The sequence below is a fragment of the Mirounga angustirostris genome, unplaced genomic scaffold, assembly GCF_029215605.1.
Source record: "Mirounga angustirostris isolate CCGP_5_RB_7025 unplaced genomic scaffold, mMirAng1.0.hap1 SCAF_4, whole genome shotgun sequence".
Classification (NCBI taxonomy): Eukaryota; Metazoa; Chordata; class Mammalia; order Carnivora; family Phocidae; genus Mirounga; species Mirounga angustirostris.
Window position 1 is genome coordinate 168696040 of NW_026991712.1, and position 566092 is coordinate 169262131.

General features: G+C 43.9%; 11 protein-coding genes, 3 long non-coding RNA genes and 9 other non-coding genes across 73 annotated transcripts; 10 read left to right on the top strand and 13 right to left on the bottom strand.

Annotated features, from left to right (window-relative positions):
- The first annotated feature begins 784 nt into the window (after positions 1-784).
- LOC129046403 (uncharacterized) lies at positions 785-10482 on the top strand. Its single transcript, XR_008507595.2, has 3 exons — positions 785-1566; positions 4281-4462; positions 10253-10482. It is a non-coding gene; the product is annotated as an uncharacterized LOC129046403 (long non-coding RNA).
- Positions 10483-23940: 13458 nt separating this feature from the next.
- On the bottom strand, positions 23941-56673 carry YTHDF2 (YTH N6-methyladenosine RNA binding protein F2). Of its 3 annotated transcripts, none has more exons than XM_045898275.3 (5): positions 56319-56673; positions 55795-55819; positions 55146-55216; positions 50568-52154; positions 23941-24787 (listed from the first exon to the last, which is right to left on the bottom strand). In XM_045898275.3, exons 1-5 carry the CDS (start codon positions 56343-56345, stop codon positions 24764-24766), a joined length of 1734 nt encoding a protein of 577 aa, XP_045754231.1. In that variant the 5' UTR covers positions 56346-56673; the 3' UTR covers positions 23941-24763. The 3 variants fall into 3 exon arrangements, with proteins under 3 accessions (XP_045754231.1, XP_045754230.1, XP_045754233.1); XM_045898274.3 differs by having other exon boundaries at positions 55137-55216; positions 56319-56669; XM_045898277.3 differs by lacking the exons at positions 55146-55216; positions 55795-55819; positions 56319-56673 and adding an exon at positions 54508-54844.
- Positions 56674-68522: 11849 nt separating this feature from the next.
- Positions 68523-102979, bottom strand: GMEB1 (glucocorticoid modulatory element binding protein 1). 10 transcript variants are annotated; one of them, XM_064589652.1, is made up of 10 exons: positions 102835-102979; positions 94872-95028; positions 88597-88709; positions 87772-87896; positions 86644-86747; positions 83650-83807; positions 81007-81138; positions 79559-79696; positions 75892-76014; positions 68523-71905 (listed from the first exon to the last, which is right to left on the bottom strand). In XM_064589652.1, exons 2-10 carry the CDS (start codon positions 94997-94999, stop codon positions 71205-71207), a joined length of 1722 nt encoding a protein of 573 aa, XP_064445722.1. In that variant the 5' UTR covers positions 95000-95028; positions 102835-102979; the 3' UTR covers positions 68523-71204. The 10 variants fall into 10 exon arrangements, with proteins under 10 accessions (XP_064445722.1, XP_064445724.1, XP_064445721.1 ...); XM_064589654.1 differs by having other exon boundaries at positions 94872-95025; positions 102830-102978; XM_064589651.1 differs by having other exon boundaries at positions 102830-102977.
- A 20358-nt stretch (positions 102980-123337) lies between these two features.
- LOC123860728 (U11 spliceosomal RNA) lies at positions 123338-123471 on the bottom strand. The gene has a single exon (XR_006794842.1). It is a non-coding gene; the product is annotated as a U11 spliceosomal RNA (small nuclear RNA).
- A 3417-nt stretch (positions 123472-126888) lies between these two features.
- Positions 126889-160340, top strand: TAF12 (TATA-box binding protein associated factor 12). Of its 6 annotated transcripts, XM_045898284.3 has the most exons (7): positions 126890-127005; positions 140316-140400; positions 141121-141372; positions 143135-143212; positions 152154-152268; positions 158380-158468; positions 160119-160340. In XM_045898284.3, exons 2-7 carry the CDS (start codon positions 140329-140331, stop codon positions 160152-160154), a joined length of 642 nt encoding a protein of 213 aa, XP_045754240.1. In that variant the 5' UTR covers positions 126890-127005; positions 140316-140328; the 3' UTR covers positions 160155-160340. The 6 variants fall into 6 exon arrangements, with proteins under 6 accessions (XP_045754243.1, XP_064445731.1, XP_045754240.1 ...); XM_045898287.3 differs by lacking the exon at positions 140316-140400 and having other exon boundaries at positions 126889-127005; XM_064589659.1 differs by lacking the exon at positions 158380-158468.
- Positions 160341-165381: 5041 nt separating this feature from the next.
- LOC135364207 (uncharacterized) lies at positions 165382-174362 on the top strand. Its single transcript, XR_010411038.1, has 3 exons — positions 165382-165517; positions 167142-167277; positions 172623-174362. It is a non-coding gene; the product is annotated as an uncharacterized LOC135364207 (long non-coding RNA).
- RAB42 (RAB42, member RAS oncogene family) lies at positions 167271-169473 on the bottom strand. Its single transcript, XM_045895471.3, has 2 exons — positions 168805-169473; positions 167271-168163 (listed from the first exon to the last, which is right to left on the bottom strand). Exons 1-2 carry the CDS (start codon positions 169041-169043, stop codon positions 167740-167742), a joined length of 663 nt encoding a protein of 220 aa, XP_045751427.1. The 5' UTR covers positions 169044-169473; the 3' UTR covers positions 167271-167739.
- Positions 174363-177028: 2666 nt separating the features above from the next.
- LOC123860706 (small nucleolar RNA SNORA16B/SNORA16A family) lies at positions 177029-177163 on the top strand. Its single transcript, XR_006794821.1, has one exon. It is a non-coding gene; the product is annotated as a small nucleolar RNA SNORA16B/SNORA16A family (small nucleolar RNA).
- Positions 177164-177802: 639 nt separating this feature from the next.
- On the top strand, positions 177803-177933 carry LOC123860719 (small nucleolar RNA SNORA44). Its single transcript, XR_006794834.1, has one exon. It is a non-coding gene; the product is annotated as a small nucleolar RNA SNORA44 (small nucleolar RNA).
- Positions 177934-178155: 222 nt separating this feature from the next.
- LOC123860721 (small nucleolar RNA SNORA61) lies at positions 178156-178288 on the top strand. The gene has a single exon (XR_006794835.1). It is a non-coding gene; the product is annotated as a small nucleolar RNA SNORA61 (small nucleolar RNA).
- Positions 178289-178969: 681 nt separating this feature from the next.
- On the top strand, positions 178970-179043 carry LOC123860736 (small nucleolar RNA SNORD99). The gene has a single exon (XR_006794849.1). It is a non-coding gene; the product is annotated as a small nucleolar RNA SNORD99 (small nucleolar RNA).
- A 1009-nt stretch (positions 179044-180052) lies between these two features.
- On the bottom strand, positions 180053-197498 carry TRNAU1AP (tRNA selenocysteine 1 associated protein 1). 4 transcript variants are annotated; one of them, XM_045898294.3, is made up of 10 exons: positions 197362-197498; positions 195157-195468; positions 194537-194634; positions 189919-190018; positions 189251-189303; positions 187250-187381; positions 185879-185998; positions 182423-182585; positions 182219-182294; positions 180053-180331 (listed from the first exon to the last, which is right to left on the bottom strand). In XM_045898294.3, exons 1-10 carry the CDS (start codon positions 197434-197436, stop codon positions 180195-180197), a joined length of 1266 nt encoding a protein of 421 aa, XP_045754250.3. In that variant the 5' UTR covers positions 197437-197498; the 3' UTR covers positions 180053-180194. The 4 variants fall into 4 exon arrangements, with proteins under 4 accessions (XP_045754250.3, XP_045754252.2, XP_045754251.1 ...); XM_045898296.3 differs by lacking the exon at positions 187250-187381; XM_045898295.3 differs by lacking the exon at positions 197362-197498 and having other exon boundaries at positions 182219-182252.
- On the top strand, positions 190874-190975 carry LOC123860742 (small nucleolar RNA U13). Its single transcript, XR_006794855.1, has one exon. It is a non-coding gene; the product is annotated as a small nucleolar RNA U13 (small nucleolar RNA).
- Positions 197499-198627: 1129 nt separating the features above from the next.
- On the bottom strand, positions 198628-224990 carry RCC1 (regulator of chromosome condensation 1). Of its 10 annotated transcripts, none has more exons than XM_064589656.1 (12): positions 224760-224990; positions 215488-215619; positions 205972-206053; positions 205269-205358; positions 204024-204211; positions 203672-203851; positions 202734-202830; positions 202501-202623; positions 201841-201996; positions 201469-201588; positions 200978-201130; positions 198628-199791 (listed from the first exon to the last, which is right to left on the bottom strand). In XM_064589656.1, the coding sequence occupies exons 3-12, from the start codon at positions 206042-206044 to the stop codon at positions 199616-199618; spliced, it is 1356 nt and encodes a 451-aa protein (XP_064445726.1). In that variant the 5' UTR covers positions 206045-206053; positions 215488-215619; positions 224760-224990; the 3' UTR covers positions 198628-199615. The 10 variants fall into 10 exon arrangements, with proteins under 10 accessions (XP_064445726.1, XP_064445725.1, XP_064445727.1 ...); XM_064589655.1 differs by having other exon boundaries at positions 224737-224990; XM_064589657.1 differs by lacking the exon at positions 205269-205358 and having other exon boundaries at positions 224737-224990.
- Positions 224991-225170: 180 nt separating this feature from the next.
- Positions 225171-227908, bottom strand: LOC123859883 (uncharacterized). Its single transcript, XR_006794599.3, has 3 exons — positions 227778-227908; positions 226715-226750; positions 225171-225643 (listed from the first exon to the last, which is right to left on the bottom strand). It is a non-coding gene; the product is annotated as an uncharacterized LOC123859883 (long non-coding RNA).
- On the bottom strand, positions 225721-225925 carry LOC123860681 (small nucleolar RNA SNORA73 family). Its single transcript, XR_006794799.1, has one exon. It is a non-coding gene; the product is annotated as a small nucleolar RNA SNORA73 family (small nucleolar RNA).
- Positions 226842-227046, bottom strand: LOC123860682 (small nucleolar RNA SNORA73 family). Its single transcript, XR_006794800.1, has one exon. It is a non-coding gene; the product is annotated as a small nucleolar RNA SNORA73 family (small nucleolar RNA).
- A 9647-nt stretch (positions 227909-237555) lies between the features above and the next one.
- On the bottom strand, positions 237556-377170 carry MED18 (mediator complex subunit 18). Of its 20 annotated transcripts, none has more exons than XM_045898300.3 (16): positions 376990-377163; positions 376304-376390; positions 313970-314023; positions 269780-269803; positions 268659-268832; positions 267815-267895; positions 258403-258567; positions 257494-257889; positions 252792-253386; positions 251071-251258; positions 249404-249557; positions 246083-246138; positions 244861-244922; positions 241609-241746; positions 240920-240996; positions 237556-237588 (listed from the first exon to the last, which is right to left on the bottom strand). In XM_045898300.3, the coding sequence occupies exons 2-16, from the start codon at positions 376374-376376 to the stop codon at positions 237573-237575; spliced, it is 2253 nt and encodes a 750-aa protein (XP_045754256.1). In that variant the 5' UTR covers positions 376377-376390; positions 376990-377163; the 3' UTR covers positions 237556-237572. The 20 variants fall into 20 exon arrangements, with proteins under 20 accessions (XP_045754256.1, XP_045754254.1, XP_045754257.1 ...); XM_045898298.3 differs by having other exon boundaries at positions 376304-376446; XM_045898301.3 differs by having other exon boundaries at positions 376998-377160.
- A 30620-nt stretch (positions 377171-407790) lies between these two features.
- SESN2 (sestrin 2) lies at positions 407791-426135 on the bottom strand. Its single transcript, XM_045898310.3, has 10 exons — positions 425644-426135; positions 419124-419189; positions 417448-417645; positions 416752-416934; positions 416432-416644; positions 415522-415672; positions 414719-414837; positions 414168-414358; positions 410242-410386; positions 407791-409636 (listed from the first exon to the last, which is right to left on the bottom strand). Exons 1-10 carry the CDS (start codon positions 425734-425736, stop codon positions 409550-409552), a joined length of 1446 nt encoding a protein of 481 aa, XP_045754266.2. The 5' UTR covers positions 425737-426135; the 3' UTR covers positions 407791-409549.
- Positions 426136-448573: 22438 nt separating this feature from the next.
- ATP5IF1 (ATP synthase inhibitory factor subunit 1) lies at positions 448574-450859 on the bottom strand. Its single transcript, XM_045898311.2, has 3 exons — positions 450700-450859; positions 450525-450607; positions 448574-448843 (listed from the first exon to the last, which is right to left on the bottom strand). Exons 1-3 carry the CDS (start codon positions 450784-450786, stop codon positions 448696-448698), a joined length of 318 nt encoding a protein of 105 aa, XP_045754267.1. The 5' UTR covers positions 450787-450859; the 3' UTR covers positions 448574-448695.
- A 2207-nt stretch (positions 450860-453066) lies between these two features.
- DNAJC8 (DnaJ heat shock protein family (Hsp40) member C8) lies at positions 453067-479443 on the top strand. Its single transcript, XM_045898312.2, has 9 exons — positions 453067-453177; positions 456072-456173; positions 467131-467187; positions 471134-471200; positions 471720-471814; positions 473356-473427; positions 476472-476563; positions 477481-477556; positions 478617-479443. Exons 1-9 carry the CDS (start codon positions 453100-453102, stop codon positions 478737-478739), a joined length of 762 nt encoding a protein of 253 aa, XP_045754268.1. The 5' UTR covers positions 453067-453099; the 3' UTR covers positions 478740-479443.
- Positions 457285-457418, bottom strand: LOC123860698 (small nucleolar RNA SNORA70). The gene has a single exon (XR_006794816.1). It is a non-coding gene; the product is annotated as a small nucleolar RNA SNORA70 (small nucleolar RNA).
- A 3706-nt stretch (positions 479444-483149) lies between the features above and the next one.
- PTAFR (platelet activating factor receptor) lies at positions 483150-529584 on the top strand. Of its 4 annotated transcripts, XM_045898313.3 has the most exons (3): positions 483150-484520; positions 500003-500092; positions 522101-529584. In XM_045898313.3, exons 1-3 carry the CDS (start codon positions 484448-484450, stop codon positions 523171-523173), a joined length of 1236 nt encoding a protein of 411 aa, XP_045754269.1. In that variant the 5' UTR covers positions 483150-484447; the 3' UTR covers positions 523174-529584. The 4 variants fall into 4 exon arrangements, with proteins under 4 accessions (XP_045754269.1, XP_064445744.1, XP_064445743.1 ...); XM_064589674.1 differs by lacking the exon at positions 500003-500092; XM_064589673.1 differs by lacking the exon at positions 483150-484520 and having other exon boundaries at positions 498811-500092.
- Positions 529585-566092: the final 36508 nt, after the last annotated feature.

Genomic DNA, 566092 nt, shown 5'->3' on the forward strand with positions numbered 1-566092 from the left:
GCCTGTTTGCTAGTTGTCCGCATTAGTGGGAAAATTTGTTTTCCCCATTTGCTTCAAAACAGCTCGCCCCCAGGTTTACACTGAGAGGAGCCTAGGGAAGGTGCCATGGCAACCACAGAGACTCCTGAGAGCCGAATTCGCCTGAGTTGGCCAGACTGGCAAACTGAGTGACCTGAGTCCTACAGCACCCCAGGGCGTCAGGGCAGAGCCAGCAGGAGGGGCTGAGCAGCCTGAGATCCTGGCTGGGCAGAGAGAATATGGGTCTGCAGCCTGAACACAAGGCTCTGTGGTCGGATCTGTGACATAGAAAGTTGGGGATTCTGAGCCAATCTCTTCCTCTCTCTGAGCCTCAAGGTATTTTTTTGTCCGTTAACCCACAGAATATACTCAAAATAAATAGCAGCTGCTATTATTATTATCAATATCCAAATTTTTAAAAAAGATTTTGAGAGAGAGAGAGCATGAGCAGGAGGGGTTGCAGAAAGAGAGGGAGAAGCAGACTCCCCGCGGAGCAGGGAGCCCGACATGGGGCTCGATTCCAGAAGCCTCTGATCGTGACCTGAGCCAAAGGCAGACGCTTAACCGACTGAGCCACCCAGGCGTCCCTAATACCCAAATTTTGAAGAGTTGGATGCCCGTCAGTTAATGAACTTGAAAATGCTTTATAGGGGCGCCTGGGTGGCTCAGTCGTTAAGCGTCTGCCTTCGGCTCAGGTCATGATCCCAAGATCCTGGGATCGAGCCCCGCATCGGGCTCCCTGCTCAGCGGGGAGCCTGCTTCTGCCTCTCCCGCTCCCCCTGCTTGTGTTCCCTCTCTCGCTGTGTCTCTCTCTAATAAATAAATAAATAAAATCTTTAAAAAAAAAATGCTTTATAGACGGCAGCACCACACAAGTGCAAGAGATTGTCATCACTCAGGAAGAATATTCACACTCCCCTGGCTGTGTAGAACCCCTTACTTGCATATAATAATTGAACCGAGCACTTTCTATACAAAAGACAGGCTAGACACTACGTTTGGGGAGAAGCGCAAAGATGAATCATACGCGGGTTTTTACACTCTAGAAGGTGACATGTAAGGGAGGCGGCGGTGAGTGGTGTGAGAGAGGGTCAAACAAAGTCGTCGGGGGCTCAGAGAGACCCCCAGAAGCCCCAGCACACCGGCCTCTGGGCTGCTCCAGCCACGGGGACGGGCGCACCACCCCGCAGCTCCTAAATTCTCAGGTTCAACACTCAGCCTGGCGCACAGCGGACAGGGTGACCGACTGTGCCGGTCGGCCTGCCACTCTCCTGGTTTTTCCACAGAAACCTCTCAGTCCCGGGGAAACCGGCACGGCCCGTCACCCTCACAGCAGCTGCCAGAGGCCGTTTTATGGAGCTAAGCAGTATTCTAGCGCCAGCCACAACCGGGGGTAGCGCCTGAGGCCCCACCCCGCCGTCCTGGGAGGAGGGAGCCTGATTGGACCTGCTGAGGTCAGGTGATCACTCAGGGCCAATCAGCCGTGGCCGCCGCAGGACGGGCTCCCGCACCGAACATGGCCGCCAGGGGCCCGCAGCGCCGGGCGGGGTAAGGAGCGGGCGGGGTCGTTGACTCCATGGTCCGGGCACATCCCCGCAAAGGTGTCAGCTATGATTTCTGCCTCCCCGCCAAAATAACGAACTCTTCGGAGAAAGGCCCAAGCCCTGGGGCGCCTGGGTGGCTCAGTCGTTATGCGTCTGCCTTCGGCTCAGGTCATGATCCCAGGGTCCTGGGATCGAGCCCCGCATCAGGCTCCCTGCTCCATGGGAAGCCTGCTTCTCCCTCTCTCACTCCCCCTGCTTCTGTACCCTCTCTTGCTGTGTCTCTGTCAAATCAATAAAATCTTAAAAAAAAAAAAAAAGGCCAAGCCCTATTTATCCTTATATGCACAGAACCTAGCACATGCCTGACAAAGTATGCAATACACATTTGTTTGGTTGTTTTTGTTTTTTTTTCCTCTGTTCTTCTAACCCATCAAGCTTGCTCAACCCTATGCCTTGGCACTTGCCTCTACCTAAAACGTTCTCCCCTCAGCCGCCAGGTGGCTGGGGTCTCTCCTCAAACACCAGCCCTGAGCTCCAATCTACAAGACACCTCTCCCCAACCCTGGCACTATCTTCCCATCAGCTTGTTGCAACCTGTTATTACTTCCTGACTTTCTTCCCAGCGCTAATCACCACCTGGAATCATCTTGTTCATTTACTGGTTTGAATTGTCTGTTTTCCCAATACTAGAATGTGAGGTCTGGAAGGGCAGACACCTTATCTCTCTTGCTCATCACTGTGTGCCCAGCGCAGAGATAGCACCTGCCCCATTTAGGTGCTTAAGAAATATTTATTGAATGAATAAATAAATGGATGAAATGTAGGGGGCGGTGCATTCTAGCTGTGGTAACAGCACCAGGTGAAACAGGAAGGAGGGAATTAATTCATGGTCTGCACAGGGAACAGGAAGTTGCTTAATTTGGTTGGAAGGCGGAGAGCACAAAGGGAAGTGGGCAACAATTTGTTGGGTAGGTTAGTGGGTTAGGGCCAGATCGCCACACCACAGTGCCTAGCTCTTTGCTTATCCACGCCTGCAGGAGATTTTAAGTGAGGCTTTCCTTTTTGTAAAATAATTTTTTAATGACTTCAGGTAACACAGGTGAGCATTTCTATCAAAAGGCCTACTTGATAATAATTCTAGACAGGAGTGCTTTGTAATGATGCCAGACATGAACATAAACCTTTGTGGAATGTCAAGAGCTTGCAGGAGAAAGTCTTCTGTGCTCTGACAACAGCCCCAGGAACCACACAAGGCTAGCTCTGGTCACTGTTCAGAGAAGCCTTGGGGAGGGGTGGTGAGAACAGCAGCCTGCGAGTTCAGAAGACCTGCACCTTCTTTTTGCCAGCTGTGTGACCAGGGCAGGACTCTCACCCTCCTTAAGTTCATTCATTCGTGTATTTATTCACTCAGCCACTCATTCAACAAATAGTTATTATGTGCCTATTGTGATAGTTAATTTTATATGTCAACTTGCCTGGCCCACATTGCAAAAACATTTGGTCAAACATTATTCCAGACATTTATGTGGGGGTGTTTTGGATGAATTGATATATTTTTTTAAAGATTTTATTTATTTATTTATTTATTTGAGAGGAAGGGAGAGTGAGAGAGAGACAGAACATGATCGGGGGGAAGGGTAGAGGGAGAAGCAGACTCCCCACTGAGCAGGGAGCCCAACATGGGACTTGATCCCAGGACCCTGGGATCATGACCTGAGCCAAAGGCAAACACTTAACTGGCTGAGCCACCCAGGCACCCAAGGGATGAATTAATATTTAAACTGTTGGACTTTGGGTAAAGCAGATTGCCCTCCAAAATGTGGGTGGGCCTTGTCCAATCAGTTTAAGCCCCACTTAGAACAAAAGACTTGACCTGCCATGAGCAAGCGGGGATTCTCCAGCCTGACAACCTTCAGACGTGAACCAAAACATCAGCTCTTCCCTGAGTATCTAGCCTCCCAGCCCACCCTGCAGACTCTGGACTGCCAACCTCCATAATCACATGAGTTAATTCCTTAAAATGAGTCCTTCTCTCTATATATACACATCCTAATGACTCTGTTTCTTTGGAGAACCCTGAATAATACAGTCTACGAAGTGATTAATTCCAAAGATGGAGCAATGAAGAAAACGGACCCAGTCTGTGACCTCACTGAATTTACATTCTAGTGAGAAGAGTAAACAATAAATAAGAAATACAACATTAAACACACCATTTAGAGGTGTTTACGAGTTGTGGAACTCCGGGGCACAGATCTGTCTGGCTGGAAGAACTAGCTGGGTAAAGATCTGAGCAGAGAGGCTTTTAGGCAAGAGTCAAGGTTTCATTTCAGATCCTCTTTTGTGAAATGGAGAAAAGATCAGCTCTGTTGTCATAGAGAATGTTTAGAATGAGCTCATTTTGGGACGCCTGGGTGGCTCAGTCATTAAGTGTCTGCCTTCGGCTCAGGTCATGATCTCAGGGTCCTGGGATCGAACCCCACATTGGGCTCCTGCTCAGCGGGAAGCCTGCTTATGCCTCTCCCACTCTCCCTGCTTGTGTTCCCTCTCTCGCTGTGTCTCTCTCTGTCAAATAAATAAATAAATACAATCTTAAAAAAAAAAAAGAATGAGCTCATTTTTGTTTTAAAAAAAAAAGACACGTCTAGCAGGAGAGAAGGAGTTGTTGCCTTAGCAGATGGCAGCAGGCTCCTTAGAGAAAGAATTGTCTCTCCTTAGGTAACACTTTGATAAGCCACTTGAGGGGGGAAGTGCTATGCACCCAAGGATACCAGCTCTCAGCCCAGCCTAGAAGAGACGTACACCAGGAACCACATGCGGGATCTGAAAGGAGGAGCCCAAAGAAGGAGGGAGGTGGCACAAGCCCTGACAGAGGACCTGAGGACTTTTATCAACAGCAGGTCAACCTCAATTTTATTTTCTTTTTTTATGTAAAGTTTTATTTATTTACGTAATCTCTACACCCAACGTGGGACTCGAACTCACGACCCCAAGATCAAGAGTCACATACTCCATTGACTGAGCCAGCCAGGCATCCCAGGTCAACCTCAATTTTATTTATTTTTTTAAAGATTTTATTTATTTATTTGAGAGAGAGAGTGAGCAAGAGAGAGCATGAATGGGCAGAGGGAGAGGGAGAAGCAGACTCCCCACTGAGCAGGGAGCCTGATGCGCGGCTCGATCCCAGGACGCCGGGATCATGACCTGAGCCAAAGGCAGACACTTAACCAACTGAGCCACCCAGGTGCCCCTCAACCTCAATTTTAAATGGTTTGTGCTCTTGAGACATAACCTCATTCTTTGTCCCTCTGACCTTAAGAATGTCTTCGATACACACATGTGCCCCCAGAGAAGCTCAGTTTTGAGGAGGGAGTGGAATTTCTATGGGGTAGAGAATAAAGAGTTCAAGCCCATCTTATCTCAATCTTAAGAGCCCAGCTGACTTCTGGGTCACGAATGCATAAGAATGTATAAGAAAACAAAGTGTGGGAAGCTTGACTCCAGAGGCTTACATGTTCTATCTCTGGGTGATGGAATGATGTGATTTTGTTATATATGTGCAACTATCTAAACCTTTTACAATAAGCAGAAAATATCCAAAGCTATCTTCATTTTTTTACAAATTAATAAATCTCCTCCTGCTGCCAATCCTGCCCAAGTGGACAAGACAGCGGGTCTCTCCTCACCAGGAGGGGACCGGGAGAGAGGCTGGGTCTCCTTCCTCCACTGCATTTGGAAACATGACTCATCCCACTCTTCAGCCTCCTATGGAAGTGAAAAGAGCTCCGAGGGAGACTTGCAAATTGCTCCTCTCTCTCCTCTCTTTCCACAGTGAAAGTGAGAGGAACCCAACCGTCCTGCTCTTCTCTCTAGACAGCTAACTCCTGGCCATTTGCCTGCCAGGCCAAGCCGCCTCCCCCTAGCCCTCAAGGCCAGGCAAGTTAATGAGGTGGGAGTTCCTTTGCATTATTTTTCAGCTCCGTAGCCAGGCCTGGGTTCCAGAGAAAGCCTCCAGCACCTTCCTGAAGGCCCCCAGAACGTTGCTGCCCCCCAGGCCCTGATGTCCAACAGAGCCACAGGCCTCAGAGGAAGCCAGGTCTCCTACCTTCCACCTCCTTCCTGGGAACTCTACCCCAACCCTGGTGACAGTCCCTTTTCTCCCAAAGCCCAGGTTACATAAGATTCCTCCTCACCTGCTGCCATGGACCAACCTCCTCCTCAAATTATGGTCCAGGTAAAATTTGGTTACAAAGGGCATTTGGGGGAGATGCCCTAGCTAGCTCATTCAGTAGAGCATGCAACTCTTTTTTTTAAAGATTTATTTTATTTTATTTTATTTTATTTTATTTATTTGACAGAGAGAGAGATTGAGAGAAGGAACACAAGCAGGGGGAGTGGGAGAGGGAGAAGCAGGCTTCCCGCTGAGCAGGGAGTCTGACACGAGGCTCGATCCCAGGACCCTGGGATCATGACCTGAGCTGAAGGCAGACGCTTAATGACTGAGCCACCCAGGCGCCCCTAAGATTTTATTTATTTATTTGAGAGAGAGAGGATGAGCAGGGAGCAGGGGGAGGGGCAGAGGGAGAGGGAGAGAAGTAGACTCCCCGCTGAGCACAGAACCGATGGGGCTCAATCCCAGGACCCTGAGATCATGACCTGAGCCAAAGTCAGACATGTAACTGACTGAGCCACCTAGACACCTGAGCATGCAACTCTTGATGTTGGGTTCATGAATTCAAGCCCCATGTTGGGTGTGGGGCTTACTCAAAAAAAAAAAAAAAAAGACATCCTAAGGCTCCTCGTCCTCCCCCACTCCCTGCCACGTTAGTGGGGCCCTTCCCAGCTCAGATCAAAGTCCTCTGTCCCTGCCCTATCTTCTCCGTGTCCAAACCCATTTCCTGGATCCTCCGAGGAAGGAAACAAGAACAGCATTAATGACCAAACAGAAGCAACAACCTAACCGCCTCCTCCCACTCCCCAACCTCAGGATGCAAAGAGCTCAGCTGTCTCTTTTGGTCTCAGCTTCTCCCTCCACATTCATTCCAAAACCTGCTTTCCATAACTGAAAGGCCAAGTAGGTATGTTGTCCCCAAAAAAGGCAGTCTTCCACCAAGATAAAGTCTGGCTTAGTCTAGAAAATGCTTCCAAGCAGCTTTTTTTTTTTTTTTGTAGTTAAATATACATAACAAAATTTACCATTCCAGGCAGCTTTTCTTCCCCCAAGATTTTATTTATTTATTTGAGAGAGAGAGCAGAAGCAAGGGGAGCGGCAGAGGGAGAAGCAGGCTCTCCACTGAGCAGGGAGCCAGATGTGGGGCTAGATCCCAGGACTCTGGGATCATGACCTGAGCCGAAGGCAGATGCTTAACCGATTGAGCCACCCAGGCAACCCTCTAGGCAGTTTTTTAAAATAACATTTTTCAGGGCACCTGGGACTCAGTCGGTTGGGCGGCCGACTCTTGATTTCTGCTCAGGTCTTGGTCTCTGGGTCATGAGTTCAATCCCTGAGTTGGGCTCCACGCTGGGCATGGAGCCGGCTTAAAAATAAATTAATAAATAAAATAGCATTTTTCTTCTTCCCTGCAATGTTATGAATAAAATGGGCAAATGAAGTCTGAGAAGAACATGAGTGACGGGGTGGGGAGGGGTTATCATTTGGCCAGGCAAGGGGCCCCAAGTGCCCAACAGGTGATCTGCACTTCCCCCTGGGGCCCCCCCGAGTCACTGCCTGCCTGCCCAGCGGCCTCCCTGCTAAGAGTGGCCAGTAAGGAGACTGCAAAGTTGGGTTGAAGTCCTGCTGTCGAGGCCTGAAATGCTACATTTTTATCCATGGGGAGCCTCTGAAGGTTCTTGAGCATGATCAGAGCCGCACTTGACTAAGATTCATCTAGAGTGAGGGTGAAGAAAAGCAAGGGGTGTGGGGGGAGCAGGGGGGCGCCTGGCTGGCTCAGTCAGTAGAGCGTGAGACTCTTGATCTCAGGGTCATGAGTTCGGGCCCTACGTTGGGCATAGAGCTTACTTAAAGAAAAGAATATCAGGGGTTGATTCCCAGGGTGGGGAGATGGGTCAGGCAAAGGGGTGGTGGGTCCAGGTTCTGGGAGTATAGGGTAAGGAGATAGAACTGACACCCTCCGATAAACCGGGACCCTCAAAGGACGATCCCCTCCATGAAGGCGCAGACGAGAGAAACCAGGACACTTGCACGTCTCAGCCTGAGTTGGAGTGGGAGGGTGGATATGTCCTGGGGAATTTATAATCAAAGCTCAGGTTTAGACTTGGACTGTACGCCACTCACAGGTCTTGAATCACAACTGAAGAGTGAATGTAACATGTGTCCCGGACCACAAGCCTGGTCCTGAGAAACTCCTGTTCAAGCCAGGCCTGTAGAGACTGGGGGCAGGGCTTGAATCCTCCTCAGAGGTGAAGGGATTCCCTAGAGGGACTTCCCAGGAGCAAAAAGCCGGCTCACTGCCCTCTGTCTCAGTCCTTCCTCCCTGTTTCCATGCTTTCCTACCAGCACTGCCTCTGGGGCTGGGACTGCACTCGGCCCCCTCCTGGCAGAACCCAGAGTTCTCTGGGCTCCTGATTTCCGTGATGCAGCCTTGTGCAGAGCCCTGGACCCGCTTCTGGAAGAGATGCCAAGGACAAGCAATAGGTCTCATTGGAAAACAATGCCAAATGAGGACTTTGAAGTCACAACACAATACAAATTGGGTGCATGCAAACCACGGGGCTACAAAGTAAACCAATGAAGGGGCGCAGTAAGGGACAGCTTCTCAGAAGAGACAGGGTGGGAGAGAAGAGCCCTGGCTGGGGCAGATGAGATGGACTTTGGCTATTGGCTCTGCCTCCTCCTGGCTGTGTCCTTGGCAAGCCCCTGCCCCTTCCCAAGCCTCCGCCTTCCCATCCGAGGTCTCCTCAGAGGCTAAGATGCTTTGTCCTGCTGGGGGAACAGAAGAGAGGAGAGTTCCAGAGGGAAAACTCAGCTCTGAGGCTGGGGGGAGCTAAGGAAGGGGATGGGGACCCAGAAGCAGCTGAAGGCAGTGACAGGCTGGGGCAGGAGGTGGAGAGCTTGGACTGGAGCCCCTGGTTCTCATCCCCCTGAGACGCCACGTCGTCTGCACCCACTGAGTCCCTAGCTCCCTGCAAACCGGCCTGGCCCCAGAATGCTCCAGAAACTGCTTTCCTCGGGCTTGCCAGAGACCCAGGCCCAAAGCCCTCTCTTGGTCCTCCTCCTCAGTCTCTCAGGAGCCATTGACACCGGGGCTCACTGTGCCCACTGGCCGTGGTCCAGGCTTCCTGCTCCACACAGTCCCCTTGTGGGTACCAGGTTATTCTTCCTGAAGGACAAATAGAAAACCTCATCCCATCGCTCGAAAACCTTCTTAGACCAGTGGGTCCTTTTTCCCACTGGTCTAAGTACAAACTCATCACCCAGGCATGCAAAGCTCTCCACCATACCTCACCCTGCCCTCCCAGCTTTACCCCTCCCCGCTCCTGCCCACAAGCCGCCCGCACCATCCTTTCCTACCTCCCTGACTTTGCAGTTGTTCCCTCCTGGACTCTCCTTTCTCTGCTGGTCAAACTACCTCCTTCCATCCCTCTCCGTGCCCCTGCTTTCTGGAAAATCTGTCTTGAACATTCCCAAATGTGAACTGTAACAGCTAAGCGGCTGACACAAAAGCTCCCTAAAATACACGGGTTCGAGTAAGCCCTCCCTGATCCCTGCCTGCTTTCTCACCCTCGTTCTCCAGTTTTTCTTTTGATTCTCTGAGCTATTTGATAACCTCCCAATACATTCCTTCTCTGCTTAAGCTATTCAGGATTGGTTTCTGTTGCTTGCAATCAATAACCATGACTGATACCCCTGTCTCCCTCCTGGACTGCTGTCGGTTGAGATGCTGTATACACAGGTGCTTTGCCAAGAGGAGAGCCCAGCAGAACTTCGACTGATCACCCCACTCTGTATTCCCCATCCGTGGCCTCCCATCATCCAGCCGCCTCCGAGAGAAGAGAACCAGAAAAACAACTCGCAATCACATTAGCCAAAGGGAATGAAGGGCCAGAAGAGCTAGCAATGAATCCCAAAAATAGAACACTCATGTTACACTTGATAATTACCTCCCTGAATATGACTTTTGCAATTATATAATCTTAAACTTTTTTTTTTTTGCATTGTAAACAACGAATAATCTCCAAAACCACCTACTGATGATTCCTGACTCCATTAAGGTAAGTTGAAGTGATTTGTTTAGATCTTCTGTGACTGAGCCCCTGAGAGAGAGAGAGAGAGGCCATTTCTTCCTTGCACTTAAGTCCACTTAAGCTAGAAGAAATTGCTCCCTTTTCTAAACTCCTCTGGCACAATTTTTTTTTCAATTATCATTTATATACAGTAAAGTGCACAAATCTCAAGTGTACCTTCGGTTGAAGTTTTACATATTTTGCTTATGCCCAGGGTTCCACTACCCAGATGAAGACACAGAACATTTCCAGAAAGTTCCCTCATACTTCCTCCCAGACAGTACCCTAATAGGAACCCCTCTGCTGACCTCCATCACCACAGATTGTTTTGCCAGTTCTAGAACTTCATAAAAATGGAATCATGTAATATATACTCTTTTACTTCTAGCTTCTTTCATTCAATAAGCTTTTAAGTCTTCTGGCTTTTTTTTTTTTATTCATGAGAGACAGCGAGAGAGAAATGCAGAGGGAGAAGCAGGCTCCCAAGGAGCAGGGAGCCCGATGCGGGACTCGATCCCAGGACCCTGAGATCATGACCTGAGCCGAAGGCAGACGCTTAACCAACTGAGCCACCCAGGCGCCCCGGCTTTTTTTTTTTTTTTTAATAAAATGTCTCACTTGGCACATGAAATCCTCCTTAATTATAGACATGTTTTCTCTCCTCTACTAGACTTGGGAGTGGGATCCATATCCAATGGCACCTCCCTCAGGACCCTCCACAAATTAGATGATAATAGTTCCCAAATGAATTCACCGGTGAAGATCAGAACCGTGGACCCCACTTCTCTGTCCCCCTTACATCTCTGTCATGATACTATGCACATACATTGGGCATTTACCATATGCCAGGCTCTGGGCTGAGTCCTCCGTACACATTAACTTCATATAAGTGCCCACCACAACCCTAGATGCAGGTGTGACTCTGTCCCCATTTTCTACATTAGGAAACTGAGGCTCAGATGTTATGTTACTTCCCCCATGGTCAGCTTACTATGAAGTGACAGGGCCAAGACCCAGACCCTGGTGTCTCTGACCCAGTAGCCAGACGGCTAACCAAGAACATACATGGCCTTGTGGTTAGGAGAAAAGCTAACAAGAGTAGTCCCCTCCCATCAGCCCAGCAATGCATGGATTATGATGCCCGTCTTCACAGGGAGGAAGGCTGAGGGTCAGAAACGTTGAATGACCTGTTCATATAACTCGCAAGTGGCCAAGGCTGGAGATGAGAATCCCTCTCAAGGTGAGGCCTGTGTTCTTTGATCCATGAGCCACCTTTCTGTGGGACAAGCTGACTGAGGGAAAGGGCTTTAGGGGCAAATCTCTGTGCAGGCTGGGTGTTGCTTTCTTGAGCCAGGGAAATGTCAGGATCAATAGTCTCCTTCAAAGCACAGCATTTGGCACAAGGCAGACGTGACTATACAAGACTGAGTAGCAGGGCTGTGTCTGTGGCAACATTTAAGATGTCATCCTCAAATATTTTGAAAAAGCAGATCCAAATGATAAGGACATGTGCTTTCATTCAAGCAGTAGGTACGGAGTTCGTGATAGGAGCCCAGCAGAGTGCCCGGTACCAGTGAACGAAGCAGGCCTGGTTCTCCGTCTCTTAGAGCCTCTGGTCCTGCAGGGAAAACAGACATGAATAATGAAGGACAAGTTCAGGACTGTGGGAATCTACAACAGGGGTTCCTGACTGAGCCGGAGAGGTCTGGGAAAGCTTCGGAGAGGAAATGGCACTTAATTTTGGCCTGAATGATGAACTGGGAAGTTCAGAAGCTAGAAGGTTAAGGGGAGTAAAGTGTGTATGTTGGAGGGGGGAGTTCAGGCAGAGGGAGCCACATGTGAGAAGAGCCTGAGGCAGGAAGAGAAAACACGATGCTCCATGAGGACAAAACCATTTGCCTTGTTCACACCCAAGTACCTAGGACCACATCTGGCACAGATATTGGTTGCCCAAATGAATGAATGAATGAATGAATGAATGCTTAAATGGAAGTATAAATACCTGGTAGAATGAATGAATGAATGAATGCTTAAATGGAAGTATAAATACCTGGTAGAATGAATGAATGAATGAATGCTTAAATGGAAGTATAAATACCTGGTAGAATGAATGAATGAATGCTTAAGTGAAATTCAAACTGGTTGAAGTAGCATGGAGAAAAGAGCAGCAAGAGATGAAGCCTGAAATGTGGGCATTAGCCAGATCATACGGGGTCTTGAAGGTCATGGTTAAAGGTCTTGGATTTTATATAAGAGAAATGGGAGGGTATTTGAAGAATTTTGATACGTAACATGATCTCATTTGCATTTCTAAAAAGTCACCTGGCTACTGAGGAGAGAATGGCCCCCAGAAGGGGCAGCTCTAGATAATGGCAGTGCTGGGGATGGAGAGCAGTGGAAGGTCTCGGGAGATATTGAGGGGGTGGGAGGATCAGGACTTGAGTCAAGGATGACTCACACAGGCTTCCGGACGCAAGCACGGGCTGCGTGATGCAGCCGTGCACCATGATAGGGACCCCGGAGGGGGAGCAGGTGGGGAAGATGAGGGGTTCTTAAACATGTCGAGATTAAGATGCCCAAGAGACACCCAAGTGAAAAAGTCAACTTGGCTGTTGGATGTGTGGGCTGATGCTCCAAGAGAGGGCTCGGGAGAGAGCTGAGGCGTGTTGACATCTAGACGGTAATTGAAACCTCGGCAAGAATGAGCTCATCCAGGGAAAGGATAAAGCAGAGGAGGCTAGGGCCCAGAACTCAACCTTTAATGGCTACAGAGAGGAGCCAGAGAAGCTGGCAGATGAAACCAAGAAGAGGAGTGAGGCAGGTGGCAAACTGGAGAGCACGGGTCACCCAGGTAGGAAGGAGAGTGTCTGGAGAAAGAAGCAGTCCTCCGAATCACGTAAAAATGAGGATGGAAATGTGTCCAGTTGATTTAGCAACACGGAGGTGATGGATAACATCAGGTATAAAAATATAACTGATGATTACTGTTATCTAGTCCAAAGGAAGGAGACTATGTTCTAGGGACAGGACTTGGGAATTCTCTGTAAGGCTGTGGATGCCAGGGAGGTCACAGGTTATTGCAACCCTTTCCCCTTGGGGTCAGGGTTTCTTGTCTTTGGCAGAGAGAAATGCTGCCTGTGAAGAGCATTGGACACAGAGGGGAAGAATCTTGGAAAACAAGGTCTTAAAGCATCAGCAAGGACATGTGATTTAGCAAAGAAACCACCCAAAGTTCCATGATTCATTCATTCAGCATGTTTATTGAGCCTCTACTATTTACCTGACACATAAATCTCAATCCATTGACTATTTCTTGAGCCCCTACTGTATGCGTTGCATTAGTTAATCTCCTAAGTCTTTTGTTCTTTAATCAAAAATGTAAACTCTTGGGACTCCTGGCTGGCTCAGTCAGTAGAGCATGTGACTATTGATTTCGGGCCAAGAGTTTGAGCCCCATGCTGGGTGTAGAGTTTACTTAAAAAAAAAAATGTAAACTCTCAGAGCAGAATTTTTTCTTTACTCTTTTATCTCCCAGCAAACTGGGAAAACCCAGCCATCCTTGTCAATTCGCTATTCTCCCAATTTCCCATGAGTCTATTCCCTCCACTTAGAATGTCCTCCAACTGCATAAATCCTCCTCACTTTCTTTTTTTTTTTTTAATATTTTATTTATTTATTTGAGAGAGAGAGAGAGAGAGAGCGTGCATGAGTGAGGTGAGGGGTGAAGGGTGAGGGGCAGAGGAAGGGGCAGAGGCAGAGAATCTCAAGCAGACTCTGCGCTGAGCACTGATGCTGGGCTCGATCATACCACCCTGAGCTGAAACCAAGAGTGGGACACTTAACCGACTGAGCCACCCAGGCGCCCCAATACTCCTCAATTTCAAGGCCCACTTCAGATGTCACTTCCTCTGTGAACTTTCCCCAAATGCCTCAAACAAATTTAAAACGTCCTTGTCAGGGCTCCTAAGGGTCAGAATAGCACTTGTCTTCCTGTGTAGTGTTGATTTCTTTCTTTCTTTTTCTTTTTCTTTTTTTTTTTTTTTTTGGTGGGCAGCAAAGCAAGGTTTATTGAGTGATAGTAAAGCAAAGTTTGTTGAGTGATAATACAAAGCTCTGGAGGAGGATGGGGACCCAAGAGGGTTGCCCTGTAGTGTTGATTTCTATGCGGGGCTTCTAGCTCCCTGTTCCAGATCTGCCTCTTCTTACAGTCCCTGATGCCAACTGGAGGACTTAGTGAATTTGTCAAAAATCAGCTACTCCTTCTCTTGGTCAAAATAGGGCTGTGGGTTCCACGCTGAAAGGCTCAGGCTGGGGCACCTGAGTGGCTCAGTCGGTTAAGCGTCCAACTCTTGGTCTCGGCTGCGGTGGTGATCTCCGGGTCCTGAGATAGAGCCCCCCGTCAGGCTCCGTGTGAGGGTGGAACCTGCTTGGGATTCTCTCTCCTTCTCCCTCTGCCCCTCCCTGCTCCTGCTCTCCCTCTAAAATAAATAAAAATTAAAAAAAAAAAAAAAGAAAGAAGAAGAAAGAGGGACGCCTGAGTGGCTCAGTTGGTTAAGGGTCTTCGGCTCAGGTCATGATCCCATGATTCTGGGATCGAGTCCCACTGCTCGGCGGGAAGTCTGCTTCTCCCCCTGCCTGCCACTCCTCCTGCTTATGCTCTCGCGCTCTCTGACAAATAAATAAAATATTGAAAGGAAGGAAGGAAGAGAATGAAAGAGAGAGAGAAAGAAGGAAAGAGAGCGAGCCTGAGACAACTCAAAAACGTTCCTGTAGTGCCACCTGCTGGCGACCTTAGGTATGACAGCTCCTGATTCCAGGCTTTCTCTCCTTGTTCTTGGAGTTCTCTCATTCAATATTTAATCTTTCATTCATTCTTTCTTGTGTTCATTCTATGCCAGGCTCTGAGTATACTGGCGAGCAAGACAAAGTCAGTTCCTGAGCTCAGGGAGTTTAGAATCTAATGCAGAAGACAGTCTCATAACTGGAGTGTGCTAGGAGCTGTGATCCTGAATGTTTTGAGATGGCGGGAAAGGGCCTCTTTAGCTTGTCCCTGAGGCTGCCAACCCCCGAGGCCAAGACTGGGGCATGAGCTGAGCAGGACATTGCCCTCTTGTGGCTACCTGGGCTCTCGCTTGGAAGCACATCTGTGCCAGGCAGGTCCTCCACATCCCACCCTCCACACACTCCCGGTCACTTTTTTTTTTTTTTAAGCCTATTGATCACAACGAAGAAAAACAGTACACCACACCGCAGAAGAAACCAGTATCTCTCTGGGTGCCTCTGAATGGCTGAGTCCTGGAATCCATGTCTTATATTCTTGAGGCCCTAAGGTTGAAACCAGGATGTTAGAGCTGGGAGAGACCTTCATTCTTTCATTCATTCATCTGTACTTACTGAGTACTAGTAGGTGCCAGACATGGTTTTAAGTGCTGAGGACATAATAGGGAACACAAAAGGCCATGGTATACACTCTCAGGACATTTATATTCTCCTTAGGGAGATAGGAAACAGAGCAAGTACACAACTTTCAAATACTCAATTTTAATAGGTAGTACTTCATGTGATTCCAAATACAAAAAGATACACAGTGAAAAGCCTCCCACTCCTCTCGTCCCCTCCGCAGAGGCAAAAGCAATGTTATTGGTTTCTTCCGCACCCACCCAGAGATAACCTATGTATATACAAGCAAATACATCCTCCCCCTGCCTTATCACACAAATGGTGGTATTCGACACACTCTGTACTGCGCTTTGGGTTTTTTTTCACTTAACAATTTATCTTAAGACCTCATTCTACATCAGTACAAAGATTTCTATCTTTTTTTCAGTGGTATGGGATCCCACTGTGTGAGTATTGCCTGACTGAAAATAATGTTGCATTGTGAGAAATGTGAAGATGCAAACAGAAAATAAGTAGTGAGCCGAATTTTAAAGTAACAAGGGAGATCTGGCTTTAGATAAGATGGTCAGGAAAGGAAGTTCGCACTTAGGAAATGACACTGAGGCTGAGTCCTTAAATATAAGAGGGAATCCACCAGGGGAACACGAGGGAGGAGGAAGAACGCGCACGCAAAACAGAGGATTGTCCAGGCAGGAGTGAGCTCGGTTATTGGAGCGGCCGGAAACCACGGTGACTGCAACAAGCTGAGGTAGAGGAAGCACAGAACCAGAGGGGCCGCGGCCTCGCAAGCCCGAGTAAGGGGCATGGGGTGGGGGGGGTTCCAGGTGCAACGGGAAAGCCAGTGGAGGGCTCAAGAGAGAAATGGGCATTTATATTTGCAATAACACTTCGCTTAGGCAGTGATGTGAAAAGTATGGATTAGAGGGCAAGAGCGAACAGGGGAGATCAGTAAGGAGGCTGAGGAGGTAGCCTGGGCAGGGGAGGGCGACAGCCTTGGTGGGGGGGCATGAGAAACATCGACAGCGCTGGGCTTATCTTGGCGTAGAGTTCACAGGATTGGAGGTGGGTGGGTGAACCTCGTAAGTCACTGGGCCCAGCTCCCTCTCTTTTCCAAGCTGACCAAGCCTAATGCCTGGCTTGCCACAGGGACAGCGCTCCTTAGTGACAGGTCCAGGCCGAGATTCCAAGGTTTCTGGCTCCCTGGTCAGTGCTCCTATCACTCTAGGAAAGCAGGAGTTGGAATTTAAAGATAGAAATTGTATCTTAAAAATTCTGTTAACCTGAAATTACTGATACAATTTTTAAAACTGCTTGACAACTTTTTTTTTTAAAGATTTTATTTATTTATTTGAGAGAGAGAGAATGAGAGAGAGCACATGAGAGGGGGGAGGGTCAGAGGGAGAAGCAGACTCCCTGCCGAGCAGGGAGCCCGATGCGGGACTCGATCCAGGGACTCCAGGATGCAAACAGAAAATAAGTAGTGAGCTGAATTTTAAAGTAAATGAGCCGAAGGCAGTCGCTTAACCAACTGAGCCACCCAGGCGCCCTGCTTGACAACTTTTTATCAGCTTGCCTTTCCTCCTTTGTTTTTCTTTCTTCTTTCTTTCTTTCCTTCCTTCCCTCTTTCTTTCTTTTTCTTTCTTCTTTCTTTTCTTTCTTTCTTTCTTTCTTTCTTTCTTTCTTTCTTTCTTTCTTTCTTTCTTTCTTTCTTTCTTTCTTTCTTTCTTTCTTTCTTTCTTTCTTTCTTTCTTTCTTTCTTTCTTTCTTTCTTTCTTTCTTTCTTTCTTTCTTTCTTTTAGCTTTCTTGACTCCCCACCTCAGAATGGCAAGAGACAGACTGGGGTGGGTGTAATTTCAGGCCCACCGCTGCCTACTGTAAGCCTGGAGCAAGGGAGACGGGCAGTGTGGGAGACGGACATAGCGAATGTAAACAGGGTAGTCAGGAGAGACCTCATGAAAAAGACAACCCTGCTGAGGAACCTGAAGGAGGTGACGGAGTGAGTGGGCCTTGCAGATGTATGAAGAAAAGTGTTGTTCTAGGTGAAAGACACAGCTGGGCGAAGCCCCTCTGACAGGAACCTGACATGTTTGAAGGGTCTCGGGGAGGCCAGGGTGAGTGGAACAGATGAGAAGAGTGCAGACGTAAGCCCGGAGAACAGTGCGATGAATGTGGGAATGGAGGTCAGATTGCCTAGGCTTTGTGAGCCCCAGAAGGCTCTGGCCTTTACTCTGAGTGACATGGGAGCTCTGAGAGGGTGTAAGCGGAGAAGTGGGGTGATCTGTGCTGCTGTGGGAGGACAGAGTGTGGGAAGCAAAAGTGGAAGTGAGACCCGCTTCAAGATTGTGGCAATCAAGGTGAGAGAGGATAGTGACTTGGCCCGTAGATGTGGCAAGAAGTGTTCAACCAATAAGACTTGCTGACAAATATGATACAGGATATGAGAAAGGGCATCAAACATTACTCCCAGGATTTGGACTGAGAAATGGAAGAGATGAATTTTTTACTAAAGGAGATGGGGTAGATGAGGAAGGAAGGGGCTTGGGTTTGGAAGTGCTGGGTTTGAACTGCTGCTGAGACATCCAGTGGACAGGCCGAGCTGGCAGTCGAATATACCAGAGTTCAGGAGACACATTTGAACTGATTCTAGTTGGGAATTGTGGGCACATGAATGGTGTTCAGGGCCACAGGACTGGATGAAATCTAGTGAGTGTAGAGGGTCAAGGACTGAGCCCTGGGTTACTCCGGTATGGAGAGGACACAAAGCAGAAGAGGAACCAGTCAAGGAGACTAGTAGGAACACCCAGTGAAACGAGGAAAATCAGAGGAGGTACTCTGTGCTAGAATCCAAGTGAAGAAAGGGTATCAAGGAGGAAACAATGCCACATGCTGTTTATAGGTGATGAGGCCTGAAAATTAACAACGTGATGTCACTTATGACCTTGACAAGACCAGTTCAATGGGATGAAGAGGATGAAAGCCTGATTGGAGTGGATTAGAGAGAATGGATGGAGAAATGGAGCCAGTGAGTAACAGCTTCCTCTTTGGGGTTTTGCTGCAAAGAATAGAGAAATGGGCGGTCACTGGCCGAAGAAACAGGAGAAACAACAGCATGTTTGTATGCTGACAGGAATGATCCAATAGAAAGAAGTAAAATTGGGATATGGAAGAGGGGAGATTTGATGGAGCCATGTTGTTGAGTTGGTGAGAGATGAAGGTCTGGTGCACAGCTGGAGGGATTTTCTAGACAGAAACATTCATAGTCCAAGGGCATGGTTCTCAAAACTAGAAGGTTCATCAGAATCATCTGGAGCACAGATTAAAGCACAGCTTGCTGGGCCTCACCCCCTGAACTTGTGATTTACTAGGTCTGAAGTGGGGCCCAATAATTTGCCTTTCTGACAAGCTCCCCAGAGTGCCGATGCTGCTGGCCCGGAGACCAGGATTCAAGAAACACTGATCTACAATGTTACGTGAGTAAATGTAGTGGAGGGAGTCTGTGATGTTTCATTCTGATTGCTTCAGCTTCCTCAGTCAAGTAGGAAGTAAAGTCTTAACTGAGAGTAAATGTAGGATCTGAGGTGCTAGAGGTTTCAGGAAAGGGAGAAGGTATGAAATGATTAATCTCGTGAGTAGGAAAGTGAATAGAGGGGGAAATGTTGGTGATTCCGCTCCTGAGACTGATGATCATGAATTTAAAATAGGACCCTCGTTGCATGTTTCTCTCCAACCACTCTGAATGGCACAGGAACAGGTAGTGAAAGAGTTGCATGTAACCTGGACTATGGTTTGTCAGTTAAAATGGATGAAGTGAGAGAAAGGGGCAAGGGAGTTGATGGTGAGTACAAGGTGGGAGGCGGATTATGGTCAAGAAATGGAATGGGAGGCATGGTGAGGTAGAATGAAAAGTGGATCCACTTTTGTCAAAAGTGGGTGATTTCTTCTCAAAGTCTTACCCAACTTATTTTTCCCTCTCGCTTCTCTGGACTTCTGCTGGCATGCTCTTCCAGCCTCAGACGCTTATCTTGTGTTATTTTCTCTGAAGCACTCATCATCACCTGACAAATTTGTCTCTCCACCGGAATTAAAGTCCCACTGAAAGCAGGAGCTTTTCATTTTCTGTGTCCCCCCAGGTGCCTAGAACTCTGCCTGGCAAAAAGCAGCAGCCTTCCCCACACTACCCTCCCTATCCAGTCCTGGCTGGCTTACTCTTCACCCACCTGACCAATCATGCCCTATACTTCCCTTGATTTGGAATGCCATTCATGTAAAAATGGAGTGTCTAACTTCAAGTTGAAAGGCTTTGGGGAAGAAGAAATCTGGAAAAGTTTGGATTCCAGAGGAACAAGTTTAGGACAGGCTTCTGCCAAGTTGCTTTTGATGACAGAGGTGTAGGCCCTTGGGCTGCTGCTCACCTCAGGATGCTAAAAGGACATTCATATTAGATTGTCATAGAAGACCTGTGTCCTTTAGCAAACCAAAATAGGAAATTCATGGAATTGTGATTGCGGGGGGGGTCGGGAGGGGGGTAAAGGAGGACACTGCAGATGGTTTGGTATTTTTCCATTTTTGTAAAATAATTTAAAATTATGGGATTATATATATTTAGGAATGCACACATGCTACATATAGTTTTTATATGTCATAAAGCAAAAAAATTTTAAGTTTAGAAGAGTAAATAGCAAACCGCTATACCAAGATATACACCTTTTTATGCTATATATGTAACTATCTGGTTTATTTCGTTTCTTTCATCAGAAAAGCGCTACTAGTTAAAATGAATTTAAATCCCTGCAAAAATCATACATCAACTAGCTTCCTCTTTCCAAAGAGGAAATTGTGCAGAGCGATTCGCTGACTCGCCGAACATCCCAGAGCTCACTAATGCCGGAGCAGAGTGGCGTGCCTCCGAGTGAGAGCGGCCGCTGTGAAGCAAGATGAAGAGGCAAGGGGCTCGTGTGGTTTCCACCGAGTAAGAAAAAGGCAAGAAAGAAAATCCAATACAGAAAGGGCAATCTTCTGGGTAGATGCCCGTCTTCTCTTCTTGAAGCGCCCTCTATCTCCCACAACTCCAAACAGTATTACAGTGTAATCCTTAAACTGAATTCTGAGAGGACAAGAATCTTACTCATTTCCCTTTCCCGGTGCCCAACAATAGCAGCCCACAGGGGCTCACAAAATCCAGGCGGAACAAATGGAAAACACAGAGGAGTACACGCAGGCGAAACCCTGGACAAAGCAGCAAAATTCATACTTTCTTCAAGGAGCTTCCCCTTAAAGGGCAATTCTTTTGGGGGGGTGGAGGGCAATTCTTAACTTTTTTCTTTTTTGAGCAGGGGAACAGCGTTCATGGCCAGCAGGTGGGTCCAGAGTAATAGCTTTCCAACCTTTTGCCAGCCAGTCACACGTTTGAGGATTATTTTAAAAGGTAAAAGCAGGGGCGCCTGGGTGGCTCAGTTGGTTAAGCGACTGCCTTCGGCTCAGGTCATGATCCTGGAGTCCCGGGATCGGGTCCCGCATCGGGTCCCGCATCGGGCTCCCCGCTCGGCGGGGAGTCTGCTTCTCCCTCTGACCCTCCTCCCTCTCATGCTCTCTATTTCTCATTCTGTCTCAAATAAATAAATAAAATCTTAAAAAAAAAAAAAAAAGGTAAAAGCAAACAATAAACCATGCGTGACACTGAAGTCATCTTTGCGCTGTTAGAAGGGTGCGCCAAATCCCATTTCCCCGTCCCTCGGGCTACCTAGCTCACCGGTGAAGGTAAGGGGTTTGGCTCAGGGGGACCAACCCCATCTTAAACCGTTTCTGGCAGTAAAATAGCCCTTCGGTCAGGGCAGGGGAAGAGCGTACAAAAACGAGGGTATGCAGAGCGGGCCCTCGGGCCGCAGCGGGCTAGAGCTAGTGGGGTCGCGGGAATTCGGAGAATCAGGTTAGCAGGACCTAGGTTGGCCCTCCTGCAGGCCACCAGGCCGGGGCCAAGGGCGCGGCGGCGGGCGCTGCGCACGCGCCGTCCAGTGTCCTAACCCAGCGGCCGGGTGGGCGGAGCGGGGGAGGAGGTCGGGTCCTAAGCTCACCCCGCAGGCCGGGCTGCAGAGCCAGTCCTGGGAACCTGGAAGCAGAGCCGTGCAGGTTTGTGAGACCTTCCCCAATCCACTTAATCTCGCTGTGGAGACTTTACCCCACAACCACCTCAGGTTTCCCCACATGCAAGCCCAGCAGATATAATAAATATTAAGAATTCTAAAGACTTCGGGCGCCTGGGTGGCTCAGTCGGTTAGGCGACTGCCTTCAGCTCAGGTCATGATCCTGGAGTCCCGGGATTGAGTCCTGCATCGGGCTCCCTGCTCAGCAGGGAGTCTGCTTCTCCCTCTGACCCTCCTCCCTCTCATGCTGTCTCTCATTCTCTCTCTCAAATAAATAAAATCTTAAAAAAAAAAAAATCTCAAAAAAAAAAAAATTCTAAAGACTTCTTAAAGGTAAGGAGCGTCACCAGCTGCCCAGAAACCACTAACGATAAGTGACACACACAGTCGTATGGGGCATTACTTCCGGGGGCGGGGGAGGGGGGATCAGTTGTAAACAAATTGTAAAAAAAAAATGAATCCTACAAGACACTATTACTCTTTATCAGAAGGGTCCCACATTTATCACACAAACCACATTTCAAATACACATCTTCGACTTAAGATGGGGTTGGGTCCTGACAAAAGCTGGCTCAGGCTGTAGAGCATGCAACTCTTGATCTTGGGATTGTGAGTTCAAGCCCCACCTTGGATGTAGATTACTTAAAAAAAAAAAAAAAACCTTTAAAAATATATATACACATAACCTACCAAACATCATAGTTTTGCCTGGCCGATCTTAAATGTGCTCAGAATTAGCCTACAGTTGGGCAAAATCATCTAACATAAAGCCTATTATATAATAAAGTGATGGATAACTCGTAATTTATTGAATACCTTACTAAAAGTGAGAAACAAAATGGTTTGTGTGGGCACTAAATGGTTGTAAGTGTTATCTGTTTGTTTACCCTCCTGATCATGCGATGGGACTGACAGCAGCAGCCCTGCCCAGCAACATGAGAAAATATCTTCGGGCATATTGCTAGCCTGGGAAAAGATCAAAATTCCAAGTTCGGTTTCTACCGAATGCCTCTCCCTTGCGCACCAGCATAAAGTTGAAAAATTTTAATTTGAACCATCATAAATCAGGAACTGTCTGTAAATCATTTTTCAAATAAAAGTAAAAATAATCGGCAATATCCAAGTTCATATTAACTCTAATGAAAAACTGAAAACTTTAGTATATGACCATTTATTTTCTTGCAGGTAGAAATACCTCTGAACCTCTCAAATAGTTTAGGTGGGGTGGAAACCAGATCTTCCAACATTCGGGGTCTCTATTTATTAGATTAAAGAAATTATGGAAGGGCACAAGCCAACCCACATTCATTGGGCCTCTCCATAACTCCAGAAGATTCATATATATACAGTGCTTTGAGACAAGAGTAGAAGAAATGAAGTAATTACGTGTTTGTCAGGCTATATCATTTTCCACCTACATCAGTAAGATAAACTCTAATAATCTTGTACAATTTAAAGAACTGCTTTAAAAAAAAATCAAGGGATGGTTTCTAAATTTCTCCAATAAAAGGAACCTTTTATTCCTTGGAAAAATGGAGCCGGGGCAGAGAAAATACAAGACCAGCTGCGGAACATCTATCTAGATACACTGTATCAGAAAGTAAGGAAGGGCTCCAAAAAAACATCGAGGACATGTGAAAAAGACACAAGAGCCAACTTAAAGGAGCTCCCAATTGCCAAAGCTGGGACAACTTGAGCAACAAAAAATAAATGACAGCATTGACCCACGGAATTAAATATACCTGAGTCAACACTGATAACAAATTTTTTAAAAATGGGGAGAAAGCACAGCTCCTCCTTACAGTAGGATTCGAATTAGCATAAATGTAGAATAGATCTAGCAAATAAACATTTGGCAACCGCCACAGTAATGTTTGTTGTAGGCAATAACAATCCAGATGTCAAAATTAGCGAACCAGAGATTGATAGTTTTAAAGTATACCCCTCCACGAGTTACTTAATTACAAAGGGAAAATCAATTAACTATACGATGGAGAAACCTGGCAGACACCACCTTAGCACCACGTGATCAAAGTCAGCATCACCAGTAGTTAAGACATATGAACATTATGTATCCTGATATAATGCAGTGAGAAGGGCCCGGGACTCTTGTGGTATTGTTACCAAAAAATAACTTCAATCTAATATTGAGAAAATATGAGGGGCGCCTGAGTGGCTCAGTCGTTAAGCGTCTGCCTTCGGCTCAGGTCATGGTCCCAGGGTCCTGGGATCGAGCCCCACATCGGGCTCCCTGCTCCGCGGGAAGCCTGCTTCTCCCTCTCCCACTCCCCCTGTTCCCTCCCTCGCTGTTCTCTGTCAAATAAATAAATAAAATCTTTAAAAATATATATATATTTGCTGAATGATTTAGTAGTGGCTCGACTTTCTCTGGGAAGCATTATGAATTCTGGCCCACCTTTTTCTTTACAGAGGTCACAGATGTCCAGCCCTGGATACAAAAGCAAGCCTGAACTATTTCATTTCAGCAAACTTTCTAAAACCAGTTGCCATCTCATCTCGTACAAGTCCTTACACTCCGAATCTTTCATAAAACGTAGGAGACTCAAATCATACTAATAAATAGTACTAGAAGTGATGCTCAACAGGATCTCACGTTTATTGAGAAGTGATTAATGGTAAAAAGAAAGGCAATGCCCTTTCCTCATTGGCTGAACAATAAACTGAAGAAACATTCACTACACGTTTTACAATATTTTTCTCTTCCAAAATGCATTTCTGTAAACAAGTTTTTACCACTGTTCTTAGCTTTGAAATCAAATTAATCCTGACTTAATCAGTATAATGTACAAGAACAGAAATTTCTTAGGACTCCTAGTACTTTACTTTGAGTAACAAAGGGTCAGAGAAAATGAACCACCCTTAAAGACACAACCTTGGGTAACACTGTTAAATTCTCCAAGACAAAAATTCTTCATAAAAATGTTCTTCCAGTTCGGAAGGGAAAAACCAAATTCCCACTTTCTGGGGTGGAGGCCCAAAATCTTCTAAACTCAAGTGTTCTCCAAGTGCAAATGTCAAAATGGGGAGAGGAAAGGGTTTAAAAATTAGAGAAAACTGTATGCACTTACGGACTTTAAAATCCGGAAAACATAGTAGAAAGACAAAAAAACAAAGCATTATGCTCTGAAATCACAACCAAAGCCAAAATAAAAGGGACATTTTTCACCTAAACTACCTAGAGGGATTTTTTGTTTAGTTTTCTCTTTTTCTTTTTTTTTTCATTTTCCAGTTAAGTCCTATGTCTTTTGTGAAATTCCAATACTTAAACTGCAAGTCTGCAATCGTCTCTGAAGTCAATGAAATTAAGAAAAAAGTCCTAATTCTCTTGAAGGTCATTTTTTTCCTCGTAGGATATGCAGATGCAACCGTTGCTGCAGTTTGTGCAGAACTGCCTTTTATTTGCCACGACCTTGACGTTCCTACAGAGGTTAAAAAAAAAAATCGAAATGGTTAGTTAAAACTTATCTGAACATGCTAAAGAATTAAAACTTTATAAATAACTCAAAAGAAATTTAGTTATTTGTGCTAAATAGAATATACCTCACAAATAAAAGCTTTTACTTCCCATATTTTAAACCAAAGTAGTAAACACTCAATCCCAATTAATACAAAATTATTTTTCTTTGACGTTAAAATTTCTTACATTACTTACAACAGATGTTTTCCAATTACAGTTGGCTTAGGCTAATACTCGTCAATCCCCCAAAATATGGGCCTAATGGAAGTAACTCAAACATGCATCAAAAGCCTAAAGAAAGGAAGGAGCATATAAAGTATACTAAAAAAACTCTTAACAGTACTAGAGTCATCCCATACTAGTCCTAAGGCCTTAAGCATATTCATAGGCCTCAAATTTCCTTTTTTGTGAAGTAAGGAGACCTATCTCACAGGGCTGTATGAAAATTAATGGGCTGACATATAGAAAGCTCTTAATCTATAGCAAAAAAAATTATCCTCTTCCCCTAGGGACTTTTTTTTTTTTTAATTTAAAGATTTTATTTATTTGACAGAGAGGCACAGCGAGAGAGGGAACACAAGCAGGGGGAGTGGGAGGAGAAGCAGGCTTCCCACAGAGCAGGGAGCCCAATGTGGGGCTAGATCCCAGGACTCTGGGATCATGACCTGAGCTGAAGGCAGACGCTTAACGACTGAGCCACCCAGGCGCCCCCGCTAGGGACAGTTTAAAATCCACTTAGAGATGGATTTTGAAAACTGACTTCCATACTTAAGTTTTCCCTGAAATAAATTTAAATGCTCATTTCTTAGTAAAAATCATTCTTCATGTACCTTTCATAAGTTTATCCTCAACAGCCTTAGTATCTTTTAAACTATGACCCAATCCATGTGTCTTTTTTATTTAAGAGAAGGAGGGAATGAGGGAGGGGGAGAGGGAGAGAATCTTTTTTATTTATTTATTTAAATTTTATTTTAGGGGCGCCTGGGTGGCTCAGTTGGTTAAGTGACTGCCTTCAGCTCAGGTCATGGTTCCAGGGTCCTGGGATCAAGCCCTGCATCGGGCTCCCTGCTTGGCAGGAAGCCTGCTTCTCCTTCTCCCACTCCCCCTGCTTGTGTTCCCTCTCTCACTGCCCCTCTCTCTCTAGCTGTTAAATAAAATCTTTAAAAAATAAATAAATTTTATTTTATTATGTTAATCACCATACACTACATCATTAGTTTTTGATGTAGTGTTCCATGATTCATTGTTTGCGTATAACACCCACTGCTCCATTCAATACGTGCCCTCTTTAATACCCATCACCAGGCTAACCCATTCTCCCACCCCCCTCCCCTCCAGAACCCTCAGTTTGTTTATCAGAGTCCATACTCTCTCATGGTTCGTCTCCCCCTCCGATTCCCCCCCCTTCATTTTTCAGAGGGAGAATCTTAAGCAGGCTCCATGCCCGTGCAGAACCCAACACAGGACTCCATCTCATGACCCTGAGATCATGACCTGAGTGAAAATCAAAAGTCAAGCTGCTTAACCCACCCAGGCGTCCCTCAATCCACATGCCTTTTAAAAGCAAAAACAGTAAGTGGTTAGGAGCACACAGGCCTGAACTTACACTTGATTCATCAATCTGCTTGAGTAGAATCATCTGCTCCCATTTACCCAAGGTAAAGTATGATTCCTACTAAAAAGAATAGCCACTACCACTTAATGGGTTTCCATGTTCCAGATACTGTAAATAATAATGATCTTCATAACCATGCTGCAGGGACTGTATTATTCCTAAGAAAACTAAAGCTCAAAAAGTTCCTTGACCAGTATTACCTAATAAGAACCAGAATTCAAACCTAGGGCCATATACTATATAGGCTCTTTCTTAACACCATATTATTAACAAATATTTATGTAAAAGTCAACAAAGTGAAATTTTGTGATGGACTACCCCCAAATAAATTAACCCATAGATATAAAAATAGTATTCAGAAAGAGCAGTTATCTTTTTCTTTTTTAAAAGATTTTATTTGAGAGAGAAAGTGCGTGGACACACTCGTGAGTGGGGGAAGGAGCAGAGGGGGAGGGAGAGGGACCAGCACACTGTTCTGAGTGCAGAGCCCCACAAAGGGCTCAATCCCACAGATCAATCCCACGACCCTGAGGACCCTGAGATCACGACCCAACCCAAGCCAAAACCAAGAGTTGGACACTCGATTGAGCCACCCAGGTGACCCGAGCAGCTGTCTTTTTCTGATGTCCCATTTCACGTATCTGGAATTCGGGGATAAATTCAACTTTATTTAAGTCATTTTGAAATTTCAAATTTAATAACTCACCATACACTCCTCTCTTGAAATCAAACTCAATTCAAGAACAAGAGATTCAATCCAACATAAAAAAGACCTCAAAAGTTTTGAATCCCCTCACTTTTTTGCCTTTCCTATATACTCTTCCAAAGTTTTGATAATAAACATCCTGCTTATAATAGGAAAATTGCAATTAAAACAAAATCTCTGCAGTTGATCAAAGTCAAACTTTAAACAGCACCTTGCTTCTCATCAATTTTAAACTCATCTACACCTGTTTTGTCTTTCGTAATTTGGATGAATACCATTTACCTAACCTCTCATCTATTATGGAACAAAATAATCTACACTTGGCTTCAGAAAATCTGGACTCTTCAGTGTTTCTTGACTCAATCTCAGTCCCATGCTTTTATTATTCTTTAAGCCAAGAACATCTGGCCTTCTGCCCCTCGGGGTATACCCCTTCCTTCTTAGAGACTTCCTTAACCACCACAGCTTCAATGTCTTTCTAAACCTGCATCCACAATTAAAAATTAAATTGCATTGTCCTGTTTTATGTAAATTAGTCCCAACTCAAAAAGCTCCTAGGAAGCAAACACTAGGTCTTCAACTAACCTCACTCACAAGCTTACGAGTTTAGCAGTAGGTAACATGCTACAACTGACTTTTAAATAAAATTCCGGTTTTTTTAAGTTTTAAGTAGTCTCTACACCCAACATGGAGTTCCAACTCACAACCCCAAGATCAAGAGTCATTGAGTGCTCTTCTGACTGAGCCAGCCAGGCGCCCCACAGGTTTATTTTAAATTATGCAAATTACATACAAATAAATGGCATTAGCAGTCTTAAATCTCCTGATCAACATCAAGAAAACATCACACTGATACAATTCAGGCAAGCTTGATTAATTGCTGTGCTATTTCCAAATCGTTTTGATGTATACACAAAAATAATCTTATATAATTACAAATAATAAAGATAACATCCATCTTCTCAGAGATTATAAAGATATTTACGCATTCACATACTATCTTGAAAAGTAAAATAGATTCTGCGCCAATAAAAATAACAATTCACCAGATTTTTTTTTTTAAGTAGGAAAGGAAAAGAGCTTTACAGTGGAGAACTTGGTGAACACTTTAAGTGATCAAAATAACATTCCCAATAATGACATAAACAGCCTCCTATTGTGAGGCACTGAGGACACAAAGTCGCTTAGGTAGTATTCCTGCCGGAGAAACACAATCAGAATGTACACAATGAGGAAACCTTAGACAAACTGAGGCGCATTCTACAAAAATAAACAGCATATACTCTTCAGAAAGGCAATGTCATAAACAAAGCAGCTGGGTGGGTGGGATGTGGTATGCATATGTAACCACTGCAGATTAAAAAAGACCCTAAAGACGAAAACGAAAAGATCCTGGATTGGAACCTGGATCATTAAAAAATGGCTACCAAGGGGCGCCTGGGTGGCTCAGTCGTTAAGCGTCTGCCTTCGGCTCAGGTCATGATCCCAGTGTCCTGGGATCGAGTCCCACATCGGGCTCCCTGCTCGGCAAGAAGCCTGCTTCTCCCTCTCCCATTCCCCCTGCTTGTGTTCCTGCTCTCGCTATCTCTGTCAAATAAATGAATAAAATCTTAAAAAAAAAAAAAGATTTGTAGATAATAGTATTGTGTGTCAATGTTAAATATCCTGATGTTGATAACTGCACTGTGGCTGTAAGTGCATGTTCTTATTTTTAGGAATTAACAGCAAAATATTGAGAAGAAAAGGAGCCATCTGAAACTTACTTTCAAATGGTCAGAAAATTACACATCTCCAAGGAGAACAATAAAGTAAATGTGGCAAAATAGTACAGTGGCAAATCTGGGTGAAAAGTATATAGGCATTCTGTGTCTATTCTTGAAATTTCTCTAAGTTTGAAATTATTTCAAAATAAAGTTAATAAAATGGGGAGAAAATTACAGTTTTCATTTAATTCTGCAAATACTGGCTACACTAAAAGTCATGTGCAACAATTCATAAAACTTTGAAATGAGTTTATTTCAGGGGCACCTCGGTGGCTCACTCGGTTAAGTGTCTGACTCTTGATTTTGGCTCAGGTCTTGATCTCAAGAGTTATGAGATCGAGCCCCATGCTCAGCAGGCAGTCTGCTGGAGATTCTCTCTCCCTCTACCCCTCCTCCCCCTCTAAAAAAAAATAAATAAAATAATGAGTGTATTTCCTCAGACCTATACTAAAAGTCCTTAAACAGAGTACTTTTCTAAAAGATTTCATTTATTTGAGAGAGCGAACAAGCGGAGGGGTGGGGGAGAGGGAGAAGCAGGCTCCCTGCTGAGCAGGGAGCTAGACATGGGACTCGATCCTAGGACCCTGAGATCATGACCTGAGCCTAAGGTAGATGCTTAACTGACTGAGCCACCCAGGTGCCCCCAAACACGGAGTATTTTAGCAAAAAAGAAAATAGGGGCCCCTGGCTGGCTAAGTTGGTAGAGTGTGCAACTCTTGACCTCTGGGTTGTAAATTCAAGCCCCACACTGGGTGCAGAGATTACTTAAAAATAAATTAAAAATAAAATTTTTAAGTGTAAAAAACAAAAAAAGAAGTTACCCAGCAGCTTTTTACAAGTGTCTTAGAATGAGAAAAGATGACAAAGAGAATGTTCTAACACAAGGACCATTATTTTTACACACTTTTGGTCATTAAAACCTTTAGGTTTCTATAAAAGACTTCTCCTTACAGCAGCTTTCTTTCACTTTTGTGACTACTTCCTATTACCACTGAGAACAATTCCACTAAATGCTTTGACAATTTATGGCCAAAGGGCTTCACTTGTAGATCAGCTGTATTTGCTGACATTACTAATCAACCAGTCCTACCCTAGTAATATTTAATAAATAAAAAGTAAGGAGGTGGGGGGAACCAGGAGAATGATGATGGATATATAATAAAGGGAAGAGAGAAGAGCACAAAAAAGCAAAATTGGATCTCCAATGGGTCCAAGTCCCAACCAGAACTGCCATGAGCAGGGCAAGTGGTATGTCAAACTGTTTTTCCCCATGCTGTCATGTGGAACTGGCCTACCCCTTTTTTAAATCTAGTGCTTCTAGAGCCACAGGCTAGACAGTTACAGTGAGATCCGTGGTAAGAACTGGCTGAAGTGGTGAGTCAAGGTTAAGCTCCTGCCATGGATTTGCTTTCTGAAATAAGGTAAACATAAGATCCTCAAGCACAAACACAAAATAAATTATAAAGTCCCACTTAGCCAGAAGACAATGCTAGAAGGGAAGATGCATGCATTCCTAGAGCTTAAGGATCTTGTACTGGTAATAAACAAAGAACAGAGGAAAATCAGAGCCAAGATCTTACTGAATTCACACCCTATCCCTAAATTTCCCATTAGGACACATTCAACCTAATCTTGAAATCAATCCATAATCTCAACAAGAACAATAACGAGATTAAAGAAAAAATCTTAAGAAATAAAGATAAATTTAAAGATATTAAGAAAGTGTAAATCAAGGGAAAAAGTTTCTAGCCCTCAGCATCTGGTCTGCCACTTAAATAACTAGAGGTAATACCCATACTAATCACCCATCCCACCTGAGCCCCTCCCCAGTTTACATCTACGATTATAAAATACAAAACTTCATCTCTAGGAAATATCCTAAAATCCACAAGGTGGCAATGTTACCTAAAATCCGCACATTTGAAACCTCTTCCTGTGATACGAATAGATCTCTCTGCAGATTTATTTTTCCTCTATTTAGCTTAATATCCTCGTTTCTAATACCATCCCACTCCCTCCACTTTTAAGAAGCCCTTAAACACAACTGAGACATATATTTATTTGCTGGCTATAATTTTATTAACCTTAAAAAGTGATATTCACCCCTAAAATTAAGTTTACTTATATAGCCCTCAACTAATTTTTCCTATGTCCCCATGGGCCTTGAGAAAAAGGAACAGAAATTTCAGTGTCCCTGGCTGAAAGTAAGAGAATGCTGAGATGGGCTAACATGAAAAAATGTGATTATACTAAAATCACTTTTACGGAGACATATGCACTTATATGTGAAATCTAAAAAACAAATGAATAAACAAAGCAGAAACAGACCCATAAATACAGAGAAAAAACTGATGGTTGCCAGAGGGGAGTTGGGAGGGATAGGAAAATGGATGAGGAGAGTGGGAGATACAGCCTTCCAGGTATGGAATGAGTAAGAGGATAAAATGTACAGCAAAGGGAATATAGTCAATGATATTGCATGGTGACATAGCCTTATATGGTGACAGATTGGTAGCTACATTTGTGGTGAGCAGAGTGTAACATATAAACTTGTCCAGTCCTATCACTATGCTGTACTTGGGCACCTGCATGGCTCAGTCAGTTGGGGGTCCGACTCTTGATTTCAGCTTGAGTCATGGTCTCAGGGTCATGGAATTGAGCCCCATATGGGGCTCTCCACTCGGCGTGGAGTCTGCTTAAGACTCTCTCACCTTTCCCTCTGCCCCTCCCTACCATTCCCTCTCTAAAATAAATACATCTTAAAAATACATATATATCTTTGGGGCACCTGGGTGGCTCAGTCGGTTAAGTGTCTGACTTCAGCTGTCATGATCTCAGGGTCCTGAGATGGAGCCCCATGTCAGGCTCCCCACTCAGCAGGGAGTCTGCTTTTCCCTCTTCCTCTGCCCCTCCCCCCTTTCATGCTCTGTCTCTCCCTCAAATAAATAAATAAAATCTTTAAAAAAAAAATCTTCTAGGGACACCTGGGTGGCTCAGTCTGTTAAGCGCCTGCCTTTGGCTCAGGTCATGATCCCAGGGTCCTGGGATCGAGTCCCACATCGGGCTCCTTGCTCAGGGGGGAGCCTGCTTCTCCCTCTGCCTGATCTGCCTGCTGCTCTCTGCTTATGCACACTTTTTTTTTTTTTAATATTTTATTTATTTATTCATGAGAGACAAAGAGAGAGAGAGAGGCAGAGGGAGAAGCAGGCTCCCAAGGAGCAGAGAGCCCGATGCGGGACTCGATCCCAGGACCCTGGGATCATGACCTGAGCCGAAGGCAGACGCTTAACCATCTGAGCCACCCAGGCGCCCTGCTTGTGCGCACTCTTTGACAAATAAATAAATTAAAAAAAAAAAAAATCTTCTACCTTCTCATCCCCTTTTAAGTTTTTCTAGGTGCAGAAATGGTCATTTAGTTGGAATGAATTTGTGGGAACTGAAGGACGAGCAACAAGATAAAGTTAATGCATTAAATAACATTTCCTACCATCAAATTCTTTCCAAGACTGCTAATTACAAGCTGAACTCCTATACACATTTTACCAAAAGGGTTAGAAGTAAAAAGCCTAGACAATCTACTATTTTCAGTACCTGAATAATAATTCTGACTAGTAACAGAACAAGAGTAAGATAAATCATACATTAACATTTTTTTAGCTTAACTAAAATAATGAGAAAACACTAGCTCCAAATCAAATGAAATGGCCTGACATTCTAGACTATTCTCTACATCACTCCTTGGTTTTCCAGTAAAAACTACATTTGAACCAAAACTAATTTCACAATAAAACCAATTTCTCAAAACATTTCATAATACAATTTAACAAATAAGGTTGTTTGGGTTTTTTTTTTTTTAAGATTTTATTTATTTATTTGACAGAGACAGCGAGAGAGGGAACATAAGCAGGGGGGAGTGGGAGAGGGAGAAGCAGGCTTCCCGCTGAGCAGGGCGCCCAATGCAGGACTCCATCCCAGGACCCTGGGATCATGACCTGAGCCGAAGGCAGATGCTTAACGACTGAGCCACCCAGGCGCCCCACAAATAAGGTTTTTAATAGCTTCTCAAATCCCCTCCATTCCCAGTACAAGCATATTTTGCATTTGACAGATAAATTCAGAATGAAGTAATCATCAGAATATACTTTCCAGTCATCTGATGAGATGCTCCAGCTCTACCTCCAAAAAATATTAACAACTCCAGGAATGCCTGGGTGGCTCAGTCGCTAAGCGTCTGCCTTCGGCTCAGGTCATGATCCCAGGGTCCTGGGATCGAGCCCCGCATCGGGCTCCCTCTTTGGTGGGAAGCCTGCTTCTCCCTCTCCCTCTGCTGCTCCCCCTGCTTGTGTTCTCTCTCTCTCTAACAAATAAAAATCTTAAAAAAAAAAAAAAAAAAAATTAACAACTCCATCAATACCTCTCTAGTCCAAGCTACTGTCATCTCTCACCTGGAATGTGCCACTCTTAAATGACCTCCCTTTCACTCTTGTGCCCTCTTCAGTGTATTCCAAGGGCTGGACCCCAAAATGGAAACTCAGTAGCACTATTAGGTAGCATGCCAAAAGTTACTGAAGAATCTGATGATTCAAAATAAACAAGTTATATTTATGTGTATACATAAATAGCCTAATCTCACAGATCACAATCATTCATAAAAGACCTGTACGTGAAGAATTTATATATAATTTAATTCTAACACCCACAATAAGGTATTTTTCTGATTAAAAAAAAATACTAAAGCGGGGCGCCTGGGTGGTTCAGTCGGTTGGGCATCTGCCTTTGGCTCAGGTCGTGATCCCAGGGTCCTGGGATCAAGCCCCCAGTCGGGCTCCTTGTTCAGTGCGTAGGTTACTTCTCCCTCTCCCTGCAGCTCCCCCTGCTTGTGCTATCTAAAACCTTAAAAAAACAAACAAAAAAAAAACCTAAAGCTCAGAGAAGTTTACTAGCTCTAATCATAGTGGTAGATAGGATTTTAGGTCTTCTAGAGCCCTTAGCCTTTCTGCTACTATAAATATATGTTAACAAGACCACAGACTCTAGAATTCATGCTCTCTATAAGTAATATCAACCAGATACATAAATACTCTATTACTTACAGAGAAATACTCTATAAGTAATATCAACCAGATACATCATATGTAACATACTTTATAGAATCCTTTCCCCCATCCAAAAAAATGGATTACCTTTAAAAAATCAGCCTTTAAACATCTTAGTTTGGGCAACTTCAAGATGGCTAGTGGCCACTAAATATTACAGCTTAAAATTAACTCTCTAAAAAATTAACATTCTCTAAGAAAGGAAGATACAATAAAAAGGAACATTAAATAATGCAAAACTTAGGGGCACCTGGGTGGCACAGTTAGTTAAGCATCTGATTCTTGGTTTTGGTTCAGGTCATGATCTCAGGGTCCTGGGATGGAGACCCGCGTAGGGCTCTGCTGAGCAAGGAGTCTGCTTGATCTCTCTCCCTCTCCCTCCGCCCTTTCCACTTGTGCTCTCTCCCCCCCCTCTAAAATAAATAAATCTTTAAATAATGTAAAACTTAAAAACATTAGTGTCTCTTAGAAACAGCCACAATGTCTCTAAAAAGCAGATTATAACATCAAGTTACAGGGGCACCTGGGTGGCTTGGTCAGTTAAGCCTCCGACTCTTGATTTCAGCTGAGGTAATGATCTCAGGGTCATGAGATCCAGCCCCATGTTGGGTTCCACAATGGGCATGGAGCCTGCTTAAGATTGTCTCTCGCCTTTTGGCCCTCCCCTCACTTAAAAAAAATTTTTTTTTAAATAAATAACATCAAGTTACAGATGTAGGATATTAAGCCAAAGAGACTGCCACCTTTTAATGGAAAAGTATGGCAACTCATTAGAGACTCATAATACTGACAGATGACTAAAAATGGGCAAACTGCTGAAAATACCACAGTACTGAAAGGTTTAGCAAAATCGGCCAGGTTTATCAAACACATGTGAATTCTAACACTGCTTTTAAAGATGAAGTCTTTTTTTTTTTTTTTAAAGATTTTATTTTATTATTTATTTGAGACAGACAGAATGAGAGACAGAGAGCATGAGAGGGAGGAGGGTCAGAGGGAGAAGCAGACTCCCTGCCGAGCAGGGAGCCCGATGCGGGACTCGATCCCGGGACTCCAGGATCATGACCTGAGCCGAAGGCAGTCGCTTAATCAACTGAGCCACCCAGGCGCCCAAAGATGAAGTCTTGACACAAACAGGTTAGAGACTTTTGGGGGGAAGACAGGACTACAGTACAAAGAAACTTAGGAACCAAACTTACAGGAAAAATAAGTATGAGGAATTTGAGGTAAGAGGCATACAAAACACTTAATAATGATATACATAATCCAGGAGTTCTCAAACTTGAAAAATACAAGAGTCACCTATAGATAAGGGCTGATAAAATGCAGATTCCAAGGCCTTGCCTCCACAGATGCTCCTTCAGTAGGTGAGAAAGGACAAGAATCTGCAGTTTAAGTACTCACAGATGGTAATTTACGTAAACTGATAAACTTCTCAATCAACTTCTAATCCCATAAAAAAAATGCCTAGGGAGCTCACTAAATTAAATTTTTACTTTAATAAGTCTGTGTGTAGAGCCTAGTTACCAGTATTTCTGTAAATACACTTTCCAGATGACTCAAAGTTTATTTTATATCATTGTTACCATCTTTTTGTTTATACTCTGAAACACTCACCTAGGTCCACCCTGCTCCCCTCCCCATCCTTTCTGCAAGCTTAGGATTCCAAGTAAAGTAACATTTGCCATAAATGATTTGAATTACCCAAGAACTTGTCTGGGTTCTAGTTCTGGCTCTGCGACTAAACAGAATCTTTTTTTTTTTTTAATTTTTATTTATTTGAGAGAGAGAGGGAGAGAGAGCACAAGCAGGGGGAGGGGCAGAGGGAGAGAGAAGCAGACTCCCTCACTGAGCAGGGAGCCCAGTGCGGGGCTCGATCCCAGGACTCTGGGATCATGACCTGAGCCAAAGGCAGACTCCCATCCAACTGAGCCACCCAACTGTTTAGGTGCCCCTAAACATAAGTAATCTTGCAAATTTGTGTCAAAAATGAGAGTGAGACAGACTAAAACCTTCCCAATTTTATAACCTTTTCAGAGTACATTATGTCCAGAGCCATTTGTGTTCCCCCTTATTCCTGCTGCCTGTCATTAGCAGCCACTTTCACAAGCTTAGGCAGAGTAGATCCAATTAGCTCCATTTTGATGCTTGTGATGAGGGAAGTATAAACCTGAGGGCTTAAACAAAGGTTTAAAATTTCAATTAATTATGCTCTCCTCATATACCCTCAAAGAGGTGAATGGCATCAGTAGATAACAGAACATTGTTGTTAACTGTTTTGAATGATAAATGTGGGGGCGCCTGGCTGGCTCAGTCAGTACAGCATGTGACTCAATCTCAGGGTTGTGAGCTGGAGCCCACACTGGGTGTAGAGATTACTTAAAGATAAAATCTTAAAAAAAAAAAAAAAGAAAGAAAGAAAGAAAGATAAATGTGAAGATGCAGCAAAGCATAAGAACAAAAAAAGCTTTGGGGCAAAACAAATTCCAGCTCATCTACAACTTAGATCTTAGTGATCATGAGGAAGTTCTACCTTCTAAATCACAGTTCCCTAACTGTAAAATGAAGATAATCTTATAAAGACTACAAAAAGGGGGGGGTGCCTGGGTGGCTCAGTCGATTAAGCATCTGTCTTCGGCTCAGGTCATGATCCCAGGGTCCTGGGATGGAGCCCCGCATCAGACTCCCTATTCAGTGGGGACCCTGCTTCTCCCTCTCCCGTTTCCCCTGCTTGTGCTCGCACTTTCTCTGTCAAATAAATAAAATCTTCAAACAAACAAAAAGACTATTAAAAGGGATCAGAGACAAGATACGAAAAGTGCCTAATATATAGATGTCCCAAAAATGGCTAAATATGGGTATATACCTAAAGTACTAAGCGGAAAAAGCAGGACAAAATACTACACAGAACATGATTATTACTGTATAAACCACTTGCATAAGAAAAGCCAAGCAAAATGCCAAAACAATGAGTGATTTTGTCAGAGTAAAGAAATTATGGGTGACTTTTTTCGTTTTCTATACTTTTTATAATTTGATTTTACAATGAAAAATGCAAAGACAAAATTTGCAAATACTACTATAAAATTTGCACACTGGAAATTTTTCACATGCAAACACTTTAAAATTCTGTAAGCTATCCACACCCTGATTACCAAAAAAGTTCACATAAAGTCAAAAGTTTATATAAATCTACCTTTTCTAAATGGTTTCCTGTATTACATAAGTGATATGGCCAAATTTTTAATTTTGACATATATAGCGAAGTACTAAATATCTCATAAGAACCACCAGATCTGGGCGCCTGGGTGGCTCAGTCGTTAAGCGTCTGCCTTCGGCTCAGGTCATGATCCCAGGGTCCTGGGATCGAGTCCCGCATCGGGCTCCCTGCTCGGCAGGAAGCCTGCTTCTCGCTCTCCCACTCCCCCTGCTTGTGTTCCTGCTCTCGCTCTCTCTCTGTCAAATAAATAAATAAAATCTTTAAAAAAAAAAAAAAAAAAGAACCACCAGATCTTTTAATAGCAGTGCAAAAGAGTTGGAAAGATTAGTTGCCTGCCTCTTCCTTCCCCCCTCCCCCATATCTAACAGCTCAAACTTGGGGGTTTAGCCATTTTCTTCCTTCATCTTTCCACTATTTTTCCTATCCATCCTTCCAGACCCAACTCAAATACAATCCTCCATTAATATGTCTTGACTCTAGCCCTAACTGGTCTTGCTATTCTTTTCTTGTACACTTAGTCTCATACTGTAAAATTAGCATTTTAATATACACTGTCCTATACTGTTTCATTTATTGATATCTTCTCCCTATGATTAACTGGAGTTAAATCAGTTCAATCAGGAATTGTTTATTCAGCAAGAGATGAAAAGCATTAGGGCACTATTTACTGAGCTAGTTGTTATACTAGAAGAATCTGGTCCAGAGAAGGTGGCAGCATGCAAATTTAAACTGAATTACTTGCTTCTGTGGAGGAGAAAGGCAGAGGGACGATATGAGTTACCATACTCAGAGGTTTTCTCCTTGGTCATTTGCAGACTTGCAGGATTCAACGGTGAAGAAAGAGATTATTTTTGTTTGCCCTAATTCAGGAACAGAGCAATTTCCTCCTCTACTCTACGTGAAACTCCTGAGCAGCTACAACCAGCAGTCCTTTGTCACACTAGGGCAGTCAAAACCAATGCTGTGGCCTCCCCACCTTTTATGAGATAGTCTTCCTCATATCCCCATCCCCGTAGACCAAATAAACCAACACACCTAGATGAGATGCTGAAGCTGCAGGAGCTTACACTTCTTCAATTACAAAATAGACCCACCCCAACTTCCATGTACCATTCCTCCATTTTAAAAATTTCACATCATCCAATGGGTTCCAAATTATGCTTCAGAGGGGAGAGGCTTTGGGGATCTCCCGGGGGGGGGGGGGGCGGGCGGGGGGGGAGCGCCTAGCACCTAAGGTTAGCAATTCACAGGGTTCTGAGTAAGGTTTTGTTTGGGAGGAAAAGAAGAATTCACTCCTAAAAAGCCTGAAAACGGTTATAGGACTAATCTTTACTTCTGGCAAGTAAGCACAAAGGCTCACATCTGAGTAATTCTTGTTTTAAACTATTCAGAGTAGAGAGTAAATGATTCTAGAGTTGCTAACTATCCTTATCCCAAAATGGTGATGTTTGGAAAAACAGCAGTCCCCTCTGGATCAATCTTTAGCCATATCAAAAAAACAAAATACTGCAATTTTTTAATACCTATTGTATTTCAGACATTTTTATATGGTCTCATTTACCAAAACAGCCCATACTAACTAGATAAAAACTGGTCTTACTTCCAGCAGCTCAAACTTTACTGAATCTCTTTAAGGCCTGGAACACCTTGTGGGTGACGAAGAGTTGAAACAATATAGAAAAAAAAAATAAATGCAGAGTCTGTTGAGTAATGTATGGACACCAAAACCTTCAAATACCTAACAACAAAGCCCTCTCATGTTACTTTTATTCAACAGATAGCCATTGGCATTTCCAATCATCAGCTACCTCTCTGCAACCTCTGAATAAGTTGATTATACTCCACTGCTCCCTCTTTAACCCATCCTTTAAATTGTGTTACAGGGGTTCTTCCTTTGACCCTCTTCTCTTACTGTGTGTTGGCTCTAGAACCCCACTGCAGAAACAGGTCACCAGCTCTCCTTTCTCAGTTTATGTGACTTTACAAAATTATTCTTTTTTGTGCTTCAGTGTCTTTATCTGTAGAATTAGTTGCACCTACCTAACAATAATATAAGAATTAAATGAAAACTAACAAATACGTATTCAGGACAGAAGTGTGGTAAATACCATACAGTGTTCAATAATTTCAGCCATTATTTTTATGACCAATATTCTTGACCTCTTATACTCTTTCATGCCTTTGCCTCTACTGAAGTCTAAAAAAACCTTTCTTTCTTGAGCTCCAGACCCTACTATCACCCTACTGTCCCCCATAGGTACCCCTAACACTACCTCTAAAAGACAACACATCTCCAAACCCCCTAAGTTTAACCTGCTGCTCATCCTTTTTTTTTTTTTTTAAACAGTAACTAGTCAGGAAATATGTACATTCTTTAAATCCACCTTTCCCATCATTGTTTTGGTTCAGGTCTCATGGTCTTTTTCTTCCAAACCTGTTAAAGCCTCTGATTTGGTCTTTGAGCCACCTACACCTATCATTTACTAGATGAGCTTAGTTAAGTTGCTAACCTGAGTTTCCATTTTCCTATCAGTAACTATGAGACATGGCCTTCCAAGGTTGGTATGGGGATTAAAGGAAGACTATGAAAGTGGCTAACAAATCAGTGCTCAGTAAGCATTTCACCCTTCCCATCCTCCACACTGTCATTCCACATAATTCCCTTACAATCCAACTAAAACAGAAGTATATAATAAAAATGCAAAGCCCTGGAGTGCCTAGGTGGCTCAGTTGGTTAAGCATCTGCCTTCGGCTCAGGTCACGATCCTAGGGTCCTAGGAGCCTGCTTCTCCCTCTCCCACAGTCCCTCTCCCTGCTCATGCACACTGGCTCGCTCTCCCTCAAATAAAATCTTTAAAAACAAACAAACAAAAAAAAATTGCAAAGCCCCGGAGCACCTGGGTGGCTCAGTCGGTTAAGCATGTGACTCTTGATTTCAGCCCCTGAGATGGAGCCCTGCACTGAGCTCCACGCTGGGTGCGGAGCCTACTTTAAAAAAAAAAAAAAAAAAAGTGGGGGAAAAAAACAAAGCCCTTCATATACTGCTGGGCCCAACCAACCTCTCCAGCTTTACCAATTACTATTCTTTTCCACTTCTCATTATTCTGAAAACATAACCTGAGCATTCATGAGATCATGTTTATGAACATGCTGTCTCCTCTTCCTAGAATGCCCTCCCCACTTTTCTATCTGGCAAACTCCACATATTGGCCCATGGGCTTTGGGGCCTGAGAGAGTTCTGTATCTATTCAGATGTAATTCCAACATATTTTCATTTATCATTCATTAAGACAAAAGTGAAACGAAAATATGTCAGAACTTCACTAGTTCATCCATAATTTGAGCAACTTCTCTGCTAAACCGGGTAATACTTTTCAAATTCTGTAAGACTATTTTCTCAAATTTTTGTGCTATTCAAAATATGCAGAGCTACAGACATGACACACTTAAATTTAATCTGCATTAATATTTTCTCTATCACTTTAAGGCAGACAATTAACAAAAACCAAGTCCTGATTTGTATACATAGCATTTGTCAATTTTTTTTTTTTTTTTTTAAGATTCTGAGTGCCTGGGTGGCTCAGTTGGTTAAGCGACTGCCTTCAGCTCAGGTCATGATCCTGGAATCCCTGGATTGAGTCCCGCATCGGGCTCCCTGCTCGGCAGGGAGTCTGCTTCTCCCTCTGACCCTACCCCCTCTTATGTGCTCTCTCTCTCTCAAATAAAATCTTAAAAAAAAAATTAGCTTTTTTTTATGATTTTATTTGTCAGAGTGAGAGAAAGAGCAAGAGAAAGAAAGCATTCTAGTGCACAAGCAGGGGGAGTGGCAGGCAGAGGGAGAAGCAGGCTCCCCGCTGAGCATGGAGCCCGATGTGGGACTCGATCCCAGGACCCCGGGATCGTGATCTGAGCTGAAGGCAGATGCTTAACTGACTGAGCCACCGAGGCATCCCAGCATTTGTCAATTTTCATGGTGTAAATAACATGGCAGAGCTATGTATTATATATTGTTTATATACAATATTATATATCGATACAATAGATACAAATAATCTCAAGAGTGATAAATGTATTTATTATGGTTTAACGGTAACAGTAACTATATAGTAAGTTTATGTAGTTTAATTGTAATTTTATAATGTATTTTTTTTTTTAAAGATTTTATTTATCTGACAGAGCGAGAGAGACAGCTAGAGAGGGAACACAAGCAGGGGGAGTGGGAGAGGGAGAAGCAGGCTTCCCGCTGAGCAGGGAGCCCCATGTGGAACTCGATCCCAGGACCCTGGGATCATGACCTGAGCCAAAGGCAGACACTTAATGATTGAGCCATCCAGGCGCCCCTATAATGTATTTAAAAATACTTTTAATACAATGAATTTAATGTTATGTCATTTAATGATGATTTTTTTTTAAGATTTTATTTATTTGACAGAGAAAGAAAGAGCAAGAGAGGGAACACAAGCAGGGGGAGTGGGAGAGGGAGAAGCAGGCTCCCCGCTGAGCAAGGAGACCGATGCAGGACTCAATCCCAGGACCCTGGGATCATGACCTGAGACGAAGGCAGCCGCCTAACGACTGAGCCACCCAAGAGCCCCTGTTTAACAGCCAGGTTGCTAAATTTTTTTTTTTTTTTTTTTTTTTTAGATTTTATTATTTGAGAGAGAGAGAGAGCACAAGCTGGGGAAGTGGCAGAGGGGGAGGGAGAAGCAGGCTCCCTGATGAGCAGGGAGCCCGATTTGGGGCTAGATCCCAGGACCCTGGGATCATGACCTGAGCCAACTGAGCCACCCAGACGCCCTGCTAAAATTCTTAAAAGCTAAACAGCTCACAATTAGCCAGCTACACATAATTGACAACTGAAATACCAAACCACCACTTATTAAGCAATAAGAACTTACACAAATAACCTCTTTGAGGCTGCTGCTGCTTATGAGAATATACTAAACTTTTATATGCACTATGTGCCAAGCACTGTGCTATCACCTGAGTGCTTATTACTCATTCTGACATGGTTCAAATGTTATTTCCTCCATGAAGCCTTCCTTAATTTCCCCAAATTTATCACTCTTGTTCAGAAAACCATTTCTTCATTCCTCTATTACAGCTATTATCCCGTATTTTATCCATTTTATTGTCCTCTTTGCCTTCCTAAGGCAAAGATGGTACTTTGTTTATCAATTAACACAAACATTTGTTCAAAGATGAATACAAACAAAGGGCATGGTTCAAGGAGATCCAAATTCAGTGTCATCTATTCTCTTCCAGTCCTCCTCTAAGGAGGCTGCAGAAAGGCATTTTATCTATCCACAAAACAAGGAAGGTAATGAGTAACACAAATAGAATTTCCTTAACCCTTTTGTCAGAGAGACAAGTAAACTTATCTGCAAGACAGAAGTAGACATAAAGAGCCTTAGAATTTTACAAAAAGTTCAGGTTTGCCATCTCAATTAAAACAGGATACCCAGGGACGCCTGGGTGGCTCAGTCGGTTAAGCGGCTGCCTTCGGCTCAGGTCATGATCCCAGGGTACTGGGATCGAATCGCATCGGGCTCCCCTCTGCCTGCCACACTCCCCCTGCTTGTACTCTCTCTCTCTCTCTAGCAAATAAATAAATATTTTTAAAAAACAACAACAAAAAAACCCAGGATACCCAGCGTTCCATTAGTTCTGAAGAGGCAACTTAAACCAGTGGTGGGGGGTAGAAATACTATATGGAAAGGAACAATACGCCATGGTTATTTATTCTCTAAGCATTTAACAAGAAAATATATTTGGCTAAAGTGATGTTTTCTTTCTAACTTTTGTATCACAAATTTTACTTGGATGTTTTTAATTTTTTTCTCAAGTTGAAAATAGAGCAGGGGTGCCTGGCTGGCTCAGTCAGTGGAACATGTGACTCTTGATTTCGGGCTCATGAGTTAAAAGCCCCACATTGGGCACAGAACTTACTCAAAAAAGAAAAAGAAAATGGAGCCAAGGTTGACAGCTTCAAATATTTCCCAACAGGGGAGGGGAGTAAATGCCCAAATCAAAGGGTTAGGAGGAAGATGGCCATAAAGAAGAAAACAAACAAACCCAAAAAACTTCCTTATAAAGAGAAACACTGGGGTACCTAGGTGGCTCAGTCAGTTAAGTGTCCAACTCTTTGATTCTGGCTCAGGTCAGGATCTCAGGGTCATGAGATCTCTCCTGCTTAAGATCCTCCCTTCTCCCTCTGCCCCTCCCCCTCCTTTCTCTTAAAAAAAAGAAACAAACATTACTTGCACCAACACCATAGGAAAACTGGATTTTAAGAAAAAGGAAACACTTCTCTTAAATAATCATTTTTTATATTTTTTAAGCTTTTATTTATTTGAGAGAGAGAAAGAATGCGTGAGCGTGTGAACACAAGACCGGGGAGGAGCAGAGAGAGAGGGAGAAGCAGACTCCCTGATGAGCAGGGAGCCCAAAGTAGGGCTGGATCCCAGGACCCCGGGATCATGACCTGAGCCAAGGCAGGTGCTTAATCGACTGAGCCACCCAGGCACCCCCTCCTCTTCAGTATGTTTAAAATAACAATTTTTTCATTAATACTAATACAGTAAATATTTTTAAAAATAACTATCCATATACTTTATCTGTACTAAGATTTACTGGGAATGTATCAATCCTTTCTGTCATCCATGTCCTTCTAGCCTCAAGTCCTTTATTTTTTATATGTAATAAGTAATTAGGTCAAAAATTACAAAACAGAAATAACCTTCCTAAAAAGACCTTAGTTTAATAGCATCCATTCCTCTCTCCATGAATTTCAAATGTTATCTTGGGCTGGCTAACCCTCTTATTCTTGGTTTCTCTGGTCTAGACTATTCCACATATAAATCTTCTCCAAAACATATCTAATAAAAGTTCTTTTGGTCTCTTCTTGAAACCCTCCTGTGACTAAGAACTCCGTTTTTAGAAAGTTCTCCCTTCTATTTACAAAAATCTTCCTCCCTAGGGCGCCTGGGTGGCTCAGTTGGTTAAGCGACTGCCTTCGGCTCGGGTCATGATCCTGGAGTCCCGGGATCGAGTCCCACATCGGGCTCCCTGCTCGGCGGGGAGTCTGCTTCTCCCTCTGACCCTCCTCCCTCTCATGCTGTCTCTCATTCTCTCTGTCTCAAATAAATAAATAAAATCTTAAAAAAAAAAAAAAATCTTCCTCCCTAGAACCTCGATCCACTGGTTCTGGTGCTGTCTTCTGGCATGGAGAATAAACCTACCAGTCTTTTTTTTTTTTTTTTTTTAAGTGAGATCTATGCCCAACATGGGGCTTGAATTCGTGACCCTGAAATCCGGACGTCATGTGCTCTGCCAATTGAGCCAGCCTGACACCCCTAAACCTACCAGTCTTAAAGGCATTTGATAACGGCTATCATATTCCCCTTCCAAATCATCTCTTCTAAGCTAACCATTCTTTTTTTTTTTTTTTTTAAAGATTTTATTTAGGGGCGCCTGGGTGGCTCAGTTGGTTAAGCGACTGCCTTCGGCTCAGGTCATGATCCTGGAGTCCCTGGATCGAGTCCCGCATCGGGCTCCCTGCTCAGCAGGGAGTCTGCTTCTCCCTCTCCCACTCCCCCTGCTTGTGTTCCCTCTCTCGCTGTGTCTTTCTCTGTCAAATAAAGAAATAAAATCTTTAAAAAAAAAAAAAAAAAAAAAAAAAAGATTTTATTTATTTATTTGAGAGCGAGAATGAGAGAAAGAGAGAGCATGAGAGGGGGAGGGTCAGAGGGAGAAGCAGACTCCCTGCCGAGCAGGGAGCCCGATGCGGGACTCGATCCCAGGACTCCAGGATCACGACCTGAGCCGAAGGCAGTCGCTTAACCAACTGAGCCACCCAGGCGCCCCGTAAGCTAACCATTCTGATAAACACTAAGGGATATGATGAGAAACAAAATAATGTGTATGAAACACATCACTGGAAGAAGTGAGCTGTTATGTATTCAGCAATGGTATCTCTTATTACCATATACTGGTTCACCTTTACTTCTACAAGCTTCCCATTGCCTTCCACGCAAAGATAACAACAAAGAGAGCACTGGATGATTTATGGAATTGTTGAATCACCGCTATATTGTACACCTGAAACTAATCTAACACTGTGTTAACTAACTGGAATTAAAATAAAACTTAAGAAAATGTAACATCAAGGGCGCCTGGGTGGCTCAGTCGTTAAGCGTCTGCCTTCGGCTCAGGTCGCTGTCCCAGGGTCCTGGGATCGAGCCCCGCATCAGGCTCCCTGCTCTGCGGGAAGCCTGCTTCTCCCTCTCCCACGCCCCCTGCTTGTGTTCCCTCTCTTGCTGTGTCTCTGTCAAATAAATAAAAATCTTAAAAGAAAAAAGAAAAAAAGGTAACATCAAGAAGCTCCTCCATCCTGATTCAAATTAAATCTTACTCTTTCTATTAAACTCTAGAATTTTTTAAAACCAACTTTGTGCCTTTCTCAGTTTCCTTCTTTATCAAACTAACTGCATAAATATTTCACTCAATGTGTGCCTGGGTGGCTCAGTTGGTTAAGCGACTGCCTTCGGCTCAGGTCATGATCCCAGAGTCCTGAGATCGAGTCCCACATCAGGCTCTCGGCTCAGTGGGGAGCCTGCTTCTCCCTCTGACCCTCTCCCCTCATGCTGTTTCTCGCTCGCTCTCTAATAAAGTTAAAAAAAAAATTTTCATTCAACTCCCTTTTCCTAATCTAATCTCCAACAAGCTTCCACTGTGGAGAAACCCACTCCACAAATACCAATTAGACTTGCTCTTAAGTTGTACAGGACTTCTTGCTCCAAATTATTATCTACACAGTGTCACAGATGTGGGCTGTCCTGAATCTATGTTCATTCTTCCCCGAACACCTTTGGCTACCTTATACACATCTTTCAAGGCTCAGCTCAAAGATCACCTCTTCCAGGATTTCTTTTTTTTTTTTAATTTTTTTAAGATTTTATTTATTCACTTGAGACAGAGATACAGAGAGAGAGAGAGAAAGAGAAAGCATGAGCAGGGAGAGAGGCAGAGGGAGAGGGAGAAGCAAGCTCCCCGCTGAGCCAGGAGCCTGATGTGGGGCTTGATGCGGGGCTCGATCCCAGGACCCCGGGATCATGACCTGAGCCGAAGGCAGATGCCCAACCATCTGAGCCACCCAGGCGCCCCTCCAGGATTTCTTGTGACCAATTCACCCACACCCCAGGCTGGGTTAGGCAGTCCTCACTTCCAAACTGGCACCCTGTACATATCTTGAGAAAATACTTTGTTTTGTATGCTGACCTGTCACTAATGTAAGGCTCCCTGACAATACACTCCAGATTTCTCGGTGGTACCTAGCACACAGTAAAGAAAAGATATATAGCTTCTTCTCAATTCTTAAGCAGCATAATAAATCTTAAGTTTATCCAAACATACTCCAAGTCACTATTTTCAAGTCTTCTGCTTGAAAATAGGAGTACTTCTAGAGGTATTTAAGAAATATTGCTATTTTCACTTAATATCAATAACATTTTTAAAAATACACACCTTGAGCCATTATCACAATAATCACATCTTCTCTAGATCTTTCTCCCATTAGCTTTCCAGTTATTCAGAAAAATCATTTATCCAACTGCCTGAGACTGAGTCTAACACTGGGCTAGGCTTTAAGAAAATTAGGCAGTCTTTGGTCCCCTCTACTATTCTTATTTCTACCTATAGTTAAAAGGCTGGAAATATAAAAAAATTTAACCAACTATTACGAAGTTTATAAAAACATATTGCATCATTTATGCAGGAAATAACTCTCCCTTTATGCGAGGCTATTCTCAAGTTGAAACAAAGAGGTTAACTCACTCTTGTCTTCTTTTGACAATAATTCTTTCAAAAAAATCTTTCAGAAACAAAAAGGCCCATATGGTAATATACAGCACAGCCAAGACCTTCAAAAAGCACAGACCCTTTGAGCCAGCAGTAACACTGAAGGACAGATGTGAATCAGTATTTTTATCAATGGATGTTCACTGCAGTGTTATTTTAGCTGGAAAAAAATATAAAGAAGCTGACAAATGTAACAATTAAGGATTGGTAAATTATAATAAATCTATGCTAGACTAGTATGAAGCCATCAAAAGTGATGTCATAGTAGAAATATTTAATGATTAGGGAAAGGTTCTAAATAAATGCAGAAAACAGGTTACAAAATATTACCTGAAGTGTACAACAGAGTAAACCACATATGGAAGATACCCCTAAAATCTGCTGAAGTTTCAAGCTGGAGAGATCCAATGCTTAAAGGTTCTATGATACTGAATAACAACATGGAACAGAACAAGTCAGTAACAGTAGCCAAAAATGGCTATAGTTCTGCTTCAGTGTGTTCCACCAAGACACATGCCCAATCATGGAACTTTAGAATAGCTGTGACATCATTTTCAGGATGAAGCTTAATTATTTCCCCACTTACTGAGTTACCATGCCCATCTGGCACCATTTTTTGCAATTTTGTAAATAATACAAAAGTGCACATACAAACACCCCACCTAAAGAAGTCTACTGCCTCAATGAGCTAACAGTTTGACTCCCACGAAACTTGTCTTGGAAGCCTAATAAAGACTGGCTGTACATCAGTTATGTAAGAATGTTAAGGATAACAGTGGGCAAGAGAAGTAAGGCAATACTGACTGAAATGGTAACTGGGTTTAGAAGCAATTATAGGGAACTTCCTGAAACCCCAGCAATCTCTTCTCACAGAAGGTAAACTAAAAAGTAATCTGATACGAGTATAATCGAGGCTTTATTTTTTTTATTTTTGGTGGTTTGTTCACCAGCCTGAGAACAATTAGTATAGTCATTCATCAAAAGTCTTTATGGAATGGCTTTAAGAAAGATCCATTAGTTGGCTTAACAAAGACCCTAAACCTTGATTATTACTACTCACTATGAAAACATCACAAAGCTGGTCAATTCCAACATGTGAAATCTTACACCTCCTTATGAAGTTGAATTAATATTCGCTGAACCACTCAAGTGAATTTAATACAAACATAAACTTGATTAAAAGTCTACATAAATTAACAGCCCTGGGGCGGCGCCTGGATGGCTCAGTAGTTAAGCGTCTGCCTTCGGCTCGGGTCATGATCCCCGGGTCCTGGGATTGAGCCCCGCATCGGGCTCCCTGCTTGGCGGGAAGCCTGCTTCTCCCTCTCCCACTCCCCCGCTTGTGTTCCCTCTCTCGCTGTGTCTCTGTCAAATAAATAAATAAAATCTTTTAAAAAAATAAATTAACAGCCCTCAAATTTGCTACTTCATTTTTAATTCCAAGTTTCCCCACAAGTTCTAACGCATACAAGTTGATCATTTATGCTGTACATTCCTGAAAACACATTCCTATCTTTGTCAGGGATTCCTATTTTTATTTTTCTGCCTTCCTATTTTTAATCACAAGATGTAGGACAGAACTTTGCAGATGAAAGCAAGCAGATGCATAATATGGGACTGATATTATGCATGTTTCAAGTGGTTAAACTAAGCACCTGGATGCCCCTCATACACATTAATAATCTGCTATGAAACTACACGATGCTTAAAAGGTCATGGCGTCCCATCCTTGAGTTCCTCTAGATAAAGGAGCCTGTTAAAACATCTTTAGAGCTTTTCAGATGTCTGGTGAAAATAATGAGTAAACAATTTTCCTCAAGATTATGGCACATTTTAAGTTAAACTGTTCAACTTTGGGGAATGGAAAAGAGGAATTTAAAGGACAAAAAAGAGCTTTTTCTGGACTTTTCAGTAATGTGGCTCTATACTTCTAGCATCACTGACAAACACATCTCCATTTTTTATTCATCTGCACACACTAGAAGGTAAAATGGCAACCATCCTGCTTTAATTGGAAGACTATGCACACCTCTGTGTTATAGAGGTGGAGAATCTAACCAAAGAGCCCTCCTTCTTCTGCTCAAAAAATAAGCTTTTACAGAGGCATAACAAGTGCCTCAGAGCCTAGATCAAATATATAAAATCTCTATGAATTCGTGACAAATATAAGAAAAATATATTTAGGGGCTCCCGGGTGGCTCAGTTGGTTAAGCATCTGCCTCCGGCTCAGGTCGTGATCCCAAAGTCCTGGGATGAAGCCCCGCATAGGGCTCCCTGCTTAGCAGAAAACCTGCTTCTCCCTCGCCCTTTGCCTGACACTCCCCCTGCTTGTGCCGCACTGTCAAATAAAAAATCTTTAAAAAAAGAAAAACATATTTACATAAGCTTAATAGGCTTTATTTTACATTTGAAGCTAACCACTTAGGATTCTCTCAATCATTAATAAGTCCTAGATAACACATGCTCTGCACCAACCAGTATTTCACCATTCTCTATGGTCTTAAAGTTTACATTCACTCAATACACACAGACCAAGCATTACCAACACTTTCCAATAAATTCCAACTCTTTAGTTTGGACCTATTCTCCATCCCTCTGCCCAAGATTGTCATTTGTTACAGAAGGGAAACAAGAGAAGGTTACTCGGGCGCCTGGGTGTCTCAGCTGGTTAAGCGACTGCCTTCGGCTCAGGTCATGATCCTGGAGTCCCTGGATCGAGTCCCGCATCGGGCTCCCTGCTCGGCAGGGAGCCTGCTTCTGCCTCTGACCCTCCCCCCTCTCATGTGCTCTCTCTCTCATTCTGTCTCAAATAAATTAATAAAATCTTTAAAAAAAAAAAGAGAAGGTTACTCTTCAGGAATACAACAGAATTTTAAAAGCAAGAGATCAGCTTTTTCTGATTATCTGTTTTCCAAGTTTTATATAATACACACTACCTTTTCAAATGGGAAAAGGGTTTTGGAAAAAGTAATTAAGCAGAACACTAAGAAGGACAGGAACAAGGAAAAAGTTCTGAAAAATACCCTAATACTGCCCATAGTCAGAGGCAAGCAGAAAGCAATGTCAGGGCTTGGTGACACACCAACTCCTGACTTAACCACCTTATCTGAGTTAGGCCAAAAGTTAATTATAACAGAACTTTTACCTTTTCTCTGCCATATTACAGCCTCAATCCTTTCCTACTTGAATTTCCATAGTTCTATCACTTCAATTAGTCCTTTTGCATTTCTTCTGGCCTTGTTCACCTCTTTTGCATCATTTAAATTCAGTTTCTCTACAGTTTGTGCCTTCCATTAATTTAAGCTCATATTTCTACAAACTAAGTCAAACAGTAACACCAATTATACTTCTATAAAGGCTTGAACTGTTAAGTGATACGTTTGTTATTTACAGAGCGTTTATTAACCATTCAGAAGAATACCTCTCCTGTTCTCTCTAGTTCCTTCTCCTTCCCTGAAAGTCTTAAGAATGGTAAACTAGTTACCTTTTTAACACTTTCTTCTTCCTCCTGGCGTTTCTCATAGTGTGAGAAGTCATCAAAAATCGAAGTGGTGTGCTTGTAGCTGGCTATGATTTTCAACACCTGCTTAGCCTTTTCCAGAGGCACTTCCTGAGTGTCCCTGGAGTTGGTCACTGGTTTATTCTCGTTGTTCTCTAGGCGAATGTGTCGCAGCTGGCTATTGGGAACGTCCTTCACAAAAATCCACCTGACATCAAAACGACCCTTCCATTTGTCCTGGGACCACACACCTGCACATGTGTTGTAGTCCACAGCAGATTTCATTTCTGCAACGCCACAGAAGTGTCCACTGCCGTTGACACTGAAAAGTAAGTAAACGGGGCCTTTCCCGTTCATGGAGCGATAAGCAGCATCCAGTCTCTTGTTACCGTGCTCTGTGCTGCACCAGATATTATACTTAATGGAACGGTGGATATCGTCCTCAGAGTAGCTCTTAATGATGAAAACCCGGCCATGTTTCAGATTCCAGTCAAAATCCTTGGGGTTATAGTTATTAATGGACCGCAGCTTCTCCAACACTGGGTGAGGTTCTGAAGGAGTAGATCCAGATCCAGCCTGAGACTGTCCTACTCCATTACCATCCACCCCATTATGACCGAACCCACTGCCACGGTTCCGAGGTGCTACCCAGCGGGTTGGCTGAGTTGCCTGTTGCTGGACTGAGAGCTGGGCAGGCTGTGGTGGAGGTGGGGGCAATGGCTGTGTCTGTTGCCCCACTGATGCCTGAGCCACTGGTGGGCTATTGTTAGCCTGCTGACCTACAGGCTGAGGAGACCCCTGGGTTGGCTGCTGACCTATATTCTGAACCAAAGCCTGTGAGGGGGCTTTTGCCACAGGACCCTTATTATCCCAAGTTCCAATATCCATGTTATGTTTTATTGGGGGTGGTGGAAGACTTGACCCTGCAATGCCATTCTTGGTCTTCAACTTAGGTTGCTGTTTCGCAGGCTTGCTAGCAATATCAGCCCAAGATGCTGGTTTTGGAGGAGCAATGGTAGCTGGAGGCAAACTATTGGAAGCCACGATGTTACCAGTAATGGACCCACTACCAACTGCAGAACCTACAACTTTTGGAACATTGCTTGCAACTTCTGTGCTACCCAACTTCAGTGCTGCCATCCCTTGGTCTATAGTATTCATGCCAGGAGCCTTATTGAGGGTCTCACTGGCAAAAGCTGACTGTCCATCAATCATGGCTCCACCTAAGGAGCTAGGTGCATAAGCATAATTGCTACTATATCCAGAGCTCTGAGTAGACTGTCCCTGAGAACTGTTATTTCCCCAAGCTGAGAAGTCAATCCCACTGGGAAAGAAATTAAAACCATGCTGACCAAGAAATGGAGTGCTACCTAGGGCTCCTGGTTGTCCAAACATTGCATCTGGTAGGAAGTGAGGCTCTCCGTTGCTCAGCTGTCCATAAGAAGTTAGATAGGGCATGGCTGTATCACCCCCAGTAGACCAAGCGGCTTCACCCAAAGAATAGGAGAAGCCAATGGAGGGACTGTAGTAACTGGGTAAATAGGAATCTGACATGGCAGTATATGCATTATTCTGTGGAAAGGAAAAAAAAAAAAAGGCAAATCAAAACAAAACACAAAAATTAATAAAACAACAATCATGACATTTCCTCTCCCAACTATTCATCCAATTCAAATTCAACTAAAAAAGCAAGTGACCATTTCAGGTAGTCTCTTCCCATAAACTTGCTGGAATTCTTATACTGTAAGAGATTTTGGTTTCACAATTGAAAAGTTTAAACATTTCAAGTTAAACTGACATACAGTTTAGGCCTTAACTTAAGCACTATACAGTTAAGGACATACTTACAGGCCTTAACTTTAGCACTATAATTCAAAAAAAGGAAAACCCAACATCTCACCAACAGAAGTGTTGAGATGATGGCTTTTATTAAAACCAGTTCTCTCTGGATTTAAGGAGTGCGAATTTTGGCAGATCAGAGGAGTGTTCCTAAGAGTTTCCTATCAAAACCATACTACTCTAACAGATAAAACAACACAAAAAGAACTGGAAATTTCAGGTTCTATCCCAAAAATCTGTGCAGCCTTCCTCAACCATAAACCAAGGTTCATTACACCTAGTTTACATTGTTAGCCTCTTAGCAAACCATTTGGGAACATCAATAGATGCCACTATTTAATTATAACCTGGAAAGGAAATGCACAAGAGCTTCCAGAGCTTAAAACTAGAAAAATGTTGCTACCTGTTCTACTTCACCTAAAATGGCTCTAAGTTCAAATGTACACCTGACTTTTCCATTAAAAGTAGAATTCCAAAAACATTGTAAAGTCTGTATCTTTAAGAATTAGTCTAAGGAATAACCAAAAACATAAACTTATACTCAACTAGTCAACACATTAGAAGACAGACTGCATTGCAAAAACCTCAATCATTCTTGACCTAAGTTTGCGAACAGTATTTTAACTTTTTTATAAATGCTATAACTCACAGAATAGTCCCTTAAGTGAGAAGCTGGAGATATAAAAAGACTGGTCTGTACAGGTATGGATACAGCTCAACTCAAAATAGACTACTCTAACTTCAAAATAGCTCTGGTACAAGAGTACTCTTATCTTGATGAGCACTGAGTAATATATGAAATTGTTGAATCACTTTACTGCACTCCTGAAACTAATATAACACTATATTAACTACATTGGAATTAAAATAATAGCTCTGGTACATAAGAATCCATTAACCAGTGAATAAAGAATTTCGTTCTTAAGAAGCTTGGATGACCATAAGTATGTCAGGCCTTAAATCTGTATTACCAAAGCCAACAGTACTTCTCCCTAGCCAAACACAGCTCTTGAAAATTAAATGTTTCAACTAATGTGGTTTGATAAAATGGTGCTTTTCTCTGCCAAATTCTCCTTACCAAAAAAAAACAAAAACAAAAAAAAACCTAAGTCTTTCACACATACCCTCAAGTGTAAGAGAAGTCTATTTCTTGAAGACAGTGTTAAAATTTTAATAGACTCAAATCCATTATGAATAAGAAATTCAGTCTATAATCAATGGATTAAGCCTGAAGAATTATATATAATATAAAGTGATGAATAATGGTTAAAAAGTACATGAATTACTCTTGACAAACTACAAAGGACAAAGATTCTGAAGTTATCCGTCTATTCAACCATGATTTCTACTCCCACCACCCCCAGCCCCGAATTTTTTAAAGACATTTAAGCTTTAGCTTACTTGAGAAGTAAAAACATGCACTTAGTATCACACGTTATACCATTATATAGCTGAATGCCTACACCTGAACTGGCAGGTTCCCACATGCCCCTGAACTCAAAAATCTGAATTACACAATGTTTCACAAGAACTACCTAGAATTATGTTTCCAAATGCTCCCACTCTCCCTGTTATAATGATTATGTAAGCAAACTACTTCAATAGCAGGAACCTATAAATAGTTCATTCCTCTACTTCCTTCCTACTTTTCCTGATTAACTGGTTGACTTTTCTGAAAACTTTTCCCAATCACTTGCTTAAGTGGTTTCTATACTCTCAGTGGAGAAAATTTTACATGAGGGATCTAAAAGTTTTATGCAAGAATTAGGTCCAAATATGGGCATGCACCAATATGTCAAGTTTTCAAAACTATTGTATCTATCGTATGGCATCCACTCAGAATTTATATAAATGTCTCATATGCTTTTTCATTTTTTAGGGTATCTTAGGTGAGTTACTGTAAGTTTTCCTTTTGGTTTATTAATCTGTGGGTTTATATTTATTAGCTACAACCTTATGATTTTTATCTTTGGGACCCATGATATTAATACAAAAGAAGTGACAAATCAAAGTAGTTTCTACATGCACAGAACATGTTAATATATGAACCTATATAGACCTAAAAGAAATTAGAAGAAAAAGTTACATGGCAAAAACCTCAATCATTCTTGGTCTTCATTTGTGCTAAACAGTATTTTATCTTCCTTTAACTCCATTTTATAAATCCTGTAGCTCCTATAAGAAACCAGAGGTGTACAAAGTTGGTCTCTAAAGATAGAGATACATCTCAACTTGAAAAAGGAATACCTAGGTCCAAAAGTTAGGATAACCTAACAACCCACTAACTAGTGACCAGATGAAAAGGAAGATTCCAGTTTCCGCAGCACTGAATAAAGTTCAGGTGATTTTTTATTAGTTTTTTCCCCATCACATATACATCCAGTTTTCCTAAAAGAAAAAGGTTTGGGGGGTAAAAAGTCAGAATACTTAAACTGGAAAGTATTCTTCAGTTTTGCACTGTTACATTCTTGGTAAGAAAAATTACTAACAGGTGCTGTTAGTATACTCTAAGATGCTACCACTTCTAATCTCAGAATATGCTTGCTGTCAACAAAGATGGAAATCTTAACAGTCTATAACATTTCAGTAACTCCGTTTACAACACATGGACTGGTATTAAGTCACCCCCTGAAAATGAAATTCATCGATAAGGCAGAGAAAAAAATACGGTATATTACACTCTTTGATCAGGCATGTAAATGGTTAACTACTCACGGGCCTTGCCTGTGGACTCAAGTAAGGTTCAAAATCATCATCATTTAATCCATCCTTTTGATGTACAGATCCATTTTGTACTGAAGGGAAAAAATTCAAATAAATCAGGAGTGTCTCAATCGTACAACCTACCTCCCAAATTAAGCAAATATATTCTAACCAAGAAATACCTTACTAAACACAGCAAATAAGTTTGAATTTCAGAAAAACAGATAAAGAGAAGAGTGAATGCTGAGCAATATTCGTCAATGAAAACGTCTCCCTCCACCCCGAGCAAGTTGATCTAAAAAGGTCATTTTATTGGCTCCTCTAGATTTCAATTCCCTCCCGCTTCCCCTCCCCCATCACATGTGAGTACTTCCAGAGTGTGATCCACGAGGATGAAAAACAAAGGCCTTCTAAGACCTACAGGAAACTAAGGACCTGGGACATTTCAAAACCGAATCCACCCCCACCCTTAATGAATTACTCCTTGTTCACTGAAAAGCTGTTCGCCAGCTGCAAGAACACACCAAAAGGGTCAAATACTTAAGTGTGAGGCACCTGCGAACTAAGCGGCTTCCGAAAGGTCCTCTCCCCGGGGCGCTTCCCGGAGACCCCGCCCCCACTACTCGGCGTCCCCCTCCCGGCCTAGGGCCACCGGCGGAGCCGGGCTCACCTTTGTTTCCTTGACCTTTTGGTCTCTGCGGGCGAAGAAAACGTCGCCGAGCAGCAAGTCGTCCGAGGAAGAAATGGAAAAGGAAAGACAAATTAAAGCCGGGCCCGGGAAGGGAATAAAAGAGCAGGCCTGAGGGGAGGCGTCAGGAATGATGGTGAGGGGGAGGCTGAAAATGGGAGGCGGGGAAAAGCGCAGGCCGGCGGGGCCCGCGGAGAAAAAGCGGGGGACGCGCCAGAAACAACGCGAGGGGACCAGGGCTTCAAGGAAGGGGAAGGAAACAAGGAAGAAAACGAGGCCCGCTGAGAAGAGGGGGCGCGGCGCGGCCGGGGGGCTCCGAGGCCGGGGGAGAAGCGCGGAGAGCGGGCTGAGGGCGAGGCGCTGGGCGCGGCCGGCCTGAGAGGCCCGAAACCCGGCCCGCAAGAGGCGCCGCCTCGGCTCGGCCCGACCGGGGGCGGCGGGCCCGGGCCTAGTCGGGCTCCCTCTCGCCTCACACAATGGCCGAGGCATGCGGGCCGGGCCTGTACCTGCTCCAAGAGGCTGCTAGCCGACATGGCTCTCGGATCCTCGCGGGTGGCGACAGCGGTGGACTCTCGTCAGGGCGGCGGCGACGGCGGATGAGCCCTGGCGGCGGGAGCAGGCGGCGCGGTGGCGGCTTTTGTCCCTGACACTCGGGGGCCTCGGCGGACGCAGCGGAGACACAGCGCGCGGCTCGGGCTCCGGCTCCGACTCGGCGACGCTCTAGCCCGAGAGCTCAACGCCCGTCTCTATGCCTTTACGCGCGCTCCCGCCCCTCGCAGCCGAAATAAGGGCGCCGAGCGGCGGAGGCGGACGGCGCGCGCGGCGCGAGGCTGACTCTCACATTCACTCACCCACGCGGAAGGGGCCCGGCGCGAAGCACTCCGGGAAGGAAGGAACGAGGCCGCAGTGCCCTCTGGTGGTCTGGAGGAGCGGAAGCGGCGAGTGCGGCCTCCCCGCCCCCACCGCCTCCGGATTGGGGCCTATAGGAAGGTGGGGGCGGCCAGGGTCGCGCCACGAGGTTTTTAATAACACACCTGGAGAGAGTAGCTTTAGCTTGAGAAAACCCACAAAAGCCGGTTTCTCAATGAAGAAGCGACCCCCGGAGGGCGAGAGACCTCAAAATAAACCTGCCTCCCGGCTGCAAATGGCACCCCACCCCCATGGGGGGGGCACCCTGAGAGGGGTCGCAGCCCCCAGGGAAACTTCATGGTGGCCCTGCCCCGAGAAATTCACACCACCGCCACTGCCAGCAGGAACCTGGTTATCCTCCTCTGTTGGACTGCAAAAGAGTGCCCAGAGAACAAAAACATCCACAAAAAAATCTGGTACCCTGCAAAAGAGATTTGAATAACACACCTGGAGAGAGTAGCAGAGAGGACAATCTACAGCTCTTTTTTTAGGGAAGTCGTTGGCCACCGCGATAATCTGTTAAACTGTGGCCTTTATTTCGAAGAAAAACACACCTCATACATCTACACAAAATGTTCCGTGTACTTTCAACAAGTCCCAAGAATCTATAAATCTATGGACTTCAAGAGAGAATGTCTTTATCTGGGGAAGGAGAGAAATTAACTCTATTTGAATACCTCCTGTGGGTTAGGTTTTGTTGATAGGTGCTTTCAAACATTTCAAAGGTAGCGGCACCTTCCAAATAATCTTCAGTCTCTCTGTTTGACAACTGGGGAAACAGAGAGGTCAAGCAATGTGCCCAAGGTCGCAAAGCTATTAAATAGTCATGTGTACCTGACACTAAGAGAAACATAATAGGGTCCCTCCACCCCCCACAAGAAATCCTGTATTCAGGAATCAAAATCCAGAGGAGATCCATAATATGGGCAAAAGCATTTTTAATCAGCAGCAAACCCAAACTCATGCAGGGATATTTGATCCTAGGACAGCCCATCTCCTAATAGCTTTTATTATTGCAAATAGTAGTAAACAGATAAATAATGCAGTATTAAGGGTCAACCTGATACTATTCACTCTCTGGAAACAGGAGGCTTTGGTGGACTCTAGTAAAATAAATGATAACACAGGATCTTGGATTTTGGCATTAGGATTTTGCTCAAAGTGCTCAAAGCATTTTTTCTGCCCATAATCATATTTATAGTTGGAAAGAATAAGGTCAGGCACCAATATGTGATGGTTCTGGTAGAGACAGTAAAATGTCAAGTATCAGAGCATAGATCCCAGATAGGCAATAAAAGAAACGTAGTAATCCTTTTTTTTTTTTTTTAAGATACTCAGCCAGTTAACTCCATAGCCCAGATTTTTGTATAAACTGTAAGCAGTTGCTTACACTTACCCTCGAAAGTGGTACGATACGATGAAAAGAGGATTGACCAAGAATCATGTCCTGGGAAGGGGAGGGACTAAATACTGGCCTCACCACCAGATTTGTAACATGAGGTAGATTACTAGACCTCTCAGAGATTCCCTCATTTGATAAAGGTAAAATAATATCTACCTAACAGTTTTGTTTTGAAGAAAAGGTTTAAAAAAACAACAACACAGAAACAAGTCTGGTACACTGCAGACTCCTTTCCTATAATCCATTAAGGGATAATAGTGAAAATTCCCTCCTTCCAATGACATTTCTAGTGCCCGAAATTTTTCTTACAATAGTTCCCCCTTATCTGAGGTTTCACTTTCTATGGTTTCAGTTACCCATGGTCAACTGTGGTCCAGGTCAGATGATTCTTTGGACGTGTGGTCAGAAGATCAACAGTAGCCTAACGCTAGGTTACAATACCTACATCGTTCACCTCACATCATCTCATCACGTAGGCATTTTGTCATCTCACATCATCACAAGAAGGGTGAGTATATTATAATATTTTGGGGGGTTACTATTTATTTATGACAAATATCCCACATCCATAATCCTCTCCTGTCAGAAGTTCTTTGAAATGATGCCATCAGCCTTGGCCAGTCAGAGGATGGAGTCATCTGACTCACCTAACCTGTGAATGGCCTTCCAGGTAGCATAGGTTTTTAACTGGCCGTTTGAAGCACGCCCGGGTGGCTCAGTCGGTTAAGCGGCTGCCTTCGGCACAGGTCATGATCTCAGGGTCCTGGGATTGAGCCCTGCGTCAGGCTCCCTGCTCAGTGGAGAGCCTGCTTCTCCCTCTCCCTCTGCTCCTCCCCACTGCTCGTGTTCTCTCTCTCTCTCTCAAGTAAATAAAATAAAGTCTTTAAAAAATATAAAATAACTGGCCGTTTGAAACTGCCTGTCACCTTGTTAACCTCAGCCATGTTCATCTGGATGGACGTGTGCTCCTCAACGCTGATGACACAGTAGCTGGCAGAGCATTTCTGTAACAGGTACAGGTCCACAAACTTGCTGGCATCCTACTGCGTGTCCAAGATGTGCCTACTGCCGGGCGCCTGGGTGGCTCAGTTGGTTAAGCGACTGCCTTCGGCTCAGGTCATGATCCTGGAGTTCCTGGATCGAGTCCCGCATCGGGCTCCCTGCTCAGCAGGGGGGTCTGCTTCTCCCTCTGACCCTCCCCCCTCTCATGCTCTCTGTCTCTCATTCTCTCTCTCAAATAAATAAATAAAATCTTAAAAAAAAAAAAAAAAGATGTGCCTACTGCCACCACCACGACTGCCAGTGCAGAAAGCTACAATTAGATATTTTTGAGAGACCACCTTCACATAACTTTTATTACAGTACATTATTATACGTGTTTTATTATTGTTGTTAATCTCTTGTGCCTAATTTATGAATTAAACTTTATCATTAAATAAATAAACTTTATCATAAGTATGTATAGATAGAAAAAAACCAGTATATATAGGGTTCAGTACTATCTGTAGTTTCAGGCATCCACTGGGAGATCTTGGAACATATGCCCTGTGGACAAAAGAGGACTACTGTAGTTCCTTTGCGGTTACTTTCTGTCCTCCAGGAGTTCCCAGGAGTTAAAATGCAAATATCCTTGAAGTAACGGTAATCTCTAAACCTGTATTACTTCTCCCAATTGACTGTAACAGGCCCCTGAAGAGAACACACAAGACCGATCATTTAACCACTGAGAAAAGGGTAAGGAAGTCTGGAGTGTGGGGTCATCTTCCTGGGATAGACCCCTCATGGTTTCAGAAAAGAAAACTGTCCTTGGAAATAGGCTTGGGTTCTAGCCTCAGCTCTGCCACTGGGTGGATAAAACCCTCAATACCTCTTTTAACAAGTATTTATTGAGGGCCAGGCAATGTGCTGGAGAGAAAGTCTTTTTTTTTTTTTTTTTAAGATTTTATTATTATTTATTTGACAGAGAGAGGCACAGCGAGAGAGGGAACACAAGCAGGCGGAGTGGGAGAGGGAGAAGCGGGCTTCCCGCTGAGCAGGGAGCCCGATGTGGGACTCGATCCCAGGACTCTGGGATCATGACCTGAGCCGAAGGCAGACGCTTAACAACTGAGCCACCCTTGCGCTCCTGGAGAGACAGTCTTAAGAGTTCACTTACCCCCAAAGCTTATAGACCAGGGAAAATGACAGTAAACAAAGAGTTATTCAATTACAGTTGTGCAAAGTGCAAGGAGAAAGCGCCAATGGAGCTAGCCTAGGCGGGGGTGGGGGAGGGGTGGCAAGGATGACCAGAAATTAACCAGATGAGGAGGGAAGGGAAGTGTGGGAACCCTGTGTGCCAAGGCCCTATGTGGGAAGGAGCTTGGCACTGATGAGCAGAGAGAAGGCCAGCATGACTGGCACATAATGAGAGAGAGGGTGGCAGCAGATGAGACTGGAGAAAGAAGAAAAACAGGGACTTTAGTCCTTAGCTGCAAATGATCAGCTAGGAGAGAGTTAATAGAAGTATAGCAGTCTCAGGTTTATGTTTTAAGAAGTTCCTTCTGCTTACAGTGTGGGAAATAGATCTAGGGAGAAGAGAGTAGATTAGGAGTTAGAAGAGGATTGTAGGAAGTCCAGGCAAAAGGTAATCTTCTAATATAGTGGCAGTGAATACAGTTAGAAATGGACAGAATGGACATTTTTAGGAGGTAAAATGAGAGGTCTTGGTGATGGATTAGACTGGGAGAAGGGCACTAAAGGAGAAAGAGTTATCAAGGATGATACCTGATTTGATTTGAGCAATTGGGTGGATGAGGTGGCATTTTTTAATGTGGGGAGATTTATGGGAGTGGAGAAAGATCATAAATTGATCTTTGGACATGCTGGGTTTCAGGAGAACCTAAAGTGTTGGATAGAAATATTCTGTAAACAAAGGGAAGGGGACACACAGAGAAAAACATAGCTGGGAATACAACTCTTGGAATCTGTGGTGTAGAGATGTTAGTGGAAGTGAAAGGAATCCATGCAATTTCCTCAGAAGAGAGGGAGAACAACAAAAGGTCCCACAGCAAACCAGAGAGATAGAAGGGGAGACAAGGAGAGTAAATCATTCCCTCACTCAGAACCTATTTCCAAGGCTGTAAAATAAGGATGTTGGATCAAAATAAATTCTAAGGTCCCTTCTGGTTCCGTTGTTTTAGACTTCTGGAAGGTAGAAACCAAAGTAGTCCTTCCAGATACATGAAATGAGGAGTGGGGATAAGAGAGAGAAAAAGAAGCAGCAAAGAGGACAGATTTTACATACTCTTCAGAATTGTGCTGAGCTGGGGCTGGGTCCTTGAGCTCTGGTTCTCAAACCTTTCCAGCCTTCAGGAATAATAGACCTCACAGCCCAAGTCACCCCCTTAGTAAGGCAGAAAGAGAGAAATGTTTATATCCTTCACACAACTGACAGGGTAAAACCCCATTTTTAAAGATTTCTGCTGGTTCTCTGTAGTCTACATAACACACAAAGTTTGCCACTCCCTGGCCCTATGTATTTCTCACCATGTACTTATGCCCCAGCCACACTGAACTTTTTCCCAAATACATGTTTTTTCTGGAACCCAGGGCTCTGCACACGCAGTTCTTTCTGCCTCAAATGCCCTTGTCATCTTGCCTACCAGCTCCTATCTCTCTTTGAGACCCTCATCAAATGATGCCTTATTTCTTCCCCCAAGCAGAAAGGTGCTCTATTCTTTGTTCACCTATAATATTAGTCATCTTTCCTTATTGTAACATTTTAGTGTATTAAAACTATCTGTTTACATCAATATTTATTTTTCTTTTGGAAGTTTTGGATTCAGTTGAGAATCTAATGGGAGTAATGAATTTTGTCCTTAGAAAAAGGTACATGCACCCAAATTTTTGCCAACAATCTCATTGAGCAGCCCCTTCCCCAAGCCCATCTATCCCATGGACCCCAGGTTAAGAGAACCAAGCCTTGGGCTTGTATATTGTTTCTCCAGTAAATCTAGGACTGCTTATAGGACAAGGAACATTTTTATTATTGATCTTTATATTCCAAAGCTAAGTAAATACTTGTTGAATTAATTTGTTACCTCGTTCATTTTTGAAATTCTCCCTAGTACTGTCAATCCCCATTTTATTAATGAAAATCTGGTAAGGCCAACATATATGTTAAAAAGTTAAGTGTGCAGGGGCACCTGGCTGGCTCAGTCAGAAGAGTATGTGACTCTTGATCTCCTGGTCATGAGTTCAAGCACTACACTAGGTGTAGAGATTACTAAAAATATAAACTAAAAAAAAAAAAGTTAAATGTACAGAGACTTAACTAGCTTAATTGAATGTTAAAAGAAAGGCACTGTGGGAATCCCAAGGTAGGTGGATGATTGGCTTTGTAATGTGCAGGTGTGTTTTATGACGGGTTGAATGGAAGCATGAAAAGAGCAATGTGAGAACAAGGCTAAAGGAAGAAAAGACTTGCAGCTGGGCCAGGTGGCCTTTGGACACTAGTAATTCACAGCTGTGCAAATCCAAAAGCAGCAGCTGTTAGAGACCTCGAGGGCAGAGAAGATCAGTACCAAGAAAGGGCCTTGAAGATTCAACTCCAAGTCTAGAGGTAAGAGTTTCACCAGTTCTGCAGGAAAGGTAATGATAATATAATAAGCTTTTCATAAAGCTAAATGTAGTCACTGTAAAAGGCTGTTCTTAATTCTGAAGTTATTTCTCTCCTATCTTTTTTTTTAAGTCAATAAATTTTTATTTAAGGAATTTTACATGTGATTCCTTCCGCTGCCAATCACCGTAGTTCCTCCAAAGTCAGAATCAGAATCTTCAAAACAGCCCTTTTAAAAAGAACTTGTTCAATCCACGGTTGTCACTGTCAGTCCCAAATTATTTTAGCTGGGCTTCTTCGATCTCCACTTGAATATGGACATACTTCAAAAACTCCCCACCTGTAATCTTTGGGATCCAATGTCTTTACTTCAGGGTCCCGTTTCTCCTATCTTTTTGATGTAAAAATGCCCTTTCTTTTCAAATGATGCCAATAAGAGTTGGCCATTTAAAAAAATCCTTATTCAGTAAAATATAATGTCGGGAACCCCATGTTGGTTCCTAAGATTTTTTTTTCTCTTTTATTGATACATGGGATCTAAAAGTCCAAGTAGCAGTGTGCTAAGGCACAGCTTAAGATCTCAACGTAAGACAATCAGACAGAGAGAGAAATGGAGAGCAAACAAAATTCCTGGAGATAATGCCAAGGGGAAATGAAGCCAGGGAACCTTTGGAAGGGCTGGTTCAGTTTTAGGTTTGTACCAAGAGAGAATAACTAAACCAATGAATGTGGGTCTGAACTATTTGTGACAACGCTTTACAGATAAATCCTTCCCTGGTCCTTGGGTGGGAACTACAGAGAACTTAAACAAGGCAAGTATATGAGAAGTTGTGTCCAGTTTGCTCAGAAATGCTAACCAGAGTGCCTCAGTCAATGGCAGAGTGAACTTAGCATTTCTGTAGCAAAGTAGTTCCTGGAGCAAGGGAGTATTAGCTTTTTGCTCAGTTAGCAAAGGCTTTACAGTGCTATCAATGTTCTATGGAGTACGGTCCCTGTGTAACAACTGGCACACGGACTTGGGTTCTGTACCATAGGACCCTTACAAAGAAGTGAAGGCGTTCTGGGACGCCTGAGTGGCTCAGTCGGTTAAGCATCTGCCTTTGGCTCAGGTCATGGTCCCAGGGTCCTGGGATCGAGTCCCACATCAGGCTCCTTGCTCAACGGGGAGCCTGCTTCTCCTTCTGCCTGCCGTTCCTCCTGCTTGTGCTCTCTATCTCTCTGACAAATAAATAAAATCTTAAAAAAAAGAAAAAAGAAAAAAGAAATGAAGCTCTAAGCAAGGACCCTGACACCAGCATCATTTCAAACAGGGCCATTAACAAAGTGATAAATCAGAGGCACCTGGTTGGCTCAGTCAGCAGAGTGTGCAACTCAGTCTCGGGTTTGTGAGTTTGAGTTCCATATTGGGCATAGAGATTACTTAAAAAAAAAAAAAAAGTGCTAAGTCAGTACTTCCTGTGACGGACAGATGATCTGGGTTCTAAAATCCTTTAGTTAATGAACTTTCCCTTCCTCCAGTACTTCCTCTTGGGAACCCTGGCGAGATGGGGGAACGGGACTTGCTGCCCAGCACAGATCACAAAATCTTAAAAGCTACCACTGCTCCAGATCTCCGCAGTCCTATCTAAGCTGCAGCCTGATCGAGGCCCAGTCCTACAACCGAAAATTTTAACTTTAGTAACTAAACATGTTATCAAATAAAACACCATTATTATATGATTCATTGAAGGGCTCCTTTTAGATATTAAGTTTCTCTAGTAGTTTAAAGACTTTAATAAATTTAATGAGTTACAATTATTCAAATGTATCTATTGTTTAGGGTAGAATATAAATATGTTTCTTCATTGTAAAATGAAGTAAATAATGCAATCCACCACATAGGATTGTGAGGATCAAATGGGTTAATATATGTAAAGTACTTAGAACAATGCTTGATACATTGTTCCCCTTCAGTGAGTATTGGCTATTTAGTATTCATACATCAAATACTTGTTCAGCTTCTACTACAAGTCAGGCACTGTTCTAGGGCCTGTAGAAACAGCAGTGACAAAGAGACAAGAAAGATTCCCTGCTCTCATGGAGCTTCCATTCTAGCTTGGGGAGCAAAAAAAAAAAAAAGTATATGTCAGATACATAAGACAGGGTAAAGAAAACTAGAAAGCATAGTGCAGGGGAACTTGCCATTTTTCATAGTGAGGGTGGTCAGGGAAGTCCTCTCTGATAAGGTAACATGTGACCAGAGATCTGAAGGAAGTGAGGAAATAAGCTTTGCAGTTATCTGGGGGAAGAGTGTCCTAAGAGATAACTGAATCCAAAAAAAAAAAAAAAAAAAAAAGACTATCAAATAAGAGGGTCTAAGTCTATAATAGGGAGTGACAGGGTCACATGGTGTAGAAACCATGCCGCACCAGAGACAGGCCTCAGTTCCAGACAAGGGCTGCTATGAGGAAATGTGGACCCAGTGTTGTCAGATCTTCTAGGTTTTTTGTTTTTTAAGAAAAACTGTATCTTGAATTTTTCATGTGAACTGTCGTAATGTTTGAAAGGCATAAATGCATTTATATGTTCATCAAAAGTCATGGACAAGAATGTTCAGAGGCACTATTTATAATAGCCCCAAACTGGAAACCCCCCAAGCAACCATCATTAGAATGGATCAGCTATGGCACAGTTACAGTTTCTGCACAGCAGTGAGAAAGAACCAGCTACAACTTCACACAACATCCTGGGTGAATATCACAACATAACATTGAATGAGAAAATGTTCGGGGCACCTGGGTGGCTCAGTTAAGTGTCTGACTCTTGATTTTTCACTCGGGTCATGATCTCAGGGTCGTGAGGTCGAGCCCCCTGTCAGCCCAGCATGGAGCCTGCTTGAGATTCTTTTTCCTTTCCCTCTCCCTATGCCCCTCCCCGCCCCCACGTGTGTGTGTGTGTGTGTGTGTGTGTGAGAGAGAGAGAGAGAGAGAGAGAGAGAGAGAACATGCTATCTCTAGCTCTCTGAAAGAAAATAAGAAAGGATGAAAGGAAGGAAGAAGGAAGGAAGGAAGGAAAAGAAAAAGAAGGGAAGGGAAGGAAAAAGAAAAGGCCAGTCACAGAACAGTTCAAAAACAGGTAAAACTGAGCTATGGTGTTAGAGAGCTAGATGGTTGTTATCCTGGTTGGGTGAGGTGCTGCTAACTTATTTTTTTCCTTAATCTGGTAGCTGATTTAATGGGTATGTTCAGTTTAATTTTATCAAATTGTACGGTCATCTGTGCACTTTCCTCTATGCATTTATATTTCATAAAAAGTTAACAAAAACGTGGGCCAAAGTCTCAGGAGAATCAGGGCTCTGGGCTTCCAGTTTGCTCTGTAATACATAGATTTCTTCAGAGGCAACAGCAGAGTAGCTTTTAAAAAAACAAACTTATACTTCAGAATGCAAGTAAACCCTCTCTGTATATGCTTTCTTTAGAAGCTCCTACAAAGTCCATTGAGGAACTTGTCTTTCCTTCTGGGTCATTACCCACCCTCACATTTACCCTTAGATGTGATCCAATACTATTGTTCATTCTTGTTCTCAAACTAGAAAAATAAATTCCTGTACACCATATTACTAGCCATAACTATCAGTAAAAGTACAGAATTGGAAACCATAGATGCAAGAGGAGAACCCAGAGGAAATTTCCAAGTAGGCTGTAGTCTACTATAGGCTGAGAGGGTCATAAAACATAACAGAAATTTCAGGTAGTTGTGAAGAGGCAGTAGGAATCATACTGGGCTGAAATAATCTATCCAGGAGATAGGCATGTCTTAGCCTGGGCCATGGGTCATAGGTAGAGAATCAGTTGGATATAAAAGATAGGCTTTAGGGGCACCTGGTTGGCTTATTTGGTGGAGCATGCAACTCTTGATCTCAGGGTTGTGGGTTCAAGACCCACAACGGATGTAGAGATTACTTAAAATCTTATTTTTTTAAAGATTTTATTTGAGAGAGAGAGAGAATACGAGTTGGGGGGAGGGGCAGAGGGAGAGGGAGAAGCAGGCTCCTCACTGAGCAGGGAGCCCAATGCAGGCCTTGATCCCAGGACCCTGGGATCATGACCTGAGCCGAAGGCAGATGCTTAACCTACTGAGCCACCCAGGTGCCTCCCCTCCCCCCAAAAACACAGGTTTTAGATAGTCACTGCACAAACACATCCCAAAGGTGCTTCAATTCAGGTGATTGATGGAGTTGAGGAAGCTGTTTTAGGTAATGAAGACTGCAGACTATGGATGTATGCTGAGGTTTGGGTTTTGGGGGGTTCCTTGAGAAAAATGATTGTCTCAAGAGTTATTGACATGGTAGAAAGAATCACTGACATGGCAGAATTTAAGAACCAAATCAACTTTGGCTCCCAAAAGCTAGGGCTAGGGAAGTAGGAGTATGGATAAAGAAGTTAGAGGAAAGTAGAACCTTCTAGAGGAAGTCAAATTGTATATATCAGGACTAAGAAAGTTGTTCCTGGATTGGGAAGGAATCCTGGAAAGGACTCAATTAGGGCTGCCTAAGAGAAATTCCAGGGGCAGAGTCTAAACCTAACAGAACTGATACCTTGTCTAGCGTAACAACGTTGGTTGTTATTGTTACAAATTAGACCATGCAAGAATTTCCCCAAGAGGTATCCTAGGGGTGAGGGAATCTGTGATCAACTGTACTGGGTAAGTTGTCTGAAAATGCAGGGACTAGCCTAGTTTCTGACTTTCTTCTCAGAGAGGACTCTTTGCTCAGGAGCATTGCCCAAAGTGAATCACAACCTCATGCCTATTTTCACAACTCAACCTTTCGTTTATCCTTTCCACCTCCTAATGGTACTAAAACCTGGACCAATTATAATTCAGTGAACTAGTAATTACATATTTCATGCTTGATTATACTATCTTTATAATCAGATGTTACCAATACCAGTATTTCCCACACTTACCTTAGTGCCTTTCATGAAATGGGATAAAATGCCACCACTAAAAAGAGTCAGACCACCTGAACTGAATATCAATTTCCAAGGTATGTGTATTAACATTGGTCTTCCTTCCCTAATGTGGACAGATGTATGAAAGAAACTTCACGTGAAGTGGCTTTGAATCTTGAATATTCAAGTATATTGTACATTTCTACTTTAGAATAACTGGGAGTTGTTTTGTTTTAGGGGTGGGAGCAGGGAAGGCGCCTGAAAATTGAAAGGAGGAAAAGAACGAGGCAGGGACAGAACCAAGGTGAGACAGTTGCACAGTTGACTCCAAGGCCTTTATGGAAACCACATGGCAGGAAGGCTGGGGGCATTTACCTTCTATCAGCTAAACTCCAGTCGGGCACTGGATTCCTGTGATGGAAACTCAGAGAAGCTGACGCATGACTTGGCTTTTTCCAGTGGGGTACTCTCTGGACACTGCCCATGCTGCTGACTCTGCCTAGCTCTGGAGGCAGAAGCAACAAGAGACTAAGGATTTTTTCCCCCTCTTATATAAGTAAGCCCCACCACTTGAAAATGGAGTATCAAAAAAACTAGCCAAAATGATCTCTCCTAAACTAGCTTAAGTGTACACCTTCTCCAGTAAGTACTCCCGTCACCCACCCCCCTCCCCAGGTCAGGTTAGGTGCCTGATCCTTTGTTCTCTCAGCTCCCAGCCAGTAGCTCCATGGCTGCACTAACCCCAATATGATGACGTTACAGTATCTCACTAGAAAAGGCTTAACTTTTTTGCGTCTTCTGTAGTCTGCTGAAACCTATGGACCAATTTTCAGAGTAATGTTTTTCAATGCACAAAATAAAATACATAGGGTTACAAAAGAAAACAATTATATTGAAATATAGTTCTTAACTCCAGACAACTTCTGAAGTATGAAGTCCTTGAGTGCAGGAACTCTGTCTTCATCTCCGTACTGCTAGTGCCCAGCACAAAGCCTGGCACGTAGATGGTACTTATAAATGTTTATTTGATGAGTGAACAGAAAGATAGATGGCTCCTGCCAGGTCAGCCTGAGGAGTGATTCACTGCAACTGCTTGTGCACATACCAACGGCTTGCATATTTATATTTCTCCCACTGTCTGAGATCATTTAGACCAGGGCTCTGAGGACACCCCCACTCAACAATGGGTAGCACAGCAGTGAGCAGTAATGACAGGCTATTGGAAGACCAGGAAAACAACACAGCTCATGTATTTCCACAAGCCAGAATATTCAGATAGTGAAAGTAAACAGGTTCTGTCTTCAGGAGGAGGAGATCTCTTGACCTTGGAAGCATGATGCTCACACTGCTTTAAAACACTACAGACAGCTGAAGGAGGAAAGAAAGGAACCTGAGCTAGTGTGTGGTGTTCTCCGGAGCACCTCCTTTGTCCTGAATTGGACCACCCATCTCTGGGAAAGCGAAAAGTATCCCTAAAAACCAAGACAGGCACATGGCATGTGCCTTCCTGGGTTCGAGTAGCAGTTTTAGGCTTAGATAGAAATTCTGTTTTTGTTTATGTACCATCAGAAAACCTAAAGAGGCAACAATAAAAGCCAGTTCCCTCACTAAAGGGCCAAAGGTTTGTTCTAAGCTGATTGCTACATCTATTAAACATTTTGAAGAGAAAAGTAAAACCCCAGACAATTTTAGAGCTGAAAGCCACAACTATATGGGGTTCAGAAATTTCACCCTTAAGGCTTTTAAGATTGACCCTCCCAAGTTAGAGGGCTTCTCTAGCTATTAAAGCCATCTGAGGGATGGCAGAACGGTTTTCACTTGCTTGACAACAGGGTTTCCAACATCTGTTGGAAGAAACATGGCTTCAGGTGGGTGCCTTCTCTAAAAAAAAGGCGGGGGGGGGGAACTATAGGTCAAAGTTTTGCTTTTAATTAAAAAACAAAAAACAAAAAACCTCCCACTCCTAAGGTGTGTGCTATCTTTTTTGACCTCATTTTCCTTTAAATTGTCTGCAGTTTCCCTATATTTGTCCTAGTGCAGTAAACAATGCAATCAAAGAAATAAAAACCAGGATCCACTCTTGCCCCAAACACTGAAGATGGTCAAAGAGCAGGAATCACAGCACGGAAAATGGCCCAGCTCTAAATATACAAACAACATTAAACAACAAACAAAACAAAACCAAAAAACCCCAAGATATTATTATTGACATTCCTGGTACATTTCCTATAATATAATGTTGCAGACAATGCTTCTTTCCCAGGGAGTCCAGCTCGCTCAGGAGGAGACATCTACTGAGTGCCTCAGGATAGGCTGGGGCTGTTGAGTCTTCCCTGCCAAGCCTAAGGTTTTTTTATGAGCTTAATATCTCACAGAAACATCTGTGGTATAAATGGTATAAATGAATCTAAAAGAGGATGAAGGCAGGCAGGCACCTGTCACTGTTCTCCAAATCAGCCAAAAAGCTGAAGAGCGTGGGATCCAGGAGACAGATGCCATTAACAATTGAGGGATGGAGGGTAGAACAAGAGGAAGCACCAAATGAGTGGCTGCTTTTGGTTCCAAAGCCAAAAAAGGGCCCCACCAAAAAGGGCAGCTGGTCTAGATGAGGAACTCCCCTGCGCCTGGAGTCATGCAATAAAAATGATGGCCTTGGAGCCCCACCCCCATGACAGCCACAGTCCAAGAACCAGAGAAATTTACACCACATCACATAGTTTGCAAATGAATGGACTGATCCTAGTTTAGGAGGGTTAAGTGCTTTGACAAAGTTGGGGAAGGGAGGGAAGGTGAGCTTGAATCACAAAGCCTAGCTGTGACAACCAGGGATTTCTATTTCTGCAAAGCCACGGCCCCTAGGCCCCTGATGCCACTTGGTCCATGGAGATGTACCCTTCCACTTATTACTGGCCTCTCCTAAAAATGGCACCCATGGTAATAACCCTTAGAGATACCAAGAGGCATCAGTTGCACTTCTGGAGCTAAGATAATTTCCTTGCCCCATCCTGGCCAAAGCACTTCCCTTTTTAAGCTGCTCCTGGTATATGCCACCTTCCCCTCCAAGCATAGGTCAACTTTCTTTCCTTTCAGAGTTTCGCACCGGCCTCTGAGGGCTCTTTCCAGGATACAAAATAAAGTATCTTTCTGCTTCCACGTGTGGGTGGGTTGCCTTCCAGTGGCAGATCTGCCTTCCAGAGTTTGGTCAATGCACCTTTACAAAAATAAAACCACATGCGTGCACAGACAGACTAGCCTGGAAAGGGCTTTCTGGACATGGTTTGATTATCTTGATGCCTCCCTTAAAAGAAATAACTTTCTTGGTGTAAAAAGATTAGGACCTTGAGTGACCTACTCTCAACTTCTGGAAGGACAGCTTGTTTTTGTCCATTTTTCAATAAGGGGGTGGGAGGAACCCAACATTTTCAGTTACAACAATGAGATTTTGTTTAAAAAAAAAAAGGATCCTATGTGGAAATGAGTGGGACAATGATAAAAATAAACAAATAATTAAAATTCCAAACCAAAACGTATCTCCTGGCCCCGACATCCCCAGTTAATCCTCTAAGACCACAATTTCCACATTGTGGACTTGATGCTGGTGGTCTTCCATCTCAGCCACAACTTTCTCCTCAGTCCTCAGCTCTGTCTCCAGAATGACTGCTTTGCCCTCAGTATCCTCAGCCTCTGGGTCTGGGGCTGGGTCAATCTCAATGATGGTCTGCCCATCCTCCGAGGTGCTTTCAACAGCCTGGATTGCTGAGGTCAGGCCGGACTCCATGGCCACCAGCTCCACGGGGCTCACCATGGTGGTCATGTTGCCCAGGGTACTCCCATCCTGCATGGCGGTGGAGCTTAGCAGTGCCAAGCTAGATGAAGGGTGGATGGTCACTGTGTCTGGTGAGCTGCTCTTGGCAGAGGAGACCACTGTGGCATAGCGGAAGAGCTGAGGGCCAGAAGGCAGTGTGTGAACAGTCACAGGACTGGAGCCCTGGCTGAGGGTGGCCACTGGAATATTGCCCATGGAAAATGACTGGCCCACTGGGGTGATGGTGATGGGCGAGATGACTGTGAACTGAGGCTGCTGGACCGGAGGAGAAGGGCTCAGGACTGTGGTGGAAGCTGGCCGCTGGAGTCGGGGCCTTTTTGGAGGCTTAGGAGTGCTCACAGGCATCAGTACCACATTTTGAACCGTCTGGGATTTCAGCCTGTGATCCTGAGCTTGCTTCTTCTGCTCTTCCAACTGGCGTTCCAACTCTGTGGAAAAAAAAGACAGACTTTGCGTGGAGAGAAGTATATTCTTGGGAACAGTGAATGGAGTCAGGAAACCTGAGGTCTTGTCCTGGTTTTGCCACTATATATCTTCATTGTTTCCTTTCTTTTTTTTTTAAGATTGTATTTATTTATTTGACAGAGAGATAGGGAGGGCAGGAACACAAGCAGGAGGAGTGGGAGAGGGAGAAGCAGGCTTCCCGCCGAGCAGGGAGCCCGATGCAGGGCTCGATCGACCCGAGCAGAAGGCAGACGCTCAATGACTGAGCCACCCAGGCGCCCCTAGCTTCATTGGTTTTCAAAACAAGAAACAAAACTGGATGATTTTTAAAATCCCTCCAGCAATTACATTTCATTGTGTGATTATAGGCAGGGCAACAATTCAGAATCATTTTCAGGCTGTGATTCTACTATAGCTCAACCCTAGAGGCTCCTGTGGCATTTTGTCACCTATCACCAAAATGCAAACCAAAGAAGCCTGCAGTTGATCACACAGCTTATAGATGCCTTCCCTGGATCTACAGATGAAAATAAGGAATATTTGCACAATCCCTTTGGAACTAACATGGACTACAGAGGAGCTACAGTGACTGCTCCAAAAAACAGTGATTCCCAAACTGTTCTTCAAGGCAGGATCACCTTGCTAGTGACCTTAGTCTACCAAATGGCCTTAGTTTACCATTAGCACCCAGAGAAGTCTACAGAAAGTTACAGAGGAAGTCCCTAAGAATTACAGAACTGAAAGAGGTCTTAGAGTTCTAACACATTCATTTTAACTGGAACCCAGAGAGATAAAGTGACTTACTTAAAGTCTCAAAGCTTGGGCCAAAACAAAAGTCTTCTGATGGCCAACTTGGTGGCTTTTCCACCACAATACGTCTATCACTATCCCTCTCCCAATGTACAATCCAACCCTGGTGACCACTGGTGAGTCTGGTTCTACACCAGAACTTCTTCTATTGCTTAGAACCTGAGAAGCATTCAATAAATAATCAGTTTCATCTGGAGAGCACTTTGCTCCTATGGAACACCAAGAGCAAATCAATTCCTTGCTTGGAATAAAAGGAGTAGGTAGGGATCAAGAACACATTAAAAAAAATTTTTTTTTTCATTCAAAAATTTTTAAATACTGCCTCATAAGTTACAAAATACTGCATTTTTTTCCATTTCCAGTAGTAACCAAAGAAATATAAACCTCAAGACTGGGTGGCTCAGTTAGTTAAGTGTCTGCCTTCAGGGGCGCCTGGGTGGCTCAGTCATTAAGCATCTGCCTTTGGCTCAGGTCATGAGCCCAGCGTCCTGGGATCAAGCCCCGTGTCAGGCTCCCTGCTCAGCGGGGAGCCTGCTTCTCCCCCTCCCACTCCCCCTGCTGTGTTCCCTCTCTCACCGTTTCTCTCTGTCAAATAAATAATTAAATCCTTAATTTTAAAAAAAAGTGTCTGCCTTTTGCTCAGGTCATGATCTCAGGGTCCTGGGATCGAGTCCTGCATCAGGCTCCCTGCTCAGCTGGGAATCTGTTTCTCCCTTTGCCCCTCCCCCCTGCTCATGCTCTCATGCACACACTCTCTCTCTCTCTCATAAATAAATAAAATCTTTGAAGAAGATAACAATTACATCTATAATTTTTTAAAAAGTTAAATCAGAGAATATTATAAATAATAACATCCAATGTTGGTGTGTTCAAAATGGTGACATAATCTTGGAAATTTGGCAACAGGTCATAAAAATCCATAAAACAATTTTCTTTTTTTTTTTTTTAAAGATTTTATTTATTTATTTGAGAGAGAGAGAATGAGAGAGAGCACATGAGAGGGGGGAGGGCCAGAGGCAGAAGCAGGCTCCCTGCCGAGCAGGGAGCCCGATGCGGGACTCGATCCAGGGACTCCAGGATCATGACCTGAGCCGAAGGCAGTTGCTTAACCAATTGAGCCACCCAGGCGCCCTATAAAACAATTTTCAATACTATTTAACTTGAAGCTTAGTTCTGGGAAGTAGTTTAAAAGGACATAAAAAGGGAAAGTTATATTCATACAAGTTCACTGCAACAAAATAAGCTACCAAAGAAAATTTTGAAAATTTAAATGTCATCCCTAGAAGAATGTCTAAGTAAAGCACTGTGTAGCAACTTGGGAAAATAGTAATATGTCACAGTAAAAAAAGCAGAAAACAAAACTTTATGTATACTATGATTAAACCTATCTAAAAAAAATATGGACAAAGAACCAGAAGCCCACATTCTTAACAAAAACCATTTTTTGGATGGTGTGAAGTTTCAAGGTGAAAGCACTGGATTAGGAGTAAGAAAGCCAAGTTCTATTCCAGGCTTCATTGCCAAGTACGGATGTGGCCCCAAGGCAAATCATTTATACTCTTTGTGACTCTGGTTCATCTAAAAAATAGGGATAATAGCCTCTAACATTCTTTTCTTTTTCTTTTAAGGATTTTATTTATTTATTTGAGAGAGAGAGCACATGAGAGGGGGGAGGGTCAGAGGGAGAAGCAGACTCCCTGCTGAGCAGGGAGCCGGATGCGGGACTTAATCCTGGGACTCTAGGATCATGACCTGAGCCGAAGGCAGTTGCTTAACCAACTGAGCCACCCAGGCGCCCTCTTTTTTTTTTTTTTTTTAATATTTTACTCTTTTATCTGACACAGAGAGAAAGAGTACAAGTAGGCAGAGTGGCAGGCAGAGGGAGACAGAGAAGCAGGCCTCCCGCCGAGCAGGGAGCCCGATGCAGGGCTCAATCCCAGGACCCCGGGACCACGACCCGAGCCAAAGGCAGAGGTTTAACCAACTGAGCCACCCAGGCACCCCAGCGTCTAACATTCTTAGGAGGATCAAATGAAAAGGGTCTCAGGGTACTCAGTAAATGAGTTTAAAATATATACTGGGTATAAAAGTAAGTTTAAGACAACATAAATTGTTCTTCTCTTACCAAATAATCTTGCCTTTTGACTTCATGACTATGATATATTCTATATCATTCAAAGCTGATAATCCATGCCTCTGACTTATTTTATATTTTTCACCTGCTTTACCCAAAACCTTTTCTTGATTCTCTCTGGGTATAAGTGACAACTCTCTTTGTTCTTCCACCATACCCGCCTCAGTTACAAAGCTGACTACTTTTTGCACTTATTTCTATGTCTGCTTTCCCTTGAGTTCCTTAAAGACCATGTAGAGAGTGAGACGTCTTAGTCAACATTACATTTTTACAACCTAGTTTGGAGACAGTGAAAATTTTTTTTTAAGATTTTATTTATTTATTTGTCAGTGAGAGAGAGAGCACAAGCAGGGGGAGCAGGAGAGGGAGAGGAAGAAGCAGGCTCCCTGCTGAGCAAGGAGCCTGATGCGGGACTTGATCCCAGGACACTGGGATCATAGCCTGAGCCGAAGGCAGATGCCCAACCGACTGAGCCACCCAGGCATCCCAGAGACAGTGCAAATTAAGTACTTGATAAAAAGTGTTAAATTATTCATGGGCTCATAATTTCTGATTACCACAAATAATGGAGAAGGTGATAACTTAATAGTTATCAAAAGATCCAGGGGTGCCTGAGTGGCTCAGTCGTTAAGCGTCTGCCTTCGGCTCAGATCATGATCCCAGGGTCTTGGGATCGAGCCCCGCATTGGGCTCCCTGCTCAGTGGGAAGCCGGCTCCCTCTGCTTGTGTTCCCTCTCTCACTGTCTCTCTCTCTGTCAAATAAATAAATAAAATCTTAAAAAAAAAAAGATGCAATATCAATAATGTAACAAAAACAAAGGCCAATTTGTCTCTTCTGCCACTAATATTACTGGATTAATGGAGAAATTGAGCAGATATCTTAATCCTCCAAAAGATACAGAAGGACCATGATGAGGAAGGAAGGAAGGAAGGAAGGAAGCCAGTCCCAACAGAAGTCCACAAAGAAATGGCAAGACTCAAGGATATTAGTATAATATCACCTAAGAAGAAACAAGTTATACGCACCTGTCAGAGTATAGAGAAACTGCTCTTCTCCCTGCTCTACTTGGTTCCTTCTGTTGTCCAAAACCTTCTTCACCGTGTCCATTAGGCCAAATGTATGTGCTACATTGTTGAGAACAGCAGCATCTATTTAAAACAAAGACATGCCCGTCAAGTTAAAACAGAAGTGTTTCCCTAGCTCTCTGTTGTACTGTGTATAAATATGAAACAACCCAGAAATGATGGTACTATTCTAACTGCATTTTTAAAAATTTTGGCAAAGATAAAAAAAAATATTTTTGGCAAAGATTTATCACATGCATAAATTAACTTTAATTGTTATAACTTTATACATCTTTCCATATAAATAAATATAAAAATAAAAAAAATCTTGCATCTGGTTTTAAGTTCTGACTTCTGGTTTAGAAAACATGGTCACTGTGTTAGATAGAGCTAAGTTTGAATCTAAGTTTTATGGTTTCCTCCTATCTGTGTGAATCTGGATAAGTCATTTCACTCCTCAGTTTTCTCATCTGAAACAAAAGGGCCTAATAATACTTATCCGGCAAGACAGACACAAAGATTAGAAAGATCATATTTTAGGGGCACCTGAGTGGCTCAGTTGGTTAAGCGTCTGACTCTTGATTTCGGCTCAGGTCATGATCTCAGGGTTGTGAGATCGAGCCCCACATCGGGCTCTGCCCTCGGCGTGAAGTCTGCTTGTCCCTCTCCCTCTCCTCCTCCCTGTGCTTGCTCTCTCTCTCTCAAATAAATAAGTAAAATATTAAAAAGAAATAGCATATTTTAGGGGTGTCTAGGTGGCTCAGTTGCTTAAGTGATTGCCTTCGGCTCAGGTCATGATCCTGGAGTCCCGGGATTGAGTTCCACATCGGGCTCCCTGCTCGGCGGGGAGTCTGCTTCTCCCTCTGACCCTCCCCCCCCAATGTGGTCTCTCTCTCTCTCTCTCTCTCTCAAATAAATAAATAAATAAAATCTTAAAAAAAATAGCATATTGTAAGTGTCAAACATGGGAACTGGCATGCAATGTTATTCATAGTGTTACCTCTGTTCCTCTTTATACAAAACTTCTTGAAAGCATTGTCAGTAGTTGTGGTCATTATTTCCTTAACTCAGACAACTTCTCCACCTACAATTCTCTTCCACAGTCATCTCATCCAGTTTCATGCTTTTAAATAACATGTACATGCTGAGAACTCCCAGACGCAGATCTCCAGCCCTCACCTCTTTTCTGCGTGCCAGATTCATACTTCCATCTAGCTGAGTGACATCTCCATTTGAAGGCCTCATAATCATTTAGCAAGTCAAAACTAACTTTTTTCTTTCTTTCTTTTTTATTTTAAGTAAGCTCTACGCCTAACATGGGGCTTGAACTCATGACCCTGAAATCACGAGTCACATGCTCCACCCACTGAGCCAGCCAGGTGCCCCAAGTCAAAACTAACTTTAAAAAACCAGTATGTGACTCCTGATCTCAGGGTTGTGAGTTCAAGCCCTACACTGGCCATGAAGCCTACTTTAAAAAAAAGCACAAACAAACAACTACCAACTGTACTAACTACAACTCTCCCAGTGATCTTCATCTCAGGAAATGGTGTCACCATTCATGGCTCAGGCCAAAAATGTATGAGTCATCCTGGATTTCTGTCTTTCTCTTTTACCCTACATCCAATCCATCAGCAAAACTTGTTCTGTTCCACACTCAAAATATATCCCCAATATGATCACTTCTTTTCAGGTCTACCACTATCTACTCTAATCCATGCCACCATCATCTGTCTGGAATAGTTCCTTCAGGAGTCTCCCAACTGATTTCTTTTCTTTTTTTTTTAAATAGGCTCCATGCCCAATGTTGGGCTTGAATTCATAACCCTAAGATCAAGAGTTGCACTCTCCAACAACTGAGCTAGCCAGGCACCCCTCCCAACTGATTTCTTGCCCCATACAGTCCATTCTCCATATAGCAACCAAAATGATCTTTTAAAAATATTAAAAAATACACAATTATATTAAAAATATAAAAATATAAATAAATCCTTATCACTTCACTCCCCTGCTCAAAATCACTATGATGGCTTACCATCACCTTAAAATAAAACCAAAGTTCTAACCAAAGCTTATCTAAACTGTCTTCTCGGGTGGCTCAGTTAGTTAAGTATCTGCCTTCGGCTCAGGTCATGGTCCCAGGGTCCTGGAATCGAGCCCCACATCAGGCTCCCAGCTCAGCAGGGAGCCTGCTTCTTCCTCTCCCCCCCTGCTCCTGCTTTCTCTCTCTCTCTAAGTAAATAAAATCTTAAAAAAAAAAACAAAACTAAATAAACTGTCCTCTTTATTCCTCTCCAACCTTATATCACCTATCACTCTCCTATACCCTAATACACTGTGGCTGCCTCAGAGCTTCTATAATTCTTTGAACCTATGAGGCCCATTGCAACATCAAGATTTTTGTTCCTTCCGCCTGAAATGTTCCTTCTCCCAGCTCACCACATGGCTAGCTTCTTTAATTCAGGTCTCTGCTTAAATGCCACCTCCTTAGGGAGGCCTTCCTTGATCATCCTATCTAAAAGAGTCATCCTTGGGCGCCTGGGTGGCTCAGTCGTTAAGCGTCTGCCTTCGGCTCAGGTCATGATCCCAGGGTCCTGGGATCGAGTCCCACATCGGGCTCCCTGCTCGGCAGGAAGCCTGCTTCTCGCTCTCCCACTCCCCCTGCTTGTGTTCCTGCTCTCGCTATCTCTCTCTCTGTCAAATAAATAAATAAATAAATCTTTAAAAAAATAATAATAATAAAAAAAATAAAAGAGTCATCCTTGCTTTCTATATTATTTGCCTGTTTTTTCCTTCAAGAATATAAAAAAAAGATTCTACTATAAAGTTTAAGGGTATTTATATAATGTATGAATTATAAAGAGGTAATAAGACACAACAAATCTAGGAACTCACACACAAGCTTATGAGATATTATTATGACTTGTCTTTTTTTTTAAGATTTTATTTATTTATTTGATACAGAGAGACACAGCAAGAGAAGGAATACAAGCAGCGGGGAGGGAGAAGCAGGCTTCCTGCAAAGCAGGGAGCCTGATGTGGGGCTCGATCCCAGGACGCTGGGATCATGACCTGAGCTGAAGGCAGATGCTTATTATTAAACTCTACCCCCATCGTGGAGCTCAAACTCTGACCCCAAGATTAAGAGTCACATGCTCCACCGACTGAGCTAGCCAGAAACCCATCATCACAACCCTTTTGTATCAGATGATTAGAACATCCTTTTACATTATGCACAGCAGCAAGTACCCCATGGGTATTCAGAAACAGCTGTAAGTGCACACAATAGTTCTGGAAACCTTAAACTGATAGAATATGAGACTTGTCTAAAACCAGGTAACTTTCTCCAATTTTCAGACTCTATCTATCTATATGTAATAGAGAGAGAGCCTGCTTTCTGGCACCATTTATAAAGGCAAAAATTACCTGTGGAAAAGCATGACCAGACCTGAGTTCAAAACTTTATTATGAACTATGGACACGTAACTTTTATAAGCCTTAGTTTCCTAATCTGTAAAATGGGGAAAATAATACTTATACCCCAGTGTTTTCATGACACTAACAGGATCTGCCTACAGTTGTTAGTGTTCAGTAAAATAACCACTGTTGTTAAAATTAGTGCACTTACCTGTGACCTGGAAGGGAGCCTGAATGAGCCGCTGCTGAACTCCCCTGAGTAGCTCCTCTATTTCCTTCTGTATATTGCAGACAACCTCTTCCATCAGCCCTACATCAGCTATTCCTTTCCAGAACATCAAAGTGTCCTCTGACACAAGAGGGATAAGACAGAAGATAAACAAGGGATGCTACACATACTTAGGCAAATCTCTACAAGTTAAACTCAAAATTATTTCAATTTGAAATGATTTCTTGTTGGGCCATTTCTGGGAAAAAGGAAGAAGTTTTTGGAATATTAGCTGCCCTCCTGAGTTGGTACCCAATTATTTGCCCTCTTGAGCAACATAGGGACTTGAGATAATTGCCTCAATTTGTCATGGCTCTGGCTATAGGGAGCAGGTTATCTTCCTCTAATAAAGATATTAAATAAATATTAGATATTATTTATTTAAATAATTTAATTTAAAATTAAATAGTATTTAATATCTTAAAAGTTAAATAATAAAGATATTAAATTAAAGATATACAGGCGAGCCTTGTACAACATGGTGTGAACTGTGAGGGTCCACTTACATACAGATCTTTTTCAATAACTACAGTACAGTGATGTACTGTATTTTTTAAATTAAAAAAATTTTTTCTTATGATTTTCTTAATAACATTTTCTTTTCTCTAGTTTATTGTAAGAATACAGTATATAATACATATAATATATAAAATATGTTAATCGACTATGTTATTGATAAGGCTTATAGTTAAGTTGGGGGGGGCAGGGGAGTCAAGTTACACAGGGGTTTTCCCCTGCACAGGAGGTTGGTGCCCCAAACCGTCACGTTGTTCAAGGGTCAACTATACTCCCTCTAGTCCTATACTTACAAAATAAAATAAAACAGCTGAATAGGTGGGATGATAAGCTCTCTGAGGGCAGAGGCTTTGTCTTTTCATCTATGTTGGCAACAGTTCCAACTAAAAATAGGCAGCAATAAATATTTTTCAAGTGAATTAATGAATGGAGGATGATGTGAAACCCCCCCGGTCCCCTCTAAGTGAATCATCATTAGTCACCATCCTCTACACCACCTGCTACCTAATTTTTCCTTCTAACATCTTGCAGCCTGGTTTATCTAAGAAACGTTCCAAAGTTGGGGGCAGTTTGACAGAATGAAAAGCACTGACTACAGAGTCAAACGGCTGAATTCGGCTCTGACATTATTGGCTGTGTGGCTGGTCTGAGGCAAGCTGCTGCATCTTTTTGAATCTCAATTTCTTCCTATGTAAAATGTGACTGTGCATGGCTGTTGTTGCATGGATGAAAATAAAATGTTTGCAGCTACAATTATTATTAACATGCATGAGAAAAACCAGCAAAAGTAATTAAGAGACCTTCTGTGTCTATAATCATAACAGTGAGAAGGGTCACAAGACCCTGCAAGATATCTGAGCCTCATAGAAAAGTACCTGAAATTTCCTCTGAGTCTTTCTTCACACCCTCCTCTGTAGCCATGGTGACAGCAGCAGTGAGAGCGGAGTTCCATTCCAGCCCTGCCTCTTCCATGCTCTCTTCTGAGATGGCAATCTGTGTGATGCTACCTAAAAGCGGTCCATTAGAGGTAAAGCTGGTGAATTCCATGAAAAAGTCATAGCTATCCTTTATCTCATACAGCCAAAGAGACCCTGTTATTTTAAGGTCCATATAGTAAAAACTAGAATCCTTGGTAAGCCAGGATGAATACTGGATTTTCTAAAGAAAACCTGCCTTTCAAAAGAAAATGCTTTCTTCTTACTCTGAATAGAAAGGGAAAGATAACTTATAAAATCACAAAAAAGCAATCTGCTTCCTAAGCAGGTATGTTTTTTAAAAAGACTGAAGGTGAGCATGATTGCTGGGGTATCTGCCCCAGACTTAGTGAGGAGGACCTGAAATAATTTAAGAGAAAAGTATGGTGCTTAGCCAAGAGCCCTACTAAAAGCATATTTGATACTAACCATCTAGAATATCAGAAGTTGCTATAGCTTATTTATCAGGCTATGTAAGAGAAAGCAAGAGAAATGAGACCAAAAAAATCAGATAAGAAGAGATCCATGAATAGCAGATTCACAGAGGAAAAGAACATTTGCTATTAACATTGTATATTAAGATTTGATTTGATTTTTTTTAAGTAATCTTTCCACCCAACATGGGGCTCAAACTCACGACCCCGAGATCAGAAGTCACATGCTCTTTGTCTGAACCAGCCAGGAACCCCTCGTATATTAAGATTTTAAACAGGGGCGCCTGGGTGGCTCAGTTGGTTAAGCGTCTGCCTTTGGCTCAGGTCACGATCCCAGGGTCCTGGGATTGAGTCCCACATTGGGCTCCCTGCTCAGCAGAAAGCCTGCTTCTCCCTCTGCCTCTGCCTGCCAGTCCCCCTGCTGTGCTCTCTCTCTCTCTGTCAAATAAATAAAATCTTTGGCGGGGGGGCGGGGAAGATCCTAAACAAAGAAAATGGAGAAAAATCAAACTGTTATAGACAAGTATGGACTCCACATGCTGGAGGATATTAATAATCAAGCAAAAAAGTAATATTGATATGGATAATCAACTAAAGGAGTTTTGGCCAAATAAAAAGTAAATAATTTTATAGCATTTTTTCCTTTTCAAGTGAAAGACTCACATGACCAAAAACCAAAAATTCAAACTGCTAGATATTTTATACTTTCCTGAAGGGAACTTAGGTTCTAAGAGATTTGACTTCTACTTACCCAGTGGTTACTCACAGAATAGTAGGGCTAACCAAAAGAAACCTTGAGAGGTCATTTTTAAAACATGGTACTTCCCTTACATCCATTAGTATCCTTGTAATTCTGTCAGGCATATTTTTAAGTCTTCTGGAAGTAGTTGAGACAAGAATCTTAACTGGACTAACTGAATCTTTTTTTTTTTTTAATTCTGTTTGTTTAAGTAATCTCTACACCCAGTGTGGGGCTTGAACTCATGACCTCAAGATCAAGAGCCACATGCTCTTCCGACTGAGCCAGCCAGGTTCCCCTGGACTAACTGAATCCTTAATAATCATCTCACCTGGCTCCATCTTTCCTAGAGAAGAGCAAAGAGCTCTAGTCCAGAGGTCAACAATACAAGTTAAGCATATGCCCATCCTTCCTCATTGGTGAGGAAGCCTCAACTTGGTTATGTGGATCCCTTCCAGGCAGGGCTCTTTGATCCTTACAGCGGCCAGTCCAGCCAACCATACATTATCTTTGGTACATCTCAGCTCAACAGTTGAAAACCATTCACCATTCTACTTCCTGCCTGACCACCAGTAGAGCAAAGGATTTTTCAAAACAATCTAATTTCAAAGATATGCCAAGTGGCACCAAAGTGAGACCACTGAATAAACATAATAACCACTGACTCTTCTTTCTTTCTTTCTCTTTCTTTCATTCCTTCCCTTTCTTCTTTCCTTTCCTTTCCTTTCTTGAGAGAGAAAGACAGAGTGTGCATGGGGGGCGGGGGCAAAGGGAAAGGTGGAGAGAGAATCTTTTTTTTTTTTTAAAGATTTTATTTATTTATTTGAGAGAGAGAGAATGAGAGACAGAGAGCACAAGAGGGAAGAGGGTCAGAGGGAAAAGCAGACTCCCTGCCTAGCAGGGAGCCTGATGTGGGACTCGATCCCGGGACTCCAGGATCATGACCTGAGCCGAAGGCAGTCGCTTAACCAACTGAGCCACCCAGGCGCCCTGGAGAGACAATCTTAAGCAGACTCCACACCCAGCATGGGGCCTGACGTTGGGCTCGATCTCACGACCCTGAGAGGGTGACCTGAGTCGAAATCAAGAGTGGGACGCTTAACTGAGTGAGCCACCCAGGCGCCCCTGAACCATCTTTCTAATGTTTCTCATGCATACTTAGAAAGAAACAAGGAAGGAGGTATGGCCAATAGGAATCATCTGGGAGAAAACAAAGATCTGTTTCTAAAGTACGGAATCGCACCCAAGATTAGCATACCTTACAGGGACATCAATGCTCATGAGAATTAAAATTAAGAAACACAAAAGAGAAGTAAGGGGAAAAGTGTTACTAAAAAACACTGGTTTTTCAGGTGGTTTCCTACCCCCTACCATCGGCCGAAGTGGGTGTCTGCACCACACTTGTCTGCTGTCCTGGCACTGGAGCTCTTGCACTGCTGATCAGAAGATCAAATTTGGTGCTTCTGCAGGTATTGGAGCAAACCTTGTCATGTTGGTAAAAATCAATCTGTCCAGAGTCCATCATTTTCCTGTGTAAAGGGAGACAAGAAGTACCAGTTCAGCTTGCACTACATCTAGATGGAACTAGGCCTCTGGGACAAACAGAAACAAAGTTGCTGTATCTACTCCATAGATTAGTGAAACCTAATAGCATTTAAAGTCATTAGGTTGCAAAAGTTCTAACTGGGATTACAAAATTTTCATTGGCCCTGCCCACATTTACAAGTACTCCTATTCCCTCCTCAGTCTGCTCATTATGAGTATACTCTCATTTCCCGTTATCACCAAGCTTTAGCTAGGGATATACTCCTGACAACATGAGTATCCCCATAGAATCTCATTGAAACTAAACCCAAAAGGGGTAAAGACTAGTTCATATATCCCAGCACAACTGAGAAATGCTATAGGGAATAAGAATTTTATGATGAGATTCTGATGTATTAGTATTCCTAGACCAGCAAGATCTGTTGCCACTTTTGGAGACATAAAACTTCAGCACATTTCTTTCCTTAAAAAAAAAAAAAAAAGGATAACAACTCTCCTATAAATACAGTGCAAAGTTGATTATACTAAACCCCCACTATAAAATGCCCTTATAACTGGATTCACAAGACATTGTTATTACAGGCCATAAGCAAAATCATGGGGTATTTTAATTATAGTAAACTCTATGTTATAACGTTACTTGGCTTTCACTAAAGATCTTTTAGGCATTCTGATTCCTTCTTACATTTGAGGAAAGTTGGCATGTGCTTGTTTTTCTGGGCAAAAAGGACAGGCCAAGAACAACGATAATGGAAGTTAAAAGTATTCCTTCCCAATTTTATTTAACTACTGATTTCTGCATACAAATCATCTGGAATAATTTCTTTTTTTAAATGTGTCTCTCTATTAAAATAATATGTGAAGAAAAAATTAATATTTTCTGTGGAAAATACAGAAAACTATAAAGAAAACAACTGCTTTTTAAAAAATCCAACAGGGGCGCCTGGGTGGCTCACTCGTTAAGTGTCTGCCTTCGACTTAGGTCATGATCCCAGGGTCCTGGGATTGAGTCCCGCAACAGGCTCCCTGCTCTGCGGAAGCCTGCTTCTCCCTCTTCCACTCCCCCTGCTTGTGTTCCCTCTCTCGCTGTCTCTGTCTCTCTGTCAAATAAATAAATAAAATCTTAAAATAAAATAAAAAATAAAAAATCCAACAACACAAAGATAACATTAACATTTTGGGATATTTTCTTCTATTAAATTTTGTGTACATATGTGTGTGTTTGTTTTTTACACAACTAAAATCACACTGTGTATGTGTGTGTGTGTGTGTGTGTATATACATATATTTTTTTAGTAGGCTCCACGCCCAGCACAGAGCCCAGTGCGGGGCCTGAACTCACAACCCTGAAATCAAGATCTGAGCTGAAATCAAGAGTCAGACGTTATTTATTTATTTAGTTAGTTAGTTAGTTATTATTTATTTATTTATTTATTTATCCCCCCCCCCTTGGGTTCTCCTGCTCTCTATCAAATAAATAAAATCTTAGGGGAAAAAAAACATGTTCTCACTAATCAAACTTGAAAACAACGTATTTTTTAAAAATATATTTTATTTATTTATTTGAGAGACAGAGAGCAAGCACAAATGGGAGCAGGGGCAGAGGGAGAGGGAGAAGCAGGCTCCTCACTGAGAAGGAAGCCCGATGCCCTGGGATCAGGACCTGAGCTGAATGCAGATGCTTAACTGACTCAGCCACACAGGTGCCCCTAAAGCTGACTATAATTTTCAACAATGTTGCAATAAACATCTTTATGCCTAAATCTCTACAAGCACTATAGATTTTTCTTAGGACAGATTCCTTAAAAAGCATTAAAGACAATGGGTAAGGTGTTCTTAAGGCTGTTGATACATGTTCTGTGAGGAACTTTCCATTCCTGAGCACATTTTAAAATCCATCAATAGGTGAGTGCTCAAGAAATACCAATTAATGTTAATCTTCACCAGGGCGGGGGGGGGGGGTGTGGAATTACAATAATAAGCTTGCTGCATAAAGATGGGGGTGAGGGTATTATACATTCTGAAGTTTATTTCTGTGGTACAGTGATGGCAAGGATTGCATTCACTGAGTATGATTGTTACTTATCAACAGCAGCCTCTATTTTACCAGATAATCACAGAACTTGTCAGTAGCCTACACTTCTCCGAGGTCAGCACGCTTCCTCAGCACCAGGCTTAGCCCTGCCTGTGCTTGGCGATCTCAAGTACGACTGTCATCTACTCCTGAGCTTCTCTGCTCAGAAAGGATCCTAATATCCTGACATCAGAAAAAACTTGCCCTAGATGCTGGGAAGAGTTAATTTAGATTCTTGGTTTCAGCTTGATTTTGGCTCAGGTCATGATTTCAGGGTTGTGAGATCGAGCCCCACAGCCGGCTCCACACTCCTTGCAGAGTCTGCTTAAGGTTCTCTTTCCAGGGGTGCCTGGGTGGTAAAGTTGGTTAAGCATCTGACTCTTGGTTTCAGCTCAGGTCGTGACCTCAGGATCATGAGACCAAACCCCTCAAGAGGCTCCTTCCTCAGCACAGAGTCTGGCTGAGATTCTCTCTCCCTCTGCCTCTGCCCCTCCTGCTCGTGCTCTCTCTAAAATAAACAAGTAAATCTTAAAAAAAAAAAAAAAGATGTCCTTCCCTCCCCCACCCCACACTCTCTAAAATAAATAAATAAATCTTAAAAAAAACAAAACAGAACAAAAGGTATGTGCTTGTTTTCTTTTCTTTTTTTTTTTTTAGTAATCTCTACATTCAGTGTGGGGCTCTGCGATCAAGAGTTGCATGCTCTTCCAACTGAGCCCTGGTATGTGCTTGTTATTAAAGCTCACCTGAGCATGATTCCACCCAGACGAATGGCTCTCTTCCAGTCCTTTAGGGTGGACTTGCCAGCCAGATGAACAAAATGCTTGGGGCTGATCAACTGATCATTGAACTAAAGTAAAAAGAAAAGTCCAAAATCACTCAAGGTCAGCTTAGGCAGGCCAAGAGAGACAAAAAGGTAACTCTACTTGTTATATATGAAAAAATACCCAGATGGCATCTTAAGTCATAGCCTTGTATCTTCCAACCTCCTGCCCTGCTGTGCCAGAGAAGATGATCCTTCTCTGGGCACAGTGCCCTGTCCTGATACAGAGTTACAGAAGACAGGAGGAGGATAGAGATTAATATACTGATTAGCACCTGAAATCCATTTATGCCCTAAATCAGGAATAATATGTGGGTCCAATGTTGCAAAGGCTGTTTAAATAAACTGAAGTAACCTACCCAGCCCTAATGACAAGACTCAGGATGTGGTGGAAAGAATAAGTACCATAGAAACCACTATCACTGCAGAACCTCAAAACTCTGTAATCCTTCATGATTCTAGGATGATGCCACGGATGGTGAACTACTATCTATGGGTACAGCTGTGGCTACCAATGGAGACAGAAGCTTAAGCAATTATTTCCACTTTGTGCTCTCATGAGAATTTATTTTTATCAGTAATAATTTTTAATAAACTACTATAATGCATACTTCTATAAGGCATTTTACATATATTATCTCATTTTATCTGTTAGCAACCTGACAGTATATGTGATTATTCATATTTTAACATATGAGCCTCTGAAATATTAATTTGTTCAAGGTCACCCAGTCACAGAGATGGGACTCCATTCATTCATTCAACAAACATTTATAGATAAATATGCCAAGCATCATTCTAGGTGTTGGGGATACACTGGTGAACAAGAATACAAGTTCTCAGCTCTCCTAGAACTTGTATTCTGCGTGGGACTTGAATCCAGGCCAATTTCACTCCAAAGTCCTTATTTTTTTTCTGTGACACCATAGGGACTATAGCCACAATATTGAAAACATTGATATGGTAGATAAGAGAGAACAGGCACTGAAATTATACTCTTTGAAAACAAGGAGCCCCCAAACAGGCCCCAGTAAGGAGAAAAGACAATTACCTTGACACACTTCACATTTATTCCTGGACATACAAACTTCTTCCAGAGGAGAATGGCTTTGCTCTCCCCACAAGTTATGGGGTAAGCAATTTCCATATCCTCATTTGCTTCTATAGTGCTTGCATCTGAAAATGGAAAAAATATCAGTTATTTATTGAACACTTTTCCCCAAAAGCTTAATTCAAAATCTCTAGTCTCTTGGTTCCTCTGAGTAGCTAACAGTTCACATTGGCTGGTATTGTTTTGGAGTCTTCTGGAAGAAGTTTGGCATAACAGCTCTCTTATCAAGCCCACACTATGTGCCAGACACTGTCCTATGTGCTTTCCCATGCTTAATCTTATTTAGTTCTTACAGCAATCCTGTGAGGCAATGATTGTTTCTGATGTATGTAGGTGGGACTCGGAAAGGTGAAGTGACTTTCCCAAGGACACACAGCTAAGAAGTGAGAAAGTAGGATTTAAACTCAGGTTTGTCTAACTTCAAACTTTTTTTTTCAATTTCTTTCCACCGACTGCCTTCCAATCAACACCTCGTAAGTCCTAATCAGCAACTTCCCTAATGACAGGATCAACCTTGAGGCTCTATTTCTTTGGGGAATTTTTGTAGATGAAAAATCTTTTCAGTACCCTAGCAAACTGATGTTAAATAATCAACTGATGGGCCTAGCATTTGTCAGTGGTGTCTCTAGATGCACCACCATCAAACCGATGGCTGCAGCATTGGTAGGGCACATTGCGTAAGGGGGAAAATATAAGGCACAAAAGGCAAGAAATCTCAACCAAGGAAGCTAAGGTCAAAGATACTAGAATAACAAAAAGACTTACCAATCCCTTCTTCAATTTTGTGAATTGTGTGAGTTTCTACTGCCACAACTGCCGTGTTGTTCTCGGACCCGGGTTCATAAATCCTGTTGTAAAAGTGTCCATCGATAAACAAACTACATAAATCATGAAAAAATTAATATTCACAGCATGGGGTTAAGAAATTTGTTATAATCTATCTCAAAAGGAATAAAATAAATATACTTTACAACTCTATGTTAGTGCTCTGACTAGTTCCCCATTGTACTTAAACTCCAAGCTGCCCAGGACTGCTTAGCAGCTACTACCATGGACATGAATCAACAACTTTCCTCGCCTCCAAGGAAAGTTCCTCTTGCTACTGTCTTTACATCACCACTTGTTACTGTTTCACACCAGACTTTTCCCTTCATAACTTTAAATGCTTATGACATAAAATGTTGCTTCAAGTATAAGATTAAATTATAGAATTATCCTAAGAAGACTAAAAAGTAATACTGTTGGGACAGTTCAAGATCGGGGCACCTGGGTGGCTCAGTCGGTTAAGCATCTGTCTTCTACTCAGGTCGTGATCCCAGGACCCTGGGATCAAGCCCTGAGTGGGGCTCCTTGCTCAGCAGGGAGCCTGCTTCTCCCTCTCCCTCTGCCTGCTGCTTCCCCTGCTTATGCGCGCACATGTGCTCTCTCTCTCGCTGTCAAATAAATAATAAAAATCTTAAAAAAAAAAAAAAAGACCATTGGCCATAGAAGCTGATGTCCTTTGTTGGACTCTAGATACTTTAGTCTTTTTTAGCACTTTAGCATTTTTCAAAGCATCATATAACCAAACTATTGACATGAGCAGAGCCTAGTAAAAAAAAAGAGAGAGAGAGAGAGAGACCATGCCCAAAGTAACTAGCATTAACTAGAAGTATCACTTAGGGAAAGTCTCTCTAAAATGTTTCTACCTTCTACCTGGGTGGCTTAGTGAGTTAAGCATCAGATTCTTGATTTCGGTTCAGGTCACGATCTCAGGGTCCTGAGATTGAGCCCTGTGTCACCTCTGCACTGGGTGTGGAGCCTGCTTAAGAATCTCACTCTCGGGGCGCCTGGGTGGCTCAGTCGTTAAGCGTCTGCCTTCGGCTCAGGTCATGATCCCAGGGTCCTGGGATCGAGCCCCGCATTGGGCTCCCTGCTCGGCAGGAAGCCTGCTTCTCCCTCTCCCACTCCCCCTGCTTGTGTTCCCTCTCTCACTGTCTCTCTCTCTGTCAAATAAATAAAATCTTAAAAAAAAAAAAGAATCTCTGGGGCGCCTGGGTGGCTCAGCTGGTTAAGCGACTGCCTTCGGCTCAGGTCATGATCCTGGAGTCCCTGGATCGAGTCCCGCATCGGGCTCCCTGCTCGACAGGGAGTCTGCTTCATCCTCTGACCCTATCCCCTCTCATGTGTTCTCTCTCTCAAATAAATAAATAAAATCTTTTAAAAAAAAAAGAATCTCTCACTCTCCTGTTCTCCATCCCCCCTCCGTCTCAAAAAAATTAAATAAATAAAATGTTTCTACCTTCCAAGAAATGGGCTCAGATAAAATATACTAGCAACCTTTAATTTCTATAATAAACATAATGTATTAACTATTGCATCTTTTTTTAAAAGATTTTATTCATTTATTTGAGAGAGAGAGAGAGAGCACAGAGGGAGAGGGAGAGGGAGAAGCAGACTCCCCACCGAGCAGAAAGCCCAGTGTGGGGCTCCATCCCGGGACTCCAGGATCATGACCTGAGCTGAAGGCAGTCGCTCAACCGACTGAGCCACCCAGGCGCCCCCACATCTTGTTATCTGAAAGCACTGCTTGAATAATATCCCTTGTATCACCCACCCCCAGGGTGACACCGCTAGCACAGACCTCTCCTCTGAATTTCACACCAGGATACAGTTAACTTGCTAAATGAATAAATGCATTTGGATGTCCCATAGGACTTTGTTGAATTCATTATGTCTAAAATAACCAAGTTCTCTTCCCTCTCCCAAACCACTCTTCTTATATTTCCTATCCTTGTTAATGGCACCACTAGCACTCTACAGCCTAAGACAGAAGCCTGGGAATTACATCAGATTTCTCCCTCTTCCTCCTCCTCAACTCCCACATACTCAGCCACCAAATCCTACCAGATGTATCTCCTTAACACAAGCCAGCCTCCCTGTCTCTTTTTCCACTGCTACTGCCTTAATTCAGGCTGTTATCATCTCTAGTCTGAACTAGTCTCCTTGCATCTACCTGATCTTCTATATTCCTACTGGAGTGATCACGTAAACCCCTCCTTAAAACCCTTCAAGAACCCTCTACTTATTGTTACAATAAAGCCCCCAAATCCTTAATAGGATATTTAAGTTGCTCCAAGATCTGGCCCCTGGTTTCAACTCTCCCTAAACCTCACCTTATAATCCAAGCCCTAGTCATACCAAATTATTTGTGGTTCCCAGAACTGACATCTTCTTTTATACTTTCCCTCTTCGCTCTTACTTCCCCCTTTGCCCAGAACATCCTTCTCCATCTGGTTGTTTTTTAAAGATTTTATTTATTTATTTGAGAGAGAGCATGCTAGAGAGAGAGAGAGAGTGTGCGAGAGCAAGCGCGCACACAAGCACAAGGTGGGGGCTGGGAGGGGCAGAAGGAGAGGGAGAAGCAGGAGCCCAATGCGGTGCTCGATGCGGGACTCGATCCCAGGACCCTGGGATCATGACCTGAGCCAAAGACAGACAACCGACTGAGCCACCCAGGTGCCCGTTTGTTTGTTCTTAAGATTTTATTTTATTTTTTTATTTTTTTAAGATTTTATTTATTTATTTGACAGAGAAAGACAAAGCGAGAGAGGGAACACAAACGGGGAGTGGGAGAGGGAGAAGCAGACTCCCCGCCGAGCAGGGAGCCGGATGCGGGACTCGATCCCAGGACTCCAGGATCATGACCTGAGCCGAAGGCAGTCGCCTAACCAACTGAGCCACCCAGGCGCCCATTAAGATTTTATTTTTAAGTAATCTCTACACCCAACGTGGAGCTTGAATTTACAATCCCAGGATCAAGAGTTGCACGCCCTACTGACTAAGCCAACCAGGTGCCCCTCTATTTGTTTTTTAATAAAGAGTAGCCTCTATGATGCTTTTCCGTCCACACCAATCCCTCCAGTATAATCATCTACTTCCTCCTTTGTGACCCAACTGTACTTTAGGCTTTTGTCACAACAAATATAACACTTAATATTATACGTTTGTTTAGCTGTCTGCCTCCCCTTGGGCACAGTCCAAGAGGTTCCTGACAACAGAGATTATGTCCTATTTATTTATTCAATTTTGTATGTCTAGTGTGTTGAATACTAACTAGAACATGGCAAAGTACCCAATAAGTTGTTGGTCAGTGCATGAGGATTATGATAAACATGAGAAACCACTGCTTCAAGTAAGTTCAGTAAACTCATTCTAAATTGACCAATATATGCAAAATCATTTAAAAGAAGAAATTCTTATTTATACATAATTTCAACAACCAGTAAATTGCAATTGCAGTGGGAAGTAGGGGCACAGTCTATAAACAAGGTTTTATCAAGAAAAAATTTCCTGGGGTGCCAGGGTGGGTCAGTCACTTACATGTCTGACTCCTGATTTCAGTTCAGGTCATGATCTCAGGGTCATGAGACTGAGCCCCATGTCAGGCTCCATGCTGAGTTTGCAGCCTGTTTGGGATTCTCTCTTTCTCTTCCTCTGCCCCTCCCCCCTGAACATACGCTCCCTCTCTAAATAAATAAATAAATAAATAAATAAATAAATAAATAAATAAATAAATTTAAAAATAAATAAAATACAACTAGAGAAATCGACTGAGCACTGATTGGCAGATACCTCAGAATTCAGTACCTGAAAATGTATTCACTAGCTTATATGGCAAATTCAATGTAAACAGTAGGTTGGGGAGTCAATGTTGTACAAAGATGCCTATAATCTAATCAAGCAATGAGAGGTTTCCAGAAAAAGCAATGTCATTTGGAAAATAAAAAAAGACACACACACAAAATAAGTGGAACCAATCTTCAAAATAATTAAGTCTCTAAGTAGTTGAGAAGTGTTTTCTGTCTCTAGGAGGGATAGGATAAGTGACAACTGGAGCACTTTAGGAAAGATAGAAGAAACAATGATTCCAAGAGAAAATAAAGCTGCCATGCCCCAAAGAATCTACTCTTTAATTCTTCCTCATTACCCTTCCTCAAAGGGTAATAACTGTAAGTATGTGTGTATGTAACAAATGAAGTTCCCAAAGAGGTAAATTTGAATAAACAAGCATAAACTTTTGGGGCAAATAAAAATTCTCATCACTCTATCCACTATATGTCAGTAATTATTTTTTCTTAAGATCTTATTATTTTTTTAAGTAATCTCTACACCCAACATGGGGCTCGAACTCACAACCCCAAGATCAAGTGTCACACAGTCCAACTGAGCCAGCCAGGCACCCCGTCAGTACTTTTATTAACTTTCCTTTACAGATCTTATTTTTTTTAATAGTTTTTTTTTTAAGATTATTTATTTATTTATTTGACAGAGAGAGAGAGAGAGAGAGAGCAGGAACATAAGCAGGGGGAGTGGGAGAGGGAGAAGCAGGCTTCCTGCTGAGCAGGGAGCCCGAAGTGGGGCTCGATCCCAGGACCCCGGAATCATGACCTGAGCCGAAGGCAGACGCTTAACAACTGAGCCATCTAGGTGCTGGTATGTATTTTTAAAGATTTTATTTATTTATTTAACAGACAGTGAGAGAGGCAACACAAGTAAGGGGAATGTGAGAGGGAGAAACAGACTCCCGTTGAGCAGGGAGCCCGATATGGGGCTCAATCCCAAGACCCTGGGTTCACAACCCAAGCCAAAGGCAAATGCTTAACAGCTGAGCCACCCAGGCACCCCTCCCTTACAGATCTTAAAATATTTCCTTCAATATTCAGAAATGTCAGCAAACTATGGCTATATTTTAAAAACTAAAAAGTCCTTACTTTTACAAGATACATACTAATGTCTGGGATTTGCTTCAAAAAATTCAGGAGTGGGTGGATGTAAAGATGAAATAAGACTGGCCATGTGTTTATAATTGTTGAAGTTGGGTGATGGGTCTGTACATGGGGGTTCACTATAGTATTTTTTTAAAATCTGGGGGTATATTTGAAATTTCCTATACTAAAAAGTTTAAGTTACCAAGAGAGGTTGACTGTCTTTCTCCATAAGTGTTTAAGACAAGGTATGTTACTTAGTAGATTGAGAATGGATTATGTGTTTGCCCAAGAACATTTTTTTTTTCTCTCTCTTTCTTTTTTTTAAGTAGGCTCCCTGCTGGGTGTGGAGCCCAATGTGGGGCTTAAACTCACAACCCTGAGATCAAGACCTGAGCTGAAATCAAGAGTTGGATGCTTAACCAACTGAACCACCCAGGCACCCCCTTTGTTTAAGTAATTTCTACACCCAACATGGGGCCCAAACTCACAACCCTGAGATCAAGAGTCACATGCTCCACTGAGTCAGCCAGATGCCACAAGAACATTTCTAATCTTATGAAGAATCTTTTATACATTCCTCAAGATAAAATAACTACCCCCTCCTTCTCTCTGTAGATGTCTTATTTAAACTTCAAGACCAATTAAAAAATCTTATTTCTTCTTTCAAATTCATAGTGATCCTCTGAATTCAAGCTACTTCCTAACCACGACACTCAGTACTTCTTAGATTTTGCCATGTAAGTGACCTCTTTATTTACATATATGTATTTTTGGTTTGCACAACCAGACTGCAAGCTCCATGATGGTGGGAACCATCGCTATACTTCTTCCAACACTTTGTAATACATTATAAAATAGTAGGTCATTGATATGTATTTTTTTATAAACTAAGCTTGATTAATTTGCCCATCCCTTAGGGTCCCGACCACTTCTGGCAGGAAAACTTTCGTAGTTCCCTTACCTAATCTCCTCTGACTCTAACTACACTGTCTTTCAGTAAACATGTACCAAGGCCCTGTGCTAAACAGTGTGGATCAATAAGAGGAGGGAGCCATGTAACTTACCCTCAAAGAGCTTACAGTGAAGAGGGAAAGAGACAAGGACACAGTTAACTGTTGTAATAAGTATTACGATGACGAATATAGTACACAATACTTTATAAAGATGAAAACTTAGCCAGCTCTGAGAGATTGATGGTGAATGTTCCCTTGTGCTAAGCATACAGTTATAATTTCCCCACTCTTTAAACCTCCCCAATTTTTCAGAAGATCCAAATCTCTAGTCACTTACCCTTGTTGCACAGGCTGTAACTGCAAGATCACTTGGGTTTTAGTGTCTTCAGGGTTCTCCCCTTCATTTCCTTCAGTGGGTACCACAACCACATCCCCCACTGGAACACTCACTTCTGCATTAGCCATCTTTCACATGAAGTCAGATAGCTGGGCTGCTGTCAGAAACAAGAAGCACCAGTGACTTGGTCTGTTTTGAAAAGACGGCAATCATAGGAAAGGAACACCAAGATAATTATGACTACCAATTCCAAGATCGTGGTCCTCTGAAAAGGATAGGAACTGTGGGAAGGGGCTGACCTAGGCTCTGATCTTTCCAGAAATGCCTTAGGACTCACTTGCTGATTTAGGCTTTCTTAGGATATGTGATTCACCCAGTGCTGTACTGGACCCTGGGATCATGACCTGAGCCGAAGGCAGACACTTAACCAACTGAGCCACCCAGGTGCCTTGGAGCCTGCTCTTGAAAACCAATTGTGCACATCTCTTCCCAACTCTGAGTTTAGTGACATCAAACTGTTAGCTTGAAATCAATGATGCTGGGAATATATACACCACAGAAACTGGCAAGCACTAGAGGTCAGGATATTTTTTTTTTCCTGGAGAACTGATTTACAGCACACCACTAGTTCCATCCCAAACAGTAAGCTCCTAGAAAGTAGGAATCATCTCTTTTCTTTGCAACCAGCCATTGCACCTCACCAAGTGCTCTGTCCTTTGTGAATTACTTAATAAGTGTCCACTATATGAAATAAACTGGATAGGAAGAAAAGTGATTTGCATTGTGTGGTTGTTTAATAAATACTGAATCCAACTGTATGATCTCTAGGAACTTCTTACTACCTCTTTGCCTCAGACTGAATGGAGAGATGATCTTGCCTGACATCTCCCTTGCAGACTTGTTGGGGAAACCAGTGTCCAGCACCATGTGCTCCTTGACTCTAACAAAGAATCATTCCAATTTTAATGAAAACTCTGAGGGCCCCAGGATATTCTGCAGCGGTTAGTTCTCACAGTTGCAAAGAAAGGAGTCACTTAAAAGAGTATAGGTAAGAGCACTGTGTTTACTTAGATATGTGAGATGAGGGGCGCCTGAGTGGCTCAGTTGGTTAAGCGACTGCCTTCGGCTCGGGTCATGATCCTGGAGTCCCAGGATCGAGTCCCGCATTGGGCTCCCTGCTCGGCCGGAGGCCTGCTTCTCCCTCTCCCACTCCCCCTGCTTGTGTTCCCTCTCACGCAGTCTCTCTCTCTCTGTCAATTAAATAAATAAATAAAACCTTAAAAAAAAAAAAGATATGGGAGATGATTAGGACATGCTGATAAGAGTAGGGACATGGTAGATGCATGTTTGAATATGACTGGTAGTCAGACAACTGAATCCACACCTCAGCTCTGACACAGCATCTGTTTGCATATAATATGCATACTTAAGCACGGCACTCAAGGTCTCCATCATCTGGCCCCCAAATACTTTTCCAGTTTTATCTGCAACTGTAATTCCCCAAGAACCTTAAGTGCCAGCCACACCAGCCTCTCCCTGTACTCTGAAAATACAATATGTACCTTCAGGTTTCTATACCTTTGCTATTTCTTAAGCCCAAACTCTCTTTTCCCTCATCAACTTTTCCCTCCAAGGCCCCAGTTCAAAGCCCACTCCTCCACAAAGCCCCTGCCAAACCATTTTCTTTTCTACAGTCCCCCAATACTTGGTTTGTAGCTCTCCTCTAACGATTATCACACTGTGCTTTGTATTGTAGTTAACTGAACAAACCTCTATTTCCATAACTGAACTATACTATGAGGTGCTGCTTCTTTATTTTTTCTATTTTTTCATATTTTTGGTATTTTTAATTCTATGAGGGCAGGTGTTGCTTCTTTAAAAAGCCTGTCTCCCACAGCCCTGTTCTTCATGGCACTGACACATTGGTTCAATCAATTTTTGTTTGTATTTGACCTAGTTAAAATTCCATGTATCAGACTTATGCCTTTTATGATTCTCACATTCAAACTTTTTTCCTGAATGCTATACCTCTTGTACCCAAAAGCCTCTTAAAATTTATCTTGTAGAAACCTTAAACTGAACTCATATTCTCTCATAAACCTGTTCCTGTTTCCTGCCTCTGTAAATGGCACTATCCTACACCTATTTTCTCAAGCCAAAAACTTCGGAGTTATTTTTCATCCTTCTCTTTCTAAATCCAATCAACCACCAAATCCTATCCATTCTATCATCTATATTTCTCTTTTAACCATCCCCCATTCTCCATCTGTGCTGCCACCACCATATTCTAAGCTGCCACACTGTTACCTGAATTTTTCCAGCTGCTTCTCATCAGTATGTTAATCTCTGGTCTTGCTCTCCACCCCATTATCTACAGAGCTAACAAAGTAATCTTACTGAAGGCCACAGGCCATTTCTCCATTTCAGGATCCTTCAGTGGATTCCCTTTGCTATTCAAGTGCAAGCATCTTAACAGTGCTCATAGAATCCTCCAAATCTGTCCCCTCTCCTAGCCTCATTTCTCATAGTTCTTCCTCTCATGTTGTGGGCTCCTGTTGCGGAATTTTTTCAATTTCTCAAACATGCCATATTTCCTCACCTGAGCCTTCACACTTGTTTCCTCTACCTAGAATTCTCTTTTCCTTTCTTTTTGGCTAGTCACTGCTAAACTTTTATAACTTATTTAAAACATCACTTCCTGGGATGCCTGGATGGCTCAGTCAGTACAGCATGCGACTCCTGATCTCAGGGTTATGAGTTCAAGCCCCATGTTGGGCACAGAGTTTACTTAAAAAGATAAATAAATAAAAATTTTTAAAAATCTAAAAAAATACACACACACACACATGTTCATTCACAGGGAGGCCTGTGACTTCCCTGACTAGATGTAAGCTTGTGTTCTTGCTCCCTCAGAACCTGCTGCAGCACCCCTGTCATAACCATTACCCCACTTTGTCAACCTCTCCTCACCAGACTATATCCTGGGAGAGCAAAGATTGCTTTTCTTTTTCAACAGTTCCCCTATGCTAGCTCAATACCCAGGACACAGGAGTAAGTAAATAGTGTTCAAATATCAGACTTCTATTTACAAAAATGCCTAGCTAAAACTTTCTGAGGAAATGTGGCACATAACAGGTACGTAATATATTTTTGTGCAGTGAATGACTCGCCTCGCCCTAAAAGACTTCTAGAATTTTCTACTTTTCTAAATTAGGGGATATAAATTTGTTTAGGCAGCTAGGCTAAACTTATTGTCTGTCATTATGGCCAGTTCAACAAATGTTTACTGAGTCTCTACTCCACATCAGGCACAGAGTTAGGCTTGTTAACTATGAAAAGGGACAGGGCGCCTGGGTGGCTCAGTTAGTTAAGCGACTGCCTTTGGCTCAGGTCATGATTCTGGAGTCCCGGGATCGAGTCCCGCATCGGGCTCCCTGCTTGGCAGGGAGTCTGCTTCTCCCTCTGACCTTCCTCCCTCTCATGCTCTCTGTCTCTCATTCTCTCTTTCTCAAATAAATAAATAAAATCTTTAAAAAAAAAATATGAAAAGGGACAGTATCTGCTCGTAAGGAACTAAAGAAGGAAAAGAGATGCATGACATTGTCCTGTACTAGAGAAAAAAATTAATTGTAAGATATTACAGTACACTATCTGAACTTCTGTAAATCAAAGGCTTAAAACTAGGAATAGGGGCACTTGGGTGGCTCAGTCGGTTAAGCAGCCCCCTCTTGATTTCAGCTCAGGTCATGATCTCAGGGTCCTGGGACTGAGCCCTGCAATGCTCCAAGCTCAGGGGGGAATCTGCTTCAGAATTCCCTCTCCCTCTGCCCCACCCCGCCTCAAATAAATAAATAAACCTTAAAAAAAAAAAAAAACTAGGGATAAAAAAGAGAATCAATGGACTCGTTCAGCTGGCTGCCAGCAACAGAACCAAAACAATTAGGACCTCAGAGTCTAGAAAAAGACAAAAAGGGATATGACAAAGCATACAAATGCTTCAAATCCTAGAATAATTGAACCAATAGATATCTTCAAAGCTTGAACCATAAAAATGTAGCTTGAATGAAAAGAATCACAGCTAACATTTGTTGGACACTTATTGTCAAGCACTATTCTGTTACTATTACATATTTAATGAATTCAAAAGATGTAAACTTTAGCATGTAACAAACTTATGTAATTTATTATTTACTTTTAGCATGTAACAAACTTATGTAATTTATAATTTTAAAACAGTGGTTTTCAATTTTAAAAATAGCTTAAGTAAATTAATGGGTTAGAGGAGGAGAATTAGAAGGATGCTTCTAGTTTTAACCTTCTACCCTAAGGTTGAGTCCTCTGTACAACACTCTGAATAAGTGGTTGACTAACTACTTGATTAATAGTTTCCTCAATAGGAACTCATATTTTACTCCTTAGCCCTCCCACACCTTGAAACCCAAGAGGAATGTTCTCTAACCTTCTGAGTTTATCCAAGAAGGTAATTATAATCATCCACAATATGTCTCTCAGTGTCAGTAAGAGACACAAGGTCTGATCCAACATGGCAATTCTTACATTCTTTAGAGAAGCAAGTTTAGGTTGAGTATCTCTTATTACCCTAAATACCACATTCCTAACAAGTAACCCGAAACCAGCTCTACAGACTACACTGGCTAACTGCAAGGTCATCTCTTTGAGGTGAGTATAAACTAAAAAGTAGCTCTTGTTTATAGCAACAAAAACTCCTGAGGCAAGATGACTGAGTTGCTCCTTTGGGTATTTCAGGGAAAGGGCCTGAGAGTATTCATTGTGTAATTACACAACACTCTGTAAGTCTGCGGGAACACACATAAAGGAAAGATGTCAAATTTATGTGAAAAGAATTATTTTGTAGTTATTTTCAAAGACAAAAAAGATACCTTGAAAGTAGGCACATGAATACACACATAAGCTACAAAATAACTAAATAAATGACATCTGACCTACTCTGGATTAAATTCATTTTTTTGTATTCTGACAACTAATGTTTCTTTTTGTTATTGGTTTTTGTTTTTTTTTTTAAGTAATCTCTGTGCCCAACATGAGGCTCAAACTCACGACCCCCAAATCAAGAGTCACACGCTTCATTGACTAAGCCAGCCAGGCACTCCTGAAAACTAACGTTTAAAATGAGGCAGGATTATGAGTGTCACATGACAGCAGGAACATCAAGAGTTGGTAGTTGAAAAGGAGTAAAATAGCAGATACCCTGAAGTTTTCTAACCCCAAAATGTATTTATTTATTCCATACTGTATTGTAATTTTCATAGACTGTGTAGCTTATTCTTTTTTTACTTTTTAAACATCTTATTTGACAGAGAGAGCGCACGCACGAGTGGGGGTTGGGATGGAGGGAGAGGAAGGAGACTCCCTGCTAAGCAGGGAGTCAGACCTGGGGGTGGGGAGGGCGGGAGGGGGGTGCTCAATCCCAGAACCCTGAGACCATGACCTGAGCCAAAGACAAGATGCTTAATGGACTGAGTTACCCTGGGGGGGGACCCCAACTGTGTAGTCTATTCTTAAGAAATTTCCAAGTTAGGGACACCTGGGTGGCTCAGTCCGTTAAGCAGCTGCCTTTGGCTTGGGTCATGATCCCAGGGTCCTGGGATTGAGTCCCATATTGGGCTCCCTGCTCAGCGGGGAGCCTGCTTCTCCCTCTGCCTCTGCTCCCCCTGTTTGTGCTCTCTCTCTCTGACAAATAAATAAAATAAAGTCTTTAAAAAAATTTTTTTTTCCAAGTTAAAACTTTATTATTACTTGAGGCCAAAACTTTTTTTTTTTTTTTCCATTCCTTCTCATGCATCCAGGGCACTATCAAATGTAGTAAAGCCAACAAGAAGGCTACACAGGACCGCTGTGAGGGACACAGCCAAAACAAATGAAGTTTGGGATAAGTCACATATTGGAGACTACTATATAGGTGTTCGGGGAAGCAATGAGATAAGTGTTCTTTGAAGGATCATCGCACTTGAGTCTAGGAGACTTCTGCTTAGGACAAGACCAATTCAGGGCCCAAGCTAACCCAATGAAGTTGAATACAAATTAGCTTTTTAATATGTTTGTTGAAGTAAATATGAATAAATGGTTGGCTAATGACTAATAAAAAAGTCATCAAGTCAGTAGATCTTAAGTATCCATAGTTGATAAAAGGCCGATAAATTAGGGAAGACAGTTCAAACATTTAATGAAAAAGTCCTCCAAAAGCACTCTGGTAACCATTAGCAGAGGCAAGGGAAAAGAAAAAAATCCCTCCGTGAGTCTAGAATGACCCGATCCTCCCTCTCCCTCATCCTCCAGGTTAAGGAGGAATCACATTTCTTGGTTCTCTTAAACAGACACCAAACAAGGCCCCTTCTGTGTCTGGTAGCAAGTACTTTTGAGATTTCTCTCATTTTAAGAAAATTCGGACTCCTCCTGTTCCTTGGACAGTCAAGCCTTCCCCGGATCTGTAGGTCAAGGCTTGACATGCCTAAGTCTGGTGGATCACTCTCCAAGACCCTCAGATAAGATTCTGCTGTCATCGTTCCCGCCCCTCAGGAGACACCTGGCCAATTCCCCTGTCATTTCTGAAAATAGGGGTACTCAAGCTTCTTCCCCTCAACTATCTTCTCTCCGGTCCTCAAAAACGTAACGGGTCTTCCCATCCCCTAACACACCAGATCGTCCTGTTCTCTACCTATATATCAGAAGGTACTCAATCTCTCACACCCTCACAGGTTTGCACCCTTCCCATTCCTACTTGAGGAGGCTCTGAGGCGTCTTCCTACTGCCCCCTCACCTCCGGGAAGGCAGAGGCCTGCTCACTTTCCCTGGAGCTCTTCTTCCTCGTCCCCTGCTCCCACTACCCACCGTGTCGCCACGCCTTCGGAACAGCACCTGCCTCTTTTCCCCTGGACTGAATGGCCGAGGCCTCTAACGCGCCCCTTGGGCGAAGCTTAGGCCTCCTTCCCTCAGCAGAACCCACACTTTGCTCTTGCTCCCCCGCCAAGCTTCCGAGGGTCTCCTCCCGGGCGGAAGCCAGGATTCCTTCACCTTTCGTCCCACCCCCACCCTCTCGTCCCCCCCCCCCGCCCAAGCGCAACCCAGGCCCCTCCCCAGCTCCGCGTCGACGGGCCTGCTGCTCCCCGGGCCCCGCCTCTGGGGATACCCCGGGGTCCCCGGACCCCTCCCCGGGGTCCTGGGCGTCCGGGCCTCTCAGTCCGGAGTCGCTCCGGCCCCTCCGGGCCCCTCAGCCTAGGACTTCCGGGGCCCTCGGTCTGGGGGCGTAGGGCCCCCGGGCGCCCCGCTCGCCGGCGCCCGCCGCCCTCGGCCAGGGGCCGAGCCCGGGCGGCGCGGCCGGCCGCGCTGGGGGCGGCCCGGCTGCTCGGGCGGACCCAGCGGCAGCGTCCCCCCACCCCCCCGCGGCGCCGCGACGTCCGCTCGCTCCCCGGCGGCGGCGGCGGCACGCACAGGGCGTGGGGAGGCGCCCGCGGAGGCAGCAGCCCCCCGCCCCCTGCGCGCCCGCCCGCCCTCGCCGGCCGCCGCGCGGCCCCCGCGCCCGCCCCCCCGCCCCCACCCCACCCCGCGCCCGCGCCCGCGCGCCCACCCCTCCCCCTCCTCACCGTCTCCGTCGGGCGGGCGGGCGGCGAGCGGCCAGGGCGGGCGGGCGACGGAGCATGCGCAGAGGCCGCCACGGCCGCTATTGCCACCGCCGCCGCCAGGCCGGGCTTCAACACTTCCGGCCGCCGCCACCGGCGAGCTGGCGCCTTAAAGGGGACGCGTCCCTATTGCGGGCCCCGCGGAGGATGAACCTCAGCCGGAGGGATTTGAGTGAGCCTTTACCTGAGCAAGGGTTTTCTGCTCTGGAGAGTCAGTATTGGAAAGGGCTCTGGGGACCCTAATAATTCTTCTTCCCCCACTTCACGGTAAGGAAAAAGAGGTCTAAATTAAAGACTCACCTCACCTACAATCAGGGGCAGAAGTCGGTCTCTCGACTCCTCTGGAGGACTGCCCATTTCACCTCCCCAGATCCAGTTTTATGGAGCTTACGTGTTACAGACCTTCAGAAGTTATGCCCAACTATCAATTCGGAATAAAAAATCTGGTTGAGTAGAGTCAGTAACTGGTCACGAGTCCATGAGCAAGCTGCTCGCAGTCTCTGAACCACGCGTGTTTGCCAAGCCTTGCCTGGTTGTGAGGTTATGGGTTCAAGTCTTGACTTCTTCAGGGGCGTTATTAACAGCTCCAAGCCTGTATGTCGCCTAAGGCATAAGGTTGTTGTCTTAAAAGAGATGATACTTGAAAAGTGCTTAGGAAAATTTCTGGGGCCAGTAATTGTAATTAGCAAGTATTAAGACCTTTCTATATAGCTAAGCGTTGCGGAAGATGCTTTGTCTCCTATAGTATTCCCAGGCAACCCTAACTAAGTAACTTTTTCTCACTCCTGTTTTACAGATTAAAAATAAAAACAAAGCAAACCAAAACCAAAACAAACAAAACGGGGGGGGGGGGCAAGAGAAGTTAACTAATTCCTCAAGGTCACGTAACCTGTAAATGGTAGCAATGGGCAGGATTTCAATTCAGTCCCTCTTTCTCCAGGGTCCAAGGCTATAACCGCCGAGATGGTTGCTTTCCTTATTAGGAACAAATGAGGTGGTGATGTGGGGCAGTTTTTTAAGGGGGAAGGAGAATTGCTTCCCCATCTTGCCTCCTGTGAGTCATCTCTGCTGATGTCCCCTCCACCATGAAGAGGTGACAGGAAGTCTTACAAGTTCTTGATTCAAGGACAGGCGAGGAGACCCAGGAGTCAACAATAGAACTGAATTTGGGGACTCAGGGACATTGGCCAGTCTCATCTTCCTTAAGCCTTGATTTACTCATTTGTAAAATAGAAATGATTTTCCCACTGTACCCACTCTCAGGGCTGTTTCCAGGATCAAATGAGGAGATGTAATACCCACATTAGTATCTGTTCTTATGATCAAGGACTTACACATTATCAGGTGATTTTGAATATAACAGGGGTGACTGGAGTCTTGACCTATGTGAACTGTTCCATAGCAGGACCATCAATATCTTTTGATCATGCATTGAACCCTCACTGTACATTTACCAAAAGCCTGTCCTTTCTTTCCAGAAGCTCTTGGTCCACTTTCTTCAGACATAGAATTGTAAACATACAGGATAGTACAGTGTGATAGATACTATCATAGAGATATAAACTGAGCACTGAAAAAATTCAAAGGGCTCTCCCTGGAGAATTCCTGAAAAGCTTTATTTTTTTAAAAAAAGATTTTATTTATTATTTGAGAGAGAATGAGAGACAGCATGAGAGGGAGGATGGTCAGAGGGAGAAGCAGACTCCCCGCTGAGCAGGGAGCCTGATACGGGGACTCGATCCCGGGACTCAGTCCCAGGACTCCACGATCATGACCTGAGCCAAAGGCAGTTGCTTAACCAACTGAGCCACCCAGGCGCCCCCTGAAAAGCTTTAGAAAGGAGGGGGTATTTGAGCCTGGTCTCAGGGATAAATCAAAGGGAAAATGGGTAAGAACATTCCAAAAAGTACAACATTTGCAAAGACAAAGAAGAAATGATGGGAGATGGGCTGAAGAGGGAGGCTAGAACCAAATGGTTGTCCTAAGTAGTATGGAGCTAGCCTGTAAGGGTTGAGGACCCAAGGAAGGTTTAAGTCCTCTCCATCTGCCCTGCTAATACCCAGCCCAGCCCACAGGACTTGCCTGGACCACTGCAGTTAATTTCCTAGCACTCAGCCACACTATCCACCTAACCCCCAGATGCTCTCCACCCTACACACCTAGAGGGAGAAATCTTTTGAAGAGATAAAGTCAAATGTGACTTTCCTGTGAAAAACTCTTTCAATAGCCTCCCATTGCACTTAGAATAAAACCCAGTGCCCGCCCCCCAGCACCACCACCAGGGCCACCAGGTATGATCTTCCTGCCCTCCTCTTTCTGCCCCTAACTCACTGTACTCCAAACATCCTGAGCTCCTTTGTGTGCTGGGAACCCCCTTAGGGTCTTGTCACTAGCTCCTCCCTCTACCTGGAAAGCACCTCCCGCAGGTCTTCAGAGCTCATTCTCATCCTTCGTTCCTCACAGGCCTTCCCTGGCTCCCAACCTAACATGGGGTCCCCAGCCACATTCTTTTCTATCATTGCTGCCCCCCAGTTCCATCAGGACAACTGTCATGTTCATCTGGGGGATCATTCCGGGGCAAAGACCACCTCTGAAAGAAATCCCGTTCCCATGCCCTACTTTCTCTCAATCCCCCTGCTTACTTTGATAGCAATCCCCACAATTCGAAATCCCCTATATTATTTATTTACCTATTTTGGGTAAATCTGTATCATTCACCTCTCATAGTATTAGGAGCAGAGTTTGTGCATGGCAAATGTTTGTTGACTGACTAAAGGAATGAATAATCAGAAAAATTAGAAGGTATGGACTGGGGAGGAGAAAGACCAGGAAAAGCAAGCTATGTTGGTGAGACTGCTGTGATCATCCAAGCAAGAGAGAGAGGGGGCCTCCTGCAGGGCAGAGCCAGAACACATCCTCAGGGAGCTGATGTGTTCCAGACAGTTTCAAATTGGAACCAACTAGATGTGAGGGGTGAGGGAAAGAATGAGACAATGACGATTTCCCAGGGGAGGAACAAAGCAGGAAGAGTTCATTGGGGTTGAGGGAAAGTAGAAATGATGAGTTGGTTTGGACTTCTTGAGTGTAAGATGTTTGAGGGACATCCAAATGAAGGTGTTCAGAAGGAAGTTGGATTGACTTGTCCCAGGCAAGAGGCCAGGGCTGGGATCTAGGAGCTGTCACGTAGATGAGATCATACAGACCAAGAGTGGATGAGGCCACCCAGGAAGAGTGTGCAGAGAGGGAGGGGGCTAGATGCCCAAACCTAGGGAACATTAAGCTGAGGGGAACCTGCCAGGACCAACCAGAGGTGGTCAGAAAAGTTAGGTTCCTGGACAGAGGGGAGAGAGAAAGCTCAAAGGGCAGGCAGGGAGCTTACAGAAAGGGGAAAGCACCAACCATGTCTGATACTGCGGAAAGCTCTGGCAGGGAAAAAGGAGAAGCCACTGGATTTGGCAACTTAAGACTTCATTGCTGATCCTTCCATGGTGGGGTCACCTCCAAGGTGGGTGAGGAGGCCAAATTGTCATGGATCAAGTAGTAAATGGGAGGAGAAGTGACAGAACCAGCCAGAGGAGACAACTCTTTAAAATTTTTCTATAGGGGCAAATCCTTGAGAACACAGGCAGCAATCTCTTTGACCTCAGCCGCAGCAACTTCTTCCTAGAAACATCACCAAAGGCAAGGGAAGCAAGGGCAAAAATGAACTATTGGGACTTCATCAAGATAAAAAGCTTTGGCACAGCAAAGGAAACAATCAACAAAACCAAAAGACAACCGATAGAATGGGAGAAGATATTTGCAAATGACATATCAGATAAAGGGCTAGTATCCAAAATCTATAAAGAACTTATCAAACTCAACACCCAAAGAACAACTAATCCAATCAAGAAATGGGCAGAAGACATGAACAGACATTTCTGCAAAGAAGACATCCAAATGTCCAACAGACACATGAAAAAGTGCTCAATGTCACTCAGCATCAGGGAAATCCAAATCAAAACCTCAATGAGATACCACCTCACACCAGTCAGAATGGCTAAAATTAAAATTCAGGAAACAACGGATGTTGGCGAGGATGCGGAGAAAGGGGATCCCTCACACTATTGGTGGAAATGCAAGCTGGTGCAGCCACTCTGGAAAACAGTATGGAGGTTCCTCAAAAAGTTGAAAATAAAGCTACCCTATGACCCAGCAATTGCACTACTAGGTATTTACCCCAAAGATACAAATGTAGTGATCCGAAGGGGCACATGCACCCCAATGTTTATAACAGCAATGTCCACAATAGCCAAACTATGGAAAGAGTCTAGATGTCCATCAACAGATGAATGGATAAAGAAGATGTGATACACACACACACACAAAATGGAATTTTTTTTTTAAGGGTTTTATTTATTTGACAGAGAGAAAGACAGCCAGAGAAGGAACAGAAGCAGGGGGAGTGGGAGAGGGAGAAGCAGGCTTCCTGCGGAGCAGGGAGCCCGATGCAGGGCTCAATTCCAGGACCCTGGGATCATGACCCAAGCCAAAGGCCGACACTTAATGACTGAGCCACCCGGGCGCCCCACACACAATGGAATATTATGCAACCATCAAAAAATGAAATCATGCCATTTGCAACAATGTGGATGGAATTAGAGAGTATTATGCTAAGCGAAATAAGTCAATCAGAGAAAGATAAGTATCATATGATCTCACTGATATGAGGATTTTGAGAAACAAGACAGAGGATCATAGGGGAAGGGAGGGAAAAATGAAACAAGACGAAACCAGAGAGGGAGACAAACCATAAGAGACTCTTATCTCAGGAAACAAACTGAGGGTTCCTGGAATGGAGGGGGGTAGGAGGGATGGGGTGGCTGGGTGATGGACATTGGGGAGGGTATGTGCTATGGTGAGTGCTGTGAATTGTGTAAGACTGTTGAATCACAGACCTGTACCCCTGAAACAAATAATACATTATATGTTAATAAAAAAAAATTTTTTTAAAGATTTTATTTATTTATTCATGAGAGACAGAGAGAGAGAGAGAGAGGCAGAGGGAGAAGCAGGCTCCCAAGGAGCAGGGAGCCCGATGCGGGACTCGATCCCGGGACCCTGGGATCAGGACCTGAGCCGAAGGCAGACACCCAACTATCTGAGCCACCCAGGCACCCTAAAAAAATTTTTTTTAATATATTTAAAAAAATATTTTTTCTATAGGGGTGCCTTGGTGGTGTAGTCAATTAAGCAAACAACTCTTGGTTTCAGCTCAGGACATGATCTCAGGGTCCTGAGATCAAGCCCTGAGTCAGACTCCACACTCAGTGTGGAATCTGCTTGAGACTGACCACATCTCCTGGGGCACCTGGGTGGCTCAGTTGGTTAAGCCTCTGTCTTTGTCTTGGGTCGTGATCCCAGGGTCCTGGGATCGAGCCCTGTGTTGGGCTCCTTGCTTGGCAGGGGGCTTGCTTCTCCCTCTCCCTCTGCCTGCCGCTCCCCATACATGTGCGCTCTCTCTCTCTGTCAAATAAATAAATAAAATCTTAAAAAAAAAAAAAAAAAGACTGTCTCCCTCTCCCCACGCCCCTTGCTCTCTCTCTAAACTAAATAAACAAATCTTTAAATAAACAAAATAAAATAAAATAAAATTTCTATAGAGGGGTGGCTGTCAAAAAATAAATAAAATCTTAAAAAAAAGCAGAGGAAAAAACTTTTATTTAACATATAGCATATTTCCTTTTGATATTTTTTCTATGCATTTTTTTCCTTTACCTGGATGAATTATCTTTTTTTTTTAAAGATTTTTTTATTTTTTATTATTTTTTATTTTATTTATTTGACAGAGAGAGACACAGCGAGAGAGGGAACACAAGCAGGGGGAGTGGGAGAGGGAGAAGCAGGCTCTCTGCTGAGCAGGGAGCCCGATGCGGGGCTTGATCCCAGGACCCTGGGATCATGACCCGAGCCGAAGGCCGACGCTTAAAGACTGAGCCACCCAGGGGCCCCAAATCTCAAGTAATTCTATGTACAGCCAGGAATAGGAGCTCTACAGTAGAGGGAAAATTAAGAACATGGGCTCTGGAGCACAATTGCCTATGTTCAAATCCAACTGAGCCAATAAACAGATGTATGAATGTGGGCAAGTTCTTAACCTCACATCTTATTTTTTTTTTTTAAGATTTTATTTATTTACTGAGAGAGAAAGAGAAGGAGGGAGAGAACAGAGGGAAAATGAGAGGGAGAAGCAGACTTCCCGCTGAGCAGAGAGCCAATGTGGGACTCGATCCCAGGACCCCGGGATCGTGACCCGAGCCGAAGGCAGACGCTAAAGGGCTGAGCCACCCAGGCGCCCCTTTTTATTTTTTTAAAGATTTTATTTATTTACTTGAGAGAGAGAGAGAACAGAGGGAGAATGAGATGGAGAATAACCTCTCATGTTAAAGTGGTCAGTAAAAGGACCCGGGAGGTTGTATAGATCTCAAATGGTTAGCACAGTCTGTGGCAGCTAGCAGGCCCATCAGCGCCCCTCAGTTCCCCTGCTATTTCTTTTGTTTTACTTTTATTTTTTATTTTTTTTATTTTTTTATTTTTTAAAGATTTTATTTATTTATTTGAGAGAGAGAGAGAGAGAGAGCACATGAGACGGGGGGAGGGTCAGAGGGAGAAGCAGACTCCCTGCTGAGCAGGGAGCCCGATGCGGGACTCGATCCCGGGACTCCAGGATCATGACCTGAGCCGAAGGCAGTTGCTTAACCAACTGAGCCACCCAGGCGCCCCTACTTTTATTTTTTAAAATTTAAATTTAATTAATTAACATATAGAGTATTATTAGTTTCAGAGGTAGAGTTTAGTGATTCATCAGTTGCATATAACACCCAGTGCTCATTGCATCAAGTGCCCTCCTTAATGCCCATCACCCAATTACCCCATCACTCCACCTACCTCCCCATCCCCTGCTCTTTCCAAACTAACTGCAGCCACTGCAGGGCTGCAACCAGCTCACACAGTCTCCCCAAGGGGGCCTGGATGCCTTGAACATCCCTTTCCTAACTCTGCTAGCTGCCCCCTAAAGTTATTTTTGATCCTTCTATTGTTCAGCTTTTTTTATTCACCCACAATGAACAGAATTATCTCCCAAACAAAATTGTCTGCTCAAAAATCAGAGAGACCCCAAGGGGAGGGGAGGACAGAAGCTGACTGGCCATTCAAGTGTCTCTCATATTAAAGAATAAGAAGGAGAAGAGGGAGAAAGAGAAGAAAAATCTCTTTCAATGCTTAGGAAACAGTGTTTAGTGGGGGGGACAAAACTATAACACAGAATTGTACATTCAAGATAATTCACCCAGGATCGGATTGAAAGGGAAAGAAACAAACTGCTTGAGACCCTTCTCTGTGTCTGCCACTGTGTTAGGAGATTTCCTATAGATGAAATTCCAGATAAGGAGTGTTATCCTCATTTTCCAGAAAAGGTAAGACAGGCTCAGTGAAATTAAGTGGCACACTCTGGGTTGCAAGGCCGAGAAGCAGCTGAGCTGCCACTTCTAATGGGTCCATCCAAAGTCCAGGCTCTGTCCCAGGACAACTTTTTCCCTTTCTATGGTATCACCTCCTGCCCATGTCAGAGGTTGAAATCAGTGCCACCAGAACCAGGCGTTGAGCAGACCTACTGGGGTTAGACCAGCTGGAGAGTTTGTGCCTTATTTGGAGGGCCCGCAGCTCCTCTACCAGTCTGCCATGGAACCAGAATGTGGGCCCAGTGTGGCTAGAACATCCAGTTTGGAAGAGGAAGTGGAAATCCTGAGTTTTATTTGATATCTCTGGATTTTTTTAAAGACTTTATTTATTTGAGAGAGAGTGAGTGAGAGAGCATGGGCAGGGAGAGAGGCAGAGAGAGATCAAGAAGCAGACTCCCCACTGAGCAGGGAGCCTGATGTGGGGCTCGATCCCAGGGCCCCGGGATCATGACCCGAGCCAAAGGCACACGCTTAACCGACTGAGCCACGCAGGTGTCCCGATATCTCTGGATTTGTAAGTTTCAATAACCAATTTCAAAAAAGCAAAAACAAAATAAAATTTCAAGCATCTTCTGGACTCTAACTTGCCCATCTGTGAAGAAGTGTGGCCTATGGATCCCAGGTTTCTCTTCCCACACACCTACTTCCAGCCTGGAACAGTGTCTCCAGCTGCCTGACCAGCCACTGATTCTGCAAAGTCAGTATGTCCACACCGAATTCATGATTTCTATCTCCACCTCACCTTAGATCCCCCCTTCTCCCACGTCTTATCTCCTCCACCTCAGAGATTGGTACCTCCTTCACTCAGTCACCTCCCAAAGACCCCTCTAATACTGCCTCCTCTCTGAATCCCACCTGGTCCACACCACCATCACCCGCCTCTGCTGCCTTACAGCCAGAACCTCCTGATTGGTCTCCCCACGTCCTGCCATGCTGCCTCCCAGGCTCCACTGTTACCTCCTCCAATGGCCTCTCTTCCCCTTAGAATTAACCTTGAACTCCTCATCATGGTCTACAAGACTTTGCATGAGCTGGCACTGGGATCTCCTCCTGACTCCTTTTCTGTGACCCTGCTCCAGCCTCCCTGGCCTTCTCCAAGTTCCTCCAACACATGGATTTCATGACCTTTGCCTGTGCTCTTTCCCCACAGAATCCTGTAATGTTCTTTTTTTTTTTTTTTTAAGATTTTATTTATTTATTTGAGAGAGAGGGAGAGAATGAGAGAAAGAGCACAAGCAGGGGGAGCAGCAGAGGGAGAGGGAGAAGGAGACTCCCTGCCAAGCAGGGAGCCCGACGTGGGGCTCGATCCCAGGACCCTGGGATCATGACCCAAGCCAAAGGCAGACGCTCAACCAACTGAGCAACCCAGGCGTCCCTCCTGTAATGTTCTTCTCCCACATCTTCAGCTGGCTCCTTTCCATGCTCCAGGTCTCACCTCAGCTCCTGATCCAGGCCTGCCCTGTTCTCACTGTCTCTAGTTGCCTTGCTCTCCAGGCACTCTCTCTCACATCTCCTTTATAGCCCTTCCTGCCACTGGCCACATCTTCCTGGTCTGTATCCACTTCCCTCCCCCTCCCCCACTTCCCTTTCTACTCCATCCCCCTCTCTAGCCCTAACCTGCCACTCACATGCATATATACCCTGTAATGAAATCCCCTTGAGAGCAGGGACAAGGTCTGTTGTATTCAACCTCCAGAACATTGCCTGGTACATAGAGAGCTCTCAAAAAATATTAAGGACTGCCTACACTTTTGTGTCTACCTCTCCACCCCCACAGCCTACCCTACCCTCTGCATCACATTCTCAGAAGCTGGAACCCACTAACAGATGGGGAGTGAATCAGGAAAAGAGGCAGAGAGAGATAAGGAGGAAGTTCTGCCAGTGGGTGGAAAAAAAAAAAAGAAAGAAAGAAAAATCTGGGTTGAACCTAGAGTCAGTCAAATGAATCACTTACTCCACCACCTCACACCCACCTACACCCACTGTCCACCACTAAGAGCAAACCAAAAGGCTGAATTTCTGGTTTTGGAGACAAAGAGGACAAGATTCAAGTTGTGCTGGCTCCTTGAACTTGGATCAGTCTCTGTCTCGGCCTCAGTTTCCTCATCTGTAAAAGGGAGGTGGTAATGGTACCTCAATCACAGAGGGGTTATGAAGAGTAAATTAGATCAAAAAGACTAAGAATAATGTCTGGAATGTATTAAGCACTCAAGAAATACCAGCTGGTATTACTATTAATACTCCAACTGGCACCACCCACCTGCCTAACAGAACTTGGAGCCCAGTCAGTTGCCTCCACTGGATACAGGACCTCTCTGGGCCTCAGTCTCCTTATCTGTTATGGGGACCATTAGCAGCTACATTTCCAAGTACATGCTCTATACCGGGCACTTGGCTTACACACTGTTTTGCCGACTAGAGTAAGCTCCCTGAGCTGTGATCAGCTTCCAGCCTGTGCTGGAGACACTTTTTTTTAGAGATTTTATTTTATATTTTTCATAATTAGTCTTTTTATTTCATTTATGTGTTTTCTTTTTATGTCTCAAACATATAGCATTTTCTTGATCACAGCAAATGGTACAATATCAACATCAGTGTTTGGAAAGCCTTATTTAGGCTTATTTTTATATTTCAAACAAACCCTAACACCATCCCTCTCATAGATCTATCCTTTATTGTATTTATAAGTGTGCTTCCAGTGTACTTTTCTTATATTTACTGGGATATATGTACATCCTTATATGTATGTATGTATATATGAATAGGTGTATGTATGTGTGTAAATATATATCATTTTCTCTGTTTAGCTTATACAAATGGTTTTAAGCTTTAAATTTCATTGTTTTCTGGGCGCCTGGGTGGCTCAGTTGGTTAAGCGACTGCCTTCGGCTCAGGTTATGATCCTGGAGTCCCTGGATCGAGTCCCGCATCGGGCTCCCTGCTCGGCGGGGAGTCTGCCTCTCCCTCTGACCCTCCCCCCTCTCATGTGCTCTCTCTCTCTCATTCTCTCTGTCTCAAATAAATAAATAAAATCTTTAAAAAAAATAAAAATAAAAATAAATTTCATTGTTTTCTTTTTCTTATTTTTCCCTACTTAAGATTTTATTTTTAAGTAACCTCTACAACCAGCGTAGGGCTTGAACCTACAACCCCAAAATCAAGAGTCACACGCTCTACCAACTGAGCCAGCCAGGCACCCTGGTGCTGGAGATATCTTAGGTACATCCAAAACCTTGCTCTTCACCATCTTTTCTTTTCCTTAAATTTTTAATTTTAATTTATTCATTTTTAATTTTTAAAATTTAGCATTTTAACCATTTAACCATTTCTAAGTGTACACTTCGGTAGCATTAAGTACATTCACACTGTTGTGCAGCCATCACCACCGTCCATCTCCAGAACGTCCTCATCCTCCTCAGCTGAAACTCTGTGCCCATTAAACAATAATTTCTCATACCCCACCCCCACTGCAGCCCCTGGTAACCACTCTCCAACTTTCTGTCTCTGTGAATTTGACCATTAAAAGTACCTCCAGGGCGCCTGGGTGGCTCAGATGGTTGAGCGTCTGCCTTCGGCTCAGGTCATGATCTCAGGGTCCTGGGATCAAGTCCCGCATCGGGCTCCCTGCTCCTTGGGAGCCTGCTTCTCCCTCTGCCTCTCTCTCTCTCTCTCTGTCTCTCATGAATAAATAAATAAAATTTTTTAAAAATATTAAAAAAAAAAAGTACCTCCAGTATATTTACCCCAAAGATACAAATGTAGGGATCTGAAGGGGTACGTGCACCCCAATGTTTATAGCAGCAGTGTCCACAATAGCCAAACTGTGGAAAGAGCCCAGATGTCCATTGACAGATGAATGGGTAAAGAAGATGTGGTATATATATACAATGGAATATTATGCAGCCATCAAAAAGAATGAGATCTTGCCATTTGCAACAATGTGGATCGAACTGGAGGGTGTTATGCTGAGCGAAATAAGTCAATCAGAGAAAGACATGTATCATATGATCTCACTGATATGAGGAATTCTTAATCTCAGGAAACAAACTGAGGGTTGCTGGAGTGGGGGTTGGGGTGGGAGGGATGGGGTGACTGGGTGATAGACACTGGGGAGGGTATGTGCTATGGTGAGCGCTGTGAATTGTGCAAGACTGTTGAATCACAGATCTGTACCTCTGAAACAAATAATACATTATATGTTAAGAAAAAAAAAAAGAAGAAGATAGCAGGAGTGGAAGAATGAAGGGGGGAAATCGGAAGGGGAGACGAACCATGAGAGATGATGGACTCTGAAAAACAAACTGAAGGTTCTAGAGGGGAGGGGGTTGGGAGGATGGGTTAGCCTGGTGATGGGTATTAAAGAGGGCACGTTCTGCATGGAGCACTGGGTGTTATGCACAAACAATGAATCGTGGAACACTAGATCAAAAACTAATGATGTAATGTATGGTGATTAACATAACAACAACAAAATTTAAGAAAATAACAAAATTTAAAAAAAAATGACACACACACAAAAAAAGTACCTCCAGTAAGTGGAATCACATGATATTTGTCCCTGAATGAGTCTGGTTTATTTCACTTAGCATAATGTCTTCAAGGTTCATCCATGTTGTAGCTGGTAATTCATTCCTTTTAACGGCCAAATAGTATTCCATTGTGTGCATATTTATTGATTTTGTTTATCCATTTATCCTTTGATGGACATTTGGATTGTTTCCACCTTTTGGCTATTGTGAATAATGCTGCCATGAATATGGGTGTACAAATATATCTTTGAGGAGAGCCCGGGGGGCTCAGTCAGTTAAGCATCTGCCTTCCATTCAGGTCATGATCTCGGGATCCTGGGATCGAGCCCCGCATTGGGCTCCCTGCTCAGTGGGGAGCCTGTTTCTCTCCCTCTCCCTCTGCTCTACTCGTGCTCTCTCTCGCCCTCCCTCTCTCTCAAATAAATAAATAAGGCAACCCTGTCAGGACTTCTCTTTGGGGTATATACCCAGAAGAGGAATTGCTTGATCACATGACAATTCTATTTTCAGTTTTGTGCGGAATCGCCATACTGTTTTCCACAGCTGCTGTACCATTTTACATTCCCACCAACAGTGCACAAAAATTCCAATTTCTCCACATTCCTTGCCAACACATTTTAAAAGTTTGTTTATTTAAGTAATCTCTACACCCAACATGGGGCTTGAACTCACAACCCTGAGATCGAGAGTTACACACTCTTCTGGAGCCACACAGGTGCCCTGCCAACATTCATTTTTTGTTTGTTCATTTGTTTGTTTTTAATAGTAGCCATCCTGATAGGTATGAAATGGTAGCTCACTGTGATTTTGATTTGCATTTCCCTAATGACTAATGTGGAGCATCTTTTCATGTGCTTATTGGCCATTTGTAGATCTTTAGAGAGATGTCTATTTAAATCCTTTGCCCATTGTTGAATTGAGTTTGCTTTTTATTGTTGAGTTATAGGAGTTCTTTGTATGGTCTGGATGGCAGCACTCATCAGATATGTAATTTGCAAATATTTTCTTCCATTCTGTGGGTTGTTTTTCACTGTCTTGTTAGTGGCCTTCAATGCATAAAAGTTTCAAATTTTGATGAATTCCAATTTACTTATTTTTTTTTCTTTTTGTTATCTTGCTTTGGTATCATATTTAAGAAATCATTACTGAATCCAATATCATGATGATTTCCCCCTGTTTTCTTCTAAGAGCTTTTTATAGCTTTAGCTCTTACGTTTAGACTTTTGATACATTTTGAGATATTTTTTGAATGTGATATAAGAGTTCAAATTCAGGGGCACCTGGGTAGCTCAGTTGTTAAGTGTCTGCTTTTGGCTCAGGTCATGAGCCCAGGGTCCTGGGATCGAGCCCCACATCGGGCTCCCTGCTTCGCAGGAAGCCTGCTTTTCCCTCTCCCACTCCCCCTGCTTGTGTTCCCTCTCTCGCTGTGTCTCTCTCTGTCAAATAAATACATAAAATCTTAAAAAAAAAAAAAGAGTTCAAATTCATTCTGTTGCATATGAATATCCATTTTTCCCAGCACCATTTGCTGAAAGACTGTTTTTCCCCTACCGAATGGAAAATGGCCTTGTCACTCTTACCAAAAATCATTTGAAAAAAATAATCTGATACCAGGATTTGATACTAGGACTCTCTATTCTATTCTCTATTCTATTCCATTGATCTATATGTATGTCTATACCACACTATTTTACTTACTATAGCTTTGTAGGGAGTTTTGAAATCAGGAAGTGTAGTCTTCCAACTTTGTCCTTTTATGAGAGTATTTTGGCTATTTGGGGTCTCTTGAGATTCCATCTGAATTTTAAGATGGGTTTTTCAATTTCTGCAAAAAAATGTTAGGATTTTTATAGGGATTACATTGAATCCATAGATCAGTTTGGCTAGTATTGACATCTTAACAATAATATTAAATCTTCCAGTCTATGAACATGGTATGTCTTTCCATTTATTTATGTCTTCTTTAATTCCTTTCAGCAATGTTTTGTAGTTTTTTGTGTACAAGTTACACTCCTCCTTGGTTAAGTTTTACCTCCTTGGTTAAATTTATTCCTAAGTATTTTATTCTTTTTGATGTTATTGTAAATGGAATTGTTTTCTTAATTTTCTTTTTGGATCGTTAGTGTATAGAAACACAATTTTTGTGTGATCATCGTTTCTTATCAGTGTCACTTATCCCAACATTGCATATATGGACCAAGGGGAGTCAGGGGATCAGGTTTGTTTTTTAAAGATTTTATTTTTTTGACAGAGAGAGACACAGCGAGAAAGGGAATACAAGCAGGGGGAGTGGGAGAGGGAGAAGCAGGCTTCCCGCCGAGCAGGGAGCCTGATGTGGGGCTCGATCCCAGGACCCTGGGATCATGACCTGAACCGAAGGCAGACGCTTAACCACTGAGCCACCCAGGCGCCCCCTGGTTTTTTGTTTTGTTTTGTTTTGTTTTAAGTAAACTCTACACCCAGCATGGGGCTTGAACTCATGACCTTGAGATTAAAAGTGGCATATTCTACTGACTGAGCCAGCCAGGTGCCCCCAGGTTTGGTTGGTTTTAAGAAAGGATCCATGTGGGGACTCTTGGTTTCCACTCAGGACATTATCTTGGGGTCATGGGATTGAACCCTGAGTTGGGTTCCATGCTCAGTGGGGAATCTGTTTGAGATTCTCTCTCCTTCTCCCCCTGCTCCCCGTACTCTCTCTCTCAAATAAATAAATAAAAACTAAAAAAAAAATCCATCTCCCTGCCCCTACCCACCTGGAGTAAATCCACCCTATTGGGAGACTATGACCTGATTAGAAGGAGTTCCATTTTAGTTACAGAAGGTTCTGTGACTTCCTTACACGTGGTGTAGGCTTAGACTACCTGTAAAATGGGAAGACTGTTCTTGTCCTACTTAGGAGAATGGATGGGAGCAGACTGTCTTGTATACACCTGTATCCTAGGACATAGTAGGTGCTTAATAAATAGCAGTGAGTGTACTTGTATATTCACAAGTACTTCATGGATTATGAAGAGCTCTATAAATACATATTGAATGCCTACTAAAGTGCCAGGTACTACACCAGACCCAAGAATGCAAGTGGTACAAACAATGAATCATGGAACACTACATCAAAAACCAATGATGTAGAGGCACCTGGGTGGCTCAATCATTAAGTGTCTGCCTTTGGCTCAGGTCATGATTGCAGGGTCCTGGGATCGAGCCCCACATCAGGCTCCCTGCTCGGCGGGAAGCCTGCTTCTCCCTCTCCCACTCCCCCTGCTTGTGTTCCCTCTCTCACTGTCTCTCTCTGTCAAAAAATAAATTAAAAATCTTAAAAAAAAAAACCAACAATTGTGATAATGTTCTGCTGAGAAGTACATAGTGCCATGAAAGAGTAACAGAGTGTGGGGGAGCTAACCTAGTAAGGGGTGGGGAATCAAGGAAGGCCTCGCTGAGGAAGTGACGTTTGAGCTAAGATACAGAAGAGTAAGGGAGGAGTTAGTCATGATGGGAAAGGGAGGGAGAGGGAGGACCTGTTGAGAAAGAGCATTTCCAGCTAGAAGAAAAAATTTTCTAGAGAGTAGTGGCTTGAGAGATACACAGAGAAGACCAGTATGGCTGGAGCCCTGAGAACAAAGAGGGTGGTGAGTCATGGAAAGTAACAGGATGTTAAACCAAACTAGTTAGGCGCCACGGAAGGGTCTTTAATCCGGGGGTGGCGGGGGGGGGGGGGGGGGGGGGGGGGGGGAACGCGCGCGCGGAGTGTCATAATCAGCTGACAGAAACTCAGCATGCAGGAAATCCACTAAGGTCAAGTTTCTACATTATTATTCCATAAACTGATTACAGATTCTCAGGCTCCTAGCTGGGTATACTCTCCTTCCAGCCCTTGAATTTTTTTTAACACCCTTTTTCAAGTATAATTTACATACCACAAGACTCATCCATTTTAAATGTACATTTCAAATGATTTCTAGTAAATTTATAGAGGTGGACACCTCTGACCATAATGTAGTTTTAGGACATTTCCTTTTACCCCCAGAAAATCCCTCATGCCCATTAGTAGTCAATCCCTGCTCCCACCCCACAGACAGCTACTAATCTGCTTTCTGTCTCTCTATATTTGCCTTTTCTGGACATTTTGTATAAAAGGAATCATATAATATGTGGTTTTCTGGGACTGGCTACTTTGTGGTCTGATTTTGTCATCAGTTATATTCCAGTGACTGTGTGTCTCCATTATTTCTCTAACCTTTTCATGTGCTCTGTACTTTCATAGGAAATAGGAAAACATGGGGGCGTCAGGCTGGCTCAGTCAGAAGAGTGTAGGACTCTTGATCTCGGGGTTATGAGTTCGAGCCCCGTGATGGGTATAGAGATTACTTAAATAAATAAAACATAAAAAAGAAAAAGGAAATAGGGAAATTTGGGTAAACAAAAGGAGAAAAAAAAAAGCTTCACTTTCCCAATAAATTTTTCCTAACAGATTCTGCTATAGTTGACATTCTCCCGGACCATTCTGTGCAAAGCATCTGATTCCTGTCAGAAGACCTGAACTCAAAAAAAAAAAGAAAGAAAGAAGGAAGACCTGAGCTTACCTCTTGCCTCTGCTACTTTCTAGCTATGTGATCTGGGCCTCTTGGAGTTTCTGTTTTCTAATGTGTAAAATGAGCAAAATAATACTACCTACCTCACTGGTTTATGTTATGAGGAACAGGAGCTAATGCATATGAAGTCCTTAATATAGGGCCCGGCACTTGATAAATGCTCCACAGAGGTGAACCATTATCATAAATGTTCTTATGCAACATTTTTTTTAAAAGATTTTATTTTGGGGGCACCTGGGTGGCTCAGTCGGTTAAGCGACTGCCTTCGGCTCAGGTCATGATCCTGGAGTCCCGGGATCGAGTCCCGCATCGGGCTCCCTGCTCGGCGGGGAACCTGCTTCTCCCTCTGACCCTCCCCCCTCTCATGAGCTCTCTCTCTCTCTCTCATTCTGTCTCAAATAAATAAATAAAATCTTAAAAAAAAAAAAAGATTTTATTTTTATTTATTTGAGAGAGAGAGAGCCCGAGCACGAACAGGGGGAAGGGCAGAGGGAGAAGGCGAAACAGACACCCCGCTGAGCAGGGAGCTCAATGCAGGGCTCGATCCCAGGACCCTAAGATCATGATCTGAGCGGAAGGCAGACACTTAACGGACTGAGCTACCCAGGCATCCCGCAACATTTTATTTTTATTTATTTATTATTATTATTTTTAAAAGATTTTATTTATTCATTTGAGACACAGAGATACAGAGAGAGAGAGAGAGCATGAGCAGGGGGAGAGGTAGAGGGAGAGGGAGAAACAGGCCTCCTGCTGAGCCAGAAGCCCTATGTGAGGCTTGATCATGACCTGAACTGAAGGCAGACGCTTAACCATCTGAACTGAACTGAGGGCAGACGCTTAACCACCCAGGCGCCCTATTATTATTATTATTTTTTAATTAAGCTCTGTGCCCAACGTGGGGTTTGAACTCACGGCCCCGAGATGAAGGGACATAGGCTCTACCGACTAAGCCAGCCAGGTGCCCTTCTGTGCAACATTGTAATGAGTACATGGTATTCCATTTGCGGCTATCCCTTAGTTGGTTTGACTACTGTTCTTGAACATGTAGGCCAAGGGCCAGTTAACTACAGCTCCCCAGCTGTTGCCTGGGAGTCTAAGAATGGTTTTCACATTTTTAAATGGCTGGCAGGATTAAAAAAAAAAAAATCAAAATAATACTATTTCATGACATGTGAAAGTTATATGAAATTCAAATTTCAGTGTCTATAAGTAAAACTTTATTGGAACACTGCTACACTCTCTTGTTTATATATTGTCTGTTACTGCTTTGCAACAGCAGAGTTGAGTGGTTAGCAGAGACCGTATGACCACAAAAACCTAAAATACGCACCATCTGGCCTCTTTACAGAAAAAGTTGGCTGAGACATGGTGTAGGTAACTCTTCATTTCTTATGCTTTATAAAAAATACTGCAAGGAACTTCCATAGGCCCATGAGACCAGGCCTCAGTGGTCTCTTCAGGCTTTCCTGTGTGGTGCCACCTGGCTGGTTTCCTTCTGGCCATTCTGGTCTTTCAGCTGTGGGATTGCAGCCCATTGACTCCACCCTCAAGGCTTTGCCTCTACTTAACAGCCCTTCCTCCTACGACTTTGGTGGTCTTCTATTTCTTCTTCAGGTTTCAGCTTCAAAGTCTTTGCTTTAGGAAAACTTTCCAGATCTCCCCCTCCCAGCCAAATTCAGCATAGTACTCAGTTTGCTATTCTCTCCCCTCACTAAGCCTTGTGAAGTCAGGCACTGGGTCTATCACTACTACACTTGACCCTTGAACAATGCAGAGGTTAGAGGTGCCAACCCTCACCCTCCCCCCCGCCACACACACACTCCCCCTGCTGTAAAAAATACCATTATAGGGGCGCCTGGGTGGCTCAGTTGGCTGAGCATCAGACACTTGATTTCGGCTTAGGTCATGGTCTTGGGGTTGTGGGATAGAGCCCCACTTCAAGCCCCAGTGGGGCTCCAGGCTCAGCGCAGTCTGCTTATCCCTCTCCCTCCCCCGCTGCCCCTCATCCTGCTCTCGCTCACATCCACTCCCTCTCTCTAAAATAAATAAGTCTCAGGCGCCTGGGTGGCTCCATTGGTTAAGCATCTGACTTCAGCTCAGGTCATGATCCCAGGGTCCCAGGATGGAGCCCTGTGACCGGCTCCCTGCTCAGCAAGGAGTTTGCTTCTGCTTTTTCCTCTCCCTCTGCTCCTCCCCTCACTCGTGCTCTCCATCTCTCTCAAATAAATAAAATCTTTAAAAAATAAAGATTTAAATAAATAAGTCTTAAAAAAATCCAAGTATAACTCCCCATTGAGTATAGCTTTTGACTCCCCCAAAGCTATCTTCTGTTGACTAGAAGCCTGATAACATAGTTGATTAACACATGTTTTTTGTATTATATGTATTATATACATTATATATATATAATATGTATATAAAATATACATATTATATACAGTCTTATAATAATAAGTTAAACTAGAAAAAAGAGGGCGCCTGGGTGGCTCAGTCGTTAAGCGTCTGCCTTTGGCTCAGGTCATGATCCCAGGGTCCTGGGATTGAGCCCCACGTCCAGCTCCCTGCTCAGTGGGAAGGCTGCTTCTCCCTCTCCCGCTCCCCCTGCTTGTGTTCCCTCTCACGCTGTGTCTCTCTGTCAAACAAATAAATAAAATATTTTTTAAAATAAAAATAAACTAGAAAAAAGAAAATGGTATTAAGAAAATCATCAGGGAGGGGTGCCTGGCTGGCTCAGTCAGTGGAGCATGCAACTCTTGATCTTGGGTCATAAGTTCAAGACCCACCTTGGGCATAGAGCTTACTTGAAAAAAAAAATCATAAGGAAGAGAAAATACATTTCCAGTACCATGAGTGGACCTGTGCAGTTCAAACCCATGTTGTTCAAGGGTCAACTGATTATTGGAGCACTAGTATATATCTGTTGTTAGAATGAATGAACCCTTTGCTAAATCTCTCTCTCTCTCTCTTTTTTTTCAATAATCTCTATTCCCAAGGTGGGGCTCCAACTCACCACCGGGAGATCTAGACCAGAGTCACCTGCTCTTCTGACTGAGCCAGCCAGGAGCCCCTAAATCTCCTCTTAAACATAATTTTACATGAGGATACATTCTTGGGAGATGAATTTTTTGAAGGTTTTAGATTCTTATGTCTGTGCTGAATGGTTATCCAGAAAGGTTGCTGGTATCCATCACTAAGAAAGTGCTAAACTGGTATTTAAAACTATTGCTTCTGTTTTTAGAGGACAAAGGCTATAGAAAGAACATTAACACAGCTTTAGAAAGGGATATATAGGGCGCCTGGGTGGCTCAGATGGTTGAGCGACTGCCTTCAGTTCAGGTCATGATCTCTCCAGGTCCTGGCTGGGATCAAGCCCCACGTGGTACTCCCTGCTCAGTAGGGAGTCTGCTTCTCCTTCTCTCCTCACTCGTGCTCTCTCTCTCAAATGAATAAAGTCTTTTTTTTTTTTTTAAGATTTTATTTATTTATTTGGCAGAGAGAGACACAGCGAGAGAGGGAACACAAGCAGGGGGAGTGGGAGAGGGAGAAGCAGGCTTCCCGCGGAGCAGGGAGCCTGACGTGGGGCTCGATCCCAGGACCCTGGGATCATGACCTGAGCCGAAGGCAGACGCTTAACGACTGAGCCACCCAGGCGCCCCTCAAATGAATAAAGTCTTAAGAAAAAAAAAAAAAGAAAGGGATATATACGCCTGGTTAAAGGGGAAGAATTTTTACAAGATCAAAGTTATGCATGGTGATTCAATCACCCCTGCAAGAGGACACCTACGAGGAATCCCGATATTCCCACTAGGGGCATAATTCAGAGTGCGCTTGTATAAACATAACTTACTTTCCTTAAACCTGTGAAATGGAAAAATAGCTTATTTTTCTACGTCAGCAATCACCTGGCTTGGTTGTGAAAAACCAGTTTGTACCCACCACTCTTTGGTGTTTTTTTGTCGCGCTTCTTATAAATAGTTGACTTATCTTACTTAGCCATTTCATTATCAAGATCTCCTAAGTAAAATAACACTCAGTTTACTAATGAGACATCTAACCGCTTAACTGAACTTCATCCACACTCGGTACACCTAATAATCAACCCCCAAACATCGCCTATCCATCAGAGAAGAAAAATTCAAAAATCTACAAAAACGAAAAAAAAAACCCACTTCTTTTATTATTAAAAACAAGGGCGCCGGGACCAACGATCACCAGCTGCCCAGGTACCAAAAAATTATGCTTCCGAAATCTCTTGATGTCGATTCCGCACGAAGAGCAATGGAGCTGCCCTACGTGTGCCACTCACGACAGAAGCCCTTTTTGCCTTTCCAGAAACGAAAACAGGGAGGCAGTGCTGGCGAATCCCTCTTTCGCTAAAGGTGAAAACAAAGTGGAAGCAAGTTCTTATCCTTACTCCTCAAGTTGAAGGGGGAACTTCAAGACATGCTGAGCCGTAGAGCAATATTCACAAGAAGACTTTGTCTTTCGATTTTTATATAGAAGTAAGGGCAAGGACGTAAATTGATATGCAAATATGCGCGGTGCTTGCTGGGAAGGGGCCGGCGGGCACTGAGGGAGTGGCAAGGAAGAGCGGTTGTAGGAGCGAGCTGGGAAGCTGTCGCCGGCTGCGGTTGGCGTCGGGTCGCACCTTTTGTACGTTACGCGAGATACCCGCTTCTCGGCGGCTGTGGGTACCTATCTGGGGAAGACACGAATCCCACCCTATTAAAATGGAAAATGCACAAACTTGTACCACCCGTGGCCATCCAACCTGAAGCGGCCCCACCGTGGGAAAACTGGAGGCACAGGGAGAGAAGGACTGGGACCAACCTAATCTTCTGCTAATGATTAGCAGAACGTAGTGTGTTCATAAAGTGGAATGAATGCGATCTACTGTGCTGCCAAGGAGTGAATTAAACACCAAAAAGCACTGAGTGATAAGAGTTGCCGAATAAGGTACAGCAGGATGACCATTAACGTGAGGGGAAAGAAGCAATACTAAATTTGGATTGGTTAAAGTAGATCTTTATCAATAGATATAAAAAAAATGGAGTGAAGGTGTTGAATAGGGTACCACATATCGTTAATGTAATAAAGAACATACACGTGTGCACATAAAACCCAGTGCTATATATTTTCTAATGCCACATACTTTATTAACTTTTTAAAAAAAGATTTGCAAAAACACACATCACTGATTACCTCTGGGAAGGAGGGAAGGATGGGGACCATGACACACAAGAAATCAGACTTACCTGTAATATTGTAATTATTTTAAAAAGCATCATGAGCTATTTCATTATTGCGTAATTTTATTACTTGCATAATTGAAAATATTTTTTAACTTGTCCTTGCTTTCTATATTTTCTCTATTTCATTATTTTTTTTTAAGATTTTAAGTAATCGCTGCACCTAATGTGCAGCTGGAACTCACAACCCCAAGATCAAAAGTCACATGTTCTGACTAAGCCAATCAGGCTCCCCCCATATTTCATTTTTTAAAGTCAGGTTTGTTGATATATAATTTACATATAGTAAGTTCACCTTTTTTACCATATGGTTTAACAAACTCATATAGACATGTATCTGCTACCACAATCAATCAAATATCACACATTTATATCACCCCCAAAAGTTCCTTGGTCTCCTTTTCTAGTCAACCCTTACCCCTAGTCCCAATCCTGGTAATCAGTGTTCTTCTCTGGCCCTGTAGTTTTGCCTTTTCCAGAATGGCATAAAAATGGAATCACTCACATATACTTCATTTTTAATATAAAAACATGTGCTAATTGTAAAAAAATTGAAACAGTACAGAAACGTGAGAATGTTTTCCCCAAACTACTATTAACAGTTTAGTGTTTCTCTTGCCAGACTGTTTTCTATGTACATATACATAGATTTTTTTTTTAAAACGAAAAATATAGACTCAGGCATTTCACTTTCCTTGATGTATTTTAATAATACATAGAGGTACCTGACCTCTACAAAGGAGAAGCTGCAGAAGGGAGTTACATAAACAGCTCTTATACTATAATAGGATGCAGACTTGTAGTATAAACTGGTGGAAAGCCTAGATGTGGGTTCTGTCAGTTGTTTGTTGGGGGCTCTTCCTATAATCCACCAGTCATCTCTTCAAAACAAATCGTTATTTCACTCCTCTATTCAACACTCCAATGCCTTCCCATTGCACAATAAATAAACCCCATGTCCTAGCCATAGCCTACAAGGTCCAGCCTGAGCTGAACCCTGCCTACCTCTCCAAACTCTTTACCCACCACTGTATCACCTATTAAGCTCCAGCCACCTTGGCCATCTTGATCCTTGAATAAGCTTTCCTAGCTCAGGGCCCTCCATCACCCAGCTAGACAAATCTGGTATTTATGTATTTATTTTATTCTGGCATTCTCTTTTCTTACACTTTTGTGTACTTTCTGATGGCCTGTTTTTCCACTCCAGATTGTAAAGTAAGTTCAAGGATATTTATTGTCTGTGGTTATCTACTGGAACATACCCAAGCACCTAGCAAAAGGCTTGGCACACAACCAGCACTCTATTTGTTGAATGAAGAATGTATATTTAAACTGGTCTTTAAAAAGATGGGGGGGGGGGGGAGGTGTTCCAGATCCTTAGGAGAATGAAGAGAGCAGTATCAGGGAAATTAGGCTAAGGAAGACTGCTTGAAGCCTAATGGTGGAAGGGGCCTTGAATCTAAGAATTCAGATATGGTGGCAGTGTAGATGGTGATTGGGAATTTGGTAGGATGAGGATTTTAAGATATAAAGACAAGGAGGGCACTGGGGGACCTGCTGGCTCAGTCAAAGAGCATGCAACTCTTGATCTCAGGGTTGGGTTTGAGCCCCATGTTGAATGTAGAGATTACTAAGAAAAAATTAACTTAAAAAAAAAAAAAAAAAGACAGGTCAGGTTACTGCACCAATACAGTTGGGAGACACCTCTTCCTGATTCCTGTGGGCAGTTACCAGGGCTCACGTTGGGCTGTCACAACCCTTTATACATTCCTGCCATATTGGCTAGGACTGGGTCTTAGATGCCTATCACCTGGCATAGGGTAAAAAAGTTATCCCAAAGCGTTTGATGGAAAAACCAAAACCATCAGTTTAATGGTTACATACAGGACAGTACTGGGCTTTACAGTGAGACTTCTGAGTTCAAGTTGAGACTGCACTTATTAGCTAGAACCTTACTTCATCCCTCACGGGTTTTCTTTAAAAGATTAAACGATATATCGGAGTTAAGCGGCTTAGCAAACTTCCTGGATGACAGTAAACGCTCAATTTTTATTATTAGTTGCCAATCCACAGGTACAAACGGTCTCTCGTCTCCAGGTTCTTGTGTTGCCAACTCCCTTGCTAAGAGTTCAACAGAATTGCCTACTGGGTGCTGCGGTCCCAGGTGGGTTTCTCCGTCCCGATAACAAGATAAAAGGCACCAACTAAAAATGGCGACCTCTAAACCATCCGAGGGCGTCAATTACCGGTAGTGCTAGCGATATATACGACAGGCGGAGACGGAAAGAAACAGCAAGGGCAGGGTTCGTAACACCTGGGTAGAAGGCGAAGGGCTCACCCACGCTGCCAGTCAACCACAAGCAAGAAAAAGCACAACGCCCGGAGCGGAGCAATAGCCTAGGACCCCGACCACGTGTCAGAGGGCAGTCTGCGCCTGCGCAAGCCAGGCGCGCGCCCGCAGGCCGGAAGAGCCGCGCGTTTCCGGGTTGGAGGCGGGGAGCGGTGCCGGAAGTACTCGGGGAGGGCCCAGCAGTCGGACCGGCTGCTGAGACGAACGCTTCACTGGGGCAGTCTCCGCATATCATGGGGAGATAGACGCTGCTGCCTGTGAGTCTTGGGCCCTGGCAGTTGAGGAAGAAGAGCGGGAGGAGGGAGTCAGGACCCAGACCCACAGTGGGTCAGTGTTTGAAGAACTAGGTTGTGGAGGAGACCGGATTGTGCGAGGAATCAGGCTGTTGGGACGGGACTGAGGGGATCGGGGCTCGGAGAAGACGCGGCTGTGGGGACCCGGGCTGTAGACGGGACTTAGGGAACGGGGACGGATGTGAGTTCTCCGGCACCTGAGGGAAAGCGGTGTGAGAGGGACAGGATTGTGAAGACCCATGCTCCTAAGAGGAGAGGGTCGGAAGGGAAAGGGGCGTGAAGACACGGGCTTCGGAAAGGTAAAAGCGGAGCTGTGAGGACTTGGGCTCCTAAGAGACAGAAGCGGGACAGTGAAGATCCAGGCTCCTAAGGAGTCAGAAACAGGGCAGCAAAGACTTAGGTTCCTAAGGGGCAGGAGCACTCAGAGAACACTTGGGTTTGGAAGGAACAGCAGCGGGCAATGAAGACGGGCTTCTGTGGGGACGGGATCTGGGCTTGGAGACTCCGAAGTACCTGAGGGAACAGGGCTGTGAAGACCCGAGCTCCCCAAAGCGGAGAGTATAAGGGGCCATGGCTGCGAGATCAGACTCCAAGGGAAAGGGAGAGAGTTGGGAAAAGATCTAGTGATCTATTTTTTCCTCATATACTCTGAATCCAGAGTGGTAAAGGATGTATTCAGGGGAAGAAGACCCTTCCTTCCCGCTGCCTGCTTGGCTTTTGGCAGGCTTTTCTTGTGCCAGATACTTTCTCTAGGAAAGCCCCATGCAAGCATCTTCGTTTTCTGCTTCCTTCTTACGAAGCTCTGATGTGAAGTCGAAGCCGTTTGAACTCAGTTATATACTTGATAAGTGCTTTAAATACCATTCCACTCGACCCTGATTGAGCACAGATCTCTGCATCTCAAATCAAAGAATGTTAGAGATGGGAGGACAGGATGGCCCAGAAAGATAATCTTTTTTAAACTCCTGTTTTATATGTAAAGAGGCTAAGGTCCAAAGAAGGTATAGGATCACAGTGAGGTAGTGATTGATTAGATCATAATTTTGATATAGTACCCTACTGTGCCTAGCAAATAGGAAATACTTGGCTAATATCCTTGAAAACATGCTTCTAGAATCTTTGCTTTAACTTCTAACGCAAGAGGGAAATTTTTTACAAATTTAGTACTTCATTTTGAGGCTTGTTACTGTATTGACATCAATACAGTGAATGTCACTTAACCAGTTAAGGAACCTTTAAACGAAGCCCCCTCCCCCCCAAAAATATAGTAAGCAGTTTAGAAAGTTGTAGATAAGTAAGTTGTATCCTATATTTTTAGTATAGGCATTTACTGGAGATGGCTGCTTTTATTTTATTTTTTATTTATTTTATTTTTTAAAGATTTTTTATTTATTTGAGAGAGAGAGTGAGCACAAGCAGGGGGAGGGGCAGAGGGAGCAGGAGAAGCGGGCTCCCCCCCTAAACTCCGACCCTGACTCTGACTCCTACTCCATCCCAGGACCCTGGGATCATGACCTGAGCCGAAGGCAGACGCTTTAACCCACTGAGCCACCCAGGCACCCCAGATGGCTGCTTTTAGATAAGAATGTCAAGGATACTTGGACGAGTTACTTCCCTTCAATAATATCTTTTACTGAAACCTACTCAGACTGATCAGGCACCATCATAAGCACTTTTAAATATTTAATTATCACTTACAGCCCCACAAGTTAGATATTGTTAGTACCAATTGGTTCAGAGAGGTTAAGTACCTTGCCAGAAAACATGGTACTAAACCCATGTTATGTGTTTGACTAACTTTTTTCTACTTTTCTAAATTCCTCTCCATATATCAGTTTGCCCATCAACAAAATAGAAATAGCACTTATATAAAAAATATCATTGAATGAAGGCATCCAGGGCGCCTGGGTGGCTCAGTGGTTTAAGGCGAGTGCCTTCCGGCTCAGGTCATGATCCCAGAGTCCTGGGATCGAGCCCCGCATCGGGCTCCTTGCTCGGCCAGAAGCCTGTTTCTCCCTCTCCCACTCCCCCTGCTTGTGTTCCCTCTCACGCTGTCTCTCTCTCTCTGTCAATTAAATAAATAAAATCTTAAAAATAAATAAATAAATAAAAGCACCCCCCTCCTCCTTAAGACTTCTCTTTATGTCAAGTACTATAACTTGTTAGGGTTCTTATATAGTGTAGTATTTGAGGAGAACTAAATTTCTGTGTTTTTAAATAAGAATAGATATTTAAGATAGGAGAATAGGACCTGAATAGAACTTTTCCTCACAATGGACTAAGATATATTTAATTTGAAATTTAAGAGGCCAAGAAAGACCAACTTGAAGAACAAGGAACTAAATTGGATTAACTTTACAATTAATTGTAACATGAACTAGATGATCAGGGAAATTGGGCTAACTAGTTGAAACTACTATTTTTTCCCAGAGAGTTAGCTTATACTATTTGCAAGTGCCTCTACTGTTTGCAAGTGATCAAAACTTACACCAAATTGTGAAATAAAGCATGCCCATGCCACCATTTCAAAGTACTTGATGGTTTAATTAATGATAACTTATTCCTGAATTAACATCCTCATCTACATTTGCAAAATGTACTTATTTCACTCATTTGTGGTTCTAGCACTGAGTTATTATAATAGTATTTCAAAGTACCTGATCAGAAAATCATTGTGTTAGAGCAGATATGAACATAGAACATATTACTTTTTTTTTTTTTAAGATTTTATTTATTTATTTGACACAGAGAGACACAGCGAGAGAGGGAATACAAGCAGGGGGAGTGGGAGAGGGAGAAGCAGGCCTCCTGGGGAGCAGGGAGCCCGATGAGGGGCTCGATCCCAGGACCCTGGGATCATGACCTGAGCCGAATGCAGACGCTTAACGACTGAGCCACCCAGGCACCCCAGAACATATTACTTTTGATCTGCAGTCTTCATGGAAAGCCCCAGAATACTTTGGAGACAATATACCAGCAGTGTTTAGAGTCTGTACTGTGAAACAGGTGTGCTGGATGCAGAAGACAAACTGAAATCAGTACATATGGACCTAATCTAAAATCTTACACTGTTTCTTAGAGCTGCAAGGGACTTTAAAATCTGTCTGATCCTACGCTTAACTATAGATGTAGAAACTAGTCAAAGGGAGCTCACATAATTCAGTGGCAGAAGTGGATGATACCCAACCCTCCTGACTTGGGTCTTCCTTGTGCCATAGTACCCCTCATCAGCCTCCTGTTGATCATTTACCGGTACCATTTTTTTTCAGTCACTATTGTTTTTTTTAATGTCTGAAGTCATAAAAATGGTTTTAGGATGGCACCAACACATACTACAATGGGGAAAACTTTTAGTTCTAATACACTGATTTTTATAACTAAGATTTAGAAGAGGAGAGCATATATATTATATAATATTAGCAAACACATTTATTTGTACTTTCCATGTGCCAGGCACTCTTCTAAGTGCTTTAGATATATAAACTCAATGTATTGTCACAACAATCCCATGAGATACACTTTATGATTAACTCAATTTTTCAGATGAGGAAATTGAGGCATAAAGAGATTAGATAACTTGCTCAGGGACATAAAGCTAATTAATAAGTGGCAGAGTTGGTACTTGAACCCAGACACTGCCCCCAGAGTCCATGCCCTCAGCCACTGTAGTATACTGCCTTTCTGTTAAGTCAAAACCACCTAGTTTAGTCAAACTAGTCAAAAAAACTAGTGGGGGAAAAAATCCCATGTTTCTGTTGTTCTCAAGTCTTACAGAATGCAATTAATTGATTCTTTCTGTTTTTTTAGGCTGGGAAATATGAGTTGGTTTAGATACATCTAGAAGCCAGTGAGGAGAGAAACAGGTAGAAAACCCAGTCAGTAAGTTAAGTCATGCACCATAGTGATAGGGCTTTTATGCCATCAGCCTAGCAGTCCCCTTCATTCCAGTATTTTGTTTAAATAATTCCTAAACATTTCAGAAGTAAAAGGGTTTTAAAGACAATCTGGTCTTCTACTCCCCTATTCTCTCCACTTAAAAAAAATCTTGTGGAGGTGGATATATGTGGGGCACTTGGCTTGCTCAGTCAGAAGAGCATGCGACTCTTGATCTCTGGTTTTTAAGTTCAAGCCCCAACATTGGGTGTAGAGTATATTTAGAAATAAAATCTTAAAAAAAAATCTGTTAATGGAAGAGTTGTCTAGAAAAGGCCATAGTCTTTTTTTTTTTTTAAAGATTTTATTTATTTTTTAGAGAGCGAGCAAGAGAGAAACAGCATGAGAGGGGCGAGGGTCAGAGGGAGAAGCAGGCTCCCCGCTGAGCCGGGAGCCCGATGTGGGACTCGATCCCAGGACCCTGGGATCATGACCTGAGCCGAAGGCAGACGCTTAACCACCTGAGCCACCCAGGCGCCCAAAAGGCCATAGTCTTATAACTACTACAAGGTATCCCCCCATCTCCTACCCTCTGAAAAATCAGATCCTCTTAATACAGTAATAGGGTTGCAACGATTTCTGTTTGAGGTACAAGCTGTTAAAAGGAAAAGCAGTGGGGCTTGTTATCCTCAGCCTATCAACCAGAGTTTAAATGTAGCTGGTAAGGGGGAGGGAGGATAGGCTTGGTATTTAATTGAACTCCCAGCCACACAATCTTGTTTTGATAAAATTACTAAATAACTTTTACTGTAGATCACTGGGGCATGGGCTTTCTGGAATTATTTTGTAAATCCCATAGCGTGTGATTTCCACATAGTAGGTGCTAATAAGGGTTTACTATTATAAGTGTTCTCCCAAACTGTCCCACAGTTAATGCCTGTTTTTACACAGCAATACTTCCTATTTCTTGGCATTCCAAGTAACTGAGAATTAGAAACTTGAGTAGCCCAAAGGCAACCATGGTATATTATGTAATGGAATTCAGGTTATTTAACAGTCACTTCATTCCATTGTGCTTGGTCAGCATCATCCATAGTTGGACTTGATGAAAATTGTCAGTAAACAGGTAATTTGGATGTGGAGGCATTGACCATTTCAGAATGGTTGTGATGTTTTGTTTTTAAATTTACATACCAAAAAATCCACCCTTTTGGGAGTACAGTTCTATGAGTTGTGACAAATGCATACTGTCGTCATGTAAGCACCATCACACTGCTACCTAACAGTCCCACCACCCCCAGAATTTTCTTCATGCTGCTCCTTTGTAGTCCAACCCTAGCCCACTCCAAGCCACTGGCAACCACTGATCTATTTTCTCCATCTATATAGCTTTGCCTTTTCCAGAGTGTCATATAAATGGAATCATACAGTAAGTAGCCTTTGAGTCTTGCCTCTTTCACTTAGCATATGCATTTGAGATTATCCACGTTGTTGCATGTATCAGTAGTTCTTCCTTCCTATTGCTGAGTAGTATTCCATTGTATGAATATATATTCATAGTTTATCCATTCACCAGTTGAAGGAAATCTGGATTGTTTCCAGTTTTTGGCAGTTATTAATAATGTTGCTATAAATATTCATGTACCAATTTTTGTGTGAATATAAGTTTTCATTTCTTTAGGGTAAATACCTAGGAGTGGGATTGCCAGGTTATATGATAAATATATATTTAATGTTATAAGAAACTGCCAAACTGGGGCACCTGGCTGGCTCAGTTAAATGTCTGCCTTCAACTCAGGTCATGATCCCAGGATCCTGGGATTGAGTCCCGAGTTAGGCTCCCTGCGCAGCAGGGAGTCCACTTCTTCCTCTGCCCCTCTACCTGACTTGTGCTCTCTCTATCACTCTTTCTCTCTCAAGTAAATAAATAAGATCTTTAAAAAACAAACAAACAAACAACATGCCCAACTGTTTTCCAAAGAGATTGCACCGTTTTATACATTCACACAGAAATGTATGATGGTTTCAGTTGTTCAACATCCTCTCCAGCACTTGTATTTTAAAAAAATTTTTTAATTATTCTAATAGTATTTAGTATTCATTTCCCTAATTGCATTTCCCAGATGACTAATGATATTGAGTATCTTTTCATGTGTTTATTTGCCATCTGTATATCTTAGGTGAAGAATCAGTTCAGATTTTTTTGCCCCCTTTTTTTTTTTTTAAAGATTTTATTTATTTGACAGAGAGAGATACAGCGAGAGAGGGAACACAAGCAGGGGGAGAGGGAGAGGGAGAAGCAGGCTTCCTGCGAAGCAGGGAACCCGATGCGGGGCTCGATTCCAGGACCCTGGGACCATGACCCGAGCCGAAGGCAGACGCTTAACAACTGAGCCACCCAGGCGCCCCTGCCCATTTTTTTAATTGGTCTGTTTGTTTTCTTATTGTTGAATTTTAAGAATTCTTTATATATCCTGGATACAAGTTGTTTGTCAGATATGTGATTTGTAAATATTTTCTCTTAGTCTATGACTTGTCTTTATTTTCTTTTGTGGAGCAGGAGTTTACATTTTGATTAAGTCCATTTTATCAGTTTCTTTTGTGGATTGTGCTTTTGGTGTTGTATCTAAGATTCCTGCCCTGACCCAAAGTTATGAAGATTTTTTTCCCTATGCTTTCTTGTAAAAGTTTTATAGTTTTACATTTTTAATTTTACGTCTGTGATCAGTTTTGAGTTTGTTTTTGTATAGGTGTGAGATATAGATCAAGGTTCATTTTTGTTGCTACTGCTATATATTTTTTTTAAGATTTATTATTTTAGGGGCGCCTGGGTGGCTCAGATGGTTAAGCGTCTGCCTTCGGCTCAGGTCATGATCCCAGCGTCCTGGGATCGAGTCCCGCATCGGGCTCCCTGCTCCTTGGGAGCCTGCTTCTCCCTCTGCCTCTGCCTCTCTGTCTCTCTGTCTCTCATGAATAAATAAATAAAATCTTTAAAAAAAAAAAAAAGATTTATTATTTTAGGGAGAGAGAGAGTCTGCACCCATGTATGTGATGTGGGCGAGAGGCAGAGGGAGAGGGAGAGAAAGAATCTCAAACAGACTCCATACTGACTGCGGAGCCCAATGTGAGGCATGATCCCTTGACCCTGAGATCATGACCTGAGCTGAAATCAACAGTCTATCACTTAAGTGACTTAGCCATCCAGGTGCCCCTATTTTTTGTTATATTTTAAAAACAGTTGTCAGAATTACCTGTCTTTTCAGAGGAAACAAACCAAACAGTACTTTCTTTTTTCATAGATAACATGCACATGGGACAGAATTTGGGTATACAATGAAAAGTAAATCTTCTTCCACCTTGGTCCCATAGGCCACCCAGATACTACCATTCCCCTCCCCACTAAGATAACTGCTGTTATCAGTTTGTTATGTATCTTTCCAGGAATAATTTATGCATTTACAATTATATGTCTTTCAATGAATGATAACAAATTATGCTCACTCTTCTGTACCTTGTATTTTCAATGATCAGTGTATTTTAGAGGTCATTTCATAAGCTTCTTTGTTTCATTCTTTGTTTTTTTAAGGATTCCACCTATCCATTTGAGAGAGAGAGTGAGCCAGAGAGAGAGAGAGAGAGAGCATGAGCGGGGGAAGGGAAAGGGAGAAGCAGACTCCCCTGCGAGCATGGGGCTTGATCCCAGGACCCCAGGATCATGATCTGAGCCAAGGCAGGTGCTTAACTGAGTTGAACCACCCAGGCGTCCTCTTCCTTGTTATTTATTATTATTATTTTTAAAGATTTTATTTATTTATTTGACAGAGACAGTGAGAGAGGGAACACAAGCAGGGGGAGTGGGAGAGGGAGAAGCAGACTCCCTGCTGAGCGGGGAGCCCGATGCGGGGCTCCATCCCAGGACCCTGGGACCATGACCTGAGCCGAAGGCAGACGCTTAACGACTGAGCCACCCAGGCGCCCCCTGTTTTTTAAATTTTTTAAAAAGTTTTATTTATTTAAGTAATCTGTACACCCAGCATGGGGCTCGAACTCACAACCCCGAGATCAAGAGTTGCATGCTCTTCCAGCTGAGCCAGCCATGCACCCCTGGATTCTTTCATTCAGCTTAATATTTTCTTTTTTTTAATTTATTTTATTTTTTAAAAAAGACTTTATTTATGTATTTCACAGAGAGAGAGAGCACAAGCAGGGGAAGTGGCAGACAGAGGGAGAAGCAGGCTCCCTGCAGAGCAGGGGGAGCCCGATGCAGGACTCGATCCCAGGACCCTGGGACCATGACCTGAGCTGAAGGCAGTCACTTAACCAACTGAGCCACCCAGGCGCCCCAGCTTAATATTTTCATTAGTCTTATTCTTTTTCAATGTATTTCATTTTGTGGTTATACCTTAATTTATTTAACTATATCACTTTTGTTGGACATTTAGGTTGATATTCCTCGTATGTGTAGTTTTCTATTTACATAGATATCCAACTATAATATAAATTGCTAAAGATGGAACTATGGGATCAAAACAATATATGTTTTTCTTTTTTTTAGAGAGAGAACCTGTGTGTGAATGGGGGGGAGGGGCAGAGGAAGAATGAGAGACAATCTTTTTTTTTAAAGATTTTATTTATTTATTTGAGAGAGAGAGAATGAGAGACAGAGAGCATGAGAGGGAGGAGGGTCAGAGGGAGAAGCAGACTCCCTGCCAAGCAGGGAGCCCGATGCGGGACTCTATCCCGGGACTCCAGGATCATGACCTGAGCCAAAGGCAGTCGTTTAACCAACTGAGCCACCCAGGCGCCCCGAATGAGAGACAATCTTAAGCAGGCTCTATGCAACACAGGCCTTGATCTCAAGACCCTGAGATTGTGACTTGAGCCAAAATCAAGAGTTGGATGCTCAACCAACTGAGCCACCCAGGTGCCCCAATACATGCTTTTTTAATTTTGGTAGGTAGTGCCAAGTAGCCCTTTGTAGAGACCTAACTAATTTATATCCTCCACCCCCCTTCCAACTCCCAACAACGTGTGAAATGATTATTTCTCTATAAAACTTTCAAACAGTATGTATAGAACTTTTTCATCATTGCCAAAGGAGGAATAAATAGTTTTAATTTGCATTTTTATTATCAATGAGAATAAGAATCATTTCATTACTTTTTTTTAAAGGATCGTTTCATTACTTTAAGAGCTATTTGAATTTCTTGTACTGTCGTTTTTGTTGTTTTTGCAATTTTTCTTTTAGGTGGTTGGGTGCTTATTGATGCTTGGTATTTTTTATATGTAAAAGAAATTAGTCCTTTGTCTTTGATACATATTGCATATATTTTTGCTAGTTTGTCTTGTCCTTTAATTTTATTATGTTTGTTGCCATGCAGACATTTTTATTTTTACTTAAAAATTTATTTTTCAGACATCTTTATTTGTATGTAATTGAACATGTCAGTCTTTTATGATTCCTGAGCTTTGAGTCATCTTTAGAAGGGCTTTTCTTTTTTAAGATTTATTTATTTATCTTAGAGAATAAGACCAAGCGAGCGTGAGTTGAGGGGAGAGGGGCAGAGGGAGAGGGAGAAAGAGAAACCTAAGCGGACTCCACTTGGAACCTGATATGAGACTCGATCCCACAACCTCGAGCTCACGACCTGAGCCAAAATCAAGAGTCAGATGATTAACAGACAGCCACCCACGTACCCCAGAAGTGCTTCTCATTTACTGCTGAGAATAATTTTTTTTCAATTTTTAAATATTGAGATAATTGTAGATTTATGCGTAGTTACGAGAAATAATGCAGAGAGATCTCTTGTATACTTTGCTCAGTTTTCCCCAGTGGTACATTTTGCAAAATTGCTGTCTATTATGACAATCAGGATATTGACATTGATATAATCTACCAGCCTTATTCAGATTTACCAGTTTTACTTGTATCTGTTTACTTGTGTTCAGTTGTGGGTGTATGTGGATTAAGTCCTATACAACTTAGTCACTTTTATAGGTTCTTTTATCCATCATCACAGTCAAGACACTGAATGATTCCATCACAAAGGTCCCTCATTTTGCCCTTTTATAACCACATCTGCTTCCCTGACACCCAGTCCCTGACAATCTCACTAATCTGTCCTCTATTCCTAAAATTTTATCATTTTAAAGATGTTATATAAATGTACTCCTTAGGGCGCCTGGGTGGCTCAGTTGGTTAAGCGACTGCCTTCGGCTCAGGTCATGATCCTGGAGTCCCGGGATCGAGTCCCGCATCGGGCTCCCTGCTCGGCAGGGAGTCTGCTTCTCCCGCTGACCCTCCTCCCTCTCATGCTCTCTGTCTCTCATTCTCTCTCTCGCAAATAAATAAAATCTTAAAAAAAAAAAAAAAAAAAAAAAAATTAAAAAAAAAAAAAATAAATGTACTCCTTATTTATTTTTTAAGATTTTATTTATTTATTTGACAGAGTGACAGAGAGAGGGAATACAAGCTGGGGGAGAGGGAGAAACAGGCTTCCCGCTGAGCAGGGAGCCCAGCTGACTCGATCCCAGGACCCTGAGATCATGACCTGAGCCGAAGGCAGATGCTTAACAACTGAGCCACCCAGGCACCCTAAATGTACTCTTTAAAAAAAAAAAAAAGATTTTATTTATTAGAGAGAGAGAGCAGAAGGGGAGGAGAGGCGATGCAGTGCTTGATCCCAGGATCCTGAGATCATGACCTGAGCTGAAGGCAGATGCTTGACTGACAGCCACCCAGGCGCCCAAATGTACTCTTTTTGTATTGTCTTTTTTTTTTTTTTAAGGTGCCAAGATTATAATAAGGAATAAAATCAGATTTATTGTCCTACAGGAGTTTAAAAAGTCAAGTAGCAACTAACAACAGTGGTGAGACAGAACATATAGAAGTTCCAGGCGCCAGGACGCCTGGGTGGCTCAGTCGGTTAAGCAGCTGCTCTCTGGCTCTCTCTTTCTCTCTGTCAAATAGATAAATAAAGTCTTTTATTTATATATTTTTAAATTTTTTTTTTAAAGATTTTATTTATTTGACAGAGAGAGACACAGCGAGAGAGGGAACACAAGCAAGGGGAGTGGGAGAGGGAGAAGCAGGCTTCCCGCCGAGCAGGGAGCCCAATGCGGGGCTCGATCCCAGAACTCTGGGATCATGACCTGAGCTGAAGGCAGATGCTTAACGACTGAGCCACCCAGGCGCCCCAAATAAAATCTTTTAAAAAAAGTGGAATAGAGGAATATATGAAGGGAGGAATATATATACCCCTCTCATTCCAGGTGGATCAAATATTTAAATTTTAAACATGAAACCACATATTTTCCAGATGTACTATATACCATCATTTATTCAATGATCTGTCTTTTCCCTATTGATAAATGCTATGAACATTAGCATATAGGTTTGCATGGGAGCACAGGTTTTCATTTTTCTGGGTTAACTGCCTGAGAGTGCAGTCCTTTACTTATTTGGGTGGGGGGGCAAGAGATTTGATTTATTGTCCTTAATTGTGGTATAATTTATATACAGTAAAATGCACAGATCTTAAATATTCAGTGTGATGAATTTGACATTGTATAAACCCATGTAATCATCACCTCTACGAATATGGTGTTTTAAATACAACCAAATAAAGGAACAGTCTAGGAAACTAAGGGCAGTGTCAGTCTGGTAATGAGTGTCTGGTTATCATCTGCTTTGTTTTTTTTTTGTTTTTTTTTTTAAGATTTTATTTTTATTTATTTATTTGACAGAGAGAGACACAGCGAGAGAAGGAACACAAGCAGGGGGAGTGGGAGAGGGAGAAGCAGGCTCCCCGCAGAGCAGGGAGCCCGATGCGGGACTCGATCCCAGGACCCTGGGATCATGACCTGAGCTGAAGGCAGTCGCCTAACCAACTGAGCCACCCAGGCACCCTGCTTTGTTTTGTTTTAATGGAAGAAGTAGCTCACTTTCCCAGAATTACTGAAAATGCAGAAGTATTGTTTGCTTCTCAACAAAACAGTACAGTAAAGTACAGTCTAGTTTCTGAGAGAGAAACTTTGATTTTTCTTACAATGTACAGATTCCCCTTATTTCATTAATAGCCACTGGAGCTATTCCTTAAGGTTAATTCCTAATTTGATAAATGATTATTCATTTTTGGTGCTGTGTAGATAGGCTATATATATATATATATTTTAAAGATTTTATTTATTTGACAGAGAGACACAGCGAGAGAGGGAACACAAGCAGAGAGAGTGGGAGAGGGAGAAGCAGGCTTCCCGCCGAGCAGGGAGCCCGATGCGGGGCTCGATCCCAGGACCCTGGGACCATGACCGGAGCCGAAGGCAGACGCTTAACGACTGAGCCACCCAGGCGCCCCGTTAGGCTATATTTTTGTCTACAGGTCTTATTATAGAAATTCCCATTATACAGAAATCTCTGTTACAAAAAAAGTCTACTTATTTTGAGCAATACCTAGTACTATTTGGGAAGCCCATTGAAGGTTGTGCGAATGTCATTTGAAAGGTATGTTCAGTGTGGTGAAATACTTTGTTAACTATTACCATGTTAACAATCTTTCCCTATCCTGATTCTTCCGGTGGTAACATTTGTGGGTAAGGGAAAAGGAGGCATATGGTTAAAAAACAAACACGTGATCCTGATGCTCTCCTATCTCCTCAGCTGACTCTTGGCCAACAAGTTTTCTCTTGGTCACTTAACCAGTACATAGTTAGTTGCTTTTACCTATTTATTTTTAAAGATTTTATTTATTTATTTGAGAGAGAGAGAGAGAGAGAGAGAGAGAGAGCACAAGCTGGGGGAGGGGCAGAGGGAGAAGGAGACTCTCCACTGAGCAGGGAGCCCGACACAGGGCTCGATCCCAGGACCTTGGGATCATGACCCGAGCCGAAGGCAGACGCTTAACGGACTGAGCCACCCAGGTGCCCCGTCAGTTGCTTTTGTTAAGGGCAAACCAGGAAAGGTCATTTCTCATATTAGAGAGTTAGACAATTTGTTGGGGGAGGAATGCAGCAGTACGGGGCAAGAGTTGACAGGGCAGATACTCACTTAGGTTGCTAAGCTTCACCAAGTTCTGAAAACCACTGCCTTGATTCCTGCAGGTTCATTTCACAGTTTTGGCGAATGTTTTCATATGCTGCTAGCTTATCCCTAACAATAGAACACTGTTTTATTGGAAGAGAATCTATATTACTATAATCATCATTAATTAATTTTAAAAGTTGTGTATGAAAGAGATGGAGATGTTTTCCTCGGTGCCCAGTATGAATAAGGAGACAAGAATAAGGATGTGTTTCTCCACATCTGGTTTGCTTGGATCCTGGCCAGTGAAGATGTGCCAGGCCATGCAATTAAAATGGTTCTGTGGCAAGGGTGGTGCTTGATGCCAGTTGTTCATTTACAGGTAGCTTTTGAAAATGGCTGCCTCTCATTTCACCGGGCTCACAGCCGTTGCTGATGTAATTAAAGATCTAGACACTCAGATAGCTGTAAGTAAGCGCACTGAGGCCGCTATTGGCGGAACTTGGTAAATGTGCTTCTGGTCTTGATGACACCAAAGCTGCTGTCCACAGTGTCTACCTCATGGCTTTAAAATTGAGGAGTCTTGGCTACTCCAGGCTAGGGACTCTGCATGTACTTAAAGATTGCTAACACTCAGAAAATTTGCTCTTGATGACAAGGAACAGCTTACTTTTAACAGTTGCTAAAAATTGTGTTTATTAGACATAGACCTGACATAGACTTAAGCATGTTTTGAAGTGCCAAAATGAACTAATCTGTTTTCTTAAGTTTTGTGGCTGAGTTTTAAATATGTGATTGTGCCATGATTTATTTGAATTTAACATTATTTGCTGTTCAAAAATAATGCATGTAGTACTTAACCTATTCTGTTTTTACAAAGTCTTCAAAAATGTCTTATTCTAGTTTATTTTTGTATGTAAGATTTCTTATTTCATTTGCTTTCTTCCTTATTTAATTTTGTGGACTATTTCATTTAGCTTTTGGAGAAGAGATGGTTTCTAAATATGAGGTGAGAGCAATGAACATTCTTCATTCCCTCTATTTTTAATGTGCAGGTATCAAATGGTCACTATCCCAGATATCCTGAAGACCCTTCAAGTCTGACAGACGTTATGCAATTTTACTTTCAAACCTTATCCTTTATTAAAGGTGTTTCTGGAGCTAGTTCTCTTGTTTTCCTTCTACAGTTGATTGGCCTTGGTCCTCACAGCTCCAAAAAGAAACAGGATCTCGATAAGCTCTATGAGCTGAAGTCCAAAGCTCGGCAGATTATGAACCAGTTTGGCCCTTCAGCCCTAATCAACCTCTCCAATTTCTCATCCATAAAACCGGAACCAGCCAGCACCCCTCCACAAGGCTCCATGGCCAATAGCACTACAGTGGTAAAGATACCGGGTCCTCCTGGGACAGGAGGGCGTCTCAGCCCTGAAAACAATCAGGTATCATCTCTTACTTTTTGCTCTCCCTAGGCATCTCTTATCTGTTATTTGAACCAATAATGCTTTGAGAGATGTCTGTCTCAGATGCTGCCTCTTCGTCTCAGCTGAAAAAGAGTCTTTTCCCTCCTTTGGACTTCTAAAGTTCTTTATCAAATTATCATGTACAGTGTTTATCAATGTTTACTCTGTGGTGTTTATGTGTGCGTATGTATACGTACATACATTCATACACACACACTAACACTGTTGCCTATGACAGGTTTATATATATGTATATATAAATATATATACACTATATAATTGTTAAATAAAGTAGTTAAATAAAATAATAAAATAACTAATGGATTCATTATTCATTATTCCTGTAATAAAAGCATTATTGCCTCCGGTCTTTTCTCCTTCTAGTTCAGCCAGCTGCTCCATTATTAACTTTCTGCACTGATTCTAAAATCTGCCCCCCCCAATGCCCTCTCTCCCCCACTTTCTGCCCATGATTCTGATTCTGCCCTCCAGAGCCACAAGAGATAAAAAATAAGTATAATCTCTTGTCTTGGGCCTTGTAGGCTGGATAGAGTAGGAGGGAGAGACATTTCAAGGGAATGGGAGGAGGGACTAGCAAAGGCGAATGGAGAGGGTTGGGCAGATAGTCAGGAAGCCAACCTGTGTTGAATGTGGAATCTGTTAGAGAAGAACAGGAGGTAAAATTATATAGGCAGGAATATGGCAGAATATACTGGGCATATACGAGTCTGTCTCTTTTGAAACTTAGTCATTAGACAATCTTTGCAAATATTTAATAGAGGAGTAAGTAACATAATAAAAGTCGTATGTCTTAGCAGGATTAACTTGGCAGTAAGTGGACAAGAAAGGTAGGAAAGGGGTGGACCGAGAGGAAGACCAAGTCTAAGACTTTTGCAGTAAATCAAGACATGGAGTGAAGGCTTGCCTTAAGTGGTAATGGTAGAATGGATAGATCTGACACATAATTAACAAATAATTTATTTAGAAAATTCATCTCTTCCTTATTTCCAAGATTATACATCTTATCACAGAAACTTTAGAAATACAGAATAAAGAGCCCATAATTCTACCACCACCCCAAAAAAACTATGCTTAGCATTTTAATGTGTGTCTTTTGATTATTGTTTAATGGCATGTGTATGTGACATGACATTTCAATGAAAGAGGAATCACAGTTGTACACACTTATGCAAATATTATACAGAGATGAACACATGTTCCCTGCCATCAGAGAGCTTTCAGCCTATTAAGTCAGAAACAGGCAAGTTTATAAATATATGCATGACAGAAGGGTGCACGGGGTACAGTAGAGGCCAAAGGAGGAAGTGGTTCCTTTTACCTAGGTGAGCTAGGAAGGGCAGAAAGGAGGCACCATGGACTGAGCAGATAGGAAGAAGGGTGGAAGAACATGTCCAAAGGCAACAGAGGTGCAGTATCAGTTATGGTGGTCAGAAAATTGCAAATTACTTAATGTAGAGGAAAGGTAAGGCACAGTGAGCTCAAGAGGCAGAAATAAACTGACAGGTGTTGGCCTCTTCCACACTGCTCTTTTAGCCTTTCCCTAGGCCGCTTCTGTCTTGGGAGTGTAGTCTTGGAGCAGACTACCAGGTAGGCCAGACTGTTAACTTTTGGAAGGTAGAAACTAAACCCAACAAATTGACAGCATTTCTTCATTAGAGGGTAATAAAGTGTTCTGTTTCCTTAATACTTGGCTGAAAAATCTTCTCCCAATTAACTTTAGGTATTGACCAAGAAGAAATTACAAGACTTAGTAAGAGAAGTGGATCCTAATGAGCAATTGGATGAAGATGTGGAGGAGGTAAGATGGAGTTGGGCATGATGAGTCTGGGTCCCTGAGAGCTAATACATAATAGCGGTTAAGAGCACAGACTTCAGAGGCAGACACATCTGAATTTGAATCTTGGCTCTGCCACTTACCGGCTTTGTAGCTGTGGACATGTCACTGAAGCTTTTTGAGACTCAGCTTCCTCTTGTGTTGGGTGTGGTATTATTTACCGACAGGGTTATTGTGAGGGTCCCGTGGAATGACTTCTACAAATCACCTGGGAGAATGCCTACACTTTATACCTAGCCACTGCTGCTACTTTTGCTTGGTGGAAAGGGCTTAGTTTGCTGCTCATAGGCAATCACTTTCTTTTTTTTTAAAGATTTTATTTATTTATTTGAGAGAGAGAGAGCACATGAGAGGGGGGAGGGTCAGAGGGAGAAGCAGACCCCCTGCTGAGCAAGGAGCCCGATATGGGACTTGATCCCGGGACTCCAGGATCATGACCTGAGCCGAAGGCAGTCGCTTAACCAACTGAGCCACCCAGGCGCCCCTGGCAATCACTTTCAACAGTTGTAGTTGTTTCTATCATACTCCCCCATATTTCTAAGTAATACACTTAAACAGATACTCTTTGGTTTCTGTCTATTGACTTCCTGTAGATGACGATTTTGTTAAGCCACACACATGTCCATCCATGCTTTCCTTTCCCTCATTTTTCTAAAGATATTATTTATTTATTTATTTGACAGAGAGAGAGCACAAGTAGGCAGAGCGGCAGGCAGAGGGAGAGGGAGAAGCAGGCTCTCGCTGAGCAGGGAGCCTGATGCGGGGCTTGATCCCAGGATCCTGGGATCATGACCTGAGCCGAAGGCAGCCGCTTAACCAACTAAGCCACCCAGGCGCCCCTCCCTCATTTTTCTAATATAGTTTCTGATTAATATATATATTTTAAGGATTTTATTTATTTATTTGTCAGAGAGAGAGAGAATAAGCAGGGGGAGTGGCAGGCAGAGGGAGAAGCAGGCTCCCCACCGAGCAAGGAGCTTGATACGGGACTTGATCCCAGGACCCCAGGATCATGGCCTGAGCTGAAGGCAGTCACTTAACCAACTGAGCCACCCAGGCGTCCCTTCAATATAGTTTTGTCACAACTTTTAGATAACTCAGAAATCAGTATTGACATTATTCTGATCATGTACATATTGTTCACCACTGAACCAAGTCCTGTTTTGTACTACCTACTGAAGGTGATAATTGACTTTTTTTTAAGGTTTTATTTTATTATTATTATTTTTTAAAGATTTTATTTATTTGACAGAGAGAGACACAGCGAGAGAGGGAACACAAGCAGAGGGAGTGGGAGAGGGAGAAGCAGGCTTCCCACTGAGCAGGGAGCCCGATGTGGGGCTCAATCCCAGGACTCTGGGATCATGACCTCAGTCGAAGGCAGACGCTTAATGACTAAGCCACCCAGGTGCCCCAAAGATTTTATTTTTTAAGTAATCTCTATACCCAACATGGGACTTGAACTTACAACCCTGAGATCAAGAGTTGCACACTGTACTGACTGAGCTGGCCAGACGCCCCTATAATTGACTTATTTTTATTTAGTTTTCTTTGTGCCATTTTTATTCTGGTTCTGCTATCAGCTCTGGTATACACCTATCAACATTGTTTTCCAAATGGAAAAATAATCTACAGATTTGGGTCCTCCCCCAACTCAGATTTCACTCTCAGAAACCTCCATCCTTTAAGGAGGGCCCGTGATGTGACGAGCACTGGGTGTTATAGGCAACTGATAAATCACTGAACACTACATCTAAAACTAATGATGTACTATATGTTGGCTAATCGAATTTAAATAATAATAATAAAAAAAACCCCTCCATCTTCTTCTGCTCTAATTAATTTTAGGCCCCTTGAACAAACCCTGCTTGGGTCTTCCTTTTGCTATTTTTTTCCTCTTTGGCTCCCTTGTTTCCTAGATCCCACATCCTCTTCTTTTTTTTTTAATTTGACAGAGACACAGCGAGAGAGGGTACACAAGCAGGGGGAGTGGAAGAGGGAGAAGCAGGCTTCCTGTGGAGCAAGGAGCCTGATGTGGGGCTTGATCCCAGAACCCTAGGATCATGACCTGAGCCGAAGGCAGACACTTAACAACTGAGCCACCAGGCACCCCCCACATCCTCTTATTTACTCTCTTTTTTTGTTAGAGCACATTTTTTTTTGCTGTTGTTACAGCCTACAAAAGGATAGATGAGAAGCAAATGTTTGAAAGTATCTTACATTCTAACCTCACAATTTTTAGTTTGCGTGAGTTTAGAATTAGATTATGAAAAGATATATATTTTCATGGAGCCCCACGTTTGGCATGGAACCTGCTTAAAAACGAAAGAAATCTCGTGCTATTCTTTTTTTTTTTTTTAAGATTTTATTTATTTATTTGACAGAGACACAGTGAGAGAGGGAACACAAGCAGGGGGAGTGGGAGAGGGAGGAGCAGGCTTCCTACTGAGCAGGGAGCCCCATGCGGGGCTCGATCCCAGGACCCTGAATGCAGCTGAAGGCAGAGGCTTAACCGACTGAGCCACCCAGGTGCCCCAAATCTCATGCTATTCTAATCCCAATTTTTTTAGTCTTCCTTTAATTCTGAATTTTCATATGAGTCTTAGTATCTTTTTTCATTTGTTGTGCTGGGTTCCTGGAGCCTGCTTTAATTCTGGGGACTTGAGTGCCTCAATTCTGGGATGATTTTGTATATTTTAGGGTTGGGAGTTTCTTATTGTTGTCTGTTTTGCCTTTGCAGAGGAATATTTAATGACAGGGAAAAGAAATACGGGTTACAAAAATAGTATAACTTTATTTTTATTTTTACTTTTTTAACCAGAGGTAAAATATTTGCTCTCTTTGTGTGTGTATATGTAGGGGGGTGTTTGAGACAGCAGTTTTTTTGAGATATAATTCATATACCATAAAATTCACTCATTTGAAATCTACAGCTCAGTGGTTGTTAGTCTCTTCACAGAACTGTGCAGCTCTCAACACATTTTTTTTAACGTATAATATATTATTAGTTTCGGGCACCTGGGTGGCTCAGTCGTTAAGCGTCTGCCTTCGGCTCAGGTCATGATCCCAGGGTCCTGGGATCGAGCCCCACATCGGGCTCCCTGCTCTGCGGGAAGCCTGCTTCTCCCTCTCCCACTCCCCCTGCTTGTGTTCCTGCTCTCGCTATGTCTCTCTCTGTCAAAAAAATAAATAAAATCTTAAAAAAAAATATATATATATATATTATTAGTTTCAGAGGTAGAGTTTGGTGATTCATCAGTTGCATATAATAACCAGTGCTCGTTACATCACGTGCCCTCCTTAATGTCCATCACCCAGTTACCCCATCCCCCCACCCACCTCCCCTCCAGCAACCCTCAGTTTATTTCCTGTAGTTAAGAGTCTCTTAGGGGGGCGCCTGGGTGGCTCAGTTGGTTAAGCGACTGCCTTCGGCTCAGGTCATGATCCTGGAGTCCCTGGATCGAGTCCTGCATCGGGCTCCCTGCTCGGCAGGGAGTCTGCTTCTCCCTCTGACCCTCCCCCCTCTCATGTGCTCTCTCTCAAATAAATAAATAAAATCTTTAAAAAAAAAAAAAAAGAGTCTCTTAGGGTTGGGGCACCTGGGTGGCTCACTCTTTAGGCGTCTGCCTTTGGCTCAGGTCATGATCCCGGAGTCCTAAGATTGAGCCCCGCCTTGGGCTCCCTGCTCCTCGGGAAGCCTGCTTCTCCTTTTCCCACTCCCCCTGCTTGTGTTGTCTTTCTCTCTCTGTGTCAAATAAAATCTTTTAAATAAATAAATAAAGTTCCTGTTGTAGGGGGTATGAGTATCTCATTTCTTTTTACGGCAGAATACTCTTCCATTGTATGGACATACTGTATTTTGTTTAAGCATTCATCAGTTGATGGGTTGTATCCACTTTTTGGTTATTATGAATGATGTTCCTTGAACATTCACGTGTAAATTTTATTTGTTTCTTTTCTTTTTTTTTAATTCATGTATAAATTTTTGTGTGGAAATATGTTTTCATCTTTCTTGGTAATATACTTGGGAGTAGAAGTGTGGAGTCATGTGGTAACTATGTTTTTCCTTTGAGGAACTGCCCGTTTTTTCCAAAGTGCTGCACTCTTTTACATTCCTACCAGCAGTGTGTGCGATTTCCATTTTCTTATATTAGTTTTTTTTTAAGATTTTATTTATTTATTTGACAGAGACACAGCGAGAGAGGGAACACAAGCAGGGGGAGTGGGAGAGGGAGAAGCAGGCTTCCCGCTGAGCAGGAAGCTCGATGTGGGGCTAGATCCCAGGACCCTGGGATCATGACCTGAGCTGAAGGGAGATGCTTATCGAGTGAGCCACCCAGGCGCCCTCTTATATTAGTTTTTTGATAATTTCTTCTCTGTTTTTGCTCTTTCATTCTTTTTTATTTTTATTTTTTTTAAGATTTTATTTATTTATTTGACAGAGAGAGGGAACACAAGCAGGGGGAATGGGAGAGGGAGAAACAGGCTTCCTGCTGACCAGGGACCCCGATGATGTGGGGTGGATCCCAGGACCCTGGGATCATGACCCCAGCTGAAGGCAGACACTTAACGACTGAGCCACCCAGGTGCCCTCTTTTTTTTTTTTTTTTTTTAAGATTTATTTGTTTATTTGAGAGAGAGCACGCATGAGCAGGGGGAAGGGGCACAGGGAGAAAATATCCAAGCAGACTCCCACTGAGCACAGAGCCCGATGCAGGGCTCGATCATGAGATCAGGACCTGAGCCAAACGAATCCAAGAGTTGGACTCTTAACCAACTGAGCCACCCAGATGCCCCATCTCTTTCATTTTGTAATGACGGTTGAATATTGAACCTCTGTATTGATCCTCTTAGGTTTTTTTGTCTTTGCTCTCCTATTTTTCATTTCTTTGAAATTCTTTTTTTGTTGTTAAGATTTTATTTATTTATTTGTCAGAGAGAGAGAGAGCACAAGCAGGGAGAGCGGCAGGCAGAGGGAGAAGCAGGCTCCCCGCTGAGCAAGGAGCCTGATGCGGGACTTGATCCCTGGGATCATGACTGAGCTGAAGGCAGACGTTTAACCTACTGAGCCACCCAGGTGTCCCTCATTTCTTTGAAATTCTAAGTTCTATTTGCTAGGGAGATTTTCCTTAGTTTATCTTCTAAACCTATTTTAAGTTTTTTGGGGGTTTTTTTTGGCATAAAAATTTTAATGCCCATGAGGTTTTCTTCTTGACTAGTTTGTCCTTTTTTTTTTTTTTTTTAAGATTTGATTTTGTAAGTAATCTCTACACCCAGCGTGGGGCTCAAACTCACAACCTGAGATCAAGAATTGCACAAGGTACTGACTGAGCCAGCCAGGTGCCTCTAATTGGTCTGTTTTATCCCTAAGCCACTCTGTTATTACTTTATGGTTACAATATCTTTTCTTTTTTTTTTTTTTTTTAAGATTTTGTTTATTTATTTGACAGAGAGAGACACAGCGAGAGAGGGAATACAAGTAGGGGAAGTGGGAGAGGGAGAAGCAGGCTTCCCACTGAGCAGGGAGCCCGATGCGGGGCTCGATCCCAGGACCCTGGGATCATGACCTGAGCCGAAGGCAGATGCTTAACGACTGAGCCACCCAGGCGCCCCTACAATATCTTTTCTTACCTTTCTCTCTGAGGAATTACATTTTTTGACATTTTCTTCTTTTCCCTGCATTATCTTAGTGTCTTCTGGGTCCCTTTTTTCTCCTTTGGTTTGTTTATTTTCTTTTTAGTGTTGGAGATTTTCTTCACGTGTTTGGTGTTCTTGACTATCTGTTCTTAAAGACTGAGCCACTAGAAAACTGATTTGAGGGGCGCCTGGGTGGCTCAGTCATTAAGTGACTGCCTTTGGCTTGGGTCATGATCCCAGGGTCCTGGGATCGAGCCCTGTGTCAGGCTCCCTGCTCAGCAGGTAGCCTGCTTCTCCTTCTCCCACTCCCCTTCCCCCACTCCCCCTCTCGCTGTGTCTCTCTCTGTCAAATAAATAAATAAAACATTAAAAAAAAACCTTAATGTTAAAATAAACAAATAAATAACTGATTTCAAGCAGAACTTACTGATGGGCTTCATTCAGTAATGTACTGGTAAATGTTTAGCGACCAACTCTGTGGAGAGAAAGACCCTAATTTTTGGGCGCCTGGGTGCCTCAGTCGTTAAGCGTCTGCCTTCGGCTCAGGTCATGATCCCAGGGTCCTGGGATCGAGTCCCACATCGGGCTCCCTGCTCGGCAGGAAGCCCACTTCTCCCTCTCCCACTCCCCCTGCTTCTGTTCCTGCTCTCGCTCTCTTTGTCAAATAAATAAATAAAATCTTAAAAAAAAAAAAAAGACCCTAATTCTTAACATTTCATAATTTCTATGGTGTAAATATTCCCAATATGCCCTGTTTTAAGCTATCCACATGTTAGTGAATTTAAGATTGTGAAGAAATGCATATAATCAATTGGCTTTTATGAGCTCCACTCAGCCAGTTTTAGCAAACCACTGGCTTCACTTCAGAATAATTTGTCCACAAGTCAGCCTTCTTATAGGGGATTCTCTACATGTCAGCATCTGTAAGTTTTTTCTCTGGAGTTGTTTAGGATCTCCAGAGAAAAATCCTCCAGGCTCCTATCTGGAGGGTTTATCTCTAGCTTCTGACATTATGGGAGAAAGGCAAGAGAGGGAGGCTGTGTCTGTCCCCTCCCTCTGCTGTGTCTGGTGTATTCTGATCCAGAGCCATGCCTATTCAGTTCTCGAGGGAATAAACCTACTGTGGTCTGGGTCAGGTATGTGTGGGGAGGTCACTTGGCTGCTTTTGGAGTGTGGGGGCATGGGAGACTAGTCTGTATATAGACATGTAGTAATTTCTCAGTCTTTAGTTCCATGCCTCAGCCCAGTATTCTGTGATAAATGGCACTTCCAGAACCTGGATCTTCTAGGAGTTGCAAGGGGTAAATCAGGTCAATTCTCATTGGTGTCCTTTCGGTGGGCACTTATGTTGTGCCTTCCGTCTGCAATATCAGATCCCACTTTTCCTCTGTTATCTCTTTGGCAAAAATTTACTTTAGGGGCGCCTGGGTGGCTCAGTCGTTTAAGCGTCTGCCTTCAGCTTGGGTCATGATCTCAGGGTCCTGGGATCGAGCCCCGCATCGGGCTCCCTGCTAGGCGGGAAGCCTGCTTCTCCCTCTCCTGCTCCCCCTGCTTGTGCGCGCTCTCTCTCCCTCTCTGTCAAATAAATAAATAAAATCTTTAAAAAAAATTTTACTTTAAAATTGGATTCTCTTAAGTTTTTCTCTTCTGTTCTTATTGTCTTTGTGGATTTATATGTCTTTTTTTCCTTTACTGTTATTTTAGTGCATTTAGGGAAGGAGAGGAAGTCATTTTTGGAATTGATCTGCCATGTTTAATCAGAAATCTCTCCATTAGGGGGTGCTTGGCTGACTCATTTGGTAGAGCGTGCGACTCTTGGTCTTGGGGTGGTGAATTCAAGCCCCATGTTGGGCATAGACCTTACTTTTTCTTTCTTTTTAAGGTTTTATTCATTTATTTAAGAGAGATAGAGTGTGCGAGAGAGAGAGCATAGGCAGGGAGGAGGGGCGGAGGAGATGGAGAAGCACGGAGCTGGATGCGGGGCTCGATCCCTGGACCCTGGGATCACGACCTGAGCCAAAGGCAGACGCCCAACCAACTGAGCCACCCAGGCGCTCCAGGAGCTTACTTTAAAAAGAAAGAGAGAGGAGCGCCTGGGTGGCTCAGTCAGTTAAGCCGCTGCCTTCGGCTCAGGTCATGATCCCGGGGTCCTGGGATCGAGCCCTGCATCGGGCTCCCCGCTCAGCGGGAAGCCTGCTTCTCCCTCTCCCTCTGCCTGCCTCTCTGCCTACTTGTTCTCTCTCTCTGTCAAATAAATGAATAAAATCTTTAAAAAAAAAAAGAGAGGGAGGGAGGGAGGGAGGGAGGGAGGGAGGGAGGGTCGATCTCTCCATTAGATGGTATCCATTTGGTTTCATAGGAAAGATGACAATGCAATAATGGTCTAGCAGAATAAGTAATGTCTATCCATGGTTGTAATTTTATTTTATTTTTGGTCAGCAGAGGAAGCCATGGGGAACAAACTGACGAAAATTCCAATTTTTTTCACGTAGATTTTTAGCTTCAGAATTCTTTTATTCTTCACATAGTCCAGGATAATTGATAGTGAAGTGGAAAGAACCCAGGTTTTGGACATGGAACCTCAAAGTCAAGTCCTGGGTCCACTGCTTAGCAGTTGCATGGCCGTGAGTCAGCACCCTTCTGTATAGAAGGTGGATAAAATCCCTGCCCCACTTTTTTCACAGGATTAGTATAAGGACTCGGTGAGATTAATGGAAATAAAAATGCTTTAAGAGACTGTGAATGGGGCGCCTGGGTGGCTCAGTTGGTTAAGCGACTGCCTTCGGCTCAGGTCATGATCCTGGAGTCCCTGGATCGAGTCCCGCATCGGGCTCCCTGCTCGGCGGGGAGCCTGCTTCTCCCTCTGACCCTAACCCCTCTCATGTGCTCTCTCTCATTCTCTCTCTCTCAAAAAAAAAAAAAAAAAAAAAGTGTGAATGAGGAAGTAAAATGATTCACTTTTGTTTTCCCATTTAATTCTGAAGAAAATATGAGGGTGAGGGATTGGGCTGGTTGATCCCTCTAGGTAGAAAGTACAGAGAATAACGTCCTCAGAAACGTGTGAGTTGCACTCAACCTGCTTAGTGAGTTGATGTGTTTCTAGTGTTGTCCTCACTCCTCCTCATCTTCACCATAGTCCAAATGCTGATTCCAGGCCTTCTAATAGAAAGCCTAACTAAATATGTGATTCAAGCAGACACAGTTGTCCCAGCAACAGGAGCCTGTTCTGCCAATGTCATGGTTACTCTCCCCCACTTTTGTCTCCCAGATGCTGCTGCAGATTGCTGATGATTTTATTGAGAGTGTGGTGACAGCGGCCTGCCAGCTTGCTCGGCATCGCAAGTCCAGCACCCTGGAGGTGAAAGATGTCCAGCTGCATCTAGGTATGTTGTCTCGTTTCTCCCTGAGGCATCCACACTGTTGCTCCTTCAGGACCACCAGGAACAGGTAGTCAGAGGAACTTTCATGTCAGGATTAGACTTTTGGGCTCCGGGATAGATGTATTCATTCAATTAGCATCACACAGAGAAGAGAAATCCATCCATGGTCAGGAGAATAAGCCCAGGCATTGGGTTTGCCACTTTCTATCTGTATCACCTTGTCCTTCCTCCTTACTTTCTCTTAGAGCCTATTTTCTCATTTGTAAAGTAGAGATCATAATATCATCCTTACGGGGTGATCGTGAGAATTATGGGTTATATTTGTCAGGTGACTGGCTCGGGGCCTGGCACAAAGTAAGAGTTTTGTAAATGTAGCTATTATGTCTCCACCATTTAAATAATGGTGTTTCTCTTCCAGTTTTTAGCCTATTTATCCATTCCCCCCCAAAAAATTATTATTATTATTATTATTATTTTTTAAGATTTTATTTATTTATTTGACAGAGAGAGAGCGCAAGTAGGCAGAGAGGCAGGCAAAGGGGGAGGGAGAAGCAGGCTCTCTGCCGAGCAGGGAGCCCGATGCGGGACTCGATCCCAGGACCCTGAGATCATGACCTGAGCCGAAGGCAGACGCTTAACCGACTGAGCCACTCAGGTGCCCCCCCCCAAAAAAATTATAATCATAATGTACATATAATTTTGTATTCCATTTTTCTACTTACCAGACACTAAATTCAAGCTTGGGTTTTTCTGAGAGATACTTGCTAACATTGCTAACATCATCACTTGGGAAATGAATAAGCCCCCTTCTGCACCAGTTACAATGTGCTCAAAAGAAAGTGAACAATCTTGTGAGTAAAAAGATAATCAGGCCAACTGAATGAGGCAGAAGAAATTAAGGGATTCAGTATAGATCAGCCCATGAGTAATTACTGAAAGGCTTCCTTCCCGGTGACAGGGAGATACAGCTTGGGGATGTGCTGGTAATCTTGGTGGAATAAGTAACATAATTCTGGTTCATATTGCTGGTTTTAATAACAGAGGACAGATATTCCAATTATCTATTATTAGATAACAAACTAAAAATGATAACAATGGCTTAAAACAGTAACAATTGTTTATTTTGTTCATATGTCTGGGAGTTGACTGGGCTTAGCTAGGCAGTTTTGCTGAGGGTCTCTCATGTAATTAAAGTCAGGTGGTACCTAGGGCTGAGATTGTTTTGAAGGAAGATGTATTAGTCTCCTAGGGCTACTGTAACAAAGTGCCACAAACTGGGTAGCTTAAAACAACAAAATTTATTCTCTCACATTTCTGGAGGCCAAAAACCTAAAATCAAGGTATCAGGAAGGCCGTGATCCCTCCAATGCTTCTGTGAAGAATCCTTCCTCACCTTTTCCTAGCTGCTGGGGTGGCTAGCAATCCTTGGCATTCCCTGTGTATAGTTGCATCACTCTGTCTATGCCTTGGTCTCCACGTGGCCTTCTCCCTTGTGTGTGTCCCTCTCTGTCTCTTCTCCTCTCGTGGGATGCCAGTCATACAGGATTAAGGGCCCACCCTACTCCTGTACGACCTCATCTTAATTAATCGTATCTGCAATAACCCTATTTCCAGTATATTCTGAGGTACTGGGGGTTAGGACTTAAACATGTCTTTTTTGAGGGACACAATTCGACCCATAACAGAGTTTCATCATATCCAAGTCTGATATTGGGGCTAGAAACTCTCAAAATGCTGGGATTCCAGGGGCACCTGGGTGGCACAGTCAGTTAAGTGTCAAAATCTTGGTTCTGGCTCAGGTTGTGATCTCAGGGTTGTGAGATTGAGCCCCGAGTCAGGCTAAGTGAGGAGTCTGCTTGAGATTCTTGCTCCCTCTCCCTCTGCCCCTCCTGCTCGTGCTCTCTTTCTCTCTCTAAAATAAATGAATCTTAAAAAAAAAAAAGAACAACCTGGGACTCCACAGGTCTCCCTCTCTCTGCAGTCTCTCAACATGGTCTCATCCTGTGTAGTCCCAGGATAGGTGGACTTCTTACATGGTAGCTGAAGGATTTATTTATTTATTTATTTATTTATTTATTTATTTATTTATTTATTTATTTATTTATTTATTTATTGGGGGGGGGGGCTTGCAAGCAGGGGAGGGGTGGGGGAGAGGGGGAAGGAGAGCAGCAGACTCCCCGCTGAGCTTGGAGCCAACAATGCAGGGCTCGATCTCAAGACCCTGAGATCATGACCTGAGCCAAAATCAAGAGTCAGATGCTTTACCAACTGAACCACCCAGGCACCCCCTAAATTCTATTCTTTGAGGCTATCACAAAGATATGGCCAGGTTCAAGGGGAAGGAACATAGGCTCCACTTCTTCTTCTTTTTTTTTTTTTTAAGATTTTATTTATTTATTTGACAGAGAGAGAGATAGCGAGAGCAGGAACACAAGCAGGGGGAGTGGGAGAGGGAGAAACAGGCTTCCCACTGAGCAGGGAGCCTGATGTGGGGCTCAATCCCAGGACCCTGGGATCATGACCTGGCTGAAGTCAGACGCTTAACCACTGAGCCACCCAGATGTCCCTAGGCTGCACTTCTTGATGGGAGACATGTAACGGAATTTGCAGACATGTTTTAAAACCATCACAACGCAAATTGATAGAGACAGAAAGTAGAATGGTGGTGACAAGGGGCTGTGGGAGGGGAAATGGGGACTTATTTAATGTTTACAGAGTTTTAATTTGAGATGATGAAAACGTTTTGGAAATGGATAGTGGTAATGTGCTGAATGCCACCGAACTGTATACTAAAAAATGGTTAAAATGGTAAATTTTATGTATATCTTGCCTCAAAAACCCCACACACAACAGATTATATTACTTTGAGAGTTTGGCATTCCTGTTTTTGTATTTTAATTATTGATAATACAATTAGAATATTAGTTTACTCATTAAGGGTGAGAAGTAATTATCACAGTAACAAGAATATTCACAATTCTGCATTGCCAGAACAGCTTCTGTAGCAGGCCTAATGGAGGCTGAATCATAATCAGAAGATTGCTTAGGGGGTATGGGATCGGAGCGTGGGGAATTAGGGAACCTGGTATTGAATGGCACCAGACCACCTAGGTCTGCTGCACACCACTACCCCAACAAAGATAAGCTTGCCAATGGAGCTGTAAACTCTGGACACCACCTCTCTCCTGACAGACTGGGATGGGCAGAGCCGGATTTGCTTCTGACCCGATTTCCTATACTTGCATAATTGACTAACCTCCCCTTCTGATGGATAAAGTCTTGAGAAATATAAAAAGTTCAATGACATAATGTACATGGAATGCTTTGTACAATGTTGCTTTATGCCACACATTTTTTTAAAAAGATTTTATTTATTTATTTGACAGAGAGAGACACATCGAGAGAGGGAACACAAGCAGGGGGAGTGGGAGAGGGAGAAGCAGACTTCCTGCCAAGCAGGGAGCCCGATGGAAGGCTTGATCCCAGGACCCTGGGATCATGACCTGAGCCAAAGGCAGACGCTTAACGACTGAGCCACCCAGGCACCCCTATGCCACACATTTTTACTATACCTTTTAGTCACTAAATGATTGTTGTTGCTATTACATTAATATTATATAAAATATAAATACATGCACATTTAGGGACACCTGGGTGGCTCAGTCAAGTTAAGTGTCTGCCTTCGGCTCAGGTTGTGATCCTGGGGTCCTGGGATTGAGCCCTGCTTCTCCTCTCCTGCTGTGCCTCCCCCCAGCTTATGCTTTCTGTCAAATAAATAAAATCTTAAAAAATAAATGCATATTTAAATATTTTGCTACACATATTTAATGTGTGTGCATTCTTGCCTGGTAGCTTTTTTTCAGATTAAAAAAAAATTGTTTTAAAGATTTATTTATTTTAATTTTTTAAAAGATTTTATTCATTTATTTTGGAGAAAGAACAAGCAGGGAGAGGGAAAGGGAGAGACTCTCAAGCAGACCCCATGCTGAGTGAGGAGCCAAATGGGGGCTCAATCCCTTGACGCTGAGATCATGATCTCAGCTGAAACCAAGAGTTGGACACCTAACTAACTGAGCTACCCAGCAATCCGGGATTTATTTATTTATTTGAGAGAGAGAGAGCCAGGGGGAGGAGTAGAGAGAGAGGGAGAAAAAGTCTTAAGTACACTCCCTGCTAAGTGCGGAGCCCAAGTCGGGGCTCAGTCCCACGACCTCGAGATCAGGACCTGAGCTGAAACCAAGAGATGGTTGCTCACCCGACTGCACCACTCAGGTGCCCCTAAGATTTTATTTTTTTATGTAATCTCTACACCTAATGTGGGGCTTGAACTCAAAACCCCGAGATCAAGAGTCGCATGCTCCACCAAGTGAGTCAGCCATGCGCACCACTACTCTTTCTTTAAAGAGACTTTGCAGATCCATATCCTGATCCACTTTGTGTGGATTGTAAAGTTTAATTCCCAAAGAATGATCTCAGTGTCACTTTCAAGTACTGATAACAGATATTATTAGCAGAAGCCTTCAGCATTTTTATTTTCAAAGAAATATTGGAGGAGGGACACCTAGGTGGCTCAGTTGGTTGGGCATCTGCCTTCTGCTCAGGTCATAATCCCGGGATCCTGGGATCAAGTCCCACATTGGGCTCCTTGCTCAGTGGGGAGCCTGCTTCTCCCTCTGCCTGCCACTCTCCCTGCTTGTGCTCTCTCTCTCTCTGACAAATAAATAAAATCTTTTTTTTTTTTAAGACAGGCGCCTAATGACTGAGCCACCCAGGCACCCCTAAATAAAACCTTTAAAAAAAAAAAAAAGACAAGGTGCCTGGGTGGCTCAGTCGTTAAGCGTCTGCTTTCGCCTCAGGTCATGATCCCAGGGTCCTGGGATTGAGCCCCGCATCGGGCTCCCCCGCTTGACGGGAAGCCTGCTTCTCCCTCTCCCACTCCTGCTTGTGTTCCCTCTCTCGCTGTGTCTCTCCCTGTCAAAATAAATAAATAAAATCTTTAAAAAAATATATTGGAGGAGAGCTATATATAAAATTCTTCTAGAACCAAACATGAATCATTCATGCACCCAGTAGTTACTGTACGTTAGACACAAAGTATAACTATAAAACCACTAATATTCAATTTAAGTAAGTGCTGTGCGTGGGGCAAAATAGATTTGTGAGTCTGTTTTTACTGCTTTCGGGGAGTATGATAAAGTATGTAACTCCTTTTGAGTAGACTTATTCCCTAAATAATCTTGTGTAAGTATAATTTTTTATATTGGGTATACTTAAAGTGCAACACACTTTTATTTGTGGCTTTGGGCCCATGTAGCTATGCCAGTTACTGACACAGTCTAATAAATGGAATCTCTGCCCTGTGGGAACTTCTGGTGACACTCTCACAGGGATGACATATCCACTGGCACCGGGACACAGGGCTGTGGCATGGACTTACCCATGTCTCTGTGCATTTATCCCAGGCTCTGGGATTGCACTGTGCCCTTGAATGCTCTCAACCGCCCTACGAGGTGGTTATTACAGTTGTTGCTACCATGTAAAAGATGAAGAAACTGAGACCCAGCGTCATCCAGCTCCACAATGAAGCAGCAGAGCTGGAACTCAGCTCTTAACTCCTGAACACTAGGAATGCCTGTCTGCTCCTCCTCTTCCTTTGGGTTTGAGAGGGGTGACTTTGAACATAGGAGTAAGACAACTGAAGGGGCACCTGGCTGACTCAGTCAGTGGAGTGTGTGACTCTTGATCTCAGCATCATGAGTTCGAGCCCCACATTGGGCATGGAGCCTACTTAAAAAAAAGAAAGAAAGACAACTGAAGAAACAGAGGAATTTCCTCTTCTGTGTTGCTGCATGGAAACCTTAGGGCTCAGTGCTCACAGCCTGGACTCAGTTACTCCTTTATCTTTGCAAGAAGGTTGAATGGTGTCATTTAAAACCTTGGAGGCACCACATGTGATTCTCCATTTGTATTCCATAGACCTGTCTGCAGGGCCACTGTTCATTACTACAGTTGATCGCTCAGATTAGTCCTCCCTGACCCTTGTCCGAGGGTCACACTGCACCCTGATTCTGCTTTCACTGCCCCCTTATCTCTGTGCTGGCCTCTTCCTTGCAGAACGCCAGTGGAACATGTGGATCCCAGGATTTGGCTCTGAAGAAATCCGACCCTACAAAAAGGCTTGCACCACAGAGGCCCACAAACAGGTGAGGAGCCATCAGAACCCCAGGGCAGCCACAGTCCACCCCTTGAGCTGTCTCTGAGGGAGCGCACACAGCTATGGTCCCTGCACTTTGTCACTCCCTCCACACAGGAAGCTCCGCTTCCTGGACCAAAGATCAGAGAGGGCAAGAGGCAGCAGGACTCCACAGGAGAACAGTCAGTTACTTCTGTGGTACTCTGCTGTTCCCACATGGGGTCTCAGTTTTTCCTGTCAACCCTGATGGGTGTCACTTAAAGCTGTTAATTGTAGGTTCTTCTAATATGGACAGAACTCGCCCCGTCCACATCTCCCTAATGAAATCTCTCTGCACTGTGGCTGATTGGAACGTCGTGTGTGGCCCTCTCACTAGAGGGCAGTTTAAAGAAAGGAGAGAGGGATGCCTGGGTGGCTCAGTCGTTAAGCGTCTGCCTTCGGCTCAGGTCATGATTTCAGGGTCCTGGGATTGAGTCCCGCGTCGGGCTCCTTGCCTGCTTCTCCCTCTGCCACTCCCCCTGCTTGTAGTCTCCCCCTCTCTCTCTCTCTGGCAAATAAATAAATAAAATCTTTAAAAAAAAAAAAAAGAAAGGAGAGATAGGCCGTACTTGTGCTGGAGGGTAGCACGCAGGCTGCTGTGCCAGGCCTTCTGGCCTCTGTCCCAACTTGCCATTTGTTCTCTGTCCCTCTGACTGCAGACTTGAGGGGTCAGTACAAGAACCGAACTCCACTTCTGTGCAACAAGTTGTCTCTCTCATCGGTCAATCTAATAGCAATGATGGCTTCCTTTTAACAAAGGCTTAATTTAACTGGCTGCTCTGATTTGAAAAGTGAGCTTTTTCCAAGCTTGATGGGCACATTTGGGTGGTTCTGGCTGAGTGTCCCTTGCTTGTCCATAGCCTGGATCTGTGGAGTGTGTATGTTTACAGACCTCACAGAGGAAGCCCTACAGGGAAGTCACCAATAGCCTGAATCAAAGGGCCACAGTATTCTTCAGAAGGGAGTCCCTTCAGACAGTGGATGGTCATTTTGGCTCTGTTTCCAAATTACCTACTTTTCAGCGCTCTCTCTCTCTCTCTCAGCAAGTATCATAATATTAGGACAGTGTCTTGGTCAAAAGAGTAAACAAAGCAAATCAGTAATTTGGCCAGTGGGCTGGTAATAGTAAAATTTGAAACCCCCATGACCTGAATGTTTCCCTGATGGGTTGTGGTGGAAATTGTTAGTGTCCATTTCCTTCATTGTAGGTCATCAAGTGTGAAATGTCAGCTCCCTTTATGTGTGGCCACAGGCCTGGAACAGCCCCCTTCCCTATTTTCTTCATCCTCAGAGAGATTAGTCTGGGGGACTGGAAACACACACTTGGATGGCCTGGCCCCTCAGTCCCCAGAAGACAAGAGCTATCATCTTCTGGTTTTAACCTTTTTCCATCCTGCTAACCTCCAGCAGTTTGGGTCTTTTGGTCAATGAAACGGATCCACTGTCAAACATCTCTTGGGGCCCTGAAGACCGCTCTCAGGCTCAAAGGAGCCTGCTGAGCTGCCCTGTGAATGTAGGTTCCCCAGGGCTCTGGCTTGTGGTATAGACCGTGCCCCATGTGGGTGACTGGGAAAATTCCTGACTCTAAGCTGTGTAATTGGTTATTTCGCTCTCCTTTCAGAGAATGGCACTGATCCGGAAAACAACCAAGAAATAACACACGGGAAGGTCAGGGAATGGACAACAATGTATTTGGAGATACTTGAGCTGAGACCTCAGCCATCTCATCCTTGGATTTTTTTTTTAATGCTTTACAGAGAAGCATATATTTTTTATTAACAGTGCAGCAATATCTATAATGACTGAGAGGATCTGCCAAAAGAATAAAGCCTCCTACCCCAACTTCCAGTCCCTTTTCCCTGCCGTCTCAAAGAGGAACGATGTATCTTCCAGAGAAGATTTTATTTGTGGTTTATTATATAAGTGATTGAATATGGGGCAAAGCATTATGGTCTTGTTTGGTGAGACAGTATTAGCAGGATTTGTAGAGGTTTGTGTTTCTTCTCCCTTCCCCTTTTCCCTGTACTTTGTAATGTCAGTGTTTATATGAATATGACTTTCATTTGCTTTTCCAGAATAAAGAAGTTATTAATCGAAAGACAGGGTACATGGCTTACAGCCTTTGAAAGGCCAAAGGGAGTTAAGAGGACAAGGAAGGCTGGATGTAGCTCTCTGTCAGCAGGTGGCAGCACCATTATTCATTTCTTTCTTTCTTTTTTTTTTTTTTTTAAAGATTTTATTTATTTATTTGACAGAGAGACACAGCGAGAGAGGGAACACAAGCAGGGGGAGTGGGAGAGGGAGAAGCAGACTTCCCGCAGAGCAGGGAGCCAGACGTGGGGCTCGATCCCAGGACCCTGGGATCATGACCTGAGCCGAAGGCAGACGCTTAACGACTGAGCCACCCAGGCGCCCCACCATTATTCATTTCTGTGAGGAGAAAAAACCCAGGAATTTTTCTATTATTTTACTCCAAGGAAGGCCGTACCATGAGGAGGAGTTTGAGTCCAGTTTCTCTGCCATAAAAATGGGGCAGAGTGACCTTCTCTCATGAACCCCAAACTGAAGAGGCATCCTGGTTTTGGCAAAACCTTTTTTGACCTGCTCTTCTGGAACTCCTGGAGTTCATCCTTGGCCCTAAGAAAGGATGGCAGTAACCTGGGGAAAGGCCCATCTGTGCGGGTGGGTGCCTTTTCTGTTCTTAGTTGTTGATATCCCTGATCCTGGTATTTTCACCATCATGCAAAGGAAACCAGGGCCCTAAGACCTCAGGGTCATGACCTTCAGTGGCACCTAGCATCATCCCGTCCTGAGCCCAGCATAGCCCTTGTGGATTATGAGGGTTCCTTGGGCTTCAGAGGGCCTGGCTGTTCCATCGAGGGGTCACCAGCATGGGCACATCGTCCTTGCCCTGCTTTTCACTCCCTCCCACTCGGAATTTGAGCCCAGAGCCCTTCTCTTCAAGCCTCGTAGATCTCTTGAGGCTGTGCTGATGTTCCTGTTGCTCTTGGCCAAGGTGCGCACCCAGAGAGGCAGCCAGCTTCTCCCCTTCCTCCGGCATCAGCTGTGCTCAGGCACCAGGTCTCTCTTGTGGCCTACCACCAGGAAGAGGATGTTGAAGGGTTTCACTTTTTCCAGAACCTTCCAGTGCCACTGGGTGACACTCTCAAAGGATGTTCTGTTGGTGATATCAAACAGCAAAAGGCCTCCTGCTGAGTTCCGATAGTAGGAGCGAGTCACTGACCTTGACAGCCAAGAAGGAATCCAGAATTAGTTTTGAATCCTCCATTGAGGACAGAAAGGGACAAAGGAATTGGGGCAGTTTAATGGAAAGAGCTGGGGGAGAGTCCATAGTTCTCAATTCTTGATCCGCTGTGTGACAGGTAAGTGGCTTCATCTGTCTTGAGTCTTGTCCTACCTGTATGTGGAGGGGCTGTTCGTTCAGCAAGTATTTATAAGCTGGGCCTGGGCCTGGTCCTGGGCTGGGCAGTGGGCTACACTGATGAATAAAAAACACAGGGAGCAGCCCTGCTATAGGGTGAGTGAAAAACTGCCTCTGTGTCTGGGGCACCTGGGTGGCTCAGTCAGTTAAGCCTCTGACTCTTAATTTCGGCTCAGGTCGTGATCTCCGAGTCCTGGGATTGGCCCTGCGTGGGGCTCGGCACTCAGTGTGAAGTCAGCTGGAGATTTTCTTTCCCTCTGCCCCTCTCCCCGCTTGCACGTGCTCGCTCTCTTTCTGGAATAAATGGATACATCTTTTAAAAAACAAAAAAACCTGTCTCTGTCCCTAGGGCTGCAAAGGAGAGAGAGGTTGAGGGGGGGGCCTGACCAGCTGAGTTGAGGGACTCAGGTGAAGGGGTGGAGATCTCTGAGGGAGCGAGAACTGTGTGAAAGCAAGCCTGAGGCCAGCTCGCAGGCATTGTGGCGAGGTCCAGCGCCCAGGCTTCAGAGGCTGCCATGTGTGTGTTTGTGTGTGTGTGTCTATCTGTATGTCTGTGCTGTGTGTCTATCTGTCTGTCTGTCTTGCAGGAGTGGGAGGGTGTAGTGTAGGCAACTAGGTAACCCTCCAGGCTGGCCTTGTGCTTCCCATCCCTCCTCAGCCACAGAAATACCTTTTTTCTCTTTTTTTAAAGATTAATTTATTTATTTTAGAGAGAGAGAGAAAGCAGGGGCAGAGGGAGAGGGAGAGAGAAACTCAAGCAGACTCTCTGCTGAGCTCAGAGCCCAACGTGGGGCTTGATCTCACAACCCTGAGATCATGACCTGGGCTGAAACCAAGAGTCAGACGCTCAACCAACTGAGCCACCCAGGCACCCCTGAGTAATACCTTTCTTAATTGTTAGACATTTTAGGGCTATTAGAAAGACTCCATCTGGTAAGAGGATTCTGGTGCTAAAAACAGGCATATAAACAAAAAGTTTGAAAACTGTGCAGGTGCTAGGGACCAGTGGAGTTTCAGGTGGTGGACTGATGTGATTGGGTTTACATGTTAAAAGCCTTGCTCTGGCTGCCGGCATGGAGAATGGAGTCGGAAACAGGCAGGAGGGGGGCCAGCCAAGAAGGTACTGTGGTTAATTCGGACTAAAAGTAAAGGAATATGGCATGCGAGGTTTTCCTGAGAAAGTACTAACCAAAAGATGAGGTAGAGGTTGGTTGCAACAATACAGGTGAGTTTTGGACACAGAAGGAGCCATCTGGGACCACAAAGCCATCCTGAAAAGTCTCCTGTGCCTGCATGAGGGGAAGCAGGGAGGAGGAGGCCTGACGTGGACTGAAGCCTTACAGTTACCTGTAGTTAGAAGAGGCCCCAGCGTCACCCAGTGCTAGTGCTGCCCCATCTCTTACAGGTAAGAACATCAAGATCTGGGAGGTCATTATGTCCTGTCTGAGGTCCCTGGGCAGGCCGGGACTCAGAGCTTTGCTCTTGGTCCATTGTCCATCCTCATGGGAGCCCTGGCCTCAAAGCGCTAGTCTAGTGGGGCAACAGAGCGTGAAATCTCCAGGTGCCCTGAAGGCTCGGAGAAAGAATTGATACATCCGGTTGGGCCAAGCCTTGAAGGATGAACAGAATTTTGACAGAGATGGAGGAAGGACATTCCAGACAAGGGACCCACACATGAAAGACCCAAAGGGAGCTTGTTAGCAGAAGGAGCTTAACACTTATTGGGCACTTAACACACAGCGTCCTATTTAATCCTCCAACAAAGCTGTGGGGTAGGAATTGTTCTCATTTTACCATGAAGACCAAGGCTCAGAGGTAGAGGACAGGGGCTGGGCTCCCACCCAGACATCTTCAGCTCCAGGCTGTGTGTGGAGGGCAGGATGGGTTTTCTGTCTTTACCCACTAAGTTTCAGTGGCTCCCAGAATGGGCAGGGTCTTCCGAAAGGCTCCCATGGGTGACAGACTGGCTCTGTGCCTTCAAAAGGGCAAAAGGCAAGGATCCAGGCCTGGGAGCCTGACCTTGTCGAAGCTGCTGTGGCTGGAGGGTTTAGTCAGGGTGCTGCTTTGGAGAGGGAGTTTTGCTTGCTCAGACTAGTCTAGGGATAGACCTGAAGGGACTATTCTGGAACTTCACTCTTAGTACAGAAGCAGAGTCAAGGGTAACCCTTGCTCAGACTAGTCTAGGGATAGACCTGAAGGGACTATTCTGGAACTTCACATCTCCAGGAGTGGGTCATGATCTTTAAGAACTTTTGTTATTTCCCCACAGTGTTTACTTTGGTAGTCTCTGTTCCATTACAGTGATGAATAAAATGCTCAGGGAAAAAGGGAAATTCCATTTTGTGAATTCCTACTGTGTGACCAGCACTGCCTTTGATTTCTCATCAAACCCTTTCTAAAACCCTGTGTGAGTTAGGTATTAGTATCCTCATTTTCCAGAGGAGTCCACTGAGGCTTGCGGAGATGAAGTGAGTTGACCAGGGTCCACAGTTACACATAGTGGAGCTGGGAGTCAAACCCAGGCTTGACTGCAAAGCCCACCGTAATGTAGGCAGCTGGGATGATGCTGTGGTTAAGAAGTGATACTTACCTGAGTGTGGCAAGCCAGTCTGGTCACCCGGGGAGAGGGCTGGGGCCATCCAGTGGAAGGAAATAGCACGTGCAAAGCCCAGGGCTGCAGGTGGTTCGGAATTTGTCAGGGCCAAGGAGGGGGAGAGGCAGCGCGCACTAGCTCCGGAAGGGCCAGGACTTTGAATTCTAGGAGGGGAACAGCCATGTCAAATATACTTTAAAAACTTCCCTCTGGGGCGCTGTGGATGCTGAATCAACAGGGGACACCCTACAGGCCTCAAGAGGGGCGGCACAGTCTCCACTAGAGACCGCAGGGCCTGAACTGTGACAGCAATGGCCCTCAGGGCAGGGGGGCAGGGGCGCGGAGGCTGCTTCTGAGCGACTGTGGGAAGCGGGGCTCAGCTGGCAGGTGGGTCTGCCCCCCTCCACTGCTCTTCTCTGCTTTTCCTCTTAGCCAGCGGGCTGGGCAGGGCTGCTTCCTGCTGCTGCCAGAATCCTACCCATCAAAGCCACTTGTAGCCTCCAGAGGGTTTGCCACATGGCAAGGGGCTTGTGAGCGTGGGACCGGAGCCCCGAGGCACAAGATAGGCCCTTCTGGGCCTGGCCCGAGGCGGTGGACGAGACCTGGGTTCACCAGCTGAGCCACATCAGTTTCCCATCCTGGACTTTAGGTCCCTGTCTGTGAAATGGACAAGCTGAGCCCCACCTCACAGTTTTGCTTCGGGGTTAATAATAAGCCATAGAATGAGCCCACAATGCATGAGCTTACGTGTGTGGTAGGAATTCACATAATACTTCATTTAATCCTCACAACAACCTTGTGAGACAGAAACTACTGTTCTCCCCATTCTACAGATGGGAAACTGAGGCTGAGCAGCCTGCTGAACAGTCCTCAAAGGAGGCAGCTGGGGATAGTGGGCAACATCTTCTTGGAGATGGACCCAGCCTTGGGAGGGCCTAGGTTCAGGCCGGTCCTCCAGTGCCCAGCCAGGATTTGGGCAGAGAAGGTCAGTTTTTTCTTCCTCTCTTCAGGGATTTGGGGAGGTTTTGAACACCTGACAGCAAAATCCCCACCTCCATCCCCAGGACGAGCTGCTCATCTCCCAAACAAGCTTTGGTTTACACTGTACTCCTATTCAGGGAAGCTCTGGGAAATAAGAAACCACAGACCAAGTTGAAGGTCACTCCCTGCTTCTTCACTTACTCTAGCTGCTCAGATCTCCAGTAAATTCCTAGAAAGAGCCCAGCTCTTTCCTTGTTCCTTACCTTGAGGCTTCTCCCTCTGCTCACTGGTTTCAGTTAACCTCACTGGGCCTTAGTCTGCACATCAGTAAAATGGAACAATAGTACCTACCTCAACTGGACATAAGAAGTAAGTTCTGGCCACTGTTCTTTCGGCCCAGACTGCTGCTCTTAGCTGGGCCCCTCTCCTCCTTCCCCAGCTCTCAGCTCAAGGTCATCTTCTCAGGGAGGCTCTCCCTGACCAACTGCTCTAAAGAAATCAGTCCCGTCTTTCTCAGCCCTGTCTCCAGGATCTGTGGGCTTCATAGCACTTATAACTGGAGATCATTTAGTTCACTTATTTACTCGTTTTGTTCTCTCTCCCACTAGAATGTCAACCCCAGGAGGGCTTTTCTGTCATGTTCACTGCTGCATCCTCAGAGCCCAGAACAGAGTAGATGCTTATTTTTTTTTAATTGATGAAGGAATGATAACATTCTCAAAAACAAGTCAGTCATTTCCCTCTCCCTCTCCAAGCTTCCCCATCAGTGAAATGAGGGTAACCGTGCCAACCTTGCAAGACTATCATAGGATGAGTGATGAGGTTTTAAGAGAGGAGGTCGGGAGGAGGCAGTGCAAAGAGAGACCCATCCTGGCCCAGCCCCATGGGGAGGAAGCTAAGAAACCCTCCCTGACTGGAAACCTCCCAAGAACCCTAGGAAGAAGGGATTATCAGTCACACGGTGCTGAGGAGGAATCTGAGACTGAGTAAGCCCCAGGTCACAAAGTGAGTGAAGTGGTTGTGCTCTTTTTCGCTGTGGAACTGTCCCTGCCCTTCCTGTGCCCACTGGCACAATGATACCCCCTCTACACCTGCTGAGATTCTTACCAACACAAACACTATCTCCAGGAAGCCTTCCCTGATTGCCCTAGAACATTCTCTGCCTAGCTGTTCCTGTTCCCCAGGAGGCAATTGCTGAGCGAGGATTAGCGAGCAGACATTGATTAGAGGGTTCTTGAGATCAATACCTGCTTGGGGGAGGAAGGGAGGGAAGTGGGACTGAGGGGAGGAAGAATTTAGCTGTTATGTTGTAAGAACAATGGCCTCAATCAGCCCCATGAAGAGTGATGAAGCTGGGTTTGACCTTCAGAGCTGGGGCAAGAGAACCAGGCCTTTAAACACTCCCCCACCCCCCAATAGATTCAACAGATCAACACTGGATGTGGGCAGCCCTGAGGGGTAGGCAGTTCCCAGGGGGTGCTGTGAGCCCACCATCATTGGCAGCACTTCCAGCAGCTGGGGGAGGGGGTGTTTAGGGTTTAGGGGTGGGGCTAGAAGGCTGTGGGATCTGCAGCCCTGTAGGGACATCTTGGTGCCTAATCACAGTGTCCACTATGTGCCCAACCTAGGAGATGCTCGCTCGCCTTCATGCCTGCCTCCCAGATCCAGCACCCGGCCTTGGAGTAGGGGCGCTGGGCAGCGACCCTGAGGTTCAGGCACACACTTAAGACTCATCCAATTCGGAGGACCTAAGGAGGCTCCCAGGTAGGCTTGCCCTGAAATTCCCCGCCCAGTCCTCGCCTGTGCAGCAGTGTCCAGACTCCGTGTGTCTCCGCGTCCGGGCTCGGGAGCGCTGCCAGAAATGTCAGAGGGGAAAGAGTAGTGAGGATAGTTCTCGTATTCAGCTCTTAGCGGTATGGCTGGCTCTGGCTGAGCATGTCCCCCACCCCCTCACCCCTGCCGTGGCATGGGTCTTCTATGAGCCCCACGGACAACTGAGGAAACAGGCTGATGGACACGAAGCTGCACACCTGGCTTCTTAGAGCTTTCTGGCAGAAAGGAACTGAGCTGTGAAACCCCCAAATCCGGGAGGTGTGGCTGCTAGGATACTGTTTATATTAACCCTTTGGCTACATTTGGCCCTTTGCTCTCCAGAAAGATACTGACACTCCCCATCCCAGCAGCACTTCTAAGGTTGGCACTGCTTTAACCCTTTCCTTCCCAGAGTCAACACTGGCATGGACCTGGGGGCTGCTTCCTGGGGGTGGCGCTGGGGACTTGGGTCTTGTGGATGAGCCGGACGCCCCCCCAGTCCTCCTCCAGCTTGATGTCCCCCTGATCCAGGGCCTGCTGGATGGCGTCAGCAAGGGTGCTGAAGGCCAGGTCCACATTGCAGTTATTTTTGGCGGAGGTCTCCATGAAGGCCATGCCCAGGGAGGCAGCCAGCTCCTCTGCCTCCTGGGCTGAGACACAGCGGGTGCTCTGCAGGTCACTCTTGTGGCCAACCAGTAAGAAGATCACCTTATCCGGGCCCTGAGTGGCCATGACCTCCTGGTGCCAGTCGCAGATATGTTCAAAGGACTTCCTGTTTGTCACATCAAAGACCAGTAGGACGCCCAGCACATTCCGGTAGAAGGACCTGGTGATGCACCTGAAGGAGGCGGAGTGAGCTGGGTTTATGCCTTCCAGGCCCCCCCACAGGCAGGGCGTCCCCCGCGCGCACGGACTGCCTCACAAGCCCCATAGCTCTTTTCACACTGCCGGGTGCTTCTCTGCCCCCGGCCTCTGTGTCTCTCCCAACGGAGTGCCTGCGCCTCAGCTAGGGAGCAAGTTCAAGTCACCTCCTCTCTGGACCATTCCTGGAGGAAGCAGATTTCCTGATGGCAGATTTTTGCTTCCCGTTCTCGGCCTGGCAAACTCCTACGCATCGTTCCAGGCCGTCCCAAACCTCTCTTCCTTTCCCATCTCCCTGGCACCTCCCGCTCTGCTCGCTCTGCCCCCGTGGGCTCTCTCAGCAGCCGGGTCACCCATTCCTCCAGGTCTCCGTGGCAGGACCCTTGCGCCCTCCCGGCGCCAAGGTCTCAGGCCTCTGGCTCGGGGGCTTGGCCCACGTGGCTGCATCTGTGGGACGAACGACTCCACGTGGAGGGCCAGAGAGCAGGGCTGGGACCCCCAGACCTGTACCTTGGCCACTGAGGCCGAGCCCTCGGTGCGGGGGGGGTAACCGCCCTGGAGGCGGGGAGGGGGGGCACTGACCGCGCCCCCGGGTCCCTCAGCCCGCCCGGCCCGCACCTGAAGCGCTCGTGGCCCGCGGTGTCCCAGAGCTGCAGCTTGACGCGCGGCCCGGCTCGCAGCTGCAGCTTGCGGCTGTAGAACTCGACGCCCACCGTGGGCGCCCACTCGGACTCGGGTTCGGGCTCCGGGGCCCCGGGCGCGCCCGCCACATAGCGCCGCAGTAGCGACGTCTTGCCCACGGCCGCGTCCCCCAGCAGCGCGATCCGGAACTGGTAGCGGCAGCCCCCAGCCGCCATGGCCCGCGTCCAGCCGCCCGCGTCCAGCCGCCCCGCCGCCCCGCCGCCCGGGGTCAGCGCCCCGCCCCCGAGGCGCTCCCCGCCCCCCGCCCCGGAGGCTGGCCCCGCCCCTCGGCCCGGGGCGCGAGACACCCGGGCACGTGCTCTCCTGCCTGGGGGCCCAGTGTCGTCCTCTAATAACCCCTACTTCGCGGGATGGGAGATTAAAGAAGGCAATGTGGGGAGGAGGACGAGCGAGGGACGAGAACCAAACACGCACCTGCCCGAGGCTAACACCGCCAGAGGGGTCACCTCATTCTGCGGGCCGGCTTCTCTCTCCAGCCCCACTCTCCGGGCAGTGCCCTGGTTGGGCCCCTGTTGCTGGAGCTGGAGGCACCACTCTAGAAAGTTGATGGGTTATAGGTGTCCCTTCCCCACCCAGGTGCTCCTTTCCCGGAGCTCCATTAGCCCTGGCCTAGGGCCTCCCAGGGCCTCCCGTTCAATGGTCGGGTTCAATGTTTAACAGCCCCCACTGCATCCTCAGCACCTGCTTGGGGCGGGGCCTCAGGGCCCAGAGAGGGATGCCAACAGGGCTGGTAGGAGGCCGGACAGACATAGGCAAATGCGATTCCAGAGGGAGTACTGTTGGCCTGTGGTCTGGACAACTAACATTTATGAGGCCAGATGGTCAGTTCTTCACACTCTGCTGGCGACAACTTTGAGAGCACCATAGTGTGCCTATTTTAGAGCTGAGGAGAACTGAGGCTTGTCTTAGGTCACAGAGCAGAGCTGAGACTCATATATGAGTTTGTCTCACTCTTCATTACCCCCCTGATGCCACAAAGGGGGACTGCAAATCAAGTACCAAGAGGACCAGGACACAGCGGTCAGGTCCCTGTGGGTTAGTGGCAAGGGTAAGGCAGGGACATCTGCCTCCAAGAGCCAGTCTACCCTCTCCAGTCAGGCCTTCTGGAAACCCAAGTTATCAAGGCTGGAGTTCTGGCTCGTCCCAAACAGTGCGTCTATTGGTTTAATCTCACTGTCCCAAAGTGGGTGGATTTTACCACTTTAACTTGTTTTGGCAAATTGGTGGTGAGGTGAAATCCTCACTGTTGCAAACAATCGAATCATCATATTTCCTTCTCACACAAACTTGTAAGGTGTCGTTATTCTCATTTTTACAGATGAGGAAACTTGAGGCTCAGAGATAAGGAATCCGAGGTCACTTAACAAGGAAGATAGACTAGCTGTCAAGTTTACCCAAGGCCAAAGCCTTATTTGCTATTTCTGTGTCTGACAGGACAGGCTGAGGATCTGGGAAGGCCCAGGTTTTCTTCTCACTCTTTTTTTTTTTTAAGTGGATATATGTATGTATGTATGTATGTAAGTAAATAATCTCTACACCCAAAGTCGGGCTTGAACTCATGACCCCGAGCTCAAGAGTCACATGGTCTACCAACTGAGCTAGCCAGGTGCCCCTCTTCTGGCTAACTCCTAACAAATCAATAAGAAGCCATTTTGACAGGTCTCCATGTAATCTCAGTCACTGGTCACCTGCGTGGTAGAGCCTGAAGGGGCCCATGTGTCTGCTTGTCCCCTACTTCTAGGAGTAGGAGAGAGGAGCCTGAGAATCCAGGAACCCTGAGGAGCCTCAGGAAGGGTGTGTGTTCGGGGAGGAATCCTTCCTGCCAGCTTTGCCCAAATTAAGAGTTTGCCCCACTCCCACCTTCCCCACTGATTCCTCAGTTGAGATATTTTCTCCACCTCACTCTGTTTAGCTGGAAAAATATTTTTGTGTGTCAGGTCCCTATGGATGCCTCTAGCCCCTTCTTTACCCACCACTGGTACTCTGAGCTCCAGCCATGCGCAACACCTTTCCTCTTCTCAGTCCTCTTCTCCTCTTCAAAGGGCTAACTCCTACTACACAACTTAGGTTCGAGCCCTGTCCTCAGAAAGCCTCTGACTGGCCAGTGAGGTCACATACCCTTTTGTCCGCTGCATTAGCTGTCTCCCTCCTAGGTCACTTGAGGGCAATGATTAATGGTGGTATCCCAGTGCTTGGCACAAAACAGGAACTAAGTACATATTTATGGTAGAAAGAAAGAATGAAAATGGATAAGTGCTATTGGTTCATTAATTCAGTCCGTCAAATCCCACAGTAGGGCTGGACTCTGGACTCAGGGAGCTATAGGCTCAGAGAAGACCTTGTGCAGCAGGTGATTCTGAAGCTGGGTCTCCCAGGACGAGGGCGAGCTGGGGAGTTCAAGGAGGAAGGGCACTCTAGGCAGGAGCAGCTGGACAAAGGCAGAGAGGCATAAAACAACGTGAAAGGCGGTTTGAACCCCCATTCCCAGAAGCCTTTGCAGTCAGCACCCGTGGGCAGTGCACCGGCAGCACTGGGCTCTTGGAACTTCCTCTCCTAGAGGCTCCTGCTGTGGGCGAGGGTCATGTGCCTGCCCCCTGCAGCGAGCGGCCAGAATCCAGAGGTCAGCTGACCTTGCCAGAGACTGGCTGTGTGACTGCGGCGGGGCAAGTGACTTTCCCTCCCCACCCTGCTTCCCCTTCTGCTGAGTAAGGCAGATCATGGTGCCCGCCTCACAGAGTAATCTGGAGGGGCCATGCAACACAGCAGGTGAGTCAGGCGCCTCTGCCCGAGAGATCAAGGTTTTAGTTCCAACTGCCCTCTGACTAGCTGTGTGGCCTCCGCCAAGTTTTATTCGTTAATTCGTTTACTTTGTATTTGTTTCAGTAAGTGCTAGCTCTCTGTTATATACCAGGCACTTACACAGCAGTGAAAATAAAAACACACAATTCCTGGTCTTGGGAGCTCACACTGTAATGGGGAAGACAGAAAATAAATCCATATATAATGTGATGTCAAGAAGCAATAAGTGCTATAAATAACAGTCAAGCAGGACAATGGCTTGAAGGGTGGCAGGGTGCTACATCAAAATAGGGTTTTCTTTTTTTTTATTTTAAAAGATTTTATGTATTTATTAGACAGAGAGTGTGCACAAGCTGGGGGAACAGCAGGCAGAGGGAGAAGCAGGCTTCCCGCTGAGCAGAGAGCCTGATGAGGGACTCGATCCCAGGACCCCGGGATCATGACCTGAGCCGAAGGCAGACGCTTAACAGACTGAGCCACCCAGGCGCCCCTAAGTAGGGTTTTCTGAGGAGATGACATTAGAACAGAAAACCAGGGGGAGTGAGGGAGTAGTGTGGGTGTCTGTGATATCCAGAGAGGATAGTTCCAGGCAGGAAGAACCGCAAGAGCAAAGGCCCTGAGGTGGGATCAGGCAAGGGATGCTCCAAGCAGAGCAAAGAGGCTAAGAGAGCAGAATGATTGAGGGAGCAAGTGGTGGGTGATGAGGGCAGAGAGGAGGAAGAGCCAAATCACATGTGGCTTCAGAAGCCATCATGGGACCTCAGCTTTTATTCCAAATATCTTGTGAAGTCAGTGGAGATTTTGGAGCAGGTGAATAATATAATGTAAATTTTTTCTTGGTTTTTAATTTTTACATCTTAATGGGGGTATAAATGACACACAGTAAACTAACTGTACATATTACAGAGTATAATGTAATGACTATTTTTTTTAAGATTTTATTTGACAGAGAGCGAACGAGAGAGCACAAGCAGGGGGAGTGGCAGAGGGAGAGGGAGAAGCAGACTCCCCGCTGAGCAGGGAGCCCATGCAGGGCTCCATCCAAGGACCCTGGGATCATGACCTGAGCTGAAGGCAAACACCCAACTGACTGAGCCACCCAGGCACCCAATGTAATGACTTGTGATGTAAGTGTACATTCATTAACCATTACAACAATCTAAATAATGAGCATATATCACCCCCAAATTTTCCCATTATTTTATTTGTTTGTTTGTTTATTGTAGGCTCCACGCACAGTATGGAGCCCAGTGGGGGGCTTGAACTCATAACCCTGAGATCAAGACCTGAGCTGAGATCAAGGGTCAGATGTCTAACCAACTGAGGCACCCCTCTCCATGTCCTTTTTATTTTTTTCCCCCATATCCTTTTTCAATTCCCTTCTCCTGACCACCCCCCACCCTGAGTTTTTAATTTTGATGAAATGTAACTTTTTTTTTTTTAAGATTTTATTTATTTATTTGAGAGAGAGAGAATGAGAGAGAGCACATGAGAGGGGGGAGGGTCAGAGGGAGAAGCAGACTCCCTGCCGAGCAGGGAGCCCGGTGCGGGACTCGATCCCGGGACTCCAGGATCATGACCCGAGCCGAAGGCAGTCGCTCAACCAACTGAGCCATCCAGGCGCCCTTATTTATTTATTTTTTTTTAAAGATTTTATTTATTTATTTGAGAGAGAGAGAATGAGAGACAGAGAGCATGAGAGGGAGGAGGGTCAGAGGGAGAAGCAGACTCCCCGCCGAGCAGGGAGCCTGATGCGGGACTCGATCCCGGGACTCCAGGATCATGACCTGAGCCGAAGGCAGTCGCTTAACCAACTGAGCCACCCAGGCGCCCCCAGGCGCCCTTATTAATTCAATATTGTACTGGAGGTCCTAACTAATACTATAAGACAAGAAAAATAAATAAAAAGCATCCAGATTGGAAAGGGAGAGGTAAACCTCTCTTTATTCACAGACATGTGAAAAGTCTTAAGGAATTTACATAGGAGCTACTAAAACTAATAAATGAGTTTAGCAAGGTTGGAGGATACAAGTTAATATGCAAAAATTAATTCTATATACACTAGCAATGACCATTTAGAATTTGAAATTGATAAAAGTAATACCATTTACAATAGCATCAGAAATATGAAAAACTTAGGGACAAATTTGACTAAAAATATACAAGATCTGTATGTTGAAAATTACAAAACACTGTTGAGAGAAATTAAAGATAACTTGACTGAATGGAGAGCTATACCATCCTCAAGGATGAGAGGACTCAATATTAAGATGTCAGTTCTCCCCAAATTAGTCTACAGATGCAATGCAATACCAACCAAATCCCAGTAGGCTTTTTAAAAAAATACAAATTAGCTGATACTAAAGTTTACATGGAAATACAAAAGACTCTGAATAGCCAAAACAATTTTGAGAAAGAACGAGTTTGGATGATTTATACTACCCTATTTCAAAACTTATTAAAAAGTTACAGTGGGGCGCCTGGGTGGCTCAGTCGGTTAAACGTCTGTCTTGGGCTCAGGTCATGGTCCCAGGGTCCTGGGATCAAGCCCCGCATCGGGCTCCCTGCTCAGCGGGAAGCTGGCTTCTCCCTCTGCCTGCCTCACCCCCTGCTTGTGCTATCTATCAAATAAATAAATAAAATAAAAAATCTTTTAAAAAAAGCTACAGTAATCAAGACAGTGTATTATTGAGTACAGAAACAGACCTACACATATGGTCAATTGATTTCTACAAAGGTGCCAAAGCAATTAGATGGATAAAGATAATCTTTTTCAACAAATGAACATGGAACAATTCGAGAGCCATATGTGATAAACTTTCACTCTTACACCATACACAAAAATTAATTAAAAATGAATCCTAGATCTAAATGTAAGAGCTAAAACTATTAAGCTCCTAGAAGAAAACATAGGAGAAAATCTTAATGCCTTTGAGCTAGGCAAAAATTTTTAAATTAGGACACAAAAAGCACAAAGCATAAATAAATAGACACTGGACTTCACCAAAATTAAAAACTTTTGCTCTTCAAACATCGTGGCTGGTGTGTTGAGACCAGACTATAGGGAAGAATGGCAGAATCGGGGAGACTGATTAGGAGGCTCACTGTGATTGTGGGTGGGCAGCGACAGCATCAGTGGGGTGGTAAGGAATGTCCTACCATCTTAAAGGTGGAGAATACAGGATTTGCTGACGGGTCCGAAGTAGGACGGTAGAGAAAGAGACCAGGGTCCCTCCAAGGATTTACTGAGATTGGGAAGAGCCGGTGCGGAGGAGGAAAGGCTGTGTTCTGAGAAGCCTATTTATTAGCCAGGTGTAGGTGTCCAGGAAGCTGCAGGGTGAAGGGTCTGGCGCTCAGGAGAAAAGAGGCTGGAGAAACACATTTGGGAGTCACCTGAAAGTTTCTTTCTCTCAGAGTCTGTTGTTTTCTCCATAAAATGGGAATAATAGTAGTACCTACTTTTTAAAGTGTATATTAAGGATAAAAATTAATGAAGAGTTTAAGCACAGAATAGGTATTTAATTCTTGACGACTACTTGTTTTTACACTGACGCTTACTCATTCCACTGTGCTCGTGGCACAGTGACTCCGAGTGTGGTCTCTGCGGTGGACTCGTGGATTCCAGTCCTTACCTCGTTAGCTACCTGGCTGATGCATTCCTCAGTTTTCTTATCTGTAAAGTGGGTATAACTATAACTATACACAGGGTTATTATGAAAACTAGCTGAGATAATCGAGTATCATTTACTTAGTAACCGCTCAGTAATTTATCTATTAGCGCAAGAGGCTAGTCTTGAACAAAGAATGCGTTCCTCTTCTGAGGACTCGGTCGCCTTTTCCTTCCTAAGAAGCCCTCCCCACGGGCCCCGCTCCAACAGGAGCTCCCAGAGCGCCTCCCCAAACCCACTCAGCCGCGGCTGCCCTGTCGCAGCGCATAGCGTCATTTCCCGACTTTGGAAGTCTGACTGAACTCCAGCGGGCATGGCGGGTCGGCTTCATTTGTAAGCCCAGTGCCCAGTACCGGACGTTCAGTGAATCCGGAACACAGGCGGAAAGTCGCTCCAGCCCCGGTCAAAAGGCCGGGACTCCACACGCGCTTAGGTCTTGGAGCGGGACGCGCCGCCCGGCGTGTGAGGGCGGGCGGACTACAACTCCCAGCGGTCTGCGCGGCGCGTTGCTCCAATTGTCGGCGCGGCCTCCAGGGGAGAGCCCTATATAAGCCCCCTTCCAAGACACGGACTTCCTTTTCCCTAGCCGGTGTGGTGGTGGCGTCTCTGGACCTGGAGAGCCAGGCCTGCTGCAGTTCACGCCCAGCCTCCTCTCCCCGCGCCGTAGCTTCGCCGCCGCTGGCCCCGCACCCGCCGGGCCTGCCTCCGAGGCTGCGGGATGATGAGAGCGGCTCGGAGCTGCCGGGCCTCCCGGCCCGCTGGGACCAACACCCGGAAGGCCTGGTCGGCCGCATGCGCGGTGAGAGGGGCTGGAGCCCGAGAGGGCCGTACCTGCTCCCGCCTCGGCCCGCGCATCGCTGCACCGTAGTGCGACGGGTGAGTGACGCGGGCAGGCGGCCTGGTGCAGGGCAGTCCTGGGTCTGAAGTGGCTTAATTTGCGCGGTGGTGTCCGCCAGATCTGAAACTGCCTGTTAAAGCCACGTATTGGGCGACCTTGGGGAAGTGATTTCACCTGTCGTCTGGCTGCACAACACGTTAAGCAATCCATGCAGGTGGATAAAAGGGTAGGGTTTTCTGGGGGCCGCGTTTTAGAGTCCTTTAGGTCCTATTTTGAATCCCAGTTCTGTGGCTTTCTGCATTGATTGGCGACCTTAAGTAGATAGCTTAATTGGTCTAAACTTACCGGTAAAACGGATGATAAAATGGTCCTGTGAAGATGAAATGAGGTAAAACTCTGACACATAGTAAAATAAAGTGGTAATTGGGACCTGGTAATAGGATATCTGTTTTCGGCGCCTGACTGGCTCAGTCGGTTCAGCATGCGCCTCTTGATCTCAGGGTCTTGAGTTCCATCCCCATGTTGGGCATAAGCTCAGTCTAAAAAGTACATATAAAAGGGTATCTGTTCTCTTTAAGTAGGCTCCATGCCCAGCGTGGAGCCCAGTGCGGGGCTCTGGGTTGAACGCAGGACCATAACGTCAAGACCTGTTCCGGGATAAAGAGTCTTGACTCTTAACCAACCGAGCCACCCAGGCGCCCCAATGGTATCTGTTCTCTTATTTGGTCTCCAGTATATTTCAGTCCATGAATTTGTTACGCAATAGTGCACGGGCTCTAGGTGAGTCTAGGGGGCTAGGTGGCATTTGGGAGCGGTCCTGGGACCTAAATTGCCCTGTGGCCCTTATCGAAGCTGCAGCTGCTTCCACATAGCTGCTGTGGTCAAAAAGGAGCCCAGAGTGACAGTTTTCCTTGACGGTCGCCGTTCTGTTTGCTGTAACTGATCTGCAACATTTCAGGAAAAGACAGTTCCTGTTGTACCTGCCATTTCTCAGGTATAGGTGGAGTCCTTTATTACAATTGACCGGTTTCCAGAGGCCAGCAGAAACGTCTTGTTAATGGGGTCTTTTTTTTATTTGGGAGAGAGCAAGCACGAGCGGGGGAAGGGGCAGAGGGAGAAGCAGGCTCCCCACTGAGCAGGGAGCCCGATGCTGGGCTCGATCCCAGGACCGACGCTTAACCGACTGAGCCACCCAGGCGTCCCTGTTAATAGCGTCCTACATAGAGTTGCTAGAAAAAAACTTGGGAGAAGTAAATTGCTGAGACCAAGAACCAGTATGGTGGGGCAGGCTGAGTGGCGTGGACAGGTGTACTGGGAAAATCTATTGGCAAGTGGCACAGATCTCAGCAGTGCTGTGGGTCACTGCCCCGAAAAAGCTTACGGCGTTTAAGTACCAAAAGCCAGTCACACCTTTGATTATGAAGACCAAAGGAAGGGAACAGTAAGATCATTCAGGACAACTGTTTTCTCATCTCAGCTGTCCCAGATGAAGATTCCAGGATGACTTTGAAGTGGAGCTTTTTGGTGAGGATTCTGGGGTCATGACAGTGATGGAACACAACCACCTTGGGACCTGGTAGGTTTCTGGGAGCTACCTGGCGGGTCAGTACAGCATGTTTCCAAGGGCTGTGGCCGGGTGTGGCCACGGGATCTCCAACTGCATGCGAGAGCAACCTGGAGAGACTTTGACAGCACAGGTCAGCATAATACCTGCAGCTGCCACTCGCCTTTCCTATAACAGCCCAGGACCTGGGTCAGAAGCCTGCTGCCCGAGTCCAGGTGTTTTCCATAAACTTCCATGAAGATGGGTGTATTGGATGTATTTCTGGTTTAGAGCTTTTACACTTTTTTCTGCAGGTTGCCCCCAAGTGTTCCTGTCAGTGTCTGCTACCGAAGAGTCTGAGGATACCAGGTTGTTGCTGTGCTTTAGACAAGGTAAAGTTAGATGCTGGAGACAGCCTGACCCTCCGGTTCCCTTTCCCATCGGATCTGAACGCTGGTCTTGGTGGTCGTAAAAGGAGGAAAAGGGATACTGAAGCTGGCCTCGTGGTGCTTATAGTCTGTTATATAGACTGTGGGCTAGTTTCAAACAGGGTTTGAATTCTCTTTGACCTGGTTTCCTCCTCCCCTCTAAAATGGGAGAATCTTAGGCTTAAAGGGAGGATGTATGTGAAGCTCTGGGCAGTTGTAGTGATTGCTGACTTAATGAATGGTTTTCTTGCCTCTTGAGAGTGTCCATTTTGGTGGTGTTTTTTTTTTTTTTTTTTAGATCTGTTACCAGTAAAGTTGTCCTTGTCTGTGATTATGGATCTATAGTTGGGTAAGTTGGCTACCTGAAACGTCATAGCTTCCTTGCAGCTTCCAGTAGTGCTTGAGCCTTGTGAACCCTGAGTAGTGTAGTGAATCGACAGAAGGCTAGTCAGGCCTCTGGGAAGTCTTAGCGTTTTCATATGTCATTTACACCTGACCTTCCTTGTATGCCGTATTAGCTGTTCGTGGCCAGAAGAGAAAAATGTTTACAGTGTGACTTGAGTCTTAGATTTGCCCATCCTGTTGGAAGGCCAAGAGCATACTGCTAGGAGTAGAAGGTACTAGATGCCAAAGCCCTGTACCTTCGGCAGCAAGGGCCGGTTGCTGTGAATGTACAATTGTGGTTTGAACTTATGCTGACATTTGGGGAAACCTCAAACCTGGGATCTCCCTTTCCTAGGAGTGTGGGAGATGGGTTGGGTAGAAACAAGTGTAGTTCATCTAGTGTGGGACATTTTTTAGGCTGACTGGTCCAGGATGAAACCTAATCTGAGTGGACATCTATGGATGATAAATGCGGATATGGGACTGAGACCAGCTCTTCAGAAAAAGCCTGGGTGGCAATTAATTGGGGGCGTATTAACACACTGGCTTACACTTCCTTTGCAGGACAGAAACACTGGGAAGAGGCAAGCTGAAAGAACAGATTATTTTAGTGGAAAACCATGACCTTTGTATTTCTGCTACTGGTGGCACATGGCATAGAAGTGACTAGTAAAAGACTTGAAGTATGTTTGTGTTCGTTTTCTTGTTCCCCGTGACAGTGTCGTCTTCATAAAGATAGGTTGACCTCTACAACTTCCACTATACATAATTAATTTTTCCTCCAAAAAGCCTGAAAATTCAGGCAGAGCCTAATACGTATTCCTTAAAATATCTGAAGGCTTCTTGTGACCTAGACCATTTACCTCAAGTTGCCCCCATTGTCCGCCCCCCCCCTGCCCCCCGCCTGCAATTTCCTCTAGCACAAACGAGTAGAGGTGAGCTGCAGATTTTTAGTGTAAATCCAGACTTTCCACATGGGTGCTGGAGAGCATTGTAAGTGGATTCATACCTATCAATCAAATGAAAATAATGTCAAACCGGTGGGCCAGGCACACAGTCACATTAATGTCCCTCAATAAGGGCTTATTGAAGCTAGGCTTGCCCTTGGAGCATGCCCCCAAGTCTTGAGCCCTTTGGTCTAGATTTAGCTGGTTCCATTACAGCCTACCGCACACAGCCACCAAACGTAAAAGCAAACTTGTCGAGGTGAAGGGATACTTGAATGGATGATCAACACTGCCCCCCACGTGGCATACAACAGGTAACCCATGCACTGTGACCCCAGAGAACCTTAAGGATGCAGTGTCTGTCACCTGAGATGGCCCTCTGGGTTGAATAAATCTTATGATCCACTTTGGTTAATAACCCCAAACTCTCCTTATCTCCAAAAGTGGGTAACATCCCTACCTGGAAAAATTAACTTTTCAAGGACAAGTAGAACCTTGCTCAATGGCACCGTGGTTGTCAAACTCCGAAGGCTCACGGGCAAAGGAAGGCAGCAATGTTGCAGAAATGGTCATAATCTCAGAAGAGTTGATCACTAAAATCTTACAAAACATTTCCAAAAAGTTAAAAGTTCTAATACTTTGTTAAAAAGGAGTCTCTCCTCTCCACCACACAATCCTTTTCGGCTGGTCCTGTCCCGACTACATCATGGCAGGGATCTCTGAAGAGACTGTGTCCAGGGGCTGCCAGTGACAGTCCATCAAGGCGTCGTACAGCTCCTCGCTCTGCTCCATGAACTCCTTGTTGGCCTCTGTCACATCCAACTGCGGCATGGGGTCTGCAAGAGAAGCCAGGGTGGGTTCAGAGCGCCAGGAGAAGCACCCAGACACTTGGGACTCCGTTCCCCACTCCCAGGGCTTCCTGCTTCTGGCAAGTTCCCTGTGCTCTGTGTCAGAGTCCCTCAGGGCCCGCACCGCTGCCTTGCAGGGTTCCTTTAAGGATAAAAGTGGAGTCTACTTAGGAAACCTCATACACAGACTCAAATCATGGTGGCTGTTACTCCACCTCTTCTCTAGACTTCATGTGCCCTGGCTGTCCTCGTGTGATCCTTCAATTTTGGGTTATGGAAATCTGATCAAAATGACTTAAGTCCAGACCACTATTCTTCAAAGGGAACATTACATAGCAATGAAAATCAGCCTCAACTGCATACAACTTGGTTGGATCTCACAAATGGTGTTAATTTACCATGATGAGCACTGAGTAATGTAGAGAAGTGCTGAATCACTATATTGTACACCTGAAGCTAATGTAACACTGTATGTTAACTATACCAGAATTTTATTTAAAAGAAATGCTGAGTGTTCAATGAAAAAAGCAAGACAGTACATATAGTACAACTGCATTATATGAAGCTAAAAAAACAATATTATTTAAGGATGGATATCTCTAAAGAGAAAGAAGAAAATAATTACCACAAAAATCAACACTGTAATTTTCCCTAGCAGGGTTGTGGGTCCAAATAAGTAACGCTTAGCCGACTGAGCCACCCAGCCACCCCAAGATTTTTTAAGTAATCTCTGTGCCCCACATGGGACTCGAGCTCACAACCCCAAGATCAAGAGTCACATGCTCCACTGTTGAGCCAGCCAGGTGCTCCTAAATTTTACTTTTTTTTAAAGATTTATTTATTTATTTGACAGAGACACAGCGAGAGAGGGAACACAAGCAGGGGGAGTGGGAGAGGGAAAAGCAGGCCTCCCGCTGAGCAGGGAACCTGATGCGGGGTTTGATCCCAGAACCCTGGGACCATGACCCAAGCCGAAGGCGGATGCTTAACGACTGAGCCACCCAGGCGCCCCTAAATTTTACTTCTTTAAAACGTAACATCTATTCAGAAATGTTTAAAAAAATTGTTTTTCATAGTATTTTCAAACCTTAAAAATCCTTTAAGTATTAATATCATTTGAGAAATCATTTGTTTGAAGGTTAGCAATCCCTTCAGTTTTATTTTCCTTTTTCCTGTGTTAAATTCAGTAAAAATTACAACAAATGCTTTTAATTAAAAAAAATTAAAAATGGCTATTACTATGTAGCAGATTGGGGTGATTTTCAGTTTTCTTCATGTTACTATATTTTCCAAATTTTTTAATATTTAAAAAAATTAAAAAAAAATTTTTTATTTGACAGAGAGACAGCAAGAAAGGAAACACAAGCAGAGGGAGTGGGAGAGGGAGAAGCAGGCTTCCCGTGGAGCAGGGAGCCCGATGTGGGGCTCGATCCCAGGATCCTGGGATCATGACCTGAGCTGAAGGCAGACGCTTAACGACTGAGCCACGCAGGTGCCCCTCTTTTCCAAATTTTCAATCATACCTATTACTTGAGCATGAGGAAAAAATTAAAATGAGATAAAAAAATGAATTTTACAAACTATCAAACACACACAAGGCAAGAGTTTTGCTGGAGACCTACATGTGGGGGCTGAATGTCCCAGGCCTCTCCCCTGCTGCGCTGCTTCCTCTGGGCTCGCTGGGACTGCACGCACGCCTCTGGGGCACACGCTCCCTTCTCACTATAATTATGCGTGCACTAGCTCGCTCACTAGAAGGCAGTTTCCTCCAGAGCAGAATCCACCTTGCATTCCTCAGCATCGAGCTAAGGAACAGTGGCGCCACAGAGCGGTCGCCTGACAGAGGACAGAGGAATGAGTGAACAAACTTCTCACCTTCCAACGCGTCATCCCCGACTTCTTCATATGTCTGCCAAGAGACCGAAGAGAGGGTGAGTAGCAGCGTGAACTCCTGGCCCGAGACAAGAAGGCCTTATTTTTAGCCAAGAGGTCGCTTCGTCTCTCCCCGTTTTCTTCTGAGGCTGCAGCCTAGCGATGCCACGCCGGAGGCCGAGCTGCGGCCCGGGGCTGCGCGCTTACCTGCATGGTGCTCTGCGTGTAGCCGTAGTGGGGGTAGCTGTAGCTGTAGCTGCCTGTGTTCTGGTCGTAGCCCCACTGGGCGTAGTAGTTCTGGTACTGCTGGTAATACTGGTTGTAGCTGTAGCTGTACATCTGACTATACTCCACTGGCTTCACACGGCTCCTTAGATGAAGAAAGCAGCAAAAATCAACAAATGCAGGCACACATTTCCAAGCGCTTACTACGTGACCAGGGGCTGTTCAAGTGGCTTTATGCACATTAACTCATCGAATCTCCACAACAACCCTATGCAATAAGAATACATTTATTCCTATTTTACAGATGAGGAAACAGAGGTCCAGACAGGTAATTTGTCCAAAGTCACACAGAGACCCAAACCCTGGCAGTCCGGCTCCAGAGCCAAGGCTTTACAGTCCGTTTTTAACGGCCAGGTTTGGCTCTCCTATCAAATCTTGTCAGTACTGACTTGTCCTCTTCTCAAAATCGGGGCGGGGCGGGGCGGGGCGGGGGGGGGACACGGACTGTTTTTCTGCCAGCCACAAAGGCTCAGGTGAACATGGCCTGGAAAATGTGGATTTAGGATGATCCAAGAAGCATTTCAAACTACAAAATGTCGAATGCCCTCTTTCCCACACACAAAAAAGAAGTGTTCCAGTAGCCTTACCAACACTACTGTAGTCACAACTACTGTTGATGGAGTAGCTTCTCAGCATCTGGGCCCATTGTTTTTCAGATACAGGCTCCTATTTTAAGTCCTGCACAACCCTATGACAGAGCTATTAATAATTATTCCCATTATACAGATGAGAATGAGAATCTAAAAGGTCAAGTAACTCACCCAAGGCCACACCTAGGACTGGAGCCAAATTTAACTCCAAGACTCATGCTCTGAACACCAGCCCACTACATACAGCATCTGCCCTGACAGATGCCAAACACCTTGCGAGGTTCCTATATCCTGCACTCACCATTCAGGGCTGAGGCCCAGGTTCAGTGGACAGCTTTTTTCTCCGGCTGGCATGGCTACCCCAGCCACTGCTAACCAAAGACAGAATGTCAAGCTTGCAAAGGATCCACTGCTTTCAAAAATACACAAAACCATGTATGTATGGATAGGCTTATGAGACAGGCCCGGGGCCTGACCAGCAGTCCTAGATGAGAGCAATCAAAAGAACAACACGGCGATGTGCTTCCAGAGTCCTCATACTCCAAAGAGCCAGACTCACAAGTGCAGCCGAATGTGCGGGAGGCAGAGGCTCACACCACCATGCCACCTGGCTTGTAAGGAGAACCGTAACTGTCATGTGCTGTAGACTGCACCCGTGGCCTCGGGATGGGTGTATTCTATCTCCACAGTGAAGCCAGAGAGGAAACCCAAGTCATAAGCAGGAGCTGAACTACCACAGCAAACCCTAAGGAACCACAAATTCTCAAAGTCTGAATGAGCTCTTCACAAGTTCCTTTTGAGTTCAACGTCTGCGTGGTGAGCAGGACTGGGCCAAAGCAGTTAGACAACGCCCCATCTGACTGCCTTAGCATCACCTCCTGACGGGCTGGCTAGATGAAGTCCAATGGCAGAGACCCCCTCTCCCTGCCCAGTACGAGGCTGGACACTGTTACCGTTCTCGTCCAGGACCACCCCGCCATGTTTCCAAGGAGCCTGCCACCCTCCTGGTATGTTCATGGAATTGAAGGCAGTCTCCCTGGCCTGGGTCTGCACATTTCTGTTGTTTCTCCACACTCAGCTCTTGCGGATTAACTCTCTAAGGGACCTCTTACTGCCCTCAATTCCTGGTGCTTGATGGCACCTCCCTAGATGCAGGCACCAAATTCTGACAACAATGATCAACCGAGAAATGGAACAGAACACAACCTCCTTGTGGAAAGGACTTTCTTTCTCTTGTTTATAGCTACAACTCCAAAGTCTAGGTCAGGGCCTGGAGAGTTGTAGGGATTCAGTCACTATTGATCGAATAAATGGTAACACATCAGAAACAACCAACACCATCAATATCAGAGGGACCTCGAGACAGAATATACACTTAAGATACCCTACAGCTGTTAAAAAATACTATGATGAGGATTATACAGCTATATGGGAAAGGGAATGTGTATATGAAGAAAACTGGGGGCGGGGGGAGAATGAGATAATTAAAAATAAAGAAATGAATCTACCACATGTAAATTGATCCACACAGTGTATCTATATCTACCTATCACGGATATCTATGGAGAAGCTTATAAAAGTCAGAAATCATAATTAGTCATTTTAGGGTAACGAGGAAACTTCTTTTAAATATTTTCTTTAATGCTTTTATATAGTAGAGTTACTATTTTTTAAAAATTTTTTTGAGAGAGAGATAGCAGGAGAGAGCACAAGCAGGGGGAAGGGCAGAGGGAGAGGGAGAAGCAGGCTTCCCGCTGAGCAGGGAGGCTGACTTGGGGCTCAATCCCAGGATCCTGGGATCATGACCTGAGTGGAAGGCAGACATCTAACCAACTGACCACCCAGGCACCCCTATATAGTAGAGTTTAGAACAAATTAACATTTTGGGGGGAAAATCACAGGCTAATCTTCCATGTATTAAACACAGTTAAGCAGCAAAGAACCTCCAAATCTTTTGCTGCTTTGAAAAACCTGGCTATCTGGAAGTTCTGCCCTAAGAATGCAGTCACTCTCCTATGCCTGGCATGGAATTTCTCAACCTCAGCATTACTGACCTGGGGGCAGGGCAGGTAAGTCTGGTGTGGGGGCCGTCCTGGGCAGCGTAGGATGCTTAGTACCACTGCTGGACTCCACTCGTTAGATGCCCAGAGCACCTCCCCACCCAAGTTGTGACACCCAAAATTATCTCCAGGTGTTGCCAATGTCCCCTGCGGGATAAAACTGTCCCTAGTTGAGAACCACTGCTTTGGCCAAAGGACAGAAGATTCTATGCTGACAGTAGCTGTCTTCTGGGTGAGAAACTTGCTTGGAGCTGTAAGGGAAGAAGGGCTTTCTGCCTGGCATGACAGGTAGGATGGTGATATATGTAATATTCTGTAGTGTTTGGATCTTTAACTCTCAGCCATTCCCATAGCTAAAATTCAGTATACTTTTTTTTCTTCTGCTCAGTTCTTATTAATTCTGTGGGTAAATTTCTAACAGCGATACTACTGGGCAAAGAGCAGGAACATTAAATATGCAGGACACACCGCTTTCCCAGTACTACAACCAGCAATGTCTGAATGTATCTGCCTTCGCAGGTCGGAGCTCTCCCCCAGCTACAAGCTTCTGGAGGCGCAGGTTATGCTCATTCATCTGCAACGCCCAGCACACAGCCTGGCAAGTAACAGGCTTCCCTGCAGTCTCCCAGCCGGCATGCGGAAGCTCTGATTATTAACAAGCAGATGAGAAGCGTCCAGGTGGGCATCAATCCAGAGGCCCTGTACCTCCCCGCCAGTGCAGGACTCACGCTTTGGGGATTGCCACACTCAGCCGCACTGGTTTAGACCCCAGGCCGACTGCTCCCTGGCACTCGGTCAGAGCTCGCTTCTGTTCCAGTTCATCCGTGAATTTCACAAAACCATAGCCCCTGCAGAAAACAAAAGCATATACCTTATTTAGATCACAAACGTGATGAAGGCGAAGTCGAAGAATGGAAGAGAAGGAGAGTCTGTCCAGCTCTGCAGGAAGGGATGAGAGCCCCATCAGTAGAGGCATGCCATCGAGCGATGTGAAACTCCAGTTCGGCAGGAGCCTGGGGCCGAGGAATCCCCTCCACGCCTTGACTGATGGGGCTCCTTCCCAGTGGCTTCCCTCCCAATCTACTGGAAATCCTGTTACCATGCTCATCATCATGGCAGTGGTGGTGGTAGGAACAGCTGTGGTTCCCTGAGCGAACATTTACCCCGTCTGCCCTGTACACCAGGTATCACGTTTAGACAACGGGGCTCAGCAGTCACAAGCAGACAAGGTTCTTGCTCTGTTGGACTCATACATTTTTTTAAGATTTTACTTATTTATTTATTTATTTATTTGAGAGAGAACAGGTATGCGCGAGAGTGGGGGGGAGGGGCAGAGGGTGAAGGAGATGAAGGAGGAAAGAATCTCAAGCAGACTCCGCACTGAGCCCAGAGCCCCACGTGGGGCTCGATCTCACGACCCTGAGATCATGACCTGAGCCAAAACCAAAAGTCCGTCAAAAACAAGAGTCAGACGCTTAACCGACTGAGCCACCCAGGCGCCCCGGGACTCATATCCTACTTCCGGGATCAACAAATGATAGCTAATATTTCGTGAGCACTTATTATCTCCCAGGCACTGTGCTGAGCATTTCCCTAGGATTATCTCGTCAAACTGCCCAATGATTAGATAACGGTAGTGTCCCCATTTTACTGAGGGGGAAATCAAGTTCAGAGGCAACTTGCCCAACATCATTGTAGAAGCAGGATTCAAATCCACGTCTTGAGCTTGTAACTCAAACTTGTGCTTATAACTATTACTCTGATCAAAAATAAGCCTTTCTTGAGGTTTTTCTACCTTTGAAGTAACAATAATAGGTAAAATGGCAAACACCTACCCAGCATATCCTACTGCTTTATTTATAGCACATCACATAACCGTTAGGTCAGGCCTGTGAGCACACTATTAATTAGCATCTGTTGTACCAATGAGGAAATAATCAGGTGAGAGGTTGGGCCAGTACCCGAGTCAGGATGCACACCACAGTCTGGCTCCAGAGCCCGTGCTCTTCATTCCCATGCTACATGGCCTCGCTCTAACACCCCCATCTTTGAGACAAATGCTGGAACACGGTGGGCATCAGTCACAGGTAAGGCCTTACTTTGACACGCCCGTCTGGTCCAAAACCACCTTGCCTCCCCGACAGGACGGGTAGACTTTGACGAAGAATTCATACAGCATGCCATCATCCACATCTGGGGTGAGGTCCCCCACAAAGAGGGAGTATTCAGGGCTGAGAGGGGAGAACAAGATTCAGAGACAGACACCGAAAGCTTTGTTCTAACAAGCTCTTTTGGCCCATTCTAGGTAAACCTCTCCTGGGCCTTCCCGGGGAACAGCACGTCTGATGGGTCCTTAGCCAGGTCCTAACTTGTTGCTCCTGGCAGTCCTGGCAGAGAGTTATGGAAGCAGCCCCTGTCCCAAGCGCCTTATCCACTGAACAAAGCCTGTCTGGCTTCAAATATTACAGGAGTGCAGATGGGGGGGCCTGGTCGGAGGTGCTCAAAAGACAAAACTAGACACTCTGTATTCGCTGCAAATATTTAAGTAATCTCTACGCCCAATGTGGGGCTCGAACTCATGACCCTAGGATCAAGAGTCGCATGCCCTACCGACTAAGCTAGCCAGGAGGCCCTCACTGCATATTTTTAATTCAAATGGTGCAGATGGAGAATGAGAACTGGACCTTATCTCCTAAGACTGAAAGCAGAGCTAAAATGAAATCTGCCAACTTTTAGAACATGGATCAGCAAACTTTTTTTGTAAAAGGCCAGATAGTAAAAATTTTAAGCTTGGTGGGGCACCTATGGTCTCTGTTGCTTTTTCTGTTTTCACAATCCTTTAAAAGTGTAAAAACCATTTTTATTTTTAGCTCACAGGTGATGTAAGTCAGGTCACATTTTGTCAACCTCTGTTCTAGAAAAAATTATTTAACAAAAAATAGCAAACAGACTCATTATTATAGTCTTAGTTCAAGTATGATACATATTCCTTGTTTAAATCAGAATACACAAAAGGACAAAGAAAAATAAAATTACCAGTAACCCAACCACTCGAAGGTAATCACTATGAACACTCTGTTATATACTTTTGTCTTTTTTCTTTGCTTCTTTGTGTTTTTGTTTGTTTGTTTAAGATTTTATTTATTTACTTGTCAGAGAGAAAGAGAGAGAGAAAGTGAGCACAAGCAGGTCGAGTGGCAGGCAGTGGGCGAAGCAGGCTCCCCACTGAGCAAGGACCCTGGGATCATGACCTGAGCCGAACGCAGACACTTAATCAACTGAGCCACCCAGATATCCCTTTTTTCTTCTTTTTGAAAGTAGGCTCCACCCCCAGCGTGGAGCCCAATGTGGGGCCCAAACTCACAACCATGAGATCATGAATTGAGCTGAGATCAAGAGCTGGACGCTTAACCGACTGAGCCACCCAGGCACCCCTGGCTTTCCTTTTTGAAATTTACAAAACTTGGGTATGACTCCCTTGTTTTGTTTCTAGCATTTTTCACTTTTAACTTATCACCAACTTCTTGACCTGTCCTCATCTGCTGCAAAATGACTTACAAATGGATACATAGTATTCCAATTAATGAACATATTGTCATTTAAGCTACTTCTCTATTAGTAGGTTATTTGGGTTTTTCCCCAATTTCCCCCATTATATGTAATATTTCAACAAACACTTTTGAAGCTAATCTTTGCATACATCCACGTATAAATTCTGAAGTAGAATTACAGGGTCAGTGGGTACAAATCTTTTTAAAGCTCTTGATACATTGTTTTAAAGCTTTTGAAGGGCACCCTGAAACAATGAATTTATGTCACTACAACAGGTCAATTCTTATGAATAAAACTCCAGTACTGCAGGTACTAACAGGGTGGAAGGCCAGAGGCAGCACCAAATACAGAGAAGACATGGGTCTTGACAAGAAGCACACTGGGCAGGTCCACCAGCAGGGGAGGGGAGGGAGTCATCCCTCAGGAGGAAGGCGGAGTGGACCAAACTGGGCTCCCCAACCCCTTTGGTGGTGACCAGCACAGGGACACATCTTGTCTCTAGACATTTCCTGGGCCTTGAAGCTACCTTGGGGCCACCCTGCACTTACCTGTTATCTGGTTGTTTCCCATAAGTGGCATAGTTCAGTTTAAAACGTTTTGCCTAGAAATTTAAAAACAAACAAACTAAAACAGAGAAAGGTGTTTCAAGAGTCAAACAATATTTGAAAAAAACTGAAATAAATTACCTTGGCCAAAACATCTCCCCCTCTCTAAGCCTCAGCTTTCTCTCCTGTATAAAGTGAGGGGGTTGCACGGATGACCGCTAAGGGCACTGCCAGCTCCATGGTTCTATGAGCCCAGGTGTGCCAGCTTGGTGCGGCTGTAAGCTAAGTAACTGTGGGAAGAGCAGAATGTAACTCTCTTGAAATGTGTCCTCACTGCTGCCAGCCTGTTCTAGTTTCTCAATCAGGCAAGAGGTCTAGAGTTGCAAGTCTTCCATGAAGGGAGGCAGCAGTGCAGAGTGCAAAGGGCATGGGTTTTGGAGGCAACCAATCTTCCGCTGGCGTCCCGCCTCTGCTAGTTACTACCTGCGCTGCCTCGGACAAGTTACGCCACCTCCCTGAGCTTCGGTTTCCTGGGCTGCCAAAGATAACGATGCCTACTGTGCAGGGTTGTTATAGGGTTCAACAGAGTAAGTATACAGTAGGGATTCAATGAATGATAGTTATCGATGACAATAAAAATGGGAACATCATCATTATCCAAGTGTCCTTACAGGTGTGGCTCCTGGCAGGGGTTTCCCATTAATTTTATGCAAACACTTCTCGGCTGTGGCCAAATCTGCAAATTCTACAAAACAGTAGCCAGCTGGGATTCTGGAAAGAAAGCAAACAAGAGAAAGAGAATGGTTAAAGATGGGATTCCCAGATGAGACTGAGCCTTGGCCTAAGGGGAGGGAAAAATGTTTTTCTAATCAGAGCTCATCCTGTTTTTGTTCCCTGCCATATTCCAGTTCAGAACTTACAAACCTGAATATAAGGGTTGTCTATCTGGGCCAGTCCAGACTCCTCTGATAAACACTTATTTATGTACTGTAGCACCTTTGAAGTACTTTTGCCAAAAATATTTAAGATTTATTTATTTGAGGGGCGCCTGGGTGGCTCAGCCGTTGGGCGTCTGCCTTCAGCTCGGGTCATGATCCCGGGGTCCTGGGATCGAGCCCCGCATCGGGCTCCCTGCTCCGCGGAAGGCCTGCTTCTCCCTCTCCCACTCCCCCTGCTTGTGCTCCCGATTTTATTTATTTATTTGACAGTAAGACAGAGAGCGAGAGAGGGAACACAAGCAGGGGGAGGAGCAGAGAGAGGGGGAGGAGCAGAGAGAGGGAGAGCTGCAGGTTCCCTGCTGAGTACCGAGCCTGACTCAGGATGCAATCCCACGACCGAGATCATGACGTGAGCCAAAATCAAGAGTCAGACACTTAACTTACTGAGTCACCCAGGCGCCCTCCAAAATATTTAATACAATCCAATCAAACCCTTAGATCTAATGTCCAGTTTATAGGGAATATTAGGGACAGAACAGCTAAAACACCACCACAAGGAAGCAAATAAAACCAGATTCCAGAATGTAGGACCTTATGTAAGACAATTTAGTCCTACCTCTTTAAAAAGTCAGTGGCACGAGAAAAGATAAGAGGTGAGCTTTCCTACGCTTAAAACAGACAGAAGATGATCCTTTTGTACTTCATTACTGTGATGATTGAGTGTTCATACTGTTGTGACATGTACCTCCCTTAAACTCTGTTACAACCTTGGCACATGACCCGCCTAAGATGGGGAAAAAAAAAAGAGAGAGACACATAAAAAAAGAAAAGCTATAAAAGATATTCTGAGGGTGCCTGGGTGGCACAGTTGGTTAAGCACCTGACTCTTGATTTTGGCTCAGGTCATGATCTCAGGGTACTGGGATCCAGTCCCGAGTCGGGCTCCCTGCTCAGCGGGGAGCCTGCTTCTCCCTCTGCCCCTCTTCCCTACACGCGCACGCTGTCTCCCTCTCTAATAAATAAAATCTTAAAAAAAAAGAATATTCACATTATTGTGCAACCACTGACTGCATTCTTAAGCACTATGCTCTGCTGCACATTATTCTCCATGGGTCTTATTTTTTTTCCCTTATTTTCTCTGGTCTTGGTTTTTAAATTTGCATTTATTTATTTTACAGTATTCTTACAGGACACTCCAAAGTCTGTCAAATGAGGCAAGACATAAATGTAATGTGTTTGTAAGTACATAAGAAATAGCCAGAGTTTAGGAATCACGGATAGGAAAAGAGTTCCAAATTTTATTTCAATAAAGTAGAAAGTATTACAGAATGTGTTTTCATACTAGTAGCTGATTATCTGGGGTTTTCTGTCTACAAGAGCAAAAAGAAGAAAAATATTTAGGCTAGCATGATCTACCTGCCAGAGAATCTGTTCCTAGAATACAGTGCAAATAAAAAGCAAGTGGAGAGAGCATGTAGGCAGCTGGGGGGATGCAGGCACCAACGTTGAAGAGGAGGGAGCAGCAGAGCCACGGCCTCCCAGGGAAAGGCTCTTGGCTCGCCCTGAGTGTAGCTGGTGCAATTCTTCATCCCTGTTCTGGGCTGCAGCTCCCAGACCTCAGAATGAAAACTGAGGGCCCCGTGGACTAGTGTGTCCAGGGGGTGGGGGCTGTTCTCCCCGAGAAACATTTCACGTATGGGCACAGGGTCCTTTCTGAGACTGTTTATCAGGCTCAGAGTCAAGGTGTGTTAATGGCCTCATGTAGCAGGACCTGGGGAGCCCCTCCGTGGTCCACTGTGCTCACTGTATTTTTTTCCAGGCTGTACAGTTGCTTCTCCCTTTCCACCTGTCACGTCCTGGCATCCCAGGAGCTGGGCAGGGACCGGCAATGAGTTCTCTATGCCTGCCTCAGGGTCACTGAAAACCTCTACTCCATTTGATACAAAAAAGCCTACAGAGACAGGCCAATTGCAGAGAACAGGCATGGAACCAAGTCTATTTCTGTAGGACCTATATAAATATGCTCCTGTCTAGAGTGTTCTGCTGTTAGGAGCTTTGGGGAAGTTGGTTCCCAGTGATCACCTGGCATCGTGCTGGTTTTTCCTCTGTCCCTTCCTCATCCACACTGCATACCTGTATGTGAATGGCCTCGTGGCTACCTTGGTCTTTTCTCATTTCATAAAATGGTTGAAAGACAAAAAACAAAAACAAAAAACAAAAACAAACTGTTCCTAGGTATGAAACTGCCTTGGCCCCTCTGGCCAACCTAGTCTTTTAAGTTTTAGCAAGCACCCTTAACCCACCTGACTGATTAACTAAACCTGTGTACATTTATGGATCATGCATTCTTTCCTAGAAAGAACAGAGCACTTCTACATGTCACCGGGCTCTCCTGCACCACCCGGGGCACCAAGAAACCAAACCCTCTTGCACAACACCACCCTACCCCCCCACCAAGGAACCAGACCCCACTGCAATACCTTCAACCACCATGATAACATCTGTAGCTGGCACCATCGAGACTGCACGTAGTCAAAAGTTGTCATAGACCACTGCATTCCCTTAACTAATTAACTGCCCTAAATCACTTTAAAAATTTCTGGGTCAGGAGAAACCTTGGAGTTGGCTTTTGGACAAGAGTCCACCTTCTCTCCAGGTAGCCGGCCTCCTGAATAAAGCTCATATTCCCTTCCAATCAAAACTCGTCTCTTGGGTGGGGGTGGGGGGGGGCAAGAGAAAAAAAAAAAAAAACCCACCTCATCTCTAGAATATTGGCCTCTCTCTACAGGCAGCCATACTTGGGTTTCAGTAATAGGTACTGGGATTCTGAATACACAAAGTACCTGTCAACCAAACAGCCAGAACTGACCACACTTCATCTCTCATCTATATTTTTCAACCATTTGATGTTTCAGCAAGCTGCTCTGGTAGTGTACCTGGCAGAGTACCTGCTCAGTAAACATTGTCAAAATGATAAGAGAATCCTCTTTTTTCTAATTAGAACTCTAAGGAAAAGTGAGACCCCTCAAGAGAAGGAAGAATGTGCAGGCAACATAGCACCACTATCTCAAAATATTCTCTGCATTTTGTTTTGTTTACATATTTACTGCTGTTTCCCCATTAGAATGTAGTAAACTCCATGAGGAGGGACTATGCCTGGTTTGTTTCAGCCACATATCCCAGGAACCTACAACAACAGCACATGGTACTGTTTCTATAAATAACTTTTTAAGTTAAGGGCACTCATGACTTTAAGAACAGATCTGAGTCCTGGCTTGTCATTTAATAGCTCTGTAAACTTTAAGACAATTATGAAGCTTCCCTAATAATAATACTTAGCTCAGACGTTTTTGTAATTTAAAAAATTATTTTAGGGGCACCTGGCTGGCTCAGTCCAAGAAGCATGTGACTCTTGATCTTGGGGTTCTAAGTCTGAGCCCCACATTGGGTGTGAAGATTACTTAAAAATAAAATCCCTTTTTTTTTTTTAAGATTTATTTATTGGGGCACTCGGGTGCCTCAGTCGGTTAAGCATCTGACTCGACTTCAGCTCAGGTCATGATCTCAGGGTTCTACGATCGAGCTCTGCATTGGATAAATAAATCTAAAAAAATAGAATCTTAATAGATTATTTCTATTTTTATTTTTTTGGAGACCAGGAGGGGCAGAGGGAGAGGGAGAAGCAGACTCCCCACTGAGCAGGGAGCCCTGATCCCAAGACCCTGAGATCATGACCTGAGCTGAAAGCAGATGCTTAACGGACTCAGCCACCCAGGTGCCCCGAGAGAGAGAGAATCTTAAGCAGGCTCCACACCCAACGCAGAGTCCCGCTGCAGGCTCGACCCCAGGACCCTGAAATCATGACCTGAACCAAAATCAAGAGTCCAGGCTTAACGACTGAGCCACCCAGGTGCCCCCTCAAAAAAGGATTTTGAAGTGCTTACTACCTAGCAGATCATAATCTGTTTATATTCATTGACCAAATGCCATAGGCTAGACTGTTCTAAATGCTGAATGTGAATTAACTCATTTAATCCTCACCATAACTCTATGAAGGATATGGTGTTATCATCTCCATTTTCATAGTCACGGTGAGATGGAAATGGAGAGGTTTAGTAATTTGCCCAAGGTCACACAGTAAACCTAACTTTCAGTCTGGCTCCAGAGTCCAGTCCTTAACAATATGCTATACTTCCTCTCAATAAGCCCCCAAATGTTAGCGTTTATAACATTATGTTAACTATTATTAGGGGTGAGAAGCCCTGACTTTTCGATGTTTACATTCTCGAGAATGACACTGGCAGCACGGTCTATTAAAGGAGAATTGAAAAGATGGAAGGAGAAAATGTACCCAGTGAGGCGGTTTCGGATAATTTTGACGCTCATCACGGTCTCCCCCATGGTGGCAAAGGCTCTGGAGATGAAATTCTCATCCATGTACGGCTCCAGCTGCGTAAATACAAGAGCAATACATTCAGGGGGCATCCAGGCTCCTCATTCCCGGTTCCAGAGCCCACCCAGGGTTGGCTACACGCTGCTGGTGGGGGCGGGGATGAGGCGAGTGGAGATTTTCATCTACAGTGGCCTGAATCCCACCTCCCACGTTTTCAATCCTTTGCCTCCCTTCCCTTCAAACTTGCTCCCTTTAGGGAGCTTCCTCCTTGGATCTAGTAACCCTATCCCTCCAGTCCTCGAGCCACAGCGCCCTTCAATCCTTGGGATTCCAGCCATTCTATCCCCCTAAAGAACTTCCCTTTCCCTTCCATGAACGCAGGCGGGGGGCCGGGAACCCCCATCCTCAGACTCGGTCTCTTCACCTAAATTCTGGGACCCGCCTGTTTCACCCAAAGAACTCCTCTCCCCATTCACTTCCACCCTTTTGGGATTCGAGGACCCTTCCCCTTCAGACTCGTCCTCCCCCGTGACGCTAAGATTCGTCCTCCTCGGACCGGGGCAGCTGCCCTCACTCACGTCGCCCATCCACAGACTGGCCGCCATGCCCGCAGCCGGCCCAGGAGTCCGCGGGCCAAGGAGGCCAGCGCCGGCGCCAGTCCGCGGGGCCGGGACCGCCAGAGAGCATGCGCCTCCGACGTCTTCTGCGCACGCAGCGCCCAGGGCCGCGCCGGGATTGGCCGCTCCGGGTTTTCCCGACGACCCGGCTGGCGGGCGCTGAGTTCCTGGATCCCCGAGGGCGGAGCTCAGCCGGAGTCCGCGGGCGGGGGCGGAGCAGGCGCTACGCCCTCGCGGGGGTTGCTCGGGTGACTGGTTTTCTCGGGTTTCTTTCTGACCGTGGGTTCCAACACACAAGTACATTTAAAATTACAAAACTAATTATGCTCATTGTAAAAAACAAAACAAAACAAATCAACCAAAAACCCTGCAAATAAAAGCACACTTTTTAGGAAACTAAAAAGTCCCTTTGGGAGCCCAGACGATCCAGTTCCACTGTGTGACCTTGGGGCAAACCACAGGTCTGCCCCAGCCACCCCCTCACCCTGCTTCCCAGTTTGCGAGACGTGGGATTTTTGTTGAAGTTGGATGGGATTCTTCCATCATGCCTGTAGATAGCCCTAGGGTGAAAAGAGGGGGCGGCGGGTTACAGGGAGTGTAAATTGGGTCAACCCTGCCATCTCAACCAAATAATCCCCAAGTCTTGTCATTCTTTCGGGAGTCCCATATCCACTACCCTAACCCAAAGCGCCAGCTCTAACTTGTCCCAGAACAATTACCGGTCCAGGGAAGGCCCTCAGTGAACACCCATTACTATGACTAGATAATCCCGACAATTTAATTCTCCTAGTCCGGGAGTGTCCGAGGCCAAAGCCTCACTCTGGCGCCCATTTCTCAGAATGGGGAGCTTTTTTGTAAGTGATCATCAACTCTAACAGTGAAGCTCACCCCAAGTGCTTGAGGATCCCCTTCTGGGGCTCCCTCTGGGCTGATAAGCCACTAAGGCCCTTCTTTACCAGTTTATACATCTCCTCAGTTTAGGGCGTTGGGCCCCCAAGTCAAGCGCTTACCAGTCTGAAAACGAGATCCAGCCACTAGCTGCCACATTTCCAGGTTTATCCTACTTACTGTAATAGCAAGTGTAGTGGCTGGGCGCTTTGGCTATCAATCCCAGCCTCCTCTCACTAATTATTTTGGCAAGTTACTTAACCTGAGACTAATATGGATAACAGCAGTGCTTACCACATAGGGTGTTGTGAAGAGAAAATGAGAAGTTGGGAAAGTACTTGGCCCAATGCCTGGCATCCAGTAAATTCTCCAACACGGTATTTGGAGGCCTTCAAATTATAGCAGAGAGCTGTTTATTTGGTACTATTTGCCAGCCCCTCTGCAGTGCTCTTTACTTTCTACAGGTGGAAGATTTTTAAATGTTTGCTTTTAATTTAGAATGCAAGCTTCATGAGACAGGGATTCTTGTGTTTTGTTTCTAATCAAATTCCTACAACAACGTCTGGGATAAGGTAGGCACTGAGAAAATATTTGTTGATTTTATGAAATAAACAATACACAGCAGTCCCTTACCCTATCCCTACCCCCAATTCTCAGTCCCTTGAGGCAAGTTTCTGTATCTCCCTATAATCTGCACATTTCTAAATAATGTACTTTCTCATTTAGAGACTGTCCTTCATTCATACATACACACTTCTCCATCTTCGACTATATCTTCTGACTATAATTTCTCGCAAAGCAGGAGCACCTGGCTGGCTCAGTCAATAGAGCGTGACACTCTTGATCTTGGGGAGGGGGGAGGGATGTGAGTTCAAACCCCACAGCAGGCAAAAAAATAAATAAAATATAATGTCTGTCAAAGCAATATTGAACATTTACATTACAACTTTGTAAATATTTATAGCAGAGCCACATTATGTACTATGATTACATTTGTTTTGGGGTAATCAATCCAGGTTGCAGGAGGATGGGGGAAAAGATAAAACAGAGTACTCAATGTGTTTGAACAAAAGGAAATTTACACTTTAAGATTTTGGCGCTAAATTAATACCTAACACCAAAAAACTATGCATGTGAAAAACAGGACAATTATTAACTATAGGGAACAGAAAAAAACGTACAATTGTCGTAACAGCAAAGAGCATATTATAGAGTATTATGTGCCTGACACTGTTCTCATATATGTAAAGCACCTACAGAGAGCTTTATAACACTTACGTGCAACACAAGGAAAAGGAATTGACGTTCTCGGCTCAGCAAGAGGCTGATTAGATTCCAGCCTAGTTCGTGCATTTGGTAGGTAGCTTCTTGACCTTAAGCAAGTCACAACTCTCAGGGACTGTTTCCCGAGGGACAAGTTTTTGCAGGGCTGATGTAAGGATTGAAAGAGCTATTATTGCATGTAAAGTGTTCAGCACAATGCCTGGCCCATTTTAAGTCCCAATACAGAAGAGCTGTTATTAAGAACAGGGTATTTTCATCATGCTATCCTGTCAGAACGGAAAACTCCAGTAAGTCTAAACCAAATGGACTTTTCTGGGGGGAGTGAGGAGGAGCAGCACACACACAAGTGCTTCTTTACAAAGAAAATATTAGAATCAAAAGTGTGGTGTCCCTTCTAAGAAGTCAATTTCCAGTCAGTATATTGCCTGTATCAAAACTAAAACTTAAGGGGGGAAAAAATCACAGAATACATTTGAAGTTCTTTTACGTCATATTCATTTTTCCAAGTCACGGACATCCAAGACGAATCCTTTTGGTGATAATAAAAACTTCCTGTTATACATGTAAAGACCTTCTAGATCAGCACTGTCCACTGTAACTTCCTGCAATTATAGAAACGTTCTATGTTTGCATAGCCCAATACCACAGGCACCAGCCATACAGGACTACTGAGGACTTGAAATGTGGCTAGTGCAACCAAGGAAATTAATTTTAAATTTTTACAAGTTGTAATTTATTTAAATGTAAATAGCCACATGTAGCTAGCGACCACCATCGTAGACAGGTCAGCTGTATGATTTGGTTGCTCAAGTGCCTGGGAAGATCTACATTAATACTCGTAGTAAGTAGTCTTAAGAGTTATTATGCAGTTAACCATGTTTAATCAATTACATCAGCTGCTGAGAATGATATAACAGCAAGCTTAGTGTATTTGTAGATATGTACTGTACTCAAATCTTGGTTTGGGATTAGGATATTAAAAGATCCATTCCATGTCTCACATTATGCAGCATAGTTTGTTTTTTTTTTTAAATCCACTGATTCCTGAAACATAAATACCTAAGCAAAAATCAATAACTTTTTCTCTTTTTTGATTTGTATGAAACAGTTACATCAACAGCTGACTGGCACATACCAGGACATCGCGACATCACTTAAGTCCTAGCCTTGACCAGGTGCATAGGTATGGGTTTATTCTGCTCTTGCCAACACGACAGGTGCTCCCTTAAAAAAGCAGGGAGTATGTAGAAAACAAGTGACCTGTTTTATAAAACTCTAAATTTATTCAAAGTGTTAAAAGATTTCACTCTCCCCTCCAAAATACTTTATATTTAAAAAAAATCAAAACTGTTTTCTATTTTCTCAGCCACTGTACAAGCTGCTGCTTCCCTTTCTGGGCACCAGCCTCTGCCCTTCTGACCCCCCTCCCCTCCCTCCCTTCACTCTCAATATTGCTATAAGTTTGTTTATAAAACTCTCCTTCCCCACTCCCTCCATGTCCTGCCCTGCAGATGTAGCTTCCTTTCCAGACGTCAGGCCCTTGGCTACAGGTAAGGCAGGTCGGATGGGCAGGATACTCAGGCAATGCCTGAAGGGCAGAATGCTTTGTGCTTCTGGGAGAAAGGCTGATTGGCTTTTTTCTTGATCAAGTGGAGGATCATTGTTTATTCTTCCCCATGGACATCTGTTGAGGGCCAAATATTTGGCTTGGGGTTGCCCATGGCTGGGCAGCCCTGCCCCATCTCCGGTTTCCCCCAGGCATAGGTCCATGACAGCTGGGTCTGACCACCATACCATTTGTCTGCCTGTGGATTGTGAAGGACAGAGAGTGGCACATGGCTAGAGTAGGGCTTGAGGATCCCCAACTTTTCAGAATGTGGGCACCAAATCCCCAGGGGAGGAATTTTTGGTTTTTGGCAGGCAAAACCAGGGTCAGCCAGGACCATGGAGGTAGGGATGAGGGGGAAAGGTCTAACCACATAGCTCTGGGGTGAGCAATGTTCCGGCTGCCAAAACCCCCTCCCCTCTTCCATTTCCCCCCACTCCCCTTCATCTTGTAGGTTGCAGGATGATTCAGGAAAGGAGGACAGAAAAGAGGAAAAGGATTCTGTTCTGCTGATAGGAAAAAGGCAGGAGATGACAGAGTATTCGGGGCTGGGGGAGGCCTGCTGGAATCTGTAGTTGTCATAGCTTCCCAGTTCCAGGAGGGAGGGTGGCAGGGCCAGGAGCCAGGCCCGCAGAGGCTTCATCAGCTCTGTTCCTTGTCCTTGACTAGTAAGACTGTGTGCTGGCCCCCACTGGACACCGATAAGACCACACGGTTCTCCAGCTGTTTGCCTGTCATCTCCACCGGGCTCCAGGCATCCTCCTCCTGCCCTGTGCCCAGCTGGTAGTTGGTACCCATGCCCCAGGCGAAAACACGACCTACAGGGGAGAGAAATGGGGACAGCTGTCTCCAGGATCCCTAGCCCCACCTTTCTAAACCGTGAGAAGCCTAGAACATGAGGGTGAATTCTGGCTTTGGCCTGTAGCAGCCTAGCAATGTCCCAGCCTCTGGGAGTTCAGGGAAGCTGGGAGAAGCCAAGGAGATGATGGATTAAAAAAATAGTTTTGTCAACCAGAGACCACACCCCTTATACATTGCCAAAGACTTCTCTCTACTCCTAGGCATGGCATTCAAGGCTCTACATGACTGGCCACTCCCCAAAACCCTACACCACCCTCCATTCCAAGGACCTTCGAGACCTTTGAGACTGCTCTAGATGTTCCTGTGCCTGGGATGCCCTTCATTGCTTATCATAAAAGACTGAACCTTTAAGGTGTAGTACAAGCTCTACTTTCCCAGTAACTCTTCCCAGATAATTTCAGTCAAGTGCTTCCATCAGCTCCAGACTTCTCAAGGTGTCCATGGCTATCGATCTCACCCACTCAGGCTTTGGTGACCACCTGGTTCAGAGCCTCCTCTGCTGTGCCTGCTGGAACCCCAGTGACTAAGCTTTCTTTCTCCTAATAAAAGTCTAAGTACAGCTCCCTGGGAAGCTGGCACATACTAGGTTGTAAATAAAAGGGGTCACCTTGGTGGGAAGTGTAAAGAGAAGACTGAGCTAAGACTCTGGAGACCTGGGGGTGCCTGGGTGGCTCAGTTGTTAAGCGTCTGCTTTGGCTCAGGTCATGATCCCAGGGTCCTGGGATCAAGCCCCGCATTGGGCTCCCTGCTCGGCGGGAAGCCTGCTTTTCCCTCTCGCACTCCCCCTGCTTGTGTTCCCTCTCTTGCTGTCTCTGTCAAGTAAATAAATAAAATCTTAAAAAAAAAAAAAGACTCTGGAGACCTGGATTCAAGTCCTACTGCCTGTCTGGGCCTCAGTGATGTGTCTCTCTTTACTATTTTTCTATGCTACGAAACAAATAACCCTTCTTAAAATAATACGTTTACTCATTTTGTGTTCATCAAAGCCAGAGCTTCTGACAGGAGAAAAGCAATGTCATCACAAACAGTGCTCTCTGCATCTCAGCTCTATTTGATGATGGACATCACAGCCTGACGAGCAGTTTGGTAAGAATCATGACCCCCAAGACCCAACCACACCAAGTGTGGGCAGCCCCAACTCACCATCCTTGGTCACAGCATACCCAACGGAGGCCCCACAAGCCACTGAGGAGACAGCAGGGAGCCTTGGGATGAGGGTAGGTATGCTTTTCTCCTCGGCGCCCTCCCCAAGGCCCAGCCGCCCATACTCAGCCCGGCCCAGGCTGTACGCTTTTCCTGTGGGAGGAGGGAGGAGATGAAGAGTAGCAGAGGGCATGCTCCAGGTAGGTCAGATGAGTTCCCAAATCCAAGGGAGCTGGTGCCCACTCCCAGGGTGGTGAGAAGCAGGTCTGCAGCATCTGTCCCAGTTTTGGGGGAGGTCTGGGAGAACCCCCATAGGACCCCACTGAGCTCATACTTGGAAGAGTGCCAAGACTCTGAGGGATGGGAATGGCCCTCATGGACCCACATCTGGCCCAACCCATGGAGCAGGCCCAGGTTCCAAGGACCATGGTCTCAGGAGTCTGGCTAGGCTATGCCCAAGGAATACTCCACCCCCAACCCACAGGTCCCACCTTCCGAATCCATGCAGACTGTATGATGCTGGCCACCAGAGAAGCCCACCCAGGACTTGGTAGAGTTCTTGAAGGATGTCAAGTTTTGGGGTACAAAGCAAGATTCTGTGCCTGGGGTTCCTGGGAGGAAAATGCCAGAATAGAGTTTTAGCGGTGAAGCTGTCCAAGGAGCTGTCCTTCATCCTCTCACACATGAGGCCACCTCCCCCCGCCACAAACACCAAGGTAAGGATATTCTCAGTTTACAGATAACAGAACTATGGCTCTGAGGGGTTAGCAGACCCCAACAAGGGTGCCCAACAAATGAGTGGTGAAGCCAGGATTGGATCCAAGTCACTCTGGGCTATGCCAGATGTTGGGCTTGGGACTCACCAAGCTGATGATAGTTGGAGAGGCCGAAACCATATACATGGCCCTCGCAGGAGATGGCAAAGGTGAAATAGGCACCACAAAAGGCGTCCTGGAATCTCACATGACCCCGGCTCCCTCTGGATTTCAGCATCACACACTTGGGGACCAGGAGTCGTTCTGTAGCAGAGAGGAGGCCAGGGTCAGTGGCAGACACACACAGCTTCTCTCTCTGTCCTGTGTGTTTTTTCCCATCACTATAGCCCCTGGAGGAAAGCTAAGCAGGGATTTTTCTTCCTTTTCCCTATTAAAAAGAAGAAGAAACAGGCCAAGAGAGTACAAGTGCCTCACTCAGACTCCCAGAGTTGTAAAAGGTAACATTTACACGGAACTTACCATGTGCCAAACATTCTTCTATGTTAACTCCATTTCACTTCAACCACAACTCAATGAAGTAAGTTTAGAGATGAGAAAACTACGTCCAGGGTCCCACAGCCAATAGGTAGTAGAAGCAGGATTCAAATCCAGGGTGGTCTGGCTCTAGAGTCAGAGTTCTTACCTATCACCACAGGCCTAGCTGATGCAAGCCTAAACTCACACAGAGAATCCCTCCTGCTTCTGACCTTCACCAGGGGGTGGCTTGCCAAGTTGCTCTGCCCTGCCGGAGTGACCTAAGCCACCTACCAAGGCCCTGCCGGCCACCACGGTTGGCAAATAATTCAGGCACACGGCCCAGCTGGCCCTGCTCCCCGCAGCCCAAAGTGTAGAGGTCACCATCAGCTGTCAGCATCACCAAGTGGTCATTTCCTGCGGGCGAGAGGAAGGCAGAGGATACAGGGCTTGTCTGAACGGCCCAAGACTAGGATAGCCCCAGAACGAGCTTCTCCAACTCCTGCCTAGAGTGCCCCCAGGCTCACCTGAGGCCACCTTCACTACGGGCATAGTCAGCTGCACTTGCACGGGCACCATGCTCTTCTTCATGGGTTCCAAGAGTCCAATCACACCGTTATTGTCCTGGAAGGCAGGGCAGGGCACTTACCGGCCAGTCCTGTCTGCCCCAGACCAGCCAGATCCAGGCTTGCGGCAACCATGGAGCCGTATGGCGAAGGGGACTGGTGCCAGATGGGGATGAAGAGGTGGGCAGGAGCCAGGACAAACAGTGAAACACTTAATGAATGAAATCATATGTGGCTTGTGATTTGCATTAAAATAACAAAGAAGTAGGGTAATGGACGGGAGCAGAGAGGAAACAAGTTTGGCCACAAGCTGATGACTGTGGAGGCGAGTAAATGGGTATTCAATATGTTTTTCTGATTACTTTTATGTGCTTGAAATTCTCCATAAGTAGCTTTAAAAACAGCCATGATGAGGACACACCTCATCAGATTCCTTTATTTTTGACATTTCAAAATAAATACCAAAGTACCAAGACAATTTTAATGCTGACTCTACTGTTTAAACTCCCTTGCCTCAGAAATTCTGAGATGTGACAATCCTTCTCATGCACCCCAAAACCCCTGACAGATGTAGAAGAGAGCTGGGAAGCGGGGAGGTTGAAGGCAGGGAGATGGGTGAGGAGAGCAGGCTTCCTGAGTCAGTCTCAGCCCAAAGGCATCCTTGACCCACCCCTTTCCCAAGATAACACACTTCATAATATGGACTCAAAAGGAAGGAGCCCATGGTGTGGACAGGCCTGGATGAAGAGACCTGCGTCTGGGCCCAAGCTCTGCCTCTGGGCCTTGATTTCCCCACCATTAAGTACAACTGGGAGGTGGAGATGGATTATCACTGGGGTCTCACCAGTGAATTCTTCCAGCCAGCCAGCCCTCATGCGGTCTTCCAGACCCAGTCTTACCCGGAAGGAGCCCCAGAGGAAAACGCGACCATCCTCAGTGAGGGCTGCTGTATGACTGTCTCCTGCTGACACCTGTACCACTTTCTCTTGCAGTTCCACTTTCCCGGGGACCATCTCTGAGCCCTCCACTGATGTGTCCCTTCCCAGGGCACCCTCATCGTTGCAGCCGAAGGAGTAGACCTGTGCCCAAGATGCCCCCATTAGCGCAAGGTCTGGCTTCAGTCCATTCTTGCACTCCCTGTGCAGCTAACCAGCTCCATCTCCACAGAGTGATGTGTGTGGCTCAAAGCTCCTTCCCCAAGCCCCCCAACCCTAGGCCCTGTCCAGTCCTGTGCCACCCACCCCAACCTACCTGGCCGCTTTTGCTTAGACACACAGTATGCATGCCCCCAGCCTCGGCTTGCACGATGTCCTCTGGAATGGGCACCAGGGCCGGCTTCTTCCTCTCCATCACATTCTCGCCTAGCCCCAACTGGCCCACGTCGCCCTGGCCCAGTGTTAGCACCATGCCTGGTTCTGTGCTGTGGGACCTGTGGGAGACTGAGGGGTGAAGAAGACAGCCCTTGAGTGTGCAGGATGACAGAAGAGAGGAGGGGTCACTGCATGGGCTCTGGGACCACACAGACCTGGGTTCAAGCCCCTGCTCTGCCACAGATCAGTCATAGGATCTTTCTAGGAAGCCTAAGTCTCCTCATCTGTAAAATGTGAATAGCAAAGATAACTATGTCACAAGATTTTTGTGAAAATTAAAACCTGAGCACGTGGGGCGCCTCGGTGGCTCAGTTGGTTAAGCGACTGCCTTTGGCTCAGGTCATGATCCCGGAGTCCCTGGATCGAGTCCCGCATCGGGCTCCCTGCTCGGTGGGGAGTCTGCTTTGCCCTCTGACCCTATCCCCTCTCATGTGTTCTCTCTCAAATAAATAAATAAAATCTTAAAAAAAACACAAAAAACTGAGCACGTTATTAATATGAGGGACAATCAACATTGTGAAACGAATCTTGGTGGGGAGGGGAAGGGAACAGTGAGGATACAGATGATTTTCCTGAATAGCTCTGAGTTCTCAGGAGTCATGTTGCCAACAGTGAGGACTCAGATAATGTCCACCCTTTACTGGCTGCTTATTCTACAAATGTTAAATTGCTTTGTAGTCCCCTAAATTATACTACAGACCTTCCGTATTTAGGCTCCTGTTTTACAGGAAAGGAAACAGAGGCTCAGAGAGGTTAAGTAACCCTCCCAGGGTCACGAAGCTAATAAACAGTAAAGTTTGCACTGAAACCAAAGGAACCTACATGGGTCAGAGCACTGTCCCTAGCCTCCACCCTCAGGCTGCGACTTCACTCCTACACATATTCCCACGGAACCCTTCCGCAGCTGACCCGCCCCTGAAGAGGAAGGGGCAGGAGTTAAGACAGAAGACAGGCATTTGTAGAAAAGTACAAGCCAACCAGTGGAAGGCACAGGGCCATCTGCTGGCCAATGGTGGCTGCCCATGGCCCCGGACAGCCAATGGTGTCCAGCTCCTCCCCCCGGGGGTGTGGCCACGGCTGCCGGGGCGCTACGGCTGCGCAGAGGGTGCCCTGGGCAGGGAGCCACCTGGTCGGGTTTTCTGGTCAGGAGGGCTCGGCCTCTGGGCACCTGGAACGCGATGGGAGGCAACAGCCCTCACTGCCTGGTTACGACGGTCTGCAAAAGACAGACACTATCTGAGCATCGGTCCACACTATTCCCTCCCAGATTGGGGGTGGATTTCTCTCCTTCCCATCTCCCTCCAGGGTCCCAGGAAAGAGCAAAGCACAGCTACCTCCTTCAAATGCTACCAGGACAGATCTCATTTTCCTCTTAACAGCCCAGCGAGATTGGTGCTGTTCTTGCCTCTGTTTCATTAATGGGGTAAATTCAAGCTCAGCGACGTTAAGTCATGTGCCGAAAGTTACACGGCTAGAAAGTGGCAGAGCCTGGACTTGAACCCACTTCTGGAAGTCAGTGGTCCTAGCCATAATACATTACTGCCTGGAGCAAAGTCCTAGCTAGGGTCTTGGTTTTTGTTTGTTTGTTTGTTTTTTTGCCAGTACTGCCTGAGTGCTTGTAGACAAGTCTCCTCCTTTATGACTTACAGAGGGTGGGATTCAGTAAGCTACAAGAGACCCTGCATCTGGGTGGAGACCCTGCATCTGGGTGGAGCTCCTGGGCTTCCAGGCCCCTCAGCTTCAGATGTCAGGGAGGCAGGAGCCCAGTCCTAGATTCTGGGGGCTCCAAGAGGGCCCCCATTCAGAGATAGAGGCCAACGCCAACTTACCCTTCACCTTCTTGCTTTTGGGGAGAGCATCTTCTGGGGGTGACCTTCTCTTAGCTATACGTTTGGGTGGCATCTTCCTTTCCTGAAAAACCGAGGCAAATATTCCGTTTCAGAAATGGCTATCACTTGGGGCGCCTGGGTGGCTCAGTTGGTTAAGCCACTGCCTTTGGCTCAGGTCATGATCCCGGAGTCCCGGGACTGAGTCCCGCACCGGGCTCCCTGTTCTGCAGGGAGTCTGCTTCACCCTCTGACCCTCCCCCTTCTCATGCTCTCTATCTCATTCTCTCTCTCAAATAAATAAATAAAATCTTTAAAAAATAAAAAATAAAAAATAAAAGAAATGGCAATCACTTTCCTGCTCTAACTAGGCAACATTTACCAAAACCCCTAAAAATGGTAAGAGGAATTCCGGCAATTCCACTTCTCAGAATTTATCTGAGGAGAACAAGAACAGAATAATGGGTACACCCAAAGATTAGGTTCCATAAATATTCTCTACTGTATTCTTCCTAATATTAAAAAAAATAGAACAACCCATGTGCTCCATGGTAGGGGGCTGGCCAGAAAATATGCAGTATATTCAGGATAGAAGAGTATGAGGCCATTAAGAGGATGCTTTCAGAGATGTGTTTATTGAATAGGAAGATGTTCACCATTGCCAAATAATACAAGCAGCTTGAAAAAACAGTCCATCATCCCATAAAAAAAAGGCATACACATGCAAAAATAGGTGTAGAAGACTGTGTGGAAGGAAATACATTTATTAACAATGGTTAGTAACCTCTGGAAAATGGGATTATGGACACTTTTATTTTTTTTTTGTACCTTCCTATATTATGTAAGATATCTAACAAAGAACTTTACATGTTTTATTTATTTATTTAGGGTTTATTTATATATTTTTGTCATTTCTCCACCTGTGAAACTCAAACTCATGACCTTGAGATCAAGAGTTGCATGCTCTTCTGACTGAGCCAGCCAAGCATCCCTATTTTTTATTTTATTATAAAAAATTAAAACCTTGAAGAACAACATCAAGTAAAGTATCTCTCACAGCTCCCCCTCAACCCTGAGATAACCACTAATAACTTTGGGAAAGCACTACTGTTATCAGAGCAAAGGAAAAACCAACCAAACAAAAAACCAAAGAAGCTATTCTCATTATAGAAAACCGAACCAGACCATCTGTGCCCTCTGATCTAAAAGTGCCACTCCTAGGAAGACACGGGCTTTCCTAAACAGTCCAGTTAATAAATAAACACTGTATATACTCACCAGGTGTTACAAATAGGGGAAAGGAATCCACTTGTGGGTGACAAGAAAGGTTCTTGGACCTAGCACCATCCAGGACAGCTGAGGGCTTCAGCCCCAAACGGCTCCCTCATTCGGTTGCTGCTGCCCCACAACGGTCTCCCTGTCTTCCTCAAGGCTGCTGGGAACAGAGACATTCTCCCCAGCTCTCTCAATTCCAATCCAGCCCAAACTGTGTCCAAAGCCTTCTTCCTCCACATACCCAGCCCCGGAAATAAATCTTTATTGAGCCCTGGTCTTTAAGGTTGTGAAACTGCCTAAGCCTGGGGCTCTCCCATCCGGACTGCACACGTTCTGGAATGGCTGGCAGGGGTCAGGGCCCTTGAGAGCTACCCTGATGTAGAAGTGGGATAGCCTGTGCCCGTGGAGAGCCTCAAGGCCAGAATCTGGGCTCAGCTACTTTCTAGCTGCTTGACCTTGGGCAGAATTACGTAACCTCGTCATGAGTCAGTTTCTTCCTCAGTAAAACAGGGATAATAATTGTACCTACATCTTTGTTATGTAGGATTAAATGAGCTAATGCTGTAAACTATACATTCTAGAGCCTACCCCAGGCAATGCTTGAGCACAGCTCTAATCTAATCTAACCCAGCTCTCCTCCATTTTGGAGCTAAGGGATGAGACTCTACCCAAGACTATAAATGGAGTAAGAACTCCAAGAGCCCTTCTCAGGCTCAGCTGTGGGCTTAACCGGCACCTCCTCCCCATCTCCTTCCAGCAGGTTCTAGAGCATCAGCCTCTCCAGCTCCCCACTGCCTGGTAATGAACACAAGGCCAAAGGCCTCTGATTTTCTGAGCACATTTCTGCTAACTATCCTGGGGGAGAACAAAGAACTGAAGATAAGGAAGTAGCCAAAGGTTCAGAATCCTCCACGCCTGTGTAGGCTGAGCTTCTTCTACAGGTTGTGACTGGCCCAGTTCTGACTCTGATGAGGTGGCCGTTCTGAACGTCACCCAACTTTTATTCTCTTGGAGTGGGACTCCTCCTCTCCAACCCACCTCTTTGAGACCCCTCTTGCCATGCTAAAGATGCACATTCTCTGGGATGAGAGGGAACTGGATTCATCTGCTAGAGCTGTGGCTTGCTCACCCCAGCTTTTGTGACCCTGGTTGGCCAGCAGCCTTGACCTCTCTGCACTGTAGCCTCTTCTGTAAAGGGGAATGCTATGGTACTTCTCAGGGCTGCTGTCAAAACGGAATGAAATGGGCGCACCTGGGTGGCTCAGTCGTTAAGCGTCTGCCTTCGCCTCAGGTCCTGATCCCAGGGTCCTGGGATCGAGTCCCGCATCGGACTCTCTGCTCGGCGGGAAGCCTGCTTCTCCCTCTCCCACTCCCCCTGCTTGTGTTCCCTCTCTCACTATCTCTCTGTTAAATAAATAAATAAAATCTTAAAACAAACAAAAAACCCTGAATGAAATGTTTGTAATGGACTTTGCAGTGCCAAGCACACAGTAAGTACTCAATACATGGCAGCATTTATTCATCTGTCCCACAAATATTTATTGAGTGCCTATTTACAGTGCTTGGCGTTGGGCCAGGTGTAGCAAGGAAAGAGGAGACTAACCCTCTCCTTGTTCTCATGGAGCTTACATTGTAGCAGCAAAGAAACATTACGGATGGTGCTGAGTGAAAGATCAGCAAGGTGACATAAGAGAGAACTTGGGGGTGCACAACAATGTGTGTGTGCTTAACGACACTGAGCTGTACGCTTAAACATGGTTAAAATGGAAAAAAATGGTGAAAATGGTAAATTTTATGTATATTTTATCACACCAAAAAAAAGAAAAAGAAAATAACTTGGGGTAGGGAAGAGAGTGGTCAGGGAGGTGACCTTTAAGCTGGGACCTGAAATATGAGAGAAAGCCAGCAGGGCAAGACCAGGACAAAAGTGGCCTGGGACACAGTGTGGTAAGTTTGGGAACCAGGAGAGGCCAGCGCGGCTGCAGCTGGAGAACTGGTCAGATGGCACGAGGTGAGCAGGGGCTGGATCATGCAAGGCCTTCTAGGGAAAATGGAAAACTTTTAAGAAAGTCTTCATCAGATTTATATTCTTTTTTTTTTTTTTAAGATTTTATTTATTTTGACAGAGAGAGACACAGTGAAAGAGGGAACACAAGCAGGGGGTGTGGGAGAGGGAGAAGCAGGCTCCCTGCTGAGCAGGGAGCCCCAGGCGGGGCTCGATCCCAGGACCTTGGGATCATGACCTGAACTGAAGGCAGACACCCAACGACGGTGCCCCCAGATTTACATTCTTAAACAGTTGTTCTGGCTACTGTAAAGAAACTGGGATGGACTGGAAGAGGAGGCCATTGCAGGCATCCAAATAAGAGAAGATGGTGACTTGATTGGGTCTGTCTGAGGTAAAAGAGAAAAAGGACACAAAACAGATCAATTTAGGAGACAGATTCAATTCATGGATTAGATGTGTGGAGTTAGGGAGAGGGAGGGATCCAGAATGACTTTCTTCATCCTAAAAAAAATCTAGGGGATTCCGGGCAGGCCTCCCCAGGATCCCCCTATGCTTGGCCAAACACATCGATTCTCAGGCGTTGGCTTAAATGACTAGGAGGATGGACTGGAGCACCTGGCTAGCTCAGTTGGTGGAGCATGTGAATTTTAATCTCAGGGTTGTGAGTTCAAGCCCCACATTGGGTATAGAGATTACTTAAAAATAAAATATTTTAAAAAAATGACTAGGATGGTAGACTTCTATTTAGTGAGGTGGGAGAACGCTGGGGGACAAACGCTTGAGGAGAGACCCAAGAGCCCCATTTTACGCAATGTTTTCCTTAAGTCTGAAGTCGTTGGGAGCCAACGAGAGGGGATGTTAAGTATGCAGAACTGGGTGGGTTAAGGGGTGTGGGATAGAACAGGTATCCTTGTTTCAGGTAGGCAGCTTGTATCTCTGGCCAAGGCCCTGTCCTGCCAAAGGTAAATCTCCCGTCAGTTCATCAGAACGACCTGTAGAGGTTAGCTGTGGCAGAGAGGGAGACCGTGTCGTAGCATGGAAAAGTGCTCACAACAAGAAGTTAAGTGAAAACAAAGGGAAGAGAATTATGTCACCATACTGGTGCTGATGCTAGGCTGACCTGTAGTCAAGGCCTGGAGTGGAGACGGAAAAATAAACATGAGGTGATTGGTATCACAGGGTGCTAACAAAAACATGTGTTACTGTGGGCTGGAACCCAGTGAACATCTTAGCCACCTGCGTTTTGGTGAACATTGCGGGGCATCTCACTGCAAGCTAGGCACACTGGTCCTACTTTACAGGCGAGGAAGCTGAGGCTCAGAAAGGTAAAGTACCTCACCCAGGACTGGAAAAGGGAGTGAAGGTCTCAACCAAGCTGGTCAGACTCCAAAGCTGGTGCCCTTGCCAACTTCCTCCCCAAGCTCCCCAGTCTCTCAGCCTGCCTGGGAACTGTCTCTCATACCCTCTCACCAAGAAAAGACAGCCACTTGGCTCTGGTCCTCCTGATCCCCACCCCATGTCATTCCGTAAGTCAACCATGATCTTTCTAAACCTCAAACCTGAAACAAGCAGCTTCCTTGCTCAGACTCCCCTGTGGTTCCTTCTGCCTGGAAGACAAAGCCCACATTTCTTAGCCTGGTGCGAAAGGCCTCCAGAGTCTGGTACTGACATAACTTTGGCCTCATCCCTTCTCTGTCACATCCTCCTTTTGCTTCCTACACAATCTTAGATTGCTTACAGTTCTCTCCAGACCATTTGCATCTCTATACCTTCCCATCCCTTATCCTACTGGAAGAATGTCTACTCAATCCCAAAGTCACCTCCATTGGTAAACCTTCCTGGTCCCTCCCCTCATCCTAAACTAACCATTCCCTCCCAGAGAAACTGGGATCTTCTGGATCATAACTACTCTGTTTTACATGTCTGTCCACCATACCTACCTACTCCTTAAACTACGAGCCACTCTCGGGCACTAGCCACTCCTATCTTCTGTATGCCAACAGCCTTTTACTTCTCACAACAAGCTGAAGCAGCACTATCACTCCTAATTCAACTGACGGGCCTGAGGCTCAGAGAATACAGCCAGTAAAAAAGAGTCAGGAATAGAAACCAGGTATACCTGACTGACTTAAAAACAAAAACCAGGTTGGCCAAAGGCAGCCATGATCCAGGCAGAGGTGGAGGCAGCCCAGGCAGGCCTCCCCAGAATCCCCCATGAGCTTGGCCAAACATACGTGAGGGCAGAAGCCAGCTGAGTGGAAGAGGATGGTGAAACCAGAGAGGAGACACTGAGGCAGCTTGGGTCTAAGTGGGTGGGCCAGGTGGGTGTGGGAGCCACTGAAGGACATGGGGAAGGACAAACCTGAGTTCTCTGTGAGCCTCAGAGTATTTGCCTCTCAGATGGAAGACTCTAGGTACTGCAGAATGCTGTTGTGAGCAATCCCAGAGGCAGGGCAGGGGATGAGGGCACCTCCTAAAAGGTGGAGCCCTGGGGGCACCTGGCTGGCTCACGCAAAAGAGCATGTGACTCTTGATCTCAGGGTCATGAGTTCGAGCCCCACACTGGGTATGGAGATTACTTAAAGAAAGAAAGAAGCTGGGCGCCTGGGTGGCTCAGTTGGTTGGGCGACTGCCTTCGGCTCAGGTCATGATCCTGGAGTCCCGGGATCGAGTCCCGCATCGGGCTCCCCCTGCTCGACAGGGAGTCTGCTTCTCCCTCTGACCCTCCTCCCTCTCATGCTCTCTGTCTCTCATTCTCTCTGTCTCAAATAAATAAATAAAATCTTAAAAAAAAAAAAAGAAAGAAAGAAGCTAAAAATAAATAAATGAATAAAAGGTGGAGCCCTGCACCCATTACCCACCTGCCTATCCTCGACTGCACAAATCAGTCCTTTGTACAGACTCCTCTAACTGCTCTGGGTGTGTTTTCTTAACCACACACTAAGTATCTGGACTAGAAATAAGTAGCAATCTTTTATCCCCACCCCTCACTCCCTAACAGACAAACACAGCTTCCATCCTCAGCAGCTTACAGTCTGGGAGAAGAGTGAGACATAGTCAAAAATAAGTAGAACTCAGAGAGTCAACTTCCACTAAGAGCCACCTATGATGCTAGGTGTGATCACCCTGGTTTTACAGATAAGAAAGCTGAGGCTCAGGAAAGGTGCCCCAGGCCACAAAGGTGGGATTAGATCCCAGGTCTCCTGAGCACTCCCCATGAGGGCCAGGGCAACCCCACCCTTCCTCCCCTCTTCTCCCTGGCCTCCAGTTTCCTCATGTAGTGAATGAAGGCACACCAGACTAGACAGTCTACCAGGAGCCTAGTGTTCCTGTTGTGACCTCCTATGACCTCTCCACAGCCTCGTTTCTGCAAAGACAGACAGGGCCCTCTCTGACCACAGCAGCTGTCCTGGCCACCACCCCCACCTCGCCAACATCAGGAGGCAGACACTTGCCTGCCAGTCTCAGAGGCTTAAGAATCTCTTTGTGAGTTAAGGTCCCCGGGAGGAAAGGGAGGAGAGGGTCTCGTGTCAGCAAACACTTGCTGAGCTCCTGCTCTGTGCCAGGCACAGCGCTGGTATACTTCACCCCAGGAGTTCCTCGCCAGAGGTGCCCCCTTGTATACAGAGTTATGCCTGGGGGAAAAGCACCTCAGCTTCCACCGGATGTTAGAATCACTGCTTTATGAAAAATACAGGATATTAGTAATTCTCACAACATACCTCTTACCTTCATTTTACAGATAAAGAAACTAACACCCAGGGACACGGGGTGGGTGGCCCAAGGGCACCCAACAAGTAAGTTGCAAAGCTGAACAGGATTCCTGCTCTTGGGATGTCTTTGCAACAAGAGCAAGGTGAACTCTGAATTCATCTTTCCAGACTCCGCTCTGATGCCCTTCTTGGGTGACACCGTCCCTGCCTCCTCCACCACCACCCAGTGTTTCTTGGTCTTGCACTCCAGACCTTTCAAGACCCAGCCCTTGCTGTATTATCTTGTTACTCCCTTCTTTTACTCCAGACTTCAACATCTGTGGTATTCCTAACCCCAACACTCACCTACACCTTCGTGCCTTTGCATGCCCCTGCCTGGCTGGCACTAACCCCTCCACCCCAGGCAGCTGAATAACTCCACCGTCCGGTCAAAACCCCGTTCAAGAGTCACCTCACCTGGAAGGCCATCCTGACCCTCCTGGGCAGGGTTGGGTGACCCCCTCACGCGTTCCCATACCACCCAACACAGTCAACTTCCGCTAGGACACACAAGTCACACTTGGCTGGAGCACCTCCATTACTATCTGACGAATGAATGGTTTCACGGACACACTTCGGTGACACACTGGACCAATAACTGAGGCCCCCAGATGGGTCTCCCCAAGGAGACCGGGGGCTCTGTAAAGGCCACGCGGGGCCCTTCTCACCATTGTTCCCCAGCCGGGCCAGCGCAGCACGGAGTAGACAGGCAGTAAATAATCGGTTGACAGAGGAGTTGATGCGGGGTTCACAGCACACCTCTCCAAGAGTCAACAGTCTTCGTCCTGGTGCCTGTTGACGCTGAGACTTCTATGCCTGCAGAAGACCCTCACCAGCCTAGCCTCGCGCTCCTAAGGCACGCACTCTCGCCGGGCAGGATCCCTCCCCGGGCTCTGTCAAACGCACCCTCCGGACGGACGCTGGGCACAACCACTTTCCCCGCTCGGGAAGCGCAGCCCCGGCCGGGGCGGCCGGTCCCGGGCCGCGAGGCGCGCCGCTCTGCGCCCGGCGGGGTCACCGCGGCCGCGCGCTCACGGCCGGCCGCGCTCGGGCCGTTTGAATCTCCCGCCCGCGCGGGCGCCGCGGGCCGGACGACAGAGGCGCGGCGGCAGTGGGGCCGCGCGGCCCTCGCTCGAGCCAGGCGGGGCCAGGCCGGCGCCAGGGCGCCCCGCGGGGCCGGGGACCCGCGCGCCCGCACCCGCGCCTTCCTGCCGCCCGGCTTCACGTGGGGCCGGCGCCGCCGACACGAGCGCGCGGGCAACGGCCCCGGCCCGCCAGGGCTCCGGCTGTGGCCGCCCCGCGCGCCGCCCTCCGCCCCGACCCTCCGCCCGTGACGGGCGCGACCTACCTCGCTGCAGGTCCGCCACAAGCAACTCCTCTGCTCGCCGGCCCGGCCGCGAACTGCCCCAGAGCATGCGCTCTGCAGGCCTCCGGCCCCGACCCCGGGCCAGAAAGGAAAACAAAGAGCCCGGCGGCCCCTGGCGGCCGCCCCGGGAAGTGCAAGTGGCGCGCTCGGGCTAGAGCGCTCTAGACCGGGTTCTCTCCGCCCCTGGTCCGGGTACTGTGGGTATGTATCTGGGAGGTTCCAAATCCGGACCAGTGGACTGACAACCAGAGACTACTTGAAACCAGGGTTGGTTGGGGAAGATCTGGTGGGGCAGGGACTGTGGAGATAATGATCTTCCCTGCTCTCAAAGGGGTCCCCGTCAGAGAAAGGTGAGAAATCAGACCATCAACAACCACGCAGGGGCATCTGGCTGAGCCTGGGGCTTGGGAAAGGCTTTCCAAGGTAAGTCTAAGAGGGCAGGGCATCTAGGAGATGCATCCCTTGCGATGACAGAGAGCGATGAGAACCTAGGGTTGTTGCGGAAAACTGCCAAGGTGTGATTTGAGCAGAGGGTGCCCGTGGGAGTGAGTGGAGAACGCTCGAGAGGGAGAGTCAGACCATGATGCAGGGCCTCGTGTGTCTAAGGAGTACAGCCTCTATCCCGAGGCAGTGGGGAGTTAGGGAAGGGATCTGAGCAAGGGAGTGACATGAGCAGAGTCTTATTTTAGAGCAAAATGGAGAATGGAGTTGGTGGGAGGGGAAACTAAGAGGGGGGCGGGTGGGCAAGAGAAGCAAAGGAGACCAGCTAAGAAAGAAGATGAGGTTGTGGACTGGGGTGAGGTGCTGGAGATGGGAAAAAAAAAGCATCAAGTTGACTGTGCTCTCTTGTTAACACACTCCTTCTTCAGGATGGATACAAACAGTTCAGGATTTCAGGTGTTCCCTGAGGTGACTTGATTGTGTTGGGGGATTTCTGAGATCAGAGCAGGGACCTCTGCAGAAGGGCATTTTCTCCATTTCATGTTGATTCTGACTCTGAAAGTCATTCAATCATACCTGAACCCTAGACGGACACTTTTGATGAGTATTTACCAACCGAATTTCTCCTACGATGTGGACCCCACCCCAAAGTACTCCCCATCTTCAGGGTCTCTTACCTCTCCAAGTTTACCTCTGCCTCCATCATGGACTCCTCTTTTGGATGATATTCTGTGAAATTTCTCCAAGTTTTAACCCTGGATCTTTGATCTCTCTGCTGTCTTCTTCCAAGATCTTACTCATTCACATGGCTTAATGTAATTATAAGAATGATTATTATCAACTATTTTGTAAAACCCTTTACTTTGTTAACTACAAAAACACATCCACCCATGTCCATGAGCTCATTTGTTCCTTACACAACCTCATGATCGTTGGCAAATGAGAAAAATGAGGTTCTAAGAGCTGAGGCCAGTTCTCTGGGGTCAGCACTACAAGCAGTAGAAGAGGACCAGAACTCTTGTTCTTTCAGCTGAGAGGACAGTCCATTTGGTCTGGTTTGACTTCCACCCTAAGTTTCAGCCCTACAGCTCTTCCCAGAAGACCCAATACCTAAAATAAAACATGTTTTGTATGGATCTAGACTCCCCTCCCAACTTCATCCTTATAGCCAAGATTAAGGTTCTCGGAGAAGTAAAGATTTAATCCTTAACTTCTGATTCTTCCTTCTCTCCCCTCTTCATGTTTCTGTTTCTGCCCCTCTGGTCTAAGGCACCACCCTCTTGGCTTCTGCTCCTGCCCCTCATCCCTTCCCCTCCATTTTGTTCCACCTAGGTCCCCATGTTAGTCTCCCTAAATCACGGCTCTGAGAACTTGCCCTGCTTCAAAATCTTTCAAGACTCCAAAATCTCTTCACTGCTGCGCTTGGAACACCAGGTGGCTAATGCCCCAGGTTGTTGATCTCCCATTCTCCCCTTCCCCTCTGCACCGTACTCTGAAGGTGCCCACGTTCATTCTACCTTCTCACCTTTATCTAGGCTGTTTTCCCCAACAAGAGCCTTTCTTCCTGCCTTGCAGAGCTCTTGATATATCTTAAGGCTCAATTCAGTCCCCATCTCTGTGAAGTCTTCCTTGGCTCCACTTTATCTTTTCCTATTCTGAACCCAAATACTAATTTTAATTTTTTCACATTCTATCATTGTTTTATTTATTGAACACAAACCATAAGGACAATCAATTGAACCCAGCCCAGAACTGGTTCAAATGACAGAAGTGAAAGATATTGCAAGTTATTGTAGGGGCGCCTGGGTGGCTCAGTTGGTTATTAAAGTGTCTGCCTTCGGCTCAGGTCATGATCCTGGGGTCCTGGGATTGAGCCCCGCTGAGCAGGGAGCCTGCTTCTCCCTCTCCTCCCCACTTATGCTCTCTCTCTATCCCTGTCTCTCTCTCTCAAATAAATAAAATCTTAAAAAAAAGAAAGTTATTGTAACTTTATTCCATATGCATAAAAGTTAAGTAGAGACATGGAAGATATAAAAAGACCCAAAGTGAATTTCTTTTTTATATTTTATTTGAGAAAGAGAGAATGAGCATGAGCAGGCGGAGAGGCAGAGGAAGAAGCAGACTCCCTGCTGAGCAGGGAGCCAGATGTGGGGCTTGATCCCAGGATTCTGAGATCATGACCCGAGCTGAATGCAGACACTCAACCGACTGAGCCACCCAGGCACCCCCCAAAGTGAATTTCATGACAGTATCTAAGATTGCAAATACACTGGATGCTATTAACAATATATTAGATATTGCAAAAGCAATGATTAGTAAACTTGAGGGCATAGCAATAGAAACTATCCAAAATGAAACACAGAGAAAAAAGAATTTTAAAAAATTGAAAATAGGGGTGCCTGGGTGGCTCAGTTGTTAAGCATCTGCCTTCGGCTCAGGTCATGATCCCAGGGTCCTGGGATCGAGCCCCACATCGGGCTCCCTGCTCAGTGGGAAGCCTGCTTCTCTCTCTCCACTCCCCCCCTGCTTGTGTTCCCTCTCTCGCTGTGTCTCTTTCTGTCAAATAAATTAATAAAATCTTTAAAAAATAAAAATAAAAAATTGAAAATAGCATCAGTGAGCTATGGAATAACTTTAAGTGGCCAAATATACAGGGAAGCAAGGAGGAGCTGGGGACAGAGAACATATGAAGAAATAACAGCTTAAAAATGTGCAAACTACAAACCTACAGATCTGTGATAGCTAATTTTATATGTCTACTTGGCTAGGCTATGGTGGCCAGCTGTTTGGTCAAATGCCAGTCTAGATGTTGCTGTGATGGTATTTTTTGGATATGATAACCTTTAAATCAGTAGACTTTAAGGAAGCAGATTACCTTCTGTAATGTGAGTGGGCTTCATCCAATCAGTTGAAGGCCTGAAGGGAAGGAATTCTGCCAAGACTACATGTAGGCTCAAGACTGCAACACCAACTCTTGCTGGAATTTCTAGCCTGCCAAAGTGCCCTACTGATTTCCGACTTGCCAGCCCCCACAACTACGTGTGCCAATTCTTTAAAATAAATCTCTATCTATCTACACACATACCTTCTGTTGGTTCTGTTTCTCTGGAGAACATTGACCAACACAAAATCCAAGAAGCTCAAGTAACTCCAAGTACAAAAAACAAGATACATCAAAATCAAATTGCTTAAAACCAATGACAGAAAATCTTAAAAGCAGTCAGAAAAAAGACATGTTATATACAGAGAAACGAGACAAGGATACAATGCAACATGTTAGGTACAGAGGAACAAAGGCAAGGGTACAATGCAAACAACATGACATGGAGCAACATCTCTAAAGTACTCTAGCAAAATTATATCTGAGAAGGTATATCCAGCAAAAACATCTCTCAAAACTAAAGGTGAAAATAAGTTATTTTCAGGGGCATTTGGGCGGCTCAGTCGTTAAGCGTCTGCCTTTGGCTCAGATCATGGTCCCAGGGTCCTGGGATCGAGCCCCGCATTGGGCTCCCTGCTTGCCAGGAAGCCTGCTTCTCCCTCTCGCACTCCACCTGCTTGTGTTCCCTCTCTCACTGTGTCTCTCTCTGTCAGATAAATAAATAAAATCTTAAAAAAAGAAAAGTTATTTTCAGACATACAAAAGCTGAAAGAATTCATCACCAGTAGAACCACTGTAAAAGAGATGTTAAAGAAAGACCGGCAGAAAGAACGTGATACCAGACAAGAATCTGGATCTACAACAGAGGCATGAAGAGCATTAGAAAATACCTTATTTCACCTTCATTTTTGAAAGATTGTTTTCTTTCTTAAAACTTTATTAAAAAAAAAATTTATTTATTTGACAGAGAGAGACACAGCGAGAGAGGGAACACAAGCAGAGGGAGTGGGAGAGGGAGAAGCAGGCTCCCCACGGAGCAGGGAGCCCGATACGGGGCTCGATCCCGGTACTCCGGGATCATGACCTGAGCCGAAGGCAGATGCGTAACGACTGAGCCACCCAGGTGCCCCTCTTCCTTAAAACTTTAAAAAGGATAATTGCCAGACGAACCATGAGAGACGATGGACTCTGAGAAACAAACTGAGGGTTCTAGAGGGGAGGGGGGTGGGAGGATGGGTTAGCCTGGTGATGGGTATTAAAGAGGGCATGTTCTGCATGGAGCACTGGGTGTTATGCACAAACAATGAATCATGGAACACTATATCTAAAATTAATGATGTAATGTATGGTGATTAACATAACAATAAAAAATTTTTTAAAAAAGGATAATTGCCTGTTTAAACAAAAAAAATAATGTATTGTGGGTTTTATAATATATATAAAAGTGATACACAAGACAACAGTAAGACTGGGGGGTGACAAACATATGGTTCTTATACAGTCCTAAGTGATGTGATAATATCAATTAATGTGGACTCTGGTAAGTTGAAGATATGTATTATAAACCCTAAAGCAACCACAAAAATAACAAAATAAAGTTATAGCTAGTAAGCCAACAAAGAAGGTAATATAGAATCAGAAAAAAAAAATACTTTTTTTTTTTTTTTTTTTTTTAGAGAGAGGGAGGGCAGAGGGGCAGTGGGAGAGGGAGAGAGAAAATCTTAAGCAGGCCTCACACCCAACACGGGGCTCGATGCAGGTTCAATCTCGCAACCCTGAGATCATGACCTGAGCTGAAATCAAGAGCTGGACACTTACGTTAAGCGTCTGCCTTCGGCTCAGGTCATGATCTCAGGGTCCTGGGATCGAGCCCCGCATCGGGCTCCCTGCTTGGCGGGAAGCCTGCTTCTCCCTCTCCCACTCCCCCTGCTTGTGTTCCCTCTCTCGCTGTCTCTCTGTCAAATAAATAAATCTTAAAAAAAAAAAAAGAGTTGGACACTTAACCAGCTGAACCACCCAGGCGCCCAATACTCATTTTTTTTTTAACGATTTATTTATTTATTTGAAAGAAAGTGTGTGTGCAAGCATAGGGGGAGGGGCAAAGGGAAAGGGAGGGAGAGAATCCCAAGCAGACTCCCTGCTGAGCGAGGAGCCCAATGCGGGGTTCAATCTCAGGACCCAAAGATCATGATCTGAGTGGAAATCAAGAGTCAGACACTCAACTGACTGAGCCATCCAGGTGCCCCCAATACTTTTTTTTAAAAGGCAGAATAAGGGGCGCCTGGGTGGCTCAGTTGGTTAAGCGACTGCCTTCGGCTCAGGTCATGATCCTGGAGTCCCAGGATCGAGTCCCGCATTGGGCTCCCTGCTCGGCAGGGAGTCTGCTTCTCCCTCTGACCCTCCTCCCTCTCCTGCTCTCTGTCTCTCAAATGAATAAATAAAATCTTTAAAAAAAAAAAAAGGCAGAAGAAGAAGACAAAAGGAACAAAGAACAGATGAGACAAATAGAAAACAAGTATCAAAATGGTAAGACTCTGGGGCGCTGGGTAGCTCAGTTGGTTAAGTGTCTGCCTTCGGCTCAGGTCATGAACTCAGGGTGCTGGTATCAAGCCCTGCTCAGCAGGGAGTCTGCTTCTCCCTCTGCCCCTCCCTATACCCATGTTTTTTCTCTCTCAAAAAAAAAAAAAAAAAAAAAGGTGAGACTCAGACCTAAGCATATTAATCATATAAAAATAGGGTCTAAACACTCCAGGTGAAAGGTAGAGATTATCATAATAAATCAAAAAAGCAAGACCCAATTATACACTGCCTACAAGATAATATAGTTCAAATATAAATATACAAATAGGTTAAAAGTAAAAGGATAGAAAAGACATACTCTGGTAACACTAGTCAAAAGAAAGCTGAATCAGCTATATTAATAACAAAGTAGGGGCGACTGGGTGGCTCAGTTGGTTAAGCGACTGCCTTCGGCTCAGGTCATGATCCTGGAGTCCCGGGATCGAGTCCCGCATCGGGCTCCCTGCTGGGCGGGGAGTCTGCTCCTCCTCCCTCTCATGCTCTCTGTCTCTCATTCTCTCTGTCTCAAATAAATAAATAAAATCTTAAAAAAACAAAACAAAAACCAAAGTAGATTTCAGAGCAAAGAATATTATTGAAAAAAAGTAATTTCATAAATGATAAAGGAGTCAATGAATCAAAATACACAATCCTGAACATATACGCAACTATTAAGAGTTTCACAATACATGAAGCAAAAACTGATAGAACTTTTTTTTTTTAAGATTTATTTATTTATTTATTCATTTGACAGACAGCACAAGCTGGGTGAGTGGCAGGCAGAGGCAGAGGGAGAAGTAAGCTCCCCGCTGAGCAGGGAGCCTGATGTGGGGCTCCATCCCAGGATCCTGGGATCATGACCTGAGCAGAAGGCAGATGCTTAACCAACTAAGCCACCCAGGCACCCCCTGATAGAACTTCTTGAAGAAATAGACAAATCCACAAATATAGTTGGAGATTTTGATAACCCACTCTCGATAATTGATAGAACAAGTAGGCAGAAAACCAGCAAGGATATAGACTTGAACAACACTTGCAACCAACTTTACTGATTGATTGACATTTATACAATGCTTCACCTTTCTTCACATTCCACCTTGCTTTCTTCAAATAACAGTAAAATACATATCCTTCTCAAGTGCCCATGAAACATTTACCAAGATAGACCATGTTCTAGGTCATAGAACAAGTCTTGGTAAATTTAAAAGGATTCAAGTCGTACAAAGCATATTCTTAGACTACATTGATATTAAAATAGAAACCAATAACAGCAAGATTTTTGGAAAACTCCCAAGTATTTAAAAATGAATACACTTTTAAATAGCCCATAGATAAAAAAAAAACAAAAGGGAATTTAAAGGTATTTTGACCTGAATTAAAATGAAAACACAACATACCAGAAAACACAACAAACCAGAAGTTTAGGATATTGTTAAAGCAATATTTGGGAGAAACATATAACACTAAATGCTTATATTAAAAAAAAAAGGAAAAGGACGCCTGAGTGGCTCAGTCAGTTAAGCGTCTGCCTTCGGCTCAGGTCATGATCCCAGGGTCCTGGAATTGAGTCCCACGTCCGGCTCCTTGCTGAGCAAGGAGCCTGCTTCTCCCTCTGCTGGCCTCTCTCTCTCTCTGATAAATAAAATCTTAAAAAAAAAAAATATATATATATATATTAAAAAAATTTTTTTTAAAAAAAGGAAAGTTCTTAAATCAATGACCTCAACTTCTACCTTAAGAAGAGGGAAAGAGGGGTGCTGGGGTGGCTTAGTCGGTTAAGGGTCAGACTCTTGATTTCAGCTCAGGTCATGATCTCAGGATTGTGAGATTGAGCCCCATGTGTTGCTCCATCCTCAGCAGGGAATCTGCTCCAGATTCTCTCCCTCTCCCCCCTCCCCACTCGTGCGATCTCTCAAATAAATCCTAATAAAAACAGAAATGAGGAAAAGAAGAGTAAACTACATCTAGTCAAAAGAAAATAAAGATAAAAGCAGTAATCAATAGAACATAGAAAAACAAAATCATCAACCAGTGTTTGCCATGTGCCAGGCACAGTGTAGGTACTGAGCTTACATAGATGGTACCATTCCTTGAGGATCCAACTAGTAAGTTAGATGTACATCAGTTTAAAAATAATCACATCAGAATGCTATCATAATGGAATGCTCAAGGTGATGGTGCTTATAAGGGAAAGTGAAGACAGTGGTGCAGAGTTCAGGTTCTAGAGACAAACACCTTTTAAGTTCTATTCTGTGTGGCCTTGGGCAAATGATATAATTTTGATTTTGTCTTCCTTTTCTAGAACATGGATTTAATAAAATTCCCTGCACTGCCTAAGACTGTTTTAAGGATTAAAGAATGCCTAGCACACGGCAAATCTTCATCAAATGTCAGGTACTATCATTAAAATGTGGGTCCCATCCATCCCAAAGATAGAAAGGGGTGAAAGAGGGAGGCATGGCCAGGGAAGGGCTCTCAGTCCCCAGGAAACTACTCATTTCCACTTCATTTTCCACTGTCAAGTAAAACTGGGCACTTATGTTTAAAATTCATTACAAATGAAACTGAGGTTTTATGGTATAGCAGTTATTACATTAGCTTAGTACCAAAAAAGTGGTATAAACCAGATGGAAATAGTATTTTTTGAGGCATCATATGAAATAGGTTGAAAACAGGTTCTGTGGTCAGTTGCCTTGCTCACAGGCATGCTCTGCCACTTACTGGCTGTGTAACTTGGGCAAGTTCCTCATATCCTCCAACTTCAGTTTTCCTCATCTGCAAAATGGGCACAAAGAGTACCTACTTTACCAAGGTACATGGAGTATTAAATAATGTACATACATCACCACTGTCTTGCTCAAAGCTAATAATATATAATATAGTTTTGGAGTTAGGTTTGAGTCCTGGTTCTGCTCCTTACTAGTTAGGTGATTTTGGGGAAGTTACTAATCCCTTAATCTCTCCTGGAAAGATAGGGTTGGTTCTGAGATAAACCTGGGTTAGTAATAGCTAAGTGATGGTAGACTTTACTCATTCAACAAAATTTATTGGATACTGCATCCCAGGTGTTTGCTTGAGAAGTGATATTTAACAAACTCATTGTGCTTTTATGAAACTGTAAGCTTTTTACAATTAACTCATTTCTCATTAAAACCCCAAGAGGTAGGTACTTTTATCATTCCCGTTCTGTGGATGAAAAAATTGAGGCGGAGGTTAAGTAGCTTGCCCAAGGTCACATGGATAGCAAGTTGTGGTATTTGGATTCAAATGCAGGGAAGTCTTGACTCCAAGACTCCAACTTTCACAACGACTGATAGGACTGCCTACATGCAGAAAAAGGCCAGAAGAGCCTGTTTGGAAAAAGCCTACAGACAAGTATGTCGAAAGCAGAAGCCTGAAAAGGTGGGGCCTAGAATACCTGACAGCTTTGCTTCAGCTACACTTTGGATGTGGAGGAAAAAAATGCACGTATTTCTTGCCCAGCAGGTTACCCAGCCTAACCCTGCTCATTTGTACTAAAAACTAAATTCCCTGCCTGGTTGTAGGGAAAAAAACACAATTCAGACATCTGAGCACCTCCTCTCCATAGGCTGCTTATGTAGTAAGGATAGGAAAGATGAGCACCAGAGAAAAGGTTGGCCCTGGGCATCCAGGTTCCCTCCCAGAAATTCTACAGGAGTTCATTTGTACAGAGGCTCTACTTAGCTGTTGGCTTGGGCAATCAGCCTATTTGTTAAAACTAATACCTACACCTCAGAGTCGTGAATACATGCCAAGCTTAGGACAGTGCCTGGCACAGGTAAGTACAAGTTCAAGTGTACTTGTTTTAACAGATCACCTAGTCACACTCAAAAATAAGCCCAAGCAGCTCTCCCACGTTCTTTTCTAGAATCATGGCTATGAATGCTTAACTAGCTTCAGTTCTATCCTCTGGCCCTCAAATGGGTGAAGCAGTATGCCCCGCTGTTCCAGGAGTCTGGGGAAGACTCATTACTCAAATCACCCACTTCCCTTAAACTTGACCCTGATGGCTTCTAACTGGTCACATGGCTATTACAAGCCCTCTCCCCACCTTGTTTCATTTCGCCCCACTCTGGATCTAGACTCTACCTTCTAGATGGTTCCCTGTTAGTCCCCATCCTTCAGGGTCTCAGCTGCCCTATGCTGGCAGCCAGTACATGAGCTTGACAAGATTTCCATTGTGACTCAACCTCACATCACTCATAGGCAGGATGACCATCTTCTCAGGCTTAAGTTCCACTTGGAACACTGGCAGTAGAGGCTTAACTAGCTTAACAGAGGTGTGATTTTAGCATTTATGCCCAACCTTGTTAAGGTCAATTTACCTGTATTATATTGTGAGAAACCGAAGGCTTGGCCTAATTAGTAACCAAGATCTCTTAACACTCATGTCCAGTGGTCAATTTTATGTTCATCTTTCAAGACACCACACCTAAATTCATTAGGTATCCTAAGCACTACCCACCTTTGAATGCAACCAGCTTTTACCTGCACACTAGGTAACTGGTAGGAATCAACACACATTTTCCCACATAAGAGTAAACAAGTGCCAGGGCGCCTGCGTAGCTGTCGTTAAGCATCTGCCTTCAGCTCAGGTCATGATCCCAGGGTCCTGGGATGGAGCCCCACATCAGGCTCTCTGCTCGGCGGGAAGCCTGCTTTTCCCTCTCCCACTCCCCCTGGTTGTGTTCCCTCTCTTGCTGTCCTGTCAAATAAAATCTTAAAAAAAGAAAAAAAAAAGAGTAAACAAGTGCCAAGTGACACAAGACACACAAGCTCAGTCTTTAGTTAATGCAGAACTAATCAAACATAACTGCAAAGGTAGTTTTCCTAACAAGCACTTCCATTCACAGAATACGGTTGTCAGTCACATTTCCACAAAAAAAGGAGCCACACAAATACGCAGTCATCTTTATTTTAATTCATAAATACATTATAAACAGACCTGGATCTTTAATAAGACACTTAGGATCTGATAGGCTTCTGTTTTCCATTCAGTTATATAGTTAGAAAACCCAGTTTACTTGAGAACAGTAGAAAAGGCCAAGTAGCATCTTAGCTTCCTTAAGTTTTCTCCTCATAGGCATTCTGGAATCTTTGGGCTTTGTGGGTCAAAGGATCAGATTGTTAAGACATGCCTATATTCAGTGCTGTCCGCATTCCCTAAATTTCAATGGGCCCATCCTTTGGAACATTCAACTTGTTCCCCAAATTTAGTATTCAGTTTAAAGAGGTCAAATATGCCCAAGTTTCCAAACCTCCAGGCTTATCTTATAAACAGCATTTATCATTCATTTTACCAACCCTCCCTGCCAAATAAAGGACCCAAACGGGTGTTAACTGCCAATGATTGGTGAGGCTCCTCTTCTCTCCTGAATGAAAACAAATGAAAAACATGATCAGACTCCTACTTAAGATCTCACTAAAAATTTTAATTTTAGTTTTCATTAGATGTTTCCTGCATGGTTTGTCTCCTCAGTCATCGTCCAGAGGACTCTGAGAAGCTGTAGGAATATGCAGGCGCAGACTCAAGGCCCGGCTTCATCTCCAACGTCGTGGAAAGGGACTGTACGTCACAGGGCAGAGCCCTATGCTCCCGTAGGCCACCTGGACAGAGCCCGGGGAGAGTGACCTCCCGGGAGTATCCACGTTGGAATGCCTATGATTAAAGAGCATCACCCTCAAAACATTTTTAAGAGATTCCATTTTCCCCCATTCCATTCTACACAAGTGAATTTGAGGAAAGCCTGTTTAAAACCCAGTCGTTACTACTGTTTCATGGTTTCTCTACTTACTCATTGTCCTAGGAATATTCAGGTACATACACCCAACTTCATCTCCAGAATCATGGAGAGGGTTTGTACTGGACACCAAATGCTTGGCTACCATGCACAGACTTTGAGGGAGTATGCACATTTGTTTTGTTTATAGGATTCACATACAAGCTTTGCTAATCTTGACTTTGGTTAATTCACCCAAACTACAATTTTTCCATTAGCAGCAAGTTCCTACCCTATCACATGAGAAAGATGTGAAAATATTAACTTTTACTGAATAAAAAAAGCTATCTTCCCAGACATGAGCATATATTTACGCAACTGTCAACATGCCAACAAAAATGCAGCAAAGTTTCTATCTGGGGGGCGCCTGGGTGGCTCAGTTGGTTGAGTGTCTGCCTTTGGCTCCGGTCGTGATCCCAGGGTCCTGGGATCGAGCCCCGCATCAGGCTCCCTGCTGGGCGGGAGGCCTGCTTCTCCCTCTCCCTCTGCCTGCCACTCTGCCTGTTTGTGCTCTCTGTCAAATAAATAAATAAAATCTTAAAAAAAAAAAGTTTCTATCTGGATGAATTAAATGGCAGGACACATTCATGAAAAGGAACTGGGCTGGAATGATTTAAATGTCAACAGGAAATACAAGCCAAAAACAATCTTTGGTTTACTTACCTCAAGTCAAAATTTATTTGGAATCCTGCGTGATCACTGCAAAATAAGGTAGGCAAGAGCTTAATCCAATAGTACAGCAGCTGAGAAAGGGTTTTTCTTTCCAATCAACTTAGATCCAGATAGAGGGAGCTGTTTCCTGCATGGTTTATCTCCTCAGTCATCGTCCAGAGGACTCTGAGAAGCTGTAGGAATATGCAGGCGCAGACTCAAGGCCCGGCTTCATCTCCAACGTCGTGGAAAGGGACTGTACGTCACGGGGCAGAGCCCTATGCTCCCGTAGGCCACCTGGACAGAGCCCGGGGAGAGTGACCTCCCGGGAGTATCCACGTTGGTCACTGTAATTTACTTAATTTGCAAGCCACTGAGCTAGAAATAAATTTCAATCAGTTGATGGCGACTTCCCCAGGATATCCACTTTGGGGTGGACCCTATCCCAAATGCCAACGAAATTCGAGTTCAATACCGATCAGCAGTCTCCTGTCAGTTACCTAAATTAACTTTCAGCCAGGTACCCCGAACATTATCTACAAACCCCAACAGGCGAATGGCACCACTGCCAAAGAAACGGCAGATGCAGAGCCGCAGACACGGCAATTACGGCTCCTACCCATAAACCGATCATCAGGAGTCGTGAGCTCTCCCTACATCATAAATCAAGTGGCAGAATCAAGAACCGTTCGTTTCGAAATCGATTCTTAAGCTCATATAGGTGTCAAAGTAAATGACCTGCACGCAATTCCACCGCCTCCTAGGAGACAAGGTAATAAGCCGGGCGATGGGCAACAGGAGGGGGTGGGCCGCGCATTTAGCGTCCGGCGCGTGAGGTGGCAGCTCTGCAGGTTTCGGCGCGAGCGCCTTAGGTTACAGGCAAGACCCGCGGCTCGCGAGGCCTCCGCGGCCCGCATCCGGCCCAGCTCCGCTGCCTGAGTAAGTGTAGTTAACACAGACGCGGCTGAAGGGAGTCCTAGATAGGATGAAGCCTACGAGGAAATCTGCTTGGCGGGCCCGGGGTACTAAACCTAGAACTAACGAATCGAACGGGTAACGGGTAAAAATAACTCACCACCCGACTTCCGCGCAGAGCCCCAATCGTTCTCGAAAAGACCGGGCAAGCTCCAGGGCATCCTTATTTATATCTTCGGAAGCGCGCGGAAGTCAAGGTGTATTTATTGCGCCTGCGCATCGCCCTGCGCAGTTAGGGAATCGGAAATTCGCTAAGGGTTCTGGGAACCATTGCAACTTAAGCCCCACCCCTACCTGGCTCAGAGGCTTCTCGCGACAATAGAGCCTTCGCGGGGGAACCTTGCTGGGTAATGTAAATTACAGAAAGGGAGTTTAGAAGTATGCAGTCCTGTGCTGAGTAGCCAATATACTTCTCAGCAATCAGCTAACCCAGTCTGGAGGATGTACACTCGAATAAACTCGCCAACCTCACCCCTCAACATTTTGGAGTAATTATAGGCAAAATTGAAAAAGCCATCTAGAAAAATGCAGAATCACAGAAGTGATTGAATCCGCCCTGTCACATGTGAAATAAACATTTGATAAATGAGTAGGTAAATAGGACAGAAATGCTTCTACACGAATTGGCTAATTTTTTAAAAAGACTTTTTTTATTGGGGCGCCTGGGTGGCTCAGTCGGTTAAGTAGCTGCCTTGAGCTCAGGTCATGATCCCAGAGTCCTGGGATGGATCCAGCATCTGGCTCCTTGCTCATCAGGGAGTTGGCTTCTCTCTCGCTTGCTCTCACTCTCTCTCATTTGAGAGAGAGAGAGAGAGAGAGAGAGAGAGAGAGAGAAGGGGGAGGGGCAGAGGCCAACTCCCCGACAAGCCCGGAGCTCTATGCAGGGCTCTATCCTGGCATCCTCGGATCATGACCCTAGCCGGCAGCCGCTTAACCGACTGAGCCACCCAGGGGCCCAAATGAATAAATAAGGAATTGGCTAAAATTAAAAGCTTCCTATGCACAACAATGGATGAATTTAATGCTGCCGAACTGTACACCCGAAAATGGTTAAAAAAGTTTTACATTAAGTATTTTTAACACACACTCACCTAATATAAAGAAGTAGGCAAGTAAAGAATCCTGGAGATACATATTACATGTGAAATGTTGCAAATGTGATAGAATTTTGAATATGGTGTAAAGTGAATAAAGAGATTAGGTAAATTAACATGGAGCCATCACAGCTGGGCTATAATGACTGGAAACATTTATAGTGTTCCTGCTATAAGGTTTTGTGCTGGGGGTGCATGGGTGGCTCAGTCGTTAAGCGTCTGTCTTGGGCTCAGGTCATGATCCCAGGATCCTGGGATCGAGCCCCGCATCGGGCCCCCTGCTCTGCGGGAGGCCTGCTTCTCCCTCTCCCACTCCCCTTGCTTGTGTTCCCTCTCTCTCTGTCAAATGAATAAATAAAATCTTAAAAAAAAAAAAAAAGATTTTGTGCTTTTTTTTTGAGATTTCTATTTATTTATTTGAGAGAGAGACAGAGATAGAAACAGAGATAGCAAGAGAGAGAGCACAGGAGCTGGGAGGAGAGGGAGAAGCAGGCATCCCGCTGAGCAAGCTCTGAGCAAGCAGTCCGATGTGGGACTCAATCCCAGGACCGTGGGACTCGATCCCAGGACCCTGGGATCATGACCTGAGCGGAAGGGAGATGCTTAACTGACTGAGCCACCCAGGCGCCCCTGTGCTGGATTCTTTATGTAGGTTATTTAGTAGCACAGCAATTCTAAGACAGCGGTATTATTACCTAGATTTTAAGATGTGGAACATGCCCAGAGCAATGGTTCTCAAAGCAAAGTTGTCAGACCTTGGGGGTCTCTGAGAATCTTGGGGATCCAAGAGGTCAAGATTATTTCATACTAATACTTAGACTTTCTTTGCCTTTTTCACTGTGTTGACTCTGCACTGATGCTGTAAAGTGAAATGGTGGATAAAACTGCTGGTGCCTTAATGAGCAGTGGGTATTATATAAGACTGATGAATCACTGAACTCTACCTCTAAAACCAATTAATACATGTTAATTAATTGAATTTAAATTAAAAAAATTAAAAACCTGCTGGTGCCTTAGTATGTTTTGAAGCTCTGTCACCAAACTGTATCAGTATCATTTTTCGTTATCATCAAAAATTTACAGTTAAAAAAAGTCAGTTTCTCAAACTCTTAGAAAATAGAAAGGTGGTTGCCAGGGCTTGGGGGGTATATGGAAAGGGGGAATATTGCTATTCTTTTTTTTTAATATTTTATGTATGTATATATTTATTTGAGAGAGAGAACTAGAGAAAGAGAGAGAGCACACACACAGGGAGAGGGAGAGAGAGAGAAGCAGGCTCCCCACTGAGCAGGGAGCCCGAGTCAGGGCTTGATTCCCAGGACCCTGAGATCATGACCCAAGCCGAAGGCAGATGCCTAATGGACTGAACCACTCAGATGCCCTGGGAATATTGTTATTCAGTAGGTACAGAGTTTCAGTTTAGTGAGATGAAAAAGTACTAGTAATCTGTTATACTGCTGTGTGCATATAGTGACTACTGAACTGTATACTTAAACATGGCTAAGAAAGGGCACATTTTATGGTTTTTTTTAAGTTTATTTTTTTATTAATCCCTACACCCAATGCGGGGCTTGAACTCAGGATCCTGAGATCAAGAGTCCCATGCTCTTCCAACTCTTCCAACTGAGCCAGTCAGGTGCTGCCTCCACCCCCACCCTGCCCCCACAAAGGCACATTTTATGTTAGGTGTTTTTTACCACAAAAGAGAATATCTATAGCAAATTAAAAATAGAGTCAGCTTCCCCTAAGAATGCCCTTGATGAAGAAATAAAAGTCATTAATTTCACTAATTCTCAACTTTTGAGTATCCATCTTCTTAGTATTTTTTGTGACAAAGTGAGAAGTGCACATAAAGTACTTTTTCAGCACGCAGAAGTACAGCATTTGTCTCCAGGAAAAGCACTTACACAACTGTCTGGAGTTATGAGCTGAAATAGTCACATTTTTCATGAAATACTCTTTAACTTGAAAGAATGGCTGTTATCTTTACCAACTATATATATCTGTGTGGGATTGGATTTTCTTCATTTACTTAAATTAAAACAACATATAGCAACAGATTGAATACAGGAGCAGTTTGAGAATTGAACTGTCATCTATTAAATCAGACATTAAAGAGATTTGCAAAAAAATGTAGAACAATGCCACTCTTCTCCCTAATTATTTTGGAAAATAGTTATTTTTTAAAAAAGAGTTTATTTTTTGACAGAGAGAAAGAGAGCACAAGCAGGGGGAGAGCAGAGAGAGGGAGAAGCACGCTCCCCATTGAGCAGGGAACCCAATGTGGGGTTTGATCCCAGGGCCCTGGGATCATGACCTGAGCCAAAGGCAGTTGCTTAACTGACTGAGCCACCCAGGCACCCCAAGAAAATAGTTATTTTTCATAAAAATATATTATTATTATTATTATTTTTTGAAGATTTTATTTATTTTTTAGAGAGTGAGCGAGAGAGAAACAGCATGAGAGGGGAGAGGGTCAGAGGGAGAAGCAGGCTCCCCGCTGAGCCGGGAGCCCGATGTGGGACTCGATCCCAGGACCCTGGGATCATGACCTGAGCCGAAGGCAGACGCTTAACCATCTGAGCCACCCAGGCGCCCTATTATTATTTTTAAAGATTTTATTTATTTATTTGACAGAGAGATAGAGAGCACAAGTAGGCAGAGAGGCAGGCAGAGGGAGAGGGAGAAGCAGGCTCTCCGCTGAACAGGGAGCCCGATGCAGGGCTCGATCCCAGGACCCTGGGATCATGACCTGAGCCGAAGGCAGCCGTTTAACCGACTGAGCCACCCAGGCGCCCCTATAAAAATATATTATTAATGTTAACATGTATTGGGGTTATTATTTTGAAATGTATTATTTCATTATGATATTATAATTAATTATATAAATTATAAATATATTTAAAAATTTTCCCAGTTTTAATTTTAGTACAGTAAGTATCAATAGATGTCATGTATAGATATAAAAGTTCTTTGGGTTCTGAATAATTTTTAAAATTGTAAAGGAATCACAAAACCAAAATGTTTGAGAACCAGTAGTTTAAAGGAAAGAAGACAAATAACTCTGCTACTTCTCTGGCCGTATTACCAGTATTCAACTCCCATTCAATCACTCATTCAACATTTACTTAGTGGATATGATTTACTTGCTAGGTATTGTGCTAGACACTGGGAACTCTGACATGAAACTTAATTTTTTAAGACTTTATTTTTAAGTAATCTCTATACCCAATGGGGCTCGAACTTACAACCCCAAGATCCAAAGTCACAGGCTCTACCAACTGAGCCAGCCAAATGCTGACTCTTGACATGAAACACTTTGCTGTCTGAGATCCCACACTGGGAGAAATAGACATGCCCGCAAATTATCACTCAATGCATGCTGTATTCTGAGAACACAGAGGACAGGGCAACTGAACAATCTGCTCAAGGCTGAAGGCATTTTCCTGGGAGTTAAAATTCGACCTCAAACTTGGAGGGGTGGAGTAAAGGAGTGGAGTATGGATGATGACAGCATTGCAGGTTGAGGAGCTAGCAGGACCATGGTCTCCTGGGAAGGGGAAGAAGTCAGCTTGATGAGGAACATTGAAGGAAGAAGGAACTGCGCTTTTCATAAGACGAGAAAGTAGGCAAACGTTAAATTATAAAATATGTTGTAGTCCAGGCCAAAGATCTTAAATTTTATCTTTCAGGTAACTAGGGACCAATAAGTTTTTAAGTAGAGGATTGCTGTGACCAGCTTTGCATTTTAGAAAGGTAACTCTAGTGGCAATTTTGGAGGATAGATTGGAGAGATCAGAGGTTTTGAAGTCCCATTTAAATTATGTTGGCTTTGAACTTTGATGGTAAACAAGGCAAGAGGAGATCTAGGAATCGAGAGACATTTCTGAGGTAGAGAATGCACAGAATTTATTGTCGTCCTGGACCTGCAAAGAGAGGAACTTGCAGATAATACCAAAGTTTTAGGCTTATGAGAGTGAACAAATGGTGGTTCTCTAACTCTGATGATTGAGAAAGTAGGCTGTGAAGGTAGACAGTAAGGTCCACATTGGAGGTGCAGAGAAGATACCTTGGGAACATCTGGGTGTCTAGATGTCCAAAGGGCAACTGGATATAGGGTTGGATTCCAGCAAGAAATCTAAGTTGCAGATAAAGATTTAGAAGTTGTCAGAATAAGAGTGGTAGATAGCTGATGTCATCTTGGGAGAGCAGGGAGAGTGACAAGAGGATATGAAAATGCATTTAAATGGTGGTCAGGGAAGAAGTCAGAAGGGCAGAGAAAGCATGATCAGAGAATTGGGAGACAGTGGGGTCTGAGAAGCCAAGGAAGAAGTTTTGAGGACTAGGACATGGCCCAAAGCATCAAATGCTGCAGGATAGTCAAATGTATCAAGAGCTGAAAACAGGCTTTGGATGTGGCAGTTAACTGAGAAGTCACTGGTGACCTCAGGCAAAGCCATTTTATTTTGGATTTAGTTTCGATTTTAGTGAAGTGAGTGAATCTGGCTTTAGAAATGGAAAACAGTGTGGACAGACCAGAGGTCATAAGCCAATGTCAAGAAGACTATTCAGTTTACATCCACATAATTTTTCTCCACCTGTCCCTCATTTAGCTCAACTGCTTGGACTGTACAGGAATTTAAGTTAACATTAGAATAGATTATGTCAATGGAGTGTAGGAGAAGCTTAAGGTAGGGCAATAGGTTTAAGAGACAAAGGTCAACGGAAGATTGTTTTTTTTTTCTGGGGGTGGTGGTTAGGAAGGAGATAAACATTAAATGAATCAATACATGGTGTGTGTCTCTTCAGTACCAGATGGAGGAGAATTGAGGACGTTTGTCTCTGTCAGATGACCTCTACGCTTTGTTGGGGGAAGAAATGAACGCTGTAACACAAGAGACAGATGGAGCAAGTGGCCCAGGTTGCTGGCGGTTCCTGCTTTATGCTTCATGCCTCCTAGAGCTGAAATTGAATAGAGCCTTGAAGCAGTGGTTTAGGCTGTGTTTGGTTTCAGGGCTTGGCTTTTCTTTGTTGTACATTCTCAACTTACATAGGTGTACTTCCTATTCCATCCCCTCCCATTCAATATCCACTGTACTTACCTTTTCTCAGTCTCCAATCTCCTGGGTACTCCAATCTAGATCCATAAGGAGGCTAAATTCACTTATCGTTTCAGCAAACAATGAGCAATGTGCACCTTCTGTAGACAATGCTTAACCTCAAAAGAGCAATGGCAATTCGAGACCTCTTTGGAGCTTTGGGCCCTGTGGGATTTGGTTTTTGGAGGGCAAGGAGAAGGAAAATCTGGGAGCAGGTGGAACCCAGTGACATGAGCAGTTCTTTTTTTTAAGATTTTTAAATTTTATTTTTTTAAAGATCTATTTATTGGGGCGCCTGGGTGGCTCAGTCATTGGGCGTCTGCCTTCGGCTCAGGTCATGATCTGGGGGTCCTGGGATGGAGCCCCGCATCGGGCTCCCTGCTCAGCAGGAAGCCTGCTTCTCCCACTCTCACTCCCCCTGCTTGTGTTCCCCTTCTCCCTGTGTTTCTGTCAAATAAATAAAAAATCTTTAAAAAAAATTTATTATAATTTTTTTTGAGAGAGAGAGCAGCACAAGCAGGGGGATAGGGAAAGCAGGCTCCCCACGGAGCAGGGAGCCTGATGTGGGGCTCCATCCCAGGACCCTGGGATCATAACCTGAGCTGAAGGCAGATGCTTAACGGACTGAGCCACCCAGGCGTCCCAAAATTTAAATTTGCGTGTGTGCGCGCACAAGAGAGGGAGCATGAGTTGCGGGGAGGGGCAAGGGAGAAGCAGACTCCACACCGAGCTGGGAGCCCCATGTGGGACTCGATCCCAGGACCCTGGGATCCTGACCCGAGCCGAAGGCGGATGCTTGACCAACAGCCGCCCAGGTGCCCGAAATGAGCAGTTCTGACTCATGGTTTCTTTTCACTCTTGGTAAAGGTGGTGTACTAATCAAAGCCATTCTCTGAAGTGACAAGAGGAAAGTGAGTCATTTGGTGAGTCCACCTGGATTGAAACTGGGCTGCTTGCCCGAGGAGTACATGAGGAAGGAACTGTCCTACCATGCTGTCAGCCTGAAGTCTACTTATATGTGGTTCATACACAGTAAATCCTTGTAGGGACAACTGACTGGGATGCAACTGCTTGTCCTTGAATATAAACAAGGCGTGATTACATAACTTACCTTGACCTTTAGGAAGGGACTTTACTTCCCAGGTTCTTCACTAGTAACAGGAGTGTATTTCCCCTTACCTCCCAGATGAGGCAGGGGATAAATAGGATAAAGGACCTGGCGCCACAGCTGGTATACACCATGGGGGTGGGGTGGGATGGGGTGGTCACAGTTGGGTTTCCTCTCTCTGCAGCCCACTCTTTTTCCATATGTGTAAAGAGACAGAAACTTGACTGACCATACCTCTGGCTACACTTAATATTCTTAGTATTTATTTCCCCCTCATCTACTTCTCATTTAGGGGGTCTGGCAGTATTTTAGGTATCATTTATAAGCTAGCTTAAATCTTTTGGAATAAGGTAGAACATTAAAAAAAAAAAGCACTTCATACCAGAATAGTATAGTTTGGCTTTTTTTTTTAATTCTAAAATACTTTATAATTAATATTGATAGGAAGACTGATATACAACGCAATTATTTACTTTACAAGGAGATTCTGTACATCAGGGAAGCATCTTGAAGTACAATACACCCGATTTTTATTTCTTCTTTACATTATGATTGTGAATTGTTACTTACACAAAAAGGGAACACAAAATCCATTATATATATATATATGTATATATAAAAAACACCTGAAAAGACTTGACCCCCAAAGCATCTTGTTTCAAAAGAACATGATGAGATGAAAGATGAACTAGAGTCCTTAGCGGCACATAGAAAGCAGACAAGTAGCTCAGGAAATCAAATCGTGTTTCAAACTTGGCACATTAAGGGAAAGCCAGGCAGCGGAAGAAGGGTTTGAAAAAGTCACTTCAAGTCACAGAGAATGCTGGTATAAGCCAAACAATCTCCGAACTAACAGACAGAAGTCACGTGTGTGGCCACCTTAAATACAGACCTCTAACAACTGTGTAGAACTGTCACTTTCCCTGCAGTCACACCAAATGTAATAAGCCTCAAGGAGCTGTGGCCCCACGATAGCTCCAAACCCACAAAGCATTTGACAGTAACTGAAAAATCTGAATACTTCCCTATTCCCCATACAAAGAGAAAATACTACCTTTTATGGTCACCTCACCTCCTTTGTTCTGACCGGATATTCTGATTTTTCAGTAATTATTATAGGGATATAAAAGCAGAAAACGAGTAACAGCTATGAACAGCTGCAGCAAAACAGGGACTGCAGAAGAAATCTATGAAACAGCCACAATTTTCTGAACATTAAGGGGAAAAAAAGCCACATTCATCAGTTAAATAGGAACTATTTTTTTTCTTCCACTTAATATGGACAGGTATTAGAAGGAAACGGTGAGGCTGTATGGTTTTCAAAATAAAAACTCAAAGCAAATGAATTTTCTGTTTTAGGAAATCATATTAATATATATTACAAATACAAAAAGAGGTGGGGGCTGAGCCAAGGCCCGAGCACCGACGACACTGGCGACTGCTTGGCAGAGGAGGGGTGCGTGAGGTGGAAGCTGCCAGAGAGGGTAGGGTCAGCAGGAGGGAACTGGGAGAGCCTGGCAGGAGAGGGCCAACAGCACTGAGGAGAAGGGAGGAGGAGCGGGTCATGATTGTGTCCCTCCTACTTCCTCCTCCAGAGACCCCTTCCAGTCCAGCACCCCGTGTTCCGAGACCTTGCAGTGATTCTGGCTGGAAACGTGGGGGCCCAAGGAGGACGGCTGCTCCCACAGTCTTTCAAAACTCTTTTTTATGGACGAGGCTACATCTATTGGTCAGAATGATTTAGAATATCATTTGGTATGACGAAAGTACAATAGCTTATAAAATTTAAGCAATGAGTGAGTTTTCTGACAAGTTGGCATTAACAATAAAGGCCTTTTTTGGTTTTGGTTTTGTATATAGAAAACATATATGCTTTCGCATTTTCCGAACTTGGCATCTAGTTGCAGCTCAGATTGTTTAATAGATAGGAAAAATATAAGTTTCCAGCACTTCTTCAAGATTTTTTTTTTTTAATTTAAAAAATAAAACTCAGGATGACTTGTGCCAAAAGGTTGGACCATGTCAGATCCTGAGCTTCTCTGAGGCTGGACTGCCTGAAGAGGACTATACTGCTGTGTTATGAGAGGCATAGTGCGGTGCTTTCAATGGACGTGCCAGTGTGGTGTGGAGGCGTGCCCTGGACATGGGGGCCCCTTTGCCAGAAGGCTGGGGGCCTCCAGAAGGTTCTTCCCACCACCAGCTGGATTTGACAGCTGGAACTTGGTGCCACACAAGGGGATCTCAGAACCAGGACCGAGCAGGTTAAGGCTAATGGTGCAAACTGTGCCCCAGCGCAAGCAGTCATCTTGGGGCGAGGGTGGCTGGTGAGGAAGACCCCTCAAGTATGCTGCAATATTACAAGGTTCAAGAGCACTGAAAAAGTGTTCAGTTTTGTCCAGAGCAGCACATGACCACCCATTCCAGTGAAATGCTACATTCATAGAAGTGCTGTTCGCCCCAGAACTACATCCCAGAGGACTCAATCCTGGCTGTGCTGGGAAGTGCAGAAATTCCTTTCACATCACTCTGGAGACTGAAGCAGCCAAGCAGCCCTGTGTTGGGGAGTTGTTTAGTTCCTCTCTCAGACTTCAGCATCATGGACGATGGTAGCTAAAACAAGATGAGCAAAAAGGGCCGAGTTATCAAATACTGTAGATTATTTTGCTGCTATTACACTCTCATTTTTCAAAATTGCCTCTCTGCTACTCTAATTCTACCTGACTTTTCTTCTTCTTTTTTAAAAGTAATCTCCACACCCAGTGGGGCTTGAACTCACAACCTCGAGATCAGATGCTCTAACGACCGAGCCAGCCAGGCGCCCTGTTTTCCTTCTTCTTTAATTGCTTTTCCTCAGAATGCTTTCCTGGTTCATTTTCCTCTGTCCATCCTTTAAATAAATTTTCCCCTTAAGAACCACTATCTTTTCTCATAATTTTCTACTTGAGGCTTTGCTTTCTCCCTGGACTCATATAGCCTGAATATCCAATTGTCTTCTATGCTTCTCCAACCACCTCAATGTGTCACAGGTTTGTCAAGCTCAACATACATAGTGTATTTTCCAGTTTGTTTACTGTCTGCCTTCCCCTTTTAGAATAAAAGCTCATTGGGCACCTGGGTGGCTCAGTTGGTTAAGCAACTGCCTTTGGCTCTGGTCATGATCCCAGGGTTCTGGGATCGAGTCCCACATTGGGCTCCCTGCTCAGCAGGGAGCCTGCTTCTCTCTCTCCCTCTGCTTGCCGCTCCCCTTGCTTGTGCTCTCTCTGTCAAATAAATAAATAAAATCTTAAAAAAAAAAAAGAATACAAGCTCATTGAGGACAGGGACTTTATCTTGTTCCAGGCTATATTCCAAGCACCTAGAACTGCTATCTACCAGGTAGTTGGTACTCAATAAATATTTGCTGAATAAATGTCCTAAAGTGTTCACCTCAACTCCTCGACTTCATAAACCTCAAAAATCATAAGTTCGAAATCTTAAGAGTCACTTGACTACTTCCTTTAATTCATCCCTGGAATCAAGAGATAACCCAATCTTGAGTCAATGCTTGAAATGTGTTTTTTTTTGTTTCTTTTTAAAGATTTTATCTGAGAGAGAGCACGCACGAGCAGGGGGAGAGGCAGAGGAAGAGGGAGAAACAGACTTCCTGCTGAGTGTGGAGCCCTGATGCGGGGCTCAATCCCAGGACCCCGAGATCACAACCTGAGCTGAATCAGACACTTAATCGACTGAGCCACCCAGGCGCCCCCTATGCTTGAAATGTTGTTCAAACTTCTCTCTTGCATTGTCATGATCACTTCCCTGGTTTGAACTACCAATATGCTCACTGTGACTATCTTAGTTACTTCCTAACTGGTTTCCTTGCTGCTAGCTAGTTTCTTCAGCTTTCGATGTCACCTTCCACAGTTCCACCAGAGTTCCATCTGAAACACTCAACTCCAGTGGTTCCTGTGTCCTAGAATAACAGGCAAAGCTCTTCAGAGTGTGACCGTAACCCAGCGTGCCGGTCTCCTCTTCACCACACTGCTCCCATATGTCCCCTGCTCCAGCTACATTTTCTGTCACCCAGAGACAATGCACACTTTCTCACCTTCCATAGCCTTGTTAATGCCAGCTCTTCTGCTTAGAATGCTGCTTGGTAATGCTGGTTCTTTCCTTCCTTCCTTGTCCAAATAAATTCTTTCACGTGCTTTAAGATCTGGTCTAAGCATCACCTTCTCTATGACTCTTTCCTTTAATGTTGCTCACTGTAATACTTTATTACTATTATAATAACAATGAGAATGGCTAATACTGACATAGCCAGGAAATAGTAGAGTTGGGATACGAGACCTGGCAGATTCAAGATTCAGAATGACTGAGGCATTTATCATACTGACTGCACTATATTGAATAGTATACAGGTCTTTTTCTAGATTAGACCACAGCCTCCTTCCTGTCAAGTATGGCTTGTTATTTGAGTTCGTATTACAATGCCCCGGATAGTGTTATTGCTGTTCAAAAAATGTGCCTTCTCTACTCCTATCAGAGTTCAGTACAAAAAAATTCTGTAATTAAAGGAACCAGGGCACCTGGGTGCCTTAGTCGGTTGAGCATCCAACTCTTAGTTTCAGCTCAGGTCACGGTCTCAGGGTCATGGGATTGAGCTCCATGTCAGGGTCCGTGATTTGTGCGGAGTCTGCTTGAGATTCTCTCTCTCCCCCTCTGTTCCTCCCCCTGCTCACGCATGCTCTCTAAAATGAATAAATAAATCTTAAAAAAAAAAAAAATAAAAGGACCATTTGCCTGTATTGTGATGGAAAAATGTTTAACAATATTTTATTTTCCAACTTTGCTTTTTATTTGCAAACTGTAATTGTCACTGTATCTTCCCTCATTTAGCCTCTTTTTTAAAGTTTATTTTTAGTAATTTCTACATCCAATGTGGGGCTTGAACTCATGACCCCGAGATCAAGAGTTGCATGCTCTTCCAACTGAGCCAGCCAGGCACCTCTGGCCTTTTATAAATGTTCTGAGAGTCACCTACACACTTCCACAAATTCCATTTGTAGCCAGCTGATTCTTTAGGTATTGGGTGGGTCCTTAATTACAACAGTAATTCCACATCAAAATACTTCTTGGTTTGTTTCATGAAGACAGCTAACTAAAATGAAATTTATACACTAAATTGGAAGATCAGCAGTGCTAGAAATAACTGAAGTCAAAGAGGCTGAGGTCTTGTCTACCTTAACAACAATTTCCTCATACATACCCTGGGATAGTGAGGTGCAGGAAAAGAGCACCCAGGGGCTTTCAGTCAGTCATTCTTTTCTCCAGTCCTGGTTCTGCAACTTAATGAAACCTGGGCCTGTTTCATTTCTTTTTTTCTTTTCTTTTTTTTTCTTTTTTATTTTTTTTAAAGATTTTATTTATTTATTCATAAGAGACAGAGAGAGAGAGGCAGAGGGAGAAGCAGGCTCCCCGCTGAGCAGGGAGCCCGATGTGGGACTCGATCCCAGGACCCTGGGATCATGACCTGAGCCGAAGGCAGACGCTTAACCATCTGAGCCACCCAGGCGCCCTCTTTTCTTTTTTTTTTTAAAGTAAGCTCTACACCCAATGTGGGGCTTCAATTTACAACCCCCCAGATCAAGAGTCTCGTGCTCCACTGACTGAGCCAGCCAGGTGCACCTGGCCTGTTTCTTCATCAACAAAATGGGGATATTAACAAAGCCTCCAGGTTTATTGCAAGGATTAAATAATATACATAAGATACTACACTCAGTATAGGCATTTCCTACTGCCTATTGGTCCTCATCCCTTTCTCTTAATGTAGTCTTGCAGTCAGCATGCTGTGTCCTTTTAATGATGTCGCTGGAGTCCCGCCCATTGGAACAACTCTGGTATGCCTGTGTTGTGGTGGAGCTCTACTCAGCTCACGGTATTTGGGTCTTCTGGGTCTTACCGTGTAAAATGTTTGCTCTCTTCATGAACCTCCATCTCTGAGCTTTTAAATTCATTTAATTCTTTTCTTATGGCAGCCTGTGGAGTAGAAACAAAAATGTTTCAGCATCTTCTGTCTGCCATAGTATAGCTGTGTCATTTGCCATCTGTTCTCTATTGTGCTTAACTTTGTGAGCCATGGCAACCCACAGAGGGCAAGCCAGAGCGAGGAAAGAAGCCAGGTCCACACACTGAACCTGATACACACGTCGCCTTCCCCGACACCATTCATCTAATAAACCGAATATCCCCCCTTAAACCAAAACATTCACAGAGATTAAAAGAGATATTGCAGCTTTTATAGTTTCCATAGCACGTAAAAATGCTTTTCCGGTTATAAAAGTGAAATACAGGTAATTACTAAAATATACCACCCAAACTCTCTCCAACCAAACCTAACCACTGTTAAAATATGTTTTAATCTCCTTCCAGATTTGTGGACTCTGTGATATAGCAAAGGATTTTCTTTTCTTTTGGTTGTGGTGGTCGTGGTGGCTGTGGAGTCGTTACTATAAAGTTTTGGTTTGTACATCTTGGCATTTTCGTATCTTGATTAGAAATTTAACATTGTATCAAAAGTAAAAACTTTACGGTTTCCCCTTCTACTTAGTGTCTTACATTCTTCAAATAGAGAAACAAACAGCCACCTACCTTGTCAGCAGGGGTCAGTTTGGTCCAAGGTTTGTCAGCTCGTCGGTCATAATCTTGAGCATCTGTTACTTCCACATATTCATTAAACCTCAGGATCTTCCTGGCAAGTAGTTCAGCCACGGTTGGCCTTTGACTGAGCTGAAAGAAATGGAGCCTCTTAATTCACTATGCCACGAATTAGGCATCAAGGATGCATTCAAATTGCCTCTAACCCAGCGCTTCAGCCTCAGCGGCACATTAGAATTACCTGGGGGCCTTTAGACACTACCGATTCCTGGGTCCATTCCCAGAGATTCTAGGTATTGGGAGGTTTTGTTTTGTTTTTAAAGCTCGTGAATGGGGGCGCCTGGGTGGCTCAGTCATTAAGTGTCTGCCTTCGGCTCAGGTCATGATCCCAGGGTCTTGGGATGGAGCCCCACATCGGGCTCTCTGCTCGGCTGGGAGCCTGCTTCTCTCTCTCCCACTCCCCTTGCTTGTGTTCCCTCTCTCGCTGTGTCTCTCTCTGTCAAATAAATAAAATCTTTAAAAAAAAAAAAAATAAAGCTCCTGAATGCACAGCTAAGACTGAGAACCACAGCTATAAACCAGTATAACCAGTATAACCGGTGCTTCTCAAACTTTAATATGCATACAGATTGTCTGGGGACCTGGTTAAAATGCAGATTCTGATTAAGCAGGTCTGAAGTGGGGCCTGAGATTCTGCATCTCTTGCAAGCTCCCAGGTGACACCAGTGCTGCTGGTCCGTGGACCACACTGTGGGTAGCCAAAGGATTAGGACTGTAAACTCATATATAATACATTAGAAAGTGAGTACATTTATTTATTTTTTATTTTTTAAAGATTTTATTTATTTATTTGAGAGAGAGCAAGCACATGAGAGGGGGGAGGGTCAGAGGGAGAAGCAGACTCCCCGCCGAGCAGGGAGTCCGATGCGGGACTCGATCCCGGGACTCCAGGATCATGACCTGAGCCGAAGGCAGTCGCCCAACCAACTGAGCCACCCAGGCGCCCCTAGTACATTTATTTTTTATTTTTATTTTTTTAAATATTTTATTTGAGAGAGAGAGAGAGATAGCAAGAGAGAGAGCACAAATGGGAGGAGTGGGAGAAATAGGCTCCCTGCTGAACAGAGAGCCCTGACATGGGGCTCAATCCCAGAACCCTGAGATCATGACCGGAGCCAAAGGCAGATGCTTAACTGACTGAGCCACCCACGCACCCCGAAAGAACATTTAATATGAAAGCAATATCTAGTGGGTAAATGTAAAGGGTAAATTTCCTTTTAATATGAAAAATGCCTAGATTCGGTAATGAATGATGATTTAAGGTTGCACAATCAGGTAACCTACTCAATCTGAAGGCATCAAGTCCAGCTGTGGCATCTAGCTACTCTCTATCAAGAATGATTCTTCTGGGGTGTCTGGGTGGCTCAGTCAGTTAAGCGTCTGCCTTCGGCTCAGGTCATGATCCCAGGGTCCTGGGATCGAGCCCCTCATTGGGCTCCCTGCTCAGCGGGAAGCCTGCTTCTCCCTCTCCCACTCCCCCTGCTTGTGTTCCCTCTCTCGCTGTGTCTCTCTCTGTCAAATAAATTAATAAAATCTTAAAAAAATAAAAAGAATGATTCTTCTGTTCCTGGAGAAGGGAAAAAGTGGAAAATAAAGAAGAAAATGTCTAGATCCTTGGCTTTTCTGGGGGATTCTTATAAGTTTTAAGAAATATCTACAGAATTCAGGCCAAATCAGAATCGATCAGAGGCAATTATAAACTGTTATGGTGGGAAGGAAAGGAAAAAGGGATTAATCCCCGAGCTTAAAGCTAACATAGTTCTGGTACAGAAAAGATTCTACCCCATTTGATCTGGGACCAAGAACAAAATCCCGCTGGTGTTCTTCATACTTTCCAGGTATCACTAAGGGTCAGTTCAGTTCCTTCGGATTAGAAAACCACCAGTTTGCCAGGCAAAACTGAATGATATACACTCCCCCTATTACCGTCTCTATATTTCAAGAGGTTTTAGAGTCTACATCAAAATCCTAGGTTTACCAAATAAAAGGTCAGAATTTATGCAAACATTAATGGGGCACCTTCCTGTGCCAGGCGTTCTTTAAATAGTAAAAATGAAAAAAAAAACAAACAAACATGCTCTTGATAATGCTGTGTTGTTTTCAGTAACTGCATCATGGATTCTATTTTCACAAATTCATTTCTTTTTATTTTTAAAAAATTTTTTTAAAGATTTTATTTATTCAACAGAGAGAGACACAGCGAGAGAGGGAACACAAGCAGGGGAAGTGGGAGAGGGAGAAGCAGGCTTCCTGCTGAGCAGGGAGCCCGATGGGGGCTCGATTCCAGGAACCTGGGATCATAACCTGAGCCGAAGGCAGACGCTTAATAACAACTGAGCCACCCAGGCACCCCTTCTTTTTATTTTTTAAAAAAACATTTTCTTCTTTCTTTCTTCTTTCTTTCTTTCTTTCTTTCTTTTTTCTTTCTTTCTTTCTTTCTCTTTCTTTCTTTCTTTCTTTCTTTCTTTCTTTCTTTCTTTCTTTCTTTCCTTCCTTCCTTCCTTCCTTTCTCTTTCTTTCTTTCTTTCTTTCTTTCTTTCTTTCTTTCTTTCTTTCTTTCTTTCTTTCCTTTCCTTTCCTTCCTTCCTTTCTTTCTTTCTCTTTCTTTCCTTCTTTCTTTCTTTCTTTCTTTCTTTCTTTCTTTCTTTCTTTCTTTCTTTCTTTCTTTCTTTCTTTCTTTCTTTCTTTCCTTTCCTTTCCTTTCCTTTCCTTTCTTTCTCTCTCTCTCTCTCTTTCTTTCTTTGACAGAGAGAGACACACACACAGCGAGAGAGGGAACACAAGCAGGGGGAGCGGGAGAGGGAGAAGCAGGCTTCCCACTGAGCAGGGAACTGGATGCGGGGCTTGATCCCAGGACCCTGGGATCATGACCTGAGCCGAAGGCAGACGCTTAACGACTGAGCCACCCAGGTACCCCAAAAACATTTTATTTATTTGAGAGAGAGAGAAAGAATGAGTGAGGGGGAGGGCAGAGGGAGAGGGAGAAGCAGACTCCCTGCTGAGCAGGGAGCCTGATTCTGGGCTTGATCCCAGTACACTGGGATCATGATCTGAGCTGAAGGCAGAAGTTTAACTGACTGAGCCACCCAAGTGCCCCAAATTCATTTCTTTCTAACCAAATAGATCATTCAAACACAAGATATGTAATTAGTAGACAGACTGAAACCAAACACTTGAGCTACGTACCTTTCTAGTGAGCCGACGTTTAATCTCTCGTTTTTCTGCTTGCCGATCAGCTTCATTTTTAGCTACAGTCAATAGTCCAAGACAAAGAATATTACTTCAAAACAGGAATTTGCATATCAAAGTTTTCAGCAGTTACAGGGCAGATATTTCTTATAGGCTCCAAGTCAGAATAAAATACTAACTTTGGGGATGGCTAATTAAGACAATTTTCTTGTTAACTGGTAATAGTTGAATACTTAAAAGCAAGAGTCAGCAACACTATGGTACCAAATCCAGCCAGCTGGCTATGTTTTTACTGCCCATGAGCTAAGAATGGTCTTTACATTTTTAAATGATTATATATTGAATGGCTTGGTAAGTACCTACATAATAGCTTCCTTTTGCTTTTGGCCTGCAAAGCTAAACATTTACTGTGTGCCCCTTAGAAAAACGCTGCAGATTCCTGCTCAAGAGTAACCATCAAGAATGAAGAATGGAGATCACACTAAGTTTCGTGTGATATGTCTATAAAGGTTCCCAAGTTTAAAATTCACTTAGTGACTAAACTGTATGTATCCACACGGTGATGAGAGAATAGGGGATGGACTGGTCAGACTGAGTGTGCCCACAAGTGATTCTATGAAGCCTAATCCTCTCAGTGTGGAGGCTTTTAGGGGCAAATTTCACCCTAGAGTCTGGAAAACGGAATCAAATGTGTATTAGATCACAATGCTATTTTAGGAAGTTAATTATGAACACAGAAAGAAAATGAAATACATGTTGCTGTTTCATGACTTCAGATGTATGAAAGTCTTCAGAGATGGAAAAGGCATCTGGGCCTTGCTTTGGGCCCCAGCCCCCAAAGTCCACTAGGAATAGGAAGGTCCCCTCCAAATGCACAGCCACTACCTTCCCCGAAGACAGAGAAAGTTCAGCAGCATCTACCACATGCTGTGAAATCCTCCCACATGGCCAGGGCAGTCTCATGATACTGTGAGAACATTAGAACAGAATTTTCTGGAGGTTCCCAGGACACTAAGCAATACCACAATGATATCTTGTAAAGGAAGCTCGGGGGAATTCTGTTCCTTCAGGGGAAAGGGTATGAGTGGTCCTTCCTGGGCTGGTACACCCACTCCTTGGCCCTTGTAGAAAATGCTTATCTTCTCTAGCATGTATATTAAAGTCAGAAATATAAAGTCTGAGAAACTCTATACAACTTTATTCCCAGAGCTGGACTCACGTTGTAGTATATTTCGCTGTTCTAGTTCTTCTGGTGTTGGTCTTTGACTCAGCCGTCTAAAAAGGAGATAAATAAGGGTATTGTCCATGTTAAACCTCCCAATCCTGCTTATAAAGATTTGTTTTGGTCTCAGTTTATATTAGCCCCTACATTAGCAAGAAAGCAAGAGGTTTTCAAATTGTTTTGGTATTTCATTTGTTTCTCTGTTTATGAAACAATTCTCATGTTTAAAGTGTTAATACAGATACTACAACATAAAATGGAATTGTACATGAACAGGAGGCCAAAATTCCAGTTCTAGCTCTGATATTAATGAGCCCTGTCACCACAAAAAAGCTCAGTTAGATCCTGAGTGTACTCATCTGTAAAATGAAGGTTTGGACTGGACTGTTAGCTCCCAAACAGATTTGCTGAAGGAGCACAGAATTTCAAGGCATATTATAGAAATTCTGATTCAGAAAACCAGGCATGAGGACTGAGATTTTCATATATTTTTTTTTACAATCCTTCCCACATGACTCTGATGTCTTTCTTTTTTCAAACCAGTGATTTAGCAACCACTGGAATTTAAGATTGTCTCTTTTGAAATGATATTCTGTAATTCTATGATTTTAACTTCAGTTCTGTCTGAAATACTGATGAAGTTTCTCATCTAATCCACAGTTCTGAGATGTTACTCACCAACGATAACTTGTCATCTCTGGAATCAGACAGTTTTTCACTTGTTACCTTTGATTTACACTTCAGGCAGTATTTGAACTGCATGTGATGCAAGGTAGGAATTGAAGTAATTTTTGTGCCAGCACTGTTTGTTGAAAAGACCATGAAATTATCTTTGTACCTTTGTCAAAAATGGGCTGTACATATATGGGTGGGTATATTTCTGGACTCTCTTTTCTGTTCCGTTTATCTTTATGTCAACACCATACTGATTAGGGTTACTTTAGCTTTCTAATACGTCTTCAATCAGATTGTTAGTCCTCCAACTGTTTCTTTTCCTTAGTTGCTTTGGTTATTCTAGTGTACTTTGTATTTCCATAAGAATTTTAAAATCAGCTTGCCAATTAAAAAAAGCCTTCTGGGGGGGTAGTTTGATTGGAATTGCATGTATTGATATCTTAATAATACTTGACACTTCTGACCCATGACTATGGTATTTTTATTTATTTAACTCTACTTTTTTTTTTTTTTTAAAGATTTTATTTATTTATTTGCGAGAGAGAGAATGAGAGACAGAGAGCATGAGAGGGAGGAGGGTCAGAGGGAGAAGCAGACTCCCTGCCGAGAAGGGAGCCCGATGCGGGACTCGATCCTGGGACTCCAGGATCATGACCTGAGCCGAAGGCAGTCGCTTAACCAACTGAGCCACCCAGGCGCCCTTAACTCTACTTTCTTAAGCATTATTTTATACTTTGCAGTGTACAGGTCTTACACAATCTTTTGTCAGATTTATCTGTAAATATTTAAAGATGTGTGAAGCTACTGTTAATTGCTATTGTAAGTGTTAATCTGTTGTATTTTTAGGTTCCAATTTCAGACTGTTCACTGCTGGTGTCCAACAAATTCTTCTAAGAAGACTATGACTCATGGGCGCCTGGGTGGCTCAGTTGGTTAAGCGACTGCCTTCGGCTCAGGTCATGATCCTGGAGTCCCGGGATCGAGTCCCGCATCGGGCTCCCTGCTTGGCGGGGAGTCTGCTTCTCCCTCTGACCCTCCTCCCTCTCATGCTCTCTGTCTCTCATTCTCTGTCTCAAATAAATAAATAAAATCTTTAAAAAAAAAAAAGAAGACTATGACTCATGAAACAACACTCAGAGATGAGCAACTAGCTCTGCAGTGAAAGAAAAATAAATCTACTATCAAAGATTCCCATTCTTAACTAATTTCTATCCTTGATGCTCTCTGGCTGACACTCAGAGGGCCACAGTTCTTCATTAAGATTGCTATCCTGGGGGCGCCTGGGTGGCTCATTTGTTAAGCGTCTGCCTTCGGCTTGGTCATGGTCCCAGGGTCCTAGGATCGAGCCCCGCATCGGGCTCCCTGCTTAGCGGGGAGCCTGCTTCTTCCTCTCCCACCCTCCCTGCTTGTGTACCCTCTCTTGCTGTGTCTCTCTCTGTCAAAAATAAATAAATAAAATCTTAAAAAAAAAGATTGCTATCCTGGCCAACAGTAAAGACAGGTGTCTGAGGCAGCAAAGGAGAATATGTCTTAATTAATGGACATCCTAAGTTAATTATTTTGTTAAGAATATGCCAAGAGTTCCACTTCCTTTTCCTCACTCTACCAAAAGAAACATCTGAGTGGTTCAAACACCCATCTATATACCTGGACTCTATGTAATGACATGTGTAGGAAGCTGGCCTGTATTCAGCTTCTCTATGCTTTTGTTTTCAGCTGACTTGAAAAATATACTAACACTTTGGGGCGCCTGGGTGGCTCAGTCGCGGGAAGCCTGCTTCTCCCTCTCCTACTCCCCCTGCTTGTGTTCCCTCTCTCGCTGTGTTTCTCTCTGTCAAATAAATAAATAAAATCTTAAAAAAAAAAAAAGGAAAGAAAAATATACTAACACTTTGAAAGAAGGCAGTTACGTGGGACATGTGAAATAGATACAATGGAAAATATGAGTGTGATCTTTAATTGGGTTGGCATCTCGTAGTTGAGCAACTGGATAAATGACAGAGGAGTCTTGCTGTCCTGGGAAGCGGGTGAATTCTCTAGAAACTTAAAAAAAATTTTTTTAAAGTAAACTCTATGCCCAATGTGGGGCTTGAACTCACCACTCACAGATCAAGAGTCACATGCTCCAATGACTCAGCCAGCCTCTTTAGAAATTTTTTAAAAGCACTATTTAGGGGCACCTGGGTGGCTCAGTTGGTTAAGCATCTGCCTTTAGCTCAGGTCATGATCTTGGGTTCCTGGGATGGAGCTCTGAGTCAGGCTCTCTGCTCAGCGGGGAGTCCGATTGTTCCTCTATCTCTGCCCCATCCCCCGCTCATGCTCTGTCTCTCTCTCAAATAAATAAATAAATAAAATCTTAAAAAAAATAAATAAAATAAAAGCCATATTTATGTCTATCTTGTGGGGTAAAGCTGTGAAATATGTCTATTGCATGGTTTAAAGCTCCAAGAGTCATTTGGTTCCTTAATTTCCAAATTCCTAGAGGATACCCAACTGTGTAGAATGTGTATTTTTAAAAATTATGTGGTTTCTAAAAATTAAAAAAGAAAAAAGATAAAAGTGAATGCTCCACCACAAAGTAAGTCTCTAACACACCTAATGGCAAAATCAAATCAAATCAGTCTTTTCTAAGCCAAGGCTTACCGGATCAGTGTGTTCCCAATCTGGTGCCGTATTTCATTCCATTCCTCTTTGCTTTTCCGAGGCCAAGAATTCATGTTCAACTCTGGTTCACTGAGTCTGTGGTTCAACTTCATTGCCAGTGTGTCCTTCCTCTTCACTTTGTTGGCCAGAGCACCTTTGTGTAAGGGAAAGAAAAAAAAGTAGACGCTAAGGCTCAACCTCACCCGGAACTAGGCAGGAGTCTGAACAAACAGTATCGCATCTCCCAGCTAACGGAGAGGTGGGGGTAAAGTAGAAGATGTCTAAAAACCTAATTAAGTCAGATGGACTCAGCTGGCCCAAAGATATCTTCTCCCTTCTATATTCCTCTACATTTCTTCTAAGTAAGAGTTGCTAGAGGAGAGGGAATCTAAACATGGGACAGCCCTCTGAATGACAACATAAAGGCATTTGCACTAATACATTTCGTAAGATTCCTACTTTTTTTTTTTTTTTTTAAATAGGCTCTATGCCCAATGTGGGGCTTGAACTCATGACCCTGAGATCAAGAGTCATATGCTTTACCAACTGAACCAGACAGGAGCCCCAAGATTCTTATTCTTTTTTTTTTTTTTTTAAGATTTTATTTATTTGGGGCGCCTGGGTGGCTCAGTCGTTAAGCGTCTGCCTTCTGCTCAGGTCATGATCCCAGGGTCCTGGGATCGAGCCCCGCATCGGGCTCCCCGCTCCGCAGAAGCCTGCTTCTCCCTCTCCCACTCCCCCTGCTTGTGTTCCCTCTCTCGCTGTATCTCTCTCTGTCAAATAAAATCTTTAAAAAAAAATTAAAAAAAAGATTTAAAAAAATAAATAAAAAAAATAAAAGATTTTATTTATTTATTTGAGAGACAGAGAGGGAGAGGAGAGCACAAGCAGGGGGAGCAGCAGAGGGAGAAGCAGACTCCCCGCTGAGCACGGAGCCCTACATGGGGCTTGATCCCAAGACCCTGGGATCATGACCTGAGCCGAAGGCTGACGCTTAACCAACTGAGCCACCCAGGCGCCCCAAGATTCCTATTCTTAAAGCTGCCTTCCCACTTGGAGGAATCAGGATCCCATTATCTGCAGATCTATGTACATAAACATGGTTTTTTTTCTTTGCCCCATGGACACAGTAAGTTCATGAGACTAAAGGAGAGCATCCCTATATCTTTTTAACACAGCCCCAATATCAACTTTCTTCTACTCCAAATTCTTTAATACCATCAAGGTGAATAATTCTTTGATCACAAAGAGATAAAAACCTGCATGACTCTGGGTGCCTGGGTGGCTCAGTTGGTTAAGTGTCCAACTCTTGATTTTGGTTCAGGTCATGATCTCAGGGTTGTGGGATTGAGCCCCGCATCAGGCTCTGCACTCAGAAAAAGTCTGCTTGAGATTCTCTCCCTCTCCCTGCATGCTCTCTCTAAAATAAATAAGTCTTAAAAAGAAAACAAAACCCTGCATGACTCAATCTACTTGGCTTGCTCTCACCAGCTCGTCAGAACAATGGGAATAACAGGGACAAGGCTCTATCACAATGGCTTCCAATATCAGTTAGCCAGATGACTCGATGGGAGAGGGTGACTGTTCCCATTTATCTTACACTTGTTAACACCAGGAAGTCGCTTTATCGATAAAATAATTCTCTCCTTTGCTTTTCCCTTTCTTACTATGATGGCTCTCATCTTCATCCTCTTCATCTCGGTATTGAATGGGACCTTCTGAATCAGAGTCACTCTCCTTCTCTTCCTCTTCCTCCTGCAGACACTGTGGTAGTTCAGGAACAACTGAGGTAGATGCTGCATCTTCAATGAATGCAGATGGGTGGCTTTGTTCCTCTTCTTCTTCATCGTCTGGACTAACAAATTAACATAATTATATTTTCCTTTCAGAAACATAACAGGTAACTCATTTGCAAGGCAAAGTACTGAATAACTATGGAAAATTCCACGAGTGAAATAATTTATCCCTTCCCTTAACTTTAAGCATCTTGCTAAGAAACTTTTTAGCAGCTATTAATCTAAAAGGCTCTGGACTCAAATCCTAGCTCTACAACTTACTCATTAGCTTATAAGTTATTTAACTTTTCTGTAAATGTGAATGATACCTACCTGCTAGGCTTGTTGTGAGAATAAAATAGATAAATTCTAGAATGTACTAGTGTTTCGCACACAGGCCCCTGATGATCTACATGTGAGATGCAAGTTTGTTTTGGGCTGATTAAATGAGAAGACCACACAGCATCTAACACTGTGCCTGGCTTATGGAAGATATGTAATAAAGATATTTAGCCCACTTATTTCCCTTGGTTTAACAACGGGGTAGGACAAAATGATAATCTAATCCAAGAAGCAAAGAGAGATGACATTCTTCCCCCCTTTCCACTCTGGAGGTATAAAACTGTGACTTAAGTCCATCTGGAACTCCTAAACTGTCTCTTTCCAGGATGTAAAAAAAATTAATACCGGCAAGTACAAAGATCATGGCCAAGCAACTAAGCAGTATGTGGCAACAACTCTATAACAATTCTCCAACTTGCAAATCTCTGGCAAATCTCCAACTTGCAAAAAGTGTTAACCTTCAGTCACAATTTGTTAGAATTTTAAAAAGGCAAGGTGTTCGGGACAGATGAGGGTGAGAACAAGCTGGCCAGTTCCAGTTTATGAGGCTGGAACACTGACTTATCTTTCAGAGCTCCCTTCTTTTTCTCTAGACTGCTCTCTGTCCCTCTCTACCGTGTTTACGTGCCAGGCACCATGCTTTCAGATTTGTCTAATTTCATCCTCACGAGCCTATGAGGTAGGTATCATCCCTGTTTATGGATCCGACAACTCAAGCGCAGGAAGGTTAAGAACATACACTACTGCAAGCTAGGAAGTAAGAGGTAGAGCTGGGATTTGAACCCAGAGTTATCTTACTCCAAGGTTAATGCTCTTAAGCACCATGTTACACCGACTCCCTTGTATCATATACAAAAAATAGAGTAGTTTTGGGGCGCCTGGGTGGCTCAGATGGTTAAGCGTCTGCCTTCGGCTCAGGTCATGATCCCAGGGTCCTGGGATCGAGTCCCGCATCGGGCTCCCTGCTAGGCGGGGAGCCTTCTTCTCTCCCTCTGCCTCTGCCTCTCTCTCTCTCTCTCTGACTTTCATGAATAAAAAAAAAAAAAAAAAAGAGTAGTTTTAATTATCAAGTACAAAGGCTTGTGACTGCTATGGAAACTGTTATAAAAATCAGGAGGGTAAATAAAGTCCAACTTCTAGAACATGTCTTTATTTGTTGTGTATTCTTACTTTAAATTTAATCACATTTTCTTTTTATCAATAATTTTTTCCAAGAAAGGCTACCTAGAATACAGAAGAGGAAACAAAAGGCAAGCTTTAAAGGCACTCACACTTTCAGCATTTCAATAGTGACGGGAAGTGACCTGGTCCGACCCAGGGTGCTGCTGTCCTCAGAAAAGTTGTCACTGTACTCAAAAAGCAAGGAATGGGCTCTGTGAGAGCCCTCCAAGGGAGGAGTCACGGGAAGTGGGCTGGTCAGGGCCTGCTGGATTCGGATATGCAGTGGGAGTGGAGGCAGCCTACAGGGCACAGGCGGCTCCCCAAAGCTGTGCTCCAACATCCTCTTGGGTACTTCCTTTTTCTGATCTTCCTGCTGGGATACCTCCTGGCACAGGTTTAAGGAAGGTGGGAACTCATTTTCTGGCACAACTTGAAAAGTCTTAGCAAGGAATGGAGGGGACCGTGGGGGTTCGGGAGGTATATGAGTAGGCAGTGGGGGGGATGGAGAGGGAGGTGGGATCATCGACAGTGGTTCAGAGCCCACAGAGCATGTGTTCCTTTCTCTCTGATCACTCGGTGCTTTTGTGGTGGTGGCAGCAGCAGACTCCGAGGCGGGTACCAAGGTTGATGGAATGCCTCTCTTAGGTGGTAAGGGGGGGGATGGTTTTGATAATGTACCGCTGTTTATTGTTTGGGACAGTTCGGCTGGAAAAGAGAGAACAACAACGCAGTTTAAGATGGCTTCACAAATGCTCGCCCAGGGCCTAGATTAGAACTGAGCTTACTCTCAGCTTTCAGGCAAATTATACCATTTCATGGCTTTGCCACAACCTAGGTATCTCCTGTTAAAACAAAATTTATATTTAAGTATCTAGAAGGCCTAATAAATGTACAGACATATAGGAAGACCACTACCTTAATACCCTGATGAGAAATTTCTTACTTCTTTGCTCTAATACATGACTTTTTATGACTTGAGGTGGATAAAGTTAATATGATGAGATAAAAAATGTGGATAATAAGTTCTTTTGTCTAACAGATTCCATTAAAAATTTTAACCATGCAGGTAGCAGTAAAAAAACCCAAATACTATCAGGCATTGTTACCATAACTTGATAAATAATGACATCTAGATATCCCAGCTCTGCATTATAAAATTATCAATAATGAAATCCTGAATTTTTATAGCAAATGCAAAGGCCTTTGAGGAAATCAAAGTGCTTTGCTATCCTTGACTTTGGATTCTCCTTATAGAGGAGGTTATCTTTACCAATTTACAGAAGGAAAAACTGAGGCCACAGAAGTCAGATAACCTGCCCAAGATCATACTACATACAGGCAAGGGCTGGGCTAGTCCCAAGTCTCATTGTTAGACCCCATCCTCTAGATCCCACTGTCTTTGTGATTTTTATGAGTGTCCATACTTCTTATCCTTAATACCCAAACCCCCATCACCACTCCCCACTACACTACGGGGTCCTTGGTGACAGAGCAACCTGTCTCCATCAGTATATCCATAGAGGTGGGCACAGTGCTTGGCACATGGTGGATCCCCAACACATACTTGTTAGATGAGAGGCCCCCACCCTATATCACGCCAGTATATATCCCTATGTGATCCCCCCAAGCCCAAAATGACTCAGGTTTTGATTCAGCAAAGTTGCTCTGGAGGGTTCCAAATGGCCTTTAAGAAGTAGATCACCACATCATGCAGGGGCTAATCTTGCAAAATAATTAAATAGTAGGTAACTTGATCACCAACCTCTATCTCTCTACTCAAAGCCCTAATTTTGGTTACACCACTTGTCTTCAAATGGCTCCCATATATATATATATATTTTAAAGATTTTACTTATTTATTTGACAGAGACAGCGAGAGAGGGAACACAAGCAGGGGGAGCAGGAGAGGAAGAAGCAGGCCTCCTGCTGAGCAGGGAACCCGATGCGGGGCTCGATCCCAGGACCCTGGGATCATGACCTGAGCCGAAGGCAGACGCTTAACAACTGAGCCACCCAGGCGCCGCATGGCTCCCATATGTTTTATCTAGAGAGCAACACCTCAAGGTCCCCTGAAATAAAAATTTATTTACCCTAAGTCCCATTCCACTGGTAGTATTCAAAGTAAAAGCTAGCTAGTTTGATAATGTTTTAATGTCATTAATCATAATTAATTTTTTTCAGTTTTAACTACATCTACATTTTATTAGGCATAGTTACTTATTCATAGGCCAAATTATGAAAACAATTTAAATGTGTAAGATAATCATAATTTAGTAACTGTGAATGAATTAACTCTATATTACTTTAAAAATCATTTAGTTTTTTTTATATATTATAAATGTCCAAATACACTTTTAAAAAAACATAATTCCAGTATAATTAACATACAGTATTATACATCTTAGGTAAATTTTTAAAAGACTTTCTAGAAAAACATTGCATACACATACAAAAAAAGATTAAAAAATATTAATTTTAACCTCAGTGAGATTTTTTGGGTAGACTGGACTTTTGCTGCCTCTCTAAAAATAGCCGTTAGATAGTCCATTTACAACAAAACCTACACTCGACAAGACCAAATTTGAGTATTTTATTGTTTGAATTGATAAGGTAAATTATCTTTGGTAATTTAAGGAAAACATATACCTCAAGATGTTATGTAACTCTGTTACATCTACTCTCACAATGGCACTTGGTTGTAGTTCTGTCGCCAAGATGCTGGAACGTTCATTGGAGGGGTTACAAATTCTCTTCACCTGTTCAGCTATTTATGGTAGTCCCTCCTTTGCCCTAATACTCCTAATTAGTCCTTAGTCTTAATACTGTTACGCCCATCAGTAGACACAGCAATGTCTACAGCGGTGGTTTCTAAATATATGGATCTCATGGACCAATACAATTAAAATGAAATTCTCAACCAACCTCACGTTGTCAATTTTTAATATTGACAAATAAGACTTGATATCAAGTAAACCATTTGTGAAGATAATTCTTTCATGAAAGAAATGGATTTTTATCATCAAAGAATTAGGAAGGTCATAATTTCAGAATAAAGAATAGTCCTTTAAATCAAATCTAGTTAACCTTAATAAAAACTCTGTGAACCATCCTATTTTTCTCCTTCTGCTGAGGACCACTCAAGACTGATGTTGAGGGGTGCCTGGGTGGCTCAGTTGGTTAAGCGACTGCCTTCAGCTCAGGTCATGATCCCAGGGTCCTGGGATCGAGTGCCGCATTGGGCTCCCTGCTCTGCGGGGAGCCTGCTTCTCCCTCTCCCACTCCCCCTGCTTGTGTTCCCTCTCTTGCTGTGTCTCTCTCTGTCAAATAAATAAATAAAATCTTAAAAAAAAAAAAAGACTGATGTTGATCCCTCAGTTACAAGGCCTATTGCTCTGGGCTATTCACCTTAGGGCAGAGAACAGTACACATATTAATATTTTTTATATTATCTTATCCTGAAAAGGGTAGACTATTACTGGTTTAGAGCAATGGTTCTCAATGTGTGGTCCCCATATATGCAGCATCAGTATCATCTGGGAACTATTTAGAAATGCAAATTCTCAGGCCCACCCTAGACTTACTGATTCAGAAACTCTCAGGGCAGGGCCCAGCAATCTGTGTTTCAACAAGCCCTCCAGGTGATCGTGACAAGAACCTGTCTAGAGATCAGTTTGAGAATACAGGTGTACAGGACAGAGGTCTGGGCTCAAGAGTTAAAAAGCCCAGGTTTGGTTTCTATCACTAATTAACTGCAACCTTGAGTGAGTCACAACTTCGTCGTGTTATAATTGCTGTAACTATATAATAGATAAAATCGCTTTCCTACTTCACAAGGAGGTTCTGAAAGCAAGTATATGAAAGCTGCTTGAGTTCCTCAGAGATAAGTCACAGCACTGTCCATCCGGGGTGGTAATAACCGTAATAACCTCCATCCTTTTTTTAATCAAACTACTCCAACCTGCCATACTCACAATATATTCTAAGCCTGTTTTTCAGGGTTCTTGTCACCCCACACAAGGTGGGGGTATTAGCTGTTTAATGAGCATACTTTATTCCTCCCTTCAATCATGAACAAGAACTTCAAGCTGTACTAAGCCTAGTACCATTTTTCCTGAAAAACTACCTTCCTTCCTCTCCTCCCTTTCTCGAAAATTCCTCTAAGAAGGTATACATGTATGTAAGGAAAAGCTGACCTAATTAGGACTTCAGGTAAATATAAAAAAATTCACTAAACTGATAAAAATGTACTGGTTATCTTCCCGGTTTTCCTTCTTCTACCACTTATTTTATTCTTAAGTCTCCCAAGAGAAAACATGACTTTATCAGGACACTTTGAATAATATCTTCTGCAGTTTGCAGGAAGGTATTGTGCCAGACACTGAATCACAAGTTACACTGGCATCTATCCAATCACCTTTTTATCTGTTGGGTTCATGCTGAAGGTAGGCATTGGCGGTTTAAAGTAGGTTAAAATAACCCCCTTTCTCCATGCAGGTCAGAACTGCTATGGTCTTCACATGTCCAGTCCCCCAACTATAAACAGTATTTCAGAAACACTGTTTTAGAAAAATAGATATTAATGCCCCCCCCCCCCACTGGAACTTAATTTTATTGCTATCTGATCCTAGTCCATTTTCATTCATGACTATCTGCCTCATTTTCAAGACTTTTCTCTATATTGAGGGCATTCAGAGAGATGGGACAAGGAGAACTCTCACAGACCAAATCAATATACCAATTATCCAATAAAACAACCATCCAAAATCAAACCCAACCAAACCCGAAGCAATGGAAACCTAAAGAAGTACTTACCAATGACAGGGTTGCTATTTCTGTGAGCTGGTTTAGGGGGAGGGACAGGCGGCTGCTTGGCAGGGACCGAGGGAGTGAGGCTTGGGGCAGCGGTAGTGTTCGCACTGGCCGGAGCGGCGGGCAGAGTCCTGGGTGCTGGGGACGGGGGGACGGAGGAACCAACAGTCTTTGCTGGGTTCACAGCAGCAGGGGCGGCAGCGGGTGCTGCGGTGGGGGCGGCAGCAGGGGCCGAGGAGATGGGCCATGCCGTCCTGCCAGAGGAAGCGGCAGCCTTTGCTTGCCCTTCATTTGCTTCGTGAGAAGAGGACAAGGGTCTTTTAGGGGGAAGCAAAGGCTGTCTGGGTGCGTTCTCAGGAACGGACTCTGCTTCAGAATTAGGCTGGCTTCCAGTTGAGCCTGCGTATTAACAGATGTGATTTAAAAGGGAAGAAGGAGTCACAAGATAGACTGAAAAAGCTAACACATCTACAGGCTTATGGTCAACTTCATCCCTTATTTAACTTTCAGATGAGTTTACAGGCAGTTTCCCAACCTCAACATACTTAAGGTATATATGACACTTTCTCATTCCCAATCTCAAACTAAGAGAGGCTTGTATAGTAGTGATTCTTCACACCAGAGCCAGGCAACCGGAGGAGACACAGAATCCCATGGGTGGAGGAGGAGGAACGTGTAGCTTGAAAAACTCCTACAGGTGTCTGATGCTTAACATCTTCTTCTGTCTTTGAGAATCACAATTTAGGTCTTTTGTGAATGTAAGAATGAGAAGGGGAAAATTCCACTTCAAGCTGCAACTAGTTAAGGAATTGCTAGAGGAGAACAGAATTCCCCCTGGCTCTAGATAAACTCTGAGTTAAATAAAAATGACTGATCCCTGGCTCTTACACTCACAAACCCAGGGGTTCTTACCTAGTCGCTTCTTTGGGTCCTCTTCTGGAACAGGATTCCTAAGACTTGCTATTCTTCCTGACTCTTCTTCTGCTTGCTCGGGACTAGAAGATCTGGTACTCCCTATGGGAGTGGTATGGCCATTTTTTAACATGGCATGGCTCAACTTCCCTGGATCCTCACCACCTGCAAGGTCAAAGAGAAGAGAGCAAACTGATGGACTGGTGTGGTCAGAGAGGAAAGCTGGTAATTTGTAACCTTTCTTATCCCTTTCTCCCCCATTCTGTTTGAGCTGCTGATTTAGATCTAGATTATTTGGATCTTTATAGTAGTAATAGAAATAAGTAATTTCTTTTGCCAATAAACATCTAATTGCCCATTCATTATGTGCCAGGTGTCTTGCTACATAAATAAGACCGACTTAATATAATATACCTAAGTAACAAATGCTAACTATTCAGAGCTGTAACAAATGGAGTGTTGGGGTAGGAATGAAGAAGAAACAGTTCTCTTGGGCTGGGAATGAGGTTGGGAAAGCTTCACAGAGAGTGGTAGCTAAACTGGGTCTTAAAGGAGTAGGAGCCAATCGTACTGCTGACAAGATGAGGAAAGACAGGGAAGAGCAGCATGGATGAAGGGATGAAATCAGTTGGCATGTCTGGGAACTGGCATCTAGTTTGTCTGGCAGGAAAACAGATGCATATAAGAAATAGTCATGGACAGGACTGGAAAGGCCAGCCAGAGCCCAGCTATGAAGGACACCGAATGCCATGTAAAAGAGCCTGGGCCAAATCCTGTAGGCAACGGGAAGCCAAAGAATTAAAGGAGGAGAGAGATCTGATCTGATCTGTCTTTTCAAAGGTTAAATGTGAGAGCTGAGAGGAGGGTGGGTCAGGCAGGGCCTGGTACAGGAAAGCTACTAATAAGCTCCTGATGGAATAAAGGTGAGACACAGCAGAGGGTGCCAGGCATTAGGAATGCGGAGCAAGGGGAAGAACTGGTGGACTGATCAGAGCTCCATGTGACAGAAAGACACATGCTTACAAACTGAACTGCAGAAATGATCCCTAGGCTGGAGGCTTTGGGAGGACCACTCATCACCGTGGAGACTGCAGGTAAGATTCCTGCACGGAACAGTTAGATAAACATTCCCTGCTGAGCTTCCCTGGACTCCTTTGGAGAAGAGAACTGAGAAAACTGGGGTTAGAGACTTAAACTCCGTCTCACCTCCTAGTGTCATGGGGACTGGAAATGGTTGCTCTCTACACAGTTTCCGCTTTGGCTTTCCACAGTGAGATCCTCTGGGTAGTATCATTTTAGTGAGTCTTGAGTTAGTCCCTCAAGTTCTCAGAGACATGTCTCCCTCACCCCAACCTCCTACTAGATTAGACAGGATCATTCTCCATGCAGTGTCAATGAGAGGTGGAGCTTGGCCTGAAAGTACTAAAGAGTCTATGGCAAATGAGCACTAAATGAAAATACATTTCTCAAGCTAAAGTATTCTGATAACTATTTTAAAATAGGGAAGGTAGCAAGATGACAACTATGCAAATGTAGTAAGTTATCGCTTATGTTTATATAGCCCATCCTTAACAAAAACAGGACCTTTTAGAATATAAACCAAGGAATCACTTCAAAGCCAAATAAGACTACTACTTTTGAGGGGCGCCTGGGTGGCTCAGTCATTAAGCGTCTGCCTTCGGCTCAGGTCATGATCCCAGGGTCCTGGGATCGAGTCCCACATCGGGCTCCCTGCTCGGCGGGAAGCCTGCTTCTCCCTCTCCCACTCCCCCTGCTTGTGTTCCCTCTCTCGCTGTCTCTCTCTCTCTGTTGAAAAATAAATAAAATCTTAAAAAAAAAAAAAAAAAAAGACTACTACTTTTGAAAACCATACAGTGAAAGGTTAAGACACATTATTAACTGGTTTCTACTCAGCATGCACTAGGAAAATACTGCAGAAGTGATCAGTTATCAGGGCTCCTGGGTGGCTCAGTTGGTTAAGCATCAGACTCTGATTTTGGCTCAGGTCATGATCTCAGGGTTGTGAGACTGAGCCCCTCATGGGGCTCACACTCAGCGCAGAGTCTGTTTGTCCCTCTCCCTTTGCCCCTCCCCCTGCTTGCCTGCTTGCACACACTCTCTCTAACATAAACTAATAAAGATTTTTTTTTTTAAGATTTCATTTATTTATTTGACAGAGAGAGGCACAGTGAGAGAGGGAACACAAGCAGGGGAATGGGAGAGGGAGAACAGGCTTCCCACTGAGCATGGAGCCTGATGCGGGGCTCGATCCCAGGACCTGGAATTGTGACCTGAGCCAAAGGCAGACGTTTAATGACTGAGCCACCCAGGTGCCCCCAAATAAAATCTTAAAAAGAAAAAGTGATCAGTTATTTCTCAGGCTATTTATTCAGGATTGTCTACTCTCAAGTAAACTTTCTTTTTCAAAATTTTTATTTATTTGTTTTTAAAAGATTGTATTTATTTATTTGAGAGACAGAGAGTGAGGGAGAGAGCGCAAGATGGAGGAGGGTCAGGGGGAGAAGCAGACTCCCCACTGATTGGGGAGCCTGATGTGGGACTCAATCCTGGGACTCCGTGATCATGACCTGAGCCGAAGGCAGTTGCTTAACTGACTAAGCCACTGAGGTGCCCCTTTTTAAAAATTTTTTAAGATTTGTTTTAAATTCAAGTATAATAAAATACAGTGTTAGTTTCATGTGTACAATATAACGATTCAACAATTCTATACATTTCTCAGTGCTCATCATGGTAAGTGTGCTCTTAACCCCTTCACCTATTTGACCCCCCACCCCCACTTTCCATGTGGCAACTGCCAGTTCTCTATATTTCAGAGTCCGTTTTTTTGTGCGTCTTTTTTCTTTGTTCACTTGTTTTATTTCTTAAATTCCACATATGACTGAAATCATATGGTATGTCTTTTTTTTTTTTTTTAAAGATTTTTATTTATTTATTCATGAGAGACAGAGAGAGAGAGAGAGGCAGAGGGAGAAGCAGGCTCCCAAGGAGCAGAGAGCCCGATGCGGGACTCGATCCCAGGACCCTGGGATCATGACCTGAGCCGAAGGCAGACGCTTAACCATCTGAGCCACCCAGGCGCCCTGGTATGTCTTTTTCTAACTTATTTCATTTAGGATTATATCCTCTAGATTCATCCCTGTTGTTGCAAATGGCAAGACTTAATTTTTTTTTTTTATGGCTGAGTAACATTCCATAATATGTATGTGTGTAAACACACACACACAGACACACACACACACACACACTGTCTTTATCCATTCATCTATGGATGGACACTTGGGTTGCTTCCATATCCTGGCTATTGTAAATAATGCCGTAATTAATTTTTTGAGGAATGTTCATATTGTTTTCCACAGTGGTTGTATCAGCTTGCATTCCCACCAACAGTGTATGAGGGTTCTTTTTCCTCCACATCCTCACCAACACCTGTTATTTCTTGTGTTTTTTATTCTAACCATTCTGACAGGTGTGAGGTGTGCATTTTCCTGATGATGAGTGCTGCTTAACATCTTTTCATGTATCTGTTGGCCATCTGTTTGTCTTCTTTGGAAAAATGTCTATTCATGTCTTTTGCTCTCCCCCTTTTTAAAAAGATTTTATTTATTTATTTGAGAGAGAGAGAATGAGGAGGGGGAGAGGGAGAGGGATAAGCTCAGCAGGGAGTCTGACATAGGGTTCAATCCCAGGACCCTGAGAATATGACTTGAGCTGAAGGTAGGCACTTAACCAACTGAGCCACTCAGGTGCCCCCTTCTGCCCAATTTTTTAACTGGGTTATTTGTTTTTTTGGTGTTGAGTTGTATAAGTTCTTTATGTATTTTGGATACAAACCCTTTACTGAATATATCATTTGCAAATATCTTCTCCCACTTGGTAAGTTATCTTTTTGTTTTATTGTTTTCTTTGCTGTGCAAAAGTTTTTTATTTTGGTGTAGTCCCAATAGTTTAATTTTACTTTTGTTTCCCTTGCCAAAGGAGGCATACTTAGAAAAATGTTTCTATGGCTGATGCTAAAGAGCTTACTGCCTATGTTTCCTTCTAGGAATTTTATTTATTATTATTATTATTATTTTATTTATTTATTTTTTTAAGATTCTATTTATTTATTTGACAGAGAGACAGCGAGAGAGGGAACACAAGCGGGAGGTAGAGGCAGAGGGAGAAGCAGGCTTCCCATTGAGCAGGGAGCCCGATGCGGGACTCGATCCCAGGACCCCGGGATCATGACCTGAGCTGAAGGCAGACGCTTAACGACTGAGCCACCCAGGCGCCCCTTATTATTATTATTTTTTAAAGATTTTATTTATTTATTTGAGAGAAAGAGAGAGTGAGAGAGAGAGCCCAAGAGAGGGTAGGGTCAGAGGGAGAAGCAGACTCCCCGCTGAGCAGGGAGCCCGATGCGGGACTCGATCCTGGGACTCTGGGATCATGACCTGAGCCGAAGGCAGTCGCTTAACCAACTGAGCCACCCAGGCGCCCCTCCTTCTAGGAATTTTATGACAGGTCTTACATTTAGGTCTTTAATCCATTTTGAGTTTATTTTTGTGTGTGGCATAAGGAAGTGATCCAGTTTCATTCTTGTCAATGGAGCTGTCCAGCTTTCCCAGCACGATTTGTTGAAGAAACCCTTTTTCCATCATTGTATATCCTTGCCTCCTTTGCCATAGATTAATTTACCATATAATCGTGGGTTTACTTCTGGGCTCTCTATTCTGTTCCACTGATCCATGTGTCTATTAAAATTTCTTATATTTAATGCAAAGGTTTTCTACGATGTTAACAGAGTGGAGTATAAGCAGTATCCAGCTTTAACACCTATGAATGTCCATGCCCATCTTAGAAAACATATTAAATATTTTATAATATATTCAAGTTAGAACCCTATATATTTAAGCCAAAAGCTGTGTCTGAGTATGAAAAAAACTTCAAAGTTCAAATGTTGCTTTTGGCCTAAACTGGAGATATAGAAGCCAGGCTCCAAGGTCTATCTCAGAGTTTTTTCCTAGAGTAAAGCTTTCAGTCAGTTCTCTGGTTGGCAGAGTAGTATCTTGCCAAATGGCTACAACTCATTTATCAATTGTGCCTTTGGGCTTGTAGGCTAAAAACAACTTGGATCAAGAGCCAATAGGAAGCATAGGGCGAAAGAAACTGAATGAAGGTGAAAAACAACAAACAAGTAATGTACGGGGTTTGTGAGTGAGTGAGCAAGAAAGGTGAGGCAGAAGAGGGCATGGGGTAAGAAATGGATAGTATTATAAAAAAAAAAAAGCAAGGTTTGAAGATGCTACAACAGAGGTGTTACAATTATAGTTAACCACCTAAAATACCTAGAAGATTTTATGTCCAAATGTAAAATTCAAAGTCTCATAAAAAACTGGTTATCCATGCTAATAGCTAACCATGTAGAAAATTCAGAAAAATAGAAAAAAAAAAGCCCCCTGTATTCCCATCCTGACAACCAATGCTAATTAATATTTTAGTAATTTTTCTTCATGTTTGTTTCTTTGTTAAATGTTTATATAGTTGAGAGGTGCCTGGGTAGCTCAGTTAGTAAGCGTCTGACTCTTGATTTCAGCTCAGGTCATGATCTCAAGGTTGTGAGATCGAGCCCCACGACAGGGTATGCACTGGGCCTGGAGCCTACTTAAGATTCTCCCTCTGCTCCACCACCCTTAAAAATTTTTAGGTAGTTGAGATTTAAAAATCTTCAATCTAGGGGCGCCTGGGTGGCTCTTGATTTCAGCTCAGGTCGTGATCTTGGGGTTGTCAGATCAAACCCCACATCAGGCTCTGCTTGGGATTCTCTCTCTTCCTCTCCCTCTGCTCCTCCCCCTACTTGTGTTCTCGCTCTCTAAAATAAATCAATCTTTTTCTTTTTCAAGATTTTATTTACTTATTTGACAGAGAGAGAGCGAGAGAGTGTGAGCACAAGCAATAGGAGTGGGAGACAGAGAAGCAGGCTCCCCACTGAGCAGGGAGCCCAATGTGGGGCTTGATCTCAGGACCCTAGGATCATGACCTGAGCTGAAGGCAGATGTTTAACTGCCTGTGCCACCCAGGTGCCCCCAAAATAAATAAATCTTTAAAAAAAAATCTTCAGTCTATACAATTTTATTAAATTTTGTGAATAAGCAATATATTAATATGGTTCAAAACCTAAAAAGTGTAATATTCCATTGGTTTGGTTCTTTTCTCCCATTGGCCAAAGGACAGGATACAGTTTTAAAATGTGGTTTTCAGATGTGTCTCATGCAAAGGAACTCTAATGAAGAGAAATGAAATACAGCCAACGTACTGTAGTCTTAACTCTTTCGATAAGCTGCTTCGTAAAAATCACACATTGGAGAAAAGTCCTGACATTACTAAATGAACGTTGAAACACCAAAACATGATCTTTATGACAAACAGAAGATTAGGGAAGCAATCTGGGCATGGAGACAACTTTGGTCAAAAACTCAAACCGGGCAACCCTCTCAGGTCCCCCTCCCTCTTCGGGGGCTTTGTACCATCACTTTACTATTGCTCAATAAACTTTGCTTTGTTGCCCACCAAAAAAACCCCCAAACCAAAAAACAAACAAAAAAATCCCCAAAACTCAAACAAATAGGGACACCTGGGTGGCTCAGTTGGTTAAGCGTCTGACTCTTTTGATTTTGGCTCAAGTCATGATCTCGGAGTCACAGGATTGAGCCCTGCATCAGGCTCCATGCACTCAGCCTGGAGTCTGCCTGAGATTCTGCTCCTCCCCCCCATTTTCTCTCTCTCTCTAAAACAAATAAACAAAAATCTTTAAAAAATATATATTAAAACAAACAAAAAAAACAAAGGAAAGCAACACAGTACGACAGCCGGCACAAAGCTGAGATCATGCAGAGACACAGAGAAGGTCGGCTCCAAGGATCCTCCACAAGCCACTCAGTTTCAGAGTTAAAGATCACAGGGGCGCCTGGGTCGCTCAGTCAGTTAAGCGTCTGCCTTCGGCTCAGGTCATGATCCCAGGGTCCTGGGATCGAGCCCCCCATCGGGCTCCCTGCTCAGAGGGAAGCCTGCTTCTCCCTCTCCCACTCCCCCTACTTGTGTTCCCTCTCTCGCTGTCTCTCTCTCTCTCTGTCAAATAAATAAATAAAATCTTAAAAAGAAAAAAAATTAAAAGAAAAAAGATCACAGCCACCTGTAGACACCTGGAAGGAAGAGTGAACAGTCCTTTTTTTTTTTTTTAACCCCTCACCAAGAAAATGGCCACCTTTAGTATAGGAAATTTGGAGGTAATTATTAGAATAAAATCATTTCATATTTACATCTCTAAGTTGAGATTCCTTAAAAAAATCAGTTATTCTTGCTTATGTTTTAATATTTTCCCTTCACTCGATATCTTCATTCCCACAAAAAATATTTGCCTTCCTTAAATAAATCAAATATAGATAGCACAGCATTGAATTCTCTCAAAATATCTTATTAGTATTTAGTTTTTTTATTGTCAAGTATAACATTAGTAGAGAAAAATATTTAAAACATAAACGTAAATTTCAACGAGATATTACAAGGACACTTTTGTGATCATCAAGGACATTAAAAAATGTTTCCAAATAGCCAAACTGTGGGAAAAGCCCAGATGCCCATTGACAGATGAATGGATAAAGATGTGGTGCATACATACATACATACATACATATATACACAATGGAATATTCCTCAGCCATCAAAAAAATGAATCTTACCATTTGCAATGACATAGATGGAACCAGAGAGTATTATGCTAAGCGAAATAAGTTAGTCAGAGAAAGACAATTATCATATGATTTCACTCATATGTGGAATTTAAGAAACAAAACAGAGGATCATAGGGGAAGGGAGGGAAAAATAAAATGATGAAATCACAGAGGGAGACAAACTGTAACAGACTCTTTTTTTTTATTAACATATAATGTATTATTTGTTTCAGGGGTACAGGTCTGTGATTCATCAGTCTTACACAATTCACAGCGTTCACCATAGCACATACCTTCCCCAGTGTCCATCGCCCAGCCACCCCATACTTCCCACCCCCCACCACTCCAGCAACCCTCAGTTTGTTTCCTGTCTCTTATGGTTTGTCTCCCTTTCTTGTTTCACCTTGTTTCATTTTTCCCTCTCTTCCCCTATGATCCTGTCTTGTTTCTCAAATTCTTCATATCAGTGAGATCATATGGTAATTGTCCTTCTCTGATTGACTTATTTCAAGAGACTCAACTATAGGAAACAAAAAAAATAAAAAAATAAAAATAAACTAACTAAATAATAATAAAAAATTTAAAAAAACTATAGGAAACAAACTGAGGATTGTTGGAGGGGAGGTGCGTGGGGGGATGGAGTAACTGGGTGATGGGCATTAAGGAGGGTGCGTGATGGAACGAGCACTGGGTGTTATATGCAACCGATGAATCACTGAACTCTACCTGTGAAACTGATAATACACTATATGTTAATTAATTGAATTTAAATAAATAAGAAAGAAAGAAAGAAAGAAAGAAAGAAAGAAAGAAAGAAAGAAAGAAAGAAAGAAAGAAAGAAAGAAAGAAAGAAAGAAAGAAAGAAAGAAAGAAATGTTTCCAGAGGGTGTGCCTGGGTGGCTCAGTTGGTTAAATGTCTGACTTCAGTGTAGGTCATGATCTCAGGGTCGTGAGACGGAGCCCTGCGTTGGGCTCTGTGCTCAGAGAGGAGTCTGTTTCTCTCCTCTCCATCTGCTCCCTGCACACACCCCCACCCCGCTCACATGTGCTCTGTCTCTAAAAATGAACAAATATATTTTTTAAAAGATTTTATTTATTTATTTGACAGAGAGAGACACAGCGAGAGAGGGAACACAAGCAGGGGGAGTGGGAGAGGGAGAAGCAGGCTTCCCGCGGAGCAGGGAGCCTGATGTGGGGCTCAATCCCAGGACACTGGGACCATGACCTGAGCCGAAGGCGGACGCTTAACGACTGAGCCACCCAGGCGCCCCAGGTCTTTTTTTTTTTTTTAAGATTTTTATTTATTTGAGAGAGAGAATGAGATAGAGAGAGAGAACATGAGAGGGTGGAAGGTCAGAGGGAGAAGCAGACTCCCCGCTGAGCAGGGAGCCTGATGCGGGACTCGATCCCGGGACTCCAGGATCATGACCTGAGCTGAAGGCAATCGCTTAACCAACTGAGCCACCCAGGCGCCCCTGTCCAGTGCTTTTGTAGACTCTTCTACTGAGCTGTCTTTTTCTCTTTTGTAGAAGTTTGAAAAAAAATACTCTAGATGCATGAACAGCTTTAAAAAATCTCCCCTCCCTCCCAACAGCAATAACAAAAGAAAATTCAAATGCCTAGTCAGAATCAAACACTAAGTGTATAGAGACAGACATACAGTATTTTATTTATAAACTCACCCTGCTCAGAGTCTTCCAACAGAACCCCTCTTTTAACCAGCTCTTCTCTCGGTTTTCGCATAGATATTTTTCGCTCTAAAACTTAATATTAAATTGGAAAACAGCACTCAGAAATGTGTCAGTTAAAGGTCAATTTTAAGCATTCTAACTCAACAGGTAAAATAATAAAGTGGTTCAATTTTCTGTTCTCTGTAAAGAACAGGAAAACTAACTTCAAATTTAAAAATAATTTCTTTCATATCCTATGTTATTAGGAATGCAGCATTTTCAAAAGGAACTATCCTTATATAATTTTAGCTCTTTCTTTAATTGTCATTTCAGTAGGGGTGCCTGGGTGGCTCAGTTGTTAAGCTCTGCCTTCAGCTCAGGTCATGATCCCAGGGTCCTGGGATCGAGCCCCACGTCGGGCTCCCTGCTTGGTGGGAGGCCTGCTTCTCCCTCCCCCACTCCCCCTGCTTGTGTTCCCTCTCTCGCTCTCTCTCTTACTGTCAAATAAATAAATAAAATCTTTTTAAAAAAAAATTGTCATTTCAGTAATAAGGTATTTGTTGATGAACTTTTTCTGAAAGTGGTCAGAGTAGGAAGAAAAGCATCTTAGATTTTCTACCATTCAGGAACTCCATTCACCACTTGATAAACTTTAATCCCATCAAAATAGCAATCTGGGGATGAGACTATAGTATATAAGACTTAATGAGTGACCACTTGGTTTTATTCCTAAAAGACTGAATTCCCTCTTCAAATAGGGGGTTATAGAAGCTTGGGAAGAGAATGAGAAAGTTAGATACTTCTAAAATAAGAAACTCTGTAACTCAGAACATATATTTAAATCTTAATGTCTCACCTTCTGATGTCTCTTTGAATTTATCACTACTTTTTTTTTTCCGCCATTTCCAGGGCTTGAAGATCTTGCCAAAGCCTGAGAACTTGCTCTTCCTTTTGGTGGGAGGCGTTGTGTCTCCTGCTTCCACACTGTCCATGACCATGCCTGGGTCTGCGGTGGGCTGGCTTGCTTCTTCTGTAGTATGGTGAAAGGCACACAGGGAAAAGAACAGCCAATTTATTATGTCAGCATAATTTTTAAAAGGTCCCTTCCTGTGGTAGTTCAAAAGGATCAGAGCAATGATAAACAATCATGCAGACAGATTCCTTGACATCACACGGACACCAAACATCAAAATCCATAACAGATAAATTACTAAGAGGGAAAAGGAACCAAACCAAGCTGACATCATTTTAGGACAAAAATTCAACGAGATGATCATAACCAGCTCAAAATCTCTTAAAGGCGCGCGCACGCGCACACACACACACACACACACACACGTCTTTTCAATATGCATGAGACCTTGCCCCAGTGCGGCCTATTGCTGTTGCCATTCTCAACCTCTTGGCACAGGGGAGGCCTCCCCAGCTAACATTACTGCCTCTGGTGTCACTGAAATGGGGAGTTCCCTCTTTAGTGAGTGAGTCATCATTCTCTACTAAACACTCCCCTCCCCCTGCCCTCCTCTTTCAGGACATTAATAGTTCAGAGGGGGTAAAATGTTAACACCTTACTTGTATCTGTTTTTCAGATTATTTTTTCCCTTCACAAGACCCTAAGTTTGGAGCACTGGAAGGAGCCTGGAGCTGGGGCATTACAGAGAGTGCTTTAAAGTGTAATCTTTTTGGAAAGAAGAGGTGGGATTCCAGTTTGCCTATCACAATAGTACATTAGGGACAATCATGATCTTAAGGATATGACAAAAAACATAACTGGCACGGTATATGTGCGGGACTGAAATGAAAATGAAATGAATCCCTCATAATGACCACACATGCAGGGTTTAGTTAGTTAGGTTTAGTGGCAGAGAAAGGAGCAGCCAAGACTGGGCCAAAAATAATAATAATAAAATAAATAAAAGCAGGAAAGCAACAAAAAAAGCAGGAAGGCAACACAATACAGCTTTGCACTCCACCTACTGTCCCAGGGTTCTCTGGAGAAGTCTAGAGGAGAAGAAAAAAAGAGTCATGTGGAATAACCATCCTGGAATTAAAGTGGAACCTTTACTTTACAGAAATACATCAAGGACCACATACTATATTATCACATGTAATAAGTTAACATGCTTATTGTACACAATTTTACATCTGAAGCAAATAACGCTCTTTTTGGGGGGGCTAAATGGGCATAATATATGCACTAAAAAAAGTTTCTTTTAAAACTGTAGTTTTTCAAGGCGCCTGGGTGGCTCAGATGGTTAAGCGTCTGCCTTCGGCTTGGGTCATGATCCCGGGGTCCTGGCATCGAGCCCCACATCGGGCTCCTGGCTCGGTGGAGAGCCTGCTTCTCCCTTTCCCTCTGCCTCTCTCCCTGCTCATGCTCTCTCTCTCCTCTCTCACTGTATTTCTGTGTCTCAAATGAATAAATAAAATCTTAAAAAAAAAAACCAAACTGTAGTTTTTAATAAAATACACAATCAACAAGAATTTATTATTTTTTCTTAAGAAACAGTTGCCAAGGGCGCTTGGGTGGCTCAGTTGGTTAAGCGACTGCCTTCGGCTCAGGTCATCATCCTGGAGTCCCGGGATCGAGTCCCACATCAGGCTCCCTGCTCAGCGGGGAGTCTGCTTCTCCCTCTGACCCTCCCCCCCTCATGCTCTCTCTCTCTCATTCTCTCTCTCTCTCTCAAATAAATAAATAAAATCTTAAAAAAAAAAAAAAAGAAACAGTTGCCAAATCCAATCTTTTTCAGTTGATAGATGTGAGTCTAGGGAAACTTGCTGATGAAAGTCAGATTTACACAATTGTCATGATCAGAGTGACTGCAGCAGTGACTGCTGGATGCATTATTTTGCTGGATATTGATGACTTAGGCCAAACAGGGTTCTGGCTACTGAAGTGCAACAGATGGAGACGAGAGGACAATGACTTTTCTTCCTAGTTGCATGATTTACTTGAACACATCCTGGGTCTCAACTACTCTAATTCCTTCCATGAAATGCAAGAGAATCTAGTTATTGTAACGCCAGACCATATTTGTATAAGTTTACTTGCAGAGACATCAGAACAACTCCTGTCACAGCAATTTCCCCTCAGTGGTACCCGGGATGCACCCCCAGGAGTGGCATGTGGGTGAATACGTAGTATCCCTTTTAAGAGTCAGTGCTTTAAGACCGTAAACTCCCAATTATAAAATGTCAATGAGACCTCAAGACATTGCAGATATATCATATAATATAATATTTAGCATATGTTAATGATGACACTTTCAGAAATGGAGCTAAGCACCACCAGGTGTTCATAGTCATCTTACTTGCTAGAGGCAAAAGGAGGAACTGAAATTTGAAATATCCTGCCAACCCACCCACCTGAATAGACGTTACTCAGTTCCAAATGATACACAGGAAAATGCCTGTTTGATTAAAAGTAACAGGGAAGAGAATATAAAAACTCAAAAAACAAAACAACAAATTAACAATATGAAAGAAGAGGTGAGTGCTATGTGATACTTTTACAAAGAAAAACAGCCAGAAAGCTTGAGGGGTGTTAGGTGAGAACGGATCACAGACAAGTTCCTGTCTGTCAAGTTCCTCAATGAGATACAGCCAATTTAGCCAGGGAGCTAGTTATTCGTCTTCCAGATTTAATTATGTTAATGTACACTTGGAAATATGGTATATCGTGCAGTTTAGGGGGTAGTGTTCTACATCTGCCTATGAAGTCAAGTCATTTAATCACATTATACAAATCATTAACATTCTTTCTTTTTTGTTAGCTTGTTCTATCAGTTACTGAGAGAGGTATATTAATAGCTCTACCTATGAAAATGGATTTGTCTCTTTCTCTTTTTAGTTCTATTAATTTTTTGCTTTATATACTTTAAAGCTACATTATTGGGTATGTACAAATTTAAAGTTATTATATCTTTGTTAAATTACCCTTTTATCATTATGAAATTCCTTGTGTCAATCTAATAACACTTTGCCTTGATTTTGTTTTTCTATCTAGTTTGACAACTGTTGTCCTTTAGAATGCTTAGTATAGGGGCGCCTGGGTGGCTCAGTTGTTAAGCGTCTGCCTTCGGCTCAGGTCATGGTCCCAGGGTCCTGGGATCGAGCCCTACATCGGGCTCCCTGCTCGGCAGGAAGCCTGCTTCTCCCTCTCCCATTCCCTCAGCTTGTGTTCCCTCTCTCGCTGTGTCTCTCTGTCAAATAAATAAATAAAAATCTTTAGAATGCTTAGTACATTTATATTTAATGTTTTTCCTGACACAGTTGGGTTTAAGTCTACTGTTTTGCTATTTCTTTTCTTTTCTTTTTTTTTTTTTTTTTTAAAGATTTTATTTATTTGACAGAGAGAGACACAGCGAGAGAGGGAACACAAGCAGGGGGAGTGGGAGAGGGAGAAGCAGGCTTCCTGCCGAGCAGGGAGCCTGATGCGGGGCTCGATCCCAGGACCCTGGGATCATGACCTGAGCCGAAGGCAGACGCTTAACGACTGAGCCACCCAGGCGCCCCTGCTACTTATTTTCTATTGCTCTGATTTGTTCTGTGCATCCTTGACTTATTAGAATCTACAGTGTTAGTGCTTTATTTACTTAACAATGCAAGAAACTTAAAACATTTCAACTCTATTTACTGTATTGTTATATTTTATTTCTACATAGACATAACAATAAACCACAGCAAACATTATTATTGTTGTTTTAACAAATGATATTCTTTTATATTTCTTACATATTTGCTTTCTCAAATAATCTTTATTTCTGTAATCCTGTGCTTATAATTAGGATAATTTTTAAAAAGATTTTATTTATTTATTTATTTTGAGAGAGAGAGCGCACGCACATGTGAGCACACAGGGGTGGGGGGAGGAGAGGGAGAGAGAATCTCAAGCAGACTCTGGCACTGAGTGTAGAGCCCGATGTGGGGCTTGATCTCAGGACCCTGAGATCATAACCTGAGCCGAAATCAAGAGCCAGATGCTTAACTGACTGAGCTACCCAGGTGCCCCGTGGGAATCTACTATAGAATTTAATTTGGGAGTGATGTGGTTAGATTTGCAACTCGGGCTTGAGTGTGGAAAGAAGAGTGGCATGTGGAGAGAGGCAAGACTGGAGGCTTGTGGACTACTGCAGAAATCCTGGTGAGAGATGATGAACGCTTAACTGCCTGAGCCACCCAGGTGCCCCTACAATTAGGATAATTTTATATCATCATTTTTGAAGGATATTTTCACTGGGTATAGTATTTTCAGTTGGGATTTGAGTTATTTTGTTTATTTAATTGCAACACCTTATAAATGTCATTTAATTGGCCTTTTCCCTCCCACTGGACTGCTTTTCTTTGTATATTTCATTCTTTTGATGCTTTCTCTTTGCCTATAGCATAATATAGGTGGGATTCAAATCCAAGTCTCTGACTTTATTTATTTTTATTTATTTTTTAATTTTATTTATTTATTTGGCAGAGAGAGACAGCTAAAGCAGGAACACAAGCAGGGGTAGTGGGAGAGGGAGAAGCGGGCCTCCCACCGAGCAGGGAGCCCAATGCGGGGCTCGATCCCAGGACCCTGGGATCATGAGCTGAGCCGAAGGCAGACGCTTAATGACTGAGCCACCCAGGTGCCCCTATTTATTTATTAAAAAAAAAAATATATAGGTGGGATTCAAATCCAAGTATCTGACTATTTATTTATTTGAAAGAGAGAGAGAGAGCACAAGCAGGAGCAGGGTAAAGGGCAGAGGGAGAAGGAGACTCCCCACCGAGCAGGGAGCCCGATGTGGGACTCAGTCTTGGGACTCCGGGATCATGACCTAAGTCGAAGACACTCAACCAACTGAGCCACCCAGGTGACTTTAAAAGTCTACTATCCTTTCAATCATGCTGCCTTCAGAATAAAGATTAAGCTGAAATCTTACAAGTCTTTCCAACATCCGGTTTCATTCATTAACAAAAGTTTTTAGAATATAATTTACTAAGCTGGCACATAATATGATTTAATTTTCACAACAACATGATGACTGGTATTAATCTCTATTTTAAAGATTTTATTTATTTGAGAAAGAGAGAGAGAGAAGATGAGCAGGGGGACAGGAAGATGGAGAGAGAGAGAACCTGGAGCAGACACTGCACTGAACGCAGAGCCCAACACAGGGCTCGATTCCATGACCAGGAGATCATGACCCTGGCTGAAACCAAGAGTGAGATGCTCAACTGACCAAGCCACCAGGTACCCCCAATCTCTATTTTATATAATTTAACAAGTTTGATATTCATCTCAAATATTGCTATCAAAATTTATGAAGGGTAGAAAGTCTAAAATTAGGTTTCTTACTGAAGCCTCCTTATAAATGAATTTGCCACCTCATTATAATTACTTCAAATTTCAATAGGTTCTTTATAAATTTTTTGTTTACTTCTCTTAGAAGTCATTACTTTGTATTTAAATTGGATGTAGCAATCAACTTCTGGATTTGGATCAGTATTGCACATAATTTTTACATCAGATTACTGATTTTTTTTTTTAATTTATAAACCATATTCTGTATTTGGAGGCTTTTCTCACTGACTACTTTGTACCATAATTCTTTAGATCTTGCTTTTAAGTTGAGACAGACAAATTCTTCATGCTTTGATAGAGTATGTGAGGGAGCGAGATAGGGCTTGAAGTCATACTCTCAGGTATGGCACTAGTCTGGGAGTGCTCTGGAAACTCAACTTTAAGCCATTATTCAAGAGCACACCTATAAACTGTCAAATAAATAAATAAAATCTTAAAAAAAAACCCTTTCAAGTAGTAATACTTCGTATTTCTTGATTAACATAAAAGCTGTTTCTGTCTTCACTAAAATCCTTTACCATGTATCATATTAAAGCAGCCAGCTAATTATAATTAGCACATGTCCTTAAATTAGGCACAATACCAAATAATTTTATTTTATTTTAATTTATTTTTAGAGGGGGGAGGGGCAAGGGGAAAGGAAAGAGAGCATTCCAAGCAGGCTCCATGCCCAGCATATAGCTCCACCTGGGGCTCGATCTCACAACCCTGAGATCATGACCTGAGCCAAAATCAAGAGTCAGTCACTTAACAGACTGAGCCACCCAGGTGTCCCAAGACCAAAGAATTTTAATAAGTTCTAGTCTGGAACTTTCTTTCTCTCTGCCTTTCCATTCTCCATCTCTATGTTCGTGTTTTTGCTTTTGTTTTTCCTTTTTGACCTTTCATATACCTCTCATTCACTAATTATCCTCTTTTTTTTTTTTAACTTTTATATAGGAATATATTGCTTTAAAAAATAATGGTATTATAATATTTCCTCTTTTTTACATTCCTTTTCCATCACCATCTGACTCATTTTGCTCTGAAATTGGTAGTTATGGGTTCTCAAGTTCATGATGATGGAGTCATTTGGGCAAGGTGATTTAGAAATATATGGTCATTCGGAGGCAAAATCAGTGAGGAGATTGTTGGATGAATAAAATTTAATGTAGCTATGTAACAATATTAACAGAGGAATAAATAAAAGGTAGGTTAATTAAAAACAAACTACTTCATAACACTTTGAAGAAAAACACTTGGCATTATGTGGTCATAAGAATTATCAGAAATATTTTTCAGGGTCGCCTGGGTGGCTCAGTCGTTAAGCGCCTGCCTTCGGCTCAGGTCATGATCCCAGGGTCCTGGGATCGAGCCCCGCATCGGGCTCCCTGCTCAGCGGGAAGCCTGCTTCTCCCTCTCCCACTCCCCCTGCTTGTGTACCCTCTCTCGCTGTGTCTCTCTCTGTCAAATAAAGAAATAAAATCTTAAAAAAAAAAAAGAAATATTTTTCATACTCATCTGGGTGTGCTTTCTTCTGAGAAAGAAGGAACAGGCACACTTCCCACATGTAATCAGCAATGAGGAGGAAGCAACAGTATAGGGGTCTGTCATGGACTCCTTACAGGATTTTCGGTTATCAAATGTGGACTACCAACCAAAAATTAGTGTCCCTTCTCTCTGCTCCGGTGGATTTTCTCAATTGCACCTTTTTCTACTTGCAGGAAAACTTTGGAAAGTTTAAGCCTTTTTTCCATGAGAGAATATATTATTTTCTGGCACCTCACTATAAAACCTTACTCTCAGGGCACCTGGGTGGCTCACTCGTTAAGCATCTGCCTTCGGCTCACGTCATGATCCCAGGGTCCTGGGATAGAGGCCCGTGTCGGGCTCCCTGCTCGGTGGGAGGCCTGCTTCTCCCTCTCCCATTCCCCCTGCTTGTGTTTGCCGTCTCTCTCTCTGTCAAATAAATAAAATCTTTAAAAAACAAAAACAAAAACCTTACTCTCAACTTGGAATCTTTATCAAAAAAGTGTATATATCAAGTTGCCAAGGGCATCCCGTCTTGATGCCCTTGATGCCCCATGATCAGAAAACTATTTTACTGGAGTTGGAATCCCAGACCTAACTGTCCCTGTAGGTACAGAGAGACCCTGACTATCTTCTATAGTGCTTTGCCCAGTTCTATTTCCCGAAGGTCAGAACTTTGCAGTGTTTCCAAGGGAAGTTGTGGGTGTGCTCTGACAAAGCCTGCTTTGTTCATTAGCAGCAGGTTTTGCTTTCTGTACTTCTGTTATAGTTTTCTAAAAACAGTCCTTTAAATCCAATAATAATCCTCTTTTAGAAGGCAAAAATGAGTAAGTGCAATAGTGTAAGTACCACAAATTAATGTTCTCCATTTACAAAGTTTTGATGCTGTTAAAATGCTTGTATAAACACAAGATCTGTTTCAAACTCAGTGGGCATAAAAAACAACAACAACAAAAAACCAGGACTATTAGATTATAAAAAATAATTGATCCCAATATATGTAAGGCAAGTCATGCTGTATACCTTAAACTTAAAAAAGATAATTGTGGGGCACCTGGGTGGCTCAGTCAGTTAAGCGTCTGACCTTTGATCTCAGCTCAGGTCTTGATCTCAGGGTTGTGAGTTCAAGCCCCATGTAAATAAAAAAAAATTTTTTTTTAAGATATTTGACAACTCTTTTTTTTTTTAAAGATTTTATTTATTTATTCATGAGAGACAGAGAGAGAGAGAGAAAGAGAGAGGGAGGCAGAGGGAGAAGCAGGCTCCCCAAGGGGCAGGGGGGCCAGTTCGGTAATTGATCCCAGGACCCTGGGATCATGACCTGAGCCAAAGGCAGACGCTTAACCATCTGAGCCACCCAGGCGCCCCAAGGTATCTGACAACTTCTTGATAATGAAGTAGGTATCTTGTACAAAAGTATAGATTTTTAAATTCTGGACAAAAAACTGGTTATTATAAAAGTTTTATGGGTAAAAGGGGAGAACTTTATATACTTTAAATCCAAACATTTTTTAAACTTAATAAGGTACAAGAAATAGAGGTGGAACTAAGACACAATAATTTTGTTTCTTATTACCAGGCCTTATGAAGGGGAGAGGGTCGTGACGGCTGTGTTAAAAACGAAGTTTTCTGGGGGCGTCTGGGTGGCTCAGTTGGTTAAGCGACTGCCTTCGGCTCAGGTCATGATCCTGGAGTCCCTGGATCGAGTCCCGCATCGGGCTCCCTGCTCGGCAGGGAGTCTGCTTCTCCCTCTGACCCTCCCCCCTCTCATGTGCTCTCTCTCTCATTCTCTCTCTGTCAAATAAATAAATAAAATCTTAAAAAAAAACAAAAAAACAAAAAAACCCCTAAGTTTTCTGTTGACTCCAATTGCCTGTGCCTTACCTTAGGAATTGGTTAAAGAGGGGCTCCTGGGTGGCTCAGTCAGTTAGTCTAACTCTTGATTTCGGCTCAGGTCATGATCTCAGGGTTGTGAGATCGAGCTCCCAGCTGGGCTCACTCTCAGCATGGAGTCTGTTTGTCCCTCTCCCTCTGCTCCTCCCCCAGCTCAGGTTCTTTCTCTCTCTCTAATAAATAAATAAAATAAATAAATTTTTAAAAAATCCTTAAGAATTGGTTCTAAATCAGATTCTAAAATGAACACTGTCTTTGACCTAGGGCTTAACCCTGTTTTATCCTTATCTCTAGCAAGTAATATAGATACATGTAACTATAGCTAATAGTTAATGAATACTTTATCTGAAGATGAAAAGCGTTACATAATTTTTAATTAAAAAAAATTTTTTAAAAAGATTTTATTTATCAGAGAGCGAAAGAGACAGAAACAACATGAGAGAGGAGAGGGTCAGAGGGAGAAGCAGGCTCCCCACTGAGCCGGGAGCCCGATGTGGGACTTGATCCCAGGACTCCAGGATCATGACCTGAGCCGAAGGCAGTCACTTAACCAACTGAGCCACCCAGGTGCCCCATAATTTTTAATATTATATATTTATTTAACAAAATCACTCCAGAAATTCATCCGGACAACTAAACTGAAACTAAAAGACCTGAATTAAATGTTGACTAGGAAAAACCTGAGGGTTGCAAAAGAAAGTACTAGAACTCTGTATAATACATGGTATAAGAAACAAGCCTATGAAATTTGAGGTGCTACAACTTGAGTGAGGGAGTAAGTAGTTTAAATACCAGGGCATAGTGTCAGGGTACTACTCAAATCAGAAACTCCAAACTGTAATTTGGTTAGTTATCTTCCTCTCCCAACATCCACTACCTCAAAGAAACACCAAGACCTCCAATTCCAGCATGCTTCATGGTGGGCTGCAGCTGCATGACTCAAAAAGGTGTTTTCTTTAGAACACACAATCATAAAACTATAGCCAGTATCATATACCCGGTGTTCTGACAAACAAAGGGAAACAAGGAGGTAAACTACCTTGTTTTGGCTCTCATGGAAAACAGAATGGAACCATAGGGCCATTCTATTTATTTATTTATTTTAAGATTTTATTTATTTATTTGAGAGAGAGAGAGAGAGCACAAGCAGGGGGAGCAGCAGAGGGACAGGGAGAAGCAGGCTCCCCGCTGAGTAGGGAGCCCGATTCGGGCTCGATCCCAGGACCCTAGGATCATGACCTGAGCTGAAGGCAGACGCTTAACTGACTGAGCCACCCAGGTGCCTCTACTTGACAGTTTTATCTGAGTAAATATACAGGATTCTCCTATGGACATATTTCACTTGAGGATATATATATATATATTTAAAGATATTATTTATTTATCTGACAGACAGAGAGACAGCAAGAGAGGGAACACAAGCAGGGGGAGTGGGAGAGGGAGAAGCAGGCTTCCCGCTGAGCAGGAGCCCCATGTGGGGTTCCATCATGACCTGAGCCGAAGGCAGACGCTTAACGACTGAGCCACCCAGGTGCCCCGAGGATAATTATTTTTATATGAACTACTGAGGATAATTGCTAATTTCCTTGAATGGACATTATAGCATAAATTCCTTCTCTGCATTTAAATAATCAATTAGTTCACCAGTTGTTAGAGAGTTCCTATGGTAAAACTCTAAATGAATACTGACATAACGTCTTGTCAATGTGCATATGCGTCCTCATGCAAAGGTTATTTATTTGAAATCAGACTTTTCTTAGTTAACAGCAATACATCTTATCTTTTTTTTGTTTTTTTTTAAAAAGATTTTATTTATTTATTTATTTGACAGAGAGAGACACAGCGAGAGAGGGAACACAAGCAGGGGGAGTGGGAGAGGGAGAAGCAGGCTTCCCAAGGAGCAGGGAGCCCGATGCAGGGCTCGATCCCAGGACCCTGGAATCATGACCTGAGCAGAAGGCAGACGCTTAACGACTGAGCCACCCAGGCACCCCTTTTGTTTTTAAAGATTTTATTTTTAAGTAATCTCTACACCCAACATGGGGCTCGAACCCACAACCCCAATATCAAGAGTCATATGCTCCACTGACTGAGCCAGCCAGGCACCCCAAGAATAGGCCTTATCTTAAATTTATAAATATCTTGGATTTTTTCTTTTAATATTTAAATTCTCAACTAGAAAGTAAATTTCTCAAGGGCATAAGACTTGAGTTATACCTATACAGGGTCCACTAAAACATTTACAGTGCCTTAAAAATAATAAGAAATATATTCAACATATTCAGTAATTTATTTTGTATCACTTGGCCTGCCAAACCTAGTACCATGAATTTTATTATTAATTAGTTTTTTAAAGTAAATTCTACCCCTAGCATGGGGATTGAACTCACCACCCCAAGTTCAAGAGTCTCATGCTCTACCAACTGAGCCAGCCAGGTGCCCCAATACCATCAATTTCTTTCTTTTTTTTTTTTTTTAAAGATTTTATGTATTTTTTTGAGAGACAGAATGAGAGAGAGAGAGCACACGAGAGGGGGTAGGGTCAAAGGGAGAAAGAGACTCCCTGCTGAGCAGGGAGCCCGATGTGGGACTCGATCCTGGGACTCCAGGGTCATGACCTGAGTCGAAGGCAGTCGCTTAACCAACTGAGCCACCCAGGCGCCCTACCATCAGTTTCAAAGCTCAAAATTAACTACTATGTTATAGGCCCAGAACTGTAAACAAATAATTTTTTTTTAAAGATTTTATTTATTTATTTGACAGAGAGAGACACAGCAAGAGAGGGAATACAAGCAGGGGGAGTGGGAGAGGGAGAAGCAGGCTTCCCGCTGAGCAGGGAGCCCGATGTGGGGCTCGATCCTAGGACCTGGAATCATGACCTGAGCCGAAGGCAGACGCTTAACGACTGAGCCACCCAGGCGCCGCCGTAAACAAATAACTTAAGTCTTCATTTACTTTGTACATTTATTCTTCCAAAGAATCTGGTAAGACTTTCCACATACCCACTCACTGAAATGCTTTTTAAATTTCATAAAGAAACAGTTATGTTTGGTAAAAAGCCTTTAAAGCAATTGTGTAGTCCTCAAAGTTGTCAGTGTTGACCTTTCATGACCTGGCCTTGATTTACTCAAATAGAATAAATCCTGAATTATAAGAACTGTAATTGGGGTGTCTGGCTGGCCCAGCCAGTGGAGCATGAGACTCTTGATCTCGGAGTTGTGTGTTCAAGCCCCACACTGGGTGTAGAGATTATTTTAAAACAAAATATTTATTTTATATATATATATATATTAGAATGCAGTCTGTCCATTAAAATAGCTTACAGCCACCTATGAATTATCTAGGCAACAGGAAATAAAACCCAAAAATTAAATCTAGAGAGAACATAAAAATCTTAAGTTAGGTACCTGAGTGATTTCTATTTCTTCTTCATAGCTATCTTTTTAGGACTACTGGTAGAAAAATTGATGAATTTGATGCACACTTTTTATCAAACAAATATACCAAACTTTATCTACTCAGATGAAATATATTTGTATGTAGGTGTTAGATGGGCATTCTTCATAAGTAAGTTATATCCTGTTAGTAAGTTATACCTCCTTACCCATTTCTTGCTTTTCAAAGACCATTCATTTCCGTCTCATAGATAAATGTCTAGCATTGTTTAGATCCTTATTCGTCCTTATTAATCAAGAACGGCAGGAGAATTTAGTGGCCCAAAAGTGAATTTACCAAATTCAGGAGAATGGTTACCTCTGGGAGCAAAGAAACAAAATGTAATCACAAGGGAATGCAGACATAGAGCTAGGGGTGAGGTGGGATATCTCTCTTTTTAATTTCATTTCTTAAGCTGGGCAGTGGCCCCAGAGGATCCTTTATATTTTTCTCTAGGCCTTATTCTATTTATGAAACATTTCATTAAAAATTTTTTAAAAATTAAAAATTCCTGGTGATCAAGGTAAAGTGAATCAAGTCCTGACTTTGGTCCTAAAAATCTGTTGCTGACTCACTTTTTGATCCATGTGCTTCAGTTTCAGTAAAACATGAAAAATACTTTGTAGTAATTTCATCTGGCAAGTTCTCAGGGGGAAAACACACTTTTAGAAACTAAATAACATTGAGGGGCCTGGGTGGCTCAGTCAGTTGGGTGACTGCCTTCGGCTCTGGTCATGATCCTGAGATCATGGTCCTGGATCAAGCCCCGCATTGGCTCCCTCCCCGGTGGGAGGCCTGCTTCCCCCTCTCCCACTCCCCCCTTGTGTTCCCTCTCTCGTTGTCTCTCTCTCTGTGTCAAATAAATAAATAAAATCTTAAAAAAACCCAACTAAATAATACTAAATCACAAGACATTTGGGAATGTTACCTGTGTTCTCACACTTTAAACTTTTCTTTAAAGTCATCAGCATTTTTCATTTCTGAAAAAAAGAGCAGCCTAGGACTGGACATGTTTTCTGCTGCTTCCGAAATCAAAGAGAAGGTACAAATCTTTTTTTTAAGTGTAATGTCAAGAAATGATTCCCAGGCTTTCCCCCACTTTGTTTATATTTCCAACCCTTTAACAATTCCACTTAAAACTACTTTTCCCACCTTTACATCTTCATCTTACACAAAACCCCACACAGGTGGGAAAATGAGTCTTCAGGGACAATGGACTTTCATTTCACTCACAAGCCTTGAAACTCTAAGCTACACTTGCAATTACCAGCTTGGTCTCTAGCTACCTCTGAGACAATAACACTTCAAATGTAAAGCACTGACATCAGAAATGTTTGTACCAAAGAACTGCCTTATGAGAAATGGAAATACCAGCATAATGGGAAAAGCCGGAGACTTATTTGGAGAATGTATAATTGAATCTAAGAAATTATAACACTTCTTGAAAATGGTCCAACTTACAGAAGTCAACAGTTCTAGTTCTATGCCATATATATCTCAAGTCCCGCAACATGCTAGTAAAACAACACTGAATTCTAAATACGATTTCCTGTAGTACTTATCTTCTGCAAGAGCAAGAAATTAATAGATGGTTTCCTAGCAGTATATATATAAAAAAACTCCAAAGGGATCAAGTAAGACAAAACTATGAGTAGTAAATTAATATAATTGAGTGAAAAACAACTTACAAATTTTCATTCATTCTTTACAAAGTTGTAAATGTCTTAAAGTTACAAACAACAAAACCCTCACAACATTCAACTTCCTATAAAATATTCAATCTCACCTATTCATCTGCCTTGCCTCTGTCAAGATTTTGTTTCCTTGCCTTCTATTACTCACCAACTGCATCTGGATTTACCGGTCTGGAGACGTCAGCTTGCCCCATGATTAAATTGTCTGATGTATCTCACGACAACAAACTGTCCCGGACCAAAGAAAACTTTTCTTAAAAGATAAATCCACATAGAGAGGGGACAGGCACTCCTCTCTCAGCGTCACTCCCAAACATCAGGAAAGAGCATGAGATCAGTTAATCTGCTGGAGTTTCTGTTCCCTGTATCCTGGCCTGGGCACTTGTGGTTCTTACAAATATGTCTTCACGCTGGCTCTCCTCACACAGGAATGCCTGTCATTCCAGTGCGCACACTGTGAAGAGCTCAAGTGCAGGAAGGGGAGGAGACTGCCAACTACATTCTAGGGGCTGGGCGGCACAGCCCCAAAAAGCCATACCTACTTTTCCTGACCCGGAGCTTTTGGTTGTAACTCTCTAGACTCACCACCATAGAAGAAGGGAGCCTGCTCAAGAGTCTACCACAGAACTTGTAAATGTAATCATACAAAAAACATCAGGGTTATGCACAGCAGACTGATGGGAGTAGAATTCAACTCAAAGGTATGTCTTCAATATAGGCTTGCCTTAAAAGTATCGATTGTTCTTATATTTCACTGCTTGCTCTAAAATCGTAGTGTTTCCTACCTGTAAGTGGCATACCCTAAGCAGGATTTGATCTATACTTGGGGAATTAATAACATCAGAAAGGATATTTTTGGACTGAATATACCTTTTCTAAAAATAAAAAGAAACCGTTCTGACAGTTTTCCTTACTAAAATAGTAAACTTGAAATAAATGTTTGGAAGATATTATACAATATTTCTCTTTCTGATAAAGCTCAGTAACCACCATATGATCTTGGGGATTACAAAACTATTGCGAGTAACCCTACATGTTGCTTATAATACATGGAAATATCAGCTAACCACAGGCAGCAACTGAAGGTCCAGCTTGCATACTGATTTTTCTTTTTTAATAATATAACTAATTTACATATAGCCAAAATACATAAATATTAAGGACACAGTTTGCTGAATTTTTATTTGTAAGTGCCGAAGTCCTTCAACAAAAGACAGCTACTAAAAAAAACCCCAAAAAACAGAGCTTTTAGTTTAAATCTTCATTTTCCAAACTGAGATCACAGAACAATTTCTAGTATTTGGACTTTCCTCTTACCTTTTCTTAGCACCTTCTCCTTTCCCCCCATTATCTTATCCCCATTATCTGCTTTTGATATAGGAAAAAAATAGCAAAGGTAACAAATAAGAAAATGATCATGCCAAGGCAGTGGTAAGAAAAAAATTGCAGAAAAACTTAGGCAACATTTAATTGTTCATACTGGTAGTAGTCAGAAGAACATTATGTTGACCATTAAAACAGGAAAGAGCAGGGGCGCCTGGGTGGCTCAGTCGTTGAGCGTCTGCCTTCAGCTCAGGTCATGATCTCCAGGTCCTGGGATCGAGCCCCACATCAGGCTCCCTGCTCAGTGGGGAGTCTGCTTCTCCCTCTCCCTCCACCTCTCCCCATTGCTCCTACTCTCTCTCTCTCTGTATCTCTCTGTCTCAAATGAATAAAAAATTCTTTAAAAACAAAAACAAAAACAGGAAAGAGTAAAAGGAAAAACATATTGAAACAATGCTCTAATGTAAGAATGCCCAATGCCTTGGGGCGCCTGGGTGGCTCAGTTGGTTAAGCAACTGCCTTCGGCTCCGGTCATGATCCTGGAGTCCCGGGATCGAGTCCCATATCGGGCTCCCTGCTCAGCAGGGAGCCTGCTTCTCCCTCTGACCCTCCCCCCTCTCATGTGCTCTCTCTCTCTCTCTTATTCTCTCTCTCAAATAAATAAATAAATAAAATCTTAAAAAAAAAAAGAATGCCCAATGCCTTTAAACCCTGGCACTTATTTATTAGCCTAAAAGCAGACCATGTGTAATAGGTTTCTACACTATAAAATGGGGAGGCAAAAGGTGGCAAATGCACTGCCCAGAACCCAGTAGGTGCTCAACAAATTGTAGTAATCATCATCATCACCACTGTCTCCATCACCATGGCCAGAGGGTGAGCTTTGGGGGAGCCTGGGTGACTCAGTCGGTTAAGCGCCTGCCTTCGGCTCGGGTCATGATCTTGGGGTCCTGGGACCAAGCCCCACGTAGGGCTCCCTGCTCTGCAGGGAGCCTGCTTCTTCCTCTCCCTTTGCCTGCCGCTCCCCCTGCTTGTCCTCTCTCTGTCAAATAATAAATAAAATCTTAAAAAATAAATAAATGACAAAACTAAAAAAAAAAAAAAAAAAGAGGGAGAGCTTTGGAGGCAACTGAAATTTTAATTCCAGATCTATCACTAGGCATTAACACTAGGCAAGTTACTTCACCTCTGCGTCTCAGTTTTCTGATTTGTAAAATGGGGCATAACCATACTTAGCAGCACAAGGCAGGTGTAAGGACTAAATGACATGAACATAAATAAAGCCCTTGGCACACAGAAAACTCTCAATAAATGCAAGCACTAATGATCACAGTTGTTATAGTAAAAAAACAAATCAAGAAAGGAAAGGCCAGGAGCAGCCAGACAATGGTAGATGGCAAAAAACTCAGTCATTACAAAGAGGTTAGTCAGAAACGGAAGAGGATGACATTTCTTTATCATGAATTCAGAGAGCAAATTGGAAGAAGTAAGCCAAGGAGGAAGTCTGGACACAATCAGGGTTGCTATACAAAAACATCAAGCAGATGGAACAGTGCATGCACACACCCAAACACACACCCAAACACACACACACACACATACCCCCCAGAAACAGTACTGTAGAATTTAGTTTATGCTGACAGGACCATACAAGAGTACAACAACAGATTTATGGATCCTGGTATAGCTGCTGTTTACCACCTTCGTAATTTAAATGCCCATCTTGGCTTGGCTCATTGCTTACTCTAAAGTACTGTGAAGGTCGCAATAAAACTTAAAAATACAAGAATGAAAGGATTCTTAGTGACCATTAACTGCCTTGCTCAGAGCCTGGACTAAAACCCAAGTCTCCCAATTCTAACTCCAGGACTCACTTTGGCCCTTGTGTAAATGGTCAGAAATATTTATTTCCTAAAGATATACTCATTTCCCAAGGAAGCCCATTCTCTACAACAACAACAAATCTCTCTGATCATTCTGCTGCCTTTGTACCAGGCTGATACACGGTCACTGGCCAGCCCGTTTCAGTTTCATTCCAACAATCAACTTTTCCTTGGTGCCAATTGGTAAGCAAGCAAGCTGAGAGAGAGAGGAAGATACTGGCCCACTGATGACTTTAAAATTTAACTATCAGGGGCGCCTGGGTGGCTCAGTCAGTTAAGCAGTTAAGCATCTGCTTTCAGCTCGGGTCATGATTCCAGGGTTCTGGGATAGAGCCCCACATCGGGCTATCTTGCTCAGCAGTGAGTCTGTTTCTTCCTCTTTCTCTGCCTGCTTGTGCTCACTCGCCCTCAAATAAATAAAATCTTTTAAAAAATAACATAAAATTTAACAATCAAAGCCTTGAGTTCATTCTAGTTTTCCATGTATTATATTTTAGAAATGCAAAGGGTGGGGCAGGTGGTTCAGCGGCCAACTCTTGATCTCAGCTCAGGTCTTGATCCCAGGGTCGTGAGTCTGAGCCTACTTAAAAAAATGCAAAGCGCAATCTCCTTTTAACTTTACAGTAAGTAGACAACTGTTTCTTCTTAACTGTCCCCTAATGAAAGATAGTCTCTTTTTAGAGTACTTTTCCTCCACAGCTTACTGCCTCAAAGAATGGGGGAAGTGACAGATTAAAATTTGTGAATCTCTTCCTATATTTATGGAAAGAGCAAGAAGGCCTTATAAAAATAAAGTTTAACAGGCAAAGATAGCACTTGAAGCCCTCTAACCAGAGCCTCATTTTTTTAAAGAACTTCTTCGAAACACTGCAAGTAACCTATAAAGAGCTGGGCATTCAAAACTTAGTGATGTTTGTAACTCCAAAGCCTTTTGTTGGCAAGCACATCATATCACACACAAACATGAGAATATGATTTATTTAGTTTACAAGATCAATCACAAGAGCATAATGCTTTCATTTAAATGTACTTTTATGCTGAAGTACCAATATGAATTGGATTACTTAGGGGAGTAAGCTCTTAGTGATTTTAATCACATCTCCCTCAATTTACTTCAGCATACTACTTTCTCCTGGCCTGAGATGTCTCAAGGAGGTGAGCTCTAATGAAAGGTTGGGAAGAAAGTCACAGAAAGTACTAACAGGTCACACATACATATTGAAGTAAAGGATTAATTTTCAACTTCTGGATCTATAATTGGGGGAGGGAGTAGCTTCTTATTCTTTACCCCATGATGTAACTCTAATCTAGTCTGGCTGGCTCTGGATAGTTATAGGAAATAACATCCGACAATAACCTGTTTCTCAGACTCCACGTGGAAATTAAAAAGCCTTCTCAGTCACTTGTAAAAACTTTTCAAGGTCTCATCTATTTGTACAAATTCTTCACTTGGCCTGGATTTTTTCTTCCCCAGATCCATCTAGGGAACTTCTACTCATCCTTTAAGAATTGGCTCAAATGTTGCTTCCACTATTATGAGTCATTCTTTAGTCATTCAAGGAGAATTCCAATAAAGATTTGCTGATCACTGATTATGTGCCCAGCAATGTGTTGGTGCTAAAACAACAGTTTTAGCCCTTAACGTGCTGACAGTTCAAATAAATAGGATCTACAATAATCAGTACTTAGGTACTATGCAAACATACTGGTAGGGGTGGGAGTGTCTAGCTTGGTCTTGAGAGATCAAAGAAAATCTCTCAAAAGAAGTGACATCTAAGATCAAAAAGTTAGTCACAGAAGAGATGACAGAGGTGAGAAAAAGATATAAGCATCAAGACATAAGATTGGAGAGGTAAAGAACTGATCATGACTGATTGTGCTGGACATATCACCCTAAATTGCAATGATCTTCTGACCTCTCTTATAGGCTAGACACTTCTCATGGGCAGGGATCGTGATGTATTTATCTTTAAACCCTCAATGCCTGACATAACTCAGTGCACCGTGGACATGCAACCGTATTTATTCACCTTGAACAAAGGGAAGAAACAAAATTCTTCAATTTTAAGCTTTGTTCACAAAATCTAGTAACAAAAGGCAATTAAGGTGCAAAGTGCTACAGACGGAGGCTGGAAGAAATCATTCCAAAGAATCCCAAGAATTGATGTGAAACTCTTGTTTTGGGGGAAAAAATGGCATGTTCATGATGGTTTTTGAGACTGTACTGGTTTGCAAATAATAACTTTTTCCAAAGGAGACAAATCTGTCGGGTAAATGTTTATATAAAACCTTACACCCCAGTATTTATAGCAGCAATGTCCACAATAGCCAAACTATGGAAAGAGCCAAGATGTCCATCAACAGATGAATGGATAAAGAAGATGTGGTATATATATACAATGGAATATTATGCAGCCATCAAAAAAAAAACCCCACAAACAAACAAACAAACAAACCAAAAACGAAATCTTGGGGCGCCTGGGTGGCTCAGTCATTAAGCATCTGCCTTCGGCTCGGGTCCTGATCCCAGGGTCCTGAGATCGAGCTCCGCATCGGGCTCCCTGCTCCGGGGGAGGCCTACTTCTCCTTCTCCCACTCCCCCTGCTTGTGTTCCCTCTCTCGCTGTGTCTCTCTCTGTCAAATAAATAAATAAAATCTTTAAAAAAGAATTTAAAAAAACCCCCAAAACCAAAAAACCGAAATCTTGCAATTTGCAACAACATGGATGGAACTAGAGGGTATTATGCTAAGCAAAACAAGTCAATCAGAGAAGGACACGTATCATATGACCTCACTGATATGAGGAATTTTTAATCTCAGGAAACAAACTGAGGGTTGCTGGAGTGGAGGGGGGTGGGAGGGATGGGGTGGCGGGGTGATAGACATTGGGGAGGGTATGTGCTATGGTGAGCGCTGTGAATTGTGCAAGACTGTTGAATCGCAGACCCGTACCTCTGAAATAAATAATACATTATATGTTAAAAAAAGAAAAAAAAAGATAGTAGGAAGTGAAAAATGAAGGGGGGGGAATCGGAGGGGGAGACGAACCATGAGAGACTATGGACTCCAAGAAACAAACTGAGGTTTCTAGAGGGGAGGGGGCTGGGGGGATGGGTTAGCCCGGTGACGGGTATTAAAGAGGGCACGTATTGAATGGAGCACTGGGTGTTGTACACAAACAATGAATCATGGAACACTACATCAAAAACTAATGATGTAATGCATGGTGATTAACATAACATAATAAAATTAAATTTAAAAAACAAACACAAAAAACAAAAACCTTACACAATCACTACTGTCAGGCTCAAGTTCCTCAGCAGAAAGCATGTATACTTCATATGAATGCGCCTGAAGAACAGGCTGAAAGTGACAGAAACCGTAAGTCAAGACAGAGCCCCTGGTATCACCAGATACTCATCTCATTTGCCCCAAATGACACTGGTTTCTCTCTGTGGCTGGTTCTTTGGATGCAAAAGCAAACACACCTGCTTCCGATTCTGCATCAAATACTGTAATTCTTGTTGCCAAACTACCCCAACTTCCAGAAGGCAACGTGGCTTACCAACGGAAGACAGCAGAGGCTCTGGATTCACGAGTAACTGTAAAACTTCAGCTTTCCCATTTACTGATTAGGCAACTCTGAACAAGTTACTTAACTTAATGTGCCTCAGTTTCCACATCTTCAAAATGGACAGAATTACAGAGCTGTTGTGAGGATTAAGTAAGAGACTTTCTAAAGAGTCAGATGGTTGAAGCTGCTTACAATATTCGGCCCCCTCTCGCTCCACTTAGATTCTTTACGAAGTGACCCCCCCACCAGTGTTTAAATATAAACATCACAGTTCTTAGGAAAAACTTGGGAGGTTCCAATAGGCTTTTCTATCGCAGAGGCAATACAGATGGCAGGCCTGCAGTAACGTGCATGTCTGCAAGCCTACAATGTGTTGGCCTGTGGTTATGGGAGAAAGAAAGTGAAATTATGCCATACGGCTGCTTTCAGTTCCGTGCAATGGAAGACCTCAGACCAAAACACCGGTGCTTTAGCAACTAGACTCTGCCTTTTTGCTTTCTCTTCAAGTTTTTGTTTTGAAGACAGTAAGTTCTTAAGGATGCCCTAGGGGTCAGGAAATGCTTCCAGAATTGAGGAAAGAGTGGTAAGAAATTTATTAAACAAGAAAGTTTCAGTTAAGAAAGATGAAAGTGTTTTTTCACAGTTGGGCTAAGGATTTGCAGAGTCGGTTAGAATGCAGGAGAGACAGTGCGAAGGGTAGGCCCGGAAAGAAGTGAGAATTAACTGAATGGAGATGAGAAGATGTGGGGGAAAATAATTGGACCAAAAGATTCACAGATTGTGACGATGAGGGGGAAAAGGGAGGTGGGAAGAGGCTATAAATGATGCTGATGGAACTTTAAACCCACTACATGACATCAGGAGGCTGAATCAAATTATTGCCAAGCTCCCCTGTGCTTCTGAAATTCTACAGCAGAGTCAAACCAATGACTTAACCAATTCAATGTTATGTTTCAAATAATGCCTCTAAGAAGTGGTTTATTATGGAAGAGACCTGTGGCCATAGTGCACTTTATATAATGAATCTAGCTCAGCGCTTGCCATATAATGCAAAATAGCTGTCTAATGGATTGATTATTATTGGGAAACCACAAGTCTTACTTACTCCACAAATATTTCCTGAGCACCTCTGAAGTATCAGGTTATTGTTCCAGGTGTTGGGGACACAGTAGTGAATACAGTGGTGAAAAAAAACCCCATGCCTTCTTTCTAGTATGTTAGATGGTGATAAGGACGATAGAGAAAAATTATTCAGGAAAGGGAAACAAGTGGGCTGACGAGAAGGCCACAGGACAAACCGTGAGAAGGGCCTCACTGGGAAGATGACATGTAAATAAAGACCTGAAGTAAATAAATTCCCCAATTAACTTCCTCTGTCATCTTCCTCACTTAGGGAGACTTCATTTTATTGTGCTTCACAGATACTGCATTTTTTTACAAACTGAAGGTTTGTGACAACCCTGAGTCAAACAAGTCTATCGGCATGATTTTTCCAACAGCATTTGCTCACTTTGGGTCTCTGTGTCACATTTTGATAATTCTTACAATATTTCAAACTTTTCATTATTATAATATTTGTTATAGTGATCTGTGATGAGTGATCTTTGATGTTGATATTGAGATTGTTTTGGGCGCCGTGAACCAGGCCCACATGAGATGGCGACCTTAATGTTGTGTGTGCCTGCCCCACCCACCAGCTGGCCATTCCCCCATCTCTCCTTGCCTCTCCTCAGGTCTCCCTGGTCCCTGAGACTCAACAATATTGAAATTAGGCCCACTGATAATCCTACAATGGCCTCTAAGTGTCCAAGGGAAAGGAAGAGTCACAGGTCTCACACTTTAAATCAAAAGCCAGAAATGATTAAGTTTAGTGAGGGAGGCATGGTGATGGCCAAGATGGCCAGAAGTGAGACCTCTTGTGCCAAAGAGTTAGCCAAGTTGCAAATATAAAGGAAAGGTCTTGAAGGAAATTAAAGTGCTACTCCAGTGAACACATGAATGATAAAGCCAAACAGTCTTATTGCTGTTATAGAGAAAGTTTGAGTGGTCTGGCTAGAAGATCAAACCAGCCACAAATTCCCTTAAGCCGAAGCTTAATCCAGAAAAGGTCCTAACTCTCTTCAATTCTGTGAAGGCTGAGGTGAGGAAGCTGCAGAAGAAAAATCTGAAGTTAGTAGATAGAGGTTAGTTCATGAGGTTTAAGGAAAGAAGCCGTCTCGGTAACATAAAAATGCAAGGAGAAGCAGCAAGTGCTGATGTAGAAGCTGCAGCAAGTTATCCAGAAGATCTAGCTAAGATAATTGATGAAGGTGACGACACCACACAACAGATTTTCAATGTAGATGAAACAGCCTTAAATTGGAAGATGCCATCTAGGACTTTCATAGCTGGAAAGGAAAAATCAATGCCTGGCTTCAAAGCTTCAGAGGACAGGTTGACTCTCTTGTCAAGGGCTAATGGAGCTGGTGACTTTAAGTAGAAGCCAGTGCTCACTGACCATTCTAAAAATCCTAGGGCCTAAAAAAAAAAAAAAAAGGAACTATACTAAATCTACTCTGCCTGTGCTCTACAAATGGAACAGCAAAGCCTGGATGACATTACATCTCTTTACAACATGGTTTACTAAATATTTTAAGCCTACTCTTGAGAACTACTGCCCAGAAAGAAAATTCCTTTTAAAATATTACTGCTCATTGACAATGCATCTGGTCACCCAAGAGCTCAGGATGGAGATGTACAGTGAGATTAACTTTGTTTCCATGCCTGCTAACACAGCATCCATTCTGAAGCCCATGGATCAAGGACTAATTTTGACCTTCAAGCCTTATTATTTAAGAAATGTATTTTGTATAGCTGTAGCTGTCATAGATAGTGATTCCTCTGATGGGTCTGGGCAAAGTAAACTGAAAATTTTCAGGAAAGGATTCACCAACCTACATGCCATTAAGAACACCTGTGATTTCATGGGAAGGGTTTGTCCAAATATCAACACTCACAGGACTTTGGAAGAAGTTGATTCCTACTCCCCTGGATGACTTTGTGAGGTTCAAGACTTCAGTGGAGGAAGTAATTGCAGATGTGGTGTTAAAAGAAGGAGAACTAGAGTAAGAAATGGAACCTGAAGATGGGACTGAATTGCTGCAATCTCATGATAAAACTTGAACAGATGAGGAGTTGCTTCTTAGTGACAAGCAAAGAATGTGGTTTCTTGAGATGGAATCTATTCCTGGTGAAGACTGCTTAACCGACTAAGCCACCCAGGCGCCCCTAAAGTATTTTTATTTTTTTTTTCCAGCAACAAAATATTTTTTAAAAGGTTTATTTATTTGTGAGACAGAGAGCGCGTGTGTGAAAGAGTGGGGGGTAGGGGCAGAGGGAGAGAATCCTCAAGCAGACTCCCCGCAGAGTGCAGAGCCCCACACAGGGCTCAATCTCACGACCCAGGAGATCACGACCTGAGCAGAAACCAAGAGTCAGATGCTTAACTAAGCCACCCCAAGTGCCCCAGCAACAAAGTATTTTTAAAATAAGATGTGGGGTGCCTGGGTGGCTCAGTTAGTTAAGTGACTGCCTTCGGCTCAGGTCATGATCCCAGGGTCCTGGGATCGAGTCCCTCATCAGGCTCTCTGCTCAGCGGGGAGCCTGCTTCTCCCTCTGCCTGCTGTTCCCCCTGCTTGTGCTCTCTCTCTGACAAATAAAATCTTGAAAGAAAAAATTAAAAAAAAAATGTGTACATTAGTTTTTTAGACATAATGCTACTGTGCACTTAATAGACTGCGGGCATAGCGTAAACGTAACTTTTACATGCAGTAGGAAACAAAAATATTCATTTGGCTCACTTTCTTGGGATATTTGCTTTATTACTGTGGTCTGGAACTGAACCCACAGTATCTCTGAGGTATACCTATACTGTAGTTCCTTCAGTTCTAACCGAAGCAAAATAAAAGGTAACACTTTCAAAGGTACTACAAATAAATATTGGTTACACTAGAGTAGATTTTAATGACTGGTCACTGAAGTAATGGTTGTCAAAGGTGCTGTTCAGTTCTCAAATATCTAAAGATGCACTGTCTAATACTATGGTCACTAGCTACACACGATTATTTAAATTTATTAATATTTAATGTATTTATATTAAACACACTTTGCAATTCAGTTTCTCAGCTGTACTAGCCAAATGTCAGATGCTCAGTAGCCACACATGGCTACTACACTGGACGGTGCAGATCCAGAACATTTCCATCACTGCAGAAAGTTCTGTTGGACATGATGAACCTAAAGGGTTTTTAAAGCCCACTGGGAAGTCTTCAAGTAGAAACAAAACAGTTATGTCAAAGCACTAATTATACCTTTCCTCAGTGTATGGTGTCTATCTTCCAAGGTACCAACCACCTACTAAGGGCACTATACTCTGAGGGAATCTTGACAGTTAAAAACAGTGTTTCTTTTTGGGCGCCTGGGTGGCTCAGTTGGTTAAGCGACTGCCTTCGGCTCAGGTCATGATCCCAGGGTCCTGGGATCGAGTCCCACATCGGGCTCCCGGCTCAGCGGGAAGCCTGCTTCTCCCTCTCCCACTCCCCCTGCTTGTGTTCCTGCTCTCTCTGTCTCTGTCAAAAAAAAAAAAAAAAAATTAATAAAAAAAATAAAAAAAACCAGTGTTTCTTTTTATACAGTACTAACTAGTGAGCTATTAATACTCTTTCTCTAGTAACTGAATTACTACTTTTTGTAGTAACACTCAGTTAGTCTTTGACTATTAACAATTCAAAGCCTAAGGAAAAATGCTTTTATTTATTTATTATTTTGACAAAGTCAAAATCTTTTTTTAAGATTTTATTTATTTGCGAGAGAGAGAATGAGAGACAGAACATGAGAGGGAGGAGGGTCAGAGGGAGAAACAAACTCCCTGCTGAGCAGGGAGCCCGATGTGGGACTCGATCCCGGGACTCCAGGATCATGACCTGAGCCGAAGGCAGTCGCTTAACCAACTGAGCCACCCAGGCGCCCAAAATACTTTTATTTTAAAGATTTACTGAGAACTACATCTATTTGTTATCCATTGAAAGTTAATAAACCTCCATCTTACTGGCCTTTTTTCTACTCCAAATAGTACTTTTTCATGGGCTGAAAGTAGATTTTTAGAGTTACAGTGAAAGTGATGATGAGGGCGCCTGGGTGGCTCAGTCGTTAAGCATCTGCCTTCGGCTCAGGTCATGATCCCAGGGGCCTGGGATCGAGTCCCACATCGGGCTCCCTGCTCGGCGGGAAGCCTGCTTCTCCCTCTCCCATTCCCCCTGCTTGTGTTCCTGCTCTCGCTATCTCTCTCTCTGTCAAATAAATAAATAAAATCTTTAAAAAAAAAGAAAGTGATGATGAGTTTTAAAGAAAAAAGTACTTTAGAAAACATGATATTCATAAAAACTAAGTCCCAGTGGCCTCTATTAAGGAACCAGAAGTTATCAATGATGTGTGAAACTAACCAGTCAGAAGTCAAAGAGCTGCCCATCCCCGGGTTTTGAAACAAGTTCAATGTTCTCCAGTAAAGTGGCATTCATTGCTGGTGACTCAGAGAGATGACTCTTAGCCACTTCTCTCCTTCCGTCTCTTTTTCATAATTCTTTCTAACTCGTTTGGCCCTCAATCTCACTTCAAGTGAGAAAGAAATCTAAACATGACCAAGGGATATTCTGAGCCAAATATTCAGTAAGAATACAATAAATGTCTGATATAGCTATAATATTTGTAAAAGTTATTCAGAAATTTCTAACAAGGAATCTCCTTAAACATTCTTTTCTAGACCATGTGGGGGAGAATAAAGCCTTCATCGTCTACTAAATAAAAATTCTGAGTAATGAACACCTGGCTACACTATGAGTCAACAGTAATTCCTGCAATAGGAACCAAGGATGACTGTATCAATGGTGTTCCTATCAAACTTGCTCCAACCAGTAATTCAAATGCACTTTATTCTTTGGTTTCCATGTATGAGGTATCCACCTCTTTTGTACCACTCTCTTCCCTCAAAACCCTCAATCTTTCACAACCACAGATTGTGGGAGATGAAGCACGGTGGGGGGGGGGGGAAGTTATACATATAATTTCTAAATTCAAACAGAAATTATGTTTTGGATTATACAAAACGGTGCTTCTAAATCTTGTTTAAAAAAAAAGTAACAGTGAGGGCGCCTGGAGCTTTGACTCTTGGTCTTGCGGTTCTGAGTTCAGAGCCCCACACTGGGTATAGACGTTACTTTAAATCTTAAAGAACAAAAATAACAGTGAAACACATTAACACTTAAGGAAGACAATCTAGTGAGGTCAGAGAAAATATGGTCAACGTGCACTTTTGCTCACCTGTCTATGCTAAAGCAACTAGCCTAATCCTACTCTAATCTTTTAGAAAAGCTAATCTTTATTTGCACTAGTGATGCTATCAAAATGTAGTCACCAAATAAAATCTTTCAAGATGCAAATTTGATTATTGTTTTTTCAGCCTACAAATAATTCTTTTCTTGAAAAAGCCCTAAATGTAACAGGATCCAATTAGCTATTAAACACTCTATCAGTACTCACCTGGTTCCCAGGCCTACATACCAAGGGCCTTCAGAATACTCCCTCTCCTAAAATCCAAGGAAAAGCTGACAACCCGTTTCTTGTGTGGACTTGTAGTGAAGGGTAAGAAAAAAGATAAAGGGCTGAAATAATTCTTCTGGGATTCATTCACTTGGGGTAAAAAGTCTGTATCTTTACACAATTTTACAAATCTTCCCAGTCTGAGAGAATCTGTTGGTGGAGCGCAGCTTTCAACCCGAACATCCTCTTCTTCTTCTTTTTTTTTTTTTTTAAGATTTTATTTATTTATTTGAGAGTGAGAGAATGAGAGAGAGCACATGAGAGTGGGGAGGGTCAGAGGGAGAAGCAGACTCCCCGCCGAGCAGGGAGCCCGATGCGGGACTCGATCCAGGGACTCCAGGATCATGACCTGAGCCGAAGGCAGTTGCCCAACCAACTGAGCCACCCAGGCGCCCCCCCGAACATCCTCTTCTGTGTGCTTGCGCAGTGACAGTTATTCTGACTGCCTCCAGTTTTACTCCTCTCTAATCTGTCCTCAGAAGTAGTGCCACAGTGGTGTTTATAACAGCACAAATTTAACAATGTTTTTTATAGCTCACAAAAAAATCCTTCAACCCCTGACCCAAGCCTATCTTTCTAGCAAGCCTCTTCTCTCATTCCTCTCCCATACCTGCTCATCTTCAGTCCTAGGACGAGTCTTTAGTCCCACTGCACCACTTGGAATTCCTAAACTGTGACATGTTCTCCTGGGCCTATCTACCTAGGCATCTGCTGTTCTACCTGCCTGGAAAGTCCTCTCCCTCCCCAGAATCCCTCATCTGGCTAACTCCTGTTCCTTCAAATTCCAAATTCCAGATGTTCAAAATTCCTCTCGAAGCCATCTTTGAACATTTCTACCTTTTGGCACTTAAGACTGAGTTGGGTATCCGTGTTCTGTGCTCTGAAGTCACCTTGAACATACCTCTACATATACGGGTACACATCACTTTTGTTTTAATTATCTATTTACTTACCTGTCTCTCCTACATTCTTTGAAAGCAGAAATTGTCTTTACATTCTCAACAAGTAACATACTGCTCAGCACATAGTAAGCATTCGATAAATATTTGAAAACAATGGAGAGAGGCAAAGGGAAAATAGGATCTTTCACTAGTTTAGCTTATAGGTATCCCTTTCAGGTTATGGAGTATTTAAGTTGGGAAAACTGCCAGGCTTGTAGGTAATGAACTTATTATAATAAATCGCTTAACAATTTTCATGACAAAAAGGAAAGAGAAACACAGGCATAACTGAAATTATCTTGCAAGCTCTGGGTTATATGTTATCACAAATTCACTGCCATATATGCTTACAGCAACACAATCTTTTGATTATAGTTGGTTTTAGATTTAGAAAAAAACTGATTAACACCCCCCCACCCCCAGGTCTGCTTTTCTTCTAGTTTCTAAGAGAAACAGTTAAGTTACAAGGACTAAAATAGCACTAGGAATTTTTAATCATTCAAAGCTGATTTCTTATCTCTGCTTTTTCTCCCCTTCATTCCTGTTTCCTGATCATTTCATCACATGGTAAAAGTTTCCATCAGAAAAATCAGAACATGAAGAGATAAAATAATACTAAATATTTTGTTACACATGAACATCTCTAACAAAAGATCTGATGAATAAGGAAGCTAAATCTTAGAAAGAATAAACTAAGTTCAATTTCCCATGCATTCTTTCCCCTCATTTTCTATGAATAGTAACAGCTAACATTAACTGAGCATGTATTATAATGCCAGGAACCTTTTTTTTTTTTAAGATTTATTTATTTCAGAGAGGAGGAGAGAGAGCACACGCCAGCAGGAGCTGGGAGAGGGGCAGAGGGAGAGAGAGAGAATCTTAAGCAGACTCTGTGCTCAGCACGGAGCCAGAATGGGGCTCGATCTCACGACCCAGAGATCATGACCTGAGCCGAAATCAAGAGTCGGACGCTTAACCGACTGAGCCACGCAGGCGCCCCTGTTATAAGTGTTTTATATGTATTAATTAATCTAATTCTCACAACAAGCACATAAGAAGGATTCCATTTATTACCCCACTTAATAGATGAGGAAACTGAGTCACACAGGGGTAAACTTGTCCAATGAGTTCAGAGCTAGTAAATGGCAAAGCTGGGTTTCATATCTAAGTAATCTGGAGGTGAATCTCTACTCCTACTAATACACTGTAGAACTAAATATATGTTGAATTCACACAATTTATTTTTAACCTTAGAGAAAAACTCTAGGAGTTAATTACTTTAACAAAAGTAAAATTCAGGAACAGAGCAGTTATGCAAACTGTCGTCCAAAATGGCACTGTTAAAATAAACAGACATTTGTTCTTAGCTCATCCCTGATATTTCCAGTATGACCACCAATAAGACTGATGCTTCTTATCATAAAACCAATTTTTAAAGGAATTTCTTAGAAAATAAACGAAAGGTCTAAAATCAAGAAAAGTTGGCTATTATTTCTACCACTCCTCAAACTAAACCTACAACAAAAATACTCAAGCTCCAGTGTTTCATGAGAAACACAAATTACTAAAGAACCTTTAACCCATCCTGGGGGCATTATTAGCAATATAAAATTAGGTTTCATCACCAAGTACTGTCTATCTATATCTTTTTTTAAAGATTTTATTTGAGAGAGAAAGAGAGAGGAGAGAGAATGTGGGGAGGGGAGGGCAAGGTGAGAGAGGACCTCAAGCCGACTCCCTGCTTAGCATGGAAACCAACCTGAAGCTGGACCCCAGTACCATGAGATCATGACCTGAGCTGAAATCAAGAGTTGGACGCTTAACTAACTACGCCACACAGATGCCTCTATTTATATCTTTAAGGTAATTAGGCAGTCCCTAGTTTTTCCTATTTCCCCATGTTCTCCAAATTCTTTTTTTTTTAAAGATTTTTTATTTATTTATTCATAAGAGACAGAGAGAGAGAGAGGCAGGCTCCCTGCCCGATGCGGGACTCGATCCCAGGATCCTGGGATCATGACCTGAGCTGAAGGCAGACGCTTAACCATCTGAGCCACCCAGGCACCCTCCAAATTCTCTTGATACAAGACAAATACAACAAAAAACTCTCCTTAAAGAAATCACCACTGGGAGAGGAGGGGCAGGAAAAAAAAGAAATCACCACTAAACTGTTCAAAGAACACAGATATGAAAAGGAAATATATAGCTATACAAGCAAGTTTTGTTTTAATAATTTCCTTAAGTACAAGTCATGCTGAATAATGACATAAAATTCCAGTAACACAACTCTTTGTATATGTATAAAAACATTTCTTCATTCTGCCTCACACTGACAGTTCTTAACCTCCTCTTTCAGAGTTGAAACTGTATCTTACTCATTTTTTTCTCCTTCATGGCAGCTAGGGCAGTGTGCCAACAAAAATTTATTGAATGAATTAATAAATCAGTCCATCCAACCTTTTCATCTTCTGGTAAAGTGAGGGTATACAGTGAGTATGAAAATAAATGATCAAGCAAATCTAACTGAATTTCACTGTAACCAATGTTAAGCCACCGGCCTTGGATATATTATGAGATTAAACCAGAACTAAACAAACACACCTCTTTAGTATTGGCCAAGCTCCACCTAGCAAGAATGTCTTTTCTTGGGTGCTACTTCTTTCTCTTATTATTTCAGACATAATAAGGACTCTTGCTATTCAAACCTTTTGATTATTGAGCTCTAAACTGAAAAAAGAAGAGATTGACTTCTGGGGGCTGGGGATGGGAAATGGACAAAAGAAAGCAGCTAGACCCACCTGTTTTATAGCATTTAAATTATCTGGGGAGATCAAAGAGGAAAAACAGAAGATATGGAATCATCAAAGGAAATTTAAACATGAAATTTCAAAATATTTAGTCAAGTCAAATGTAATATTTCATCTTATACAGCAGAAAAATGGAAAGCTGTAGCTACAGAATACAATCTGATCTGATGTCATTCTGGCTAACAGAAAAACACTGGTTTGATGAGGAAAAAACAAAACAAATCTTCAGTAAGGAACTGAAAGCCGGGACGCCTGGGTGGCTTAGTCGTTAGGCGTCTGCCTTCGGCTCGGGTCATGGTCCCGGGGTCCTGGGATCGAGCCCCACGTCGGGCTCCCTGCTCTGCGGGAAGTCTGCTTCTCCCTGCTCTGCGGGAAGTCTGTTTCTCCCTCTCCCACTCCCCCTGCTTGTGTTCCCTCTCTCTCTGTCAAATAAATAAAATCTTAAAAAAAAAAAAAAAAAGGAACTGAAAGCCATTGGTACCATTCCACAAACAATCCATTATACTGCTATCACCTTCTTGTAATGGAAGCCTCCATTATGGGGTGTGTGTATGCACACGTGCATGTGTTCTGGACTCCACTGATGTTCAAACAGCAATCTGGTAAATACTATACTGTTTTTCAGTCAAGTCAAAGCTCTACCATGAAAGGTCATTTCTTTTAAAGTAAACTCTACCCCCAACATGAGGCTCAAACTCATGACCTTGATATCAAGAGTCTCATGCTCTACTGACTGAGCCAGCCAGGTGCTCCATGAAAGGTCTTTTTTTTTTTTTAAGATTTTATTTATTTGAAAGAGAGAGAATGAGAGAGAGAGAGAGCACATGAGAGGGTCAGAGGGAGAAGAAGACTCCCCGCTGAGCAGGGAGCCCGATGGGGGACTCGATCCTGGGACTCCAGGATCATGACCTGAGCCAGTCGCCCAACCAACTGAGCCACTCAGGCGCCCTGAAAGGTCATCTTTAACATGACAGAACTCTGATCAACCCAAGAAGACAACCACCAAGGCCATTTTGAAATTTATGTTTTCGGGCGCCTGGGTGGCTCAGTTGGTTAAGCGACTGCCTTCGGCTCAGGTCATGATCCTGGAGTCCCTGGATCGAGTCCCACATTGGGCTCCCTGCTCGGCAGGGAGTCTGCTTCTCCCTCTGACCCTCCCCCCTCTCATGTGCTCTCTCTCATTCTCTCTCTCTCAAATAAATAAATAAAATAAAATTAAAAAAAAAAAAGAAATTCATGTTTTCCTGCCTAATGGGAAATGTTTATACTAGTTTCATTATCAACTTTTAAATCCCATTGATCATACTTAATCTGAATTTGAAAGAAAGTTGAGGAAATACATTTTTTAAATTAAAGATATTTACTTATCACTTAATATTAAAACATAAAAATTTCAAAAAACTTAAAGGCTTTTTTCGTTTAATAAAAATAATACACTTTTAAATGGGAATATGCCATAATCACTGTGCTGTGCACACTGCTCTTTATCAAGGTTATTTCTTTAGATAATAACAAAGAAAAGCTTGAAAAAGTAGAATAATAAAGGGATATTATTTTAGATCTTAAAATATTAATATATATATAATAACCATTATAATAATAAACAAGGGCGCCTGGATGGCTCAGTCAGTTGTGCGTCCAGCTCTTGGTTTCGGCTCAGGTCATGATCTCAAGATTGTGGGACCGAGCCCTGCTTCAGGCTCCCTGCTTCAGGCTCCTCTGCTCCTTCCCCCGCTCATGCACTCTCTCTCTCTCTGAAAAAAATAAATCTTTAAATAAATAAATAATGTAGAATTGGTGTAAAAACTGACAGGTGGGGGGCTCCTGGGTGGCTCAGTCATTGAGCGTCTGCCTTTGGCTCAGGTCACGATTCCAGGATCTTGGGATCGAGCCCCGCATCTATCGGGCTCCCTGCTAAGGCAGGAAGCCTGCTTCTCCCTCTCCCCCTGCTTGTGATCCCTCTGTCGCTGTGTCTCTCTCTGTCAAATAAATAAATAAAATCTAAAAACAAAAAAACACACACAAAAAACCTGACAGGTGGTTCAACAGAACAGAACATACAGTCCAAAAATACACTTGAGATCTTACAAACACTTGCTTGACTGATATAGCATCATAAATCAGCAAAAAAGGACAGTTTGTTAACTACTTAACTTGAATTTTTTTCTAAGTTATATTTCATACACTTTGCCAAATATCACAAGCAAATATAAATTCACTTCAATTATTGGAACTGCATTAGATCTATATGGTAAATTTACTAATACATGGCACTAATAATTTTTCCCATTTCTTTTTCTTTTTTTAAGATTTATTTATTTATTTGAGACAGAGAAAGAGAGTGTATGGGGATGCGGGCAAGTGGAATAGGGAGAGAATCTCAAGCAGATGCCCCTTTAAGTGCAGAGTCGGACACCGATCTTACCACCCTGAGCCAAAATCAAGTCAGAGGCTTAACCAACTGAGTCACCCAGGCACCCCAATTTTTCCCATTTCTTGACACAATGCATCTGTTCATTCCTCTATATCAAATCATTCTTAGGTATCTCATAATTTGGGTTGTTACTGTAAATGACTTTTAATCCCTATAGTTTTTTTATATAATTTATTATACATATATTTAAAATGATTCAGTTTTGAACAATTATTTTGTATTTTGTCAGCTGTTTTATTGGACTCTTTTTCAGTTGATTCTCTTAGGAGTATTTTTCTGAAGAGAATAATACTGGCTGAGAAATATATAATTAACTTATTCATTATTGGGACTATACCTCTGGATTAGTGTTTGTCTTACTACACTAAGAACTCCCAAAATAATGTTAAATAAGGTAACAGTGGGCTTGTTGAGCAGGTTGTCTTGTTCTTACTCTAGTGGACATTTCTTCAGTATTTCACTGATAAGTGTGGTATTCAGACAGCCATTCTTTATCATGTTTAAGGAGTATGTAAACATATTGTAAAAGAAAAAAAGGAATGAAAACGATATATACAACAGTTATGCTATGGGTTGTCACTGGGCTGTGGTGGTCAAAAGAAATTGTATCTAATTTTTATTAAATGTGTCTTAATGCTACCAACTTAAATCAATTTAGTAGCAATGTAGGTGCTTTTTGTTAAAAAAAAAAAAAGATTCCATTCCTAGTATAAAAAAAGTTTTTTGCTGGAATACTTGAATTTTATCAAAAATTTTTGTCATCTCCAGAAAAGAGCGTATCATTTTCCTCCTGTTTTTTGACTTACTAATATACTAATGTGTTATTATTTATAGATTCCTTCATATCCTTGGTTCCTAAAAGAAATCCTCTTGGTCATATTCCTTTAATATACTGAGATATTTGATATATCAAATGGGGAAAAAAAGCAGTTCTGAATTCGTATGTTAGAAATGTATAACTATACAGGTGGGGCGGTTGGGTGGCGCAGTCAACGGTTAAGCATCTAACTCTTGATTTTGGCTCAGGTTGTGATCTCAGGGTCATGAGATCAAGCCTGGTGCCGAGCCCTGCGTTGGACTCCACCCTCAGTGCCGTGTCTGCTTAATATTCTCCCTTCTTCGGCCCCTCCCGCTTGTGCTTTCTCTCTCTCTCTCTCAAATAAATAAATAAATCTTAAAAAAATGTATCACTATACAGGTAATTGCTCTCGAAAAGATCATGGAAGCAGATATATCAGAATGGTATCAATGGTAATCAGTGGTTATCACTAAGCATAAGAGTTTCTTCTTTTTTTTTTTTTTAAAGATTTTATTTATTTATTTGACAGAGAGAGACACAGCGAGAGAGGGAACACAAGCAGGGGGAGTGGGAGAGGGAGAAGCAGGCTTCCCGCAGAGCAGGGAGCCCGATGCGGGGCTCGATCCCAGGACTCTGGGATCACAATCCGAGCCGAAGGCAGACGCTTAACGACTGAACCACCCAGGCGCCCCAAGAGTTTCTTCTTTATACCACTTTATATTTTCTAATTTTCCTGGAAGAAATATGTGTTGTTTTTGTAATCAGAAAAAAATACAATGATTTGTTGGATTTAATCTGCAAGTACTTTATATAGCTTTTCCAGAACTGCATTCATTGAGATAGAACAAGTGTCACTTTTATTTTTTATAGATCTTATTTATTTGAGAGAGAGAGCACACAAGTGGGTGGAGAGGCAGAGGGAGAAGCAGATTCCCTGATGAGTAGGGAACCTGAGACGGGGCTTGATCCCAGGTCCCTCTGATCATGACCTGAGCTGAAGGCAGACGCTTAACTGACTGAGCCCCCAGCCGCCCCTGTCACTTTTATTTTTGTACTATCTTTGTCAGCTTATAGTTATCAAGATCTTGTGAACTTTATAAAATAGATGGATATATTTTCTATCTTTTTTTTTCTCTCCTGTGGTTGATACAGCGTTTTTTGTTTGTTTTGTTTGTTTGTTTTTTGATATAGCATTCTAATTATTTGCTTCTTCACACTATCAATGAAATTATCATTATACCCACTGAGCTTAGATACATTTTAACATTTCTTCCATGACTATTAGTCCATATGGGATCTTTATTTTTTGAGTCACTTTGGTAAATTGTATTTTCCTAGAAAACTGCCCATTTCTTTTCTTTCTTTCTTTTTTTTTTAATCAGAGAGAGAGTGAGCATAAGCAGGGGAAGCGGCAGGCAGAAGTAGAAGCAGGCTCCCTGCAGCAGGGAGCCTGATGCGGGACTCTATCCCAGGACCTTAGGATCATGACCTGAGCCAAAGGCAGACACTTAAACAACTGGGCCACCCAGGCGTCCCGAAAATTGCCCATTTCATCAGGAATTCAACAAAAGTGCCAAAGTAATTTAGCAGAGGACAGAGAGTATTTTCAACATTGTACCATATCCAAGAATTAACTCAAAGAGGATCATTGACCTAAATGAAAAACCTGTTAAGACATCTTGAAGAAAAAAGAGAGAAATATCTCTGTGACACTGGGTTAAGCACAGATTTCTTAGAAGACAAAGAGCACTGGGGCATCTGGGTGGCTCAGTTGGTTAAGCGTCTGCCTTTGGCTCAAGTCATGATCCTAAGGTCCTGGGATCGAGTCCCGCATCAGGCTCCTTGCTCAAGCAGGGAGCCTGCTTCTCCCTCTGCCTGCTGCTCTCTCTCCCTGACAAATAAATAAAATCTTAAAAAAGAAAAAAAAAAAAAAAAAAGACAAAGAGCACTAACCATAAAATAAAAAATTGGATTTTATCAAATTAAAAACTTTTGCTAATCAGACTAGCCACAGGCGAGGAAAAAACACATGCATAACATATATCTCATAAAGAACTTGCATATGGACTATGTAAAGAACTTTCACAACTCATTAATACGCCCATTTTTAAAAAGAGGAAAAGATCTGAACAGATATTTCTCAAAGATATGGATGGCACCTAAACACACAAGTTAGCATCATTAGTCATGGAGGAATTGCACATTAAAGCCATAATGAGATACAACTACACTCCTATTAGAATGACGAAAATCCAAAACACTGATAATATCAAATGATGGTGAGGATGTGGAGCAATAGGAAGGCTCATTCATTGCTGGTGGGAATGCAAAATGGAACAGTCTCTTTGGAATACAATCTGGCAGTTTCTTATAAAACTAAACATACTCTTACAATATGTTCCAACAATTGCACTCCTTTGTATTTACCCAAATAATTGAAAACTTTTAAAAGTGCGTGGGTGGCTCAGTCAGTTAAGTGTCTGCCTTTGGGTCAGGTCATGATTCTAGGGTCCTGGGATCGAGCCCCACGTTGAGCTCCCTGCTCAGTGGGGAGCCTGCTTTTCCCTCTCCCACTGCCCCTCTCCCCCACTTGTGTTCTCTCTCACTCACTCTGCTCTTTCTCAAATAAAAAAATAAATAAATTGAAAATTATGTGCACACAGAAACCTGCACACACATTTACAGCTGCTTTATTCATAACTGCCATAACTTGGAAACAACCAAGATGCTCTTCAGTAGGTGAATGAATGAACTGTGGTACATCTGAACAATGGAATAGTATTCAGTGATAAAAAGAAAGGAGCTATCAGGCTATGAAAAGACAGGGAGGAACCTTAAATACGTATCACTGAGTCAAAGAAGTCAATCTCAAAAGGCTTTGTATGATTCCAGTTATATGACATTCTGGAAAAAGCATGAAAGGAATGAACTACTAATACATACAACAGCATGTATGAATCTCAACAGCATTATGCTAAGTGAAAAAAAACCCAGAAAAGGCTATGTGTTGTACAATTTTGTTTACATAACATTACAGAAAAAGGGACAGAATTCAGGTCCAAGTGGTTGCCAGGGGCTGAGGGTGGAGGGAAGAGACTGATATTATTTAAAAAGATAAGCAGGGTAGTTTTTGGGTGAAGGAAATACCCTATTATCCTGATTGTAGTATGGGTTATACAATCTTACATGTTTGTCAAAAAACAGGAATATATACCTAAAAAGGGTAACTTTTATTGTATATAAATGATCTCAACCACACATAGGTAAAAAATTAAAAAAAAAAAAAAAAAAAGGAATCCTATGGAGTACTTCGTAACTGGTTAACCCAGATTGAAAGCTACATAAGAACAGGGATCAGGGGCACCTGGCTGGCTCAGTCGGTAGAGCATGTGACTCTGGATCTTGGGGTCTTGGGTTTGAGCACCCAGTTGAGAGGAGAGAGGCTCAGTGGATTAAGCATCTGACTGTGGTTCAGGTCACGATCTCAGAGTCCTGGAACCGGCCCCATGTCAGGCTCTGCACTCAGCAGGGAGTCTGCTTGTCCCTCTGCCCCTGCCCCTGCTCGTGCTCTCTTGCTCCACTCCCCTCAAATAAATAAATAAAATTTAAAAAAAAGAACAGGGATCATGTCTTATTCATGTTTTTACCCTTTGTGCCTAAGACATTACAGCTATTATATATTTACTATGTGTTTGGCACCATGTTATAAACATTACAAGCATTAACTTATTTAATTCTTAGAGCAACCTTGTGGAAAAGGCAAAATCCATATCCTTACTTTACAGACAAATTGAAGTTCAACAAGTAACTGTATTGCCTAAAAGGATACAGCCAAGCAATGGCAGAACTGGGGTCTGAAATCAAGTTTGTCTGACTCCGGAGCTTGAGGGCTGAACTGTTATGACATGCTGCCTTGCTGATTTTGCTCAGTGTTTAGTGAACAAATGACTGGATAAGGAACAAGTCAGCTGTGTTGGAGTTTGACAGGGTAGGCTGAATCTAGTTCATGAGAACAAAATGTCTTATATTTTAAAAGGCCACATTATTATACAGAGGTGTAACATGGTTATTTGAGGTATAGCCATTAAGCTGTGCATGTAAAATGACCATTATAGTATTTAATTCCCTTTAACAAAAACTTTTTATTGTCTTTTACCTCCTTTAAGAAATTAGTTTTATACATTTTATTTTTAACACTGAGAAATATAAGGAAGAAACAAAAATGTCCTTAACACTACAGCCCAGATAAAATCCCTGTTTACATTTTAAAAAATAAAGGTAACACATGTATATAGTTAGAAGATGCAAACCATACAGGCAGATACAAAATGATAAGTGAAGCCATCCATCTCTCCTATTAATTCCTTTTAATTTTAATAATCACTGCCTATGCAGTGTCCATGACACACTGATAAGAGCTCAGTATGCAGAAGTAAATTCAGATGGAAACCAGTCTACACATTTAGCCAACTTATCATACTTGCTATGATGTTCCAGGTGCAAGGAGTAGTCAGAAGGGATGAAAAGTGGTGAGAGGATATGGGAGATAGTCCAGAATGTCAGCATCACTACTGGCTTTTTCAGGCTTGCATTACCACTATGGTTCATCTTTTTCTACTGACAGGAAAAAAAAAAATTACACAGTATCTGTGCTATTAAAGTTGATAGAAGCTGGGCTTCTGCGCACTCTATTTCCCCTAAGATTGGTGATTCTACTTTTTTTTTTTTTTAGAAGATTTTATTTATTTGACAGAGAGAGAGAGAGACTGCGAAAGAGGGAACACAAGCAGGGGGAGTGGGAGAGGGAGAAGCAGGCTTCCCGTGGAGCAGGGAGCCCGATGCGGGACTTGATCCCAGGACTCTGGGATAATGACCTGAGCTGAAGGCAGACACTTAACCCACTGAGCCACCCAGGTGTCCCTCTACTTTTTTTTTAAATTTATTTAATTAATTTATTTCTTTGGCAGAGAGAGAGCAGGAGAGCACAAGCAGTGGGAGCGGGAGAGGGAGAGGGAGAGGGAGAGGGAGAAAGAGGCCCCCTGTCGAGCAGGGAGCCCGATGCAGGGCTTGATCCCAGGACCCTGGGATCATGACCTGAACCAAAGGCAGTCGCTTAACCAACCGAGCCACCCAGGCGCCCCTCTCTACTCCCCCCCCCACTTTTTTTAAATAAAGATTTTATTTATTTATTTGAGAGAGAGAGCGTGAGCTGGAGGGAGAGGGAGAGAATCTTAAGCAGACTCCGCACTGAGCACAGAGCCTGACTCGGAGCTCAATCTCAAGACCATGAGATCATGACCCCAGCCAAAACCAAGAGACAGCCATTTAACTGACTGAGCCACCCCCACACTGCTGGTAATTCTACTTTATGCAGAAAATTTAAAACCACGGTAAGAAATACATACAAATATGTATTGTGTGCTTACTCTTGGGCAGTGGGATATAACAGTAGGAAGATCTTGCCCTCCATAAGTTTATAGTCCTAACAGGAAAGGAAGATAATATATGTTTATAATAATGCTTTTTAAAATTTCTATTCAAAACCACAGGAAAAAAATAGAACTAATAACATTTTTGGCATAGTTTAATTCCAGAGGAATTCATCTCCTACTCCCTAAGGATCTCAAAACTAATTAAGTTCATATTTTGGTCTTCATTCTTAAAGCAGAGGGAGTGAAGGACTGTGTTATTAACACATTTTGAGCTTCAAGTGGTAAAAACATGATAGCATCACGAAATGCTTACCCACGAGCTTTTTTTTTTATTTTAAGATTTTATTTTATTTTACTTTTTTTAAGAAATCTCTACACCCAATGTGGGGCTTGACCTCACAACCCCAAGATCAAGAGTCACATGCTCCACTGACTCAGCCAGCCGGGCATCCTGTTTTCCCATGAACTTTGAAGTTAAGTGCATTAGCTTTGAGCATGGCTCCTTAACAAATGTCCTTGAATATCTAGGGAAAACCCCATTATAACACAATAACGATTTATAAATTCAGATACAGAATAGGAAGAAAATAATTTTTATTTGTTTAGATATAGCTTCTCTTTTCTACTTCAACACACTGCTTTTCATATTCCCTATGTGATACAAATTTTAATCCAAAGGAGATATTACCTTATAAATCTGTTCCTAAAATATCATGCATGAATAAAGCCTTTGCAACTAGTTTCAAATTCAGGATTCATACTAGTAACCTATCTCATTAAATAATTATTTCATCAAGCACATACCAAAAAAAAATATTTTTCAACAAATTGTGTTCACTTCTATGGAAGGTAGGGTGTATAGAAACTTAATAAAGTTGTCAGAAGATTTTGGGAAGGCAATTTAGCATATAGATCCTCTCCTACCCCAAAAAACCTTTAGGAGCTTCATATGACAGGGTTTCAGTTCCTTTTCTTCCGGCATGCTATGGGGAGAGTGGCTGTTAACCCATAAACAGATGATAAGGGAGGAAGAAAGAAAGCAGAAGCAGTAATGAGCCATTTTTAAAAGCAGTGGGGTATGAAATATCACAGTAGCATAAACTATACACACATCTTCTCTGGACCCTTCCTTCCTCTAGCACTTAACATACAGTGCAGTCGTTACTCCCCCACCCCACTATCCCCGCTCCAAATTATTAATATAGATTAATAATACTTTCATTGAATTCTACCAGGTACCTTTGAAACTGGGGATGAAAGGGAAGGAAATAAAATAAAGAGAATCAGGGTAAAAGCTGTTTGATTCCTTTATCAACCTTCCCCACTCCATGATTTTGAATGTCCACCCCACACCAACACTGGCAGAATTCAAGAGGTCTGATTCTTGGAAGGGATAAAACAATTGGTTTCTGGACTGGGGACACAAAAGGCAGTTGATGGTGGGAATACAGCACTAAAAATTGAGGGGAGGGGCGCCTGGGTGGCTCATTTGGTTAAGCGACTGCCTTCGGCTCAGGTCATGATCCTGGAGTCCCTGGATCGAGTCCCGCATCGGGCTCCCTGCTCGGCAGGGAGTCTGCTTCTCCCTCTCCCACTCCCCATTTGTGTTCCCTCTCTCGCTGTGTCTTTCTCTGTCAAATAAATAAATAAAATCTTAAAAAAAAAAAAAAAAAAAACAACTGAGGGGAATTAGGGAACCATGGCATAATAGTGCTGAATGGAGCAAACCCCCCCCCCAAATCCTCTTCACCCCTTACCATCTAGACATCTAGTCAGTGACGGAAAATCTGCTCCTACTGACATGGGGCTTTTTCCTCAACAAGATGGGCAAGAAGCTCACCCTACAGAAAGGCCCAGAGGTAATCAGCCTATGCGTTTAAAGCTTCTAATTTAAAGCTTCCCACTCTTAATCACGAGCAGACAGCTAATTATTATGAGACATCAGAGGAAAACTCTAACATAAAACAGATCAAAACAAACATAGAAAAGCAACTTTAGGGGAAAAGGGACTGCAAGGCAAAGAAAGTTTCCTGAAACAATAAAGGATACTATGAAAGAAACATTCCCCGAATAAAAGAGACCTCCCAGAAATTCAGAACATAAGAGTAGGAAAGAAAATTTTAATTGAGGATAAAGATGAAGAAATCCTCCAGGAGGCAGAGCTAAAGGAAAAAGAGATGAGAACCAGGAAACTTCTGGGAGGCCCAGCACTGAGAAGCACCTGGCCATCAAAAAAGAAGACACAGGATTGAGCTGAGCCCCCAGGTGAGTAGTGCTATCCAGGAGGACATCTGTGCACCACACCCAGAGAGACATCTGTCCAGATTGGAACAGTGACCCAAGAGACATACTGAAGGCTGCCATCACTATGATCTCTGCTGCCATTTATCCTCTTTTTAAAAAAAAAATTTTTTAAAGATTTTTATTTATTTGTCAGAGAGAGAGAGAGAGCACAAGCAGGGGGAGTGACAGGCAGAGCAGGCAGAGGGAGAAGCAGACTCCCTACTGAGCAAGGAGCCTGATATGGGACTCGATCCCAGGACCCCGGGATCATGACCTGAGCTGAGGGCAGACGCTTAACTGACTGAGCCACCCAGGCATCCCTATCCTCTTTTTGAATATAAGAATATAGTGCCTAGGTGAGCCTGGTCCTCAGCTTATCTTGACTAAGTGCTGATAAATTTCTTCTCAAAATACGCAGGGGCTGGGGTGCCTGGGTAGCTCAGTCGTTAAGCGTCTGCCTTCGGCTCAGGTCATGATCCCAGAGTCCTGGGATCGAGCCCCACATCGGGCCCCCTGCTCAGCGGGAAGCCTGCTTCTCCCTCTCCCACTCCCCCTGCTTGTGTTCCCTCTCTCGCTGTCTCTCTCTCTGTCAAATAAATAAATAAAAATCTTAAAAAAACCCACAAAACTCAGCTGCCTAATGAGCTCAGAACACTCATTTCATCTCACAGAAGTGTTCTTTAACCAACTCCTAAAAGCTATAGGCGGGTCATGGTCAACTTGGAGAAATCACAGAACTCAGAACTGCTCACTCCCTCTGACCATACTTCTGCTACAAGTCCAAGAGTGGGTCCACACTGGAGCCCTGCCCAATACAATTTCCAGGACAAGTCTTGACTTTGCCCAAAGTTGCTTTTCTTCCATAGAATAGACTCTTTAAACCTGAGGAAACGGAAGCAAGTATGGTCCTCTGATGCCTGGAGATCCCTGAGATCCTTCCAGGAATCTAAGAGGTACAGCTACATACTTACTTAGTAATACTAAAGGATTATTCGCCGTTTTCAGTGTTGACACTGTACCAATGGTGCAAAAGCAATGGTGAGCGAAACTGCTGGTACCTCAACACAAATCAAGGCGGCAGCACCAAACTGTAACAGGACTCATGGTCTTCACCATTACGTTACTGCAGTTAAAAACACTGCCAGTTTTGATTTAAGAATGTCCTTGATAAAGCCATAAAAATTGCTAGTTTTAATAAATCTCAACGCTTCAGTACATGTCCTTTTATTATTCTGTGTAAGGAATGGTAAGTATGCACATAACATATACTGAAATGTAACAGTTACCTTTAGTAAAAGTACTTGTGTGGTTGAGTTGCAAGCTCAACTAGCCAGGTTTTTTTCATGAAATACCATTTTTACTTGAATAACAAACTATATTATTCAAGCTTAAATATTTGACAGATATTTTCTCAAAATTGAACAAAAGTGAATCTATCACTACGAAGAAAACTGACAGTACTTGCTGCCAGTGATATGTCAGGCTTTCAAAAAGAAAATTACAATTTTGGAAGACATATTCACCAGAGTGAGTCTGACAGCTTCTCAATATTTAGGACTTTTCCAATGAGACCAGTGGTAGTATTAACAAAGGTGATATTAAAATATTATATAATGAAATGTGTAAATATCTGTCTACATAGGAAAGGTCCCAGAGGCCTTAGGTCTGTCCCTCTGGAACTTGATGGGTCATTTTTATTTTCAGAATACAACAAATAATTCTTTTTCAAACTACGTAACTGTCAGCTAATCTAATTATAACAAAATTCTCACCCTACCTTAAAGGAACTCCATCTTTTTAGAAACAAACTTATTTTACATTCAGAATTCTATTCTTTGTCCAGTGGTATCGAATGGACCATAAACAAGCAAATATTATTATATGTATGTTTTGTAACTAAGAAAAATCCATTTTTCTCTAGAATCCACATTATGAATATAAATGTTAATCAAATTACAGATTCCAAGATTTAAAGTGTAAGAGGAAAAAATCTCACTAGCACAGAACACAACCTTTTTCTCATACTAAGTGATCAAAAGCACATTTCCATTTATATTTCAATTGACTACTGACAAACCATAACTTCCATAGCAACTCTCCCTTTGGTATTCTCTAGTAAATTTAATTAATTTAATGATAAATTTAATTAATTAGATTCGATTAAACTTAGGTTATGCTTAAGTTAGGTGAGGTAAGGAGGTCAGAGAGAAAAAATAAGTTTCCAGTAAACACCTTTGGAGTAGTCAAATGTTACTCTAGTTTGTCATATGTACATGTTCTTTAGGATTTGTCACCAGGCAACCAAAATCAACTCGATTTACTAAACTGTTCATAAGTAATTAACTCGGTAATAAAACTTAAGACCAAAGTACTGCCTGCCCTCTAGTGTTCACACTGCGGATTATGCCGATGAACTTATAAAGTACCCTGGGGGGAGGGGGGGAACCCACCGAGGTCCTAAAGAAGCAATTTAGGGTCATTAAAAGCAGAGGAGAGGGGCGCCTGGGTGGCTCAGTTGTTAGGCGTCTGCTTTCGGCTCAGGTCATGATCCCGGGATCCTGGGATTGAGCCCCGCATCGGGCTGCTTGCTCAGCAGGGAGCCTGCTTCTCCCTCTCCCACTCCCCCTGCTTGTGTTCCCTCCTTGGCTGTGTCTCTCTTTGTCAAATAAATAAATAAAATCTTAAAAAAAAAAAAATTAAAATAAATAAATAAATAAATAAATAAATAAATAAATAAATAAATAAATAAAAGCAGAGGAGAAATTTGGACCTTGCCAAGTTCTCAGCCATCTTCCCAAAGCAAGACAACAGCTGTTAACCTGAGCTATCTAATTACTTGTACCAGTAGCCCAAGTGTCTGACCTGTCACCTAGAGTAACTGGGCATGAGCAGAATGTAACGCTGGTAACATTTTTACCGTACTTCAACTTACACTGGCATAAAACGAGATTCAGACTTCTTTACATTTGGCAAAGAATCACAAAATGCTTGAATCAAAATCTTATTCCAGCATGCTGAGGTTAAACACGGAAAATGGCCCCTGGTCCCCTTCTTTGCTTTTGCATATTTTAAATGCCTATTTTAAATTTTAAGTACTTCCTAACTAGTCTTCCTAGTCTGCAATATGACTTTTTTGGAAAACACCCCACAAATATCATCTACTAAGAAAAATGCAGGTGATACTCACCAAATGGATCTTCCATGCCACTATTAACCAGTTTTGGGAGGTGGAGTATAGTTTCTAAAAAGAGAAAAAGGTAAATTATATACTTAAAACATAAATTCCATCACCTTTTATGTTTTTTTAAACCCAATTCAGTAACACTGATTATAATTTAAAACTGAACATTATAGAAATGTATAACTTATTAAGTGAGAACATTACCAACTGGGATTTATTTTAAGACAGTTCAGATATAGATATATAGTATAAAAATACCATAAAACATTTAAGGCTAATTTTCATTTTAAAACATATTATTCTCAGTTTACTCAAGTAAGTTCCCTTTCCAATCCGATCTTGAATTTACTAGAGTGTAAGGAAACAGGAAAATTTTTATGTAAAAACAAACAACAACAACCCCCCCCAACAAAACTCACAGCTGAGATGGGTTTGCCTAAAGAACGTAGAAGTTATTTTAGATACAGTAAGTTGTCAGTTTAGAATGCTCAAGTATGAAAATAAAACAAAAAAATGTTTCCCTGCCCCTTAATCAGACTAGGATCAGTCTGCCCAATCTTGCTTCCTATTTCTCTTGCGGTTTGGATCCCAAGGGCATTCCCTAATAAACAGTCTGAATTGCTAAGCTCTAATTGAGTCTGCTTTTCAGAGAACACAACCTACCAACAGTTGGTGCCAGGAGTGATCTGAGAAAATTGGGAGTATAAAGGGGTTTTGGAGTTTAATTGCTCACAGACTAGATGGCAGTGAGGATCCCCCGTCACTGGTGAGAGATGTAACACAGATAATCCTGGTACAAGGTGCTGGCCCAATTCTTAAACTTTCACCACTGGTGAATAGTGGTGGTCTGCGTGTGGAAGGGAATGCTCTAGTTGATTGAATGTATCAGGCATTTGAAGAGTACTGCGCATGTGGGCCCTCCTTCTGGTCATTTCCTCAGTTCCTGAGTATATCACTGAAACAGATATACCTGGAATTATGAAATCCCTATTTTGAGTTGTTAGGCTGTGGTATAAGAGTTATCACACTGGGGAAGGCTAGGTAGAAGAAACGAAAGCTGCTCCAGCCCACCTGCCAAGATAATAAATAACAAAACAAAATAAGGTTGTACTCCAGGGTCAAGGGAGGGGGGTTGGGAGAAATTAATGCAATACTCCTGGAGGATGCAGAATTCACTAGTGTGGTCCGGGAAGAAATCAGACAAATCCTGGAGGTAGGCAGCAGATTACCACGAACTGAATCTAGTATTAGCTGCAACTGGAGCTGCCATGCCGGATGTATGTTTGCCATGCCGGATGTAGGTCCTGGAGCACAGTATGCAGCCAATGACTGGAGGAATAAGCTCTTTTTTAAATTTTATTTCTATAAGTAAATACGATCAGAAACAATTCACATTCACATGGACAGATTACAGCATACACTTATATACAGGACTATGTTAATTTTGCAACCTTCTTGCATAATATAGTCCTAAGAGACATGGATCATCTGGACTTTCTGCACAACATCACAATGACCAACTATATATATATATATATTTAAAGATTTATTATTTATGAGAGGGGGAGGGGCAACAGGAGAGGGAGAGACTCCCTGCTGAGTGTGGAGCCCGACACAGGACTTGATCCCACGACCCTGAGATCATGACCTGAGCCAAAACCAAGAGTTGGAAGCCTAACTGACTGAGCCACCCAGGCGCCCCTCAGTAACCTACTATATTAATAACATCTTGCTAATTGGGCCATATGAGCAAGAGGTGGATAGCACACTGAAGGCCTTGTCAGGAGACATGTACTCCAGAGAGTGAGAGAGAAATGTCTCAAAGATTCAGGAACTTGGGGCGCCTGGGTGGCTCAGTCGCTAAGCGTCTGCCTTTGGCTCAGGTCTTGATCCCAGGGGTCCTGGGATCAAGCCCTGCATCGGGCTCGCTGCTCCTTGGGAAGCCTGCTTCTCCCTCTCCCACTCTCCCTGCTTGTGTTCCCTCTCTCGCTGTGTCTCTCTCTGTCAAATAAATAAAATCTTAAAAAAAAACACAAAACATTCAGGAACTTATTACATCAGTAAAATTTTTATGGGCCCAGTAGTGAGGGCTTGATAAAACATGCCATTCAAGTAAAGGCAACCAAGTAAATAACTGCTTCTTGCATTTCCCACAATTAAGAGGGAACCACACCACCTGAGAATCTGAGAATACTGCTATGGCTTCTAAACCAGGTGACATAAAAAGGTGCATTTCGAGAGTAGCTCAAAACAGGAAAGGACTCTGCAGGCCTGGCTGGTGACACAAACAACCTGGCAGATCCTATGGTATTATGGCAAGACCCAGTGGGAGAATCACTACACAGACCCCTGGGGTTCTGGAGCAAGGCCATGCCTTTTGTAGTGGAAAATCAAATGCCTTCTGCATAACACTCCTGGCATGATACTATGTCCTAGTAGATACGGAGCACCTGACCATGGGACACAAAATGGCCATTTATCTAGAATTACCCATCATGACCTAGGTTCTGTGAAACACACCAAGTTATAATGTTGGGTGGACCCAGTAACAATCCAAGTAAGATGAAAGTGATACAACCAAGATCAAGCATAAATAGGATCAGAGGTCACAAGCTTGAGCGGAGAGCCCAAACCATCATATCACCCACCACTGTTGTACAAGTGCCCCTCCCTCAGCATATACCTTTTTGGCCATATGGGGGGCCCTATCACCGGCTGACAAAGAAAAAACCCTCACATTTTTCACAGATGGCTGTATGTGGTACAAGTCAAAAATGGACAGGCACTAGCTACAGCCTCACTCAGCGGGTAGCACTGAAGACAGTGGTAAAGGAAAACCTTCCCAATGGGCAGAGCTTTAGGCAGTACACTTGACTGTCTACTTTGTATAGACAAAGAAGTGGTTTGACAACTCATAGGTAAATGTAACATGCTGGTCAGAGGGCTTAAAAGTAGAAAGACTGGAATACTGGGGCAAGGAGGTCTTAGGGTAGAGGCATGCAGGAGGGCTATAGGAGTGGGTACAACATGTGATCTTTGTATCACACGTAAACATTCATCAGAGAACATCTACCATTGAAAGAGGCATTAAACAACCATGTAGACAATGACTCAACCAGTTTCTGTCAGCCATCTTTTGTCATGGCCTCCCCAGTGCTGACAAAATGGGCACATGAAAGAAGGTGGTCATGGTGGCAGAGATATATACCATGCATGCACAACAGCATGAACTCCCACTTATCAAGGATGCTCCAGTTACTGATGCAGCCAAAAGTTCAAATGGCCAGCAACAGAGGTAAACACTAAGCTCCAATATGGCACCACCTTTAAGGAAACCACTTGATGGCAAGCTGACTGACTATAATGGCCCCTTCCACCTTGAAAAGGTGAACAATTTATTCTGAAAGGAATAGGGACATATTCTGGGTGTAGGTTTGGCTTTCCTGCCCTCTGGGACATCACTACAGGAGAGTTTAGGAAAGGTTTAATCTACCAGTAAGCATCATCCCACACAATATCATTTCATCACAGTAAGTGCAAGATCAGTCCCAGGACCATGGGATCTACTGGCAGAGCATCATCTAGAAGCTCCTAACCTAAAAGAGCATTGAAATGGCCTGATGAAGGCACAGCTGAACATCAACTCAATGTAATATTTTATAAGAACAGAATACCGACCTCCAGGATGCAATATATACCCAAATCAAAGCCCTTCATATGCTATGTCTTCAACAAGAAAAATACATGGATATAGGAAAATGGGGGGTACAAACACAATATACCCTGTTTATCATCAAATCCCAAAGACCCACCGGGGGAATGTGTGTGTCTTATTCCTGCAACTCTGGGTTCTGCAAAGTTCAAGATTTTGGTCACCAAAAGAGAACACTTCCATAGGAGACAAAAGAATCCTGAGGGGGGGAAGGGGAAGGAATCCCTAGAGACTATAAGCTATGGCTGCCACCTGGGCATTTTCGAGTTCTTGTATCTAGGGATCAGCAAGCAAAGGAGGAATTACCATCTTGGCAGGGGCAACTGATCCTTATTATCAGAAAGAAGTAGGGTTGCTGTTCCACAAGGGGACAGTGACAATGTATCTGGAACCCAGATGATCCACTTGGGTGCCTACTGGTATTCCCTTTCCCAATTCTGAGAGAACAGTAAGCAGACAAATTGGATACTCTGGCCTGAGTAAAGCATGGTAGCTAGTGGTTCAGATCCCTCAGGAATGAGGGTTTGGGTCACACCACCAAGTAAGCCATCAAGACTGGCAGAGATGGGGGGGCGCCTGGGTGTCTCAGTCAGTTAAGTGGCTGATATTTTATTTATTTATTTTTTTAAGATTTTTTTTTTTTTAATTTATTTATTTGACAGAGAGAGAGCACAAGTAGGCAGAGCGGCAGGCAGAGGGAAAGGGAGAAGCAGGCTCTCTGCTGAGCAGGGAGCCCGATGCGGGGCTCAATCCCGGGACCCTGGGATCATGACCTGAGCCGAAGGTAGCCGCTTAACCGACTGAGCCACCCAGGCGCCCCAAGTGGCTGATATTTTAAAGGTAATTTTTTTTTTTAAAGATTTTATTTATTGGGGCGCCTGGGTGGCTCAGTTGGTTAAGCGGCTACCTTCGGCTCAGGTCATGATCCCAGGGTCCTGGGATCGAGTCCCACGTCGGGCTCCCGGCTCAGCAGGAAGCCTGCTTCTCCCTCTCCCACTCCCCCTGCTTGTGTTCCTGCTCTTGCTGTCTCTGTCTCTGTCAAATAAATAAATAAAATCTTTAAAAAAAACCAACAAAACAAAACAAAAAAAAAGATTTTATTTATTTATTTGACAGAGAGAGACACAATGAGAGAGGGAACACAGCAGGGGGAGTGGGAGAGGGAGAAGCAGGCTTCCCGCGGAGCAGGGAGCCCGACACGGGACTTGATCCCAAGACCCTGGGACCATGACCTGAGCTGAAGGCAGACACTTAACGACTGAGCCACCCAGGCGCCCCAAAGGTAATTTTTAAAAAGATTTATTTATTTATTTGAGAGAGTGCATGTACAGGGGAGGGGCACAGGGAGAGGGAGAGAGAATTCTCAAGCGGAATCCCCAATGAGTGCAGAGCACAACACAGGTCGAGCCCAGGACCCTGAGATCATGACCTGAGCCAAAATCAAGAGTCGGCCACCCAACCGACTGAGCCATCCAGGCACTGCAAGCATTCGACTCTTGATCTCAGCTCATGTCTTGATCTCAGGGTTGTGGGTTCAAGCCCCACACTGGGCTCCATACTTTAGAAAAATTAAAAATTAAAAACAGAATTATCGCATGATCCAGCAATTCTACTTCTGGATATATACCCAAAAGAATTGAAAGCAGGAACTCAAACACATATTTGTACACCCATGTTCACAGCAGCATTACTGACAATAGCCAAAAGGTAAAAACAACCCAAATATCCATCAACAGGTGAATGGAAAGATAAAATGTGGAGTATGTTATTCAGCCTTAATAAGGAATGAAATTCTGACATATGTTACAACACAGATGAGTCCTGAGACAGTATGCTAAGTGAAATAAGTTGAACACAAAAGGAAAACATTGTACGATTCCACTTTACCTACAGCAGTCAAATTCAGAGATAGAAAGTCAGATGGTGTTTCCAGGGGCCGAGGGAGGGAAGTATGAGGAATTATCACTAATGGGTATAGAGTGTCAGTTTGGGAAAATGAAAAAGTTCTGAAGACAGATGGTGGTGATAGTTGTAGAACAATGCAAATGTACTTAATGTCACTGACTATATCCTTTAGAAATGTTAAAATGGTAAACTTGAGGGGCGCCTGGGTGGCTCAGTCGGTTGAGTGTCTGCCTTCGGCCTGGGTCTGATCTCAGGGTCCTGGGATTGAGCCCCACATCACATCGGGCTCCCTGCTCATGAGAAGCCTGCTTCTCCCTCTCCCTCTCCCACTCCCCTGCTTGTGTCCCCTCTCTCACTGTCTCTCTCTGTGAAATAAATAAATAAATAAATAAAAACAAAACCCAGCTGAATCTTGCTAAGTAAGATCAGTGAGTACTGTGGCATTTTAACTAGCCTGACTCCCACTTCCCTCTCCCCAGCTTTGACTTAGCCCTGAAAACCAAGAGCCTCATAACCACAGGAGCTATGAAAACCAGCAGCCTAGCAGCTACTAGAAAAGACAGAACAAATTTGGAGCTCCCTAAAGGCCCCATCCCCAGAAAGCTGTTAGTATGCGATCTGACTGACAGCACCAAGGAACTCCATTCTCCTTATCTTTATTTGGCCTGACTCAGAGCAGGTTCTGTGCGAATAGCCCTATCCTTTGGACATTTTTCAAAAAACAGTCAGTGGCAGTGTTTAACATCCCCATGGCCTAAGGCAGTGATACCAGCTGGAGGCCAATAGGACACTGAGCAAAAAACCACAAATGTCCAGGCATGAGAGGTCTGTATGGATTTTGGAAAGCTCTGACATATTCTTGGGTATCTAGAAGGGCACATGCATTTGCAGGCTCTGCACATACCCAGGAAAGGCCTGAGAGGGCCCTGATCTCTTACTTCTGTGCAAGCAGGAAGTAACGGCTAAGGCAAAGTTGTAAACTGCCTGCTGGGAACCTTGAAAGTATATGCCAACGTACAGACAGAACGCCCTTGGCAAAGGCTGGATAATTTACTGGTTCAAGACATCTAAGAAAATCTCTGGCTAATCATCAGCTAACCACTAAACTAACCAAGCAGAGACTTCAATGGCCATATACAACAAAGAAGAGAGGCTCTACAGATATTTCATCCAGGAAAGTCACTAAATAAACAGCAACAAGAAACCCACAGGAGGGATGGGAGAATCTGATTTGCAGATTGCTGCATTATTTTATTTTATTTTTTAAAAGATTTTATTTATTTATTTGAAGAGAGAGACACAGCGAGAGAGGGAACACAAGCAGGGGGAGTGCAGAGGGAGAAGCAGGCTTCCCGCCAAGCAGGGAGCCCGATGCAGGGCTCGATCCCAGGACCCTGGGATCATGACCTGAGCCGAAGGCAGACGCTTAACGACTGAGCCACCCAGGCGCCCCTGCTGCATTATTTTAAATGCTCAGTTTTCAGAAAAAATTATGAGATACACAAATAAAGAGGAAAGTATGGTCTATATACAGGGAAAAAAAGCAGTCAACAAAACTGTACCTGAGGAGGTCTAGATGCTGGGTTTACTAGACAAAGACTTTAAAGATTTTATTTATTTATTTGACAGATAGAGAAAGAGCACAAGCAGGCAGAGGGAAAGGGAGAAGCAGGCTCCCCGCTGAGCAGGGAGCCCGATGTGGGGCTCGATTCCAGGACCCTGGGATCATGACCTGAGCCAAAGGCAGCCGTTTAACTGAGCCACCGAGGTGCCCCTAGACAAAGACTTTAAATAAGCTGTTCTAAATACTTCAAAGAACTAAAGAAAACCATGTCTGAAGAATTAAGATAAAGTATAAAAACAATGCCTCATCAAATAGAGAGTAGCAATAGCAATAGAAATTGTATGAAAAAAAAGAAAGACTGGGGCACCTGGGTGACTCCATAGGTTAAGCGTGTGCTTTTGGCTCAGGTCATGATGCTGGAGTCCCAGGATCGAGCCCAGCATCAGTCTCCCTGCTCAGCAGGGAGTCTGCTTCTCCCTCTGCCCCTCACCCCACTTGTGCTCTCTCTTTCACTCAAATAAATAAATAAAATCTTTAAAAAAAGAAAAAAAGATTTTCTGTAGTTGAAAAGTATAACAACTAAATAGAAAAATTCACTAGATAGGCTCAACAGCAGATTTGAGCTGGCAGAAGAATCAGCAAAATCAAAGATAGGTTCATTGAGATTATCCTGAGGAACAGAAAGAACAGAAAGAAAAAAGAATGAAGAAAAATGGGGACGCTTGGGTGGCTCAGTCATTAAGTATCTGCCTTCGGCTCAGGTCATGATCCCAGGGGCCTGGGATCGAGCCCCACATCGGGCTCCCTGCTCGGCAGGAAGCCTGCTTCTCCCTCTCACACTCCCCCTGGTTGTGTTCCTGCTCTCGGTATTTCTCTCTCTGTCAAATAAATAAATAAAATCCTAAAAAAAAAAGAATGAAGAAAGATGAACAGAGCCTCAGAGAACAAACCATGAAGCATTCAAAACATCAAGTATACAGACACACACATAATGGGAAACTAAAGAGATAATGGCCAAAAATTGCCCCCAAATGATGAAAAATACATCCAAGAAACTCAAAAAAGTCTAAGTAAGATAAACGCAAAATGATCCACACTTAGTATTCAAAATGCTGAAGGAAAAAGACTGTTAACCAAAAATCCTACATCCAGCAAAACTATCCTTTTAAAACAAAGGAGAGATGAAGACACTCCCAGATAAACAAAAACTGAAAGCATTCATCCCTAACAGACCTGTTCTACTAGAGACGCAAAAGGAAAGTAGACAGTAACTAGAATCCACAGGAAGAAATAAAGAGCAACAGTAAAAGTAACTACATAGGTAAGTATAAAAGACAGTATAAATGTATATATGTAATTTTATTTTCCTATCTAATTTAAAAGACAATGTATAAAGCAATAATTATAAAATCATAGTAATGGGCTTGTGATATATAAATACGTTATTTGTACGAGAATAATAACACTAAAGGGAAAAGGAACAGAGCTATACTGAAATCAAATTGGTATATACCTGAATGAGATTACTAGGTTGTTTTAAGGTAAAATGTGAATTGTAAGTCCCAGAGCAACCACTAAAAAAAAAAAAAAAAACTAGCTGGGAAGTCAAATCAGTTGAGTGTTAACCTTCCAACAAGTATAAAAGGAATTAGAGAGAATAGGGGATTAACACCGGCTACAGTCATTAGAAGCCTGAACACAGTGTAATCATTCGTGTAAACAAAGCTCTTTTCAAACCCTCATGCTAACAGATCTGAGGTCAGTACTTTGTTTCAGATGTATGTGGCACTGAATAAATGTCTGATACATAAGTGAAATGGCAGTAACAATCAAGAACGGAACATCTGAAAATGGTTAGTAAACATAACAGGATTTGCTGGCAGACAGAGAAGACAGAATTAATAGTATCTCTACTGTTAACCACATTATCCACTAGATGATCAGGGTGATGATCCTGGGTTAGCTAACAGAAAGTTTCAATTAATGAAACACCTCTGTCCTTAGAGAATCACAAACAGAAGGGTATCTTGCTGAAAGAATCCTGAGTAGTCTTTGTAGAAGAGGACTCTACTTCGTGTCTCCAACTAACTAAATGCCTGTGCTAGAAATATTTCCATGGTTTCTATAACCACCCATATGCAAATGATGCCCAAACCTATACGTATGTTCAGTAGAGATCTCTGTCAAAAGCTCAGGGTAAAAGGCAAAAGACTTTCAACAATTACAAGGCCCTATGACCATGTTCAATGACCCCATCATGTTCAACTACTCTCTCCCTCACTAAGCTTCAGTAGGTGAGCCTCCTTACCATTTCTTGAACCTGCCAGGTATGCTTGGGGCAAAAGCACTTGCTATTCGCTCTCCCTGGAATGCTCCTCCCCCAGATATTCATTCCTCAATTCTTTTATGTCCTTCTCAGTGAAGCCTTCCTTCCTTACCCAACTTTAAACAGAAATCACCCCACCCCACCCCACCCCTGCTTTACCTCTTTTCCCAGCTTTGTAATTTTTTTTTATATTTTATTTATTTATTTGACAGAGAGAGAGAGTACGCACAAGCAGGGGGAGCAGCAGAGGGAAGAGAAGCAGGCTCTCTGCTGAGCAGAGAGCCCGATGTGGGGCTCGATCCCAGGGTCCTGGGATCATGACCTGAGCCGAAGGCAGCCACTTAACTGACTGAGCCACTCAGGTACTCTTCAAGCTTTGTATTTCTCAGAGCACTTATCTTCTACATTATGCTATAAATTTATTTTTATTATTTATTATCTCCTCTCACTAAAACAGTAATTCTTTCAGGACACATATTTTGCCTATTTTTTTTTTCACTGCTATATCTTTAACATCTAGAATAGTGCCTAGAGGGGTGTCTGAGTGGTGCAGACGGTTAATCACCAGACTCTTGATTTTGCCTCAGGTCGTGATCTCATGGTCATGAGATTGAGCCCCAAGTTGGGCTCTGTGCTCAGCACGGAGTCTGCTTGAAATTCTCTCTCTCCCTCTCCCTCTGCCCCTCTCCTGTGCGTGCTCTCTCTCTCTAAAATAAATAAATCTTTAAAAAAATATATTTAGGGGCGCCTGGGTGGCTCAGTCGTTAAGCGTCTGCCTGGGATCGAACCCCGCATCGGGCTCCCCGCTCAGCGGGAAGCCTGCTTCTCCCTCTCCCACTCCCCCTGCTTGTGATCCCTCTCTCGCTATATCTCTCTCTGTCAAATAAATAAAATCTTTAAAAATAAATAAATAAATTAAATAAATAAATAAATAAATAAATAAATAAATAAATAAATAAATAAATAAATAAATTTAGAATAGTGCCTGGAAGATAGTAAGTACACAGTAACAACTATTTTTTTAAATTTATTTTTAAAGGTTTTATTTATTTATTTGTCAGAGACAGAGAGCGCACAAGCAGGGAGAGTGGCAGGCAGAGGGAGAAAGCAGGCTTCCCACTGAGCAGGGAGCCCAATGCGGGGCTCGATCCCAGGACCCTGGGATCATGACCCGAGCCAAAGGCAGATGCTTAACTGACTGAGCCACTCAGGGATCCCACAATAACAACTATTTTTTAAATGAATGAACTCCAGGGGCGCCTGGGTGGCTCAGTCGTTAAGCATCTGCCTTTGGCTCAGGTCATGATCTCAGGGTCCTGGGATCGAACCCCACATTGGGCTCCTGCTCAGCGGGAAGCCTGCTTCTCCCTCTCCCACTCCCCCTGCTTGTGTTCCCTCTCTCACTGTGTCTCTCTCTGTCAAATAAATAAATAAAATCTTTAAAAAAAAAGAAAAAATAAATGAATGAGCTCCAAATCCACATGTCCAACTCACTAAACACCTCCACCCAGCATAAACCTCCATTCAACATACACAAAACAATTCATTATCTACCTCACGCATCCTTATTCCCTCCTCTTTCAGCAGTTTTCTAGCTCACCACTATCCACCTAGTTGTTCAAACCAGAAATCTCATCCTCCACATCATATGAGTCATTTCCAAAACATACCTCACACCCATCCCCCCTTTCTTCATCTTCATTGCCTGAGGACACGATAGAATCTAAAATATTCTCACTGCCTTTCACAGCCCAATAATTGTTAAGTGTTCCCTAAATTGGGGCCTATGAACTCTTAGTCTTTGTTCTCCCTCCTACTTCAAGTGAGGTAGTCCCTGCAGGAACCTCCTCTGACTGTGCCCCCAGATGCTTATTGCTGGATGCTCTTTCGTGTCCACCATGATGACAGGTCCCGGGTCAGCCCGCATGGCAATGCGCCCCAGTTCTATAGCTTTAAATACAATATATACACTGATAACTTCCAAATTCATATTGCCAGACTGAATCTCTCCTCTGAACTTCAAACTGGTATATCCAGTCTACACAACATCTTTATTTGGAAATCTAAGAAGTTTATCAGACATAGTACATTTATTTTTTTTTAAAGATTTTATTTATTTATTTGAGAGAGAGAATGAGATAGAGAGAGCATGAGAGGGGGAAGGGTCAGAGGGAGAAGCAGACTCCCTCCTGAGCAGGGAACCCAATGTGGGACTCGATCCTGGGACTCCAGGATCATGACCTGAGCCGAAGGCAGTCGCCCAACCAACCAAACCACCCAGGCGCCCCAGACATAGTACATTTAACAACAACAACAACAAACTCTTGATTCCTCACTCCCAACTTGTTCTTTTTCCAGTCTCCCCTATTCAATAGTTATAGGCAAATAGATGCAGAACACTTACCAAAAAAAAAAAAAAAAAAAAAAAAATACAGCTGGCAAGTGTGTTAGCTGCTATTTCAGATCATTGTTTCAGTAAAGAGGCAACTTAAGTTTTCCAGTTGCTCGGGACAAAAACTTTGGTGTCATAATTGACTCTTTTCTTTTTCTCATACACACATCTAAATCATCACCAAATTTTACTGCCTCTGCCTCTAAAACATATCCATAATCTAAACACTCCTCACCACCCAACTCCAAGCTATGGCCACATCTTGCCTTGATTCCTGTGTCAACTCCCTAATCAACCCTCCTTCTTCCACTCATACTCCTATATTGTGTTCTCCTCAGAGTGGTCTGGGTGATCCTTTAAAAACGTAAAGCATGTCCTATCTCCCTATGACACCTCAAATTAACTCCAAATTTCTTACCACGGCCTTTGAGATCCTACATAACCTAACCTGCTTACTCATAAACTTCACTTCTTATCATCTTGTTCACTCAGTTCCTGCCGCACTACCCTATTTGCTGTTTCTGTAACTCAATAAGCACATTCTCACAGGGCTTTGTGGGTGCTGTTCAGACAGCCTGGAATGCTCCACTCTCAGAAATTGCATGATCTGCCCCATTATTTCATGTGACAAATCAAATATGACTTGCTCAGAGGGGCCTTGCCCGGACTACCCTGTCTATAATGGCAAACCCCTTTCCATCACATCCTATCCCTTCACCCTGTCTTATTTCTATTTTTAACTTATTGCTAAGTTAATGTATACAAGACCTGAGATAAGACATACTTTCTTATATTTTCCTCTTAACATTTTAAAGTTTTACCCTTCACATTTTGGCCATCAATGCAACTAGAATTAATTTTTGTGTATGGTATTAAGAGATCCATTTTTTTTTAAGATTATATTTATTTATTTGAGAGAGAGAGAATGAGAGACAGAGAGCACGAAAGGGAAGAGGGCAGAGGGAGAAGCAGACCCTCTGCTGAGCAGGGAGCCCGATGTGGGACTCGATCCCGGGACTCCAGGATCATGACCTGAGCCGAAGGCAGTCGCTTAACCGACTGAGCCACCCAGGCGCCCCATTTTCTTTTTTTTAAAAGATTTTATTTATTTATTTGCGAGAGAGAGAAAGAGAGACAGAGAGCACAAGAGGGAGGAGGGTCAGAGGGAGAAGCAGACTCCCCACTGAGCAGGGAGCCCGATGCTGGACTCGATCCCGGGACTCCAGGATCATGACCTGAGCCGAAGGCAGTCGCTTAACCGACTGAGCCACCCAGGCGCCCAAGAGATCCATTTTTTTATGGCTAGCAAATGATCTCAGTCCATTACTGAATAATTTATCCTCTCTCCACGGATCTGTAATGCCACCTTGTCCTATATCCCTTTTCCTATTCATAGGTCTCTCTCCCAGCACTCTATACTATTCTATGGGTCTATTTTTTGATCCCAGGTCCAAAACCACATTGTCTAATGATCAGTTTTACAATAAGTCTTTTTTTTTTTTTTTTTAAAGATTTTATTTATTTATTTGACAGAGAGAGAGAGAGCCCAAGCAGGGGGAACAGCAGGCAGAGGGAGAGGGAGAAGCAGGCTCCCCGCTGAGCAGGAAGCCCGATGTGGGGCTCGATCCCAGGACCCTGGGATCATGACCTGAGCCGAAGGCAGATGCTTAACGGACTGAACCACCCAGGCACCCCCAGGTTTACAGTAAGTCTTGTAATCAGGTAGGACAAGTTTCCCCATCTTATCTTCAGAAGTGTGTTGGCTGCTCCATATACATTTCAGAATCAACTTGTCAAATTCCATGAAAAAAACTTACTGGAATTTTGATTAGAATTACATTCAATCTAAAATCAAACTGGGAAAAACTGTCCTCTTCATAATACTAAGTTTTCCAAGCCATGAATATTTTATATCTCTCCCATTTATTTAGTCTCCTTTATTACTTCTCTACTTGGACCATCTTTGTCTTTTAAATAGTTTTTTATTTATTTTTTATTATTTTAATAATAAAGAAATATTGGGCGCCTGGGTGGCTCAGTTGGTTAAGCGACTGCCTGCGGCTCAGGTCATGATCCCAGAGTCCTGGGATCGAGTCCCACATCAGGCTCCTGGCTCAGTGGGGAGCCTGCTTCTCCCTCTGACCCTCTCCCCTCTCATGCTCTTTCTCTCTCTCTCTCAAATAAATAAAATCTTAAAATAATAATAAAGAAATATTTATTATTTTAATAATATAATATTAATATATTTAATAAAATATTTTAATTTATTTCTATTGTGATTAAGAGATATTTTGTATTCCTTTTTACCACCTTATTTCCTATTTTTCATTTGTCCCACTTTGCAGTTCTTTTCTCTTTTTTGCCTCTGCTATATCAATTTTTTCTCATTCCTTTTCCTCATTTCTACTTATTTTTATCCTACTACTATTCTTTTGTTATTAGCTCTGAAAGGCTAACCTGAATATTTTACCTTAAGTCTAAATTAGTATCTTTACTCCTTAGTTATATAAGAACTCTTGGAATGCTTTCATTTCAAACCCCTTCCCTATTTATATTTGTTTGAGTACTTTCCATTTTTATATCCACAAAGAAGATGTTACTGTTTTATTCAGTCCTTAAGATTTTCCTTATTGTACATATGTTCTTTGCTCATCATTCCTCTTTGCATCTCAGACCCTTGTTTCCAAGAAGCATTTTTCCTTATTCCTGAAGTATATCCTTCAGAGAAGTTCCTTTGGTGAGGTTCTATGGGAATGTGTTCTCTCAGTTCCTTTGTTTGAAATTTTTTCTTTTAAACTTATTTTTGACATATTTTTTTTTAAAGATTTTTTTTTTTTAAATTTATTTGACAGAGAGAGACACAGCGAGAGAGGGAACACAAGCAGAGGGAGTGGGAGCAGGCTTCCTGCCAAGCAGGGAGCCTGATGCGGGGCTCGATCCCAGGATACTGGGATCATGACCTGAGCCGAAGGCAGATGCTTAACAGAGCCACCCAGGTGCACCTTTGACATACATTTTTACTGAGTACATAATTCTCGGTTGCCAGATCTTTTTCTTTTAGCATTTTGAAAATACTGTTCCACTGTCTTTTTACTTCTAGTATTGGCTCAACCGGTACACCCAACAATATCTCAAAAAGTATATATCCTGGGATGCCTGGGTGGCTCAGTCAGTTAGGCGTCTGCCTGCAGTTTGGGTCATGATCCCAGGATCCTGGGATCGAGTCCTGCATTGGGCTCCCTGCTCAGCGGGAATCTGCTTCTCCCTCTGCCTCTGCCTGCCACTCCCCCTGCTCGAGCTTTCTCTCTCTGACAGATGAATAAATAAAATCTTAAAAAAAAAAAAAAAAGAAATATCTTAAAAAAAAAAAGTATATATCCTGCTAGGAAAAATTATATATTCTTGGTATACTCATTTATATCTGTATTTACAACCTGAGTCTATCCTGGACACTCAAAATGAAACAAAGAATGAAAGCTATTAGTGATGTGACAGGAAAAAATTTTTGTCTTTTAAAGTCTGTTCAAAAAAATTACACTTAGGAAATGCTTATTTTTAAGCACTATCAACATCTAACATATTACTTAAGGGTAAAGCCTTAAAAATGAGACTAGGGGCACCTGGGTGGCTCACTCGGTTAAGTGTCCAACTCTTGATGTCAGCTTGGGTCTTGATCTCAGGGTTGTGAGTTCAAGCCCCGTGTTGGGCTCCACACTGGGTGTGGAGCCTACTTAAAAAAAAAAAAAAATGGGACTAATATCCCCTTTCAAGAAAAAACCTCCTCCTCCTAGTTAAACTAAGAGGCACGAGTCAGCTCTTTAAAATAGAGGTGTGGCTCACTGATAATCAAAAGTACTCTCAAGGAATGTCTTAGTGAATTACAAAGGACATTATTTTCAGGAAAAATACCAATCTCAGAAAGAGTGATCTTACCTTTCAAGATGTGCAGATCAGAATTAATCCTATTATTTCTTCTCCTGAAATAATTGGAACTAAATCTGGGCTTCAGGCAATTAAGGTTTCTTGTTAATAGGTGAAGTCTGTTACACATATCTAAATGGTGTTAGAAATCTAGCAAAAATGATGTCGAAAGATGGACTTAAATAGACTTTAAAAAAATAGTTTCATGTATGTCTGGATCATAGTGATACCAACTATAAATATCTCATGAAAGAATACTTAGGGTCATTATTTGCAGGAATTTAATGTGGCATAATTGATGTTTAGGAGGTTAACCCTTTTAATCTCTTCTAGTTAAAAGGAAGAAGTTGCTCAACAACTGCTCTTTGATATTTTCCTTTCTATTCTGCCCTCCAAAATCACTAGCAAATACGAAAATATTTTATTTATCAAATCCCCTAAAGCTTTTATTATTCATTCCTTAACACCAATGCCCTAAAGATAGTTAAATGCTTGCTTTTCAACTTCATTCCAATGGTGCCTTTCCTGCAGAGAGTTAAGAGGCTAGAGGGAAGCTTCTGATTGCTACAAAATAAACTTTCTTCTTTCTGTAAGGACAAAGAGAAGATAGTTTAAAAAATACAAAGAAATAAGCCAAACACAAAAAGACAAGTATTACATGATTCCACTTATATGAGACACCTAGAGTAGGCAATTTATAGAGACACAAAGTAGAATAAAGGTTACCAGAGGCTGAGAGGGGAAGGCATTGGGAGTTACTATTTATTGGGTGGAATTTCAGTTTGGGATGATGGAAAAGTTTTGGAAATGATAGTAGTGATGGCTGCACAATTTTGTGAATGTTCTTAATGCCACTGAATTGTACACTTAAAAAAGGTTAACATGGTAAATTTTACACAATTAAAAAAATATTAAATGTGCAATGATTACCGTAGTTGCAAACAAACAGACTTATTTATCTTATGCCACAGATTGCAAAGATATATTTAACAGAATGGTCCTTATTGGCCTGTGGCCACAGTGAAAGGACAAAGACTTCTCCCAAATACAAAAAAGATGGGTTCCAAGAGCCAGTTATCTCTTACCTAATTTTATATAAGCATTAGGGTGTGCAAGAATGTTAGAAAAACTCCCAATCTTATTGGTATCACCAGTAGATAAGAGGCATTGTGTCATCTCTTAATACATAAAGCAAAAACACACCCATATCCTGAAACCTAACGCTTTCCCTCAAATTTAAACTCAGAGGAAGGAACAGGAGGCAAAGTTCCCTCAAATTTAAACTCAGAGGAAGGAACAGGAGGCAAAGTATAAGTAAAAGGAAATGGAAAGTACTCTTCACACTCTGTGACTTGTCCTATAAAGTTACTCTCAGTGTCTACTGAAAGCGTTTTTTATTTTTTTTAAGATGTTATTTATTTGAGAGACAGAGCAAGTGAGCACACAATCAGGGGGAGTGGCAGAAGGAGAGAGAGGGAGATGCAGACTCCCCGCTGACCAGGGAGCCTGATGTGGGGCTCAATTACAGGACCCTGGGATCATGACCTGAGCTGAAGGCAGATGCTTAACTGACTGAGCCACCCAGGTGTCCCTGAAAGTGTTTTTTGTTTTTTTTTTTTAAGATTTTTATTTATTCATTATTGAGAGAGAGAGAGAATGATAGAGAGAGAGCATGAGAGGGAGGGGGGTCAGAGGGAGAAGCAGGCTCCCTGCTGAGCAGGGAGCCCAATGCGGGGCTCGATCCTGGGACTCCAGGATCATGACCTGAGCTGAAGGCAGTTGCTTAACCAACTGAGCCACCCAGGCGCCCTGAAAGTGTTTTTTAATAGGTATTTAGCCATGAGGGAAGGGAAGAAGAGTTAAGTCTCCCTTAGGAATTCTCCCTCTTTCTACTTGTCACTCACTGGAGGGAGAGGAGGGAGTGTGTCAGGGCTCCACTTTTTTATCTTATTTAATAAACAAGCAACCCACCCAAAGAACAACTATTTCTCTATGAACCTTATTCTGAGGTAAATAAGAATGGAATACATCATCAACACTAGTGTGAAAAAGATACTTTGTTATTTTTTAAATAACCTGATCCCTTATTGGAGTGAAGATTTTTAATTTCTAGTGACCTAGGTGGATATTAGTAACTCAAGATGAAAAAGAACACTTTAGTGTCTTCCAAAGCTCAAAATGTCCTCACAAAACAACTGCTACTAGAAATAACTGGATAGCATTATGAAAAAAATTAACTTAGAATAGCATTTTTATCCCACACATTAAAATTAATTTTTCCAAAAGTTAAAAAAAGACTAACAGAAACAGAAGTTGAAAAATTCATAAAGCATTTAATCCACCTAAGAAGAAATAATTTTCTAATGATGGAAGAAATACAAGGAAAAAAAAAAGAAATACAAGAAATTACAAAGGAAACAGTGAATGACTACAGCATGAAGGTTTCTGTCAAAAATAAGAGGACTGGCTCAGCTGGAAGAGCACGCAACTCTTGAGTTCGAGCCCCAAGTTGGGTGTAGAGATTACTTAAAAATAAAAAATCTTTGGGGCGCCTGGGTGGCTCACTCGTTAAGCGTCTGCCTTCAGCTCAAGTCATGATCCCAGGGTCCTGGGACTGAGCCCCGCATCAGGTTCCCTGCTCCGCGGGAAGCCTGCTTCTTTCTCCCTCTCCCACTCCCACTGCTGTGTTCCTTCTCTCACTGTCTCTCTCTCTAATAAATAAATCTTTAAAAAAATAATAATAATAATAAAAAATCTTTAAAAAAATGAAATAAAAACAAATACCACAGACCAGGGGAAATCTTTCAATAAACTTTGAAAATAAATTAATATCTGTAATAAAAGGCTCACAAAAGCATCTAAGACCATAAAGACCTAAACAGATAAATGAGCAAAAGAACAAAACTTAGTCATAGGAATAAATGTTTGACTTTCCCTAATAATTTAAATGTTAAAATGGTTATGTGTCAACTCTATTCAAAAAATTTTAAGGTTAAGGGCGCCTGCCTTGGCTCAGGTCATGATCCTGGTGTCTCAGGATCGAATCCTGCATGGGAATCCTGCTCAGCTGGGAGTCTGCTTCTCCCTCGGACCCTGCCCCCTCTCCTGCTCTCTCTCTCACTCAGACAAATAAAATCTTTAAAAAAATAAAAATAAAAAAATTTTAAGGTTAAAACAATCATTATGTATCATTTAGAACTATTAAACTGGAAATATATTTATTTTAAAATATTAAAATCCATTATTAACAAGGTAGGTTGTGAATAAACAAGTACTATAAACTGTTAATGGCACTGCAAATTAGGATACTGGTGTTAGCAAACAGTTTGGTAATACCAATCAAGAGTTAAATATTCATATTTGCTGATCCAGTAATTTCATTTTTTTTTTAAGATGAAAAGTTGTTTTGGTTTTTTTTTAAAGCTTTTATTTATTTGACAGAGAGAGAGAGCAAGCACAAGCAGGGGGAGCTGTAGGCAGGGGAGAAGCAGCTTCCCAGCTGAGCAAGGAACCTGATGGTGGGGCTCAATTCCAGAACCCTGGGATCATGTCCTGAGCCGAAGGCAGCCCCCTAACCGGTGGCTCAGTCGGTTAAGTAGCTGCCTTCGGCTCAGGACATGATCCCAGTGTCCTGGGATCAAGTCCCGTATTGGGCTCCCTGCTCAGCGGGAAGCCTGCTTCTCCCTCTCACTCTGCCGCTCCCCATGGCTTGTGCTCTCTTGCTCGCTCTCTCTCTCTCAAGTAAATAAAGATTTTATTTATTTTTAGAGAGTGAGAGAGAGAGTACATGCGAGATCGAGCAGGGGGGGAGGGGCAAACGGAGAGGGAGAGAGAATCTTAAGCTGACTCTGGCTGAATAAGGGAGTGTGGAGCCCTCTGCTGGTACTGCGCTCAATCTCACAACCCTAAGATCGTTACCTGAGCCTAAATTAGGAGTCGGACACTCACTCAACTGACTGAGCCACTCAGGCACCCCCCAGTAATTTTATTTTAAAAGAAAAAAGTTACACATACAAAGACCTATGTGGCAGCATTATTTGTAATAATTAAACAAATTAAAACCCACACCACAGGAATCTTTAATTCAGTTTATTTCCATAAACACGTACTGTTTAGTAGGGAGAATAAAGAGGTCAACTAAAGAGGGAAAAGTGCCCTGCAGAGACATGGTCAAAGTGCTCTGGGATCACTCAAGGTAAGGGAGAATCATTAATCTTTTACGCCAGTTTTTGATACTGTATTTCCTACCAAAGTGCAAAGAAGAGAGTGAGCACCTGGGTAGAAAGAATCGAGTACACTGGTAAGGAACTAGATGGCATGTGCAGGCTAAAGGTAGGGAAGTGGAGTTCTCTCTAGAAGACTGAATATGTTGAGTTCCACCTGAATCAGCCATCCACAGAGGAAACAAACAAACCAAGCAACTGCACTTAAGTTCTGTCAGACAATCATAAGATTGTTATCTATCCTTAAATGAAATACAGTCAACACTTATCTAAAAAGTACTCCTGGAAATGTGGCTAACAAGTTCACATTTGAAAGAATAAATGTAGAGAATTTTAACAATGGAGTATTTTGGTCACAGATTTGATTCAAGATTAGATTTGAATTGAAATGTTTACCTAACAAAAACACCCAGCAACATCATATACTACAAATAAATTTCTAAATCAGTGCATTGACAGTTCATACCCTGAGAGATTTCCCTGCCACTCACTACACCTGAATAGAAGGATGCACTTGAAACCAGTGCCCCCTGTCTCCTACAGCACTGATGACAATACCACTTTTTCCTTTGCCAGGTATAGTAATATATTTTCTCATATTTATTAAACACTCTACAGTTTACAAAGACCTCTCACACACATTATCTCATCTCACACCCCTAAAGAAATGGTCATTATCCCTATTTTATAGATGAGGAAACTAAAGTTTAAGGAGGTTAGCTGACTTGGATATTCACAGCGACAATGTGATAGAGCTAGAACTAGAACCCAGGTCTTCAGACTCCAAAGACAGGAAATGTATTATATTGAGTAAATGGGTCAGAGCTTTCAGATGGTCAAAACCAACACCTGGCGTTTTAAACATACTAGAGAAGTTAAACTGAAAACCAAGGCTGAATCTGAAAGCTATAGAGTTTCAATCACCTCTTCCCTAAAAAATCAAACAAACACTAAACACACTTCCTCTCCTAAAATCCCCTGGAATGTTTTTGGTGGCAAATCATAAAATCTTAGAATTTGAGAGACCAACTAATCCAGGGCACTCTATTAAGAAATGAGAAAACTGAAGCACAAGGCTTGTGACCTGCTCAGAGATGGCGGCACCAAAGCCTTTTATTATTTTTATTTTTTTAAGATTTTATTTATTTGTTTGACAGAGAGAGACAGCGAGAGAGGGAACACAAGCAGGGGGAGTGGGAGAGGGAGAAGCAGGCTTCCCGCCGAGCAGGGAGCCCGATGTGGGGCTCGATCCCAGGACCCTGAGATCATGACCTGAGTTGAAGGCAGTCGCTTAACCAACTGAGCCACCCAGGCGCCCCGGCACCAAAGCCTTTTATGACAATATAGTGTGTTTTCTTCTAAGGCCCATATCGACAGTATTCAAGAGATGCTGCTTTGCTGAGAATGTAGGAGACAGAATGCGTGGACTAGTGGAAAATTCATGTCTGACCTCAGCTGGCCTTAACTGCTATCTGGTAGCCCTCTCCCTCATCTTTGGTTGGCTCCCTTACCTTTTCCACGACTGCTATTCCAAAACACTCTATCTAGCCTTTTATCATTCCGCAGATAACTTAACCCCTTCCTTCTTAAAGGAAGATAAATAAGAGGTCATTAGACATTAACAAACCTTATAAGGCAGAAATTGTGATCCTGAGCTTTGCAGTCAAAATGTATCTGGATTCCAGATCTCTTCCATTACTTATATGTGAAGTTAATGTCTCTGAGCCATAATTTCTTCAACTGTCAAATGGCAATGCCCACCCACTCCACAGAACTTTTACACATATAAAAGTATCTAGGGTGGGGACGCCTGGGTAGCTCAGTCGGTTAAGCGTCTGCCTTTGGCTCAGGTCATGATCCCAGGGTCCTGGGATGGAGTCCCACATCGGGCTCTCTGCTCAGCGGGAAGCCTGCTTCTCCCACTGCCTGCCGCTCCCCCTGCTTGTGTTCCCTCTCTCGCTGTCTCTCTCTCTCTCTGTGTCAAATAAATAAATAAAATCTTAAAAAAAAAAAAAAGTATCTAGAGTGCCTGGCTGGCTCAGTCTGTGAAGTATGCGATTCTTGATCTTGGGGTCATGAGTTTGAGCCCCAAACTGGGTATAGAGCTTACTTAAAAAAAAAAAAAACCTAGGGCGCCTGGGTGGCTCAGTTGGTTAAGCGACTGCCTTCGGCTCAGGTCATGATCCTGGAGTCCCGGGATCGAGTCCCGCGTCGGGCTCCCTGCTCGGCGGGGAGTCTGCTTCTCCCTCTGACCTTCCTCCTTCTCATGCTCTCTGTCTCTCATTCTCTCTCTCTCAAATAAATAGAATCTTTAAAAAAAAACCTAGATCAGTGTACAGGGTAAGCGGCTGGTGACTACTCCAATTTCAGTTCCCATCTCCATCACTTCCAAACACATCTCCCTCTATCCTTTCTTCATGTTTCCCTTTCAAGGCTCACCTCTCCATGAGCTTTCGATTTTATCTCCTTCCAGGACTTCTTTATCATCTCCCTTTTCTCTTGTGCCGATCTTCAAAATCTGCCTCTCTGCTGGCTCCTTTTCCTTCACCTTCCAACATGTCAAATCTCTCCCATCTTTTAAAATCAAATCAAACAAAAAGGCCCTCAAAATCCAACTCTTCTAACACTTAACTCTAAGTTATCTCTCCTAAACGCTCTAACCTATCCTAAAGACAGCAAGCAATTATCTTTCAAAACAGATCACATTATGTCAAGTACCTGCTCTAAAAACCTTTGATGATTTAACAATTCCCTAATCATAAAGCCTGAACTCCTTAGCAAAGCATTTTGAATCCTTCTCAGCACCTGGCCTCAACCTTTCCTTTCACCAGCCACTGTATTCTTCAACTACTCAACCCCAGGGGTCTAGAGACCCCCTAAGTATTCTATAACCTTCTAAAATTATATGCATGTTTGCGTATGTGCAGTTGTCTGGGTGAAAATCCATTGCTCTTTTCAAATTTCCAAGAGGGGGCATCTGAACTGAAAAATGTTAAAAACCAACTGCAAAACCCTCTTAGCTATAACACACTCCTCACTCTTTCCCAGACACACACCTTACACTTTTGCACATCCATTCCTATGCCAAACTGCTTCCTCTGGCTGATCAGGGGCGGTGGTGGCTGGGGGAGTCAGGATGGAATAACCTTAATAGTAACAGTTCTACTGGGTGAATTTTTATTCATCCTTCAAGAACAAGCTCCAAGGGGCACCTCGGTGGCTCAACTGGTTAAGCAACTGCCTTCGGCTCAGGTCATGTTCCTGGAGTCCCGGGATAGAGTTCCGCATTGGGCTCCCTGCTCAGTGGGGAGTCTGCTTCTCCCTCTGACCCTCCCCCCTCTCATGTGCTCTCTCTCTCTCTCATTCTCTTTCAAATAAATAAATAAAAAATCTTAAAAAAAAAAAAAAAGAACAAGCTCCAAAATCACTTCGTCTGTAATGCCTTCCTTCACAGTCTACCAAAACAGAATCACTCTGTCCCTCTCCTAGATTGTAACACAGCTCTACTGAACACTTACCACAGTAAGAGGTTGGAATGTTGTAAGCTTTTCAAGGCAGAGGCTCAATACCTTAACATCTTTGTACCTCCAGAACATAATCCAGATCCTAGCACACAATGGGCAAAACAAAAATCGGCTGAATAAAAGAACCATTTATGGCACTGCATTTGTGTTCTGGTATTCTCCACAACTGCTCCTGCCCACTTTTGTTACTCATTCAACAAACATTTATAAAATTCCAACCAAATACCTGGACCTATGCAGTAAGCAGTAAGGATACAGACTAGGACACAGTCCTTGCCATTAAAACCTTTAACTGTGACAATACAGAACAAACTTAAGGGGCTTATTTGATGAGTGCATAAAAGGTTATGGTGGCCCATGTGAAGACGTGATTATCAGTCACAGAATGTCTTACAAGGAGACATCACACTCTCTTAGGCCAGAGAATCTACCCGTTCTCTTTGTCTCTTTCTTTATAAACGATCTTCTTCCAATGCTCCTTTTCCTTTTCTAAAGGGTATAATATGACCAAATACCCTACTCCTGGAAATAATTCCAAAATAATTCCACAGATTGAGCAGGAATGATTATCCCCGTGTTAAAGATGAGAAAACTAACCTTCAAAGAGGTCACTGCTCAAGGTTGCACATGAGAGAGGATTTTATTTAGTACTTATTTACTGTCTGACTCCCCCCAACCACCACCACCCCTAATCAGTCGGTAAGCCCCAAGAAGGAAGACTTTTGTTTTCACTGCCTTGTCCTCAGGGTCTGATTCCTGCATTTCAAGGAATCTGATTCCAGTGTCTAGAACACAACAGGCTTTCAATAATTATACGTTGATTGAATGAATGGATGAATTGATTCCAAAATAAAGCAGACCAACAGCAAAACTCACAGTTCCTTCCCATCGTGATGGCTTAATAAGAGATTTAAAACAGGCTTCTACTAGTTAGAAAGACTAGACCAATTGTATTGACTCAATTCCATTGGCATGTTATGCATTTTACCTAAGAAGAATTTAAGTAAAGGAGGTGAAGTAAGTTTCTATTTCTGATGTCACATTCATGGCATGTACTGACATATAGCCAAGATTTAACTGCAGGTTTGAAACTGATTAAAATTAGTTTTTACGAAAAGCATTTTCTTGAGTCTTGACACTGGCTAGAAAAGTATCTCACTTTCAGTTATTTCTTCAATGTTAGTTCCAGCAGCCAAAACTGCTGTATTGATGTTCTCCAACATATTTGTTTAAAAACCTTTAAGCAGAGATTAGTCAAAACTTTTTAGTCATGATTAGACAAAACCACAGCCTGTTACTCACCACTATTCCACTCCCAGGGCTCCATAAAATTGCCACTGGTCTGAAGCACAAGGCAATCACCATCAAACATACCATCAAACAAGGTGATGGGACCAACATTAAATATGATTTATGGTGTAGTATGACACTGTTTATGTTCTAGAAACTCCTGTTCCTTATAAATCACTTTGCTCTGATTAGAAAGTATTTCCATTATTTTTCTCCAATATTTAAATTTCAATAAATCATAAACTGTTGGTGGTGGTGGTGTGATGAGTAACTCAATAGGTATGAAGTAATGAAAAGAGCACTGGCCTGGAGTATAGTTTACTATGTCCTATCTAGGTTAATTGTGTGACCTTGGGCAAGTCACTTAACATTTTAGAGGCTGTGAATTTAACATTTATCAGCTACAAAATGAGAAACACCACCTCACAGAACTGTAGTGAGAAATTACATAATATATATGATGAGCTGTTTTCAAAAAATAACACTAATAGCAATGTCATGTTTGAACAAAAAAGCAGCCAGTCATTAGCAACTACTGTTTTTAGATTATTTTTAAAGCTTCTAGAGCAATTCTGTGGATGCTTCTTCAAAACACAGCCAGGAAAACAACCAATCCCTTACTCACTGCTGGATTAAAAACTGAAGAAAAACTGCATTAAAGACCTCCATCCCTGTACAATATTACCAACACAATTTGGGATTCCCAGGGTATATCACTTCCATTATGAGATACCAACATAATAAAGTACATACAATAGGCTTTATTTTATTCGACAACTTGACTAGGGAGGGAATTTAACCTATATAACGTTAATAACCTGCCCTGATTCATGTAAAGGGGTCCTGGTTGTCCTCATTTCAGGCACTTGAAATACTAATTATTTTTCAAAAGGAGTGTCCACACTGGCGTTCAGAAAGCTTTGCTTTATGCTGAATCTAGCAATGCAGTCGTCCAATGTAACATACATTAAGTTACCACTATCTAACAAAATTTTGTTAAATCCACACACTTCACCGGTTTCAATAAGGATCTACTACTATCTCTCCTCCTTCAAACTGGCTTCATTCCCATTACTTGGTGAACTAGTCTCTTTGTTGCTTTCTAGAAGCAACTAGGTTTCTGGTTTCCCTATAAGGCGGATCCTTCTGTTAATGGACATTTTCTTCCAACTTTTTGTTTCGAGCAGAAGAAATAAAAGGACTGGCGGGTCCGAGGGGCAAGGAACTGGGTGGCTGGACGAAGTCCTGCAGCTTTCCTCTGTATGCAATGAATGAAAAGACTGCTCCGTGCCCTATAAATCACCTTCTCTCCTCCGAGATTCAAGAAGTGTGTGAACCTCAACCGCACTGGTTCTTTGGTTCCCTGATCACAGCTGCAACCTATACAGACACGGCAGCAAATTCGGTCCCTTCCCAGTTACCCGGGGAGGGAGCTCAATTCTTTTCCACAGGCCCATCCCCCTACCAAGAAAAACGCCTGGAGACTCGTGCCCCGAAGCCGCGCGGGGCTGACGTTTCGGTTAGACAATAACCTCAAGGGTTTTCAACAGAAACTCCGTCTGCCACTGCCTGGCTCCGAGCCTCCGCTCGGCCCAGCCGGGATGCCGAGGTTCGATGGAGGACGCAGGGGGGTTGAAAAATGGACTTTGACCTGATCCGGTTACCGTAACCGGATCCCCAGAGACCCGTCCCCATCAGGGACGGCCCGGCGGGCTCCCCGGAGGAGGCGACTTCACGCACGGGCACAAAGGGGCAGCCCAGACAAAAGGGCCCCGCCAAGTCGAGGGGGGCGGAGAGGGCCAGCCAGCGCGGGACGCACTACAGGCGGAGAAACCACGGCGGGACCGTTGTGGGAGGGCGGAGAAGGAGGCGGCGGCCACGGCCCAACCCGCCCCGCCCTGGCCCGACCCCACCGCAGCTCCGGCCGTTACCCCAGCCCGGACCGCGACCTCCTCGCGGAGCCAAGAACGCAGCCGGAGCCTAAGAGGCGCTCGCAGCCAGACCCCCCGCACTTCCCGCTCACTTTCCCTTGTTCCTCGAGCTCACCCGGGTGGCCGCCGCCGCCGCCTCAGACTCCACAGTAGTTTCCCCCGGAAATCCTACCTGGCCCGCTGGCCGCCTGGCTGCAGCCAGAGCCTTCGGCCCCGGGAGGGGGAGCGGGCCGGACAGTGAGGGTAGGAAGTGCCGCCGCGGGGGCTCACGGGACTTGTAGTCTTCAGCAAGGGCCAGCTGCGTCGCGGGCCGGACAAAATGGCGGGACCCCCTATAGTCCTCCGCTCTCCCGGCTGTCAGCTAGCTCTACACGGCCTCTTTGGGCATGCGCCACCCGCTGCCGGCGCCCTGCGGGTAGGACTTGGGCACCTTTCCCGATACCGAGAGGGCAAAGGTCTTTGGACTTGGGAGGATAGAACTGAGTACTCGGCGGCAGGCAGTGCCTAAGGAAGGAGCTGATGCAAGCGTGTTTTAGATAACTGTGTCCAGTCCCTGTCTGGTCAAATTTCATTTATAATTTCTGCAAAAGAAGAAAACTATTGAGGGCCAGTTTGAAGTACAAAAACTTAGAAGTCAGTTATCCTCAATTTGTGCATAAGGAAGAAACCCAGGAATCATTCTTGACACCTCCTTCAGTCATTCTACATTACATGTATCTCAAGTTCCATTTTCTCCACTACCGTTAGAGGAAGCCACCGTCAGTCGTCTCTTCAAGTCTCACTAGTTTCAGGTCTCAGGGCTGTCTTCCTCCAAACACCTTCCTTGCTGCACCAGAGGATCTTGCTAAATGCCAACCCCATTGTGTCACAGCCCAAATTAGACCTAAGTGTATAACCTAAAGCTGCAAAACTTCTAGAGGAAAACAGGAAAAAAAATCTATGTGACCTGCAAACACATAATCCATAAAAGAAAAAAAAGATAAATTTTAAGTCATCAAAATTAAAAATTTTGCTCTTAAAGACACTGTTATAAAAATGAAAAGCCCCCCATCAGGCTCCTTGCTCAGTGGGGAGCCTGCTTCTCCCTCTGCCTGCCGCTCCCCGCTTGTGCTAGCTCTAACAAATAAAATCTTAAAAAAAAAAAAAAAATGAAAAGGCAAGTCACACACTGGAATGAAATCGCAACAAAACCTACATGCAACAAAGGACTAATATCTAGAATGATTTCAACCCATTAAGACAAAGAAGCCAGTCTAAAAAATGATTTGAACAGACACTTTACCAAAGAAGATAAACATATGGCAAATAAACACATGAAAGATGTTAGGGAAATGCAAATTAAAACCACAATGAGATAATCTACACACCATGACTTGTAATACCAAGTGATCAAGTGTTAACAGGAATGTAGAACAAGAATTCTCATTCACTGTTGGTGGCATTGTAAAACGATACAACCACTTTGGAAAACAGTATTGTAGTTTCTTTAAAAATTAGATATACACCTACCATATGGTCCAACCATTACACTGTAGGTATTTACCCAAGAAAAACTCAAAGCATACATCTACATAAAGACTTGAACATGAATGTTCATAGCGGCTTTATTTGTAATAGCTAAATACTGGAAACAACTCAAATGTCCTTCAAAAGGTGAATGGATATTTATACAATGGAATATTCATCAATAATAAAAAGGAACTATTGATACACACAACAACATGATGAATCTTAATAATTATGCTGAGTGAAAGAAGCCGGACATAAAGGAGTATATTCTGTATGACTCCATTTGTATAAAATCCTAGGAAAAGCAAATTGTAGTGACAGAAAGCAGATCAGCAGTTGCCTGGGGACCCAAGAAGGCAGAGGTATGGCAGGCAGAGATTATAAAGGGCATAAGAAAACTTTTTTGGGGGAGCCTGGGTGGCTCATTCGTGAAGCGTCTGCCTTCGGCTCAGGTCATGATCCCAGGGTCCTGTGATCGAGCCCCACATTGGGCTCCCTGCTCCGCAGGAAGCCTGCTTCTCTCTCTCCCACTCCCCTTGCTTGTGTTCCCTCTCTCGCTGCATCTCTGTCAAATAAATAAATAAAATCTTAAAAAAAAAAGATTAAAAAAGAAAACTTTTTGGGGGTGAAGGGTATATTAATTATCTTGATCATGGTTATGGTTTCAAGACTGTATGATGAGTTTTAAATATATCAAAACTCATCAAACTGCACACTTTAAATATGTGCAATTTATTGCTCATCAATTATACTTCACTAAACCTGAAAAATAGTATAGTCAAAAAACTCTTTTAAAGAAAGAAAGAAAATCAGTGGCTTCCCAGTACCCTTAGGAAAAAAACAAATTATTGCCATTGAAGCTCTAATTGTGGAATTTCAATACCATCCATGGGGAAGGGGGTGGATACGGATGGCAATTATGAAATTCCAGGTAACTAATGATGGTGGTAACAGTAGTTGTAATAGCAGTAATAATAAGACTCCTACTTTTTCTTGAGCATCTAGCTATTTTACATATGCCTTAATTAGGGTTCCCCCCAGAAAGCAGAACCAGAGACAAGTATTAGTTGCAGGTAATTTATTTGGAAGGTGGTCCCAGGAATTTAATGTGAGAGCCTGGAGTAAAACAGGAAAGAATGAGCCAACACAAGGGTGCATTACCAAGTGAGCACTGCTGTGGGCACCTTGGGGTAGAACCTACAAAAACCATCTGAGGATTGTCTAGAATGCCTCTCAGCATGGTCACCCAAGGACTGCTCTGAGAAGCATTTATCCATTGGCTTCCATCCCCCATTAATTAGGATTACCCCAGGGGGACATCAACTCCTCTTGCATTCTGAACAGGGTTCTACCAGTGTCCTGTATCCTGGTTTCAGAAAAGTTCCAGGACAGAATGCAGAAAAATGCAAGAAGAATTGAAGGCCTCACTAAACTGTTTTCTGCAGCTTCAGCTAGAATCTAAAGGAAGTCTAAGAGGATGTGGTAAGGCAACAGAGGTGCCAGACCATCCCTTGCAATGCTCAGATTTGTCCATGTTCTATATTAGATCCAATTTATCACCCTGTCTTCAAGGTAATGGCTGGCAAAAAGACTCAGTAGTACTCATAACTCTTTGCAAAATGTTATGTTGCCCATATGCCTTTTGTGTCCTATAATACACTATACTCAACCATATAGATGATTCTCATAGATGATATTAAATGAAAGAAGCCAGACCAAAGGAGTATATACTGTATGATTTCACATATATAAAATAAAAAATAGGCAAAAATATTCTGTTGAAAGTCAGGATAGCAGCTACCCTTCAGGGAGGAAGAGCAGTGTCTGGAAGAAGGTGAGAGGAGGTTTCTGGATGCTGGTAAGATGGTTTTTTGATCTGGACCTGGGTGCTTGGTCCATGGGTTTCTTCAATTTGTAAAAATTCATTAATTGGGCTATATATACTTTTCTGCATGTATATTATACTCCCAACATAATTTTTTAAATGGGAAGTGGCCTGGGCCAAATCTTTGTCGTCTGAGAAACCAACTAACAGTAAACACTAGGGGCACCTGGGCGGTTCAGTCAGTTCAGTGTCTGGGTCTTGATCTCTGGGTGGTGAGTTCGGGCCCCGTGCTGGGTTCCATGTTGGGTGAGGAGCCTACTTAAAAAAAAAAAAAAAGGAAAAGAAAGTAAACACTATTGCTAACCATTAATATTTCTGGATTTGGGGCTCATGGGCACTACTGGTGCATAACGTTAAGAGCATGGGCTCTGGCAATAAAAAAATGTTCTGCCACTCCCAATCTGTGTGCCACTGCCCAAGTTATTTAAACTGGTTAAGATTCAGTTCCCTCATTGTACAACGATAAACACAATAGTACCTATTATACAGGTTGGTGTGATAATTAAATAAAGTAACATACATAAAGTGGCCAGCACTGTACCTGATATACATTAAGTACCCAGTAAACAATAACTGTTATAAGTAATATTAGTTTTTCTCTTTCTATTTTTATTAGGTCTCCAAGGTTTCAACAATGAACATGGACACAGGCTGCAGGTGCAAGGATGTTCATTGTAGTACTGTTTGAAATCTCAAACAAACAAAAAACTAGAGACAAGCTAAATATGCATCTACTGGAGAATGGGCAAATCAACTGTGATGTATTCTTAATTTGGAATAGCACAAAGCAGTTACAGTGAATCAGTTAAAGCTACAGGGATTGATGTGGATAAAAGAAAATGTTGAGGGGGGCACTTGGGTGGCTCAATTGGTTAAGCGTCTGCCTTCGGCTCAGGTCATAATCCTGGGGCCTTGGGGTTGAACCCCGCATCGGGCTCTCTGCTCAGCTGGGAACCTGCTTCTCCCTCTCCCTCTGCCTGCCTCTCCCCCTGCTTGTGCTCTCTCCCTCTCTCTCTGTCAAATAAATAAAATCTTAAAAAAAAAAAAGAAAAGAAAAGAAAATGTTGAGGGAAAATAACCAAGTTGTAGGTTATACACAGCCCAATACCATGTATATAAAATTTAAAAACATGCCAAACAACACTATATACTATTTAAGGATTTATCTATACGTAATAAAAATATAAAATCATGTATGGAAATAAAATATTCAGGCAAGTGATTACTTCTTGAGGAGGGAGGAAAGAAATGGGTGAAAGAAGGGATATATTGGGGCTTAAAGCATCCCTGATATTTTATTTCTTGAAAAAGGTTTTAAGAAAAAAAGGCAAAACATTAAGATTTGACAAAGTGGGTGAGGGCACTTGGGTGTTTGTTATATAAACCTCTCTATTTTTCTATATGCTTGAAATAGTTCTCTATTTAAGAAAAACATGGAGCAGAGCAGTATGCAAAATATTCTACCCCCCTTTTTTTTTTGTAAGGAAAAACAATAACTTATTATTTCAACAACTGCTGTTATGCCATCCTGAAATCAATGGCTTTGGTGGGGAAGGAGGAAGAGAAGTATTGGTTGTTTTTTTGTTTGTTTGCTTATTTGTTTTAAGTAAGCTCTACCCCCAGCATGGGGCCTGAGATCAAGAGTTGCATGCTCCACCAACTGAGCCAGCCAGGCACCCCTGTGTTTTGTTTTGTTTTTTTTTCTTCACATTAGTAAATTTCATTCTTTTTGGTGTTCAGTTCTGAGTCAAATGCATATACCTGTGTAACCACCACCATAATCTAGATAAGAACTGTCATCACCCCTGATCTGTTTCCTGTTCTTATAATTTAGCCTTTTTCATAAAGTCATATAAGTGGAATAAAACAATATGTAGCTTTTTGAGTCTGGTTGCTTTCAATCAGATAATGCATATGGGGTTGATTTGTGTTGTTTCATGTATGAGTAATTTGTTCCCTTCTATTGCTGAATAGTATCCCATTGTATTGACATACCATAGTTTGTGTCTGCATTTACCAGTTTTAGGACATTGAAATTGTTTTCCAGTTTTTGTCAATTGTAAATAAAACTACAAACATTCATGTACAGATTTTGTGTAAACATAAGTTTTTATTTCTATTGGGTAAATAGCTAGGATTGGGCTTGCTGAGTTGTAAGTGTAAATCCAACATTACTAAAAACCAAAAACCAAAAAAAAAACCAACAAACCCAAACTCTTTTCCAAAATGTCTGCACCATTTTGCATTTCCACCAGCAAGAATGAATTCCAGTTGCTCTGTGTGCTTATCGGTATTTGGTATTGTCAGTTTTTAAAGAATTGTTTTTAGCTATTCCAAATGTTTGTAGTGGTATCTCAGTGAAATCTGCATTTCTCTAATTAAACTGATGATATTCAGCCTCTTTTTATATGCTGATTTGCCATCTGTATATATTCCTTTTTTGGGGGGGTCAGGTGGGGAGTGGAGGGTTGTGGGGCCAGGGGTCAGACCAAAGAGAGAGGGATAAGCAGACTCTGTGCTGAGCATAGAGCCTGATAGGGGGCTCAATCCCATGACCTGAGCTGACATCAATAGTTGGACGCTTAACTGACTGAGCCACCCAGGTACCCCTATCTCTATATATTCTTTAGTGAAGTATCTATACTAGCCTTGTGCCAATTTTTTTACTGGGTTGTTGAATTGTGAGAGTTCTTTATATATTCTAGGCACTAAACCTTTATCAGATATGTGATTTGCCAGTGTTCTTCCAGTCAGTGGTTTGTCTTTTCATTCTCTTAACAGTATCTCTCACAGAGCAGAATTTTAAAATTTTGATTGTCTAATTCATCCATTTTTTTTTCTTCTTGTGAATTATATCATACCTAAGAAATCTTTGCCTAGCCCAAGATCACAGAAGTTTCCCCCTAAATTTTCTTCTGGAAAAGTTAGCTTCCAGGGGCACCTGGGTGGCTCAGTCAGTTAAGCATGTGCCTTCGGCTTAGGTCATGGTCCCAGGGTCCTAGGATCAAGCCCCACATTGAGCCCCACATTGGGCTCCCTGCTCAGCAGGAAGCCTGCTTCTCCTTCTCCCCCTGCCTACTGCTTCCCCTGCTTGTGCTCTTTCTCTCTGTCAAATAAATAAATAAATCTTAAAAAAAAAGTTAATAGTTTTAGGTTATCATTTATTTTAAAGGATATGTATAAATAAATACTTTTATATCCATAGTCTATACCTGGAAGAATACACAAGCTTTCCTCTGTGGTGGGAAAATAGTGCAATTGAATAGTATGTGATAGAGAAACTAATTTCACACTGTATACCCTTTCAGGCTATTGAATTTTTCCTTAAATGTAGACTCTACCGTAAAAAAAAGATAATTTTTTTTTAAAGCTAAGATCTTGGGGCACCTGGCTGGCTCAGTTGGTTGAGCATCCAGCTCTTGATTTCAGCTCTGGTCCTGATCTCAGGGTCGTGGCATCTAGCCCTGTGCTGGGCTCCACACTCAGAGGGAGTCTGCTTGAGATTCTCTCTCCCTCTCCCTCAGCCCCTCCCCCATCCACACACTCTCTCAAATAAATAAATCTTTTTTTTATTTAAAGATTTTATTTATTTATTTGAGACAGAGAGAATGAGAGACAGAGAGCATGAGAGGGAGGAGGGTCAGAGGGAGAAGCAGACTCCCTGCCGAGCAGGGAGCCCGATGTGGGACTCGATCCCGGGACTCCAGGATCATGACCTGAGCCGAAGGCAGTCGCTTAACCAACTGAGCCACCCAGGCGCCCCAATAAATCAATCTTAAAAAAAAAAAACACCCCTAAGATCCGGGCGGCTGGGTGGCTCAGTCGGTTAAGCATTTACCTTCAGCTCAGGTCATGATCCCTGAGTCCTGGGATGGAGCACCGTTCGGGCTCCCCGCTCAGCGGGGAGCCTGCTTCTCCCTCTCCCTTTGCCCCTCCACTCATGCTCTCCCCCCATCAAATAAATAAATTAAAAAAAAACAACCCTAAGATCTCAAAAAGTGTTGGGGAATCACTGAAACATGGTTCTACCTATCACAGTTTAAAATCACGGTGATGGTGGTTGGACTGGATGACATCACCACAGTTTCAACTTGTGAGAGCTCTCTCTTTCACAGATGTGAACGGCTCTTACAGACCTGGCCGTTTTGACGGGGCTGAGAACCAAGTCCAGTTAACTAGGAAAAATGAATTGGACCAATCAGAGAACAATATTCAAATGAGTAACTCTGCCTGTCTAAAGCTTCCTCGCTGTAGCTTTGAACCTCGCAGTTTAGAGACTGTTAATGTTGCTGCCACCTGCAGGCCACATCTCTCAACAGCTGGTTCCTGGAAATAACCTAGGAGGATTCCTCTCTCAATTGAGTTCTCTGTGGGGCTCTGGATTGGAGAAAGAGTGATATAAATTTCTCCCTCTCCCCTAAAGCCCACTACTCTGCCACAAACCCAAACTGGTGATAGACTATAGTTCCTAAGAGTGGGGACTGTGGTAAGACTGGCTTTACGTTGGGTCAATCAAATACCTCTCTATACCTCAGTTTTCTCATTATAAAATGGTGATGATAATAGATAGCTCTTCTGTATAGATGTTGTGAAAATTGAATCAGATCATGTAAACCACTTAGCACAATGGCTGGCACAGAGTGAGCACAAAACAAATATCAATAGTTGTTGTTAGGCAGAGCTTCAGAAGCTTCTCCCATTCTAAACTGACAAATAGTACCTTGACACACAATAGCACAGTGGAAAGACCTTTAGCATCTGGCTCTACCACTTCTGGCCTGTGACCTTGGGTAAGTGTTCTCACCTCTCTGAACCTTACTTAACCTCACAGGTGGTTTTGGGTATTACATGAAATCATCTATATGAAGCACCAATCACAGTGCCTGGCATAGAGCGGACCATTAAATGGAGTGACAATGCAGTGATGATTAACACAGGAATAGTTACCAAGTATAGGCAAAGGTTGAACAGCTCAGGTTGCAAATAGGCAGGCCACAGGCAGTCACTAACCGACAGATATTTTGGTTTGGCCCTCAGTGTTTTATAATTTTTAAATTACTTTCTAGCATTAAAAACCGAAATCCCACATTTAAGGCCTGATTCTTAACTTTTCTTAAAATGTGAAGGTTTGACAATATATTATACCAGATCTACAAGGAAGAGGGCATATAACAGGGAAACCTAATTTCTTCCAAAGGAGCCAAATAATGTTCCCTGAAGAAGTGATATTAAAAGCTGGGACATTAAGATTAAATAGAGGTTAGCCTGATAAAGAGAGAGGGGACAATGCTCCAAGCAGAGGGATTGCCATGTCCAAAGGTGTTGAATCAGGGACATTAGTGCCTCCAGGAAACGTCAGGAAAGCCCACTGGCTGGAGCACAGTAAGCAAGGGGAAGGTGGGAAGAAGTTAACATTCTAGTTGGCACCTTAAGGATTTGGACTTTATTGTGAGGACTAGTGTAGTTTAAGGCTGCAAGCTGGGAGGTAGCCAATTGAGGGCTAGATAGTCAGAATGGAGAAGGGTCAGGGGTCAACAATTAGCAGCTGAGAAAACAGAAGAGTACTAGGGCAGTATAGGATCTATATCTAGAAACACTGGACATACACAGGACAGCCTATCAGGTGTGGTCTGACAAAGGGCAGACTTTATAAGAATCAAGTTCCAGGGGGAATATCTTATGTTCATTTTAAGAGTGGAAAATGGGAAGTATAAAGATTTGGCGAGGGCACCTGGGTGGCTCAGATGGTTAGGCGTCTGCCTTTGGCTCAGGTCATGATCCCAGGGTCCTGGGATCGAGTCCCGCATCGGGCTCCCTGCTGGGTGGGGAGCCTGCTTCTCCCTCTGCCCCTGCCTCTCTCTCTCTCTCTCTGACTCTCATGAATAAATAAAAACATTAAAAAAATTATTTAAAAAGATTTGGCGAAGGACATATAACAAACAAGATACAGAGCTAGATTCACAATACCTATCTCTAATTTGTTGCTCCTCTCACTACACTAGTTTTCTCAAGGTGAACTCAGCACCAATACTATGTTGCTAATAATAATATATCCAATTTATTGAGAGCTTGCTGAATGTGAGGCTCTATGTATGTGTGCATTATTATCTCATTAGTCACTCAGTTAACAAATATAGTCCACCCAAAATATTATACACCAAGGGACTGTTAGGCACTGGGCACACAGGAATGAATGAGACAGACACCAACCCTATCCTATGGGAGTTCACAATCCAGAAAGGAAATCAGTTGAGGAAGTCATTATAAAGGGTAATTGGCAGGTACTTTAGGGAGAGTATAGGTGGCAGGGAAGGTTTTCTGGAAGAAGTGACAGTCAAGCTGAAAAAGCAGGAGTAAAACATAAGGAAAGAAAAAGAGAAGGCATTATCTGGAAAACACTATTCTCACCATAACCTGATGAGATAGGAGCTATGGTTATCCTCTTTTCACAGATGAGAAAACCGATGTTCTTAGAGATGAAGTAACTGATCCACTAGACAGTGCTAGAGCGAGGATGTAAGCCTGGACCTACCTAGACCAAAGCTCATTCTAGTACCTGTTAAGCTAGATATTTCTATTAGCTTGTCCTTTCCTTCTAATGGTCATGAGTGGAATGGCCTATTAACTGAGATGCCTGCAATGCAAGAAGTGGAAATCATGACTTACAAACCATTCAAGCATGTCGGTGTCAGGGTTGGCTGTCAATTTTGGATTGGCAGCTATTTAGTGACACAGCTCTGCACTAATGCCTGAATGGATGTTTAGCTCAACGGGATATGATTCAACAGCTAGTACTGAGCGCCTGCTATGTGCCAGGAAATGGGCCAAGCACTGTCAGAATTACAGAGCTGATGAGACAAATTCCTAAGTACTAGGCTAAAGATGGTGTTTATCGCTAACAAATTAAAAAATTAAATAACAAAGCTGTAATCCTGGCAGTTAGAAACTGTAGGTAATTTGTAATAGCTACCTGATTTTGAGCATCAACCATGTGCCAAGCACTGTAGGAGATACCTAAATGAAAATAAAAATGATCATGATCATAACCATAACTAAAAACTAGAAGCACACACTGTGTTGAGCAGTTTACATGTATTATCCGATTCTTTTAACCCACGTTCATTCTACAATGTTAGTATCATAGTATTAGTGACACTCATTATCATTATGACAGTTAATATTGCCCATTTTACAGATGAGGAAGCAGATGCAGAGATTTTTGTCTGAGATCCCAGAGCAAAGAGGTAGAAGAGCTAGAATTCGAACCCAGGTCTGCCTGACTCTAAAATTTGGGCTCTGGGGGGGTGGGTGGGGTGCCTGGGTGGCTCAGTCGGTTAAGCATCTGACTCTTGATCTCAGCTCAGGTCTTGATGTCAGGGTCTTGATCTCAGGGTCTTGAGTTCAAGCCCACACTGGGCATGGAGCTTATTTACAAAAAATTTAAAAATAAAATAAAACAAAATAAAAATAAATAAAGTAAAATTTGGGCTCTAGACCATTGCACCACACTATCTCTGCAAGGAGAATCAGCTTATAAAAACCCAGGGGAATTTGGCATGATCTGCATGGCCAAGTATACATCCAGGTAGAGGAAATAAATATCAGTGCTTTTAAAACCCTCCAGGGAAGTAGAGAAACAGGAAAAAACAACAAACAAAAAGCAATGTGTCTAGTAATTAGACACTAGTTAATTCCTGAAACAGAGAACTTACCCAAAATATTCATAAACTATTCTTTTCTGTCATTTAATTCTACTTAAAGTTGCCTGTAGAATTATATTTAAATTTAATTAGAAACTAAAGCTCAGAACTTCTGGTATCAAGATATACTTCCTTTAATTCTTATGTTATATCAATGTGAGGAAGAAAAAAAAACCTATTTCACAAAAGTCAGTGTCAAGCAAATAAGTGACCTCATTAAGTATGGGGTACAAGCTGTGCTTAGCAAACTGGGAGAAAAAAGTCCCCAGCAGGAGGCAGCCATCAGCCCTGAGCATGTGAACACTCTGTCTGTGGTCAGGGAGGTATGCAGCCTTATTCCAGATGTTCAGATATGACCAAAGGCAAAATCTGTGTAACTAAAGAAGTGTCCAGAATTGGTTCTGTGACACACGGACTGGGAAGATCACTGCTGTGTTCAAACATATGGATATTTGCATTTCCATCTGCTTATTCACCCTCTGTCTCAACATAAAAATGCAAGAAAAGAAACTAGTATTTATCAAGTGCCACTTTGTATATGGTATATTTTTGTCTCAACAATTCATTTAGTACTGTAGAAATGAGTTCAGAGAGGTAGAACTGCTATTATAGCAACTATAAAAAATTATTTATATAATTACCCTGTTACTAAAACAATAACTATAGCTTCCATTTATTGAGTGCTTATTATGTGCCAGGCACTGTGAAGGGCACTTCTCATCCATAATTTCATTTAATCTTGATGACAATCCTATGGTACAGGGACTATTACCCATTTTACAGAAAAAGAAACAGATGTTCAGGAGGTTAAACAACTTCCCAAGGCCATACAGTGATCAAGCAGCATCTGTTCACGTGTCTGTCTCCCCACCAATCACTGTAAATGTCTTGAGAGCAAGCACTATGTCTTATTCATCTCTGTATTCCTAGTCTCTAACACTGCCTGGCGCAGAGTAGGCAGAATCCAGTAAACATTTTTCAATAAATGAAAAAGAAACAGTTTCCCAAGATAAGTGGTAGAGCCATCACTGGGATTTAGGTCTTCTGTCTTCAAGTCTAGTGTGTTTTCCATAATTAAATACTGCCTGCCTAAATCAGGATCCTGATTAATCACAGACATGCTTCTTTTACTTTAGAAATTCCTATTAGACACTTTTCATGTGAGTATGATAGAGCAATTCCACTTCTCAGTCTTTATCTTACAGAAATACTAGCACACATGTTTAAGGGTATATTACTAGGGTATTCACTGTTGGTATTTCAGAAAAAAACTGAAAAATAAATGTCCATCAATGGAAGATGGTGCATGAGTAAATGGTACATCTATCCTATAGAATATCATACAACTTTTTTTTTTAAAGATTTTATTTATTTATTCATGAGAGACACAGAGAGAGAGAGAGGCAGAGGGAGAAGCAGGCTCCCAAGGAGCAGGGAGCCCGATGTGGGACTCGATCCCAGGAGCCTGGGATCATGACCTGAGCCGAAGGCAGACGCTTAACCATCTGAGCCACCCAGGCGCCCTAGAATATCATACAACTTTAAAGAGAGTAAGGTAAGTCAGAGAAAGACAAATACCATATGATTTCACCTATATGTGGAATTTAAGAAACAAAACAAATGAGCAAAGGGGAAAAAAAGAGGAAGACAAGTCAAGAAACAGAATCTTGGGCCACCTGGCTGGCTCTGTCAGCAGAGCGTGTGATTCTTGATCTTGGGGTGGTGAGTCTGAGCTCCACGTTGGATGTGGAGATTACTAAAAAAAGAAAGAAAGGAAGAAAGAAACTTAAAAAAAAAAAAAAAGAAAAACAGACTCTTAACCATTGAAAACAAACTGATGGTTACCAGAGGGGAGGGGGGAACGGGTGAAATAAGTGATGGGGGTTAAGGAGGGCACTTGTTGTGGTGAGAACCAGGTGATGTACAGAAGTGTTGAATCAGTACATTGTACACCTGAAACTTATATAACACTGTGTGTTAACTAACTGGAAATAAAAAAATAAAATAAAATAAAGAGAGTAAGGTAGACTTCTACTGATGTAGAACGAACGTAAGTTATTAAGTAGAATAAGCAGTTTTCAGAATGTTAAGTATGGCTTAGTGTGCATAATAATAATAATACTGTCTGCAACGTTTGTTACACACCTTGTTTCAGGCACCCTTTGAAGTGCATTACACACATTCCCATATTTCACTGAAACTAAGATATCGTTTATTGAATGCTTACAATTACTTGGACCTGTGTTAAACATTCTGATTTCGGAGATAAAGTCAATGGCTATAATTTCTCATGCATCTAATTTTCCTATCCATCCCCTCCCCTCCCAATCCCACTAAAACTTCAGTAAAGGATTGCATTAAAGCATAAAAAATGGGAGCGGGGACAGTAAATACAACAGAATTTTGCAGGTGGAAAAGCAGAATAATGAGGGTTCTGGCAAACCCAACAATGCTGAATCCTGGGCCAGAAATCCTGGGTGCCTGGCAAGATCAGTCAGAAGACCATGTGATTTTTGATCTTGGGGTTGTGAGTTCGGGGCCCACATTGGGTGTAGAAATTACTTAAAATCTTTAAAAAAATAATAAATAAATAATAAAATAAAATGATAAAAATTTAAAAAAGAAATTTAGAGCACCAGCCAAGGAAGTGCAATAGCTAAATAAAAGTTCCATAAGGAAAGATTATTTTAAAAAGAGTTGAGGAAATCATAAAATCATTCAAGAACATTTCCCATAAGTTTTCAGATTATCCAGCACAAGGAATGAGAATAGACCCACCATTAAGACTCCCACTGTGAAATGTCAGAACTCTGTAAATAAAGACAAGATTCTATAAGCTTCTAAGGAAAAAGGAAACTGGTCCCATGTAGATCAGGGATCAGAACAGCTTTGGCTTTTCAACAGCAACACTGGAAGTAGAAGTGAAGGGAGGAATGCCTTCAAAATTGTGAAAGATGATTTTCATCCTAGGATTCTATACCTGGTTAAACCATTGACACCATCATTAAAACATGTGGATAAAAACATAATCAGATACATGAGAGGTTAAAATTTTTACCTCTTTTAAAAAATATATTTATTTATTTTAGTAATCTCTACACCTAACGTAGGGCTCAAACCCATGACCCCAAGATCAAGAGTCAGCCAGGGATCCCTAAAATTTTTACCTCTAACGCATCCTTTCATGAGAAGCTACTGGCAGATATAGTTCACCCAAACTAGAGGGCCAGTGAAGATAAAAGTTATGGGATTTAGCACACAGGAGAGCCAATACAGGAAAGAAGCAAAGGGAATTCCCAAGAAGCTGGAAGGAACATTCTAGGATGAAAACTCTGCTCCGGACATAGAGGGCTACCTATCTAGACTGGAGCACTCGTACTCAAGAGAGATATACCAAAGACAGTTGCATTCAAGAACTCTTAAAGTTGAAAGTATAGAGCCCAGGTGAGCCTGACTCTGATTCTTACCTTCATTCAGCTTGTCTTGACCAGATGGTGATGAAGATTCTACGCTCCCCAAACTGGGTAATAGGGCAAGTGAAAAAGGGATAGTAATACCATAGCTTTGGAGCTAAAGACGCTGTTGGCAGCCTCTGGCCACGCCAGTGCCCTCCCGCTCCCAGAATCATCCTGAGGGGCCAGTCCCTGAAAGGGGATGGGCTTCCTGACATCAATCATCAGAGTTCTCAGACAGGAAAACAGAGAGTTCAAAGGAACCGGGCCTGGTTTGTTACTGTAGAGATGGTGGTAGTCACCTTTCTAGGCCTTCCTCTCTTGAATTGCTCTTCACAGTTGAATCTGAAGGTTCTTGTAAAAGGTCCTCTGGGATAAGAATTAAGAATTAAATAGAATTGGGGTGCCTGGGTGGCTCAGTCGTTAAGCATCTGCCTTCGGCTTGGGTCATGATCCCAGGGTCCTGGGATTGAGCCCCGCATCAGGCTCCCCGCTCTGTGGGAAGCCTGCTTCTCCCTCTCCTGCTCCCCCTGCTTGTGTTCCCTCTCTGGCTGTCTCTCTGTCAAATAAATAAAAATAAAATCTTTAAAAAAAAAAAGAATTAAATACAATTAAATATCCCCTGTGCCACATGGAGGGGATGATCAGAGGTGGGCAGGGAGACCTCCCTGTAGGGACCACCAACTGCAGATGACTGAGCTGTATATTGTAAACCAGATTATCTAGATTCTTCTGTTACTTGATATCACTGGCAGGAAAGAGAGGAGGGGAGGAGGGAAATATTATAGAATAAAAGGAAACCTAAAGACATAAAAACCGAATGTAACATGTTGACCTCTTTTGGATCCTGACCCAAATGAACAACCATAAAAGGACATTTTTGAGACAATTAGGGAAATGTGAATAATAATTGAGTATCATGTGATATTAACTGCTGTTAATTTTGTTAGATATAATAATAGCGTGTTTTTGTTTAAATCTTTATTAAGTTAGAGATGCATACAAAAGTATTTAAGTGTGGAATGGCATGCTATCTGGGATTTGTTTTAAAATTCTCCAGGAGGGGTGCCTGGGTGGTTCAGTTGGTTAAGCATCCGACTCTTGGATTCGGCTCAGGTCATGATCTCAGGGTGGTGAGATGGAGCCCTGCGTCCAGCTCTGCACTGGGTGTGGAGCCTCCTTAAGATTCTCTCTCTCTCTCGGGCGCCTGGGTGGCTCAGATGGTTAAGCGTCTGCTTTCGGCTCAGGTCATGATCCCAGGGTCCTGGGATCGAGTCCCGCATCGGGCTCCCTGCTCCTTGGGAGCCTGCTTCTCCCTCTGCCTCTCTCTCTCTGTCTCTCATGAATAAATAAATAAAATCTTTAAAAAAAAAAAAAAAAAAGATTCTCTCTCTCTCTCTCCTTCTGCCCCTCCCCACCCACTCATGTGCGCTCACTCTCTCTCTCTCTCACACACACACAAAAAAAAGTGTTGGGGGACAGAGATGAAATAAATTGGTGAAGTTTTGGTAATTGCTGAAGCTGGGTGATAGGTAAATGGGAGTTTACTATACACTTCTTTCTTTTTGGGGGTATGTTTGAAAATTTCCATAATATAATGTTCAAAAACAGGGGAACACAGTGCAGAAAATTTATGAATACAGATAAGCAAAAAGGAAAAAAATATTATGCATAATCCTACCATCCATTAACATTTTGTAGCTCTTACCATTATATACATGCACACATGTATATATGTATTTTAAAATTGGGATCATACCTGATATATTTAATACTCTCTTTTTCTATTTTATATATCATGAACTCATCCCCATGCATTACATTTTCTACAACAACATTCTACATATACAGTTTTATTCTACAGAGTTGCATAGTATTTTACTATGTAATTGTTTTCTATTATTACAGTAGGATATATTGGTTCTTTTGAGGTTTTATTTGAAATTATGAATAACACAGCAAAGGGTATCAGTCTTAATAGTTTTCCTGGAAAAAGTTCCTAAAAGAGGAATGGTTGGGTCAGATCTTAGTTTACTTGTACAAAGTAAAGGTGGAGGACTCACGGTCCTATCAACCACCTTGTGCTTTCATTCATCCTTGTTCTTCTCCTACTTCATTTTGAAATTGTACTCATCTTTATTTTTTATTTTTATTTTTTTAAGATTTTATTTATTTATTTGATAGAGGAGAGAGCGAGAGAGGGAACACAAGCAGGGGGAGCGGGAGAGGGAGAAGCAGGCTTCCCAAGGAGCAGGGAGCCCGATGCAGGGCTTGATCCCAGGACTCTGGGATCATGACCTGAGCCGAAGGCAGATGCTTAACCGACTGAGCCACCCAGGCATCCCTCAAATAAGTAAATAAAATCTTAAAAAAAATAAATATGAGGGGCTCGATCCCAGAACTCAATCCTAGGACTCCGGGATCACGACCCGAGTCGAAGGCAGATGCTCAACCTACTGAGCCACCCAGGCGCCCCGGAAAACCGTTTTAATTTGCAGTCCCTCTCTCTATAGGACTCAGACATAGACAGGTCCTCAAGGCTGCGCAGGGGGACATCAGACTGTCTTCCCCATGCAAGCTTTTCTGTTCCTCCCCATCAATATAAGCCCACCAAATAAACTCATGCAAATGGTAGGAGCCCTACAGAGCAGCCGCTGAGTCTTAGGAAGGTATGTCTGAAGGCAGCCTAGGTTAAAATCTAGTTCTGCCTCTCACAGCTGTAACCTTGGCCATGTTTCTCTGAGAGCCTGTTTTCTCACCAGTAAAATGAAGACAATAATATCGATCTCAAAATATTGTTAAGAGTTTAGAACACGATAGTTTATGTTTTTAGCACACTGCCTACAACATAGTAAGTGCTTCATAAATGGTAGTGATGATTATTACCTGCAGACCACCTACCTTTTCAGGCACATCTAATAAAGACTGAATTTTGGAAGTGGGCCCAATCTATGGTCAGTCTGGGACCCACAACAGTATTTTGAGTGATTCCTTAAAAACAGGACACACCTTGTCCTGACAAATGAATATTATTTACTTCAAAGCTGTCATCACCTTGGAGGCAGTGGGCTTATGCCAGGGATGTTTCCATTCTCCAAGCCATTACTGGGACACCCAATTCAGAAATGTCTGCAGGGTCTATGACACTAGCAACTCTTCATCTTTTTTTTTTTTTTGAGTGAGAAAGAGTGAGCAGCGGGGGTGCGGGGGTGCGGCGCAGAGGGAGAGGGAGAGAAAAAATCCTAAGCAGGCTCCATGCTCAAATGTCCAGCACAGAGCCCAATGTGGGGCTTTCTCCCACGACCCTGAGATCATGACCTGAGATGAAATCAAAAGTCAGGGGCTTTACTGACTGAGCCACCCAGATGCCCTGTAAATCTTCATCTTCTACAAAGACAAATTCCAGTTTTGAAATAATCAAAGGTGGGATGCCTGGGTGGCTCAGTTGGTTAAGCATCTGCTTTCAGCTCAGGTCATGATCCCAGGGTCCTGGGATGGAGTCCCGAGTCAGGCTCCTTGCTTAGCGGGGAGCCTGTTTCTCCCTCTGCCTGCCGCTCCCCTTGCTTATGCTCTCTGTCAAATAAATAAGAATTTTTTTAAAGTTTTTGTTATTATTGTATATAGCTTTTCCCATGCTTTCCCTTATTCTCTCAGCCTGGATTATCAGAAGTGGCACTGTTGAAATAAATATAAAAAAAAAAAGGGGGTGTCTGGGTGGCTCAGTCAGTTAGGTGTCCAACTCTTGATTTTGGCTCAAGTCATGATCTCAGAGTCATGAAATCAAGCCCAGCAAGGGGCTCAGAGCTGAGCATGGGGCCTGCTTAATTTTCTCTCACCCATGAGATCATGACCTGAACTGAAATCAAGAGTCGGATGCTTAATCAACTGAGCCACCCAAGTGCCCCAGAAGATTTGATGGTTCTTTTTTTTTTTTTTAAGATTTTATTTATTTATTTGAGAGAGAAAGAGAGTGAGAAAGAGAGCCCAAGAGGGGGTAGGGTCAGAGGGAGAAGCAGACTCTCTCCTGAGCAGGGAGCCCGACGTGGGACTCGATCCCGGGACTCCAGGATCATGACCTGAGCCGAAGACAGTCGCTTAACCAACTGAGCCACCCAGGCACCCAGATTTGATGGTTCTTAATATTTACTTCCAAATTCCTTTCCAGTAGGTTTTTACTAATTTATAATGCCACTAGAAACACTTGAATAATACCCATTTCACTGCATCTTAAAAGAGCCCTAAGTATCCAAAAAAAACAGAAAAGCACTTAGTATCACAATTTTAATAAGTTAGGAGGTGGAAAAATATTTCCTCCAAACCAGTTTTGAGGTCAACTGGTTTGACTTCCCCCCTCCCCCACAAAAATCCAAAAAATTATATGAACAATAGCAAAAATTTGTTAATAAGTGTGTGATTTCTCAAAATAAGTACTTTGAAGGGAGTCACTTATTTGGATGTTTATCTTGATATATTTGTGTTTTTTTTTTAAATTAATCTCATCACTTCACATTTACACCTCCAAGGAAAACACAAAAACAATTTTAGTCAACTTGACGGAATGCCAGCATGATGACTCATATCCTGTTCACCTCTAGAGTTCAGTGTTGGTTCTATATTGTCAGGCCCTACTTTGCTAAGAACTTGCCACTGCCTAAGGGCATCCTGGACATGTGGGTCAATCTCTCCTTTAAGAAAAGGGGAAATCATCTTTTAAAGTGAAAGGAGATTAACCTTTCCTTCATGCTCTTATACCAGCCATACCAGCTAACAAGAAGGGCACAGACAGGGTGGAAAATTCCAGTCACCCTCACTCCCCTACTAAAGAAATGATCTTTTTCTTTTCTTTTCTTTTTTTAAGATTTTATTTATTTGAGAGAGAGAGGGAACAGGGGGAGGAACAGAGGGAGAAGGACAAGCAGACTCCCCGCCGAGCTCAGAGCCCGTCATGGAGCTTGATACTACAATCCTGAGATCATGTCATGAACCAAAACCAAAAGTTGGAGGCTCAACCGACTAAGCCACCCAAGCACCCCATGTTTTGTTTTGCTTTTATTTATTGTTTTTAAGTTACACAAGACATATACATTTGTTAAAAAAAAAAAAAGGGCAAAAACAGCTATAAAATGTACAGCATTATTTCCAACACCAACAAGTAGCTGTTAACATTTTGAAGTACTTCCATACCTTTTCCCCTGTGTATATGTTTTGTAAGTAATAGCTTATCATACACATTATTTTTAAACTTTTTTTTCACATAATAATAATTACAGGTTATATCTATAAATGGGACAGGTATAATTCCAAGTAATCTTACACATAACTCATTTAATCTTCATGATAACTATAAGGAAGGCAATATTAATATTCCCATTTACTGATAAAGAGACTGAGGCAGAGAAGTGAAGTAATTTGCCTAAAGTTAATAAATTAAGCATCTGGAATATTTTTCCATGTCATTAAACTCATTACTACAAATTTTTTTTTGCATGACTGCAAGATATCTCATTTGTGAATAAAGTATCATTTAATTATCCCACCTCCTTTTAGGAGACATCTAGATTATTTCCATTTTTTGGGCTATACACATCACTAAGATGACCAGCTTTAAACTACAACTTTGGGGCGCCTGGGTGGCTCAGTCGTTAAGCATCTGCCTTGGGCTCAGGTCATGGTCCCAGGGTCCTGAGGTTGAGCCCCGCATTGGGCTCCCTACTCAGCAGGAAGCCTGCTTCTCCCTCTCCCTCTCCCCCTGCTTGTGTTCCCTCTCTCAATGTGTCTCTCTCTGTCAAATAAATAAAATCTTTAAAATAAATAAATAAATAAATAAACTACACCTTTGTGGGGCGCCTGGGTGGCTCAGTCGTTAGGCGTCTGCCTTGGGCTCGGGTCATGATCCCAGGGTCCTGGGATCAAGGACCTCATCAGCCTGCTTCTCCCTCTCCCACTCTCCCTGCTTGTGTTCCCTCTCTCACTGTGTTTCTCTCTGTCAAATAAATAAATAAAATATTAAAAAAAAAAAAAAACTACACCTTTGTGCGCATCCTTAATTATTTCCTTAGGCTAAATGTCCTCAAGAACAGTTGCATCAGGGTGCCTGGGTGTGTCAGTCGTTAAGCACCTGCGTTTGGCTCTGGTCATGATCCCAGAGCCCTGGGATGGAGCCCCAGGTTGGGCTCTCTGCTCAGCAGGAAGCCTGCTTCTCCCTCTCCCACTCCCCCTGCTTGTGTTCCCTCTGGCTGTCTCTCTCTGTCAAAATAAATAAATAAAATCTTAAAAAAAAAAAAAAAAAAAAGAACAGTTGCATCAATTTTTATTTCCTCCAAAAAGGTGCTCCTTTCTCTATGTTCTTCATGACCTTGAATGTTGTAAATTTTACCACTTTTGTCTATAGCAATGTTTTAAAATTCATTTTACCAGTTCTGAGAAATAAGTTCAAGCACTAAAGCATGAGTGATTTCTCTAGAGTAAAAAAAGCCAGGGTCTAACACCTCCCCTTTTTCATAATCTCCTCCTGTTTTTTACGGATGCTAAACCTTATGGCTTACACACTAACTCATCTCAGAGGAATGAGGAGTGTTAACCTGGGACAAACCAGCTTACAGAGTCAAGATTCTTGTGGCATACAACTCAGCATTCACTAATTCACTCACTCATTTATTAAATAAGTATCTGAAAGGTTATTATATAAGTAGTACTAAGCTAGGCAAGGGTCATGGGGTTCACAGAAATAAAATAGAACATTGCTAAATAAAACCCTTAGCACATTACCTGACACATATGAATTAATCAAGAAATCAATATTTATGCCAGGCACTGTGCTAAATGCTCAATGAGTGGATTATTTCATTTAATCCCTACAACAGCCTCTAGGAACTGGGTTCTTTTATCATTCCCATTTTGCAGATAAGAAAACTGAGGCCTAGAGAGGTCTACCCAGCTTGAGCAACATACTTGTGGTGGAGTTCACATTTGAACTCAAGACTCTAGAGTCTTAATCATTACGCTATACTATAAAACTATATATACATACTATAAAAAACTATATTAAAAAACTAAAAAAAAAAACCCAAAACAGTTCTTCCCTATAAGAAGCATACAGTCTTGTTAATACTACTGAAACTGAAAACAGCTAACAAGTATTAAGCACTTATATGCCAAGCACTCCATTAGGTCTTTATGCATATTGATCATTTAATTCATACGACAATTCTATGAAGTAGGTATTATTATATTCCTGTTTTACAGATAAGAAAACAGACATTCTGAGAGTTTAACTAACTTGGCCAAGACACAAACAACTATTAAATGGTAGTGTGAGAAGCCAAGATACATAAAGATTTACTACAGGGAGAACATAATGAAATGTGAAACAAAGGATGCTACTTAGTTGCCATCAAATGTCCGAAGTCAGAGGAAAGAGACTTTGTGACCTTCTTGTGGTCCAGGACAGAAAGGGAAAATACTGGCGGCAGTAAGGCCCTGTGTCGAAAGCCTTCACACAGGTTAGTTCACCGGATCTTCTGTGTGATGAAGGTATTCTCAGTTTGACAGATGAGGAAATAGATCCTCTGGGGGGCTGGTGCAACACATAGCTAGTGAATGGCATGGCTAGAATTGGAACCTAGTTGTCGCTCAAGCCTGAGCCCTTAACCACTATCTTAAATGCTTTCCATTGTTTGATCCTGTTTGTTTGTTTGTTTTAATCCTGTTTTTTGATTGTGTAGGAATCACATAAGCAGAGATGAGTGGGAAAGGCAAAGAGGATTAAGAAAGATAATACATACGCAAAAGTGTTGAGGTATATCCAAGGAAAAGGAAGCAGACCTGCTTGGTCATTCGTCTGGGGAAGGAGACCTTTGTTCATACAAATTTTATGACTAAACAAGCTGTATAAATATCTGTTTCTGCCAATTTAATTGGAGCTATTAAAGACAGGGACTGTATCTTAGCCATTGTTGTAACCCAGCATTCCTAGCATAGTGCTTAGCTTGTAGTTCCAGCAGAGAGGCTGGAAAAATAGGGAGTAGTCACACTGCATAGATCTCTGCATGGCAATTAAGGTAGTCCACAATTCAAATATCCTAAACAAAATAACAGGTACTCAAATCCAACAGGGTATTTAAAAGATAATATCATGATGCATTGGAGTGATCCCAGAAATACAAGGATGGCCCAGTAGCAGACAGTCTGTCAATATAATTCACCACATGGATAGACCAAACGGTAAAAATCATGTGATTTTTTCATATACTTAATAGAGACATTTGGTGCAATAGCATTAAGATCAGGACTAAGTCATGGATGCTCATTATTACCACTAGTGTTAGCTAGGGTATTGGAGAGTCTGGCCACTTCTTTTAGACAAGAGAAAAGTGAAAGAGATATGTACTCTCTCTGCTTGCCACTCTTGCCGATAATATGATAGTCTATATGGAAAACACAACATAATCAGCAGGCAAACTATCAGAACTATAAAAGAGTTATTAATCAAGTTTGCAAGAAATCATCTTCAAAAATCAATAGTCTTCTTCTATACCAGGAATATTTGCCTTAAAAATGTAATAAATAGATAACATGACCTATAATAGCAACTAAACTAGTCTATGGCAAGGATCAGCAAGCTTTTTCTGTAAAGGGTCAGATAGTAAAGAGTTTCTGCTTTATGGGCTGTGTGATCTCTGTAGTAGCCACTCAATTCTGTCATTGTAGTACAAAAGCAGTCATAGACAATATTTAAATGAATGTGGATACTCCTATAAAACTTTATTTACAAAACCAGACAGCAGGCTGACCTGCATAGGTGTAGTCTGCTGACTCCTGGTCTACAGAAATTGGCCTAAAAGCAATGCCTAAGAAGTTTATTAAAACATTTTTTCAGCGGTGCCTGGGTGGCACAGTTGGTTGGGCGTCTGACTCTTGGTTTTGGCTTGGGTTGTGGTCTCGGGGTCTTTGGGGCATGGGATCGAGTCCTGTGTCGGGCTCTGCACTCATCGTGGAGTCTGCTTGGGGCTCTCTCTCCCTCTCCCTCTGCCTCTCCCCACTGCTCTCTCTCTCTCAAATAAATAAATCAATCTTAAAAAAACTTTTTTTTTCCAACTCTATTCAGGGACATGAAAACCTGAATAAATGTCATAATTGGGATAACCTCAGCAGTGTAATTCATTTGTTTAATATTCAGAGTGACTACCAAAGGTCAGACGTTGATTTGAGTGCTAGGGACATAGCAAAGAACAAAACAAAGCACTTTTCCTCACAGATCTTATAATCTAGTAGAGAAGCAGTAAATAAATAATCTTAAGTTGGACAGTAATAAATGCTATGAAAAGAATTAAATAAGATAAAGAGAGAGTGATGGCGAGTGAGTGTGCTACTCAGCATGGTCAGGGAAGGCTTCTCTGACATTTTAGCAGAGACCTAAAAGAGGTGGAGGAAGCCTGCCACAGTGAATTACGGGGAGTGTTTCAGGCAAAGATGTCAGTTCTCCCCTAAATTAATCTATATATATATTCAATGAAATTTCAATAAAAATTCTAGTAGTAATGGTGAGAAACTGAAACTTATCCTAAAATGAGTATGTTAGAAATAAAAATAAAAATGATACAATAAAAAATAATAAAATGAATACGATAGAATAAAGGTCTACGGAAGCCAAGTCTATTTTGAGGGGGAAATAAAAGTCGGGCTACCTGCCCTACTGGTAGAACTGGCTCTACGACAAAGCCTCAGTAATAAAAACATTGTGTTGCTGGCATTGAAATGAAGAAGAAAACCAGTGGAATAGAATGGAGAGTTTAGATAGAAAGAAAGTATATACACAGGAATTTAATATGTGATCAAGGTGGCTCACAAAGCATTAGAAAGACTTTTTTGATGGTGACAGAAAACCAAATTCACCGTATGGAGAAAAAAAAAATATGGATTTTTACTTGAAACTATGTTAAAGGTGGATTCCGATTAAAGACCTAAGTATCAGAAATTAAAACTATAAAGCTAAAAAGGAAAAACTGTTACCTTTGGGTAAATAAAGATTTCTTAAACGAGACTCAAATCATAATGTCAAAATTTAGGGCATCTGCTTAACTAACAACATCACATCACAGACAAAGTTAACAGGAAGGTGACAGACTGGGAGAAGGAACTGTGACTTTTAAAACAAACATGGAATGTCTAAAATATATATGTAATTCCTACCAACAAGACAGGAAACCAAATAGAAAAACAGGCAAAGGATATATACACTTTAGTTTCACATACTAAGAAGTCTATACAATGTCATATATAAAAAGGCATATATATATATTTTAAAGATTTTATTTATTTATTTGAGAGAGAGAGCACATGAGAGAGGGGAGGGTCAGAGGGAGAAGCAGACTCCCTGCCAAGCAGGGAGCTGGATGAGGGACTCGATCTTGGGACTCCAGGATCATGACCTGAGCCGAAGGCAGTCGCTTAACCGAGCCACCCAGGCACCCTAAAAAGGCATATTTTTAAAAGGCTCAGATTTGACTTTAACCAGAGAAATGCAAATCAAACAGCCAAGAGCTGCCACTTGACATCCTCCAAACTAGCCAAATTAGAAAGAGGACCTGGGTATGAATTCTTGTGCTGGTAATAGGAATGCGAAATAGCACAGCCAATCTGAAAAGACACCTGGCAATGTTTGGCAGACTCGAGCATGCTCACAGGTACGGTTCAGAGGAATATTCCACCTCAATCTACAAATTTGCTTATTGTAGCACTTTCTATGGTAATAGAGAGTTGAGGGCAAGCTAGGTTTCCATCCTCAAGGGACTGAATGGGTAAAAAACATGGATGGATGCAAAGTGGAGATGTGCCAGAATTCTGGAGTGAGGAGTGGAAATTCAGGCTCCACCATTTACTAATTCTGAGTTTGAACAATGGAAATAGAAAATTTGAGTAAATACTTTGTCTTACTCTCATCTATAAAATGGAGGTTAATAATATCTACCTCATAGGGCTATTGTAAGAAGTATGTGAGTTAAAACATTTAAAGCACCTGCCATGGGGCACCTGGGGTGGCTCAGTCGTTAAGCGTCTGCCTTCGGCTCAGGTCATGGTCCCGGGGTCCTGGGATCGAACCCCGCATCGGGCTCCCTGCTCAGTGGGAAGCCTGCTTCTCCCTCTCCCGCTCCCCCTGCTTGTGTTCCCTCTCTCACTGTGCCTCTGTCAAATAAATAAATAAAATCTTTAAAAAAAAAAAAAAGCACCTGCCAGAGTTAAGCACTACTCGAGTAGTAATACTCCTGTTGATATGAAAGCACATGCAAGTTGGAAGTTATGAGATAGGTTTATAGGGGCACCTGGGTGGCTTAGTCATTAAGCGTCTGCCTTCGGCTCAGGTTATGATCCCCGCCCCGGGATTGAGCCCCCCCCCCCCCCCCCCCCGCATCGGGCTCCCTGCTCAGCAGGAAGCCTAATTCTCCCTCTCCCACTCCCCCTGCTTGCGTTCCCTCTCTTGCTGTCTCTCTCTGTCAAATAAATAAAAATCTATGAGGTAGGTTATATATGGCAACAAGAACATATCACAAAAACAATGTTATTTTTAAAATATATATATATTTTAAAGATCTTATTTATTTGACAGAGAGAGAGAGTGCACAATTTTTAGCAAACCAAACTTTCTCCAATGTATTAAAAACTCGAGAAGTATTAAAATGAGCAACACATTTACCCCACTAAGAACTGTTACTTAAAAAAAGAAAAATATTGGGGCATCTGGGTGGCTCAGTTGGTTTAATGTCTGACTTTGGCTCATCTGGGTGGCTCAGTTGGTTAAATGTCTGACTCTGGCTCAGGTCATGATCTTGGGGCTCTGGGATCAAGACCCCGTGTTGGGCTCCTCGCTCAGCGGAGAGTCTGCTTCTCCCTCTCCTTCTACTTCTTCCTCTTCCTTTCCCCTTTTTCCTCTGCCTCTTCCCCCACTCGTGTTCACTCTCCCAAAGAAACAAAAATATTAAATTCAAATGATAAATGGGAAAAATTTTTATAAAAGCTCTTTATAAATTGATAAGATGAATAATCAATGAAGAAAAGGCAAGTCACATAAGAAAAATAATGTCCAAAAAACATAAAAAATTTCAACCTCACTGATGAGTATTTTAAAAAGAAAACTTGTGGAGTGCCTGGGTGGTTCAGTCATCTGCCTTCAGCTCAGGTCATGATCTCGGGGTCCTGGCATCGAGCCCCATGTCAGGCTCCCTGCTCAGTGGGGAGACTGCTTCTCCCTCTCCCGGTGCCCCTCCCTCAAGCTTTCGCACTCTCTTTCCCAAATAAATAAAATCTTAAAAAAAAAAAAAGAAAAAGAAAACTTGGGGCACCTGGCTGGCTCAGCCGGTAGAGTGCGTAGCTCTTGATCTTGGGGTCATAAGTTCAAGCCCCACATTGGGCACAGAATTTACATAAAAAATAAAAAGAAAATTCAAACTAGTTACCATTTATAATCAAATGGGAAAAACAAGTTTTCATAGTCACACCCAGTTTTGGCAACATTTTTGGGAACATCATTTACAGCTGGTGGGAGTGAAAACTGGGACATTTCTGGAAGGCATTTGGCAATGCATGGCAGAAGTCTTAAAACAGTGCATACTCTGACTCAGCAGTTCCCTAGAATTTACCCTACAGAATAGTCATAGATGTCAACAATGATTTTACTAAAAGCACTAGCATTACAGAATTGTTTTTTTCTTTTTTAAAGATTTTATCCATTTATCTTAGAGACTCTGAGAGCAAGCATGGGGGCAGGGGGAGGGGCAAAGGGAGAGAGAATCTCAAGCAGATTCTGCATCCAGCAGGGAACCCTACACGGGGCTCAGTCCCGTGACCCCAAGATCACGACCTGAGCTGAAACCAAGAGTCAGATGCTCAACAGACTGAGCCACCCAGGTGCCCCTAGAAGATGTTTATAAAAGCCAAAAATTGGGAACAAACTAAAAATCCCGAAGTAGGAGAATCAATGAAGTTATGGAAAATCCACACAATGGGATACACATAGCAATTATAATTATCAGTATTTACAAATGATCTCTGCTGATTAATATCTGTATAGTTCAGGGAAAGCTAATTAATCTCTGCCTCAATTTCCCTATTTAAATGAGTTTTTTTGTTTTTACAGAAGAACACTATAGCCTAATCTCCTGAAAAGGTGTTAATGAGAGATTAAACAAAAAAAGAAGGGTATAAACCAGTATAAACAGAATATTTTATAACATAAATATATCTCATATATATAAATTTATAAAAATAAAGACTAGAAGGATATATACCAGAATAGAAATAGCCTATCTTTTGAATAATAGGATTACAGGTTGTTTTTATTTTTGTCTGTATTTAAAAATTTTTTAACAAACGTGCTACTTTGGTTAAAGGTAACAACTATCATCTCTATCAGAATTAAAACTAAAAACTTCCTTTTTTTTCATTCCAACTGGTAGTGAGTCCACCCCAAATTAGTAGGGTGATAAAGAATTGGAATCACAGATGTTTCTCTTCATAGCCTTTATTACCACACAATACACACTCGCAGTCCCTACTTTATAAACCTGATACACAAATAGCAAAACAATTAAAAGATCTTCCTTTCTAAAAGCTAATTTATTCCAGTTTCCTCTCTTTATACAGAGGGACTGGATAGATTCTCCATGTTATCCTAAGCCTTTAATTTGGAAAGGCTGTCACAAAGGTGAACTTGCCCCATAAGGAAAACAGTGTAAAGAACCAGCTAAGTCCTCACTGTCCTCCTTTCTGGGGGAAGAATGTCTGGCTGGCGATGGTGAAATGGGGCATTTATAACATCTTCTTTTTTGTAACAGGTGAGGATAGGCCCCAGTGGCAGACAGACTGTCTTAGTCACATGAGCCTCTTGGGATCTATTTTCTCTAGGTGAACCAGAGGTTTCAGCTGCTCGGCAAAGTTCCTCATGTCATCAGAAACCATGTCCTGCCCAGCTGGTGCAACAACACTCAGTTCCACAAGATAGGAAAGTGACAAGGCCTCAGTGCTGTCTGTGTTTCCTGGGACCAGGATGCGGAAGATCTTATACACCATAATCTTCATGATACCCTTGCGGAACAAGTGACCCTTGGCGACAAACTCATGGTCCATGCGGAATCCCATTTCCATCAAGAAGTCAGTGAGGTTCTCAGATGTTGCAATGTCTACACAATTTCGCACCAGGGCATGGCGGTTCTTGTCTCCCATTTCCGGCTGTCCCAGGTAGCGCAGATGCCAGGGTGCCCCTCCCCTATCCATAGAACGCCGGGCCCTTAGAACAAATGGACTAGCCTGCTGGCCCTTAAGGAGGAATACCATCTCATGGTCAAGGAAAGTCTCAGGTTCCATGTTGTCACACAAACCCCGAAGGCGGTGGATGAGGCTTTCCAAACTGTGATCTAAAACACTTCCTGAAGAAGGAAAGAGTACTGTTGAGTCCCATCTTTCACTTTGGGTACTGGGATTAGCAAAAGATTGAAAGAACTTAAATGAAAAACCAAAACAGTTTAGTGCAGTGTTCGTAAAGCATAGGTCCTGTACATGAGATTTCAGAGGGGTTATGCTGCCAAGGTACTAGGTAACATTTTGAGAAAGTTAATACCCTTTCAGTTTTTTTTTGCATTGTCTTACAACTAAGAAAGTCCTACTAGAAAGTCTTTAGGCCTTCCCTAAATGCTAATCGCCAACGGGCTCTGGGCTCAGAGGCTTGAACAACCATAGTATCTATCCACAATAATAATAATACTCTTGTCATTTATTTGAAAAATTATCTTCTATTTCCAGCAACACAAGTTTTTCATCTATAGATTATAACATTTCCTTTTTATGTAACATATTTAAGTAAAGGAAAATGAAATGCTCCATAGAAATACACTGAGCTTTGTTCTCCTCTAATTCATCCTCCTAGCAGCATCTGACCTGGTTATTAGATTATACCCACCTTGAAATCTATTCTTCCCTTCGCATCTGGGACACAACTCTTCTCTTAGTTCTTCACCTAACTCACTGACCATTCCTTTTAAGTCTATTTTGCTGGGTCTTTCTCATCTTCCCTAAATACTGGAGGACGCTAGATCAACAATCTCTTCCCCCCAAGGTGACCTAATTTGGTGCTAGGGCTTCAAATATCATTTATGCCCTGAGGACTCCCACATTTATCTCATGAACTTCAGACTCATATATCCAACTGTCTCCTCAGCTTCTCCACTTGGATGCCTAACAGACATCTTCATCTTCCTATGTTCAGTATCCAACTGTTGGCTTTTCCTCCACAATCTTATTCCTCCTGCAGTCTTCTCCATCACAGTAAATGGAAACTCTCTGCTTCTAGTTGCCCAGGCTCCAAACCATAGAATCATCCTGACTCCTTTCTTTCCCCCATATCCTATATCCAATCCATACTTTTAAAATATATGCAGAATCCAACCACTTCCCACTTCCTCACCCATTTCCATCTAGTCCAAGTTTCCCTCATTTCTTGCCTGGTTTTTGCAATAGCCTGCTTCTACCCTTGCCTGCTTCTTCTCTTTTCCATACACCAACCAAGTGGTCTTTTAGAATATATAGGCAGATAATGACACTCCTCTCCTCAGAACCCTCCAATGGCTTCCTGTGTCATTCAGAATAAATCCCAAAGTCTTTACCATTGTCTACAAGGCCCTATACATTGTGGTCTCTGCTACCAGTCCAACATCATTTCCTTCTACTATCTCCCTAGATCACTCTCTCCAGCCACAGTGATCTTCCTGTTGTTTCCTGAAAATGCCAAGTATTTGATGAAGTATTTCTCTTCAGGGCCTCTTCCCTTAGTCCTACACTTAGAAAATTTTCCTCACCAGTATCTGCATGCCTCACCCCATCACTTTCTTCAGGTCTTTGCTCAAGTATCACTTTATCAGAGAGGTCTTTTCTGATCACCCTAAATAAGACAGTACATCTCCCTCCAATCACTTTCCACCTCCCTGCTTGAGTTTTCTTTAGCATTATCACCTCAATTCTTTAGTCATCTTTCAATGTATCAATTGTATATTGATACTTTACTCATCTTTCTTCCTCCACTGCTGATACTCCAATGCTAGGAACATATTCAAATATGTACTGAATAAATCTGTTAAAATAAATAAGAGTATATATTGTTACTATGGTAAATATTGACAGTGAGACTCAAAGGACTGAATTTTTGGAAATGGGGAACGTTGTAGGAAAAGCAACAGATCAGATCCCAGTAATCATAGGACAGAAGATCATGGGAGCAGGGAACAAGTCCTACATTCAATACATTGTACCCTACATTCAGGACAGTATCAGACATGTGTTTGTTCATTTCTCTCTCTTTTTTTTAAAGATTTTATTTATTTATTTGGCAGAGAGAGGCACAGCGAGAGAGGGAACACAAGCAGGGGGAGTGGGAGAGGGAGAAGCAGGCTCCCCGCCAAGCAGGGAGCCCGATGCAGGGCTCGATCCCAGGACCCCGGGATCATGACCTGAGCCAAAGGCAGATGCTTAATGACTGAGCCACCCAGTCACCTCCTCAAACATTTTTTTAAAAGATTTTATTTATTTATTACACAGAGAGAGAGAGAGAGAGCACGAGCAGGGGGAGTGGCAGGCAGAGGGAGAGGGAGAAGCAGGTTCCCCGCCAAGCAGGGAGCCTGATATGGGGCTCGATCCCAGGACCCTGGGATCATGACCTGAGGTGAAGGCAGATGCTTAACGGACTGAGCCACCCAGGCGACCCCGTTTCTCAAACATTTGAGGAGCTTTGTGAGTGTTGGTTCATTTAACCTATACTTCTTGAATGCTATTCTAGGCACTATGCTAGGAAGTAGGGGTCCATGCTCTAATGGAGATTACACTTTAGTGGGGGAACCACAAAATAAGTAAGTAAATAAACAGAAATACAAGGAAATAAAAGGGAGATGGGATAGAGAGCAATTGGTGGGGGTGGAGAAGAGAAGACCTCTCTGAGGAGCTGGAGTCAGAGAAGGTCTCCTTAAGGGTATGCAACTGAGCTGAAAACTGAAGGATCAAAATGAGATGGTTATTTGAAGAGCTGGAGAAAAGTACTGGGCCAGAGGGATCATCAAGTGCTAACGCACAGAGGCAGGAAAGGGCCTGGGGAATTAAAGAAAATGGAAAGGTATCAGTGTGCTTGAAGTGCTGTGAGAATGAAGTGAGGATTTGGCCTGGGCCACAGCAGTGTAGGACTGACATACAGTCCATGGTGAAGGTAGACAGCTATGTTTGCCACACTTTACTTTCAACAAAACAGGGAAAGACACGACTGGATTTACATTTTCAAAGGATCATTCCAGGAACACTGGTATGGACTCCTCATCAAGACAATTGCATGATACTTGATTGCATCCTGTTTACAAAATACATTTTGGGGACAATAGGGGAGAAACTTTTGAATATGGACTAGATGTTAGGTGATATCAGAATATATTATTAATTTTCTTAAGATAATAATGATAGTATTAAGGTTATGAAGAAAAATATCCTTGTTTTTTAGAGTTGCATACTGAAGAGTTTAGAGGTAAAATGTTACGAGGTCATAAAATTTTCTTTAAGAACAGCAAAAGAGGGGTGCCTGGCTGGCTCAGTCGGTGGAGCAGGTGACTCCTGATTTTGGGGTTGTAAGTTTTGAGCTTAACGTTGGGTGTAGGGATTACATAAATATACAATCTTAAGGGGCGCCTGAATGGCTCAATCAGTTAAGCGTCTGACTCCTGATTTGGGCTCAAGTCATGATCTCAGGGCTCTGAGATCAAGCCCTGCTCTGGGCTCTGTGCTGGGAGTGGAGCCTGCTTAAGATTCTCTCTTAAAAAAAAATATCTTAAAAAAAAAAAGAACAGCGAAAGAAAAAAGATGAAGCAAATATGGCAAAATGATACAAACTGAGGGCGCCTGGGTGGCTCATTTGTTAAGCGTCTGCCTTTGGCTCAGGTCATGATCCCAGGTCCTGGGATCAAATAAATAAATAAAATCTTTAAAAAAAGATGACCTGAGCCGAAGGCAGACGCTTAACAACTGAGCCACCCAGGCGCCCCTAAATAAATAAAATCTTTAAAAAAAAAGATAAACTGAAATCTAGACGATGGAAATGGACTGTTCACTATATTAGTCTCTATTTATGTTTGAATTTTTAAATAGTAAAATAATTTTTTAAAAAGATGACTACTAGGGATGCCTGGTAGGTCCCCTGCAGCAGGTACTCCTTCATATTAATGGTGCCTCCAGTGACAGGCATCATGGTGACTGCAGGTGCCTCCATTGTGTCTGATTAAGCTGAAGACAACAGAACTGGTTTCCAAGTCCCCAGTCAAGTAAAGCACAAGAAACACCTGAAGAAGTGTTACATTGTTACCAGGCTCAGTTGGTAGAGCATGCAACTTTTTTTTTTTTTTAAAGATTTATTTATTTATTTGAGAGAGAGCATGCATGGAGAGGGGCAGAGGGAGAGGGAGAGAAGCAGACTCTTCACTGAGCACAGAGGCCGACATGGGGCTTGATCCCATGACCCTGAGATCAGGACCCGAGCTGAAATCAACAGTCGGACGCTCAACCAACTGAGCCACCCAGGCAACCCGAGCATGCAACTCTTGATCTGAGGTCCTGAGTTCAAGCCCCACGTCGGAGGCACAAAGTTTACTTAATAAAAAAAAAAAAAAAAAAAAAAAAAGATAACTACCTGTTGGTGTGGGAAGAGACAGAAGTGGAAACAATGTAATAAGTAAAAGGTTACTAAAGTAGTTTTTTTTTTTTTAAAGATTTTATTTATTTTTCAACAGAGAGAGAGACAGCGAGAGAGGGAACACAAGCAGGGCGAGTGGGAGAGGGAGAAGCAGGCTTCCCGCTGAGCAGGGAGCCTGAGGGGGGACTCGATCCCAGGACCCTGGGATCATGACCTGAGCTGAAGGCAGACGCTTAACGACTGAGCCACCCAGGCGCCCCACTAAAGTAGTTCAAGTGGGGGATGATAACCAGGGTGTGGCACTGCAGGTGGAGAAAATACATATTTAAAATACATGTTGGAGGGGCGCCTGGGTGGCTCAGTCGGTTGAGTGTCTGCCTTCAGCTCAGGTCCTGATCCCAGAGTCCTGGGATCGAGCCCCCCCTCAGGCTCCCTGCTGAGCAGGGAGTCTGCTTCTCCCTCTCCCTCTCCCTCTGCCTGCCGCTCTGCCTACCTGTGCTCTCTATCTCTCTGTCAAATAAATAAATAAAATCTTTAAACAAAAAATAAAAAAAATAAAATACACGTTGGAGGGGCGCCTGGGTGGCTCAGTCGTTAAGCGTCTGCCTTTGGCTCAGGTCATGATCCCAGGGTCCTGGGATTGAGCCCCACGTCGGGCTCCCTGCTCCGCAAGAGGCCTGCTTCTCCCTCTCCCACTCCCCCTGCTTGTGTTCCCTCTCTCACTGTGTCTCTCTCTGTCAAATAAATAAATAAAAATTTTCAAAAAAAACCCCAAACATGTTGGAAGTAAAATGAATAAGACTTAGAGATGGACTAAATGTGGGGGTAAAGTGAAAAGCAGATATTGACTCCTAAATGCTTGGTTCATGCAACTGGTGAATGATAGTGGCACTTACTGGGTTGGGAAAGACTGGAGAGGTAGCTTAAGAAGTGAAAATTAATAACCTAATGTTGTTCATATTAAGTTACTAAATGGATGATCTGAATTAAAGTCTAAACTCTTCCACAGGGGCGCCTGGGTAGCTCAGTGGGTTAGGCATCTGCCTTCAGCTCGGGTCATTATCCCAGAGTCCTGGGATCGAGCCCTCTGTGGGGCTCCTTGCTCAGCAGGGGGCCTGCTTCTCCCTCTCCCTCTGCCTGCAGCTCCCCCTGCTTGTGCTCTCTCTCTCCCTATCTCTCACTGTCAAATAAATAAACAAAATCTTAAAAAAAAAAAACAACAACAAAAAACAACTCTTCCACAAAACATTATATGACCTCCTGAAAATCACTACCCTCTCTGGATCTTGAGTTTTCTCATCTGGGCAAGTTACTTTATTTGTTTCCTTTTTTAAAAATTTACATTCCTTTTATTTTCTTTTATTTAACCGACTGAGCCTCCCCCCCGCTTTACCTGTTTCCTGATCTATAAGATAGAACTAATAACAGTATCATAGAATTCTTATATGATCCAGTAATCCCACTTCTGGGTATATATCAAAAATTCAAAGGAGGATCTTTAAGAGATATTTGCACACCCATGTTTGCTGCAGCAATATTCATGATGACCAAGAGGTGAACCCAAATGACAGATAAATAGATAAAGAAAATGTAGTATATACATAAATGGAATGTTATTCAGCTTTAAAAAGGGGGATCCTGTCATATGCTACAATAGGGATGAACCTTGAGGACATTATGCTAAGTAAAACAAGCCAGTCATAAAAATACAAACACTATATGATTCCACTCATATGAAATATCTAGAGAAGTCAAAAACAGAAACAAAGTAGAAAGGTGGTTGCCAAGAGCTGAGGGGAGGGGAAAGGAGCAATTAGTGTTTAATGGGTATAGAGTTTCACTTCTGTAAGATGAAAAAGTTCTAGAGATCAGTTATACAACAATGTGAATATAATTAACACTACTGAACTGTACAGTTAATTTTTTAAAAAAGATTTTATCTATTTATTTGAGAGAAAGAGAATGAGAGACAGAGAGCACGAGAGGGAAGAGGGTCAGAGGAAGAAGCAGACCCCCCGCTGAGCAGGGAGCCCGATGCGGGACTCGATCCCGGGACTCCAGGATCACGACCTGAGCCGAAGGCAGTCGCCCAACCAACTGAGCCACCCAGGCGCCCAACTGTACACTTAATTTAATGTTATGTGTTTGTGACCATAATTAACGTTTAAATTTTTAAAAAAAATTGTTGTCTTTTGAGTGCCAGAAATCATGCAGGCTACCTTTGTATAACAGCCTCTCATCCCAACAGATGATGAACAGAAAGAGGAAAACAGGTCATCCAAGTTGCCTGGTTCACTTACCCTGCAGCAGGTACTCCATCATATTAATGGTGCCTCCAGTGACAGGCATCATGGTGACTGGAGGTGCCTCCATGGTGTCTGATTAAGCTGAAGACAAAAGAACTGTTTTCAGAGTCCCCAGTCGAGTAAAGCAGAAGAAACACCTGGAGAAGTGTTACATTGTGAATACATTAGAGGGGCAGAGAAACAACAGATCTGCTTGTGTCATTCATCCATTCAAACTTCTTGAGTAACTGCTATAGGCCAGTTTCAGGAACTGATGATACATATGTATAAAAAGGAGTCGTGGTCATGGAGTTACAGCATAATCTTCTAGTTTCAATGTCTGAAACCTCTACAAGTTTTCTGTGCAATCTTGAGGAAGTCATCAAAACTGAGACTCAATGTCCTCCTTATAAAATGGGGCCAACGATATTTAACCCCCAAGACTTTGTGGCTTGGACATGTAATAACATTCAGAACTGAAAGGTGACTTGAGACTTTGTCTACTCTTCCATTTATAAAGATACTGAGCCTCGGAGAGGGGCCCAAGGACACACAGCAAGTCAGTGGCAGAGCTTGAATCAATCTAAAATTTGGGCATTCCGCCTCTCTGAAAACGCCTTTCAAAGAGAGGGTGGCGAAAGCGTGAGGTTCTTTTAAAAGGATGGTTTAGGTCCCCTTTGGCCAACATCAAAGACACGTACCCACTTACACTAGAAACACGCCTCCGAGCGCACTCTAGTCTCTTCTCGTAAAGTGGGTAATATATCCACCCCACCACCTCGGTGATTTTAGAAACAATGATACCCCAGCCCTAACGTTAAAGCCCTCTGGAGAGCGCAACACCGCCTTCTCGTCTTTCCACTTCCGGCAAGAAACGGACGTTACGTAAATCTTCGCTGGTGCCCCGCGACGTAAGGGTGCCGAGAAGGGATAAAATCCCCCTCTTTGCAGCCTCGCAAACAGAAGCGCATGCGCGGGACGCAAAACACTGTATGGAAGATGGCGGCCTCCCTTGGAAGGTCCCCTGAGATTTACCGGGCGGCTTGACGTCATAGGCCGTCTTCTAGGAAAATATTTTTTTCAAGTTTGACGATCTGGAATGTTTTTGTCTAGGAAATCTCTTGAAACTGACAGGGGCAATAGAAAGCCTGGGTCAGGGAGTTGCGGAAAACAGGGAAGGGGAGACTTACAAAACGGACTTTTTGTTGGACACCTAAGGGTGAAAAGACACACTTTACTGCGAAGCATAATGTTCTGAACAATTAGGAGCTCAGCAATACACTGAATATTTGTTCACCTTACTGTATATGTTTTACTTAATTTGAAAATATAGGGAGATAACTAAATTCAACAAATGTTTATTGAACGCTGCTAATATTTGTCAAGCATATAAGGTGCGGACAAAGTGAAGACTAGAGTGAAGTGAATGAGGTACTCTCCTGGAGTGAAAAAATTAAAGGGACACCAGAAACTCAGTGGCTAAGATAAATACTATTTTAATGCAGTATTTTACAAATTTAATGCAAAAAATACTTAATGAACAATATATCAAAATTTTATTTATTTTTTAAAGATTTTATTTATTTGGACAGAGAGAGAGACGCATCGAGAGAGGGAACACAAGTTGCGGGGGTGGGAGAGGGAGAAGCAGGCTTCCCGCGGAGCAGGGAGCCCGAGTCGGGTCTCGATCCCAGGACCCCAGGATCATGACCTGAGCTGAAGGCAGACGCTTAAGGAACTGAGCCACCCAGCCGCCCCTCAATATATCAAAATTTTAAATTTGACCGTCACGGCAGCTCTATGAGCCAAGTACAGTTATTACTCTAATTTTACTAATGGGGAAACCCAGGCAATGAGTTGTTAAATAACGTGCAAAGGAGCGGAGAGGCTGTAATACCAATGTCAGCCGTTGACTTTAAAGCCCTCTGTCTTAATTACTGTACTGTATTGTCACTTCTAGCTCTAGTTCCCTTGCTGTGACTTACACTACCTCCCATTATTTTTTTAATATTGAACATTCCCTGAAAGTCTAGACTGTTCTAGACATTTTGTTAGCTGTTAGCTCCATCTCTACCCTCAAAAGTGTTTATAGGTAGGTTGTGGGAATCAGAGGGTTAAACTAAGGAGTCTGTACCACGTAATTTGATTCAATAGGAAAATGAGGTATCAATAGCTCAACCCCTTTGGAAGCAAGCAGGACACTTGGTCCATCTTAGGGGCATCAGTGAAGGATTCCTGGAAAAGGTAATTAATTAATGCCTACTTGAAGGATCAATGGATGTTAGATAAAGAAGGGAGAAAAGGGAATTTCAGGTGAAGGGAACAGCATGTTCAAAAGGATACTGAGTTAAATAGAATTAGAGTATAGAATATGAGGTTAGTGGCCGAAACAAATGAGTCTGGGGAAGGAGTCCTCCAGACCCTGGAGGACTTTGTGTGCTAGACTTAAAGAACATTTGTGAGCTAAAAGATCACTCTGGCTGCAGTGTGGAGAAAAGCTTGAGAACGGAGAACCTGGAGAAAGAAGACCAGTTTAGGAGCTTTGGCACAACTTGAGCTGAGAGATAATTATAGGACAAAAGACAGGTTTTAAAAATACGGAAGAGAATGATTTGATGACTAACCAGAGCTAAAGATAGAAGGAGTCACAGGTGTCTAGATGTCTACCTTGGGTGGCCATGGTAGTGCTTTTTTCTGAGCTAGGAAACACAAAGCAGTGTGGGTGAGGCAGGAAAGATGAGTTCATATGCAGATACATTGAGCATGAGGTGTTTATGAAACACCCAAGTGCTAGTGCCCAGAGTTCAGAGGAGAGAGAGCTGATCTGGATGGAGGTAGACCTTTCAGAGTCAGAGCCTCATAGATGATAGCTAAAGACATGAGAATAAATGAGATCACCCTGAAAGTGTGTAGAACATGAACCTTGCACAGGACTCTGATAGTTATTAAGTCCGCATATACCCCAAGGCTTAGGATGTGCCTCCTGATGAGTCTGGTGTTTCACAATGTTGGGCAGAGTGACAAGCTTTCAGTGCTATACTGACTGGAGGAAATTGTAAAATTGCTGTCCCTCTTTTTTCCTACACAGACACTAACTTCAGAATGGAAAGTCCAGTGAATTATGGGTCCTTTGAGGCACCATAGTATTTATTCAAATTTTAGCTGGCATTTCAAAGTAGGGTTAAATTAAAAAAAAAAGATGGACTGGAAATGGGTGAACAAAATGGTAAAACTTGGACAAAGCGTAGAAGTTAGAGAGATGGATTTTTCTGATAAGGATGTGAGTCCTAGAGCCCAGAATGGGGCTCACTTCTGTCCTCTGCCACTATCCAGCTGTGCAACCTTGGGCAACTTACTTCCCCTCTCTGGGCCTCAGATTCCGTTTTTGTGAAATAGAGCTAAAAATAGTACTTTTTAAGGTGGAATTGGCAAAAATAAAATGAGATGTTTATGAAACACTTGGCATAGTGCCTGGCTTATTGTAAGCAATCAATAAATGGTAACTATTATTGATATTATATCTTGTATCTCATTTGTACAAGCACATTCTATCTTATTGAATATATTTTATGTTTGCCTCATCTCCCTGGTACAGACTGTAAACATCCTGACGGGAAGAATCATTATTTTCTGTACATATGTGTGTCTTAGCTTGGGCTGCTGTAACAAAATGCCATCAGCTGGGTAGTGTATAAACAACAGAAATTTTTCATAGTTCTGGAATCTGGAAGTATGACATTAGAGTACCAGCATGGTTGGGTTCTGGTAAGACCCCACTTCTGGGTTGCACTTGATGACTTCTTGTAGCCTTACGTGGTGAAGAGCAAAGCAAGGGAAACTTCTCAGGACTTTTATAAGAACATCAATTCCATTCATGAGGGCATTTCCATCATGACGTCCTCTAATCCTAAGTATTCCTAGTACTATTCCCAAAGGCCCCTCTTCCTAGTACTACTATCACATTGGAGGGTAGGCTTTCAACATATGAATTTGGGCGGGGGGACACAAGCATTCTGTCCATAATAATGTACTTTATATGTAGTAGGCATTCAAAAATTTTGTTGAACACATCACAATAGCTACCGATTATCTAACTATTGCTATACACCAACAACTTGACACTATATGTGTGTAGATATGGCAAATACTGCTAAAATGTAGATATCACCATCTCCACTTACAGAGGAGAAAAAGAAGTTCAGAGAAGTCAGGTGATGGGCGCCTGGGTGGCTCAGTTGTTAAGCGTCTGCCTTCAGCTCAGGTCATGATCCCAGGGTCCTGGGATCGAGTCCCACGTCGGGCTCCCTGCTCAGTGGGAAGCCTGCTTCTCCCTCTCCCACTCCCCCTGCTTGTGTTCCCTCTCTTGCTGTCTCTCTCTGTTGAAAAATAAATAAAATCTTTAAAAAAAAAAAAAAGAGAGAGAGAGGTCAGGTGACTTGCCCAAAGTCAAATGCCAGCAAACAGTAGAACTCATTCAAATTCAGTTCTTTCTGACACCAAGCCTATCTTTTTATCATGCTTCCTTCTGAATCCCTGGGCTCTTTCTCCACAGTGAATTTCCCTAATTATTACAGTTAGTGGCCTCAAACGAGGAGAAAAGTTCATACATTAATGCTTCCCAGCCAGTCATTAGACTGGGCTCAAAGGATGAGGACCAGTTCTTGAGCAGTCTTCATCAGGACAGCAGACCATCAACATGAATTGCAAGGTACATGGACCCATACATAATTCCTTTATCAGCTCTCTAGAGTGGCTTGATGGGAATTAAGGTAGATCTACACCACCATTATATGCAATGCTAGGCCCTCAATCTTAGTGTTATAAACTAATATTACCCAGGAATGTCCTGACGTTTATTGGCTGCTTCCTATATGCATAGCCCTGTGGGAGAGGTGTAACCATTGCATTTCAACCTAATTAACTCCAGCATCCTCACCAGTTCATGTCATTCCTCCACTCTGAGTTAAATCAAAAGTCCTCCTATGCCTACATGATCTGCCCCCATCACCTGTTACCTCTTCGACTATATTCCAACCATCCCCATCTGTGCCTGCCCCCCCACCACCATCCACTCAACGCTAGCCACGTTCTTCTCCTTGCTTTTGCTTGAACACGTCAAGGATACTCCCATCTTAAGTCTTTTGCAAATGCTGTGCAGTCCGCCTCTCCCATTTCCTGCTGTATTTTTCTTCATAGCACATTTGACTAGGTGACATACTGCCTACTTACCAATTTGTTTATCTCCCCCACCCCACCCCGTTAAAATCATAAGCTCCACAAAAGCAGGGCTTTGTTTTATTTGCTGCAGTATCCCCAGCTCTGGGAATAATGCCTGGCACAGCATAGGTACTTGATAAATACTGTTTTTGTTGACAGAATGAATAGTAGAGAACAGAGGTTAGCAGAGGGATTATTAAATGATTTTCTTGGTCTCCTATATTTAGTCAGCATTGGATTTGGGGGTGGGAAACCGAAGTCCTTAAATTCCAGGCTGGGGACACTGCACTCTTCCTCCAGTATGTGCTGTCCAGTGTGGCAGCCACTGGAAATCTACCTAGTTCAAATTGAGACACGCTATACGTGTAAGATACACATCAGGTTATGAAGCCTTACTATAGGAAAAATGTGTAATATCCCAATAGTTTTTTTATTGATTACATGTTGAAATGACATTTTGGGTATTTAGGATTTAATATAATATGTTATTAAATTTAATTTCCACCTGTTTTGGGGCACCTGGGTGGCTCAGTCAGTGAAGCATCTGCCTTCAGCTCAGGTCATGATCCCAGGGTCCTGGTATTGAGCCCCGCATCCAGCTCCTTGCTCAGTGGGGAGTCCGCTTCTCCCTCTCCCTCTGCCCCTCCCCCTGCTTGTGCTCTCTCCATCTTTTGTCAAATAAATAAATAAAATCTTTTTAAAAAATTTCCACCTGTTTTTTATTACTTCTAAAAATGTGACTACTATTTTACATTATATATTGGCTAATATTATATTTCAATTGGACAGCGCTGCTATAGGATCTAGATTTGAAAGTGTGGCTTCAGAACCAGACAGATCTAGACTTGAATCCTGGATATTGCTTATGTGGCCTTAGGCAAGTCATTTAACTTATTAGGACTTTGGCAGTGCCTGACACATACTGTGTGTTATACGTATGCAATGAATCAGAGCTATTATTAGGAGAATGGTTTAGGAATGGTTTAGGAACTGGGGAATGTTTAATTTGGAAAAAACTTCAGAAGGGTGGAATGTAACATCTGTCTTAAGTATATGAAATTATAAGGCCAGCAAGGAGAGAGTGGAGAAGAAGAGGAAGGGAGTATCTGACATTTATTGAGCATCAGGTACCAGAGACTTTATACATATTTATCTCATTTAAATCTCACAGTACTTAGGGGCGCCTGGGTGGCTCAGATGGTTAAGCGTCTGCCTTCAGCTCAGATCATGATCCCAGGGTCCTGGGATCGAGTCCCACATCGGGCTCCCTGCTCAGTGGGGAGCCTGCTTCTCCCTCTGCCTCTCTCTCTGTCTCTGTCTCTTATGAATAAATAAATAAAATCTTTAAATAAATAAATAAATAAATAAATCTCACAGTACTTAGGGGAGCCTGGGTGGCTCATTGGTTAAGCGTCTGCCTTTGGCTCAGGTCATGATCCCAGGGTCCTGGGATCGAGCCCCGCATCGGGCTCCCTGCTCAGCAGGAAGCCTGCTTCTCCCTTTCCCACTCCCCCTGCTTGTGTTCCCTCTCTCGCTATGTCTCTCTCTGTCAAATAAATAAAATCTTAAAATCTTAAAATAAACAAACAAACAAACAGATAAATCTCACAGTACTTAAACCCACTTGACTGATGAGGGAGAAGTTAAGTTACTTGCTAATAACTGGTAGAGTCGGGATTAAAACTCAGATCTGGGGCACCTGGGTGGCTCAGATGGTTAAGCATTTGCCTTCGGCTCAGGTCATGATCCCAGGGTCCTGGGATCGAGTCCCGCATCGGGCTCTCTGCTCCTTGGGAGCCTGCATCTCCCTCTGCCTCTCTCTCTCTCTGTCTCTCATGAATAAATAAATAAAAATCTTAAAAATAAATAAATAAAAATAAAACTCAGATCTGTCTGCTTCCAGAGAGCTTGCTTGTTTTTCTAAGCCACTCTGCTCCTAAGAAAAATTTGACTGGGGTTGCCTGAGTGGTTCAGTCGGTTAAGCATCTGCTCAGGTCATGGTCATGGTCCCAGGGTCCTGGGATGGAGCCCGGAGTCGGGCTCTCTGCTCAGCAGGGAGTCTGTTTCTTCGTCTCCCTCTGCCCCTGCCCCTGCCCATGCTGTCTCTCTCTCTCTCTCAAATAAATAAATAAATAAAATCTTCAAAAAAAAAAAGAAAAACAAAAATTTGACTACTTTTTGTGTAGTTCCAGAGGACAGGACTAGAAATGCTGGGCAGAAGTTATAGGGAGACAGATTTCAGCTTTATATAAGGAGCACATATAAGGATCATAGTGCTGGTGTCCAGTAATGAAAAGGACTACTTCAATGAGAAAAAAACTCCCTCTCAGTAGAAATATTGAAGCAGCGATTATGGTAGGAAGGATTCTTGCCTGGAGCGGGAGCTTGAACTATTATATCACCTTGATTCTTAGACCCTATCCACTCTAAGTCACAGCTTTTACTTAATAACAGAGTTTCAGGCAATGGAGAAACACCTCCATCTACATGTATAGATGTAGCCTGATAAACATGGACACAAAGTACTTCTTCAAGTTGAAAAATATGGTAGTTGAACCCTATGATTTCATAATTCATAGAGACACCTCGCCTTAGCATTCTTTGCCTTTGGATTTTTTTCATATCATGAAAACAAGAGCATCGTTATTAATAGTAACCACCAACAGCAAACACCCAATGACAAATAATAAATGATACAATTCTTGCTCTTCAGGAGTTTGATTTGCTGAGAGTCTGGTAAAACATCCCAGGTTATTTTGTGCGTAGTAATCTCCACCGGCTGCTGACTCAAGAGCTCACCTCCCTACCCCACCCCTGTATGACAGGCAGCATCAACCATTTCATCCTCTTAATCTCAAGAAAGTCTGTTGCAGGAGGGTAATTGGCCTATTTACCTGCTCCTTTCCCCTTAGCCCAGCCAACCTAAACCCGGTCTCCGGTTGACCAGGTGTTGAGGTGCCTCGAGGGGATAAGCTATAATAGTTAATGTATTACATGTTTCCATAAAAGATTAAAGATTAGCCATATTTTAGCTGAACTGTAACTGTCTGTTTGGGTTTCTCCTTCCCAGGTCTGTCTGGGGAAGTCAGTGTGGTTTCTGCCTGAGGATAATTAACCCACTGGGTCTCGAATTCCCTAGATGGAGGCCCTTTGACAGCTCCCCTTTCATGCATGCTTACTGGGTACCATACCAGGCTCTGTTGGAAGCACTTTTTATGAGTCTGGATCACTCATTTACTCCTCATACTAGCCTTCAAAAGCAGGTTGTGTTCTTCCAGTCTCATAGCTGCAAGAATTGTTAGCCTGCCATGTGTTCTCTGTAGAAGTAAAAGGGTTTGTTTCTGGTCCTCTAAGATTTCATCATCATTAACCCCTTCCTTGGGTCAGAGGGTCATATACCACCATTTGCACTATCAATTCAAACATTTCCTGGAGGATACTCTGTGTACAGCCCAGAGGATATAAAGAAGCCCAAGGAGACTCCATGGAGAAGCAGAAGGGTGTGGGTTGACACACTCAGGCTTAGGGTTTAAGATGGGCCCTGGAGTCATACTATTTGGGTTAACATTCTATCACTGACAGGGTGCCTGGCTGGCTCAATTGGTAGAGCATGCAACTTGTGATCCCAGAGTCATGGGTTTGAGCCCACGTTGGGGGTAGAGTTTACTTTTTTTTTTTTTCAAAATGTTTTTTTTTTTTTTTAAGATTTTATTTATTTATTTGACAGAGATAGAGAGCACAAGTAGGCAGAGAGGCAGGCAGAGGGAGAGGGAGAAGCAGGCTCTCCGCTGAGCAGGGAGCCCGATGCGGGACTCGATCCTAGGACCCTGGGATCATGACCTGAGCCGAAGGCAGCCGCTTAACGACTGAGCCACCCAGGCACCTGGGGGTAGAGTTTACTTAAAAAAAATTTTTTTTATTTTAAATTCTATCACTGTCTAGCCATGTAAGCTTAGGCAAGTTACTTTGCCTCTGTGAACTTCATGTTTTCATCTCTCCAGTGGAGAGAATACTAATACTTTCCTCTAAGGTTGTTATGAACCTGTGACTGATACACTTGGCAGATAGCAAGTATCAATAAAAATTTTAACTAGTCCCAATATCATTGTGGGATTCAGACTCTATCAAACATAGGTTAACAAACAAACACGGGTCACATCTGGACTCAGCTGTATACTGGTGTGTGGCCTTGGGCTGATACTTGATTTCTCTGAGTCTGTTTTTTAATCTCTAAAACAAGGAGACTATCTACATGACGAGATTGCTATGAAAAGTATAGATGATATATACCCATACAGATATATGGTACTGGTGCTTAGCATGTAATAGGTGTTTTCAGACACTGCTTTCAAGTAGCCTGGCTGAGGAGGCAGGGCATAAACATTAAAAAGAGAACCAGTGAGGGGCTCCTGGGTGGCTTAGTCGGTTAAGCATCTGACTCTTGATTTCGGCTCAGGTCATAATTTCAGGGTCATGGGATCAAGCCCTGTGTCAGACTCTGCACTGGGCATGGAACCTGCTTAAGATTCCCTCTCTCTTGGGGCACCTGGGTGGCTCAGTGTGTTAAACGTCTGCCTTCTGCTCAGGTCATGATCCCAGGTTCCTGGGATCAAGCCCTGCACCAGGTTTCCTGCTCAGCGGGGAGACTGTTTCTCCCTCTCCCTCTGCTGCTCCCCCTACTTGTTCTCTCTCTCTCTTTGTAAAATAAATAAATAAAATCTTAAAAAAAAAAAAGATTCCCTCTCTCTCTCTCTCTTTTTTTTTTAGAGAGGGAGGGGGAGGGGCAGAGAGAGAGAGAGCACTTACGAAAAGAAAATTTTAAGGAGAATTGGTATGTCTCTGTATGGACACAGCAAGGCAAACTGTGGCATACCATTCAGTCAACACTTACTGGTGGGCCCCAGGCATTGTTCTGGGCTCTTGGAAATGCAGGATTCCTCCCCTGACAGTCTCTACATTTTAGTGGAAAGAAATAATAAGGAATTGTGTTTGATTGGCTTTTCCGCTTACTCTTAGGGTTCTTTCTTCCCATTTCCTTGTGTGAAGGAGTGAGAATGTTGCAATGTAAAAAATCATCATGGCAGAGAAAAGCTGAGAATAAGCAAAGGAGGAAGTGGGCACAGGGTCCTTTGTAATGACTAAGTTAACCAGAGAGCTAATTCCCAACATTGTTGTTCTTCCTGCTTGTTGATTGCTCTCATTTGTTTGTTTATAGTGAATGGAATTATATCAATTGGCAATTATGCACCAAAACCCCATAGAAAGTCCCACCTTGGCATTCTCGGCAAATGCAAGAATGGTTGAGGACTCAGATCCCAGCTCCGACTATAGTGAGAAAAAGAGAACTAGGATAACTCTTAATGGTTCACATGAGTATAAAGATCCTCATTTCACCAAGTGCTTTTAATTCATTTCAGTCCATTCTCCCACCATCAGTAGTTAGAGATAGGAGGAAAAGCAGTGTAACAAAGGACAAAGAGGCAGACATACCTCACCTAGGCTGAGATGCCAACTGCCAACTCCAGCTTCTATCAGCTGGGTGACCTCAAGCAGTGACATACTCTCCTACAAGCCACTATGAAGAGAAAAGGAAATGTACATGACATATCTAGCACAGTGGTATGTGCTGTGACTGGGTTGCTGGTATTATGGCCATCCCGATTTTACAGATGTAGACATGGCTCAATGGAAATCATGAAAAAATTGAGAGCTGAGACTTTCTGAGAAATCTCCAAGTTGGAAGAATTTTTCATTGCTGTTGTCTGTTCTTCCCCCAGAAAAGGCAAGAGTGAGCTGTGCAGGGAATGGAGACCATGCTAAAGGGGTGACTTAGGGAAAGATCTTCTCACACGAAATCATAGGCTCATAGACCTAAAAGTGAGCTTTCCGACTCATCAGTTCAGCTCCCTCTCCCTCACCGGACAGAACATATGGGGAAACCAAGCTCCAAGGAACAGAAGGGACTTGCCTAAATGACTCAGCATAGAATGGCAAGCCCGAAACAGTAGCTAGACTTTTCTCTTACTATTTCCTTCTGAACCCAAGCTCTTTAGTCGTACAGACTTGCAGTCAATTCTTAACCCTGCACTAACTAGCTGTGTGATATAACATCTCTAATGTCCAGAATCTGCATTTGTAAAATGAAATAATAGCATCTACTTCACTGGTTTGCTGTGAATATTAAATTATAGAGTGCACAATAATTTAAATATGTATACATTTCCCATTTTACAGATGAGGAACTGAGACTTGCTGAAATTTCCCTTGGTTCTCTTTGGTCAAAGAGAGAGCCTAGAAGAATTGAAGAACTCTGGCTGAATAGTGGGTGGGCATAGGGTGAGCCAAGATCTCCTTCTACCTGTCACTGGAAGCCACCTTTCTGTCCAGGAGCTCAGGAAGACACTAGACACCTGGAGTGACCTTCCCTGCTCCTGCCACCTCAATGTACAAACAGGTTGTGAAACAGCTGGGCAGTGACTCAGCTTGGGGGCCTGTTCTGCTGGTCAGCGCGGGCAGGCTGGGGCTGTTTGGTTGAGCCTTGAAAGGACATCATGTCTAACAAACACATTGCCTGTCAAAGCCCTGACAGGGGTGCCAAGCAGAGACTGTGAACTCTGTTCCCTGAGACGTCACAGATGACCAAACTGGGGTGCCTGAGTTGTATACAACATCTCCCTGTTGTTATTCTGGCCTAACAACCATCCGGGGCCAATGTCAGGAAGAGGGGAATGTGTTAGAAATAGGAGCTTCTATTTCTCAAGAGGCAGTTTGATGTGGTGGCCAGGCCCTGGGCTTTTGGTGTCCACATTATGCAGACCTAAGTTCAGATCCTGGTTCTGCTGCTTATTGTCCTTGTGACCATGGGCAGGTGGCTTGGTAGGCTTCAATTTCCTTGTTCTATAAAATCATGACCTGAGCCGAAGGCAGACGTTTAACCAACTGAGCCACCAGGTTTCCCAAGATCAAGAGTCACATGTTCTTCTGACTGTTTTTGCAAAGTTGTGTTTTAGAAATAAAAGATGTAAATTTCCTGGAACATAGGAAACTCTCCATAAATTGTTAATAGGATCCTGTGCCAAGGTCTTCCTCTTCCTCTACTCCAAACCGAAATTGTCCCTCCTGAACTAAGGATTTTTTATTGTAGAGGTACTTTCCCACTCAGCCACAAGTGGTAAAATAGGAATGAGGGCAAAGTCCCACAGATATATGCCCCAAGCCAGTTTTTCCATTGCTATTCAAATGATTACTGGATTCCTTTCCTAATATTAGAAGAGAAAGAGACACTTGAACCTGTCAGTGTCACCTTATATGGCAAGAGACTTTGTAGATGTGATTAAATTAAGGATACTGAGATGGAGAGATTATCCAGGTGTGCCCCAATATAAGCACAGGAATCCTTATAAGAAAGAAAATGAATAACTGACTAAAAAAGGAATATTTGAATACAAAAAAGGCAGTGTAATGACAAATGCAGGGGTCAGAGTGACAGGACTGCCAAGCCAAGGAGCGGGAACAGCCACCAGAAGCTGGAAGAAGCAAGAAATGAATTCTCCCCCGGAGCCTCCAGAAGGGACCAGCTCTGCCCATAGTACTCATTTCTGAGGCTGCCTGGCTGGTTCAGTCAGAAGAACATATGACTCTTGATCTTGGGGCACCCGGTGGCTCAGTTGGTTAAACGTCTGCCTTCGGCTCAGGTCATGATCCCAGAGTCCTGGGACCAAGCCCTGCATCAAGTTCCCTGCTCAGAGGAGAGCCTGCTTCTCCCTCTGCCCCTTACCCCACTTGTGTTCTCTCTCTCTCTCAAATAAATAAATAAATAAAATCTTAAAAAAAATAATTCTTGGGGGTGCCTGGGTGGCTCAGTCGTTAAGCATCTGCCTTCAGCTCAGGTCATGATCCCGGGGTCCTGGGATCGAGGCCCGCATCGGGCTCCCTGCACCGTGGGAAGCCTGCTTCTCCCTCTCCCACTCCGCCTGCTTGTGTTCCCTCTCTTGCTGTGTTTCTCTCTGTCAAATAAATAAAATCTATAAAAAATAATAATAATAATTCTTGTGGTATATATCCACACAATAGAATATCATTCAACAATAAAAAAGAAAAAAGTAAAAAAAATAATAAAATAAAATAAATAAAAAGGAAAGAAAGTATTGACAATGCTACAATGTGAATGGATATTGAGAACATCATGCTAAGTGTAAGAAGCCAGTCACAAAAGGACTACTTATTGTTTGGTTCCATTTATATAAAATGATCAGAATAGGCAAATTTAGAGGGACGGAAAGTAGAGCAGTGGTTGCCCAGGGCTGGAGGATGTGAAGATTGGGGGGTGATGGCAAAGAGGTGCAGGGTTTCTTTAGGGGTAATGAAAACATTCTAGCACATGTCCATAGCAGTGCTAGGTACAAGCTAACAGGTGGAAATCGCCCAAATGCCCATCAGTGGACGACTGGATAAACAAATTGTGGTATATACATATAATAAAATTTTATTCAGCCATAAAAATGCATGAAGTATTGATACATGCTACAACATAGATGAACCTCAAAACACATTACACTAACTGAAAGAAGCCAGACACAAAAGGCCATATATTGTATGATTCCGTTTATATGAACTACTCAGAGTAGATAAATCCATTGAGACAGAACACAGAACGGTGGTTCCCAGGGGCAAGCAGAAGGGGAGATGGGAGAAACCGCTTAATGGGGAAGGGGTTTTACCCTGAGGTGATGGAAATATTTTGGAATTAGAGGAATGTTTGTACAACATGGTGAATCTACTAAATGCCACTGAACTATGGCATTTAAAGTGGTTGATCTTATGTTATGTGAATTTCATCTCAATAAATTATTTAAAAAACAAAAAGCTCTCAGAATTATTTAGGAAAAATCTATTATCTCTCGGATTATGGAGTCCTAAGGTAGAATGGCTCTAGAATTGTATATTTCAGTAGCTCAAAGATTCATCAAGGACCCAGGTGCTTTCTATCTCTGTTTTTCCATTCTGAGCTTGTTGACATTCCCCTTTCTTCTGTAATGGGAAGATGGTTGCCACATTCCCAAGTTCCGCAGGCGGATGTAACATCTAGCTCCCTTAGATTGTAGTGGAACAAAGAAAGGAAACCCATTCCTGTAAGTACCTCTCTCTCTCATTTTAAAATATCTCAGTAAAAATCTTTATCAAGGTAATTTACATACCATACAATTCATCCATGGAAAATATAAAACTCAGTGATTTGAAATATATCCACAGATTTGTGCAACCATCATCACAATCAATTTTGAACATTTTTTCACCTCAAGAAGACATTTAGCACCCATTAGCCATCACTTCCCACTTTCCCCCAACATACCCCTGTACCCCCAACCCTAGGCAACAACTAATCCACTTTCTGTCCCTATGGATTTGTCTACTCTGGATGTTTCATGTAAATGGAATCATACAATATGTGGTCTTGTGTGATGGACTTATTCCACCTAGTGTAATGTTTTCAAGGTTCAATGATCTTGTAACATGTATCAGTACTTCATCCCTTTATATTGATGAATAATTTTCCATTATATGGCTTTTCTTTATCCATTCATCAGTTGATGGACATTTGGGTTGTTTCTACTTTTTAGCTATGACACATAATGCTGCCACGGACATTTGTGTATAAGTTTTTGTGTAAGCAGATGTTTTCACTTCTCTTGGGTGTATACCTGAGAGTAGAATTTCTGGCCCATATGGTAACTCTGTGTTTTACCATTTCAGGAGCTGCCATATTGTTTTCCAAAGGGGCTGTACCATTTTATATTCCCACCAGCACTATATGAGGGTTCCAATTTTCCACCTTCTCTTCCACAAATCTTTTTTTTTTTTAAGATTTTATTTATTTATTTTACAGAGAGAGAGAGAGAGACAGCTAGAGAGGGAACAAGCAGGGGGAGTGGGAGAGGGAGAAGCAGGCTTCCCACTGAGCAGGGATCCCAATGACCCTGGGATCCCAACCTGAGCCGAAGGCCGATGCTTAATGACTGAGCCACCCAGGGGCCCCTCTTTTTTTTTTTTTTAAACTAGTAAGAAACCTTTCCTGGAAGCCCTCCAAAAGACTCTCCTTTCTGTCTTATTGGCCAGGACAATCATTCTGTTTTGGCTGCCCTGAAAATAATTACTAGCATTTCCATGACTGATGTAGAGTTCAGTCTTCAGCTAAGCTCTGGATATGGACATGTTTCCTAAGAGGTGAATACCTGAACAAACTTGAGGTTCAATAGACAAGAAAGAAAGAGGAAAGAGGTTTTGGGTAGGTAACAATATTCTGTTATAATGTCTTTCAGCCCTGTTTCTCACAAACATATGAATATATGTTGAAACAAAAAAAGAGATCATACTATATATATTATTTTGTAACTTGATTTATCACTTAATGATATACTAGATATGTCTTCCATATAATACATATTCATTTGTAACATGATTTTAATGGCTGAATGACATTTGTGAGTGCTTTAAATTCTGTAACTTACAGAAGCCGTTCTAAGTTTGTCTTGGCACACTTAGTATCAGATTCATAGAAGAATTTAAGTACTGGCTCAGAGTGAAAGAGATAGATGATGGCAGAGACTAGTTTCTTGGATCCTCTGTCTCTTTAACTCTTGGCAAAAACTCAGGCACCCTCTCTCCCTGAGAAGAGGAATCTGGTAGGTGCTCCCTTTACTTTCCTACACTCTCACTTCAGTTCTCTTCACCCCCTAGGGAGCTAGCTTCAGTCATTGTTGAATCTCCTTCCTTTCCCTTCTTCCTGGCTGTTGCCCTCCTCCCTTTCATGTGTCTTTAGAGGCTATGTAGAACTCCTGAGAGTGACATTTGAGACCTGTCATAATTGTATTAGTCGGAATTCTTCTGGTTACAAGGGACAAAAAAGCCAACCTCATGTAACTGAAGAGGGTGGGTGAAGACTTCAGGCATACCTGGATTTAGAGACTCAGAAACAATCATAAAATATTAGTGTCTCTCTCTCTAACTTGCTGTCTCTCTGTCTCTCTCTCTTTAATCTATAAATTCGATTTTCCTTTCTCTTAGCTTCTCTGGTGAAACAGAGCTTCTTTATCCCCAAGAATTCCAACACAGGTGGTGGGGAGGGTTCTTGTTGGCCCAGCTTTGGTTATGCGTCCATCCTTGTGCCAGTCACCTTTGTGTTCTAATTGGCTAGACCAGACTCGATCATGTACCCACATCTGGAGGTATAAAGTTGGGGTCATGTCTACCAGAACTATATAGAATGAGAGTAGGGTAAGTGGATCTCTAAAGCAAAACAGGAGCATGCTCTTCCCAAAAGGTGTAAGGGAGGCCAGGTGGGTAAGTAAATGGTGACATCCTTTCTAGGATATTCAGCATGGTATACGGTTTGTCCCCACCAGTGCAGCCATGGGGGCTGTTTAAAACTCAGTATCCAGTGGGAGGATGGGTAAGCCTGGTGATGGATATTAAGGAGGGCACGTTCTGCATGGAGCACTGGGTGTTATGCACAAACAATGAATCATGGAACACTTCATCTAAAACTAATGATGTAATGTATGGGGATTAACATAACAATAAAATTAAAAATAAATAAATTAATTAAATAAATGCATTTTTGCTGGTCAAAAAAAACACAACAACTCAGGATCCATTCTGATCAGTTGCTGCCTATACCCTTCTGGTTTCTAATTATTTTGAACATTACTCCTGCCATTTCCACTGAATAGTCTTGCTTTAATTTATTAACTTCCTCAGCTAGATCATCTATTCCTTTCCCCATAGGCACACATCCTATGGCCCAACCTAATGGTCATATTTCTCAGGACCTTACTCTGAAGGAAGAGTCTGTCTACTTTCAAGCCTAACCATCTTCAAAGACTACCAGTTTGGGACGCCTGGGTGGCTCAGTCGGTTAAATGTCTGCCTTCAACTCAGGTCATGATCCCGGGGTCCTGGGAGGGAGTTCCGAGCTGGGAATCCTTGCTCAGTGGGAAGCCTGCTTCTCCCTCTGTCTGCCACTCCCCCTGCTTGTGCTCTCTCTCTCTCTGATAAATAAATAAATAAATAAATAAATAAATAAATAAATAAATAAAATCAATCTTAAAAAAAAAAACAAAGACCACCAGTTTAATTACCGTTTCCTCCATGAAGCCTTCCTGTTCACCCCCACCTGGAACTGACCTTTGACCTACCCTACCCCACCTGAACGTTTTTATTTTTTATTTTATTTTTTTAAAGATTTTATTTATTCATTTGCCAGAGAGAGACACAGCCAGAGAGGGAACACAAGCAGGGGGAGTGGGAGAGGGAGAAGCAGGCTTCCCGCAGAGCAGGGAGCCCGACGCTGGGCTCGATCCCAGGACCCTGGGATCAGGACCTGAGCCGAAGGCAGATGCTTAATGACTGAGCCACCCAGGCGCCCCCTGAACGTTTTTATTAACATCTCTCTCATTGCCTCTTTACTTAGATTTAGACTTGAAGCTGTCTTTACCTCCATTATGAGACTCTAAGCTTGTTGAAGACAAGGACTGCATGTTACTCATCTTTCTATTTCCCAAAAGTCTGTTACAGTGGTCCTCTGTCACTTAATTAGTCTTGGGACATTGGGCAAAGGCCTTGACCTCTTTGGTCGTTGGTTTATTCTTTTGTAAAATGGGATAAGAATAGCCCTTACCTCACGGTTTTTTTGTGAGAACTGAAACACACACGTATGTAATTTACGGAGCATATTCTTTGTGTGTCAGAGTCATGATGTGCCTTATTAAGGGCAAATACTTAGTGCTGGCAGACCTGGGACTCAAACATACTTTTCTAAATAGACTATGCTCCGAACCTTTATTCCAAATGGCCTGCCACATAGGAGAGGGACAGTGCCTGGGGACACACAGGAGTGCAATGAATGTTGCTAAATGCTTGACTCTGTTGAACTGAACCAAATTCCGGTGGCTGCACTTTCCCCTGGACTGTGGTTTGTCCCTTTCCAGTTCATCCTGCCTGTGCCATCAGACCACGTGACAGTCCCCCTCCGCCATGGCGGGGGGGGGGGGGCACTTAATTCCTGCTGACCTAGAATGTGTTTTCCTAGCACTTCTGTAAACTGGGAGGAGCCATGGGTTGTAAATCCTGGATCTGGGACAGCCCAAAGGTCTTTGTTTGCACTAACCCAGACAACAGCTGGAACTCCAGCCTAGGGAGATGCTGCCTGGTGGGGGGAGGGTGAATGTGTGAGTCTGCCCATCCTCCCTACACAGAGGAGTCCAAGGTCCAAGGCAGCAGGTCTCCTGTCTTGAACATATTGCTCACGCTTTGTGAATTTCTGGTGGCAAAACCACTTCTTCCCTGTGAGTCTTCTCACTTTGCGATAGCCTTATGGCTAGATATTTGTGAAAGGGACCACTGTGGGGATCCACCGAACTTACACTCCTGCTCCTGGAAACATTTTTTTCCCCCAAAGTTATTTGTTTTTCATCTACCAAGCAGTTGATATGTGCCAAGTGTTGTATTGAACATGTCATATGCATTATTTAATTCAGGATTTTTCAATCTCGGGACTATTAGCAGCTTGGACTGGAGAAATCTTTGTTATAAGAGACTGATTTATGCATTGTAGAATGTTTCGTAGCATCTCTGGCCTCTATCCACTGGATTCTAGTAGCTCCCTCCCTTGTGTGACAACCACAAAATGTCCTCAGACTGTGCCAAATGTCCTGTGGGGCAAATCATCCCAGGGTGAGAGCCACTGTGGAATCTACTCCACAATATACTGTGGAGGGGAAAGCAGATTGTAAAACAGACTGTTTAATATACTGCCATTTTGTTAGCACATTTAAGCCTAGAAGGAAGATCTAGAAGATAAATTCTACAAAAAAATAATAGTAGTACTCTCCAGGGGTGGATTATTAGCAACTTGTATTATTTCTGCTTATTGGTATTTTCTGATTTTTCTATAATGAACAGAAAACATCTCTTTAATTTTTTTCTCTAATCTGGTTCCACAAAGAAATGGAGTTTACTTACAGGAAACACATGTAATAAAATAGTGAATGACAAATTAAAAATTTGAATATCAGGGCCAGGGTAAACATATAAATCAATGGAACAGATTAAAGAAAGCAGAAATAGACTCACACATGTTTAGTCAATTGATTTTCAAAAAAGGTAAAAAAATAAACGGAGAACAGATAGTCTTTTTAGCAAATAGTGCTGGAACAACTGGATGTTTGAGGGAAAGAAATGAACTTCTACCATTACCTCACACCATACACAAAAATTAACATGAAACGAATCATAGATCTAAGTGGTTTTTTTTTTTTTTTAAGATTTTTATTTATTTATTTGAGAGAGAGAGAGAGAGCAGAGCAGGGGGGAGAGGGAGACGCCATCTCCCGCCCAGCAGGGAGCCTGATGCAGGGCTCGATCCAAGGACCCTGGGATCAGGCATGACCTGAGCCGAAGGCAGACGCTTAACCAACTGAGCCACCCAGGCACCCCAGATATAAGTGTTAAAGACAAAATTTCTGGGTCAAAAACCCACAGGACAACATTTACGTCACCTTGGGTTAGGCAAAGATTCCTTAGATAAAACACAAAAGGTCTGAACCATAAAAGAAAGTGATATATTGATCTTCATCAAAATTACAATCTTCTGCTCTTCTAGAGAATGAAAAGGCAAGCCACAGTCTGGGAGAAAATATTTGCAGTTCATATATCTGACAAAATATAAATCCAGAATACCTAGAATATACAAGAACTTGTATTACGGGGCGCCTGGGTGGCTCAGTCAGTTAAATGTCTGCCTTTGGCTCAGGTCATGGTCCCAGAGTCCTGGGATCAAGCCCTGCTTTGGCTCTCTGCTCGGCAGGGAGTCTGCTTCTTCCTCTGTGCTCTCTCTCTCTCTCATTAATTAATAAATAAAATCTTAAAAAAAAAAGAACTCGTATTACTGAGTAAGAAGAAAACAAACAACCCAATAAAGAAAATCAGCAAAAGATTTAAAAAGATATTCAACAGATATACAAGATATACATATAACCAATACCTATATGAAAAGATGCTCAATATCATTAGTCATCACAGAAGTACAAATTAAAAATTATGAGCCACTGGGGCACCTGGCTGGCTCATTTGGAAGAGCATGCGACTCCTGATCGTGGTCCTGAGTTTGAGTCCCATGTTGGGTGTAGAGATTACTTAAATAAAATTTTGGGGACACCTGGGTGGCTCAGTCAGTTAAATGTCTGCCTTTGGCTCAGGTCATGGTCCCAGAGTCCTGGGATCGACCCATGTTGGGCTCCCTGCTCAGCAGAGAGTCTGCTTCTCCCTTCCCCTTGCTCCTTTTCTCTCTCTCTCTCTCTCTCACTAATAAATAAAATATTGAAAAAAATGTTTAAAAAAATAAAAAATTTTAAAAATAAATAAACAGATAAAAGTTAGGAGCTACTATTCCATACCCATGAGAATGGCTAAAGTTACTAAGTCTGACAATATCAAGTGCTGACAAGGAGGCTGAGCAATTGGCACTCTTACATGCTGCGGGTAGGACTACAAAATGAAACAGCTATTTTGAAAAATGATTTGGCAATTTCTTATAAAATTAAATATACACTTACCACATGTCCTAACAATTTCTTTCTTTCTTTTTTTTTTTAAGATCTTATTTATTTTTCAACAGAGAGAGAGGGAACACAAGCAGGAGGAGTGGGAGAGGGAGAAGCAGGCTTCCGGCTGAGCCGGGAGCCCGATGCGGGGCTCGATCCCAGGACCCTGGGACCATGACCTGAGCCGAAGGCAGGCGCTTAACGACTGAGCCACCCAGGCGCCCCTTGCTGAACTATTTTTGATTACATTCTTACTGTTTAGCCGTATCCCATCTTGCTTAAAGAGATAATGTCATTGCAAATGAATCTGTTTTTCTATACATATATCACCTATCCATGAGATGTTCTTTTCCATTTCATCACTTTTTTTTTTTTTAAGATTTTTATTTATTTGACAGAGAGAGATACAGCGAGAGAGGGAACACAAGCAGGAGGAGTGGGAGAGGGAGAAGCAGGCTTCCCGCCAAGCAGGGAGCCCGATGCGGGGCTCGATCCCAGGACCCTGAGATCATGACCTGAGCCGAAGGCAGACGCTTAACGACTGAGCCACCCAGGCGCCCCTCATCACTTTTTTTAAATCTGTTATTTCTCTCTGATTGAAAAAAAATTTTTTTAAGATTTTTATTTATTTATTATTTGACAGGGAGAGAGAGAGACAGTGAGAGAGGGAACACAAGCAGGGGGAGTGGGAGAAGGAGAAGCAGGCTCCCCGCAGAGCAGGGAGCCCGATGCGGGGCTCGATCCCAGGACCCTGAGATCATGACCTGAGCCGAAGGCAGACGCTTAACGACTGAGCCACCCAGGCGCCCTGTCCTAACAATTTCACCCCCATGTTTTCACTCAAGAGAAATGAAAACCTATGCCTACACAAATAGCAGCTATATTCATAGCAGCAAAATTGCAACTCTTATGTCCATCAATTGGTGAAGGAATAAACAAATTGGGATATAGCTATAGAATAGTATTCTACTTGGCAATAAAAAGGAACAAACTACACATACAACATGATGAATACACACAACATGAGGAATATCAAAAGCATTATGCTAACTGAAGGAAGCCAACCACAAAAGATTATACAATGAATACTTCCATTTATACAAAGTTCTAGAGAAGTCAAAACTGTGGTGACAGAGCCCATCAGTGGTTGCTAGGGGATGGAGTTGGGGGAATGAACTGATGGTAAAAGAGCCCAAGGAAATGTTGAGGGGATATTAAGACATTTTATATCATGATGGTGGTGATGGTTACATGACTGCACACATGGTCAAAACTCAAAGAACTGTACACTTAAAACCGGCAAATTTTATTTATTTATTTATTTTTAAACATAGTCAATTTTATTCTTCTTAAACCACACAATAGAGTCTTTGGTTGTACAAACATCACTAGTTACAGTCTTGCCAACAGGTCCCAGCTGGGGTCGGCAAATTTTATTGTATGCAAATTACACCTTAATAAGACTCACTGTGAAAATTCTGTTTCTATGACATACCTATTAGAATGGCTAAAATGAGGGCGCCTGGGTGGCTCAGTTGGTTAAGCGACTGCCTTCGGCTCAGGTCATGATCCTGGAGTCCCAGGATCGAGTCCCGCATTGGGCTCCCTGCTTGGCGGGGAGTCTGCTTCTCCCTCTGCCCCTCCCCCCTCTCATATGCTCTCTCTCATTCTCTCTCTCTGAAATAAATAAATAAAATCTTAAAAAAAAAAAAAGAATGGCTAAAATGAAAGAGACTGACTATACCAAGTGTTGAAGAGGATGTGGAGCAACGGGTACTCTTGAATATTATTGGTGAGAATGTAGAATGTTACAACCACTTTAGAGAACAGTGTGGCATTTTTGGTGAAGTTAAACATACATTTACCGTACAACCAAGCAATTCCACTTCTGGTATTTATGCAAAAGAAACACAATATATATGCCCACAAAAAGACTTACAGTTGAATATTCATAGCAGCTTAATTTAAATAATTGGAAACAAGACAAATGTTCACTAACTGGTGAAGAGAGAAATGACTTGCGGCATATTCACAAATAGCACCAGCTATAAAAAGGAATGACCTACTGATACAGGAATCTCACTGATGGACTTTAAAAATGTTATGCTATGGGCGCCTGGGTGGCTCAGTTGGTTGGGCATCTGCCTTCAGCTAGGGGCATGATCCCAGGGTCCTGGGTCCGAGTCCTGAATCGGGCTCCCTGCTTAGTGGATAGTCTGCTTCTCACTCTGCCCCTCCCCCTCCTCTCTCTCTCTCAAATAAATAAATAAAATCTTTTAAAAAATAAATAAAAATGTTACGCTGAGCAAAATAAATCATACTTAAAAAGTACGTACTATAGGGGCGCCTGGGTGGCTTAGTTGGTCAAGTGACAAACTCTTGGTTTTGGCTCAGGTGGGGATCTCCCGGTTGTGGGATCCAGCCCCACTTCAGGCTCTGCACTCAGCACAGAGTCTGTCTCAGATTCTCTCTTCCTCTCTCGGCCCCTCCCCCTGCTCAGGCTCTCTCTCACTCTAAAATATATAAATAAATCTTTAGGGAAAAAGTACATAGTGTATAATTCCATTTATATGAAATTATAGACCAGACTAAACTGATCTGTACTTGAATGCAAAACTAAAAGAACTGGTAAGATAGATCCATTGAAGATATTTAAGCAAGGGGAGCCTGGGTGGCTCAGTTGGTTAAGCCTCTGCCTTGGGCTCAGATTGTGATCTCAGGGTCCTAGGATCAAGTCCATCAGGCTCCTTGCTCAGCGGGGAGCCTGCTTTTCCCTCTGCCCCTCCCCCCTGCTCATGTACACTCTCTCTCTTTCAGATAAATAAATAAAATATTGTTAAAAATATTTAAAAAAAGATATTTAAGCAAGAGAATGACATATATAAGGCTATCTTCTAGGAGATGACTTAAAACTTGTTTGCTATAATTAGAATAATGAGAAGACAGTTTGGTTTTCTTTTTCATATAATTTGTTGATTTTTTTTCACATTTTAAAAAGTGTTTGAAAGAAAAAAAGAGTTGCTATGATTTGGCCCAATAACAAGACCCAGGTATAAAGTTTTAGCATTAACTATCTTAAATTTAGAGTAAACACTTTTCCTGCTTATTTACTATTTCTTTGTTTGATATGATTGTCTTCCTATTCAACAAGAGACTCCAAAAAAGAACTTTTCTTCCGTAAGTTGACATCTCTTTGAAATGTCAGAATCATTCCTAACTTGTGTATCATGAAATTAAAGGAAGAGATTGGAAAAAATGGATAATGACTATTGATCCCTAATGCTTTCTTATAAAATGCCTTTTCTTTAGAAATATTTAAATTAAAAATACTCCTTTATAGATAAGTCATCATCTCTCAAGAAGTATTCAGGTTATCCATGTTACCTCTTGTAACTTTCTAGGTAGAGTTTTTATAAGCAAACTTTTCTCTAAATGGGCAAATTATGATTATTCTTAATTATTGTCTCCAATTAGCTACTGTCAATTTATCTAATGACTTCTGTGTTCATTAGCAAATGCCCCAGAATGAAAATACTCTCTTAAGCCTAGTGAAGTAATACATTTTTGGCACTTATGTTTTTGTTCTAGTGTTTGAATGCAGAACTTCATGATTTGCTAATGAAAAAATGAGCAATTAAGGAAAGGAATCTGTAGTGACAGGAAGCAGAGAGTGGTTGTCTGGGGGACACGTGGAAGGGGGTTGGGGATTTGCTGCAAAGGGCCACACTGGAATTTGATTTGGGTGATGATTGCATAGGTATGTGCTTTTGCCAAAACTCACGGAACTGTGTGCACTAAAAACCTGTGCATTTTGGGCGCCTGGGTGGCTCAGATGGTTAAGCGTCTGCCTTCGGCTCAGGTCATGATCCCAGGGTCCTGGGATCGAGTCCCGCATCGGGCTCCCTGCTCAGCGGGGAGCCTGCTTCTCCCTCTGCTTCTCTCTCTCTGTCTCTTATGAATAAATAAATAAAATCTTAAAAAAAAACCCCAAACCTGTGCATTTTATTGTATGCTAATTATACTTCCATAAGTTTGATTTGAAAGAAAAAACAAAGCAGGGTAGGGAAGAGCAGATTAGAAGAGAATATCAACCAGAGGGGAAGACCGTAGAGCTCAGAGAGGCTGGAGGGTACTGCTTTGGTTGGTGGCTTTGGCTCTGAGCTTTGCTTCTCCAAAGTCTTACGGATCTTTAAGGCTTAGTTGAAATGCCATTGCTCCTAGGAAGCTACCTTGGCTTCCCCAGCCCATGGTGATTTATCTTTGACATCAGTGTTGATTCTGCATATTCATATTAAAAAAATCCTCCATCAGTGAGTGTAGTGCTTTCAGTTTATTAAATGCTTTCAGCCCATTATCTCAGCTGATTCTCACCTTAACCACCATTCAGGGCAAGGATTATTTTTTCCATTTAAAGTTGGGGAAACTAAAGCTCAGGAAGGGAAGTAACTTACCTAAATCTTTCAACCACAAGTTAAACAGAACATGAACTAGAACCCGGACCTCCAGTACTTCTTCCCTGAAAGGCAGTGGAGGGGTGGGTGGCCAAAGGGTCTAGAACTCCCACTAATTTGCTTGGGAAATTTCCTGGGAATATTAATATTGCTAGACTGCAGCTTCCACAACTGTCAAATGGGTGAAGTCCCCGCCCTTCCCATGTCCTACGCTTGTGGTTAGGAGTGCCTTGAACAGTCCTTGGCTGACAAATAAGTGCCAATAAATATTTAATGCAATTAACCAATATTTACTGAGCACTTACTCAGGCAGTATGGTAGACAGTGGGGATAACCAGTGAACAAGGAGACGGGCGGGAAAAGAGATGGCGGGGTAGAGTCAGATAAAGGAATGGGAATCAGGTCAGAAGTCTGATGAGGGGATGTTCAAGGTGAGAACTGAAGGTTTAGAAGGAGCTAGCCACACACAGATCTGGGAGAAGAGCATTCCAGGTCTTTGGAATTCTGGATTATCTTGCATTTTGCAACTCCCCTTTCCCAGATGAGCAAACTGAGACTATTAGTCTACAAAACTGGCATTGACCCAATCCCTGTTTTCCACTGAAGGGACTAAACAGGAACTCTATCAACATTTTCTCACTTGATCCTAACAACTATAATTTTCGATGGTAATGTTCCCATTTTCTAGGTGAGTAAATGAAAGAAAATCATCAAATCTCATAGAGGTACTTGGCTTTGTTTATTCTGATGACTCTGCCTTGTTCCAGATGGACTTGCACTCAAATGGGAGCCTCATCTGTCTGGTTCCAAAGTCCAAGCTCTTTCCCCAACATCAGACTGACACAGAGTGTCTGAGAGCTGGCAATGTAACCACCAGCCAGGCAGAGACAGTCAGAGCAGAGGCCAAGTCCAAAACATGGGGGAGGCTGTTTTTTCTGGACCACCTCCCCCAACCCCCCCCTACCAGATCCAGCACTACATGAGGCATCCTGGTGGATAGAAATATATATTCCACATATTTTATTTATTCAGCCCCTACTATTGCAAGGTCCTACTCTAGACTCTAGAGAGAAAGCTGTGAACATGCTAGACAAAAACTTCTGCCTCCACTGGGCTTGCACTCAAATGGGGAGGTGAGTGGACCACACGAATGATTATCATACTAGACAGAAAAAAATGCTTTGGAAAAGGAGGACTTGGTAAGCTTAGGTCAAAGAAGGAAGATGTATACTCAGGGTGGAGATGGGGAGCCAGAGAAATCTTTCTGGATGAGGGGACTTTTGAGTCTAGGTTCAATGATGCCCATTCGTCAAATGGAGCTGATAATAGGCTCTTACTATACAGGGCTGTTGTGGGGATCAAATAAGGTCGTGGCCGTGAAGTGTTTAGTGGAGTGCCTGGCACATAGGAAGTCCTAAATAACTCTCACTGAGTTCTCTATTCCTCATTCTAATAAATATTATCTATGGTCTTAGTTCAGCTGCTATAACAAAAATACCTTAGACTGAGTGGTTTAAATAGCAGAAATTTCTTTCTCATGCTTCCGGAGTCTGGGAAGTCCAAGATCAAAGTACCAGCCAATTTGGTTCCTGATGAGAACCCTTGTCCAGGTTATGTCCTCACAGGCCAGGGTGGGGAGCAAGCTCTCTCTTGTCTCTTCTTATTAGGGTGCTAATCCCATCACAGGGCCCCACGCTCATGAACTAATTACCTCCCAAGTCCCTGTCTCCAAATACCATCACGCTTGAGATTAGGGTTTCAACATATGAATTGGAGGGGGACACGAACATTCAGTCCATAGCATCTATTTTGTACTGCACGACAAAATCTCCTCTGAAGACTTCCCATGGCCCGTAGGATAGAGCCCCAAAATCTAACAAGCCCGGGAGGGCCATGACAGATCTGCCCTAGGCTTCCTTCTTAGCCTCACCCTTCCTCACGTCCTCCCTGCTCCCTCTGTCCTGACCAGTCTGCCTTCCTCCTGCTCTTCCAGATCTACTCCCAGGCTGCTTCCTCTGTCAGAAATCTGGGCACCACACTCCTCTCTCCCCTCCTCTCCTTGGCCAGCTCTTCCTTACCCGCCACGTCCAGGGTGTTTCCCTGGGCACTGCCACGAGTGTGGGCGTCCCATGGCTGAACTTTTTTTCCCCTCCGGACTCAGCACAAGTGCTTGTGTGATACTTGTCTTTCCCACTGGACTTAAAGACCCACGAGGGCCAGGACTGCATCTGTCTCATTCGTGGGCACAGCCAGCATCCGGTAGTGTCTGGAACAAACTCAGCACTCGATAATGTTGGCATGGCTCCTCCTTGAAGTGTGAGCTCAGATATGCAGAACTGGGACAGAAGTGCAGGGTCCCTGTCCCCACCCACCCACCCTGGAACCAGCAGTGAGGTCAGGGGTGACTCAGACATGAGGGGTAAGGATCTCTGCTGCTCTCCCCGGCTGAGCGTGGCTTCTCTTGGGAGCGGGGCCATCACTCACAGGCCGATGTGGAGAAGATGGGGTGCTCAGACTAGGTACCTACCCTTCTCCCCACAGACGGGAAGTGACTGGCCCAGGGTCTCCAGCCGCGGGAGTTGGGATGGGAGTGAACATCTATTCTGGCTCTTTCACACTCTGCATCTGTTGCCTCCAATCTCAGGAAGAGAAGGTCGAGACAGGAAGTTGTGGGATGACACAGGGTGGTGACAAACCATGACAAGGATCTGAAGGCTCAGGCTTGTGAGACCTCAAGCAAGTCGTCTGCCCTCTCTGCTCTGTAGGCAGAGCCTGCAAGCTGACTCACAGGTGGAAATTTGCAAGCAGGTGGTTTATCAGGGATCAAAAGCAGAGGGCAGGGGCGCCTGGGTGGCTCAGTCTGCCTTCGGCTCAGGTCATGATCCCAGGGTCCTGGGATCGAGCCCCGCATCGGGCTCCCTGCTCAGCGGGAAGCCTGCTTCTCCCTCTCCCACTCCCCCTGCTTGTGTTCCTGCTCTTGCTGTCTCTCTCTGTGTGTCAAATAAATAAATAAAATCTTAAAAAAAAAAAAAAAAGCAAAAAAAAGCAGAGGGCAGAGCGCAGCCTGTCGGGGCACAGGTGAGGCTGGGGCAGAGCGGACGCGTTGGCCTCATAAAGGGAGCCCCAGAGCGGGGACAGTCCTTCAGAGTGATTTCAAAAGGAGGCAGGTGGCCAGGCCTTTGTACACTCCTCTCCCGTCCACCAGTCACTGAAGGCCGACTAGACTGCCTGGCAGGGCCGGAACCGTCAGCGAGGTAGCTCCGTTCAGTCCAGGGCAGTTCCCAGAGAGGGACTCCGCAGAGATCCTGCAGCAATGGGGGGTGGGGGGTGTGTGTGCAGGATGAAACGAGGGCCACAGCCTGGGCTGCACACCCCAGCATCCATTAGTAGGAACGTAGATTAGCCGTTTCCTAACTGCTCCACAGAGCCCTCGGGTTCCAAGAAGGTGCAGCGGGTGAGAAACTACTCTTCCTGGATGTGTTTCGGTTTCTGCGAAGGTCCCGCATCTTTCCTTGGAAGAAAAAGCTCTGCTGCTGGTTTGTAAATGCTCCTGCAGCACCTCCTGTTTCTCCTTTGGGGTGCTGATCACAGAATTTAAATAATTAGTTGTGTACTAATCTAATCTGTCTCCCCTGGACAATAACTCCCCAAAGGGCAGGAACCATGCCTGTCTTGTTCGCTGCTCTATGTCCAGCACATTTATGTAGTAGGGGCACAAGATCTGTTGAATGAAAGGATGCCCCCGGCATTGGAACACCGGGAAAGTTGCTCAAGCTGCAAATTTCTCAGCTCTGCCTCCAAACACCAGTCCTCTAGGAGGTTCCAAGGCACAAAAAGTTGGAGAACCACTTCATTCCACTTGTCCCAGGACTCTGGTGAATGTTGGGAACCACTGGAAGAGACTCACCTAGCTCCTGCCTCTATCCATTATCAGCAGTCCTCAATCCCAGCATGGCTTCCAAAGCCAAACATAGAATCAAGCCCCAGACAACCTTGAACAAACTCCAGCCTGCACAGCTGTGCCCAGATCCTGGAGTGCAAGATGCAGAAGCCTAAAACAGATTCATTAGATCCAGTCTGGAGCCCAGAGTGGTTTTCAATTCCACATGCAAATTAATTTGAACATAATAAAAAAAAAAAAATGCAGATTGAGGGCCTAGGGAGCTTGGGGACAAAAACAATGATCCAGAATCAGACTAGCAAGGATTCAAATCCTAAGTTGGGTGATGTTGGGCAGATATCTAAATACCCAATGGCTCACTGGTGCTAGGTGCCAGGCACCTGAACTATGCTAGGGGTTCTTCGTGCGTTATTTAATCCACACAACCCTCCTGTGCCCATAGGTATTGAGAACGGAACTAATTTGCTTATGGTTGAGACAGACATTAAATATCAAAGCTGGAATTTGAAGCTGGGTGTAACTGCTAAGTTGGTGTTCCGTAGACTCTCACTTGAGGTTCCTTTTCCACATCTGTAAAATGGGAACACCACTCCTTTCTCACAGGGTTGTGAAGATTGAGATAGTAAATTTGAAAACATTTGGCAAGGGGCACCTGGATGGCTCAGTCGGTTAAGCAGCTGCCTTCCGCTCAGATCATGATCCCAGGGTCCTGGGATAGAATCCCCCATCAGGCTACCTGCTCAGTGGAGAGTCTGCTTCTCCCTCTGCCTCTGCCCCTCCCCCCTGCTCATGCTCTCTCTCTCTCTCTCAAATAAATAAAATCTTTAAAAAGCTAAAAAAAAAAAAAAAAGGAAACATTTGGCAAAGGCATTCAATAATGAGACCTGGAGAACTGAAGACATATTGTCTCTGGTTTTTTCTTTTGTTTTTTTTTTTAAAGATTTTTATTTATGGGCGCCTGGGTGGCTCAGTCGTTAGGCATCTGCCTTCGGCTCGGGTCATGATCCCAGGGTCCTGGGATCGAGTCCCGCATCGAGCTCCCTGCTCGGCGGGGGGCCTGTTTCTCCCTCTCCCATTCCCCCTGCTTGTGTTCCTGCTCTTGCCGTCTCTCTGTCAAATAAATAAATAAAATCTTTAAAAAAAAAAGATTTTATTTATTTATTTGTCAGAGAGAGAGAGAGCACAAGCAGGGGGAGCAGCAGAGGGAGAGGGAGAAGCAGGCTCCTCACCGAGCAAGGAGCCCGATGTGGGACTCGATCCCAGGACCCAGGGATCATGACCTGAGCCGAAGGCAGCCGCTTAACGACTGAGCCACCCAGGCGTCCCTGGTCTCTGTTTTTATGGCAGAGGAAACTTGAGGGTCAGTGAAATTAATCAACCCTCCCCCCAACCCAGGGATAGTAAGTGGCTAAGTCAGGACCAGAATCCAAGTTTTCTATTCCAATCTGTTTTGTTCTCTCACGCCTTCTCAAGTGACATTAGAAGGAAGATCAAGTAGATAGAACGCCACAAAAATGAAAAGGGTAAAGGGAAAGGGAATGTGGAGTTAATCAGTGGAGGCTTCCTGGAGGAGACCCAGTTTTCATTTTATGACAGCAGTGTTTAGAGGAAGTGGGAAGCCAACAGAAGAGGTCTTGGTTCTTAGTCATAATGTGGTTTCCCTGATATGCTTACTAGAGTTCCCAGTGCCCAGAGAAGCTAAGAAGCTTGACCAAGATCACACAGCTACTAAATGGTGCTGGTACAATGTGGAGGTCACAGCTAACCCTTTTGAGCTGGTTCTGTCTCCTTGGTGCTGGAGAAGTGATGAGAAGCCCGGAAGCATAATGTGGATGGGCAGGGGACACAGGGGGTTCCCAGAGATTCTCAAAAGCCTCCCTCTGTGACAGGGGGAGCCCCGTAGTGGGAAAAGCAACAGGGTGAAATGCTGAGGCCTCGGGGTCAGGGGGACCCTGGTTGGAATCCCGGCTCCACCTGTGTGGCCTCAGCAATGTCACTTTACCCCTGGGTCTAAATTCTCTTGAAAATTCAGAAAAATGGCCTCCAAATACCCAGCACAAGGCTTAGTGAGAAAAATAACATGGCCATTATTCTTCCACAATGCCAGGCCAGCCACAGATGGGTGGCAGGGCCGGGCACCCAAGGGACAGAATAGACTTTAATGCCAACCACTCCCCACCCTGCGGTCACTGGACGCCAAGTGCCCAGCAGGGGAGGGGGCAGCAGGTCAGGTCCGTGATGCAACCACAGCTCGCTGCTGATGCTTAGAGATGAACCATGACCCTTGCAAATGGAAAAACAGCCCATTAACAAGAAGTACAAAACAAAACCTCAGTGAACTTTTATTTTTCATCATACAGAAGTTGTAGCAAAGCCAAAGATTTCTGCACTTGGAACACTAAATCCCCCTCCCTACCCACCCCGGAGGGACATTTACAGGGTCATCATGTCCCTTCTAGAATCCAAACCCCAATGCTGGGGCCTCTTCCCTCCTGCCCAGCTTCATCGCAGGGAGGGCTCTGAGGCCCGCAGGGGGTGCCCGTCGCTTCCCCATGCCTGCACGGGTGTGAAATGTGGCACGCTGACCAGGCTCCTCTCCTGCCCCTCTCCAGAGAACAGGGTCAGAAACAGCAACAGCATGACCCCTGCCTTTCTTCAGTCACCTCCAAACTGGTCAGAGGGGACACACACGGTCAGAAGAAGGGCAAGGGACATCATCATTCACAGCTTATTTGCTACAGAAAGTGCCTGGGATGGGTCCTTGGCTGCTTCTGCCTCCAAGCAATCCACCTAAAATCGAAGGGGGGGGATGGAAACGGGGGTGGGGGTGGGGTGGGGGGCTGTCCTGGGAAGGCGGCAGGGGAGAGACGGCCTGCAAGGCTGGGCTATCCCTACAGGCCTTTGAGATTCTGCAAGATGTGCAGTTTGTTGCTGGCAGGTTGGCCTGAGAGGCCGGGAGTAGACTGAGGCATCACAGAAGGTCTCAGCCCGCAGTCCGCAACTATCTGTGTGGAGGTCGAAGAGGTTGGGCAAGTAGCCATGGTCCCCTGGCCAGTTTGGGCACAACCCAAACAAGAACCCTGGGGTCTCCTGACTCTCCCCGAGCCCCTGCCTCTGAAGCCACCCAGAAAGGCTCACTTGATGGGAAAGGTGTGTGGCGGCGCCGTGGGGGATAGGAGAGTGGGGTGCCAGCCTCTGCAGGGCTGGAGCAGCTCCGGCGAGAACAGACTTCTCCCTGTCCTCCCCTCAGGCATTGACTGTGGCTATTGAGGTGAGGTCCTGAAGAACCTCTCCCATAAAGAACCAAAATACAGAGAACTGGTAATACTCCCTCCTCTTCAGAAGACAAGGGGACCCACAGACACCCCAAACTCTCTAGGAATAATCTACTTCTTTGATGTGCTCGGTATCTCTTCTGGGGCCTCCCCCCACCAGGCAGGGGAGAAATGGGTAAGAGGGTGAAGGGGAAGTCAAAGGAGCTAAACCAGGATTAGGGCAACCAGGGCAAAGGGGCCTTCGGGCTGCCTGACAGAACAGGCTTTCGGGGAGCGGAACACACAGACCAGCTGTGACACGGACTTTCACACTGATGGGGGAAGGTAGTGAGATCTGGGAGCGAGGGAGGAGGAGGAAAGGCAAAGCTGCTTGGAGTGTCAGTCCTTGGAGGTCCCTGCCCCTCTCCTTCGCGGCCAGCCAGGGACTTCCCAGTCCAGGAAGGCCCAGTACTGGTGATGCCTGCCGCCCAGCCTGCTGGCACATGAATCTGAGCTCAGCTCATTTCCCATCCTGTGCCCTCTGCCTCTGGGGTCAGGGGCAGGAAGGAGGGCACGGTCCCTGGGGATCTGCTAGTCCTCTTCCAGCTCCCAGGGGCAGAACTGAGATCCCAGAGTCAGTGCAATGATCCTGTCCATTCCAGTGAGAGAAAAGGAGGGTACGGCTCAGGGGCTGCACGTCACACACAAGCCCACCTCCAGAGCGGGCTGGGAGGGCCTGGGACAGAAAGGGATCGGGGTCTGTCTCCAGACAGAGAAGTCCTTGCAGGGAGGAGGATGCCCCCAGGGGCAGCTGCTCCGGGCCTAGATCCTGCTCGCAGTCAGGTCATATAGCGGGTGATGGCGCGGAGGGCGTAGAGCAGGGCGGCCTGCATGCGGGCCTCCAGCAGCAGCAAGTTCACGTGGACCTGGGGCACAGACAAGGACCTGTTGGCGACTGATGTCACTCCTGGCCATCCCCATCCTTCCCAGGCCGCCAGATTCCCGGACCACTCGCCTCATCCTTCTCTCCCATACAGACGCCCTGACCGTTCCTAAGGCTCTGAGCCCTTCGGTGCAATGGCAGCTCAGGAAATTTCAAACCCATTCGTTCCTGACTAATCTCTTTATCTCACAAAACTAAAAACAAGAGCTGACCCTGGGCACTCATGTTCTCATTTCACCCTCCCGGCAACCTTGAATGCAGGCAGTGTTTGCTCTCATTGGAAAGGTAACAAGCTCAGGGGGCAAAGTGACTTGCCCAAGGTCACCATGCTACTGAGTGATCGTGTTTGGATTTGAACCCAGGTCCTTCTGGCTGCCTGCTGAGGATTTGAACCCAGGTCCTTCTGGCTGCCTGCTGAGGACCCTGTGAGGCACACTCCCATTTTACAGGTGAGTAAACGGAGTCGGAAATCACACAGTGGAGTAGGACTTGAACCCAGGATGGTACACCCAAGTGTCCCAAGTGGCAGAAGACTCAGTCTGGGATACCACACTGGGTCCTGACCCCCTCCTCCCCCAAGGGCTATACCTTCTCTGAGTGGCGGAAGTGCCTCCAGAAGAGGTTGTACATTCTTCGCGTGGTCTTCTCAGGATAGCAGGCCACCGTCTTGATATAGACCTTGAGGTTCCGTTCCAGGAGCTGGTTCACCTCCCCATAGTCATAGTCATCATATCTGGATGGGAAGGCCCCGAGAGCATCACTCTCCAAGTGACTCCTCTCCCCTACCCCCACCCTACAGAAGGAGGAACAGAGTGTGGCAAGAAAAAGCAGAAAGTAGGAAGCAAGTAGGAGCTTGGTTCCTCTTAGAAAAATAGCTGATGTCATACATCGCAGGCCACTAGATTGGCCAGGGACCACTCCAAAGAATGCAGAGAATGAGCATGCTGTATTGAGTACCAGCCACGTGCTGTGTGGACAAGTACTCATGGATCCTCAGAAGTACTAGATATGCTGTCTACAGAACTATTATACATAATACACCGCTTTCATCAGCCCCATTATTTTATAGTTGAAAGGGAGATTCAGAGAAGTGAAATCACTTGTCCTGGGAATGGAATTCAAACCCAGCTCTGCCCAGCTCCAAGGTCATATTCATTATAGTAAAGGCCATGGAAAAGAAAGAGAGAAAGGGAAAAAGTGAGTACCACTCATTTCACGGATGGGCAAACTAAGGCCCGGAGAAGGCAATTAACTTGCTCAAAGTCAAAGAGCAAGTTGGTGACAGGTCTAGAAGCCACTTTGTCACTCTCCAGTCCAGTGAGCCAGTGAATCATCACAGATTGGTGTGGATGGGGAAGACTGGTTGAAAACCAGAGGACAGACTCAGTAGACAAAGGCACAGGAGCGAGGACCATGTTGGAGAACAGGGGGCCTGGATCTGGGAGCTGGGCAGAAGCAGCCTGGGCCACACTCTAGGATGCCTGTCCCTCCTCCAGCCCCCTGGGACTGGGAAACTATCAATGACCTGCAAGAGGATGCCCAATTAAGCACAACCGAATCCACTCAGTGAAATAGAATTTACAGCTAGTAATACAGAAACATGCATTTTCTACAGGGAACATGGACCTTTCTAAAAATTTGGGTTTTTTTTTTTTTTTTTTTTTGGATGCTTGGAGTAAACCATTGAATGAGAAAAGCCAGATCACATGTTCATTAAAATATGTGCACATTTGATTAAATGAGTAAGATAAGTGAAATGAGGAGGGAGAAAATTTTGTGTTTGTAAAATTGTCTTTTTTGGTTATTTGTGTGAGCAAAAAAGGAGAGAAATACTTGACAATAATAAGAGCAGACGGGATCACAGATATCTTTATTTTCTTCTTTCTGTTATTCCTGTTTCCTAAATTTACTATAAATCTAGCTGTTTCTCTTTAGAAACATCAAACATACTTTTTTTTTTTTTAAGATTTTATTTATTTATTTGACAGAGAGAGACAGAGCGAGAGAGGGAACACAAGCAGGGGGAGTCGGGGAGGGAGAAGCAGGCTTCCCGCAGAGCAGGGAGCCCGATGCGGGGCTCGATCCCAAGACCCTGAGATCATGACCTGAGCAAAAGGCAGATGTTTAACAACTGAGCCACCCAGGTGCCCCCACACATACATTTTTAAAAATGTAATAACCATTATAACTCCAACTACACAAAAGCAACTACATTAGAAAGAAGAAAAGCAATGGAGAGAGAATGTGGATGTGGTTGTGAAGTAGCTGAATTTGGAGAAAAGTTTTTTGGTTCCTTAATTCTTTGACTTTCCCACAATGTTATCAGAGTGAGATTTATTCAAATAAAAAAAAAAAATTGGTCTGGGGCACCTCGGTGGCTCAGTCAGTTAAGTGTCCGACTCTTGATCTCAGCTCACCTCTTGATCTCAGGGTTGTGGGTTCAAGCCCTGCATTGGGCTCCACCCTGGGTATGGAGCCTACTTAAAAAAATAAATTAAAAAATATATAAATATAAATATATATATTTATATAAATATAAATAAATAGGGCGCCTGGGTGGCTCAGTTGGTTGGGCGACTGCCTTTGGCTCAGGTCATGATCCTGGAGTTCCGGGATCTAGTCCCACATCGGGCTCCCTGCTCGGTGGGGAGTCTCCTTCTCCCTCTGACCCTCCTCCCTCTCATGCTCTCTGTCTCTCATTCTCTCTCACACAAATAAATAAAATCTTAAAAATAAATAAATAAATAAATAAATAAATAAATGGGGGGGCGCCTTGGCAGCTCAGTCACTTAAGCCTCCAACTCTTGATTTTGGCTCAGGTCATGATCTCAGGGTTGTGGGATTGAACCCCAGATTGGGTTTATGTTGGGCATGGAGGCTGCTTAAGTTTCTCTCTCTACCCTTCCCTGCCCTCTAAAAAATAAATTAAAAAAAAATTAAAATTAAAAAAATTTTAAAAAATTGGTCTGTGTATATTCTTTTTTTTAATTTTTTTTAAAGATTTTATTTATTTATTTGAGAGAGAGAGAATGAGAGAGAGAGAGAGCATGAGGGGGGGAGGGTCAGAGGGAGAAGCAAACTCCTCGCTGAGCAAGGAGCCCGATGTGGGACTCGATCCCGGGACTCCAGGATCATGACCTGAGCCGAAGGCAGTCGCTTAACCAACTGAGCCACCCAGGCGCCCTGGTCTGTGTATATTCTTGACAAGTAATTTCACACCTGCGGCTCTTCTACAAGGACTTAGTGTAAGGCTAGTCAGTGCATATGGTGTTTTTAATAGTGAAAAACTATGAACTATCTACACACCCAACTATTGGGAAGTGGTTGAATTAGATTACATCCATAACGGAACACCATGCAGTGGTTAAAAAGCATAAAAGAGGGGCGTCTGAGTGGTTCAGTTAGTTAAGCATCTGCCTTCGGCTCAGGTCATGATCCTGGGGTCCTGGGATCGAGTCCCACATCGGGCTCCCCGCTCAGCAGGGAACCTACTTCTTTCTTTGCCCCTGCCCTCCCCCTCCTTGTGCTCTCTGTCTTGTTTACTCCCTCTCTAAAATAAATAAATAAAATCTTAAATTTAAAAAAAGCATAAAAGATCTAATCATACTGACAAGGAAGGCAGATCACAATAGATTATTAGGTGAAAAAAAGCAAGTTGTAGAATATATCAAGCATACTTCCATTAATTTAAAAAATCTACTTAGGTAACAAGACGAAAATGTAATTATCACACACTATCCAGAGATAACCATTATAAATTAACATTTTAGTGTGTAGCCTTCCACACATTTTCCATGCATGCACACATTTTTAGCAAAAAAAAGGGGGGAACAAAAGGAAGATCCCGGTTGGTAACCAGCTTTCTTTTTTCTCAACACATTTTGAACACTTTCTTTCTTTTTTTTTTTTTTAAAGATTTTATTTATTTGAGAGAGAGAATGAGAGACAGCACAAGAGGGAAGAGGGTCAGAGGGAGAAGCAGACCCCGCGCTGAGCAGGGAGCCCGATGCGGGACTCGATCCCGGGACTCCAGGATCATGACCTGAGCCGAAGGCAGTCGCTTAACCAACTGAGCCACCCAGGCGCCCTTGAACACTTTCTTATAGCAATATAAAGAGACCATTATTATAATTTGTAATAGCTGTATATTTTTTCACTGAGTGGATTTAACGTTATTTAAAGTCTCCTACCGATGGGCATTTATGTTGTCCTTATTTGTTTAAGAGAAGAACTCCTACTTGGAATGGAAATACATACTCTCTTTTCCCCTCTCTCTTTCTCTCTGTAGGTATCTCCACAGTTATCTCTAGGGGGTAGGAGTAAAGAGTTTCATTTACAAGGGTTAAACAGCAGCATATCTATTATCTTTTATAATCAGCAGCAAAATGAATTTGCTTTGAAAAATAGTACAGGCAGGAAGAAGGGAAAAGAAAAAATGAAATAGAAGAGGAAACAGCTATGAGCTCAGACTGAGGACTGGTGCACATATGCACTGGAGGAGGGGCTGTACTCACCTGATACCGAAGACACAGTGGATGTAGTTCCAGATGGCCCTGCGGAGCACAGAGGTGTCTACTCCACTGTGCATGGCCATGGTGTTGTAGGTAAGGCTACAGGCTGCCTGGAACTTTTCATCCAGCAGCTGCCCACCCTCAGGGTAAAGCCGCTGGATCAGTGAATAGCCATGGTCTTCCCAGGTATAATCCTGAGAAACGTGGGAAGGCGTCAGAGAGTAGAATCTTCGGGGCCCACGTCTGGCCATAGGGACCCCATCCTCTGGCGTACAACTTTGCTCTCCATAGTGTGTCTTTCCAGCCCCACAAATCTAACCTGCTGCTTGGCTGGGGCCGAAGAAGCCAAGGAGAATGTACCTTGGTGATTTTCTCCCTGTGATCAGGATCCCCTGAGCTTAGGGCACAGATGGGTCCTGTTATGATCTAGGGTCTCCCATTTCCCTCGTGGAATCTTGAGGGAGAAGGTGCCCGACTCTCTAACCACTCAAACCATCCACCCCCTGCTTGTCTGTAAACTCAGAGCAATGCCAAGAATAGCCTGGAGAGCCTACCTGGGCACGGAAGGTGGGGGGCGCTTCAGCCCCTCGCCGGGTGAAGTCCTCATATCCAAAAGTGGGGTCCTCCACAAAGCATAGCATGTCTGGGTGTGGAGAGGTCTCCAGGATGTCAGCTAAGGATGTCAGAAAGAGGCCACCGTGAGGCCAAGGCACGGAGTATAGGGCATCTACTCTTGATTAATCAATAGGTGGCTGGGGGGAGATGAGGCAGGCCCATGGACTTGGGGGATAAGTCCCCCGGTAATATTAGCAACCCTACAACAGTAGTCCTTTATGGAGCCACTTACTCTGTGCTAAGAGCTTTGCTTCCATTGTCCCATTTACCCCACAAACCAATCCTTCACATGGGAGGAGACGGATGCCCTGAGATAGGAAGTAATCAGGGGTCGCATTGCCAGAAGGGCTGACAGGTCACGATTCAAACCCAGGTCTGACCCTAAAGCCCATGCTCGGAACCTCTTAGAAGTGGCTGAGACAGGGCGCCTGGGTGGCTCCGTCGTTAAGCGTCTGCCTTCGGCTCAGGTCATGATCCCAGGGTCCTGGGATCGAGCCCCGCATCGGGCTCCCTGCTCGGCGGGAAGCCTGCTTCCCCCTCTCCCACTCCCCCTGCTTGTGTTCCCTCTCTCGCTGTGTCTCTCTCTGTCAAATAAATAAATAAAATTAAAAAAAAAAGAAGTGGTTGAGACAGGGCTGCCTCCAACATACAAGAGGCGCCGTGCACGGAGATGCCTTCTCCCCAGTAGAGATGGTGTAGGAAGGGGGCAGTCCCTGGACCCTGGATGCCTATGGGCCTGTACCTGAGGGAGTCACCAGAAGGCTCTCGGACTTCTCCAGCTCAAAGCGGCTCTCCATCTCCTCCTGGGACGCTCCCTCGTCCCGTAACAGGCTCTCCTGCAGCTGCCGCATGCGTTCCATCAAAGCTTCCACGTCCCGGGCAGCCTGAAAGCCCTGGAGGAGGGACCCAGCGGTGATGGTTTACTCCTCGGCCCCGGAAACTCCACACAGCCTTCCCACAAGCCAGGCCTTCCCGAGTGACTGCAAAGGCCTACTGCTCCTGCGGCAGTCTCTGTGCTGTGGGCAGCTCGCGTGGTCTGTGTTTTCCAAAACGAAGTTTAAGAAGCTATGGGACAGGGACGCCTGGGTGGCTCAGTCGGTTGAGCGTCTGCCTTCGGCTCAGGTCATGATCCCAGGGTCCTGGGATCGAGCCCCGCATCGGGCTCCCTGCTCCGCGGGGAGCCTGCTTCTCCCTCTGCCTCTGTCTCTCTCTCTCTGTCTCTCATGAATAAATAAATAAAATCTTTAAAAAAAAAAAAAAAAAAAAGAAGCTATGGGACAGGCATGTCTTCTCTGAACATCAACTTCTCTCACAGGAAAGGGATTGTTATAGTATCTATAATTTTATATTAAAACAAACAAGACCACCTTATAGAGTAAGAGGCAAACTTTGTAAAGTGCTAATACCCAGGAGACCTTAAGCCTATGACGCAACATGCTGAAGAGCCCACCACGCGGTTATTTCATTTAATCCTCACAACCACTATGAAGTAGGGGTTTTCAGCCTCATTTCACAGATGAGCAAACTGAATCTCAGAGTCAACTAACTTTTCTGAGGCCTCTCAGTGTGAGATAGGGAAGCCCTGGCTTCCATCCAAGGACCAGAGGCCATGCTTGGTTCCTCTCCCCACAAGACCCAGGCCCATGACTTACCCCAGAGTGGTTCATTGGGTCCCTGCTGGGAGGGCTACTCTGCTCACTGGGGGGTGAAGGTGCCTGGGGGGCAGGGCTGCCCTCCGAGTCCCCCTCAGGGAGGATGCCACAGCCAAACACGAAGGAGGCCAGTGAGTGGCAGTGGGTGAGCAGGACCAGGGCCTGGATGAGCTCGGCCAGAGACCAGCTGTGCTCGCCTGTCTTCAGCAAGGCCTAGAGAGGAAAGAAGGCCAGACTTGCTCAGTGCCTGGCCCTGGGCTGATTGCCTGACATGCCCCAGCCCAGCCCCTGTGCTCCCTGTGCCTCTCTGCCCTTGGCACCTGGATGTGCTCCTTGGTGATGAGCCACGGCCGGTGTGCCAGCAGCTTGTTGATCTCACTGAGCTTGCGGAGCTTCTCCGGGGCCCGATGGAGACCAAGCAGCCACTCTGGGTCACCGCCAGTCTGCAGAAACTCAGCCATGTGGGAACCCACCAGGTAGGAACACTGGTGGCGGGCGGCAGCCTGTGGAGGGGGTGGACAGAGCCTTGTTCAGGGCGGAAGACCCACGGACGGAGAAATCGCAGGCCTCACTGTTGCCAGGGAGGCAGGACACTTAGGTCCTAACCCAGCTCCGCTAGTTTGCTGTCCTCCTTGGGCAGGTCACCTGACTCTTTTGTGCCTCAGTTTCCTGATTCTGACTAAAAATGCCTCTCTGGGGCGCCTGGGTGGCTCAGTTGCATTAAGCATCCAACTCTTGATATCAGTTCAGGTCTTGATCTATCTCAGGGTCGTGAGTTCAAGCCCCGCATTGGGCTCTATCCTGGGTGTGGAGCCTACTTAATTAAAAAAAAAAAAGCTTCTCTTCAGAATCCAAAATTCTGTGGATGATCAGATAAAGTTAGGGCTTTCCTCTGCTCTGGGTGGCCTCTCCTCCTGGCCTATGAAATGAATTCAGGAAGCACCCAGCAAAGAGATCTAAAGACCAAATTCCCCCATGTGGCCAACCCTACAAGAGTTGGGCTCAGACAGGCTCACCATGATGGCAATGTAGTGGCGCCAGGAGCTGGCCAGGGGCCCATCCGTGTGCAGCAGGAGGTAGTGCAGGCGCCAAAAGCAGCTAAGGTAGTCAGGGTGGAGGCCCATCACCACCGCCAGGTTGTCCACCCGGCCCGAGGACATCAGTGCCTCCAGCCGCAGGTGCTGCTCCAGGCTCTCCGCGCCCTCCTGAAGGACCTGCCAGGCAAAGGTGAGAGGGTGGGTTCCCGTCCTGCACGCCACGCCAAAGAGATCGACGTATTGATTGCGTTGGGACTATAATAGCCAAGAAACTAAAAATGACCACCATGTCCAAAAAAGGGAAAATAGGGGAGGAAAAGATAATTCATTACGTGATTTCCTCGCTCAAGATTACAGATCTGGCAAGTGACAGAACGTGGATTCAAAATCAGATTAGCACCAAAGCCTATTTATTTCCTTCATTATAAAAGAGGACCGCTTATTTACAAATGAAAAAATAAAATACAAGAACAATACTTGAGTTGAAAATTCCGGGCTAGATATAAATAATCAGCAGGTGGTTGTTTGCTTTCCATTTACAAAGGGTGGAGAAGGAACTGGGGGAGGGGGGGTAGGTTAGACATTTGTTAACAGCTCATTAACTACTTGGCTACACATTTAGGAGAGCAAACAGGACGACAAAACATTTGTTTTTGTTCACTGAAGGCCAAAGAAATAGGAGGAATCTATTATTTTAAAATCTTTCTGCGCATGGATTTTGAAGGTATCCCCACCTCCACCAAACCCACGCTAGAATGTCAGCTCCGCGATGGCAAGGATTTGTGTCTGTCTTGTTCTCTGCTGTATCCCAGCACCTACAACAGTGCCTGACATAGATTAATCATTCAGTCGATGTCTGTTAAATAAATGAATGAATGATCTGACTCAGTGGATGAATGATACCTCTTGTATTAAGTGACAAAAATAAACAATATGACAACAACCCCCTCCCCCAAATGTCGTAAACTATGACCTTGGTTCATATGACAGAAAGTCCAAGAAACAGTGATAAACGGTTAAGCAACAGTGATTACCTCTGTGGGAGGTGAGATTACAGGAGACTCGAGCTGAGACATTAAGAATTTTCTTATAATGAATATTACTTTTGAAGTTGAAAAAAAATGTCATATATGTATAGTCAAGGAAGATCAGTTAATACAGGTAGTTCTCTCTTTTTTTTTTTTTTTAAGATTTATTTATTTATTTGAGAGAGCGAGAATGAGAGAGCGAGAGAGAGAGAGCACATGAGTGGGGGAGGGTCAGAGGGAGAAGCAGACTCCCCGCCGAGCAGGGAGCCTGATGCGGGACTCCATCCAGGGACTCCGGGATCATGACCTGAGCCGAAGGCAGTCGCTTAACCAACTGAGCCACCCGGGCGCCCGAGATAGTTCTCTCTTCTTAAAGAAGACCAGGCCTTGTTCTGGGAACCAAAAGTTTGTTCATTACCTGGCTGTGTCATCACTTTATCTCTTTGAGCCTGTTTCTTCCCAGCAACGTGGGGTTGATATGCATGCTTCACAGAGTTGTTTGTGGGTTTAAATGAGTCAGGACCCTGAAGCTGCTATTTCAAGAGACAGGAAAAGACCCCCATCCACACAATGTCCCATGTCCTTTCTTCCCAGGGACCAAGAATTCCTAACCCCTTCCAAGCTTACCTCCTCGACCGGGATGAAGGCACTGGGCCCTCGAGGGCCTCGCCGAACCCGGCTTTCCCTCTGCTCCTAGAAGGAAACACATCATGGTTATTGGAGGTAAAAGGGAGGACTAGGAGTATAGTTCTCTCTCCAGCTTTCTCCTTATACCCAATGGGCCGCACTGAACTTTTAAAACCACCCTTTTGGGGCGCCTGGGTGGCTCAGTCGTTAAGTGTCTGCCTTCGGCTCAGGTCATGATCCCAGAGTCCTGGGATCGAGCCCCACATTGGGCTCCCTGCTCTGCGGGAAGCCTGCTTCTCCCTCTCCCACTCCCCCTGCTTGTGTTCCCTCTCTCGCTGTGTCTCTCTCTGTCAAATAAATAAATAAAATCTTAAAAAAAAAAAAATTTTTTTTTTTTTAAACCACCCTTTTGGTACACCCCGCATGGAGGAGTCAGGTGGGAGATATACACCTGTTGGCAGGTGGAGAAAGGGTAAGCAAGAAAGAGGGCTCACCCCACAGGCTGAGTTCTTCAGGGACTGGGCAGGGACCCAGGAACCCCAGGGGCATGGGGAAGGGAAATACACAGCTACCATGGTGCACACCTCTCTAGGAGGCCACCATTTTAGCAGCCCTGGAGATCCCATACAAGAGACCCCCTCATTTGCATCCTGCAGCCAGGTTAGCAAGTACCTTAGATTTCTATGATACGGCCTCAACTGCTCTCCACTTGTCACTTCTTCATCTCTCCCACCACCACCACCTCACAGACTATAACCATCTCTTGTCTGGACCGCCACCCACAGCCTCACCAATGGTCTCCCTCCCTCCCCTACCCTGTCCTCTCCTACCGATCCTCTCCTAGATTAACAAAACAAATGAATAAGGAAACCATCCTCCCTGAACTACACCTCTAGAACTAGAAGCACATGCAGTGAGTCCATGACACTGGTGACTTCTAGGAGGGCAAATTTCTGCAGCCAAACGAAATTTTCTCAAGTGCAAATCTGATCAACTGGCTTAAAACCCCGCCTCTAGCTCCCATAGCCTTCCAGGCAAATCAGTGGTCCAGTGCTACTGTTCTCCCACTGGTCACTCCTTTTGCAAAACTAACTCATTGTCTTCCAGGGTCTGGGAACCTTCTTCTGACCCTCAGCTGTGACCCTACAATTCCTGGTGCTTTTGCTTCTGAAAACATTGTGTTGTAATTGCCTTGTGCCAGATCACATTTTGTGGAGAGCAGGGCCAGGTCACTCACACCAACCTGTGAATCAAGAAAGCAGAGAAAGCAGAGCAGAGTGGAGGGAAGGCTGACAGAAGCCACTATTCTGATGCCATGTTTTGGAGGAGCCTCTTCGGAAACCATCAGTCATGTACTCACTAAATCTGCTCCTAGTCTGAGAGGTGGGGTTCAGAGAGGATGTTTTATTTATTCATTTGTTTTGGTAACTGGGAGGGGGCTCTCAGTACTGGCCTTGGAAACAGCTTACCCAAACCAGAGTCATGCCCTCACTGGACAGAGACAGCATCCCCTTAACTCTCCCCTCCTCATTGGAAACCAGACTGAGTATCAATCCCTAGGGACTAAAGATTGTAATTGAACCTTCCTTCTCAGATGGCCAAAGACCCCTGAGGGAGGCAGAACTCTGGGACTCTCAAAGACCACACAAAAAAGAACATATGGGATCTGGACGTCCCAGGTCCGAGTACCAATTTTGCTACTTACTTGCTGTGTGACTTTGAGAAAGTGACCTAGACTCTCTGGGCCTTAATCTTGGACAAAGAAGGTAGCTGGGCTAATTGCTTAGGCCCCTTTCAGCCCACACTTCTGGAAGTTACCAGGCCAGGCCGGTCCAAGTCCAGCACAGAAATCCCAGCAATCTCTAAGTACTCTTTCAGCTTCCCTCCTCCCTCACCAAAGAAAAAAAGCCTAACAGCTCTGTCTAGTAGGAGATAAGGACTGCTGACTCCACAATCTGGGCCTCTCCCTCGGGGGACCTGAGGACAGATAGAAAACCATAGCCTGGGGAGGGGGGAGAGGGCTGGGGGAGGGGGGCCTGGAGGGCCCCCCCCCGGGTGCTGGGGAGGTACAGGGAACAGCCCTGGGAACCCCTTCTTACTCTAAAATTTGCCCCAAGACCTGTCAAAGCAAGGAACTGATACCTGTGGGTCTTTAGGTGGTAAATCTGGACCCACCATTTTCAGTCGTGATGATGATGGTGATGGTGACAGCCACGATAATTATAGAGTACATTTAAAAGATACGAGCTCTTGGCCCAGAATACCTGGGCTCATGTGACAACTCCACCACCTATTATCTGCTAGTTATGGGAGCCTCAGTTTCCCTATCAAATAATGGGGATAGTACTACCCACTCTCACTGGGCAGTCATGAGGATTTAATGAGATAATGCCCTACAGCCTTTACCTCAGTACCTCTATCACCAGAAGCACTTAATAAAAGTCAGCAGTCAGCGATCATTAACTCGGTGTAATTTCAAACAAGGGTTTTTCAGCTGGACCAGTACAAAGCCCCTTTGAAAAGCTTTTAAAAAGATGCCAATGCCAAGGTCCCACCTCCAGCAATTCTAATTTAATTGGGTGGGGCCCAGCATAATTTACAGCCAAGGTGGAGGGCCACTGTTTCACACCCTTTATTGATCATTTTCTCAAGTATAAGGCACTGTGCTAAGTGCTTTCCAGGTGGAAACTGAATTAATTTGTTCATTCAACAAATATTTTTGATGACTACAACGCAGGCAGCTAGAGAACAGGAGTGAAAAGACAGGCTCAGCCTTCACAGAATTTATGATCTAAAGGAGAATGACAGATGATGAATAGGGTTTCAAAGCACAGATTGTATAAAGTAAATGAAATAGAGCGACAAGAGAGTGTATGACGGGGTGGGGATGCACCATATATTAGTCTGAGGAGACAAGGAAAGCTACTGGGGAGGTAACCTTTGTGTTGATATCTAAATATCAAACATCTAGAAGAGTTGATGAGAAGGCAGCAGGGCCCATAAAGATCTAGGGGACCAGCATTCCAGCCAAAGGGAACAGAAAACACAACATCCCGAAGGCAAGACCACGTAGATTCCAATCCAGAGCTCCAATACCCTGAAAGCATCTCTGACCCTGACACCCAGAACTGTAGGAGAAGCAGACAGGGCAGGGTCCCGCTGCCAAGGGATGATACCTCCAAATCAGCCCTCCCCTATTTCCTGGGGTAGGAAGTCATAATAACAATGGTAGGTAGCACCACTGATTACCATCAGCTAAGCATTTCGCTGCACTTATAGGTAGGATCTACTACTACTCCTAGGACTCCCATTTTACAGATGATGATTGAGTTTCAGCGAGGTCAAGTCAGGCTTTGCACCTGGGGTTCACCTGGGGTTCACCAGGAGTTCACCAGGAGCTCCTCCTCCTTGCCCCCGTTCCCTGAGATTCACTGCTCCCAGACATGGCACCTGCATACTGTGTTTTTCCTTACTTGGAGGGCACACACTGGATCTAGAGCTAGAGCTGTTCCCCCAGTAACACTGAAGTCAGAGGGCCCTCTCAGTGGCCACTGAGCGGGGAGGGCTTCAGGCAAGTTGTAAAAAGAGGATAATCACCCCTCAAGCTCAGTGCCTGGCGCCTAATTTAAACACTCGCTAAATGTTATTTTTTATATTAGCTCAGGCATTTGCACACAGGTTCCATCTACTCTTCATCAGTTTGGGGCTGGGGGTAGGGGTCTCTATGTTGCATCCAAGGAAGGATTAAGATTCCAAAGTTTAAGCACCAGCCGACAAGTGGCCAGCCTGAGATGTGAGCTCAGTTCCGTTTGGCTTCCAAGGGTTCTGTCCACCACCCACATCAGCCTCTCGGAGTAGCCCCAGTCTTTATTCTGGGTATCCTATCCAGAGCCTGCAACCCCCCAGGACTCAGCTACACACACCTATGAAGTCACTCTGCCAGCCGGGAAGGGGCAGAGACTCCCCATACCCCACTCCACGGGCAGTTGTCTGCAGAACTTACATACCTGCCTGAGTTTACACATGAGAGGGAGATGCTAAGCCCAAGCAGCCTCTTACCTCCAGCCTTGGAGGGAGGGGGTGTGAGTGGTGCCATGGGCTGGGCACGGGGCTAAGTGCTTTACACATATGATCTGGCTGCTTTCTCACAACTACCCTGAGGGAAATAGGGCTTATTGTTCCTTCTTCAGAGACCGCTCACTGAGGCTCTTTCTGAGTCCTGCTCCAGACTGCAGAGCTCAGATCTGGCTTCGAAGCACGCACAGGTCACAAGGGTCAGTTTGCCCAACAAGGGGCAAAGAGTTAGGAGCACTTCTTAGGTGCTAAGAACAGTGCTGGGGATGTGACCTACAGAATGTTTCTAGTCTAGCAAAGGAGACACACAACATGCGGATCACATGACTGTTACACTATCATTGGGATTAAAGCCCCAGCCACTGAGAAGAGGGACTGAAAGAGGGTATGCACAAGGGACTTTTCAGGTGGGGGAGGGAAAGCTTCCCTGAGGAAGTTATGTTTGAGGAAGTGATGCTAGAGCCCAAGAGGGCTCTAAATACATACTACCAGTCCTAGAGTGAAGTCCTAGAGTCTGTAGGCCTTGACCCCTCTAGGTTAAGGGCATGTGGTTAAGTGATGGGAGTTGAAGGGCTTGTACATTTGGGTGTCCCCTTGGGCATCAGGCTCTGTAAGTTCAGCGCCCTACTGTCTTCTAAGGATTCTGCTTAAAGCAGACATCTTCCCAAGGTCCTCTTTTTCTTGAGAGAGAAGAGTATGTGGAAAGGGTTCAGATATCACCATCTTTCCCTTGCTGCTGACAAGTGGCTTCCACCTAGAGGCCACTCCCTTAGAGCCTGCCCAGACCACCTGGGGCACTACTTCTCCCCAAGCCACTTCCCAGAGAGGGATGGGCCAACTCTCACCTCAGGCAAGAGGGACAGGTTCAGGCACCCCATTGTGACACACTCTGGGGAAAGGGAAATGACCACATTCTAATGATACCCAGCATCTCTGACTCAGTTACTATGTTCCAGGAGCTGTGCTTTAGCCTTCGCTTGTATTCTGTCATTTCTCCCAGCAATCCTGAGAGATACTAGCAAATCTCCATGGGAAGAAATTGCAGACGGGAGAAATGATCACTTGGCCAAGGTCATACAGCGAGTGAATGGGAGGGCTGGTATATGTGTTCTCAATAATAATACGACTCCCCCTAACCCCCACCAGAAAGGAATGGACTCTAAGTGACCTGGTTAAAGCCACTCAGCAGAGAAATGACAGGAGTGGGTTTCATTCTGCCACCTGGGGTTCTTAAACCATGACGGGGGGAGGGTAAACAAGCTCACAGAAAACCCAGGACACAAACCATCCACCGCTGGAGGTAGGACCCCTAGAAACCAAGCGGCTCAGAGGAGGGCAGCGATTTTCCCAGGGTCACACAGTTTAGGACTAGCACTTGTCGCACTCCCAGGCCCAGCAAGACACTTGCACCATGCTCCAGGCCTGGAAACTAAAACAAACAAAACTCTGTAGTGCCAAGCACACTAGGGATTCCTAGAGATGCCCAGGCCAAAGAATGAGCTACTTGGTCGGGCCAGTAAGGAAGTCTCTCCACAGCCCCTCCTAGGCCTCAATTTCCTCATTCTGGGAAATGGGGCTATAGTGTAGCTCCTATTTTGCTAGTTTAGTACTAAGGACTCAGAAAAGGCAAAACCCGGAGACCAGCATCTAGTAGGTGCTTGAGAAATGATAAGATGTTCATTTTGTCGGTGGTGGTTGTGATGGGAGTGGGGAGGAGGCAGGAGGTGTGTCAGATTAGGCCCAGCCCATTCCTAGCTTTACTGCAGAGTCCCTGCGAAACAAACTTCTGCGACCTCAGACCACTTAGTAGGGTGCAGCCTAATCCGCGCTTGCCTTCGGGAGCCCCGTGCAGGGTTCCTCCTCTTTTCACCCAGCTTCGGCCGCCGCGTACCCTGCAGCCAGCCAAGGCCCCGGAACGCCCGCGCTCCCCCGCTCCAAATCGGGGGTGCAGGTGTGGGGACGAGGTCGACCTTCACTGGCAAGTCCCGGGTGCCTCAATCCCCGCACTGGGAGATTGGAATGGGGACGTATCCTAGAAAGAGTCCTCCGCCCGCCAGCCCCAGCCTAGAGGAAGGGAATCTGCGGAAGGGGGCGGGGAGGAGGAGTGGTCGGGCCGCAGCGGCCGGGATTTGCCTGGACTTGAAGATTCTCTGGTCAAGAGCCCAAACCCAAGATAATCTCGAGAAGGCCCCCCTCTCATTGGCCAGGAGTCCGAGGGAGCCAGGGAAGGTTCCACAGCCCCGGGGGGAGGGGGAGGGGGCGGAGACGGCCGAGACAGCCAGTTGATGCAACCCCATTCCTAGGTTACGCGCTCCACTCCCCCCTCCCCGAGCCCCGGGCGTTGTGGAGGGGTGGGGGGTGCGCACAGACTCAGCTCGGGATAGCCCGAAGCTCGGCCGCAGCTCGGGGCTCAAGGGAAGAGCGGCGTCGCTCGGCCGCTGCTTACCTCTCCGGCCCCGGGGCCGCCGCCGCCACCGCCCGGGGCGAACGGCAGGTAGCCCTTCAGCTCTGCGCGGCACTCGGAGTCTGCAACGATCATGGTGTGTGCCAGGATCCGGCCACTGCTCGCCGGCGACCCGTGCACCCCAGGGGGTTTGGGACGGACGCACACAGGAAGCCGGGATTGGGGGCCGCTGGGGAGGTTCTAGAGCCCCGGGGTGTCTCTCGGGGTTCCAGAACGCTCCGAAAGCCCAGAACCCGCGAACAGCCGCTCCTCCGCTGGACTCTCCCCTCGGCCGGCTTCTGCAACGGTAAATGGCCTCAGGAGCCTGGGATTGGCCGCGGCCCAGGGGTTTTCACGGCCCGGAGTGCCTCGGAAGTCCGCAGTGGCCACGGCCGCTCGCCAACCCAGCCCTCTTCAGCATCCCCGCCGCGGAACTGCCAGCGCTCGCCCGGCTCTGACACCAGCAGCGCCACTCAGCCTGCTGCGGTCCCCGGGGGAGGGCGGGGACACAAAAGCCCCGCGCCGCAGCCAATCAGGTGCCTGTTTCCCGGGGAGGCGGGGGCGACACCGCCCCCTGGAGCCGACTGCTCGGCCAATCGGCACCGGGAAGCGCCCTGGAACTCTGGGAGCTGTAGTCAGCCCCGGATGAATGCTGCAAACTTTTGCAAAAGGGTTTAGTCAGATTGTTGGCAATATCAGCCTAGAGTGACAGCCAAGAGAGTCATTAGGGCTGCGTGATGAAACGGGACTTCACCGGGCTGGGCCGGAGAGCCGGGTGTGAAATCCCTCCCAAGTACGTTCTTCAGCTTTTCAGTTCCTGCAGGGACTGGTTAGGGTTAGGAGAGCTCGTGCTAATTACAGAGCTGAACCCCAGATATTTGAAGATTAGAGGGCACAGCCCTGTCCCCCTGGCCTCCGGGAGAGCTCCACCTTAAAACGTACCAGGCATGGGGAATCCATCTTAAATGTGGAGTCCCTGGAAAAGCCATTCATCGAAAGGTCCTTGGCAACGCCAAGGAACAATCCCTATGCTGCAGTTTCCTCTCTTTTGCTTCCTTGGGGCCTCCTCCAGTCCTATCTTCCAGCCCTGCCACTCCCTTTCTAGAAACTTTGAGACAAGGTGTTCTCCTGGGTCTTTTCTCACATCTCTCTCTGGCCACTCCTTCTCTGACTCCCTGGAACGTGGGTGTTCCCCAGTTTCTGTTTTTATCCCTCCTCTCTCCAGACACTCTGGCCCTCCCTGATCTCATCCATTTCCTGGGCTTCAGTGTTCCATTTGGGAGTAAGTTGCTTCCACCAGCACCTCAGCACCTCAAAGTGAATTCACCTCCTGTTCCCTTCCCACAGTCTCTTCCGTCAGTTTTTCTTTAGACCTTCACATTTTGTTTCCATCTAAAAGTCACTGTTTCCTCTGGATAGAGAATCCTGGGTGGGCTAGATGACCTCCAAATTTCCCTCTGAGACTTTCTGAGACTTACCATTCCAAGGATGACCCTCTGATGTGGTCTCCTGCCTCCAGCTCTTGGAAGAGGGAAATGAATTTCACCCTCTGCTGGGCAACAAAGGCACTTGGGCTGGGGCTCTATTATAACACCTATCCCACTCTACTTTGTATTGTAATTTTCTGTGTACATGTCTTATCTGACCCTCTTGATTATAAGCTCCTTGAGGGCAGGGTCCATGTCTTGACATCTTTGTCTCTGCCCTAGGCCACCAAGGGTGTCCTGCCAATCATATGCCCTTGGTGACTGAATCTTTCTTTGAACTGAATCCCCCTCTAAATTAGCATATGTCAGATTCAGATTTCATTGTTTTGAAGATTTTATTTATTTATTTTGAGAGAGAGAGCACGAGCGGGCGGGGAGGGGGGCAGAGGCAGAGGGAGAGAGAGAGAATCTCAAGCAGACTCTTTGCTGAGCGTGGAGCCTGATGTGGGGTTTGGCCCCACAACCCTGAGATCATGACCTGAGCTGAAATCGAGAGTCAGACACCCAACCAACTGAGCCACCCAGGCGCCCCCAGATTTCATTTTTAAAATCTACTTTGTAATATCAATGTTTAAAGATTTATTTATTGATTTGAGAGAGAGGAGTTGCAGAGGGAGTGGGAGAGAGAATCTCCAGCAGATTCCTCGCTGAGTGCGAAGCCTGACACAGGGCTTGATCTCAGAACCCTGGGATCATGACCTGAGCCGAAATCAAGCATCAGACACTCAACTGACTGAGCCACCCAGGCACCCCTGTAATGTCAATATTTAGATCAGAAAGTTTTACTGGTATTTCATCAGCTACAAAATAAAGGTCAAACCTCTAGATTGACATTTATATCTGCCAAGATCTACCTCAGTCTACCTTTCCAGTCTTATCACCTGCCACATCCATGTTTCTTGTTTGGCCTTCAAACCTTTCTTCCAGTAGCTCTCTCTGCAAATCTCTGCCCACAGAAATCCTACCCAGCATTCAATGCTTTCATGCATGTTTGTGGCCTGAATGAAGCCTTCAAAATGCCACTTCCTACAGAAAGGGTTGCTTTTTCAGCTCAGCTGAAAATAATCTCTTCCACTCCTCCACTCCTCAACACATTGTTTCTACCTCTTTATACCACTGATCTCCAAATTTGATGCAGGCTTGTTATCATCTCTGTGTGTCTTGCCCCTTCCTTCTAACTCAAAATGGAAGATATTACCGATCACTTTTGCAAAGTGAGGAAATTTGAGCTCAAAAAAGGTAAAGCTTCATGTCAAGGTCATACCATATCTTCTTTTGGCTGCACCAGGCTGCGCCAGAGCTCCTTTGAGGCAGTGTCTAATTGTCTTTGTATCCTCCATTAGCATGTAGTGGGTCCTCAGCAAATATTTTTGAATGAATAAATATGAGTGACTCTCCTCTGTAGAATAATCCCTTAGAATCTTCAAGGGAGCCACTAAATCATTCTCATGACTTCACTTACAAACTTAGTGATTTTGTTAAAAGGAAAAGCAAAGGATACTGATATTCTCAATTTGATGAGCTTTTGTGCCCCAGTCTCCAAGGAAGGAAAGCTCAGGGAGGCACAGATACTACCATTTCCTGGGCTCCAACAGTAGTCCAGGATATATGTATTATCTCATGTAACTCTGACCACAGTCTGGTGAGGTATGCGTTATGCTCCCATTTGACTGATCGGAGGAAATTGAGGCTCAAGAGGTTTGTTGGCCAAGATAGCTTAGTAATGCATTGAGTAAGGATTTCAAACCCAGGCAGAAATGACTCCAAAGCAAAAACTACACACACCATAGATGAGAGAAGGACCTGAACTGTAAGAAGCAGGCTGGCACAGGGAAGTAATGCATAAAGCAGAATTACAATATATTAATTGGGAGTGACAAATATAATTGTCAAGTGGCCTGTAATTGGTGGGCCAGCATATCCCTCCTTATAGGACAGCCTCCATGAAAAGCCAAGTTACCGTCTGAAAGTGGCTAGGGCAGTTGAAATCTGAGCAAAAGAAACCAGTGAAAAGATGAATCACTGAACCAGCTCCACTTAGAGCAAACCTGCTGGTCAGGGCTCCTGCTTCTTCCCTCTCTCTTTAATTCAGTAAACATTTATTGACCAGCTAGTGTGTACCAAGCTCTGCCCTGGGCTCTGGAAATCCAGCAGTGAAGCTGCTTGCCCAGCAAGGCATGGCCTGGTGAAACAGGCTGGGCTTATTCCTCCCCTCCCCCACACCTTGTATTTTTGGTTCAGTAAAGATCTCCACCTCCTGTTGCCATACTCGCTCGACTCTTGCATCAGCTATGTTGAGGCCACTGATTGGCCAAAGCTTTTTTTATTCTTCAATCACATTCCAGCCCCGAAGATACATCTAGATTGGATTTGAAATGTTTTTGAGGTTTCTTCAGCTTCAGACCCTCTCACAGATTTTAACCCTAATGGGATTCTCATCTGTTCTGTGTTCATTCTTCCTGAATTAATTTTCTGATCCCAAATTCTGGAATCACTTTGCTATAATAACCTTGTACCCTGACCATACCAGGGGCTGTGATTTATACCCCAGCTGTAATTTTCTGAGCTCTTTTTATTGTTTTCACTGCCCTCCCCCCCATCTCAGAATATAATTCCTGCCTTGGGGGAGCTTTCAGGAAAGATACCTGACTCCAACTGGTTTGATAAATCAGACCCACCCTCCATGGCTCATTCACACATTTGTACATTTAATTACTCATTACGCAGGCATTGTGCTAGGTGCTAGGAAGATCCTTCTGGCTGACAGGTCCCTGCTGTCAAGCCTTACAACCAAAATTTAAATTGTCCCTTGGAGTTGTGCATTAAGGGGTAGGACGGCCACAGACTCTAGGAAACATAGCCAACTGTCTCCTAAGACCACTGCCCAGGAGTCAGGCACCTAGGGTGCTAGATTTTAGCTATGCAACCTAAAGTGATTTTTTTTCTTTTTTTCTTTTCTTTTTTTTTTTTTTAGCTTTTAGAATTTGTTTCCTCATCTGTAAAACAAAGGAACTGAAATGAGCTCCAACCCTTCAGAGCCACTGTAGAGAGGACTCGTGCTGGGCAATGCGTGTAATTCAGTTTCGTCAATTGTATACTGCGGACAGAAACGATCAGGTTTCAAAAGCCTCACCCCTCTTAATAAAATACAAAAACTGACCAGCTGGGTGCTTTGGTATAATTCACTAAGAATTTCAGTTTGGTTTTGTTGGCTGAGTGAGCCCTGGGCGCCCCCTGCAGGCAACACTCTGCTATAGTTCAGAACGGACTGGGCAAACGGATGGCTTGAAGACCGTCCCAAAACCATTTTGAGTTTATAGGATTGTCAGGTCCCATGTCACCGCCTAAAGGTCCTGAAAAGAGTCCAGGCAACAGCTAAATAAATTCGTGTGGTTGCTGAGGATTCCTTTGATGCCAGCAGGGACCAGACTCCCAAAAGACCTCCCAGCCTGAATGTACTTCCCGTTGTTCTGGCTTACTCTTTCATCTTACAGGCAGGAAGCTTGAGGGCCCCCAGAAAGTTGGTCACAGGGCAGAGACTAGAACCTTTGTCCAAGCCCCCACTGCAGGGTCACTTGCACCATTATAGGCTGCCCTGGGAGCCTCACATTTCCAGAAAAAAACAAAACAAAACAAAATTGATTTTGCTCTTCTGTTCTCTCCCTCTTTCCCTCTCTCCTCCACTCCTAGAAACCCTACACTTCCCATTTTCAGACAGTCGCCCTGAGGTCTGTCCTTGGAGTAATGTCTCTGGCCCTTGTCACCATCCTGTCCCATCTCTCCCTACTGAAAGACTTCTCTACCCACTCCCCCCAGAAAATAAGTTGGACTTGGAATCAGGATATCGGAATTGAAGTTTCAGTTCTAACCCTTTCTAGCTGTGTGAACCTAGGCAAGTCACTTCACTTCTCTCAAACTGTTTCCTGCTGTGTAAAATGGGGCAATCAAGTTTACTTCCACAGGGGCTGTTGTGAGGATGCGAGCTAATGCATACAAATTCCTTAACAAGGCTTGATGCAGATTAAGTGCTCAATAAACTGTAATTACTAGTATTTATATGTTACTGTTCTTACTTTAAAATATCTGACTCAATGACTGACAGATAGTGGGTGCTCAAGAAAGGTGATTTAACCATTAATATTTTAAAACTTTGGAGCACAGAGCCTGGCATTTAGCAGGAAATGCATTAACGGTGGTTAGTATCATTGCTTTTTTGACCCAAAGGCACCATGTACTGTTACAGTCCTGTCTCTTCCTAGAGAAAGCTACAGCACTTCTTTTCGCTCGGCAACAGGCTCCTCTTACGTAAACCGCGGCAGCCAATGAGCAGGAAGATGGGCGGGGTTATATGGCAGCCAATAGCAGCCCGCAGCGGCGCGCAGGCTAGGCGCAGGCAGGTTTCTTGGCTCGTTAAGGAAACTAAGCCCCGAGGCTGTTTGCGGGGCGGGGAGTATCTTCAAATCTTCTGACTCTGCCTATCAACCGAGCTGTGATTGGTGCAGACCGTGCCTGCCTGCCCCTCCCTCCGTCCGGCCCCCGCTTCGTGGAAGGGGGCCGGGACTACTCCGTCTGTTTACACTTCTTTTTTTCTCTTTCCTTTTCTTCTTTTTAATGAGGGTTTGGTTTTAGTTTACGTGTTTCCCCTCCAAATTATAAGTGACATGTTATTGCAGAAAATTTAGAAAATACAGAAAAGTATAAAGGTAAAAAAGAAATAACACGAAATGATATCTTTCCCTTTTCGATTTTTAAATGTTTTTTAGGCTTTCTGCCTCAAGCTGGTATTACTCCTGTTGGTTGTTCTATCGTGGTAAAAGCATAAAACTGGAAGCGATCAAAATACCCATCAAAGGGGATTGGTTAAGGTAAGATACTTTCGCCCACACAATGGTACATCTTGCAAAGAAACAGAAGGAAGTAGCTATGTGAAATGAAAAGGTGTGCAGGATTTAATGTTAAAACAAAAAACAAGCTGCACAATGATATATATAGAATATATATAGAATAATCTCATGGACTGTCTGTAAAGATATACAGTTGGCAACAAACTTAGTATCCAGTTACCTCTGGGGAGGAGGGCCAATAGAGAAATTATACGATTCTTCATACACTTTAAAAATTTTTTTATTTTTTTAAGTTTTTAAAATTTATTTATTGAGAGAGATAATGATAGAGAGCATGAAAGGGTGGAGAATCAGACTCCCTGCGGAGTGGGGAGCCCGATGTGGGGCTGTGGGGCTGGAGCCCGATGTGGGGCTCCATTCGGGGCCTCGAGGATCACGACCTGAGCCGAAGGCAGTCGCTTAAACAACTGAGCCACCCAGGCGCCGTTTAATGACACGATGTATTCTGTCTGTAACTTAAAAAAAATTCCTTGGTTGATTGGAGAGCGGGAGCAGGAGGGATAGAGGGAGAGGGAGAGGAAGAGAATCTTTTTTTTTTTTTTTAAAGATTTTATTTATTTATTTGACAGAGAGAGAGACACAGCAAGAGAGGGAACACAAGCAGGGGGAGCGGGAGAGGGAGAAGCAGGCTTCCCGCTGAGCAGGGAGCCCGATGCGGGGCTGGATCCCAGGACCCTGGGATCATGACCTGAGTGGAAGGTAGACGCTTAACGACTGAGCCACCCAGGCGCCCCTGAATCTTTTTTTTTTTTAAATAGGTTTTATTTATTTATTTGACACACAGAGAAACACAGCAAGAGAAGGAACACAAGCAGGGGGAGTGGGAGAGGGAGAAGCAGGCTTCCCATTGAGCAGGGAGCCCGATGCGGGGCTGGATCCCAGGACCCTGGGATCATGACCTGAGTGGAAGGTAGACGCTTAACGACTGAGCCACCCAGGCGCCCCTGAATCTTTTTTTTTTTTTTAATAGGTTTTATTTATTTATTTGACACAGAGAGAAACACAGCAAGAGAAGGAACACAAGCAGGGGGAGTGGGAGAGGGAGAAGCAGGCTTCCCATTGAGCAGGGAGCCCGATGCGGGGCTGGATCCCAGGACCCTGGGATCATGACCTGAGTGGAAGGTAGACGCTTAACGACTGAGCCACCCAGGCGCCCCTGAATCTTTTTTTTTTTAAAATAGGTTTTATTTATTTATTTGACACAGAGAGAAACACAGCAAGAGAAGGAACACAAGCAGGGGGAGTGGGAGAGGGAGAAGCAGGCTTCCCGCTGAGCAGGGAGCCCGATGCGGGGCTCCATCCCAGGACCCTGGGATCATGACAGAAGTCAAAGGCAGACGGTTAATGACTGAGCCACCCAGGCGCCCCAAAGAGAGAGAATCTTAAGCAGACTCCCAAGTAGGCTCCCAGACCAGTGTGGAGCCCCCACTCGGGGATCTCTCTCACAACCCTGAGATCATGACCTGAGCTGAAATCAGGAGTTGGACCTTAACTGAGCCACCCAGGCGTCCCGCCCCCCCAAAAAATTGCTTTAAAGAGAGAGGGAGAAAACATCCTAAAAAAGAAAAAGAAAAAATCCTAGTCCCACTACCAAGAGAGAACCAATGATAACATATTGGTTTTTTATTCTTTGCATATGTTTATTATATATTATATATTGCTATTATATGTATATTCTGCCTTTAACATGCTTATATTTGTAGTATATAAATTATAGTTGTGTAGCTTGCTTTTTCCACTTACTACATTTCATGATACTTTTCATAATATTAACTATTCCTTAAACATAATTTTAAAAAAGATTTTATTTATATACTTGACAGAGAGAGAGAGCAGGGGAGCTGCAGAGGGAGAGGGAGAAGCAGGCTCCCCACTGAGCAGGGAGCCCAATGCCGGGCTCTATCCCAGCATCCTGGGATCATTACCTGAGTCGAGGGCAGACGCTCAACCTGATAAGGAAAATCTGTGTTCTAAGGTGGCCGACCAAGCCAGCAAGGGAATCCTAGTCCCGCTGTCCTGGGCTTTCCCTCCTGCCCCACCTGCTAAGGGTGCGAAAGTACCAAGTAGGCGGAAGTAGAAGTGTATAAATTACCCCCTTTGTTTGTGCTTGGGGCAGACCTTTGGAGATCACTCTCCTCTGCGTCCGCCAGCATTAAATAAACCCCCTGACTTCCAAGATCTCCGAGTGCCATTCGGTTCTTCTGTTGGATGATCCAGTCCAGGTTCTGTAACAAACCGACTGAGCCACCCAAGCACCCCTTCTTAAATGTAATTTTTAATGACTTTTTTTTGAGAGAGAGAGAGAGAGAGAGAGCAAGAGCGCTAACAGGGTGGGGAGGGTAGGAGCAGAGGGAAAAGGAGAGAGAGAATCTCATGGAGCCTGATGTGGGGCTCAGTCCCACAACCCTGAGATTGAGGCCTGGGCTGAAACCAAGAGTCTGTCACTCAAACAACTGAGCCACCCAGGTGCCTCTTTAATGAATTTTTTAAAGAGTAAACTCTATCTGCAAGTGGGGTTTGAACTCATGACCCCAAGATCAAGAGTTGCATGCTCTACCAACTGAGCCAGCCTGGCACCCCAAACATAATTTTTTAAAAGATTTTATTTATTTGAGAGAGAGAGAGTGAGTGAGAGAGAGAGAGCATTCACACAAGTGGGGAGGGGCAGAAGGGGAAGGAGAAAGAAATTGAAGCTGACTCCGCACTGAGCAGGGACTGTGAGATCATGACCTGAGATGAAACCAGGAGTTGGACACCCAACCGACTGAGCCACCCAGGTGCCCCCAAACATAATTTTTAATGGTTGCAGAATGCTTATATGTGATATAATTCATTCCTTGATCCCTACTGCTGGAAATTTAGGGTTTTCCTCCCAATTTTTCACTACAATACATCAAGATGAGATAAAACTCTAGCATACAGAGTACTGTATTTTATCCCTGATTCATTCTTTTTTTTTTTTTAAAAGACTTTATTTATTTATTTGACAGAGAGAGACACAGTGAGAGAGGGAACACAAACAAGAGGAGTGGGAGAGGGAGAAGCAGGCCTCCGGCGGAGCTAGGAGCCCAATGCAGGGCTGGATCCCAGGACCCTGGGATCATGACCTGAGCCGAAGGCAGACACTTAATGACTGAGCCACCCAGGCACCCCTATTCCTGATTGATTCTTTAGGTTAAATTTCTAGAAGAAAATTCATGAGTTGAAGGTTATGAGCAAATATATTTAAGACTCTTGATGCTAATTGTAAAAACTTTAAGAAGTTTATTTATTTATTTATTTATTTATATTTATTTTTTAAAGATTTTATTTATTTATTTGAGACAGAGAGAATGAGAGAGACAGAGAGCACATGAGAGGGGGGAGGGTCAGAGGGAGAAGCAGGCTCCCTGTGGAGCAGGGAGCCCGATGCGGGACTCTATCCCGGGACTCCAGGATCATGACCTGAGCCGAAGGCAGTCGCTTAACCAACTGAGCCACCCAGGCGCCCCTAAGAAGTTTATTTTTGAACATTATTGATGCTTGTCTTAGTCAGCTAAGGCTGCCATAACAAAATTCCATAGACAGGGTAGCCTAAACAACAGATATTTATTTTGTCACCGTTCTGGAGCCTGGAAGTCTGAGATTAGGGTGCCAGCATGGTTGAGTTCTGGTGAGAGCTCTCTTGCTGGCTTGCAGATGGTCACCTTTTTGCTGTGTCTTTCCATGGCCAAGAACTAGCAAGTAAGCTCTCTGGAGTCTTTTCTTATAAGGGCACCAGTCCCATCATGAGGGCCCCACCCTCACATCTTCATCTAAACCTAATTACTTTCCAAAGGACCCAATTCCAAATACCATTACATTGGGGGTTAGGGCTTCAACACACAAATTTTGAGGGGATTTCAGTCCATAGCAATGTCTCTGATGGACTTAGTGCTGTGATTCAGGCAGGAGTACCGAGCCTATGATTCAGGCAGGAGTACAGAGCCTATGATTCAGGCAGGAGTACAGAGCCGAACACTGCCAGGATCAAACAGGTGAGGAAGACAGAAATAAATATAAATAGCTCAGATAAGCAAAGAACCCTGAAAATAGTCTGACCAAGTCACTCCTAGACAAAACTCTTCATGGCTCTCATTGTCCAGGTTGTGTTTGGACATACAGTGGGTCATATTTGGTCTGCTGAAATATATTGTTCGGTCCTCTGGGTTTAACAAAAAATTGAATAAGTTGCTAAGCTTTAAAAATTGGGAGATTTTTGTAAAATCCCCCAATTGTGAATTATCTTAGAAAACAAGTAAGATAGGTTACTGAGCCTGCGTTCCTGGTGCCATCATTAGGACTGGGTAGCTGGCTTGTCTCCAATTCTCAGTTCCCATAACAGTAACACATAGACCACTTGACTCATTTACATACTAGCTTGCTCTCTGTAGGAACCTGACTTTGAAACCTCTGGACAGGGTCAAGATTCCTTAACATGGCATTCAAAGCCCTATGATGGTTCTGTGCCTTCCCTTTCACTTTTACTTGCTTCTATTCACTCTTGCTCAAACACACCCTTGCTCAAGGTCAAAGTGTAAGATAGTGGCAGAGTGGGAATTAGAATCAAGGTTTCTCAACTCACCATCTCTTTTAACTACCTCATTTGGTTCTTCATTCATTAACTTGAGGTGTTTGGTTTGTTGGTTTTTTTTATAAGACTAGGTCAAAGTGAGCCAGTTGGCATAAAACCAAATGGAATGTAAAACAACAACAACAACAAACACAAATGGAATGGAATGTTCAGAGGTGGAAATTTTGCTACCAGATGGGCAACATCACCAGCGTCTCACTCCCCCTGCTCACTCTGCTCCAGCTAGATCGGCTACTTTGCTTTGACCATGTGAAGCCACTCTTGTCTCAAAGCCTTTGCCTTTGCTATTAAACTTCAGCTTGAAATGCTTTGTATCTTCATAGCTTATGTTATTATACTCTTTTCTTCATAAATTTTACTATTTATTTTTTAAAGTAGTCTCTATTCCCAACAAGGGGCTAACTCATCATCACAAGATCAAGAGTTGCATGATCTTCCACCTGAGCCAGCCAGGTGCCCCTGTTATTATATTCTTTAGTCCCGTATCTTATCAGGACACTCCAAAAGGTGACAACTTTATCTGATCACACTAGATAAAATAGTTCAATTTCAGCCATTTTATATCTCCTTACCCTGCTTTATTTTTCTTCCACCTAACATACAAACTTGTTTAATTTTTGCCTTTCTCATATTATGGAAACTCCAGGAAGGCAGGACTTTGGTTTTCTGTTGTATTCCGGCACCTAGCACAGTGCCTGGAACATAAGAGGCATTCAATAACTGTTTGTTTTAATAAATTAATGAATAAATAAACGAATTATACACTCCTAGAAGAATCCTACTATTTCACAGACCAGGTGATTTTCAATTCATTGCATCTTTCACCCACGAGCTAAGTAATCTTCGTTTTTAGGACTCCGATACCAAGAAAAGTATTTATTTATTGGCTGGTTACTCCTAATGTCACTGGACAATGTGGGGAGAGAAAAGGATGAGCATGGGGATGCAAATTAACACATTCCCTGGTATGTGGTGTGTAGCTGTTGAGCTTGCAAATGCTTTTCTCTCCATACCTGTTGATAAGGACCACCAGAAATAGTTTGCTTTCAGCTGGTGTGGTGGCTAATTTTTATGTATTGATTTGACTGGACAACAGGGTACCCAGATATTTGGCTAAACGTTATTTCTAGGTGAGGCTATGAGGGTGTTTCCAGATGAGATTAGCATTTACTCAATACACTGAGTCAAGCAGATTGCCCTCCCCCATATGAATGGGCACCATCTAATCCACGGAGGTCCCAAATAAAACAAAAAGGCAGAGAAAGGGAGACATAGGTCTTCTGCACTTGGACTAAAACTTACACTATTGGTTTTCTTGACTCTGAGGCCTTTTTTTTTTTTTTTAAGATTTTATTTATTCATTTGAGACACAAAGATACAGAGAGAGAGAGCATGAGCAGGGGGAGAGGCAGAAGCAGGCTCCCCGCTGAGCCAGGAGCCCGATGCGGGGCTCGATCCCAGGGCCCTGGGATCAAGACCTGAGCCAAAGGCAGATGCTCAACCATCTGAGCCACCCAGATGCCCCGATTCTCAGGCCTTTGACCTCAGACTAATACTACATCACTAGCTTTTCTGGGTCTCCAGTTTGCAAATGGCAGATCATGGGACTTCTCAGCCTCCATAATCGCTGAGCCAATTCTGTATAGCCTATACATGTTATTGGTTCTGTTTCGCTGGAGAACCTTGACTACTACCTATAGCTGGTGAGTCCAGCAATAGACTGTCACTGTTCTGCCTCAGGAATGTATCAATTCTCCAACTCTATGTCAAAATTTGGTTCAAGGGAAATTGATCACTGTCTTAGTCCATTCAGGTTGCTATAACAAAGTACCATAGACCGGGTGGTTTACAAACAATAGAAATTTATTTCTCACAGTTCTGGGGGCTAGAAGTCCAAGATCAGACAGACAGCATGATTAGGTTCTGGTAAGATCCCTTTTCCAGGTTGCTGACTGCTGGACTTTTCATAGTATCCTCACATGGCAGAAAGAGAGTGAGAGCTCTCTGGGGTCACTTTTTTTTTTTTTTTAAAGATTTTATTTATTTGCGAGAGAGAGAATGAGAGACAGCATGAGAGGGAGGAGGGTCAGAGGGAGAAGCAGACTCCCTGCTGAGCAGGGAGCCCGATGCGGGACTCGATCCCGGGACTCCGGGATCATGACCTGAGCCGAAGGCAGTCGCTTAACCAACTGAGCCACCCAGGCGCCCCTGGGGTCACTTTTATAAGGGCACTAATCCCATTCATGAGGGCTACATCCTCATGACGTAATCACTTTCCAAAGGCCCCACCTTGTAATACCATCACATTAGGGGTTGTAATTTCAACATACGAATTTTAAGGGGCACAAACATTCAGGCCATTATGATCATGTTTCCCTTCCACAAGATATCACACTGGTCCATTACATTGATGACATCATGCTAATGAGACCTAGTGAGCAAGAAGTAGCAACTGCTCTAGACTTATTTGTAAGACATCTGTGTGTCAGAGGGTGGGGAATAAATATGGAAAAAATTCAAGGGCCTTTTACCTTTGTGAAATTTCCAGGGATCCAGTGATGTGGGGCATGCTGTGATATCCCTTCTAAAATGAAGGATAAATTGTTTTATCTGTCCCCTTCTACAATTAAAAGAGAGGCATAACACTTAGTAGGACTTTTTGGAGTTTGGAGGCAATGCTCTTCATTTGAGTGTATTATTCTAACCTGTTTACTGAAAAACCTGAAAAGCTGCTAGTTATGGGTGCGGATCAGAGCAAGAGAGAAGTCCAGACTCTGGTACAGGCTGCCCTGCAATTTGGGTCATACAATCCAGCAGATTCAATGGTGCCTAAAGTGTCAGTGATGTATGGGGAGGCTGTTTGGAATCTTTGGCAGGCCCATATAAGTGAATTGCAGCCTAGGCCCTTGGGATTTTGGAGCAAAACTCTACTATCCTCTGCTGACAACTTCTCTCTTTTTGAGAAATAGCTCTTGGCCTGCTACTGGGCCTTAGTAGAAACTGAATGCTTAACCCTGGACCAACCAAATTACCATGATATCTGAGGTGCCCATTTGAACGGGGTGTTTTCTGACTCACCAAGGTATAAAGTTGGGCATACACAGCAGCACTTTATCATCAAATGGAAGTGGCACATATATATGATTGGGCCTGAGCAGACCCAGAAGGTACAAGGTAGCTACGTGAAGTACCCCAAATGTCCATGTTCCACTCCTGTTACACTACTTTCTCTTTCCCAGCCTACATCTGTGGCTTCACGTGGAATTCCCTGTAATCAGTTTGCAGAGAAAGAAACGACTCAGGCCGGGCTTGTAAACGGTTCTGTGCAGTATGCAACCAGCACCTGAAAGTAGACAGCTGTAGTAGACAGCTGTAGTAGACAGCGTAGTAGACAGCTGAAGTAGACAGCGTAGTAGACAGCGTAGTAGACAGCTGTAGTAGACAGCGTAGTAGACAGCTGTAGTAGACAGCGTAGTAGACAGCTGTAGTAGACAGCTGAAGTAGACAGCGTAGTAGACAGCTGTAGTAGACAGCTGAAGTAGACAGCGTAGTAGACAGCTGTAGTAGACAGCGTAGTAGACAGCGTAGTAGACAGCTGTAGTAGACACCGTAGTAGACAGCTGTAGTAGACAGCGTAGTAGACAGCTGTAGTAGACAGCTGTAGTAGACAGCTGTAGTAGACAGCGTAGTAGACAGCTGTAGTAGACAGCGTAGTAGACAGCATAGTAGACAGCTGTAGTAGACAGCGTAGTAGACAGCTGTAGTAGACAGCTGTAGTAGACAGCTGTAACCGCTTTCTTGGACATCGTGAAGGTCAGCAGTGAAGGAAAATCCTCCCAGTGGGCAGAATGCAAGTATTGCTCCTGGTTGAGCACTTTTTTTGGAGAAGAAATACGGCTAGACATACAATTATATACTGCTTCATGGGCTATGGCCAATGGTTTGGCTGGATATAAGAGACTTGGAAGGAATATGAAAATTGACAAGAGAATTTGGGGAAGAGGTATGTAGATAGACCTCTCTAAATGGGCAAAAAATGTGAAGATATTTGTGTCATATATGAATGCTCACCAAAGAGTGACCTCAGCAAAGGAAATGTTAATAATTAAGTGGACAGGATGACCTATTATGTGGATACCAGTCAACCTTTTTCTCCAGCCACTCCTGTCATCACCTAATGGGCTCATCCACAAAGTGGCCATGGTAGCAAGGAGGTTATGCCTGGTCTCAGCAATATGGACTTCCACTCACCAAGGCCATCCTGGCTATAGCTACTGCTGAGTGCCAAATCTGCCAGGAGTAATGACCAACAAGACCTCCTGATATGGGGGTGCCTGGGTGGCTCAGTCGTTAAGCGTCTGCCTTCGGCTCAGATCATGATCCCAGGTCCTGGGATCAAGCCCCACATCGGGCTCCCTGCTCCTTGGGAAGCCTGCTTCTCCCTCTCCCACTCCCCCTGCTTGTGTTCCCTCTCTCGCTGTGTCACTCTCTGTCAAATAAATAAATAAATCTTTAAAAAAAAATTAAATAAAATTAAAAAAAAGACCTCCTGATATGACACCATTCCCCGGAGTGATTACCTACTGATGGTAGGTTGGTTACATTGGTTGGTTACATTGGACCACTTCTATCATGGAAGGAGCAGTGTTTGGTTCTCACTGGAATAGACACCCTGGATAACAAAGTTATCTTCCTTACATGCAATGCTTTTGCCAAAACCATCATCCATGGGCTTACAGAATGTGTTATGTACCATTATAATATTCCACACAGCGTTGCTCTGGCCAAGGAGCTCACTTGACAGCAAATGAAGTGTAGCGATGGGCCCATGCTTATGGAGTTCACTGGTTTTACCATGTTCCCTACCATCCTGGAGCGGTTGGCTTGATATGACAGTGGAATGGCCTTTTGAAGACTCAGTGCTAGCTGGTTGGCAATACCTTGCAGGGCTGGGGCAAGGTTCTTCCAAAAGCTGTATATGCTCTGGGTCAGCATCCCGTATATGGTGATGCTTCTCCCATAGCTAGGATTCACAGGTCTAGGAATCAAGGGGTGCAAATGGGAATGACACCACTCACTATATTACCCCTAGTGCCCCACTAGCAAAATTTTGCTTCTTATTCCTGTGAACTTATGCTCTGTTGGCCTAGAGGTCTTATTTCCAAACAATGGTTCCATTGAAGTGGAAGGTAGGACTGCTGCCTGGCCATTTTTGACTCCTTATGCCTCTGAATCAATAGGCAAAGTGAGTTACTGTGCTGGCTAGGGGGACTGACTACCAAGGAGAAATTGGACTACTACTCCACAGTGGAAGTAAGGAAGAGTATGTCTAAAACACAGGAGACCCTGGGGCGCCTGGGTGGCTCAGTCGTTAAGCATCTGCCTGCGGCTCAGGTCATGATCTCAGGGTCCTGGGATTGAGCCCCGCATTGGGCTCCCTGCTCGGCGGGAAGCCTGCTTCTCCCTCTCCACTCCCCATGCTTGTGTTCCCTCTCTCGCTGTGTCTCTCTTTGTCAAATAAATAAAATCTTAAAAAAAAACCCACCAAAAACACAGGAGACCCTTAGAGCATCTCTTAGTATTATCATGCCCTGTGTTAAGGTTAATGGAAAATTGCAGCTCAATCCTGGCGGGACTACTAATGGCCCAGACCCTTTAGGAATGAAGGTTTGGGTCAACCTACCATGTAAAGAACCATACCAGCTGAGGTGCTTGCAGGCTTCCCTTTGAAGGCAAAAGGAATACAGAATGAGTAGTGGGGGGCACCTGGGTGGCTCAGTCAGTTAAGCATCTGCCTTTGGCTCAGGTCATGGTCCCAGGGTCCTGAGATCGAGCCCCTCATCAGGTTCCTGACTCGGCGGGGAGCCTGCTTCTCTTGCTCCACCTGCTTGTAGCTCACTCTCTCTCTTTCTGTCAAACGAATAAATAAAATCTTAAAAAAAAAAAAAAAAGAATGAGTAGGGGAAGAAGGTAGTTAAAAATACCAGCTACAAGAGTGCCTTGGGGGGCTCAGGCAGTTAAGCATCTGACTCTTGATCTCAGCCAATGTCTTGATCTTAGAGTCATGAGTTAGAGCCCTGCATTGGGCTCCATGCTGGGCTTGGAGCCTACTTAAAAAAAAAATACCAGGTACAACCATGATCAGTTACAGAACTGAGGACTATAAATGGTATGAGTATTTCCTTCTTATTTTGTATATTTATGTATATTTGGAATATATATACAGATACACACACAAACACATATTTATATATATGTAGCAAATATCTATATATGTAGCAAACTCTCTCTCTCTCTCTATATATATATATACTCTTCTGCAACTTCCAGACAGCACAGAGGATGGGTCTGCAGACAGATCTTATGCCCAGAATATATAAAGAATTCTTAAAACTCAACAACCAGGGGTGCCTGGGTAGCTCAGTTGGTTAAGCATCTGACTTAGGCTCAGGTCATGATCTCAGGGTCTTGGGATCAAGCCCCATGTTGAGCCCCACCTTGGGCTTTGTGCTCAGTGGGGAGTTTGCTTGTCCCTCTTCCTCTCCCTCTGCTTCTCTCTTCTACTCGTGACCTCTCTCTGTCAAATATAAAAAAAATCTTAAAAAAACCCCCAACAACTCAACAATCAAAAGACAATTCAAGGGGCGCCTGGGTGGCCCAGTCGTTGGGCGTCTGCCTTCGGCTCAGGTCATGATCCTAGGGTCCTGGGATCGAGTCCCACATCGGGCTCCCTGCTCGGCGGGAAGCCTGCTTCTCCCTCTTCCACTCCCCCTGCTTGTGTTCCTGCTCTTGCTATCTCTCTCTCTCTGTCAAATAAATAAATAAAATCTTAAAAAAAAAAAAGACAATTCAAAATACGTAAAGGACTTGAATAGACATCTTTTAAAAAATATTTTATTTATTTATTTGTTTGTTTATTTATTTATTTATTCATTAGAGAGAGAGCACATGCATGGGGGGAGGGGCAGAGGGAGAGGGAGAGACCATCTCAAGCAGACTCCCTGCAGAGTGCAGAGCCCCATGTGGGGCTCAATCTCATGACCCTGAGATCATGACCTGAGCTAAAACCAAGAGTTGGACACTTAACTGACTGAGCCACCCAGGCGCCCCTCCCTTCTCCCTCTCCCACTCCCCCTGCTTGTGTTCCCTCTCTCGCTCTGTCTCTGTCAAATAAAGAAATAAAGTCTTTAAAAAAAAAAAAGGTGACTTTCAGAGTAGATGCCACCCCTAAACTAGAGTACACTGCTTGATGAGCAGGGTGTGGGCTGAATTTTAGTCCTCCCTGGCCCCTTTAGTTAGGTGTCCTTATCCAGTGAACAACCTGCCCAACCATATCAACAGATCTGCAGGGATCCTTTATACCAGTGGTTTACAACTCTGGTTACATATTGGAAAAAGGGGGAGCTTTTTGAAAATACCCAAGCTCACACCCCAGTCTCAGAGATTTGGATTTATTGGTCCTGAGGCTTTGGCTTAATTTTAAAACTTTCAGGTATTTTGATGTGCTGCCTGGGTTAGGAATTACAACTTTGGCTTTCTGATGTGAAAATCTCAAACTAGACTCTATTGCAAATGTGTGTTTGCATCATCTAGGCATGCACTGACATACTGATAGGGTCCATGATGCAGACAAAATGCTAATGCCGATGCCAACACCAACCACTGGCACTTCTACATTTACTTCCAGGAGTCTTCACCATTATCCCTCATTCCCAGATGTTCAGGCATGCCCCCAACCTGTCCCACATCTTGAGAGGGAAACTAATAATGGGCAGCTGAACCACTACACTGGGATTGCAACATAGGTTTGTAGGAGCAGGAGCTTTTTTTTTTTTTAAGATTTTTTTTATTTATTTGAGAGACAGAGAGAGAGAGCACACAAGCAGGGGGGAGGGGCAGAGGCAGAAGCAGACTCCCCACTGAGCAGAGAGCCCGATACAGGGCTCAATCCCAGGACCCTGGGATCATGACCTGAGCCGAAGGCAGATGCTTAACCCTGGTGCCCCTGTGGGAGCAGGAGCTTTGAAGGAAAGTTCTTGCTTAGCAGAAACCTGGTTGTGTGACCTTGAGAAACTTCACAATTCCCTGCTTCGGTTACTTTGCTTATAAAATTGGGTGATGGGCATTAAGGAGGGCACGTGATGTGATGAGCACTGGGTGTTATATGCAACTGATAAATTATTGAACACTACATCTGAAACTAAGTATGTACTCTATGTTGGCTAATTGAATTTAAAAAAAACAAAAAAACAAAAAAACTAGGGACCCCCAGGTGACTCAGTTGGTTAAGCGTCTGCCTTTGGCTCAGGTCATGATCTCAGGGTCCCGGGATCGAGTCCCGCATCGGGCTCCATGCTCAGCGGGGAGCCTGCTTCTCCCTCTGCCGCTCCCCCTGCTCGTGGTCTCTCTCTCTCTCCTTCTCTTTCACTCTCTCTCTCAAATAAGTAAATAAAATCTTAAAAAAAAATAAATTAATGGCATGGATCAATTTGCCAGAAATCTCACAAGATTTAATAAGCAAGTAATTATGACATGCTCATAAATTGCTGTGCAATTGTTGAATAGCTTCAATAACTTCACTGTGTAAAATTCCATAGAAATCTTAAAAAAAAAAACAAAAAAAAGCACTCCAATGATTCTGACTCAGATGGTTAGGGCTGCTTCAACAAATCTGCTCTTGCAGTTCTCAGAGCTTCTCTGGTCCCTGCCTTTCCTGAGTTTTGTTTGTTCAGGTTTTCTTGAGATTCGGAGACAATAGCCCCTATTCTTTAAAAAAATCACCCCTTTTCTCCTCCTTAAGCCAGACTGTGCTGGTTGTCTGTTACTTGTAAACAAAAAGGATTTTATTCCAGGGAATGCTATGCTCTTATGTTAATATGTTTTGTACAAGAATAATCTTAACATATCTTTTTATTCTGAAATGGCATTCACATGAAGAACTATATTAGATATATGTATTATTATACCTAATAATCTGCCTTTATAAAAGTGTTCTATGCCCAAGAATGCCAGCAAATGTCATTAGAAACTACTTGTACAGTGGTCCTCAAACTCTAGTGGACATTGGAATCACTTGGGGAAGCTTGTTCAACAGATTTCTGGGTTTAACCCTCAGTTTTAGCTGGTCTGTGATGGGGCCTGAGAACTTACCTTTCTTTCTTTCTTTTTTTTTTTTTAAAGATTTATTTATTTATTTATTTATTTGAGAGAGAGAGAAAGCATGAGGTGGGGAGGGTCAGAGGGAGAAGCAGACTCCTCACCGAGCAAGGAGCCCGATGCGGGACTCGATCCCAGGACTCCAGGATCATGACCTGAGCCGAAGGCAGTCGCTTAACCAACTGAGCCACCCAGGCGCCCGAGAACTTACCTTTCTAACGAGCTCCCAGGTGATGCTGATGCTGCTGGCTTGTGGGCACTTTAAGAACTCCTGCTGTAGGGACGCCTGGGTGGCTCAGTTGGTTAAGCATCTGCCTTCGCTCAGGTCGTGATCCCATGATTAAGTCCTGCATGGGGCTCCTTGCTCAGCAGGAAGCCTGCTTCGCCCTCTGTCTGCTGCTCCCCCTGCTTGGGCTCTCTCTCTCTGACAAATAAATAAAATCTTAAAAAAAAAAAAAAGAACACCTGCTGTAGTACTTTACAAATTTCAAGAAACATCTGGGGTGCTTCTGGGGAATCTTATGACCTGTGCTATGTGTCTGTGGTTACTGGTTCAAATCACATAAATTACCTTAGGATTTTAACAAAGATATATTTAAACAAATATATTTAAGAGATATTTTTAAAATGTATTTTTAAATAATATTTATATCTTGCTTTTATTATGACAGGATAGAAAAATTAACCACAGATATGTCACAACAAGACCATGAGTTACAACTTTCATAAAGTTCAGGTAGTCTTAAATTAAGCTGCTCCCAAAATTATTCATTTTATCTTCCTAAGAATTCGAGCTTACTCTTCAAGTTTCAACTTTTTGCTTGCTTTATTTGATCATTATTAGAGTGACTTTAATTTAAAATAGATCTCAAGAGCAGATGGCACACGCAGGAACATAACTTCTAACAAGGTAATTGTTGATTAGAAGTCATGAGAATACTATCATCACAAACTTAAGGGATTTTGTAAGCCTTTTAGTAGGGGCTGGGGGAGAGGCTCACAAAATGCAAAATGGGATTTAATGCAGATCCACTGTATCCTTGTAGAGCACGCACTAAAGAACAACTGGCAGCCTTGAAGAAACACCATGAAGAGGAAATCACCCATCATATAAAGGAAATTGAACGTCTGCAGATAGAAATTGAGTGGCACAAGAAGAAGATCAAACGTTCAATTTCCTTTATATGATGGGTGATTTCCTCTTCATGGTGTTTCTTCAAGGCTGCCAGTTGTTCTTTAGTGCGTGCTCTACAAGGATACAGTGGATCTGCATTAAATCCCAAATTACTTGTTCAACTAACTTTTCAAACTTTGTACTCTTGTAAAGTTAAAAAAAAAAAGGCATGTGACTTAATGATAATTTTTTGCACTGCATCTTTAAGGTAATCTTATTGCTGGCCACTTGAATCTCAGCATTCACATCTCTGGAGTGTTTATAAACTTTTCACTAGCAGCATCATGGACATGTTTTGGAAACAGACATTTAGTATCTTGTCTGCAGGAGTAGGGTCAATGACTTGTCTGAACTTTTATCATTCAATGGTCCTAAAGGCCTTTTGTAATAGGGTCTCACAACAAAGTACTCACTACAATTCTAGGGCAAATAATCCGTTAAACTGGTGAATTGAAAATGTCTTGTTATTGGCCCAAAATGTCACTTTTTTTTGGCCTGGACGAGTTACACAGTTTGTGTAACAATTTAGTTAAACAAGCCTTACAGTCAAATTTGAATCAAGAACACTCAGCAAAGCAAAATATAATCTAAGGAAATTCTGATTCTCTGTTATTAACAAACTTGGAAGTCTCAACTCCACAATACTGGGCAACTGTAGGTAAAACATTTCTAATTCTAGTTCTTTCAATTTGCACAAGGCTAATTAGAACAAAGATAACTAGCTCATATGAAGAGTTCTCTAATCATTTTTATTTTTTATTTTTTATTTTAGTAAGCTCTATACCCAATATGGGGCTTGAACTTAGGACCCTGAGACGAAGAGTAGCATGTTCTACTGACTGAGTCAGCCAGGTGCCCATCTGCAAAATAGACTGATGGTGCCTTGAATTGTATCCTCTTAAGCAATCATTCCTGTTTTCCAGGCTGCTCTTGATCTTATGTCTTGGATTAGGGTTTATTTTTCAAGCTTTCTCTGAACACCTCTGACTAGTGTCAGATAGAGAAAGGAACCTTTCCTAGTGTCATAGTCCCCCTCCCCCCTATAAATTACATAGCACTTATCACTGTGCTCCATCTTTGAGCTCTCTATTGTAGGTACCCTGATTCCTTTTTTTTTTTTTGTAAGATTTTTATTTATTTGAGAGAGAGAGAGAGACAGCGTGAGAGGGATCACAAGCAGGGGGAGTAGGAGAGGGAAAAGCAGGCCTCTGGTAAAGCAGGAAGCCCGACATGGGACTTGATCCCAGGACCCCAGGACCATGACCCGAGCTGAAGGCAGTTGCTCAACTGAGCCACCCAGGCGCCCGATTCATTGTTTAAAAAAAAGATTTATTTATTTGAGAGAGAGAGAGCAAGAGAGAGTATGCAACGAGTGGGACAGCAGAGAGAGAGGGAGAATCTCAAGCAGACTCTGCCCTGAGCATGGAGCCCGAAGCGGGAGCTCGATCCCACGACTCTGAGATCATGACCTGAGCCCAAATCAAGAGCTGGAAGCTTAACCAACTGAACCACCCAGGTGCCCCTATCTGATTCATTTTAGAAGTCCAGTAGTATGTCCCCCTACCCCTCTCCAGATAGTGGAAGAAGGCATTAGACACAATTCACTGATGACAATTTATTATAATCTGTTGGCAGCACACAGATAGATATTAATAAAACCAGTACTATGCTTCCATAGAAGTGGGCAATGATATGTAGCTATGCTATGGGAAGTGTGTATGTTTAATCATCATCATCATGTTTTAGATGTTTGATCTTCTTCTTGTGCCGCTCAATTTCTTTCTGCAGACGTTCAATTTCCTTTATATGATGAGTGATTTCCTCTTCATGGTGTTTCTTCAAGGCTGCCAGTTGTTCTTTAGTGCGTGCTCTACAAGGATACAGTGGATCTGCATTAAATCCCAATCCTTCACTCCACAGAGATCTCTAAGCATAACCTGCAATACCTAAGGCAAAGAACGGGAGTCCCAATCCCATTGGAGTCTGGCTGGTCATCCTCTACTACCCGCTCAAGCCCCACTAGTGAAAGAATACTCCATCTTGAGATATATCCACCTTAAGGATGACCAAAATGATTCCATTTTCCTGGTGCTAGTGCCTGAAATTCCATTATCTATGAGTTATTCATTTCAGATTTCTCTTTAGAAAACTCCAGAGAGGTGTGACATTAAGTCCCATATACCTTAGGACAGGAACCACCCAGAGATCAGAATCCCTTTTTTCGGGGGGGGGGGGGAAGAGCAAAAGGAGGGAAGGACGGATAAATATCCATGTCCATCTCAATTTATCTAGGGCTTTCTTTGCCTAGGGAAATGCATGGCTCACTGTAAAGGCCAAAATGAAGGGGAAAAAAAGTACTTGCCAGGCCAATTTAGGTGTCAAGAAGGGACATTCAAATGTTGGTTTGGGCACATAGGGGCCTCAGTTTTCCTTAACTGTAAAATGTTGATGTCCAGTTAGATGGTATCTAAGGGCTGTGTTTTGGTTCTCTGGTATGGCAGGTGCCATGGTGATAACTCTTAAGAGTGAGCAATAAAGGGCAGAAGTTAAAAGCTAGACCAAAGGAGGAGAAGCAGAAGCGAGATTAGTTCCACACTGCTCCCCCCTGGGGACAGAAGTCAGTAAATGATAATTTAGGGCTAGGAAAGAGTCCCTGGGTCCAAACTGCTCTGTACTCTTACGTAGGAGAGAAATCTATCCAGCCCAGTCTCTGGGCTGGGCTGGGCTGGGCTGGGCAGTGCAAAAGTCTCCAAGTGGGGGAGGAGGGTTCCAACTAGGAGCTGCTGCCTTGGTTGGAAGCACTCTGGCGGAATTGGAAGACATGTGGGGGTCTGAAAGTGGCTGAGGGTCTGGAGAGCCAGGGACTTCATGTGGAGGAAAAAAGAAAGAGTAGAGGGGTTATGGGTGGTTGAAGGCCGAGGAAATCAGGCTCAGGGGGTCTGCAAGTATTGGGCAGTAGGACCTAGACATCTTGGAAGAACCTGGAAGCCATTTCGCAAGACTGGGGAGAACTCCATGGGTGGGCATGGTCAATGATTCAGAAAGAGTTGAGCCATGGTTTGTGAGTTCTGGAGACCCGCGCGTGGAAATGGCTTGGGTTTGGGACCCCTGAACTGTTCTGCAGGGCACTGTAAGCGCCCTATAGGTGGCGACAGTCAGGACCTCAAGTGTTGGGGGTAATGGGTTCAGGGCCCGCTAGTTCTATCGGGGGATGGGAGCCCCAGGGACCAGGGAGGGAAGGGTAGAGCCATTGGAAGGGTTTTTTTTTTTTTTTTTTCCTTTTAAAGATTTATCCATTCAAGAGAGAGAGTGCGAGCGAGCGAGCGGGGGGGGGGGCGGAGGGAGGAGAGAGAGAATCCCACGCAAACTCCCCTCCCAGCACGGAGCCCGACCCCGGGCTCGATCCCACAACCCGAGATCATGACCGCAGCGGAAACCAAGAGTGGGCTGCTCAACCTACTGAGCCACCCAGGTGCCCGGGCGACTCAGTTTAAGAAGGATCGAAGGGCCCTGACAGATCTGGACTGGACTCGGGGCTCCGTGGACCTCACCGGAAGTATCGTTCCTCTTCAGCTTGCTCTCTCTTTCCGAAGGCCCCACCTGCCTCCCGGATCGAGCCCGCGCCGGAGTCTGACTGCGGAGAGAGGTGAGAACGTCGGTAAAGGTGCGAAGGGGAGATGGAATCCGCGTTTAGGGCTGGGGCTGCGGACACTACCGCCGGCGTACCCGTTCGGAGCTGAAGCCTCGGGCTTCTAGGGCCCTAACGCCCCGCACGCCCAGCCGCACCCGAGCGGCCAACGTGGTGACAGCCATTGTTGTTGTAGCAGGACTTCTCCAGTCACCTCTCTGCGGGCGCTAATGACTTTGGGAGCCAGGCAGCCAATCTTTTCGATGGAGAGGCGGGATGAACCGAGGAGTAGCGAATTATGAAGTGGAGGAGGCGGGGTTCCTGCAGTTCACAGCGAATCCTGAGCGAGAGGCGGGCCTATTCTTAGCCAATCCCTAGCAAGGTCTTTGGGGCCAAAGGCCTGGAGAATAACAACGGAGGAGGAACGCTGTCTGAAGTCCGAATCCGGGCCCTTGGACTCATTAGAGTGAGGCGCGGCATCCACCCCATCCCACGATTCCAATCCTGAAGTTGTTAAAACACTCAGAGGAAGCCTTCCCTTTCCTGGACGTAGCATCGATAAGATGGCTAATGTAGGGGTTGGGGGGCTATGTCAAGAATGCTCCGACTTAGGGTTCTGGGGAAAATTTTTTATATGTGTATGTGTATGTAGTCTCTTAAGAGGTGCCAGCGTTCTTCTGTTGCATTGACATGTCACTCAAGTCACACCTTAAAAGTCATCTTCTCGGAAACTTTCCCCAACCTCCTTAGTCATTCTAATATGGCTACATTTTGTTCTTTCTCGCTCTCTCTTTGTGCTTTTCACCATTTGAAGTTATCAGGGCTTTGGTCAAGTAGGCACTGAATTAATATTTGTAAAATGCATTAATATGTAATTGAACAGGCTTGATAACTGGACTTTTGGCAATGTGAGGTAATGAAGTGGAAAAGAGCATAAGTAGGAGTCTGGGGAAGGCTTTGCCATGACCTCCCTTTCACCATCTAACAAATGTGAAAAAGACCATAGTGTTTTTTAGCCTTTTCCTAAGTCATTTTTTCTCTCTGAGTCCAGTTTTTCCTCCTTTAGATGAGAGGGTTGGGCCAGATTATCTTATTCGTGATTATAAAAATATCTTCTTTGCTTTCTGTGAAATTGTAGAACTGTTTTTATTGATCATCTTTTGCTTGGAAAAATATCAGCCCTAGTTTGTATGACTTAAATGATAAGAAATGCCTGCAGGGCACATTTTCAAATGTTCATGGCAGAAAACTTGGAAAAACACAAAAGCAGAAAGATAGAAATAATAATCACTTATAAGCCCACTACCTAGTGGTAATAATTTCCTGTGTTTCTAGGTGATATTTAAGTGCCATTCTAGTTTCAGAAACTGTTCTATTTTTCAGGTACTGCTGTTTTTTGATTATCTCTTAGGCTAGGCATTCAATGGAGGGTCTTACTGACTTTGTGCAAAGGATTGTGTAGACACTAGGATGGCTATAATTTAAAAAAAAAATAAAGGAAAATAACAAGTGTTAGTGAAGATGTGAAAAAACTGTAACCCCTGCATGTTGCTGGTGGGAATGTAAAATGGTTCAGCTATTGTGGAAAATAGCTTGGCAGTTGCTTAAAAAGTTAAATACAGAATCACCATAAGACTCAGCAATTTCACTTCAAGGTATGTACCCCCCCAAAACTGAAAACTGGTACTCAAATACATGTACACACATGTTCATAGCAGCATCATTTCACAATAGCTAGAAGATGGAAACAATCCAAATGTTTATCATTTGATGAATGAAAACAAATTGTGGTATATTTATACAGCAGAATAACATTCAGACATAAAAAATAATGAAATAGGGGTGCCTGGATGGCTCAGTCAAGCGTCTGCCTTCGGCTCAGGTCATAATCCCAGGGTCCTGGGATCGAGCCCCGCATCAGCTCCCTGCTCGGCGGGAAGCCTACTTCTCCCTCTCCCACTCCGCCTTTTTATGTTCCTGCTGTCGCTATCTCTCTCTCTGTCAAATAAATAAAAAATCTTAAAAAAAAAAAAAAAAGAATGACACATGCTATACCTTGGATGAAACTTGAAAACGTTATGCTCAGTGAAAGAAGGCAGACACAGAAGGTCACATATTGTGTGATTGCATTATGAGATGTCCAGAATAGGTAAATCCATAGAGGCAGAACACAGATTGGTTGTTGTAAGGGGTTGAGTAGAAGGGGAGAATGGGGAGGAAATACTCCATAGGTGCCAGATATCCTTTCGGGGTGATGAAACTGTTTTGGAACTAGACAGAGGTTGGTGGTTGCACAATATTATGAGTGTACTAAGAAACACTGAATTATCCATTTTAATTATATGTTATGTATATCTCACCTCAATTAGAGGTGTCTGGCTGGGCTACGAACCCTTTAAGAGTCACAAGGAAGGGGGCGGGGCTAGAGAGGCGGGCTTGTAAGAATCACAGGAGGCTGCGCCTGCGCAGGGGAGTCACGTGGTTGCTGGGCCGGGGAAATGGCGGCTCCTGGAGAGAGCGGGGCTTCGGCTGGCGGAGGGAGCACCGAGGAAGCATTTATGACCTTCTACAGTGAGGTGAATACTGAGTGAGGAGTAGTGGCACCGGGGCGACCCCGCCCAGTCCTACTTTCCCAGCGGGCAAAGGCAGTGGTCTTCCTGGCCTGGACCGTTGGGCGGCTCCTCCTGTCTGGCCTTCGGGGAGGCGGGGGGCTGGGGGTGTGTGTGCGTCTCTGCCTGAGAGCTGCTGGGGGAATCCTTTGGGCATCGGAAAAGGGGCACGGGTCCGACGTCTGCGGGTAGAGGACGAGTGTGGCCAACGAAGTGCCTGGGCGCGTGCAGAGGTCCCCAAGTCCGCGGAGTCGGAGGCTGGCAGGGGCTGGCAGAGGGTGGCCTTCTTGGGGGCGACTTAACTGTCTTGGGCCTCATTTTTATTCTAAACGGAAGCACTGTTCACTCTTAGTCCTCTGTGATGAGTTGTATTAGTGGTTATTTCTGCCATTCGCGAACGTCAGGCACTGTGCCTCATGCCAGGTAGGCATTATCTCTGTTTTACAGATGACAAACCTGAGGTTTAGGGAGGTGAAATAATTTGTTATGGGTCCTAAAGCAGATAACAGCTTGGTACCATGTTAGGACTGGAGTGAGTTTGGTCTGAGCCTCGGTTACTGTCGCATTTCCAGCGCCTAGAACATAGCGATTGCTTGGTAAATATTTGTTGAATAAGTGAATGAATAAATGAGAGAAAAGCATGCCATTTGGATTCGGAGGACTTTGGATTGGATTTTTGCAAGGCAGTTAATTGGACTGTGATTGAATTTTTTTCAAGGCATTGATTTTGCAGATCTTCCATTTCCACTTCTGTAAAGCGAGAGTTAATATTAAAACGAGTTTTATGAGCGTTAAAGGAGTTAGTGTATAAGAAAGGGTCTTTTTAAGAGTTAAAGCTGAAGATGGACCTCTGTGAGTTGGCATGGATTTGAGGAATGGAGTTGCTCCCCTCTAGGCTGTGAGCTACTCAGTTCAGCACCATGTCACATTCATCTTTTATTTGTTAACAGTGCTTGTTACATAGTAGTTTCTCCAAAGTATTAAATTTAAAAATGGAATTAGCACATCCTTTATAGTTTGTCCTTTTGAAATGCCCAATTAACTTGAAAATGTTGATACACTGGTACCAAAGTTTATTGACCTCTAATGACTACTCTGCAGTTATACTGGAAATTGTTTCACTTACCATCGCTTAGTCAAAAAGAAAAAGAAAAGCAATCCTGGTTTGTTTGAATTGAATGAGACTAAGTACCTACAGGAGGACCCTTCAGTCATCATTCAGTCAATGTTTACTGAGTACCTGACATGTACTAGTGTACTGTTTAGGTGCTAGAGGTATGGTAGTGAACAACAGAGAAAAATCCTGTCTTCACAGAGCTTGCATTCTATAGAGAAGGATAAGCAGTAAACAAACATGTACAATATAGTGTCAGGTAGTGATAAGTGCAATGAGGGAAAGTAAGTCTGGGAAAGAAGGTAGAGTATAGGGGGTGGGGAGTGGCGTGCTATTTTAAAGAAAGTGAAGAGGGGAGATACTGAGAAGGAATGGCTTTTTATGTTACTGAAATTATTTCCAAACTCCTTTTGGTCATAGGAATAAAGGTGGTATATAACATACCAGTGATTCATTTCAGCTAGTATTACAGTTCTGACAGTGGCACCAAGGATGTTTTCCAGGCATTGCCTGGTGCCTGTTCTCCTTAGCATTGTCTTTGGGTCAGGGGTTTTTCTTTACTTTTTCTTTTCCTTCCCCTTCCCTTCCCTTTCCTTCTTTTAAGATTTTATTTATTTATTTGGGTGGGGGAGGGGCAGAGAAAGAGGAAGACAAAGAATCCCAAGCAGACTCCGCACTGAGTGCAGAGCGGAATGCAGGGCTCAATCTCAGGACCCTGAGATCATGACCGGAGTGGAAATCAAGAGTCAGGTGCCCGGGGCGCCTGGGTGGCTCAGTTGTTAAGCGTTTGCCTTCCGCTCAGGTCATGATCCCAGGGTCCTGGGATCGAGCCCCGCATCGGGCTCCCTGCTCCGCGGGAAGCCTGCTTCTCCCTCTCCCATTCCCCCTGCTTGTATTCCCTCTTTCGCTGTGTCTCTCTCTGTCAAATAAATAAATAAAATGTTTAAAAAAAAAAAAAATCAGGTGCCCAACATACTGAGCCCCTGGGCCAGGGATTTTTCTAACTCTATTCGAGTTAGGTAGGCAGATTTACTTGCCCCTCCCATATACTTTTTTAATGCTGTTTTTAGCATATATTTCAGTATAATTGTCTTTTTCTTAAATAAAAAATTGTAAATTAAGTATGAACAGCACAGGTACGTCTTCCATCATTACAGTGGAAGCTCTTCCAAAGTGGTGGCTGTGATATATTTATGTTTGAATGTTCTTTTTAAAGATTTTATTTATTTATTTGACAGAAAGAGAGCACAAGTAGGTAGAGTGGCAGGCAGAGGGAGAGGGAGAAGCAGGCTTCCCGCCAAGCAGGGAGCCTGTTGCAGGACTCGATCCCAGGACCCTGGGATCATGACCTGAGCCGAAGGCAGCCGCTTAACTGACTAAGCCACCCAGGCGCCCCTGTTTGAATGTTTTTGATTCCTCAAACTGTTAGAGTTAAATTCTTGTTTACAAGTTGGGTAGTTGGGAACAAGTCAGTTAACCTCTCTAAGTCCCAGTTTTCTTATCTGTGAAATGGGAATAATAGTAACGTCTTTTGTATAGGATAGTTGGGAGGAACAAATATATGTAAAGTTTTTACATTATTAGAATTCAGTAAATGATAACTATTGTAGTTATTCCCAAAGCATTTGGCAACTGTCTTCCACATGTAGACAAATGTTTGCTGAACATGTCAGTAGCTTGTTAAGGTGACAATTCAGAGTTTATTATTGAACTTTACTAATGAAGTTTTTATCTCCCTTCATTTTAGGTGAAACAAATAGAGAAGAGAGATTCAGTTCTAACATCCAAAAATCAGATTGAAAGATTGACCCGTCCTGGTTCTTCCTACTTCAATTTGAACCCATTTGAGGTGAGCTGTCTGATGTTGCCGTGGCTTTGTGATGGGGAGCTTTGCGTAGCTGCACGCAGACTTACATCGGAACACACGCTTAATTTGTCGTATAGTTGGAACTGAGATTTGATGGTTTTATTGTGAGCAGAGTTTGAGAGGTACCATGTTAAGGAAAATGAGGTGATCTTCACCTTGTCAAATATTCTCCATCTTTTACCAACCCAAATATATAGGACTTTATTTTCAGATGTGAAGGGATAGCTAGCCTTGATAAATTTAGGAATTTTGATTTAGTTTGCTTGTTACAGTTTTTCTGTTTTACTGCAGTAACAAATATCGAAAACCCAACAACCAAAAAATGATCACAAGATTATAGACAAGCAAATATACTTTTTGGGTTTCCTTAGTTTTCCTATTTTATCTTGTTTTATTTTATTTATTTTTTTAAAGATTTTTATTTGAGAGAGAGAAAGAGATAGCAAGAGAGAGCACAAGTGGGGAGGAGAGGGAGAAGCAGGCTCCCCGAGAGCAGGGAGCCTGATGTAGGGCTCAAGCCCAGGACCCTGGGATCATGATCTGAGCCAAAGGCAGGCACTTAAGGTACTGAGCCACCCAGGTGCCCCTAGTTTTATAATTTTAAACTTTTCCTAAGTATAAATCATATTTCTTTTTTAAAAGATTTTATTTATTTGTTTATTTTTTTGTTTTTGACAGGAAGTGGGATTTATTCGTGGGTATGAATAGGGAGGGGGCAGTGCCAAGGTTCTCATGAGTGCAGAGCCCTCCATTTGTCCAAGGGGCCACAATTGCGGATGTATTTGACCCCACAGCCATCTGGGATAAACCGCTTTTCAGCCACCATGTCTTCAGATTCGTCTGCATTAAACTTAGTAAAACCCCACTTCTTGGAGATGTGGATCTTCTGGCGACCAGGGAACTTGAACTTGGCCCTGTGTAGGGTCTCAGTCACATGCTCCTTGTTCTGCGGCTTGGTATAGATGGACATGATGACTTGGCCAATGTGGACCCTGGCTGCTGTGCCCTGGGGCTTTCCAAAGGCACCCCGCATGCCTGTCTGCAGCCTAGATTGGAGATAGCATGACGTCAGACCTCAGTGTCCACTGGAAAGGACTGTCTCCAAGGTCCCTTAGGACAACCCATACAATTAACAGGTTGCATACACTACCAAGGAGGATACTATTTGCAGCCATGGCACACTGGGCCCCCATGGAGAAGGAGCACAGTCAGCTTAATTGGCTGCACGTATTTGTTTATTTAAAGATTTTATTTATTTATTTATTTGTCAGAGAGAGCAAGAGAGCACAAGCAGGGGGAGTGGCAGAGGGAGAGGGAGAAGCAGGCTCTCCGCTGAACAAGGAGCCTGATGTGGAACTCGATCCCAGGACCCTGGGACCATGACCTGAGCCAAAGGCAGATGCTTAACCGACTGAGCCACCCAGGCATCCCTAGATTTTATTTATTTATTTGACACATAAAGAGCACAAGCAGGGGGCGTGGCAGGCAGAGGGAGAGGAAGAATCAGGCTCCTCACTGAGCAGGGAGCCTGATGCAGGGCTCGATACCAGGACCCTGGGATCATGACCTGAGCTGAAGGCAGGCACTTAAACGACTGAGCCACCCAGGCACCCCAGTAAACCGTATTTCTTATAAAGATTTGAAATATAAAGAAAGCAAGAATAATCATGTGTAAGCCCACCTAAGAGAAATAGCCACTCTTAATTGTTTATACTTCAATTATTTTAAATGTTTTATTTTAGGGGCACCTGGGTGGCTCAGTTGGTTGGGCATCTGACTCTTGATATCAGCTCAGGTCTTGATCTCAGGGTCATGAGTTCAAGTCCCACGTTGGGCTCCATGCTGGGCATGGAGCCTACTTAAAAAAAAAAAAAGTTTTATTTTATTTTACTCTATTTTATTTTTTTTAAAGATTTTATTTATTTATTTGACAGAGAGAGACACAGCGAGAGAGGGAACACAAGCAGGGAGAGTGGGAGAGGGAGAAGCGGGCTTCCCGCTGAGCAGGGAGCCCGATGAGGGGCTTGATCTCAGGACCCTGGGATCAGGACCTGAGCCGAAGGCAGACGCCCAATGACTGAGCCACCCAGGCGCCCCGAAAAAGTTTTATTTTAAAACAAGGAAGATGGGGCACCTGGGTGGCTCAGTTGATTAAGCATCTGCCTTCGGCTCCGGTCATGATCCCAGGGTCCTGGGATTGAGCCCCACATCGGGCTCCTTGCTCAGCGGGAGGCCTACTTCTCCCTCTCCCTCTGCTTGCAGCTCCCCCCTGCTTGTGCACACCTTCTCTCTTTCTCTGTGAAATAAATAAATAAAATCTTGGAAAAAATCCCAAAAAAACCGAGGATGATGCACTTCATTCTATTTTAAATGCTGTATTGTTATATAAAATATTTGTATACATTTCTTTTTTTATGATTGATTATTTTTTTATAAAAATTTATTCTTAATTATACAACAGGATCTAAGACAACACTTCATTTCAGCTATAGGTAACAATAGATGCTATGACAGGGAATCCAGATGTTTAAACAAGAATGGAATTAAGGATCATCATTGCCTCCGGCACAAGGAACAGCTTACTTTTTGCCAGATTTCTTAATTCCACCTGTGGCCAGGGGCCCTTCCCCATGGCCTTCACTTTTAGCTCCTCGAGTTTCTTCTGCTTTTCTGTCTGTTTCTGCTTGGATGCCTTATCTTCCTCGTCCATCTGCTTGGCCTGCTTCTTGGGCTGCTTCAGGGGCTTTGCGGCTGGACGTGGTACCTGCTGCCCCTTCCCCCAACCCTGCCACTGGAAGCAGTGTATACATTTCTTAAAGTTTTTATAATTCCTTTATTGTAGGATATTTAAACTAGTTTCTAATTGTTTACAACTATAATTTTGACATGAATATTGTTACATCTTATAAAAACACTTATTGAGTATTTGAAAACCTTTTTTTCCCCACTTTTTTAATCTGGTAAAATATACATGACATAAAATTAACCATTTTAACCATTTTTAGGTGTACTCTTCAATGGCTTTAAACACATTCAGTATTGTGGAACCATACCACTATCATTTCCAGAACTTTTTCATCATTCCAAATAGAAACTCCAAACCCATTAAGCAATAACTCCCCATTCGTCCTACCCCCAGTCTATTTCTATTCTACTTTCTATATTTGAATTTGCCTGTTCTAAGTGCCTTGTATAGGTGGAATCACATAGTATTTGTTCTTTTGTGTCTGGCTTATTTTATTTAGCATAATGTCTTCAAGGTTCATCCATTGCTCCTGTCTTTTGAAGAGTAATTTTTAAAGAATTTTTACATTTTAAAACAATCTCAGATTTGCAGAAAGGTTACAAGTATACTATGAAGACTTCCTTGGACTATATGATACTAAGTTGTCCATATGATGCCCCTTTGCCCTGTAATACTTCAGTGTATTTTTCCTATAAATGACACGCTCCTTCTGAAGCACAATATAACCATAAAAATCAGGAAACAAACACTGATGACATTGTTACCATGTAGTTCTCAGACCCCATTCAATATGCCTGTTGTCTCAATGTCCCATATAGCAAAAGGATCCAGCCCAGAATCAACTGTTAGATTTAGTTGTCATGTCCCTTTAGTCTTCAGCTTGGAACACTTCCTCAGCATTTCCTTAACTTTGGTAACTTACCATTTCTGAAGATCATAGGCCAGTTATTTTTAGCATATCTCTCAGTTTGATTTTGTTTGATGTTTCTTTAGCTGGATTCAGTTTATGCAATGTTGGCAGGAATATCACAGAAGTGATACTGTATTCTTTTCTTTGCAGCTTATAAAGTACATGATATTTCCATTAGCTGTATCCCATTACTAATGATGTTAACCAGATCACTTCAAGAGGTACCTGCTGAATTTATTCATGAAGTTACTTTTTTCCCTCTTTGTAATAACTATTTTATGGGGAGGTACTTTGAGACTGTGCAAATACCCTCTCCTTATCAGAGTTTCAATTTATTCATTTATTAGTTAGTATAGATTGGGGGTTTCCTATTTTATTTAGTATGTTATATTTTGATATTGTTTATTTTATTGCTCAAATTGTCCCAAATTTGGCCAGTAGGTTACCTTTCAAGCCAGAATCCTATCTTTTGATAGGTCTTCATCATTCTTTTTTTTTTTTTTTAAAGATTTTATTTATTCATTTATTTGAGAGAGTGAGAGAGAGAGCACATGAGAGGCAGGAAGGTCAGAGGGAGAAGCAGACTCCCCGCCGAGCAGGGAGCCCGATGCGGGACTCGATCCCGGGACTCCAGGATCATGACCTGAGCCGAAGGCAGTCGCCTAACTAACTGAGCCACCCAGGCGCCCAGGTCTTCATCATTCTTTGATTACTAGGCATTCTTGTACTTTTCCTGACCCAGCCTAAAATTAATCATTTCAGTGAGGACCTCTGGTTCCTTTTAGTGAAGAATGGTATTTAGAAATCGAGATTTGGGTGCTAGGTGTACTCATTGCTTTTGGGAATGTCACTATCCCTAGACCCTATTGGTAGATAGGGCCAAGGATTGGGTGAGTGTGTGTGTGTGTGCGTGCGTGTGTGTGTGTGTGCACGCGCGCATGGGTGCATGTACTTGCATATGTATATACATGTATTTACCTTCAATTTCAATCCAGCACTACAGGGTTTATTCTCATTTTTTTTTTCCTTTCCATGTTTGTGGTTTCCTTTCATAGTGAGAAGCTAGGCTCCCATTATCATAAATAAATATATAGTTACTTAATTGGTCCTCCTGTTTGCATCTGATCTCACAGCTGCCATTCCTTCCCTCTTGTGACTGCGCTCCTCACCCTGCTTTATTCTGACACCAACACCAGGCTGCCTCACTGTGCAAAAACCCTTCTCACCATACCTGAGCTCAAAATTCTCATGCCAGGTTACCCTTCTATGTAAGTGCATTCCTCACCCAGCTCAGGCTCCCTGTGCTTGCCCTCTGCCCCCTGGGGGCTCCAGCGTCATCCTCATCAAGAAGGCACCTTCCTACCCTGCTCTGGCTTTGACACCGTATGTGAGGCTAACTTCCTCTGAGAACACCCTCCTCATCTTACTTGGGCTCTAACTCCACACTCCAGGTCACCCCTGTGCATGGAGGTCCTCTTCACTCTGCTCAGTTCCAACGTCTTTGCCGGCCATACTTCCATACAAATGCTCTCTACATCCTGCTTGGGTTCTGACACCTCTTGTTGGGCTCCCTTCTTACACATTGGATGCCCTCCCACATCGGCACCCACCTCACCAAGCACAGGTTTCCCATGCTAGGCCACGCCTTTGTGGAGATGTTCTTGCTTGGGCTCCTATACTCTATGCCAGGCCACCTTCCCTTGTGGACACTTTCCTTACCCTGCTCAGTGTCAAATATCCGGTGTTGGGCTCTACTTCCATGTGGATTTCCTTGCTTATTCCTCTTGGGCTCTGATACCCTGCACTTGGCTACCCTCCCATGTTTACAGTCTTAACCCTGCTTAGGTATTAACACCCTATGCCAGGCTGCCTGTCCACTGAGATGCCCTCCTCAACCCACTTTGTACCTCCATGTCAGGCTGCCCTTCTTCTTCTTCTTTTTTTAAATTTAATTTTATTATGTTAATCCCCATACATTACATCATTAGTTTTTGATGTAGTGTTCCATGATTCATTGTTTGTGTATAACACCCAGTGCTCCATTCAATACGTGCTCTCTTTAATACCCATCACCAGGCTAACCCATCTAGAACCCTCAGTTTGTTTCTCAGAGTCCATAGTCACTCATGGTTCGTCTCCCCCTCCCTTCTGTGTGGATGCTCTTCTCACCCGTTTGTGCCACCGCTGTGTGACTGGCCACTACTCCCTGTGTGGTCACCATCGTCTTCATCCCAAATGGGCTCTGAAACTGCTCTGGGCCATTTTGATGCCCCACCCAGAGTAGATGTCTGCTAATAGATATCTAAGTGCCTGGCTCCACTTAATGTGTTTGGATTGTATTGCTCAGAAAGGGAAGGGGAAGATGGAAAGCTTAAAGAGTGTGTTTGAGGGGCGCCTGGCTGGCTCACTTGGTAGAGCCTGCGACTCTTGATCTCAAGGTTGTGAGTTTGAGCCCTATGTTGGGTGTAGAGTTTTCTTAAAAAATAAATAAAATCTTAGAAAAAAAAGTACTTTTGATTTGATTTTGGGGAGGGAGAAGATAATTTGAGAAGTGATAAAGAATTTGATGGTACATTCTTTCTGTTTCACCATGCTCTTAAATTGTACATAGTACCATGAAATGGGGATATGTGATCATATAACCTAACCATTTATTTGTTAAGGTAATTCATGTTTCCTATGGAGAATCTGATGGACAAGAAATGACAAATCTTTGGGAATAGTATGAAGGCTAGGATTTTTCTAATGCCCTACTAGTTACTGTGGTTCTGGAAATTACTACCCTGTAGCTCTTGTCCTGACTATAGGAAGTATGTTTGAGTTGAGCCTGTATGCATAATGTGTATATATGTACACACACAGTTGACCCTTGAATGATGCAGGGATTAGGCATGCAAACCCTTGCACAGTCGAAAATCCGTTTAACTGCTAATAATTACTGTTGACTGGAAGCCTTACTGATAACATAAAACATTGATTAACACACATTTTATATGTTATATGTATTAAATACTGTATTCGTATAATAAAGTAAGCTAAAGAAAAGAAAATATTAAGAAAGTCATAAGAGAAAATATATTTATAGTAGTATACTGTATTGAAAAGAAAGTCCATATGTAAGTTGACCCACACAGTTCAAATCGGTGTTGTTCAAGGGTTGACTGTCTGTGTGTGTGTGTGTTTGAATATATACATCTTTACACAAAGATATGCTAAGGTCAGCACACTGGGGAAGATGGAACATTGTGTTTGAATGGGCAGGACTCCATGACTATCCATTAGAATATTTGTCTTTTCTATTTTCTACAAATGTGCTGGCCTCTTTATAAGGTGGACGTCATTGTCATTGTCTCCTTATAAAGTTGCTTTTTGACTCTAAGTCAGAATCTTAGGTGTTCCTGGTGATACAGGAAATGAGTGACTTTTGTTTCTCGTGCAGCAACTATTGACCCATCTAAATAAATCCGATTTTTCTACAGAGGTAAGCAGCCTGGTCTTCTGGTAAGGAGAGTAATGCAGTAATAGCCAGGTAGAAAAGGGAGGCAGTAGACTGGGAATCTGAGGGGTCTTCTCAGAAATGCTTATCCAGGGAGCATTTTTTTTTTCTCCTGCCATCTCTGCAGCTCCCTATTTGGACATGTGTCTAACCTTCAGCCATTATGCAAGCATCTTTTCTTTTGCGTTCTGCGGTTATTCTTAGGTTTGAGGGCCCTTCCCCACTGCCTTCCCTAAGTTTGGATGAACCTGTGTCCCTGCTCAGTCCTGTCCTTTTGGTGTTCCTTATTTTGATTTAACTTTAAGACGCCAGCAGGGAGCATCACTGACTTTATTTTCTGTTTATCTGGTTAAGTACCTTGGAAAGAAAGATACTGATCTCACAGAACTCTGGTACTTGCTCATTATTAACAGGTCATAGAGTTCAGGTGTGACAGAGACTGGATTCCTTTTTCAAGTGGAAGATCCCAAAGGAGGCTGTTACCGTTTGAGTTCAGAAACTTATATAAATGTCAAGCATTTTTGTTAATGTGAGATGATTAGTTAACTCTCTGAGGTATAAACTGTGGATTCTTCATTGTAGTATTCCCAAAGCCTGAGACACAGGAGGTGGTCAGAAAAACCTTCTAAGAATCTGAACAGATCTGTGTGCTTCCTAAGAGCCGTATGTAATATGGCATTTATCATGTTTTTTTTGTTTTGTTTTGGGTTTTTTTGCGTTTATCATGTTTATAAGAATTACATATTACTTGTCTGTTCTTCCCCTGATGGACCTTAAATTCCATGAGAATAGTAGTGAGCACAGTATCTAGCAACCCTAGGTGCTCCAGAAATTTGTACTGAGTGGGAAACTGGCTTCAGAGAGGTTTGGGCCACAGGGATAGGCCCACTGTTTTCATTGTATTTCATGGCCCCATATGGCACCTCCAACTTTTAAAGATAGGAAAGGAGTTGGATTAGCTTTGAAGGCACTCAGCGAATATTTGTTACCTGTGATCACATGTGCACACGTGATATAACTCTTGGAAAGATAACTTTTGGTTGATGTGTGTGTGTTTGTGTGTGTATGTATACATACTTATATATACCTTCTTTTTTGCCAAATCATCTGAAAGTAAGCTGTAGACTTGTGAGGCTTCATGCCTAAATAAATAATTTACCATGCATCTCCTCAGAACAAGAACAAATTTCTACATAACCACACCACCATTACCACACCTAAGAAAAACAACATTAATTCAATAATATCATCTAATGGAGTCCACAGTCAAGCAGCCCCAGTTGTCCCTCAGATCTCAGTTATAGTTACTTTATTTATTTAACTTGGGAACCAGTCAAGGTTTATGAATTACATTTGATATGATTAGTTCTGGGCTATAGCTTTATTGGAGGCTTTTTTGGTGTGTGAAGGTGGGAAGTTTTCTTTCTCATTCATTTTGGACACCTGGGGTTTGTGGGACTTTGGTTTGCTCCAGTACGTTTCTTTTCCCCAGAACCAAGGTAAGGTAAAATTCTCCTCTGAGTATTTGTGTATGTACAGTTACCTCCCTTTATCTGTAACTCTTACATGGCTGCATACTTCCTCTGGAGTGACTTTTTCCCAATTCCTTTCTCCCTTGGGAAGCTATGAGGGGACATAATGAATCTTGAAAATTCTTTGCTTTAAAGTTCTTCTTTTCCCTCCCCCTGAGTGTCTGCCTAGCATTGGAGAGTGGGTATGCTCTTGTCATCACCTTCCAAAGTCTGCCGAATGCAGTGGTGATTCAGCTTCATTGCCTACCAATAACTTTATTATTGTAGGTGGGCTGTTGGAATGTTTTGAAAGCTTGCAATAAATCTTGACATTACTTGTTGCCAGGTTTTTAAAAAACACTGCAAGCATCTGACTAAGCTTGGTGGGTTACTTTGCAGTTTTAATTTCTAGTATGTATTTTTCCTTTCAAGGTTTATTTTCATTTTTTTTCTCTTTGCTGCTCCTCCCCGCCCCCCGTGCCTGTTACTAACTGATCCTTAGTTCTGCTAACTTTGAACATACTTTTTTCTAACCTCCATCATTTCTTGCCAGTGCGTCTCAGACTTTAAAAGATTGACATCATTTGGGGATCTTGTTAAGTATTGATTCTGATTCAGTTGCACTGAAGTGGGGCCTACTCTTTTGAATTTCTAACAAACTCTTCTCACCCTCTGCCTTTTCAGGACCTTCCTCTGGCCTTGAATACCAAGTAAATAAATACTAGGTGCTGTGTTGAATCCATGGACTATACTGTGAAATCATCTGCTTTAATTGTATATAACATTCCCTTCCCCCAAAAGCACTTATTATATGGTCATTTAAAAAATATGTTTTCCCTGGGGCTCCTGGGTGGCTCAGTCGGTTAAGCGATTGCCTTCGGCTCGGGTCGTGATCCCTGGAGTCCTGGGATCGAGTCCCGCATTGGGCTCCCTGCTTGGCGGGGGGTCTACTTCTCCCTCTGACCCTCTTCCCTCTCATGCTCTCTGTCTCTCATTCTCTCTCTCTCAAATAAATAAATAAAATCTTTAAAAAAATATATATATGTTTTCCCTGTTTATTCATCTTTGCCTTTCTAGTACATAGCAGTGTGTTCAGCAGGTAGTAGCTACTATGTAAATGTTTGAATGAATATATGTATTTGTGGCGATCCTTCCATTTGGCTGTACCTCAGTTCTAATGAGTTGGAATCAGACTTTTCTAGAGTAGGTCCCCGGCATCACTCACAGGTCTTCACAGGCAATTCTGATGTCCACTCTGGGCTGAGAACCATTGGCCCATGTGAATTACAGATAGAAAGTGGAGCCCAGTGGACCTTTCTGGATTGAAAATCAGGGAGCCAGCCTAATTTTTTCCCGGCTGCATGTTTATGCTTTCTCCACATTTGCAAAGATGAGTAGGGGTGGGTAGGGGGATACTTTTCATAATGAATGAAGGGAAAACCCAACGTGGTCTGGAAACATGTCTCTGGGTATAAGATAAATTCTTCTGATGGAATAAACGTAGCTACTGTATTAATTGAGAACCCTAAAGTGGTATAACTATTACTCTGTTAACTGATTTGGTCATTTATATTTCTTTTAAAAAATATTTTATTTTATTTAAAGATTTTATGTATTTATTTGACAGAGAGAGACACAGCGAGAGAGGGAGCACAAGCAGGGGGAGTGGGAGAGGGAGAAGCAGGCCTTCTGCCGAGCAGGGAACCCGACGCGGGACTCGATCCCAGGACCCCGGGATCATGACCTGAGCCGAAGGCAGATGCTTAATGACTGAGCCACCCAGGCGCCCCCAAAATATTTTATTTTTTTAAAGTAATCTCTACACCCAATGTGGGGCTCGAACTCATGACCCCAAGATCAAGAGTTGCATGTTCTACTGACTGAGCCAGCCAGGCACCCCTCATTTATATTTCTTGAGCATTTAAAAAAAAAGTGTTTTTTTTTTTTAGATTTTATTTATTTATTTGAGAGAGAGAGACAGAGATAGAGCACAAGTGGGGAGGAGAGGGAGAAGCAGGCTCCCTGCAGAGCAAGGAGCCCGATGTGGGACTCGATCCCAGGACCCCGGGATAATGACCTGAGCCGAAGGCAGACGCTCAACTGACTGAGCCACCCAGGCACCCTGTTGAGCATTTTTTAGAACTGTGTGCCAGGCACTGTTCTGGAATGCTGAGTACCGTTCTAGATGCTGATTATAATTTGTATAATTATTAGACACCTGTTAAATTCATAAATTATTTTAATTTCTTTTACAGTTTTGATTTTGATTCTTCCAGGTTCTTCAGATAGATCCTGAAGTGACAGATGAAGAAATAAAAAAGAGGTTTCGACAGGTACAGTACTGTTTCGCTGTAATAGATGGAGTTTGAACCTTTTGGAAATACAGTAAGCACATGATTCTCTTAGGACTTGCTATTTAATGACTTGTGGGCCAAAATTTAATTTTTTTTTTTTTTTTAAGATTTATTTATTTTAGAGAGAGAGCATGGGTGCGTGTGAGCAGCAGGGGGTGGTGTGGAGGGGCAAAGGGAGAGGGAGAGAGAGAATCTCAAGCAGACTTCCCACTGAGTGGGGAACCCAACTCTGGGCTCAATCTCACAACCCTGAGGTCATATCCTGCACTGAAACCAAGTCGGGCGCTTAACTGACTGAGCCACCCAGGTACCCCTCAACTTTTCTTTTTTTAATGTTAAGGCTATGTTACTCTTTTAAAAAACAAAAAAAAAAACCACACACAAAAAAAACACCTCACAGTGACAAAATTTGTAAATAATTTCGAGACCGTGGCTTGCCTTTGACATTCACACAGCCCACCTGCAGCAGTAGGTTTATTGGTAGGCCATGAAGCTCAGTGACAGCTGCATTCAGACTTCTGAAGGTTATGACAGCACCTTACCCACTCTCAAATCTAGGCATACGGTTGGGAGTGAGAGAGAAGAACAGAATGAATTTGACTTCTGAATAGAATGAATTTTATAGCCAAATAGAATCTTTCCAGCCCCTTAATCAGGAGAAATACAAGATAGAACAGTAGAGCTTACTGGAGTCATGCTTATTAAATTCTCTGCCTTCCCAGGGAGAATATGTTAAATGACTCGTAACAAGTTTTTTTTTTTTTTTTTTAAGATTTTATTTATTTATTTTGAGAGAGCGAGAAAGCAAGCAGAGGGGAGGAGCAGAGGGGGCGGGGGAGGGAGAGGAAAGAATCTCAAGCACACTCCCCGCTGAGCGCAGAGCCTGACACAGGGCTCAATCTCAAAACCCTGAGATCATGACCTGAGCTGAAACTGAGAGTCGGATGCTTAACCAACTGAGCAACCCAGATGCCCTTTGTAACAGTTTATTTTTAAGATCTCCTTCCTCAATAATTTTATCTTTTGCAAACTTAAATAAATACCCAAGAGATACCCCGTTTCGTATAGAGTGCTTTCTTGCCCAGTCTGATGTTTCATAGCTTGAGCTACAAAATTTTATAGTAGCCTTTTTAAAAAACCCTTCCAATTTTGATAGCTGAGTAACCTCCAGCCTTTCTTTCTAGGGGTTGAAGAATCATACTTCCTGCAATCTGTCTTTACTAATTGGATTTTCTGTATATTTCATGTCTTTTTTTTTCAACCTTACCCAACTTTTTTATATCTCTTATGTACTTCATATTTTAATAGGACCTAACCAGTGCCGAATATAATTCTCAGCTCCTGCAGGACACACTTGTTCATATCCAGTGTTGTGCCTGCTTCTTCGATACCGTAATTGCCCGCACATTGCTGACTCATAATCATCTTCTGATCTACTATTAAGCCAAGATGTTTTTTATCTTTGCCTACTCAGGCATTTCCCATTATATAACTTTCTAGCTGTATAGAGTTCTACTCTGTACCTATGTTCAGCTTTTTTTCTTTTTTCTAAAATTTCAGGTCTCCTAATATAATGCATTAGCAGTCAAACATTCACATCCATAGTCAGAACAGCTATTTATGTAGCTGTACAAAGAACTCAGTAAGAGTTCTTTAGTCATTAATATGATCTAATAGTTAAGAGTATGAGCCTTAGGGGTGCCTGGGTGGCTCAGTTGGTTAAGCGTCCGACTCTTGGTTTTGGTTCAGGTCATGATCTCAGGGTCGTGAGATGGAGTCTCAACATCAGGCTCTGCACTCAGTGGGGAGTCTGCTTCTCTCTCTGTTTCTCTTCCTCCCTCTCCCTCTCCCTCTGCTCCTCACCCCACTCGTACATGTTCTCTCTCTCTCTCTCTAATAAATAAATATTAAAAAAAAAAAGTGTGGGCCCTAGAGCTATTTGACTTGAGTTCCAGTCTTGGCCGTACCCCTTATATGCAGTTTGAACAAGTTTTCAACCTTTCTGTGCTTGTTACCTCATTTGTAAAATGCACATCATGACGGTGCCTACCTAGTGGGGTTGTTATGAGGATTTAAATGAGGTAATACACACAATACGCTTAGAATAGTGTGTCTTTTTCTTGGCATATAGTATGTCCTCTTTATATGCTGACTATTGTCAATGCATGTTAGACAGTATGCTAAGTTTCTACTTGGAGTATTTCATCCTTAACCCAGTAAGACAGAGGTACCTGGTATTGTCCCATTTATAGAGGAGGAAACTGGCACAGAGATAGGTTAAGTGAATTGCTCAAGGTCTCACAGCTGGAAGGTGATTGAAGTTGGAATTAGAGCCCAGGATTCTGGCTCCAATAATGCTGGATTTAGCATTTGATTCCCACTTGCTGTCATTCCCCCAACAGAGTCCCACTGTTCCAACTAGTTGATTTTGGTCTGTCCATGATAGTAGGTCAGTGATTCTTAATCCTGGCTTCCTGAAAGAATCACGTGTGGAGATTTTTGCTTTTTATTTTAACTTTTTTATTATAAAACATTTGAATTACATTTTAAGAAGATAGAGTAGAGCAGTGAACACCCATATACTCATCGTCTGTAGACAACGCTTCATCTCGTTAACTATATGTTTTTGGCTGAATTGTAAACATCATGATACTTTACCCCAAATACTTCATCATGTATCCCCCCAAGGAAAAAAAGAGGACATTTTCTTGCATTTCTTACTTGTCACATCTAACAAAGTTAACACTAATTCCTTACTATCATTTGATACCCAATCCAGTAGAGGTCTAAAAAGTACAGATGCCAGAGCCTGATCAGAGGGTCTGAGGGTAGAAAGTGGACCTGTATTTTTAAAAAGCTTTACAGGGTTGGGGGCGCCTGGGTGGCTCAGTCAGTTGGGCATCCCACTCTTGATTTCTGCTCGGGTCATGATCTCAGGGTCGTGGGATCAGGCTGAGTTGGGCTCCACGCTCAGCAGGGAGTCTGCTTATCCCTCTCCTTCTGCTCCTCTCCCTGCTTGTGCGTGCGCGCGTGCTCTCTCTCTCAAATAAATAAATAGATAAAATCTTAAAAAAAACTCCCCAAAACAAAAAAAACTTTACAGGGTTGGAGCAGAGCCAGAACTAAGAACCACTACTTTTTCTTTTTTTTTTTTTTTAAGATTTTATTTATTTATTTGACACAGAGAGAGAGACAGCGAGAGAGGGAACACAAGCAGGGAGAGTGGGAGGGGGGAAGCAGGCTTCCTGCCGAGCAGGGAGCCCGATGCGGGGCTCGATCCCAGGACCCTGGGATCATGACCTGAGCCGAAGGCAGATGCTTAACAACTGAGCCACCCAGGCGCCCCTACTTTTTCTTTTTTAAAGATTTTATTTTAATTCCAGTTAATATATAGTGTCTATTAGTTTCAGGGACAATATAGTAATTCAGCACTTCCACACATTACCCGACGCTCATCACAAGTGCACTCCTTAGTCCCCATCATCTATTGAACCCATCCCCTCGTCCCCCGCCTTGAGAACCACTACTTTAAATTAAAAGTTCTTTTAGGAAAGAGATGATATGTCATATGTGCTTATGCTTCTTCAGCGCTCTGTCTAAGGAACATAATAGGAACTGGGTGCCTTTCAGTCTCTCTTCTGCATCCTCACAGCAGCCTCATAATACTAGGCTTATATTTGTTCTGAACTTTGTGATTAAAACCCTACGTGTTTCTCAGCTGTGCATTTACCTTTTGGTGCTTGAATTTTAAGGACCAGTATTTCTACACATTTATGATACTTACTAATTTGTTAGAAGTGCTTCCAGCTGACAGTCTTTTTTTGCCATAACACCTTAGAGCTTTTGGTTGTAAAGAGGCGCAGTGCAGGTGAAGAGTTACTAAATGTTCCTCATATTGACAAACCTAACTTTCCTCTTATTTTAGTTATCCATATTGGTGCATCCTGACAAAAACCAAGATGATGCTGACAGAGCACAAAAGGCTTTTGAAGGTATTTGTAAATTTACCTGCTTCCGAGTAATATTTTATCAATGCTAGGGACTAACTGTTCCTTGTCCTGGATCAAGAAAGGAATGTTACAGTTTTGTCTTCTGGTGATGAAGAAGCTGTGGTTTCCAGTAGAACAGTTGTCATTCCAAAGCAGAATGTTGCTGTTTAAGAAATAGATCTTAACTTTGCTTTGTTAAAACTTTTATGTGCCAAGAAAGACTGTTACTGCGTAGGATCATTTTTCTTTTTTGAACATAAAAAAATAATTGGAAGTATTTTATCACTGAATTAAATCTAGATGTGGTGTATTTAGTCTTGAGGGTATATTTAATTTTTTCCAAGGCTCTCAAGGAAAGTCATTGCTATAGTTGTATGTTTTTAAATTAGTTTAACGACAATAAATAATTTAACAAAGTAGGGAATGCTTTTAGATGGCACAAGTCCATTTACACTGCCTGAGTATAGTTCAGACTTTCAGAGGGTGTTTGCAGAAACAGTTAATTTCAATGTTTTGCATTAGCTGTGGACAAAGCTTACAAGTTGCTACTGGATCAGGAACAAAAGAAGAGGGCCCTGGATGTAATTCAGGCAGGAAAAGAATACGTGGAACACACTGTAAGTATTTATAGTGCTGCTGTGTTTACAGGAAGTATTAGCAAGCCTTGGGCACCTTGCAGGAGGGTAAATGTTAACATAGCAGTACCTACTGGTGTAACTTGTGACCTCTTATCTGGTCTCCGAAAGTTTGCTGTGGTGCTCATGAATGGTGTGTGCCCTGGAGCGCAGGATGTGGAGTGTCTAGGAGGCTGCCTCTCCCTCTTTCCTTACCAGCCCCATGCTGCGGAGAGAGGTCCTCTCATGCCCTCTCATCACAGTGTTGTCACATTACCCAGTTCTGAGAGTGGAAGAGTGGAGCAGCCATGATGATCCTTGACCCTGGATTTTTATTCTTGTCTCTGTGAAGGGGTTGGAACATGGGCTTGAGAAAGATTGGCAAGGGGACATGAGTAAATTTTTTAAAAAATAGGTGCATATCTGTATTAATAACAGGGTTTGGGAAGGATTCAACTAAGATAAATTCAGTTATAGCTAGTTTTATTTTTTTTGCATTACCTAAATCTCCCGAGTGGTGGGAAGTGTTAAGATGGCTTGCTTGAGGTAAGAAGGGTCTTTGTTTTAATTTTTTACTTGCTGGGGCAAGAATCGTGAGGCCATTCGTAAGAGCTGTTTCAGTTGGGAGTGAATATAGGTGTGACCTTCTCTTTGAAGAGCTTTGGAATCTGAAACAGAACTGTATAACCAATAATAATAATGAGTCCAAATGAGATGAAAAAAATGAGTAAAAAGAGGAGAAGGATGGCCATAACTATGTCTTGCTGGTCATGTGTTGGAAGTGGTACCTATAGGTCAAATTTTGGTCGAAATCAGAAAAGGACCTGACAAGTTCTCCTTAAATTATTGTGGTAGTTACTTTTCCTCTGTATTTTGCCTGTAAGGGAGCCATCCTCAGGTTTTCTGGCCACAAGGTGGCAGTAGCGTTGTTCTGAGCTTGGAAGGCACTGGCTTTTTGCTGGATCAGTAGTGGGTGGTTTAATAGCGTAATGACATTCTTGTGTGAAGGAGTATATTTAATTTTACTTTTCTAGATCTCAGTGGTGAAAAGCAATAAAAAACATCAGTTAATATGATTGGTTTAAGGGGGTTTCACAGTGAAAATTATCAATAATGCAGTTGTTGAAATACCAGAAAACAATTAAACTTAATGCCACAAATTTGATAGCTTCTTCTAAAACTTGACAAATATAGTTTCTTTGCTATAAACACATAACTACTGGCCGCAAAAGAGAAATGGGTAATCTGATAAACATATCCAAGGCTGTTTGGCTCTGGCCTAGGATCTGAGGAGTTGGGGACAAGTTCCCTGCTGGTTCCCTTGCATCCTTCCTGGTGGATTGGATTTTAGATGAGGTTAGGGGGAAGACCCCTGGTTCTTAGTTCTCCTTTGATTGCATTGCTGTTGTGGAGGGGAGGGGCAGAGGCTCATTTTATTTCCACGTAAACCTTTTGTCCTGCCTGTACCTGCAGAAAGTGCCCATGCCTTATGTGTGCAGCTTAATGGATATTCTCAATTTTTTGATGAAAAAAATTCTTTTTAGGTGAAAGAGAGAAAAAAGCAATTAAAGAAGGAAGGAAAACCTACAAATGTGGAGGAGGACGACCCTGAGCTGGTGAGTGAGATACGGGAAAAGCCACTCGGTCTCCTGCACTCGAGCGCACTGATTGCTGGGTTAAAGAGAGGGAAGCCTAAGGAATGACGCATACGTGCTGTGGAAACATTCTGTTTTGACTTAAAATATTTCAATATATGTCCATACACCTACTTTTAAGCCTCACCCTTTTTTTGTCATAGGGCCATGGCCTTTTCTTTGAATGTGTGTCTGCTGATTGGCGTTTGCCAGTGACTTCATTTAATAAAACACACACACAAAGCATGATCCATAGTTTCTACTTCTAATGTTTTTTGCAGTACGTTGAAACTTAGGTATTTGTGAAACAAAAACCAAGAGCAAAATCCTAGCTATATATGATTCATTGGTTGTTTTGTTTCGTTTTTGGGTAAAGAGGACAATAGCTTTATTGCTTTGCCGGGTAAAGGAGGCTGCAGCAAGCTAAGGTCTTCAAAAGTGCAAGCCCACCCGGATGTTTCGTTTTCCAATCTTTTTCAGGTGTCTCACCTGTACCTAATTTAACAGCGGTATTTTTATTTATTTTATTATTATTTTTTATTTTTTATTTTTTTTTAAAGATTTTATTTATTTATTTGTGAGAGAGAGAATGAGAGAGAGCACATGAGAGGGGGGAGGGTCAGAGGGAGAAGCAGACTCCCCGCCGAGCAGGGAGCCCGATGCGGGACTCGATCCAGGGACTTCGGGATCATGACCTGAGCCGAAGGCAGTCGCTTAACCAACTGAGCCACCCACGCGCCCTATTATTTTTTATTTTTAAAGATTTTATTTATTTATTAGAGGGAGCACGCACAAGCAAGGGGAGCGGCTGGCAGAGGGAGAAGCAGACTTCCTGCTGAGCAAGGAGCCTGATGTGGGACTCCATCCCAGGACCCTGGGATCATGACCAGAGCCGAAGGCAGATGTGTCTCTCGATGTGTCTCTCTCTCTGTCAAATAAATAAATAAAATCTTTAAAAAAAATAAATAAATAAATCACAAGCATTTATTTGTATAACCACATTCATCAATTTCTGTGCTATTTGAATCTCGTAAGTATAGTAGTAATTGTAACTGGCATAGAGCACTTTGGGAGCAACCGCAGGTGACTCTAACCAGCTAGTGAACGGCTTTCTACCAGCCTTGGGTGCTTACTGTGCTCCAGGTAATAATTTACAGAGAAACTGGAGAACATTGCTTCATCCATTGGGTTCTTTAGTGGAGATTGGCTGAGAGAGAAATTCTACTTAGTTATTTGTGTCTGATTGCCTCACTAGGCTGAAAAATTCAGTCATCCTAATCTTGCCTCAGTTTAGATCAATAAGTAACTTATCATCTACTTATCTTGTTTTTAAAGATTTATACGAGAGAGGCTGTCTTGCTAGGGAGACTTGCCTACAACTTCTTGCTTCAGTGATCTTGCTTGGCAGTGACTGGCCCCATCTTCTGTGTAGTAACACTGCTTGTGAAGTGTGAGGTCACCTTTCGCACTAGCCACCTGTTTTGGATTCATTCTGTCCCAGTATTTCAGTTTTTTCTCCTCAGTCTTATTTTCTCTTCCCTTCCCTTTAATAATCTCTCTGGTCTTTTCTGAAGACCTTCTCATAAATACTCCTTGGTCCTCCTGAGTTTTTAAGAACCGTAACTTTTTTAAGTTGTCTTTTTTTTTTCCCCCCCGATTATAAAGGAACACATGCTAATGATAGAAAATTTGGAAAAAGGATATAAAAAACTCAATCATCAGTAACCGTCCATCCAAGAGAGTTGGAGCCTTTAAAGATATTAAAATACTCATTACAGACTCCTTCACTCCTTTGATGTTTTTCCTCATTAGGGACTGGGGTTTGTCAGTATTGCTTTTATTGAGCAATGCCTGGCAGATAACAGTATTAAAAAGAAGTGACACATTCTGGGGCTCCTTTACTTCCCTTTCTCTCCATATATTACTCTTTGCTCCAGTGTCTCTGCTTTTGGAAATTAGGCTCTATGAAATCTGCATGATGGGTTATTTTCTATTTTTCTTTGTATGTTTAAAATACTTTATATTTTGGGGAAAAAAAGTTTTAAAGATAGTTCTGTTTTCTGTCTTATGTTGTGTTATTTTTTTTCCGTCTGCGTATTAGTTAGAACATCAGTTCAACTGATACATACAACTGAGACCCAAGATGATGGTGGTTTGAACAAGACAGTGATTTATTTTCTGTCCTGTATAATGTACAGTATAATGTAGTCTTTGGGAAGATGGCCGCTGGTATGGCAGCACTGGACCATGTGTCATCCAAGGCCTCATTCTCCTCTCTCTGGCTCTGCCAACAAGATGTCGCCCCCATCCTCACAGTCCAGGATGTGTCATCACCTCACCCATGTGCCAAACAGCAGAATAGAGGAAGGGGACAAGGAGGGATAAGCGTACTCCCTCTAAGAACATTCCAGGAAATTGCTGCATCACTTCTCCTTATATCCCATTGGCTAAAACCTAAGTTACATGGCCACACCTAGCTACAAGGAAGCCTAGGAAATATGGGCTTCTACATTGGGTGACCAGGTACCTAAAGATAAGGGATTTTACATGGAAGGAGAACAGATAATGGGGGGTGGGGGACACCCAACTAGTAGCTTTGACGCTCTGCTCTAGTCAGTAGACTCCAGAGACAGGGGCTGCTTGATAGCAACTTCTAGTACCCAGCTGGTGCCTAGCCCAGAGCAATTACAAGAGATTTGTAACAGGAGAGAATGAAAGTTATTTTTTCGAAGTTCTTTGGAGGAAAGGGTCCTCCCCCATGGTTGTGAGAAGCAGGTAGTTTTTTCTCTTTGGTATTTTTTACCAGAGTAAGTTTCTTGTGTATCATCCACATGGAGAAAATGGAAGGTTCTCCTAGGTGGTTGTTATTTATCTCCCGGGAGAGAGCATCATTAAGTAGTGCCCTCTGAAATCTTCCTTGCCGGTTCTGATCTGCTTTTTGTCTTGGGCTCCATCTAAAAGTGCTTGATTTAAGTTGCTGATAAAATACTGACTTTTATTTTCTTTTGTTCTTAATTTTCTTGTAGTTCAAACAAGCAGTATATAAACAGACCATGAAACTCTTTGCCGAGCTGGAAATTAAAAGGAAAGAGAGAGAAGCCAAAGAGATGCATGAAAGGTATACATCATTATATTCATTTAATCCATCTAAGTACCTAGATTAACCAAAATTGGTCTTTGGGGATTTTCCTAATGAAGGATTTTTCTAATCAAGGAATTCTATAGTACATCATTTAAGAAACTGTATAAAATAGTTATCTGAAACAACCAAACTTTTGAATCACGAGGGTAAGAAGTTGTCTCTGACTTTTGGGAAATATTGAATAGACTTGTCCTTAGGGAGTTTTTAATCAAGAGTGCTATGTGTTTTCTTCCTGATTTCCTGGAGTTAAATAGGCAGAGTTATTGAGGCCAGAACCTTTTGTGTGACTAGTGGCTGCAGCTTTGATGAGTCTGTAGTATTTATTGTATAGTGTAATTACTTACAAAATATTTATTGTCCCAAAGTATGATTTCCCTTACTTATCAGAAATCTTGAGGTAAATTTAACTTACGTATTTTGTATTGTTGATTGGTGTTTAGCAGTAACCGTATTTTGCTAGTTGAGGTTGTATGAAATTGGGTTTTGTCCAGAGATCCTCTTGAATAAGGACCTCTGCTATTGTAATGGTCATTCTACTGAAGTAGGGTGGCCTGGGTTCTCAAGATGGCTTTCTCCCGGACTGAGCCTCGAACCTATAGACGGAGCCCATAACCTACGATTATTGTTGGCGGGGCCTTGACAACCTTACATGTCTGTCTGTGTAACCGGGGTATTTATACCCTGCCCTGTAGCCCTGCCCGCAGTCTCATCTGTGTGCTTTAGAGGAAGACGTTCATGAAAAGGCTCTGAGCCTTTTCCAGACAGCCATTTTTATAGAACCCTAGGGAATTGATTTACCTTATATACTTGCTTCTATCGGGAGTGGCTTAACTTGTATGGTTAAGACAGTCTCTAAGTATCATATAAATACTCTGGTTTGGTTTTCTTCCTAGGAAGCGACAAAGGGAAGAAGAGATTGAAGCTCAAGAAAAAGCCAAACGAGAAAGGGAGTGGCAGAAAAACTTTGAGGTAAGTTTCCAGGGTGGTCAGGGATTTTCATTCCAGAGTAAGAAAACTTTCCAGCATAGAAACTTGGTTCCTGGGGCATTGCCAGGACTGACTGGGGCAGACGATCAGGGAAAGGGGATGCGTGGGGAAGAGCAGGAGCTTTGGAGAATGAGTCCTGGCTCAGCTGCCTGTATGCTCTCTAGCCTTGGCACGGGCAGGGAGGGTCCCTGAACGGCTTGTTAGAGATTATGGAAGGCACAGCTGCCAAGTGGGCTCGAGAAAAATGCTTTGCACGTTTAGATTAGGGGGTAGTCATGGAGTGGTGCCCTACTTAAGAGGTCTGTTAGCAGAAACTGAGGTTCTTATGACCCTGATATCCTGGCTTTTGAACTTGACTCCTCTGTAACACCCTGGTTACATTCTTCGGGTACTCAGCCAGTTTCCTGAATTGAGCCATGTTTGGTGTCTTTTCTTCTATACATTCAGGTCTCGGGCTAGGGATTGGTTAACCAGAGTTGATAACTGTGTTTCTGTCCCCCTGCTTATATGCAGAGAGAGAAAATGAGTAAGTCCCTTGATAAGCAGGGAGAGACCCTCAGGGCCCTCTCAGCGTAACGGCTAGGCATCGTGCTGGCTTTGAGCCTCCATCCGAGTTTTGCGGGGCCAAAGGAGGATGCAGTGGGAAGAGCGGCTGTCCTGCTGGCTAGACGTATGACTCTGAGAAAGCGATAACCTCTGAGCTGTGGTGTTGTCATTTGTGAAATGGTGGCGGCATTACCCGCTGCCGGCCGCTTGTTTGTGAGGATTAGAAAGAGCATCTGCTAAATATCCAGCCCTGAGGTCCCCGGCACATGTTGTGATGATGTTGTCCTCTTCTTCCAACCCGCAGCTGATCCTGCCTTCTGGGGGTGGGATGCCACTTTTTGTGGGCCTGTGGAAGTGGGAGGAAAGCTCTGCTCTGTTCTACTCTTGGATTATTCCAGAGGACTGAGACGGGCTGGGCTACGGGGATGGCAGAGCAGGTCCAGGCCCTTCTTCTCTTCAGCTAGTTTCCTCACCCCCAAACCTCTTTTGTGCTCAGGAAAGTCGAGATGGTCGTGTGGACAGCTGGCGAAACTTCCAAGCAAATACAAAGGGGAAGAAAGAGAAGAAAAATCGGACCTTCCTAAGACCACCGAAAGTAAAAATGGAGCAGCGTGAGTGACCACGTGGGGTCACAGCCGCAGAACCTTCCCCCAACTGTCTCCCCTCCTGCTTTGAAGGACTCATTCTTTCCTCCCATTTCCACCCCAACATAGAGTAGTAGTTGCTTTTTAGTCCATTTTGTTCTCAATACAATTTACTATCGATCAGAGTAATTCTTTTGTACATTGAAATGAGGGGCTCAGTTTAAAACGAAACCTTCCCCCACCCCCACCCCTAGACCAACCAGGACTGGAAGGTGCCACCATTGGTTCTGCCTTCTCTTCCCACAGCCTGTAACTTAATGTTTTGTACTTCACCGAATTGTGATGGTTAGAAACTTCGTGTATAGTTTGTGGAAATCATCCAATTAAACATATTGCTTAAAATGGTGTTGCCGTGACTTCAGAGACAAGCCTGGGCCACCTTAGGAATCCCCTTTGCTTCAGGTGCTTGCTTCCGGGCGTGGCATCCTTCGAAGCCCCAGATCAGACAAGGAAGGCCGTGGGCACGCAGAGCAGTCACTCGATGCCCTGACCTTCCGCAGCGTTTGGCATGTGCTCTCCCTTCTGACTGACCGTTCCGCGTGGCATGAGGCTGCGAGCCACCCAGACCTGTTCACTTCCCAAAGAGCTGGCCATCTTCCATCCGGTATCATTGTGTCCTAGCCTGTCTCCATTCGTTAGTGGTCATATTCTGTACATGTAATAAATTTTTATACCGTAACCATCGATGTACTCGTCCTTAGGTATTACTCCAAGGATGGGTCCCTTGGCCCAACTCTGAAATGCTTTGGAGTTGGACAGAGCTGCTCCCACGTGCTCCCTACCACTTAATTGCTGCACCTTAGTCTCTTCATCTACAAAATGGGAATATAGATCGGTGTGGCAGCTTTGAGGGAGGATTAGCCATGGCATATATACGTTTACTGTTACGGTGCTCAGAGGCTGTTGCTAATATCCTATTATGTGTAAAATGAAGATCCTGATTATTTCAAGGATTAAATGAAATAATGTGTGAGAGCACCCAGCTTATGGTATATTCTCAAATGTCCTGCTGGCTGTGAGAGACAGGATCAGCTCCTGGGTGGGATACAAGGTGGAAAATAGAAAGATGGCACCTAAAATGTGAAGATAGGAGAAACTGGGTGACTTGTAAGTAGACCTGATGCAGTGTTTTATAGATAAGGAAAGAGGTACGGTAATCACAAAGGCACACTGTCTTGTATTGAGACACTGCATGTTTGAGTTGCTTCTCTATGGGAGGGGACAGAAGCTTGGGTGTCTTACTGTCCTTCCAAGTGCAGCTAAGCAGTCGACACTGCAGATGAATCTGAGCACAGAGGGTGGGCAGACACTTAGCTGACAGGCCCCCCCCAGGCACCCCAGAAGAGATGTGTCTGATGCATCGGTTAGGAATGTTTCCAGCTGCGTGGAGTAAATAGCATAAACAAGGAGGGGAAGTCTGCTGGCAGGCAGTTTCAGGTCTTGGTCGTGGGCCCGCCCCACAGTGCTACCAAGGAGCAAGGCTCTTCCTGTGCTTCTCCATTCTCAGCAGGCTTGTCATTTAATCCTTGTAGAATCTCATAGAAGGTTGTGGCCGCGCCACACCACATACCAATCGCCAAGCAGAAAGAAGTCATCCAGGAAGCAAAATTTTCCCCCGAAGATGGCATTCTCTAGAAGATGAGTCTCATCAAAAATTTCCCCCAAAGATGGCCACCTCCAACTGTAAATCTGGGAAAACGGCAAGGGAGAATGGGCAGGCCATAGACCAGGACTTGCCCCTCAGGACCGGGCACCTACTCTTTCCAGTAAAGTTTTGGCAAGGAAGGAAGAGAGGGAGATGGACTGCGAGGACCACTATGCGTCTGGTGCAGGTGGGGTGGGACTTGAGGAATGAGGGAACAGTGTGCGGAGAGCCAGCAGGAACTGAAGCCGTGCTTAGAAGCATAGAAGCGGGCTGACGTGAGGCCAGGGACCTCAGAAAGTCCTACTAAGGAATTTGGGTTTCAACCATGACGTCCTACGTTCCCAGATGGACTAAAGCCTGCCCATTACCTTTCTGGCACATGGTCGCTGTGTACCAGGGAGCCCGACGCGGGGCTCGATCCCAGGACCCTGGGATCATGACCTGAGCTGAAATCAAGTCAGATGCTTAACCGACTGAGCCACCCAGGCGCCCCTACTGAGTTCTTGTTATAGGCCAGGCATCATGCTAGGTGTAAAGTAGAGAGTATGTGTGGTTATCACCCAGGAAACAGGCTCGGAGACGCTCACTAGAGGGCTTGAAACAATTCAGAGCAATTGTTTCAGTAATGACCCACCTAGGAGAGGGGCGTGCTTTGGGCATTGAATTGAGGCCGCGTGAGCCAAGATGTCTCCAAAGCAGGGCTGTGGCTGTGGCAGCTTCTCCAGACTCTTCATTTGTGAGCAGCTGAAGGGGCTCTTTGGGCAGGAAAGACTCACTGGAGGAGCGCCAGGGCCCAGAGAGAATGACAGGCTGGGTGAGCACTTCTCTCCTTCCTGTGGTTTGCTGTGAATAATGGAGCAGATAGCCACTGCCCCCACCTCTCCCCCTGTGCGGCTCGCTGCTGACCACCATGGGCAGAGGTGAAACGGAAGCAGCCAGACAGGGAGGGTTAGAATCCTGCCATGCGGGTTCAGCTCAGCCTCAGCTTCCTCATGGGTAGAGTGGGAACAGTACCTTTAGAAAGAGGTGCGACCACCTAAAGCATCAGTCATTGCCTTTGGCAGCCCAGTCACCCAAACCCTCCCACCCCACCCCATCCCATCCCAGGCTGTGGCTCTCAGCCAGGCCCCACCTTCTAGCCTCTCTTGCTTCGTTAGGACCCTGGCAGAGGTAGGAGTAAGCGTGGGAGGCTGTGGATGAGTCTGGGCCTGCACCTAGGGTGGAGGAGGGCAGAAGTGAAGCAGGATTTGCCCCTCTCCATTTCCTCCCTCTCCCTCAGCCCCACCCCCATCCATCCCGGCACATCTAGTTCAGCTGCCCCCTTGCTGGAGGTTGTCCCTACTTCTCCCCGTGGACTCGGGGAGCATGGGGCTGTCTGACCTGAGTAATGAGGCATGAGCTCAGAAAGGGCTTCGAGTCACCTTACCAAGTATCTGCTCTTCCACTCAGTAGCTTTGCAAATCCTGGCACATCATTTCCCCTTTCACGGCTTTAACTTCTTCCTCTTTGGTAAAAGGAGGGTAAAAATACTTTGTCCATTCCTGTTCTACGAAGTCTGGTGCGTTTCTGTGTATTATAAGAAGAACAAAGCTTATAAGTGGAGGCAGCAGACCTGCATCTGGTGCCAGTCTGTAGCCTTAAAACTTCTCTGAGCCTCTGCTTCCTTTTCTCTTCAACCTGTTGCCCAGGGAGTTAAGGAGATCAGGGAAACCGGATCCTGGCCCAGCGTGGTGCACAGTGAGCAGTCCTCCCTAGCCCTCCTCCAGCGTGGCTACCTCAAGGATCCGGTGAAAGAGCAGAGAATGGAGCACACCTGGGAAACCTGGTGAAAAGACAGTCTCTGGGCTCCATGAAGATTACCACTGAGGATTCAGAGCTGGGGAGACAGACACCTGGGTCTTCAAGAGGCTCCCAGGTTAACTCTGCCAGCGCTGGGACATCAGGCAAGAACAGCCAGTCCAGAGAAAGACAAATAGCATATGATTTCACCCACATGTGGAATTTAAGAAACGTAACATATGAACACGGGGGAAGAAAAGAGGCGAACCATAAAACAGACTCTTAACGATAGAGAACACACTGAGGGGTGCTGGAGGGGAGGTGGGCGGGGGATGGACTAGATGGGTGATGGGTATTCAGGAGGTCACGTGTGATGAGCACTGGGTGTTGTGTATAAGTGGTGAATCACTAAATCCTACACCTGAAACTCATATTCCACTCTGTTGACTAACCGGAATTTAAATAAAAACTTGGAAGAAAAAAATAAATACAGAAGTCAAAAAAAAAAAAAAGAAAAAAAAAGTCCACCATGAGGTGGTGGATGGGTAGAACTTGGGGTTCTGCCAGAGATGCCAATACCCTGGCCCTCTACCTGTGGCTTGGTGGGGAGTAGGTAAGCATAGCTCGAAAGTGCCTTTGGGTACCGGAACTGCCTGCCCCGTCCCTGGCTTCCTCCGTAGTCCCTCCAAGCCTGCTCTGCAAAATGGGCTGTTCACCTTGGAATCAATGGGTGCTTGCTAAAAATTCATTTCCTGGGCCCCATCACCAACACTGCTGGATCAGAATTTCTTAAAGTGGGATCTGAGAAGCTGCTTTTGTTTAAACCTTCATTTTTAATACGTTCTTCAAACTGAGTCTGATGTGGAGAAAGGATTTGATGCCCAGTTTGGGGACACAGGTAGGAACTTGGGTAAATAAAGTGATTTTCATTTACTGAGTTCTTTTTTTTTTTTTTTAAGATTTTATTTATTTATTTGACAGAGAGAGAGAGAACACAAGCAGGCGGAGCTGCAGAGAGAGGGAGAAGCAGACCTCCCGCGGAGCAGGGAGCCCGACGCGGGGCTCGATCCCAGGACCCTGGGATCATGACCTGAGCCGAAATCAAGTCAGATGCTTAACCGACTGAGCCACCCAGGCGCCCCTACTGAGTTCTTGTTATAGGCCAGGCATCATGCTAGATGTAAAGTAGAGAGTATGTGTGGCTATCACCCAGGAAACAGGCTCGGAGACGCTCACTAGAGGGCTTGGGTTGAAGACCAGAGGCAGTGGTCAAACCCTGGGCTAGTGGATTCTTAGAGTTGGGATTTGAGAGTGTCCACCTGTGCAATGGCCTAATTTGCTTTTGTCTGTGCCCTGACACTTTGCTTCCTGCTAAGGCCAATCAGATATTTTGGTGAGGGTGAGGTGGAGACAAAGAGTAACTTTCAGCACAGAGCCCACAGGGTTGGGGCAGTTCTAGGCTTTTGACAGAACTATGGTCTTTGGCCTTGGTCAGACTAGGGACTCCTCAGAGCGAGGATCCGTCTTCTCCTTCCGACTGGCAGCTCACGAGGGCGGCGATGGCTATGTCTCTCCCTCAGCGGGGTGGATTCATAAGGCAGAATTTCCTCTTTTCCAACAGACTGGGCATCCCTGAGGGCAAGGCTGCCTCCTCCCTGGTTGGGGGTATCTGTGGGCAGTCTACGTCACACCTATTGTACCGTGGCTTCCTGTGGGCAAGGCCGGCTGTGAGAAGGGTATCTTCTGAGAGCAGCTTTTGGTCTGTTCCATCAGCTTGGGGCTCCCTGGAGTTGGGGCTGTGACCACTGAAACTCGGGCTCCTGATGACAGGGCTGTGTCCACACCCCACCTCAGACTGGGGGCTCCTGGGCAGGTTTAGGACCTTCTCTAGGTCAGGGCTCATCTCTCCCTCAGACAAGGGACCCAGTTCCTCTGTCAGCCTAAGCCCAACCCTTACCGAAAGAGAGGCTCCGTATCAGACGGACCAGCCCAGTGTTGGTGGCTGAGCTGACATGCAGAGAGACTCCCTGGCTAGGTGTGGTTATTCCCAGTGACTTCAGGGTGGGGGCCCCACCCAGGGACCTGGCTTCCTTGTCTTCCTGCTGAGCCTGTAGGCAGGCCTCCCCTAATTCTTTATTTGGCTGTTGAATGGGGATTGGAGCATAAAGTGAGTCACACACCTAGGTCTGGGCCTGCCTTCTGCTTCCTTCCTATTCTCTGCCCTAGTTCCCGAGTTCTCTGAGAAGCTGACCAGGAAACATGCTCTCAGTGGCCCCCATCTCTCCCTCAGCCTGTTGCCACTCTTTAGACCACTGTTCCTGCTGTTTCTCAGGTAAGAGTCTGGTGGCCTGGGTGAGAGGGTCAGGTTTGGGTGCTTTGTGTAGCTGCTCCGTAGAATCCTTAAGGCTGTTCAGGCCCTGGAGGGGCCCCCAGAGCTGGGTTCTGTCTGACTTTCCTCCCACCAGCACACCCCCATAGACACACAACCCTCCTCGGTCACCACAGACACAGCACACGTCCTTTCACTCCTCACAGACATTTAACAAATGGGAACTGGATCCCATTTAACCATCACACATCCTTTCACTCCTCACAGCCATTTAACAAATGGGAACCGGATCCCATTTAACCATCACACATCCTTTCACTCCTCACAAACATTTAACAAATGGGAACCGGATCCCATTTAACCATCACACATCCTTTCACTCCTCACAGAGCATTCACACACAGCGCACAGAACACACCCTCATCACCCACGGACATAGTTCATGGCCCTTCACAAGTGCGTAACACACAACAGACCCTTGACAGCTACTGATAGAACCCATGACCCTTCACTACAAACAATACACAAACTGTCGCAGTGGACACGCTGTCCCCTCGTGTGATGCATGTTGTCACCCACGGGATGAAACACACATCTTCACAGACATACGACACGTACAACAGCGCTGGCGGACACGACACATAAACCCTTGCAGGACACAGCAACCCAGACATGAAAGACCCTCTGCTCACTTGCTGCAGACAAACCTACTCCACATAGACCCCACAAACATCCGTCCTACACACACACACGCATGGCAACCACAGGTACATATCACAGGAACTCTCCTCAGCCCCAAACTCGTTCCCAAATCTTTGGGTGCTACTGCTCAGCTGGGGCAGGGGCTGGGGTCCTGCTTGTGTGTCGGGGGGCAGCCAGAAGAAGTGCTAGGGGTCCTGGCCACAGCATGGGGCATGATGGGAGATACCACTGTCCTAGCTGTCTGACTGCTACTTCTGAATGGCCCCAGGACTCAGCTCAGGCTGGGAATAAAAAAAGCTGGCTAACATTCATCGCGTGACTGCTGTGGGCCAGAGATCATGCTCCATGCTTGTACAAGCATTATATATATATATATTTAAAGATTTTATTTATTTATTTGAGAGAGAGAGTGAGAGAGAGAAAGAGCACAAGAGGGGGGAGCGGGAGAGGGAGAAGCAGACTCCCCGCCGAGCAGGGAGCCCGATGCGGGACTTGATCCCGAGACTCCAGGATCATGACCTGAGCCGAAGGCAGTCGCTTAACCAACTGAGCCACCCAGGCGCCCAAGCATTATCTTATTTAACGACACACCCCTTTATGAAGTAGGTACTGCTATCCTCATTTTATAGCTATGTTTTGATGTAGGCTTAGAGAGGTTAAGAAACTTGCCCAATATCCACAGACAAGAGACAGCAGTGGGATCTAGACATAGGTAAATTTGACCCCAGAGTCCACCTCTCTTTAATTTATTATTATTATTATTTTTTTAGGGGGAGGGAGAGGGTCAGAGGGAGAGGGAGAGAATCTTAGGCAGACTCCATGCCTAGTGCAGAGCCTGATACGGGGCTCGAACTTATGACCGTGAGATCATGACTTAAGCCAAAATCAAGAGTTGGATGCTTAAGCCACTGAGCCACCCAGGCGCCCCCTCTTTAATTAATATTTAATTAATTTTTTTATTGTTTAAAGAGGTAGCAAATAAGCCAGTTAAAAGTTCAATAGCCCTGGCCACATCCCCGAGGCTTCCTTCTGTGCATGATGAGGTGGCCCTCTTACAAGCTCGGGGAGGGGAGCAGGTTGCTGTTGCAGGTGGGCCCAGGCTGGAGAGGGAGCAGGTGGGGACTCAGCCTGACCAGGGGAGGGAGAGGGTGTGGGAGAAGAGGAAGAGGAGAGAGGAGAATGGGGACTAGCTGCGACGCACTGTCCTCTACAGACCTAATCTCGTTGTGAGGTTGGTGGTGCTGTCCTTACTCTACAGATGAAGAGTCTGAGGCTCAGGTGGCTTGGCTGTTGAGTGGCAGAGTGGGGATTCAAACTTCCAAAGTTTGAGGGAGGATGAGTGAGAGAGAGAGCGCACGAGCCAGAGTGAGTCAGGGAGAGAAGCTGAGGTTGTGGTAAGGAGGAAGAGAAGGTTCCGGACTGCCAGGCATTGGGGCTGGTATCTCAGAGAGGGGTCTCGGAAAGAACCTACTGCCCAAGTTACTTTTTGGCTCTCAGGGGCCTCTGGTTTTGTGGTAATCCCCCCTCCTCCAGTGAATCTTGCTCTAGTCTGTCCGTTTGCACTATTTGTCTATCCTTGTGCTTACACTATCTGACTTAATTACTGTAACTTTCCAGTAAATCTCGATATATGATGTGGCATGTCTCTTGACTTGTATATATACATATGACAAATGCCTGTGTACCCACCACCGATTAAACAGAACCTACAGGTGTAGTAGAAGCCTTCTGTGTACCTCACCAGTCCTGCCCCCTCCCTCTCTCCCCAGAGCTAATCATACCCTGAATTTGTTTTTCTATATCGATGCATATGTATTGTGTCCGCCGACAGAAATCAAGTTTTAAGAAATAGTATCGTGCTGTGTTTATCCCTCTGCAACTTACTTTCTTCATTTAGCATTATGTTTACTGTTCATTTTAACATATGCATAGGATTACATTGCAGAAACATACAAATGTATGTTTCCTTGTATCCAAGGAGATACTAATATTTCTGGTGTGTACCTAGAAAGGATGTGCACATTTTCAGTTTTATTATGAAATTAATTTCCAAAATGGTGGTGCCATTTGTATTATCTTTTTAGTAGTGTGATAACAATTTCCATTGTTCTACATCTTCCCCAATACTTGGAATTGCCAGACTTTAATTTTTTCCAATCTGGTGGTTGGTTGTTTTAGTTTGAACTCCTGATTTCCCGAAATGTTGGTCAGATTTTTATGTTTCTTAGCCATTTAGGCTTTTTCTTCTGTGAATTGCCTACTCCTTTCTTGACCCATTTTTCTTTTCTTTTCTTTTTTTTTTTTTTTAAAGATTTTATTTATTTGACAGAGACACAGCAAGAGAGGGAATACAAGCAGGGGGAGTGGAAGAGGGAGAAGCAGGCTTCCCGCCGAGCAGGGAGCCCAATGAGGGGCTCGATCCCAGGACCCTGGGACCATGACCTGAGCTGAAGGCAGACGCTTAACGGCTGAGCCACCCAGTCACCCCTTTGACCCATTTTTCTATTGGTCTTGTCTCTAAGTTATTGACTTGAAGGAATTTATATTATATTATGCTTGAAGGGGTGCCTGGGTGGCTCAGACAGTTAAGTGTCTGCCTTCCGCTCAGGTTATAATCCCGGGATCCCAGGATTGAGCCCCACATTGGGCTCTCCACTCAGTGGGGAGTCTGCTTCTCCCTCTGACCCTCCCCCTCTCATGCTCTCTCTCTCTCTTACTCTCTCTCTCAAATATATAAGTAAAATCTTAAAGAAATATGTTATGTTTGCAAATTCTTTGGTATATGGGTTGCAGATATTTTTCTCCTGGTCTGTGACTTGTCTCTTCCTCTTTTTATCACATCTTTTGATGTATACAGTTTTAAACCTATGTGGCCAAATTTATCCCACTTTTCTTTGTTATTTATAATTTCTATGTCTTAATTTTAGAAAATTTCCCCTGCCCTTATATCATAAAGATATTGTCCTCTATTTTCTTCCAAAACTCTTTGTATTTTGCTTTTCCATAGTTAGGTCTTTATGCCAGTTAGAATTTAATTCTGGACATAGTGTGAGGTGGCGACCTAATTTTATTATTATTTTCCCCCTAATGAATAGCCAATGATTTACACCAATATTTACTCTTCTTTTATTGATCCGTAATGGTAACTCTGTCATAGGTATCAAGTTTCCATATGCGTGCTATTTCTGGGATCTCTATTCTGTTTCTTCGGACTATTGTTTATCCCTCTGTTAATACCAGCCTGTCATAATACTGTAACTTTATAATAAGACTTGTTATGATAGGGAAAGTCTTATCATTTGTCCTTATTGTTCATATGTTCTTGTTCTTCAAACGTTTCTTAGCTAGTCTTGAGTCTTTACTTTTCCATTTGGAATTTTAGAATCCGTTGTAACGTTTCTTAAGAACTCTATTGGGATTTTTTTTTCAAGTGTTTTACGTATGCTATTTCTTTTTTTCTTCCTCCATCTCTATTGAGACATAACTGACAAATACAATTATAAGATATTTAAGGTGTACATCATGGAGAGGCGCCTGGGTGGCTCAGTCAGTTAAGCATCCAGCTCTTGGTTTCGGCTCAGGTCATGATCTCAGGATCCTGAGATCAAGCCCTACATTGGGCTTGGTGCTGAGTGGGGAGTCTGCTTGTTCCTCTCCCACTGCTCCTCCCACCTCTCTCTCTCTCTCTCATAAATAAATAAAATCTTAAAAAATAAAGTGTACATCATAGTGATTTGATATATGGATACATTGTGAAAGGATCCTTGCCATCTAGTCAATTGAGATTTTGATTGGACGGGCACTGAATTTATAGATTAAATTAAGAATTTATATCTTTATGATATTGACAGTCCCAGGCATGAATATATTACATCTATCTGTTCAACTACTTCTTATTTACTTACTTTTCAATGATTTTATAATTTCCTCCATCAAGATCTTGCACATCTTTGGCCAAAAGCAAATTGCCAAGATAGGTTTCTTGCTAATATAAATTGTGTTTTCTTAAAAATGACATTTTATGGGGGCACTTGGGTGGCTCAGTCAGTTGAGTGTCTGACTCTTGATCTCAGCTCAGGTCATGATCTCAGGGTTGTGAGTTCAAGCCCCACATTGGGCTCCATGCTGGGTGTGGAGCCTACTTAAAAAAAATGATGTTTTATGTTTATTGCTTATTTATAAGAACATGATTGATTTTTATATATTGATTTTATGTTCAGAAATCTTGTGGACAGTTTTTGTTGGTTCTAATAATTCGTCCATGCAAACAATCACATTGCCTGTGAAAATGATAGTTTTGCCTGTGCTTTCAATCTTCATAACCTTTTTAAAAAATTTCATATTCTTGGGCGCCTGGGTAGCTCAGATGGTTAAGTGTCTGCCTTCGGCTCAGGTCATGATCCCAGGGTCCTGGGATCGAGTCCCACATCGGGCTCCCGGCTCAGCGGGGAGCCTGCTTCTCCCTCTGACCCTCTCCCCTCTCATGCTGTTCCTCTCTCGCTCGCTCTCTAAAAAATAAATAAAAATCTTTAAAAAAAAATTTCATATTCTTCACAACAGAGTGAGATACTCATGATTATTCCCAGCTTGCAGATGAGGAAACTGAAGCTTGAAGAGATAACTTGGTTTTTCCAAGTTCGCACAGAGAGCTGACGGCAGTCAAGTTGTGAACTCTAGTGTCCCTGATTCTAACACCCATGCTCTTTTCCCCGTGAGATTCTTCCTCCCGCATTAGCCTCCATTACAGGTGAGGAGAAGACTGCTCACAGAAGCGAGGTGTCTGCATCACTCTGTGGGAAGGACAGATTGAGAGAACAGAAAGAAGCTAACAAAACCTTTAAGACAGCTGTGTAGGACTGAACTAGCATTTAGGGAATCTGGGTCCTAATTCCAGCTCTGCCACCGACCAGCCATGATACCTTGGATAGGTCACTTCCTCTCTCTAACCTCATTCATTCATCCAATAAGCTTTATCGAGGAGCACTTGCAATGTGCCAGGCAGTGTTCTAAGATAATGGGATACAGTAATAAACAAACAAATGAATTCCTGCTCTCAAGGAACTTACAATTTAGTTGGAAGACAGATAACGAGCAAAGTGAATAACTAAAATATATGGTATGGTGTGTTCGGTAAGTGCTGTGGAGAAAAATAAAGCAAGGTAGGGGCCTAGAGCATGCTGGGAGATGGCTGTAATTTATTAGGGTTATTGGGAAAGTCCTCACTGAGAAAGTGGCATTTGAGTAAGTAACTCTGAGTGTCTGGGGAAGAATGTTCCAGGCAGAGAGCACAGCAGGTGCAAAAGCTCGAGGCAGGAGCGTGCCCAATGTGTTGAGGCAGAGGAGGAGGGTCAGTGTGACTAAAAGGTGGGGAAAAGAAGTAGGAGCTGAGGTCAAGTCTTACAGGGCCTTGTTCTTTATTCCTTCCTTTCTTCCTTCCTTCCTCCCTCCCTCCCTCCCTTTCTTCCTTTCTTTTTCTTTCTTTCTTTCTTTCTTTCTTTCTTTCTTTCTTTCTTTCTTTCTTTCTTTCTTTCTTTCTTTCTTTCTTTCTTTCTTCCTTCCTTCCTTCCTTCCTTTCTTCCTTCCTTTCTTTCTTTCTTTCTTTCTCTCTCTCTCTCTTTCTTTTCTTTCTTCCAAGATTTTATTTATTTATTTGAGAGAGAGAGAGCGAGAGCGAGAGTGAGAGCAAGAGAGAGCACAAGCTGGGGGAGGCGCAGAGGGAGAAGCAGATGCCCCAGGGAGCAGGGACCCTGACTTGGGAATCGATCCCAGGACCCTGGGATCATGACCTGAGCTGAAGGCAGACACTCAATCAACTGAGCCACCCAGGCGCGCAGGATGCTGGCTTTTTTTCTAAGTGTGACGGAAGCCACTAGAGAGTTTTGAGTAGAGGAATGATGTGATCTGACTGATGTTTAATAGGCTCTACTGCACTGCTGTGTTGAGAACAGGCTTAAAGGGGGTGCAAGGATGGAAGGGAGACTAGTGAGGGGCCACATCTTGGTGAGGGAAGATGGTGGCTTGGACCAGGGCCATAGCAGCAGAGATGGTGCAAAGTGCTAAGGTTTTGGATCTATCGATTGATCAGTCATTTAAAATTTAAAGTAAATTCATTTATTTAATTACAATTAAAAATAAATTTTTAAAAAATATTATTTATTTATTTATTTGACAGAGAGAGACACAGCAAGAGAGGGAACACAAGCAGGGGGAGTGGGAGAGGGAGAAGCAGACTCCCCACTGAGCAGGGAGCCCGACGTGGCGCTCGATCCCAGGACCGTGGGATCATGACCTGAGCCGAAGGCAGATGCTTAACCGACTGAACCACCCAGGCGCCCTGCAATTAAAAATAAATTTATTTGATGAAGGAAAATTTAAAATATTCTGTGAACCCACATGCAACTCTTGATCTTGGAATCATGAGTCCAAGCCCCACATTGGGCGTAGAGATTACATTTAAAAAAATTAAAATATTCTATGAACCCAAACATAAGGCAACTCCTTAAATAAGCAATCTCCTAACCTTCCTGATAAGATCCCCAAAAGATTTTTTTATGCCAACTTGAATATTTATACTCTTAGGAATGTAGATGAACCAGTCCAGAGTTTCATAACCTCAGCACACAACATTTTGAATACATTTTTGTTGTAGGGACTCTTCCGTGCATTGTAGGATGTTTAGCCGCGTTGCTGGTCTCTAACCCCTAGATGCCAGCAGGACCCCTGGCCCTCCCTCCCCTGCCAGTGGGGACAACCAAAAATGAGTTCAGATATTGGCATACGTCATACCTGGAGGGCTAAGTAGCCCCCATTAAGAACTACTGATACAGTCAAATGCCTACTTGCAGGATTTAATTTATCCCTTTAGTTACATACTTAAATATCTTGGGCAGTAATTAATTATTTTACACATTTTGTTTTTTACACTCTCAAATCTCATGAGACGTATTTATTTCAGTTCTTCATGTGCATCGTTGATGTCAGCATCTTTATTGTTCTTGTTCTTCTCTGTCACTTAACAGAGTGTTCCAGGTTACATCATTTTCACTTCCATCTACATTGTGTGAGATCCAGCACCTGACACCCTAATAAGATGCCACTGTGGAAAAATTACATCCCAAGACACAACTATCCATTATAGAACACTGGGACAGTTTTCTTTTTCACTGTTGTTCTGATCTCTAAAATCTAAACAACGGCTGGATCACTCTAAAAGACAAACAACAATGCCCCCCTTATAAAAGATTGAAAACACTTACTGGTATAATGGATCCCATGGACCACCAGCCAGCCTCAATTATCAACACATTTTTCCACTGAGGTATGTCCCATATTATTTTGAAGCAAATCCCAAATATGTAATTTTATCTGTAAATATTTTGTATGTGTCTCTAAAAGATAAGAATTCTTTTTAAGATAACTGTGAGCAATTAACATTAATTCCTTAATATAATTGAGTATCTGGTAAGTGTTAAAATTTCTGATTGTCTCACAACTTTTTTCTCTTTCTTCTTTCTTCTCTTCTTTCTTTCTTTCTTTCTTTCTTTCTTTCTTTCTTTCTTTCTTTCCTTTCTTTCTCTCTCTCTCCTTCCTTCCTTCCCTCCTTCCTCTCTTTCTCCCTTTTCTCTATCTCTCTGCCCTCTCTCTCTGTCCCTCTCTCTCTCTCTTTTACAGTTTGTTTGAATCAAGATCTAAAAAAGGGGGGCACCTGGGTGGCTCAGTCGTTAAGTGTCTGCCTTCGGCTCAGGTCATGATCCCAGGGCCTTGGGATCGAGCCCCGCGTCAGGCTCTCTGCTCCGCGGGAAGCCTGCTTCTCCCTCTCCCACTCTCCCTGCTTGTGTTCCCTCTCTCGCTGTCTCTCTCTCTGTGTCAAATAAATAAATAAAATCTTAAAAAAAAAAATCTAAAAAAGGCTCACACGTAGCAACTGGTTGCTATATCTCTTTTTTTTTTTTAATTTTATTATGTTATGTTAGTCACCATACAATACATCATTAGTTTTTTTTTTTTTTTAAAGATTTTATTTATTTATTCATGAGAGACAGAGAGAGAGAAGCAGGCTCCCAAGAAGCAGGGAGCCCGATGCGGGACTCGATCCCAGGACCCTGGGATCACGACCTGAGCCGAAGGCAGACGCTTAATCATCTGAGCCACCCAGGCGCCCAATACATCATTAGTTTTTGAGGTAGTGATCCACGATCCATTGTTTTCGTATAACACCCAGTGCTCCATGCAGTACGTGCCCTCCTTAATACCCATCACCGGGCTAACCAATCCCCCCTCCTCCCTCCCCTCTAAAACCCTGTCTGTTTCTCAGGTCCATAGTCTCTCATGGTTCATCTCTCCCTCCAATTCCCACCCCCCCTTTTTTTCCCTTCCCTCTCCTAAAGTCCTCCATGTTATTCCTCATGTTCCACAAATAAGTGAAACCATATGATAATTGACTTTCTCTGCTTGACTTATTTCACTTAGCATAATCTCCTCCAGTCCCATCCATGTTGATGTAATAAAAGTTGGGTATTCATCCTTTCTGATGGCTGAGTAATATTCCATTGTATATATGGACCACATCTTCTTTATCCATTCATCTGTTGAAGAGCATCTCGGCTCTTTCCACAGTTTGGCTATTGCGGACATTGCTGCTATGAACATTGGGGTGCATATGGCCCTTCTTTTCACTACATCTATGTCTTTGGGGTAAATACCCAGTAGTGGTTGCTATATCTCTTAATTCTCATTTGATCCATAGGTTCTTCCACCATCTTTCTTCTCCCTTAAAATTTATTTGTTGAAGAAGCATTTTCTCTTTGCTGAATTTGCTGAGTGTATCCCTATGATCTACTCCTCTGCTATATTTCCTGTAAACTGGTGGTTGAACTTCTTGATTCGATTTCCTTGGCAATACTGTTTCATAGGTCATGTTGTGATTTGGGTGTGTTCAAATACCAACTTTATTAGAAAGGTTTTCTTTTTTTTTTTAAGATTTTATTTATTTATTTGAGAGAGAGGGAGAGAGAAATTTCAAGCGGGGGGGGGGGGAGCAGAGGAGAGGGAGAGGAGAAGCAGACTCTCTACTGAGCAGTGCATTGGGCATCCCTGCATCGGGCTCCATCCCAAGACCCCGAGATCATGACCTGAGCCGAAGGCAGATGCTTAACTGACTGAGCCACCCAGGTGCCCCCTAGAAAAGTTTCAAACAGACAAAAAAAGAGAGGGAAGAGTATAATAAATCCCTATATACCTATTCATTTCCTATAGCTGCTGTCACAAATGGCCACAAGCTTGGTGGCTTGAGACAACACACATTTATTTTCTTATAGTTCTGGAGGCCAGAAGTCCAAAATTGGTATCAGTGGGGAAGGAGTCAGCAGAGTTGTGCTTCCTGCAAAGGCTCCAGGACTGAATCTGCTCCTCCCTTTTTCAGTGTCTGATGGCTACTGAAACTCCTGGCTTGTGGCTATGTCATTCTCCCTCTGTGGCCACACTGCCTTCTCCTTTTCTGTCTGTAATAAAATTTTCCTTGGTTTCTCTCGCTCTCGCTCTCTCTCTCTTTTTTTAAAGATTTATTTATTTATCCGAGGGAGAGAGAGAGAGGGAGAGAGAGAGACTGGGTGCGCATGAGCAGGGGGAGGGGAAGATGGAGAGAATCTTAAAGCAGTTTCCTTGCTGAGCAGCAGTTGGACGTGGGGTTCAATCCCACTACCCCGAGATCATGACCCAAGCTGAAATCAAGAGTCTGAGGCTTAACCGACTGAGCCACTCAGGCACCCCTTGGCTTCTTATTCGTATACTTGTGATTGCATTAAGGCTCACTTGTATTATCTAGCATAATCTCCCCATCTCAGGAGCATTGATTTAACCACACCCGTAAAACATTTGCCACGTAACAGAACATCTATAGGCTCCAAGGACTGGAACCCCTTATCTTTGAGGGCCATTATTCCGCCTGCTACAACACCCTTCACCTAGATTTATTATTTTGTCCCATGATTTCCCTCCTGTCCTTCCTTCCTTTTTTCCATCCTTCCTTCTCCTTTCTCTTTCCTCCATTCCATCCTTTCTATTCCCTTTTCTTTCTCTCTTTCTCCTTATTTTGCTGTAATAGTTTAAAGCAATTCCTTGTAAACTTCATCTCTAAATATTTCCATATATATGGATACTTTCTTTTTTTTAAAATTTTATTTATTCATTTGAGAGAGAGAGAGAGCATGAGCAGGGGGAGGGGCAGAGGGAGAAGCAGGCTCCCCACTGAGCCAGGAGCCCGACGTGGGGCTCAATCCCAGGACCCTGGGATCATGACCCGAGTCGAAGGCAGACGCTTAACCATCTGAGCCACCCAGGTGCCCTTGGATACTTTCTTATATAACCACACCACTATTATCACTTCATACAATTAATAATTCCTTAGAATCATCTAAAATTCTGTCCATATTAAATTCTCCCTGATTTTCTCAACTATGTCTGTCCTGGATATCATCTGTTTTCCCCTCCAGATCTTCTCACCACCCTTCTCCATCCTACTCTGTGCTCTTGGAAGCTGATCTGTATGTACTATATTACCCATGTCCCTTGCTTCTGGTTGAACTCAGCCAAGGTTGGCCCCGGTAAGACATCAGAAGGTGGAAGAAGAGAGAGATTTGGGTATTTATTTCCCAGTTCCCTCTCCACCAGCTCAACAAAGATTGCTGCAACTTCCTAACCAAGCTCACACCTCCTGCCAGGCAGCCCTCTCCAAATAGCTACTCTTCAGTTCCAGTAACTTCTCCCTCTCTTGAGCTTTTCAGATGATAAGGGCGCCCACTCTTGGCAGCCTTGGAGTATTACACTATTCCTTGTGGTTCTCCAGCCCTGCCCTCAGCTCCCTAAGTGTCCCTTTGTCCTCAGATGGCCCATTCGAGTGTGCATCTCTTTTCAGGGCCCTAACTGATACGTATGTCTTTTAATTTTTTCTTTTAAACATTTTTCTTGTTCCCATTTATTCCCACTTCAGCACAGTGGTTAAGATCTAGAGTGGGCTATGAAGCCAGATTATCTAGGTTCAAATCCTCGTTCTGCCACACAGTTGTGTGACTTTGGACAAGCTACTCAGCTTCTCTATGCCTCAGTTTCTTGTCTCTAAATTGGAGATAATAATACATGCACCTAACTTTACAGGAACTGTAAAGCAATTACATAGGGTACAATGGCCAGAAACACAGTAAATGCTCACCACGTGTTAAATAGCATTGTGATTATTATGGTTAGCACTTTTATTATTCCTTGAACTCATTCCTCTTGAGTCCCTTTCCACTGTGTTCTTGTGTGGGTGTGAATTTTTATTTTTTGGTCCTCTATTCTGAAATAATCATAGATTCATGGGAAGTTGCAAAGATAGTACACTGAAGGGGCGCCTGACTCTTGATCTTGGGATTGTGAGTTTGAGCCCCACGTTGGATGTAGAGATTACTTAAAAGAAAAAAAAAAAAAGATAGTACACAGAGGTCCCAAGTACCCATACCTAGTTTCCCTCAAGGCTTGATTAGACTCGGATATAGATATATTTTAGAGTAGAACTGACCGAATTGGCTAACAGAATGGATGTGGGTGTGACAGAAAGGAGGAGTCAAATGTTGATAATCTCCGCCTAACTACGCTGCTTGCTGATCAACCTCAAAAGAGGTACTGAAACACCCCTACTCCAAGAACATGTGTAAAGGACTACTGAAAAACAGGCTAAGCCCAACAGTCCTGGATTTCAGACAAGTGTCCTTGGCGTCTGTGGTCAAATGAGGATTGGTGGATCCCGTAGGTCCCTCCAGGCTGTTGCCTCTCATTGAGTGTGGTGCCTGGAGGGTGGCTGAGAAGGTAAAGCCAATTTGGGGAAAGAGGATCCGAGTTGGGGAATAGACCTAGGGCCTTGGCTTTTCAGCTGGAAGGTTAAACACAATGAATAGACCATGTTCTCTTGTGTCTCAGGGCACTCAAGACTCAAGCTGCCTCTAAGAGAGCTGGGGAGGGATGACCAAACCAGGCCTCTTCGAAGTCCCTCACAGGAGGCCTGGGCCGCGTGTTGGGATGTGAGGAGAGTGTGTGAGGTGTGGTGCGTGAGTGTGGAAAAGTGTGAGTGAATGGGCAGGAGGAAGGAGGTGACTGGGTGGATGTGAGTAAGGGGTGACAGATTTGGGCACTTGAGTGTGTGAGTGTACATGTGAGTGGAGGGATGTGATTGTGAGTGGGTGTGTTTGCATGATAGTGTGCATTGAGTATATGTGGCCATGCAAGGGTTATACATGTAAGAGGTTCGAACATGTCTGCCTGTGTGTGATGGGGGTGGAGCTGGGGCAGGGGCAGAACGTTGGCCCTAGCTCTTCAAGGCTGAGGCACATGTTAAAAGTGATTTGGGGGGGCGCCTGGGGGGCTCAGTCGTTAAGCGTCTGCCTTCGGCTCAGGTCATGATCCCAGGGTCCTGGGATCAAGTCCCCACATCGGGCTCCCTGCCCCTCTCCCACTCCCCCTGCTTGTGTTCCTGCTCTCGCTGTCTCTCTCTCTGTCAAATAAATAAATAAAATCTTTAAAAAAAAAAAAAGTGATTTGGGGGGGCGCCTGGGGGGCTCAGTCGTTAAGCGTCTGCCTTTGGCTCACTCAGGTCATGATCCCAGGGTTCTGGGATCGAGCCTCGCATCGGGCTCCCTGCTCCGTGGGAGGCCTGCTTGCTTCTCCCTCTCTCACTCCCCCTGCTTGTGTTCCCTCTCTCACTGTCAAATAAATAATAAATAAAATCTTACCAAAAAAAGTGATTTGGGGGTGCCTGCGTGGCTCGGTCAGTTAGGTGGACACCTAACTCTTGCTCTCAGCTCAGGTCTTGATCTCAAGAGTTGTGAGTTCAAGCCCCGTATTGGGCTCCATGCTGGATATGGAGGCTACTTTAAAAAAAAAAAAAAGTGATTTTCCCTTTGAGATCCATTTTTGTCAGGAGTGGGGTCCCATTCAGCAGGAGGAGGCTAGCCCAGACATGCAGGGCAGAGCCGAGGCTGGACCCTGAAGGGGTGGTGGTGGTGGTGGTCAGGAGCCTCTACTCCTGGCTCTGCTTCGACCTGGCCTTGGGACCTGCTAGACCCGCTCCCCTCTCCGTGTAGAAGGGTGTCGGATTGGCTGACATGTGGACACCCTGCTTTCGTAGGCAGTGTTGACTACAGTGCTTGGTGCCTGGTGGTGCTTAATAAATGTTTGCCCGTGGAATGACTGGAAGCTGAGGCAGGGAGCCCTGGCCCGTCGGTCCCTTTTTTTTTTTTTTTAAGATTTTATTTATTTATTTGAGACAGAGAGAATGAGAGAGAGAGAGCACATGAGAGGGGGGAGGGTCAGAGGCAGAAGCAGACTCCCCACTGAGCAGGGAGCCCGATGTGGGACTCGATCCCAGGACTCCAGGATCATGACCTGAGCCGAAGGCAGCCGCTCAACCAACTGAGCCACCCAGGCGCCCTCTACCACACATTTAAAGAAGAATTAATACCTATTCTTTTTTTTTTTTTTTTAAGATTTTATTTTATTTATTTTTTAGAGAGCAAGCGAGAGAGAAACAGCATGAGAGGGGAGAGGGTCAGAGGGAGAAGCAGGCTCCCCGCAGAGCAGGGAGCCCGATGCGGGACTCGATCCCAGGGCCCTGGGATCATGACCTGAGCCGAAGGCAGTCGCTTAACCGACTGAGCCACCCAGGCGCCCCCGTCGGTCACTTTTACACACAAAGCCTCCCGCCAACGGACTTGCTCGCACACGCGCTCGCTCACATTCACAAACTCGCCCGCGCTCACGCACTCGCTTGCGCACACCTGCTGCTCACGCTCGCTCGTTCCCACGGACTCACACGCTGCCGCGCTCCGCCCGCGACGCCCCGGCTCCTGGGCTACGTGCTGCCGGGTGACCGGGGGCTGCCCGGCCCAGTCACCCCGCTGACCACGGCGGCTCTTCTAAGCTCCTCCTCATCCTTTTCTTTTTTTAAGAGTTTATTTATTTATTCATGAGAGAGAGGGAGAGAGGCAGAGGCAGAGGCAGAGGCAGAGGCAGAGGCAGAGGCAGAGGCAGAGGGAGAGGGAGAGGGAGAAGCAGGCTTCCCACAGAGCAGGGAGCCCGACGCGGGGCTCGACCCCAGGACCCTGGGGCCGTGACCGGAGCCCCAGGCCCACGCTTCACCCCCTGAGCCACCCAGGCGCCCCCTCTTCTCATCCTTTTCATGTTCTCGCTGTCTCTCCCTCCCCTCTCTGTCCTCTCTGTGTCCCTTCTTTCATTTTGTCCCTCACGCCCCTACACAGACATGCACCCTCGACGCACACCCCCCGCCTCATGGCGTTCTCTTCTAATTTCCCGGGTTGTCTGGCCTCCCGTCTGCCCATTCCTCTCATGCTCTCTGTCTGTGTTTACGTCTGTCTTTCTCCGTGTGCCTTTCTCCCTCCACCTCTCACGGTTTCCTGACTGCCCCCCCCCTCCCCAGGGCCCCTTATTCTGGTTTTCTCGGTGCCTCATCCCTCTTCTCCCTTCCTGGCTCTCGCGCTCAGTCTCTCTCTCTCTCTCCTCGAGTGCATGCTCGCCCTTTCTGCTCTCTCTCTTGCATCCCCAGCTCCCCGACTCGCTGCCCACGCCCCAGCCTGGCCCTGGCTCCGGGAGAACCCTCCGAGCAGGGGTCAGGGCCCCGCCACCCAGCTTGGAGGTTCTTGTGCCACCCGTTGGAGGAGCCCCAGGGTCACAGCATTTCCTCCCTGGGGGTGACTTGGCACTGGTGTGCTCTGTTTCCTCACTTCTGCAATTTCCAGATAGCACAGAGGCTCGGTCTGCAGACAGACGGACACTCAGATCCTGCTGCTGCTGGGGCCACTCAGCCTGCTCAGCCTTCCCTGATTCAGGTAAGGGGGGGGGGGGTCCCGGCGCTGGCTGGGCAAGGGGGAGGTGTGTGACAGGGTCCTCAGGAGACCGAAGTCTGAAGGGACCGTTCTGGCATCTTCCTCAGGCCCAGTGTTTAGAAAGGATTCCTGGTGACCAAACTTGCCAGGAAATGCAGCTCCCCACTTTGGTTGCCTGAGGCCCGGGCCGAGCTGAAAGTGAGCCCCGAGATCTCACTGGGAGCTGACGATGGTGGTGAGAGGGGGCTACCTAGAGGTCGGGGGCTGAATGCCATCTGCTGGACTGGCTGCCTATGGCGTCTTGGCCAAGTTATGCTCCCACTCTGCAGCCCAGTTTCCGGCACTGTCGAATGGGGATAATCCTGCCTCCCCAGCAGGACTGTTGGGAGAAGCTCGGGGTCTGGTACAGGGCTGGGCACTGAGGACCTCATGAGATGCCAGGTGTTCCTGGGGGATGATGAAGATAACCAGGTTATTGGTACAAAGGGCCTGGCCCGCAACGGGTTCCCCCCAACAGGTCCCGGGTGGGAGGGACAGGGCACAGGCAGGTCTCCCCTTGTCCTTTGCTGGCAGGAGGTCCCGGGTGGGCCGAATGAACCAGGGTCGCTGTGCAGACACTTGCTCTCCTGTGGAGAATGAGGGAGCCAGCAGAGTCTCTCCGTAAAGCATTTAGGCAACTCTGATTTAGATCTGTTCGAACGTGCAGCTGGGTTCCAGGTACTTGGAGTGTGTGTGTGTGAGTGTGTGTGAGAGTGTGAGTGAGTGTGTGAGAGTGTGAGTGTGAGAGTGAGAGTGTGAGTGAGTGTGTGTGAGAGTGTGTGTGTGTGTGTAGGTGCTATGGAAACAAAAGACAGAGATGTTCCTACCTTTAGGTACTGACAATGCAGCCAAAGAAAGAAGTCCGCTCTGGACATGACGAAATGGCCCTGGGTCTGAAGTGGGCACCTCACGATTGGCAGGATTTTGACCTTAGCTCTAGTTTATAGGCTGGGATGTTGGCAACCGAGGAGCCTCACTTTCCTCTTTTGTAGATTAGGGCTTAAAGTCCTGCCCTTTGGGTTTGTGCGGGAGGATGAAGGAGGAGGCCAGGTGGGAAAATGCTTTGTCAATGGTGAGATGCTGCACAATGTGTTACTACTAATATTGACAGTCATCCTTACTGTAAATGCCTTACGGGGGGGGAATTCATTCTGTTCATTGTTTTATCCTTACCCTTTGCACAGTGTTTGGTGAGCAGTATAATCTTAGAATATGAATTGAATAGATGGATGATAAAGTAATATGCTGTACTTAAAAGAGAATGGACAGCAAGCCAGAGGCCCAGCATCTGGCCCCAGTTCTGCTCCTGATCCTGTTGTCACCATGGGCAAATCTTTTCTCTTCTCTGGGCCTCAGTTTTTCCATCTGTCCAATGAAGGTTTGGGTCAGGAATTACAGTCTATGGCGTTAATGACAAAATCAGCCTCCAGGACTGAGTTCCTGCTCTTGATTGGTATTGGGGTGGGCAGGGGTGTGATGAGAAGCTGGGGTCCTGTCTGTCCTTTTACAGGGAGACCTTTATAGAGGGACCCCTCCTCCCCAGTCTAGGCCCATGATCAAGGCCTCGTTGAGGAGAAGGGGGTGCTCCTCTTTGTCAGTGGCAGCCCCTCCTTACGCCCCCCCCCCCCATGAGGGTTGGCACAGGATGAGGCACAGCTGAGCTACAGTGTGGGAGCACTCCCTGACTGGTCCTGGGGGAGTGTGTCTGGGTTGAGCATGGAGCCCATTCCCGGAAGGACAAATGCTGGGCCCCAGCACAGCCACCTCTCTGGCCAGCTCCCATTGGGTTCCTTGGCAGCAGGGTGGGTGGGGAGAGGAGCCTCTGCTGTATCTTTCCATGTGCATGTGTGTCTGTGGTGGTGTGGGTGGTACTAGGACGTGGGCCCTGGCTGTAGTCACATGGGCCTGGAACATGACCAACATGCAGGAGGGTCTGGTACAGCCCAGCAGTTCCCAGAAGCAGAATCATCAACCAAACCAGCTGAGAGGTTGGTGTACCTTTCTTCCCTTGTGTCTCCAGCCAAGGAGGATCCAAAGCCAGACTCTGTGTGTGTGTGTGTGTGAGAGAGAGAGAGAGAGGAAGAGAGAGAGAATATGTGGGGCAAGGACCACTGCTCAGCAGTCCCTCCCCACCCCCTTAGTTCTGTGGGAGGGGGACCCTTAGGGTCTGGGTTTGATGCTGAGCTCAGCTGGCTGATGGGAGAAGCATGTCAAACATTTGCGCAGGCCCCTTTATAGTTTTTAAAGTCCATTTCAGTTTACCAAGTGCTGTACTGTTGATAAGACAAACCCTTTATCACTCCTACCCATCTTATTTTCTTCTTACAACAATGCTTGAATTCTTGAGGTTGCCCCCTCACGCCGCCCCGCCCCCGCCCCACCCTGCGGATTTTTCAGATGCAGATCACAAGTCTCAGAGCTCACTCACTCAAGGTGGTGGGGGGCATGGCTGAGACCCAGAGTCCTGATGCTCTGATCTCAAGTCTTGTGATTTCTCTTCAGCTCTCGCTGGTGGCGGCTGGTTTGGTGCACGGCTGATTGGTTCACTCATTCATTTCTTCAACAAATGTTTTCTGAGGGTTCGGGAGGAGCTCACAGTTACTGAGCAATAACCATTTGCATTGACTGCTTCATTCTGCTTTTACAACTACCTGGTGAGGAAGCTTTTATTATCCCCATTTTGCAAATGAGGAAAGGGAGCTGCTGAGAGCCAAAGAGCAGCTAGGGAAGAGCAGAGTCCCGTGTGGATCCTGGTCTGTGGGACCCCAAGGCCTAGGCCCTGTACCCTACGTTTTCCCTTGGGCTGGGCCCCAGGTACCCACAAGGGCACCAGCAGGACGGATGCAGGAGTTCCCAGGCTGGAAGGCGTGGTCCTTTGGTGTGATTCAGGGTATAATGGAGGGGTAAGCCCAGTACCGAGAATCCCACAGGAAGACGTACCTCTCCGTTCCCTCCTCCCTGCCCTGGCCTACTTCCTAGAAGGAGGAGGGAGGGGGAAGGAGACCCACAAATACCATCTGGGTATTTGGGAGCCAGAAGGAAAGACCCAGGCCAGGTTCAGGGTCCCCCACCTCCACAGGGATGTCCTAGACCAGCTGAGCAGAGACCGAGTCTCACCAGGGCAATATATATTCCTGGGGTCAGGGAAGGGCCCTCTGTGAGAAGGGAGATTGGGAAAATCTGGTTCCCAGGCCACTCCCACCTCAAGAACCCTAGACCTTGTCCCTGACCTCTCCGAGACAAAGAATTCCATTTCTCCACCCAGAAATGTGCCCAGCATGGCGCTGGACTCCTTGTCTTTGAAACTGTGGGGAGCCCAGAATTCCCCAGAGGTGAAGATACTTACTCCCTCAATTTCCCCCTCAAATCCCTCTGCTGTTTGGAGAAATGGTAGTGAAAGCACTCCATGAGTGGAATCTTTAAAGAGTCTGGCCAGCATGGTCAGGCCAGGGCCCAAATGCCAAGCAACAGGGGAGGTCAGAATAGGAGTAACTCATTGACTGAGCATCTACTATATGCCAGTCACTTTAGAAGTTTACCTGCCTTCAAACTCAGGCTATCCTATGAGATCAATGTTGACATTATTCTCATTTTATACATGAGAAAAGTAGGACTCACAGAAGAGAAATGATTAAACTGTTGTGTTTGAGAGTTCTCAGGAAATCTAAGGGCTGGGAGTGACTAAGGCTGGTGTGTGAGGGTTTGGAAGTAGAGGATGAGGGACAACGTGACTGTGTGTGTGTGTGTTTATCTATTAGTAAATGTCTCTTTTTTTGAGAGAGAGCGAGCACACGTGCGTGCACACACACACACATACACACACGAGTTGGGGGTAGGGGAGAAAGAATTCCAAGCAGGCTCCATGCCCAGCACAGAGCCCAATAATGGGCTTGATCTCATGACCCTGAGATCATGACTTGAGCTGAAATCAAGAGTTGGACGCTTAACTGACTGAGCCAGATGCCCCTATTAGTAAATATTTCTTGAGTGTTTGCTGTGGAGGAGGCCCTGTGGCACACCCTGGTGAAATGCCAGAAGCCTTGAACCCAGGGAATTCCCAACCCAAAGGAAAAAGAAACCAACAGCCATTATAATGCAGTGCGATGCGTTGTGTTATGGAAACCCCAGGCAGCATCTCTAAGTCTATCTGGGTTGAGAAGTCAGACTAATGGTAGCCAGCACTCCTTGAGCTTTGATTATAGATCAGGCATTTTCTATTTAATCCTTACAACAACCCTATGAAGTATTCTTCTTATTATTTTTACAGAGGAGTAAACAGAGGCCCATTGGAGGTTAAATTAATTATCTTGGGTAAGAATCAGCTGATGGCATTTTGCCAACTGTCATTAGCTGCCAAGAGAAGATGTGACTGGTTCCTGGAAGCTTTCAGAGTTAATGATACATCTGGAAGCCTGATGTAGGTGGCTTCAGGCTGGCGTGAGCTCGATATGAGCTGTTGCAATGACCGTGCGGCTATTTTGAGGAACATTTGATCTGATCTAATTAGCAAATTGGATTTCCTGTAGATACAGTTTTGTAGAGCTGTTGATTGTGAATATCTTGAATTGTGCTAAGCCCTTTACACACATTATTCATCAAATATTCATAGCACTGGGGCGCCTGGGTGGCTCAGTCATTAAGCGTCTGCCTTAGGCTCAGGTCGTGATCTCAGGGTCCTGGGATCAAGTCCCACATTGGGCTCCCTGCTCGACGGGAAGCCTGCTTCTCCCTCTCCCACTCCCCCTGCTTGTGTTCCCTCTCTCGCTGTGTCTCTCTCTGTCAAATAAATAAACAAAATCTTTAAAAAAATATTCATAACACTCTGGGGAGATATGTGCTTGGAATATCCCCAGCTTCATTCACAAAGGAAGGACCTGAGGCTCAGAGAGTGATGTGCTTGGCGATGGGTACAAGCTAGGACAGGATAGAGGCAGAATTCTTGTTTGTCTGACCAGAGTCTGTGGTCTTAACCACTGTTCTTTCCAAACACTTTGTATCCTTTATCTCACTGGATGCTCACAAAAACTCCAGGTGTGATTGTCCCCATTTTACAGATGAGGCCCAGAGAGGGTCAACAGTTTTACTAAAGTTGCACAGCAGTAGGTCTTAAAGCTGAGCCCTGTGATTCTAAGTTAAGAATATACAACGTACTTTCAAGTCTATCATTGCTTGGGTCCATAAAGAAAAAAAAATTTTTTTAAAGATTTTATTTATTTGTCAGAGAGAGCACAAGCAGGGGGAGCGGCAGGCAGAGGGAGAAGCAGGCTCCCTGCTGAGCAAGGTGCCAGATGTGGGACTCGATCCCAGGACTCTGGCATCGTGACCTGAGCCAAAGGCAGACGCTTAACTGACTGAGCCACCCAAGCGTCCCAAGAAAACATTTTTTTAATTGTGCTAAAAACACGTGACATAAATTTCCCTTTGTAACAGTTTTTAAGTACACATTATAGTATTGTTAACTGTATGCACATTGTTGTACAGCAGGTCTCTAGAACTTTTCCATCTTGCCTGACTGAAACTCTATACTCACTGAACAACAATTCCATCTCTCCTTCCCCCTGTCCCTGGCAACCACCATTCTACTTTGCGATTCTTTGCATTTGATGACTTTAGATATTTCATATAAGTGATGACCTTAGGTACTTCATATAATCATTCAATATCTGCCTTTTGGTAATTGGCTTATTTCACTTAATAGTGTCTTCAAGGTTCATCCGTGCTGTAGCATGTGACAGGATCTCCTTCCTTTTGAAGGGTGCATAGTCTTCTGTTATACACACACCACGTGTTGTTTATCCATCCATCTGTTGATGGACATTTGGGTGGCTCCCACCTCTTGGTATTGTGAATAGTGCTGCTATAAACGTGGGTGTGCGAATATTCTTCAAGATCCTGTTTTCAATTCTTTTGTAAGTATACCCAGAAGTAAGATTTCTGGGTCATGTGGTAGTTCTATTTTAATTTTCCGAGGAAACTGTACTGTTTTCCATCCTGGCTGTATCATTTTATATTTTCACCAATGATGCACCAGGGTTGCAATTTCTCCACATCCTTACTAGGACTTGTTATTTTCTGCCTTTTTGATAGTGGCCATGCTGCCGAGTGTGAGGTGCTATTTCATTGTGGTGCTTATGTGCACTTCCCTGACGATGAGTGGCGTTGCACATCTTTTCACGTGCTTGTTTGCCATTTGCGTATCTCCTTTGGAGAAATCTATTGACGTCCTTTGCCCATGTTAAAATCAGTTATTATTATTTTGTTATTGTTGTTATTGTGTTGTAAGAATTCTTTATATATTCTGAATATTAACCCTGTATGCAGTATATGGTTTGCAAATTTTTTCTCCCGTTCTCTAGGGTGCCTTTTTCCTCGTCTGTTTCCTTTGCTACAGATGTTTTAAAGTTTGATGTGCCCCCATACATCTATTTTTGCTTCTGTTTCTTGCATTCCTGCTGTCGTAGCTGAGAAATTATGGCTCATTCCAGTGTTATGAAGCCTTCCCACCTATGTTTCCTTGTAGGAGTTTTACATTTTCAGATCTTATGTTTTGATCTTTAATCTGTTTTTAGTTCATTTTTGTATATGGTGTAAGAGAAGGGTCCATCTTCATTCTTTTGTTTGTGGATCTCCGGTTTTCCCCTTGGCACTTGTTGGAGAGGCTCTCCTTTTCCCATTGTGTAGTCTTGGCACCCTTGCCAAAGATCATTTGACCATATGTGTGGAGGTTTATTTCTGGGCTCTCTGTTCTGTTCCACTGGTCTATATATATTGCTCTTTATGTTGATACCATGCTGTTTTTTTTTTTAAGATTTTATTTATTTATTTGACAGAGAGAGACACAGAGAGAGAGGGAATGCAAGCAGGGGGAGTGGGAGAGGGAGAAGCAGGCTTCCCGTGGAGCAGGGAGCCCGACGTGGGGCTCGATCCCAGGACCTTGGGATCATAACCTGAGCCGAAGGCAGACGCTTAACGACTGAGCCACCCAGGCGCCCCGATACCATGCTGTTTTGATTATTGTACTTTGTTATGTCTTTTGAAATCACGAAGTGTGAGGCCTCCAGCTTTGTTTTTCTTTCTCAAGAGTGTTTTGACTCTTTGGTGTCCTTCGAGATGAGGTTCTATCTGAATTTTAAGATTTTATTTTCTGTTTCTGCAAAAAATGCCACTGTGATTTTGACAGGGCTTTGAATCTGTAGATGGCTTCAGCAGGTATGGACACTGTAACAGTATTAAGTCTTCTAGTCTATGAATGAGGATGTCTGTCCATTTATTTGTATCTTCTGCAATTCCTTGCAGCAATGCTTTGTAGTTTTCAGTGTATAAGTCATTTGCCTCCTTGGTTAAGTTTATTTCCAGTATTTTGTCCTTTTTTTTTTTTTAAAGATTTTATTTATTTATTTGACAGAGAGAGACAGCGAGAGAAGGAACACAAGCAGGGGGAGTGGGAGAGGGAGAAGCAGGCTTCCTGCCGAGCAGGGAGCCCGATGCGGGGCTCGATCCCAGGACTCTGGGATCATGACCTGAGCCGAAGGCAGATGCTTAACGACTGAGCCACCCAGGTGCCCCTATTTTATCCTTTTTGATGCCATTATAAATGGGATTGTATTCTTAATTTCCTTTTCTCTTTGACCTATTTTTATTCTTTTAAGATTTTATTTATTTATTTGAGAGAGAGAGAGAGAGAGAGCGTGCAAGCAGGAGGAGGGGCCGAGGGAGAAGCAGACTCCCTGTTGAGCAGGGAGCCCGACTTGGGGCTCCATCTCAGGACACTGGGATCATGACCTGAGCTGAAGGCAGATGCTTAACCGACTGAGCCACCCAGGCGCCCCTCTTTGACCCATTTTTAAATCTTTATTTTACCAATGAGGACACAGAGAGTCAGAGTCATGGGGTGAGTTTAGTGTTTGAAACAGAATTTGATTCCAGCTCCAGCGCTGCCTGGTAGGAGTGATATGGATGCAGATCCCCTCCCTTTGCCCCATTCCTGTTCTTGGGTCACAGGACAGGTCTATGAGGGGTAAGGTGGCCAATGAGTGGTTTGCTTCTCCCAGGGGCCTTGGCTTGGTTTAGGAGATAGGATGGGTCTTGGAGTTCAAAACCCTATCTGCCACTTCTTTTTTTTTTTTTTTTAAGATTTTATTTATTCATTTATTTGAGAGAGTGAGAGAGAGAGAGAGCACATGAGAGGGGGGAGGGTCAGAGGGAGAAGCAGACTCCCTGCCGAGCAGGGAGCCCAATGCGGGACTCGATCCCGGGACTCCAGGATCATGACCTGAGCCGAAGGCAGTTGCTTAACCAACTGAGCCACCCAGGCGCCCTCTGCCACTTCTTAGCTGTGTGACTGGACAAGTCTGTTTCCCTCTCTGGCCTCACTTTCTTCTCTGGAGAAATGGTCATTTTGTAAAACTCACCTTGCAAGGCTGACTTGAGGAAATGTATTCATGGGTATGTAGTGTCTGTATATTTAATCTAGTACCCTGAACTTAGGTAGGCTGGCTGCGACTCCCCTCCTGTCATGCCCTACACATGAGGCAAGGAGCATTTGGATGCACGTGTAAATGTCCGCTTGGAGTGTGTGTCCCTCCCACACCCCACCTCTAGCCTGAGCGGAGTCAGTGATTGTACCTCCAGGCTTGCAGCTCTGCAGGGAGCTGCTGGTGCATGAGATCGCATGAACTTGAATGTGAGTAATTTATAGCTTATAAATATTTAGACATTTGTACTTTAAAAAAATTATTTGAGAGAGCGAGAGAGAGCTCTTGTGAGAGGGGCAGAGGGGCAGAAGGAGAGGGAGAAAAGCAGACTCCCCACTGAGTGCACAGCCTTATGGGAAGAGGGGGAGGCTGGGGGCCGGACAATCCCACGACCCAGGGATGACGACATGAGCCAAAATCAAGAGCCAGATGCTCAAGCAGCTGAGCCACCCCAGTGCGCTGACGTGTACTTTTGACCGAACATGGCCCCACAAATGTTAGGAGCTGGGCTGACTGGTAAACCCAACTTCCCAACCCACAGTCCACACTGGGGAAGTAACCAGCACATACTTCCTTCTGCCCAGATCCAGGTGGTCCCTCCCCTCTGACTGTTCAGCTGAAAATGGGAGCCCAGGTTCCCTAGGGGCATGATGTTCTCAGACAGTATGGGAATGGTAGGGGGTTGGGACTGAATGCTATGCACAGTAGAGGATGGGATATCCAGATGGCAGAATTCTTCTGTCTCCATGAATATTTATGGCTCCCCTTGCCTACCCCTAGTTGAGAGCTGCGCCTGGGCTGCCGCCCAGACTTGAAGCGTCAAGGAACTGTGCCCTCACGTAAGATTGATTGGTCTGAGCTGCTGCTGCCTTTTTTCCCTCCAAATGCTCATTCCCTTCCTGACCCGTTGAGAGATTTGTTGGCATTCGCCTAAGGCCCTGTCTGGAGCTGACAGGGAACTCAGTATGTGGGTTAGAGCCCCTGGGACAGTGGTGACCATAGTCCCCTCCCCTGACTTCATGTGGCTGAGCCAGTGGGGAGAGGGAGGCCTGGCCATTGTGACCAGTTTGCATGCTTATTTTTGGAACCACTGTTAGAACGGTAAAATTTTGTAACTGAAAAAACTGAGGCTCAGATAGGTGAACTCACTTGCCCAAGGTCACACAGCAAGTAAATGGCAGAGCCATGTATGAACCCAGGTCTTTCTGACTCGAGAAAGGGATTATTCTCCCCATCCTACTGTGCTTCCACCAGAGAGACTGGACACGTTTCCTTCATACCAGTTTCTGCTGAATAGTCATCAGGGGCTTGGTCATTCATTCATTCAGTGCTCAGTGTCTGACACTGGGGATAAAGAATGAACAAGATCTAGTCCCTGCCCTCTAGGAGCTCCAGGCTGGTGAGGAAATGGCCATAGAAATCAATACTTACAACACATTGTATCTGGTGCTGTACTGAGGAATGTGCCCAGTACCATGGTGACCCAGAGAAGAAGGCAACTCATTCTGCCTGGGGCAATCAGGGAGGGCATCCTAGAGGAAGCATTCTTTAGATTGGTCTTTTTTTTTTTTTAAGATTTTTATTTTTATTTATTTATTTGTCTGAGATTGAGAGAGAGAGAGCACACAAGCAGGGGGAGGGAGAAGCAGGCTCCCTGCTGGGCAAGGAGCCTGATGCGGGGCTCGATCCCAGGACCCTGGGATCATGACCTGAGCCAAAGGCAGACGCTTAATGACCAAGCCACCCAGGTGTCCCTTTAGGTTGGGTCTTCAAGGAAGAGTGGGAGTTTGCTAGGTAAAGCAAGAGGCAGAAGGCACTCTCAGAGAGGTAGCAGCATGTGCAAAGCACAGAGGTTTGAGAAGAAACAGAGTTTTTAGAGAAGCAGCAGGAAGTTCAGTGTGGCTGGAATACAGGGTGTGTAGTAAAAGAGGCTGGAGGGAAATGAGGTGTGAAAGGAGCTTGGATTTGATCCTGGGCAATGGGGAGCCATGGAAGGTGGTAGATTAGTCGAGTATGTGGCTGACAGTGTGCTGAAACGCAGTACTTCTCAAACTTCAGTGTACCCACGAATCACCTGGGACTCTTGTGAAAATACAGATTCTGATGCAGCAGTCCGGGGTGGAGCGTGAGAGTCCGTATTTCTGACAAACTCAGCTGATGCTGCTGGTTCGAGGACCTCAATTTGAGTAGTGAGGCTGTAGAGGGCTCATTCCGTCTTGTAGGGAGACTGCTCTGGGGAGCAGGCAGCTCCTGGTGCTTTTCTGTTACGGGGTAGATCAGGCCTCGGGTCTGCCCTTCTTCTTGGGTCAGCCCTCCTGCAGCTTGCACAACGAGGTCACAACAAGGATTAAAATTTTTGTTTGCCAGACATCTGTTGACTCAACAAACGCTTACCAAGCTCCTGCTCCGGCCACACGTGTGCTAGGTGCTGGAGACGGAGAGAGGAATTGGAAATGCCACTTTGTGGTCCATGTCACCACCCCCTCTTGCCTCCAGAACTGGTTCTCTGCTTGCCCTTTGTCCCCTACTATCTGTTCTCTGTCCAGCAGCCAGGGAGTCCGATCATGTTACTCACTTGCCTGACACGGTCCAGCGGCTCTCCAGTGCTCAGAAAATAAAATTCCACCTCCTCACCACGGCTTAGGAGCCATTTGGGGTCAGCTGCCCCCAGATCTCATCCAGTTCTTCCCATTTCTCACTCCCCTAGGACCACATGAATCTTACGTTTCCTTGAGCACGACGCATTTGTTCCTATCTTATGATACGATGAACTTACTCCCGCTGCACATGAGACACTTGGCCTAGAATACTCTTCTTCCAGATTTTCTCTTGACTTGTTCCTTCTCGCTTTTTAGATTTCAGCCAGGAGAAGATATGGGTTTTCACAGGACCCTACAACTTGTACAATTTGGGGGGGTCCTCGTGAAGAAAAGTGACCAAATTGCAAATACACAATTAGATACAAGACCTAGAAAGGGGCCTTGAAGCTTACGCTTCATTGGCCTCATGGTAAATCTTCTTCTGGGTTTGTTTATAGGTTACCTCCTCTGAGAAGCCTTCCCTGGTCACTCTATTTAAAGCAGCCCCTTACCCAAGCTTCGTCATGTCACGATTTTTATTTCTTTTATTGAATTCATCACAATTTGAAATTACTGTGTTCTTTTCCCTCTCTGTTTTGGTCTGTTTTCCCTGACAAGAGTGTAAGCTTCTTAAGAGCAGGGGTTTTGCCTGTTTTATTCCTGCAGTATCCCCAAAAAAGTGCCCAGCCCCCAGTGGGATATCGATAACTGTCAGGTGAATGAATGGACATATCCTCTGCCCTCCAGGAGCTGCTGGTCTAGTGTGGCAGGAGGACACAGAGATAATTTCAATGGTATAAGATGCTGTAAGCTATGGGTGCTCAGAGGATGAATGCTTAACCGGGTCTGGGGGCAGAGCAGGGTGTGAGAGTGGCAGGGAGGCTTGGGAAGAACTAGCTGCAGGGAGAGAGGCCAGGGCAGTCTTCAAGTGACCAGTACATAGCCAGGCAGAATGAGGGAGGGAAGCATGAACAAAGGCATGGAGGTCTGAGCCCCTAGGCCCAGAAGAGACTCAGCTGGTTACATTGTGGGTGACATCAAAGGGTTCCACTGACGCAAAGGGATGGCTGGGTGCTAAGTTTGGGATGAAGGCTAAGGGGGTGGGAGTCACATGAAGACCAGGATCTGGGAAGACAGCAGAAGTAGGAAGAGCCAAGGTGATGGGTACGGGAGGCACCCAGGGCAAGGCTTTGGGCAAAGGCAGGGGTTTCATGCAAGAACCCCCACACTGATTCTGACTCTGTATCTGGAAGGAAGAGGCCTGCACTGGGCTTCCTATGGGGGCTATGTGGACTGGGGATGCTCCAGGCCCAGAAAGACCTGATTACAGGTTGGGTTCACAGAGAAGCTGACTCTGAAATGGAGATTAGCATGTAGGAATGTTTTTCCTAAACTGTTTTAAAGCAAAGTCAAGATACTGTATAATTCTACCTATAAATACTTCATGATGTGTATCTAATAGATAAGGAATTAAAACATATAAAAATATAGAACCATAATATCATTATCACACCTAACAAAATTAACATTGATTTCTTAATTCCAGCTCATACTGAGTCTGTGTTTGAGTTCTTCCAATTGTCTAAAAACTAGTTTTTATAGTTACTTTGAATCAGGATACAAACAAGGTTCACAACTATTTGCTCAACTAAGCTTCTTAATGAGAATTTAACATTCCACCTCCTTGCTTCTCCCTCATTCCTCAACTCATGCTTTGGATGCTGCTCTCCTAATGACGGGGAGCTGGATTTCCCTGTTGCCACATGCTGTGTTTTCTTTTCTTTTCTTTCTTTCTTTTTTTTTTTTAAGATTTTATTTATTTATTTGAGAGAGAGAGAACATGAGCAAGGGGAGGGGCAGAAGAAGAAGAAGAAGCAGACTCCGTGCTGAGTAGGGAGCCTGGGGCTCAATACCAGGACCCTGGGATCATGACCTGAGCTGAAGACAGACACTTAATCAACTGAGCCACCCAGGGGCCCCTGCTTTTCTGTCTGCATTGTACTTGATCTCTCTGTGTGGCTTTTCACGCTGCTGGCCCCCACTTCCGTGCTCTTGAAACCTTCTCCAGCATGGCTCTCCTACCTCTCTGTCCTGTCCCTGCCTCCTTCACAGGTTTCTCCTCCCCCTCTGACTTCTCCGGGGAATGTTGGGCTCTTCAGGATTTAACTCTGGATCCTCTGGAATTTCAGGGCACTCCAGATGTGTCCCCAGCTGGATTCACCTGCACCCCCACACTGTTCCTCCTCAGTGTCATCTCCATGAAGATGGGTACCACCCCCAGCCCAAATCATCTGCGCCAGAAAGCTGGCAGTCCTTGACTCCTCCCTTTCTATCAACCTGTCTCCCATCTGTCACCAAGTTCCATCCATTCAACCTCCCAAATAACTCTGACAACCATCCATTTCCCTCCATTTGCCCCATCATGCTCCAAGCCTCCTTTGGCCCTGCAGACAATTGCAATTGTCTTGATGCTCTCTCCTTGCTTCTGGTCTGAAGCCCCTCTGGCTTGTTCTGTACGCAGCGGTCAAAGCCCTCTTTCCCAAACCCAGATCCAGTGTTGTCCCTTTCCTGTTCCATACCCTTCAGTGACTCCCCATTTTCTACAAATCCTTAGCCTAATATTCAAGACCTTTCTTAAGTTGACCAATACATACTTACTTTGTAGGCCCTGTCTCTCCTCACCATCCCCGCCCACCCTCACCACACACACTTTAAGGTTTAGCTAGACCAGGTGTCTCAAGCTCCCTGAGCACAAGGTCCATCCGCTCCTCGTCTTCCAGGACTCTGCACGCGCCATCCCTCTGTCTGGGGCTCCTCATCTGGCTTACTACTTCTTGTCCTTCCACATAGGCAGGTCACTCCTGATCCTCAGGTCTGGGTAGGGACACCATCTCAGAATTACCCCGACTTCTGGAACCTCCACCATCATAACACTTGACAATTGTCTACTTCTGAATCTCTCTTTTGCAAAATGGGCTGTGAGCAGTGGAAGGACAGAGACTGGGTCTGTTCTCTGAGGCCTCTGCACTCTGCCCAGGGCCTGGAGCAGTGAGTGCTTGTCCAGTGAATGCATGGATGAGGGACTGAATGGGTGAGTTGGGTTGACCTGGGTGTGTGTGCCCCAGTCATATAGTGAGAAAAAAAATTTTTAACTAATGCAAAAAAATTCATGATGAACAAATACCAAAATCTTAAATGAAGATAGGATCATAATAGTGCCAGGCAGAGCAATATTAGAACCTGAGGCAAAAGGAAGACTGATTTTGATTTTTGAAGATATTGCATTAAAATATTATTTATCTTGATCACTGAGGTTTTTCAGCACCCCCTTACATTTTGCGCTTAGGTGAGCTCCTCCACAAGTCTTACCCCAGTCCAGGTCCTGGTGGGAAGGCTTCCTCAGCAGGCCAGGACAGGCATGGCACAGAGGACAGGGCCCAAGCAGATATACTGGGTTGAATACTCTGGCTGTAGAAAGACTGTTTCTGGGCACCTGGGTGGCTCAGTGGTTAAGCGTCTGCCTCCAGCTCAGGTCATGATCCCAGGGCCCTGGAATTCAGCCCCGCATCGAGCTCCCTGCTCCACGGGAAGGCTGCGTCTCCCTCCCCTGCTTGTGTTCCCTCTCTCGCTGTGTCTCTCTCTGTCAAATAAATAAATTAAATCTTAAAAAAAAAAAGAAAAAAGACTTTCTAGTGGAGAGTTGCCCCCACCCCACTAAGCTGGAGCTTAAACCCAAGAAGAGGAAGAGACTTACTTGGGGGGGCGGGGGGGGGGGGGGTTGGATGGTGAGGATGGGTAAGAAGAACATGACTTCTTCAAAGACCCAGAGTGAACACCATGCACTGCCCAGCTGTGGGCTGCCTCACCTCCTTTCTGAGGTCCCAGGCAGAGGGTCCCCCAAGGCATTAAGGTCGAGCAGGAGAAAGAAAGAAGGCCAGTCCCTGAGAAATGGGCATCTTGGGCTCAAAGGAAAGGCGAGCGGGCTGATTGTGGAGCAGTGATTTTATTTATTTTTTATTTAAGTTTTTAATTTTAATTCCAGTATAGTTAGCATCCAGTGTTATATTAGTTTCAGGTGTACAATATAGTGATTCAACAACTCTGCATTATTTGGTGCTCATCATAAGTGTACTCTTAATCCCTGTCACCTATTTCACCCATCCCCCACCCACCTCCCCTCTGGTAACCACCAGCTTGTGCTCTATAGTTGAGAGTCTTTCTTGGTTTGTCTCTCTCTCACTCTCTTTTTCCTTCCTCTTGAGGAGCAGCAATTTTTAAATCTTCTGGTCTCAGTACCTCTTTTTTATATCTTTAAAAATTATTGAGGGCCCCAGAGAGCTTTTGTTTACATGGGTTATATCCATCAGTATTTTCTTTTTTCTTTTTTTTTTTTGAGATTTTATTTATTTATTTGAAAGAGAGAGAGACAGAGATAGCAACAGAGATAGCAAGAGACAGCATGAACCAGGAGGAGAGGGAGAAGCAGATGCAGGGCTGGATCCCAGGACCCTGGGATCATGACCTGAGCTGAAGGCAGACGCTAAACGACTGAGCCACCCAGGCGCCCCTAAGCTCATTCCATGTTAACATAAATAACGTTGTTAGCAAAAATTAGCTAACAATTTCAAAACATAAATAATTTAGAGTGGCTTTGATTTACATTTGTTTGCAAATATCTTTAATGATAGGTTTAATAGAAGACAACTAGATTCTCCTATCTGCTCCTTCATTCAATCTATCGTGGTATGTTGTTTCGGTTGAAGTGTATGAAGAAAATCTGCCCGTACACAGATATGTATTTGTAGTGGGAGGGATATTTTAATGTCTTTTTCAGATAATTGATGATGTTCTTCTTTGGTACTACATCAAAGCTCCACAAATAGTAGTTTCTGAAAAGTCAGTTGCAATGTGGAACCCGAGTCGTACCAATGACCCTTCTATAATCTGTTGTGTAGCAATGTTTTCATCTGTCTCGCCCTTTGATTCTTTTACCCATGCATAATTTTGAAACTGGCCTTCTTCATTTGGAAAATGTCGGTTCACTAAGTTATGCAGGTTTTCCAAACGTGGACCTTTCACTAAAGGATTTTTTAAAAATTACATTCATTAGTATCGCCACCAATCTCATCAGAAAATTCTTTAAGGATTAAGAAGCTGTCAAACTCATACTGGCAGATACGGCTTTTCCGAAGATACTAGTTTTCTCCAAAGTTCGAATTTTATCATTGGCAACAAATAACTGTTATTTGTTTTCCTTGAAGCGATGGGTTTCCTTTGTTCATATTTGAGCAAATATGATACCCAAGTCTGAAAAACCATAGTTGGTCAGTCATTTTTTCAAGTGATAGTGACGATCTGCAAAAAAGTTCTGCTTATAACTCAAGTCACTTAAGCGGTTTTCCTGAAGACAACCACTGACTTCAGTGTGCAGAAGCATTGCATTTCCCATTTTCACACCCAAAATATTAAAAAGATGTGTACTCAAGATTTAATCAAATTAATAATTTCCTTGCTTTATCAAGGAATTTTTTTTTTTTTTTGCCCTGAGTAGGGCCTGGCTGTGAAAAATACAGCTCCTACTCCCACTTGGTGCCACTGCCTTGATCTGTGCTAAGGAGCCTGCAGTTTTGTTCACTCTGTACCATCAGTGCGAATGTCAACACAGTGAAAAGGGGAAATAATGTCTTGGTATAATTATGACAATAGTTGTTTTTTTTTTAATTTATTTGAGAGAGAGACAGAGAGAGACAGAGAGCAGGAGTGAGAGAGAACATGAGGGGGGAAAGGGAGAGGGAGAAGCAGACTCCCTGCTGAGCAGTAAGCCCGATGCGGGACTCGATCCCAGGACCCTGGGATCATGACCTGAGCTGAAGGCAGATGCTTAACAACTGAGCCACCCAGGCGGGCCTTTGACAATAGTTTTGACCTCATGGGTCCTCTGAAAGTTCTCAGAGATATTCCTTTCTCATCCCTCATTTCTGTGGACCACCCTTTGAGAAATATTATCCTAGAGTCTTGGGATCAGATGGCAGGACTACATTTAGGTGTGGAAAAGATCCCAGCCAAGTAAACGTTAGCAATTTCGCTTCTGGGGAAGCAACCTAAAACTATGTAATTCAAATCAACTATGTAATGCACAATGTGACTTGAGGCTGAGTTTTTTGCTTTAAAGGAATCACAATTATTTATCGGAATAATTAAACCTACATTTATTTAATTTAGCATAGACAAGCCACCACCACATTAATTGGAGCAAAGCGTAAAAATTTTCTCAATCATCAAAATTCCAATTAGAGCCAGTTGCTTCTTTTTTCTTTTTTTTTTTCAATTAAAGTATAATTGATATACAACGTTCCATTAGTTTTGAGCGTCCAACATGGTGATTTGACAACTGTGTTTCGCTGTGCTCACCATAAGTGTAGCTACCATCTGTCACCCTACAACGCTATTCTAGTCCCATTGACTATATTCCCTATGCTGTGCCTTTCATCCCTGTGACTTATTCATGCCATGACTGGAAGACTGTACCTCCCACCCCCCTTCAGCCATTTTTCCCATCCCCCCACCTCCCACCCCTCTGGCAACCATGGCTTGTTCCCTTTATTTATGGGTCTGTTTCTGGTTTTAGAGCAAGTTGGTTCTTTAAACTCACCTGTAAGTATCTAGAGACTTCTTCAAGTGTTTCCACTGCTCCAGAGCTCCCAAAGAGATGGTTGTAATCAACGAGGCTTATCACCCACTCCTTTATTGGTTCATGGTGCTGGGAATAGTGTTGAATAGACAGACAAGGCCCTTATTCTCCTGGTGCTCAGTCAACTAGGAGAGTGTTATGAATCACACAAACATGAATATGATCACAACTGCTTTAGGGTTTACAAAGAAGTACAGGGGGCTTTGAGGCAGGACGTGACCTGGCCTGGTGAAGACCTCTCTGAAGAAGTAAAATTCAGGTAAGGTCTGAAGCACGAGTTAGAATGGCCGGGTAGGGGCGCCTGGGTGGCTCAGTCGTTAAGCGTCTGCCTTCGGCTCAGGTCATGATCCCAGGGTCCTGGGATCGAGTCCCACATTGGGCTCCCTGCTCGGCGGGAAGCCTGCTTCTCCCTCTCCCACTCCCCCTGCTTGTGTTCCTGCTCTCGCTATCTCTCTCTGTCAAATAAATAAATAAAATCTTAAAAAAAAAAAAAAAAGAATGGCCGGGTAGAAGTGGGGTGTGGTTAGGGAGGAGGGTTCGAAGCATTGGCATGGGTGTTGTGCTTGCAGGCAGAGGCAGGAAAGGTCTGAGCATGTTTGAAGACCCACTGGGAGCTCCATTTTGACTGGACCCTGGTGGGAAGATAGCAGGAGGAGAGGATGGAATGGCAGCCAGAGGTCAGGGTGAGGGCCATCGGTGGTCCTTTTCTCAGTTCCTACAACCTACCCTGCTCCTTCCTGCCTCAGTCCTAGACCCATGCAGATCCCTCTGCCTGGAACACTCTTCCTCTCTCAGGTCCCAAAGGAAATGTCACCTCTTTTCTAAGGATAACTTTTTGTATTCTCCATATCAGCCCCTCCTTTTCTGTGTATAGCAGCTCTGTTTGTTTACATGGTGTTTGTCCATCTGCCCCACGAGACTGTCAGGTCCCCGTGTGCAGGCCTGTGCAGTCACGTCCACCCTGTATCTCCTGCGGGCTGGACATGCAGTTGGTGCTCAGAAGTATTTGTTGGCGGAATGTGTGAATGAACAAATGCACGCAGAGCTGGATTTGAGACTCTGGCTCCATCCTTTAACAGCTGTGTGACCTTGAACCATCACATAAACACATTAGATTGTTTCCTATTCTGTAAAATGGAGTTTTATTTCTTATCTCAGAGGGCTTTTGTGAGACTGAAATGAGGTAGTACACAGGAAGCACCTCGCTCCGAAGGAGCGTCTTACTCCCAGTTCTGTTCTCTTTTCACTGTTCCGGGATGTAGGATGAGTCTGGGGCCTTGCTCAACTCCATCTGGCTCTCCTGCCGTCCCATCAACCCTCCCACCCCCAGCTGCAACACAAACATCAGAGGGGCTTCCAGGCTCATGTGCTGGCAACAGAATTCAAGGAACAAGAGAGGAGGGAGCAATTGGTTCTGGTGGAGAGTGGGTGGTGGTGAAGATGCTGTTGAAAACGGACCAGACTGTGGGTAGTGGGATTAGGGTTAATTTCATCTTCTTTAATATACTTTTCTTTTTTCTTTTTTTTTTTTTTTGAGAGAAAGAGCGAGTGGTGGTGGGGAGGGGCAAAGGGAGAAGGAAAATCTTTCTTTTTTTTAGTTAATTAATTAATTTTTGCGAGAGAGAGAGAGAGAGAATGAGAACACACACATGAGCGGGGGAGGGGCAGAGGGAGAGAGAGAGAGAATCCCAAGCAGGCTCCATGCCCAGCACTGAGCCCCACATGCAGCTCTATCTCATGACCCTAAGATCATGACCTGAGCTGAAACCAAGAGTAGGATGCTTAACTGACTGAGACACCCAGGCACCCCTTTAATATACTTTTTTTTTTTTTTGCTTTTTTAGCTGTTTATTTGGAAATGATTGTAGATTCACAAGTTGTAAAAATTGAACATAGAGTTTCTTGAGCCCTCCGATGGTGACATAGCCGTAGTACGATCCCAAAACCAAGAAAGGCTTTTTGTTTTGAAATAATTTTAGGCCTTCAAAAAAGTTGCAAAATAGTACAAAGAGTGCATGTGTGCCCTTTGCTCCACATTCCCTAATGTTAACAATTTACAAAACCATAACACAATGATCAAAACTAGGAAATGAACATTGATGTATTATTTTAATTATAGACGTTATTTGAACTTCACCAGTTTTTCCACTAAACGATCTTTTTTTGTTCTTGGATACAATCCAGGATCCCACATTGTGTTTAGCTGTCATACATTTCCTTAATATCCTCTGATTTTTGGCAATTCCTCCGTCTTTCCTTAGGACCACCGATGGCCCTCACCCTGACCTCTGACCTCACCCACCTCATGACCTTGACATTTTTTATCAGTCATTTTGTATAATGTCTCACAATTTGGGCCTATCTGATGTTTTCTCATGACTACATTGAGATTATGCAGTTCTGGAAAGAAAACCGCAGAAATGATGTTATAGTCTTTTCACTGCTTCAAGTCAAGGGTACCTGATATTGATATATGTCCTACTAATGATGAGTGCGTCTTAACCATTTGATTAAAGTGTCGTCTACTGGGTTTCTCCACTGTACACTTTTCTTCATCTTTTTCTTTTCTTTTTTTAAAAGATTTTATTTTTCAGTAATCACTCTACCCAACATGGGGCTCAAACTAACAACCCTGAGATCAAGAGTTGCATGCTCCACTAACTGAGCCAGCCAGGCTCCGCCTATATTTTTCTTTTCATTAATTTTTCTTTTAATTACTAAAGCAATAAATGCTTCTAAATATTTTTTTTTTTTATTTGAGACAGAGAGAATGAGAGAGAGAGAGCACATGAGAGGGGGGAGGGTCAGAGGCAGAAGCAGGCTCCCTGCCGAGCAGGGAGCCCGATGCGGGACTCGATCCCGGGACTCCAGGATCATGACCTGAGCCGAAGGCAGTCGCTTAACCAACTGAGCCACCCAGGCGCCCGCAATAAATGCTTCTAAAAAGTTCAAACAAAGGAAGCATAAATAGGTAAACTTCCCAACAAACCCATCTCACCTTCCCAAAGGTTACTTATCATTGTCTACTCTTGAAGCTATATCCTTCTAGATCACTTTCTAGATGTCATATACACACATATAATGGGGACACGCAGATTTTTAAAATTGTGTTTTACTTGACAATATTATCCAGGGACAACTTTCAACATCAGTGCAATCAGATATAACTCATTCTTTCTAATGACTGGCTAGTATTTCATCTTTGGGTCACCCTAATATAATTCTCTGTATTTTCCAGATTTTGTATGAGCACAAAAATAATAATAAATTTACTTTTAATAATAATATAATTTAATTATTATTATTTTAAGTAAAGCCTACTCCCAATGTGGGGCTTGAACCCACTGACCCCGAGATCAAAAGTCACATGCTCTACCAACTAAGCCAGCCAGGCACTTCCATAAATTATTTTTTATTTTTTTAAGATTTTATTTATTTATTTGTTAGAGAGAGAGAGAGAGCGAGTGCACAAGCAGGTGGAGGGGTTGAGGGAGAAGCAGACTCCCTACCAAGCAAGGAGCTTGATGTGGGACTCGATCCCAGGACCCCGGGGTCATGACCGGAGCTGAAGGCAGACACTTAACCAACTGAGCCACCCAGGCATCACCCACCAATTATTTTTTTTAAAGAGTTTATTTATTTATTTGACAGAGACACAGCAAGAGAGGGAAAACAAGCAGGGGGATGGGACAGGGAGAAGCAGGCTTCCCGCGGAGCAGGGAGCCCGATGCGGGGCTCAATCTCAGGACCCTGGGATCATGACCTGAGCCGAAGGCAGACACTTAACAACTGAGCCACGCAGGTGCCCAATTATTTTTTAATATAGAACATCCACCATCAAAATTTACATTTCAAATTTCATCAATAGAAAAATATTTAAAAGTTGTTAGAAAATTAAAAATTTTATGATATAAGTTTTCATATATTTTCTCATCAGAAATAGATTATTTAAACCTTACATCAAAATAAGCCACAGAATGAAAAGGTATGTTTTAAAATGTAACAAGAGAAAAGAAACTGAATTGCCGTTGATTTCATTGACTCTCAGATGCTGTTCATTTTAAAAATACACCATTATTTTATGTAGAAAAAAATACTGCCAATTAATTGGAAGATACCGCCCATTTTAGAGTTTTTAAAATGTGCAAAATGAGAGTCTTGGAATTGATTCAATAAGACAGGCCCTTTTTGACCTTTCATTAACCGGAATTCCTGTGTGGTCTTCCAGGCGCAACAGGATTCTACCACCAGCTGCCCCTTCCAACCATGGCGACAGGGGCAAATAATTCCTCTCATGTGGACTCTGAGTTCCGATATACCCTCTTCCCGATTGTTTACAGCATCATCTTTGTGCTGGGGATCATCGCCAACAGCTATGTGCTATGGGTCTTTGCCTGCCTGTACCCTTCCAAGAAACTCAACGAGATAAAGATCTTCATGGTGAACCTCACCGTGGCTGACCTGCTCTTCTTGGTCACCCTGCCCCTGTGGATCATCTACTACCACAACCAGGGCAACTGGATTCTCCCCGAATTCCTGTGCAACCTGGCTGGCTGCTTCTTCTTCATCAACACCTACTGCTCAGTGGCCTTCCTGGCTGTCATCACTTACAACCGTTTCCAGGCAGTGACCCAGCCCATCAAGACAGCTCAGGACACCACCCGCAAGCGTGGTTTCTCTGTGTCCCTGGTCATCTGGGTGGCCATTGTGGCTGCAGCATCCTACTTCTTCATCCTGGACTCCACCAACGTGGAGCCCAGTAAGACCGGCTCAGGCAACATCACACGTTGCTTTGAGCATTACGAGAAGGGCAGTGTGCCCGTCCTCATCATCCACATCTTCCTCGTGTTCAGTTTCTTCCTTGTATTTCTCATCATCTTCTTCTGCAACCTGGTCATCATCCGCAGGCTGCTCATGCAGCCAGTGCAGCTGCAGCACAATGCAGAGGTCAAGCGCCGCGCGCTGTGGATGGTCTGCACGGTCTTGGCTGTGTTCATCATATGCTTTGTGCCCCACCACATCGTGCAGCTGCCCTGGACCCTGGCTGAGCTGGGCTTCCAGAACAGCAGCTTCCACCAAGCCATCAACGATGCCCATCAGGTCACTCTCTGCCTTCTTAGCACCAACTGTGTTTTAGACCCCATCATCTACTGTTTCCTCACCAAGAAGTTTCGCAAGCACCTCATTGAAAAGTTCTATAGCATGCGCAGCAGCCAGAAATGCTCCCGGGCCACCTTGGAGACTGGCACTGATGTGGTCATGCCGCTCAACCACCTCCCTGTCCATTCCCTCAAAAAGTAGTCCCTGATTGTTGGGGCCAGGCCCGGAGGCTTCTCCTCCATGGACATCACAGACTGACCTGGGGGATGAAGGGGTCTCTGCTGTGGTCTGGGCATCTCCTCCCTGGGCACAAGTGGCTCTTTAAGTATGGAGGCTACTTCACCAAGGTGGGGGTGATGGCCAGGCCAGACTGCTGGGAAGTCCAGGACTTGAACGCGCTTCGTTGGCCACCTCGGGGCACATGCATAATAACCTTGGCTGGCAACCTCATCCTGAATACCTGAGTCTGATAGCTCTGCAGGGAATGTCAGGGCCCGGGGCAGACCTTGGGGACAGACTCCGAGCCACCCTGTTCACCCTACCAAGGCAGCTGCCCTGAGCCAGTATGGCCTGAAGTTTTGGTCAACAACTACCTTTGCTACTTTTATAAAGGCAGAGAAGAGGGTTTTGGGAAAGAGATCCTCCCCTGGTTGTGTGGTGGTGTCTCTGGGGGAGACTTTTGAGTTAGGATAGTGCCATCTTGTCTCCATTTAGAGGCACAGGATCTTTGTGACACTTCTTAGGGGACGTGGCTCAGTGGAGCCTTTTCCCACTCATCCAACAACCTGTCCTGAATGGTGCCAGAGAGGGTAAGACATGTTCAGGTCAAAGGCTGGGATGGGGAGGTTGTCTCCTGAGGCAAATGTATCTCTCTGCATAGGCCTTGGGTCAGCTCTGGGGGACTGGGAGAGACACAACTGCCACATCCGTCTGTCTCAGCAGTGGATCCTGGTGAATTACCTCCCGCTGGGCAGCTCCCTACTGTGGGTGGGCAGGGGCCCCGCAAAGCCAAATTGGGGGCATCTGCGGCACCACGATGCTCAGAGGTTTCATGAGAAAGGGCACTTAGGTGGAGAAGTACCTGTGTGTGGGTGAGGCCTCCAGAGTAGGAGGAGCCTGTCAGGTCTCATCTACCACCTAGCTTTCTGGGGCAGGGAGGTGGGGGGGGCGGGGGGGAGCCCTCCTAATTTAGCTTCCAGAAGGTGAGAGGAGCAGTTATAATCCCAAGGGCCAGGAGGCACTTTGAATTTGGGGTGCAGAAGAGAGGTGTCAGCTTCTCTTGAAGATCTCTAGATGCCTCCTTGTGATTTTCGGCAAATATATTCAGATGAGCTTCCTCACACCCTGAGCACCTGCGGTGTGAATCTGGCAGCCACAGACCCAGGGGCTTGGAGGAGACCACCCTGGAGCCCCGTGGTCCTTCTGAGACATCTTCCTCCCTTCCAGCCACAATCCCCACAGAGTGAGATTCTTGTTTCCTGTCTACTGGGCTGATTTTGATAAATGCTTCCCCATGGGCCAGTAACCTGCTTGGGTCTGGAATGGTAGCTGTGGGCTGAACTCAGCTGATGGTGACTAGGTGGAGAGTGCAGCAGACTTTGAGCTTTGGTGTCAGACAGACCCAGGTTCAAGTCTTGGCTTTGTCACTTCCTACCAAGGGACTGTGAGCTGAATTTCCTACCTTATAGGGTTGTTAGGAGTGGCGAATGCTGAGGCAGATACCTCTTGGTCAGGGTGATTGCTCATCCCAGATTCTCCCTTTTTCTGAGAATGCATTCCCCTTGATCCTCTGATAAGAGCTGAACGGATGAGATGCGGGCATGTAGCTCTAGGTGGGCCAGTCAGGTTCTCTCTCTCAGGAATAAGCAGCCAGATTCAGGGGTGCTATTTCAGGCTCTGCAGGTCACTAACCTGAAGACATACAAGTCTAGAGTTGTGACTGTGTGTGTGTGTGTGTCTATATGTGTGTGCCCCTCTATGTGTATGAGATGGGGCAGGGGAGAGTGGGTGACCTGCTCAGAGAGAAGATGGAAATGTGTAGAGCAAAGCAGAGACCAGACGGAGACCAGAAGTCTGGAGAGAGGAGGGCAGGTGCTTCCGGGGCCTGCTGCCCTCTTCCTCCAGGCCAGGCCCGCTCAAAGCCCAACATCTGCATTCCTTCCTTTGGGTTCTGTCAGGATGCATTCTCTTATTTTGTCTAAGCCTATTTGAATGACTCTCTATGACTTGCATCTTGTCTCTGAATAAGATGAATGCTTAGATGCTAAAGCACAGTGTTTCTTGCAGTTCAGTCATTTGTGTACACCCCCCATACACAATTTTTCAATACCCATGTGCCATCTGTATGTTTACTTAATAAATATTTTGCTCTAAATTGAGTCACTTTTTATCTCTTTACCCAAATGTCCATCAACTGGTGGATGGATAAAGAAGATGTGGTGTATATATACACAATGGAATATTACTCAGCCATCAAAAAGAACGAAATCTTGCCATTTGCAACATTGCGGATGGAGCTAGAGGGTATTGTGCTAAGTGAAATAAGTCAGAGAAAGACAAATACCATATAATTTCACTCATATGTGGACTTTAAGAAACAAAACAGATGAACATATGGGAAAGGAAAAGAAAAAGAGAGTGGGAAACAAATCATAAAAGACTCTTAATGGTAGAGAACAAACTGAGGGTTGATGGGGGGATGGGGAGTGGGCTAGACTGGTGATTGGATATTAAGGGGGGCACATGTTATGATGAGCACCGGTGTTGTATGTAAGTGATGATTCATGGAAATCTATTCCAGAAACCATATTGCACTGTATGTTAACTAACTAGAATTTAAATTAAAAGTTGAAAAGAAAAAAAATAAAACTTTATTTAAAAGGATGCTTTATAACTAAATTATAATGAAAACCAGTGGCACCTGCCACACATAAGAGATGAACATAAACATAAAATGTAACTATTTTTTAAAATATTTTATTTATTTATTTTGAGAGAGAGCGTGTGCGTGCACGCACACGCATGGGCTGGGGGAGGAGCAGAGGCAGAGGGAGAGAATCTCTAGCAGACTCCAGGCTGAGCACGGAGCCCCACTTGGGGCTTGATTCCAAGACCCTGAGATCATGACCTGAGTCAAAACCAAGAGTCTGGACGCTTAACTGACTGAGCCACCCAGGCGCCCCTGAGTTGTAATTCTTTTGATGAAACACCACCAATCAGGATTTCCAAGCCATCTTATGTGTCAAGAAGGCCTCATCCTGCCCTGACCTCAGTCTCACACCAGTGATCTCAGTTGGAGAATGTTGACTGAAGCAAGATGAGTCACAGACACAAGAGTGGTAAGTGTAGGGCACAGTTGACGAGAACTGAGCATATTTATGCTTGTTTTTACTCATCTATATTATATTTGTCCTTGAGACCTAAGGCTACAAACAGATAGAACAAAACCCTCTTGTAAAACACCTGGTTTTCGTGCAGACTTAGTTTTGCTGAAATACAAATCTTGCTTCCCTTGACAACCTGCCAGCAAGTCATCCTCCTACCTACCCAGTCACCCATCCATCCATCCATCCATCCATTCATCCAGCTATCCAAAAAAACACATAATGGAGTACCTATTTTGGTCCAATAACTATGCTAAGCACAGTTTTTATCTGTTGTCTTAATGAAACCTCACAGTCCCCACTGAAAGGTAGCTGATTTTATCCCCCTAGAAATGAATAAAATAAAGACTGACTGAATAAGACAGTGGCTGCCCCCTAGATACTTGGTATAAAAGGAAAGGGACCTCCTTTTTGTTGAGCCCAGATATTTGCTTGCCACTTTCATAAGTCTTATCTCAATGAGTCCTTATAACCTCTGTACAGAATTGATATCTTCATGCCCATTTTGCAGATGGGGAAATTGAGGCTCAGGGGGGTCCAGTGATTTATAAGAGCTAGTAAGTGGTGGAATAATCTTCAAACCCAGACCTGCCTTAGTGAATATGGGTCCCTGTCCTCCTTTCCTCCCCTCCATGTGACTGTACCCTTGCCCAAGTCCCTGTAAGCACTGTCCTGGCTTTGGTGTGTGCTGGGTTAGAGGTCTCTTGAGGGCAAGAGCAGCTGGTGAGGGCCGCACCTTGCTGTTTCTAATTTCCTCCTTGAAGGCTTTTGTGCTCCCCATGCAGGCTGAAGCCCCGGAAGCAAGGATTTTTTTTTGGGCTGAGACTCCTGGGGTCAATGAGGGGCTCTCCTGCCAGTGGATGCTGCACATGAATGCAGTGTTGCAAAGAACTCCTGAAACCAGAGTGTCATTGTCGCTAAAGCTAGAAGGTGCATTCAGCGGTCACTTGGATCCTGCCGTCTCTGTAAGAGGAGGGAAAGGGGTGAACGCTCAGAAGCTGCTGACCACTTACTGTGCACCAGGCCCTGTGAGGGGAACTTTACATCATCACCTAGGGATAAAACTGACTCTTCCCTCTGCCTGCATTACTCTTCTCCCCAGATATCTATCTTTCCTGCTCTCTCCCTCACCTCCATCAAGACTGCTCAAATGTCCCCCTCTCAGTGATGCCTGCCCTTGACCACGTTACTTAAAGCAGAAGCTTAAAGAATGAAGTGATTCTCGAGGCCACGCAGGAAACAGCTGGGTCTGTCTGGCTCCAAAGACCATGCGCTTTTCATTCTGGCACACTGACCTCCTCTGTAGACTCCTTTCGTGACATGGACCATGCCCGTCAGTCTGTTCTCTATATTTAGAGGTCTGGTTCTGTTTGTTGCTTGTCTATTCATCTTATTAAGATTCCACTGATGAGGGCACCTGGGTGGCTCAGTCGGTTAAGCGACTGCCTTCGGCTCAGGTCATGATCCTGGAGTCCCTGGATCGAGTCCCGCATCAGGCTCCCTGCTCGGCAGGGGGTCTGCTTCTCCCTCTGACCCTCCCCCCTCTCGTGCTCTCTGTCTCTCATTCTCTCTCTCGCAAATAAATAAAATGTTTAAAAAAAAAAAAAAGAAATACCTTAAAAAAAAAAAAAAGATTCCACTGATGAGTGGAATCATATGGTATTTGTCTTTCTCAGTCTGACTTACGTCACTTCGCATAATACCCTCTAGTTCCGCCCGTGTTGTTGCGAATGGCATGACCTCATCCTTTTTTACGGCTGAGTAAGCATAGATCCTTTTTCCACCTGTGTTTTGCCAGATGCCTCCCTTGTGCATTTTTCTGTCTGAATGCCTCTTATTTTCTGTTGCCACCATCCTTCAGTCTCACCCCCCACAACAGCTCAAGAGCGCTCAATAAGTATCTTTGACTTTATATGTATCCTTGGAAAATGTAGTGTTATCCTCTGTGTGTATTCATTTAGAATTTACACAAAAGGCACAATTTACCTAGGTTGGGCTATGGACCTCCTTCTGTGTCTCCTAGTTGTCCCACTCATTTAACCGTGGTGAAGCGAGCACATAGGGTTCACTGTTGCAAACATCTGCCTGGCCCTCCCTCGTGTGCGTCTCCGTTTGACTTACCTGTTCCCCTGGCGATGGACAGTTGGGTTGTCTTCTGCTCCCTTTTCTATAAACAATGCTGTGAGGAGATCCTTCCAGATGCTCCCCTATGGACCAATGAGAATTTCTCTGGGATGAATACCCAGGTGTGACATTCCTAGGGCAGAGGCTTCACTCCTACGTAAGACTTAGACCTGCCAAATCACTTCTGGAACAGCTGCACTGGTCTACACTCGCACTCGGAGTTACAGGAGAGTTTCTATGTCTCTCAGTCCCCACCCATACTTGGCATTGTTCCACTTTCAAATTGTTGGTAGGTATTAAGTAAAATATTGTTTTTGGTTTGAATTTCTCTCAGACCATTAGTGGGTTGGTAATCAAGTACTCATTAGCCTTTTGAGTTGGGATTCATACCATTCCGACTCCAAAGCCTGCCCGGTATCACATAGTGATCATTAAAGTGGCCTCTTAGTGGGGCCACGTTGCCAGGGTTCAGTTTCTGGCTTCACCTGGTCTGTGATATTCACCTCTCTGGACCTCTGTTTCCTCACTGTAAAATGGGAATAATTTTATTGTTGACATAATAGGATGGTTTCACGGATTTAAAATTTCTTAGAATAGTGCCCAGCATGGAATAAGTACTTGCAAATGTCATGTCTTGTCTGGATAGATTGTGTCATTCTTCACGCAGGCTTTCTGTTCATTCCAGCTCATAGTGTTTCCCCACCCCTGCTCATAAAGTTCATATTGTGTAACCCTGAATTTTCCTCAGAAATGTGAAACCATAAAAGAGAAAACAGAATGTAACTAGTCTGGCTTTCTTATTTAACTTCCCAGGTCATTCTAAAGGACTTTCAGAGAATGTTTTAAGAATTGTCACATGCATGAGTCAGGGGATTTTGGCATTCAGAAGGAAGTGATGGGGCGCCTGGGTGGCTCAGTTGGTTAAGCGACTGCCTTCGGCTCAGGTCATGATCCCGGAGTCCCAGGATCGAGTCCCGCATCGGGCTCCCTGCTCGGCAGGGAGTCTGCTTCGTCCTCTGACCCTATCCCCTCTCAGGTGTTCTCTCTCTCTCATTCTCTCTCTCTCAAATGAATAAATAAAATCTTTAAAAAAAAAAAAAAAGAAGGAAGTGATGATTCAGTTCCTTAAAAGAAAAGGTGGGTAATCAAAGCACACTATTAACAGAGTTAAAAGGCAAACCACTGAATGAGAGAAATTGTCTGCAAACCATATATCTGACAGGGGATTTATATGCAGAATATAGAAAGAGCTCCTAAAACTCAACAATAAAAAACTAAAACTCAATTTAAAAAATGGGCAAAGGACTGAACAGACATTTTTCCAAAGAACACATACCGATGGCCAACAGGCACACAAAAATATGCTCAACATCACTAATCATTAGGGAAATGCAAATCAAAGCCACAGTGAGCTGAAAACAGGAAACAACAAGAGCGGACAAGGCACTTAGGTGCGTTGCTGGGAAACGGAAAATGGTGCAGCTACCATGAAAAACGGTAGGCAGTTCCTCAAAAACTTAAACACGGAGTGACCACGTGACCCAGTAATTCCAGCTCTGTCCAATTCTACTCCAAAGAATTGAAAGCAAGGACTCTAACCTTAAGGTTCACAGCAGCAGTATTCACGACAGCCAAAGGTGGGGGCAACCCAGGGGTCCATGAGGGATGAATGGGTAAACAAAAGGTGGTATATACTTGCAATTGAATATTACTCAGCCTTAGAAGGGAAGGAAATTCTGACACATGCTACAGTCTGAATGAACCTTGAAGACATTATGATAAATGAGAGAAGCCAGACACAAAGGACAGATGATTCCACATAGAGGAGGAGCCTAGAGCAGTCAAATTCACAGAGACAGGATGTGGAGTGGTGAGCGCCACGGCTGAAGAGGCCAGGAATATGGAAAGTTATTGTGTAACAGGTATGGCGTTTCAGTTGGGGAGCTGAGAAAGTTCTACAGATGGATGGTGTGGATGGTTTACAACAATATGAATATACTTAATGCCACTGAAGTGAATACTTAAACTGAAATGGTAACTTTTATGGTACCAGACACACACACACACACACACACACACACCCTTTTAAACAAAGGGAGGACAGGGTAGGAAGAAGTGGGGTGAGAAGGGAGAAACTCTGACTCCCGAAGGATCCTTTTTTCAGGGTGAGCCCACCAGGTTCAAGGTGGTGCTGCCTACCATTGATTCAATCAACTCTCCTTGAGCTGCTGTGTGTGGGAGAGCTTAGTCCCTCAAACTCTGCACCCATGTGATGTCTTTGGTGTGTGTGGCTGTCTGAGGCTACCCGGCCCAGTGAAAAGAGAATGGGCATCTTTCCTTCATTTCACCAATGTTTAAAGATTCCTTGTCAATAGGTAGCACTCCGCCATGGGCTGTGAGAACAAGTCAAAAAAAAAAAAAAGTCTCTGTCTTCACACTTCAGCAAGTGGCAGATTTGTTAAAAATACAACAGAGCCAGGCGCCTGGGTGGCTCAGTTGGTTGGGCGACTGCCTTCGGCTCAGGTCATGATCCTGGAGTCCCGGGATCGAGTCCCGCATCGGGCTCCCTGCTCGGCGGGGAGTCTGCTTCTCCCTCTGACCTTCCTCCCTCTCATGCTCTCTGTCTCATTCTCTCTCTCAAATAAATAAATAAAATCTTAAAAAAAAAAAATGCAACAGAGCCATATGTCTGCTGTTCAATGGCTGCCACGGCCGGTTGTCATGTTGGTGGCTTGAAATCAGCCCGTTGGGAGAACTTCTACCACAGAAATGAGCGGATGCTACAAATCTTTTGAACCTCAGCTCCGTCACTGGCTCTGTGATCCTGGGCGAATCACCTCGCCAGCCTTAGTTCCTTTCTCTGTAAAAGGAATTTGATAAATACCAGTTCCTTTCTCTTCCCTTTCCTTGCAAGAGGGTAATTAGACACTTAGGATGGGGCGTTGGTTGTTCCCTGGATGACAGGGAGCCTGTGTAGCCCCAGATAACTGCTGATACCCCTCCCCACCTCTCCTCAGTTGGCAGCAATGTTGCCCCGGGCTGGTGTCCAGAAAGAACTCCACAGGCGCTTATTATGTACCCTGGGGAGAGGAAGGGGAAGACTTGAAGGGAAGGAGGTAGTTACTGCTCTCCACAGCTCATTGTTTCTCCTCGACCTTATGACCTGATAGTGGCTCCTCACATTTTGGATGTTTCACAACAAAGGAAACTCAGCTCCAGCAGCCGGCAAGATTCAGTCAGCAAGGCAAGACGCGGAACGGGGAAGGACGTGGGCCTCGGAGTTGGAGCTAGATTTGTCTCCCAGGGCTGTCATCACTGGGCGTTTGGTGTGAATGCCTATCTCCGAGCCTCAGTTTTCCCACCTGTCAAAATGAAGATCATGACAGCGACTGCACAGATGTGTTAGAAGTCTCAAGGGAGGTGATGGAGAGAAAACCATTTGTAATCTGTCAGGGGCCGTTATGTGTGTCAGCAGATGTGAGCGGCAATATTGCCGGTTGCCTAATATCTCTTCTCGCCCTCTTCCAAATTGGAATAACCCCTATTTTAGTTGGAGTAACAAAGCATCTAGCTTAGAGATGACATTTCCTTACAGTGAGGGGTAGCCTTGTGACTAAAGTCTGGCCAACGAGATATGAAGTGAGAATTGCTAGATCTGGAAATGCTTCTTCAAGAGAGTTGACTCAGTTCAGTGATCCCCTCTGGCCTTTCCCTGATTTTTTCCTTCTTGTCTGGAATTTGGTGCTGCAGCAGCATCTTTGACCTTGAAGGGACCTTGAAAATAGAAACTATTGGGGCGCCTGGGTGGCTCAGTCGGTTAAGCGGCTGCCTTCGGCTCAGGTCATGGTCCCAGGGTCCTGGGATCGAGTCCCACGTTGGGCTCCCTGCTCAGTGGGGAGCCTGCTCCTCCCTCTCTCACTGCCTGCCGCTCCCCCTGCTTGTGCTCGCTCTCTCTGTCAAATAAATAAATTCTTAAAAAAAAAAAGAGAAAAGAAAATAGAAACTATTTGCTGTGATGGTAGAAAGAATGATATAAGGAGCCTGGGGCCATGATATTGGTGGGGTACTATTCCCACTGTCTATTGCCTACCTCTGGACCACTTTTATGGGAGAAAGAAAGAAAATTCTCTCTTGTTTAAGTCTCTGTTATTTGGGTTTTCTTTCTATGCAACTGAATCTAACCTATCCGAATATTGCCTGATGGAGCATGGAAGACATAAATGGAGAGGAGCTGCCTCTTATTGAGCACCTGCTATGGGCTCATATGATTTACACTTTTACATAGTTTCAGTCTTCTTACTTGACTTCTCAGAAGCATTGGACTCTGTTGACCACTTCCTTCTCAAAACTCTCTCATCCCCTGACTTCTGTGACCTCACATTTTTCCTGGTGTTTGTGGAGTCTCTTTTAAAAAATTTTTATTTGAGTATAGTCGATACACACTGTTATATTAGTTTCAGGGGTACAACTTAGTGATTTGATAAGTTTATACATCATGCTGTGCTCACCATAAGTGTAGCTCCCGTCTGTCCTGTTATGTTGCTTCTACAGGATCATTGACTGTGTTCCTTATGCTGTGCCTTTTATTCCAGTGGTTTATTTATTCCGTAACTGAAAGCCCGTATCTACCACTCCCCTTCACCCATTTTGCCCACCCCCCACCCCTCTGGCAACTATTAGTTTTTTCTATTTAGAGGTCCGATATGCTTTTTGTTTATTTATTCATTAGGTTTTGGTGTTTTGATTCCACTCATTGTGGAATCAAATTCCATGATGAGGAGAATCATATGGTATTTGTCTTTCTCAGTCTGACTTATTTCACTTAGCATAACATCCCCTAGGTCCATCCATGTTGTCTCAAATGGCATGATCTCATTCTTTTTTATGGCTATGTAATATTCCATCACATATATATGATGGGGTTTCTCTTGATTATCAAGTGACAGAAATCTTGACTTATGTGGGACAGAGGCACAGAGAGAGGGTCTGCTTCTTATTTCTCTAGTCTTGTCTTCCATCAACTTTCTGTTGGTCTTTTACCTTTTTTCCTTTCTTCAAACTGGCCATGTTCCCTCTCATTGTTTAATCATGGATATTCTGTGCAGTCTGGTGGATTACCTGTAACTCAACCCTCATATCCCCATAGACCCTTTTTCAGTTTCCTAGACTAGATCATATTATTATACATTTTTAAAGAGCAGGTTCCTGCTGAGCAAGGAGCCCAATGCAGGACTTGATTCCAGGACCCTAGGATCATGACCTGAGCCGAAGGCAGACACTTAACCCATTGAGCCACCCAGATGTCCCTGGACTAGATCATATTCTCCCATTATAAACTCTCATTGCATTCCATTACAAACATTATAGATGGTATATTTCATCTAGGTAGTGCTAACACAATTCTAATTTTCTATTTACTTGTGTACACATTTGATTAATACTTGTTCTCCCCAACACAACCACTACTAGTTTGTAAGCTCCAGGGGAGCAAGGGCCTTGTCTGTGTCTGTTCACCATTAAATCCCTAGCACCTTGTTCTGTAGGCATCTAATGTCTCTTAAAACCATGGATGCACATGCTCATTTTTGGATCTGGACACCAAGGCTCGTCCCAAGGTCATACAAGCAGCAGGGGGGTAGACTGCAAATCGGCCTCCTAAAACTGCCTTCTCCTTTTTTTCACTCTACTGTTCTCTGAGATGGGCAAAGGATTGGGATCGAACCACTTCTGGGTGTGCAGCTCTAGAAACCTTATCTGATTCCTGAAGTCTTTGGGAAGGGATCTGAAAAGAATGACAGTTTGCCTGACCTTTCAGCGGTGGGAGGAAGTTCTCCTTTTCCTTTTCTCTCATTTACATCTCTCTTTCTTTTCTTCCTCTTTCCCATCTCCCTCCTTCTCTTCCTTTCTTCCTTCCTACTTTCTAAGATATGCCCAAAGTTCCTGCTCACTGCCAGACCCTGTTCTGGAAGATGGTGACATAGAGATGAATCAACCACAGTCTCTCTCCTCAAAGTGCTCAAAATCTAGTCTGTTAGAGTTCTAGGTCAAGTCAGTAAATTTTAACCCAATATGCTTTCCTCCTCGCTAAAATGGGCATTATGCTTACTGCAGTAGTCAGACTTTTTGGATGCAAGTAACTGAAACTGACTCTAGAATGGAATTTACTGGAAGGACATCTGATGGATCCCAGGATTGAAAGGAAGGAGGATAATCAGCCTCAGGAAACAGGAGGGTGGACAACTAAAGGAGCCAAGTCCATACTCTAGGAACTAGCTTGTGGGATCAATGCCATGGGCACTGGCATGGCCACTGTCCCCACTGTGATTACTCCAGCTATCCCTCTGTCTCTGAGACTGTCCCTCAAGATTCAAAGACCCATGTGGGAGCATCCCATAAACCAAGCTGTGGTTGGTTACTTGGCCAGACTCCAGCTGCCTGGATGCAGGGGAAAGAAGTAATTGCTCTCTATCGGGAAAGGATGGGAGTTGGCACTCAGAGCTCCTGTCCCTGTTGCCCTCATTTCCCTATGGTTATTGGGTGGCACAAAGGCCAAAGGACCTCTTGAGAGGTCACCTATCCATCAAGTCCCTGGATGATAGTCAGCTGCTAAGTAGCAGGGCTGTGACCTGAATCTGAGTCTAGATGGTGGAGTAGGAATTAAGGTTCTTTGTTGCAAGCAACAGAAACCATCTCTGCCAATTTTCAGGGAATTTATTTCGGGGAATTTAAAAGGGAATTTATTGAAAGGATGTGGGCAGGGCTCAAAGAATTTATGGGTAGCTGGAGAAGCAAGTTTGGGGACATACAGGAACCAAAGGAGAGGTAGAGGGCCCCGGATTAGGTTGCAGATACATTTATGCCCAAGTGCTGCTACCACCACCACCATGAATGACCTCCAACAAGATCTCCTAGCTTGGCCACACTGTCTCAAAACTCAAATTCTCAGGAGAAGGTGTTTGAGGAGATTAGTTTCCATGATGTCCCTGTCCTCCAGGGCAAGAAGCATATGGTGTCTTTAGTGAAATGGATCATCTGGAGTTACTCTTCCATCAAGACCACAAAGGAAATTAATACATTGGAGGGAGGGCAGTATGCCAGTTATCAATTGTTTCAATAACAGTGCATATTAGACAATCACATGCGTCAGAAGCATGCAGCGATAAGCTCATACATCTGCTTGTCAGCTGGGCAGCTCTGCTGCTCTTGGTTGGACTTGTTCACATGTCTGCAGGTTGTTGGCTGCTGGCTGATCTAGTCTGATCTTGGTTGGGAAGACAAGGACCTCTGGCTCTGTTCTACCAGTAGGCTAGTTCTGACACGTTTTCATGGGTAATGGCGGAGGCACGAGAGGGGCAGACCCTATCACACGAGGGCTTTTTAAGCCCCAGCTTGTATCACGTTTGCTAACATTCTATTGGCCAAAGCAAGTCACATGACTAAGGCCAGCATCAGAGTGAGAGAGCACTGCAAACTCTCGTGGCAAAGGGCGTGGATATAGGGAAAGGTGAAGAATTGGTGCCATTTTTGCAATCCGCAGAGGGAATGGTGTGTGCCCCCACGAGGAGCCCGTGTCATGGCAGACATCAAATTTCAAGTTCTTCTCATGTTCCACACCACCTGGGGCCCCGGGAAAATGCTTTCCTGTGGGATGGACCTCTGTGCGCATTCAGTGGTATCCCTAGAGTGTCTGATCTGTGAGAGCAGGGATTTTTGTCTGTTTTGTTCACCATGGAACCCCACTGCCTAGAACAGCACCTGTTATGTATCAGGTGGCTAGATGAAAATTACACTGTGAACTTGCCTTATGCATCTGGCCAAGGCTTTTTACTTTTATGAGGAGCCTGTATGCTATGAAGGAAAGGACTTAGATTGGAGACAAACCAACCTGGGTTAGAATCTGGGCTTCATCATCTACTGTTGGTAAACTTGGGCAAATTCCCCAGTCTTCCTGAGCTTCGGTTTCCTGTAGTGGAAATCTTTGGGGGTTACTTCTCAGTGCAATCTTTCCATTTTCTGGTAATTGTCCCTCCCATCTTCACACATGTAATGTGATCAGGCTTTTAATATTATGTGACCCTGTACCCCTCCCTCGACCCTATCTCAACTGATCCAGGGGTATGAATTGGCCCCAAAATGGACCAATCAGAGTCTCTTCTCCAGGAATTTGGAATTCCAGTTTTAGCCTGGTTGGCCTCTTAAATGGAGGAGATAGGAACTCAGGGGGTGGCTATGGCCATTTTCCGCTAGAGAGAGCTGGTCTATGGCAGGAGAGAGGAATAAAGCCCTCATTCCAGATTAATTCTTAGGCCCAGCCACCTGTCACACAGCTAGGTAGGTAGCTAGGTAACTACTGGTGTAATGGTTTAGGGCATAATCTCTTGTCTCAGACTACCTGGGTTCAGATTCTGGCTTTATCACTTACTAGCCGTGTGACCCCAGCTGAGGTATTGAACTTCTCTGTGCCTGGTTCTCGTCTGTAAAGTGGGAATGGTAGTAGTACCTACTTTATGGGGTTGCCATAATGATTAGATAAAAGTGCATAGAACAGTGTCTAATACATGGTGAGCACTAAGTAAGCACTACTTATCATTATGCATGTCCATGGATTTCAGGTCACACCCTTTGATCCTTAAAATTAATCCTCCACCTTTTCAGGAAAAACTCACTTCAGTGGATTGTTGATTCCAATGCAAAGAAGCTAAATGAGTATCTTTTTTCACCTGTGCAATGAGGACAGTTGAGAATTTGAGTACTTAGAGTGGTAGGGAGGGTTAAATGAGATGAGCAAAACTCTTGGCACACTGTAGGCAGGTATTCAGTGTCTGCACACTTCCTGTCCTTCCTACCTCGGACTTCAACCACGTTCACTCACTCACCTTGGCCAGACAGGGACCAAGTGTGGGAGATGGTGCTCCTGGTGTGGGTGGTCTTGCTCACAGCTTGGTTTGGCCTTTTTCCAAGGTCAGTCTGATCTACTCCGACAAAGTGCTTAGAACCACACATTTCAATCCCTCATTCTGCACTCAGAATCCTTGATCCTGAGGTATCTTCCCCCAGGAAGACTTCATCTCTGGATGCACTCTAGATCTTCTCATTGCTAGGGAAGTGGTGCAGAGCACAGCAGCCCTTGAGGGGAGGGGACAGAGAGCTGAACCCATCTTCGTCATTTGTCCCCTGCTCTCACTGTCCCTTTCCTGGTCCTTGGGAGCTACAAAGGAAGGGAGAAAGATATGCCACTGGCTTAGGAAGACAGAAGCAAGCGGCTTGGAGAAGTGGACAGGAAATTCTTGATTCGTGTGATAATATTCTGGGGTGGAAAACAAGGCCACGATGGGGAGGTTTTCTTCCTCTGGGCTGGCTTCCTCAGCCTTCCAGCTCCTTCCTTTGTGGCCCCTTTTCTAAGCCCACCCAGCCCAGCCCCTGGACCAAGCCCAGCAAGGGTGGGAGGTATGAGTAAGTTGGGTGGGAAGCTCTAGAGCCAGTTTTTTCTCCTGCATCCGTTTGCCTCTGGACAGGGAGGAGAGTGTTCTCCAGAGATAAGGTAGCTGCTGTCATTGTCCCTCTCCAGCCCAGTCTCGCCTGTGAGGAAAACAGTTGTAAACATGGAATAGTATTGGCAGATGATTCTGAGGACCCATAAATCTCTGGCCCCGAGATGTTACCATGCTGGCCCAGTCCCTGACTGGGATTCTGTCTCAGTTTCCCTACCTAGTTCTCCAGTGGCACATGAACATAGCTTCAGACTTTGCATACTGCCTCCTTCTTAGCTGCACTAGTCAAGCATCTGCCCAGGCCACATCAAGTTCTCTACCTTTTCTTGGATCCCAAACCTGGGACTGCCTGACTTCCTATCTAGGATGTGTCGCCAGAGCTGGGTCACCCCTAGACCCATCTTGCCAACATCCTCCCCACCTCTACCAGCTCAACGTTCCCCAGGCCCAAGCTGACTGCAGTCATTATATTTTGAGTCTTTGTCAAAGAGCCAACCTGGGGAGGGAGTGTGGGTTCTAGAATCAGACACTCTGGGCTAGGATTCTGCGACCATTTTCACTAACTTGTATGACCTTGAGCTGGTCACCTCACCTCTCCGAGTCTCAATTTCCACACCTGTCAAGGAGGCTAATGATCCCCTCCTTGGAGTTGGGAGGATTTCATGAAATGACCGACCCATAGCCTGCTGCACAGCGTGGAGAAATGGCTGTCCACTGCCCCTCCTCCCCATTCCACTGCAGAGGAGAAAGGAGTTCTGGATCATCATTACTGCCTAACCGCTGAAGTCATCCTTTCCCTTGCTTGAAGCTTTTCATAAACTTATTATCAGATCAGGATATCAGCATTGTGCTGGGGGGTTGGGCCTGAGAACAGGAAACTGCCCTAGCGCAACAGGTCACTGATGTCAGCGACTGGGCAGAGACAACAGAACAGTGGTGGGCACGGGATCCGGGAAGCAGGCTGCCTGGGTTCAAATCCCAGCTTTAACTCTGTGGATCCATTGGCAAACTACAGTATTTCCCATACCCTCAGTTTTCCCACTTGTTGTGTGAGGGGTAAATTAGCATATGCTGCCTAGAAGTGTTTTAAGGATTAAATGAGCTAATCTGTGTCAAGTGTACGACGTGGGACTGGCCGCAAAGTTTTGCTACCTCCTTTTCTCGTAATTTGATTTAATTAGGAGAAAGTCCCAGGAGAGGAATTACTGTCTCCTGAAATATATGGCCAAATTGCTTTCTTTTTTTTTTTTTTTTAAGATTTTTTTATTTATTCATTTGAGACACAGAGATACAGAGAGAGAGAAAGCATGAGCAGGGAGAGAGGCAGAGGGAGAGGGAGAAGTAGGCTCCCTGCTGAGCCAGGAGCCCGATGTGGGGCTCGATCCCAGGACCCTGGGATCATGACTTGAGCCGAAGGCAGACGCCCAACCATCTGAGCCACCCAGGCGCCCCCTGGCCAAATTGCTTTCAAAAGGGTTCTTCCAGTTACAATGTCACCAGCAAATTGTGCAAATACTGGTTTTGTTATGTCTTCACCAGCACCAGCCATTATAATTTTTAAAGTTTTATATGAGGTTTCTCATAATTAACTTAGTTTTTGTCCCTTTGACAGCAAAGGGGAACAGGGTGTGCCAATAAGTAAAAGTTTATTAGAATTGGGGAGGGATACTTTTTCTTTGAAGAAGGAACTTAGAAAAAAGCATATGCACGCTTGGTAAATATCTTGAAAATTGAGGATGTTGTTCTTCCTGTCAACTGCTGCTACTTCTCTTTTCTGAAACATCCATTTCTATACATCTTGTTCAGTTCCCTCGACTTCGAGTATAGGTCTGGAATGTGGAAATGCCCCGAAAGGTGATGATGATTTAATAGGTTTTGATGAAACTTCAGACCAATTTTTATGTCCTTTTTTTTTTTTAAGATTTTATTTATTTATTTGAGAGCGAGAACAAGAGGAGGGGAGAGGCAGAGGGAGAAGCAGGCTTCCCACCGAGCAGGGAGCCTGATGCGGGCCTCAATCCCAGGGATCTGGGATCATGACCTGAGCCGAAGGCAGACGCTCAACCAACTGAGCCACCAAGGCGCCCCCAATGTCCCTTGGAACATGCATTTTCTCATGACAATTTTCCAATTCAGGAGAAACTTATATTTCTCTACAAGATTATTGAAGGTGACCAGACTCAGTTTCTCCATCTGTAAAATGGGAGGGAGGTTGGGATGAGGTAATCTCCAAAGGGCCCTACATTGGAAAGGGAGCCATTTCATGGGCCTGCCAAGATCAGCAAGGACTTGGTTGGTAAAACATGTCTTGCGGGGGGGCGGGGGAGGGGGGGGCGCCTGGGTGGCTCAATCAGTTAAGCATCAGACTCTTGATTTCCGCTCAGGTTCTAATCTCAGGGTCGGAGATCGAGCCCTGTGGCTGGCTCTATGCTGAGCAGGGGGCCTGTTTAAAATTCTCTCCCTCTACCCCTCTCCCCTCCCTGTGCACACATGCTCTCTCCCTCTCTCTAAAACAAACAAACAAACAAACAAACAAACACTTCTTACGGGGAGGAGGAAATAAGCCAAAACCAAGCAGCATCGTGGTTCTCAATGTCCTGCCTGTTTATCCCAGGAACCTGGAGAATGGCAGGGAGTTAAGAATGCAAGAGAAGGGAAGTGGAGCCAAGGGAGATCGGAAGCTGAAGGTTCACTGTCCTCCACCTCCAATCAGGTGCATCCCTAGAGGTACAGGGAGCGGCTCTGAATATCCCTCCAGGCTCTGGGAGTTCAAGCCAATTTTATGTAACTTCCCAAGAAAGACTATTTTCCCTATCCCAGCAGCCCTTGGCTTTTTTTTTTTCCTGTATTAAATTTATCATTTGCATTATTTTGCATTTATCGTCTTTGGCATTTTTATTGGTTAAGGTCTGTCTCCCTTACTAGAATATAAACTCCGTGAAAGCAAGCACTACATCTGTCTCATTCACTGATGTATCTCCAGTTTCTGGAAGATGTTGGGTGTTTCAGAAATATTAATGGAGTAAAAGGTGACCCCAATGGGCTGGAGATGTGGGGTCATGCAGGTGGCCAACCTCTGGTTACATGTATTCATTTCCTTTATAAAAAATGGTCCTGAACCATATATAAATGGTAGAGATGGGATTTGAACCAGGCAATCTGACTCCAGAGTCCACGTGCTTAACCATGGTGCTTTACAGAGGAAGACTCCAGCCATTAAATTCATGTGAATATTTATTGACATACTTACAAAATACTTCCAACATGTTGGTGAGGGCTTCAATATACAGCACTTACCACGCGGGGTTATCAGGGGGATTAAATGGGTTAATACATGTAAAGCGCCTAGAACAGTATCTAGCACATGAAGTTCTTTTTTTTGTTATTATTATGTTAGTCACCATACATTACATCATTAGTTTTTTGGGTTTTTTCTAAGATTTTTTTTTAAAAGATTTTATTTATTTATTTGACAGAGAGAGACACAGCGAGAGAGGGAACACAAGCAGGAGGAGTGGGAGAGGGAGAAGCAGGCTTCCCGCGGAGCAGGGAGCCCGATGTGGGGCTCAATCCCAAGACCCTGGGATCATGACCTGAGCTGAAGGCAGACGCTTAACGACTGAGCCACCCAGGCGCCCCCTTTTTAAAGATTTTATTTATTTATTTGACAGAGAGAGAGAGAGCAAGAGCAGGAACACAAGCATGGGGAGTGGGAGAGGGAGAAGCAGGCTTCCTGCCGAGCAGGGACCCCGATGTGGGGCTCAATCTCAGGATCTGAAGATCATGACCTGAGTCGAAGGCAGACACTTAACGACTGAGCCACCCAGACACCCCACATCATTAGTTTTTGATGTAGTGTTCCATGATTCATTGTTTGCGTATAACACCCAGTGCTCCATTCAATATGTACCCTCCTTAATACCCATCACCGGGCTAACCCATCACCCCACCCCCCTCCCCTCTAAAACCCTCAGTTTGTTTCTCAGAGTCCATAGTCCCTCTGATTTTCTCTCCTTCATTTTTCCCTTCCTACTATCTTTTTTTTTTTTTTTAACATATAATGTATTATTTGTTTCAGAGGTACAGGTCTGTGATTCATCAGTCTTACACAATTCACAGCGCTCACCATAGCACATACCCTCCCCAATGTCTATCACCCAGCCACCCCATCCCTCCCACCCCCCACCACTCCAGCAACCCTCAGTTTGTTTCCTGAGATTAAGAATTCCTCATATCAGTGAGATCATATGATACTTGTCTTTCTCTGATTGACTTACTTCCCTTAGCATAATACCCTCTAGTTCCATCCACGTCGTTGCAAATGGCAAGATTTTTTTTGATGGCTGCATAATATTCCATTGTATATATATACCACATCTTCTTTATCCATTCATCTGTTGATGGACATCTTGGCTCTTTCCATAGTTTGGCTATTGTGGACATTGCTGCTATAAACATTGGGGTGCACATAGCCCTTCCGATCACTACATTTGTATCTTTGGGGTAAATACCCAGTAATGCAATTGCTGGGTCATAGGGTAGCTCTATTTTCAACTTTTTGAGGAACCTCCATACTGTTTTCCAGTGGCTACACCAGCTTGCATTTCCACCAACAGTGTAGGAGGGTTCCCCTTTCTCCGCATCCTTGCCAACATCTTTCGTTTCCTGATTTGTTAATTCTAGCAGTTCTGACTGCTGTGAGGTGATATCTCATTGAGGTTTTGATTTGTAGTTCCTTGATGCCGAGTGATGTTGAGCACTTTTTCATGTGTCTGTTGGACATTTGGATGTCTTCTTTGCAGAAGTGTCTGTTCATGCCTTCTGCCCATTTCTTGATTGGATTATTTGTTCTTTGGGTGTTGAGTTTGATAAGTTCTTTATAGATTTTGGATACTAGCCCTTTATCTGATATGTCATTTGCAAATATCTTCTCCCATTCTGTCAGTTGTCTTTTGGTTTTGTTGACTGTTTCCTTTGCTGTGCCAAAGCTTTTTATCTTGATGAAGTCCCAATAGTTCATTTTTGCCCTTGCTTCCCTTGCCTTTGGCGGTGTTTCTAGGAAGAAGTTGCTGTGGCTGAGGTCGAAGAGGTTGCTACTTGTGTTCTCCTCTAGGATTTTGATGGATTCCTGTCTCACGTTTAGGTCTTTCATCCGTTTTGAGTCTATTTTTATGTGTGGTGTAAGGAAATGGTCCAGTTTCATTCTTCTGCACGTGGCTGTCCAACTTTCCCAACACCATTTGTTGAAGAGACTGTCTTTTTTCCATTGCAGATTTTTTCCCAGCACATGAAGGTCTTGATAAGAGTTGTCAAAGTAGTTGACAAGCCCTCTCTTATCTTCAGGATGGATTAGGGAGAAGTCAGCCCTCTGGGGCCACAGTGTGGAGAGGCTCCCCAGTCATTGAAGAACTGCTCCCTGGGCTTGAAATCGTGTGTGCTATGCCTCTCTCCCTCTCTCCCTTGCCATTCTGGGGGCAGGGGTAAGACGGTGGGAACAACAGGACCGACAAAGCTCCCTCCAAAGCTCTCTCTTCATCTAATCCCTCCCCTTTCTACATTCTGCCCACCTTTTAATATTGCAGATCTGGCCCAGAGGTCCAAAAGTGGTAAAACAGGTTCTACACTTTGCTTTTGTAACTTCTGCTTAGGAGGTGACTTCACATTCACTTCGGGACATGACATCTATGTTCTGGCATCTCTGTAGAAACAGAGGCAGGGAAAGGCCCTGTTTCCACATCCTATTACATGGCTGCAATTATTGCCTTGGGTTCTATAAGACCCCTGGTTTCTCATAATAAATTCTTCCCTCTTACTGGTTCGAGTGGGTTTCTCCTGCTGGCACAGGTCCTAATGACCTCAGCCGGGATGGGGGGCTCCTTCTGAAGTGGGCAGGAGTAAGAGGAATCAGAGCAAAGAGTCTGTGTCCAAATCCCCGACAAGTTCAAAGGTCCGAAATGGGGCAGAAAAATGAAGACAAAGTTATGGGGCCAGGCCATGGTCCCAGAGCTGAACAGCAACTGAAGACTAGAAGGTTGAATTCGAAGTGAGGCTGTGTCCTGGGAAGTGGCCCACTCCTGCTTTTCCCAAGTTTACCTTCTAAACTCTGCTGCTTAAAAGTGCGAGGTCTGGGAGGGCAGCTACCATTATCTCCAGCCCTTCGGCCTTCGGCTTTTGCTGAATTATTTTTGGAGTGAAATTATAGAGTCATAGGTTTGATTTGTTATCCACTACCAATGGCTTTGCCCAAAGTGGGGCCAATGGGCCTTGCCATTAGCCACGTGTGGGCGTATCTTGGGGCATAAAAGGGCAGTTACAGACAAAGGAGTGCCCAGGATGCCACCAGGCAACATGATACCTTTCAAGGAAGGAACAGCTGCAGGGGGAGGAGCTGGAGAAAAAACAGCTGGGGAAGACGAGGCACCCACCCAGCAGTCCAGTGTTCCAGATGTTTCTTTGGCTTTGTTCTACTATGGATTCCTGAATCCCACTTTTTGATTATCCCCAGTTCCTGGTCTATGGGCTTTTTCTAACCACATCTCCCTCCCCCTTTACCAGCTGGTTAGTCCTGCAAGAAGAAATGGTCACTGGGGTGCCTGGGTGGCTCAGTCAAGTGTCTGCCTTCAGCTCAAGTCATGATCCCACTGTCCTGGGGATCGAGTCCCGCATCGGGCTCCTTGCTCAGCAGGGAGCCTGCTTCTCCCTCTGCTTGCCACTCTCTCTCTCTCTGACAAATACATAAATAAAATCTTAAAAAAAAAAAAAAAGGAATGGTCACTGATTCCTGGCAAAGTGTTTGCCTTTCCAGCCTGGAGTTGCTCCCTTGAGCTCGTGAGCCCACCGTGAAAGGCCTGCTGGACTCTACTTAAAGGTGCTATCTGACCTGGGCACTCCATGCCTTCATCTATTCTCTTAACTCTTAGTGGGGCAGGATGACAAAATGGTTAAAAGCAAGAGCCAGAGCCAGACTGCTTGGGTTTAAACACTAGCGGCACCCCCTGTCACCAGCCCCCCTACGTTATGAACTGGATAACTCAGGGCAAGCTCTTTAATCTCCTGGGTCTCAGTTTCCTCTTCTGTAAAATGGGGATGAAAATAGTAACACCTGACTCATAGCATTGTGGGGTGGATTAAACTGAGTGAACGTCTTTAAAGCCAGGGATAGTAAATGAACCACAGTGACTAGGTGGACAGTCCTGTACAACAAGAATCATCCTACCCAAAATGCCATCAGAACTAGTTGAGAAACACTAGCTGAAAGCATGAAGCTCATATGCTCAGGTTGAATCTCAGATCTACCACTTAGGTTTCAGGATCTGAAACACTTACTGAGCCTTTCTGTGCCTCAGTTTTCTCATCTATAAAATAGGGCAATGAAATGAGCTGTAAAATAAGAACAATGAGAGCCTACCTCATAGGAGGTTGTCTTGGAGCTTAAGTGAGTTAAAATATACAAAGCTTTGGGGGCACCTGGGTGGCTCAGTCGGTTAAGCATCCAATTCTTGACTTCGGCTCAGGTCAAGATCTCAGGGTCATGAGATGGAACCCTGCATCTGGCTCCGTGTTCAGTGGGGAATCTGCTCTCCCTCTCCTTCTGCCACTCCCCCTGTGGACCCATGCCTGTGCATATGTGTGTGCTCGCTCTCAAATAAATAAATAAATCTTTAAAATATATATATACAAAGCTTTTAGGACAAGGCCTGGCACACAATAGCCAAACATTTTAGCAAGTGTTACTATTATCTGTTCCCCTTATCTGATGTTGTAGGCATAACAGGAGGCAGCCTATGATACATCATAAGCATTTTTCCCATATCATGAAATAAATCTTCTTCTTTTTTTTTAAAGATTTTATTTATTTATTTGAGAGAGAGAATGAGATAGAGAGCATGAGAGGGGGGAGGGTCAGAGAGAGAGGCAGACTCCCTGCTGAGCAGGAAGCCCGATGTGGGACTCGATTCCGGGACTCCAGGATCATGACCTGAGCCGAAGGCAGTTGCTTAACCAACTGAGCCACCCAGGCGCCCGAAATAAATCTTCTTTGACTGTTTCCTTTGATAGTTCTCCAGAAGAAGAGTTTTCCTTGGAAGGCTGTTAATTCCTATATGTATGACTCATAAGAGAAAACATTTCCCTTTTTTTTTTTTAAGATTTTTATTTATTTATTTATTTATTTGACAGAGAGATAGAGAGAGAGCACAAGTAGGCAGAGCGGCAGGTAGAGGGAGAGGGAGAAGCAAGCTCTCCGCCGAGCAGGGAGCCCAATGCGGGGCTCGATCCCAGGACCCTGGGATCATGACCTGAGCCAAAGGCAGACGGTCAACCGACTGAGCCACCCAGGCGCCCCAGAGAAAACACTTTCCTTAATGCAGGGAAAATGAAACCGGTCATGCCCTAGCTAGTGGTGAATTAAACCAGCCTGAAGAGCCAAGGTGACTTAGGGATAGTTCCACTGCAAATAACAGAACCCATGGTGCACACGAGCCTAAGCAAGAAAAACATGTCGGAGACAGGAAGGGGGGGAAATCTGGATGAACTCACAGGCAGGAAGTAGACAGGTCTCATGAGGAACTAGAACCAGGAACTAGAAACCTCAAAATAGATCCAGACTCCCCTCTTGCTCACCACTCCCTCTGCACTGCCCTTATCTGAGCCATCATCATCTCTTGCCTGGGCTGTTGCAATATTTTCTCCAATTTTCCCCTTGTTCCCCAACAACCCATTCTTCACACAGCAGCCAGAGTGATTTTTTTTTAAAGATTTCTTTTTTGGGGCGCCTGGGTGGCTCGGTGGGTTGAACATCCAGCTCTTGATTTCGGCTCAGGTCATGATCTCAGGGTTGTAAGATCCAGCCCCGGCATAGGGCTCTGTGCTCAGCATGTAGTCGGCTTGAGATTCTCTCTCTCCCCCTCCCTCTGCCCCTTCCCATGCTCACTTGCTCTCTCGTGCGCATGCGCTCTCCCTCTAAAATAATCTTTTATTTTTTAAAGATTTATTTATTTATTTGAGAGAGAGAGCATGAGTAAGCATGGGGTAGGGGCAGAGGGAGAGGGAGAGAATCTTTAAGCAGACTCCCCACTGAACTTGGAGCCTGTCATGGGGCATGATCCCACAACCCATGAGATCATGAGCTGAGCTGAAACCAAAAGTTGGATGCTCAACTGACAGAGCCACCTAGGTGCCCCAATCTTTTAAAAATGTAGTGAGATTATGTTTCTCTGCACAAAACTTTTTATTGTTTTCCCATTATACCTGAGGGAAAGAATTTGTCCCTCTTGTTCACTGCTGTATCCCTGGGCATGGAACATAGTAGATGCTCAATAAATTTGTTAAATGACTGAATGGAAATTCACCAGGGTCCAAGGCAGAACCACTCTCTGCTTTTCCCTCTGAGGCTAGGGATTTCTTATCATTCTTTGTGGCTCTGTCCCTTGGCTCCTCCCGGGCTTCTAGGCATCCCCATTCACATGGCACAAAATGGCTACCCTAGCCTGAAACCATGTCACCTCTCAGCTCCAGCGCCACCTGCTAACACATACCAGGGTCCTAACTCCAAATTTCCGGGAGAAAGAAGGTGACTCAGCTCGGGTGAGGGGTCTGCCCCTGTCCATTCGGTCATGGCTGGGAACTGCTGAAGCCCACACATATGGAAAAGGCATATTCAGAGAAGAGGAGCCCGGGCTGGCAGACCATCCGCAAAATTGTGTACAGCCTTGAGAGCGGGACTCAGGTGTGGGGAATCCTCAGTTCTCAGGGAATCCAGTACTAGGTTTGGGTGGGCAGTTTAACCTCATAAAGAAGATCCCAAATAGAATCCAGGATATGAAACGGATATAATCAATGAGGTACTATTTTTATTGAACTATTGAACCATGTGCCAGGCATAGTTCCAAGAACTAGATAGGTATCCACTCAATCTTCCTAATAATGCTATGAACCAGGTTCTCTTATCCCCTTTGAACAGATGGGAAAGTGGAGGCACAGAGAGACTCTAGTGATAGAGCCAGAATTCTAACCAGACATTCCAATACCACGCTGCACCTGTTCCTTAACCACCTAAACAAGGTAAGGATATGATTCCCATTTTTACAACGAGGAAAATGAGGCTCAGAGAGATAAAGTAAAACGAAGTACCGGGGTCACCTGGCTAGAAAGTAACAAAGCCTTGATTGCAGTAGTTTGGCAACTCGCTATCACTTAGCCCAATACAGGTTTTTTAAAAATAGCTTTATCGAGATGTAATTCACATACCATATATTTCACCTGTTTCAAGTGTACAATTCTGTGGTTTCTAGTATAATCACAGATACGTACAACCATCACTACAGTCAACTTGCTGACTATAATTTTATGGATTCCTCCATCCCTAAGAGGGAAGTGAATAGCCAATAGTCATACAGAGAGTAGTTGGCAGAATGCAGGCCACCGCCTCAACCACTGTGAGAATGCTTCTGGAAACCCCCATGGGAATAACTGTGCTCAGAAAAATTGTCGTGGCGCAATGACGCAGGGCAGAGCTGGGAGGAGGCAGGATGAGGAAGCCCCCAGCCCACGGAGACTGTGACTGTCCAAAGCTGAAACTCTGGCCTTTGGGACCTCCCCCACCTACCCAGACAACCTCTTTCCTTGCTTCTCTCCTTTACTCTTTTGACAAACATCCGTAGTCCTTCAATCCTCAGTATAAGTGTCTCCTGCTCAGAAAGACTTCCCTGATTCATGCTCCCAGGCTGGGCTAAGTGCTCTGCCAGGGTGTCTGCTGGACATCTTTTCTTCACAATAGTATAGTTCTTCTCCGTCTTGACTCCTTTGCTTTTGTGCAGTCCCCTCAGTGCTAAGTGCATGGACTTCAGGTTTTTTTTCTTTTTTTTAAGGTTTTATCTATTTATTTGACAGAGAGAGCACAAGTAAGAGGAGCGGCAAGCAGAGAGAGAAGGAGAAGCAGGCCTCCCACTGAGCAGGGAGCCCCATGTGGGGCTTGGTCCAGGACCCTGGGATCATGACCTGAGCCGAAGGCAGATGCCCACCGACTGAACCACCAGGTGCCCCATAAGTGCATGGACTTTGGAACCAAAAAGGCATAGATTTAAATCTAGGCTCTGTCATGTCCTACCTCTGTGACCTTGGGAAAGCACACAGTAGGCCCTCCAAGAATTCCAGTTTCTTTCACTCTTCCCTTCTGGTTTCTTGGAAGGTGACTGTTAGCCTCAGTTTGCTTTGGAATCCTCATGTCCTCATGCCCTGCAGCCAGTTCCTCAGCCAGTCGTCCTTCGAGAAATCATTCTTCCTTCCCTAAATTCAGCTCAGTCTTTGCAGTTTGGGTGGTCCTGACCCTAAGTCCCAGGAGTGGCAGAAGACACAAGGCTGGTCAATCCAAAGTCTGTGTCTTTTGTCACCAGTGATTCGTCCAGGGTTGGCCTGTGTCTTAATCAGAATCCCTTCATGAAATTTGTCATATGGACATTAGAAGGGAGAAAATCTCTCTCTCTCTTCCTCCCCCAACCCTTCCCCCACCCACCCCGCAACCCCACAAAGCATGAGCTACATGGCATTGAAGACTTGGTATTCCAGCAGCCATCTTGCTGCCTGAGAGCAAAGCCAAACAGAATCAAATAAACCTGAAAGACGGAATAAAAGAGAATTCGATGTCCTCATGGATCCAGACATGCCTGAAGTCCCACTGGGTTCCTATTTTCCTTAAATTGGTGCAGATTGGAGTTCTGACATTTGCAACCAAAAAAATTCTGATCACCAAAACATGGACTTACTTTAATAGGCAAACAGAGTAATTGGATCTCTGGGGGCTTGAAGACAAGCCAACAAGCTGTGGATAGTAGAGTAATGAGAGGCAATGAACATCGGGCCCTTGAGGACTTCATTAGGCCGCTGAATTAACCAACCCCAGACCCCATCTAATTTAGGCCTTCTCATTATGTGAAAAAATAAAATTTCCTTATTGGTTAATTATTTTTGGAGTTTGATTTTTTTATGACATGTAGTCAAAGCCCTCCTTTTTTTTTTTTAATATTTTATTTATTTATTTGACAGAGCAAGAGAGCACAAGCAGGGGGAGTGGGAGAGGGAGAAGCAGGCTCCCCGCTGAGCAAAGAGCCTGATGCGGGGCTCGATCCCAGGACCCCGGGATCATGATCTGAGTAGAAGGCAGACGTTTAACCGACTGAGCCACCCAGGCATCCCTCCTTTTTTTTTTTTAAAGATTATTTATTTATTTATTTATTTGAGAGAGAGAGAGTGGGGGGTGTAGAGGGAAAGGGGGAGAGCCTCTCAAGCATACTCCCTGCTGAGCGTGGAGCCCTACATGGGGCTTGATCCCAGGACCCTGAGATCATGACCTCAGCTGAAATCAAGAGTCGGGCTCTCAACTGAGTGAGCCACCCAGATGTCCCCATCCCCCTTTTTTTTTTTTAATTCTACCCCCAACGTGGGGCTCAAATTCATGACCCGAGATCAAGACTGACATGCTGGGGGTGCCTGGGTGGCTCAGTTGGTTAAGCGACTGCCTTCGGCTCAGGTCATGATCCTGGAGTCCCGGGATCGAGTCCCGCATCGGGCTCCCTGCTCAGCAGGGAGTCTGCCTCTCCCTCTGACCCTCCCCCCTCTCATGCTCTATCTCATTCTCTCTCTCAAATAAATAAATAAAATCTTAAAAAAAAAAAAAAAAAAAACTGACATGCTCCTGGGGCGCCTGAGTGGCTCAGTCAGTTAAGTGTCTGACTTTGGCTCAGGTCATGATCTCAGGGTCCTGGGATCAAGACCTGCGTTGGGCTCCCTGCTCAGCAGGGAGTCTGCTTGTCCCACTCCCTCTGTCCTTCCCCTTGCTTATGCGCTCTCTCCTTCTCTCTGTCTCTCAAATAAATAAATAAAATCTTAAAAAAAAAAAAAGAGTGACACGCTCCACTGACTGAGCCACCCAGGCACCTCCAAAGACATCCTTAAGTTGGTCTCCAGCCGTCTCCCCTTAATTCCTGTGATGTTGGCAAAGGATAGCATGGCTGTGGGGTGACAACTTCTGGGTGGCCCAAGGCACAGTGTTTCTCACAGTTAGTCTTGCTCCTCTGGTGCTATTTTTTCTCACAGGCCCTCTCAGACACTCTGGACACATTCCTGATTCCTCTGTTCATCCAAGGATCACTAGCACTTAGCAGATTCCACTGAGGTTTGGAGAAAACAGGACAAGCTCAGGACAGTATGGGCACCAACTTAAAATGATCTAGAAAACATCACTGTCCCAAAATTTCATGGGCCATTACTGCCAAGAGGAATTTCTTTCTGGCTGTATCCCTCTTTGGGAATCAGCTCACTCCATGTCCTCCAGCCTTTCCCTAGCTCCACTCCAGTTTGGTGCAGTCTACTCCGACACCTCTCATACTCCATAACACAAAGGATTTTCTCCTCTGGACCAGACCCCAGTCTAAAGGTCAGGCTGAAGGTGACCCACTGAATACTCATTAACATGCCCTTCAAAACAAAGGACAAAGTACGCTTGAAAATTGAGGGTGTTTTTCCCTAACAAAATTAAATTCTTGAAGGGGGGTCCCTTTCCCACCTGCTTTGGGGAAGCTCAAGAGAATATTATAAAACATAATTCTCCTGTCTCGAACTTCCAGGGACTGTGGGGATTTCCCCCCCCTTCTAGCTACACCGTAACGAGTGGCACCTGTGTAAATATATTTTTTTAATAACAATTTTATTTGAGATATAAGTCACATATCACAAAACTTACCATTTTAAAGCGCACGACTCGGTGGTTTTTAGGATACTCATTCACAAGTTTGTGCAACAATCGCTGCTGTCTAATTTTGGAACATTTTCATCATCCCCAAAAGAAAGTCGGTACCCATTAGTAGTCACTTCCTATTTCTTTCTCCTCCAGCTCCTAGTGGCGACTTTACAACTGATCTTAAGGGCAAACATTTAGTCTTTGACTATTAAGTGTGATGTTAGCTGTGGGTTTTCTGTAGCTGTCCCTTTATCAGGCTGAGAGAGTTCCCCTGTACTCTTATTTGTTGAGGATTTTTATCATGAAAGGGCGTTGGATTCTGTCAAATGCTTTTTATCATCTACAGGCGTAACTCGGAGATACTGTGGCTTTGGTTCCAGACCATTGTAATAAAGCAAATATCACAATACAGTGAGTCAAGTGCGTTTTGCGGTTTCCCAGTGCGTGTAACAGTTATGTTCACACTGTATTGGAGCCTATTACATGTGCGATAGCATTATGTCTAAAAAAAAATGTACAGACCTCAATTAAAAAATACTTTATTGTTAAAAGATGCTAACCGTCAGCTGAGCTTTCAGTGAGTCATATTTATATAACGAATATAATAATAAGGACCAAGTTTGAAATACTGAGAGAATTACCAGAATGTGACACAGAGACATGAAGCGAGCAAATGCTGTTGGAAAAACGGTGTCGACAGACTTGCCTGACACGGGGTTGCCGCCAACCTTCAATTTATCTGTGAAGTGCAGTGAAGCCAAGAGCAATTAAACAGAATAAGCCTGATTTGAGACTATCATATTTAATATGGCATATTCCATTGAGTGCTGTGTAAATATTACCGTGATGTTTTTAACACATTCCAGATTGCTGTGTTAAATCATCATCTTGGTTTATAAGCTCAGGCGGGCCTCATTTTAAGGAAGTTCGATAGATGACAATCCAGACTTATACAACTATAGGCTTGGTTACTTAGGTGAACAGATTTTTTTCTCCCTCTGCAAAGCTTTCCTGAAGCTCATTCATTGTGAGCATATAAAATATGATGCAAAAATGAGATGCTTAGGCTTTTTAGGAACTATCTTTGGTATCAATCCCTCTGAGTCTGAGGAAAGCTACAGTATGCATGATGACGAGTTGTCTTGGTTGGTGGTCTAATTGGTCAAAATGGGCCTCACTGCAAAGTCTAAAGCCTCCTCAGGGATGCTGGAAGTCACCAAGGCAGGGGTGGAATTGATCACTGGCTTCTTGGAGGCAGGAGCCTCCTCTTTTTATTTTATTTTATTTTACTTTATTTTATTTTATTTTTATTTCTCTTGGCAGGAAAATAGAATGAGGTTTGAATAGAAATAATGGTCCACAGGCGTCCACCTGCTCCCTCCTATTATTATTATTTAATTCTCTCTTCTGGAACTTTCTGCCTCAAGAGGAGAAGTGGCTGCAGCAGGTCTCACTCCAGAGGAGTTGTGCATTCAGCTTGGCCAATTACCACCTTGAGGATATCTATTTTTGTGTGTCCACCATTCTTTCCTTTGGGGGAACTTCCATCCACCCCATGTGATGCTTGCAGGGCTGCCAATCACAGGACTCTACCTCCCTGACCACAGGTATGACTCAACTCTAAGTCAACTAGACTTTCTCAAGGCTTTTGAAGCTTGAGTGGAGACATGCAGGGATGAAAGGTAGTTGGAGGTGAGTCATTTGATGTGTTTACTCTAAAGCACTGGTTCTCATATGTGGTCCCTGGACCAACAGCAACAGCATCTGGGAACTTGTTAGAAATGCACATTCCCGGGCCCTACACCACACCTCCTGAATCAGAAATTTTGGGTAGGTCCCAGCAGTCTGTGTTGTTTTGTTTTGTTTTGTTCTAAGTTTATTGATTTTTTTTTTTTTTTAGTAATCTCCATACTCAATGTGGGGCCCATTTTGTTACACTAGAGGGTCAATCACGATTCTCTAAGCAAATCATGAAATTGCCATTTCTAGTGTCCCCAACCTCCCAAGCCGGGAGTGTCCCTGTGATTCAACCAATGAGAGTGTTAGGGAAACCTAGTGGGGGACTTCTGGGAAAGCTCTTGCTTTCCTAGTAAAGAGCCACGACTGGAGCCTCCCCTTACTTGTTCTTCCTACTTTGAATGTGGGCGTGCTGCCTGGAGCTGCGCAGCCATCTTAGGACTGCGGGGGGGGGGGGGGGGGGGAGGGGGGAGGGGCAGGCTTGAAGGGGACTGCCAGCAAACTGCAGTGAGGCTGAGCCAGAGAGAACCAAGGCCAGAGGCTGCCTGCCTTCACACTTGCTGTTACATGGGAACAACCCAAACCAAAAACACCTGTTTGTTGAAGTAGTTTAAAACTGGCTTATCTTGGGGCACCTGGGTGGCTCAGCTGGTTAAGCGACTGCCTTCGGCTCAGGTCATGATCCCAGAGTACTGGGATCGAGCCCCGCATTGGGCTTCCTGCTCAGCGGGGAGCCTGCTTCTCTCTCTCTCCCTCTGCCCCTCCCCACTGCTCATTCTCTCTCTCTCTCTCAAATAAATATCTTAAAACAAAACAAAACAAAACAAAAAACCCTGGCTTATCTTCGTAAGTTCGTGGCCATTCGAAATCCTTCCAAACTTTTTCTATGTGCATATTTACTTTGTAAAGCTATAAAATACATACACTGCTTTGCAACAACCTGCTTTCCAGATGTACAATCAATAATGTGCAATAGTGTACAACATTAAGATCACGTGCAATACCGTAAGCATCCTTCCCCGACACGTCCTCTTGCTTAACAGTTTTCATTTTGATGATTGCAAAATATCCACTATATGACCATAGCATAAGGCATTTACTCAGTTTTTTTTTTTTTAAAGATTTTATTTATTTATTTGAGAGAGAATGAGAGACAGAGAGCATGAGAGGGAGGAGGGTCAGAGGGAGAAGCAGACTCCCCGCCGAGCAGGGAGCCCGATGTGGGACTCGATCCCAGGACTCCAGGATCATGACCTGAGCCAAAGGCAGCCGCTCAACCAACTGAGCCACCCAGGCGCCCTACTCAGTTTTTTATCATCAGACATTCAGGTAGTTTACAGGTTGGTTTCTTTTTCTTTTCTTTTTTTTTTTTTTTTAAGGGGGGAGGTTTGCTCTTATAAACAATTCCACGGGACATCCTCTAAACTAACTTGTAAACTTCTGCACGTATCCTTGTAATGACATTCCTGATTATTTCCTTAACTTCCTAGAAATGAAATGACGGGGTCAAAAGGTGGTAAATAGCATGCTCTCTTAAGTAAAATGATACACTTGCCTTTGGTTCTGTTTCTGCTACTGTGAATAACCAGCCGTTCATTTATTCATTATCCATTCACGTAAGAAGCCCACGAGGCTGTGCTAAGCACCCAGGGGCATTAAATGGTGAGTCAAATGTGGTCCCTGTCTTCAAGGAGCTCCTGATGAAATGGTGGAGACAGGCAGGACAACAGGTATGACACCGTGGACTGGAAGGAGTAACAATTGTGGTAGGCAGCTTCTGACAGAGTTCCAAATGATCCCCACCTCCTGGTATTCATGCCTGTATAATTCCCTGCCTATGGGAATGGGCTGGACCCAGTGAGTTGCTTCTAGTGACAAAAATGGGACAAAAGTGATGAATGTCACTGCGGTGATTAGGTTATGAAGGACTGTGACATCCACCTTGCCAGCACTCTGTCTTGGCCTTCTCATTTGCTTGCTCTGATGAAACCAGCCGCCGTGCTTACTTGACCGAGAGGCCCATGTGGCAGGGAACCAAGGGAGGCCTCTGGCCAGTGGCTCTTGAGGAACTGAGGCCTCAGTCCAGCAGCCTGTGAGGGACCGAAGCCTGCCGACAGTCACATGGGCTAGGAAACAGTTCTTTCCTAGTTGAGCCTAAAGATGACCAAGGACTCAGCTAAACCACGCCGGGCTTCCTGACCCACAGAAACTGTGGGATAAGGAATGCATGTGGTTTTAAGCCAGTCCATTTTGGGGAGCTGTGTCATGCAGCAATGGATAACTCCTACACGAGGGGAGTGGTACAAACAAGCCCCGTGTGTGAGAGGTGTACTCGTGAGCGTGGGCCATCCATCCACTGAGGCGGGAAGGGCCGCCTCTGGTAAGACGTCCGAGAAGAGCGCAGGCTTGCATTGCAATTGGCAGGCTAAGAAGGCATTAGTTTGGGGAAGAAGGAAGAGAAGGCATTTCCAGGCAAAGTGCGCAGAACAGTGGAGCTTTGTGTCCATTTCCCAAACCTGTTATCAGCTCACTTGTCACAGCCTTGAGGAAAGGCAAAATTTTATTTATTTATTTATTTTTATTTTTTAAAGCTTTTATTTATTTATTTGACAGAGAGAGACACAGCAAGAGAGGGAACACAAGCAGGGAGAGTGGGAGAGGGAGAAGCAGGCTTCCCGCGGAGCAAGGAGCCCGATGTGGGACTTGATCCCAGGACCCTGGGATCATGACCCGAGCCGAAGGCAGACGCTTAATGACTGAGCCACCCAGGCGCCCCAAGGAAAGGCAAAATTTTTAAAAATTTTAATTCCAGTATAGTTCATACAGTGTTGTGTTAGTTTCATGTGTACAATATAGTGATTCAACAATTCTATACATGACTCAGTGCTCATCAGGATAAGTGTCCTCTTAATCCCCTTCCCCTATTTTATCCATCCCTCCACCCACCTCCCCTCTGCTAACCATCTGTTTTTTAAATTAGAGGTGAATATACTGTGAAATCACCAGAGCTTAAGTTTCAGGGTACCTCACCTGCTCATAACCCTTCCAAAGCCCAGGAAGGACCTCTTTTCCTTAAAGAGGTCTCATCCCTTCTGGCCTCTATCTCAATGGATCTGCCAAGACCTTTTCACTACCCCTCACTCAGCCCTACATCTACAGCATAGACTCACGTTTTTTGTTTTTTTTTTTTTGTATTTTATTTGGCTCTGTTTCTTTGAAAATTGTTTCTTAGCAGCCTAGCCTTCCCATCCTGCTTTCACTTCCTTAAACCAAGGGCCCTATTCTCAAACTCTTTAATCATCTTGACTGCCGCTTGTGACGTTTCTCAGAGTTTTCCTTTTCAGTAATGGTGTCCGGAACAGATGTGTTTTTCTAAGTAACAAATCTGGCTCCTGACCAAATGGCATCTGAGCAGGGCTGCTTTGGTGGAGCTGACTAAACCCCAGGGATAGACTCTCTGCCCTGTTTTGTCCCACCCCAACTTCAGAATGACAAAGTTTTGGAGAAATAAAAGAGGGGGTATCTAGAAAGAAGGTAGAAGGGTCAATAGGAGAGGGGGAGCCTTGTTATTTCCTTAAGGGTGGGACCTCTCTATTAGGATGCTGATGGCCATATTTCAAGATGGTGATGGTTTCCCAGAGGGAAGGAAACTGACACCATCCATCCCTACTCTGCCTCAGGAACCTGGGCTTTCCCGCCATTACTTCATGGAATTCTCACCACATCTCTTCAGGTTAAAAGCAAGACCCCCCATTGTATAGCTAAAGAAACTGAAGTTCAGAGGTGAGAGACAGTGAGCATGCAGGTCTAGGCCCAGCTGACTTGAGAGCCCATGCCTCGCCCCACCTCAGGACGCCCAGCCTTTACTGGTTCTCTCAGGGGGCATATCACCTACATTTGAAGTTCTAGATGAAAATTGGTGGGCATTGCAGCAAACTTCCACCTGGAAATAACTTTTATAAATGAAAACTGCAAGTAGGCTAAAAGTCTTGTTTGTGGAAAATATGTCTAAATGAAGAAGACCCACCAGTGCTCTGAGACCCATCCTAGGGTTGGGATTCATTTCTAGAGAGGAAAAAAAAAAAAAAAGACAAGAGAAGGCAGGAGATCTAAGCCCCAATCCAGAAAATTGGGATTGAGAGGCATGGGGTTAACAATGAAAGCCATGAAAATAGCAAGCACTATTTTTTTTTTTTAAAGATTTTATTTATTTGAGAGCGAGAATGAGAGACAGCATGAGAAGGAGGAGGGTCAGAGGGAGAAGCAGACTCCCTGCTGAGCAGGGAGCCCGATGCGGGACTCGATCCCGGGACTCCAGGATCATGACCTGAGCCGAAGGCAGTTGCTTAACCAACTGAGCCACCCAGGCGCCCTAGCAAGCACTATTTACCAAGTGCTTACAAAGGACCAGAACGCTTTCTATAGTTAGTGCATCTTAATCTCACAACACGTCAACTAAAAAGGTGGGATTAACATTCCTACTTTAAGTTGGGAGCCTGAAGATGAAGAAACACTCAAGGAGGCAGTAGTGATGCAGGACTTGAACCTAGGTGTGTCTGTCTCCAAAGCCATTGCTTTTAACCATTGGGCTTTACTAATTCCAGGAGAATAGGGGTGGGAGAAGTCTAGTTCCTGTGAATGAAGTTAACAGGGCAGAGTGGGGGGTTGCAAGTGCCATAACTTGAGAGGTGTGGCTTTGGGGTGGCTAGGGCTCCCCCAGACCTGGTTCTCTGGGGCAGGAGAGGTGACTCAGGAGACTTGGGGGCCAGCAGTTGAACGCTGTGGAAGAAGCTCTTGGGACCAGAGTGAGTGGAGAGAAGCAGAGTCTCTGTCATATCCATTGACTTCTCTCCAGATTGCCTCAGGAACTTGATGGGTAGGGGCTTAGGCCTCAGGGATGCTGCTATGAGGCTGGACCAGGAAGCTGGAGCTCCGTGGCCCTCCAGATGCTACCACTCCAGAGTGCGGGAGCCTCACGCCTGTGTTGGGATCCTGCCCTTCCTCCTCCTGGGACTTTGGCTTAGTGACTTAACAACTTTAAGCCCCAGTTTTCTGTAAAGTGGGGATAATCAGAGTATATATTGTCAAATAATAAGTGATAATTGGGTCATTGGGAGAATTCAGTGAGGTGATGGATACGAAGGACTAACCCAGTGCCTGGGATCCTGAGCTCTTGGTAAAGGGCAGCCATATTACTGTGAGATCTCATCCTCCGTGGAGCAGGTAAGGCTTTTTCTACTTTCCACTTATTTTCACTCTCATTGCCTACTTTGGTAGGTGAGACTGTAGTTCAGTGAGGGAGTAAATTTAATGCCTCTTTCCTTTCTTCACACTCTGAAAGCTTTTTATTGGTTTTATGGTTCACAGCTCATTTCACAATTGTGATTTGTCTCTTGCCTGGAAGATTTTCTTTTTAAAGATCTATTTATTTACTTGAGAGAGAGAGAGAGCACGAGCAGCGGGGAGAGGGAGAAGGAGAGGGAGAAGCAGATTCCCCGCCAAGCAAGGAGCCTGATGTGGGACTCGATCCCAGGACCCTGGGATCACGACCTGAGCCGAAGGCAGTCGCTTAACCAACTGAGCCACCCAGGCGCCCTTGCCTGGAAGATTTTAACTGTCATATAAAAGCATGAGATTTTTCATGCCAGGAATTTTCTCTATACCACTTTCTTTAAAAAAAAATTTTTTTTTAATTTTAAGTAATCTCTACACCCAACATGAGGCTCGAACTCACAACCCTGAGATCAAGAGTCGCATGCTCTACCAACTGAATGAGCCAGGCACCCCATATGTCTCTTGTAGACAAAACATTGGATCAGCTATGGTTCATTGGTTAAAAACATCAGTGACTAATTCTGGTCGTAATGACAACAACAATAACAACAAATATATGTTATTGGGAAGATACGGAATAGCTCATTGAAGAGAAGCCTGGCAGTCAAGCTTCAGCAAAAGCATACAGGGTAGCTTAGGGATCTAGGTAGTAGGAAGTGATGAGCAGTTTCTCCAGGAACTATCAAATGTACCTTGTGTTGATCTACCCAAGGTTAAATTCTTCCAAGAGACTGTTTGATTGACCTGATTTGTGTTGTGTACCTACCCCCTTGTTCAGGGAAGGACAGGGCACCTTGATTGAAATTCATAATAAGTGACCAGACACTGAGGGAGAGTAATTCTCGGAAGGTAAGTGGAGGTGCTGTTACCGGAAGAGTGGTGTGTATGCTGGGTGGACACAAATAACAGGTGTCCTCTGCAAATACTATTCTCTCTGTCTTGAAATACCAAGATTCAGGGCGCCTGGGTGGCTCAGTCGTTAAGCGTCTGCCTTCGGCTCAGGTCATGATCCCAGAGTCCTGGGATCGAGCCCCGCATCGGGCTCCCTGCTCTGCGGGAAGCCTGCTTCTCCCTCTCCCACTCCCCCTGCTTGTGTTCCTGCTCTCGCTGTCTCTGTCTCTGTCAAATGGATAAATAAAATCTTAAAAAAAAAAAAAAAAAAAAAAGAAATATCAAGATTCAGAATTTTTCAAGTGTTCTCAAATATGCAGTATTGTTGAAAGAATAAAACAATGAACACTTATATGTCCATCCAAATTCCACAATGCTAATATTTTGCTACATTTGTTTTAACTTCGCTCTGCATTTTTAAATTTGGAGAGCTATTTGACAAGTGCAAACATTATGGCCCTTTACCCTTTAAATACTTCATGTATCTCCCGAGGTTAACACTACTCTCCTATGTAAATGCAATATCATTACCACACCTAAAAAAGTTAATAAATATTCTATAATATCTTACAGAAATTTCATGTTCAAATTTCCTCAATTGATATAAGAATGCATTTTATAGATTTTTTTTCAAATTAAAGGTCAAATCAAAGTTCACTCGTTGCACTTGGTTGTTGGGTCTCTTTATTCTTTTTTTTTTTTTAAGATTTATTTATTATTTGAGAGAGAGTGGGGGCAGAAGGAATGGGCAGAGGGAGAGGGAGAGAGAGAATCCCAAGCAGACTCCCCACTGAGCCTGGAGCCCGATGTGGGGCTCAATCTCAAGACTCTGAGGTCATGACCTGAGCTGAGATCAAGAGTCGGATGTTTAATCGACTGAGCCAGCCAGGCTCCTCTGTTTTAGCCTTTTTTTAAATGTACAAGGCAGTGGCTTTACATACACCATCAGTACTATCTATTTTCAGAAGTTTTTCATCATCCCAAACAGAAACTCTGTACTAATAAACAGTAACTCCCTATTTCTCCTTCCCCCAACTTCTAGTAACCTCTGTTCCACTTTCTGTCTCTATGAATTTGCCTATTCTAGGTAATTCATCAAGTGGGATCATACAATATTTGTCCTTTTGTGTTTGGCTTATTTCAGTTGGTGTAATGTTTTCGAGGTTCATCCATGTTGTAGCATGTACCAAAATTTTATTCTCTATGTTGCTTTTTATTTTTTATTTTTTTTTAAAGATTTATTTATTTTGCGGGGTGGGGAGGACAGAGAGAGAGGGAGAGAGAATCTGGAGCAGACTCTACTTCCCTGGGCAAAGCTCGAACTCATGACGCTGAGATCATGACCTGAGCAGAAACCAAAAGTTGGACGCCTAACTGTCCCACGCAAGCGCCCTTCTGCATTGCTTTTTAAAATTAATCTGTCAGTGTGTTTGCCTTGACAGCACATATACTATTTCAGTCTATTAAAGTCTTATATTTATTTTGTTAAAACTTTTTTCACATAAAGGAATGTATTTGGATGTATTACTAAATTGAAGAGAATTTGCCCAGACTTTTTTTTGAGGATTTTATTTATTTATTTTAGAAAGAGAGCGAGAGAGAGCACATGTGCAAGCGGGGGGAAGGGGCGTGGGAGAGGGAGAGAGAGAATCTCAAGCAGACTCCTTGCTGAGTGAGGAGACCAATGCAGGGCTCGATTTCTTGACCCTGAGATCATGACCTGAGCTGAAACGAAGAATCAGACACTTAACCAACTGAGCCATCCAGACACCCCTGCCCAGACTTTTATACTGGTCAAGTTAGTTAGATCTAACTCAGCAAGGTCATAATCAGTGGTTTAATTTATCACTAAACTAGGGGGAGCCTGGGTGGCTCAGTTGGTTGAGCATCTAAGTCTTGGTTTCAGCTCAGGTCATAGTGGCAAGGTTGTGGGATTGAGCTCCTTGCTCAGTGTGGAGTCTGCTTGGGATTCTTTCGCCCTCCCTCTCCCTCCCCCTCTGCTCCTCCCTGCGAGCACTCTCTCTCTCTCTCTCTCTCTCAAATAAATAAACAAAATATTTTTTTACAAAAGAAAAAAATTATCATTAAACTGGAATAAAATTAACCTTCCATAACAAACATAGTTTACAGCTTTAAGTGAATAACCACTGTTTTCTTTTTTTTAGAGAGAGAAAGAGAGAGAGCATGAGCAAGGGGGGAGGGGCAGAGGGCGAGGAAGAGAGAGAATCCCAAGCAGGCTCCATGCTCAGCAAGGAGCCCGATGCTGGGGCTCAATCTTACGACCCTGAGATCTTGACCTGAGCCCAAACCAAAAGTCCGATGCTTAGACTGTGATACCCAGGCACCCCCCCTTCTTAGCTTTCTAAACAAAGGAGAATGGATAACCCAGTGCTTGGCATCCTCCAAAGCACTTGGATTAATGGTTTCTCACCTTCTCAAATTTCCTTATAAAGATCAGGATTTTAGGGTCTATTACAATTTTTTTTTCTATATTTCTAAACTCATGAAAGCTTCATAGCATAGCCTCCATATATTCATTCTTTTCTGATTTTTAATCATTTATATAGGTATGTAGCTGCATAATTCCAAGCACTTTACATATTTTTAATACTTATACAACTCTATGAGATAAGGACATTTTCCCTCCTCTTCCTCCTTCTTCGATAGCTTTTTAAAATCTCCATTTTATAAGTGCAAAATATGAGGTACTGAGAGGTTATGTAACCCATGTGATGTCATACAACTCTCAGTGGGAGAGCCAGCAAATTCTGGGAGAACAGACACAATTTCTCTAAAGAGGCCTTGTTCTTTTTTTTTTTTTTTTATGTTCTGTTAATCACCATACATTACATCATTAGTTTTTGATGTAATGTTCCATGATTCATTGTTTGCGTATAACACCCAGTGCTCCATGCAGAACGTGCCCTCCTTAATACCCATCACCAGGTTAACCCATCCCCCCACCCCCCTCCCCTCTAGAACCCTCAGTTTGTTTCTCAGAATCCATAGTCTCTCACGGTTCGTCTCCCCCTCCAATTTCCCGGCCTTGTTCTTAATCTCTACACATTCTCACTTTAGGAAAAAAGAAACAAACAGAAACAAAACAACCCCAGCAAACTTGCCTGATATGTATAACATAGAAATGAATAGTCTCCTTCATCCTTATCCACAAGAATTATCCATTGCTAACTGTTTATGTTTTAATTTTAAATCTAAGAGAGTACAAATACACAGATAACAGCATTCTTGGAGGAGGACACAGACATAATTAAAAACAAATATTAATATATTATCTAGTTGGCAGAAAACTTCCAAGAGGCTTCAGTCTGACCCATCTCTAGATTGGAATAAGGGATGGAGAAGGCTGTAATTGGACAGGGATAAGGGGTGAGGATGACTCAGCTTAGTTGTGGGCAAGTGGCCAAGAGGGGAACTCAGAGTGGGAATAGGAGGTCAAAGTGGGTCAGACTAATGTTAAATACAGTGAAAGCAGGAGCAGAAACCAGGTATTCCAGATGAGTCCAGCCAGCAAGGATGCTCCAGTACCAGTAAGGGAAGGAGCTGGTCTGTGGGTCTCTTGTTGCCCACTCACAATTATGTGGGGTTTCAAGGCTATGCCAAGACAGCTGCCATTGGACATCTGTATAAGAAGATACTATCTCAAGTGTGTTAATGAAAATAGAAAGGCATCCTGGTAGAAGAGTGTTGGACATGGCAGGGATATGACCATGACTGGGAAGCCGGCATCCAGAAGTGGTTAAAGGGGGGGCCATTGAAGATAGTACAAGACTGGGTATTACAATGGCCTAAGTCACCAGTTCTCAAAAAAAAAATTTTTTTTTAAGATTTTATTTATTTATTTGACAGAGACATAGCGAGAGAGGGAACACAAGTGGGGGAGTGGGAGAGGGAGAAGCAGGCTTCCCGCTGAGCAGGGAGCCCGATGTGGGGCTCGATCCCAGGACCCTGAGATCATGACCTGAGCCGAAGGCAGATGCTTAACGACTGAGCCACCCAGGCGCCCCTCAAATGTTTTGATCTTAGGATCCCTTAACACTCTTAAAAATTATTGTGAACCCCAAAGAGTTTTTGTTTAAATAGGTTATAGCTATAAATATTTGCTCTTTTACAAATTAAAACAGAAATTTTAAAAGCAAAAGCACATATTTGAATACATATTGCAAAGCCATCAGAACAATAACATCATCACATAGTCTCTGGAAAACTCCACCATACTTTTGGGCGAATGAGAGTGAAAAAGTAAAACACTGAGTATTATTTTTAAATAATTTTTTATTTCACTCACTCCCTGATAGTGTCTTGGAGACCTCCATACTTGAAGAACCACTGGTCCAGATAATATGTAGCATCTTATATTTAGGTAGTACTGTATAGTTTACAAAACTCCTTGAATCAGGAAAAGTATTCTTTTTTTTTTATAAAAGATTTTATTTATTTGACAGAGAGAGACACAGCGAGAGAGGGAACACAAGCAGAGGGAGTGGGAGAGGGAGAAGCAGGCTTCCCGTTGAGCAGGGAGCCCGATGCGGGGCTCGATTCCAGGACCCTGGGATCATGACCTGAGCCGAAGGCAGACGCTTAACGACTGAGCCACCCAGGTGTCCCAGGAAAAGTATTCTTAATCCCATTTTATAGCTGGAAAGCACACTGCTGCAGGAGGAGGGGAGGGACCCAGCAGAGGAGGGACTCTGCTTCTGAAGGGTTCCTACTGAGGTGGTGCCCCAGGGCCCTCCACTGGGGGCCCTGCAACAACTGCGCTTTCCAAGCTTCCAGTGATTCCTGGGACTGGTCATATTCACCCAGGTCCTGGAAGGCTGTAGAACTATCTGGAACTCCAGGCTGTCTGGGAGGAATTAAAGCCAAGGACATCAGGTGCTCAGATATCCATTAGAGGGACTCTACTATAGTCATCAGGTAAGTATGGAAGGGTCTACCTAGAAGGCAGAGATAGTGGGAACTTAGCATTTTTTATTTAATGTTATACCTTCTCAGGTTTCCCTGTAGGAAAGAAATCATTCTAGGTGTTTAAAGCAGAAAGCAATTATTTTAGGAAAATAGATGTTTAGAAAACCATTGGAAAATCTGAAGGAGAGAGCATCAGGAAGCCAACCAGGGGTTATTGATCTCAAGAACATACCTCTCCAACTAAGGTTCAGGAGTCAGAAAGCTAGGACCGGGGAACTGCCTTCCTGGTCTCTGTTGCTACAACTACCTTTCTAACTCATGGAGCTAGAGATAGGGACTGAAATACTGTCACAGAAAAACCCCACATCTCCAGTGATGATCCTATTGACCAGTAGAAACAGCCAAAGTGCAGGAAAATGGCCTCTTTCTCATTTCTTTTGTAAATCTGACCCAAGTGCCTCTAGTTGGCAATACCTAGTTTTCATCCAGAACCCTAGCTGTCAGGGAGCCTGAGAAGTGCCATCTTTAACCTTCTCCCTTCTGCAGTATAGGAAGGCTCCTTAGAAAGAAGTGGGAAGGGTATTGAGCCCCAGCTGAACATATGCAACACACAACATTTCTGACCACGGATTGATTGGAATGTGAGCTCCACAAGGGCAGGAGTTTGGTCTGATTTGTTTTCTGCTGTGTCCTCAGAGCCTAGAATATTACAAAGTAGCTGCAAAATAAATAGGTAGCTACACATCAAAATGAGTGTTTACGCAGGAGCTCTTCCGGTGAACATCAGGTAGACTACAGTAGAGGCAATAGGTCTAAGTTACTCTCACAATGGCTGCGTCTATCTGGATGACCTCTATGGCTGCTTTGACCAATAGACTAGGATGGAAGTGTTCCTGTGTCAGCATAATACTCTCTAGCTCCATCCATGTCATTGCAAATGGCAAAAATCTCATTCTTTATTATGGCTGAGTAATATTGCATTGTGTGTGTGTGTGTGTGTGTAACATCTTATTTATCCATTCATCAATCTATGGACACATGGGCTGTTTCCGTAATTTGGTTATTGTAGATACTGCTGCTATAAACATTGGGGTGCATGTATCCATTTGAATTAGTATTTTTGTATTCTTTGGATAAATACCTAGTAGTGCAATTGCTGGATCGTAGGATAGTTCTATTTTAGACTGCTTTTTTAAAAATTAATTACTGTGGCAAGAAACACATATCATAAAATTTACCATCTTAACAATTTTAAGTGTACAATTTAGTGTATACTGAACAACAATTCCCCTCTGCCCCTGGTAACCACTATTCTACTTTCTATATTAATGAATTTGACTACTTTAGATACTTCCTGTAGGTGGAATCATACAGTATTTGTCCTTTTGTGACTGGCTTATTTCACTTAGCGTAATGCCCTTAAGGTTCATCCCTATTGTTTTTTGTTTTGTTTTAAAATATTTTTATTTATATATTTTTGTGAGAGAGAGGGAGAGAGC

What these genes read in the sequence shown, in the direction of transcription:
- YTHDF2 (XM_045898274.3), bottom strand. Translation starts at nt 56,345, where the DNA reads ATGTCGGCTAGCAGCCTCTTGGAGCAG. An exon ending in AAAAGGTCAAGGAAACAAAG is followed by an intron (nt 55,217 to 55,794) that starts GTGAGCCCGGCT and finishes TTTTCCCTTCAG; the next exon opens with TACAAAATGGATCTGTACAT. An exon ending in TGAGTCCACAGGCAAGGCCC is followed by an intron (nt 52,155 to 55,136) that starts GTGAGTAGTTAA and finishes TCCTTTCCACAG; the next exon opens with AATAATGCATATACTGCCAT.
- GMEB1 (XM_064589652.1), bottom strand. Translation starts at nt 94,999, where the DNA reads ATGGCTAATGCAGAAGTGAGTGTTCCAGTGGGGGATGTGGTTGTGGTA. An exon ending in CAAAATTGAAGAAGGGATTG is followed by an intron (nt 87,897 to 88,596) that starts GTAAGTCTTTTT and finishes TTCCATTTTCAG; the next exon opens with ATGCAAGCACTATAGAAGCA. An exon ending in CTGGGTGGAATCATGCTCAG is followed by an intron (nt 83,808 to 86,643) that starts GTGAGCTTTAAT and finishes CCCTTTACACAG; the next exon opens with GAAAATGATGGACTCTGGAC.
- TAF12 (XM_064589659.1), top strand. Translation starts at nt 140,329, where the DNA reads ATGGCTGCCTCTCATTTCACCGGGCTCACAGCCGTTGCTGATGTAATT. An exon ending in ATCTAGACACTCAGATAGCT is followed by an intron (nt 140,401 to 141,120) that starts GTAAGTAAGCGC and finishes TTCCTTCTACAG; the next exon opens with TTGATTGGCCTTGGTCCTCA. An exon ending in TCAGCCCTGAAAACAATCAG is followed by an intron (nt 141,373 to 143,134) that starts GTATCATCTCTT and finishes AATTAACTTTAG; the next exon opens with GTATTGACCAAGAAGAAATT.
- RAB42 (XM_045895471.3), bottom strand. Translation starts at nt 169,043, where the DNA reads ATGGCGGCTGGGGGCTGCCGCTACCAGTTCCGGATCGCGCTGCTGGGG. An exon ending in GCGGGCCACGAGCGCTTCAG is followed by an intron (nt 168,164 to 168,804) that starts GTGCGGGCCGGG and finishes CGCCTCCTTCAG; the next exon opens with GTGCATCACCAGGTCCTTCT.
- TRNAU1AP (XM_045898294.3), bottom strand. Translation starts at nt 197,436, where the DNA reads ATGCACGAACTAGGCTGGAATCTAATCAGCCTCTTGCTGAGCCGAGAA. An exon ending in GACCAGACGGGCGTGTCAAA is followed by an intron (nt 185,999 to 187,249) that starts GTAAGGCCTTAC and finishes TGTTTTCTGCAG; the next exon opens with GGGCTATGGTTTTGTGAAAT. An exon ending in ACACGCAGAGCACCATGCAG is followed by an intron (nt 182,295 to 182,422) that starts GTAAGCGCGCAG and finishes GTCTCGGGCCAG; the next exon opens with GAGTTCACGCTGCTACTCAC.
- RCC1 (XM_045898288.3), bottom strand. An exon ending in CTCCAACTATCATCAGCTTG is followed by an intron (nt 201,589 to 201,840) that starts GTGAGTCCCAAG and finishes TTTTCCTCCCAG; the next exon opens with GAACCCCAGGCACAGAATCT. An exon ending in AGTCTGCATGGATTCGGAAG is followed by an intron (nt 201,131 to 201,468) that starts GTGGGACCTGTG and finishes CTCCTCCCACAG; the next exon opens with GAAAAGCGTACAGCCTGGGC.
- MED18 (XM_045898300.3), bottom strand. Translation starts at nt 376,376, where the DNA reads ATGGAGGCACCTCCAGTCACCATGATGCCTGTCACTGGAGGCACCATT. An exon ending in GTTGGAAGACTCTGAGCAGG is followed by an intron (nt 258,568 to 267,814) that starts GTGAGTTTATAA and finishes TTGACCTTGCAG; the next exon opens with GTGGTGAGGATCCAGGGAAG. An exon ending in ACAGCGAAATATACTACAAC is followed by an intron (nt 244,923 to 246,082) that starts GTGAGTCCAGCT and finishes TATTGACTGTAG; the next exon opens with CTAAAAATGAAGCTGATCGG.
- SESN2 (XM_045898310.3), bottom strand. Translation starts at nt 425,736, where the DNA reads ATGATCGTTGCAGACTCCGAGTGCCGCGCAGAGCTGAAGGGCTACCTG. An exon ending in CCTTCATCCCGGTCGAGGAG is followed by an intron (nt 417,646 to 419,123) that starts GTAAGCTTGGAA and finishes TTTGCCTGGCAG; the next exon opens with GTCCTTCAGGAGGGCGCGGA. An exon ending in GCCACTACATTGCCATCATG is followed by an intron (nt 416,935 to 417,447) that starts GTGAGCCTGTCT and finishes CCCCCTCCACAG; the next exon opens with GCTGCCGCCCGCCACCAGTG.
- ATP5IF1 (XM_045898311.2), bottom strand. Translation starts at nt 450,786, where the DNA reads ATGGCTGTCACCACGTTGGCCGCTCGGGTGCGGCTGGGCGTGCGGGGC. An exon ending in GAGGCTTCAGCTCCGAACGG is followed by an intron (nt 450,608 to 450,699) that starts GTACGCCGGCGG and finishes CTCTCTCCGCAG; the next exon opens with TCAGACTCCGGCGCGGGCTC. An exon ending in GAAGAGGAACGATACTTCCG is followed by an intron (nt 448,844 to 450,524) that starts GTGAGGTCCACG and finishes GTATCCTTGTAG; the next exon opens with AGCACGCACTAAAGAACAAC.
- DNAJC8 (XM_045898312.2), top strand. Translation starts at nt 453,100, where the DNA reads ATGGCGGCTCCTGGAGAGAGCGGGGCTTCGGCTGGCGGAGGGAGCACC. An exon ending in AAGAATACGTGGAACACACT is followed by an intron (nt 471,815 to 473,355) that starts GTAAGTATTTAT and finishes AATTCTTTTTAG; the next exon opens with GTGAAAGAGAGAAAAAAGCA. An exon ending in AGTGGCAGAAAAACTTTGAG is followed by an intron (nt 477,557 to 478,616) that starts GTAAGTTTCCAG and finishes TTTTGTGCTCAG; the next exon opens with GAAAGTCGAGATGGTCGTGT.
- PTAFR (XM_064589673.1), top strand. Translation starts at nt 499,426, where the DNA reads ATGTTCTCGCTGTCTCTCCCTCCCCTCTCTGTCCTCTCTGTGTCCCTT. An exon ending in CTCAGCCTTCCCTGATTCAG is followed by an intron (nt 500,093 to 522,100) that starts GTAAGGGGGGGG and finishes GTGGTCTTCCAG; the next exon opens with GCGCAACAGGATTCTACCAC.